At 43.8% G+C, this 576,716-nt stretch overlaps 1 protein-coding gene and 1 pseudogene across 5 annotated transcripts; one reads left to right on the top strand and one right to left on the bottom strand.

The window, feature by feature from the left end:
* The first annotated feature begins 97,821 nt into the window (after positions 1–97,821).
* Positions 97,822–574,084, top strand: dlc1 (DLC1 Rho GTPase activating protein). Of its 5 annotated transcripts, XM_078217495.1 has the most exons (18): positions 97,822–97,940; positions 113,796–114,934; positions 220,141–220,290; positions 244,599–244,730; positions 347,530–347,563; positions 543,967–544,038; positions 545,934–546,015; positions 548,953–549,016; positions 552,691–554,111; positions 556,845–557,024; positions 559,900–560,059; positions 560,187–560,385; positions 562,354–562,567; positions 564,213–564,327; positions 565,248–565,469; positions 567,070–567,287; positions 568,750–568,926; positions 570,126–574,084. In XM_078217495.1, the coding sequence occupies exons 2-18, from the start codon at positions 113,933–113,935 to the stop codon at positions 570,241–570,243; spliced, it is 4,560 nt and encodes a 1,519-aa protein (XP_078073621.1). In that variant the 5' UTR covers positions 97,822–97,940; positions 113,796–113,932; the 3' UTR covers positions 570,244–574,084. The 5 variants fall into 5 exon arrangements, with proteins under 5 accessions (XP_078073621.1, XP_078073630.1, XP_078073638.1 ...); XM_078217504.1 differs by lacking the exons at positions 97,822–97,940; positions 113,796–114,934 and adding an exon at positions 214,775–214,885; XM_078217512.1 differs by lacking the exons at positions 97,822–97,940; positions 113,796–114,934; positions 220,141–220,290; positions 244,599–244,730 and adding an exon at positions 323,494–323,552.
* LOC144501560 (U2 spliceosomal RNA) lies at positions 481,733–481,935 on the bottom strand (annotated as a pseudogene).
* Positions 574,085–576,716: the final 2,632 nt, after the last annotated feature.

The raw sequence follows: 576,716 nt of genomic DNA, 5'->3' as shown, positions 1-576,716 counted from the left end.
TCTGTATCTTTAAGATCTGGCTGGTTGTAGGGATTCGCATTCTAATCAGTATTCTGTAACTTGATTTTTGTGTCTCTGTGCCCTGTTTGAGAGCACATTTCCACTCCATCTGACGAAGGAGCAGCCTCCGAAAGCTAATGGTATTTGCTACCAAATAAACCTGTTGGACTTTAACCTGGTGTTGTTAAAACTCTTACTGTGTTCACCCCAGTCCAATGCCGGCATCTCCACATCACACCTCAGTACAAACAGTTGTTCCAACTTAAACTGGGAAAATGTAAACACAGTGGTTGCATGATGACATGATGTTACAGCTAGTTAAAGGGTGACATGATGGGAGCACAAGTGTTCTCCCCAGAGCTCGAGCAGAGTACAAGCATGGAGTAGTTGCCCAGTAATAAATAAAAGCATTGTTTGTTATAAGTCTTTGGTCTTTGGGAACCCAGCACTTGTATAAGAAAGGTGCTCAGGGATGTCCTCTGCAAAGTTCCTACTTCTCACTGATTTTTACAAGACCAGTCCTTGTTGCATGGCTAGTTGGATTGCTGGCAACAATAGCCTCCTGCTGGGCCCTAACATCTAATGTTCAAAAGTCAGCAAAGGGATCTTGGGGCTTCAATATAAAAAGGGGTGCATGCCTGCACTTCTGAAGCTCATGTACCTGCAATCACATCAACAAAATTATCAAGCAAAGAATAATAGAACTTTTCTCAGACAGACCGACTTCTGCCTCATTGGGCTTGAGGCAAATGACTGAAAGTCTCCATTGGCAAACAGACATGACTCCTTGGTGGTGGCGGTCTGCCTCATGATTTTAAATTAAGCTGGGACTTGCAATATGTAACGTGGTTACTCTTAAATGCCCTCAGCTGAAGGGCAATTCCTGAAGGGCAATTAGGGATATATATCCAGTGTGGGACTTCCATCTGTCCGGCCCAGAGATGCCCCCAGCCATCTAAAGGTAAGCTTCAGATGTTTCATGAGGAAAAAATAATTGGGATAATTGAGAAAGGATATACTGGTACTGGAGGGGGTGCAGCGGAGATTCATTAGATTGATCCCAGAGTTGAGAGGGTTGGCTAATGAGGAGAGACTAAACAGACTGGGACTCTACTCATTGTAATTTAGAAGAATGAGGGGGAATCTTATGAAAACCTATAAAATTATGAAGGGAATAGATAAGATAGAAGTAGGGAGGTTATTTCCACTGGCGGGTGAAACCAGAAGTAGGGGGAATAGCCTCAAAATAAGGGGAAGCAGATTTAGGACTGAGTTGAGGAGGAACTTCTTCACCCAAAGGGTTGTGAATCCATGGAATTCCCTGTCCAGTGAAGCAGTTGAGGCTACCTCATTGAATGTTTTTAAGGCAAAGATAGATAGATTTTTGAACAGTAAAGGAATTAAGCATGATGGTGAGTGGGTGAGTAAGTGGAGCTGAGTCCACAAAAAATCAGCTATGATCTTATTGAATGGCAGAGCAGGCTCTAGAGGCCAAATGGCCTACTCCTGCTCCTAGTTCTTATGTTCTTATAGAAAAATCATTTGCAATAGTTTTTTTCTTTACATTTGTTCATGGGATGTTGGTGTTGCTGGCTTGGGTAGCATTTATTGCCCATCCCTAATTGCCCTTCAGATGAGGGCATTTAAGAGTAACCACATTGCTGTGGGTCTGGAGTCACCAAACCAGGTAGACCAAACCAGGTAAGGATGGCAAATTTCCTTCCCTAAAAGACATTAATGAACCAGATGGGTTTTTGAGACAATGGTTTCATGGTCATCGTTAAACTTTTAATTCCAGATTGTTATTAAATTCAAATTTCACCATCTGCTATGGTGGGATTTGAATTCAAGTGCTCAGAGCAGTACACTGGGTCTCTGGAATACTCATCCAGTGACTATACCACTACGCCACTGCCTCAAGGTACAAAGGGTGGCTGAAGTTAGGGGTTTCTCAGATCCAGCATATGTGAATTTGATAGACCAATGAAACCAGATATCTTTCTGTTGAGCATGGTCAATCTGGTTGAGGTGTTGAGATTGGACTTCATGAAGGGCTTTACGCCAGTGCAAAATAGTTAGTGTGACCAATGAGATAATTCCCTTGTTTGTTCACATATATTCTTCCAGTGTTTTTATATCCAAGCAAGGAAACATGGGGGAAGCCTTGCTTCAAGCAAAAAGAGGAACTATTCAAAGAACTAGTTGTGGCAGAATGATAAAAGTTACTTCAGGTTAAATCTTCACCCATATTTAATGGAGCTGCTTAACACTGTCATTTGGATTCACCTCTGTTACTCTCTCCACATACTGTCAGTGCCAAGACACTGAGTTTTTCCAGCACTGCTTTGATTTATGGCTAACAATGGCCACATTTTCCATTACACCCACGCTAACAGTGAGGTGTTAGCATCATTATGGACATAGTCAGATAAAACTATTGGAGAAGGAAAAGTTCTGCCCACTGAAACACTCATGGTTCTGCTATCTGCACTTACTCAACAAGAAGATAAATTGAAGAATTGGGCACAGCAATTCATACATTACAGATGTTGTTATCATTTTTAACTAAAATGTTACTTCTGATTCTGGGCTTTTAAAAGACTGTTGTATTCTAAAAAAGTTCAAAATAAAATACTGAGGGATTGCATAGTTAAGAGCCAAACAAATAGTTTTTGATGTTGTTTCTCCATTAACATACAAAAACAATCCAATATCCTTCACAGGTATGTTAGCAATGGCGGCCTGGTGGCACAGTAGTTAACACTACTGCCTTAGCGCGAGGTACCCGGGTTCGATTCCCAGTTTGGTCACTCGTTGTGCAAATTTCTGCGCGTTCTCCCCATGTCTGCGTGGGTTTCCTCCAGGCGCTCTGGTTTCCTCCCACTGTCCAAAAGACGTACTGGTTAGATGCATTGACCATGCTAAATTCTCCCTCAGTATATCCAAACAGGCACTGAAGTGTGGTGACTAGGGGATTTTCACAATAACTTCATTGCAGTATTAATGTAAGCCTGTGACATCAATAAGTAAACTTAAAAGAAACATTTGGCACTGAGCCTTGTAATAAAACATGAGGCGTAGTCACCAAAAACCTGGTTAAAGATTTGTTTTGCAGGTCACCTTAAGGGAAGACTTCGTCAGATTCCAATCTGTAATTATCTTGCAGTTGTGTCTTTGCCTATATATGCCTTGTTTGTGAAATAACCTCCACTCACCTGATGAAGGAGCAGCGCTCCAAAAGCTTGTGATTCCAAATAAACCTGTTGGACTTTAACCTGGTGTTGTGAGACTTCTTACAGAAGGGAAAAGAGTTGGAGTGGTTTAGGCCAGGGATTCCAGAGTTTAGAGTCAAGGCAGCTGAAGGCAACACCATCAATGGTGGAGCAATTAAGAGGACTGAATTGGAGAAACATAGATAGCTCAGACGATTGTGGCTGTGGGAGGTTGCAAAAATAGGGTGAGGCTGTGGCTGGATTTGAAAATAAGAAGGAGAATTTAAAAATTTAATGTAATTGGGAGCCATTGTGGGTCTGCATGGACAGGGGTGATGAGCGAATCTAACTTGGTGCAAGTTAAGACACAAGCAGCAGATCTCTGAATGACCTCAGGTTTACAGAGGGCAAAATGTGAAAGGCCGGCCAGGAGTACATTAGAATAGTCAAGTCCAGAAGTAAAAAAAGTCATAGATGAGGATTTCAGTAGAAGATAGGCAGAGGCAAAGTCCATTGATTTTACAGCAGTGGAAATAGGCCATTTTAATGATTGTGTGGATGTGAGGTTGGAAGCTCATCTCGGGGTCAAGTGTGACACAAAGAATGCAAAGAGTACGGTTTAGCTTCAGATAATTGCAATGGAGAGGGATGGACAGGGTGTCGAGGGAACAGAGTTCTCGGGCTTCAGTCTTCTCAAGTTTTAGTTGGAGGAAATTTCTCCTCATCTAGTACTCAACTGTTGAACATGCAGACAAGTAATTTATCGACTGTGGAGGAGTCTGGAGTGGTGCTGGTGAGGCAGTGATAGGTGTCGTTAGCATACATTTAAAAACTGATGATGGGTTTTTGAATGGTGTGGCCAAGGGCAGCACGTAGAGGAGAAATAGTAGAGACACACCAGAGATAACGGTGTGGGAGCAGGAACAGGTGAATCTCTATCTGTGATGGACAGTTAAGAATGGACCCTGGAGAATGCGGTCCCTCCCAGCTGGACAATACTATGAAGGTATCAGCCAGTGGTATGTTGAGTTAATCAGCTGGGCCTCCCCACTATTGTTCCAGACTGGGCACTTGTTAGGCAGCAATTCTACCTGATACTGAAAATTAATTAATTTAAGGTACCAAATATGCTGAAGAAACCGTTTGATGTCATTATAATTAAGTCAAGTAAGATGACCCACTAATGTGGAGAGTCATGGGATATTCTTTATTCTGTATCATTACAGCAAGATAAATTGTACTATTTGCATTAAATGAATTCAATTTTAACTGTCATTCTGTATGTTCACTTTAAAACAACTTATTGATTCGTATCAAATACAATTAGCCAACTGCTTCTTCGGAATATCTTTGGAGAGTTTGAGGAAGCATTGAGCAAAAGCTACAAATATCCTGTTCAGATCACATGAAGATGCCATTGTTACTTCCCTGGGTTATACGTTGTGCAAATAGATATTGAGCAGCATAAGGCAACTTTCATAAAGGAAGATGCAAGGCCATTTCATGCTACTAAACCAAGAAAGTATCTACAGCAGTCCCAAATTTCTAACTGTGAGCTTGCTGATTTTCCAATGCATTACAAAATTTACCCATCTCATAGGAGCCCTACAGTGCCGAAGAGGCCATTCGGCCCATCGAGTCTGCACCGACTCTCTGACAGAGTATCTTACCCAGCCCCCCGCCCCCCCCCCCCCCTACCCTATCCCTGCAACCCCACACATCTACCATAGTTAATGATCCTAACCTACACATCTTGGGACACTAAAAGGCAATTTAGCATGGCCAATCCACCCAACCTGCACACCTTTGGACAATGGGAGGAAACCAGAGCACCCGGAAGAAACCCATGCAGACAAGGGGAGAATGTGCAAATTCCATACAGACAGTCACCGAAGGCTTAAATTGAACCCAGATCCATGGTGCTGTGAGGCAGCAGTGCTAACCACTGCATCACCATGTTGCCCATAGTGGCTTTGAATGCTTTGTTGACCTTTCCTCTGTACTGAACAATAAAGCTAGGTGATTCAATGCATGTGACTCTGATGAAGAGTCTTAATAAATAAATGTGTACTTCCTACTATAAGTACACTATAATACATCAATATGTACCTCAGAGTGATAGAACATAGAACAACACCGCACAGAACAGGCGCTTCGGCCCACGATGTTGTGCCGAGCTTTATCTGAAACCAAGATCAAGCTATCCCACTCCCTATCATCCTGGTGTGCTCCATGTGCCTATCCAATAACTGCTTAAATGTTCCTAAAGTGTCTGACTCCACTATCACTGCAGGCAGTCCATTCCACACCCCAACCACTCTTTGAGTAAAGAACCTACCTCGGACACCCTTCCTATATCTCCCACCATGAACCCTATAGTTATGCCCCCTTGTAATAGCTCCATCCACCCGAGGAAATAGTCTTTGAACGTTCACTCTATCTATCCCCTTCATCATTTTATAAACCTCTATTAAGTCTCCCCTCAACCTCCTCCGCTCCAGAGAGAATAGCGCTAGCTCCCTCAACCTTTCCTCGTAAGACCTACACTCCAAACCAGGCAGCATCCTGGTAAATCTCCTTTGCACTCTTTCCAGCGCTTCCACAACCTTCTTATAGTGAGGTGACCAGAACTGCACACAATATTCCAAATGTGGTCTCACCAAGGTCCTGTACAGTTGCAGCATAACCCCACGGCTCTTAAACTCCAACCCCCTGTTAATAAAAGCTAACACTATAGGCCTTCTTCACAGCTCTATCCACTTGAGTGGCAACCTTCAGAGATCTGTGGATATGGACCCCAAGATCTCACTGTTCCTCCACAGTCTTCAGAACCCTACCTTTGACCCTGTAATCCACATTTAAATTTGTCCTACCAAAATGAATCACCTCACATTTATCAGGGTTAAACTCCATCTGCCATTTTTCAGCCTAGCTTTGCATCCTATCTATGTCTCTTTGCAGTCTACAACAGCCCTCCACCTCATCCACTACTCCACCAATCTTGGTGTCATCAGCAAATTTACTGATCCACCCTTCAGCCCCCTCCTCTAAGTCATTAATAAAAATCACAAATAGCAGAGGACCAAGCACTGATCCCTGTGGCACTCCGCTAGCAACCTGCCTCCAGTCCGAAAACTTTCCATCCACCACCACCCTCTGTCTTCGATCAGATAGCCAGTTACCTATCCAATCGGCCAACTTTCCCTCTATCCCACACCTCCTTCCTTTCATCATAAGCCGACCATGGAGGACCTTATCAAACGCCTTACTAAAATCCATGTATATGACATCAACTGCCCTACCTTCATCAACACACTTAGTTACCTCCTCAAAAAATTATTTCAAATTTGTGAGGCACGGCTTGCCCTTCACGAATCCGTGCTGACTATCCCGGATTAATCCGCATCTTTCTAAATGGTCGTAAATCCCATTCCTAAGGACCTTTTCCATCAACTTACCAACTTTGGATGAACGGCCAAAATTCCAAAGAAAACAAAAAAAGTTTAAAATTGGGCTAGGATCATTTAATATTTGCAAAATAGTTCCAAGTAATCTAAAGCAACATTATATAATAGTTCAGGATCAAAAAAACTCAATTTCATTTTCTTATTAATCCATATGTTTTTATTTAATTGTTTTTTACTTCAATCGTCAGTGAAACCTAACTCCATAAAATGGGTACTTAGCGCAAATGCAACAAAAATCAATAATAAAGCAGTTGGTGAAAAAAATCTGTTTTCCATAGTGATTGTACTTGCTGAGATTTTCTGTATGAAAAGCTTGTCGGAGTTTCATGGGTGGCCCTGTTCAATGAATCCATTAATCTTGGAGCAAAAGTTCAGCGAGGTTAATAGGGATCAACATAACTCTAAGGTCAGATCCAACAGCTTGAGAGAAACACCAGATATACGCTCTGTTAATGAAATTAAGCAATGAAGTTCTGAAAAAAAGCACAAGATTCAGAAACATCGCTGAAGGAGGACACAATGGGAATTAACTTGATCACCACAAGTCATGTAAAACAGGCCTCAGCTTGTTTTCTATGGAAAGCGATGAAGCAGAAATTCAAGCATGATGAAAAATGGGCTGCGGATTCGCAGTTCGCAACAACACCAAATATGAATTCCACCTCCAATGTTTACTTTATTAAATATTTTTCAGTGTAAAATTTGAATCCTTGTTGCCAGCAATGCATTCAGGTTTACCAATCGTATGCTCTGTGTGGTACAAAAGAGTAGACCGAGTTTCTTGATTACTCATTTATTTGTTTGAATGAATTACTATGTAGTCAGGTCCATAATTTACAAAACCATGCTTCCAGTACAGAGTCATACCCATATGGTGCACATTTGGGAATTTGGATGCACTCCCCATGATTACTTTCTCCACTAAAGGTGGATGGAGGTAATGTTTTCATCCCTGTTTGTCTGTAAACAATATATCTCAAAAGCTAATGGCTGGATTTCAACAAAATTTGGTACAGCAATAGGGTATGGTAAAAGAAAGAATTGATCAGCTTTTGGCCAAGTTACAGCTCCTGAATTCTTTTAGCATTGATAAAGCAAATTGACTTATTTTTAGTATGTGGAGGGTTGTTTTATTTAGAACATAAGAACATGAGAACCTGGAGCAGGATTAGGCCATCTGGCCCCTTGAGCCTGCTCCGCCATTCAATAAGATCATGGCTGATCTTTTTGTGGACTCAGCTCCACTTACCCGTCCGTTCTCCATAACCTTTAATTCCTTTACTGTTCAAAAATTTATCTATCCTTGCCTTAAAAACATTCAATGAGGTCAGATCCACAACACTCTAAAGCTATCAACATTGTTGATAGCTTTAGGGTTGTGGATTGTCTCAGCTCCTGTGGTGGAAATTCTCACAGCTGTCAAAATGTGAGCAGAGTTTTCAGAGCAGGTTGTTGAATATTTCCCAATTCACTTGTTTTGATAGTGTTCATCATCTGAGTGAATAATGGTGGTGAATGAACATCTGAAGTACAAACTCCTGGTGGGTGAAGCTCAATTGCAATAAAATTGTATATATTGTACCAGAGACTCAGAGCCATGCTTTCTTTTAGAAAAGAATGAATCGTTTATTCTGTTTTGTTTAATTAGAAGTGGTCATTTGATTTCTCACAATTCAAATGTAAAGCAAATTCCCCTATCACCATGTGGAAAGAAATGCTTGGATGAGATTGAACAGAGTCGAAGGATCCCTCCTTCATGCTCTAACTTTCCTGTGGTTGTCTGCAAGGACAATATGTTTGTTTTCTCAGCACAGAGCAGAGCAAAGATCACCAATAATCTTTTTCAATTTGAATTCAAGAACAAAGTTTGGACCTATAAACCTTTAAAATTGCATCATACCTGGAGTGAAACATCTTATGCTCACTGATGCCAAAATCAAATGCAAAAGTTAGGGTTTAGGCTAATTTTGTAAAATAACTTGGAGTTTCTGATCTGGTCTTTAGCAGTCAGTGAATACAGGGGTGATGGGGATAAGGGACATGTTGTGAGTTGCCAATGCACTGTGAGGTTGGGCATTAAAACAACTCAAGAAATTATAAAAGGTGAGGAGGTGTGGGATAGAGGGAAAGTTGGCCGATTGGATAGGTAACTGGCTGTCTGACCAAAGACAGAGGGTGGTGGTCGATGGAAAATTTTCGGATTGGAGGCAGGTTGCTAGCGGTGTGCCGCAGGGATCAGTGCTTGGTCCTCTGCTCTTTGTGATTTTTATTAATGACTTAGAGGAGGGGGCTGAAGGGTGGATCAGTAAATTTGCTGATGACACCAAGATTGGTGGAGTAGTGGATGAGGTGGAGGGCTGTTGTAGGCTGCAAAGAGACATAGATAGGATGCAAAGCTGGGCTGAAAAATGGCAAATGGAGTTTAACCCTGATAAATGTGAGGTGATTCATTTTGGTAGGACAAATTTAAATGTGGATTACAGGGTCAAAGGTAGGGTTCTGAAGACTGTGGAGGAGCAGAGAGATCTTGGGGTCCATATCCACAGATCTCTAAAGGTTGCCAGTCAAGTGGATAGAGCTGTGAAGAAGGCCTATAGTGTGTTAGCTTTTATTAACAGGGGGTTGGAGTTTAAGAGCCGTGGGGTTATGCTGCAACTGTACAGGACCTTGGTGAGACCACATTTGGAATATTGTGTGCAGTTCTGGTCACCTCACTATAAGAAGGATGTGGAAGCGCTGGAAAGAGTGCAGAGGAGATTTACCAGGATGCTGCCTGGTTTGGAGGGTAGGTCATATGAGGAAAGGTTGAGGGAGCTAGGGCTGTTCTCTCTGGAGTGGAGGAGGCTGAGGGGAGACTTAATAGAGGTGTATAAAATGATGAAGGGGATAGATAGAGTGAATGTTCAAAGACTATTTCCTCGGGTGGATGGAGCTATTACAAGGGGGCATAACTATAGGGTTCGTGGTGGGAGATACAGGACGGATATCAGAGGTAGGTTCTTTACGCAGAGAGTGGTTGGGGTGTGGAATGGACTGCCTGCAGTGATAGTGGAGTCAGACACTTTAGGAACATTTAAGCGGTTATTGGATAGGCACATGGAGCACACCAGGATGATAGGGAGTGGGATAGCTTGATCTTGGTTTCAGATAAAGCTCGGCACAACATCGTGGGCCGAAGGGCCTGTTCTGTGCTGTACTGTTCTATGTTCTAGCAAGTAGTTGACTTTGGTGGAACTTTTCCATAGTAAAATGAAAAAAGAAAGACTTGCATTTACACAGTGCCTTTCATGACTTCAGGACATATCAAAGCATTTTACAGCCAAAGAACACTGGAACATAAGAAATAGGAGCAGAAGTAGACCATTCAGCCCTTTGAGCCTGCTCTACCATTAAATAAGATCATGGCTGATCTGTTTGTGGCCCTAACTCCACTTTTCAGTCTGCCCCTCCTAATACTTGACTCATTTTTCATTCAAAGATCTGTCTAACTCAGTCCTGAATACATTCAGTGATTCAACCTCCACTGCTTAGACAGTATGAGCAACTCGGGGCTAAAATTAAATAAACACAACTCAAAGTTAATAATCTTTAGATTATTTGGCCTTGAGAAAATTGGAGTAGGGTAAATAAGATTAGAGAGTTAAATACATGCCTCAAAGATGGATATGGGAAGAATGGGTTTAAATTCATAGGGCACTGGCACTAGTGTTGGGGAAAGCAGAAGCTGTATCATTGGAATGGTCTTTACCAGAAACCTGCTGAGACCAGTGTTCTGTTGTATAATTACAGCAGTAGAGAGAGTTTGAAACTAAATGGTAAGTGCAAGAGATCAAGTGAGGCAAGATAAAGATAAAGAAAGAGGTCAAGGCAAGAGCTCAAGATAGGAATAAGGGAGTTGATAATCTGAGTGTGGCAGGAAGGGACAGAGCATACAAATTTAAGAGTGCACAAGCAGATAAGGCTAGAGGTTGTGAACACAACAAAAAAGACAGAATTAAAGGCACTCTATCTGATTGCAAGCACCACTCGCAACAACGTAGATGAATTGATGGCACGAATAGAAGTAAACAGGTATGATCTAATTACCATTACATGGCTGCAGGAGACCAAGGCTAGGAACTGAATTTAAGGATATTCAACATTTAGAAAGGATAGGAAGAAACAAAAGGGACATGGGGTAGTACTGTTAATAACTGGTGAAATCAGTACATTATTAAAAGGGGATCGCAGATTGGAAGATCATGACGTAGACACAGTTTGGATAGAGCTAAATTACAGCAAGGGGCAGCAAACATTAGGAAGCATAGTGGAGGACATGCCCCAATCTACATCAACGGGGATGAAGTGGAAATGGTCGATAGCCTCAAGTTTCTAGATGTCCAGCTCACTAATAACCTGTTCTGATCCCTCCACGCCAACACTATAGTTAAGAAAGCCCACCAATGTCTTTACTTTCTCAAGAGGCTAAGGAAATTTAGCATGTCCACTATGACTCTCAACAACTTCTATAGATGCACCATAGAAGCCTTCTTTCTGGTTGCATCGCAGCTTGGTATAGCTCCAGCTCTGTTCAAGACCGCAAGAAACTACAAAGGGTCATGAACAAAAGCCCAGTCCATCACGCAAACCAGCCTCCCATCCATTGACTCTGTTTACACTTCCCGTTGTCTTGGAAAAGCAGCCAGCATAATCAAAGACCACATGCACCCCGGACATACTCTCTTCCACCTTCTGCCATCGGGAAAAAGCTACAAAAGTCTGCGATTAAGTACCAACCAACTCAAGAACAATTTCTTCCCTGCTGCCATCAGTCTTTTGAATGGACCTACCTTATACTAAGTTGATCTTTCTCTACACCCAAGCTATTGCTGTAACACTACATTCTGCACCCTCTCCTTTCCTTCTCTATGTATAGTATGCTTTGTCTGTATAGCATGCAAAAAAAATACTTTTCACTGTACCTCAATACATGTGACAATAATAAATCAAATCAAATTATCAGTAGGAGTTGTTCATAGGCTGTTATACAGTGGTGGTCTTGTAGGGCATTGGATAAATCAAGAAATTAGAGGTGTATGTAACAAGGGTAATAAAATAATCATGGAGGAACTTCAATTCTCATATAGACTGGGTAAATGTAATTAGCTCTAATGCTGTGGAGAATAAATTCCTGGAATGATTACAATATAGTTTTCCTGAAAAGTATGTTAAGGAACCAACTAGAATGGACTATTTTATATGTGGTGTTACAACCAAGTGAGGAGGAATGAGCTGGCTTCCCAACTATTCGGTCCCCTCAGTTGGTTGCAACAAAGGTAATTTTTAAAGTTATTTTCTGCATAGATACCTTTTCCAGTCTAAATGTAATTTCTTCTTATTAAGGAGCAAATCAAACCAGGCTTTCTTGAGTCAAAGAAAGAATAGTTTATTAGTTACTAAAACCTGAGAAAAATAATAAAAGATCACATACACACACAAATACATACCATGTGGCTCATCGAGCCTGCTCCACCATTTAGCCTGATCATGGCCGATCTTCAGCTTCAACTATATTTTCCCACCAAATCTTCATATCCCATAATTCCCCAAGAGACTAAAAATCTGTCTATCCCAACTTTTAGAGTCAGTCTTAAATGAGTTCATTAATGGAGCACTTTCAGCCCTCTGGGGAAGAGAATTCCAAAGATACACAACCCTTTAAGTGGGGCCATTCCTCCTCATCTCTGTCCCGAGACTGTGCTCTCCATGTTTTAGATACCCTGACCAATGAAATCAATATCTCAGGGTCTACCCTATCAAGTCCTTCAAAATGATGTAGGTTTCAATTAGATCACCTCTCATTCCTCTAAGTTCCACATAATATAAGCCCAATTTACTTAGCTTCTCATTTTCAGACAACTCCCTCATTCCTGTATCCAATATAATGAACCTTCTCTGCACTGCCTCCAATGCAAGTATATCATTTCTTAAATGTGGAGACCAAAACTGCACACAATATTCCAGATGTGCGCCAAAATCTTGCTGCAGTTCGTGCCAGCGGGATTTTGTGGTCCTGCCGATGGCTCACTTCTGCCTCAAGTTTCCCAGCGGTGAAGGGTGCACTCCATTGATAATGGCGAGATCATAAGATCCCACCATGTGTAAGTGGCGCACCACCTTCCACTGCCGCGGAGAGCAGAAAAGTCCCGCCATAGTCTCACCAAAACCATATACAATTACAACAAGACTTTTGTATTCTTGTAATCCAATCCCTTGTGATAAAAACCAACATTCCATTTGCCTTTCTAATTGTTTGCTGCACCAGATGCTAACTTTCTGTGTTTCTTCTATGAACCATAAGACCATAAGACCATAAGACATAGGAGCGGAAGTAAGGCCATTCGGCCCATCGAGTCCACTCCACCATTCAATCATGGTTGATTTCAACTCCATTTACCCGCTCTCTCCCCATAGCCCTTAATTCCTCGAGAAATCAAAAATTTATCAATTCCTGTCTTGAAGACGCTCAATGTCTCGGCCTCCACAGCCCTCTGTGGCAATGAATTCACCACTGAACACTTGCAAGTGTTTCTGAACATCAACACTTATAAGTTTCACATCTATTAAAACATATTCTTTTTTTTATTCTTACAGCAAAATTGAAAAATTCCACATCTCCCTATGTTAAGCTGCATCTGTCATGTGTGTTCCACACACACTTAACCTGTTCATATGTCTTTGCAGCCTCTCATGCCCACCCCACAAGTTACCTTCCCACCTAGCTTGGTATCATCAGGAAACTTAGATACATTAACCACGGTCTCTTCATCTAAGTTATTAATATAGATTGTGAATAGCTAAAGCCCCAACATTAATCCCTGTAATGTTCCACTATTCACTGCCTGCTAACTTGTAAAAGCCCCATTTATGCCCACTCTTTGCTTTCTATCCACTAACTAATTCTACATCCATCTAAAATATTACTATTACTGCATGAGCCTTTATTTTGCTGATTTGCCTTTAATGTGGCACTTTACCAAATGTCTTTTGGAAATCCTGGTACACTATATCTACTGGTTCCACTTTATCTACCCTACTAGTTAAAAAGCTCTAATAAACTTGAAGGATTTCCCTTCAGTAAAACTACATTGGCTTGTTCTAACCACACTATGATTTTCTAAGGCATTGTTAAGACTTATTCAATAATAGATTCCAGCACTTTTCCAACAATGGATGTTAGGCTAACTGCCCAATAGTTTAATGTATTTTCTCTTCCCCTTTTTTGAAAAGTAGTGTAACAGTTGCCAACTTCCAATCTAATGGGACTGTTCCTGAATCTCTGGAATTTTGGAAAATCAAATCAAGCAGATAACTATTTCTGCAGGTATCTCTTTTTGATCTCAAGGATGCAGACCATTATTTAGTCACTTAAGTTTCGCCAGTAATTTTTCACTACAGATATTAATTTCCTTAATTTCCACACTCTTTTTAGCCCCTACCATCTAATTTCTGGGATGAAATTTATGTCTTCTACTGTGAAGGCAGACGAAAAAATATATGTTCAATGCCTCTGCCATTTCCTTCAGATAATTTCTCCTTTCTCTGCTTCTAATGGATCAATGTTTGATTTAGCTGTACGTCTCCTTTTTTTATTCTTCTAAACGCTCTCATAATCCTCATAGCGCCAGGGACCCAGGTTCAATTTGGCCTTGGGTCACTGTCTGTGTAGAGTTTGCACATTCTCCCCGTGTCTGCATGGGCTTCCTCCAGGTGCACCGGTTTCCTCCCACAGTCCAAAGATATGCGGGTTAGGTTGATTGGCCATGCTAAATTGACCCTAGTGTCAAGGAATTAGCAGGGCAAATATGCGGGGTTACAGGAATAGGGCCTGGGTGGAATTGTTGGTGTAGACTCGCTAGGCCGAATGGCCTCCTTCTACACTGTAGGGATTCTATGAATCAGCTTTTTATCTTTCTGGTTTACCTTTTTTCCCTTTTTATCAACTTTTTGGTGGCCCTCTGCTGGTTTCTAAAACATCCTAATCCTCAGACTCGTTAGTGTTTTTTACAGCATTGTAAGCCTCCTTTTTAAAATTTATTTATGGTGTTGCTGGCTGCGCCAGCATTTCCTACCTGCCTTTAATTGCCCTCGAGAAGGTGTCTTCTTGAACCTCTGCAGTCCCTGAGGTGGGGGTACACCCACAGACCAGGATGTCCTAGAGGAACTAAAATAAATTAGTATATAAATTAACAAAAAAGTAGTACTCGGGGAATGAATGGGACCAGAAGTTGAAAAATCCCATGGACCTGATAATCAACCACCCAGACTGTGGCTATTGGGATGTGTTAATGAGTTATCGTACACAATTCTATAGATTCTGGGATGGTTTCTGCAGATTGGAAGGTGGCAAATGTAACCCAACTATTTAGAAAAAGAGGGAGAGAGAAAACAGGGAACTACAGACCTGTGAGCCTAACATCAGTAGTAGGGAAAATTCTAGAATCTATTATAAAGGATGTGTGAACAGATTTCTGTGGAGGCTCAGTTGATTGCCTTATTTTGAATGATGATATACAGGACAGAGCAGGGGAGTCTCAGGTCCAAAGTTCAGTCTCTGTTGAGGTAATTTCAGCCATGGCCTCAGAGAAAAATCAACAAGAGCTTTTTATTATACTTATATATTTTGGCATAATGCGTTGGAATACTAATCTTACTTGTTAAGTGTTCAGCTCACAGTTTGATTTGATTTATTATTGTCACATGTATTAACATACAGTGAAAAGTATTGTTTCTTACGCGTTGTACAGACAAAACATACTGTTCATAGAGAAGGAAATGAGAGAGTGCAGAATGTACTATTACAGTCATAGCTACAGTGTAGAGAAAGATCAACTTAATGCAAGGTAAGTCCATTCAAAAGTCTGATGGCAGCAGGGAAGAAGCTGTTCTTGAGCCGGTTGGTACGTGACCTCAGACTTTTGTATCTTTTTCCCGGTGGAAGAAGTTGGAAGAGAGAACAGTGAACCAACATCCATGGAATCAGGATCCCCCTTTTTAATTGTGATCTTCAGGTACTTTATGAAATGAATTTGCATGTCTTGTAACATTTCCCTGTTCCACTTATGACTGTACAAGGAACAGGGAGGACATGGGAGCTACTTCCAAACTTATAGTTCTGTGATGGGCCTCTTGTGGAAGTGAAAGAGATGCCTGGAGTGAATGGTGCACCAAGTTTCAAACCTCCCCAGTTGCCTATACAGTGCTCACTATGTTATTGTGATCACAAAGCTTCATTTGGGAGTTTGTCACTCAGTAAACATAATATTATAAAGAAATATATTCAATGAACTGTCTCTATCTGTTTTGTTTTTAAGTGTTAAGCTGAAAATTTGCATAATAATTTAGTCATCATCACAGATATTTGGATCATCGATGTATCACATATAATTATTCTTTTGTTCTGTATAAAAATCTTAGTTGAATGAGATTACTCAGAGTAGAATCACAGAATCACACAGTTCAGAAGAGGCCTATTGGCCCATCGAGTCTGCACCGACATGTGTGAAACACCTGACCTCCCACCTAATCCCATTTACCAGCACTTGGCCCATAGTCTTGAATGTTATGACGTGCCAATTGCTCATCCAGGTATTAAATTACCCAGTCACTAAATTATCATGTGGGAAAGAGAAATGTTATGAAGTTATTTCTGGTGAAGCTTAGGATGCTTCCTGAGGTTAGGATTAAAACATTCTATTGCATGACGTGACTTTGATTTGATTTATTATTGTCACATGTATTGGGATCGAGTGAGACATATTGTTTCTTGCGCGCTATACAGACAAAGCATGCCCTTCATAGAGTACATAGAGGAGAGGGAAAGGAGAGGGTGCAGAATGTAGTGTTACAGTCATAGCTAGGGTGAAGAGAAAGATCAACTTAAAAATGGAGCATTATTAGAGTTTATAAGAGTTAGAGTACAGTTTTAAAATCATAGAATCAAGAGTAAAAGACAGAATTAGAGAGTATGCTTGAAACAGCTTGCAAGGAGTCACCACCCTCCGGCACCATCTTATAGAGGGAGTGAAGGGTATCTCACCTGTGCCAAAGACATTTGATGATATTTGTGGGTTTGAATAGATAAAAATTCCATTTATCTTTTGCCTTAAGTAGCACAAAATTTACAGAGGAGAAACCCAAGGGTAAAATGTAATTCAGTCTCCCTTAAATAACAATGCATTGCAATAGAATGGTTATGTGCACAGGGTCAACACTGCCTTAAGTGTATTTGTTTAGGATTCAGATGTAGTAATATAAATCTTGCCTTAAAATATCCTCAAAATTTTAATGTGGGAGTGAATGCAGATTATAAGATTTCATTTGACCCTCAAGATATAAACTTGAACATTTATGTTCACGTTGCAATGACTATAAAAAGCACCCACAGTATTATCACTCTTGTTCTAGCCAACACAGCAGTTAGTTAAACATTCCAGTCACTGTAGGAAGAAGTTTGAAATATGAGCATCAGAAACGTTTTGGTAAGCAAAAACTATAGAAACAAATACAGATTTAAAAATATCTGGTATGAACAGTGGGCCGCCAAGAAAAATAACAGGAAGGTAAGACTAGAAATGTGTCAGTACAGAATGAATGGTTCATTCATTCCTTTGTGTAGCACATATAAGTCGCATGCTCAGTGTGAACATTTGACACCAATTTTCGATATTAAGACTTCGGAAAAGTTTGGGGTCTTTTTATCGCGGTATGGTTTTTTTTGGAAGCAAAATTGTTCAAAAAATAATTGTTTTGTTCTATAATAAAGCCCCATTCTGAAACCAATATTACTTTCGTATTTTTTTCAACTTTTCTCCTTTGAAGCCAAGTCTCATAATTTTATCTTTAAAATGTCAGGAAAGTTTTGCAGATATTATAAAAGATAATATTGAAATGAAGCCTAGAAACAAGGCAAAGAAAATGGGAAGAAAATCAAGACAGGTGGTGAAAATGTAATTCTATTTACAGTTAGATTTTGTAACACATTATAGTTTATTTATTAGTGTCACAAGTCGGCTTACATTAACATTGCAATGAAGTTACTGTGAAAATCTCCTTGTCGCCACACTCCAGTGCCTGTTCGGGTACACTGAGGGAGAATTTAGTATGGTCAATGCATCTAACCAGAGGAAACCAGAGCACCCGGAGGAAACCCACACTGACAGGGAGAATGTGCAGACTCCACACAGTGACCCAAGCTAGAAATCAAAACCGGCTCCCTGGCGCTGAGACAGCAGTGCTAACCACTGTGCCACCATGCTGCCTATTGTATGAAAAAGTAGATTCAGCACATAGATATGAAGCACTGAATTAGGACTCAATCACACTATGTTAATGCATGTGATATCCATACACCACGAACGTTGGATACAGATGAAATTTGGGTATACTTGGATATTCAAACATTTCAATTCACTGAATTCAATTAGCATGAGTACTGCATGAGCAAAGAACAAAGAACAAAGAACAGTACAGCACAGGAAACAGGCCCTTCGGCCCTCCAAGCCTGTGCCGCTCCTTGGTCCAACTAGACCAATCATTTGTATACCTCCATTCCCAGGCTGCTCATGTGACTATCCAGGTAAGTCTTAAATGATGTCAGCGTGCCTGCCTCCACCACCCTACTTGGCAGCGCATTCCAGGCCCCCACCACCCTCTGTAAAAAACGTCCCTCTGATGTCTGAGTTATACTTCGCCCCTCTCAGCTTGAGCCCATGACCCCTCGTGATCGTCACCTCCGACCTGGGAAAAAGCTTCCCACTGTTCACCCTATCTATACCCTTCATAATCTTGTATACCTCTATTAGATCTCCCCTCATTCTCCGTCTTTCCAAGGAGAACAACCCCAGTCTACCCAATCTCTCCTCATAGCCAAGACCCTCCATACCAGGCAACATCCTGGTAAACCTTCTCTACACTCTCTCCAATGCCTCCACGTCCTTCTGGTAATGCAGCGACCAGCACTGGACACAGTACTCCAAATGTGGCCTAACCAGCGTTCTATACAGCTGCATCATCAGACTCCAGCTTTTATACTCTATACCCCGTCCTATAAAGGCAAGCATACCATATGCCTTCTTCACCACCTTCTCCACCTGTGTTGCCACCTTCAAGGATTTGTGGACTTGCACACCTAGGTCCCTCTGTGTTTCTATACTCCTGATGACTCTGCCATTTATTGTAGAACTCCTCCCTACATTATTTCTTCCAAAATGCATCACTTCACATTTATCCGGATTAAACTCTATCTGCCACCTCTCCACCCAATTTTCCAGCCTATCTATATCCTGCTGTATTGCCCGACAATGCTCTTCGCTATCCGCAATTCCAGCCATCTTCGTGTCATTGGCAAACTTGCTGATTACACCAGTTACACCTTCTTCCAAATCATTTATATATATCACAAATAGCAGAGGTCCCAGTACAGAGCCCTGCGGAACACCACTGGTCACAGACCTCCAGCCGGAAAAAGACCCTTCGACCACTACCCTCTGTCTCCTATGGCCAAGCCAGTTCTCCACCCATCTAGCCACTTCTCCTTGTATCCCATGAGCCTTAACCTTCTTAACCAACCTGCCATGTGGGACTTTGTCAAATGCCTTACTGAAATCCATGTAGACGACATCCACGGCCCTTCCTTCATCGACCGTTTTTGTCACTTCCTCAAAAAACTCCACCAAATTTGTAAGGCACGACCTCCCTCTTACAAAACCATGCTGTCTGTCACTAATGAGATTGTTTCGTTCTAAATGCACATACATCCTGTCTCTAAGAATCCTCTCCAACAACTTCCCTACCACGGACGTCAAGCTCACCGGCCTATAATTTCCTGGTTATCCCTGCTACCCTTCTTAAACAACGGGACCACATTCGCTATCCTCCAATCCTCAGGGACCTCACCCGTGTCCAAAGAAGCGACAAAGATTTCCGTCAGAGGCCCAGCAATTTCATCTCTCGTCTCCCTGAGCAGTCGAGGATAGATGCCATCAGGCCCTGGGGCTTTGTCAGTTTTAATGTTCCCTAAAAAACCTAACACTTCCTCTCTTGTAATGGAGATTTTCTCTAACGGGTCAACACCTCCCTCCGAGACACTCCCGGTTAACACGCCCCTCTCCTTCGTGAATACCGATGCAAAGTATTCATTTAGGATCTCCCCTATTCCCTTGGGTTCTAAGCATAATTCCCCTCCTTTGTCCCTGAGAGGTCCGATTTTCTCCCTGACAACTCTTTTGTTCCTAACGTATGAATAGAATGCCTTAGGATTCTCCTTAATCCTGCCTGCCAAGAACATCTCGTGACCTCTTTTTGCCCTTCTAACTCCCCGTTTGAGTTCTTTCCTACTCTCTCTGTATTCCTCCAGAGCTCCATCTGTTTTCAGTTGCCTGGACTTAACGTACGCCTCCCTTTTCATTTTAATCAGATCCTCAATTTCCCTGGTTATCCACGGCTCTCGAATCCTACCTTTCCTATCTTTCCTTTTTACAGGCACATGCCTATCCTGCAGCCTTATCAATAGTTCCTTAAAAGACTCCGACATGCCAGACACGGACTTACCCAATCATCCTCTCCCAATCAACATCCACCAATTCCTGCCTAATCCGGCTATAGTCAGCCTTCCCCCAATTTAGCACCCTGCCCGTAGGACAGCACTCATCCTTGTCCATTACTATCCTAAAGTTTACAGAGTTGTGGTCACTATTTGCCACATGTTCCCCTACCGAAACTTTGACGACCTGACCGGGCTCATTTCCCAGAACTAGGTCCAGTATAGCCCCCTCTCTAGTCAGGCTATCTATATACTGTTCCAAAGAACCTTCCAGTACGCATTTTACAAATTCCTCCCCGTCCGGACCCCCAGCTCTCAGCACTTTCCAGTCTGTTCCAGGGAAATTAAAGTCCCCCACTACAACAACCCTATGTTTTCTGCACCTATCCAGAATCTCCTGACATATCCTTTCCTCCACTTCCCGTGGGCTGTTGGGTGGTCTGTAGTACACCCCCAGCATAGTGACTGCACCCTTCCTGTTTCTGAGTTCCACCCACAGCGACTCAGTACATGACCCCTCTAAGTTGTCTACCCTCTGCACCGCGGTAATATGCTCCTTAATTAATATCGCTACTCCCCCACCTTTTTTAGCCCCTCCTCTGTCTCGCCTAAAACACTTATACCCCGGAATATTCAGCTGCCAGTCCTGTCCTTCTTTTAACCAAGTTTCCGTCACCGCAACCACATCCAAATTCCGCATAAGCATTAAGGCCCTAAGTTCATCTGTTTTACCCGTTACACTCCTCGCATTGAAACAGATGCACTCCAGACCTCCAGGCCCAGTCAGGTCCTCCTCCTCCAGAGTGCTCCTCTTCTTAGCTAGCCTTGCCCTGGCCCCCAGCTCAACCCCAGCCTCAGTATTTACTGACCTCCTGTTTTGTTCCCCACCCCCCGCCACACTAGTTTAAATCCTGCCGAAACACTCTAGCAAAACTCCCAGCCAGGATATTTGCTCCCTTCCAGTTAAGGTGTAACCCACCCTTTCTGTACAGTTGCCATCCTGACTTGAAGATTTCCCAGTTATCTATGTATTTAAAACCCTCCCTCTTGCACCAGTCCTTCAGCCACGCGTTCAACTGTAGAATCTCCCTGTTCCGAGCCTCACTTGCACTAGACACCGGGAGCAGTCCAGAGATTGCCACCCTGGAGCTCTTACTTTTTAGCCTAGCACCCAACTCCCTGAATTTCTCTCGTATGACCCCCCTGCTCTTCCTACCTACATCATTTTCACCAATGTGTACAATCACATCAGTTTGACTACCTTCCTTTTTAAATATGCTTCCTACCCTCAGAGACATCCAGTACCCCGGCACCAGGGAGGCAGACTACCGTCCTGGATTCGCGTTCAGTCCCACAGAAGCACCTGTCCGTACCTCTAACCATTGGGTCCCCCACAACTATCGCTCTCCTAAACCCCTTCTTTCCCTTTCGGACCCCTGAGCCTGTCTCCGTGGAGGCGATCTGGTCCTCGTGGCTTACCTCTGGAGGGTTATCCCCCTCCACAGAATCCAAAACAATATACTTATTTTGGAGGGGGACAACCACAGGGGATCCCTCCACAGACTGCTCACTCCCTTCCCTTCTCCCATCTGTTGCCCATCCCTTTCTTTTATGGGAGACTGCCACTGGGGTACTTTCTGGCACATCACCCTTCTGACTATTACCCCTTCTAACCGTGACCCACGTGTCTTCCTTCCGAGACCCTGGTGTCACTACCTGACTATAACTTTTATCTATTACTCTCTCATTTTCCCTAACTAAACTGAGTTCATCGAGCCTCAGCTCCAGCTCCCTTACACGATCCTTCAGGAGTTGCAGTTCCACACATCTGGCACAGATATGGACTTCCGGGAGGCAAGTTGTCTCCAGGAACTCCCACATCCCACACCAAATGCAGTATACTGGCCTCCCACTCATACCAGCCATGTCCTTTTTAGTTTTTGGGAGATAAAACTGAAAGGGGGTGTTACCAAAGAAAAACAAACAAACAACCTTCCTCACCTTAGCCGAAGCCCTGTGAGCCAAAGCCCTTATAGCTCTCACTCTGTCCCCTGCTCACTCCACTGCCTGCTCAAAGGTGCGGCCTACTTTTAAACTCTCCAAAACCTTCCCAGGCTGCTGCTGGGCCTATTTCCTGTTTAGAAAAAAAAACCTCCAATTTTTTTCACAAATTTAACTGAAAAATAATTAAATAAATTAGTGCACAAACAAGCTCCCTTACCCTCAGCCTGCTCCTGTGGAGCAATTGGATAAACTTGTTGAGGGCCCTATGAGCTCAAATATATGTGCATGAGATTTGCTACATGATTGACTCATGAGCCATGTACCTCCCTCCCATGGATTCTCCCACTACATGATCAGAAATGTCAACTATTTTGACAAGTCTTGAAATCACTTGCAAAAACCCAAGAATAATGTAATCACAAGTGTGATTCTGTAAATGTGCTGTTGTGTGAGTTGTGGATGTCAATATTTCAGTCTGCAGTTGGGTGAATAATTTTGAAAAGGTTTGTTTCTTGTTCGACCTGATGGGGTTGAGATGATTGCTTACTCTGATAAATTGAATGAGGTAGTTGCATATGACTCAAATGTAGTGCAGACAGAAAGAGAGATGAGAGGTCACTCGGCCCTCGTTAGACCTGCTTTTTTGGAGAACAGTAAGAAGTCTCACAACACTAGGTTAAAGTCCAACAGGTTTATTGGTAGCACAAGCTTTCGGAGTGTCACTCCTTCTTCAGGCTCCTTCTTCATTTTTGGAGAACACCATACCCTCAGACACCCTATGCTCATAAACAAAATTTACTGGAATAAATTATTGTACATAGCTGCCAGTTAATGTTGGATATTGTAATGACTTCAATCAGGTCATTGAGGTTGGAATTCCTACTGGAATCTGAACTCCCTGATTAAGGAGTCAATTGATGGGCCAATCAGGAAATCTTTTCCTTGTATTTAACGGGAGTGTCAGTTCTTCTGGAAGATGGACTGCTGACTGATAGCACTCTGCGTTGCTGTTGGAATTGAAAATAAAGGGATTCTGGTGAAGGGAATTCTGCCTCCGAAGACTTATTACAGGTATCCAATCTAATCTAAACATAATGGGTGGAATTCTCCTGTTTTCAGGCAAAGTGCCCACACTGGCAGGAAAACAGGAGAGTTTCCCGTTGGTGCTGGCAACTTCTGTCAGGTGGGATTCACCAACCTGAGAGATGCTATTGAGCTCATTTTGGGGAATCCCGCCAGCCAGACTCAGCTGTTCAGAGATCAGGGTGCCATTTTGAAGGGCAATCACCCGATCACCATCCTCAGAGACAGGCCCCTTTCCCCCCAAAAAATTAAATGGTTCTCCCCCCCGCAACTAGGGGAGCACCACCAATCCCTCACTATAGAGGGGCATCCTCCCCCACAAATAATGGGTAAGCTCCCACACCTTACAAACATGAAGGTGACCCAATTTAACTCCCCCAGACCTTCCCACTCAGTCCTCTCCCCCCGAGTTCCTCCACCCTACCCCCCCTTCATTCAGTCCCCCCCCCCCCCCCCCAATTCAGGCCACGCACCTTGGCAGTGCCAACAGTGCACTGTCCCCTGACACCTTGACACTGATATATTGGCTGGGTGCCTTGGGCCCTGAGGAGGATCAAGGAGGAAGATCCAGTGGCCATTTGCCCCTCTGCCACTGCCAGGCTGCAGAGGAAGGGTCCCTTAGGGGGTCCTGGGGGTTGGGTGGGCTTGGTCTTGGTGCTAGGGGTTGACCTCACCACTCTCCCCTGGGATGGGAGTGTTGTGGCTAGACTGCCCCTTCTAGGCCTGGCAGACCTGAAGATCTGCCTGGCATGGTGGATTTCAGACAGCTCTGTGATCAACATCTGTATTCCTGCCTGTCAACTGTGAACAATTTGAAGTGGCCATGTCACTTTAATCTCCAGGCCCCTGATCACCTGACAAGCTTTTAAATCCCTGCAGCACTCCATTCTGCAGCAGAGGTTTCCCTTTCTCTCTGTAAGAAGCTGCAGGTGAAATCCTCTGACAGAGAGGAGATGTCAGTTTCTCCTGGGTGAGGGGGGAGGGGTTCCATTCTGCATAGCTGTGTGCTCTGCCGCAATGTATGCAGATCTTTGATTTGAAGTTTTGAGGCTTCCCAGCAAGCTGAGACCTTTGAAACCTTTTATATTCCACTGGAAAACCTTGATTTGTCAATTTCAAAGTTCAGCACTATGAGAGATGTTTCCATTGACAGCCGTGTTTATTGATCTTTCCCTTCATGCTTGGATGCATCTCAAGTACCTCCATTGATCCTAACCACAATGTTTACAAAGACCCTAAGCCTGATTGACAGTCTGTGGTTTCTTCAAATGGAATAAATGGAGTGCTGCAGTGATTTTAAAAGCCTGCCAGAAGACATGGGGCATGGAACATCTGCAATTATCCAGTAGGTTTGAGATTCTCTCAGCTTGTTTGGATGAGAATGGAGCCTGCAGGTTGGATGAGGAAACTTGCCGTGGGACTATGGGACAGGAAGCCATCCAAGTGGGAGCAGTAAAAAGGAATGAGGTGGTAGTAGGGGACAGTATAGTGAGGGGAATGACAATGTTCTCTTCAGAAAAGAGTAAAAGTCTGGACGGCTGTGTTACCTGCCTGGTGCCAGGTGTTTGGACATCTGCTCTAGACTCGAGAGGACCTGCGGTGGGAAGGGGGGCATCCAGTTGTCGTGGTTTAATGTAGATACCAACGACATAGATAGAACTAGGAAAGCAGTTTTGCTGAGGGAGTATGAGGAGCTAGGCACTAAAGCAAAAAACAGAACCTCAAAGGTTATATCACTAGATTATTAACTGAGCCATGTGGAAATTGGCCTAGGGTACATAAAATCAGAGAGATTAATAAGTAACTCAAAGACTGGTTGGGAGAAGTGGAGTCCGATCCGTGGTGCAGTAGCATCAAGTAGCATCACTTGGGGAAGTGGGGGCTATGCCATTGGGATGGTCTACATCTGAACCATGCTGGGACCAGTGTTCTTGCAAACTGCACAAGTCGGGAAAGGTTTAAACTTTATAGTGGGGGAAAATGTAGGCAGATGTGGCATATCAAAGAATAGAGGCAAGGGAAGAGAGGAAGGTATTAATATGGAAAATGGTCTTCACTATGGAGGATACATGTAAGATGCTAGAAATTGCTATAGGTCAGAAATTGCAAAGGAGGGCGGAACTCAGGAAAATTACAATCACCAGAAAAGTGGTACTTAACAAATTGTTGCTAACGGTGGGTTAACAAGTCCCTGGATCCTGATTGTCTTCATCCTGGGGTCTTGAAAGAAGGGACTAATGAGATAGTTGTTATGTTGGTTTTAATTTTCCAAAATTCACTAGATCTGGGGATGATTCCATTAGATTGGAAAATAGCAAATGTAACTCTTATTCAAAAAGGGAGACAGAAAGCACAAAACTATAGGCCAGTTAGCTGAATATCTATCATAGGGAAAATGCTAGAAGCTATTAGTAAAGATTTTATAACAGGACACTTAGATAAATTCAAAGTAATAAGGCAGAATTAACTTGGTTTTTAAAAGGGAAATCATGTTTAACCAGTTTATTAGACCTCTTTGAAGAAGTAGCAGGTGCTGTGGATAAAGGGGAGCCAGTGGATGTACTGGACTTAGATTTCCAGAAGGTATTTGATAAGATGTCACATCAAAGGTTATTGCAGAAAATAAAAGCTCATGATGTAGGGGGTAACATGTTGACATGGGTAGAAGATTGGTTAGCTAACTGGAAACAGAGTAGGCATATCTTGGGGTTTTGTGAAGGGTAGGTCGTCCCTCACAAACCTTATTGAGTTCTTTGAGAAGGTGACCAAAGAGGTGGATGAGGGTAAAGCGATTGATGTGGTGTATATGGATTTCAGCAAAGCATTTGATAAGGTTCCCCATGGTAAGCTTTTGCAGAAAATACGGACACATGGGAGTGAGGGTGATTTAGTGGTTTGGATCAGGAATTGGCTAGCTGTAAGAAAACAGAGGGCGGTGGTTGATGGGAAATATTCATCCTGGAGTTCAGTTGCTAGTGGTGTACCGCAAGGATCTGTTTTGGGGTCACTGCTGTTTGTCATTTTTATTAATGACCTGGATGAGGGCGTGGAAGGACGGATTAGTAAATTTGTGGATGACACTAAAGTCGGTGGAGTTGTAGACAGTGCGGAGGGAAGTGGCAGGTTACAGAGGGACATAGATAAGCTGCAGAGCTGGGCTGAGAGGTGGCAAATGGAGTTTAATGCGGAAAAGTGTGAGGTGATTCACTTTGGAAGGAGTAACAGGAATACAGAGTATTGGGCTAATGGTAAGATACTTGGTAGTGTGGATGAACAGAGGGATCTGGGTGTCCATGTGCATAGATCCCTGAAAGTTGGCACCCAGGTTGATAGGGTTGTTAAGAAGGCGTATGGTGTGTTAGCTTTTATTGGTAGAGGGATTGAGTTTCGGAGCCAGGAGGTCATGCTGCAACTGTACAAAACTCTGGTGCGGCCGCATTTGGAGTATTGCGTACAGTTCTGGTCGCCGTATTATAGGAAAGATGTGGAAGTGTTGGAAAGGGTGCAGAGGAGATTTACCAGGATGTTGCCTGGTATGGTGGGAAAATCGTATGAGGAAAGGCTGAGGGGCTTGAGGTTGTTTTCGTTAGAGAGAAGAAGGTTAAGAGGTGACTTAATAGAGGCATACAAGATGATCAGAGGATTTGATAGGGCGGATAGTGAGAGCCTTTTTCCTCGGATGGTGATGGCTAGCACGAGGAGACATAGCTTTAAATTGAGGGGTGAGAGATATAGGACAGATGTTAGAGGTAGGTTCTTTACTCAGAGAGTAGTAAGGGCGTGGAATGCCCTGCCTGCAGCAGTAGTGGACTCGTCAACATTAAGAGCATTCAAATGGTTATTGGATAAACATATGGATGATATTGGAATAGTGTAGATTAGAAGGGCTTTAGATTGGTTCCACTGGTCGGCGCAACATCGAGGGCCGAAGGGCCTGTACTGCGCTGTAATGTTCTATGTTCTATAATTGAGTTTTTTTCTGGCTGGCAGGGTGTGTGTGACAAGTGGTGTGCCACAGGGATCAGTCCTGGGGCCTCAACTTCTAACAATTTCTATACATTATTTGAATGAAGGGTCTGATGGTATGGTTGCTAAATTTGTTGATGATCCAAATATAGGTAGGAAAATAAGTGTTGTGAAGAGGACTGAGGAGGCTACACACGATAAGGATAGGTTAGGTGAATGGACAAAGATCTGACAAATGGGTTATAATGTGGGAAAATGTGAGGTCATTCATTTTAGCAGGATAAATAAAAAAGGAGTATATTATCTAATAGTGAGAGACTGCAGAGCTCTGAGATGCAGAAGGGATTTGTGTATCCTAGTGCATGAGGTTACTATGTAGGTACAGCAAGTCATTAGAAAAGCTAATAGAATATTGTTAATTGTGAAGGGTGATTGAATACAAAAATAGGGACGTTATGCTTCAGTTATACAGAGCAAACTGAGACCACAGCTGGAACCTTCCAGCTGTTCATGCCGTTGGAATCTTCCGGTCCCACCGATGGCACAACCCTGCCATGGATTTCACAGTGGTGAGGGGTGCATTCAACAGGAAACCCTTTTGACAATGGCAGGACTGGAAAATCCCACCACTGGCCAATGGCAGGCCACCTCTGCTGCCGCATTGTGTGGAAAATCCTGCCCTATATCTGGAGTACTGTGTACAATATTGGTCTCTTTATTTATGGAAAGATGTAAATGCAATGGAAGCAGTTCAGAGAAGGTTTGCCAGATTAATACCTGGAATGGGCGAGTTGTCTTACAATGAAAGATATGGTGGCACAGTGGTTAGTACTGGTATCTCACAGGACCAGGGACCAGGGTTTAATTCCAGCCTTGGGTGACTGTGTGAAGTTTGCACGTTCTCCCTATGTGGATTGGCCATGCTTTATTGCCCCTTGGTGTCAGGGGATTAGCAGGGTAAATATGTGGGGTTACAGGGATAGGGCCTGGGTGGGATTGTTGTTGCTGCAGGCTTGACGAGCCTCTTTCTGCACTGTAGAGATTCTACGAATCTATGAAAGACTGGAATTTTACAAGAATAGGAGGTGACTTTGATTGAACTATATAAGATTCTGAGGGGACTTGACAAGGTGGATGTGGAGAGGATGTTTCTTCTTGTGGAAGAATCTAGAACTACAGGTCACTGTTTAAAAATAAGGGGTCAGCCAGTTAAGACAGAGATGAGGAGAGATTCTTTCCCTCAGAGGGCTGTGAGTCTTTGGAATTCTCATCCTCCACAGGTGGTGGAAGCAGATTCCTGGAATATTTTTAAGGCAGAGGTAGATAGATTCTTGAAAGGAATGGAGTGAAAGGTTATCTAGGGACAGATGGGAATGTGGAGTTGAGGTTACAAACAGGTCGGCCATGAGCTTATTGGATGGTGGAACAGGCTCGAGGAGCTGAGTGGCCTACTCCTGCTCCTTATTCATACGTACGTATATATGCTCCTCCTCTCTCTGTCCACTGCTTCTCCTTTCAACTGTATTCTCTATATCCAATTCATGCTGCACTCCCAGAGGGACTGCAGCTACAATCCTCATGACTGAAACAGGCTTTCTCCTGTCCTTTCCAACTTCTCTCCTCATAAAAGATCATCACTATCTTCAAATCCAAACATTTTGCAAAAGATTCTAAGACAACAAAAGAAGTGTCAAAAGTGTCAATAGGACCAATCAAGAAGAATTGTCAAAGCTGCCAAACTGTGCACGTAGGCAGCCCTGCCGCCAAGCAAGCCTCCGGATCCGGCATCCTCTACACTCACACGTGGGTCTCCAGGCTCAAGACTCAGAAAACTTCACCATCGTGGAATGAAAATGCAACTTAAAGGGCACTTTCTCTCAGGTCAGGTTTGTGGAGCTGGGAATTGTCCCGACTCTGCACTCCTGAACTGGGGGCAAAAATCCAGGCCTGAGGCTTGAGTTGAGTTGGGCATGACCTGTTAATCAGACTTTAATGCAAATCCCAGCTGCTTGAATATCAGAAGCAATGACACCCAAACATCTCCAGCCTTTTTGCATTTCTTTGAAACGCAGGATGCAGGTTTGTTTTAATAATAAAGGAGAAATCTCTGAGTTCTTTATGATTGTATAAAGATCAAAGTGGTGCCCTGGCTAATAATACTGAGCTGGTGTGATGGAAGGAGAGAAGCAGATGAGTGATGGTAACTGTGGTTAAATGTTGCCCTCTCTGGTGGTTTGATTTTTGTCCTTATGTCTAACATTGACCGTGTGGACATGAGTGCTCATAATGGTTCAACGTCAAGCCCTCCTATGTTAAACACAGTGCAGATCACTCGCAGTGATTGATTCCTGGCATCACCCCATCACCAAAGTCTTGGGCTGTGCCCTGAAGAGCAATCCCTGCTGTACTTGGCAGTGTTGATTCAAACCAGTCCACCCAGACTGGAGAGTGTAAGTTTTACAGCTGTTTTGTGGCACACTCAGGATTCTGTTTGAATGCGACTGCCGACAGATATTTAATTTAATTTCAGAACAGAGCCACTCTATAAGAGGGAGGTTTTATTAAGTCAAGCCCCTAGTGTGGAGCTTTGCACTCTTGGAGCACACACTGGGAATTCAGGTGCAAGAGGTCAGTGAGCCCAGCAGGATTGTCCCTCCATTAAAATTAATGGATAGAAAATCCCACAGGGCATGCTGACCTTCCTGCCCAATATCCTGATGTGTGCTCTGGGTGAATGAAATCCTTCACAGGGACTTTCAATTAGTAACATCATCCAAATATACGCTAGTTTTATGTTTTTTAAAAAAAGAATGAATGCTTGTTAGTTTTTGATCTTCTGTAAGTAAAGGAGATTGACGCATCCACATTACATTCGTAATGGTGGAACTATGTAGTTAGAATAATTAGGGTTGATTTGACTTTGACAGAAGTTATAGTTATTTCATTTTTCATGATGCTATCTGTATTCCCAGTTGCTATGATTTACGACAGTCAAATTTCTGTTGACTTCTTTTGTGGGTCACAACATTTGTATTAAATAATAAATGTCAGTCTGTGCTAAGTCAAGGACATGAGTAGCCAAACGTTGAGAGGAGGACTTTGAGGTGGGCTCTGTGAAGAAGGGGGGCAGGAAACAGAAGTTCGGCCTGTTTCCAAGTCCCCAAACAATCTGCTTCTGATCAACCACCACCTAACCCCCCCACCCCACACCACCGGGCGGAACACCCCACACCACCGGGCAGAACAGTCACTCAGGGAATTTTTAACGGGGACACTGCTTAAATTGGCAAAAAACTGGGTCCCTGTTTAATTAAGAATGGTATTCAAGCTCTTGAAGTTTGAGGGTCAATCCAGCTTGAGAGGAGTAGAAGGCTGTGGTGAACCATAGATGGTTACCACTATGGGTACTGAACCATAGAGGGTTATCACTATGGGTACTTGTACATATGTTACTCTTGTTACTGTTGGGGTTAGGGTTGGGGTGTTCCACCTGTTAGCATTGTTCTGTGGTACACTCCGTTTGGCTCCGCCTTCCTATAGGAGTATAAAGGTCACTGCACTTCCTAGTGACCCTTAGTCTGGGATTGTATTGTTAAGCAGTATGCTCTATTCTTGTTGCGAATAAAAGCCTTTATTCCCGGGTACGATCTAGCCTCCTGAGTGGATTAATCGCGCATCAATTTTATTCACAACAAATTTTGTTCTGAAAATAAAAATGGAGCAGATGCTGAAACCCGATCGGCGAACCTTGGATCTGCGTGCCGCGGGAGCGTCGAACACTTTCGACTATTGGTTGAAGTGTTTCCAGGATTATATCGACGCCTCGACAGCGGTCCAGACCGACGCCGACAGATTGCAGGTCCTCCACGCAAGGGTGAGCGACACTGTGTATGCAACAATCCGTGATTCCCAAGATTACAAAGAGGCCATCGAATTACTCAAGAAGCTGTACCATAAACAGCCAAACGAAATTCATGCCCGTCACCTATTAGCCACTCGACGGTGGCAGCCCGGTGAAACGACGGGACAGAACCTGCGCGAACTTCAGCAGCGAGCCAGAGCCTGCAATTGCAAGCTGGTGTCGGCTACTCAATACACTAACGATCTGATCCGAGATGCGTTCGTGGCGAGAATCGGCTCATCCTATATTCGCCTGCGGCTGCTAGAGCAGGGTAACTTGGACCGAGCTAAGACGGTAGAATTGGCTGATGCGTTGGAAATGGCCTCCAGAAGTCTTGAAACTTACCCCACCGACCACGTGGGAATATCGTGGCAAGTACAGCCACCGACTCAACTGTACCCGGCGGCTCCTCGGAACTGCGCGATCGTGCTTTCAACCTCGGACCTGACGGCTGCGGCAGCTCCAGGAGGCCCACGGTGCTATTTCTGTGGATTGGCGAAGCACCCTCGTCAGAGATGTCCGGCCAGGACGGTATTTTGCTCCGCTTGTGGGAAGAAAGGGCACTATGCAAAAGTGTGCCGAGCAAAGCCACCTTCTAAGCCAAGCAGTGCTGCGTGTGACTCCCCAAGATCCGTCTCCTCGTCTCCAGCTTCGTCGATGTCTTCAACCATGTGCGATTCACGGGTGCCGCCATTCCTGATGACGACGACGCAAGACACGTGCGACCTGCAGGTGCCGCCACTTTCAACGCCGTCGACCACGTGCGATCCATGGGCGCAGCCATTTTGGTCGACACCGGCTGCAGAAGACCAGCAGGGGTCCTCGTCGTCGACCATCTCAGCTGCCTGCAGTTACACTCGGGAGCCAACAATGGCGTCAATCATCCTGGACCAGGCCAAGCCTCACAGACTCGACAAGTCCATGATGGACATAGAGGTAAACGGACGTCTGAAACATTGTCTGTTTGACAGCGGGAGCACGGAGAGTTTCATCCATCCGGATACAGTGAAACGGTGCGTTCTCCGTGTGCAAACTGTCAGGCAGACAATCTCTATGGCGTCGAGGTCCCGATCTGTTATCGTTCTTGGGAGCTGCGTGGTAACTTTAACGGTGTGGGGCACAGTTTATGAGAACTCCAGGCTCCTCGTGTTACCGCACCTTTGCGCTCCGGTACTCCTGGGGCTAGACTTCATGGTCTACCTGAAGAGTGTGACCCTGCAGTACGATGGGCCACTCCCTCCACTTTCAGTGGGAGAACAGCAGCCTCCAAATTGCCCAGCGCGCTCCACTTGCAGTCTCTCGACACTCAAAATTACCCCGCCTTCCTTATTTGAAAATCTCGTGCCAGGCTGCAAGCCCATCGCGACTAAGAGCAGGCATTACAGCGCTGAGGATCGGATCTTTATTCGATCTGAGGTTCAGCGGCTCCTCGGGGAAGGGATCATTCAACCTAGCACTAGCCCGTGGAGAGCACAAGTCATGGTGGTCAAGACTGGAGACAAACCCCGGATGGTCATAGACTATAGTCAGACCATTAATAGGTACACGCAGCTGGACGCGTATCCTCTCCCGTGCATATCTGACATGGTCAACCAGATTGCGCAGTACCGGGTGTTCTCCACCATCGACTTGAAGTCAGCCTACCACCAGCTCCCCATTCACCCAGAGGACCGCAAATACACGGCTTTTGAGGCGGATGGCCGTCTCTACCACTTCTTAAGGGTCCCTTTCGGCGTCACTAATGGGGTCTCGGTCTTCCAGCGTGAGATGGACCGAATGGTGGACGAAAACGGGCTACGGGCTACCTTCCCGTACCTGGACAACATCACTATCTGCGGCCATGACCAGCAGGACCACGACGCAAACCTCCTGAAGTTTTTACGCACTGCGTCTCGCCTGAACCTGACCTATAACAGGGAGAAGTGCGTATTCAGCAAGCACTGCCTAGCAATCCTCGGATACGTGGTGGAAAACGGGGTCCTCGGCCCCGATCCAGACCGTATGCGTCCCCTCCTTGAACTTCCCCTACCCACTAGCATCAAAGCACTGAGAAGATGCTTAGGCTTCTTCTCGTATTATGCACAGTGGGTCCCCAATTACGCGGACAAAGCCCGTCCGCTCATAAAGTCTACCTCTTTTCCCCTGACAGCAGAGGCTCGCCGAGCCTTTGAAGGGATAAAAGCTGACATCGCGAAAGCCACGATGCATGCTGTCGATGAGTCCATCCCCTTCCAGGTGGAGAGTGATGCATCTGATTTCGCCCTGGCCGCCACACTTAACCAGGCGGGCAGGCCCGTCGCCTTTTTCTCTCGCACCCTCCAAGGCCCTGAAATTCGACACTCCTCTGTGGAAAAAGAGGCTCAGGCCATTGTGGAGGCCGTACGGCATTGGGGCCATTATTTGGCTGGAAAACGATTTACCCTGCTCACAGACCAGCGGTCCGTGGCCTTCATGTTCAACAACACGTTAAGGGGAAAAATTAAGAATGATAAAATCTTGAGGTGGAGAATCGAATTCTCCACCTACAACTATGATATCATGTACCGTCCGGGGAAGCTCAATGAGCCCTCTGATGCCCTGTCGCGTGGAACATGTGCCAGTGTGCAGGAGGACCGGCTACTGGCCCTCCACAATGATCTCTGCCATCCGGGGATCACTCGGCTCTTCCATTTTGTAAAGACCCGGAATCTGCCCTACTCCATAGAGGATGTCAGGCTGATAACTCAAAGCTGCCAGGTATGTGCAGAGTGCAAGCCGCACTTCTACCGGCCTGACAGGGCACACCTCATTAAGGCCACTCGCCCTTTTGAACGACTGAGTGTCGATTTCAAGGGCCCCCTTCCTTCGACCGATCGGAATGTGTATTTCCTCAACATGGTTGACGAGTACTCCCGATTCCCTTTTGCCATCCCCTGTTCTGACATGTCCGCTGCCATGGTCATCAAAGCCCTGCGGAGTCTTTTTACCCTGCTCGGCTACCCCAGTTATATCCACAGTGATAGGGGTTCGTCGTTTATGAGCGACAACTTGAGGCAATACCTGCTCTCTAAAGGAATTGCCTCAAGTAGGACTACGAGTTACAACCCCAGGGGTAACGGGCAGGTCGAAAGAGAAAATGCTACAGTCTGGAAGGCTGTCTTACTGGCGTTAAGGTCTAGGGGTCTTCCAGTCTCCCGTTGGCAAGAGGTACTTTCTGATGCGCTCCATTCAATCCGGTCCCTCCTGTGTACGGCAACCAATGCTACCCCACATGAGCGGATGTTTACCTTCCCTAGGAAGTCTTCCTCTGGGACCTCACTGCCGTCTTGGTTGACGTACTCAGGACCTGTCCTCCTGCGGCGGCATGTTAGGGCCCGCAAGTCCGACCCTTTGGTTGAACAGGTCCATCTCCTCCACGCCAACCCTCAATATGCCTATGTGGCATATCCTGACGGGCGAGAGGACACGGTCTCTATCAGAGATCTGGCGCCTGCAGGGGACCTGGAAACCCCCGTCACTCCCGCACCCCTGGTTAGGGTTCCTTTGCCCATTCTCTCCCCTCCTGACACGACGCGGGCAGTATCGGGACCTCTACTTAATCCTCTTACTCCCGTGCACAGCTTGCCTGAGTCCAGGAGATTGTCGCCACCTCAAGGTCCACCGGTGCGTGAGGAACTGGAGGAGTCACTGGACACCACCTTGGAGAGAGGGACACCACGGTCACCAGAACCGGCACTGCCGCTAGTGCTGCGGAGGTCGCAGAGACGGTGCGGACCTCCGATACAACTGAACTTGTGAACATATGGACAGTTCGTATTTTTTTTTACCCCACCAGCCTTTGTTTTTAAAGGAGGGGTGAATGTGGTGAACCATAGATGGTTACCACTATGGGTACTGAACCATAGATGGTTACCACTATGGGTACTGAACCATAGATGGTTATCACTATGGGTACTTGTACATATGTTACTCTTGTTACTGTTGGGGTTAGGGTTGGGGTGTTCCACCTGTTAGCATTGTTCTGTGGTACACTCCGTTTGGCTCCGCCTTCCTATAGGAGTATAAAGGTCACTGCACTTCCTAGTGACCCTTAGTCTGGGATTGTATTGTTAAGCAGTATGCTCTATTCTTGTTGCGAATAAAAGCCTTTATTCCCGGGTACGATCTAGCCTCCCGAGTGGATTAATCGCGCATCAAAGGCTGTAATGGAAGTTAAGTGAGAGAGAGGGTGCTTCAACACGGAGGCACCCTCTCTCCAATTTTTTAAAATCTTCATTTAAAAAGGAGATTCAGCATCCAGGCCACCACTGAGGTGGAGGGAATCTCTCTCTGGTGTGGTATATGGATGATTTCACATGCAGGCAGGCTGGAAGGGCCTCTAAGCCTGCCTGTAGCACTGTACACATACCGCCACCATCCCCAGCCAACCCCCATCCCCCACTCACTGACCCCCCAACCAAGCCTGCCAGCTACAGGCTCCTAAACTAGACCACAATTGTTCAGGGAGCTGGAGGTCAACCGGAAAATTCAATTTGACCAACTGTATTCGAACTAATTAACCACTTAGAATCCCTACATAGAATCCCTACAGTGCAGAAGGAGGCCATTCGGCCCATAGAGTCAGCACTGGCTCTCTGACAAAGCACCTTACCCAGGCCCCATCCCAATAACCCCATGTATTTACCCTGCTAATCCCCTTAACCTACACATCTCTGGACACTGAGGGGCAAGTTAGCATAACCAATCCACCTAACCTGCACATCTTTGGACTGTGGGAGGAAACTGGAGCACCCGGAGGAAACCCATGCCGACACAGGGAGAATATGCAAACTCCACACAGTCACCCAAGGCCGGAATCGAACCCAGGTCCCTGGTGTTGTGGGGCAGCAGTGCTAACCTTAACAAACCTAATCAGCTATCCACCACATGCGTGTGTGTGAGTAAGCTTGCTGCCTTTCCTGTCTGATCCCATCTCCACAAAAATGGCCTGAGAAAAAGGATGGAGTTGCGGCCCACCACCTGGTGGGGCTAATTTCCAGGCCTGCCTGTCTGAGTCTAATCCTAGCACGGACCAATATCCAGCCCCATCTTGTCAGGATCAGGGCCCAGAGGATGTGGGCTGCACCATCATTTGAAATAGTGACTTCCATTGTGGAAATGGCTCATTTAAAAGCCAGCATCATTTGTAAAATTTGTAAAATAAAACTTGAAATCTTTTCAGCTAACACAGTGACAGTGAGGTGCCACAATAATTTTGGGCTCTGTAAATTGAGGTGGACAGAAAAGAAATTAAGAAAAGTACTGATAAAATCAAATTACTGCGGATGCTGGAATTTGAAACAAAAACAGCAAATGCTGGAAAATCTTAGCAGGTCTGACAGCATCTGTGGGGAGGGAATAGAGCCAATGTTTTAGGTAACTGAAAGTGGCAATGCAGGTGGAGAAGGTAGTCAAGAAGGCATATGGCATGCTTGCCTTCATTGGCTGGGGTATTGAGTTTTAAAATTGGCAAGTCATGTTGATGCTTTATAGAATCTTAGTTAGGCCACACTTGGAATATAGTGTTCAATTCTGGTCGCCACACTACCAGAAGGATGTGGAGGCTTTGGAGAGGGTACAGAAAAGATTTACCAGGATGCTGCCTGGTATGGAGGGCATTAGCTATGAGGAGAGGTTGGAGAAACTTGGTTTGTTCTCACTGGAACGACGGAGGTTGGGGGGAGACCTGATAGAAGTCTACAAGATTATGAGAGGCATGGACAGAGTGGATAGTCAGAAGCTTTTTCCCAGGGTGGAAGAGTCAATTACTAGGAGGCATAGGTTTAAGGTGCGAGGGGCAAGTTTTAAAAGAGATGTACGAGGCAGATTTTTTATACAGAGAGTGGTGGGTGCCTGGAACTCGTTGCTGGGGGAGGTAGTGGAAGCGGATACGGTAGTGACTTTTAAGGGGAGTCTTGACAAGTACATGAATGAGATGGGAATAGAGGGATATGGTCCCCGGAAGCGTAGGGGGTTTTTGTTAAGTCAGGCAGCATGGTCGGTGCAGGCTTGGAGGGCCTGTGGTTCCTGTTCTGTAATTTTCTTAGTTCTTTTGCTCTTTGTTTTGAGCCTGGATGAATCTTTGTCAGAGTCTAACCTCGGCCAGTTTGCAGCAAATCACCCTTCCATCTAGCGTGGACATGTTGGAGCTGAACACAAATGGCAATATTTTAATGCACTGCTTGTTTTTTTTTAACAAAGGCATTTCTTTATTTTAAATGGGCTAATGACTTTGTTAAACAAGTACACAGAATTTAGCATTAATGTGTTACCCTGCACTCAAGCTCACATAAAAAAGCCTCTTTGTGTTTGGTTGGATCAATTCCTTTAAAACAAAATAGTTTGTTAGATGAGCACTCTATGCAACTGTAGCAACAAAGGTAGCTTGATATTGTATCTCTGGCATCTAATTTAGTTTAACCTTTGGTTGAGAATTATAAAATAATAAATATGTGCTGATAGATATTGATGTTACCACTGAAAGAAAGCGCATTGATTGAAAGTATCCCAGATTTAACAATTTCTGACAGAGAGGGATGGTGCGCAGCTTGGTGGCATTGATGTGATCCTTCAGAAATCCTAATGCTGTGGATGGACTAACATCTCATATAATCTTGTCTTTATCCATTCTCGCAAGTCTGGCTTGGGAAGAGAGTTTGAATTAAAGATTACTTGAAGGCCAGCATGTTGGCACAGTGGTTAGCACTGCTGCCTCACAGCGCCAGGAACCCAGGTTCGATTCCCAGCTTGGGTCACTGTCTGTGTGGAGTCTGCACGTTCTCCCCATGTCTGCGTGGGTTTCCTCCAGGTGCTCCGGTTTCTTCCCACAGTCCGAAAAATGTGCTGGTTAAGTGCATTGGCCATGCTAAATTCTCCTTCAGTGTACCTCCAGATCCATAGGACTCTAAAATCGGCCCTGCAGGTGGAGGAAGTGGTTAAGAAGGCGTATGGTGTGCTGGCCTTTATCAATCGAGGGATTGAGTTTAGGAGTCCGGGGATAATGATGCAGCTATATAAGACCCTCGTCAGACCCCACCTGGAGTACTGTGCTCAATTCTGGTCGCCTCATTACAGGAAGGATGTGGAAAAGATTGGAAGGGTGCAGAGGCGATTTACAAGGATGTTGCCTGGATTGAGTGGCATGCCTTATGAGGATAGGCTGAGGGAGCTCGGTCTTTTCTCCTTGGAGAGACGTAGGATGAGAGGAGACCTAATAGAGGTATATAAGATGTTGAGAGGCATAGATTGGGTGAACTCTCGGAGGCTTTTTCCCAGGGTGGAAATGGCTGCTACGAGAGGACACAGGTTCAAGGTGCTGGGGGGTAGGTACAGGGGAAATGTTAGGGGGAAGTTTTTCACACAGAGGGTGGTGGGCGAGTGGAATCGGCTGCCGTCAGTGGTGGTGGAGGCAAACTCAATAGGGTCTTTTAAGAAACTCCTGGATGAGTACATGGGACTTAATAGGATGGAGGGTTATAGATAGGCCTAAAAGGTAGGGATATGTTCGGCACAACTTGTGGGGCCGAAGGGCCTGTTTTGTGCTGTAGTTTTCTATGTTTCTATGTTTCAACAGGCGCCGGAGTGTGGTGACTAGAGGATTTTCACAATTACTTCATTGCAGTGTTAATATAAGCCTACTTGTGACACTAATAAATGAACTGTACTTTTTCTATTCACTACTCAAGTATTTAGACGAAGAAGGGCACTGTGTAAAAGCCAAAATCACGATTGTTCCTATCTATGCTCCATTTTTGAGACAATAATTTTTAAATTGAGGTTTCTGGACGTGAGGAGGTCCACGGCGAGACTTCAGGAGTAACCCACCCTCATCAGATTTCTGTATATGTTTGCATATGACAGCCCACTATTGCATTTTTTTCTGCTGATATATTGTAATGCATTTTTTTTTTGCTTCAGTAATTGTCCTAGCCTTTGGCTAGCAAACACTTATTTTGCTTTTAAAATACACCAGAGGAAATCAGGTCATAACCTTCATCATTGACATGTTGAAGGAGTTATAAAATTTGGAGGGATACATTTTTAGGCCTGAAATCTGAATACATTAGCAATTTATCTGTACTTTATCTAGTTAAGATTAGTTTATTAAAAGGCTTTTTGAGGCAGATTCAATAGTAACATCCAAAAGGAAATTTTTGATAAATACATTAAAAGTAAAAGAATCGGGCATTGCTCACATTGGATAGCTCTTTCAAAGAGCTGGCATGATGGGATGAATGGCCTCCTTCTGTGATGTGGCATGGTGGCAAGGTAGTTAGCACTGCTGCCTCACACCGCTAGGGACCCGGGCTCAATTCTGGCCTTAGATGACTGTGTGGAGTTTGCACATTCTCCCCGTGACTGCGTGGCTTTCCCCCGGTTGCTCCGGTTTCCTCCCACAGTTCAAGGATGTGCAGGTTAGTTGGGTTGGCCATGCTAAATTGCCCCTTAGTGTCTCAAGACGTTTATGTTAGGTGGATGAGCCATGGTAGATATATAAGGGAGATAGGGTTGTGGGGAAAGAGCCTGGGTAATATACTCTGTCAGAGAGAGTCGGTGCAGACTCGATGGGCTGAATGCCCTCCATCTGCACTGTAGGCATTCTATGAGTTTAGTAACTGCAGGACAGCCTAAAAATCAAAAGTTATATATTGAAAAATTAAATACAATTCCTAAATTAATTGCAAATGCAACTGATGGTCTGTAACTTAACATATCTTTATGAAGAAGAATCACAGATATAACTCTGATAATAAGCACAATACCGGAAACAGTAAACAAATTTCATCACAATTCGTTTTATAGCAGAATGTCCAGGTCGAGGAGGAGCCCACATGGTTCACATCAGAGTAAAAATCTACCTAAGGCACATCTCCAAAAAAGCAATATACATATTGCAAATTATTCATGTGTCAAGAGACAGAATGTCTCTGGAACCTTTTACTTATTCATTCTGGTGCCAACCATTCATGTTTGTTTGGTGTCCCATGCAAGTGAACAAAGTAATTCAGGGAATTCAGCAAATCATTTTGGCATACTTCCAAATTATAAGTTTGAAAACTTTTTTTTTAAGCTTTACTTGATTTTGTTGGGTTTTTTTTCTCGTGATCATTTCATGTTGCGCACTTGCTCCAGCTGAAATTGAAGGCCTTCTCTCCAGATATCCAACAGTTCATCTCTTTAACTCACACCAGAACTTAAATAACAGTGACCAGCTTCTGATTCTATCTCCCTCCGAGGAAATGTTTGCACTCAATATCTCTCCCAACAGCATGCTAGGGATGAAGACTAGGTGTAAAAACTGCAATTCGAGAATTTATATAGCATGATAGAAGGAAGTCATCTTAAATACTGGCATATGAAACTAATTGTAACCATAACAGTATATTTTTGGATCCAAAAGAACTGCCTTGATGATTCAAGAATAAATCAATGGTTAATTTTGACTGCAATGTGTTTTATTTTTGCTTCATGTATTTTTGTGTGATTAATAAAATGTGGCCAATGTACCACTTCCAGATCTCCTATAATCGTCTTGTTACACAGGCAAAGAAAAATTTAGAAAACAGCAAATCATACTTTGATGTGATAGTTTAGCATGTTGTAAGGAGTTATTCTATTACACATTACATCCAGCCAGATGAGGGAAGCACTCAGGGGGATGCAAAAGCCTGGAGATATGAATGGTGGGATTGCTTTGAATTTGTCTTGTATTGTACTTTTTATTTCATGACACCAATCTCAAATTCAGTGTTGATGCCAAACAGTGGGCTTTTGTCATTTTTCTTAATACTGCACTGCTTCCTCACTGGACAAACAAGCAGTGCTGGAGCTTAATCACTTTTTACACTACCAGCCAGCCATCATTACTGCCACACAACTGAATCCTGAGCTCCAATCATGACGATGGAAGGTGGGCCACCCAGGGGAAAAGACTTGAAGCCAGAAAGAAGAGATCTTTTTGCTCCAAGGCAGCTCCAAGTTAGTTTTGGATCCAAAGTTGGCACCTCATCCCCACTTGGCTTGAGCTGAAGGTCTGTTTTCCCACAGCAACAGAAACAGTGGGCAGAAGCATTAGAAGTTAATACAGATTCCGTCCAAGAGTGCAGTGTCGGTTTTTAAACATTTATGCATGGATTTAAAACCCATGATGCTCAAGTTACTGGTGAATCTATGTAGATCAACATGAAATTTGTGTCAGTATGACTGGATTTGAAAGCAATGTTGGACATTAAGAAATAGAAGTACTCCAGTGGAAAATGGTGGCTTGGAAATTACTGTGAGAGATGTTATTGTACAAATGTGTTCCTATTGTAGTATGAGGGTGTTTGAGACTGTAAGAGTTAATGTGGGATTAGGGAAACAGTACCACCCCACATTATGATGTAGACAGTCACATGACAGTAGTAAAGTGTAGTAGTAAGTCTGGTAAAAGTCTGCACAGAGATAGCACCTGATTAGGACTGTATCCTGCACATATATATATATATAGTTATGTATTATTAATAAATAGTTATTGTTCAACCATACTAGACCCCAGACACCTTCACGAGACAATATACTGTCATACAACAGCTATCATATTTCTTTCTCAACGACTTTAACAGAAGCACCAGTCTAAAAAAGGGCGGCTTGGACAAATTGGGCTGAAGGGCCTGGTCCCATGCTGTAAACATCTATGACTCTATGACTCTATTTGAAAGTCACACATTTACATACATTTCACATGCACAGGACATCATAATCTGCTTTACAGCTATTTTGGAAATGTAGTCACTGCTATAATGTTGAAAATTGTAATGCAGGATATTATTTTAATTGAGTTAACTTCACTACTAAGCAGCGGGCAAAGGAATTTGATAAGATATCAATAAATGCTCATTTGGTATCATTGTTAATAGCAATTTCTGGGCTGTCGTAAAGGATAAAACATAGATGTATACTGAAATTTTACACAGATCACAGATAATCACAGGAGGGCAAGACATTGTAAAACCTTAGCTGTCAGGTTTGGCTGTGTGGTGTGTATTCTCACCCGTAAATCGGAAGGACATGGTTTCACTCTAACATAAAATATTCTTGCCAGAATACTCCAGTAAGCCTCTGGAAACAACTATCTGGAGCGCGCTTTTAGAAAATTTGGCACAGAATGATGGACTGAATGGGCTCCTCTGTGCTACACTATTCTATGAATTTGTGGGCTGAACTTTAAGCTGGGGCAGGGTCCTCGCCCCTGGTGTAAAATTTTGGGCAAACCTGCCCTGGTTTGGCTGGCTCACCCCCCCCCCCCCCCCCCCACCCCCCCGCCCCCAGACATTTCATGGCCATCATTAATTGGCTTGTGGCTGGGCTTCTTCCCCCAATGGGGAGGAAATCCTGTCTCCGAGAGGTGCCAATCATTTGAATGGTCAAAAATCACAAAGTAAAACACATGTTCGCAGTGACAACAATTCATTGATCTATGTAAGTTATTTGCTCCATGCTCAGTTTTGGTCTACAGATAATCTGAGGCATTGAAAACATGATGGATATAGAAACTAGTCATAGGTCATGAAAGTGCATTCTCCCTTTTATTCATCCCATTGCTACCATTCAGCTGCAGACTTCTTCTTACAGCTAGAGAAGAGGTAACAGGCTGCATGGCAAAGTGCTGGCTGTGACTACCTCATTGGTGACACCACTCGCCGTTAGGTTAGAAGGTTGTAGATTCAAGTTCTGTTCACCTGGCAGTAAGGATACTTCACTTGCAAGCAATAAAAGAACTAACTTCACAAAGTAAATCAAAGAAAAAGGTTTAATAAAGAAACTTCATTATACCACCATTTGGGCCACACCCGGGGCCACAAATGCTTCCCACAATCCCCATCTGCTTTCTATTTATACCAGGTCAGCTGACCCTCACAGCATGTTAGCATTGGTTACATTATAACAAGTCCCACTTCAGAACTTAGCCTGACTGTCCAGTGCAGTACAGAAGGAGTGCTGCAAAGAACAAAGAACAAAGAATATTACAGCACAGGAACAGGCCCTTTGGCCCTCCAAACCTGCTGCCTGACTGAACTAAAACCCCGTATCCTTCCTCTGTTCACATCCTCTTCACGTAATTGTCCAGATGCCCCTTAAAAGTCAATATTGTATCTGCTTCCACTATCTCCCCCGGCAGTGAGTTCCAGGCACCAACCACCCTCTGTGTAAAAACCTTGCCTCGTACATCTCCTTTAAACCTTGCCCCACACACCTTAAACTTATGCCCCCAACTAATTGACTCTTCCACCCTAGGAAAAAGATTCTGACTATCCACTCTGTCCATGCCCCTCATAACCTTGTAGACTTCTATCAGGTCACCCCTCAACCTCCATCATTCCAGTAAGAACAAACCAAGTTTCTCCAATCTCTCCTCATAACTAATGCCCTCCATACCAGGCAACATCCTGGTAAACCTTTTCTGTACCTTCTCCAAAGCCTCCACATCCTTCTGGTAGTGTGGTGGCCAGAATTAAACATTATATTCCAAGTGCGGCCTAACTAAGGTTCGATAAAGCTGCAACATGACTTGTCAATTTTTAAACTCAATGCCCCAGCTGATGAAGGCAAGCATGCCGTATGCCTTCTTGACTACCTTCTCCACCTGTGTTGCCATTTTCAGTGACCTGTGTACCTGTACACCCAGTTCCCTCTGCCTATCAATGTTCTTAAGGGTTCTGCCATTTACTGTATAGTTCCTATCTTTATTAGATCTTCCAAAATGCATTACCACACATTTGTAGTGTTAGGGATGCCATTTTTCTGATGAAACCTTCAAGGCCCAATCTATCCTCTCAAAGTATTATTGAAGAACAATAGGGGAGTTATTCCTGGCATACTGGCCAACATTCATCCCTCAATCAACATCTCAAAATCACAAAAATTGGATATGGGAGCTTGCTGTGCATCAATTTGCTGCTGTGTTTCCTACATTACGACAGTAACCACAATTCAAAAGTACGTTATTGACTGCAAAATACTTTGAGATGTTTGATGGCTGCGAAAGATTTTTATTAAATGCAACTCTTTACGGACATGGATACATAAGAAATAGGAGAAGGAGCAGGCCATTCAGCCCATCAAGCCTGCTCCGCCATTCAAATAAATCATCCACCTCTACACCATTTTCCCCCACTATCTCCATATCCTTTGATGTCATTAGGATCCAGAAACCTATCAGTTCCTGTCTTGAACATGCTCGGTGATTGAACTTCCACAGTCCTAGGTAGACAGTTCCTAAGATTCACCAACTTCTGACTGAAGAAATTTCTCCTCACCTCAGTCATAAGTGGCTTGCCTCTTAATCTGAGATTCTGCTCCCCACCCACTACCCCCGGTCTAGACTCACCAGCCAGTGGAAACATCCTGTCCACGTCTATCCTGTCACACCCTGTGAGAATTTTGTAAATTATAGTGAGATTGCATCTCATTCTTTGAAAGACTATAGAATACAAGACCAGTTTCCTCAATCTCTCATAAAGCATAGAATCATACAGTACAGAGAGGCTTTACGTCCCCTCAGGTGGGTCCATATCCTCATAAAACAAACCTGCCATCCCAGGGATTAGTCTGGTGAACCTCCATTGTACTCCCTCTATGGAAAATATATCCTTCTTTCCAGAAGAACAAAGAATAGTAAACCATGGGAACAGGCCCTTTGGGGTTGAGGGAGGTGGGGGGTGAAGGTGGGGTGTGGAATGGAGAATTATCTTGAGGAAGATTCTGATAGGCACTGGAAGCCCAAAAAGGAGGCCCTCCCCCTCATGCCTGGCCACCAGTCTGCCAGGTTTCACTAGATGGACTGGTAACTTAGTGCCAGGCTTCCCTGCCATGGGTAAAACCCCAGTGATGATTGGAGTATGGGGTTAAATGGTTATCAATAGCCACTTAAGAGCCTCATTTGGCCGTGCCAAGTGAGCCACTTAACACCACTTCCACCATTGGAAAAAAGATAGTGGGATAAGCTGGGCAGCTAGGAAATGGGCACAGTGCCAATGCTGTGCTGCTCAATTTTACAACCCCCCCTGGCAACCCCCCCATCCACCAACCTGTCATCCTTGCCCCAGAGAGCTATAAGATTCCGGCCTATGAATCACTTATGAAGTGATTTGTTTGGATTTTCCTCTTCTGACTGCCTATTGTACTGAAATAGTTCTGGCAGTCAGACGGTGGAAAATGAGTGGGAGTTTGTTCTACTGGAACGTCACCAGCACTGTCAGAAGCTTCTGTCTCAAGCAAATAAGCATTTCATTTGCATACGTAGGGCCGAGCCAACTTTCATCTCCAGATGCAACAAACTTCGAATTTGATTATCATTGTTTCAAATCCGACCTGAATCCCAGGTGTAAATGGTAGTCAATTATCTAGTCTAAGCTCAAATACAATTCCAGCTGCAAATTCAGACGCTACTAGAGATGGTGCGAGTGGTAGGAAAGGACAATTATATGTAAGCGCAATTTAGGACATTGGCACAATGAGGACATTTACACGACAGCGGCTTTTGCCGAGGTTTTTAGGAGCAGAGACTATGCAACATTGTACAAAGGCGAAGGGAAAGAAAGCCTGGGGAACAAGTCTAAAAGCAAAGGAATAATTAATGATACAACCCAACTCCTGACTTCTGCTTTGACAGCTGCCAAAGGCGAGGTGGTGATATTGGAGCTGCTTGCGAGATTAGTTGCCGTGTGCCACTCCACAGCGCCATCCTATAGATCAAACAATGCAGCATGCCTGCCATATTTTAGGCCTCAGCTCACTGGTACTGCCCCTGCCTGGGCAAAATTTCCTATATAGTATTGTTCACAAAATGGTTGGTGCAGCTTGGCATCTGCCCCTCTGCTCACTGAATGCTGAGACGATAGTTGCCCATGTTTGTTCCTCAAAAGACTTGCCAGCACCTTTGGGAATTTTCCCGGCATCTCGACAGGTGCAGTCAGCAAGGAACATTACATCCTGATCACCCTGGCATGTCATCTTTCATGTAGCATTGGATAAAGTATAAAGTGCTGTGATTGGTGTTCTTCTGAATAACGTCCCAGTTAAACTTCTTTCTGAATGTCCACCAGTATAGTGCCTGCCATGGAAAGGTAATGTTATCACTCTCAGTCATCAGGTGCAGGCATGGCAGGAAGGAATAGAGGGTCACCAGGAGAGCTAGATTTCCCTGGTATCCTTCCACAGCTTCTCTTCATCCTCTACACGTATCAGCTCATAAGACCTTCATTTGGCAAACCACTGTTGCCTATAAAAAAGCAAAAAAACCTAAATAAATAACAGCAACCACAAAGACTCATGAAAGTCTGTTGCCTACCTTTAAAAAATAAACAGAAAGGAGTTATAACATGTGCCTTTTAGAGGCCTCAAACACTTGTCTGGATAACCTTTGGGCTTTTGCAAAACCTTTCTATACCCAGTTCTGTTGGAAGCCACCCACCCTTTGAGGTTTCCATGGCAGCACTAAGGATTTGATATCCACCATCCTTCCCAGTTCTGAGTTGGAGTGAGGGTCTCCCTCACCCCATTTTACTGAGGGCAATTGAGTTTCCACACAATAGTTGGCTTGACCTTGAAATTAGTGGAATTGCAAGATTAGAATCAATCCCCGTGGATTTTAATTTCCACATTTATTAAAATCCATCCTGTGAGGTGGTGGTTCAATAATACATAACATAGCATAAATTCAAAACAACAGTGTTAATGTTATACAGCAGACCAGAATAATGATTTGTATTTATATAGCGGTTTTAACACAGTCAAACATCCCAAAGCTTCATAGCAGCATCATCAAACAAACTTTGAAACTGAGCCCTATAATGTAATATTTAGGCTCATGACCAAAAACCAGTGATGGAGTAAAACAGAGATATTGGTGGACTGGGAGCCAATGTAGGCCAGTGAGCACAAGGGTGATAGGTGTACGGAATTTGTTGCAAGTTAAGATATGGGCAGCAGAGCTTTGGATGAGCTCTCGTTTATCTAGGCTGCAAGATGACCGGCTGGTCAGTTGATCAGTGAAATTGTCAAGTCATGAAGTGACAAAGGCGTGTCTGGAGATTTCAGCAGCAGAAGAATTGAGGCAGTGGTAAAATAGGCTGCTGTGACAGAAGAGGAAATAGTGGTCTTGGTGATGATATAAGGGTTGTATCAGCTCATCTCTAGATCAAACATGCCACAAAGTTTGTGAGTGGGTTGGCTGAAGCTCAGACAATTGCCAAGGAGAGAGAGAGAGTCGGGGGCTCAGGAATGGAGTTTGTGGCAGAGATCATAGACAATGGCTTTGGTTTTCTTAATATTTAATTGAAGGACATTTATGTTTATCAAGTACTGGATGTCAGACAAGCAGTACAACAAATCAGAAAGAGGTGTTGGTAAGGGACAGTTGGGTCCCATTAGTGTATATGTGGACTCTGGCCTATTTTTGGGTGATATTGCTGAGGGGCAGCATATAGATGAGAAAAAGGAGGGGGCCTAGGAAAATCTTTGGAGGACATAATTCTGTTGGCAAGGGAAGAAAAGCGATTGAAGATCCTATTCTGGCTATGACTGGCTGGATAAGAATGGATACGTGCCATCCTATTCAGCTTGTATCAGTGGAGAGTGATGCCCCTTTTAGAACTTAGCTGTTGTGCATGTCAGCATTTTCCATGGAACATCTCTTTTAATATTTTGAGTGGTTGCACATGCACATTATTTGTCATGTAATAAGGCCTGTGCAATACCTTGTGTAGCCACTCAGCTTAGTGGGAATGTTGGTCAAGAGGTATTGCAGGAATAGAGTGGTCAACTATGTTTTCAAAGTGACCTCGCCAAGTGCTCTTCAGTCTGATCTGAGCATCAGGTAGATATTTGCTTTCACTTGTTTCTTAACACAGGAATTTGAGCTTTTGCTCAATCATTATTCATTCTCTTGGTTGCTCTTCTGCAGGCACTTGCAGCAGGTGCATTAGCTGTCCATTTCCTTTTTCATAGACAGTTGCTTGGAGGCCCTAAACATTATATCAACCTCCAATAAAGACTGATCGATATACCTTCCAGTCTAATTTGCTGCATTCGCTCATCATAACTTTTTTTTCCTTCTTCACAGGAAAACGAAATACTGTTCAGTCCAAAAGCATGATCTCAACCTTCCACTGGTTCTTGACTTTAGATCCCCTTTCCATTTGCTTTATTCAGCTTTCCCTTCCTCTCGTCATTCCATTGGCAAAAACATATTATTTCAATTCCTAACTGGCCTTTCTTGCTGCTTTGAGACGTCGTATAAATAATAACACCATTCTTGAAGTTTTCTCTTCAATACTTTAATCCTAGTTAAAGTTATGGAGCCAGATCTTGCTGGAAAAATAATATTGTGTTAACAAAGCATTATTAATGACAAATTGGACATCAGGGAATCAAGAGAAAGGTCATGAGTTGGCAATCTTCAGGTCAATTTATGACATCCCATTTTTTCCTTGCACAACTGGCTTCTTGGTCTTAGACTTCTCATTATTTTTAAAACTTTCTGGATTTCCACATTAATTGCCCACTAATCGTGTCACAGAAAGTTAGAGAAAACATTGATAGAATAAATATCTTTTACAAGAGAACTGTCAAAGCAGTAACACTTGTCTTAATCCAGAAAGGCAGCTGTAGAATAGAACTGGAGCTAATCCTTCCACACTTCCACATTTATTTACAGAATTACACATGAACACAGCTGGACATGGACACCAACAGTTTTAGTTGTTTATATTCTTTTGAATAAAACAAATGGACAATTAAAGGGGACAAATTAGCAAAAGATCAAGTCAACAAACTGAAGGGACAATAACTTAAAGGGGAACTGGGTATGTTTATATGGAGTGCAAGTGACTCCCCAGTTCATGCCCACCATATACAATTAAAGACAAGTAATGTATAATTGATGCCAATCAACCTCACTGGTGCAGAAATTGAACAACTTTAAAACATGGAGGGCGGGACTTTCCAGTCGTGCTCACCCCAAGTCTGGAAAATCCTGCCCGAAGTCAACGGGCTTTTGCAAGGTCCATGTCCCTCCCGCTATGATTCCCGTGGCGGGTGTGATGGGAAAACTCCACCCAGAGTCTCATTCTTTCAGAGAGCAAATGTTGTTAAAAATCTTTAAAATTACATTTTATTTAACTCGTACTTGTTATTTCCCTTTATTTTAAATCTAGTCTTGCCTTCCATCTCTTTATTTTTCTTTCTCTATCTGATTCAGCTCTAATTCAGCCATTCTAAATCCCCCGCCTTCTCAGTCCTTCCTCTCTTTTCTTTCTCAATCCTTTAATCACATTCATTAAGGAGGTAGACTGGTTTTCACACAGTTCACTAAGCTCCCAGTTGCTCCACTGCCTTTACCACATGACCATCAGCCCACACAAGTAATGGCTCAACAAAAATCCAAGCTGAAGGATATAAGAAAAAATCTGTCTAAGAGGTCATGATGTGAGATGATCTGCTCTGATAATATCCAACTCATAATTTTTCGAACAGATCCATAAAATAAATTCTCTGCACATAGGTGATAAACATGAGAATAGTGTTCATGAGGGATTGTGGATACAGAGAATATTCCAAAATTTAAGAGGATGATGGATAGATTTTTGACAGACAAACATGGACTGTGGCTAGGGGAGTTAAGAAATAAGCCTGAAATAAATGAAATATTCAATATTTTCAAACGTTTGATAAACATGATCAAGCAAAAAACATTGCATGACATCCATCAGAAGTGAAACACCAAATATTGCGGATGCTGGAATCTGAAACAAAAACAGAAAAATGCTGGAAAATCTCAGCAGGTCTGACAGCAACTGTGGAGAGAGAATAGAGCCAATGGTTCGAGTCTAGATGACCCTTCGTCAGAGCTGCTCTCTGAGGGGACAAGCCAAGGAAACTGAATAGCAAAAAGCAAAAAGGAATAAAGATGGAGGGGAAAGCTCAGAACCTAAAGTTGTTGAACTCAGTGTTGAGTCCAGAAGACTATAACATGCCTAATCACAAGAAGAGATATTGTTCTTCTCCTTAGCTCCGATCTTTCCATTCTGCCCCACTCCCCTCTCCAAGTATATAATTAATCACATTTCTACCCCTTTTCAGTTCTGTAGAAGGACAATATAGACTTGTGCTGATTATCCCTTTAAAGGGTCACCTGGCTTGGAGAACAAATTGGGACTCAGAGTGGGTAATCACCCCAGAGGATGGAGCCTTCTTAGGCAGTAGGCACGTAGGGAGCAAACGGCAGCTGTGAGGCTGGAGTATAATTCATATTAAAAAAATATCTTTTGTATTCACTAATGGGGTCTCTGAAAGTGCATCTTTACAGCCTCAAAATGTTAACTGTGTTTCTCTCTGCACAGATGTTGATAAAATAAATCTACCCCGGAATGGCATGGCAGTAGAGGTATGAAGAAAATGGTGGATAGATTTTTGATGTTGAGGGGTATCAGAGATGTAGTGAGCTAAGAGATCTGCAATGCTTTGGGCAAACCCAATGGATGGAGATGGTCTGATCTTGCACAGTTCTACATCCTGAAGCAAGTTGGAATAGTGGGGGGACAGGATAATTTAACTGTGGTGCGATGAGTAATTGTGATCTATTATAATACAATTGTTTGGTTTGCAAAGTGTAATAACTTCAAAAGCAACACTTTGTGGTTTCAAGTTATGAAGGGTCTATTATCAATGATGTTTATATATGGGTGGCACAGTGGTGAGCACTGTTGCCTCTCAGCACTAGGGACTTGGGTTCAACTCCGGCCTTAGGTGCCTGTCTGTGTGGAGTTTGCACATTCTCCCCGTGTCTGCGTGGGTTTCCTCCAGGTGCTCCAGTTTCCTCCCACACTCAAAAGATGTGCAGTTTAGGTTGATTGGCCATGCTAAATTGTTCCTTAGCAGGGTAAATAGGTGGTGTTATGGGGATAGGGCCTGGGTGGGATTGTTGTCGGTGCAGGCTCAATTGGCTGAATAGCCTCCTTCTGCACTGTAGTGAGTCGATTCTATTCTATATATGTACAAGCGATGGTCTACAGAATTGTAATAAACATCTACTCTCTTCTCTTCCCTGGCTCCAACTGAGGTTCATCCCCAACCTGAAATGTGTGCCCTTGTACCCGATTGGCTCTGCTTCCGTGCTGCCTCTCCATAGGATCCGGCCCGATCACATGGCCCTTAGGGACTCAGAGTGGGTAATCACCCTAGAGGGTGGAGCCTTCTTAGGCAGCAGACATGTAGGGAACAAACTGCAGCCATGAGGCTGTTGAACAATTCTTATTGGGGCTACGCTACCACACAAAGTTAGAGAGAAATTTCCAAGAGTAATTTCTAAAATTGGCCAGTCATTTTTTCACACATTTCTGCCCCTCCCAGGAGTTAGCATCACTAAAGTAATAAAAATGGTCGTACTGTCTATTAGTTGGGTAAGCACTGTTGGGCCTGAGACTTTTCATAATCTTTTTTTTTATTCATTCGTGGGACATGGGCATCGCTGGCTGGCCAGCATTTATTGCCCATCCCTAGTTGCCCGAAGGCAGTTCAGAGTCAACCATATGGGTTTTCCCGACAATCAACATTGGTTTCATGGTCATCAATAGATTTGTAATTCCAGATTGTTTTTATTGAATTCAAATTCCACCACCTGCCATGGTGGGATTCGAACCCAGGTCCCCAGAACATTACCCAAGTTTTTGGGTTAATAGTCTGGTGGTAATAACAATGGGCCATTGCCTGCCCTATACATATCTTCATATGTATTATTGGTTGAAGTCAAACCCCAAATAATAATAAAGTGTGGTCATCAGTTTCAGTCTGCCTCTGTTTTTAAATTCAAATAACACAAAACTCTGTATTCAAAGTCTAAGAGTCTAAAATGTGTAAGGACTCTCGAAATTCCATTACTTTCTGTGGAAGGAACAATGTTGGATTTAAATCAAATGGCCAAATCTGTAAGGGACAGAGGTTACCAACTTCATTTCGAAATTGATTAAGGAATTGCATACATACATATATTATGGGAGCCATGTTAGGTAGGTTATGCATATTAAGTTACTTTTTCTTAAAAGGGCCTTAAGAGTTAAAAGGTTATTTTCATGAGGACTCTTCAAGATCACAAATAAATGAGCTGCTTACAGTTTGTTCAGTTTTTCAAATCTGTTGCATTCATGACTTTAGACTGGAATTTTCCAATAATAAGCTACTACACAGAGGAATGTAATAAAATTTCCTCAGAGCTCACAGCTCGCCACTAAGTGTTGTCAACCCAGGGGGCTGAAACAGAACGGGATTATGAGCATGGAGTGAAAGGCTCATTCTTCCCAACCATGTGGGTGCTGCCATGCACGGCCATGTGGTCAGGGACTGAGCAACATGCATCATAGAAAACGATGAAACACATCCTTTATATTGTAGTGACCAGAGCTCACTTGAACTAAAAACCTGAGCATCATGCCAGCAGCTTCTGACAATGGCAGCTTTTGTCTGCCTGTTGCAGGCCACACGTTTCTCGTTCACAATGCACAAGGCGTTCGTTTGCAAATACCACACATCTCTGGTACTTCAGGCAGGCACGGATGAGTGCTTGGCATCTTTACTTCTTGGTGCTTAACTGTTTCATTACTGAATATCTTTCACAGCTTATTGCATATTTTTTTCCTCAACAATATTCACTTTTACTCAAGTAAAAATATCTTTTTGCAGTAATAAATTTTGATTTTCATGCTCAACAAAATAAGAGTAACTAAATGTGTGTGAAATATGTTTTTGTTAATTTTTAGTGAGAAGCAGTGGTGCTTCTCACCTTCAGGATATACTCCCATACTTCATAGCAAAGCTGACTGAAGGATTTAATCATACCACCAGGATACTGCTTGTTCATCAAATGATTGTTATGACAGCAACATATTGCTGAAGCTCAAACATATTAGAATTAATGTATACCCTCTGACTCGTCGGGAAAAATCTGCAGCAGTGATTAAACATCAATAGGTAGATACATTGTATAAATAAAGGTCACTGCAGCAATTCAGCCGTGAAGTCCAGGAATTAGATTGCTGACAGAAAGAAGGAAATAGGCAAAGGACTGTTTTATTAATGAGACCCTGCAGATTATTGCAGGTGGTAAGAGAGAATGCTGTCTTGTATGACTTAGAAGAGCAACTTCTAAAGAAGCAGGATATTGAGACAACGGGCAAGTAAGCTGAGTTCTGTATGTCCGATTTCCATTGTTCCAATATTGGTGGCCATGCCTTCAGCTGCCGAGGAACTAGGGCCAGATTTTGCGGACGACTCAGTGGACCTATAAAAATGGCGGGTGTAACTTGGATGCAAAATTCCCACTTCCATTTCCAACAGATCCAATTTTTGCCAGCAGTGGTAAGCGGCAGGGAAACCCAAACTCAGCAGGATCATTTGAACATCTGCTAAGTTCGATTTTGGCAGGTCATAAATAAGAACATAAAAACTAGGAGCAGGAGTAGGCCACCTGGCCCCTAGCGCCTGCTCCGCCATTCAATAAGATCATGGCTGATCTTTTTGTGACTCAGCTCCACTTACCCGCCCACTCACCATACCCTTAATTCCTTTACTGTTCAAAAATTTATCTATCCTTGCCTTAAAAACATTTAATGAGGTAGCCTCACCTGCTTCACTGGGCAGGGAATTCCACAGATTCACAACCCTTCGTATGAAGAAGTTCCTCCTCAACTCAGTCCTAAATCTGCTTCCCCTTATTTTGAGGCTATGCCCCCTAGTTCTAGTTTCACCCGCCAGTGGAAACAACTTCCCTGCTTCTATCTTATCTATTCCCTTCATAATCTTATATGTTTCTATAAGATCTCCCCTCATTCTTCTGAATTCCAATGAGTATAGCCCCAGTCTACTCAGTCTCTCCTCATAAGCCGGAATCCGGCTCTCAACTCTGGAATCAACCTAGTGAATCTCCTCTGCACCCCCTCCAGTGCCAGTATATCCTTTCTCAAGTAAGGAGACCAAAACTGTACACAGTACTCCAGGTGTGGCCTCACCAGCACCTTATACCCAAGGTCGTTCACCCATGGGATCCATGAATTGATGGAAGAGACCATAAATTGTCCTGAAATGCAGATAAGATTTGTTTAAGTGTCACAATTTAAGGTTTTTTAAAATCTCTGCTCTTCAAACATGAAAGCGAAAGGCTTAAGCTGTTAGTGAGAGTTAAAAAACGAAACATCTGCAGGACTGCTTTGATTGACAGGTTATCTGGTATGGTTAGAAGAAAAGCTACCATCTCGTGGTACAGATTTAGGCCTGGACAATAAACTTGCAGAACTACTTAAGATGGAAGGAGAAGCAGCAGTGGGCAGGATGTATGGAGTATGTGTCGTACGGTGGGACACCAGTGATTGGCCAGAGGACTGAACTGATTCCACTTTTCTCCCTCTTCAGAAGAGATGTGACCTGAAACTGTGCACAAATGATGGGAAAATTCCCTTGATCTTCAACGCCAGCAAAATCTTGCTTAGGATCATCCTGAAATGATCAGGAAAAGACAGAGAGTGAGGCAGCTGATGAACAAGCTATATTTTGACATGGAAGAGGAACCAGAGATCAAGGGTAGGATTTTCTGGCCGCGCTCACCCCAAGACCAGAAAATCCCATCCAAGGTCAACGGACCTTTGCATGGTCCGTCCCCCGCCCACTATGATTCCTGTGGTGTAGAATCTTAAAATCGTAACGTGCAAAGTCCAAGAACATCAACAACCAATCTATCCATGCTTCATTGATATTGAGAAGGCACTTGATTGGATCTCATATGAGAAGCTCTGGTTGACAATGTTAGACATGGGATAGCCACCACATTGAATCTACTTCCAACCAAGCTTTAGAGTCAAAGTTGCCCTCAGAGCAAAAGAGTGTTAGACAGAGCTTTGTCCTCTTACCACCATGCCCTATCCCTGCAATCCACCTAATCTACACATCTTGTGACACTATGGAGCAATTTACTATGCCCAATCCACCTAAGATGCACATCTTTGGACTGTGGGAGGAAACTGGAGCATCCGGAGGAAACCCACACTGACACGGGGAGAATGTGCTAACTCCACACAGAGAATCACCCCAGGCCAGAATCGAACTTGGGTCCCTGGTGCTGTGAGGCAGCGCTGCTAACCACCAGCCACCACAACAATCTATCCCTCAATGTCAACAAAACGAAGGAGATAGTCATCGACTTCAGGAAGGACATGCTGTCTACATCAATGGGGACGAAGTAGAAATGATCGAGAGCTTCAAGTTTTCCGTGTCCAGATCACCAACAAACTGTCCTGGTTCATCCATGCTGACGCTATAGTTAAGAAAGCACACCAACACCTCTACTTTCTCATGAGACTAAGGAAATGTGGCATGTCCACTACGACTCTCACCAACTTTTACAGATGCACTATAAAAAGCATTATTTCTGGTTGTATCACAGCTTAGCATGGCTCCTGCTCTGTCCAAGACCACAAGAAACTACAAAGGGTCATGAACAAAGCCCAGTCCATCACTCAAACCAGCCTCCCATTGACTCTGTCTGCACTTCCTGCTGCTTGAAAAACCAACCTTGTATTATCCTTTATCGATTGCATTTAGCAGAGTCGATGCTGTAGTGGTATTATTGCTGGACTAATAATTCAAAAACTCAACTAATATTCTGAGGATCCGGGTTCAAATCCTGCCACGGCAGATGGTGGAATTCAAATTCAATGAAGAAGATCTGGAATTACGAATCTACTGATGACCATGAAGCCATTGTCAGAGAAATCCATCTGGGAAGGAAATTTGCTGTCCTTACCTGGTCTGACCTAATGTGACTCCAGAGCCACAGCAATGTTGTTGATTCTCAAATGCTCTCCGAAATGGCCTAGCAAACCATTCAGTTTTAAGAGCAACTAGGGATGGACAATAAATGCTGGGTAGCTAGCAACACCCATGTCCCACAAATGAATTTAAAAAAACACCCAAGACAAATAGGATGCACTGGTTGACAAACTACAGAAGAGAAAAGACACATGAGAGAGTAATAGTTCTTCTGCAGCCCAGTTAATTTTCTCCTTGCATGTAAGCACAGGCCATTCACTCTTTGAGTCTTTTCTATCATTCAATGATGAACTATGGCTGATTTGTTTCTCAACTCCATTTACCTGCTATGTTCTATATCCTTCGGTATCCTTAAAAAATTAAAATCTTGATCTTGTCTTGAAAATTTCAATTATCCCAGTCTTTAGAGAGACCCAGATCCAACTTTTCCCAACACTCTGTGAGAATAATTGTAGAATCATACAGTGCAGATGTAGCCCTTTGGCCCATCGAGTCTGCACTGACACACGAGAAACATCTGAACTCCCAGCTAATCCCATTTCCCAACATTTGGCCCATAGCCTTGAATGTTATGATGTGCCAAATGCTCATTCAGGTACTTTTTAAAGGACGTGAGGCAATCCACCTCGACCACTCTCCCAGGCAGTGCATTCGAGACATAAATTACTTCTTTATTTCACAGCTGCATGTGCTAGCTTTAATTTTTAACATTATTCTGGATTCTCCCAACAGAGAAAATAATTACTCTGTATCTAACCTTTCGAATCCCTGAATCATTTCAAATATATTGATTAGATCACGAGCGGCATGGTGGCACAGCGGTTAGCCTCACAGCGCCAGGGACCCGGGTTTGATTTCCAGCTTGGGTCACTATCTGTGGGGAGTGTGCATGTTCTCTCTGTGTCTGCGTGGGCTTCCTCCGGATGCTCTGGTTTCCTCCCCCAGTCCGAAAGACGTGCTGGCTAGGTGCATTGGCCATGCTAAATTCTCCCTCAGTATACCTGAACAGGTGCCAGAGTGTGGCGACTAGGAGATTTTCACAGTAACTTAATTACAGTGTTCATGTAAACCCACTTGTGACAATATACTAAACTAATCTCCTCAACCTTCTAAACTCGGATGAAAGCAACCAAAAGAGAAAACGCTGGAAAATCTCAGCAGGTCTGGCAGCATCTGAATGGAGAGAAAAGAGCTGATGTTTCGAGTCCAGATAACCCTTTGTCAACCTTTTTTTGGTTTCAGATTCTAGCATCTGCAGTGATTTGCTTTTATCGGATGAAAGCAAACCCAGTTTACACAACCTGCGTTCATAACATTCACATGTTATGCTTATACAAAATTAACCGTTCACATAATAATGAAGAAACACACTTGGCGATAGGTGGGAGTTATAGCGATGCAGGGAGAGTCTGAGAGAAGTACCTAGTTAAGGCTGTACCTTGGAGATATGTACATAGTTATGGTTAACAATAAACAGTTTATGTTCAGCGACACAGCTTCCTGATGTCTTAGCAAGACACCAAACAACTTTGCAACATGGTGGCAGCAAGGGAAGGACCCAAAAATCCCAAGGCAACTTATAAACAAATCCATAACCTCAAAGAAGAGACTAGAGAAGAAACCCAGAACCTCGAGGCATGAAGAAGTAAACAAAATGATGCCTGGCCTCAGCAAAGTGCACCTAACTTGAAAACACAGTTGGAGATCAGCTAAATGCATGATCTGATTGAACGTAGAGTGAAAAGACTTAGCCAGATCACAAAAAGTATGAGCAAAATTCACCAAACTGGTTAAACTAACCTTTTAAAAATAATCAGAGTGTTAATCAGGCAGAAGATATTGCATATTTAACTTAAACAGCTGATGGAATGGGGTATATCACATGGTGGCTTCGCTTGAATGGACAAATTAGAAGTTTTTAAAATGGTGCCTAGAAATGATTTCCTATTGGGTTTTTAAGCTTAAAATAACCAATTGCCTGGTCCAATTGGCTTGATGAAATGACTGGAATTAAAATTAAGAATGAGGAATTTCAAGAAGAAGTTGAACGACTGTTAGAAAAAGCAGAAATTCTCACATAGGAGAAGGAACAGCCTCAGAAACAACCAGCAAAAGTAAAATTTGAAATTGTGAACTTGGAAGACACAGGAATTAGGTTCTGCTGAGGGAAAACTGTTCAGAGGAGAAAACCAACTTTCACATATGTAAGATGAGTTTGCTCTTGAAAATTAGAATTTGGTGAACCTCAAGCATCAGAGGGTCTTCCTGGAAGGATATCAGAAGTCTTCTTGAAGATAGCCTTGAGGGTGGAATGGTAGCACAGTGGTTAGCACTGCTGCTTCACAGCTCCAGGGACCTGGGTTCGATTCCCGGCTTGGGTCACTGTCTGTGTGGAGTTTGCGCATTCTCCTCGTGTCTGCGTGGGTTTCCTCCGGGTGCTCCGGTTTCCTCCCACAGTCCAAAGATGTGCGGGTTAGGTTGATTGGCCATGCTAAAATTGCCCCTTAGTGTCCTGGGATGCGTAGGTCAGAGGGATTAGTGGGTAAAATATGTAGGGATATGGGGGTAGGGCCTGGGTGGGATTGTGGTCGGTGCAGACTCGATGGGCCGAATGGACTCTTTCTGTACTGTAGGGTTTCTATGATTCTATGATGATATTGTGGGAAATGCCTGAAACAGGAAAAGAGATTGTTGATGAATCTAGAACTAATGACATAATGCAGAATTAGCAACCAAAACTGATGAAATATCGAAACTTCACAAGAGCAATGAAATTCTTGAACTTTGATCTAATCTGAAACATGAAAGGTCAGATGCCCAGTATGGAAGAGCAAATCCAGATTTTACAAGCAGAAAAGGAAAATTCTAAGAAAGAGATTGAGGATCTAATGCACGAATTGAACAATCTAAGAAGCAGTCAGTGACCAAGGAAGAAAAACTCTGCAAGGAACTGAATGCCCAGATAAAGTTATTAGTTTGTAAAAGGATTCCACCAATAAGTCTGAAGCAAAGACCAGAGTAGTTGCTGAGCTGAATGAAAAGATTCATAAACTTGAAAAATAATTGGAAAACAAATGTGTAAACCAATATTTGACTAAAATTGTAAAACAAGTGAAAATTAAGGTTCCATTTTTGAAATATCAACTTCCAGGAAGAACGTGGTGGACTCCATGGAAAACGAAAACCCAAGTCTACTCTATGAATGCACAGAGCGAACATTCACTCTGGAAGGTATGGGAGGAGCCCACGATACTGATCAAAAAAGACAGATTGTCAACAAAGAAAAGCATAACACTGAAGAGTTCAAGAAACAAACCAGATGTTGAAACACAAGTATTTGAAACACTAAGTACTAAAATTTCAACTCTTGTGATGTTAGTGTACCTTTAAGAATTTTTTAAAATCATATTCTCTGCAGTTTGTAAGCAGGCCTTTTGGTTTCATTAAGGCACCGGCTATCTGCTAGAAGTCCTTTTATTGTTGCTTCAATGGTTTAAATGAGGTTTTGTTTATTTTTACTCTGGGCCTCAGGTACTTCCTGAGATCTTTTATGACCCTGCATTGTGAGGGGGAAGATTGATTGACAAGTTCCTCCCCAGAAGAATTCAAGGACTTACTTTCAGTTTTGGTTTCAAGAGTCTGAAGCTGCCCTGACTGTCAAGTGGCAGTCAGTTTTTCTCCCTTTCTCCCTAGTATTATAGATTCTGCTGGCTAGCTGGAAGAAGGTTTCCTCGCCTTCCTGGAGTGGAAAATCTGCAGTTGGTCGTTGGCTTACCTAGAGTCTCTCTCTCCCTGGGGTTTTGGGAATCTGTTCTGATGTGTATATCCAGAGCGCTGCTAGATGTTATAAGGCTGGGAAGTCAGAGTTTCAATTCTCCACCCAAAGGGTTAAGTTCCAACATCATGTGCGCATTCATATTTTATGTGCTAAACCTCATTTAAACCATTGAAGCAACAATAAAAGGACTTCTAGCAGATAGCCGGTGCCTCAATGATACCAAAAGGCCTGCTTACAAACTGCAGAGAACACGATTTTTAAAAATTCTTAAAGGTACACTAACATCACAAGAGTTGAAATTTTAGTACTTAGTGTTTCAAATACTTGTGTTTCAACATCTGGTTTTGTATAGGGAAGATTGTTTAATTAGAACATTTTGTATATTCATTAAGGGTTATACAATATCATGGTTTTCTTGTTTGTAATTGGTAAAGTTGTTGCTAATTTTCTTTTTATACATTATTGTGAAGTTGAGTTTGTAAAGATGTAAAGAATGTTTGTAAAGTTTAAAAAGATTCCAGAAGGAGAACAACAGTGTGTGGTCCCTTTAAAGGCTGGTTTTGTATTCCGGCTTGAATGTTTAAAATAAAGGGTACATAGGTTGCAACAACTGTAATTAGGGCCAAGCATCAGGGTTGCCTTGATAACAGGCTCTGCAGGTTTTTGCATTTTGTTAGCCTATGAGTTTAAAGAAGGCACTCAGCTAATAGCCGATAAATTTAAAGAAAGCACTCTAAAGGGCACCTATCAGATTTTGAATTTGCTGTCGTTGTCAGCATCAAACCAATCCTGATGTAGAAAATACATAGGTCATCAGGAATATAAATATAGGAATTCAGTGACTCCAGTTCAGTTAGTGAGTTCAGTAGAGTTCAACTGAGATGGCCATCTCTGGAGGCCATGCTGCCAGCTAAAATAACTTTCTCTGAAGGGAATTCTCCATCTATCTAATACCAGGATATCAAGTCATAAAGGCCGTACAGACAGAGAAATCACCAGATCAAAATTCCAAATCTTTTCCAAGCCGTCAGACCTGGTTGTATATCATTTTTCTGAGAGTGACTAAAATTCTATTATTACTGTTTTAGTGCTGAATGGTCCTTGTCTTTATTTGAACAGCATTTCAGTTGAACCATCCTTTAATTAAAATGTTGCTGGTTTGATTAAAGTTCCTGGTTAGTTGAATAAAATAACTTGTTAATTGTTCACTTAAAGCGAGTGTCAGGACTTTATATATTGAACCTCTAAACATTAACGTGGAACAGTTAACACCTTCTCAAATACTTTTACCAGATTACAAAGCAAAAGGGATTGACCTCTGCGTCGCAACAATATATTAACTGCATTCTTAAATAAACTTTGTTTGATAAAATCTCCTTAGTGGGTCAGTTGAATCATACTTGAAGTGTTCACCCTAGTCAAATTTAAAGTGCAAAACCTATGATCCAGGCAGATTTCATAAAACACTTTGGAGTTTCTAACCTGAATTATAGCACTCTGAACCAACAAAGTCAACCTGGTGCAACTGAGACTACCACTCCTCCAAATGGGTAGAGAACAACATTTTCAGGAGTCGCAAAGCCTCCAGACCATCTGAATTGATAGAGTCATAGACTTCAGGAAGGGTGGGGAGAAGGGATAGCACCTAAAGAAAGAATGCACTGTAAATATATTGGATAAAGACATGGTGGAGGTGTAGTATAAGGTTGTTGGGCATAGGAAGGGTTAATGTGGGACTGGAGAACAGTACCGTCACAATATAATGTATGACATACGTAACATTATACATCATACGTAACATTAGACAGGAGATAGAGTGGTGCAATGAGAGGCTGAGAAAAGTCAACATAATGATAGTACCTATTTAGGGCTGTACCTTGGATGTATGTATATCATTATGGATTAGCAATAAGGGGTTTATTTTCAACTACACAAACTTCCAGACCACTTAGGGAGACACCAAAAAACCTTACAACAATAAACCCAGTATCATGTTCTTGAATCTACACTGTACCCTATCCAAGACCAATATTTCTTTCTTGAGGTCCAGTACCTAAAAACTAACTCCAGATGGAATCTGACCAAGGCTCTGTACAACTGAAGTATCGTTTCCTCAATTTTGAATTTCAGACCACTTGAGATAAAGGCTAACACTCCATTAACCCAAGATCTTTGAGCTGGGACAAGAGAAATCTTTTTCAAGAAAGAATAACCAACTTTCCAAAGTGGCACTCAGAAAATATGCAAAACTATGACAGAGATAAACAAACAACAGAAAAACCAAAAAAGTTAAAAACGGAGAAGGCCCACCCACTGTGGTAAAGCTAATCCCTGAAGACAAACTTTTTGCAATAACGTTGCTTTTTGAGATTGATGGATTAAACTCTGGGGACTTGCAAAGGAAAAGTATACCCATGGTGAGGCTAGTTCTTTTTTAAATCCTTATTTTCCCATCAGTAAGTTTTGTGCAGCTCAGTGAAGCAAGTTCAAAAATATCCCTGCTTGTAAAACTATTTTATTCACATGCAAGACAATATACATTAATCTGTAAATGAGCTAATATTGTTTATTAAAATAATACATGGGTTTTAGCTGCTCTAACGGCACATTGGTGGATGCTTTACATAAATTCTTCCCTCTTCTCTATAATTAAAGTGTTTCCCTAGAAAATCTCTGGAAAGCATTCTAACTTCTTCAAGAATGAGCAGATGTGGAACTCCAGGCCATTTGGAATCACCTCTTATAGTACTTGACAGCACATACTAAATATCAACTCATTGGTCTGAATTTTACTTTCAGATGGCAGCTGCATGCTTGACCCAACCAAATATAAAATAGCTCCAAATGACATTAGGCGTGCTTCCTGATGTCATCACACATGCATGCAATATCGAGGTCAGTGGGCACACACACAAGTCGGATGCAGCCTGCTAACAATTAAAGGGCCAATTAAGGCCATTAACAAGGCAATTGTCAGTAATTTTGCACCGACTATACCATTTTCAGTTCATCACAAGAGAAACAGGTGGGTGGCGCGGGTGGGTGGCAAATACATTTTTATCAAATCCTCATCCAAGTGTGGGACTAAAGGCTCCCAGAGCAAAAACACTTTCACTCTCATTGGCTCTTGGGTGAAAATGTGGCTCATGACCACACCCCGGCACCCAAGGACAGAGGCAGAGGAGAGATATAACAGGAGTTATGCATCCACAAGGAGGGTGATGGGGAGGATCATTGGGCTGCTGAAGATGTGCTTCAGATGTCTGGGCTGAGCTGGGAAGCATTCCCATATCCTCCAGAATGCATCTCACTGATAGTTGTTGCATGCTTTGCCCTGCACAATCCGGCTCTGACAAGAGGAGAGCCAGTGGAAGCGGAGGAAAGTGAGGAAGCTCCACAGGCCAGGGAGGATGACTGCAGTGATGGGTCAGAGGGAGAGCCTGAGGACCCGCAAGATGAGGACATTAAGGTGGACAACAGGATCCATCAGAGGGACAGGGCCACCAGGAATGTTTTGATACTGCAAACCTTCAGCTGAGCATCCAAGTAATTGATGCTTCCTCATACTAATGGCACCATCTTCTTTACAAATAATTGCTACATTCCAAACCATCCCAAAGCTCCAGCACCATGCACCATACAGTTATAAACCTGTGCTGCATCTGGCATCTATTGTATCCATCAAGGCACCTCAGCCATTGAAAGTGAAATAAATGTTTGTCGTTCTATGAACAAATAATGAAGATACGAAGTTGCCAAACAACACAGATTTCAAAGTAATGAAAGTAAATAGTGTTATCCATGATAAGCACCTCTTGTGTTCAAGGTATCTTCAACTTACGTCTGTGGGTGCGGCCTCTTGGTGCCCCCTGCCCCTCCCCCCACTGGCAGAGGCATTAGGGCAGACTGCTGACTTTGCCGTCCAGGTGGCCATGATGTCCTTGGTCATCATCCTCTGGCTGACGGAGCCTGAGTTGGCTCCTCCTGGAAGGGTGCATCTAGCCCCACAGCTGGGCACTCCTCAGTCTTTGCTGTATCATCGATGCAGTGGCTCCTGGCAGAGGGGCAGAGGAGCTGGTGCCCTCATCTGGAACACCCTGAGAGGAGCCCACAGAGAAAACTGGCAGCTTATCCACCAGCATGATATATGTCTGTACCTCCCTCCTCAGCGTGAATGGATGGGCACATTGCAGAGAGACTAGGGATGGAATTTTTCTGTCCCGTCCACCACGGGAATTGTAGCAGGCGAGACATAGACCATGCAAAGGTCTGTCGACCTCGGGCAGGATTTTCTGGCCTTCAGTCGAGTGTGGCCAAAAAATCCCGCCCTCGGTGCCTCATCCATCCCTCACAGTGGCAGTGACCTGCTGAGGTCACAGCTGGTGTGGTGTGGAGGGCTCCTCTCAGGGTGTTCCAGATGAAGGCACCAGGAGCCACTGCATCTGATGATAAAGCGAAGACTGAGGTGTACCCAGCTGTGGGACTGGATGCAGGTCTGAGCGCGACCCCGGAACCTTTGATTCTATTTCTGAAGCTTCGTACAGCTGCAGAATTAATGAGCTGAACAACTGCAGATCACCTGTGTTCAGCCGTCCCACTGCCCAGTGGGAATCTCGCCGACTTTCTCCTTAGACAGCACCTTCCAAACACACGATCACTTCCATCTGGAAGGACAATGGCAGCAGATACATGGGAACACCCCCATCAGCAAGTTCCTCTCCAAGCCACTCACCATCCTGACTTGGAAATATATCGCCATTCCTTCGCAGTCGCTGGGTCAAAATCCTGGAATTCCCTCCCTAACAGCATTGTGGGTCAACCCACAGAACATGGACTGCAGCGAATCAAGAAGGCAGGTCACCACCACCTTCTCCAGCGTGACTTGGGATGGGCAATAAATGCTGGCCAGCCAGCGATGCCCATGTCCCACGAATGAATTTTTAAAAAAATACTAATTGGGAGAGATGTTGACACAATTGGTTTAAAGATTGAAAAATCAGGAAGGCTCTTATTCAGAACCATTCTGAATTTAAAAGTGACTCACTCATTCAGGTTTTCTGTCCCAGGTTATTAATAGCAGATGCTACCCTGAGAATCCATGAGTGTATAGTTTCCTGAACTCCCAAACAACTCCTCCTCCTCACTAATGGTATGGTTTCTGCCTTTGCAAACACCTGTCATCATTTCGGTTAGACGTTTAAAAACACCAGGTTAAAGTCCAACAGGTTTATTTGGTAGCAAAAGTCACAAGCTTTCAGAGCCTTAAGCTCCTTCTTCAAGTGAATGGGAATTCTGTTCACAAACAGGGCATATGAAGACACAAACTCAATTTACAGAATAATGGTTGGAATGCTAATCAAGTCTTAAAGGTACAAACAATGTGAGTGGAGAGAGCATTAAGACAGGTCAAAGAGATGTGTATTGTCTCTTGCCTTCAAACAACCGCACAACCTCAAACAGACCATTGTCTGCAGCAAACTACCCAGCCTTCAGGAGAACAGTGACCACAACACCACACAACTCTGCCACAGCAACCTCTGCAAGACGTGCCAGATCATCGACACAGATGCCATCATCTCACGTGAGAACACCATCCACCAGGTACATACCCTTGCAACTCGGCCAACGTTGTCTACCTGATACGCTGCAGGAAAGGATGTCCCGAGGCACGGTACATTGGGGAAACCATGCAGACGCTGTGACAACGGATGAATGAACACCACTCGACAATCACCAGGCAAGACTGTTCTCTTCCTGTTGGGGAGCACTTCAGCGGTCACGGGCATTCGGCCTCTGATATTCGGATAAGCGTTCTCCAAGGCGGCCTTCATGACACACGACGGCACAGAGTCGCTGAGCAGAAACTGATAGCCAAGTTCCGCACACATGAGGACGGCCTCAACCGGGATATTGGGTTCATGTCACACTATTTGTAACCCCCACAGCTTGCCTGGACTTGCAGAGTCTCACTGGCTGTCCTGTCTGGAGACAATACTCATCTCTTTAACCTGTCTTAATGCTCTCTCCACTCACATTGTTTGTACCGTTAAGACTTGATTAGCTGTAAGTATTCGCATTCTAACCATTATTCTGTAAATTGAGTTTGTGTCTTTATATGCCCTGTTTGTGAACAGAATTCCCACTCACCTGAAGAAGGAGCTTAAGGTTCCGAAAGCTTGTGACTTTTGCTACCAAATAAACCTCTTGGACTTTAACCTGGTGTTGTTAAACTTCTTACTGTGTTTACCCCAGTCCAACGCCGGCCTCTCCACATCATCATTTCGGTTGTCATTTTAGAGTAGTTTTGTTTTGCAACACACTGACGGTGCACTCTCTTTGACATGGCTGCCGCATTTATGGAGACTCTTTTCAGAATTAATCTCGAGACTTTGCATTGCCTGCAGCAGTCAGCAAGAGCAGAAACTGTTGGTTACACTTAGGGCACAAAGTTCGGCTCAAAGACCTTAAATGGAGCCAGCTGCACTTCTAGTCACTTCCTGTGCAGTCCACGCAGCGCCCATGGCACGAAAGGTGCCAAGTGTGCACTGGGAACATCAAAAGAGGTCATTAAGCAGCCACTCTGACTGATTTGACGCTAATTTCACTAACTTAGTCTGCCATTGCTCATTGACGGCCTGTGCTAATCACTCACAGCTGAGCATGCGTTAGCAATACAAACAATTCCTGCACATTCATTATTTAAAGGGCCAACCACCAACTTGCAGGTGAAGCTGTTTCAACTTACTCCTGCTTACGCAAAGCCAGTGGAAGTACCATGGATGGCATTTGGAGTTGTTTTGGTGAGCTGTCGCAAACATTCAGCAAGGCAACAGGTGATCCAACTATACATGTGGTATGGTTGCCGTGCCTCTGGATCTGAAACTTGACCATCACATGGAGCACAGACTGCACGAAAAGGATCAGATGGAAATGAGAGAAAAGTAATTCAGAATAGATGGATCTGGGAAGGTCTTTACACGATGCTTCAAGTAATCTACCGAGCAGGATCATAAAGGCAAAGCACTGATGTTATAAAAATATAATTGGATGCCATGATTAGAAAATTACTAGATTGTTGAGCTTTGTTGGGCCAAGGGGTGACACAGTGGGACAGTGGTTAGCACAGTTGCCTCACAGCGCCAGGGACACGGATTCGATTCCGGCATTGGGTGTGTGGAGTTTGCACCTTCTCCCCATGTCTGTGTGGGTTTCCTCCGGCTGCTCTGATTTCCTCCCACAGCCCAAAGATGTACAGATTAGGTTGATTGCTATGCTTTATTGCCCCTTAGTGTCAGGGGGACTAGCTAGGGTAAATACCTGGGGTTACAGAGATAGGGCCTGGGCAGGATTGTGGTCGATGCCGTCTCATTGAGCCAAATGGCATCTTCCTGTACTGTGGGGATTTGTTGATGATTCTATGACTGCAGAGATGGGAAGCTCAATGAAGAGGGACGAGGAGGGTTCTCCCTAGTCGACACTAGGGTCAATTTACTATGGTCAATCAACCTAACCCACACATCTTTGGACTGTGGGAGGAAACCGATGCACCCGGAGGAAACCCATGCAGCCACGGGGAGAACATGCAAACTCCACACACACAGTGACCCAAGCTGGGAATCGAACCCAGGTCCCTGGCACTATGAGACAGCAGTGCTGAACAGTGTGCCACCATGCAGGTATATGTTTTGAGAGCAAGTCTCCCACTTCCAGCTCACGCAGGAGTGTGCCTGAGGTGACTCAGGTTGAACAAGGAGGTGGTTACAGAACAGCTACCTCATTCAACGTGACATGAAGCCTCACATCAGGGCAAGAACAACACTGCCAGTGGCATTGAAGATCACAATGACATTCCAATTGTCTGGATATTTCCAGTGGGAGTGACATCGCCAACATATCACAATATGCCAGACATTGATGGAGACTAAACACACCAGTATATGCAGCCTGGTTGTTGGAAGGCTGCTTTCACTGTGGAAGACTGTCAATGGCCTTGCGGGATGACCTCAATGGGCTATGGACCTTAAGAGCCCAACTTCCAACTGCACCATTTGCTATGGCTGACAACAGTCTGGGCTAGTTGGCTGAGAGCCAGAAGCATGGATGTCAGTGCAGTGGTAGTGGTGAGAGCACAAATGCTGTCATCCTGAGAGAAGACAGCAGGTTTGTGTTCCACAGAGCTACTGCCTTGCACCTGGCACTGTGCCTCAGCAATCCTTGTCATCTGTTAGAGGACAAATTGCTGGACTGCGATGAGAGCCTGCAGGCTCCATTGAGCCTTGTTATTCACAGCCATCACGGCTGCAGTCTGAGCTGGCACGACAATGTACATTGATCTCATGAACTTTGTCTGAGTTTCCATTGCAGCACCCAAACATTGGGTGGCCTCTGCCTGTGTTGCAGTGGAGGCTGAGACACTGGCTGCCAGAAGCTGCATCATGGTTGGGACTGCCAATGCTTCTATGGCATTAGCCATCACCTCCATGATGGGAAGGATATGTTGTACTATCTGAACTACTCCCTCTGTCACATCGCAGCCAGATTCCTCCATATTCCTGGACAACAACTGTCTCATTGAGTTGCCAATGCACCAAACATCTTGATGTACATGACCATGAGCATCCTCCTGTATGCCACCCCACCAAAGCCCTTATCTAAGGATATTCTTTTCTTTCTGGCCTGACAGTCACATCCCATTATCCTGAACGCTCTTTGTGATGTTGCATTCTAGGGCTCTGTTGCAGCTGGCCCCAGGAGGTGGAACACATCTCATCCATTCAGCACAGGGGGTTGAAGATGTGCCAGCATCCTACCAACCCCTACACTTCCTATTCTCTGATGCCCCTGATATTACATGGCATCTTGTTCTGTAAGGATGAAGACAGAATATCAGCGATTGTGTTGCATGAAGATTGGGTGAGGTGCCTGAATCTAGCATTATTGAAAGTGAGGGTGAAGTGGAGCATCTGACTGTTTGGGCATGAGTTCTCAGTGCTAGTGCAGTGAACAAGGTTAGAGGTCAGTATGAGATGTCAAGATGAATTCATTGACCTTGGTCATCTGCATGAGGTCATTAAGCTTCTTCCAGCACTGCTGCCGGTTTTCAGGGCCAGACTTTGGGAGGTGATCTCCTCGGTCACCTATCCCTATTTCCTGGGTGCTTATTGAGGACCTTCTGGCCCTCAATGGTAGATTCCATTGGGGAAAGATGGGAGGAGTCTCAAGTTGAATATAAACACCAACATGAACTAGTTGGGCTGAACAGTCTGTTTCTATAGCATACATTCTGTGTAAATGTATGTAATATTCTTTCACTTGGTTCCATATTTAAGACTACTGCATACATTATATGATTACAGCTGATCAGGATTTTGTGTGGGTGTACATATGTTTTTTCACAGTATTCCTTGGTGACTTGTACACTCAAGGCCATCTTGAATAATAAAGCTGTGGGCTTCCTGACCAGAATTGTAAATATGCAGCATAACTGAAACACAAGCCAAGTTGTGACTGAAATGCTGATTAATTAGAAAATTAAGAGGTCTAACAACTGTGAAGGCAATTGTCAGGGATATGTAGTTCAAAAATATGATTAAAACTGTTCGCATTATTCATGCACTTAAGCAGTTACAAATCTGGTTTACAATTTAATTCTGGTTTTCATTAGGGAAAGATACTGTAAAATAGATTGTTCATTAAATCTTCCTGTGAGACTTTCAGTGATGAACTATTTCCTTAGTAAGCCTTGGAGTCCAATTTTTTTTGTGACTGTACCACTGGCAAAGTACACTACACATAACCACTTGGCAGTAACAGTAAGTGCTTAACCTTTTCCCACTGTAAGAGTCCAACCATCGACCATCTGGAAGCTCTTTCAATGGCAACATTTTAATAAAATACCGACAAGTTACAACTCTAAATGTTGAACATATAGATCGTTAGAAAAACGGAGTTTGGACTATTGATGCATCGGTACTTTGGTATTCCGTTTGCACGATTCACTTGCTGCTGAAATTATATTCTTTTAAGTGCTGGGTTAATTTCTCTCACTCATGAGTCAATTTGGGGAACTTTCTCTGCGTGCAGTATGAAATCTGATTATGTGCCGAATTAAATCCTGGTTCTTTCACTCGTGGCTTCTGGGTTCCAATCAAGCGTTGCACTGACAGAGTGACAGTTTGTCCGTTCTCTTCGTGCTGCGAAGGTCGTTTATGATTTAATTTGACCAATTTCAACAGAAAAAGTTTCCCATAATTTGGCACCAAACTGTCAGAAAGATGGCTGGTGTGGAAAAGCAGAACAAATCACATTGCTGTAGCAGAGGATGCATTTCTGAGGTTGAGTTTAATCTGTGCTGACCTGGCACTGCTCAAGGCTGTCACTCGATGCCAAAAGTGGAAAAGGATTCCATTCCCTTGTGCAGCAAGCTTCCTCAGCAAGTTTCTCTGGATAATCGAGTGTTCTTGTTTTAAAGTGGAGCCTGAAACAAGATAACTTCTTACATAACATATTTTATAACATACTGTCAAATAGTTCCTTATTAGAAAAATAGGATGACATTGGCGATGGAATTCTGATACAGTTCCTATCCAAAGCCATTTTCCTAGAGTCTTGGGGTGAAATTTAATTCTCCCCTGGGAGCAGGAAGGCCCACATAATCGGGAGGGAAACATATCACCAGCCTGACTGCCCCCCCAGTTAAGTTAGGGATGGGGAATATTGAGGATAGCCTTCCAACCAGAAGCTAATTGAGGCCCTTAGAGGGGCACTGGCACTCGGGAATGCCCTGGCAGCCTCCTTGCAGGCCTACGTGGGGGCTTCCTGATTGGGCACCCTGTGCCCCACAAAGAGCCCTTGGTGGTAACTAATTGCCACTCCCACTGGAAGAGCATCCTCCTATCCTCCACTATGACTGCCCCACCCCCACCCTACCCCCCAACTCTTTTGGGGCCCCCATCGATGGCTGTTGCTCTGGTATTTCCTGCGGAACTAGCAGTGGCTGATGGGACTGAAGAGCTGCCAGCCCTCTGATTGGCCTGTATCTCTTGCAGATGGGTCCTATCTCTTTAAAGGCCCATGAACCATCATGGCAATCAGCTAACTGCCTGATTGACATTTAATCCTATCAGGGATGTTACAAATTGCTATTGTGAAGTTGCCACCAAATTTCTGGCCTGTGGATGGACCATTGCAACCATTGAGTTCAGCCCATAGAGTCTCAAGCTCAGAAAAGACACCACAGGTAGGATTTTTCTCCCTCTCTGCAGTGTGATTAGCAGTAGTAGGATGGTGGCGGGATATTATGGTCCTGCCGTTGTCAATGGGGTTTCCTGTTGAACACGACCCTCACGACCAGGAAACCCATGGCAGAGCGTGCCGTCGGCAGGACCATAACATGCTGCCAGCGTGAATGACAGCAAGATTTTGGCATAAGAAGATCTAAAAAGGAAATGAAAAAACAAACTCCATCTAATAAGAGGGCTAAAGAGATACTTAGATCTCTACTTTGAAGCTTTTTCATGTATTGTGTTCCTCTTCACTGACTATATCCCTTCTGGAGATTGTCCCTCCACAGTCTGCACCCTCTTAGTCCCCAACCCCAAACAGCCCACGTCCATCACCTTCCTAACATCCAAAAACAGGACTGTCCTTGTAGACCCTTTGGACGGGACTTTACAGCCTCGCTCGAGCGAGACTGGAAATTCCTGCCCGATGTCAACTGAGGTTTCTGTTGCCGGACCCTTGCTGGTTCTGATTCCATGGCGGGCAAGATGGTAGAGTTCCGGCATTTGCTTCAGTCGGTTCCTGCCTCACTGTTTGGATTTCTTCCTACCTCCATAAGACCATAAGATATAGGAGCAGAATTAGGCCACTCGGCCCATCGAGTCTGCTCCGCCATTCAATCATGGCTGATATTTTTCTCATCCCCATTCTCCTGCCTTTTCCCCATAACCCCTGATCCCCTTATTAATCAAGAACCTATCTATCTCTATCTTAAAGACACTGAATGACCTGGCCTCCACAGCCTTCTGCGGCAAAGAGTTCCACAGATTTACCACTCTCTGGCTGAAGAAATTCCTCCTCATCTCTGTTCTAAAGGATCGGCCCTTTAGCCTGAGGTTGTGCCCAACTCTATTTTTCTCCTCTAGCCCAGTATCTTCATGCCTATATCTATGACATTTACAATATCCTTCGGGTGGGATTTTCCGGCCACGTTCATCCCGAAACCAGAAAATCCCGCTCGAGGTCAAAGGACCTTTCCATGGTCCGCCCCTCGCTCGCTACAATTCCCGTGTTGGGTGGAACAATAAAATTCGCTCCTTCATCACTCTAACAGTTTCCAGTTTCCTGACCTTAACTGTCTCCTTTTCACCATGGATGTTCAATTCCTCTACACCGCGATCATCCTCAAGGATGATCAGAGAGCTCTCCAATTCTTCTTTGAATTGACACCCAAACAGTCTCCATCCTTGTCCCTTGGCTGAACTTGTTCACTCATTGAACAACTACTCCTTCAACTCCACTCACTCGCTCTAAATATAATATGTTGCTATGATATCAGCATGAGTCCCAGTTATGTTTGCCTTTTTGTGGGATATGTGGAACATTCCTTGATGAAGTCCTATTCTGACCCCTTCCCTGATGACTGCATCACTGCCATTTCCTGCTCTCAAGTAGAACTGGAAAACATAATCAACTTTGCTTCCAATTTTTTCCTTTCTCTCACTTTCATTTGGTCCATCTCTGACTCTTTCCTTCCTTACCTTCTCAACCGATCTTCAGAAATAGAGAAAGTCAATTAATATTCACTATAAGCCCACAAACACACATGGTTACCTCGACTATGCTTTCGCACACCTCTCTCCCTGCAAGATCTCTACTTTCATTCTCTCAGTTTCTCTGTTTTCCTTGCATCTATTCAAAAAAATAATCTTCCATCTGAGCGCTTCCTATATAGATTCCTAAGAAATAAACATGGAGATAGCTTCTAGCCTTTACCCTTTACTGTACATGTGTAAATAGTTCTGAAGACTACTGAAGACTACAATTACTTCTTAAAGAGATACTGTTCAGTAACCAACACTCTCTCAACAGGGTGGTATCTGGGGATCAAAAACCCTCAACCTCACCAAAATGTCAAAGCAAAGTGAGTTCTAAAAAGCTAAGAAAAAACTTCAACAAAAATTCTGACCTGAAAGATTCTCCCAACAGAAACTGAAGGCGCAAAAATTCACCAGATCTGCTCCAAAGGGAAAAGGTCTGGAAGCTGAAGGTAGAGATTTTTATTGCAGTAGAAAACTCAATTGAATCTCCCTTAGCAGTCTAGCTTCAGACACAGAGGGCAGAATTTTATGGCCTCATCACGCTTGTTTTGTGGCGGACAACAGTCTTAAAATCGGGCGTGATGCAACTAGCAGGAATGGCTCCCGTTTTCACGCCCATTCCCATTTTGCCAAGAAAAAAAAATTGACACAATTGAGACCCTGCCCAAAATGTGCGAAACGTCAATTTGCATTTTTTTGCATTCATCCCAATGTAATTCGTGAATTTCACTCCCAATCGTCCCAGCTCACCTGCCTAAACGACCTCGTTCATGGCAGCTGGATCGGTCAAGAAAACACCTCAAGTATAAAAATCATGATACTCTTCGGGGGTGAAGAGGGAGGTGCTTGGGAGTTTCTGGTTGAAAGCATGCAGGGTGCTGGGGATAGGGGGATCTGGGGATCCTTTAGGGGGAAGATGTTGGATCTGGTTAAACACTTACCCTTGCTGCCCGGCTGAGGTCATTCAATTCTTTGCGGCACTACTTTCCAGTTCTGGCTAGTGCCCTGGCACTAACACATGCTGCCACCGCCTCTCAGGCTGCGTTTCCATCCCTTCCCCTGGGAGGAAGTCCTGCTGGGGGAAGAGGGTGTCCCGCCTTGCCTCTACCGACTCCAGCAACCTGTTCAGATCAGCATCAGAAAAATGGGAAGCTGTCTTCCTGGAGGCCATTTCTTCCTGCACTGCCTGCCTGTCTGTCCATCCTTGGGGTTTTTATGGAGCTCTCCCTTGTTGGGGCAGATCAGCTGCAGACAGTTTGGATGAGTCACATGCAAGTTAGAGCATTCCAGTGAGTCAATATCTTTTCCCAAAGGTAGGGGAGTCTAAAACTAGAGGGCATAGATTTAAGGTGAGAGGGGAGAGAGGGGCAATTTTTTTCACACAGAGGGTGGTGAGTGCCTGGAACAAGCTGCCAGAAGTAGTAGTAGAGGCGGGTATAATTTTGTCTTTTAAAAAGCATTTAGACATTTACATGGGTAAAATGGGTATAGAAGGATCATAGAAATCATAGACCTGAATTTAAATTAAAATAACAGCAGACAGGGCACCGTGTTCCAGCTGCCAAGATCCTGGATTCTGAAATTGTCTCCCTAATACCCTCTGCCTTGCTTTCCTCCTTTAAGACACTCTTTAGAGCATATCCCTTTAACTAAGTATTTGTTCAACTGAGCTAAGGTCTCCTTATGTGCCCAGTGTCAAATTTTGTTCAATAAACCTCCTATGAAGTCACTTGGAAGGTTTTACTATGTTAAAGGCACATTACAAAAACAAATTGATGTCACTGCTGTTTTCAAAGAACAGTTCACTCCAAAGCAAAAGATAGCAAGCTTCCAAGTACAAGATCTATGATTAGGCCTCTTAAAGAATAGAATCCATACAGCGCAGAAGGAGGCCATTCAGCCCATCGAGTCTGCACCGACAACAATCCCAGCTAGGCCCACATATTTACCCCACTAATCCCTCTAATTTACGCATCCTGGGATACTAAAAGGCAATTTAGCATGACCAATGCACCTAACCTGCACATTTTGGACTGTGGGAGGAAACCGGAGCACCCAGAGGGAACCCACACAGACACAGGGAGAATGTGCAAACTCCTCACAGACAGTGACCCGAGCCGGGAACTGAACCCGGGTCCCTGGCACTGTGAGGCAGCAGTGCTAACCAGTATGAAACCGTGCCACCCTACTAGTTCCCTTTCATGTTGGATAATATTGAAACTTTGGAATGTGTGCAGTGAAGGGCCATGAGATGCCCAATTTCAAACACTTTCAGTCACCCTGATGGACTGTACAGATGGGATCATATGTGTTAGAAAGCATAGACTCCGGCAATTTGATCAAAATAGAGTTAAAAAAATAATGAAGGGACTAGGACTGTATTATGTTTATGTGGACAAATGATTTCAACTTGCTAGATTAGGGAAACCAGTTACAAGTGACATAGAGGCAGAACAAGATTGGATTTTCGGGTTGTTGTTTTTCTGTAGAATAGCAGAGTTGTGGAACAGGTTGCCGGCTTATGTGGTGAATGCTGATAGATTCCTTTCCTTTTTGAAAGGGCTGGAACAGTTTCCAGCTGAGAGGGATACCATGTCATACATGAGTTATGTACCCTGTAATATAAGTCAGGATCCTGGATTAGTTTTGATCACCTAAAGGTTCAGGGAAGGATATTTCCAGAACATTTTCCCCAACTGACCTGGATTGTTTTAGCCTTATGCAAGACTCCAGATGGGAGTTTGTATCAGAATGTAAAGAGTATAACAACTCAATGAAAGAACAGATTTGCCTTTACCTATCTGACATCTCCGTGTATTTTCCCATTCGTAAAAGGGAAAAAATACACTTGTGTATTGTTGGTATCCACAAGACCTATTTAACAGATTGTTTAAAGGGGATATTGGGTGAGTGGTATGTTCAGCTCACTCACCGAGGCAACATCATTGCATATATCTTAGCAACAAATGGACAATTGATGTTCCAAGTTAATAATATGTTAAAGGATCTAATATGTCAAAATTGAACAGCCTGTCCAAATAAAAATAAAAAAGGACTTTCATGCAATATTGAATTTCTTCCATTATTTGTCATTAGTATATCAATAAATATTTACATTTGCAAATTATTCCTAAGGTGTCTTAGATTAAACGCCATCAATTAATTATGTTTTTGCTCACTTTTGAGTCCTTGAATCCAGCATTCTGTTCCTGAAAATAGTATATAGATGTTTGAATGGACTCCAGGGAGAAAATATTCATGGTGAAGTTGTAAATGAGCTCTTTAGATGCATATTTATGATTCCATTGCAGGTAATGGACAGATAAACGCTTGCCCTTGAATTTCAGATACTTAGACCTGCTCCTGAGAGATTTTTTACAAAGAAGCCTGAATGTGAAGAAATAGACCTTGACATCAGCCAGTTTGAGTCTTCCTACCTTGACATCTATGTCCACGTGAAGCTGTGCATATAGTACTTGCAGCCTGTCCAAAAAAGATCTGCATCTGGAACCTAGAATTTACCTCAGAAACTATGGCAGGACTTTGCAATCTCCTGCAGCCAAACTTTGAAAAAATATCAAGGATAGCGACATCACAACTGTTAAGGTGATCACAGCTGTCACTTTTTAAAATCTCTGTGCCTCTTGCAAAGCAGCAGCACAAGATACATGACACTTCTCCTAAGATGTATTACATAGGAGCAACATGCAGTTGGCACATGTATTTTCTGGCTAGGCCAGTGATTTCCTTACTTTCACCGAGGATTTCCTTACTTTCACCGAGGATGGGACCAAAGTTATCAACTGGATCTGTGTCTTATGACACCTTTAACACATCCAGGGAGTATTATTCTGAATCCTCAAAGATTACTGAGATATGTCCTTCTGCCTTGGACTCTAGGCGTGAGTCATGGTTCTTAGGCAGACATTGGTACTATATCTAAGTAGGTTACAGAGTACACATGTAACTCCTTGGGATAATTCCATCCTCTCTCTTGAGAGTCTAACACTTGACTGACTGGTGCCAGTGGTACATCATCATCTCTGTCATATATTAGCATATCCGATCTGTTAACTCTTTATACCACAATTACCTTGTTCAATCTAGCCCTGTCAATACATACAAAAAACTCCTCCCACCACCACCAATATCATCATGATAGTATAGGCCCTTTTGTGTATTATAAAATGATATGTCAATAAGGACATGAAATGTAAGGTTTTTTTAAATGAGACTCAAGCACTGGTAACTGTCAAACCAGAAGCCTTTGAACATGAGAAGTAAATCCATTTCCATCAATCTGATTTATTGTAACCAAATTCATACATTTCACTGGATGAAAGATAAATATTGGCAGTGTCATTTCAGCTTACACAAAATTGGTTCTTGAGTTCTCAAGCATTAACATTTCTAACATTGGGGAGGCAATGGCCTAGTGGTATTATCGTTAGACTATTAATCCAGAAACTCTGCTAATTATCTAGGGACCTGGGTTCAAATCCCACCATGGCAGGTGGTGGAATTTGAATTCAATAACAAATACCTGGAATTAAGAATCAATTGGTGACCATAAAACCATTGTCGATTGCTAAATAAAAATTAATCAGGTTCACTAAATGTCCTTCAGGGGAGGAAATCTGCCGTCCTTACCTGGTCTGGCCTACATATGACTCCAGAACCACAGCAATGTGGTTGACTCTCAACTGCTCTCGGGCAGCTAGGAATGAGCAATAAATGCTGGCCAGCTAACGACGCCTGTGTCCCACAAATGAATAAAGAAAAGAACTGTATTAATCAGATATGATAAAACTTCTCATTGACTGTCATTAATGTGCTGCGCAATTGGGCTCCATAGTTACGTGGTAGATTGAAAACCACAGATCTACCGTCACTTTCCAACACAGTCTCTATAATAAAGTATCTTGGCGTCAATCATATTTTTGCCTGTGAGAAAATATTTTTGTGGACCGACTCACTGGAGAGCAAGGGCGGCCAAAATGAACTCTTGCACAATTCCTGCTACTAGCTGGAAGAGAGTTTGTCCCCATGGACTTGTAACACAAAGCCAACTGAGGAAATCTTCCCCCCGGTGGCTAATATCAGACAGATAATTCAAGCAAGGTGGTCAGACTAGTGATACATACTTGGATACATTCCGCATGTATTAAATTTTATATGGTAATTGTTTTTGGTGTTAAGCACAGAACCACTCATATGGAGATCTGACCAACTCCTAATAAGGACAAGTTATTAACATTTGAAAGTGTAGTCCATGGTATGCTTTTAATTTAATTTAAATTCAGGTCAGATAATAGGAATTTCATTACGCCTTTACACATTGCATTACATTTTAATCCAATAATGAATATGTAGTGGATGAAAAACACAAAGGCCGGAACTCTACCACCTCACCCGCCATGGAATCGGCGTGGGCGAGGGTCCAACAATGGAAATCTCTGTTGATCTTGGACAGGAATTTCCAATCTCGCTCAAGTGAAGCTGTAAAATCCCGCCCAAAGAGTCATTTCTCAACACAATCACAGTAATGAACAAATAACTGCTGGAGGGAAATGTAACATTCGGCATTGGAACTTACAAACCTCCAATTCTTCTTTCTAAAATATACTTGAAACCACTGAAAAGTGAATAATTATTATATTAAGAAAAACTTAACCAGCACAATATTGTAGATACTTTTTCTCAAACATGGCAAGTTTACTTACACATAAAAATGATCGCAGCATATTTCAATTTAAAAATATTTAATCATAAAAGAGTTTGTCATATACTTTACATATTTGCTTCTGCAAGTTATTAAATCATTTGTCGGATGGGATATTTTGTGTACTGTTCCTAGTTTAGCATTAAAAATTAGTGTTTCTAAAAGTTACTTTGTGTTGCACAAAATATTCAAGGTTGAGAAATTGGGAACATTTGCTCATTTTTTTCAGTGCTAAATGGCATCCATATTGCATCTTTGCATTTTCAGGATTTATCTCACTGGATGCCATTTGGGAATGTTGTTAGCGCACACACACAGATTAGCCACTCGAACTATGCAAAGCAAGCAGATTGCCAGCAGTGCCATTTTGGAGCTCAACACTCCAACTCAAATGCCATTTATTAACCTTGCACAGCTAAACATGCATTCAGCAGCACAAAGGACCATCCCCGTCACTCCCACCCCTATCCCACCCATACTAGTGCTATTTAAATGAATAATCACTTACTTACAAGTTGTTTGCGAGTTGATTTCTTCTAGCTGTCGCTATTGTTCTTTAACTGTTTGGTCCTTCTTATAGTTATTTATAGTTGACAAAGTCTACATGGAATGGTGTGGTTGAACTGATTTTAAGGCTTCTGCATAAATGAGTTGCTCCTCGAAATCAGAATACTAGTAGGGATTCCCCTTGGAATACAGCATGACTGGGAGAATGAATAGAGGCCACACAGAGCAGGATGAGCAGCTGGAAGATTTAGGAGGAGGAGGAGGAGGAGGAGAAGGGCTCTTAGCAGGAGGTCATATCCGCTCAACATGCTTAGGGAATAATTGTCCCACATGAACCTTAGTGAGGCAAAGTATGTGGAACAGCTCACTTCAGTAAGGACGTCCTCACTGAAATCTACCTCCTGCTGGAGCCACAATTGCAATCCCCAGAGCAGTGGAAGCACCAGTGGCTGTAATATTGACCATGGTGGCGAACATTATGCATTGAGCTCCTTCCAGATTGGAGCTGGAGATATCTGCAACTTCGGGCAGTTTGCCATCCACTGTTTAGTATGGGAGGTCACACAGGCTCCGTACGTAATCACAGCTAATTACTTTTCTTTCTCTCTTGCCAGAAGAAAGCAAGCAAATCAAACATGTGTCTTTGCCAGGATTGCAGGCTTTCTAGTGATGCAAGTCCATAAACAGCCTGCATGTTTCTTCGTGGATGTTGTATGCCAACTCTGCCCTATACTGGAAGTGATTCCACTTCCCCTATGTTCAGCTGATAGTTTGCAAATCATGCAGCTTAATTCCTAGTGTCCTGGCAGCAGACAATCCTGAGGCAGTCCAGAGTGTCAGCTGCATTTGAGCCATTGCAGCAAATCAAAAGGCAGCCACTGGGCAACAAGGGTTATCCATTGGCAACAAGTCAGATGACTCCAGTGCACAGCCCACGCACACATGTGTAACCTGTTTACAATGAAAGCAATGTGATACAGCAGATTATTGTGTGTTGAAACAATGCTTCCATTGCCTATACTGCTCTCGTGCAACCCTTCAGTACCCAGAAGAGCAGGGTCAAGATTCATGGTGGTCTGCAACACACTTCACAATATTGTCACCATGTGGAAACAGCCTGTCGCAACTAACTGGCCGGCAAGCAGCTGAGGAGCAAGAGTATGAGGTGGAAGAAGGAGACAGAGGCAGTCTAGACAGCCCCTTTCTTCCCATTCTGTCCATGAAATACTCATTTAAGTGTGACACCAGTGGCCACAATCCCAATTCCCCATTCACCAACAGTCCCATACATTTCCTCTGTCACTGACCATCACAGTGTCTGTTTGGCCACAACGCAAAATAAAAGCCAACACAAAACAAACATTCCAAAGATTTCATAGGGAAGGCGATGGCCTAGTGGTATTATCACTAGGCCATTAATCCAGAAACTCAGCTAATGTTATGGGAACCCAGGTTTGAATCTTGCCACAGCAGGTGATGCAATTTGTATTCAATAAAAAGTATCTGGAATTAAGAATCTACTGATGGCCTTGAAATCATTGCCAATTGTTGGAAAAACCCATCTGGTTCAGTCATGTATTTTAGGGAAGGAAACCTGCCGTCCTTACCTAGTCTGGCCTACATGTGACTCCAGAGCTACAGCAATGTGGTTGACTCTCAACTGCCCTGTGAAACGGCCTAGCAAACCATTCAGTTCAAGGGCGACTAGAGATGTGCACTAAATATGAATTTCACAGTAACTTCACTGCAGTGTTAATGTAAGCCTTACTTGTGACACATAAATAAATAAACCTTTAGACAGCAAACTAGCATCTATGATGCCACAGAAGGTACGTGGTGGCCAGCTAAGGTGACAATGATTTGTTCAGATCAACATAGTTCTGAAGAACAGTCACATTAGACTCAATGTTACTTTTTTTTCTCTCTCCACAGATTCTGAAAGATCTGCTAAGTTTTTCCAGCATTTTTTGTTTTTCTGAATCTGTAGTATTTTGCTCTTATTATAGTGCGAAAAGGGAGTTGGCCGCAACTTCTGTGCTAAGCAGTAATCTCAGGATTACTCCCAATGCCACGTGAGCATAGGAATAGGAAGATTGAGCAGTTCAATGTGTGGTTGGAGAAGTGGAGTAAGAGGGAGAGCTTCAGATTTCTGAGGCTTTGGGATCAGTTCTGGGCCAGATGGGATCTGTACAAGAAGGATTGTTGACACCTCAACAGGGAGGTTTGCTAGTGCTGGTGGGGAGGGTTTAAACTAGATGGGAAGGAAGATGAGAACCTGAGGGTAAATTCCGAGTGGAAATGAGTAAAACTGTTCAGTAGCGAAGTATTAACCAATAAGGAGGATATATCAGACAATCTTCCAATCTTCCTTGGATGTGGAGGTGATGCCAGAGAACTGAAGAATTATAAATGTTCCACCCTTGTTCAGAAAGAGGTGCAAGGATAATGCCAGGAACTATAGACCAGTCGATTTTATTTCTATGGTAGGAAAACTTCTGGAAACTTCAGTTCAGTATAAAATCAATAGTCACTGAGACAAGTGCAGGATAAGTAATGAAAGTCAGCATGGATTCATTAAGGGAAAATCATGTTCAACTAACCCTTGCTCTTCCTGATATATATTAATGACCTAGACTGTGGTGTTCAGGACATGATTTCAAAATTTGCTGATTTACAAAGATTGGTCACATTGTCAACAGTGATGAGAATAGACTTGAACTTCAAAAGGGCATAGACATGTTGGTGAATTGGGAAGGCAAGTGGCAGATGAAGTTCAATGCAGAGAAATGTGGGTGATTCATTTTGGCAGGAAGAATGTAGAGAGACATGGTAAAATAAAGGGAGAAACTCTTAAGGAGGTGCAGGAACAAAGGGACCCGGTGTATATGTACATAAGTATTTGAAGGAAGCAGGGCATGTTGAGAGAGCAGTTAATAAAGCATATAGTATCCTCTGTTTTATTAATAGGGGCACTGAGTACAAGAGTAAGGAGGTCATGCTGAACTTGTCTAAGACACTACTTAGGCCTCAGCTGGAGTACTGCTTTTAGTTCTGGGCGTCATACTTGAGAAAGGTCAAATGATATGAAGGCATTGAAGACAGTACATTGGGGGTGATTCAAAGGATGATTCCTGTGATAAAGAACTGTAACTATGAGGATGATTTGTAGAGCTTGGAACTATTTTCCTTGGAGAAAAGGAGGCTGAGAGAAGACTTGATAGAAGTGTTCAAGATCCTGACGGGTATGGACAGGGTAAATAGTGAGAAACTGCTCCCATTCAAGAGACCATCAAAAACTAGAGGGCACAGATTCAAAATAATGGGCAAAAGGAGTAAAAGTGATGTGAAGAAAATCCTTTTAACCCAGAGGATATTTGAAGTCTGGAGCAAGTTTCCTGAGAGGTTGGTGGTGGTAAGTTTGATCAAGCTATTCAAAAGGGAATTGGATTGCTTTCTGTAAAGAAAGAATGTGCAATATTATAGGGATAAGACAGGGGACTGGAATTAGATTGAATGTTCTTTCAGAGAGCCAGTGTAGACTCTATGGACCAAATCATAGAAACCCTACAGTGCAGAAGGAGGCCATTCGGCCCATCGAGTCTGCACCGACCACAGTCCCACCCAGGCCCTACCCCCACATATTTACCCGCTAATCCCTCTAACCTACGCATCCCAGGACTCTAAGGGGCAATTTTTAACCTGGCCAATCAACCTAACCCGCACATCTTTGGACTGTGGGAGGAAACCGGAGCACCCGGAGGAAACCCACGCAGACACGAGGAGAATGTGCAAACTCCACACAGACAGTGACCCGAGCCGGGAATCGAACCCAGGACCCTGGAGCTGTGAAGCAGCAGTGCTAACCACTGTGCTACCGTGCCGCCTTCTGCATGATAAAGATTCTGTGAAGAGGGCCTTCTGCATGATAAAGATTCTGTGAAGAGGGCTGAGCTCTGTGCTCTACACTGAGCCTGTGTCAAGTTGGTGACAGCTTTTTGGTAGGCCTGAAAATACACCAAACATTGTTTTGTGCATAAGCAAGTAGGGACAGTTTTTTTAATGAAGGCTGCCCTGTTGACATGCTCATTTGGCTCTTCTGCAATGGAACTCCTGTGTGACCTTCAATGAGCTATCACTGACATTGTACTTGACCCCTGCCTCATAGAAAGCCACACTCCTGATGCCTGCTGCATGACTATCACTGGCTGGCTGGATCTTGAAGTCATTGAAATGAGCAAGCAACATGAAGCTGGCATACTGCCTGCATTACAATCAAGGGCATGACTTAATTGTGCATTGTAATCCCAACGTCTGCTTCTGTGGTTCATCTACTTCAGCTTCCCCAGTCTTTAAAATGCTGTTCACAATAGCTGTGAGGAAACAGGGGAAAATGTAATGAAATGCAACAAAGTATCCTGCTTGGAAACATTTAGAAACTCAGCATATAATATTGAAATAACTTTATGATTTGTGTGGCTGTTTTGTCCATTCAGCATTGCCAATATCACTGCCAGCAAATTTATTTCCTTCCTTTTTGGTGAAATGTTTAGGTTTCTCTTTTGTTTCTCAGTTGGCTCTTTTCTAGCTAAGTTATTCACCACTCATAAAACCCTCCTCCTTAATTCCAATTTGTTTCCTCAATGATGTTGCACCAAAAATATTCTATGGTACCATGTTTTAGCAAAGGAAACATTCCAAGATACAATCATCATGATAATTTCTCATACTCCTCACAATCTGTTCCTAGCAATAAGCATTTTATAACAATGCTCATATACTTGGCTACAGCACGTCCCCCTCCCTTTCCACATTGTGCAAAGCACATTCTTTGACACCTCTGAACATATCTTCCCCTAACATACTTCACAATTCCTATCTGACCAAGAAGCACCTCGGCATTCAGAGGCTGATGCACAAACCCTATTGGAATCTAACAAAAGCATGTGCATTGGAGCCCATTTCCAATGTCAAAGACTACCTCAGATGTCAACACATAGCAAGGCAGAAAATGGAATGACTTCTTCTTCTTAGGAAATCTTATGAGCCTCTGAGACCCTTGTTCATTCCTTTCCTCTGTATTAGATTATAGGACTTGCATTTATAGAGTGTGTTTCACAACCTCAGGATGTCCCAAACTCTTTCTCGCCAATAAAATACTTCTGATGTGTAATCACTGCACATGTAAGAAACACAGCAACCAATCTGGACAAAACCAACTAAAATGGTCCTGAGTTTTGTGGTATGAGGGTGTTCGTCATAGCAAGAGTTAATGTGGGACTGGAGAACAGAACCGCCACAGTATAATGTGGAGAGTCACATGATAGTGAACTGAGTACAAGATTCTAGCAGAAATCAGCATGGGGATAGTATCTACTTAGACTTAGTTAGACTCTGGAGATATATTTAGTTGTGTTACCAATAGGCACTTAATGTGCAGCCACACAAACCTCCAGATCTCTTTGTGAGCTACAGAACAAACACTTACAACATGGTAGCAGCTAATGCATGGACCCAGAACTGAAGAAGCTGGAATAGGAACCCAGAATCTCAAGGATGAAAAACTAAAGAAACTGAAGCCCTGACCAGACTGAAGCCTTGAGCAGACTGCAGCGCTGACCAGACTGAAGTTCTGACCAGACTGAAGCCCTGACCAGACTGAAGCCCTGACTAGACTGAAGTCCTGACCAGACTGAAGCCCTGACTAGACTGAAGTCCTGACCAGATTGAAGCCCTATCCAGACTGAAGCCCTGATCAGACTGAAGCTCTGACTAGACTGAAGTCCTGACCAGACTGAAGTCCTGACCAGACTGAAATCCTGACCAGACTGAAATCATGACCAGACTGAAGACCTGACTAGACTGAAGCCCTGACCAGACTGAAGCCCTGACTAGACTGAAGCCCTGACCAGACTGAAATCCTGACCAGACTGAAGCCCTGACCAGGGATCGCAGAGAAACATACAAAATCCTGATTGGACTGGACAGGCTAGATGCAGGAAGAATGCTCCCGATTGTTTTTATTAATTCATGGGACATGAACATCACTGGCTGGACAGCATTTATTGCCAATCCCTGGTTGCCCTTGAGGAGGTGGTGGTGAGCCGCCTTCTTGAATCACTGCAGTCCATGTTCTGTGGGTTGACCGACAATGCCGTTAGGGAGGGAATTCCACGATTTTGACTCAGTGACTGCGAAGGAACGGTGATATATTTCCAAGTGAGGGTGGTGAGTGGCTTGGAGAGGAACTTGCAGGTGGTGGTGTTCCCATGTATTTGCTGCCCTTTTCCTCCAAGATGGAAGTGGTTGTGGGTTTGGAAGATACTGCCTAAGGATCTTTAGTGAATTGCTGCATCTTGTAGATAGTACACATTGCCAGTACCAGGTATGACTTCAACCAGCGAAGAGTTTGCCCTCTTATGCCCATTGATTCCAATTTCACGAGGGCTCCTTGATGCCACACTCGGCTGAATGTGGCCTTGATGTCGAAGGCTGTCAATCTCGCCTCACCTCTGGAATTCAGCTCTGTTGTCCATGTTTGAGCCAAAGCTGTAATGAGGTCAGGAGTTGAGTGACCCTGGTGAATCCCAAACTGGGTATCACTTAGCAGGTTATTGCTGAGCAGGTGCTGCTTGATAGCGTTGTTGATGACCCCATCCATCACTTTACTGATGATCGAGAGTAGACTGATTGGGCGGTAATTGACCGGGTTGGATTTTTGTCCTGCTTTTTGTGTACAAGACATAGCCGGGCACTTTTCCACATTGTCGGGTAGATGCCAGTGTTGTAACTGTACTGGAAGAGCTTGGCTAGGGGAGCAGCAAGTCCTGGAGCACAAGTCTTCAGTACTATTGCCAGAATGTTATCAGGGCCCATTGCCTTTTCAGCATCTAGTGCCTCTAACCGTTTCTTGTGGAGTGAATTAAATTGGCTGGAGACTGGCATCTGAGATGCTGGGGACTACTGAAGGAGGCCGAGATGGATCGTCCACTCAGTACTTCTAGCTGAAGATTGTTGCGAGTGCGTCAGCCTTATCTTTTGCTGGGCTCCTCCATCATTGAGGATGGGGATATTTGTCGAAACTGCTCCTCCAGTGAATTGTTTAATTGTCCCCCCCCCCATTCATGACTGGATGTGACAGGACTGCAGAGTTTGGATCTGATTCATTGGTTGTGGGATCGCTTAGCTCCATCTATCACTTGCTGTTTTTGCCATTTGGCATGCAAGTAGTCTTGTTTGGTTGACCAGGTTGACACCTCATTTTTAGGTATGCCTGGTGCTGCTCCTGGCATGCCCTCTTGCTCTTTCCATTGAACCGGGGTTGATCCCCTGACTTGATGGTAATTGCTGAGTGGGGGATATGCCAGGCCATGAGGTTGCAGATTGTGCTGAAGTACAGTTCCACTGCTGTTGATGGCCCACAGTGCCTCATGGATGCCCAGTCTTGAGTTGCTAGATCTGGTTGAAGTCTGTCCCATTTAGCACAGTGGTAGTGCCACACAACACGATGGAGGTTATTCTCAATGTGAAGGCGGGACTTTGTCTCCACAAGGACTGTGCAGTGGTCACTCTTACCAATACTGTCATGGATAGATGTATCTGAAGCTGGCAGATTGGTAAGGAAGGGGTCAAGTATGTTTTCCCTCTTGTTGGTTCCTTCACCACCTGCTGCAGACCTAGTCTAGCAGTTATATCCTTTATGACCCAAGCAGTTCAATCAGTAGTGCTGCTGCCGAGCCACTCCTGGTGGTGGACATTGAAATTCCCCACCCAGTGAACATTTTGCACCCTTGCCACCCTTAGTGCTTCCTCCAAGTGTTGTTCAACATGGAGGAGTACTGATTCATCAGCTGAAGGAGGGTGGTACGTGATAACAAAGACAAGAACAAAGAACAATACAGCACAGGAACAGGCCCTTCGGCCCTCCAAGCCCGCGCCGCTCCCCGGTCCAGGATTGAATCCTGAATCCAGGATCCCCGCCCAATTTTCCAGCCCAGCTACATACCAATATCCTATCCACCGAGCTGTCCCCCACAGCTACGATGCTTTGTTCATTACAACCTATTAACTCACCCCCACCCCCCCATTCCAGACCATGTGATCTCCAGGGAGAGGCGAAAACCCAGAGTGAAAAACCCCAGGGCCAATATGGGGAAAAAAAATCTGGGAAATTCCTCTCCGATCCCCTGAGGCGATCGAAACGAGTCCAGGAGATCACAATGGCCCTGATCGGAAAATGCTTCCCAACCCTAGTCATTTCCACTTCCACGAGAAACAAGGAACAATTAGCCCGCGCCGCTCCCTGGTCCAAACTAGACCACTCTTTTGTATCCCTCCATTCCCACTCCGTTCATATAGCTGTCTAGATAAGTCTTAAACGTTCCCAGTGTGTCCGCCTCCACCACCTCGCCCGGCAACACATTCCAGGCCCCCACGACCCTCTGTGTGAAATATGTCCTTCTGATATCTGTGTTAAACCTCCCCCCCTTCACCTTGAACCTATGACCCCTCGTGAACGTCACCACCGACCCGGGGAAAAGCTTCCCACCGTTCACCCTATCTATGCCTTTCATAATTTTATACACCTCTATTAAGTCTCCCCTCATCCTCCGTCTTTCCAAGGAGAACAACCCCAGTTTCCCCAATATCTCCTCATAACCAAGCCCCTCCATACCAGGCAACATCCTGGTAAACCTCCTCTGTACTCTCTCCAAAGCCTCCACGTCCTTCTGGTAGTGTGGCGACCAGAACTGGACGCAGTATTCCAAATGCGGCCGAACCAACGTTCTATACATCTGCAACATCAGACCCCAACTTTTATACTCTATGCCCCGTCCTATAAAGGCAAGCATGCCATATGCCTTCTTCACCACCTTCTCCACCTGTGACGTCACCTTCAAAGATCTGTGGACTTGCACACCCAGGTCCCTCTGCGTCTCTACACCCTTTATGGTTCTTCCATTTATCGTGTAGCTCCTCCTTACATTATTCCCACCAAAATGCATCACTTCGCATTTATCAGGATTGAACTCCATCTGCCATTTCCTTGCCCAAATTTCCAGCCTATCTATATCCTTCTGTAGCCTCTGACAATGTTCCTCACTATCTGCAAGTCCTGCCAGTTTTGTGTCGTCCGCAAACTTACTGATCACCCCAGTTACTCCTTCTTCCAGATCATTTATATAAATCACAAACAGCAGAGGTCCCAATACAGAGCCCTGCGGTACACCACTAGTCACAGGCCTCCAGCCGGAAAAAGACCCTTCCACTACCACCCTCTGTCTTCTATGACCAAGCCAGTTCTCCACCCATCTAGCCACCTCCCCCTTTATCCCATGGGATAACCAGTAAGAGCTTTCCATGCCCTCCAACCTGAAGCCTTCATGGGGTCTGGAGTCGATGTTAAGGACTCCCAGGGCAATTCCTCCTGACTGTATGCCACTGTGCTGCCGCCACCTCTGCTGCATCTGTCCTGCTGGTGGGACAGGACATATTCAGGGATGATAATGGTATGATTCTGTGAGCATGACTATGTCAGGCTGTTGCTTGACTACTCTGTGAGACAACTCTCCCAATTTTGGCACTAGCCCCCAGATATTAGTAAGGAGGACTTTGCAGGGTCGACAGGGCTGTTTGTTTTGCCGTTATCTTTTGTGGTGCCTAGGTCAATGCAAGGTGGGCCATCCGGTTTCATTTCTTTGTTGAGACTTTGCAGCAATTGATACAACTGAGTGGCTTGCTAGGCCATTTCAGAGGGCAGTTGAGAGTCAACCACATTGCTGTGGCTCTGGAGTCACATTTCGGCCAGACCAGGTAAGGACAGCAGATTTCCTTCCCTAAAGAACATGAGTGAACCAAATGGGTTTTTACAACAATCGACAATGGTTTCATGGTCATCATTAGACTCTTAATTCCAGATATTTTTAATTGAATTCAAGTTCCACCATCTGCCGTGGTGGGTTTCGCCTCCCCTTGTTGGGAAGTCCAGAACCAGGGGGTCACAGACTAAGAATAAGGGATAAGCCATTCAGGACTGAGATGAGGAAGAACTTCTTCACTTAGAGAGCTGTGAACCTGTGGAATTCTCTACTACAGAAAGCTGTTGGGGCCAGTTCAGTAGATATGTTCAAGAGGGAGCTGGACATGTGACTAAAGGGATCAAGGGATATGGAGAGAAAGCGGGAGTGGGATACTGAAAGTGCATGATCAACTACGGTCATATTGAATGGTGGTGCAGGCTCGAAGGGCTAAATTGCCTACTCCTGCAGCTATTTTCTATGTTTTTATGTTTTCTATCAATGAGCTAGAACAGGCACAATGGCCCAAATGGCCTCCAACTGTGCAGTTTTATTCTATGGTTCTATGAATCTTCATCCCATGTGTCAGGAAATCACTGGGAGAAATGCTTATCTGGTATTCATAAAAGCCTCATAAAACATACATGAAATGGAAGTTGTAGTACATCTGGGACTCAACAGCCTCGAAACCTTAAAGTTTAGCATGATCTGAGAGCCAAATATTTAAGAGTCAGGTAAACTTTTAAAAAGCTAAGGAGTTGGTGTGAATTTTTACCACTGGGTAGAAAACCAGCATTAGTGGATTGGCCGCCCTTTTTGATTTAATTTATCATTGTCACATGTACTGGGATACAGTGAAAAGCATTGTTTCTTGCACGCTACACAGGCAAAACATACCATTCATAAGGTACATAGGGGAGAAGGAAAGGATAGGGTGCAAAATATAGTGTTGCAGTTATGGGTAAGGTGAAGAGAAAGATCAGCTTAATATATGATAGGACCATTCAAAAGAACAAAGAAAAGTACAGCACAGGAACGCGCCCTTTAGTCTTGCAAACCCATGTTGATCATGATGCCCTAACTAAACTAAAAAAAACCTTCTGCCCTTACTCGGTCCCTCTTTTCCCTCCTTAATCATGTACCCATTCAGATGCCTCTTAAACGTTGCTAACGTGCCTGCTTCTACCTCCTCCTCTGGCAGCGTGTTCCAGGCACCCACCATTCTCTGCATGAAAAACTTCCCCCATACAACTCCTGTAAACTTTCCCTCTCTCACCTTGAACCTGTGCCCCTTTATAATTGACACTCCCACCAGAGGAAAAAAATCATCTGACTATCCACCCTATCTATGCCTCTCATCATTTTGTAGACCTCTATCAGGTCTCCCCACAGCCTCCATCTTTCCAGTGAAAACAATCCTAGTTTTTTCAACCTCTCCTCATAGTAAACACCTTTGAGATTAGGTAACATCCTGGTGAACCTTCTTTGCACTCTCTCCAAAGCTTTCACTTCCTTCTGGTAGTGTGGTGACCAGAACTGCACGCAATACTTCTTCACCAAGCTTTTATATCGCTGCAACATGATTTTCAAAGTCTTGTACTCAATACAAGTCTGATGACAGCTGGGGAGAAGCTGTTCTTGAGTCTGTTGGTATGTGTCTTATATGCTCCAATCTTGACTGTCTATCAAAGGTTAACAAAGGAACAACATTGTCCACAGAATAAGAGGTTACTGGAGCATACACTTACCATGTCATTGCATCCCCTCTGTTGGCAACAAGGAACAAGTGTTACGTTAGGCCATCTATGCCTTTGCCAAACAAGTGACAAGTACTACACTTGCAAAAGACAGCACTTCCATTACAGTGCACAGCAGATTAAACCCATTTGGGCATCACTGTTCTTCTTATCAAGCTCATAGCTTATATCAGGAGAAAATCGTTACACAGTTACTGCAATCCAGAATACAACCACAATGCCTTTGTTGTACAATGTTCCACAGAGCCCATATTATTTTTAGGCAAAGAAACACTGGGTGCATAGGTCTTAAAAGAACACATCAACCCTCTGCATCCATAACTGATGACCTCCATTGATAAATCCCATGACAGCAGAAGCTCTTCTTGGTCTGGATATCTTAGTACCTGTTCCCATGCTGTCACCTCCACCAGTAGAAAAAAATGCATTATGCAGTTTTGGTCCAATGAAGAAATGCATGCAAAGGGGAATAGTAGTACACAAAGCACCCAGGTACTTCCCAGATAGATGTTCTAGCTAATAGGTCCCACACAAAATCAGAAACTTGAGGGCATCTGTCATCTTTACCTTCTTCCTGATACCAACAAACATGTTCCTTATTTGGAGAAAAGTGCAAGGGATCTGGCATACTGCATTGACTCGGTTACGAGCATTCTCTGGTAATTTAAACTGGTACTCCATTGCCGTACTGAAGAAGAGCTGCACAGTTGGTAGTGCTGTCCTCCAGATGAATCTTTAAATCTATTTGCTGTTCACAATGAGTCAGATGGACATTTAAAATTCTATGGTGCTACTTGAAGAAGGGCATTGTGATGTCTTAGTGTCACGGGCAACACTTGTCTCACAATTAATGTTGCAACAAGCAACGGATTGTTCATCTTACTGCTGCTTGTGTGATTTGATCCATGTAAAAATGGCTCCTTTATTTCCCTACATAAGACGGTCACAGTTATTACATTGCCATTGTTGCACGCTCCAATAATGTCTTATTTAATGCTCTGTCCAACAATAAAATTACCAAAGGGGACCTATAATCAGCTCCAAATAGCATTTTCTGACTTTCGCCTAATCTCCACCCGTACTGATTCTACTTCATAATCTTCTGAGCCAAGGTCCTTTCCATCTAATGTCATTGTTTACCTTCAGGGTTACACCTCCTCCTTTCAATTCCGTATATATTTTGAAGCATTTGTGTACTGTGGGATATTTATTTCCAAACCTTAGACAGCTTGTAACTATGCCTCAGTAACCACTTGTGCCACTAGTGAATCAATCCTATTGCAAATGCTTTGCCCATTCAGATACTGAGCCTTAAATTTCATTTTTCTACTATTATTCCTTGTGTGACCTGACTCACAAGTGTGTAATTTCTGTTAAACATTCTGTCCTTCCTCTCCAATCTGTTTGCCTTCACTTGCACCTCTACATAAACGTTGGCCAGCCAGCAATGCCCATGTCCCACAAATAAATAAAAAAAATATTGGTCTGTTTCCTTGACTTTTCTCTTTGGATTTAATTCTCTAACCTACTTTACCCTATGCTGATTGGCACATAGCTCAGGTAACAACCCTGAAATGGTGGCAGTGGTTAGCACTGCTGCCTCACAGCACAAGGAACCCAAGTTCGATTCCCGGCTTGGGTCACTATCTGTGAGGAGTCTGCACATTGTCCCCATGCCAACTGGGTGCTCCAGTTTCCTCCCACGGTCCGAAAGGCGTGCTGATTAGGTGCATTGGCCATGTTAAATTCTCCCTCAGTGTACCTGAACAGGCACCAGAATGTGGCAGCTAGGGGATTTTCACAGTAACTTCATTTCAGTGTTAATGTAAACCTACTTGTGACACTAATAAATAAATTTTTAACTAAAAACTTTAAACTTTAAGATGATTTCCTTTGGTGTTCTGCATTTTAAGTTAGACCCTAACTCTCCAAATACTCTAAGCAGAACTTAATTCCCAGTTCTACCTAAGGTTCTTACATGGATTATGCAACTGGATCCTCCTCCCTCCCACTCCAAGTTCAACTCCAGCCACATAGAGATAACCATAACCCTAGCACCAGGTAGGCAACATAACCGTCAAAGGTCCCGGTTGCAGCTGTAGACAATACCATCTATCCCCCTGACTATACTGTTCCCTATCATTATCACATTCTTTTTTGCTACCCCTACTTGAATGGCATCCTACACCTAGTGTTATGACCAGATTGCTCATCCACCCCTCAATCTTTGCTGGCATCCACACAGGTAGCAAACATCTTGTTTGTACCTGTTGATCAAAGTTAAAGGCTGAGGCTCCTCCACTGCCACCTGCTGGATCCCCGTGCCTGCTTAACTCACAATCACCTGCTCCTATTCCTAATCATTTTGAATTTTAAAGTTGTTCTTAACCTAATGGTTGTGACTGCCACCTGGAACAAAGTGAGAAGGTAAATCACCCCCTCCCTGATGCTCCGCAAGGTGTATAACTCAGACTCCAGCTCAGAGTTGGTGAGAAGGTTGAGCAAAGGTTTGATAGAGATATTCAAATCATGAGGCATCTGAACAAAATAGATAGGGAAAAAATGTTCTCTTGATGGTAGGCTCAAGAACAAGAGGACAAAGATTCAAGGTGAATGACAAAGAGAACCAAAAGCGATATGAGGAAAAACATTTTTATGCAGCGAGCGGTTAGAATGTGGAATGTATTGGCTGAAAGGATCATGGAGGCAGATTCAATCATTGTTTTCAAAAAGGAATTGAATAAAGCACATGAAGGGGAAGAAAACTCAGGACAATAGAGAAAGGGTCGGTGGAATGGGATGGGGCAAATTGTTCTTGAGGAAAACAGACATGGGGTGAAATTTTCAATCCACCATGGGAATTGTAGTGCATGGCGGGTAGACCATGGAAAGGTCCGTTGACCTCGGGGGCATTTTCTGGTTTTGGGGGCAAGAGCAGCTGGATAATCCCCGCCCATAGTCTTGTGATAAAAGGTGTGATAATAAATGATTGTGATCCATTTTCCAAAGTGTATAAAGGCATGGATCAGCTTTGTCAGAACATAAACTGGGATTGAGTCTGTAATAAGCTAGCTGCATGTGGAAAACTGTTGTTCTGGGAGCTTCAATTGCATTCGAGCTCCCCGGGTTTCTCCTCCGAGCCACACCAATCCTGAAGCTAGTGAATAGCAAAATAGACTATGGAGTGCTGGCCCAAATATTCTGTTTTTGTCAAACTGGGAGGGGTGGGGGGGCACTTGTCTAACATGTTGGAAATTGCACCCACCACAAATTAGTGCTGTTTACCCTGGGGGATTGTTTGGTTCCTGGTTGGTAGCTTGATCATGCAGTGGGCGGCACAGTAGCACAGTGGTTGGCACTTCTGCCTCACAGCGCCAGGGACCCTGGTTCGATTCCGGCCTCGGGTCATTGGCTGTGTGGAGTTTGCACATTCTTCCTATGTCTGCGTGGGTTTCCTCCAGGTGCTCCAGTTTCCTCCCAGTCCAGAGATGTGTGGGTTAGGTTGATTGGCCATGCTAAATTGCCCCTTAGTGTCAGGGAGACTAGATAGGGTAAATACGTGGAGTTATGGGGTTATGGCCTGGGTGGGATTGTGGTCGGCGCAGACTCCATGGGCCGAATGGCCTCCTTCTGCACTGTAGGATTCTATGATTCTATTAGATCTCCTGCTCTCTGCCCGACAATTGACCTGAGGAACAGGAAAAACACAAAATGTTTGAGAGACTTGCTGCACCATTAGATTTCTTTTCCCCTCACACAAGAACATACTTAGTTCTTTCAAGTCTGCTTATATTCTTTATCTTTGACTTTGTTTTCATTGTCTCGTTTGACTGCCAGCAGCACTGTCACTATTTACATCATCACAAACAAACCAAAATTCCCATGTGCACATTTTTAAGGATGAGATTAATGGAATCCAAAAGGCTAATGGAATGTTGGCCTTTATCTCGCGGGAGCTAAAATACACAGGGGAGGAAGTGATGCTTCAGTTGTACAGAATCGCGGTCAGACCTAATCTGGAAGATTGAATTCAGCTTTGGACACTGAACCTCAGGAAGGATATGAGGGAGGGAATTTGAGGGAGTACAATGATGATCTATCAGAATCTACCCCCAGTATTATAGACATCTTTCAGAATCAAGCCCCTTGTTTGTTTCAAATACTGTAAAGATCTCTTCTTATTTGAGAAAGTTGAGGAGTTTAGTAGAAATGCACTGGCTCAGAACTTCCGAGCTAGGTTGGAATCCTCTATTTCCAACCCAGATTAGGCAAGAGGTTATCTACTTATAGTCCTATGATTTTTCAGGCCCAACTTCAAATGTAGGGTCCTTCCGAGCTCATACAGATCAGCAAGACTCGCAAGGGGCAGTGGGGAGAATCATGGTAGAAGCCTTCTGGTAAGTAGAGAGTTTCAATGTCCAAAGACACTTTGAGAAGTTATGGTGAGAAACTAAAGAAAGTAGATGAAGGGATAGACAGGTGAATGGGTGAAGGGTAGGCATTCAGGTGGATCTTTCAGGTGGACGGGTGAGGATGTAAGGTGGCAGGTAAGTGGGTGAGGGACTATATTGACAGATGGGTGACAGGGCAATAGGGAATAAGGAGGTCAGTAGTACAATTGCCAGGCGCCAGAAGTGATTTTAATCCTTCTAACCTTTCTTGTGTAACTACTCTAGCAAGTAATTCAGAACTATCCAAAGTCTCCAAATTTAACTCAGAATTTCAGAGGGTCCCAGGCTCAGGGTAATCAGGTAATTCTAAGACAGTCAGAGCATCGAGACTTCCTAGGGGCTCTATAGCGCATCTTGGAGAGTAATTCTGGGGAACGACTATCTGAAGATCAGAAGTTCTGGGCCAGTCTGTAAGTGTTCTAACAGGATCGTGGAGTGTTTAAATTCACTGTTCATTAGAAAGTTCTGCACCTAACATTAACTGTGCTGATATTTGAAATCTGCTCCAGGTTGGAGGTATAAGAAATCGGTCTGATTCAAGGTTACTGTAGACCATGGCACCAAACATTTGCTGCACCAGAAATTCAAGCACAGAGAAAAAGAAAAGTAAACAGTCTTTGGGGTGGGTTGAGGGTGGGGTGGATGTCGAAAGACTGGTTCCTAACAGAGATTATTCTTTTAAGGTTATTTTCAGGTCGATAAGACCTTTGTATGAGTAACTATTGGGTTTTTGAATGAAACTTCTGGTGCTGTTGTGAAACTCATGGGACTGCGTTCAACATTTGATTTTTAAGCTTCTTAGTGAAAAAGCAGAATGGGTATCCTTTTCCAATTCAGTACAGGGAAATAATACCAAAGATTCCAGGTTCCAATCTTGTTCTGCATCTCCTTAACTCACATGACGCTATTGTCAAATGTAAATGCCTGAGTTGGGCCAGCAATGAGCTCAGCACCCAGTTAATGGTGCCAAGTGTTTCCAGCAGGACTGAGCTGCCTGTAGAGTGTCAAAGGCGGACAGCAACCATGATGGGGCCTGCCTCTTCCATACAGAAGAGGACCTTAGAGAGCCAGTAGCCCAAAGGTGACCAAATGGCCAAATGAAAGATAATGCACTCAATCCAGAGAAAGATCTCCCAGGTCCTAAAATTATTCAGCATAAAGAGAAACTTTCACTTCTGCCCATGTTGTACCTGACAGCTGTGGATGAACATGCACCTAGCTGTTCAGGTTTGACAATTTACAAATTGAAATCGGTTCATTTACAAGCACCTCGAGGAGCTTAACAAGCCATTAATTGGAGGAGGGTGGGTTCCCAGCAACCACCTTGCCCGCACTTTGAAAATTCCAGCCCGCCCCAGAGGCTTTGGGACAATGATGCGCCATCTGGGAGCACAATTTGCAAAGCACATGCACTTTGGTTCCAACCCCCACAGGCAACTGAAAATCCTGCCAGTTAATATCTTACATATCTTCTTTTTCAGTTCTCTGCCTGAAGGCAGGTCGTTGGCAATTATTTGGCGAAACACACAAAGTGATTTTTTTACGACGAGTAGGGGAAGGAGGCAGCCAGAACGGGGATCAGAACCTATGCTGTTGCCAATAGTCTGATTCCCCCATTAGCTGACTAGCCGACTGAGCTGTCTCCCATACTTACACATATGTGCATAAATATCTCTCCTTCAAAGGAAAAAGAGTAACATTTTAAAATGTATTTATGCAGTTTATTTGTTTATTTTTTTTTCAGATGTTCTCATTACTGAGCCAATTTTACAGAGGATCTGGCTTTAGCTCAGAGATAACTTTGCTTTTTCTTCTGTCCAGAAGTCACTTACATCTTCTGTAAATGCTGGGCCATCTGGGCTATGTTATGTTTGGCCTTCCTCCCACCCATTATGCAATACTTTGCCCTGGCTAAATTCAATTGATGTTGGGGGGGAAAAAAGAATCAAAAAAGGCCCCGATGGTAAAATGGTCCAAAACAGCGTTTATGTTAAAAGGACTGCTTGGAAAGAACAAAATCTTAAAATGCATCTTGTCATCATTTTCAACTGTGAAAGTCACAATCTACATTTTTAACATTACATTTTATATAATGCCCCGCTTACTGATTAACATATATTATGATTGATATCAATGAAATAAATTGAGGATTTGTAAATTATTGCGGGTTGTTAGGAATGTAAAAGTGAATCCAAATTTCAGTGAAATATTAACATTCTGTTCCGTCATCTTTCTTCCCATACATACTTGCTCTCTCTCTCTTCACATGTTTATCTAAATTTTATAGCCTATAGCGTTTAGCCAGAACAAGTTACTGTTTAAATATAAAGTAATTTTACAAAACCCTTGACAATCCCTGTTAATTTCTGAGCCATACAGTTTCCATGCAAATGATAATGGTATTTATGAATTAGAAACAGCACTGTGTATTATGTGATGTTGTGTTTCATTCCAAAACGTCACGATATGGCATGTAAAGGAAATTGAAGCCACGATCATAGCTAAGGGGAAAAAAAATGGGCCGTGCATCTGTAAGCCTAATGGTTTCTGTTAAGAAGAGCACGCTGTGTCCTTTATACGACATGTAATGGTGGTGCGCTTATTTAGTCACACACGGCTACTGAACCACATGCTAATTAGAGTTTTAAAAAAAACTGTGATCTGCAATAGCTGGGTTCTGGCTTTTACAAAGGTACTTGTCTGCTTTTAATCAAGACCAAATGGTGAACTTAGTTCCCAGCCTGCAAGTCGCTTGGAGAAACAGAGAGGAAGTTGTTCAAGGGAGGAGAAAATGGGGAAAAAAAGATAAACAGATGATGGTTTTAGAAAGTCTTTTCATAAATCTGGATACATAAGCTGTGGGCAGTCCTAGTGATCTAATTCAGGCACTCTGTCAAAACTGGAAAGCTCTATCGCTGCGTGTTTTATGTCAGCACAATTCTAATATGCTCAAGATGGAATTTGCCCTTGTGAATTTACATTGTTGGTGGTTATCTGTTGCTCTGGAGGATTCTCAGGAAAGGTAATAATGCATGTTATCCACTTTAAAATCTGTTATGTTTAAAAATAAACAAATATGTTAAGTAAATAAATTAAATGCCACTTTCTACAATAAGATAAAATCAGTTCCTATTTTTAAGTAAACCTTTTGAGATTAAGGTGGGCTTTACGCCTTATCCAATCTGTTTGTAACCGGTTAGAATAAGAAAAAACTATGTCGGGTAGCCGTACACAATTTAATCACCATATATCCTGCCATTACAGTATCTTCCCCGTTTGTGTTCTTTTACTTTTTTTGCGTCTTTTTTCTCAGGCACTTACTCACTCGCTTGCACATGTATATACTTCTTAGAGGCAGGAAATAGTTTCCAGCCAGTCTGGGCCTGGTCATTGGGCCCCTTCACAAAACATTCGTTTCGTCTGAATTTTGGAGACAGGAGACGCTGGGAATAACTTACCAGGATTCAGTTCAGTTTAGTCTCATTCCTGCTACAGTATGTGTGCTTTCAGTATCACACGCTGGACAAAACTGCTTGGAGTAGGTCATTGATCTTAGTAAGGCAAACAAGAGAAAGCCTTTAAAACGTCTGCACCAGAACTACGATCAGATTGTGGAATATAATGCTGTCAGTCATTTATCTGGATGTGTGTAATGTAGGTAAGATCGTACTTGAATTTCTGTTCTAAAGTAATTCTCATAGTAGAAGCCTGTTACAGCCCAACATGTTGAGTAGGTTGATGGTGAAATATATTTTACTGAATGGGCTGGCATTATGAAGCACTGTACAGTGGAGAGAATTATAGTGGGGAAAAAAGAAACACTCAGACTAAACGGAGTAATGTTAGCAAGGTTGAGGTGTTGAGATTTCATCCACAACCCGTTCAAATTCTGTAAGGAAGTTCTGTTGACAATTCTAATGCCATCAATCTACCACATAATAAATGTAGCCTCGTGGCATGTCTCTCTGCAAAAACAGACATATTTTAGAGTTACAGATGAATTAAGATGTAGCATGGTCTCCGTTGCAATATTTACAATATCGACAGATGTTGATACCTGCGTACAATACCACATTTATTCTGTTCTGCACATTTGATGTATGTTTGAAGCTATAGTTGTTCTATGGGTTATCGTATTTTACAAGCTGCTGATTCTTGGTAAAGTACATTATTTCACAATGGGTGCTTTGAGCATGTTATATCTTTTTTTTTGCTGCAGTTCAGCTGTAACAAATCAGTTTTGTATCTGTGTCTATGTATCTCACTGCATCTAATGGATTATCTGAGAATCAGTGCTTTATCTCTGCCATATCAACCAGGTCATTCAGAAAAGAAGAACGCAATTCACTCTTATAAAACTGATTATCTGAAGATTGATAGTTTGCTGATATTAAAATCTGTGATTAGCATTTCTGAGGTATTTAGCTAAAGAAAGATGACCTTTGAGAGGTGAATTGTTTTGTTACTTTATTATTTATTGTTCTTCTCCTTGGCCTGTGTTCATATGTTTGCGTTCTCAACCAGATTCTCAGGGGACAAGTTACATTGTCAATTTTGATTAAAACAAATGCATTGCTTCAACTCGTAGATTTGTAGCCCAATGTGGAATAAAATCCATATCCCCAGTCCTTACTCTTTGTTCATGTCAGCTGAGGTAATGCTGGAGACTATAATTTTCCCAGTACCCTTGGGCCAGGAAGTGGACAATTTAGCTGGGATTCCCATTCCAGATTGCTATCCATTAAACTTTTTAAATCCTACAGGAATGCGCACATCTGTCAACATCAAGTGAGGGGACGATCACGTTTGGAACGAAAGGCTAAATTTAATGCTTCCCTCATCCTCCAAGGCACGTTTGCAGATGGAGTAGGTGGGGGATTTCCATTTAATTGGGCAGGAATGTGCGGGTGGGGACACTGGGCCTTGTCAATTCCCCCGAACAAGCTCCAGGTGGGAAGGGTGGAGGGCATCCTTTGCCTCAGAGGCTGACTAAGGCAGTTAAAGTAACCTTAGAGCGCAGGGATTGCCATGCACAAAGACCGCCCAGCTTACCATTGGCGAGGGAGACCTTATGCAAAAGCACACATGTGCCCAATCAAGGAACATGACTTTGGGAAGAGAGGACCACAGGAAGGCACACCCCTGCCCTTGTTGCTATCCCCATGCCTTGCTATCAGGCAACACCCCTCACTCCTGGCAATCCTCAACATGCCCACATTTATGTTGGCCTAGGGGATCCATGGTCGATCCTTGCCAAACTCCTGAGTGAGACATTGGCAGTGGCCCTTTTCCTAATGGTGCTGTCATGCTGGAAAGCTGCCAGTCTCTGATTAGCTGGCAGCTCTCAGGGGCAGAATTTTCATCCAACTGGCGCCTTATTGGAGTAGGATACACACTGTCCAGATAAGCCAAGACAGGAAAGCCTGTCCAATTGTGCTGTTAAAAGGGATCAACAACTTCCAGGTTCGTTCCTGGTTACTTTCTGGGGAGGCAATGGCTTAGTGGGGGAGGCAATGGCCTAGTGGTGTTATTGCTAGACTATTAATCCAGAAACTCAGCTAATGTTTTGGGGACCCGGGTTTGAATCCTGCCATGGCAGATGGTGGAGTTTGAATTTAATTTAAAAATCTAGAATTAAGAATCTAGTGATGACTATGAAAAACCCATCTGGTTCACTAATGTCCTTTAGGGAAGGAAATCTGCCATCCTTACCTGGTCTGGCCTACATGTGACTTCAGAACCACAAGCAAAGTGGCTGACTCTCAACTGCCCTCTGAACAAGGAGAGCTAGGGATGGGCAATAAATGCTGGCCAGCCAGCAATGCCCATGTACCACGAATGAATTTTTAAAATTTTTTTGAGTGGCACAGTGGTTCGCACTGCTGCCTCTCAGTGCCAGGAACCCGGGTTCAATTCCCGGCTTGGGTCACTGTCTGTGTGGAGTTCGCACATTCTCCCTGTGTTGTTTCTCTCAAAGGGCATCACTTCACATTTATCCTTATTAAATTGAATCTGCCAAATCGCCAGTCTATATCCTCTGAAATCTGCCACTATCGTGATGATTATTTACTACCTTATCAAGTTGGCAGCAGGGTGGCACAGTGGTTAGCACTGCTGTCTCACAGCACCATGGATCCGGGTGCAATTCCCGGCTTGGGTCACTGTTTGTGTGGAGTTTGCACATTCTCCCCATGTCTACATGGGTTTCCTCTAGGTGCTCCGGTTTCCTCCCACAGTCCAAAGATGTGCGGGTTAGGTGGATTGGCCATGCTTCATTGCCCCTTAATGTCAGGGGGACTAGCTAGGGTAAATGCATGGGGTTATGGGGATAGGGCCTGGGTGGGATTGTAGTCGGTGCAGTCTCGATGGGCCAAATGGTCTCCTTCTGCACTGTAGGATTCTATGATTCTATGATCCTATGAAGTGCCAGATTACAAGGTAAGTTTAATGGGCTTCCCAGAGAGAAGTGACAAAGGGTTCCCACCACTTTGCCAACCAGTGGGCGAGACCCCGGTCGCTCTCATTAAATTCCATCTCTGCAAGTGGATTATTGCTTCATTTCCTGTAGGGATTTGACTCTACAACAGTATTTGGAAGGTACCTTCAACTGTCAAAAAACCTACAACACACATTGTATAGACAGACATAGGACAGGTTGCTGGAGGATGGTAAACATCATTGTATCATATCTCAGGAGGAGTCAGAAGATTCAAGAGAAAAAAAGAGAAATATAGAAGTCAAGGAAACAATCAATTAGCACTAAAGGAAAAGCAGAAGATCATTCCATTTTTGGAAAGAGCGATTGACATGACCCAAATTGAGCCAGTTCAGGTCCCTATACTCCATATTTAAATGTGTCCACTTTGGAACTACAGCTTACAAAAAAAGATGGGCAAGATTTTGCAGCCTCACTTGTCCCGAAATCGTAAAATCCCACCCCAGGCCTTTCCATGGTCTGCCCCTCGCCCGTTCCAATTCCTGTGGCAGGCTGGATGGTAGGTTTCCGCCCGATGGGTGGGATTTTCCAGCCTCGCTCGCCCCAAAACCGGAAAATCCTGCCCGAGGTCATCGGACCATTCTATGGTCTGCCCCTTGCCCGCATGTCTTTAGTGTTGCTTGTTAGGCATGACAATTTACATCATAAAATAATTTTAAACAGCTGTTTGACTTACACTAAAAAGTCTGAGTAATATTTGTCACCATTTTAGGCTTGTAAGTCTGATTTCAAAATTGGAATTTCAGACGTGGATTTGGTTTGAGAAATCAGACAAAAGCTTAAAACCCTTCCAGGACTAAATGTTTTGAAATTCTAACCTCCATGCCTTGTTTAATATTCACCGTGTCATGTTCAGCACCTCTCTGATCCTCTCCATCCCCTTTAAAAGGCCAGGCTGCTTATCTGATGTCCAAACCTGAATGAGCGGATATTTACTCCTATTGAACATTGAGAAGACCGAAGACATTGAGGAGGATCTAGTGTTGGCAAAGGAAGTCTCGCCTGTTGGTTACAGAACCAATCGAAGCCCCGCCCCTCCATTGGAAAGCACCCACAGCATTAAGTGTCCATCAGGTACTTAAGCAGCAAGCATCAGGCATTCCCCAGGATTAAAGCCCCAATGGGAGGAGGGGGTGTTAATCATGCCACCCACAACCCCAGAACTGCTGGCCAATGAGATAAAGAAGACTCCTCTTCAGAGTCATATTAGACTTGACACTTTCACTCTACAGATGCTGCCAGTTTCTCCAGCATTTTCAATTTCTGATATAGTTTTTTTTAAATTTACATGAGAGGTGGGCAAGGCTGGCAAGGCCAACATTTATTACCCATCCTCAGCTGCCCTTGAGATGGTGGTGGTGAGCTGCTAGCTCGAATAACTTCTATCCGTCTGGTGTAGGTATTCTCATAGTGCTGTTAGGAAGGTGGTTCCAGGACATTGATCCAGCAACAGTGAAGGAACAGTGATATAGTCCCAGGTCAGATTCATGTGTGGCTTGGAGGGGACCATGTGTTTGGTGCCCTTGCCCTTCTAGGTGTTAGAGATCGCAGTTTGGAAGGTGCTGCTGAGGACCATTGGTGAGTTGCTGCAGTACATCTTGTATACAATACACACTACTGCCACTGTGCATCGATTGTAGAGGGAGTGAATGTTTAATGTTGATTATTGGGGTGCCGATCAAACAGACTGCTTTGTCATGAATGATGTTGAGATTCTAGGGCGTTGTTGGAGCCGCGCTCAGGTCGCAAATAGAGAATATTCCATTACACTCTGGACTTGTGCCTTGTAGATGGTGGACAGGTTTTGAGGAGTCAGGAGGTGAATTACTGGCTACAGAATTCCCAGCCTCTGACCTGCTCTTGTAGCCACAGCGTTTATATGGCTAGTTCAGTTCAGGTTCTTGTCAATGGTAACACTCAGGATGTTGTTAGTGGGGATTCAGTGATAGTAATGTCATTGAACGTCTAGAGGAGATGGTTAGATTCTCTTTTGTTGGAGATGGTACATGCGTGGCGCAAATGTTAATTGCCACTGGTCAGCCCAAGCCTGAGTATTGTCCGGTTTTTGCTGCATATGGACATGGACTGCGTCTGAGGAGTCATGAATAGTGCTGAACATCAGCAAACATCCCCAAATCTGACCCTTTGATGGAAGGAGCTGAAGATGGTTGGACCTAGGACACTACCCTGAGGAACTCCTGTAGTGATACCCTGGAACTTCTTTTAATTATTCATTCATGGAATGTGTGCATCGCTGGTAAGACCAGCATTTGTTGCCTGTAGTAATTGCAAAGATTGGCGACCATTAGTTAGTATAACGAACTATAATGATTTATTTACAAACAGATAAATATACGGAGTACTTTCACAATGATAACACTTCCAGCTCTAGAATCTACTCTGGTTGCAAAAGCTCGCGCTCTGCACTGGAATCCCTGTGCTCATTCCCCATTGGGTGGTTGGATCACATGACACCCCCCAATGTACACCCTTAAAATGATCAGGTACTACATCCCTCCCCCTTTAAGTCCTTTATTATGTAATAAATAAATAACTTATACAATTTCTAAAACAATAGCAATGATGAACATTTTGGACACAGTTTATCAGAAACTCAGTCTGTAGCTTTCTCTTTCCCTAGGAGCAATGTAGCTCAATCGGTGGAAGTTCGACTGTAGAGATAGTTTTGATTGAAACTTCCCTCTGGAATCTGTGTCTCACTTTCCTCAGTTTCATTGGGAGCAGTACTTTAGCCTCCCAATGGCTGATAAGCCATTTCATGCCTTGGATAAACAGTGAACAGGTTATTGTTATGTAAGTATCACTTGATAACAGTCAACAACACCTTCCACCACTTTGCTGATGGTCGAGAGGAGACCGGCGTGATAGTAATTGGCCTGACTGGATTTGTCCTTTTTTTGTATACAGGATGTACCTGCCCAGAAGGAAAAAACAGTTCAGACTAGTGGGCGGGATTTTCCAGCCGCGCTCACCCCAGAGTTGGAAAATCCTGCCCGAGGTCAATGGATCTTTGCATGGTCCACCCCCCCGCCCACAATAATTCCCATGGCGGGCAGGATGGGAAAATTCCCCCCATTGCTCGCTTTCACTGTGTTTTCCTTCTGGGTGGGAAATCTTCCACATTATCAGGTAGATGCGAGTGTTGTAGCTGTACTGGAATAGCTTGGCTAGGGGTGTGGCAGTTCTGGAGCACAAGTCTTCAATATTATGGCTGGGAGGTGGCCAAGATGAATCATCCACTCAATACTTCGGGCTGAGAGTGGTTGTAAATGTTTCAGCCTTGACTTTTGCTCTGACGTGCTGGGCTTTCCCATCATTGAGGATGGGGATATTTCTAGAGCTTCCCCCTCCCATTAGTTATTGTCCACCACCATTCACAACTGCCTGTGACAGGACTATGGAACTTTGATCAGATCTGTTGGTTGGATAGCTTAGCTCTCTCTATCTTATGCTGCTTTCACTGTTTGACATGCAAGTCGTCCTGTGTTGTATGTTCACCAGATTGACACCTCATTTTTAAGTATGCCTGGCACTGCTCCTGGCAGGGCTGCCTGCACTCTTCGTTGAATCAATTAAGGGTCACTTAACGTCTGTTTCTCGCCCAGCCTCAATTTTTAGGCTGGCGAGTGGATTGAAGCTCCATGGGTGGAGGGCATGGGGGTGGGGGAGAGGGGGAGCAGCGGTGACTCCATCAGAAACCCCCTTCTGACTGGGGGGGGGGGGGGTTGTCCTCCCTTTAAGGCCGGGTGATCTCCGAACCTCCATACGTCACACCTCCCCCACCACCCCCCTCCCCCCCATCCAGCCTATCCACCTAGGACCCTGAGACACTGAAACCTCTCAGGCCTTTCCTACTCTCCCCACCCTGGGATCGGTGACACTTTCCTAGGTCTCCAATTCCTGTGCAGTTCCTCTTCTGGCCACTGCAGCACTGTTGCTAAAGAAGCTGGCGAGTTGCTGGTCAATCAGGTTAGCCAGCAGGTCTCCAAGGTGGAACTTCCTCCTGAGTGAGGGGAGGAAGTCCGGCCTGATACTAATCAATGCTCATTTGAGCATCAATTGGCTGTGGCACTTTGGAGTCAGTGGGGCGGGGAGTGGGGGGTGCTCTTCACCTCTTCAGATGGTGGGGGCTGAACCCCCTCCATCCTAAAAATTTAGATCAGACTCCTGAGTGCTGGGGAAATGTTTCATGTATTTTCCTAAATTTTCTATCCAAAATTTGAAATCACTAATTTTCCACAATCATTTATATTGTTATAACAGGCAAAATGTGTCCATGAAAGCTGCAAAGTATTTTCAGAGCCGGGAGAGTTAATTACCAGACAATCTAACCCAGCGTGGAACTTTGTTCGTACATACACTGATCAAACGTTTGATGTCTGTTAGAGGCAAAGTGATAACATATGTGCAAGTACACATACACATACACAAAAGCTCGGTAGAGTAAACGTTAAGTAATTTAGATATATTAGAATCCCACATCTGTGAATGCATTATGGCTTCTGTTTTACAGCAGATAATGGTGCATGGCAATACCTCTGTCTCCTTTCAAGCTGCTGCCTATTAAACCTTCTGTCTGTATCCTGTTGTATGAAGCCTACAGCCCTATGGTCAATCAGAGACATGTCTCTGCTCTATTCAGGAATAGTTCTGTGTGGACTAACAGCCTCCTGAAGAATAAGTGTTGACAGTTCTTACATACAGCTTAGTGGGTAGAAGGAGCAGCTTTCCTTGGCACTTTAACTGTTTATTGGAGCGAGTTTGTTTTCTTTTGTTTCTTTGTCTCTCCTGTCTTGCAGACGCTGACTCTTCCTGAGATATGAGCCTGGATTTTCATCCTCGAGGTGGCTCGTAGAGGTTGAGAAAATTCCCAGATCAGCCTGTCCGCCTCAGGAGAAAGTGCCCACAAAGGCAGGATTTTCATTGCAGGGGAATGGTTCCAGGCTGGACCTGAGTCAGCTGATCCAGAATGGGGAGGTCATAGTCAGCCACAGGGGCTGCTAGATGCAAAGGCTTGCTGTTTAAAAGGCCCGTCTTGGTGCTGTGGGTCTTTGTCCCGGTTAGAATAAAATCAGAAAGGCCCTCCAGCCCTCACCCCTCACATCCCCCTCAACCCCTACACATTTCCGATGCCCCATCCATGCTACTTCATACACCCTACTCATCCCCATGTCCCCAAATGCCCCCTATTCTAAACTATGGCACCCCCCACCCCCCCATTAGCTGTCAATGTATGACACTCCACGTACCCCTCTTGCCCCCTATGCCAGGTTATGGCACTCCACTAACACCACCATTACCCGTCGCATCCACTATGCCTAGCTATGGCATTCCACCCACCAATCCTATGGCCCCTCATGCCCCTTATGCCAAGTTGCAGCATGTACATGCCTTTCCATACACTGTATAGCACCAATTAACCCTATAGTGACAGTAGGATGCATAAGAAAAAGCTTTAAAAATAAGTTATTAATTCATTACATTCCACAATTGGATAGTCAGAAGCTTTTTCCTCGGGTGGAAGAGTCAATTACAAGGGGGCATAAGTTTAAGGTGCGAGGGGCAAGGTTTAAAGGAAATGTACGAGGCAGATTTTTTACACAGAGAGTAGTGGGTGCCTGGAACACGTTGCTGGGGGAGGTAGTGGAAGCGGATACGGTTGTGACTTTTGAGGGGCGTCTTGACAAGTACATGAATAGGATGGGAATAGAGGGATATGGTCCCCGGAATGGTAGGGGGTTTTAGTTAAGTCGGGCAGCATGGTCGGTGCAGGCTTGGAGGGCTGAAGGGCCTGTTCCTATGCTGTAATTTTCTTTGTTCTTTGTTCTTTGATGCTACCAGGACTTAATGGTTTGAGTTATAAGGAGAGGCTGGATAGACTGGGACTCTTTTCCCTGGAGCATGGGGGACTTAGGGGTGATCTTATAAAGGTCTATAAAATAATGAGGGGCATAGATCAGCTCGATCGTCAACATCTTTTCCCAAAGGTAGGGGAGTCTAAAACTAGAGGGCAAAAGTTTAAGGTGAGAGTGGAGAAATACAAAAGGATCCAGAGGGGCAAATTTTTCATACAGAGGGTGGTGAGTGTCTGGAACAAGCTGCCAGAGGCAGTAGTAGAGACGGGTACAATTTTGTCTTTTAAAAACCATTTAGACAATTACATGGGTAAGATGGATATGAGGGATATGGGCCAAACACGGGCAATTGGGATTTAGTGGTTTAAAAAAAAGGGCAGCATGGACTAGTTGGGCCGAAGGGCCTGTTCCATACTGTGTGACTCTATAACTCTATAACAATGGGGGTTCCATTCGCCACGGATGCAAATCTTGTTATGGTCACTAACTCTAATGAGAGGGTCATAATGGGATTTAAGCTGGGAGGATCTCAGAATGTCTTTTCACTACAGAGCAATAAAAGTGTCAATCATCCAAATTTTTGAAAGCATTAATAATAGAAACCATAAACCCTTGAAATCACTTAACCTTTTGTAAATAAATATTGTTGAATTGATAGCAGAGATCAGAGTGCCAGAGCTGTCAATCAAGTAATGTTTTCTCTGGTGTGCAGTTGTTTCACCAAGAGTAATGGATGTTTGGACTCTCAGCCAATCCTTATTAAGTGGAGTACAATAACCTGTCACAGGAGACATAGTAGGGCCTGGGTGGGGTGGAATATCATAATAGTTTGACATAGGGAGCATGAGGAGAATATATTGAAAGGTCCCATCATGCAGTTTAGTTTCACAACTCTTCTGAAGGGCCGTGAACCTTGACTCTTTAATAATCTGACCCAACGTCATGGAAAGTTTGGGGGAATAAGATATGTTGATTGCCACAATAGTGCCAGCCAAGTCACGTGTGTGGGCCTTTGATCCAAACCAACTCACACCCTTTGAAGGCAATTCTGAAAATTAGACTGCCCAGAATCTGGAACTGCCCACCATTTTTAACATGCTCCCGAGTCATCCCAAAATGTTGAAAATGCAGCCCATAATCACATGTAAATGCCAGTGGCTATAACACTTTACCCAAATAGCCATTCTTTATACATGTGAGCCATGTGACCAGTGCCAACAGATTATGTTCATTGTGGAGGATTCCACTGCTGTACACGATGTTATCATCTTCTGATTGATAGTCATATATGTGCCCTTGGCAAAGGTCAGTGTGTAGTTATTAGGAGCAGAAATGCTACCATATTATTATTTTTTCCTTCTCCTGGCGACCATGAAGTCAATTTTGGCATTTGACCACTGGCCTGGTTGAGATTAGCTAACTCAACACAAATCTAAGATCTTGAATTCTTTCAAGATATGAAAGAAAATATTTTGCCAAACGATTTTTCATGAACGCAATGGCCCTTCAAATGTGTACTTGCGTGGACTTTCTCTGAGCTTCAGTTGCGGCATGTGTAAATGTTATGACAATGCAGCTTTATGTTCAGATACCAAGTTCACTACCGTTTGCATTACATTAGGTGGAGAAACTGAGATGGGCGCAGAAAAGTGAGGAGACATTACTTATGCTGGCCTATTCCTAGTGTATTTTCAGTAAAGGAAAAACATTGATCTTTTTAGAGGCTGTTTCTCTTGCTAAAAAGGGCTTCTTGTTTGTGATTTATTTTACAGGGACAATAGCCTAGAAATTCCACAGTTAGACACTACCAGACAAATGCTTAATGCAGACGCACCTCTCCCTGCCAACAAAATACTCCCATAAATTCCTTCCTCCGATCCATTTCTAAATGCTGAATTATAATTTGTGGAGGCCTTTTTGCTGAACAGATTTGGGATTTGAGAAAATATCAATGGCAAAAAGAAACGTTACAATTTGAATCATAACAGAGCTTGCTCTTGTCAAAGTTACATGACGGATAATGAGTGCTTAAGCTGTTTACTGTTCATGTCCTTCTTAAAAGATCAATGGTAAATCATTTTGTTAAACTTGCAAAAGAATTTTGTCTTCTGAAACCACCTACTCTTGTTTTTCCCTTTATCCCACTTTGCAAGTTCTCTTCCATTTCCTTCCTACCTTTTGGCCATAACCATCACGTGCCCTAGCAGCAATGTGGCTCCCAGACCCAAATCAATGTTGTTCTGCCTGGATTGCCAAGAGGAACATGGGAGCAATCAATGGAGACTCCCCATTTGATTTTCCGTCTGTCCTATGGGACAATGGTTTGATCTCTCCTTTCCATTAAGTGGCATGACTATTCTTCGGTAGCACAGCTAAGATTGAGAACGCAACAAAATTAAGGATTGAACTTCTACTTCCCAGTGCCATCTATGCCTTGCATTTTATTTTTTAAAAGACTCCAACTGATGCATATTGTTTCAATATTAGGTCTTTGAACACACTATCAAAATTATTGGATAAGTGTATGATATATATTGTATTTAAAAGACACAATTCATCTATCTTAAAACTGTTTCATGCTGAAAAAAATAAGGATAATCATTCCAGTGAGTTTTTTCATTTCATAGAGCTGTAACTATGTTCAATTTATGACAGTCAGCATCTGTAATCATAACAAAATAGTTGACCCTATGTTGCTACATATAGATTTACTGTCTCTTACTTTCACGTAATTCTTTTTAATGGAATAAATTTCAGTCACCTAATATTTCCACGCTTCTTTAGTACCTTATGTAATGTATACTTTGTGTTTTGGGAGGTTACAATCTCATGAGGAAAGAGGAATATTTAATTAACAGTGGAACTAGATGAATTAACGGATGAATCAGTTGCGAAGATATATACTAGAAAATCACCATGATAACAAAATTCTTTAACGTGAATACAGATACCCAAAAATAGAGTTTTGAGAAGTTTCATGAGGCAAATATTCAAAAGACCGTGGACCAGATCAATTCTTCCACAAACAAGAACGCCAATGAATAAAAGCCCTCATAAATCATTGCAATCAGCATGGCACTCCTTTTGGTGAAAAAGGTCATAATGCAAATTGTGTTGGCTGGGTGAACAAAAGCCTGCATAATCCTTATGGAATTCATACATTGGTAATCCGTGTTCTGTACGTCTTTGAGATTTTTCTTTTGGACTGTTTTACGCCCCTCAGGATTGGCTACATTTCTCATACATCCCATCACTTTGAAACAACAGTCCCATGAATAGCAAGCAAGAAACAGAGCAAGAGTCAGTATAATACTGGTCGAGTTGAGTTGAGTTCTCTTCCATTAAGAATGTCTGTTTAGATTAGAATTTTATACTTTTTCCATTCTCTCTTCAGATGATAAACTTTTAACAGCATTCTGGTATGCGCAGCCTGTAACCACGCATACCAGCCAAGGAACTTGCTTGTAAGGAAGTGCTGGCATGTACTGAACTTACAAGAATGTTTATTCATGTTAAATGTCTCTGCTTATATTAGATACGGTCCTGCATGAACATATTCCTGCATTCAGTGGACTACACTGAGATCCTAGCTGTCTCCAGATATTCATATAGAATTTAATTTTAGTGACTAATAAAGAGATATTCTGCATTTACTTTTTTAAGTAATATAATTATCTGATGTACCTCAATAACTCAGCTCTCAGAGGTCTGCTTTCTGGTCTGAAAAGCCCACGTCTCTCTGATCTGTTTGCAAAATGGGTTGCTTTGTCCCGATGGTGTCGAGCTTCTTGCATTTTGGTGGAGCCATGCTCATCCAGGTAAGTGCAGAGTATTCCATTGCACTCTTGATTTTTGCCTCGTAGGCGGTGGACAGGCCTTGGGAGTTAGGAAATAAATTACTCAGCACAAAGTACTTAGCCCTGACTTGCTTTTATATTCAGAGTATTTATTTGGCTGGTCTAGTTATGTTTCTGGTCAGTGAACCCAAGTTTTCCTGGTGAGATTTATTTAAAAGTCGTTTAAAAGTCAAAGTACACCATGCTAAAGGGCTTTCCACTGACCAATTGGGTTGTAGTTTCCCCAATTAATTTAGGAGATCTGCGGGCAAGCTCTCTCCCTTAATTCTCCTTTGTGCATGTTGTTAAGATACAGTAACAACTTCCAATTCTGGGTGGCACGGTGGCACAGTGGTTAGCACTGTTGCCTCACAGCGCCAGGGACCTGGGATCAATTCCCAGCTTGGGTCACTGTCTGTGTGGAGTCTACACGTTCTCCCCCTGTCTGCCTGAGTTCCCTACGAGTGCTCTGGTTTTCTCCCACGGTCCAAAAGACATGCTGGTTAGGTGCATTGGCCATGCTAAACTCTCCCTCAGTGAACCCAAACACGCACCGGAGTGTGGTAACTAGGGGGTATTCATAGTAACTTTGTTGCGGTGGTAAGGTATACCTACTTGTGACAATAATAAATAAACTTATATGATGTTTTTAACATAGTAAAAATCCCAAGGTGGTTCACCGGACAGTTATCACACAAAATTGGACAAAATGCTTGCTACTGTATTAATGCTTATGAGAAAGGTCTCCAAGATAAATTCAAATTCTTCGTGGCAATGATAAATGATAATGTTATTAATCACCTGTTACGATCTCCATGGGAAAACCGTAAACCAAAATAACCAAATTTACTGAATGACGCCCAAATGAAGAAATTACCAACAAGATTCCAGTTTTTTTAGCTTTAATGTCAACACAAATCAGGACCAATTCAAGTAACACATAAATTAACAGGCAATTGAAACTTCAGATAAAAAGGTAAATTACAATTTAAATAGCTGATTCAGCAGAGTTAGATCTTACGGAACCACAAGCACCCACACCACTCCCCATACAAATGTGGCATTACATAACTACACAAGTCTACAACATGCTTTTTATTCACTCAGGGTAGGTCAGGAGCCCTATCTGACAACAGCTTTTACCTTTGAATTTCATGGGTACAATTATCGTCAGCAAGACACATTTCTATGAATCCTTTCTCTCTCGAGTCATTATAGTTCTGATGGTATTGATTTCAACAAATTCTTTTCAACTAACTACCAATAAACCCTGATTCATGATTTGACCACTGGGAAAACACCCAGCTCTTTAGCATCTCTAAGATATTCATACCGTTTTCCAGGTTTTAAATCTTTTTAGCCAGCTCACACAGTCCTTTCAAGAGTCCATGCAACCTTAACTGAAAAACTGACTGAGAACAATTTGTGTCTTCCCTTCATAAGAATCCACTGTGTTTCTCTTTCTGTCTCTGTCTGCTTTCTCTTTGTGTCTGCATCTCTGTGCTGATTGCCTTCACTTTCCAGCACTTCTGGTTGTAGCTCTCCTTTGTGTCTACACCTCTTTATGTCTGCCAGACATGCATCTTCTTTCTTAACTTCCTTCCTGTTGCTATTACTATCAAATCAAGGATTGTCAGGCCATACAAACCACTATTTCTTATTATCCATGATAATTACAATTGATCCCATTATAATTGATACACTTATGACTATGACTGTAACACTATATTCTGCACCGTCTCCTTTTCTCCTCCCCTATGTACTCTATGAATGGTATGTTTTGTCTGTATAGCACACAAGAAATAATACTTTTCACTGTATCCCAATACACGTGGTAATAATAAATCAAATCAAATTAAAGTCCTTTTCAAGCATTCGTAAAATAAATTACAGATTCCCCAGGCTTTTTAAATAAATTAATATTTTCCTTACTGCACAGTTTCTTGGTCAAATGTTTGTCATGCATGAAATTATATGCTTCAAAGTACTACCTACCTCTACCCCAGTTAGACTTTATTTTCTAAGCGGAGTTCAAAAGTTGGTTAAATAGCTGTTGTTGGTATTTGATGCCATTTGGGTGATGCTGTTCTCGAAAACGAGTTGTCTCAAACATGGCAAGCTTTATTTTAAAACTTACTAATAGATTGAAGAAACTACTATCATGAAATCAGGGTATCATGTTCGGCATGGGTTTGAAGGGAAGAAGGGCCTGTTCCTATGCTGTACTTTTATTTGTTCTTTTAAGAAACAATTATTAAATTGTACTGGGAATTTACCATGAAGAATTAATATCTATTATATCTTTCTATTCAATTACACCATTAATAACAGGAACTCACATTATATCATTTTTGTTTCTCAATAAAGTTTATGTTAAACACAAATGCAAATTCTAAGCTGTATTTTTTCAATGAAGTTCATGTATATTGCTATTCATATAAGCACATGAGACTCTTTCAGTGAATACTTTAAACTGTTTTTGTTCTATCCATTTTAATACTTAAATGGCAGCACATGTTCGAGTGAACATTCATATATAAGTCTAAGAAAAGGCAATATTTCTCATGTTGCTGTGATGAAAAAAAAACTCTTGGCACAGAACATAGTGAATGTCTACGTAGATGCATTTTTGTCAAACCTCTGAAGCTGTTCTTTTCTTTGTGACACAGATTCTGTTAACATGGCTTTGAGAAGCAGAAACTGCCAAGTGCTCTTTATCATGGAGAAAGTCAATGGGTCTCCCTGATTCTTTTCTCTTCTCTCTCTGATGTATGCCTGGAAAAATCTGTAACTGGATTGTGATGACATGTCTTTAACTAATAAGAAAAGAAGCTGGGAAGATCATGTGACCAACTGGCCTGGCTTTTCATTTGATTCTGTTGATTCTGGAGCAGTCTGTTGTCATGGACTTGTGGCGGATAATCTAAAACCAAGTATGGAAAGCAATGAAATATCGAAAGCAGACAAGAAGGAAAGATTTTCCAGTATTTCTTTACCAGAATATTGTCTTAACTCTGATCTGTCTGCCCTTCAAACAAAGCAACTGTGCGACCACAGAAGAGAAGTGGATGAAAATGACAATCATGAAAGTGAGGAGTACATTCTGCCATTAGAAGCAAGCACAGAGACTTTAGTCCATGTATCTGATGAAAACTCAGATCTCAGTTGTGAGGAAGATTGTGTTGTGGGGGAACTGCAGCCCTCAGGGAATGAACGAACGCCGACTGAAACATCACCATTAGAAGAGATCGAGCAAGTGAATATATCTGAGAACGTTGGAATAGATAATGACCCTGATTATGATTCAGTTCCTGAAGAAGAGGAAAAGAGCGATGAGAAAACAAGTGAGCCTGAACACCCGGAATCTTCTGAGGAATTCGATCTGAAGGATTTAGCGGAGAAAGACGTGGACGAGAGTTTGGATGTAATTGTCCCAACAGAGGAGCTTCTCCACACTGCAGTAATTGCACAGCAGCGTAGAAAACATGACATGCCAAGAGATGAATGCGATGGGGAGGTTACTAAGAATATGGCTGAGTGTCTTGTCACTAATAATGATATACAAACAACATCAGAGGATGTTACCCCTGCAAATTGTTTAATTGCATCTCAGACATGCTCAAGGGAGAATTTGGATCAAACCTTTCTGGAGGAATTCAGTCTTGATGTAGCACAAGCGGAAAATGATTCTGATAACAGAAATAATGCTACAAATATTTCAAAGCAGAGTTCCCAAATATTAAATTTACAGGAAAATACGTATAATATTAACCCTGCAGATTGCAACATAAAACTCCGAAAGAGAAAGGTAAGGGAATAATCTTTTCATTTACTCCACTTGACTTATTGATTGATTGATGATATTAAAACAATTGTTATACTTAGATCCTCATTCTAACTATATTTGCTTCCATATCCGTCACATGGTCAATCAGAAATGAAGAAAGATTTGAGGTTAAAGAAGGAAAGAATTTGTCCATCTATGATGTCGATATGACACAGGGAAAATACATATGAATGCATTTTGGGAGTAATTTTAACTCCAAATGATAGGCTAAAATGGCACTATTGAATTGTCTGAGCCACCCAAGTTTCTATACTCTTGAGATTAAATGGAAAGGGTAATTGAGGCTATTGCGTAATGGAAGGCAACACAAACACTCCAATGTTAAAATTATGACTTTCTGTGCAGATTCCATAGGCCACACCTTTGTGCAGTTAATCTTTAATCTGTTGATGAAAATGCTGAGACTCGGGGATTATGTCATACAGAATATATCACTTAAAAGATGGATCAGTAGTGGAATCCTGGGTTCCCAACCACAGTGATTGAATTTAACTGTTTGAGACGCTTGAACAAGTGTTCCACATGATCATGGTTGGGTCGCTCGGCAGAGTTTTACTGAACAAGAGTGAAAAGCCTCACCTCAAGGAGGGAAATGAGCAAAGAACATCAAAACAGCTGAATTAGCCATTACACTGCTGTTTGTAGAGCCTCACTGTGTGAAAATCGATTTTCACGCGTTTACTCATAGATCAAAAATGATTGCAATTCAAAAATAATTAATTGCAAGTGAAGAGCTTTGGGGTGTTCTGTGACATGTGATAAGGTTGCTTCATAAACGCAGGCCTGTTCTTTCTTAGCATGACAAATCACCATTCTGTTAATGCATGTCCAATTCAACAATCAAAGAATTACGCTTCCAGCAGCCAATAGTCATGATGACATTATGATGCAGTTTATTATGGTGATATTGTCCAGTTAGTGTTTGGAAAAGCAAAGAAACGGGACTTTCTTGGGTGGATGCCCCATGGTCCTCAGATGGCCACCGGCAAAATTGCCACCTATGCCCAATGCACCAATGCCACTCCTCACACACTTATCTTGATCTCCAGGGTCTGCTTCCCTGGTCATACCTTCCGCAAGACTCACCTGTATTTGAGATCCCTCCAACATCAAGGCACCTTAACAGTGGCATTGCGGGGGTTGCTAAAAATCAGCTCCCTGATTGGCCCAGCAGTTCTGGGGTGGGTAGGGCTCACGGTGCTCATTCTCGGTTGAACAGCAAACCCAAAAGAGGCCTGCTAATTGGTCAACACAGGATCCTGCCATCTCCTGGAGCAGGTCAGCTCCCACTCATGTCCCGGTGATGGAACTTGATCCTCTTTGGCAAAGTTGAGCACTAAGTACTGTTTTTAACCTTTGAAAGGAATTTCAGGTATTTTGGGACAATCCCTGTGCTGTCACTAATATAAATTACAGAAATCAGTTGTGTGGTAACAGCGGGCACAGTGTTGGCTATTTTTTCCCATCTTGCATTTCGATGAACTAGCTGCATTATAAAATGGATGGTTTGCAAGCTGTCAGGATCACAGGTGCCAGATTCATTCAATGATCCTAACATCCAAAGAAACTAAAACAAAATACCTTCCATGTATATGTATTTTTTCCCCAAAGAATTATCTTAATACCATTGTAATAGCTATTTTTTGACGTTCAATTTTCCTGATTACATTAAAGTCTAATAATAGACATTCTGTAATCATTCAATATCTAACCTGTCAGGATGTCATCAGTAATGATTAATGTAATCAATAAGTAGCAACTTTAGCAGCAGGCAATATTAATTACTAATAGTTTATCAGAGAATATTATAGTTGGTTCTCATTCATTCCAATAGCTTTTTTTTTATTGAAACAGATTGATAAAGGGCTGAGACCCATAGCACTAAAACTGAAAAGTATACAGTAGTCGAGCAAATGAGGTATGTCCAGAAGTAACGATTAAGTGACATCAAGCTTTGCTTTTAAACGCCTCAAGGTCATTGATAGCAGGAATGACATGGGTGGTAAAGAAGTCTACTGCTTTAAGTTTCTGGGAAAGAACAAATTAGCAAAAGGAACTGTTACAATTATTAACAAAGATGATTGCTAACACTATGAATTAACAAATTTCAAACTCAGGAGCTTTTATCATTTAGTCAATGCAGAGATCATTTACTGTGTCAACAGATCATTCTGCCATGAGTATGGTTCTGGAAACCTGACACAAAATCTAGGTGACCACACAAAAGAAGAGTATGGTAGTGGATGTATCAGTAGTACTGGTGGCTGAGACTAATTAATGTAAGGATAGGGTGCAGAAACAATCTGCAGGCAAGGCCCATGCTGTCACTCTGGCGGGACGGGGCTGGAAAACATCAGTAACATTGGTCATTCCTGAGCACTGATAAGAAAGAAGGAACTCCCCCTCCTTCCAGCATGTACACGAAGACCAGTCCCCACATGCACAAGGGGAACAGCCCCCACCATCCTCACAGACATGGAACCACCCCCGACCCAAAGCATAAGGGCAACTCACCCACATACCACACAAGGGGAACCCTCTACCAAAGGGAACCACCCTCTGGTATGGCCTTCTGGCACCCTGGCACTATGCCAGCAAGAAGTGGCAGGGTGCCGGGACAATGCCAGGGTGCAATGCCCAGGGAGGCAAAGATCAGTCCCATGGTGCCAGGGGACCAAGCCAGAGTGCCAGAGACACTGCCGGGATGCCAACGTACAGTGTCAGGGTGTAGTGTCAGCAAGCAGTGCCAGGGAAAGTGTAGGGGCAGCGCTAGGGGGCAGTGCTGGGGCAGTCTTGGGGCAGTGCAAGGGTAGTATGAGGGGGCAGAGACAGGGGGCAGTGCCATGGTGATAGGTAAGTGCCAAGTTGCCATGGGAAAGTGCCAGGGTGCTGCACAGGCACCTCCCTCTCCCCCTGGGGGCTATACTTATCTGTGTGCTCCCAGCGAGTTCCCTTTGCTGGTTAATGTTTTGAAAACCTTTTGTAAACCTCGCCAATGTAATGTCATGCCGGCCAGAGGGGAATTTTTAATGTGGGGGACAATACAGCGTGGAAGCCCTTTGATAAGATGTTAATTTATTGAAATGAGGTTCATGACCTTTCTGGGCCGGAACCCGTTACGTCATCGGCGAGGGCAGGGAAAATCACCGGTAAGATACTCATTTCTGACGCTCGAGATATTTTACCACCCATGTCGGCGTTTGCGCTCACAGCAAACTCAGTCGCAAAACCACGTCTGGAATTCAAATCCCATCATGACAGCTGAAAATCATTCCATTTAAAAACAAATTCTGGATTTAAAAAGTCAGTAAACATGACTCTAAATCTGTTGGACTTTTGTAAAATCTCAACTCATTCACTGATGTCCTTTAGGGAAGGAAACCTGCCATCCTTAGTCCTTAGCTATATGTCACTTCAGACCAACCTGAGGGGACTTATCAATGACTTTTGGAATTCAATGACTTATGTTTCTAATTATAAATGAAAATAAAGAAATGGCGGAGGCACTAAATTAATACTTTGGACAGTATTTTCCACAGCCCCTCCATGGCGTGTTTAACTGGGGTTTCCCGTTCTACGCACATGCCATCGTGGGAAGTCCACAGTGGGGATTGGCTGTTGGCGGGACTGGAAGATCCCACCAGTGAGAATGGCCAGAAAATTCGCAACCACTATATCTGTTTTCACCAGACTGTATGCAACCTTGTGACCATGGGATGAACTTCCAACCACATATCTGGGCATTGTAGTGTGCTATAAGCAGCATAGAATTGTATTCAGCTACAATCTGCAATCTCATGCCCCAGCATATCCTTCACTCAACTATTACCAGTAGTGTTGTGTGTTGATGTTTGCAGGGTTAAGGCTAGGTGGCCACAAAGGTTCAACAAACTAAGGAGCTTTATTAAGGAAATGCGTTCAATACAGGCTACAACCTACTCTGCACAGTTATCCACGCAAACAATCGATAACGTCGCCTCCAAAGACATCATGCATGCATTATCTTAAAGTGCTCTGTTCAGTTTCCACTCCCCCTTTAAATCAAATGTTCCCAACACATTAAACAAATATAACATGAACAATCAATTAACAACACAGTCAATAAGTCAGACAATTTGGATGCTGTTGTTCTCTGCATGGTTGTCGGTGAACCTCAGGCGTCTGCTTCTTGGCACATGCCGAGAGCTCTGGTGCCTTTGGCTCGATATGAATGTCATTAGTGGTTGTTTTAACCGGAGCCAACATTACATTTTAAAGTTGACTCAGTGCTTGATTTGCATTTGAAGTGCTGCTTTCCCCAATAGGTTCTGTTCATGTCAGGTTTTTGGGAAGGTCCAGGTCATCTCTCAGCACAGCTGGATTTGGACTTTTTGCAGTTTCTGCCCCTGATGGATTAGTTCTTCCCGCCAACAGTTGATCTGCATATCTCCTCCGTATAACATTGTCTCAGGTTTGGACGGTGCAAGAGACAGGTCCGGTTTGTGCCAAGGGACCCAGTTTTCTCCAGTAATTTAGTTTCTTGCCAGATCTTCTTGCCCATGGCATTTTGCTTTGTTTTTCTGCTGTACGATCTAATCCCGTTGCTTTTTCTAGACGATTTATTTTGTATTAGGTGGTTTAATAGTCGAGTGCTGTACGTAATTGTTTAATCATCAGTAACACTGGTGAAACCTTTATTGTTGAGTGAGCAGTATTCCTGCACATGAGCAGGAATGTTTAGTCAATAAACATTGTTCCCTGGTTGCCTCCCATACAGGAATTGGTAAAACTGTTTTATCCTAAAGATAATTCCTAAAACTTCTTTCTCCATTTGTGCATAATTGCTTTTGGCTTTGCTTAATGATCTGGACTCAAAGACTAAAGGTTTCTCTTCACCTGAAGGGAGGATGTGGGATACCACTGCCCCAATACCATAGGGCGTTGTACCACACTCAAACTAAGATTTGGATCAAAATGTGTCAGGACTTCTGATTTGAGCAGTGCGTCCTTGGCTTCCACAAAAGCTTTCTCACATTGAACCACCCACTACCACTTTTTATTATGAGACAGTAGATTATGCAAGGGTTTCAAAATGGTCAGTAAATTGGGGACAATTATTTTGTCGTAATTTAGTAATCCTAAGAAGGATCGAAGGTGCGGGTCCCTCAGTAATAACTTTGACCTTCGAAGGAGACTTATGAAGTCCCTTGGTGTTGATTACATGTCCCAAATATTCAATTGAAGATTGGAAAAATTTGCATTTCAATACAGGCAGCAAACCTACTCTGCACAGTTACCCGCGCAAATGATCGATAACATCACCTTCAATGATAGCATGCACACATCATCTTAAAGTGCTCCGTTCAGCTTCAATGCTGTTGTAAGAAATCACTATAAATACTGTAAATACACAACATTTAGCTGATAGAGAATTAGCTAAAGGATAGAAAATAGAGAACATGTCAGGGGCGATTGACCCAACCCACTGCGCTGCTTGAGTAGCACAGCGGCCAGGAGACATCAGCGGCGCCCGTTTCGCGGGCTTCCCGCTGGACATCACGGTCTCCACTCGTCTCCCAGGCAAAGAGTTCTGATTTCTGGCGTGGAGCCGATTAAACTATACTCATTGGAATTCAGAAGAATGAGGGGAGATCTTATAGAAACATACACGATTATGAAGGGAATAGATAAGATAGACGCAGGGAAGTTGTTTCCACTGGCGGGTGAAACTAGAACTAGGGGGCATGGCCTCAAAATAAGGGGGAGCAGATTTAGGACTGAGTTGAGGAAGAACTTCTTCACACAAAGGCTTGTGAATCTGTGGAATTCCCTGCCCAGTGAAGCAGTTGAGGCTACCTCATTGAATGTTTTCAAGGCAAGGATAGATAAATTTTTGAACAGTAAAGGAATTAAGGGTTATGGTGAGCGGGTGGGTAAGTGGAGCTGAGTCCACGAAAAGATCAGTCATGATCTTATTGAATGGCGGAGTAGGCTCGAGGGGCCAGATGGCCTACTCCTGCTGCTAGTTCTTATGTTCTTATCATATGGAAATGTCATGGTAATTGACAATGCCATATGATTAGCAGGCCCGGGAATGAATTCTCTGAGCCCACTACGCCTCCCCACCCCCTCCCCCGCCCCGCCGGGAATGGTTCCCTCCAGCAGGGTTTACAACTGCTCCCCACTAACAGGGAACAGGCGACCTGACCACACTGGAGTGAAGAGAGGCCATTGAGGCCTCCCGGGAGATTGGGGATAAAGGGGGGTGCCCCTTGGGCAATGCCAGCCTGGCAGTGCCAGTCTGGCATCCTGGCAATTCCCAAGGGGAAAACAGGCACTGCCCATGGGGTGCCTTAGCACTGCCCACTGGGCACCAGGCAGTGCCAAGGGGGTGGGGCCAGAGCGGTGAGGCCTACTGGGGGGGCGGGACACATTGGGAGGGGTGATCATTGGGGCTGGACCCTCTGCCACCCAGCAAGCGGGTTTGATGGGGGAGAGAGCGAGGGTGATCAGGGCTGGCCGAGGGGAACGGGATGAAACATTAGAGCTGGTCATCGGAATCGGGGGGGGCGGGTGTCAGGACTGTCCGCGCAGGGCGGGGAGATCGGGGCTGGCCAGGGCAGGGCGGCAGGGGTCATAGGGGCTTACCTGGAGGGGTCTGGGGGGCCATTGATTGGGGGAGAGGGGGTAATGTCGAAAGGCCAGCGAAAGGGGGTTCTGGGGCTGGCCAGCGATTGGGCTGGCTAGCAATCTGGAGGCTGGCAATGGGGGGCCACTGCACATGCACTGATCTCCACGCTGACAGATCAGCACGGTGGCCTGCTCAGCGCTATGCTGCCAGCCTCTCAGGCGGGAATGGGCCCCACGCCCTACTTTTCGGAGGGAATCCCGCTAGAGCACTCTGTGATGCACGGTGTTGGAAATTTATTCTGGAAACCACGCTAAAAAAATTAACGGGATTTACTCCCATTTTCCCACACATTGGGAGCTTAGAATTTTTTGGGAGAATCCCGGCCATCATTTTCATGTTAGCAGTCTATTACTAGTGAGTTACATCAATGATCAGGGTTATGGTCTCAATATTTACAATCTATATTCATGACTTAGATGATGGAACCATTTATAATGTATCTATATTTGCTGATGATACAAAGCTAGGTGGAAAAATAAGCTTTGAGGAAATCACCAAAAGGTTGCAAAGAGATCTAGCCAGGTTAAGTAAGAAGGTGGAAAATGGAGTATAATGTGGCAAAATGTGAGATTATTCACTTTGGTAGAAGAACGAAAGAGCAGAATTTTATTTTTTACATCATGAAATACAATTAAAAGTTGATGTTTAGAAATTTGAGTGTCCTCACAAGATACGCAGAAAATTTTGCAGGTACTGCAAGCAATTAGGAAAGCAAATGGCCTTATTGCAAAGGGATTGAAGTACAACAGTAAGGTTTTAAGTTTAAAGTTTATTTATTAGTGTCACAAGTAGGCTTACATTAACACTGCAATGTAGTTACTGTGAAAATCCCCTAGTCACCACACTCCGGTGCCTGTTCAGGAGAATTTAGCATGGCCAATGCACCTAACAAGCACATCGTTCAGACTGTGGGAGGAAACCGGAGCACTCAGAGGAAACTCACACAGACACGGGGAGAATGTGCAGACTCCACACAGATAGTGACCACAACGGGAATTGAACCCAGGTCTCTGGCATGTGAGGCAGCAGTGCTAACCGCTGTGCCAATGTGCTGCCCCATAATTAAGTTCATCTTATAACAATTGTAGAGGGATTTAGTGAGACCACACCTGGAGTAATGTGTATGGTTTTGGTCTTTGTACCAAAGGAAGGATGTAGAGTAAGTGCAATGAGGGTTCAAAAGATAGATTCCTGGGATGAGAGTCTTATGAGGAGAGATTGAGTGGGATGCATTTAAAGTTCCAGGAGTTCACAACAATGAAGGTGATCTCATTGAAACAAACAGTTATTCGGGAGGCTTGACAAGATAGATGTTGATTGGCTGAATGGTCTAGAACTAGGTGAAAAACTCTTAGGACAAGGACTCTGTGGTTTATGGTGGAAGTGAAAAGAAATTGTATCTGAGTTCTGTGAATCTAGAAATTCTATACTTCAGTGGGCTGTGGATGTTCAGTCATATTCAATAGATTTTTAGATCCTCAGGGAATCTAGCGATATGAGGATTGACTGGGAAAGTGGAGTTGGGATGGAAGATCAGCCACGAGCTTACTGAATGGAAAAGCAGCCTCAAGAGAATGTATTTTTACTCCGATTCCTATTTCCTATGTTCCTGTATTACACAAGGTTAGGAAGGAGTCTAAATGCGGGTTGAATTGAAGTCTGCGACTGTTCAGGATTATGACACTTTTTTGTTGACATCTGTTATCAAGCTGTTCAAATGTAATCTAAAGTTCAGAACAGTGATGAGATATTTTTAGCAACATCTTGTGCTTGGAGAAGCATAAACAGATGAAACTAAATCAAAATTATGTTGTTTAGCTGATTGGTTGCATCAACAATAACAACTTGCATTTGATTAGTCTTTTGATGCAGGAAATGTCCCTGCTTTACAGAGGTTTAAGGAGAAAAGTGATGTCAGCCTGAGAAGCTGTGACCAGGTGTGTAACCTGTGGTCTGGCCCGAGAGGTAGGTTTTAAAGCAGTGAAGTTCCTCATCCCTGGAACTATTCTTGTGAATCTTTTCTACATCCTCTCTAATACTTTCACATCCTTCCTAAAATTGTGGAGCCCAGAACTAGAGGCAATACTCCAGTGAAGCTGAATCAGTGTTTTATACTGGTTTATCAGTACTTCTTTGCTTCTGTACTCCGGCCCCATTTATTAGACAAGATCCTGCACATTTTATGAACTGCTCTCTCAAACTGTCCTGCCATTTTCAATGATTTGTGCACATAAGTGCCTAGGTTCCTCTGGTCCTACATCCAATCATACTTTTGATGTTATAGTGCCTTTCCACATTCTTCCCACCAAAATGAATCATTTCACATTTCATAGCTGTTCTTAACAGTATTTCTCATTCTCTGGACTTTCGGCATCACTGGCAAAGCCAGCCTAAACCTGGTTTTTGTTGAGAGGTGGTGGGTTTTGAACTGCTGTGGTCTGTGTGGTGGAGGTGCTGCCACAATGCTCTACGTAGGCAGTTCCAAATTTTTGATCCGGTGACAATAAAGGAATGGTGATATATGTCCAAAATAGAATGGTGCATGACGTGGAATGGAATTAGGGGGCAGTGGTGTTCCCATACCCCTGCTGCCCTTGTATTTCTGGTTGGTAGTGGTCATAGATTTAGGAGGTACCACCAAAGAGACCTTGGTGAGTTGCTGAGGTGCTTCCTATGGATGAGGCATGCTGCAGCCACTGTGCACCAGTGGTGGAGTGAGTGAATGTGTAAGCTCAGTTTAGAGGTCAATCAAACAGATGCCTTTGTCCTGAATGGTGTTATCTTCTTGAAATTTGCTGCAGCTGCAGTGTGGCTATATCAAAGTTATATCACCAGCTGCATCAGAAATCTTTTTCCCCTTCAGCACTCATCCAAATTTTCATTTATATATTCATATACAAACTGTTAATTTATTATAAACTAAAATCATAATCCAAGCCATGCTGAGCATACTGGGAAATAAGGTGCATTTAAAATACCAAGCCTACATTGTCTTTTGAAAAAGAAAACAATCAAAATATCACGTCAGGGACAATATTACAGATGGGCCTGGGGTTCCAGTTCTGGTCGCCGCACTACCAGAAGGACGTGGAGGCATTAGAGAGAATGCAGAGAAGGTTTACCAGGATGTTGCCTGGTATGGAGGGTCTTAGCTATGAGGAGAGATTGGGTAAACTGGGGTTGTTCTCCCTGGAAAGACGGAGAATGAGGGGAGATCTAATAGAGGTGTACAAGATTATGAAGGGGATAGATAGGGTGAACGGTGGGAAGCTTTTTCCCAGATCAGAAGTGACGTTCACGAGGAGTCACGGGCTCAAGGTGAGAGGGGCGAAGTATAACTCAGATATTAGAGGGATGTTTTTTACACAGAGGGTGGTGGGGGCCTGGAATGCGCTGCCAAGTAGGGTGGTGGAGGCAGGCACGCTGACATCATTTAAGACTTACCTGGATAGTCACATGAGCAGCCTGGGAATGGAGGGATACAAACGATTGGTCTAGTTGGACCAAGGAGCGGCACAGGCTTGGAGGGCCGAAGGGCCTGTTTCCTGTGCTGTACTGTTCTTTGTTCTTTGTTCCTGCTGGCTTGTGTTGTTATTTGAAGCGGAATTCAGCGAGGACTAACCAAACGAGTGCAGAAAGTTGAGGAATTACAAGTACAAATTATGCCTCGCGTAAATCGAGTTTCTGTTATCTTTGTGGTGGTTTAAAAAACATGGAGCTGTCACAAAATGTTATGCCCCAAGATTGATTAAATCACCATTGCAAGTTTCCACTATTTGGACACATTTTCAGACCTTGGAAGAGGCGACAAAAATTAAGAATTGTTTGGACGCCAGGACCATAACAGCCATATTTTAAACTTTTTAAATGTGATTTACACAAGAACCTGGCGACTGTACACCAATGCACTGATAAGCAGCTCTGTATAGTTTTTTTTGCATGGCTCACACGTCCCACCGCCAGGAACCTGTCACAGGGGAGGTTGCCTTCGGCAGAAGTTCCCGCTGGTGATAAGGGCCAAATAATCGTGCCCGCTGAGTAAAAAGAAGCTTTCTGATCAACTAATTTTCAGCTGTATTAATAAAAGTGCAGTAAGAAGTTTAACAACACCAGGTTAAAGTCCAACAGGTTTATTTGGTAGCAAACGCCACTAGCTTTCGGAGCGCTGCAGGAAAGGATGTCTATATCTATATGTCTATATCTACCTGATACGCTGCAGGAAAGGATGTCCCGAGGCATGGTACATTGAGGAAACCATGCAGACGCTACGACAACGGATGAATGAACAGCGCTCGACAATCACCAGGCAAGACTGTTCTCTTCCTGTTGGGGAGCACTTCAGCGGTCACAGGCATTCGGCCTCTGATCTTCGCGTAAGCGTTCTCCAAGGCAGCCCTCACGACACACGGAGTCGCTGAGCAGAAACTGATAGCCAAGTTCCGCACACATGAGGACAGCCTCAACCGGGATCTTGGGTTCATGTCACACTATCTGTAACCCCCACAGCTTGCCTGGACTTGCCGAATCTCACTGGCTGTCCTGTCTGGAGACAATACACATCTCTTTAACCTGTGCTTAACGCTCTCTCCACTCACATTATTTGTACCTTTAAGACTTGATTATCTGTAAAGACTGCATTCTAATCATTATTCTGTAAATTGAGTTTGTGTCTCTGTATGCCCTGTTTGTGAGCAGATCTCCATTCCACCTGACGAAGGGACAGCGCTCCAAAAGCTAGTGGCATTTGCTACCAAATAAACCTGTTGGACTTTAACCTGGTGTTGTTAAACTTCTTACTGTGTTTACCCCAGTCCAATGCCGGCATCTCCACATCATTAATAAAAGTGCAACAGAGAAATACGCTCAAAAATATCAAGGATTTTTTTATACACAACCTTTTAGGAGAAATTATGTTTTAAAACTTTGCTTGATTGTGTTGGTCATGGGAGATTTCACATTTGGTGATATGCAACCAGGTTTGAGCTGAAGCCTAAGCAAAAAAGACACATCTTAAAATTAATTCTGAACATAATTTGCAGCCTGATCGCCAATTCTGCCTAAAGTAGAATCTCTTGTCCGTGGTTTGTTACTGCTGAGGCAACAATGGTTATTCAGATCAAATAAGTTGATAACATTTCCTTTTTGGGCTGTGTTTCTGTTTGCCAGATTGCCAGTGGTGTCGAATTACATTCTTCGAAGTGAATTTCTTTCCATTGCCAATTGTCAAAATGAAGGATGAAACCAATTTTGAGAATGTTGAAAACAGCCTACAATGAAAATAATTGTCACTTTGAATTTGCTCTTTCAATTTCCTCTGGCCATTTTACAGCCAGTGTTTATACAAATTTATTGCACATTTTTTTGTTATATTAGGCAATAAAGTTATGAAGTTGCCAACACTGTCTAGACTCTTAAACCAAAATTAATAACAATACATATGATGTATACTTTTCTAACATTGTTCCTGTTATGGTCCCGCCAAAATGGAATTTGTGGTATTTGATATCTTAATGTGTGGGTTTTATAAAATATAAAGCATATATTTTATTGTGGCATATTTATAATCAAAAATATATTTCACTAAATAATTATATTGATCATTATCTAGATTGTGCCATATTTTAGTACATTGTTTTAAATTATACTTTCATTCCTATCATTAAACAATATTAATAAAGATATCTGCATCAATTCATAAATAACACAGAATCATAGAATCCCTACAGTGCAGAAGGAGGCCATTCAGCCCATCAAGTCTGCACCGACCACAATCCCACCCAGACCCTATTCTGTAACCCCACATATTTACCCTGCTAATCCTCTGACACTAGGGTCAATGTAGCATGGCCAATCAACCTAACCCACATATCTTTGGAGTGTGGAAGGAAACTGGAGCACCTGGAGGAAACCCACATAGACACGAGGAGAATGTGCAAACTCCACACAGATAGTGACCAAAATTAAACCCAGGTCCCTGGCGCTGTGAGACAGCAGCTAACCACTGTGCCACCCCAGGTCGCTGTTAATTCAATCCTGGTTGTAGCCATCTATTTGATTTGGACTGTGTACATTCATTCAAGCCTTTGAGTGTGAATTAAATTCAATACTACTAATGAATGATATGGATTGTTATACTAGATTGGCATGAACAAAATATCAGCACAGGTGTTAAAAATTATGTTTAAAAAAATGTCAGGAAGTTTTTTTAAAAACACTGAAGTTAACAGGTTCTTGCAGTAAATTATCAGAGAAAGACATTGAAGTGAACAGCATAAATTATTTCAGGGCAAATGCATTCCATTTGTGAAGGGAGCAGGGGTTTATCGGTATGGCAAGAAGGCAGATAGGGGAAGTTAAGAGTAGTTGAAAGGGGAAATGCTTGTTGAGACAAATAAGCTAGAATTCTCTGATCTCATTAACCCCACCACCACTGCCAGCGAAAATGGAGAATTTGGTGCTCAGCCAAAACTCCATTCAATGCAATGGGACCGGAGAATCCTAGCCACGAGGGAGGTTGGAAAATTCCGGCCATAGTCCTTTCCTGGCACCAAATGTTCTTACAGTCTTTAATTTTTGGAGTTCCATTTGGCTATCTTAATGGGTCAATGAGTAACCTCATATCATTTTGATTGCATAGAGGTTTTACCTGTGACTATCCCTCAGTTAATGTGAGTCAATTTGGCTGTAAGAAAATTTGCTGCTTTTGTGTAGACAACATGTTGTACGGGCTGAGTGGTCTTATCTTGCTCAATATGTGTCTTTCTCACAGCACACTGCATATATAGACTTGTGTGAATTCAAATAGTTGATTTTTAATAGTGATACCATTATTAAAAATCACATATTTCAGATTTCCAACTTTCCAAATTTATTTCAACATTAAATCCTTGCAGGCAAAAGTGTCGTTTGCAATCTAACTCAGACTGCATTTATCAATTATGCAAAGGAAGTAAAGAGTTGCTGATTATCTGGAAATTCTTTGCATGTATTGCTTGAACTGTGAGTCGGAATTCATTTCCTGTTTAAACAAAGTTGATCTTAAATTAAGTTATGTATTCTATTCTTACTGGTAAGTTACAAATTTAGAGTTTAATCTTTTAATCGAACCAGTAATAATGCAATTATTAAAATGGTTCCTTTTTCAAATTGAACAGAATGTTCAGATTAAGACTCCACAGAGCTTCAAATTCTATTCAATTTTCTCTACATCTTTGACACATTAGAATTATAAGTTCCTTAAAATTGTTATGTTTCATAATTTTAAACGTGTTTTTAAAAAATATTTCTAAAACAAAGACAAATATGGCCTTATTAAGTTTTTCAAAATGAAACATTGAACACAATGCAACATTTATTATCAACCATATTTTTTAAGCTTTTGATGGATGACTGCTTTTGGAACTAAGAGTTGTCACTCATGAATGCATTTTTAATGGAGCTATTTCATGTATTTGTGTGTGGTTGCCTGTATAGAATGATAGGCCACAAAACTCAGATGTATAGCAATCATATTTTTATCACTACAGGTCCCATTTTGAATCCAAAATGGCATCCAGTTAGGTATGTGCACTTTTGGTGCTGACTATCAGGCACCGATTTAGTGAGGTTGTTAGTACGTGCATTGGGAGAGTGCTCCAAACATTTGCAGAGTAGGCATATGGTGATGATTTGATTTGACTATAGCGGTGCCATTTTTGACCTCACCGCTCCAGCTAACACCCTCTCTCAACCTCACAGAACTGAACGTGCATTGAGCAGTAAGATGGAACCCACACCAGTGCTATTTAAAGGGATCACCATCACATTTTCAGGTTAGTTACTGATTGATTCCTGATGTTGCCAATCAGTTAGATGTGTTTGGTCGTTTGTTCTGCTACTTAAAGTTAGTGAAGTTTGCAGGGAGTGGTTTGGCATGTAATGAAGGCCTTGGTTCTCATTTCAAGTGTTCCACTCGCAGCACTTGCTCCCAGTCATGGGTGCTTCAGCTACTGTCCACCTTGGCTTGCAGCATAACCCAGAGAATGGGAAGACACAACAAAGAGGAGGACAAACTGCTCAAAGAGGAAGAGGGGGAGAAGGGCTCTCAGTAAGAGGCCTCATCCACCCAAAAGATTTCAAGGAGCACTCGTCCTTGCTCAGTTTAAGCCAGAAACAGGCATTGCTGATTCACTCAACAGCTGTCACTGAAAGCTGCCACCTGTTTCTGGCGGTTTTCCAGTCTCGGAGCAGGGTGACAAGGTGCTGACGGTGGATGCAAAAGTTACCATGGCCATGAACATTTTTACATTGAGCTCCTTCTGGGCAGGAACAGGGACAGCACCAACACTGTCAATCTTTCTTATTCTTCCACAAGATGCGAATTTCGCCAGCGAGGCAGCATTTGTTTCCTGTCCCCAGTTGCCCAATAGAAGGTGGCTGTGCACCACTTCCTTGAACTGCTGCAATCCATGTGGTGTAGGTAGACCCTGTTAGGGAGGGAGTTCCCTGATCTTGGAACCAGCAACAATGAAGGAACAGCGATAATTCCAAATCGGGATGGTGTGTGGTTTGAAGGGGAACTTGCTGGTGGTGATTCTCCCATACATCTGCTGCCCTTCTCCTTCTAGATGGTAGTGGTCATGAGTTTGGAGTAAGGTTTCAGAAAATGCTGTCAAAGGAGTGTTGGCAAATTTCTATAATGCACCTTGTAGATAGTACATGCTGCTGCCAAGACTCTTCCGACTGTCAAATGGTCGATTTGAAATGGGTTTGGTGATCCTTATTGGGTTCTAGTCTAGGAAACAGTCCATACCTTAAACAAATGGTTGTAACTCAAAAATCTCAATCAGAGGAATCACAACAGTGTTCTCCGACAGATCTTCTGCAAATCATTCACGTTAGCTGAATTCTCCTTCAGTGCAGGTGCATTCACTGTTACAGTCAAGAAGCTGACAAGCTTCTTAGTCGACAAGCCTTATTGCTGAGTAACGCCAGCCATTGCTGTGTGCCTGAGAGAGATATTATTGTATTACTGGTCTTTCAGACCAAATGCCAGCCAGAAAGCCTTCAACCCCAATTCTCTTCTTCCGACACTTCAAAAAGAAAGTACTTTGTCTTTTCCATTGCTTTACCAGAGTCATTTTCTCTCGGAGTCATTGTCCATTTAATATTTTTCCCACTGTAGTTTACATTTGGACCTGATGCCTTCAGCATTTGGAAACCCACCAAAACAGTTTGAGTTAAGCCATTTTTTTCCACTCAGATTGTTTAGAACAGTGAACAGGAGCTTAATCATTTGTTCATTCAGCTACCTATAAACAACTTCATTTAAACTGTTTTATTATTTCAAATAAAGAACAGCACATTACTTTTTGGCCAATTTTCTTTCCTCGCTCCTTTTAACTTTCTCCCCGTTCCTCCTCATTGAAACATCTCAGTTAATTGCTGGTGTAAAGCTCCAAGTCTGTTAGAGGCTATTCCACATGTTTGAACCCAGATGACAACCAGGCCCATTCCAGAGCTCATTCAGCCTAATTGCTGCTGCCCTCACTCCCCCATCCCACCCAGCCAGCCCAGTTAAAATTAATTAACTGAACGCACATCATGAATCAAACCTAGGAAATTCTGTTCTGTATCAGTCCAATACATCCCGCCTTTGCCAACTAATCATTAGGAAGACAAGCATGTGGTACCTTCCTGACAATGTCAGGAGGCCGTTTGGACATGGAGAACATTACAAATTAGCTGAATTGTTCTACAGCAGGAGTCATTATTCAGCATTCAGGAACAGCAATCCTGGTTGATTTTCCTGTTGTGTCACTTCTGTCCTGACTGAGATTAGATAACTCATCAATAGGTGCAACTTGAACTTGGGGCTTTAACCACGTGAAGACCACTATTTTAATTTTTATTCCTCAACGTATATACCACGTTTTGAATAAAAATAAAAATAATTGTGTACAAATCGCTCAACATAAAACAAGAATGCTTTTGGCAGTTTTACAATAATTAAAGTTGTCTACACAAATTATAAAATGTTAACAGATATGACTGGGGGACATTCAGAGACTAACATTGCAAACAGCAAGGAGATTAGGGAGAGTAAAATAATATGGATTATATAGCACAGAGATTAGACCATTTAGCTCAGTTAGTCATTGCTGCTGTTTTTCCCCATGAGTTTCCTCCTATTTCATCTACCTTAACTCAACCTTTCATCTAAGGCAAAAATGAGACAAGATGAAAAATCAGGATCAGAATGAACCAATTGTAATGAGTGGTGTGCCGCAGGAATCAGGACTGGGGCCTCAACTTTTTACAATTTATGTAAATGGCTTGGATGAAGGGATTGAAGGTATGTCGGCTAAGATAGGTAAGATAGTAAGTTGTGAAGAAAACACAAGGAGGCTGCAAAGGGATGCAGATACGTTAAGTGAGTGGGGTATGATCTGGCAAATGGAAAAATGCGAAATGGTCCATTTTGGCATGAAAGATAAAAAAAACATTTGATCTAAATGGTGAAAGATTGCAGAGGTCTGAGATTCAGAGGAAACTAGGGGTTCTAGTGCATGAATTTTACATGTACCACAAGTAATTAGAGAAGCTAATAAAATGTTATTTATTGTGAGCAGAATTGAATTCAAAAGTAGGGAGGTTATGCTTCAGTTACACAGGGCATTGGTAAGACCATATCTGGAATATTGTGTACAGTATTGGTCTCCTTATTTAAGGAAGGATGTAAATGTGTTGGAAGCAGTTCAGGGAAGGTTTACTAGATCAATATCTAGATTGGACGGGTTGTCTTACAAGGAAAGGTTGAACAGACTAGGCCTGTATCCATTAAAGTTTACAAGTGTAAGAGACAACCTGATTGAAACATATAAGATCCTGAGAGATGTTGACAGGGTGGATGTGAAGAAGATGTTTCCGCTTATGGGAGAGTCTAGAATGAGGGTGCCACTGTTTGAAAATATAGGGTCGGCCATTTAGAATAGAGATTAAGAGAATTTTATTTTTCTCAGAGGGCTGTGAGCTTTTGGAACTCTCTTCCTCAAAATGCAGTGGGAGCAAAGTCTTTTAATCTTTTAAAGCAGAGCTAGAAAGATTCTAGATAAGCAAGGAAATGAAAGGTTATCGGTGGTAGGTGAGAATGTGGAGTTGAGGTTACAATCAGATCAGCCATGATTTAATTGAATGGCAGAGCAGGCTCAAAGGGTTGAGTGGCCTATTTCTGCTCCTGATTTGTATGTTTATGTGTATGTTTGTATGATAGCAGATGGAAGATTCTAGGGAAGTTAATTGAGTTACCAGAGAAGATGTGCTCAGTATAAATGTGTTAAGTATGTAATTCAGGACACAGAAGAAATTGAGAGAGACTGTGATAGTTGGTAGGTCCATTTGAGATCAATCAACAAGGAACAGGTTAATGTGCCTTTTCTGTTCCTGTAAGTTTTGCCTTCATAAGTTCAGGGATTTGAATGAACTGTCGAAAGGGCAGAATCAAGAAGTGAAAAAAGCACAAATTGCAAAACTACAATAAAAGCAACTTGAAAAAAAATCCAAAATAACTGGAACTGAAACTGCAGTTTAGCAAGACAACGTTAGAACTGATTAAAATAAATCAGCAATAGAAGATTTGACTTGAGAAAAATGGTTGAACTTTAGTAATTAGCATCAATGAAAAACTTACAGCACCCCTGCAATCACTCGCACTTCTCATGAAACTAACAAATGCCAAAAAAATCCAGTTGCGGAAAATGAAAACTGCTGAACATTAAGTCAGAAATAAAAACAGAAAATGCTGGATAAACTCAGCAGCTCCAGAGGCATCTGTGGCGAGAGAAACAGTTATTTTGAGTCCTTGGGGTGAATTTTCCGTTCTGTCCACCATGGGAATTGTAGTGGGCGAGGGGCAGACCATGGAAAGGTCCATTGACCTCGGGCAAGATTTTCAGGTTTTGGGGTGAGCGCGACCGGAAAATCCCGCCCCATATGACCCATAGAACATATAAACTCAAAACATTAACTCTGTTTCTTTCTCCACAGATGCTGCCAGACCTGCTGAGTTTATCCAGTATTTCCTGTTTTTATTTCAGATTTCCAACATCCGCAGTATTTTGCTTTCATTAAGTAAGCAAATTCTGATTTGGACATGGCCACTATGCGCACTAATAAACTTCCGCTGTGGAGCAAGTTTATTGAGTATGTTTGGGAAGGAAGCAGGCACCACAAATCCACAAGAGCCTGTGCAGTTGTAGGATGTTATAAAGTTCAGAATTAATAGCACTTAATGAAGTGTTTACAGCAAAAATCTGTACTAATTCTTTATTTTTATCAACTTCAATTTCTCTTTTTGGAAGGTTACTAGGTTAAAATCAGCACTAAGTTGGCTAAATTTGTCGGTGAGGCCTTCCTCCAACATTATGCCATTCTACACTTGTGCCTGCTTTCTCTTTATAATTAACAAAGAGTGGCTTGGTGGCACACATGTTAAGTATATACAGCAGGAGCAGCAAAGTCAGGGATAATTAATACCTGTTCTGGTGCACTTTCAGTACCATAGTCAAATAAAGATCTGCCAAATTCTGGTTTCCAAAATATATTATAAAGCCCCTAGTGCTGTTTCAATCTTGTTAGTACTGGCAGAAGTGAGACCCCCAGAAAGAGATGAATTACTGGTGGTCCTTCAATGTGCCAACTGCAGTACAATTGAAAACAAGCATCTTGCACTAATTCAGTCCATGTATTACTGTAATTCTGGTATAATGTTACAGTCAAATAACTATTGAACAATCATCCTCTGTAACTTGATCTACGTTGATGGAAAATGACAAAAAAATCACAAATATTCAAATGAAAACCTGTAGAATGTACTATAATCTATTATTCTCCTATCCAATTGTGATACAGACCTGATAGCATTATAGGTTGGCATGCTAACTTTGTAACTTTTGTTTATATATTTTACTCCAGGCCTGATTATTGGGGTGATAACCTTCACTCTGTGCCAACTTTATAGGCATAATGCAAAATAAATGTGTCAATCTATCTTAAGCTAGACATTTCTGCACTTCAGAAATTTACCCATATTTTGGCACGAATTAACAATGTGCTTCGGAAAGGTCATAAAAACTGCTTGGGGCAAATAATTCAAAAATTCCCAGTACTATTTTATGAGGCTGAGAACTATTGATGGGGCGCAGTAGAGGGAGCTTTCTTTTGCATCTAACTTCTGCTGCACCTGGCTTCAGGGCACTAGTTGCTAAGAACGAGTGGAAGTGGAAAGATAGACAAATGGTCCATGACAGTACCTTGGTACACAAAGGTAAAAGAAATTACACTAACTTCCACTCCACACGGATTTCACTGCAATCAAAGATGAAACAATCAGCAACTGGACAAGTTTTCCATCCACATTCCTGATTACAGTTTAGCCATTTCATGGGAAGCCAGACGGTATGTTCATGCGTTTGAGATGAGGCACAATATAGTTTAAGAATTTGGCAGGTATTTCAGGGCTGTCATGCTTGGAGCCTGTAACTCAATCATTGAGTTTGCATGCACAGAAATTTCCAGCAGAGTACAAAAGTTACTGAGGTAAAGCTCAAGAACGTAAGAATAGATTCTTCAGCGCCATATTTTTTCCACATTCCAAAATGCACATCCCATAACTTCTGAAGTAAATACCTACCTTTATTATTGTAGTTTTAAGAAAGTAAATTCACAAAGATTTTACATATATAATACATTTTATATACTTAAAAAACTGAGAGAGAATTGGTCAGGGAGGAAGGCAAATGGAAATATAGCAATCTGGTGGAGAGGAAATAGGAAGAAATCAGAATGGTTGGGGGTGGGTGTGGGCTAGCACTATTCCCTAATTTTGGTAGTGAGATTGTTGATGAATGTGTCTGTGCCATCTTCCTCCAAGCAGGGCGAGTGCGATTTCTGTGTGGCTTGATAGCTCTCACACCGAGAAGTCTGTGCCTGCTGCCTTCTATTTCCTTTCGGAGGACTTGGTGGGATTCGAACTGGGGCCCCACAGCATTACCCTGGGTCTCTGGATTACTAGTCCAGTGACAATACCACTAGACCACCACCTCCCCTATGGCATCATGGAACAGGAATGTAGGCCAAAGTGGGGAAAAAATAGAATTGAAAGGTTGTAGACAAAGGAGGTCTCTTAGGACACATGGGAGCAGCAACACTGACGGGCTCCACTTAAAGTAGATCAAGACCAGTGCCCTGGCAGAAATATTCATTTTGTAGTACAAAACTTAAATATTGCTGACAAAGAGACATGTTGTCAAAGCTTTTCATCTTGCATTCTTCAGGGCAGTTGTAGAATGCTAAATTTCAAAAGGAACAACAATTTACACTCCATGACAGAAGGGTGTTGATTGGCTGACAAGGTGACTCTCATTTGTTGAGGCATTGCCACGGAGAATGCACCAGGGGGCAATTGTCCCACATGCTTCTGTTTAATTCAAAAAGACAGGATGCCTGGACATGTTCTTTTTGCCTGCAGAGGATTAATCCCTCTGTATAAACATATGTAGCTTCTAGCAAGTGTAAGTGAGCCACATTGCAAATCAAACTGATAATCTTAAATTGGCTGTGAGTGTATTCTTAGGACATTTAGGATTATTCAGCTAGTGCTGTCCAATTGCAGAATCACATCTAACATTGACATTATGGGCAAGATTTTCCAGCCGCGCTCGCCCCAATGCTGGAAAATCCCACCCGAGGTCAACAGACCTGTGTATGGTCCACCCTCCGGCTGCTACGATTCCCATGGCGGGTGGGACAGAAAATTCCGCTCTATATTTTAAAGTTTTGCAAGCCAAGGGTTGATTGAGTATGGGCAGTACTCTACCCATTGCAAACACAAGGAATGTGTTGTTTGAAGCAATCTGCTAGTCTTTGGGATGTATGATGAACCTACCTGGCATCATATTGACACTGGATTGAAAACCACGTTACATATTTGTGTGGTAGGCAGAACATCTTTTTGACTTGACAGCAACATCCTGTAAGTGGAGAATATCACTCGTGTTGCCACTCTGTTAGCTTCAACTGTTACTCAACTTTTTGAGATACCTTCAATTTTCAGGATATTTTGAGGTTGGTTGGACACTTTTCACGTTTGGCAGCCTTAGACCCTTCCACAGGCATGCATGATACACCTTGAGCAATGATCTGATTTGAGCAACATGTACATAGACTGGAATTTTCCAGTAGGAAGGGACCAGGTTGACTGCAAACCATTTGGCGCCAGGCGCAAAACCTGTTTTTAGGTACACACACAGTTTTCCGGAATCGGCACAATCTGTGCCAAACGTGGTAAGGCCGGAAAGTCAGTTTTCTATCCATCTCAATACACTACCTCCAATCTCATGCCCTTTAATTTTACACACTGATCTCTTATGTGGGACCTTGTCAAAAGCCTCCTGAAAGTCCAAATAAATCACATCCACTGGCTCCCCTTCATCAACTGTACTAGTTAATTCCAGTAGATTTGTCAGGCACGATTTCCCTTCCATAAATCCATGCAAACTCTATCCAATTCTACCACTGTTTTCAAGTGCTCTGCTATTAAATCTTTATACAATGGACTCTAGCATTTTCCCCACTACTGACATCAGGCTGACTGGTCTATAATTCCCTGTTTTCTCTCTACTACCCTTTTTAAATAGTGGGGTCACATTAGCTACCCTCCAATCCATAGGAACTGTTTCAGAGTCGATAGAATCTTGGCAGATAATCACCAATGCATCCACTATTTCTGGTGCTACTCCCTTAAGTACCCTGGAATGTAAATTATCAGGCCCTGGTGATTTATTCAGTCTTCAATCCCGTTAGTTTCCCAACACCATTTCTCTACTAATACTGATTTCCTTCAGCTTCCCTTCTCACTAAACCCTGTGTTCCCCAACTTTTCTGATATGTTATTTGTGTCCTCCTTCATGAAGAGAGAACCAAAATATGACCTCGAATGCGTTCCCTGAGAAGGTGGTGGAAGCAGATTCATCAGCAATTTTCAGAAGGAAATTAGATAAATACTTAAAAAGGAAAATGTGCAGGGATATGGGGAACTAATTGGATAACTCTTCCAGAGAGCTAGCTAATGTACAATGGGATGAATGGCCTCCTTCTGTTCTGTTAGATTCCATGATATCTACCTCAGATCAATAAGGTATGAATGGGTATACAATTCCTCTCCCATTATGCATGGACCTGGCCTCACTGAGGATTGAGGAACTGGAAGGTTCACCATTGGGCACCAGTGGGATCATTCGGTTCCACCAAGTCAATGGCAATTTGCATGGCCCGCCCCTCCTGCCGCCGAGGAGCCTTAGACAGGGGTCGACTTTGGCAGGATTGGCAAGTCCACCAGTGGGAAGGAGCAGAAAATCCCACCCTAGGATTGGAACATCAGAGGGGTTTTATTCATTCAGTTGTCCATGATCTAACTTGCTGACCAGGCAGAAGCTCAACAACTGAATGATAGCATTGTCTCCATGATATAGTTGTAAACATTTTCCACAATGAAGAGGTTTATAAGATACTGTCTTGCCTGGCAGTAGGCCTGGGTGGTTTAATTATGAAAGATCAAATAAAGGCTTAGATAGTTTTACCAGGCAGCAGACAGATACTTTGGGCTGGAATTTACAGCCTTGCTCAGGCAAGACCAGAAATTCCCTTCTGAGGTCAACAGGGGTTTTTGTTGTCGGACTCTCACCCGCGCTAATTCCACGGTGGGCGAGTTGGTAGAGTTCCGGCCATCGTATTTAGATTTAGAGACAATGACAGCTGTCTCTGAGTTCACAATGGGTACAAATCTGAGTCTCCTAAAGTCCCATAAAGGTGTTGTTGGTATTAAGTTGCAAAGATTGTACTGTGAACTGTTCATTTACTTCGAAGATGAAAGGAAGTTGGGATCAGGGATGACTAATTAGCATCTCTGCTTGGATGCAAGGTTGATGTGTTTCACATTTCCATGGGAAAGAGGACAGAGTAAGCCATTTTTAGATAAGGTTCTTGCTACGCAACAAATCAATGAATATTATAGACAGACAACAGAGGTTCCCTCTCGTCAGCAAAGAGAAGAGGCAGTTTTGGTTTTCCGAAACACCACAATTGGATGCAGGAGGGAAGCAGTCTCTAATCAAAGAGACACATTCTGGATTCATCCTGACATGGCTGAGAGAAGGAGAATCACAGAATCAGACTTTAGTACAAGCGGTGAATTTAAGAAACTCTCTGAAAACTGATTAAATAATTTGGAGATGGTCACTCCAAGTTATTTCTCAGCAAAATGGGGATGCGGGAACTCATCAAAAGCTGGGAGCAACTGTGGACTATTTGCTAAAAAGACAAAATTTCATAGAGAGTGTAATTCCTGGTATGTATAAGACCAAAAGACCATAAGACATAGGAGCAGAATTAAGCCACTCGGCCCATCGAGTCTGCTCCACCATTCAATCATGGCAGATATTTTTCTCATCCTCATTCTCCTGCCTTTTCCCCATAACCCCTGACCCCCTTATTCATCAAGAACCTATCTATCTCTGTATTAAAGACACTCAATGACCTGGCCTCTACAGCCTTCTGCGGCAAAGAGTTCCACAGATTCACCACTCAATGGCTGAGGATATTCCTCCTCATCTCTGTTTTAAAGGATTGTCCCTTTAGCCCTCTGGTTCTAGACTTTCCTACCAGTGGAAACGTCCTCTCCACATCCACTCTATCCAGGCCTCGCAGTATCCTGTAAGTTTCAATAAAATCCCCCCTCATCCTTCTAAACTCCAACGAGTACAGACCCAGAGTCCTCAACCATTCCTCATACGACAAGCTCTTCATTCCAGGGATCATTCTTGTGAACCTCCTCTGGACCCTTTCCAAGGCCAGCACATCCTTCCTTAGATATGGGGCCCAAAACTGCTCACAATACTCCAAATTGAGTCTGACCAGAGCCTTGTGCAGCATCAGAAGTACATCCCTGCTCTTGTATTCTAGCCCTCTCGACATGAATGCTAACATTGCATTTGCCTTCCTAACTGCTGACTGAATCTGCACATTAACCTGAAGAGAATCTTGAACAATGACTCCCAAGTCCCTTTGTGTTTCTGACTTCCTAAGCATTTTCCCATTTAGAAAATAGTCTTTGCCTCCATTCCTCCTTCCAAAATGCATAACCTCACACTTTTCCACATTGTATTCTATCTGCCACATCTTTGCCCACTCTCCTAACCTGTCCAAGTCCTTCTGCGGCCCCCATGCTTCCTCAATACTACCTGTCCCTCTACATATCTTTGTATCATCGGCAAACTTAGCAACAGTGCCTTCAGTTCCTTCCTCCAAATCGTTAATGTATGTTGTGAAAAGTTGTGGCCCCAGCACTGACCCCTGAGGCACACCACTAGTCACCGGCTGCCATCCTGAAAAAGACCCCTTTATCCCCACTCTCTGCCTTCTGCCAGTCAACCAATCTTTTATTCATGCCAAGATCTTACCCTTAACACCATGGGCACTTAACTTATTTAACAGTCTCCTATGCGACACCTTGTCAAAGGCCTTCTGGAAATCTAAATAAATCACGCCCACTGGTTTTCCTTTATCTAACTTCCTTGTTACCTCCTCAAAGAACTCTAACAGATTTGTCAGACATGACCTTCCCTTGACAAAGCCATGCTGACTCAGTCCTACTTTATCATGCACTTCCAAGTACTCTGCGACCTCATCTTTAATAATGGACTCTAAGCTCTTGCCAATGACCAAAGTGGGGTTGTTCTTCTTCGTGGTTTGAAGTATAAGTTGCCTACTAAAAGAAAACAGTGTTTATTTCATGGTGTTTTTAGTCATTTGTTACAGTAAAAGTGAAATCTTAATATATTATTCTTTTAGCTATTAGCTGGAAGTTCAAATCTCTTTTTTAAAAGGTTATGGGTCTCTGTGGAGATTGTAATACATTACAGACCGGAAGGCTGAAAAAGGGAAGCATATGAATATAAGAATACATTTTGCGGAGTTACACTTCCCCGACAAGGATCTTTGCTCAACAGCAGAGTGGCCTTTTTAAAATGGTTCCCATGTCTGTGTCATTGCGATCGCAAATGAACACATGAGAATCCTAACTATGCAGTCCTGACCACACTATGATCACAAACATAGAACTAACCATGCACATTATTCCTGAACATTGTTCAACTTCTCCAGGATCGTGATATTACAAATCTCAAGAGGCTGCAATTTTACCAGCTCCTGCAGCTTTTACAGAAAAAACACAAAATCTTCTTTTCCAAGAGGGACAGTTGGACTTTAAAACTGAAAGCTCTCTTTAACTTGGTTTGGCCTTATCACTCACTCTTTGTTTTGTTTACAATTTCTGGTTAAGTTTGTTTTCATTGCCTGACTTACTTTATTAAAAAGAAACCATATACCAGAATGTGATGAAGGAACCTTGCGACCTAATAGCAGCAATAAACCCCTGGCCATACAAACAACGAGGTTTTATCAGATCAGCGCTTATTTTGGCAAGATGCAACGCCAAAGGGTTACCGCTATTTTTGATGAAATAAATAAACTCATGAACAGCTGATTCTATTCAATCCAACATTACCTCCATCCTTGAGGTTGGTCTCTCTGTTTTCTCGCAGTTAAATAATCTGTGAAAGTCCTCAGGCCTTTTGACATACTCATACCATCAGTTTCTGGGACATTGCTCAGGATGCAAATGTCATCTCATATACCAGAGGCAGTGTGCAGACCTGAGGAAGCATCCTGGACAAGAGTTTCTTTGACACAGTCTTGGGATCGAGCATGTATTTGGCAAACCAGGTTTGACGGCAGGCCTGTCAGCTGATGGAAATGGGGCTAACCTGGGTTTCCAGGCCGAAACCTTGGCCGGGACGAAGACAAAATAATGAAGCAGCATCAGCCAAAAAGCCTCAATTTTAATGGCCCATGCGTAGCTGCAGACCAACAGTGGTACTCCTACTTCCATATGAGTGTGCCAGGAATTCCCCAATATGCGAAGCGCTCTATAAGGTAAAAGAATGGGTAATGACAGTGTGTCTGTCATTAATGAGGACAGGATCAACCCCAACTGTGATGCTACCGATATCAAAATAGTTGTCTGATCCTCACAGTCTAAGTGGACACAAGTAAAGTAGCCTTTCAGCTAGTGTAGCGGAGAGCTGCAGAAGAAGGCAGTGAAAATATATCAAGGCAACCTGCCTGAACTCCTTTACACTCTGCAGGAGTCCAAAAGAATGGCTGCAATCTCTGCCAGGAATATGAGACAGCAGGTCCCGAATGAGTATCAAAGTTTTCTTGTTTGAAGGTGAAGCCACCAGCTTCAGAACCCAAGCCCCTGACAAAGAAGGGGATGAGACTGGGCCAGGGGACACACTGCACTGGGGACCTCTGCTTCCTCATCGCTTCAAAGAGAACAAGCTTTTCACTTGGAAATGTGTGAATGCTCATCCATTAGGCATGTCCAATAGAATTTATGAATACTAAGGTGATAAAGTGACGTGGGCATAGTGTGGGAAGGCAGAGTCGAGTTGAACATCAGCTATGATCAAATTGAATGGCAGGGCAGGCTTAAAAAATACAAATGGTCTACTCCTGCTCCTGTTCCATATGTTTTTATTAAGATGAAACAGTCCAGTTTCCAGAAAGTGGGATTCACCAGAAGATCCAGACCAGGGAATCAACCTGAACCCTCTAACTTAAGAGATGTTTGTTTTTATTTGTGATTACTGACACAAAATCATCAAAATAATGAGGGGCATAGATCAGCTAGATAGTCAATATCTTTTCCCAAAGGTAGGGGAGTCTAAAACTTGGGTTTAAGGTGAGAGGGGAGAGATACAAAAGTGTCCAGAGGGACATTGTTTTTCACACAGAGGGTGGTGAGTGTCTGGAACAAGTTGCCAGAGGTAGTAGTGCAGGCGGGTACAGTTTTGTCTTTTAAAAAGCATTTAGACAGTTACATGGGTAAGGTGGGTAGAGAGGGATATGGGCCAAATGTGGGCAATTGGGACTAACTTAGAAGTTTAAAAAAAAGGGCGGCATGGACGAGTTGGGCCAAAGGGCCTGTTTCCATGCTGTAAACTTCTATGATTCTTGAGGGACTGGGCACCCTCCCCTCTAACCACTTCCCCACAACTCAGATACTAACAGTAGCCAGAACCTGGATCTGGGCTGTGTAGGTTTGAAAGCATTTGAGATGCACCCCTAGTGGCCAATTAAACACCTTCCTTTTGATCCTGCAAACCTTGGTAAGGTCAGCACTGGAGGGTGCTGGAAATCTTTATGTAATTGCTGAGATCCATTTCCAAGCAATTTCAGATGCAGTATTTTAGGGTCTTTTGCAGTTGCAAAATGCACATACATGACGATCACTACAAATATTATCTAATGCCCACGGACGGCTCTGCCTTATTGGTCTGCCACCATGTTTACAACATGCCCTGTTTTCTTTAGCACTTTGAAGGAAAAAAAGTCTATCCTTCTCCCAGCAAGTGGCGGCGGACCAAACCATTCATCAGAAACTTGTCATAGTAAGAAGGAACTGCTGCTCTGTACTCGATCAGCCATGGGAAATAACCATTTGCTCTTCCCTCAGAGACTGATAAAGTATTTGACCTCAGGCAATCTGATCCACCAGACATCAGCGTGCAGCACAAGGGCTGATTCGAATTTATATTAGTTTGGCAGTCTCAGTGAGAAGCTAAGCTGCTTGAGGACAGGACCCACATTTAAACACCCACAGACTGCAGTGAACCTTATCCCGTGAAGGAAGACTTTATATTGCTGCTCAGAAAATTATTGTATTCATCAACATTGTGAGATCATCTCTTATTTAAGCAAAGACGAAACAAGTTGCTTTGCACTATTTTTGAGCACAGATTTGGTCTTTGGTTGAGGTTAAGTTGCTGCAGATGGGTTGGATGGGATTGGTAGTTATGGCAATGACACCCATGCATATGAAGGTTTAAGGTCTATTTGAATTTTACAGTAACTTCAGTTGCTATATTAATCAGTAATTTCCCCATGATGTTTCGAACTGGCAGCTTTATGAAAACCACTGCCACTCGTAAGAATCTTCCAGCTGCATTAAGTTAAAGATTTTCCATTTGACTGCACTGAAAACTGAAGTAAATGGATATTTTCCACATTTGAGCTTGAGGACCCTGTATAAGCAGCTGTAATTTTAACTTGGTGCTTTCAAGTTCAGAAATATCTAAAATTTGATTAGTCTCAGAAATGCCCTTAGTTTGAGGTTTATCATGCATGTTGCTGTCAGTCTACAACACTGAAGTACTGATCCCAGCTTATTTCGCTAGATATTAGAGTAACCTATTACAATTTATCTTGCATCATCTATCATATTTCTGATTCTAGTCAATGATCTTCCTTTAATAATCAGAAAAATATGTAGCTTTGAAGTTACAACATGCAGCATTAGTGAATGGATTTTTAACATGCTTGTGCATTATTTTATATTGGCACAGTGAATAGCACCACTGCCTCACAGCTCCAGGGAGCCGGGTTCGATTCCCAGCTTGGGTCACTGTCTGCGTGGAGTTTGCAATTTCTCCCCATGTCTGCATGGGTTTCCTCCCACAGTCCGAAAGACGTGCTGGCTAGATGCATTGGCTATTCTAAATTCTCCCTCAGTGTACCCGAAAAGGCGCCGGAGTGTAGCGACGAGGGGATTTTCACAGTAACTTCATTGCAGTGTTAATGTGACATGAATAAATAAACTTTAAACTTTACTAAGAATGGTAGACAAAGTAATAGAACCATAGAAACCATAGAAAATTACAGCTCAGAAACAGGCCTTTTGGCCCTTCTTGTCTGTGCCGAACCATTTTTTGCCTAGTCCCACTGACCTGCACTTGGACCATATCCCTCCACACCCCTCTCATCCATGAACCCGTCCAAGTTTTTCTTAAATGCATTTACCACTTTATACGGCAGCTCATTCCACACTCCCACCACTCTCTGCGTGAAGAAGCCCCCCCTAATATTCCCTTTAAACTTTTCTCCTTTCACCCTTAACCCATGCCCTCTGGTTTTTTCTCCCCTAGCCTCAGCGGAAAAAGCCTGCTTGCATTCACTCTATCTATACCCATCAAAATCTTATACACCTCTATCAAATCTCCCCTCAATCTTCTACGCTCCAGGGAATAAAGTCCCAACCTATTCAATCTCTCTCTGTAACTCAGCTTCTCAAGTCCCGGCAACATGTTGGATGAATGTCTGAAGCACCCATATGCTAATATCACATACCAAAACTTCTAAAACATGTAAAGACTTTTATCTATTGCAGTGAATAAATTCTGTACAATAGTCTTTTTTAAACTATAGTAGGATTTACTTGTAGCTGTAATGATGAACGTTGTGCTACAATGAGCAAGGTACCTTGAAACCATTTGAAATAAATACTGGGGGCTGGGTTTTTAAGGATGTAGTGGTCCCTGCTCACCCTCACCCAATTAAAAAGGCAGTGTGAAGGGAACAACAATTTATATTGCATGAGATGAAGGTGCTGATTAGTTCGCAAGTGGATTCTGATTAGAAGAGTTGTTACAATGGGAAATGCATCAGGGAACAGTTAACTGCCAGGATTTAAAAACAATTTAAGCCAGGCAAGTCAAGGGATCTACTGAAGCCAACAGTGGCTGGAATGGCAAGTCTGGCAAATTGTCACTGTCTTCTGCGAAAGCTCGTACGGGGGGCTGGAAAACTCCGGCCCATGTCCCTTTTTCAGCAATACTAAAAAGTGGTTCGGGCATCCAACCACAAGAAAGCAAGCTGCCCCACAATCATTTTATGAGTGGTGGGCCATTAACTGACTCAGGGCAACATTTCAACACCCATCTGGGGAGGAAGTACTGCATTAAGAAGCTATTGGCCAATCTGATAATTTCCCAGGGTTATTCAGTGTAGTCAATTTAGAATGGAACTTGTAGCCAACATTAACTTGGAGAAAAATTATCGGGTCTTTTTACTCGAGGTTAAAGCACCTAGGAACATTTTTATTATGTTAAAGGCACTATACAAACAAAAGTAGTGTTGTTCTTGAAATTATGCTCCTCAGGTTGGTAATAGGAAGTGTTTTGACTTTAACATTAGTCTGAATGATGCAGAGTACTCTAGCTCTGAGCATTCTGAAGTATACAGTGAGTTCTCACTCTGGGGTTTGACCTGAAAGATATAGAGTGCTTCAGCTTTGAGTTTTCATTATCATGACAGCTGACAAATTCGATAGAATGAACTGCTGATTACAGGGTTATAACTCCTCGCAGAGATTTATTTCAATTAAAAAAATAAAATAAACTGTACTTTTATATACTTATGCAATTGTAGCCACAGTTGGCACAATGAAAGGAAAATATTCAATAGGATAATTACCTCCTCAGAGCAATAAAAAAATATTCACTTAAAGAAAGGGGTTCATGTGAAAAAATTTTAAAAACCCACATTGAAAAACAATTGATCCACATGTAACTACTTCCAAATTTTTCCAAATAGGGTCAATTTGACCGATTTCAATTTGGCAGTCATCCGGATGGATTCAGAAAGAATGTTCCCAATGGTGGGGGAGTCCAGAACGAGGGGTCATAGTTTGTGGGTAAGGGGTAAACCTTTCAGAACTGAGGTGAGGAGAAATTTCTTCACCCAGGCGGTGGTGAATGTGTGGAATTCATTACCACAGAATGTAGTTGAGGCCAAAATATTGCCTGATTTCAATAAGAAATTAGATATAGCTCTAGGGGCTAAAGGGAACAAGGGATGTGGGAGGAAAAGGGGATCAGGATATTGAATTCGATGATCAGCAATGGTCAAAATGAATGGCAGAGCAGGCTCGAAGGGCCAAATGGCCTACTCCTGCTTCTAGTTTCTCTGTTCTTTCATGAACCGTTGCAGTTTAAACCTTCAGTTATATTTAAACCTTCAGTTCATGAAGGTTTAAAGTAACTAGTTGAAAAAACAACAGAAGTAACATGAGGAAAAACATTTTCACACAATGAATAGATAGGGTCTGATAGGATAGTGGGAACAGATTTAATAGTAGCTTTCAAAAGGCAATTGGATAAATACTTGAATGAGAAAATTTATGAGGATATGGAACAAGAGTGAGGAGTAGAACTTTCTTCTTCAAAAGGACCAGCACAGGCCTGATGGGCCTAATGGGCTCCCTCTGTGTTGTAGTACACTATGGTTTTTATACGGCTCTGGAGAGTGAGATATCTGTGTTTATCATTGCCTTAAATTGCCTGTTCAGAAGACAGTAAATTAACAAAGGGGAAAGAGAGACTGCTCTTGTGCCAGGAAATTTCCTAAAACTTACTCTTACAATCAAACATAGGTTAATATGTTTTGTCTTCATGTGCCAGTGAGATGGAGCACCCAAAGCCTTGGCAGGAGTCTTCCTCTAGAAATCCAGCTGCTGCTCCAGGCCTGAGAAGCCTACAGTGACAGCAATGGCTGCTGGCGATGGAGCAGGAAGTGATGTCCAAAAGCAGACCCGATTGCAACTGCTGTGAAATGAAAAAGAGTAGTTATCCCCATAGGCACTTAATTCCTTTGCTGCCCAATATCCTTCAATCTGAGCTGGGTTAGGAGTTAGGACGAGAGCCAATTTCTTCTGGGTGCCTTTCAAACGGGCATCACTCCACAGAAACAAGGGAAAATTAAATGAGAAGTAATGATGCGTCACTGCCATCTTATTTTCATCTGATTTTAACACTTACATCCACACCTCTGGCCTCTATCCCTTTTTCCTTTGCTTTATACATGGGAATAAGTGAACCAGCCTCAAAGCAATGCAAATCTGGTCCTGCACTATATTATTTCATCCCTGTTAAGACCAAATCTCTTTCTAAGAGAAGTCTTCGTCTTCAAGTACAAAGGACTATGTAGCTTAAATTTGGAAAATTACCCTTTTAATTACTTTAGGATTATAATAAATTATAAGATTACTTGAGCCGATTTTAGATCTGAAAACAGTTGCCGTCTGACTGGCTATACATAGCTAACCTATTAATACAACATCCTTTTAACATTAAACACAGACATAGGGGGTGAGCATTGAATTATATTTGGCTTTGAAGTTCCAAACCTTAAAAAGAAAGAACAGATTAAGAAGACAGCATCTAACTTCAAAATGTCAGCCTTGTCCTTTCACTCTACAACAGATTCTGATTTATGATGTTAATCAACCTCCAAGGTTACAGACTCCTGTACTGTCATTGTATCTTTAGGGTCTAACCTACCACAAGTCTGTGCAGAATCAGAAGTATATTGTTAAACTATTGTCAGATCCAGGATTGGTTGCTGTGTGCTGGTGATTGATTTAGTTGTCATGTATCTGTGTATACGACACAATCATCTTTAGTAACTCCAAGCAAAAGTATTATCTCTCAGTAGAGGACCACAGGGACTTTGTTTCACATTTAGAAATGTTTCATGTGCAAGGTCATTGCAAAGGAATACAGTAGTACTAAAGCAAAGATAGAACTTGTTGTATATAATGCAAACAAAGATAATCAGCCATTTTCCAACTATTATTGTAGGTTGAGGTGTAATGAACAGAATTACAGAGAAGAAAGGAAACATGCCAGATTCCAGGTGGAGAACACCATTCCAGTCTTGGCTATTCATTCCCACAATTCCCAACACAGACTGGGATTCCTTTAGTGCCAGGGGCTTGGATGGAGCAGAGTTTGTTTAGTGTGTCCAAGAGTGTTTCTTGAGATAATATGTAGATAGTCCAACTCGGGATGAGGCTATCTTAGACTTGGTTCTGGGAAATAAGCCCAGACAGGTGATTAATGTCTCAGTGGGGCACAATTTTGGGAACAGTGATCACAATTCTACAAGTTTGACGATAGTTGTATAAAAGGATAGAAACAGTCCCAGAGTGAAAGTACTAAACTAGGGGGGGAAGGCTAACTATGACAGTATTAAGCAGGAGCTAGGGAATGTAGACTAGGGGCAGCTGTTTGAGGGAAAATCCACCAAGCCTGTGCCGATCACATTGTCCTATCTAGACCTGTATCCCTTTATTCCCTGCCTGTTTATGTGTCTATCCAGATAAGAACATAGAACATTACAGCGCAGTACAGGCCCTTCGGCCCTCGATGTTGCGCCGACCAGTGGAACCAATCTAAAGCCCCTCTAATCTACACCATTCCAATATCATCCATATGTTTATCCAATAACCATTTGAATGCTCTTAATGTTGACGAATCCACCACTGCTGCAGGCAGGGCATTCCACGCCCATACTACTCTGAGTAAAGAACCTACCTCTGCATTAGTAGTCCCAGATCTTTCTGTATGTCTACACTCCTGATGGTTCTGTCATTTATTTTATAGCTCCCACCTGAATTGGATCTACCAAAATGCACCACCTTGCATTTGTCCAGATTAAACTCCATCTGCCATTTCTCCATCCAATTTTCCAGCCTATCTATTTCCTGCTGTATTCTCTGACAATCTTCATCACTATCCACAACTCCAGCAATCTTAGTATCATCCACAAACTTGCTAATCAGACCAGCTAAGTTTTTTTCCAAGTCATTTATATATATTACAAACAACAGAGGTCCAAACACTGACCCCTGTGGAACATCACTAGTTACAGACCTCCATTCAGAAAAACACCTTTCCACCACTACCCTCTGTTTTTTACGGTCAAGCCAGTTCTGAGTCCATAGCTAGTCCACCCTTGATCCTGTGTGATTTAACCTTTTGCACCAGCTGCCAAAATGGACCTTGTCAAATGCTTCACTAAAGTCCGTAGTCTGTAGAAAGGCAAACTACATCCACTGCCTTACCCTCGTCAATCATTTTTGTCATTTCCTCAAAAAACTCAATCAAATTAGTGAGACATGACTTCCCTCATACAAAATCATGCTGTCTGTCACTAATAAGACCATCCAGTTCCAAATATGTATAGATCCTATTGTTAAGAATCTTCTCCAACAATTTCACTGTCACTGATGTCAAGCTTACTGGTCTATAATTATCCAGGTTATCCTTGCTACCCTTCTTAAATAACAGGTCAACATTGGCTATCCTCCAATCCTCTGGGACCTCACCTATGGCCAACGAGGAAACAAAGATTTCTGCTGGAGGCTCAGCAATTTCATCTGTTGTCTTCCTCAGTAATCTGGGATAGATGCCATCTGGCCCTGGGGATTTGTCTACCTTAATGCTTTTTAATTCACCTAACACTTCCTCCCCCGTAATGACTTGCTCTGGAGGTTTTACATACCCCTCCGAGTCACCATCAATCAGCGTGTCCCTCTCCTTTGTGAATACCGATACAAAATACTCATTAAAGATCTCACCCACTTCCTTTGGTTGTACGCATAATTTCCCTCCTTTGTCATTGAGTGGAACAACTCTTTCCCTAGCTACCCTCTTGTTCCTAATATATGTATAAAATGCCTTGGGATTCTCCTTAATCCTGCCTGCCAAGGACATTTCGTGACCCCTTTTTGCCCTCCTAACTCCCTGTTTGAGTTATTTTCTACTTTCCCTGTATTCTTCAAGTGCTTCATCTGTTTTTCATTGCCTCGACCTTATGTATGAATCCTTTTTCTTTTTGACGAGACTCGCAATTTCCCTGGTCATCCACAGTTCCTGAATGCTGCCTTTCCTGTCCTTCCTTTTCACAGGCACATGCCTCATTAAAAGACTCCCAAATGCCAGATGTGGATTTACCCTCAAACAACCTCTCCCAAGCAACAAACTCCAAGTCCTGCCTAATCTGGTTGTAGTTAGCCTTTCCCCAGTTTAGCACCTTAACCCTAGGACAACACTTGTCCTTTTCCATGAGTATCCAAAAGCTTACAGAATTGTGGTCACTCTTCACCACATGTTCCCCTACTGCAAGTTTGATGACCTGACCGAGCTCATTCCCTAGTATCAGGTCCAGTATAGCCCCCCCTCTCCAGTTGGTAGTGGACGTTGAATACATGGATTTTAGAAAAGCCTTTGATAAGGTTCCTCATGTCAGGTTGATACAGAAGGTAAAGTCATATGGGATCCAAGGTGAGCTGGTAAAATGGATACAAAGCTGGCTTGGGCATAGAAAGCAGAGAATGGCAGTGGAAGGGTACTTTTCTAACTGGAGGTTAGGTGCATTGGCCATACTAAATTCGCCCTCAGTGTACTCGAACAGGCGCCGGAGTGTGGCAACTAGGAGATTTTAGAACATAGAACATAGAACATAGAACATTACAGCGCAGAACAGGCCCTTCGGCCCACGATGTTGCACCGACCAGTTAAAAAAAAAAAAAAAATTTTCACAGTAACTTCATTGTGGTGTTAGTGTAAGCCTACTTGTGACACTAATAAATGAACTTTAAACTTTTAAACTTAAAACTTTAAAACTTTAAAGGTCTGTTCCACAAGAATGAGTGCTGAGGCCTCTTGTTTGTAATATATATGAACGATTTGAAGGAAAATGTAGGTGATCTAATTAGTAAATTTGCAGATGATACAGAAATTGGGGGAGTAGCGGATAGTGAGGAGGATTGTCAGAGGATACAGCAGGATATAAATCAGCTGGAGACCTGGGCCAAAAGATGGCGGATGGAATTTAACCCAGATAAATGTGAGGTGGTGCGATTTGTAAGGTCGACTGCAGAAGGAAAGTATACAGTAAATGGTAGAGCCCTTAGAAATATTAGCATGCAGAGGGATCTAGGCTTGCAGATCCACAATTCCCTGAAGGTGGCAACTCAGTTGGACAAGGTGATCAAGAAGGTGTATGACATACTGGTCTTCATCGGTCGGGGCGTTGAGTATAGGAATTGGAAAATCATGTTGTAACTGTATAAGACTTTGGTTAGGCTGCATTTGGAGTATTGTGTGCAATTCTGGTCGCCACACTACAGGAAGGATGTTGATGCATTGGAAAGGGTACAGAAGAGATTTACCAGGATGTTGCCTGGTTTGGAGGATATGGACTATGAAGAAAAGTTGAACAAACTTGGATTGTTTTCATTGGAGCATCAGAGGATGATGGGGGACATGATAGAGGTTTACAAGATAATGACAGGCTTGAATAGAGTGGATAGTCAGAGTCTTTTTCCCAGGATCGAAGGGTCAATTACTCGGGGGCATAGGTTGAAAGTGAGAGGGGACAAGTTTAAAAGAGATGTAAGGGGCAAGTTTTTTACACAGAAGATGGTGAAGACGGGCTGGCGGAGGAGGTGGTGGAAGCAGATTCTATAACAATGTTCAAGAGGCATCTGGATAGATTCATGAATAGGCAGGGAATAGAGGGATATGGACTACGTAGAGACAAGAAAATATTAGATTAGAGAGGCATCTGTGTCGGCATAAACTTAGTGGGATGAAGGGCCTGTTCCTGTGCTGTACTGTTCTATGTTCTTTGTAATTCTTCTGTTTGTTTTTGTTTCTGCTTTTGATTGCGGTGGGTCTTCCTTGGTGATACTGATGGCCTGGGAGTTGAAAGCAACATTATGTTCTTATTATTTACACTGCTAAACATTTCCTCAACGTTCTTACATAGTTATTCAATTAATGGAGACAGTACTTGAGTGCCTTGTTCTTTCTCGGAAGCCGGCCTCTGCTTCCTTGCCAAAGATTGCCACCCTCCTCGATTGTACCTCCTTCACGATGAGAGCCATTCCCTTTTCTGTTTATATCTCGTATAATGTTATGTAGCGTTGGGGATATCTGATAAAGGACATCTGGTTTGCTGCATTATTACAGGGGTCAAGAGGCTTATTTCCTGCTTGTTAAGTTGATGAACTATGGGTTACTGGGGCTAAGCTCTGACTGGATGGTTGAGGTTCCCCAACCCCACCCCCACCTTACTTCTCTTGACCAGAAAATGCTGTGTTGCTGTTTGAGAGGCTGCAGTCTTGAAGCTGATGCAGACTATAACTTCACAAAGGACTTCAATGTCTGAAGCCTGGAAATTCTCCCCACAATGATATATGGACAGGAATAATAAGTATTTTAAAGTAATTGCAAAATCATAGAACAGTATTCTAGAAAATCTTAATTATACAAATAACTTAAATTAGGAGCTTTAAGTTAATTACTTCCTTGCCTGTCAATACTGCTTTGTTTCAACTTTATCTTATTTTTAAACAGGCCTGTTATTCAGTAAATAGGATTTCAGCCCAGTTTCCAATTTTCTTTCAAATAAACGCAGGATTCACATTCTAATTCTGCCAAATCCATTGGCTGTTTGGAACAGATGCAAACTCCCGAACATAGACAAGGAAATAAAATGCTGCAGCTGCCGGAAATCTGAAAGGAACACTCAAAATGCTGCAAATACTGAGCGGGTACAGCTGTGGAGAGGAAAGCAGAGTTCACCGCTTGGGATTCTCTGGCTTCCCTGCGGTATTTTTCTCGGTGGCAGGAGGCAGCGCGCCGTTGGCCGGCAGCAGAATCTTCAGGTCCTGCCACTGTTTTACATTGATTCTACCCCGGGAATGGCATGGCAGGGGTGTGTCATCGACAGGATCGGAAGATCCTGCCGCCGTGAAGAGCTGGAAATTCGCGAGCAACATTTCATATCAATGACCATTCATCAGAACCATTGACCTGAAGTGTTAACTTGGTTTTTTCTCCACAGATGCGGTCGTATTTCCAGCATATTTAGTTTTTATCCCAAAAATGGACTTTCATTTTGAGTCATGGGCTAAATTGCAATGATAAACAAATTTGACATGCCTAAAGGGAAAAGTTGTCGCATTGCCTGAAGGGGAAGACAAATTGTGATATTTCATATCTATATATCCTTTCTGAAGGTATGAAACGTCAGGTGGAATTTTCTCTTTGACAATTTGTCAAGTCAGGCAGGAGAAGCGGTGTGTAGCACATTGACACATTGTCAAAAGAAATGCTGGAGGTGGGTCCCACAACAACATGTTAGCGGGGTGGATAGGGTGCCTGGAATTAAAACAATATAAATTTAAAAAGCAACACAAAACACCCCTCCCTGACTGTGCCCCCGGCAGTGCCCAGGCACTTCCTCAGTCTGCCTTGTCATTCAATGAGATTATGACTGATCTGATATGATAATCCTCAACTCCACTTTCCCGCCTTATCTCCATAACCCTTGATTCCTTTACTGATTAAAAATCTGTCTATCTAAGCCTTGAACTTACTTAATGACCCAGCCTCTACAGTCTTCTGAGGTAAATAATTCCACCGATTCACTAACCTCAGGAGAGAAGAAATTCCTCCTCATCTCTGTTTTCAATGAGTGAACACAGTAAGAAGTCTCACAACACCAGGTTAAAGTCCAACAGGTTTATTTGGTAGCAAATACCATAAGTTTTCGGAGCGCTGCTCCTTCGTCAGATGGAGTGGAAATGTGCTCTCAAACAGTGCACAGCGACACAAAATCAAGTTACAGAATACTGACATTAAGGTACCCTGCGTATTGTGTTTGACAACATTTGCAACATTTCCAAAATATCTGCTACATTGCTGGGTGTATTGCGTGAACCAAGGCGGCCTTCACGACACACGACAGGGCAGAGTCGCTGAGCAGAAACTGATAGCCAAGTTCCGCACACATGAGGACGGCCTAAACCAGGATGTTGGATTTATGTCACATTATCAGGAACCCCCACAGCTTGCCCCCTGGACTTGAAGAATCTCACTAGCTGTTCTGTCTGGAGACAATACACATCTCTTTAACCTGTGTTTAATGCTCCCTCCACCCACATTGTCTGTACCTTTAAAACCTGGCTGGTTGTAGGGATTCGCATTCTAATCAGTATTCTGTAACTTGATTTTGTGTTGCTGTGTACTGTTTGAGAGCACATTTCCACTCCATCTGACGAAGGAGCAGCGCTCCGAAAGCTTATGGTATTTGCTACCAAATAAACCTGTTGGACTTTAACCTGGTGTTGTGAGACTTCTTACTGTGTTCACCCCAGTCCAACACCGGCATCTCCACATTCAATGGGTGAGCCCTGACTCTGAGATGATGCCCTCTGGTCCGAGACTCTCCTATAAGGGGAAACAATCTCTCAGCACCTACCCTGTCAAACCCCCTGAGAATCGTATATATTTCAGTAAGGTCAATATATTCAATGATCACTCAAATACCCTAACTCTCCTGTTGTACGCTACAGAGCTTCTTTGTAATTTCACACTATCTAATGCCAAGACTTCAGCAATATATCTGCAGAAAAAACCCTCTTTGCGCATCTATCCAAGGAAATACATGGTGGTAGTGGTTTATTGTGGAACGTGGATTAGGTAATTTCAGACAACATGTTAACCCTTTGCACACTGTTATCCCAAACTATATATATATATGGATATCCCAATATAGAAAAAACATTAAAACTATAGATTACTAGATAATCTATAGTTATATAGATTTATAGTTATATAGTTTTATAGATAAAACTATAGAGTGCAAGGTCACATGAGTGGGAAACTCTAGCAGTCTTAATCTATTTGGACTCAAGCAGGGAAGGCAAAAAGGAGATTTTTTCAGAATTATTGGGAGATTTTAATAATGTAATTAGAGGACAAATATTTCTTATGATTAGGAAGTCAATTAGAAAGGATTGTCAATTTAAACCTATAAGAGAAAGTTTCCTTCCGAATCTCGCCTGTCCCAACCTGGTAATGATTTTATGCAGGGGCGGGCAGGCCCTTGGAGGGGAAGCCTGCCCTTGCACCAATTAAGCCCTATCGTGGCTACTTAAAGGCCTTTTCCTCCCAACCTCAACTTTTAGGCTCGTGGTGGATGTTAGATTGTGGAATGGGGGAGCCTAAATTGAACTAATTTTGATCTTGGGGATAAGAGGGATGAATGTCTCCCGACAATGCAAAAGGAGGCCATTCGGTCCATTTTGTCTGCACCGACCCTCCAACAGAGCATCTTACGCAGGCCTTATCCCAGTAATTCCACTTATTTAACCTGCTAATCCCCCAATCTACACATACTGGGACACTAAGGGGCAGTTTTGCATTGCCAATCCACCTAACGTGCACAACTTTGGACTGTGGAGGAAACTAGAGCACCCGAAGGAAACCCACGTAGACACGGAGAACGTACAAACTCCACACAGACTGAAGCCTCCTTCTGAGTGGGGGTGCCTGCCCCTTGGGGCCAAGTGACTTCCAGACCTCCCCCCTCCATGACCTAGCTCCCGAGTCCCCAATCGCCCCTTGCAACCCCCCCCCCCCCCAGGCTGTCCCTACATCACCGCCTCAACCCCTGCCACTTACCACTTAGGGCAGAATTCTCCCACAGCAAAGCCAATGGATTCAATGGATACGGGCAGGGCATGACAGAGGACAATTTGGCAGAAGTGCAAAACTTTGGTTTCAAACCAGCATGAATTTCCCACAGTATCTTCCACTAGTACCCTCCATGACAGATTGGAAATCCATTGGATGCTGATGTAAAACTGATTTGCATTCGCTATTGGAATGCAGATGAAGGCCTGAGTGGAAACTTCCACCACACCCAATCAGCCAAGTCTCCACGACGCTAGCAGGAACAACATGACGTGTAGATTTTGGGTTTCAGCTGAACAATGCCTGGTGCTGCCGCTGGAGGTCAAAATGGAGGCTCCCAGCAACCCTTGACCCTGATTCATTGTTATTGGTGATGGCCATCTTTCAGTATCAGAGTGTTCCCAGAGATCTACCTTCTTTTTCAGGAAGTCCCCTTTCTTTCTTCAATACTGAGTTAGCAATGTTGGATGCCTTTTCAATATGACACCAGATACGAAGGCAGACGAGGCACCCTCAGGCCTGCCCCGCCACAGAATGCAGCTCAAAACACACGGTTATATAATGAATGAGATTGGGGCCAGAAGATAAGGCCTGGGTTCCCATCGGCCTCCACAACAGGAAACACCCCATCTCCCTGCCACTGCCACAAGACTCACTTCATAGATGGGAAGTTCCAGGAAGCAAGTTGCAGTGCCTCTACTGGTCACTGCAGCGCTATTCCTGGAATGACTGGAAAGCTGTCAGCCAATCTGATCGGCAGTCCTGCCTTCTGCCAATCAGTGCCCAACAGAGGATGAAGTGGCATTGTGGTCTGAGTTGGCAGGGATGCGTTCCTGAAAGTTCTGGCATTCAGAAGGAATTTCTTCATACAGAGAGAGTTGTAACAGCATGGATGTTTTGCCACAGGAAAAGGCTGAGAGAGAAATCATTGCTTCTTTGAGTGGAAAATAAAATAAATATTCAAAGCACATGAAGGGCTAAAAGGAAAAGTAAAGCAGTGAGGCTAGTTTTAGATTGTTCCAACAAGGATCAGCAATAGTCTCCTCCTGTGCTATAAGGTTCTATGGTTTGTGATCATCCCTGAATCTCATCCACTTGTCTAAGTGTGTGAATTGATTGTTGGTAGATTGTTGCTTGATTATGATTTTTTATGAGTTGAGAATATGCATGTTATGCTACCGTCATCTGCGTATTAAATTATTAAATCTGTATCCAACATATCTGCAACATTCACCATTCACAAAGTTGAATGGTAGAATAAAACGTATTTCTATTCAATGAGTATTTCATAGATAAGGACTTCAAACTGATGTGACTGAAGCAAATGATAAATAAAATGTCTGCTTATAAGTATTGCTGGCTCATAAGGACTTCCTACTACAGAAAGGTTTGAAAAATGTATCATCCCTGACCTGTTAAAAGTGCACAATGCCTCATTGAAGTAAATTTAAATCTATTTATTAGTGTCACAAATAGGCTTACATTAACACTGCAATGAAGTTATTGTGAAAATCCCCTAGTCGCCACACTCCGGCACCTGTTCAGGTACACTGAGGCATGGCCAATGCACCTAACCAGCACATCTTTCGGACTGTGGGAGGAAGCCGGAGCGCCCAGAAGAAACCCACACAGACACGGGGAGAACGTGCAGACTTGCACAGACAGTGACTCAAGCCGGGAATCGAACCCGGGTCCCTGGCGCTGTTCCACCGTGCTGTCATCTTGTTTGAAGTTTTCCTGGCACTGAGAGCTCTCGACAAAGTAATATTCAGGATCTTGTGTTTGACCTCAATCTCCATATGTAAGTAATTAGCAATGAAGTATTTTATGTTCTCGCCTTATCAAGATCTCAAACAGCAATGCCTCCTGTACCCATATTCTCTGCAGTTCATGAGTCAATACTTACTTTGTAATAACATCCATGATAATTATTTTGCAATGCAATGTCTAATAATAATGTTGGTTTTGCAAAAAAAAAGCAAGATATTGCGCTTTGAACTGCAAAACCCTTCATCAAATGTTAGCAAATTTCCACTGATAAAATGAGTTGTTAAGAAATCCAGGCAGACATGGAGATATAGATCCTTTATTTTTTCGAGAAAAAAGCAGACTGTCTCTAATTAACTCTCCAAGGAGTCTGTTGTTAATTTTTCAAGCTGTGAAAAGTTGAACTGAGCTTATTTACTGAGCAGGCTATCAGAGGACAGGGATTCCCAAACTTTCTGAATAGACCACCTCTGACACTGGGAGGAATCCAGATGAGGTCACCATGGTACCCTCTATTTCCTGTCCCAGAGACATTCCTGATAAACACGAATGTTGGAAACTCTTTGAAAATCTCATGGGAATGCTTTCTGGTATTTATGCACCATTGACCCTTTTTAACCTAATTATGCACTCATGTTTTCATGCTTATTTGTGTAACACTAGTTACAAGGCATTTTAAATCTATTATATCAGAACTCTTCAAATTAATTAGAAAGAATTAAGGAGTAAAATGTTTTGACTGGTGTAGTGTTGAAATATCTTAACTGCTTCAGTTGTGGCATATTTATTTTGTGTCTATCACAATATATAACCTGATGTTTGTCAAGCCAATCATTTCTTTTATTTACCCATGTTTCAAATATTTTCACTTAAGCTGTTGTCTTATGCCAATCTTTTAGAAACAGAGAGAATTCCAGAGTCTTAGTCTGTTTATGATCATAAACCTCCTTTTTCAGATGTAGAGAAGTCGGTTTTTCTGCTGATACCTTTTGATGTAAAATATAAATCTAGATAGGAAGTTTGCAATATATGCACAAAAATATATACTTGGAAGATAATATAATAGATGCACTATAGTCAGAATTGATAGCGGGGAGGGAAGTTTCTCTTTGTATTTGCGATAACAAAATCAAACATTGAAAAAAGACAGTTTAAAAGCTTCACAATGCTTAAGTACACAAGAGGAGATGATTTGGAATATATTCACCGCCATTTAGTACGAGTGCGGATAGGTCTAAGATGATACCCATTTTAAAGTGGTTCCATGCAAAATGGTTCCAAAGATATGCAGGTTAGATTGATTGGCCATGCTGAATTAACCTTTAATCAGGAGGATACATGGGTTACAGGGATAAGGCCTGGGTGGGATTGTTGTCAGTGCAGGCTTGATGGGCCGAATGGCCTCTTTCTAGACTGTAGGGTTTCTATGATTTTATGAAAATAATTTTTGGAAGCTTTTCTTTTCTCTGCCCCTGAATAGCGCTATTCACAGAGGTACAAAGAGGAAATAAGGGCCACATGATTGCTTGGCATCCCCTAAACTGACAACACTGAATTGAGAGCATGTGTAAATTGTACAATGCTAATGTGACTGATAAATTGATATAAGAATTCCAAACTTTGGTGAGAGAGAAAGACTGTAAAGTTGTGCACTGCAATGAATGATGATGGAAGCTTGTTAAGTAAATATAGGGCCAATATAAATATATTCACCAATATTGTATGTGAGGTACTTTTGACTAAAATTGTGCATGTGGTTAGATAGTGTTTGCGTTAGACTGGTCTGTGGTTAGTTCGTGATTTCTATTGGATAACACTGTATTAGCAGTTCAATATCTTGTATTGTAGCATTGGGGCTTCACTACAGAGGGAACAAGTAACATCCTATAAAGAGTTGTAAATCAGAAAATGGAAGTGAGGGAGGAACTCAGGGAAACTATAATCACCAGAGAAATGGTACTGAGCATTTGTTTTGGACCTGGTAGCTGACAAGTTCCCGGGCCCTGATGGACTTCATCATTCGGTCTTGAAAGAAGTGGCAAATGAGATAGTTGATGCATTGGTTTTGATCTTCCAAATTCATAGAATCATAGAAATCATAGAAACCCTACAGTGCGGAAGGAGGCCATTCGGCCCATCGAGTCTGCACCGACCACAATCCCACCCAGGCCCTACCCCCACTTATTTACTTGCTAATCCCTCTAACCTACGCATCTCAGGACTCTAAGGGGCAATTTTTAACCTGGCCAATCAACCTAACCCGCACATCTTTGGACTGTGGGAGGAAACCGGAGCACCCGGAGGAAACCCACGCAGACACGAGGAGAATGTGCAAACTCCACACAGACAGTGACCCGAGCCGGGAATCGAACCCAGGACCCTGGAGCTGTGAAGCAGCAGTGCTAACCACTGTGCTACCGTGCCGCCCCCCACTGTGCTACCGTGCCGCCCCAATTCCATAGATTTGGGGAAGGTTCAATAGATTGGAAAATAGGGGATCTGGGTGTCTTAGTACATGAATTTCAGAAGGCTAGTATGCAGGTACAGCAAGTAATTTGGAAAGCAAATAGAAGATTATAATTTATTGTGAGAAGAATTGATTACAAAAGTATCAACATTATGCTTCAGTTGTTCATGGCATTGGTGAGACCACATCTGGAATACTGTATACAGTATTGGTCTCCTTATTTAAGGAAAGATGTAAATGTGTTAGAAGCAGTTCAGAGATTTACTAGTGTTAAGAAGCCCATTGATGTTAGATGTGAGGGTATCCCAAAATGCAGAAGGGTAACTTGGAATGCTGGTTCTTAGTGGTGTATATTTTCAATTTGGTATACTGTGAGAAATGATGTACAAACCAAGAAGGAACAGTCCAGTCATTTTGTGCTCAATTAATAAAGAATATTTATTAAGTTAAAAGAAAACACATGGCAAGAAGGACTACAATACACTTATAATACACTTAACTATACTGATGGCTATACACACAAAATATCTCATGAAGTTACCCCATGTTCCCAACTACCTATGTTGCCTGAACTGTCAGAAACACCCCTTTTTTCCCAAACAATAACTCTATGAACTAATTCAAGCAGATAGTTACTACCCACAGGTTATTTGTCCATGTTTGGGAAAAGCATCTCAGTTTCAGCAAAGGAATAACTTTCTCCTTTTGAGTTTCGGATTTTAAACAGTAGACTTTTAGCAATAACTTGTTTCTGGGGGAGCATTCTTTCTACAGCGGGGTGTGACTATGATGGTAGCTGCTTTTACTGTGCCCCTTTCTCCAGTTATCATGCTATGGATATCTCATTCTTTCCATTTTATTGTTCCCCACCCTGTGGATCAGGCTTTTATCATTTAAGTGCCAATTCCCTTATCTTTCCACTTTGAAATCGCCTCTTCTATACCCCATTCCTTTCCCTAGTCACAGAGGTGAAAACTAGCTTTTCTCACTGGCATGATAATTCGCATATCAAAACACCCCTTCAGATAGCTGCCCTTTTATCCTGTTTATTTAATCCCAATTTAATTTATTAACTTTAACTTTCTTCAGTTCTTAACATTAGACTAATACCAGGAATGGGTGTGTTGTCTTACAAGGAAAGGTTGTACAGGTTAGGCTTATATCCACTAGAGTTTAGAAGAGTTTGATTGAAACCTTTAAGATTGCGAGGGGTCTTGACAGAATAGATGTGGAAAGGATGTTTCATCTTGTGGGAGAATCATTATGAAGTGCTTCAAAACGTAAGTCATGGCACAAATCAATCCCGGCCTCCCAGATTGACTGGATCTACTACAGTGATGCGCTATCAATTAGGCAAAAGACTACTTGTGTGCCAATACAACTGTAGGCTTTTATTCATAACAGAATCAGGAGCACACCCCAACAGGTACCGACCCGGCCTGAGCAAGGGGGAGGAGACAGCCACCTTTATACTAGGTGACGAGGGGAGGAGCCGAGCCGGCAGGGGATGTGTCCAGGCATAACAAACACACAACGGTGGTCCATGCAGGACAAAGGCACAACTGAAGTCCACCACATACAGTTTGCCTAACGCCACAGCAGGTCCATAGCGGACACCATCTCCGGCACTACACTCAACCTTGGAACACCTGGATAACAAAGACACCTATGTCAGACTCCTATTTATTGACTGCAGCTCAGCCTTCAACACCATTATTCCTCCAAGACTCATCTCCGTCTGAGTCCTGAATTTCCTAACACACAGACCACAATCAGTAAGGAACAATCAGATCAGTCATGATTTTATTGAATGGCGGAGCAGGCTTGAGAGGCCATGTGGCATTCTCCTGCTCCAAATAAATGTTTGTATATTCGTATTTCCGTGTGCTCTAGAACACGGAACAAGGGGTAAATTAGTTATGGGCCTCTAATTCACTTTCACCCCTACATTCTCTAGTATATGTAGAGAATGAACATATCTCTATGTTTCATCGCTCAGAGACAATTCTTCATCAGACTATCCAGTTCAAAGGCATATCGCTTTTGACTGATAAATACTACTGGAAAGAGGAAGGCATAGTGGATCGGGGAAATACCTTCACTTGCTCTCTGAGACTGGGCTCCTGTCTTCTTGCTCTGTTTAAATTTGTGTTTCTTTTTCTGTGATAAAGAAAATCAAATTAAGATTATTGCCTATAATCCCTTCACCTTTTATTTGGAAGATTTCATATCTGATAGAAAAATATACGATGCACATGAGGTTGCTTACATTAGAACTCATTATCTGCTCAGAACGGATGTATTATGGCTGCAATGATTCAAAATTCACTCCCATTCTTCTGTGATGAATTGGTATCTAAAGCTTTCATACCTTCCCTTTTATGGACTGTTAGCTGAACGATATATGCTGGTCCTCTGCCTTAATTTGCAGATATTATAGGCAATATTTCCTTTGCATGAAGAACACAGTGTTAGCTTTACATTATGCTACTCTTATTTTTTCATTTATGCAATGATTTGATTTGAATTATTATTGTCACATGTATTAGTAAACAATGAAAAGTATTGCTTCTTGCGTGCTATACAGGCAAAACATACCGTTCATAGAAAAGGAAATGAGAGAGTGCAGAATGTAGTGTTACAGCCATAGCTAGGGTGTAGAGAAAGATCAACTTAATGCGAGGTAGGTCCATTCAGAAGTCTGATGGCAGCAGGGAAGAAGCTGTTTTTGAGTCGGTTGGTACATGACCTCAGACTTTTGTATCTTTTTCCCGACAGAAGAAGGTGGAAGAGAGAATGTCTGGAATTATTCACCTATTGCAGTGGAAGAATGTTGAAATGGTAGGCAATTGCTGTATAAATGTGAGGAATGGTGATTTGAAGGGATTCTGATGATACAGAAATTGTTCCTTTCTCTCGGTCTCTTTCACCGCAGGTGGATCCACTATACAAATTAGCCAGAGCACCTTCTTTAGCTGTCATTGTCAGATCAATTATACTTTCTTTATTGCTATCTTCCAGATGAGCAGTGGTTTTACTCTTAAATTTGCATTCAGTTCTCATTTACATTTATCCCCTTTGTTTCAGCCACTTATCTAAACCATCATGAAATGTTGACGCAGACCAGGAATTTCCTCACCATTTTCCCCTCATCTTCAGGGTAACATTGCCAATGGGTACAGCAGAAACGCTAGGCATCTATGGGATTTTCACTAACATCCGGCAAAGTTACCACAGTGACTCTGAAGCAGTTGGAAGCAAATTTCTGGTCTCTGCTTAAATCGCAAACTCTTGCATGCACACTACAGCCTTACATCCCTGTGTGTAGAATATTTATTTTGTACCATGCTCTAAATCTCTTAACTTCAATCTTATATCTATGTGTCATTATTCTGCACCACTCAATCGCTGGGTAGAGTCTATTTTTATCCAAATCATCTTTATATTATTTGTTTATGGGATGTACGTGTCGCTGGCATGGCCAGCGTTTATTGCCCATCCCTAATTGCTCTTGAACTGAGTGACTTTCTAGACCATTTCAAAGGGCATGTTAAGAGTCATTGCTGAGGTTCTGGAGTCACATGTAGGCTAGACCGGATAAGGACAGCAGATTTCCCTCCTGAAGGACTGTAGTAAAGCAGGTGGATTTTTATGACAATCAATAATGGTTTCATGGTCAGCATTGGATTTTAAGTTCCAGATTTTAATTGAATTCAAATTTCACCATCTGCCATGGTGGGATTCGAACCTGAGTCCCCAAAGCATTGTCCTGGAATTATCCCATTACTAGTCCAGTTATCCCCTCATAATTTTGTACCCCTCTATAAAATCATCACATAGTTTCTTTTGTTTGAATGAAAACAGCTTTTAAATGTTGAAGCCTTTATTTGTATTGCCTCATACCAGCAGCAGTCCACTGAATCTTCAATGTAACAACTGTCCTTCAACATCCTTCCTATGGAGTGGAACCCAAAACTGCACAGTGTGAGTTCTTACTAAGGTGTGAAAAAACATTTACCACATTTCAACTTTTGTACTCTATCCAATATGGGGAGGCGATGGCCTTGTGGTATTATCGCTAGACTATTAATCCAGAAACTCAGCTAATGTTCTAGGGACCTGGGTTCGAATCCCGCCACAGCAGATGGTGGAATTTGAATTCAATAAAAAATATCTGGAATTAAGAATCTACTGATGACCATGAAACCATTGTCAATTGTCGGAAAAACCCATCTGGTTCACTAATGTCCTTTAAGGAAGGAAATCTGCCGTCCTTACCTGTCTGGCCTGCATGTGACTCCAGAACACCAGGTTAAAGTCCAACAGGTTTATTTGGTAGCAAAAGCCACACAAGCTTTCGGAGCTCTAAGCCCCTTCTTCAGGTGAGTGGGAATTCTGTTCACAAACAGAGCATATAAAGACACAAACTCAATTTACATGAATAATGGTTGGAATGCGAATACTTACAACTAATCAAGTCTTTAAGAAACAAAACAATGTGAGTGGAGAGAGCATCAAGACAGGCTAAAAAGATGTGTATTGTCTCCAGACAAGACAGCCAGTGAAACTCTGCAGGTCTAGGCAACTGTGGGGGTTACAAATAGTGTGACATGAACCCAATATCCCGGTTGAGGCCGTCCTCGTGTGTGCAGAACTTGGCTATCAGTTTCTGCTCAGCAACTCTGCGCTGTCGTGTGTCACGAAGGCCGCCTTGGAGAACGCTTACCCGAATATCAGAAGCCGAATGCCCGTGACCGCTGAAGTGCTCCCCAACAGGAAGAGAACAGTCTTGCCTGGTGATTGTCGAGCGGTGTTCATTCATCCGTTGTCGCAGCGTCTGCATAGTTTCCCCAATGTACCATGCCTCGGGACATCCTTTCTTGCAGCGTATCAGGTAGACAATGTTGGCCGAATTGCAAGAGTATGTACCGTGTACCTGGTGGATGGTGTTCTCACATGAGATGATGGCATCTGTGTCGATGATCCGGCATGTCTTGCAGACGTTGCTGTGGCAGGGTTGTGTGGTGTCATGGTCACTGTTCTCCTGAAGGCTGGGTAGTTTGCTGCGGACAATGGTCTGTTTGAGGTTGTGCGGTTGTTTGAAGGCAAGAAGTGGGGGTGTGGGGATGGCCTTGACGCTGCAACAATGGATGAATGAACACCGCTCGACAATCACCAGGCAAGACTGTTCTCTTCCTGTTGGGGAGCACTTCAGCGGTCACGGGCATTTGGCCTCTGATATTCGGGTAAGCGTTCTCCAAGGCGGCCTTCGCGACACACGACAGCGCAGAGTCGCTGAGCAGAAACTGATAGCCAAGTTCCGCACACACGAGGACGGCCTCAACCGGGATATTGGGTTCATGTCACACTATTTGTAACTCCCACAGTTGCCTAGACCTGCAGAGTTTCACTGGCTGTCTTGTCTGGAGACAATACACATCTTTTTAGCCTGTCTTGATGCTCTCTCCACTCACATTGTTTTGTTTCTTAAAGACTTGATTAGTTGTAAGTATTCGCATTCCAACCATTATTCATGTAAATTGAGTTTGTGTCTTTATATGCTCTGAACAGAATTCCCACTCACCTGAAGAAGGGGCTTAAAGCTCCGAAAGCTTGTGTGGCTTTTGCTACCAAATAAACCTGTTGGACTTTAACCTGGTGTTGTTAAACTTCTTACTGTGTTTACCCCAGTCCAACGCCGGCATCTCCACATTGTGACTCCAGAGCCACAGCAATGTGGTTGACTCTCAACTGCCCTCCAAGGGCAACTAGGGATGGGCAATAAATGCTGGCCAGCCAGCGACATCTATGTCCCATGAATGAATTTTTCAAAACTTCCAACTTTCTTTGGTCCTGGGTGTTTTTTAATATAATGTGGAAATCAATGTAAGAATAAACATTGTGAACCCAGCATTCTGATGAGCTCCACTATTTCAGCAAATATATGTCTCACGTTTCATTCCCTGGTTTAGAGAAATATTTCAACTTTTGTTCCACTGATACTGAAGATGGTATGAAACAAAGCTCTATTGAAATAGCACTGTTGCTAATCAAGATTCTGTTTCTAAAACCAAAAAATATTTTTTTATTTTAAATTTTACAATCATCGGTGAGACAATAGTTAGCACTGCTGTCTCACAGCGCCAGGACCCGGGTTCAATTCCAGCCTTGGGTGACTGTGTTTGCACATTCTCCCCGTGTCTGCGTGAGTTTCTTCTGTGTGCTCTGGTTTTTCTTCTCAGTCCAAAGATGTGCAGGTTAGGTGGCCAGGCTAAATTGCCCTTTAGCATCCAATGGTGTGTAGGTTAAGGGTATTAGCAAGATAAATGTGTGGGGTTACAGGGATAGGGCAGAGGGTAGGCTTGGAGAGTTGGTACAGACTCGATGGACTGAATGGCCACTTTCTGCACTGCAGGGATTCTATGATCATTGGATACAGGAGTGGTGTCAGACAACTGGAGGGTTATAAATGTTATACCACTATTCAAGAAAAGGGAGAGTAATGAATTAAGAAGCTGCAGGCTTGTCAGTCAAACGTCGGCCGGGAAGCTATTATGAACCATTATCGGGGGCAAAAGTTTTGCTTGAGAAGCCACAGTCAAACAAGAAGATTTGTTAAAGGCAAGATATGTCCATCTAACTTCATTGAATTATTTGATCAGGCAACAGTGGAAGTTGTTAAAAGTTGTGTAGTAGATGTGGTACATATGGACTTTTGGAAGACATCCAACAGAGTGCCACATTGGAGGCTTATTAAGAGGGTGAAAGTCGATGAAGTTATGGGGAAAGTGGCAGAATGGATAAAAAATTGACTCAGTGGCAAGAAGCAAAGGGTTAAGTTGGATGTATGTTTTTCAGACTGGGAGGTAGTTTGCAGTATAGTTCCCCAAGTGTCAGTTTTGGGTGGATTATTCTTTTTAATTTTTATAACTAACCTACAGTAAAGTGTAGGACGCAGCATTATAAAGTTTACACATGATATAAAATTTAGTAAAGTTGTGGATACTGACGAGTCCAGTTCTCAGCCTCATGGTGACATAAACAGAATGGTGAAATGGGTACAAGCAGGGCTCAATGTGAAGAAGTGTGAAGTGATGCACTTTGGGGGGATTAATATGGAAAGACAACATACATAAATCCTTAAAGATGATAAGGTGGTTAAAGAAGCACATGGGCTGTTTGAGTTCATATGTAGAGGAATAGAACAAAAAAGCAGAGAGATCATGCTAGAACTTTGCAAATCACTGGTTAGGTCTCAGCTGGAGGATTGTGGACAATTCTGGGCATCATACACCTGGGAAGATGTAAGGCATTGGACAGGATACAGATGAAGTTGCCAGGAATGAAGAACTTCAGTTATGAGGAGAGGTTGAAAACATTAAAGATGTACCTGAGAAGGTTATGAGGTGACCTCTTAGAGCTTTTTGGAATGAGAAGTGATTATGATAGTGTAAAAAGAGAAAAGTTATTCCATCGGGAGAATGGATCAATAATGAGTGGCAACATTTTCAAAAGCATTGGCATAAAACCGAGAGGGGAGTGGAGGATAATTGTTTTCACTCAGAGAATTGTTAGGATCTGGAACAGGTTACTCTAAAATGTAGTAGAATCTGATTCAGTCAATAATTCTAAAGGAGGGGCTGAATTTTCCTGTGGGCATGGAGACATGCTTCAGTGCATGAATGGCCACACTTTGATTTTTATTTTGGAGGAAATCCAATTTTCCTCTGTATTCCTGACCTTATGCCATTTTCCGCTGGCCTTTTTCCATGTTCGGAATGTCTCGCAAGCAAAGCGTACACACCCTGCTGAGGTTTGGTTCCCCATTTTAAATGGAGGATAAAAATTCCACCCTTTGCCGTCTCACAAGGGGTGGAATTTGCCACCTCGTGTGCCCCATGTATCTTCCGTAGCCACTCACCCAGAAAACACAGTTCTCAGGAACAATGCAATACCAATTTGAATATTTTAGTATAATTGGAAAACTATGAAACTCTTAACAGTGTAAGAAAACCTTCAATTCAAACTCACAATCATTCATACTGAACCTTAAAAAAACAAGGGAAAAGTTATAATCCTTTAAGTGCCTGGTTAAATTTGTAAGGAAGAAGATGTTCTGCAGGCCATGGTGAAACAGGAGCTAAATCAGACAATTGAAAGATTTAAAATTGATAAGGACAAGGCATTGGAGAAGTTGTCTGTAGTTAACGTTGATAAGGCATCTGGACCAGAGGAGATTCCTCCAAGCCATACTGAGGGAAGTGAGAGAGGAAATTGCAAAGGCACTGGCTATAATTTTCCAGTCTTCCTTTGACACAGGGGTAGTACCAGAGGACTGGAGAATAGCACATGTTAGACACTAGTTTGAAAAGGCTTGTAAAGATAAACCCAGCAATTACAGGCAAGTCAGTTTATCCATGGGGGTTGGGAAGCTTCTAGAAAAGATAATTTGGGCAAAATGGATAGTCACTTCGGTCAATTAAGGAAAATAAAGGGCAAATTTGTTTAACTAACTGACTGGAATTTTTTACTGAGGTAACAGTGAGCGTAGTGCTGTTGATTTGGGATTTCCAAAAGGCATTTGAAAAAGTGCCACACAACAGGAAATGGCCACCTTCAATAACAAAGTGAAACTGATGAAGACAACAACAGCTGAAGCATTTTGTATATAGGCCAGTACTAAACGTGTACAGATTGCTCAGAACACAGAAAAGAAATCTTTCTTAAATTGTAAGCATAAAGGTCCTGAAATTCCATGCTGATTCTCCTGGTCCCCTGTTTTATCTCTGGTGGGAGACCTATGAATCTTCAGGAGAACAACATAGATAGCTAATCAATGACCATTTCTCTCATTTCCCTGAGCAGTCTGATGGTGTGCCGCAGGGTTGTGGCTGATGATCGGGGCGGAGCTCATGTGGAATTACAGGTCTAGGTCTTTTTCTAAAAGTGGTTGAGATATGCTGCAGCCAGAATGGAGCTTAAACCGTGCTTGTTTGTCAACATTTGGATTTTCCTCAGACAGGCTATTTCAATTCATTGTTCCGCCGCTTCTTTTAGATTTTCATGTACGCCCCATTGATCCTGACATTCAGGAGAATTCAGCCTGTTTTTGAGCTGCCCCATGAGATTAGTTGCTCTGCAAAACTATTACCTAAAATAGCAGCAGATTCTTTTTAAGCCTGTCTGCTTACCACGTCATGATTTAATTGAAAAAGCAAATCTTAAACAGTCGCGAGCTTTTTGATAAACAAAAGCTGTTTTTCTGGTGAACATTTGCATTCCCACGTACTTTAGTGTAGCTTTTCCAAATGAAAACCTTGTACTCTGGGCCTAGCCTCTGTTACAAGGAGCACATATTTGAAGGAGTGATCTTGGATACAGTAACTAAAATACAAAAACAGATCTTGGCAACCACTTTAGACATGATGTAGATCTACATTTTGTATCAAATAGTTTCTGAAATGTTAGTGGAAAATGTTTAAGCCAAGAGTGCTTGATGAAGAGCTACTGCTTTTGTTACAGTGCATGTTTAGCGATAATTCAAATATGTGATAAAGTTACATGATCTGTTTCATAGCACAAAAATGGAAAAAAAATAATAAATGTAAGCAGAACATCTAATATCCTTGTCCGTCATGCCAAATTTAATACTCTAACAATATACAATGAGTGCAAATATGGTTAAAGAAATGATGACATGGAGGCATTGAATCTGGCTGCCATTACTGAAACCCACCCCAAAGTGATGGTCTAGCTCTGAAATACCATTGCGTCTGCTTAAGTCGACCAACTGCAGCAATCACACAGCCCCTAAACTCTTTTTTAAAAATTCATTCATGGGATATCTGCATCGATGACGGGCCAGCATTTATTACCCATCCCAGGGCAGCATATCTCAACCACTTTTAGAAAAAGACCTAGACCTGTAATTCCACATGAGCTCCGCCCCGATCATCAGCCACAACCCTGCGGCACACCATCAGACTGCTCAGGGAAATGAGAGAAATGGTCATTGATTAGCTATCTATATTGTTCTCCTGAAGATTCATAGGTCTCCCACCAGAGATAAAACAGGGGACCAGGAGAATCAGCATGGAATTTCAGGACCTTTATGCTTATAATTTAAGAAAGATTTCTTTTCTGTGTTCTGAGCAATCTGTACACGTTTAGTACTGGCCTATATACAAAATGCTTCAGCTGTTGTTGTCTTCATCAGTTTCACTTTGTTATTGAGCGGGATGGGTAATAAACTGCCTGAGGGCAGTTCAGAGTCAACCACATTGCTGTGGCTCTGGAGTCACATGTAGGCCAGACCAGGTAAGGATGGCAGATTTCCTTCCCTGAAGGACATTAGTGAACCAGATGGGTTTTTCCAACAATTCACAATGGTTTCATGATCATCAATAGATTCTTAATTCCAGATTTTTTAAATTTAATTTAAATTCCACCATCTGCCATGGCAGGATTCGAACCCAGGTCCCCAGAACATTAGCTGAGTTTCTGGGTTAATAGTCTCGCGATAATACCACTCGGCCATCACCTCCCTGATTGTATTGGCATTCAGCTTGGCATGGTAGTTAATGAGCTAGTAGGTAGCTAGAAGACTAGATTATATTGGGGGCAACTTCATATTTGTGAGATAATGTAAAATCATGGAATCATACAGTACAGAAGAGGCCCTTTAGCCATTGAATCTGTATCAACACGCGAGAAACACCTGACCTCCCACCTAATCCCATTTACCAGCACTTGGCCTTGAATGTCAAGTGCTCTTCCAGGTATTTTTTAAAGAATGTGAGGCAACCCGCCTCTACCACCCTCCCAGGCAGCACATTCCAGAACATTACCAACCTCTGGGTAAAAAGATTTTCCTCACGTCCGCTCCTGCCCCTCACCTTGACCCTATGTCCCTTTGTGACTGACCCTTCAACTAAGGGGAACAACTGCACCTTATGTATTCTATCCATGATGCTTATAATCTTGTACACCTCGATCAGGTCACTCCTCAGTCTTCTCTGCTCCAAACAAAACAACCCATGCCTATCTAACCTTGCTTCATAACTTAAATGTTCCATCCCAGGCAGCAAAATAAGAGGTGTTGAATCAGCAGCCCAATTTATGTGCATTGCCATTTTTATTTCCATTGACTTCAATGCCCAGCTTAAATGCAATGGTCAATTAACAATAAAACCATAAACCATCAATTTGGATGTGTTTAGACAGAATACATTAAGGATAAAAATCAAGCACATTACAGTCTGGAAAGAATGTATCAAAGGCTGTGTTTAGTGGAAGATTAAATCAAATTTATCCACACCTGCTGTTTCGTCGCTCGCCCATCGCCACAGGACTTCAAAAGTTGAACAGGACGGTGATGATAATGGTGATGATGGTGTCGAGACTAGTGCGTGATTTGGATTAAAGTGAGGGAGAGTTGTGCAGCGTCAGCCTCACTCTCTCTTCCCAATTTCCATCTGGATCCAGTGGCAGGACAAGAGTCGAGACGGCTGGAGATGGGACTAGGTGCAGTGGGTGACCAGGACGTCTACTGTGTCGTGTCCTGCTCTTCGCGTTCCACGACGCTTGCAGAGACCGCCTTCTTGACCGTTGGACCTTCCATTGGTCTTGTCTGCTCGATCCGCCGGAGTCTGTCTTCATATGCTAGGATAGACATCTCCCAATCTCACTGAAGGTTGAGACCCATTGGCTACCCTCACCTGATTAGCCGGCTTGTCGAAGCCGTTGCCCGGGGTGTGGCCGCTGTCGCATGCAAACAGCTACGGGGAGCCAGAGGTGAGAGCTGAGTGCCAGGTGGGGACCAAAGGTGGACGAACCGCCCTAAAAAGGATGCAACATGTTCCCCCACCAGAGGTACTACCCCTCCCTGACACCCCATACATCCCAGTCATGGACTGGGGTCCTGCACACAGAACCTGCACACAGGCGGCTCAGGTCTAATGGTCGTTTTCCGCTGACCGAAGCAGCAGTGAAACTCGGCATCTACCTGGGCGAATGAGCAGCCCTCTTCAGGAACACACTGCTCACCTCCGTAGAATGAGGAAGGGGCTAGAAAAGGTGCCCTAAACATTCCCTGCTTCACTACACCCTGGCCAGTTTACCGCGGCTGGTGGGGATCCTATCTTGCGGTCGAATAAACAAAATAAAACACAAGGTGACACCGCTCACCATTGGCACTTGGAACGTGTGCACGCTTTTGGACAACCCTGCAGCAAATAGACCAGAGAGAAGAACAGCCTTAGTTGCTAGAGAGCTTGCAAGATACAACATTGACATTGCAGCCCTGAGTAAAACTCGTCTTGCCAACGTAGGTCAGCTGACTGAAACTGGAGGTGGATACACTTTTTTCTGGAGCGGTCATGGCAGCGATGAGCGTCGTGATGCTGGAGTTGGATTCGCCGTCAGGAGTCACCTTGTTCAGAAACTTGCTAGTCTCCCCAAGGGTGTGAACAACCAGCTTATGACATTACAACTTCCGCTACAGAACAGAAGTCAAGCCACCCTGATCAGCGCTTATGCCCCCACAATGAACATCCCGGATGAGATGAAAGACAAGTTCTACGAAGAACTAGACGCCCTACTCTCAGCAGTGAGCGGTACCAAAAAGCTGATCTTGCTTGGCGACTTCAATGCAAAAGTAGGGTGTGTCTCTGCATTCTGGCCGGGAGTCGTTGGGAGGCATGGAGTAGGCAAGTGTAACAGTAACGGCCTACTCTTAATGAAGACCTGTGCAGCACACGCCCTTCTCATCACCAGCACAACCTTCCGTCTGCCTACCCGTAACAAGACCTCCTGGATGCGCCCCCGCTCTAAGCACTGGCATCTTATCGACTATGTCATTGTCAGGAAAAAAGACAGGCAGGATGTCAGAGTGACCAAGGCCATGTGTGATGCTGACTGTTGGACAGATCACAGGCTCATTGCCTCCAAAATGAGGCTCCGCATCAGACCCAAGAGGCGACCAAAAGGAAACAAGGTTATGAAAAGAATCAATGTGGCCAAGCTAAAGAACTCCAGCATAGCTTCAGCACTGGCTGAAGACTTAGAACACAGTAAGAAGTTTAACAACACCAGGTTAAAGTCCAACAGGTTTATTTGGCAGCAAAAGTCACAAGCTTTTGGAGCCTTACGCCCCTTCTTCAGGTGAGTGGGAATTCTGTTCACAAACAGGGCATATAAAGACACAAACTCAATTTACAGAATAATGGTTGGAATGCGAATACTTACAGCTAATCAAGTCTTTAAGGTACAAACAATGTGAGTGGAGAGAGCATTAAGACAGGTTAAAGAGATGTGTATTGTCTCCAGACAGGACAGCCAATGAGACTCTGCAGGTCCAGGCAAGCTGTGGGGATTACAGATAGTGTGACATGAATATCCCGGTTGAGGCCGTCCTCATGTGTGCGGAACTCGGCTATCAGTTTCTGCTCAGCGACTCTGCGCCGTCATGTGTCATGAAGGCTGCCTTGGAGAACGCTTACCCGAATATCAGAGGCCGAATGTCCGTGACCGCTGAAGTCCTCCCCAACAGGAAGAAAACAGTCTTGCCTGGTGATTGTCGAGCGGTGTTCATTCATCCGTTGTCGTAGCGTCTGCATGGTTTCCCCAATGTACCATGCCTCGGGACATCCTTTCCTGCAGCGTATCAGGTAGACAACGTTGGCCACACCCCCACTTCTTGCCTTCAAACAACCGCACAACCTCAAACAGACCATTGTCCGCAGCAAACTACCCAGCCTTCAGGAGAACAGTGACCAAGACACCACACAACCTTGCCACAGCAACCTCTGCAAGACGTGCCGGATCATCGACACGGATGCCATCATCTCACGTGAGAACACCATCCACCAGGTACACGGTACATACTCTTGCAACTCGGCCAACAATAAACAGGCTTTCTATGGGCACAGTAGTAGTAAAAGAATAATTAGGGTAGCTGTAAATCTATTGAAAGATGAAGGCAACTTGCTTGTGGAGACTGAAGGAATGACAGCATTATTCAGTCAGTACTTTGCTCTAGTATTCATAGACAAGCTGGCCGTTGGGAATGTTAGAAACACTAAATGGGGTGCAGAGCATTGGAGGAGAAATAATAACAACATAATTACTCAGCCTTTACACTTATTTGCTGCATAGATAAATATCCTGAGGTTAACGGAGAGCATTGAGAAGCTTGGGCTTTGCACCACCAACCCTTTTGCCATTTAAACTCCCTGCCTTCCACCCTATCATTGACCTTCCCTTTTGTTGTTTTCCACCCTCCATTCTTTCACTTTCTTAAAACCTGTTGTGGAGATGCCGGCGTTGGACTGGGGTAGGCACAGTAAGAAGTCTCACAACACCAGGTTAAAGTCTAACAGGTTTGTTTGGTAGCACGAGCTTTCGAAGCTCCACTCACCTGATGAAGGGGCAGCGCTCCGAAAGCTTGTGATTCCAAATAAACCTGTTGGACTTTAACCTGGTGTTGTGAGACTGCATAAAACCTGTTACATCTCGAACTGCTTCCACTACTGATGAAAGATCATTGACCTGAAACCTTGGGTGGAATTTTCCCGTCCCGCCCGTCACAGGAGTTATAGCGAGTGGGACAGCACCATGCAAAGGTCTGTTGACCTCTGGCAGGATTTTCTGGTCTTGGGGCGAACATGGCCAAAAAATCCCCCCCCCCTTAATTTTGTTTCCCTCTGCACAGGTGCTGCCTGAACTGCTGAATATTTATTTCAGATTTCCAGCACCTACAGCATTTTATTTCTGTTTAGGTGATTTTTTGATGTGTACCCAGGCAATCCATGCACCTGGATGCAGGTCCAGGGAAATCTGCTCTGTCAGACTATCTCTTATTTCCCAATAAAATATATTAGTGTCCGCTTTTCTTAAAATAACCATTAATTTATGTTAATCAACAGCATAAGGACTGAACTTTAAAAAGTGAGAAGCCCACTCTGATTTGCAAAAACAGGCAATGGTATTTCCTAACAGTTCTATGATAAATGTTGATACAAATCTTGTCTGTGCTTTAATGAATATTATTGAGATTAATTATTGACTGTTGGAACTTACTAGAGATGGATTTTAAATCAAGCTCATTTGTATAAACTAAGTGACTAGGAGCTACTTAGTCACTTGCTTCTCCAGAAGCTTTACTTGAAACCTGCTAAACTTTATTTCATAGGATCCCTCAAGTACAGAAGGAGGCCATTCAGCCCGTCAAGCCTATACCGACCACAATCCTATCCAGGGCCTATTCCCGTAACCCCACGCATTTACCCTGCTAATCCCCTGACACTAGGGTCAATTTAGCATGGCCAATCAACCTAACCCACACATCTTTGGACTACAGGAGGAAACTGGAGCACCCAGAGCAAACCCACGCAGACACGGGGATAATGGGCAAACCCTACACACAGTAACAGTTTTAACAACACCAGGTGTTTACCCCAGTCCAACGCTGGCATCTCCATATCAAAACTCTACACAGACAGTGACCCGAGGCTTGAATTGAACCTTGGACCCTGGTGTTGTGAGGCAGCAGTGCTAACCACTATGCCATCGTGCATGCACACAAAGTACACATGTTAGAAACTTTATGTGAAACACGTTTCTATTTTCCTGCTACATGTTATATGTCAGACATGCTGGTAATGGACTGATAAATAAGGTGGCATTGCAATGTGTAGTGTTACCATATGGAGATGTTGATGCATTTGTGTAACATTTGTTTTTAGCTAAGCTGTCAGTCTATTTAAATCAACTTGCTGAAGTAATGGAAAGAGCATTTTCATACAGAGATTAACATTGCCCAATCATACTACCACTGCACACAATTCACCTCAGAAGAAAGTCACATCTAAGGGGTGATTCTATAACTTGGCACTCCAAGCAGCAAGCATACCTTGAGAAATTGTTGGCCTCAGGGGCTTCCAGCGTTGCCAGCTGATGCAAACTTTCCCCATTATGGGAAAGGCTCCAAAACAGAAAAAAACAAGTTACAAATGTGCAAGCAATTGGTTTTCCTGTAGTTTAAAGGATCAGATTGAGCACGAAAGGAACCAACATAATTGCACTAAATGCTGTTGTTGCTGGAACCAGTCGGAGGCTGGGTTTTCTACGGAGAATGGCTTACCTCACTGTTCTGTGGTGAGCAGTTCATCCTTTGACCTCTCGATCCCTCCCTACACTGTTCAGGACAGGAGTCAGATGGAATATTCACTGTTAACCTGGGTGGACGTAACCATAGCAACACTCAAGAAGCTTGATAACATTTATGGTAAAGGTACCCTGACAACTGAGCTCAATACTCATTCTATCTTCCATTGCATTTCATTCTCATGGGACCACTATCTCTGAGAAAGATAACAGGAGTAATGTTGCCTCCAAGTTGCCCTCCAAATTAGGCACCATTTTGATTTGGACATATATTGCTTTTCCTTCATTCTCACTGGATTAATATCCTGGAATTTCCACCTAATACCATTGTGGAGGCAATATCCTCACAAGGGCAACGTTCAAGGAGAAGTCTCAACACCACCTTTTCAGCACAACTAGAGATGGACAATAAATGTGATTTTATCACTGCCATTCTCTTCCTTGTGTAAGCAGATTATAAACTACACTCTGACTGGGTTTTCCAATAGACAATTTAATATTATTTAACAGAACAAATCTCATTATCAACCATCTACAGTTGCATCATCCTTCCTTCCATCACAAGGTCAGAAGTGGGGATGTTCAGCACCATTCGTAACTCCTCAGATACTGAAGCAGTTCATATTGTGAGCTTTTTTACATTTAGAACAACAGCACAAAGCTGCTCTTAAATTTAGCCCAAACTGGTGACTCCATTCACAGAGAGGGAATGGTTGATGTGGAATAGAGAACTATCACGCTAGTGTAACAAGCAGGCTTTCTATGGTAAGGGCTGGAGAATATTGTTGGAACAGAGCTGTACTTGGCATCAAACCCTTACTATATATGACCAGGGAGTGGCAACACTGACTGCCTGAAATTTCCTAACACAAACATTCCTCACCTTGATCAGCACAAAATTCACCCAACAAAAGCTAATTGATACTTTTTTTGTGGTCTGTGGATTTTCTGGAACTTTAGAAATTCTGTTAAGTCAGTAGAATGATGAGACACGTCTTTGGATGTCCTTCTATTGATGTGCCAAAACAGCATGTTTGAACTTGATGTATTAATATACTGAATTTATCCACTTGGAGCCATCCAAGTGGGGGGAGAAACAAAAAATGTAGTAGAAATTGGGGATAGTACACTTTTGGATGCTGTTGGGGGGGACGACTTAGCAGGGGTAAGCCATGGTGTACAGGTCACTGACTCAGTGTCTGTCCTTGTGGCTCAGAAGGGAAGGGGGGAGAGGAGTAGAGGATTAGTCATTGGGGACTCCATAGTTAAAGGGACGGATAGGAGATTCTGTGGGAACGAGAGAGACTCGCGGTTGGTGTGTTGCCTCCCAGGAGCCAGAGTCCACGATGTCTCAGATCGTGTTTTCGAAATCCTTAAGGGGGGAGGGGGACCAGCCCCAAGTTGTGGTTCACATAGGCACTCAAGACATAGGTAGGAAAAGGGATGGGGATGTAAGGCAGAAATTCAGGGAGTTAGGGTGGAAGCTTAGGGCTAGAACAAACAAAGTTGTTATCTCTGGTTTGTTACCCGTGCCACATGATAGTGAGGAGAGGAATAGGGAGAGAGAGCAGTTGAACACGTGGTTACAGGGATGGTGCAGGAGGGAGGGATTCAGATACCTGGACAATTGGGGCTCTTTCTGGGGTAGGTGGGACCTCTACAAACAGGATGGTCTGCACTTGAACCAGAGGGGTACCAATATCTTGGGGGGGAAATTTGCTAATGCTCTTTGGGAGGCTTTAAACTAATTCAGCAGGGGGGTGGGTACCTGAATTGTAGCTCCGGTGTGCAGGAGGTTGAGAGTAGTGAGGTCATGGATGAGGTTTCAGGGTCGCAGGAATGTACTGGCAGGCAGGAAGGTGGTTTGAAGTGTGTATACTTCAACGCCAGGAGCATCCGGAATAAAGTGGGTGAGCTTGCAGCATGGGTTGGTACCTGGGATTTCGATGTTGTGGCCATCTCGGAGACATGGATAGAGCAGGGACAGGAATGGTTGTTGCAGGTTCCGGGGTTTAGATGTTTCAGTAAGTGCAGGGAAGGTGGTAAAAGAGCGGGAAGTGTGGCATTGTTAGTCAAGGACAGTATTACGGTGGCAGAAAGGACATTTGATGAGGACTCGTCTACTGAGGTAGTTTGGGCTGAGGTTAGAAACAGGAAAGGGGAGGTCACCCTGTTTGGAGTTTTTTATAGACCTCCGAAAAGTTCCAGAGATGTAGAGGAAAAGATTGCAAAGATGATTCTGGATAGGAGCGAAAGTAACAGGGTAGTTGTACTGGGGGACTTTAACTTTACAAGTATTGACTGGAAAGGCTATAGTTCGAGTACTTTAGAGGGGTCGGTTTTTGTCCAATGTGTGCAGGAAGGCTTCCTGACGCAGTATGTAGATAGACCAACAAGAGGCGAGGCCACATTGGATTTGGTACTGGGTAATGAACCAGGCCAGGTGTTAGATTTGGAGGTAAGTGAGCACTTTGGTGACAGTGACCACAATTCGATTACGTTTACCTTAGCAATGGAAAAGGATAGGTATATACCAAAGGGCAAGAGTTATAGCTGGGGGAAAGGAAATTATGATGCGATTAGGCGAGATTTAGCTGGCATAGGTTGAGGAAGGAAACTGCAGGGGATGGGCACAATTGTAATGTGGAACTTGTTCAAGGAACAGCTACTACGCGTCCTTGATAAATATGTACCTGTCAGGCAGGGAGGAAGCAGACGTGTGAGGGAACCGTGGTTTACTAAGGAGGTTGAATCTCTTGTGAAGAGGAAGAAGGAGACTTATGTTAAGATGAGACGTGAAGGCTCAGTTAAGGCACTTGAGAGTTACAAGTTAGCCAGGAAGGACCTAATGAAAGAGTTAAGAAGAGCCAGGAGGGGACATGAGAAGTCTTTGGCAGGTAGGATCAAGGAAAACCCTAAAGCTTTCTATAGGTATGTCAGGAGTAAGAGAATGACAAGGATAAGATTAGGGCCGTCAAGGACAGTAGTGGGAAGTTGTGCGTGGAGTCTGAAGAGATAGGAGAGGCACTAAATGAATATTTTTTGTCGGTATTCACACTGGAGAGGGACAGTGTTGTCGAGCGGAGTACTGAGATGCAGGCTGTTGGACTGGATGGGCTTGATGTTCATAAGCAGGAGGTGTTAGCAATTCTGGAAAGGGTAAAAATAGCTAAGTCCCCTGGGCCGGATGGGATTTATCCTAGGATTCTCTGGGAGGCTAGAGAGGAGATTGCAGAGCCTTTGGCTTTGATCTTTGTGTCGTCATTGTCTACAGGAACAGTGCCTGAAGACTGGAGGATAGCAAATGTTGTCCTTTTGTTCAAGAAGGGGAGTAGGGACAACCCTGGTAACTATAGACCAGTGAGCCTTACTTCTGTTGTGGGCAAAGTATTGGAAAGGATTATAAGAGATAGGATTTATAATCACCTAGAAAGGAATAATTTGATTAGGGATAGTCAGCACGGTTTTGTGAAGGGTAGGTCGTGCCTCACAAACCTTATTGAGTTCTTTGAGAAGGTGAGCAAAGAGGTGGATGAGGGTAAAGCGGTTGATGTGGTGTATATGGATTTCAGCAAAGCGTTTGATAAGGTTCCCCATGGTAAGCTTTTGCAGAAAATACGGACACATGGGATTGAGGGTGATTTAGTGGTTTGGATCAGGAATTGGCTAGCTGTAAGAAAACAGAGGGTGGTGGTTGATGGGAAATATTCATCCTGGAGTTCAGTTACTAGTGGTGTACCGCAAGGATCTGTTTTGGGGCCACTGCTGTTTGTCATTTTTATTAATGACCTGGATGAGGGCGTGGAAGGATGGATTAGTAAATTTGCGGATGACACTAAAGTCGGTGGAGTTGTAGACAGTGCGGTGGGAAGTGACAGGTTACAGAGGGACATAAATAAGCTGCAGAGCTGGGCTGAGAGGTGGCAAATGGAGTTTAATGCGGAAAAGTGTGAGGTGATTCACTTTGGAAGGAGTAACTGGAATACAGAGTACTGGGCTAATGGTAAGATACTTGGTAGTGTGGATGAACAGAGGGATCTGGGTATCCATGTGCATAGATCCCTGAAAGTTGGCGCCCAGGTTGATAGGGTTGTTAAGAAGGCGTACGGTGTGTTAGCTTTTATTGGTAGAGGGATTGAGTTTCGGAGCCAGGAGTTTCGGAGTCATGCTGCAACTGTACAAAACTCTGGTGCGGCCGCATTTGGAGTATTGCGTACAGTTCTGGTCGCCGTATTATAGGAAAGATGTGGAAGTGTTGGAAAGGGTGCAGAGGAGATTTACCAGGATGTTGCCTGGTATGGTGGGAAAATCGTATGAGGAAAGGCTGAGGAGCTTGAGGTTGTTTTCGTTAGAAGAAGGTTAAGAGGTGACTTAATAGAGGCATACAAGATGATCAGAGGATTAGATAGGGTGGATAGTGAGAGCCTTTTTCCTTCGATGGTGATGGCTAGCACGAGTGGACATAGCTTTAAATTGAGGGGTGAGAGATATAGGACAGATGTTAGAGGTAGGTTCTTTACTCAGAGAGTAGTAAGGGCGTGGAATGCCCTGCCTGCAGCAGTAGTGGATTTGTCAACATTAAGAGCATTCAAATGGTTATTGGATAAACATATGGATGATATTGGAATAGTGTAGATTAGAGGGGCTTTAGATTGGTTCCACTGGTCGGCGCAACATCGAGGGCCGAAGGGCCTGTACTGCGCTGTGGTGTTCTATGTTCTAATTCACAAACAAGTTGCCCCTGAAACTCCTGCCATTCCAATCTCAAGTGTGATGGAGCAGACAGCACTTCAGGGGGAATATTCCAGCCGTTCAGGCCGGTGGGATTCTCTGGTCCTGCTGAAGTGAACGGAGATTTGACTGAGCACCAAATTCTCTGTCCTCCTTTGCAGCGGCAGCAAGGTGTGAATGGCCAGAAAATTCCAGTCACCTACAGCACACGAAAAAATCAGAGCAACACCATTTGTTCCAATGAAGAACAAAGAACAGTACAGCATAGGAACAGGCCCTTCGGCCCACCAAGTCTGTGCCAACACAGATGCCTCTCTAATATTTTCTTGACTCTACGAGGTCCATATCCCTCTATTCTCTGTCTATTCATGTATCTATCCAGATGCCTCTTGAATGTTGTTATAGAATCTGCTTCCACCACCTCCTCCAGCAGCGCGTTCCAGGCATTCACCACCCTCTGTGCAAAACACTTGCCCCTTTACATCTCTTTCCCCTCTCACTTTCAACCTATGCCCTCGAGTAATTGACCCTTCAACCCTGGGAAAAAGATTCTGACTATCCACTCTAAACAAGCCTGCCATTATCTTGTAAACCTCTATCAGGTCCCCCCCTCATCCATCAACACTCCAATAAAAACAATCCAAGTTTGTTCAACCTTTCTTCATAGTCCATATCCTCCAAAACAGGCAACATCTTGGTATATCTCTTCTGCAACCTTTCCAATGCATCAACATCCTTCTGGTAGTGTGGCGATCAGAATTGTACACAATGGTCCAAATGCGGCCTAACCAAAGTCTTATACAGCTACAACATGATTCTCCAATTCTTATACTCAACGCCCTGACCAATGAAGACCAGCGTGCCATACACCTTCTTGACCACCTTGTCCACCTGAGTTGTCACCTTCAGGGAACTGTGGATCTGCAAACCTAAATCCCTCTGTATACTAATATTTCTAAGGGCTCTACCATTTACTGTAAACTTCCCTTCTGCAGTTGACCTTCCAAATCGCATCACCTCACATTTGTCCAGATTAAATTCCATCTGCCATCTTTCAGCCCAGGTTTCCAGCTGATTTATATCCTGCTGTATCCTCTGACAATCCTCCTCACTATCCGCTACTCCCCCAATTTTTGTATCATCTGCAAATTTACCAATCAGATCACCGACATTTTCCTCCAAATCATTTATATATATTACAAACAACAGAGGCGGCAGCACTGATCCTTGTGGAACACCGCTTGTCACAGACTTCCAGTTAGAAAAGTACCCTCCCACTGCTACTCGCAGCTTTCTATGCCCAAGCCAGTTTTGTATCCATCTTACGAGTTCACCTCTGATCCCATATGACTTCACCTTCTGTATCAGTCTGCCATGAGGAACCTTATCGAAGGCCTTACTAAAGTACATGTATACAACATCCACTGCCCTGCCTTGGTCAATTTTTCTTGTCACTTCCTCAAAGAATTCAATCAAGTTTCTGAGACACAACCTCCCCTTCGCTAATAAGCCTATTCTCTTCCAGATGTGAGTACATCTTGTCTCTAAGAATTTTCTCCAATAATTTCCCCACCACTGAGCCGTGCCACTGTCCTGGTCACTGCTGTCATCATCCTCTGATACGCTGTCCTCCCCAGCTGCATTAAAAATGATGTATCTGTTTGAGAGAGGGAGGGGGACAGCCTCAGGGGACGCCTGCACTGACTGCCTACTGTTTGTGACTGTCACCCACCTATCTTCCATTAATGACCATGAAACCATTATCGATTGTTGAAAAATCCCATCTGGTTCACTGAATTCCTTTAGGGAAAGAAATCTGCCGTCCTTACCTGATCTGGCCTACATGTGACTCCAGAGCCACAGCAATGTGGTTGACTCTCAACTGCCCTCTGGCAACTAGGGATGGGCAATAAATGCTGGCCAACCAGCAACGCCCATGTCCAATGAATGAATTTTTTAAGAAGTTCAATGAACTTCATATGGGTGGCACAATGGTTAGCACTGCTGCCTCACAGCGCCAGGGACCCGGGTTCGATTCCCAGCTTGGGTCACTGCCTGTGTGAAGTCTGCATGTTCTCCCCGTGTCTGCATGGGTTTCCTCTGGGTGCCCCGGTTTCCTCCCACAGTCCAAAGATGTGCAGATTAGGTGAATTGCCCATGCTAAATTCTCCCTCAATGTACCCGAACAGGCACTGGAGTGGTTTCATCAATGATTCAAAGGTGATAAAACAGGTTGCAGCATAAGCTGTAAACCAAAAGCAAAATTCTGCAGATACTGAGAATCTAAAATTAAAGCCAGAATGTTCTGGAAAATCTCAGCAGGTCTGGCAGCATATGTTAAGTGGTGGGAGAGATTAGATAACAAAGATGGCATTAACTTAGGGTAAAGGGAGAGGTAATGGTAGTAAAGAAACCAGAGTCCAGAGTAAGTACAAATGGACAAATAATGGAGAGATCTGTCCGAAAGCAAAAGCAGGAAAACAAGACCCAGACTGGCAAAAAAAACTCATATGGGATAGAATTCATGATCTGAAGTTATTGAACTCAATTTTGAGTCCAGAAGACCCTTTAATCTTTCTCAGGCATTCCTTTTTCTTCTTCCTTTCCCTCTCCCTTTCAATAGTATAAAGCTCATCACAATTCTACCTCCCTTCAGTTCCAAATAAGAGTCATATTAGAGTTGAAACTATCACTTTCTCTCTCCACAAATGCTACCAGGCCTGCTAAGTTTTCCCAGCACATTCTGTTTCCAGTTGTAGCATCAGCTGCATTTTGCTGTCTATGTTCTTGCTACGCAACTGTGCATCTCTTTAAATGAAATTTGAACTCATTTCATCCATATTATTGTTTCATTACCAAACTCATTCTGAATTTGCTTAACATCACTGACAACCAATTACTGTTACCTTGTCACCAGCCATATATGTAAATCTCTTCCCTACTCTGCATGACAGCTCAGAATATATGGCATCAGACCATTGTTAGAGCAGAGATAAATGGCCTCAGCACCCGTTAGCTGCAGATGGAAAGGTAAATTAGTCAGGGTTTTTGTTAATTCGTGACCTGTGCTGGAAAATGTGCTGAGGACAGAATCAGACTAGATGGTGAAGCTCTCTACAGTCTAAAGTTTAAAGTTTACTTATTAGTGTCACAAATAGGCTTACATTAAGACTGCAATGAAGTTACTGTGAAAATCCCCTAGTTGCCACACTCGGGCACCTGTTTGGGTACCCTGAGGGAGAATTTAACATGGCCAATGCACCTAACCAGCACGTCTTTTGGACTATGAGAAGAAACCCATGAGGCACGGGGAGAACGTGCAGACTCTGCATAGTCGCCCAAGCCGGGAATTGTACGTGGGTCCCTGATGCTGTGAGGCAGCAGTGTTAACCACTGTGCCACCAATCAAATAGTTTGCAGATATTATTTATTAGTGTCACAAGTAGGCTTACATTAAGACAGCAATGAAGTTACTGTGAAAATCCCCGAGTCACCACATTCCGGAGCCTGTTCGGGTACACTGAGGGAGAATTTAGCAAGGTCAATGCACCTAACCAGCTCGTCTTTCAGATTGTGGGAGGAAACTGGAGCACCCGGAGGAAACCCATGCAGACACGGGGAGAATGTGCGGACTCCGCACAGACAGTGACCCAAGCCGGGAATTGAACCCGGACTCCTGGCACTGTGAGGTAGCAGTGCTAACCATGTGCCACTGTGCCGCCCGTATCTGCACTCACCCATGAAGAATAGTCAGTTGGACAAGTTACTGAAGTGTGATCGTAGCATGAATATTCCAGTATGAGTTAAAACCTTCAGGAGCACAATCCATGCTGTTTATCACACAACTAATCCTCACAAAAAGGTTAAAAAATGAATGACAAGGGCATATTTGATTAGGGGGAAATTAAAAGAAAATGCAAGAAAATGGAAAATTATAAATTTACAGAGGAGTTGACAGAAGTATTTTACAAAAACAAATGAAGTCATCTACACGACAATAGCAACAACTCTCTTCAGAATGACTTCATTGGCTGTAGCGCAGGTTTGAGATGTGCTGATATCATGCAGGGCAAATAAATGCAGGTCTTTTCTTTATCTCAGAGCAGGAGAAAAGGAGGAAAACAAAAATAGAAGGAAAACAAAGTTAAAGGACCAAAAATTAAATGACATAAATAACAAATGAAAAGAAAACTTACAGGGAAAAAAAGGAGACACAAAAAGTAACAGATAAGAAGACATTTTGACACAAAAAATGATGAGAATGTGAATCTTGATGTCATCTGGATAGATTGTAGTAGATAATGTTTTTTTCATTTAAAGGGTGGCTCCATGCATTCAGGAGTATGAAGGGAATAGAAGGATATGGAGACAGGGTGGGAAGAGGTATTTAAAATGAGAAGAGGCTCATACGAAGTATAAGCACATGCAGACACCCGTTCCACCAAAAGAGTGACTGTCGATTCTGTGTAATTCTGTACAAAAAATATAAAATGACCACACAATCTGACATTTTCTGCCAAAGGAGAACGTTAAACTCATTTAGCTAACACAGCAGGCATGTAAGACTGTTCTGTGATTGCCGTTAATGGGACTTTGTTCGACATTAGGGCATTAGAAGCTATGATTCATTGCAATGCCATGTGCATACTTTGCGGGGCTGGTCACTGAGTGGACAAATGTTCGACTGTCTTGACTCTTGTGTGTGGAAACACTTAAGATGATGTCATGCACAGCCACCTTTACTATAGAAAAACTTGTGCTTCATCTGAAGCGTGCAGACATTCTGCTGTGTCTCTCATCTCCAATGAGGTGAAGTAACCTTTTTGAAAGGAGTACTGTCTTCACGAAGGAAAAATGCTCAGTAAATCTGATTTTGTTTACAGAAGGAAAGGCACATCTGCCTCCTACGGCTGCAGGCAGCATTTCATGAATTTATGTTTATAAATAACTGAAGCTGGGTTTTCTGAATATTTTCTGCAAAGATGCTATTCATTTAACAGTCCTCCATGAAGCAGGCACAAACTAAAATGCAGTTTTGTCACCTCATTTCATTTCACACTGTAAAATGAACCGATATCTTACTTACTGAACCAACCTCTAAGGTCCAGTTACAGATATTATAGATTCTTTGGCGACAAAATTCAGTTCTTTAGTGCCCATAGTTACAGTTTAGGTACCAAAAAAGCCTTCATGCTTCCACCTCCCAGGATGCCATTTTGGGACAGGTGTTAGGGACACAGGCTCGAGTCCGCAGATCATGATGTCGGTCAGTTGGAACGCTGCCAGACGATTAAACCAACAACCCGGTCATGTTGAGAAACCGGAGGTAAGTGTCAAATTCCAGTGTGCCTCATTTAACTGCCCTTAACAAGACCCGTAATGAGCCTAAATGGCTGCATGCCTTGTGGGGGCAAGCAGTCTTAACAGGCCCCAACCCATGTCCCTTAAAATGGATGGTACTGAGAAGAGGGGTCCCTTCCCAACCTCGGTGAGGCCTGATAATTCTGCCCTTTTTCTCGATTAATAGAGGCAAGGATCTTTTTCTTAGCTGCCTCATCAGTTTGTCCTGTCACCGTCAAAGATTTGTGTGTGTGAATCCCCTGTTTTCTCTCTTCCTGTGCCCCACTGAGCCATTTAATTTTAGCTTGCATTTCCAAATTTTGCTTTCTATCATGCACCACCTCTGTGCATTAAATTTCATCTGTCATGTGTCTGCACATTTCACCAGTCTGTTTATGCCCTCCTCAAGTTTGCTGCTATATTCTTCACAGTTTGCTACACTTCCAAACTTTGTCATCTGCCAACTTTGGTGTGATGCTCTTTATATCCAAGTCCAGGTTGTTGATACAAGTTGAAAAGAGCAATGGTCCCAATATTTACCTCTGGGGAACCTCATGTGGAGGTGATGGTCTAGTGATTTGATTTATTATTGTCACATATATTAACATACAGTGAAAAGTATTGTTTCTTGCACACTATGTAGACAAAGCATACCATTCATAGAGAAGGAAATGAGAAAGTGCAAAGTGTAGTGTTACAGTCATAGCTAGGGTGCAGAGAAAGATCAACTTAATGCAAGGTAAGCCCATTCAAAAGTCTGACAGCAGCAGGGAAGAAGCTGTTCTTGAGTCAGTTGGTACATGACCTCAGACTTTTGTATCTTTTTCCGACGGAAGAAGGTGGAAGAGAGAATGTCCGGGGTGCATGGGGTCCTTAATTATGCTGGCTGCTTTGCCGAGGCAGCGGGAAGTGTAGACAGAGTCAATGGATGGGAAGCTGGTTTGCGTAATGGATTGGGCTACATTCATGACCTTTTGTAGTTCCTTGTGGTTTTGGGCAGAGCAGGAGCCATATCAAGCTGTGATACAATGAGAAAGAATGCTTCCTATGGTGCATCTGTAAAAGTAGCTGACATGCCATATTTCCTTGGACTTCTGGGAAAGTAGAGGCGTTGGTGGGCTTTCTTAATTATAGTGTCAGCATGGGGGGACCGGGACAGGTTGTTGGTGATCTGGACACCTGGAAACTTGAAGCTCTTGACCCTTTCTACTTCATCCCCATTGATGTAGACAGGGGCATTTTCTCCTTTATGCCTCCTGAAGTCGATGACAATCTCCTTCATTTTGTTGACATTGAGGGAGAGATTATTGTTGCCGCACCAGTTCACCAGATTCTCTATTTCATTCCTGTACTCTGTCTCGTCATTGTTTGAGAGCCAACCCACTATGGTGGTGTCGTCAGTAAACTTGAAAATCGAATTGGAGGGGAATTTTGCCACACAGTCACAGGTGTATAAGGAATATAGTAGGGGGCTGAGAACACAGCCTTGTGGGGCACTGGTGTTGAGGATGATCATGGAGGAGGTGTTGTTGCCTATCCTTACTGATTGTGGTCTGTGAGTTAGGAAGTCCAGGATCCAGTCACAGAGGGAGGTGCCGAGGCCCGGGCCATGGAGTTTGGAGATGAATTTCATGAGAATAATGGTGTTGAAAGCTTAGCTGTAGTCAATAAAGAGGAGTCTGACATAGGTGTCCTTGTTATCTAGGTGTTCCAGGGTTGAGGGCCAGGGAGATGGCGGCTGCTGTGGACCTGTTGCAGCATTAGGCAAACTGTAGTCTGGGAGGCTAGAATTGATTCGTGCCATGACTAGCCTTTCGAAGCACTTCATAATGATGGGTATCAGAGCCACTGGCAGATGGTCATTAAGGCACGCTGCTTGGTTTTCCTTAGGTACCGGGATGATGGTCATCTTCTTGAAGCAGATAGGGACCTCAGATTGTTGTAAAGAAAGATTGAAGATGTCTGTGAATACCCCCGCCAGCTGATCCACACAAGATCTGAGTGCTCGTCCGGGTATCCCATCCGGGCCAGTCGCTTTCCGTGGGTTGACTTTCGAGAAAGCTGCTCTGACATCTGCAATGGTGACCCCCGGATACAGGTTCATCCAGGGCTTCCAGGGTGGAGGGCATGCTCTCGCTGACCTCTTGCTCAAAACGGATGTAGAATGCATTGAGCTCATCAGGGAGAGGTGCGTTAGAGCTGGTGATTTTACATGCCTTCATCTTGTAGCTTGTTATGTCTTGCAGACCTTGCCATAGTTGGCGGGGGTCGGTGTGGCTAGCCTGGGACTCTAGCTTGGTCCAGTACTGTCTTTTGGCATCTTTGATGGATCTCCTTAAATCATATCTGACGTTCTTGTATAGATCAGTGTCGTCTGACTTGAATGCCTCAGACCTGGACTTCAGCAAACAGTGGATATCCCTGTTCATCCATGGTTTCCGGTTGGGGAACACACGGATTTGCTTCTTTGGCACACAGTCTTCTACACACTTACTAATGAAGTCAGTTACTGTAGTGGCGTACTCGTTCAGGCAGGTCACAGAGTTTTTAAATACTGACCAGCCCACTGACTCCAAGCAGCCCCGTAGGAGATCATCCGATTCCTCAGACCAGCATTGCACAACTTTCTTTGATGGATTCTCTTGCTTCAGTTTTTGCTTGTAAGCCAGGAGTATGAGCACAGCCTTGTGGTTTGATTTGCCAAAGTGTGGGTGGGCAATAGAGTGGTAGGTGTGTTTGATATTTGTGTAGCAGTGGTCTAGAATGTTTGGGCCTCTGGTCGAGCAGGAGACGTGTTGGTGGTAACTTGGTAGTACGCTCTTGAGCTTGGCCTGATTGAAGTCCCTGGCCACAATTAACAAAAGCCTCGGGATGTTTCATCTTAAGGCTAGTGGTGTATATTTCGTTCAGCACGATCTTCAAGTCCGCATGGGGTGGGATGTAAACTGCCATCAGGATAATGGAGGTGAACTCCCGCGGAAGGTAGTAGGGGTGGCATTTTAGCACCAGATATTCTAGGTCAGGGGAGCAGAAAGTTGCCAGTGTTGCTATGTCTAGGCACCACCTCCCCTAGCCTTGCCTGAGGCCGCTGTATGGTCCATTCGATGGATTGAGAAGCCCTCTGGTTGTAGGGCACTGTCTGATGAAGCAGGAGTGAGCCACATCTCCGTGAAACAGCAGTCCCTCAGTTCCCTTTGGAAAGTGAATCTGGCTCTAAGTTTGTCTAGCTTGTTTTCCAGAGATTAGACATTTGCAAGCAGTAAGCTGGGGAGTGGGGCTTTGGGACTGTCTTGTTTCACTCTCAGCTGCAGGCCTGCACGTTTTCCACGCTTCCTGGAGTGTCTGCTTCTTTTCGAGCCTGAGAAACACTGAGTGGTTTGTGATGTTAAGGGTATGGTTGTGTCCAATGGGGTTCTTCACTCTGGTTGGTGTGTGGATGGAGGATTTGTTGCCTTGTTGTGGTTCCTGCGCCGGTAGATGGGTCAGCGCGGTCGAGCGTTCCGGGTCACTGTCAGGCTGCGTTTTGGCTTCACCGGTCGTTGGATATCCAGACCATGCTCCAGCATGGATGGGTCGAAGGCCGGTAAGTGGATGATGTCCCTGGGGTCGCGGTTGCAGATGAGTCTGTGTATTGGGGTCCACTGGGTCACTGCCAGGCCGGGGTCTTCCATCAGAGGTCGGAGGATCCCTAGACCTGCAAGTATATTTAAATGAGCGGTGTTAGTGATTGTTATGCTGTGGGAGTTTATTTTAAGGATTATGAGGTGACTGTAGAAGGGGGGAGTGGCAGGTGTGCTTGGAGTCTGCAGGAGATCGCAGCTCTCCGGCTCAGAGAGGTTGGGGGCTGGCGGGGAGAGGGCTCCAGCCTTAGGGATTCAGGTCTGATCATTGAGGACCAGCACAGTGAAGGTCTGGTATTAGGAATGGTAATTAGGAATGGTATTATGTCTGGAATAGTGGTATTATCACTAGACAATTAGTCCAGAAACTCAGCTGATGTTCTGGGGACTCAGGTTCGAATCCCGCCACGGCAGATGGTGGAATTTGAATTCAATAAAAAAAAATCTGGAATTATGAATGTACTGATGACCATGAAACCATTGTCGATTGTCAGAAAAACCCATTTGGTTCACTGATGTCCTTTAGGGAAGGAAATCTGCCATCCTTACCTGGTCTGGCCTACATGTGAATGCAGAACCACAGCAATGTGGTTGACTCTCAACTGCCCTTAGGCAATTAGGGATGAACAGTAAATGCTGGCCAGCCAGTGACGCCCATGTCCCACAAATGAATAAAAGAAAAAAATCTCTGTATTAAAAAAAATCCCTTCAGTCCAGGGAACAACTGCTCACACCACAACAAAAGCAAAATGTTGTGGATACTGAAAATCTGAAATAAAAATAGAAAATAGAACTGATAAGTAGGTCAAGCAGCATCTGTGGACAGGGAAACAGGGTTATCAGGCAGAATTTTACACATGGGCTTCAGGACTCCACCATTAGTTTCAAGTGGGGGACCAGAAGTCTGCATTGTATAGTCACCCAGTTGTGATTTTCCTCAATTTGGCCAATTAGTGGCCATAGGCTGAGTTTACCATCTAATCAAAGACTCCAAAAGCTGGAGGAGGCCCTGCAACAATGAAGAAACAGAAGTTGGTCTTTCAAGGTAGACGAGAGGGAGACTATCAAATTAGAAAATGACCTCAGCAGCCAGCCTACCATCATTGTGGGGGAGGGAAGGGGCCTCTACACAACGTGGCCTGCAGCTCACACCAGGCAGGAAGGGAGGGCCTTAGGACCTGCCTGGAATACTGGCCTCTCATGGCCTGCCAATGGAAAGCTGACTCCAGGCACTTGCACTGTGCCCTGATGCTCCTGGAGACCTGGAGGCTGACTGAAAATTTGTAATTACTTTAATGGGCATTTCAGTGGCTCAACTAAATACCCATTTCTTGCAGGAGGTAGGCTTGCCACCCTATGCCATCCAACCTCCAGGAAAGTGGCCACGTACACACTGTTTTATGGTATTTTACATCAGTGTGCAGTAAACACTTTTAAGTGGTGGGAAGAAGCCAGGCAATTGGTATATCGACCAGTGTTGTGAAGCACCACATCTGCCTGGTGTCCATCGGGGCCTTAAAATTCAGCCCAACGTTTCAGGTTGACCACCTATCATCCAGAAGGGAAGTTCTCCACGACTCTCCATTTTCTGACTCTTGGGCAATTTTATATCCGAACAGCCACAGTCCCTTTAATCCCACGGACTTTCATTTTGCTGACAAGTCTATTATGTGTTACTTTGTCCAGCCCCTTCTGAAAGTCCATATACATAACATCAACTGCCTTACCTTCATCATTAACCATCTCCCTTTTTTAATTGAAGAACTCAAGCAAGTTTGTCAGATATGATTTACCCCTTTAGCAAATCCATGTTGGCTGTCAGTTATTAACTGATATTCTACCAAATGATAAATAATTTTATTTGAACTATGGTTTTCCCATCACTTGCATTTGGCTCACTAGCCTGTATTACCCAGTTTACCTTTCTCCTTTTACGAACAATGGTATAACAACAACAAAATCAACAATCATTGCATATATATATAGGGTGGCATGGTGGTACAGTGGTTAGCCTCACAGCGCCAGGAGCCCATCAAGGACCTGGATTCAATTCCGACCTTTCGTTTTATTGTTTTTCTTGTAACTGGGACAAAGTCCCAGACCAGCGTGATGACTGTGTGGAGTTTGCATATTCTCCCTGTGTCTGCATGGGTTTCCCCCGGGTGCTCCTGTTTCCTCCCACAGTCCAAAGATGTGCGGGTTAGGTGGATTGGCCATGCTAAATTACCCCTTAGTGTCCAGAGTTGTGTGAGTTAGGTGGATTAGCCATGGTAAACACGTGGTGTTTCGAGAATAGGGTGAGGAAGTGGGAAGTGGGTAAGATGCTCTTTCGGAGAGTTGGTGCAAACTCGATGGGCCCAATGGCCTCCTTCTGCACTGTAAGGATTCCATGGTTCTATACTTCCAAGGACTCTATGGTTTGATATTGTAATTTTAAGGTAGCAAAATGTACCAAAACACTTCACAGGAGCACAATCGGACAACGGTGACATCTAGCCACATAAAGGGATATCAGGAATGGTGACTAGAGCTTGGTGAAAAAGGTGTTAAGGAGTGAAGTCTTTATATGCCCTGTTTGTGAATAGAACTCCCATTCATCTGATGAAGGAGCAGCGCTCTGAAAGCTTGTGGCTTGTGCTACCAAATAAACCTGTTGGACTTTAACCTGGTGCTGTGAGACTTCTTACGAAGGAGTGAAGTGACAGAGGAGAGAGAGGTAGGGAGTTAGTGAAGTTGAAGGAAGAAATTCCAGAGCTTAGTCAGCTGAAGACATGGTCACCAATGATGGAGCAATGAAAATCGAAGATATGCATGAGGCCAGAATCAAAGGTCTCTGAGAGGTTTCTCATGAATACAAAGATGCTGGAGGCTATAGAAAGATGGATAAACATAGAGGTATTTGAAAACAAGGATGTTCGTCTTAAAATCATGACATTGCCAGACTGAGAGCCAATATAGATCCAAACACAAGAAAAATTGATGAACGGGACTTAATGCCTATTAAACTGAACTCTACGCTCACATTGTACAAGTTAGCAATACAACATGTGCTCCGTAGGTCTGGACAGACTTTCGCCATCCAACAGATGAGGCATTACAATCATGATTTTGCACAGCGGCACTCCTTTGTGTCTTCGATATTGATGTTCTTTGTTCCTCGGTTTCTATAAAATAAACGCTAACGTGTTGTTCTCACAAATATGTATGAAGTACACAGATTCACAGAGGAAACAGAATGTTTTCCAGGGTGACCTTTTGTCACAGTGAAGCACATTAGAATGCTTTGGCCTGCGGTAGTGAAACGGATATTATTCTTGGACTTGTTCAACTTTTCATAATCACGAACATCACATGGTCTGACGAATATGTCTGAAACATTAAGTAGCAAGACTGAGATAATATGGGAAAAGTCACAATGAGATAAAGCACTCCTATCAGGATGAACAGAAGCCAAACCTAAAATTCTTCCTAATGGAAACGGTGGAAAGCCCGTTTTAAAATTAATGATCTGCTAATGAAATCAGTTTAAAGTTTATTTATTAGTGTCACAAGTAGACTTTCATTAACACTGCAGTGAAGTTACTGTGAAAATCCCCTCATCGCCACACTCCGGCGCCTGTTCGGGTTCACTGAGGGAAAGTTTAGCATGGCCAATGCACCAAACCAGCACGTCTTTCAGACTGTGGGAGGAAACCGAAGAACCCAAAGGAAACCTACACAGACAAGGGGAGAATGTGCAGACTCCACACAGACAGTGACCCAAGCCGGGAATTGAACCCAGATCCCTGGCTCTGTGAGGCAGCAGTGCTAATCACTGTGCCACCGTGCTGAAACATGGGTTTGCCTTGCTTTGAAATGTGCTATTCTCTGTATTTGTTAGTATTTCATTCCTTTCAGACAAATGGATTCTGCCATTTTTCACAAAGAGAAATTTCACCTTTGAATAATTTTGTTCAGTAGGGTTCCATTAGAATGATATGCATCATTCTTAATCACTGAGCACTTTGAAATTTGTGCCAAGCATTTGTATTACCATGTAGAAGGAGTGCCTAGTATGTATCATTGCTACTTCAATGGGGGTTGAAGTGTGCGAGTGGCAGGAAAAGCATCCATTCTACACCGTACCTAATTTTTATTTTTGCAATGGAAAGGAAATTCAGGGGCAAACGGGTACTCAATTGCTATTGCCAGGTTTCATTGCCTCCCCCCACCCCCTCACCACTACCCCCTCACCACTACCCCCCGCCCCCCCACCCCTCCCGTCACAAACAACCAAATTTGAAAAATACCTTCCATTTCTTTAACTGGCAGGATTATTGTCAAGAAAATTAATTAGTAGCTTGCAGTTACAAAACTGTGCCAGCTGGGGTCACTGGAAACCTGCACTTCTCTTGAATTCAGACATCGACATGGGAATATCTAGGTGGAGCAAGTGAAATGTAAAAATAATTTTTGTTTTATACCTTCTTGATAACTCAATGTACCTGAGAACAGATTCATGACGTCCTGCGGCCTGTTAGCTGTAAAATAAAATTGCGTGGTTACGAGTTCCAATTTTAAGTCTCCTTACCTGAAGCTTTCCCAGTGATATATGTATTACCAATGTTCAACTGTCCAATTGCTACAGAGCAGCAGACAACAAAGGAAATAGAACTCTGAATTAAGTAGATAAACTGCTAGTGTATAAGTCAAAGGATATCATCCTCAAACAGCCTGGAGTTCAGCCTCTACCTTGAGTAGAATTCCCCAGTTTTGGTAATCGAGATGCAGTTTGTCCTTAAGATGGAGAATGTCATAAGGTCCCTGGCATTCGAGGATTTGGAACTAAGAAGGCTTCATGGTGGCACAGTGGCAAGCACTGCTGCCTCACAGCACCAGGGACCTGGGATCGATTCCTGGCTTGGGTCAATCTGTGCAGAGTCTGCACATTCTCCCCATGTCTGTGTGGGTTTCATTTGGGTGTTCCGGTTTCCTCCCACAGTCGGAAAGGCATGCTGGTTAGGTGCATTGGCCATGCTAAATTCTCCCTCTGTGTACCCAAACGGGTGCCCGAGTGTGGTGACTAGAAATTTTCACAGCAATTTCATTGCAGTGTGATTGTAAGCCTACTTGTGACACTAATAAATAAACTTTAAAACATATGAGTGATGCAGTTGAGACAGAAATACTGGGCCCCTTTAAAAACAGTGGGATGCTGTGATAGAACTTGAGTTGGTCTGAATGAATGACTTCATCATCCGTCTTTATTTCGTGATCCTATTTGCAAAGTGAGAATGTAAAATTGGGCCCTGCCATTTTGGATCCCAGTGATAAAGAAGGAAATGAATGGCCTTTAATACTTAGGATGAATTTATACCAAGTGATGTTCATAAAAATTGAAAGAGCCAAATTCTCACTCCTGACAAAACTCCCAACTCCGTGAACCCAACTCTGGGGAAAGTGCCCTGAATCTTCAGATTTTCCTTCTGGAGGGGCTGGTGTTACTGGGAGTCGGGCCCTCCTCTGGCAGAAACAGAAAGAAGGCAGCCAAAGAGACTGCCAGCGACTGAAGTGGGCTTGTTAAGAAGTCCACTGCGGTGGTTTGTGACTTTGTCCCAGTTACAAGAAAAACAACAAAACAAAAGCCAGTCCTCCAGCCCTCACCTTTCATACCTCCTCAACCCCACATTTTCGCCATGCCACCCCATGCCCCCACACACCTTCCATGGTCCCTCACACCCTTATGTCAACCTATGCTCCTCTATCCACACCCATGGCCCTCTGTAAATTATTCCAACTTAGCACCAACCCATTACCTTTTGTATCCAGCATGGGCAGACCTCACTAACCATGATTAGATGAAATATAATAAAGTTTTAAGTGTCTATTGCAGATTTCATTGTTTTAAAATAACTCTCTCACTCATAAAAAATTAAATAAATTAAGTCCCTTAATCCCTTATAAAAACAAACACTTTATTCAAGAATTTATCTCTTATGAAAGCAAATATTTCTATTCATAGTTTCATATCAAATACTTCACAACCACTTGGAGCTGTTAATCAAACTGTGAAACTATAAGCCCCCTACTGCGATACTAATAGGTTATTGAAATAATCAAATGAATGTTCCTTCATGGAGGATTTACAGTTGAGGTGGATTCAGTTAGTTGAAGCAGAAGTTGCAGAACTCTGTTAAAATTAATGGTGATGCAGCAAGGTGAGGTTGTTATACAGAGACTTGGTCTGCTTGGCAGATGGTGGCAGGAATTTTCTAGAGAAACAGTCTGAGGAGGCTGAGACTTGATGCAGGTTGTTGGTCAGTCTGGAATCCTGCTTTAATGTTAGCAGGCTGGAGTTCAAAAAGCAGACGGAGTACAAATCTAGAAACGTGATATTAAAACTTTCCAATGGCCAGAGTCAGATGCTGGCTTAGAAGCAGTTTTTATAAACTGGTCAAAATCTATTGTTCACCTTAGGAGATAGATGGTGGCTTTTAAAGCCTCTGCACATATAACAATGTTCAATGGCTTTGTTATAGGACATGGTTGGGCACAAAGGATGTCTGCTCACCCCTGGTTTTGATTATTGTAATGTGCCCTCGCAATGAGAGATGTGAGAGTCCACAAGGATGAGGGTTGACCCCTTCTCTTGGAAATTTCCAGACACTGTAGCCAATCTGCCATATTTTGGTTCAAAGAACAAAGAACAAAGAACAATACAGCACAGGAACAGGCCCTTCGGCCCTCCAAGCCCGCGCCGCTCCCCGGTCCAGGATTGAATCCTGAATCCAGGATCCCCGCCCAATTTTCCAGCCTATCTACATCCTAATATCCTATCCACCGAGCTGTCCCTCACAGCTACGATGCTTTGTTCATCACAACCTATTAACTCACCCCCACCCCCCCATTCCAGACCATGTGATCTCCAGGGAGAGGCGAAAACCCAGAGTGAAAACCCCAGGGCCAATATGGGGAAAAAAAAATCTGGGAAATTCCTCTCCGACCCCCTGTGGCGATCGAAATGAGTCCAGGAGATCACACTGGCCCTGATCAGAAAATGCTTCCCAACCCTATTCATTTCCACTTCTGTTTTACGAACACCATCTGAATTCCCTGCCCCCGAGACAGGTTCCCAACTATCCGCAGTCTCGCTCTGTACTGGCACCAGCAAGATGATCATAGAATGAAGCCTTGAAACGAGAAACAAAGAACAATTAGCCCGCGCCGCTCCCTGGTCCAAACTAGACCACTCTTTTGTATCCCTCCATTCCCACTCCATTCATATAGCTGTCTAGATAAGTCTTAAACGTTCCCAGTGTGTCCGCCTCCACCACCTTGCCCGGCAACACATTCCAGGCCCCCACGACCCTCTGTGTAAAATATGTCCTTCTGATATCTGTGTTAAACCTCCCCCCCTTCACCTTGAACCTATGACCCCTCGTGAACGTCACCACCGACCCGGGGAAAAGCTTCCCTATCTATGCCTTTCATAATTTTATACACCTCTATTAAGTCTCCCCTCATCCTCCGTCTTTCCAAGGAGAACAACCCCAGTTTCCCCAATCTCTCCTCATAACCAAGCCCCTCCATACCAGGCAACATCCTGGTAAACCTCCTCTGTACTCTCTCCAAAGCCTCCACGTCCTTCTGGTAGTGTGGCGACCAGAACTGGACGCAGTATTCCAAATGCGGCCGAACCAACGTTCTATACATCTGCAACATCAGACCCCAACTTTTATACTCTATGCCCCGTCCTATAAAGGCAAGCATGCCATATGCCTTCTTCACCACCTTCTCCACCTGTGACATCACCTTCAAAGATCTGTGGACTTGCACACCCAGGTCCCTCTGTGTCTCCACACCCTTTATGGTTCTTCCATTTATCGTGTAGCTCCTCCCTACATTATTCCCACCAAAATGCATCACTTCGCATTTATCAGGATTGAACTCCACCTGCCATTTCTTTGCCCAAATTTCCAGCCTATCTATATCCTTCTGTAGCCTCTGACAATGTTCCTCACTATCTGCAAGTCCTGCCAGTTTTGTGTCGTCCGCAAACTTACTGATCACCCCAGTTACACCTTCTTCCAGATCATTTATATAAATCACAAACAGCAGAGGTCCCAATACAGAGCCCTGCGGAACACCACTAGTCACAGGCCTCCAGCCGGAAAAAGACCCTTCCACTACCACCCTCTGTCTTCTATGACCAAGCTAGTTCTCCACCCATCTAGCCACCTCCCCCTTTATCCCTGGTTCTGCACAATCCATTTTCTCAATAAGCAAAATGTTATGGTTTGATTTACACAGTTTCATTTATCTCTTTCATGTCTTAGGGACATGACAGCAGTGATTTTATCCACTGAGCCAATGGGGCAGCAGAAATACATTTTTAGGGATGAGTTCAGTATTGTATTAGGTCATTTCAAACATGACTCAGAGGGCGGGAGTTTCCGGTTTTGGTGTGAGCGTGCCCGGAAAATCCTGCCCAAAGTCAACGGACCTTTGCATGGTCCGCCTCCCGCCTGCTACGATTGCTGTGGCAGGTGGGGTGGGAAAATTAACCCCAGAGTGTTTGGTTAATGCTGACTTTACATGTGAAAAATGTAGTGTCAACTTGCCCAACATCAAGATATCTTACCTTGAAGAGTTTAAAACTTTACAAACTAAATGAAGAACTATAACTATACTTCTGAAACACTTATATGTCTATTGACTAATAGGAAACCTAGAGTTTGTAACCTTCTACCCAATAACATTAAATATGTCATCTGTATTATAATTGTACAAATGTAAAAAATGATTGCTATGACTGGACTAATAATGCTGGACATACATGAGCTTGCATAGCTAATTGAGAATCTATCCTATTATTACATGTTGTATATAATCTGGAAGCTTGTGCTTAAATGGGCTGAAGATGTTTTTATTCAAATCTATCCTGTGACCTCACCCATGTGCCCAATGGCAGGGAATTTATTTCTTTAGGCTTGGTTACCCTTATAACTGTGTTTTAATGTGCATTTGCCTGGCAGAAATCTTTGCAGGGATCATGTCAAAGAAATGTTTCTAAACCATGCTTGTATTTGCCACAGAGAGGCGTTTGACTTGCCTCAATGAAAGTGGTAAAACCAAAGGCTGGGTTTGTAAATATAAATGTCCTTCCATCACCTCACACAAAACTAAAGAGTGCCTTTGCATAGGGGGTGAATCATCCTCCATGCAGAAGTTGTTAATATAAATACACTGGTACTTGGGCACAGATTCATTCCTCCTTCCTCTCTGTCATGTTTTGGACATGGTTTAGTAAAATAAAGGAGGTTTGTGAAGACACAAAATCAGGCTGGCATAAATACAGCACCATGTGCCATGCAATAACCAGCCACAACAAGATTGTACCAGCTTGTGCCTTAGCCACTTCCACTATACACATAACAGTCATACTTGAGTCAAATACATTTAAATCAAACAAATGCCCTATTTCACAAGTTAAATCAATAGTAAAATGACTTCACATTTTGTGAAACCTAGTCCGCGATTCTCCCATCGCGACCTGCAACTTTTCTGTCGGGTTGCGGTGGGAGACGTGTGCCGGCAGCCTTGTTCCGGGATTTGCACATGCGCCGGGAATGCATGCGCATCTCCCAGAGCTGGCGATCAGTCGCCGGTCAGACCACGCTGGAAACAGACATGAAGACAGGTAAGTCATTTGAATCTGTTTTAAATGTATTTTAAATATATTCTCAATCTAATTATCAGGAACTTTCCGGTCCCAATTGAATCTCCCACCCCGCCAGGTGTACTTCATTCCAGCGGGGTTTAGACTAGCTCCCCACGTTTGGGGAACTAGCAGCAGACCCCACTGGAATGAAGGGGGGGGGGCAATCGGGGCCCCCTAGGGGGTCGGGCAGTGGGAGGGTGGTGCCCCCTGGGCATGGGCACCCTGGCAGTGCCAGCCTGTGCCACTGGCACTGCTCATGGGGCACAGTGCCCATGCCCAGAGGGGGTGGGGCCTATTGTGGGCAGGACCTTGGGGCAATCAGTGGGGTTGGGGTGTCCCGCTGGCACTCTGCAGACAGGAGCGGTCTGGGATGGAGGGAGGGCAGCGATTGGGGTGGACTAGGGAGGTGGTCTACCGGGGGGGGGGCCTGCCTCCCAGGTGGGTCTGACCCTGGGGGGGATCAGACCCCGCCCCCCCCCCCCCCCCCCCGCCTGAGAGGCAGGGTCTGTCGGGATGAGGGGGATGGGGGGATTGCCACTGCTCGGTGGGGGGGGGGGGGGGGATGGACATCGGGGCACTCCGGGGCGGGGGAAGTCAGGGCTGGCCCGGGAATTGTTGTGGGGGCCATGATCGGCCCATGGGGGGGGGGGGGGGGGGGAGGCCGGAGGGGCAGCTTTGCGAGTGTCCCAGCCTGGTCAGCGATTGAGCTGGCCAGCAAACGGGGAGTCTGACAGATTGGGACCACTGCGCATGTGCAGAGTTCCAGAACTGTCAAATTCCGGCACAAATCCTACCCCCCCCAATTCCGGCACAAATGCTACCCCCCCCCCCCGGGTTTTTAATGATATTCACGACTGGTAGCTCTGTAGTGCACAGAGTGCGGAGATTCGGGTGAGAAGCTGAACTGACAAAACAGTCGGGATTTAGAACAGTTTTCCCGCCAATTCAGCACTTTTGGGAGAATTGCGGCCTTAATTACTGCAACCACAAAAGCATCCATTTTTAAAACGATGGCTGCGATAAGTTGATTGCTTTGCCTTTGCCATGCCTTGCTTTAAGTTGGTTTTTCTCTACACCCGATCTATGACTGTAACGCTATATTCTGCACTCTCTCCTTTCCTTCTCTATGAATAGTATGCTTTGTCTGTATAGCACACAAGAAACAATACTTTTCATTGTATATTAATACATGTGACAATAAATCAAATCAAATCAAATCAGATTCTCTCGTAAAACAACTAAGTGCTCCGCCAAAGGGAAACCTGAGTAGCTGGCCTCAAACCCATTAATTATATTGAAATAACAATTAAAAAGTATTCATCAGATTCTCGCCTGCTCTGGGTGGGAATCTGAATGGGGCCAGTGCAACAGGCAGGGAGACTCAAAGCAGGTTTGATGCCTGCTGGGAATCCTGTTTTGGCTCTCACACCTGAGTTAGCTAATATGCCAGTGGCAATCCTGACTGCAGCTAACGGCAGTGGGGATTCACCCCCTTTACTTAGCCACTTATTTCAATAGATAATGGGGGTAAATTTTGAAAACAAGATGCTCACCAAAGGTACACAGGCGGAACAGGAAAGGCCATGAGGAAATTCAACCTTCACCACCCACACACCGACAACGCCCCCCCCCCCCCCCCCCCCCGCCCCCACAATGCATGTCACACTATCTACGCACAGATATACAAAAATCACACATTGGTTTCAAGGGACCCTGAATACTTAACCAAACATAACTTTAGACATATATTCCATATGGTGTCAAATTCAAGCCATATGTAAATAACCCCTTCAGAAGGTTATGCAACACTTTTCATATGAATTAGGTTAGGACCAGATTCCAGGGTTATACCAGAAGGTTAGGAGATGAGTTTTCTCGGGTCTGCCCCCCTGTTCCTTCACTGTAACTTTGCTGGAGGTTCGACAGGAACCCAGTCTACGTCCCTCGGAAATTCTCAGCTTTAATGTTGCTGGGAAGCAATCCTCATGCCGTATATAATATTTACTTTAATTGTGGTCCAGTTGTATCGTAAACGCTTCCAGATCAGAGTACGTATACTGGAATTTACATTCTCATTGAAAGCAGTCAAAAAATGTGTTGTAAATTTTTATTAGTTGGAAACTGTTTGGCCAAGCAGTTGCTGGTTTGAAAATGTGGGTTAAATGTTTTCTGGCAATAAATCAATGTGGTAATTCAAACTCAGAAGCTTTGGGTTGGTGTGGCTCAGGTTTCATTTTATATTTTGGTTGTGTGATGTGAAAGACGTGTTTGTCTTTTGAAATGGAGGCACCTTTTCTGTCACATAATTTCTATAAAATGTATTTTCTCTATGAGTTGATATTATTAACACAGATTGTTACATTGAACAATTTGTAGTTTTTGTAACTTTCCTCTTTTTTCGCTATGTATGTATAGTGTCACTGATTTTCTCCATTAACCTTATTCTCCTAAAGGCACTAACTATTGCTGGACCACAATAACAAGGTGGCACGGTGGCACAGTGGTTAGCACTGCTGCCTCACAGTGCCAGGGATCCAGGTTCGATTCCAGCCTTGGGTCTCTATCTGTATGGAATCCGCACCTTCTCCCCGTGTCTGCATGGGTTTCCGCCGGGTGCTCTGTTTTCCCCTCACTGTTCAAAGATGTGCAGTTTAGGTAGATTGGCCATGCTAAATTCTCCCTCAATGTACCTGAAAAGGCACTAGAGTGTGGCGACTAGGGGATTTTCACAGTAACTTCATTGCAGTGTTAATGTAAGCCTACTTGTGACGAATAAATAAACTGTACTCCACTCTCTACTGATTGAAAATAAGTGAATGTTGACCATTGTCATGTGAGCTAGATTTTACTAGATAGTTAGATTTTAAAATGTCTCCTTTAACTTAATATAAAATTGGGAAATCCTGAAGCACCCCTGCAGGGAAGACAGGCTTATGTGGTCTGGTTGCCATGGGGATGAAACTCAAACAGAAATTATTAAAACCAAGTGACAATTTTCACATCTTTTCACAGTTATTCACATTTAGCTGCTTTTGTAAGACGCAAAGGGAGAGAGACAATGCAGCGACTGCTTTGAAGGGCAGGAAAATACTGTTTTTGTGTTAGCAACCAGGATACTGGTGCAAGCTGATTTTCTGTTTGAAAAGGAAAAGATAGAACAAGCGGGACTATGAGAAATTTAAGGATCAAAGGGTCACCAACATAGTGGAAATTGGTTCTGGAATACTTTGGCTGAGTGGAATGAATTTTGAAGGACACAGGAAGATACAACCTAATGTGGCAGGGAGAAGGGAACCCACTCGAGAACAGGGAGTAATTTGATCTTCTAATTCTATATTTTTATGAAATTCATTGTTTCCTGTGTCCCTAGGTGCTAAGTTATCATTCTGTGGAGATGGTAACATTTAAGTTACAGCATGTTCCACTGTTTGTTATATTTGTTCTGCCTAGTAACAAGGGTGAGATCCTCTTGGAGTGTTATGTTCGGTCACCAGATCAGTTTGACGGTCAGTGAGCAGTCAGTTTTTAGTCAGTCAGCCAACAGGTGTCTCAGGTGAGGGTCAAAGACAAAGGGCAGCAACAAATCCCAAATAAGGGACAAAGAAAGGAGCAGAGAAAAAGGCTCCAACTTAGAGAGAGAGGGCTGCAAGGAGCAAACTTTAAGTAAAATGAGCTCAAGAGAAGCCCGGGAAACCAAAGGCAGTTGGAGGTGGTGACTTTATGCAGTGGGCCTTTGACACAGAGGTATCCCTTTGGTGCAGTGGCATTCTGCTTAGTGTGGCCAGAGGGCTGGAATTGTCCTTGTGAGCTAATGTTGGAGCATACTCGAGAATCCAAGAGAATTAATCTTGGAAGGCAAAATTGAAACACTGCTAGGTGGGCTGTTGTTAAAGTTTTTCGAGTCAGAGTTACTGGTGGAGAGAATTCCAAGGCAAGATCTTCAAATGTAAAGATTGGAAATCCTTGTGAGAGAGGTGGAGTTTCAGTAAGTCTGGATGACTCACAGTCTGATTAATGTCTAGGTGGGTTGTTGAGAAATCTATGCAATCTGTTTTGATTGCATCTGTCATTTATTATGTAGTGTGATGTGGTTGACAGCTGTTAATTCACATGTATCTCATATTTCCCAGAAATATTAGTGTATAAGTTAGATATTGTAAAGTGTTTTATCTTTCTAACCTTGTGTAGCCAAGTTTACTTTTGTTTATTCAAAACCCATGGGTTGAGATTCTTTGGCTTCCCCTCAGCATTTTTCTTGGTGGTGGGATCCTCTGGTCCCGCTGCTGTTGAAAGGAATTCCCATTGAAGCCCATTGATGGGAAACCCACAGCAGGACCGTGCCCCCAGCTGGGATGTGGAGATGCCGGCGTTGGACTGGGGTAAACACAGTAAGAAGTTTAACAACACCAGGTTAAAGTCCAACAGGTTTATTTGGTAGCAAAAGCCACACAAGCTTTCAGAGCCTTAAGCCCCTTCTTCAGGTGAGTGGGTGATACAGCATCACTAGTATGTATCACCCCCAGCTGGGACCAGAGAATCCCACCGGCCTGGAATTCCAGCCATGGAATCTTTATTAACTTAGGAAGTATCTTGGATCTCAAATGTTGTCTACTTCAAATAAAATGTTATTGGTCTCTAACCAGATCTCACCAACAACGTGGGATTGGTGAGGAATCATAATAATATATCTGCCAGAGGTCCGATGTACAATCAAACGAGTTGCAAGATATATCCTGATTACATTAATTAATTAATTAATGGAAAAGCACCTTTTCTTTAGTTTGGCATTAGTTGCCTGTTATGTACTGTTTGATCTACATTGTTCTTAGTGCGCTTGTTCCAGTAAAAGTGTGAAAGCATGACACTTTCTCCTTCTGTTTAATTCCATTGTAACCGGAAAATTCACTTCATTTTTAAAAGCTGTCCATTTCTATGGAAATTGTAACTTTAACACCATCAAAATGATCCTCGCCTCACCCAATACCTCCACACATTGACTTTCCAATGGACTTATTGAAGATAGTTGGGAGAAGGACCCATGTTTTTGCCTTGATCCCCAAATCGATAACACTGGAGCCAATTGTAAAGCCCACCTCTGTGCCCATATCCGAATCATTTCCCTGGTCAGCAGACTGACTCAGTCTCACCATCGTCTCCCTAAATCAAACATAGTGCGTGCAGGGGCCAGTTATACAAAGACAGGTCTGCCAAGTCAGGAAATCTCCCTACTTGAGCTTCCAGGCTTGATGGCAAAACTCCAGCCCCTTTTGTCACATTGGAAGTTGAACCAAAGACAGGATAGAAACAAAATAGGATCTGACCATTGCTTGAGTTCTGAAGCTTTATTCTGATGAACATTAATTGAAAATAATACATTTTTTGCACAGAAATTGTGGATCCTATACTAGTGTCAGAGGCTGGAATAGTGTCATAGGTTAGTTTTTAGCAGAAAGTCAGTTGTCTCACCAAATGATTTTTCCATTACTTCCCCTCTGCCTTAGATATATACAGAAAGCACGGTATCACATGTAATATATTTAACAACACTCAGCTTATACTGAGTTCTCGCAGGCAGCAATGTACGAACTAACATGTTTGATGACCTTCAGCTGTACCTCAAATTGCTTTCCCACCAGTTTTCATAAAGTGGGAGATGAAGTTAAGGTAATAATTTATAGCCTACAGTTTGTTTCAATCTATTTTTTATCTTGAAAAAAATCATATAAAATACAATTTGAGATGTTTACTACCAGTCTTTTGATCTAAGTTTTTAACAGCTGCTCATTGTGACTGCTTTGCTGTCCAATAAACTGCATAGTTTCTCAAATAAGGTTGGAGCCTGTGGTAGAGACCTTCATGTCAGCTGACTAGGAAAAGTATTAACCAATCTTGTCAAATGTCTAAATGCTCAATGTTGTTAAAGTTGGTTCCTGTCAAGAAACAGTTGAGTGAATCAGCCATCCCGCACCTCCAAGATAGAATAGAATCAGTGATGTAGAGATGACATGCGCTCAGAGTGAGGGTTATTATATTGTAGCTACAACTCTATTGCCCACTGGAATACAGGAACACCCTTAGATGCACTACTGTTGTCCTAACAGCAGATTGCATCCGAATATTTTGTATATATATGTTATGTTTTGGTTAACACAATGTTATGTAAACCGTCACTTGGTGGCTCAGAAGCTGAATATTGTTGGAAGGAGAGATGTGTTACCAAAGTTTTTCATCTTGCACTCATCAGGACAAATGTAAGGATGCCAAATTTCAAATGATCACAATCATTTATACTACAGGAGAAAAGGTTATAGATTGGTTAGCAAATCCACTCTGATTGGCCAAAACATTGCCATGGAGACAGCAATGGGGAATGATAGCCTCTTTAAGCTCCTACAAAAAAGATGTAAGTCTGGAATATTTTCCTCTTGTTTGTGGGGAATGAGGGTCCTGTGTATGAGTGCATGTCACTTCTAGCAAGAGTAAATAAGTTCTCCACTGATCATCCCAAATTAGATATCAGCATGGCTTTTAGCACACTCAGGATTGTTCCTCAAGTGCTGCCAATCACTGAGTCTAACAGTGGACAGTTTGTTTTGGGTTTTGCAAGCAAGGGCTGTTTGAGTATGGTCTGTACTTCTACACAATTGAGCAACATTGTGTATGAATTTCAGTACCAGTACCATGCTAGATATGTAGGCTGTACAAGTGTTGACTGCATGTTCCTTTTGTTGTATGTAATAGGCAGAGTACAATCCTCTGATGGCAGGAATGAGGCCATGTGGTAAAACCATTGAAGATGACAGTGTGCTCAAACCTAATCTAGTTTCTCACATTCCACTTCAATCCACAATCTCTTCTGATTTAGAAGCTACAGATGTTGCAAGCATGCACCTCTTGTCCCCCTCCCCCCCACCCCCCCCCCCCCCCCCCCTCACCTCTCCCAATCATCTTCCCTCATTGCAACGCTCCCCATGTACCTTTCTCCCTGCTGATACCCAAGAAGTGACACCTGGTCAGAGAGTAGTGAAAGAGAAACAGGTGGAAGAAGTCACTGATGTAAAAGAAACACTGTCCCTGACTCTCATGCTTGTAGCCGCCAGCTCAGATACTGACACTGCACATACCCTCGAGGATAGCATAACAACAGGATCTGCATGTGAGAAGACATTGGGTGTGATCGGTCTGCAGCCAGGGCAGGGTAGCAGGGTAATCGCACTACCAGCTCAGTAGAGAGTGTGGTCACATCAGAATTCTGTTGTAGGATTCAGATGAGAACGTTAATGAGCTGACATGCAAAACCAGGCTGAAGGCATGCACAATGAAAAGTTTGGTGCATTGATTAGTCTGCTAAAAAGCCAGCTATCATTGTCAAAGAACATGGAGAAGGCACAATTTTGGCATAGGCCTTTACATAGAGCTTGGGACCCCGTGTAAAAGCGGTGGCCAACACCATTAGCATCTTTGCAGACTTGATCATGATGCAGTCTCTGAGGGTCAGTGCCTCAGCTTCCATTGCAGAAGCCACCCAACATCTTGATGCTACAGTGGAAGGGAGTTCAGGCTGAAATTATATAAGGTCAGTTGGTCTCCATGCAACACAGGTTGCCATCATGGCTATGGATAACATTGTTCAAAGTAGTTGGCAGGGTTTTGCAGCATATTAGCGTTCTGTCTTCCAATTGATTATTCGGATTATTGAGGCATGCCCTGGGGGTATATTTGTAGCTCAATGGAGTTTGATGTCCTTTCTAACGAAGACAGCATTTGTCCTCCCACAAGTGTCAGTCGGCCTGTGCCCTTGCTGTTGCCTGTTAGCCAGCCAGCCCAGACTGCTGTCATTGATGCCAAGATAGTGCAGTCTACAGTCAGGTTTTATAGAGTTAGACCTGGTCAATGTCATCATCCAAAACTCTGCAGTCTCCTCCAATGAAAGTCAGTGAACTTCTGCTAGCCACGTTATAACCCCTCAGGAAGCACTGCACAAGAGCACTAGGACAGTCAAAGGTATACAAAAGGGAGGCACCAAGGGAATGTACAAGGTGTTTAGTTTACATTTGTATAGAATATGGCCTAGTTTGCTTTTTAAATTTTGTTGGAATATTTGTTTCGTAGTGTCTTTATTTTTGTATTGCGGCCAGATGATGATGCAATGGTCAGTGGTAGGTAAAGATGGGAATATAGGTGAATGGAGATTTGGGATTGCATTTAGTGATACCATGATCAGTTGAGCTGCTCAAAGACAACCCAACCAGAAAGGGATTAGTTCAGTTGCCTCCTCCCCTTCCTCCTTCTCCTCCTCAATTGTTCACTCCTTGTGAGATACAAGGACTGTGCCCTCCAGATAATAAAGATGTGCAGCCTGGGGGAGAGCACTATTAATCTTGACAGCCACACTGTTGAGTACTGCCGGGGTCTTCCAGAGCAGTTCAGACAGCAGAAACATTGGGGGGAATTTTCCCATTCTGCCTGCCATGGGAATCATAGCAGGAAGGGGACGGATCATGGAAAGGTCCGTTGACCTAAGGTGGGATTCTCCGGTTTTGGAGTGGGCGCGGCCGGAAAATCCCACCCATTGTTTCAGCATGTCTATTGCCTGCTCTAACACATTTATTGTTCAAGCATTACTTTCCTTGTATACATGCTTTCTATGTGTTCATGAAATTTGCAGTGGAGTGAGCCCCCTGTAACACCACATTCTGTACCCACCCCTTTCCTTCTCTATGTACGGTAAGCTTTATCTGTATAGTGCCCAAGAAACAATACTTTTCACTGTGTACCAGTACATGTGGCAATAATAAATCAAAACAAAAATCAAATCGAGTCATCGAAGGATAGATCTTGTCACCCATTATCCATTGTCATGGTGGCTAAGATACAGAATGAACCCATCCTGATTATTGAGGCATGCCCTGGGGGTATATTTGTAGCTCGATGGAGTTTGATGTCCTTTCTAAGAAAGACAACATTTGTCCTCCCACAAGTGCCAGTCGGCTTGTGCCCTTGCTGTTGCCTGTTAGCTGTTAGTGCTGCTGGTTACCTGTCATTGACCTATGTAATACACCGAGTTTGATTGCACACTGCTGGATGTTGAGGGAGTGGAATCCTATTCAGTTGCAGTACATCTCATAGTTGACAGGTGGCACTCGCAAATTGATGTCAGTGTAGTCAATGGCACTTTGCAAGATGGGGAAACCTGCAATCCTCACAAAATTGTTTGCTCACTCTGCCTGTAACAGCGACCAACGAACTTTCTGAGATGTTTCAAATTTCATCGACTCCACCCTGGAGCGGTAAGGCCTCTTTCTGAGAGCCTTTCTTCCTCTCCATTTTCAGCTCCTCCTCCCTCTTCCAGCAGCTTGTCTTACTCTGTGTCACCGCTGATTACTATCTCTATCAAGTTGCATTGCAATGGGAACGCAAAATACTCCACCCATATCTGAAAACCTGTGTTAGGTGATGGCCTAGTAATATTATTGCGAGCCTATTAATCCAGAAACTCAGCTAATGTACTGGGGACCCGGGTTCAAATCCCACCATGGCAGCTGGTGAAATTTGAATTCAATAAAATATATCTGGAACTAAGAATCTACTGATGACCATGAGACCATTGTGGATTGTCTGAAAAACCCATCTGGTTCACTAATATCCTTCAGGGAAGAAATCTGCCGTCCAGCCTACATGTGACTCCAGAGCCACAGCAATGTGGTTGACTCTCAACTACCCTCTGAACAAGGGCAACTAGGGATGGGCAATAAATGCTGGCCAGCCAGCGATGCCCCATGTCCTACAAATGAATAAAAACAAACTTCTGAGTACTCCAGTAATCACAAACACTTCTACAAACCCAGTAGAAATAGTTAGTAAAAAAGACAGTAGAAGACAATCAGCAACTCGCTGTAAGATTAAATCACACTGGTCGATGGTCCATCTTGCTGCTGATCTCATGTTCAGCTGCATATGTTTCAGAGATGGTGATATCTGGAGTGTTGTGCTCCAAAGTGGCAGCAGTGGTGCCCAGTCAATGTTAAATTCTTACTGACGTCACAATCTGCTAACTCCATATACACCCAGCAGACACTTGCAGTGGCCATGCTGATGCCTTCACCAAAATGGCAGCTGGCAGATCTGGCATCAGAACTGTACACTCATGGAGCCAAAATGGCACCCATAGCACTGAAAAAAAATAGGTGCTAAGGAGCTGAATCTTGCAGCTTATGACTCCAGTTGGAGAATGTTTGAGAGTGTAGGCATAGTTTAGTTCCGATTGTCCCATGGATAGAATAGCCTGCTGACATGCAACATTCAGACTGAAACATGACAAATGAGTACTTGGATACAGCATTAGGATGCTGTAGACAGGTCCCCAAAAACATGACAAATGAGTACTTGGATACAGCATTAGGATGCTGTAGACAGGTCCCCAGCACCTTAAGAAGTGAGAAAAGTTATTTTTAGACAGAATCACTTTGTATTATTCCTCCATTTTGGCTCCCTGAATACAATAGCAGCGTCTTAAAAATTATAACTGCAAATCCGAATGGAATCCTAAAGGATAACAGTGCACAGCTGTGAAGAGCTGTTTATCCAGATCATTGTGTTTTCCTCTCTTGAGGCGAGTATGTCATGGCTGTTTATGCTCATGGGAACCTGAAGAGGGAAGACATTAATTATAGAGAAAAAGCCTCCATCAAAATTCCAACACCAAATTAAACACATAACAAGCAAGCTGTTTGTATGTGTTTTTTGAAAGGTCTTACTCAGGCTATGACCAAAATGGTTCCAATAGTTTATTTTGTTATCACTGCCAATCTGAGGTGCGTAGATAACAGATCAGATGTAGATAAATAATAACAGTCTGTGTGGAGTTTGCACATTCTCCTTGTGTCTGCGTGGGTTTCCTCTGGGTGCTCCGGTTTCCTCCCACAGTCCAAAGATGTACGGGTTAGGTTGATTGGCCATGCTAAAAATTGCCCTTAGTGTCCTGAAATGCGTAGGTTAGAGGGATTAGTGGGTAAATATTTGGGATATGGGGGTAGGGCCTGGGTGGGATTGTGGTCGGTGCAGACTCGATGGGCCGAATGGCCTCTTTCTGTACTGTAGGGTTTCTATGATTCTATGATTCTATGAACAGATCTAAACACATGTACCACTGAAGGCAAGAAGTTAAGTTGACGATTATGCATATGAAAGTCAGGGATCAGCCAGTAACTACTGTAACTACATTCTTGCCATATTTTATTCAGTATCAAATAGGGAAACAGCAATTTGCATCATTCACAATATCTGCGATGAGATGATTGAGAGAATTGGAATTTGCATGTTTAATTCTGATTGCATTTCAACATCTTCATTTTACTTGAGAGAAGTGAAACCGCCATTTGAATACTAAGTTCTCTGGAAACTCTTACGAAAACACGTGGTGTTTCATTGGAAACCCTTGTGGTAACTATCTGACCCTGCGGTCATATTAGAAATGTATTTCAATAGTGGTTCACAGGAATATGTCAAGATGGCTAGCATTCCTCTAGGTATCAGAGTACAAAAGGCTCTTTCAGCTGCTGGATGTTTTTTTCTTTATTTCAAATTCTACACTATAAGTCAGGGACTTTAGTCTGTGAATAAGCAAAAGGGGGTGGTGGTGTGGGGAGAGGGAGCAGGGGCCATCTATAATTCTTGAACAAACCTCCCATTGAGATCTTTAAATAGCGCATGTTTGGAAATGGCTATAATCAAGCCGCTGTAGGCTGTGTGATGGTATTTTTACACTCGTGCCCCACAAATAACCAGAATTCCACCAATGTCATGAGAATGTTTAGCAAAATTGACTTCTGAAAATAATAGCGGCATAAAAGAGTTGCCGTTTTGGTGTGGACGTTTATGGACTTATAAACATGATAGAGGTGAGAAGCAACAGATGGCATTGAGGTTCCTTCGGAACTTCAGCAAATACAAGAGTTAAGTATTTGTAAAAGGATCTAGGTGTCTTTTCCAACCATATGCATGGCTAATAATCTGGTTTAGGGGCTCAATTGATCCATAAACCGTGAGGAAAGCTCGAGTAGTGTAAAATGGCCTGGTATGATCCTAAAGATCAGATTACAGTCAAAATAACAACTAGCCACTGTAAAAATGTGTGGTCATTTTAAGAATTTAGGAAGAAACCAAGTATGGGAATGGCCATTTGATCCATCAAAGCTCACCCTATTCGAAATCTTACTTCTCTCATTGTTAGCAAAGCCTTTTCTGAACAAAACATAATTATGTCTCTATCTCCATTTGAGTAAGAAATTAGCTGAAAGTTAGAAAACATTAAGTATTCATTACAGGAGTTAAGAACGGATGAGGGTGCAATGTTAGTTGAGTCAAAGAATCATGGAATCATAGAATCGTGCAGTGCAGGAGAGGCCCTTTAGCCCATCAAGTCTGCACTGACATGGTCCTGTGGGGATTAATACTGGGACCACTAATGGGTCAAAATTTGGTGCTAAAATAATGGTGAGGCCAATGGCAATTGTCATTATTTATATTTAAATTGTTCAGCAACGTTGGGGCAGCACGGTGGCACAGTGGTTAGTGCCACAGTACGATGGATCTGGGTTCGATTTCTGGCTTGGGTCACTGTCTGTGCGGAGTCTGCACATTCTCCCTGTGTCTGCATGGGTTTCCTCCGGGTGCTCTGGTTTCCTTCCATAGTCCAAAAGACGTGCTGGTTAGGTACGTTGGCCATGCTAAATTCTTCCTCAGTATATCCGAACATGCGCCGGAGTGTGGCGACTCGGGGATTTTCACAGTAACTTCATTGCAATGTTAATGTAAGCCTACTTGTGACTAATAAGTAAACTTTAAACTTTAAGTGAGGAGCAGATACATGATTAAATGGTAATATCCAAAGGTTGCTGCCTGAGTTGTACCTTTCCACTATCAGCTTTCCAGAATAGCATTTTGTCAGTTTCACCATGGACACACATTGAGTGTTGCGAAGTTGCTGTAATGCACAGTAGATTTGAACTAAACACACTGCAGATATTTAGGGCTAGTAATTCGTAACACAAGTATCATTTTAAAAATATGATCATTATTAACTTTTGTGAATCAACATCTCTAAATTTGAAAATAAACTATTACAAGTGTGGCGTCACATTCTTTCGAGTTTTGCATTTAAAAATGTCAAGATTAAGTAGCGTATAGTATCCTAAGTTTTATTAATTGGGGCAGTGAGTACAAGAGTAAAGAGGTCATGTTGAATTTATATAAGACACTTGTTTGGCCTAATCTAGAGTACTGTATTCAGTTCTATACTGGACGATGGATATGAATCCATTGGAGAGAGTTCAGAGGAGATTCACAAGAATGATTCCAGGGATAAAGAACTGTAGCTATGAGGATAGATTGGAGAAGCTGGGTCTGTTTTCCTTGGAGAAAAGGAGACTATGGAGGTATTCAAGATCCTGAGGGGTATGGACAGGGGGAATAGCAATAAACATCAAGAACGAGAGGGCATGGGTACAAAATGATAGGCACATGGAGTAGAAATGATATGAGGAAAAAAAAATTTCACCCAGAGGGTAGTTGGAATCTGGAGCAAACTTCCTGAGAAGCTGGTGAAGGTGGGTTTCATTGATATATTCAAAAGGTAATGGATTACTATCTAAAAAGAAAGAATACACAAGGCTATGGAGATAAGACAAGGGGAGTGGGACAAGGTGGAATGCTCTTTGAGGGAACCAGTGCAAACTCAATGGGCCAAATGGGCTCCCTCTGTGTTGTACAGATTCTGTGATTCTGTAAAAAGTATTTTTCTTCCTTTTCCTTCCTTTTTTTCCCCTCTGACAACTCAATTATTTCCCTTTCTATTTCTGTACTTGATTTGCTAATGAATTCACCTCCTTTAATTCTCCTTCCTTCTCAATTCCTCCTGTAGTTATTTCCTAATCCTTAAATCTAATTGGTTAAGAAGGTGCTTTTAGCCCTCAGGCCCTGCTGATCGCTTCCCTTTGCGCTGTTATGAATTGTCACTTTCAGCAACTTTGTGGGCAAAGGTCTTTGAGCTGAATGCTATTGGAGCAAGTGTAACCAGTGTAGACACCACTAGATGCCATCCTAAAGAAAAATTGGCCCATATTCATAGGATCCTTATAGTGTAGAAGGAGGCCATTCAGCCCATTGAGGTTGCACCAACTCTCCGACAGAGCATCCCTCGCAGGCCCTATCCCTGTAACCTACACATTTTGGGACATTAAGGGGCAATTTAGCATGGCCAATCCATCTCACCTGAGCATCTTTGGAATGGGGAGGAAACCGGAGCATCCGGAGGAAACCCATGCAGACACGGGGAGAATCTGACAGTCACCCAAAGCCGGAATTGAACATGAGTCCGTGTTGCTGTGAGGCCACAGAGCTAACTACTATACCACCTTGCCGCCCCTTCTAACATATTCTTCTAACATACATCAGCAACTTGGTTTCAGGAAATCAAATCCATAACCGATACTGAACTCGGGGAAACATGAATTTGAAGGATGTTGCTCAAGAAATACAAAATGAGTTGGACAAAATATGTAAATGGTTACAAAAATGACAGTTAAAAATTAACATGGGTAAATATGAAGTGCTACACAAAAAGAAAACAAATGAGCAACATGCATAGTCTGTGAATAAACTAACCATAGATAAAATTGAAAAAAATCTAGGAATCTTAGTAGACTCTGCAAGCAAAATGGCAATTAGAATTATGAACTACAGAGTTAAAACAATAGAGTTTGGTGATTCTCCCTTTAAGGGCAACACAGCAGAGTAGGGGTCACCTGGCCTGAGTGACCAATCGGGACTCACAAAAGGGAATCACCCCAGGGGGAGGAGCTTTCTTGGGCAGAGGTATTTTTGAGCTAGCTGTAAACATGCTGCTGCTCTTGAAGATCACAAAATAAATCTCTCGTTGTTTACTGATGAAATCTCTGAAAGTGCATCATTACAAGAGTACACTCAGGAGGTCATTGCTCAAAATGTGCATTATTCAGCTAAGACCACATCCTGCATAGTGTGCCTGGTACCTTTCTCTCAACCACAAGGAAGACATTCAAGCACTGGAGATGAAGAAACTTGAGACTGATGAGAATCTAACCCTGGCTATTTGTATTGTGACAACGGGTTGGAGAAACAACTTTCAAGCCAGAGGAGTAAACTAAAAGGTAACTTAAAAAGTAAATTATCCAGATTACTTTAAATTAAATTACAAGATTAGAACAAGGAAACATTGGTTAAACTGAAGCAAAGTATTTAAGACTGATATCACAACATTTTCCAACTCGTGGTGTTAATGCTTGATATAAATACGTGTTGTTATGTGGCATCACTGACCTCCATTCCTTTCCAAGGTCCTTAAATGTGCAAATAAAATAAAAACTAAAAGTCCCTCTCTGCGAATAGAGCAAAGCTGGATGCCAGGGCTGAACAGGAATTCCTTGCATCCAGCACTGCTAATGTTTAAATGAGAAACAACACATTGAAAGATATGTTTCTCTTATTGACATTCTCCCCCGAGGAGTATGAAACAATAGGGAGAAATGCAGTGAGTGGAATCCAAAACAATTTCCACCTTCAACTGCCTAAATTTCCCGAAACCTTGATGGAGGGTGCTGGAGAAAGATAGATCAAAGAATGAAGGCATGAGCTGCTGAATTTAAATATTAGACTGATTACAACTGCTTTGCAATTACATAAACAATCAACCTGTGGAGGATCCTTACAAATCATATTTAAATACTGTTGCATTAACATGATGTGGTCAGTGTAATTGCTGCACAACATCTCCTCCAGAGGAGGACCACCAATCAATTTCATAGAAAATATTTTACTTTCAATTAAATTATTATTTTCTGATTAATTTGGTGAACTTAGGATACAAAACTGTAATGCAAAAAAAAGCTCACAATCAAAATCCATCTGAGTTGTATTCCTGTGTCCCAACTGGATATATTTCCACACTTGTACATAAGAAAGAGAGAAAGATTCCTCTTCAAAATTATCTATAACCTCAAAACTCAGACCATATAAGTAGTGAAAACATAAGAGAAGAGCAATCAGCACCATTCAATAAGATCTCGGCTGATCTGTATCCTAACTTCAGATGTTTGCCATCGCTTCATAGTCCTTAATATCCTGATCTAGCTAAAATCTATTGATTTCAGATTTTAAATTATCATTGAGCTAGAATCCATGACTTTTTGTGGAAAAGAGTTCCACATTCCTACAACTATTTACAAGAATTGTTTATTAAACACTCTCCTGAATGGCCGGGCTATGATGTTGAAGTTGTCGTCCTTGTCCTAGACTTGCTCCACCAGCAAATAAAGTTGCTCTCTATCCATCCTGTCGATTCCTTTCAAAATCCTGAAACCTCAGTTAGGACATCCATAACTTTCTACATTCCAGGGAATACAAGTCTGAACCCAGCTAATATTCTGGTGAATCTTTTCAAGGCCAATATATCCTTTGTAAGGCGTGATGCCCAAAACTGTGTGCACAGATATTTTAAAATTATTTAACAAGCCTGCCATTTCTTTATTTTCTTTTGCAAATTTTCCCACACCTGTTTTTAATGGCCCATATTACTTGACTATCTTGTTTCTTCTTTGTGTGTTAATCTTAGTACCACCTGCAAGTTTCTTTACATATTCCCTTTTGCAACTCTTACCGTCTTGTTGTCTTCCTTTGCTGTTCTTTATATCTCTCACAGTTCGCTGTTTCATTGTAAGTAGGGCTCTTGCCCGTTATGGGTATGTACTTGTCCAGTGTAAAGTTAAATTATCTTCTAACACATCTGTTCATCTATAGTTTTATGCAATAATAGTTTTGACTAATTTGCTGTTGTCAACTTCTATCTCATCTCATTGAAGTTAACCTCTTTCAAATCTAAAGTCTTACTAACTGTGTTAGGTGACTCCTTTTCAAACCAACTATTGAACACGATTATGTACTGGGCTCCCCATCGTTGAAGATGGGGATATTTGTGGAGCCTTCTCTTCCAGTTAATTGTTTAATTGTCCACCACCATTCATGACTGGATGTGGCAGGATTGCAGATCTTATATCTGATCCGTTAGTCGTGGAAGCACTTATCTCTGTGTATGGCTTGCTGCTTATGCTGTTTGGGATGCAATTAGTCCTGTGCTGTAGCTTCTCCAGGTTGGCACCTTAATTTTAGGTATGTTTGATGGTTGATACCCTGGCTTGATGATAATGGTAGAGTAGGGGATATGCCAGACTATGAAGTTACAGATTATGGCTATATACAATTCTGTTGCTGCTGATGGCTCTCTGCCCCTCAGATGCCCAGTCTTGATTTGCTAGATCTATTCAACATCTAATTAGCATGTTGGTAGTGTGTGTCATACAACATTATGCAGGGCATCCTCAATGTGAATATGGAACTTCAACCCCACAAGGACTATCACTCCTTCCAATACTATCATGGATTGATGCATCTGCAGCAGGCAGGTTGATGAGAATGAAGTCAAGTAGGTTTTTCCCTCTTGTTGGTTCTCTCACCACCTGGCACAGACCCAGTCTAGCAGCTGTCTTTTAGGACACGTGCAGCTCAGCCAATAGTGGTGTTACCGAGTCACTCTTGGGATGGTCATCCCCCACCCAGAATACATTCTGTACCCCTGTCACCCTCAGCACTTCATCCAAGTGGTGTTCAACACAGAGGAATACTGATTCATCAGCTGAGGGGAGCCAGTTGGTAACCAGCAGGAGGTTTCCCTACGCCTTGTTTAACTTAATAGCATGAGATTTCATGCAGTCCCGAGTCAATATTGAAAACTTTCAGGGCATCACCGTCCCTACTCACCACCTCGTGGTCTGTCCTTTCAGTGGGATGGTGATGGTGATGTCTGGGGCATTGTCTGTATGAATTGGTGAGTAGGTCTGTGTCAGGCTGTTGCTTGACCTGTTTATGGGACAGCTCTTCCCACTTTTGACACTGGCCCCCAGATGTTACTGAGGAGAACTTTCCAGGGTCAACAGGGCTGGATGTGCCTTTGTCATTTCCGGCACCTGTATCGATGCTGGATGATCTGTCCATAGGAACATCTGAATTAGGAGCTCCAGGAGTTGGCTATTTGGTGCTTCAAGTCTACTCCACCATTCACCAAGATCATGGCTGATGCAGCTGTGGTCTCAATTTTACTTTCCTATCTGTCACTGCATCCCCCACCCCCATAACCCTTAATATCCATATTATTTAACAAAACTGTGTCTAACTCTGCCTTGAATAAACTCTGTGACTCTGCCTCCAATGCCTAATCTTTTCACCATGGATGTTCGAACTGTCTACTGTCTAATCCCCCACCAAGGTAGTGTAAAAGGCTTTCTCCTCCTTCCTTGAATGGAGGTCTAACCAACCTGAGGGGATGGTGGTACAGTGGAGGTGATCTAGTAATCCGGAGGTCCAGGCTAATGCTTTGGGGACAGAGTCAAATCCTACCATGGCAGCTGATAGAATTTGAATTCCATTAACAAAATCTAGGACGGAATTTTTCAGCCCTTCCCGCCGATGGAATCTGATGGTGACCCCCCTTGGTGGTTTTCCTGGTGGCGGGAAGGGTGAGCCATGCAGAAATGGCATAGACGTCGGTGGGACCTGAAGATCCTGCTGGTGGCTATTGACGAGCTGCCTCCAAAAGCGGAGAACATGCCACGGGGGACCAGAAAATCCCAACCCTGGAATTGAAACTCGGCCGGAATTCTCCAACCGTTCATGTCAATGGGATCCTCTGGTCCCGCTACTGTGTAAGAAGTCTAACAACACCAGGTTAAAGTCCAACAGGTTTATTTGGTAGCAAAAGCTTTCGGAACAGGCTGTTCCTTCGTCAGGTGGGTGGGAGTTCTGATCACAAACAGGGCACAAAGACACAAACTCAATTTACATGAATAATGATTGGAATGTGAGTCTTTACAGCTAATCAAGTCTTAAAGGTACAGACAATGAGAGTGGAGGGAGCATTCCCGCGACAATGAACAGGGATTTGACTGTGCGCCAAATTTCTTGTCCTTATTTGTAGCAATGGCGGGGTGTGAACGGCCAGAGAATTATTTCACTCATCTCCGTAATGACCATGAAATTATCATCAATTGTTGTACAAAACCCATCTGGCTCACTGATGTGCATTAGGGAAGGAAATCTGCCATCCTTCCCTGGTCTGGCCTACATGTGACTCCACGCCCATTTTCTGTTTTTACTATTTTATTATTTGCTCATCTTTTATACACGGAGTTTGATGTCTGCTATGCTTTTGGGAGGGTTGGGGGGGAGAATTATTTTCCTCCAGAGAACAGCAGGTACAGTTGAGGGGAACTACACGGATGAAAGAATATACTGAAGTTTGGTTTAATTTCTTTGCGAGGTCAGAGTTTTCCCTTTGGAGTTTAAATAGAATGCCTGATTATCTGTGGAAGCTGTAGGCCTGATTAACCTTTGCTGATCCCTTGATTTATGCTCTTATATTCTAAGCGCATCTTCAATTTAACATTAAGTTGCTCTCCGAAGCTTAAGTGGAAAACATTAAAATTGCAACCCCTTCAAACATGACCACCAGACTCTGCATTTTCACAGCACATATGTGTATAGTCAATTGAATATCTTGCAATAATCCCCAGAAAAGAGGCTTTGCAGTCTACTCAGACAAACTGAAACAGATGATGGTAACACAAGATATCTCAACAGGGACAATGAGTTATGATAGCTCTTCTGTGAGAATGAAAGAATCTTGATTCATGGGAGCCAAAGTCACTTATGAGTTATGCTCTTTCACACACTTGAAATAATGTCTGGAATTCACGATCACTGGCAAATTATTCATTTGAAAAAATAATATTGAAATGTGAACTTGTAATTGCTTTTTTTGCCCTTGGGATCTTCTCATGCGTGAACCATTGGTGCTACGACATGGGTAATCGCCAGTTACGCCTACAGAATAAATGAACACCTTCTAATTTAACTTGACTGACTCACGCAGTTGGAACAGAAATGAACAATTCCCCATTCTAGCCCTCAGTATTCATAGAAAGATTTATCTTGGCTTCATCACCAGACGCAACATACGTAACCAAACTTAAAATAAGGAATCACAATGAGTTGCTATGGCATCCTAACCAAATTCAGCATAGAACTAATAACATATGACGCTCTTCCGCATCTTTACTAATTCAATCTCGCTCAAACTAAAACAGGAATTTCCAAAATAGGAATGCTTTTCATTTCTAACTTCCTCTAACGCTCTGCGATGTGGTAGTTCTCAGAATCTGTTTGTAAAACTAAAACATTTGGATAGCTTTTTATAAAGAGCTGACACAGACGTAATGGAGCGAATGGCCTCCTTCAGTGTTGTATAATTCTATGATTCTAGGTCTGCAAGTTGTAATTGCACAGTCTGTTTCCTCAGGAAATGAGGGAAGATCGAGATCGGGCCCGGCTGGATTCCATGGTGCTGCTCATTATGAAACTGGACCAGCTTGACCAAGACATTGAAAATGCCCTCAGTGCAAACTCGTCTCCATCCAGCACGCCAACTGTTAAGAGAAGACACATTCCTGTGAGCACATTTACTTACAATCACATTCTGTTTTTTTTTGTCTGCTTCGTTTACTGATTCTGAATATTGTACAAATCTTTATTAAGACTGATATAGAAAAGACAGATTTTGGGAATAGTCTAATTTCAGTCTCATAGCCAATAAGAGAAATTTTAAATATAGATTAATGATTTTATTGAAACTGATTGAGAAAGGTAAGGGCAGAATATAGTCTGCCATATTCAGACTTTGTAATTGAAAGTAAGGGAGATCCCTCCAGAGGTAACCTTAATTGATGGCTATGACTGAAAAGCTTCAAAACAGCATCAATTTCTTGTGAAATTCGTCAGAGAAGAAAGGTACTTCGCAGGAATGAGGAAAGTAAAACTGCAACAACTGAACAGTAGCATAGGCAGAGGCCAATGATTATGTCAACCAATCTTGTGGCCACCCCTTTCTCCACACTCTCCATTGGTTGGAGTCATACCTAGCACAAAGGAAGATGGTTGTGGTTGTTGGAAGCCAATCATCTCAGCTTCACTGCAGGAGTCCCTTAGGATTGTGTCCTAGACCCAAGCATCTTCAACTGCTTCATCAATGTCCTTCCTTCCATCATTTAGTCAGAAGTGGGAGGCTGACGAGTAGTAAGTAACATTAGTGCCAGGCAATAACCATCTCCAACAAGAGACAATGTAACCATTGCCCTTTGACATTCAATGGCATTACCATTACTGAATCCTCCATTATCATGATGTGGAGATGCTGGCATTGGACTGGGGTAAGCACAGTAAGAAGTCTCTCAACACCAGGTTAAAATTCAACAGGTTTATTTGGTAGCACAAGCTTTCGGAGCGCTGCTCCTTCATCGGGTAAACCTGATGAAGGAGCAGTCCTCCACTATCAACATCCTGGGAGTTACCGATAGTCAGAAATTCAACTGGACTAGCCATATAAATATTGTGTTTACAATAACAGGTTAGAGGCTAAAAGTCCTGTGGTGAGTAGATCACATCTTGACTCCCCAAAGCCTATCCACCATCTTCAAGGAACAAGTCAGGAGAGTGCCTCAAGAACCTCGACACTATCCAGGATAAAGCAGCCTGCTTGATTGGCAAACTTTCCACAAACATTCATTCCTTCCACCATTAACACACACTGGCAGTAGTGTGTACAATCTATGAGATGCACTCACCAAGGCCCCTTAGACAACACATTCCAAACCCATAACCACTACCACCCAGAAGGGTGACAACAGACAAGTAGGAATGCCACCACCTGCAAGTTCCTCTCCAAGTCACTCACCATCCTGACTCGGAAATATATCACCGTTGCTTCACTGTCACTGGATCAAAATTCTGGAACTCCCTCCCTCTGGTGTGCATCCACCACGTCGACTGCAGCGGTTCAAGAAGGCAGCTCGCGACTACCTTCTCAAGGGCAGCAATGCCTACGTCCCTTGCGTAAATAAGAAACTGGCACATAGCAGAGAATGAATAGCTGGTGTTGGTGGTGGGGGCGGGAGGTAACTTTAAGAATGTTAAGTAAATCTTTATAATTTTATTTTCAGAGATTGGAAGGACAACATACTATGTTATAGTGTCGTCATTCTTCAAAATAACATTTAATCCTTAATAGCCTCAAAAATTATACTGTGCAGTATTATCGCACAAAGCTCTGGTGGCATATTTAGCATGTTTGTACCTTCTAGATCTAAATCTCACCAGATGGGAACACAGATCAGTGAATCAGAGCTACAATATCTGTCCTCTCCGAGTTGTGTTACTGTTTGGTGCAGCACTGCTCAGAGAGCACAGACTTGGTAAATTTGCTCTTTACTTTTTATTAAATTCTTTAGTCTGTTGTTTTAATGGAAATATTAATCTATGTAAAACAAATAGATTAAAAATCAATATTAAGGTAATGGAGAAAGAAATTTGATACGCGTGTATTAAACTTTCATGCGATAATATCATCCAGTGTAATTTCCAAGGCATTACGCTTTGAGTTGCAAGCATCTGTTTTGATAAAGATCTTAACGCTACCCTTGCATATAAAAAGATTTCTGGCAAAGGGTATTTTGTGGCGATTATTTGTTCTAAATTACTGCACTATATTACTTTGAAGTAAAATAGCACCAGCCTTTCCTTCAAAAGAGATTGGTCTCATTTTGTAAACATTAAATAATCTCAGCGGACTGTGTGTCAGTTTTTAAAGGCAGCATTTTAACAGTGTTCTGGAAGGTAGAACTGCAACATGATTTCATTCTTCAACTTGCATGCTGGTGAGGGATGATGTCACCGCAGATAGATTATTGTTTACAGATGTTGACATAAACCTTGCAATGTCTCCTGGGAAAGGAAATGGGAGTGAATGTAGCATTTAAAGCAGATGTGGCGTCATTATGAAAATATGCTGGAACATTCAAACCCATGATCAGGTTTTACACGGTCCCACAGTTTATATATATATATATATTTTCCCACTAAGTTCTTAATCCCTAAAGTATCTTTGCTACACAGTGCATTGATTGCAGTGATATTATTTCATGACTGTACCACATCACTGCTGTTTAATGGAAGTATGCTTACTATTGCTAGCTTCAAGTAGTTTTCTCTTGAAAATTCTCTCACTTTATAAGTCACAGTTCATCACAATTTTTGTATTAAAAGGGTTCTGTATCCCATTGACAACTTCACAGCAAGCACAACTTTATTTATTAATCACAAGTAGGCTGACATTAACACTGTAATGAAGTTACTGTGAAATCCCCTAGTTGCTGCACTCCGATACTTGTTCGGGTACTCTGAGGGAGAATTTAGTGTGGCCGGTGCACCTGACCAGCAAGTCTTTCGGACTGTGGGAGGAAACCGGAGCACCCGGAGGAAACCCACACAGACATGGGGAGAACGTCTAGACTCCGCACAGACAGTGACCCAAGACGGGAATTGAACCCAGGTCCCTGGTGCAGTGAGGCAGCAGTGCTAACCACTGTGCCAACCATAACTTAAACATTCTATTGTAGAGTCCAATCTGAAAATTAAATGTCTGAAGAATTCAAAGACATGGATGGAAACTCCAGTTAAAAGGGTCTGCGAAGTACAATATTTATTCCCCCTCACCAAGGATAAGATTAGAAATTTCCCTTAAAGTGAGTGATAATCCTAGGCTGCATCTAGATCATTCTTTTTGTGTCAACTAGCAGATAGTGCAAACAAAGGTAATAAAATTATCAGCACATATTCACCCTTCGTTCACTTTGGGATTCCATGGTTCTTGGACCATATTTTTTACACTTGTTCATAGGATGTGGGCATTGTTGGCAAGGCCAAAGGTTATAGCTCATTCCTCATTTTGTTTGAGAAGATGGAGGTGAACCATCCTGAACCACTCTAGTCCGTGTGATGTAGGTATACCAACAGTACTGTTAAGTAGGGAGTTGTATGATTTTGATCCAGCAACAGTGAAGGGACGGTGATATAGTTCTTAGTCAGGATGGTATGTAGTTTGGAGGAGAACTTGCAGGTGGTGGTGTTCCCATGCACCAGCATCTCTTGTTCTTCTAAGTAGTAGAGGTGATGGGTTTGGAAAGCACGCTCAAAGATATTTTGGTAAGTTACACCATTGCATCTTGTGGATAGTGCGCACTGCTATCAGTGTGTGCTGGTGGAGGAGGGAGTGAATATTTAAGGTGGTGTATGCGATGCCGGTCATGTGAACTCTCCTGGATGCTGTGAATCTTCTTGAATGTTGTTGGAGTTGCACTCATCCTGGAAAGAGGAGAATATTCCATCACACACTTGCCTTGTGTCTTGTAGATAGTGGACAAGCTTCAGGGAGTTGAGAGGTGAGTTGATCCCCAGAATATCCAGCCTCTTACCTGCTTGTGTAGCCACAATAATTGGATGGGGCTTCCTGAGGTAGCTTTTAATTCACTGCCTCTGGGAACGATGTGCTCCCACCTCCATCCGCAGCCTCCTTCAGGTTCCTGGCACAGAATTGAGGCTGATGTCAGAATTGCAACCCATCCAGGAAAGCTGAACCCCAAGTTTTGGGAGCGTGTGGTGAACATAGAGAGATAGATGATTCAGAGGAAAAGGGAGAAAATTTTGAGGAATAACAAGAAACTGAGATAGGCACCAACAAATCATCGAAATAAGGTAGTGACAGGCTCTCACCCAGTGTTGGGAGGGTTTATCAGCCAGTAACAACTATTATGTGAGATGGTTGACGAGAGGAGTGTTACGAAACGGCTGGAGAGCTCACCCGCAACATTGCCCTTCTGACACAGCAACTAAAGTGAAGCTAAATCGAGGGCAGGTGTGAATTGTTAAAGGTCTGAGGTAGAGAAATATACTGGAATTTTACCACCTTGCCCACCTGTGGCTCATAAGATCCCGCCCGAGGCCAACGGAGAATGCCGTTCTGCGAGCGTTGCCCTCCCTGATTCAGTTAAATGTGTGATTCCAGCACCGAGCAATTGAATATTATGCCAATAAATGCCCCCGAATAATCTTGTGGTTGTGGATTCCAACACCGGGGATGGTGAGGAAGGCAATCTGTCTGTCTGACCAGCAGACCGAATTTCAGAACTATCACACAGGAAGTCAAGAGAAATAGCTGCAAGGAAGAAATACAGCAGTATTGGTGACTAAGTCGGATAAATATTCTGGCTGGAATTCTCCCAAAACAATTCCAAGTTCCCAACATGCGGGGAAATGGGAGTAAATCCTGCCTTTTTTTTGGCATGATTTCCAGAATGAATCTCCAACACTGAGTATTGCAGAGAGCCCTAGCAGGATTCGCTCTGGAAATCAGGGGGATTAGGGCCTATTCCCACCCGAGAGGCCAGCAGCAAGTGCTGAGCAGACCACTGCGCTTGCACCAATCTGTCAGTGTGGAGATCGGCGCCTGTGCAGTGGTCCCCCCATTGCCGGCCACGGATCGATGGCCAGTCACCCCCCTCCTCTCAATTGCTGGCCTCCTGAACATTCTTAGGCCAACCCCTATGTTCCCCTCCTGCCCAACCCCCCCTCCGTCAGCCCTGATGGCCCTCACTCCCTCCCTCTCCCTGTGATTCTGATGGCAGTGGCAGCTTGTCTCCCATGCCCCCAAGTAGGCTCTGGCCCCGACCCCTTCGCATTGCTTGATGCCCAGTGGGCAGTGCCAAGAAGCCCCTTGACCGGCCAGGGTGTCAGTCTGGCATTGCCCAAGGGCCACCCCTCTTACCCCCAACTTTCTGGGGCAGCCTGAATGATCTCTCTTCCCTACAGCGGGGCTGGGCCGCCTGTTCCCCGTTAGTGGGGAGTCAACTCCACTGGAGGGAACCACTCCCGGCAGGGGGGTGGGGTGCGTGGGTGGGTGTGGGGGGGGGGGGGGGTCGTGGGGGGGGGGGGGGGTCGTGGGGGGGGGGGTCGGGGGTCGGGGTGGGGGTCGTGGGGGGGGCGTGGGTGGGTGTGGGGGGGGGAGGGAGACACTAGCAGGTCTGAGAATTCAGTCCCGGGCCCAATAACCACATGGAAATGGAGCTTTCCACGTGATAATCAGCTCCTCGCCGATTTCTGGCGCAAGGCTGATTACGCTAAAAAAAACTTAGTTCTGGAAACATGCGGAGGCCGTGGCACCCAGCGAGAAGCCCACAAAATGGCCCCCACTGATGTTGCCCCCATAGCTTCTAATTCAGGAAATCAGGTTGTAATGAATTTTCAATCTGTTACACGAAAGCCTGCTCTCTCTGCTGAACTACCCCTCCTTCAGCCTTCAATTCCCTCCCATAACCTTTCATCCTTTGTCTCAGAGTTTTTGTACATCTTCCCTTTCTTTATGTCACCATCAGTGGCCTTCAACATCTTAGCTCCTCTATCTGCAACTCCTTCCTTTAACCTCTTCATCACTTAAACCTTTTCTGCTCCTTTTAGGAACCTTTCTAAAACCCACTTTCCAGCCATGGTTTTGGCCTTCCCCACCCCACACTTCCACTAATCTCTCGCTTCATGAATTGACAGCCATTTCCCTGTCTTTCCATTTTCAAAATACACTGGGGTATTTTCACATCAAAGGTACTATCTAAATGCAAGTTGATGTCGCTACAGGTTTTCGTATTATTACTGGAGGGAAAGTAAAAAGTCTCTACTGCATATTCAAGACAGAAATCATTTGTGAGGACATTTAGATTTGTAGAAAACTATTCCATAGAGTAGGCGCCAAAATCAAACAAAAGTTCCCTTCATTTAAAGTATACATCCTCCCCAGCCCCGCCACTGCCAACAGTGAACTTTCTATAAACATGGACTCAGTTTTATAAAAACACAAGTAATAGCGATACTCGGTTACATCCAGCTGCACGCACACAGCTTTTAAAGGTAAATATTTTAACATTATCACAATATCTGCAATGTTGACAGATGTCCAAAACAAAGGTGGGAAATTCAGCTTGTTAGCATTCAGTGCCCACAAGAGCTTGGAAATGGCATCAGCAGAATGTGGGAGCATTTGTGGACTGAACCACACTGGATATGAACTTGGTAAGGGTGCTAGTGTGCCTCGTGTACTTCTGTCAGAAGTTTTCAGAGCAGGCAGATTATGTCGTCAATCAGTGTGCTATGCTGATTTGACACCTCTGATGCCAATCGGAGCTCAAGGCTCCACTAACAGACCCCTCCTAACTTCACGCAGCACACAGCTGAAGGTGCTTTTAACAGCAGGAATGACACCACTACCCACCATCAGGAGATCATCGGCTGCTTACAGCAGGTTAGATACTCATTAATTCATTCTGGCTGTTGCGATGGTTCTACCACTAGTGTTTGGTGCTCTCTATAGTAGTTTCAAGTTGCACAATGAGTTTTATGGCAGACCCTGAAGGAGATTTTGCTGATTTCAAGTCTTCTGCACAAACTAATTGCACTGAGTGCACTAGTAAGTATTCCCCTTGAAATACAACATGAGTTGGAGAATGAATAGAGACCACACAGAGCAGGACAAGTTGCAGGAAGGGGGTGGTGCAGGTGGCCCTATCATTGAGTGCTGAGGGAGGAATTCTCCAACCTGAATCTCAGCAAGGAACAACATGTGAGTTGCCTGTGCTTCAGTAAGGATATAACTGCTGCCTGTTTCAGCCACAACTGTAACCCCAGAGTAGAAAAAAGACTGCACCTGAAGGGGACCATGGCAATTAACGTTTGTGTGCCTGGCTTCTTCCAGACTAGATTTCAGGATATTTGTAGCATTCAGTGTGTTGTCCATTGTTGTGTAAGTGAAGTCATTGGGGCTCCCTATTGAATGACAACTAACTATAGTCTTGTTGAGCAAAGTCAATGTCAGAGCAAAGTAAGCAAATTACTATGTTAGACTTGCATGATTCCCCATGGCACAAAACTCCTTTGACTGATACACATCACGCTGAGGGCGCCACATGTTTACCCTGCCCTATAGGGGAACCAAATGGGACTCCACTCCCTTGACGTCCAGCTGATGTAAGACCATAGACAATCATACAGGTCGATGTCCACTATTTTAGCAGCTGTCATGATGTCTACATGGTTGGGTCCACAGGGTGCAAATGGAGTTGTTCATGACCTGCATGATAGCAAGTAAGAGCTTCAAGTTGGTCCTGAACTACACTATGCTCCTTGACATTGACAGACTTCCTAATGCAGCAAGCATTTTGTTGTGCAGTAGCCTTTCTCTGTCGGCAGCCCTGCAGGAATTCACATCTAGGACCTCTGCAGCAGAACCTTATTGTGATGTCACCCTCCAGCATACTGGCACCTTGCCCCCTGCCCTTGCTGCAGGCCACTTATACCCAGTGTCTCACCACATGACTCTAATCCATCCTCTTAGATATTGTCTGAGCTGGTTTCTGCTATTGTGAATTTTTTTAAATTCATTTTTCTTTTACTCATTCACTGGACATGGGTGTCGCTGGCTGGGCCAGCATTTATTGCCCATCCTTAGTTGCCCGAGAGCAGTTAACAGTCAACCACATTGCTGTGGCTCTGGAGTCACATGTAGGCCAGACCGGCTAAGAGTGGCAGATTTCCTTCCCTAAAGGACATTAGTAAACCAGATGGGTTTTTCCGACAATCGACAGTGGTTTCATGGTCATCAGTAGATTCTTAATTCCAGATCCATTTTATTGAATTCAAATTCCTCCACCTGCCGTGGTGGGATTTCTATCCGGGTCCCCAGAACATTAACTGAATTTCTGGATTAATAGTGTCGTGATAATACCACTCGGCCATTGCCTCCCCAAAATCATGTGATTTTGCTGTGTCTTTATCCCCATTCCCCTCCAGCTGTTCCTCCACTACCAGTTTAGTTTAGGTATCTGAAAGTTAAATGACACAAGGTTGGTTGGGCCTAGAACTTAGGAATATCTGCAACAATGTCCCAGGACTGAGATGATTTATCACAATCATCTTCCTTTGTGCTAAGTAGGACACCAACCACTGGAGAGGGAAAATGGCAAATCCTTTTAAAGTCCAACCCAGTTCAGGAAAAGTGTTATCGATAATTTAATTATTTTCACTTCCATGACTACAAGCGCACACTACAGAAAATTGTAACAAAGAACAGAGAGGGGGTTGTCTGTTAGAAGAGTTCCCCTTTATTCTTCTGCTACGGATAATTGTGAGCTCTGTGCTTTGAACAGTCACGAGGTGAGTTACTATCCACAGAATTCCCAGCCTCTGATCTGCTCTTGTTGTCACAATATTTATCTGGCTGGTCCAGTTCATTTTCTGGTCAATGATAACCCCAGGACGTTGATAGTGGGGATTTGGCTTTGATTATGTGTCAGCTGCTTCATCAATGATCTTCCCTCCATCATAAGGTCAGAAGATACTCCTCAGATACCATTTGCAACTCCTCCTCAACTCCTCAGTCCATGTTCATATGCAGTAAGACCTGGGCAATAAGTGGCAAATGACAACTACACCACACATGTGTGAGGCAGTGAATTCCTAAAGACTCCAGTTTTGTTAGGGCCCCTTGATAGAGTCATAGAGGTTTACAGCATGGAAACAGGCCCTTCAGCCCAACTTGTTCATGCCGCCTTTTTTTTTAAACCCCTAAGCTAATCCCAATTGCCCGCATTTGGCCCATATCCCTCTATACCCATCGTACCCATGTAACTGTCTAAATGCTTTTTAAAAGACAAAATTGTACACGCCTCTACTACTACCTTTGGCAGCTTGTTCCAGACACTCGCCACCCTCTGTGTGAAAAAATTGCCCCTCTGGACACTTTTGTATCTCTCCCCTCTCACTTTAAACCTATGCCCTCTAGTTTTAGACTCCCCTACCGTTGGGAAAAGATATTGACTATCTAGCTGATCTGTGCCCCTCATTATTTTATAGAGCTCTATAAGATCACCCCTCAGCCTTCTACGCTCCAGAGAAAAAAGTCCCAGTCTATCCAGCCTCTCCTTAATATTCGATCCATCAAGTCCCGGTAGCATCCTAGTAAATCTCTTCTGCATTCTTTCTAGTTTAATAATATCCTGTCTATAATAGGGTGACCAGAACTGTACACAGTATTCCAAGTGTGGCCTTACCAATGTCTTGTACAACTTCAACAACATGTCCCAACTCCTGTATTCAATGTTCTGACTGATGAAACCAAGCATGCTGAATGCCTTCTTCACCACTCTGTCCACCTGTGACTCCAATTTCAAGGAGCTATGAACATGTACCCCTAGATCTCTTTGTTCTGTAACTCTCCCCAATGCCCTACCATTAACTGAGTAAGTCCTGGCCTGGTTCAATGTACCAAAATGCATCACCTCGCATTTGTCTAAATTAAACTCCATTTGCCATTCGTCAGCCCATTGGCCCAATTGATCAAGATCCCATTGCAATTGGAGATGACCTTCTTCACTGTCCACTATGCCACCAATCTTGGTGTCTTCTTCAAACTTACTAACCATGCCCCCTATATTCTCATCCAAATCATTAATATAAATGACAAACAACAGTGGACCCAGCACTGATCCCTGAGGCACACCACTGGTCACAGGCCTCCAGTTTAAAAAACAACCCTCTGGCTTCTGTCAAGAAGCCAATTTTGTATCCATTTAGATACCTCACCCTGGATCCCGTGAGATTTAACCTTATGCAACAACCTACCATTCGGTACCTTGTCAAAGGCCTTGCTAAAGTCCACGTAGAGAACATCAACTGCACTGCCCTCATCTATCTTCTTGGTTACCCTTTCAAAAAACTCAATCAAATTTGTGAGACATGATTTTCCACTCACAAAGCCATGCTGACAGTCCCTAATCAGTCCTTGCATCGCTAAATGCCTGTAGATCCTGTCTCTCAAAATACCTTCTGTGGTGGACCTCAGTTGTGCCTTTGTCCTATATGGACCACCGTTGTGTGTGTTTGTCATACCTGGACACATCCCCTTCCAGTTTGGTTCCTCCCCTCAGCACCTAGTATAAAGGTGGCTGTCTCCTCCCCCTTGTTCAGTCCAGGTCGGTTAATTGTTGGGATCTGCTCCTGATTCTGTTGTGAATAAAAGCCTACACTTATATTGGCATATCGGTAGTCTTTCGCCTTATTGATAGCGCATCAATTTTATTCACAACAGTTACTAGTATGGAGCAGTTTCTAAAACCCGACAAGTTAGCATTAGACCCTCAAGAGGTTGGAGCCTCTGATAAATTTGATCATTGGTTGGACTGCTTCGAAGCATTCGTCGACACCGCTACGGCCATCGACACCGACGCTGCTAAACTCCACGTGCTCCGCGCCCGGGTAAGCGAAACTGTCTATGGAATCTTCCGGGACGCTGCTACTTACGCGGACGCTATCGAACTCCTAAAAGGGCAGTTCCGAAAGAGCCCTAACGTGGTTTACGCCAGACACCTCCTAACTACCCGCAAACAGCAGCCAGGAGAATCGTGCGCCCAATTTCTGCGCGCCCTGCGAGTCCTCGCCCGAGCATGCCACTGTAAGGCTGTTTCAGCAGCTCAGAACACGGAGGATCTGATCCGCGACGCCTACGTTGCGGGCATTGAGTCTACATACATCCAGCAGCGTCTGCTGGAACAAGATGACCTAGACCTCCGGAAAACGGCCACGATGGCTGAAACGTTAGAAGCAGCCTCCCATAATCTCGGGTCTTACCTTGGATCCCGTTCCACCGACGGCTCCACTGCGACGGCTGCTCCAGCAGGGCCCAAATGTTACTTTTGTGGCCTCCCTAAGCACCCTCGGCGTCACTGCCCGGCAAAGGACGCGATTTGCTCCGGATGCGGTAAGCTAGGCCACTTTGTTAAAGTCTGCAGAGCAAAGCCGCTTCTGAAGACTCGTGGAGCCATGTGTGCTCTGAGGGCGCGGCCATCTTTGATGCAGGCGGCGGCTGCGCGCGAATCGCCATCTTGGATGCGGTCACCGGAAGTGCGGGAATCGCCATCTTTGATGCGGTCACCGGAAGTGCGGGAGTCGCCATCTTTGAGACTGGCATCAAGGCAAGCTGAGCAGGAAGCTTCATCCGTGACGTCATCAGACGGCGACGAAGATGGATTCTTCTTTAATTCAACAGTGGCATCGATTTGCCTGGACCAGTCGCAGCCACATCAACTCTCCAAGTCCATAATGGAGATCAAGGTAAATGGTTATGCAGAAAACTGCCTGTTTGACTGTGGGAGCACGGAAAGTTTTATACACCCTCGCACAGTGCGTCAATATGCCCTTCCCGTGCGACCCTGGAGCCAGACCATCTCCATGGCCTCGAATTCTCACTCAGTGGAGGTCCTCGGGTGCTGCTTGGTGACGCTGACGGTACAGGGCACAGTCTACGAGCATTTTCGGCTCCTCGTGCTGCCGCGACTCTGCGCAGCTGTACTGCTGGGGTTAGATTTCCTCAGCCATCATAGAAGCGTCATCCTGCAGTACGATGGCCCTTATCCCCCGCTCTCCGTCTGCAAGGCGCCGTCACGGCAGCGCCCCTCGCGCACCACCTGCAGTCTCTCGACCCTCAAGATCACCCCCCCCCCCCGTTATTTGATAACCTCACCCCGGATTGTAGGCCTACAGCCACCAAGAGTAGGCGCTATAGTGCGGATGACCGGGCCTTCATTCGGTCCGAGGTACAACGTTTGCTCCAGGAAGGGATTATCCAGGCCAGCACCAGCCCCTGGAGGGCGCAAGTGGTCGTAGTTAAATCGGGGGAGAAACACCGCATGGTGATTGACTACAGCCAGACCATAAACAGGTATAACCAACTAGATGCATATCCTCTTCCCCGTATCGCGGACATAGTCAACCACATCGCGCACTATAGGGTTTTTTCAACGATCGATTTGAAATCGGCTTACCACCAGCTCCCTATCCGCTCGGAGGATCGCCCATACACTGCCTTTGAGGCGGATGGCCGCCTCTACCAGTTCCTCCGAGTCCCCTTTGGTGTCACCAATGGGGTCTCAGTCTTCCAACGGGCCATGGATCAAATGGTGGACCAGCACGGACTACGGGCCACTTTCCCGTATCTGGATAACGTCACCATCTGCGGCCATGACCTGCAGGACCATGATGCCAACCTACAAAATTCCTTCGTACGGCCACTCTCCTGAACCTCACATACAATGAGGCGAAGTGTGTTTTCCGGACACGCCGCCTCGCCATCCTTGGGTACGTGATAGAAAATGGTGTCCTTGGCCCCGACCCAGCCCGTATGCGTCCCCTTATGCAGCTTCCCCTCCCTACTACCCTCAAAGCACTGAGGAGATGCCTGGGCTTCTTCTCCTATTATGCCCAGTGGGTTCCCCGTTACGCAGATAAAGCCCGTCCGCTCCTAAAATCGACCTCTTTTCCCCTGGCGGAGGAGGCCTGTCGGGCCTTCGATGACATCAAAGCGGACATCGCGAAGGCCGCGATGCACGCTGTGGACGAATCCATCCCATTCCAAGTGGAAAGTGATGCGTCTGACTTTGCCCTAGCTGCCACCCTTAACCAGAGGGGCCGTCCGGTGGCCTTCTTTTCCCGGACCTTACAAGGCCCTGAGATTCGACACTCCTCGGTCGAGAAGGAGGCCCAGGCCATCGTGGAAGCCGTCCGGCACTGGCGCCATTATCTCGCGGGCCAACGATTCACCTTAATTACGGACCAGCGGTCAGTTGCCTTCCTGTTTAACACCAGGCAAAAGGGCAAGATTAAGAATGACAAGATCTTGCGGTGGAGGATTGAGCTCTCCACCTACAGATATGACATCATGTACCGGCCTGGGAAGCTCAATGAGCCCCCAGACGCCCTGTCCCGTGGATCATGTGCCAGTGCCCAACTAGACCAGCTACAGTCCCTCCATAACGACCTCTGTCACCCGGGTGTCACCAGATTTTTCCATTTTGTCAAGTCCCGTAACCTGCCCTTCTCCCTTGAGGAAGTCCGGACGATTACCAGGCAATGCAGGGTCTGCGCTGAGTGCAAACCGCAGTTCTACCGGCCAGGTAGGGCGCACCTTGTAAAGGCCACTCGCGCGTTCGAGCGCCTTAGCGTTGATTTTAAAGGCCCCCTCCCCTCCTCTAACCGCAATGTTTATTTCCTGAATATCATTGACGAATACTCACGTTTCCCTTTTGCCTTCCCCTGCTCGGACATGACCACGGCTACAGTGATTCGGACCCTGAACAAGCTCTTCACCCTGTTCGGCTTCCCAGCCTATATTCATAGCGACCGTGGGTCCTCTTTCATGAGTGACGAGCTGAGGCAGTACCTGCTCGCCAAAGGCGTTGCCTCCAGCCGCACCACTAGCTATAACCCCAGGGACAATGGTCAAGTAGAGCGGGAGAACGCAACCGTCTGGAAGGCCGTTCTATTAGCGTTACGGTCTAGGGGCCTTCCAGTCAGCCGTTGGCAAGACGTCCTTCCGGACGCATTACATTCCATTAGGTCACTCTTGTGCACAGCGACCAATACGACCCCTCACGAGCGGATGTTTTCATTTCCCAGGAAGTCCTCCTCGGGTACTTCGCTCCCGGATTGGCTGATGTCCCCGGGACCCGTCCTGCTTCGGAAGCATGTCCGGACCCATAAGGCAGATCCCTTGGTCGAGGAGGTCCAATTGCTCCATGCTAATCCCCAATATGCTTATGTAGCGTACCCTGATGGGCGGGAGGACACGGTTTCTGTCCGTGACTTGGCACCCGCGGGTGCCCCGGAGGTCACCACGTCCTTCCGCCCCACGGTCCCTGGTGTCGTCCATTCGGAGACTGCTACGCCTCTTCCTCCCTCAGCCCCTGTCTCCAATGTAGTGCGCCCAGAGCCTGTTGCAGCCCCCCACCCCCCAGCTCCGGTTCCCACTGTTCCCCATACGCCACCAGGGCCACTGCTCGCTCCTCTCGCCCCTATGTACAGCTCGCTTGAGTCGCCGGAGCCGTCGCCACGCAGTACCCGACGACTGGACGGGACGACGGATCGGTCCGCTTCACACCACCCAGCGCCTTCTCTTGACGCTCATTGTACGGAGCCTGGGCCGACATCGCTCCCTGCTCGGACGACTCTGCGACCTGCACTACGACGATCGCGACGGCAGATCAAGCCACCGGTTCGTCTGGACTTGTGATATTGTTTCCGCTTCACCCCCGTGTTGTTTTTTTTAAAAGGAAGGGGTGAATGTGGTGGACCTCAGTTGTGCCTTTGTCCTATATGGACCACCGTTGTGTGTGTTTGCCATACCTGGACACATCCCCTTCCAGTTTGGTTCCTCCCCTCAGCACCTAGTATAAAGGTGGCTGTCTCCTCCCCCTTGTTCAGTCAGGTCGGTTAATTGTTGGGATCTGCTCCTGATTCTGTTGTGAATAAAAGCCTACACTTATATTGGCATATCGGTAGTCTTTCGCCTTATTGATAGCGCATCACCTTCCAACAACTTGCCCACCACAGATGTGAGGTTCGCTAGTCTGCAGTTCCCAGGCTTTTCCCTGCAGCCCTTTTTAAACAAAGGCACAACATTTGCCACTCTCCAATCTTCAGGCACCTCACCCGTGATTATCGATGATTCAAATATCTCTGCTAGGGGACCCACAATTTCCTCCCTAGCCTCCCGCAATGTCCTGGGATACATTTCATCAGGTCCCGGGGATTTATCGACCTTGATGCGCTTTAAGACTTCCAGCACCTCTTTCTCTGTAATATGTACACTTCTCAAGACATCACTATTTATTTCCCCAAGTTCCCTAACATCTATGCTTTTCTCAATAGTAAATATTGATGAGAAATATTCATTTAGGATCTCACCCATCCCTTGTGGACCCGCACATAGATGACCTTGTTGATCCTTAGGAGGCCCTACTTTTTCCCTTGTTACTCTTTTGCCCTTTATGTATTTGTAGAAGCTCTTTGGACTCTCCTTTGCCTTATCTGCCAAAACAATCTCGTGTCCACTGAGTGATGCCACACTAAATGTCAAGGACAGTCACTCTCATCTCACCTCTGGAATTCAGCACTTTTGTCCATGTTTGGACCAAAACAGTAATGCGGTCAAGAGCTGAGTGGCCCTGACAGGATCCAAACTGAACATTAGTGAGCAGGTAAGTGCCACTTGATAACACTAACGCCTTATCCTTTCCTAATGATCAGGAGTAGACTAAAGGGGCAGTAATTGGCCAGGTTGGATTTGTGCTGCTTTTTGTGTACGGGACAAATCTTGGGAAATTTTCTACGCTAGCAGGTAGATGCCAGTGTTGTAGCTGTTCTGGAACAGCCTTGTTAGTGGCATGGCTAATTTTGGAGCACAAGCTTTCAGTACTATTGCGGGAATGTTGCCAGGGTCCAGAGCCTTTGATATCCATTGTTTTCTGCCATTTCTTGATATCATATGGAGTAAATAAAATTGGCTGAAGACTGGCATTTGTGATGCTGGGGATCTCAAAAGGAGGCCTGAATCGATCATCCACTGGACTGTTCTGGTTGAAGATGATTGCAAATGCTTCAGTCTTGTCTGGTACACTGATGTGCAACCCACATCATTGAGGATGGGGACATGAGGCAGGATTCTGCAAGCGGAGAGGTTGGCGTTGCAGCCAAAACTCCATTCAGTCTCAGCGGCACCAGAGAAGCATGGCCAAGAATGAAGATGGCGGTTTTTGGTGCGGATCCATCGTTTATCCACCTTGAGGCACTCTCACAGGGAAGGAAGGAACCATTATTCAGGTAGGGTCAAGCAGACAGGCCACAGCATTCAAAGAGGAATGAGCAAAGAGCAATGCCTTATCTGCCAAAACAATCTCGTGTCCACTGAGTGATGCCACACTAAATGTCAAGGACAGTCACTCTCATCTCACCTCTGGAATTCAGCACTTTTGTCCATGTTTGGACCAAAACAGTAATGCGGTCAAGAGCTGAGTGGCCCTGACAGGATCATTGCTCGGCCTTCACTTCTTAGTATGGTCCTGGTCTTTTTATATTTGTTGTAATTTTAAGTCGCATCAAACATTAGTGTTTCTTGCAGGTGTATTTCTGACCAGGCCATCTTGCTGGTAATGCAATCAAACATAAGTTAAGCCATTGCAAACTTAATAATTCAATATGTCTCACTCAGGGCCTGAGCAGGACATCACCATGTGTCCTCAGTGCACATGAAAGGGAAGGAATTAGCACAGGAGCTGGCAGAACACATAGTACTTGGTTAAAGTCCAGAATCCATCCGTCACTGCTGAAGCAAAAATCAAGAGCAAATTCAGCAAGGAAGAGAATGCCAAATGCAAAGCATATGTTGCACAGAGTTCACAATTATGTATAGCAGAAGAATAAAGGGGAACTCTTCTAACAGACAATCCCCTCTCTGTTCTTTCTTACAAGTATCTGTAGTGTTCTCTTGTAGTCATGGAAGTGAAAATAATTCAATTATTGATAACACTTTTCCTGAACTGGGTTGGGCTATAAAAGGGTTTGTCATTTTCCTGCAAAGTTCGGCATTTCTGAGGTAATTATTCTTAACATTTAAACATTCAAGGAACATAAGAAATGTAATATTGGAAACTCTTAGTAAATGGGAGCAATGTTCACCATTGTCAATATAATGTTCAAAATTATTTTTATGTGACAGGGAATCTGTTTTTAGAAAATACACTGTCAGCTTATCTTACCATGTGGGGAAAATTTTGCTCTTAACAAATTCTCCAACATTTCTCCCACTGACACCTCATGGTAATGTAGGAAAACAGTGTCTTGTTGGAATGAATTTTGCAAACACACTAATACTGTGATTCCAAAGTAACAGAGCATTCTTAGAGCAACAATACTAAAGCTGCAAAATAGTTTAGAGAAATAAATCTGCTGCAGCCAACCCAATGGTTCAATTAGTTTACTTTGCGAACAGCTAAGTTATACAGATCAGAAAGATCCCTGGCATAACTCTTGGGGCATGGCATATTTGCTGATCTCAGCTCAAAGAGAGATGGGGCAATGGTTGCACATGATTCCTAATGACCAGAGTAGGAGAATTGATGTGGGTGAATGTAAGGATCAGGATCATGCCAAGCTCAACTATTACAGTTGCATTCCTGCCGACACCTACTATCCAGACTCACATTTTAAATAGTGGCCATGTGATGAGATGCTCATTGGCTGTTCACAAGTACCTTTGTAACAAATTCAGGAGAAGAGGGATGGGAGAAACATTAGCAAAAAAACATACATCATATGATCTATGAAAATGGATTTTTATTATTATCTTGCTGCCCCTGTGGCTTGTATAAATGCAGTGGGCTCAACAATGCTCTGTCAGGAAAGTGCTAGATTGCTGCTACCTTTGACGTGCCTGTGCTCAGTTCACTGACCTCAGACAGGTAGCTGTGGTGATGCTACAATTGGCTTCAGTGTGGTCAGATTGGGGAGGGAGGACAAGAGCCTGAAGTTCTTGCTTTTAGTAGTTGTTCCTGCTGCAAAGGTTGAAAGTTACAGGATATAAACAACAAAAGTGAAGTAGTCCACACACCTTCCAAATAATTGTAGACAAAAATATGAAATCATAGAATGAGTTGATATTCATTTTTAACAAGGTGCAATAAACAATTCAACTATTTTAACAATAAACTAAAAGAGAAAAACAAACCAATAAATTCTGTCAACTAATAATGAGTTGAGAAGTTATACTGGACTCGAAACATTAACTCTGTTTCTCTCTCCATGATGTTGCCAGACCTGCTGAGTTTTTGAGTGCGTTTTGCTATGTTTCCGATTTCCAGCATCTACAGTAATTTGCTTTTATGATAATGTTTCTCTTCTGCCTCTCCCTCTCCCTCATTCCCGACCCTCTCCCTCTTTTTCTCATTCATTCCCCATTTAATGACTGCGAGGAATTGATGAATAACCAGGCAGATAAATGAACAGGAAGTTTATTTTGGAAAAGCAACTCTATACACAGGACAGCAGTAAGAAAGCTTGTAAACTCAACGACTCCTGGACTCCAACTGTCAACCAATCACCGCTCCGTGGTTGGCCCCATGGGTCCTGTGACCTTGATAAGAGCCCCACCCCCTGCAAACAAAGGGGCATATCACCACATCCCTCCCCCTTCAATTTCTTAATTCATGTTTTACAATAACAAAACTATTTACAATATTACACAGCGGGGTGGGTGGGGAGATCTTAACACAGGCTCTCAATAAGGGAGACTATCTGCAGAGTTTCTAATTCGTTGAGAGCGTCACAATTCTTTAACAGGTGCTTCATTAGTTAATGTAGCTTCATCTGAAATGACAGCAGGAAAGTTGTCAGTTTGCACACGTGCTCTAGTGCCAGGAGCTTCTCCAATAGCCACCAGAATGTTACACCATCCCTCCTCAGGGTTACTGGATTCGCTGGCACTGGCAATCGCTGGAGTCACACTAGCGCGTATAGCAGGGTCAGATTGCTCACTTGGTACTGTGCATGGTCTCTACTCAGGTGGTCCACATGCTTTTATCATTGTCTTCCCTTGTCTGTCAACTACATATGACACTGGACTTGTCTTGGCCACGGCCATCCCATGCACCCAATTCGCACCAGTATTGAAATTTCCTACACAAACTAAATAATTTACCTGAAAAGCCCTCTCATCCTTGGTGGAGTCATGATATCTCTTCTGTGCATCTTGTTTTGCCTCTACCCTCCCCACCAAATTTTGAAATATTAGATCGCGTTTAGTTCGAAGGCGCTTCCCATGAGCAATTCAGTTGGAGTAACTCTTATAGTGGCTTGAAGAGTTGTTCTGTATGCTAGAAGAAAATGAGCTATTTGAAGTTGTAAAGGCACAGAGGACTTTTAAATTGCTATTAAAAAAAACAGTCTGGACAGCTTTTTCAGCTGACCTGTTTTGAGGCCGTGTGATAGGGGGCTGTTCTTAGTTAGTTAGTTTATTATCTCTGCATATCCTGACAGTCCAGTCCAATTCAACAACAGGAACAATGGGCCATCCCACTTAGAAAACTACACAGGCTTAATTATTCTCAACTCCTCCAGCCACTTGAGCTCAGCTTCTACTTTTTCATGTAAAGTATAGGACACTAGATGAGCTCTGTACAACTTGGGTGCTACCTTAGGTTCAACATAGATCTTTGCCTTGATATCTTGCCCAATTTGTTCTGCAACACTTCTTCGTATTTCCTTAACATTCCATGAAAATTTTTACCAATGCTGAAAATCTCCAACCAATTTAATCGGATCTGATAGAGCCAGTCTTGGCCAATGAGATTGGGCCCTTGGTCCTTGACCTTGATGATTGGCAACTGGGCTGGCTGATTGATGTTGGTAGGTTACTATGATGTGGAGATGCCAGCGATGGACTGAGGTGGACACAGTAAGAAGTCTCACAACACCAGGTTAAAGTCCAACAGGTTTATTTGGTATCACAAGCTGTCGGAGCACTGCCACTTCATCAGGTGAGTGATGAAGGTTACTGGTGCTGCTGTAGTACCGAGTATCTTCAAGGCTTCTCCAGTGTACGTGGCCAGCCTGGCTATTGCGCTTTTAAATTTAAGAGGCTGAACCTCACCTTGTAAATATGGATACGTCTGTTCTCTTATGATAGTCATGGCTGTGGAGATGCCGGCGTTGGACTGGGGTAAACACAGTACTGGGGTAAACTGGGGTAAACTGGGGTAAACACAGACTGAGTTAAACACCAGGCAAGACTGTTCTCTTCCTGTTGGGGAGCACTTCAGCGGTCACGGGCATTCGGCCTCTGATATTCGGGTAAGCGTTCTCCAAGGCGGCCTTCGCGACACACGACGGCGCAGAGTCGCTGAGCAGAAACTGATAGCCAAGTTCCGCACACACGAGGACGGCCTCAACCGGGATATTGGGTTCATGTCACACTATCTGTAATCCCCACAGAGTTTCACTGGCTGTCTTGTCTGGAGACAATACACATCTTTTTAGCCTGTCTTGATGCTCTCTCCACTCACATTGTTTTGTTTCTTAAAGACTGGATTAGTTGTAAGTATTCGCATTCCAACCATTATTCATGTAAATTGAGTTTGTGTCTTTATAAGTTCTGTTTGTGAACAGAATTCCCACTCACCTGAAGAAGGGGCTTGCAGCTCCGAAAGCTTGTGTGGCTTTTGCTACCAAATAAACCTGTTGGACTTTAACCTGGTGTTGTTAAACTTCTTACTCTTATGAAGTTACAGAGGCTCCTGTATCCTCCTCCATTTTTAGTAGTCGACTGTTCACCATTAATACAATTATAATTGGGGTTTACTTGCTCGCTTTAGCATCACTCACTCTGTAAACCTCAGATTCTTTTTGGAGTAGTTTTCTAAACTATGCACCAAAGTCGTATATTTTTTTGTTGTTGGCCCTTGGTAGGTTTTGTTGGCTCTGTAGTTGATCCTAATATGCCCCCTCCTGTTACAGGCAAAACAACTTGCATCTTTAGATTTACACCTCTCCTGGAGGTGTTTTCCCTCGCACCAGTAGCATTATTCTCGGTTCTTGGACTGCAGACCGGACTTTCTGTATCTCTGTCCCTTATTTTGTGCTTTGCTCTTTGATTCATGGCTTTCAGCGCCCTTATCCCTGGCGCTACGACTCCGAGGTTTCCCGCCAAAGTTGGTTGACCTAGCCTAGCTGCATGCTTTGTAACTCTAATGCACCTTTGTCAGTGCTTTCTGTAGCCTGAGCAATCTCTAACGCTCTTGTCAAGATAAGTTCTGTGTCTGCTAATGGTTTTTTTGTATGGTGAGGTTATTCATACCACAAGCCAACCTATTTCCTAACATTTCCTTTGATGTTGATCCAAATTCACCTTGTTCAGCTAACTTCCTTAACCTTGCAATGAGCGCTGCTAAGTCTCCCTTGGGTTTTTCACTGTAAAATTAAATTTGTTTGGCTGCATTATCACCAATAGTTTTGGGTGATAGTATTCCTTGAGCAGTTCAACCAGCTGCTCGAATGTTTTGGTATCTGGGGCTTCCGGAGAAACCAGACTTCAAATTAGATGATGGGTGGGATTTTCCAGCCGTGCGTGCCCCAAAATTGGAAAATCCCGCCTGAGGTCAACGGACCTTTCCATGGTCCGCCCCTCATCCCATATGATTCCCATGGTGGGCAGATTGGGAAAATTCATCCCAATAAGTCTGAGCTCCCACAGACTGTTAGGAGGATTACCTTCTACTTTTCCACTCGCCGATTTCATTGGCCCTAAAAAAAAATCAGAGACACTCCACATATTGGATCCACTGCTCTGTTTCAAGGTCAAATGGTTCCAACATCCCAATTAAATTCATTTTGGCACCCAAGTTGTTGCAGTAGCATTTCTTAAAAGGGCTGTGATTCAATGACTCTTCTGCCAACTTATAGCAGATGACGGAAAAAAGTTCCACTTTACCTCATGCAATGACTGTGAGGAATTGACGAACAGTAAGGCAGATAAGTGAACAGAAGATTTATTTTATATATAGGACAGCGATAAGACAACTTAAACTCAGTGACTCCCAGACTCCAACTGTCAATTCCAAGTGTCAAACAATCATCTCTCCGCGACTATCCCAGTGGGACATGTGACCTCTGATAACTCTTTCCCCGCGCACCCCCCCCCCCCCCCCCCCCCCCGCCCCATCGCCACAACGGGGCACGTCGCCACATCCCATCTTCCTCTGCAATTTCTTCATGAAAGTGACATTACCTGTTTCACAATTCACATAGTTTGTTTTATTCAGTTTGTGCTCAATTGAATTGAAAGCCAGGCGTAAAAGACAATATTTCAACTGAGCCTTCTTTCAGGATATCTCCTCCATGTCATTCTACTCTCCACTTCCTCATCCTCGTTGGTCATCCAGACACGGTGTGGCATTCCATCCTGCCATTTAGACGAGGCAGAAGCCCCCAGAGGGTGGCTCTGTATGTAAGAGGCATATGACAATTCCATGTAATCAATGGTTAAGGCAGCCTGTATATGGCTAGGAGGGGTGGATGTTTCACAGCCATATAAATTGCAGTGTTGCAGCCCTATTTCCCTGATCTCATGAGGTTGTGGCTCAGTTTCTGGCTACATCTTCTCATCTTTGGCCCTTTGGAGTTTTGGAGCTGGCAGATTTGGGGACCTCATCATGGGATTGTTCTTGGATCTGGTCAAGGTGGCCATCAACAGCTCCAGGCAACAAATGGTCAAAGTGTGGTAGGGGGGAGTGGGGAGGGCAATTCATTCAGCCCAGGTGCCTGCTTCTCTTCTATGGCTACGTCCACACCCTGGTGTCCCTGGAGAGAGAGCATGTAGTGCCTACCAGGATACTTCAGGTCTTCTGAGACCTGTGGGCACACCAGGCATTGGAGGGCATCACCACACTTGGAAATGTCACTTTAATCTGATTAGCTAAGTTTCCTTTATATGATTTTTGTTTGTCATGGTACATTAGTGGTGGCTTTTTAAGAAAGTGCGCTGAGCTTCTCATTATTACCAACATTCAGCATGGACCATAAAAAGGTATAAAGGATCTACATGCAGCTCAGCAAATGTTGGGCACCGATGCTATGTATGTTCAGTTCACATTAGAGACTCCAATTACAGTCACATCTTACTGGGCCCCACAAGGACTAAGTAATAAATAAAAATCTAGCTACATACTAACATGCCCCTACAAGATAAAAAATGGAGTTGTGTTCATTGCATGTATTTGATTGTGTCCCTTGACTGCATTTAAATGTAATACTTGTCACAATTAAAACAGTTTACCATCATTCACTGTCTAGAGGCACACCAGAAGACCAGTTGCTTGAGTGGCGTACTAGGTATTAACTATATACCCTAACAATAACCAGTACCTTTAGGAATATCCAGGAGCAAACTAAAAGTGGGAAATAAGATCACTTACCATAACAATCTAGCTGCTGTTCTCACAATGTTGTAATTCTCAAAGAATTGTGTCCTCATAAGTGGAACGTGCTGTTAACAGGACTTGATATGTTGAGATAAATTCTCCATTCTGCACTTCGGAATTGGAATAAACAGAACTTGCAAAAGACACATACATTCTGCGGGAGTCCCTCATACAGAAACTGTTTCCCCCAAACCCCCACCAAGCCGCAGATGTCGGAAATATGTCAGCTAACTTGTGCACAACAAGTTTCCACAAAAAGCAAGATGATCATGCCCAAATAATCTGCTTTTGTGATGAGGGATAACTGATGGCCAGGATACCAAGCATATCTCACTGTTCCTCTTTGAATTTTTCTCATGGGATCTTTTATATCCACTTGAGTGAGTGGGTAATAAACCCATGCAGCAGAATAATACAGGAAAGTAGTAATAATCTCATAGATTTTCCCAAAAGTTCAAGATTTGACACTGACAAAAGCCTTTATAGTGAACTACACTCCTTAGATTAGCCATCCAAATTTTAAGTTCAAAATGTTCACAAATCTGTGATTAAAATGAAATTCCATTGATGATGCTTTGTTTTTAAACTATTCGTGTTATACTTCTGATAAATTTTGCTCATTCTATTCTCAATAGACAATACTTAATGCTGAAGCAACTTCTGAGAATTCCCCCGTTATTCCATCTGTGTTTTGTGTAAGCAGTACGTACGGTCACTACCACAATGAAGTTTCTTATACAAAGCATTTCCAAAACAATTATGGCAGTCAGATGATGTGCAGTATTTCAAAATCACATCCCGAGGTCAATTAGAGACATGGGATGTGATTGCGAGTCACTGACATACTCATTTTTGAGGAGTTACAATACACAGTGACTACACTTCAAAAGTACTCCATTGGCTATAAAATGCTTTGGCACATCCTGAAATCGTGAAAGGTATTAAATAACTGCAAGTCTTTCTTGTTTTATTTTATTATTGTTTTGCAAGGGTTAACATTATGATGTTTCCCACGGTCTATTGGCAGGAGTTGGAGTCTGATACAGAGAATGGAGCAGATGTGATTGCAATCAGTCAAAACCAGAAGGTTCATCTTGTGCACTCACCACTTGGATCCACATCCCCCATGGCAGGTCCGGGGGCTAAACCAAAGGCTGGGGTAGGTTTGGAACATTTAAACAAAGCAAATAATTCATAGAACAGACAGGTGGTTATAAATTGCAGCAATCTTTATGCTAAGAATGTAGCTTTATCAGTGCTAACTTTTTTCCAAAGGGCCATATTTTCTTTCGCCTGATATTTTCAGTGAGAAAATGCAGAAAAAGTGGCCTAATGTTGGTAGAAAGCACATACTATGTTTTACTTGTCAAGACCTTATTAGGGTAATTGATGATAAACTCATGCAGTCATCCACAGCCGCAGAATCAAATCACAAATAAAAAAATTTCTAAGTCAGATTTGGCACAGGTAAGTTAAATGAATGGTTAGTTAAATGAATGGTTAGTATTAGAGGAGAGCATCTGGTGTGGTCACTGATTAGTGCACCTCAATAAACAACCAGGAGAACAAGCGGACATTGATGGCACATAACTCCCAGCAGATGCTCTTCCAAGTTGAGTCAATTAATCAGGCATAATGGAGGATTAGGGCTTGGGAAGGCTCAGGCTTACAGGGAAGATCTAACTATGGTAGATCATTTGAACCAGGGTCCTGCAAGAAGAGTCAGCCATCAACCTTAGATTATCGTTATTGTTCTCAACTGGGTGCCATGGCGGTTAGCACTGCTGCCTCGCAGCGCAAGGGATCAGGGTTCGATTCTCGGCTTGGGTCACTGTCTGTGCAGAGTTTGGCACGTTCTCCCCATGTCTGCGTGGGTTTCCTATGTGTGCTCCAGTTTCCTTCCACAGTCCGAAAGATATGCTGGTTAGGTGCATTGGCCATGCTAAATTCTCTCTCGGTGTACCCGAACAGGTGCCAGAGTGTGGCAACTAGGGGATTTTCACAGTAACTTCATTGCAGCATTAATGTAAGCCTACTTGTGACACTAATAAATAAACTTAAACTTTGATGCCAAGGTGACCTTTCAAGAACTCACAAAGCCTACCACAAGAATACAGTCATTGGTTTCTTGGCATTCAAATCATCCACTGAAATAGTGGCATTTTGTTGCATGAATGGTGTGCAGATTATTCTGGTCCACAAGCCAAACTAACCATGATTTTTTTGATTGAGCAAAATTGAAGGAAGAATTATTCTGTTTGCTACATTCAACAATTTTACCAATTCATTGAAAAAGAATGTGTTGGCAATTTCACTGCACATACTCATTGCAGCTATTTTTCAAAATCCAATTTATTTCAGACAGCTTTATCCTCCAATGAATTAGAATGCTGCATTTAAGTTACTTAATTGACATCCATTTAAGTAAAAAGAACCCAGGGATACATAGACTGGAATTCTCCGATATTGTACATCCCTCCACCGCTGCCAATGAGAATGGAGAACTTGGCACTCAGTCATATCTCTATCCACAGCAGCGGGACTGGAGAATCCCAGCCGCAGGTGAGGTTGGAGAATTCCGGCCATGGGCTTAATAGTCTGTCTGAACATAGTTAGCCATTTATCAATCTCTACAATAATCTTCCAAATTTAAGAAAGCAAACAACAAAGGAAAAAAGTGCCACTTTTCCATAAAACGCTGCATTTAGTTAAAGTACATCCTTCTTCCATTGGAAGTCCAATGGCTTTCTTAACAATAGTATCGGCATGAGGGGACCAAGACAGGTTGTTGATGATCTGGACACCTAAAAACTTGAAGTTCTCGACCCTTTCCACTTCATCCCCGTTGATGTAGACAGGGGCATGTTCTCCACTGCTTCCTGAAGTCGATGACAATCTCCTTCATTTTGTTGACATTGAGGGAAAGATTATTGTCGCTGCACCAGTTCACCAGATTCTCTAGCTCATTCCGGTAATCTGTCTCGTCATTGTTTGAGATCCGACTCTTAACAGTGGTGGCATCAGCAAACTTGAAAATCGAGTTGGAAGGTTATTTGGCCACATAGTCATAGGCAGATGGTGGAATTTGAATTCAATGAAAAAAATTTGGAATTAAGAATGAAACCATTGTCAGAAAAACTCATCTGGTTCACTTCTGTCCTTTATGGAAGGAAATCTGCTGTCCTTGCCTTGACTGACCTACATGTGACTCCAGAGCCACAGCAATATGGTTGACTCTCAACTAGAGCTGGGCAATAAATGCTGGCCAGCCAGCGACACCCATGTCCCACAAATGAATAATAAAGAAGAATTCATGCAGATCAGATTGTATGCCAAGGTCCGTTCGTCTGATTCACTCCATTTCTGATTTTCTAACTGTTTTATTTTTCATTAGGTATACATGAAATTCATGTGAAATCTTAATAAATATTATCTCTTTTAGCTTTCATGTTCTTCACATTGTAGGTTTTACTCAGTTGTTTAAGTCCTGTGTATGTGAGAGTTTAGAGTGAAGCCTGCAGCCAGTACTTGGGGAGATATGTATTCTTGAATAATAATTCTATCATATTTATTAAAGTACAAGTTGTTGCTGTGGACTGAGGGCATCAGTAATTATTTCCCCGAAAGTCTGTCTCTCCCCTCTACTCTCCTGAAGCTGTTGTATTTTTCAAAGGTTTGGCTTCAAGCACACCAGCAGACCTACAGTAGCTAAACCAACTTGTATTTCCACCTGACCTTTCACATAGTGGAAGATAGCGAAGCCAATCCTTACCTGATACACACACATATTCACTAACTAGAAAGAGTCCCGAGACAGCAATCTGGACTCTGGCTGATTTTCCTCTTTCCTAAGGGTTCTGATGCCAATTTTAGCCTTCCAACTATGCTCCAAACATTGTCATAAATCCTACACGGACCAAACGTGATCCTTGTCACTTTGTGCTCAGCCAATGATGTTAACTAACCCATTAGTGCATTAGGAATGTTAGGAGGCAATGTTTCAACATCAAGGCGGCAGAGGCAGAATAGGCGTTACATGGGAAAGCCATTAATATTGCACCGAAACTTCAGCTTAAAGTACAAGGCAAAAATTGTTGGTTTTTGAACTGACACAGTGGGTTTGCAATCCAGCACAGTTTTTCCATGCAGGGTATGGATTTGACCAGGGGCAAACCTATGACATTAAAAAAGTATAACTAGTGCTGAAGTGAGTTGCATGTAAACAGCTCGAGTAAAGGCAGTAAACAAAACTGTCCAACAGAGTAGAGATCGAATAAGCATGCCTGGCCTGGAAAATAAACCGTGAAGAATTATCACATTTCTGCCTGAGTGCACGACTAGAATTTATAGTTTTGAAATTTACAGCAACTGAAGCTTATAGGGAGTGTTTGGCATGGATGAGTCTGAAAAGGTATCTCTTTCTCTTGGCAGGATTTGGTTTGTGATGAGCAGGGTTTGTAGAGATGAGTAATGACCCCATTACACTTTGATTACTACATTACCAGGGTTGCACTGACAAGGGGAAGAATTAAAGGCATTCAGATGTAGCCAGCTGTGTAATTTAATTTAACCTTTCACATTGTTCCTAATGTCTTGAATTATTTGCTCTCTGCTCCGCACCAGCAGACTTGGGTCAGACCACACAGAGGTGACAATCTGGAATGTCTGTCCAGTTTACAGTGGTGTTTTACCAATGAGAATTGAGAGCAGAAAATCTTGTTCATTTTACTTGGGGACTGATTTTTCCAGAGAAATTATATTTCTGTCGTGACAAGGAGTGCATTTATTTACCTGACAGATCCATTCTTTGATAAGTCATGTATCGGTGCTATTCAAGTGAAACAGTTTTTGAAAAAAAAGCAGAGTATTGCTGTAAGAATCACTGCTCACTGTGACTGGAGCCAAAATATTAGACAGCGTTTTTGTGCTTTTACAATGTCTTCTAATAGTATTCTGCTGATTACAATTCCTGATTGGATATAGATCCAACCACAAATGGAATGGTAAAGTTTACTTATTAGTGTCACAAGTAGCTTACATTCACACTGCAATGAAGTTACTGTGAAAATCCCCTAGTCGCCACACTCGGGCGCCTGTTCGGGTACACTGAGGGAGAATTTAGCATGGCCAATGCACCTAACCTGCACAAACCCGAGCACCCAGAGGAAGCCCACACAGACACAGAGAATGTGCAAACTCCACACAGACCGTGACCCAAGCCGGGAATCGAACCTGGATCCCTGGCGCTGTGAGACAGCAGTGCTAACTACAATGTCACTGTGCCATAAGGTGGGCACCAAACCGTCCCATGGTAATACGTTATGTATCCAATTGGTGATATTTTAGAAATATGTGTATCCAGTCACTGACTGTTTAGAAAAGTGTGTATTTAATCAATTGATGAGTGTAGAAAATGGGTTATTGTGATGGAATGTGTGTTTCAAAGTTTGTATTTTGTGAGACAAAATTGTAAAGGGAAACTGAGAAAGGAAACTGCCCCCCCCCCCACCCCTCCACCCACACACACACACACACACACACACACACACACACACACACACACACACACACACAGTTTCTTAGGAAACTATGACTGAGATTGGGAACCAATGTTTGGGTAGACTGAACCTGGCTGAAACCACATAGAAAGGAGACAAGGCCATCAGAAGTCAGATGAAGATGATCCGAGTGGTGCAGTATTGGAAGTGTGAAGGTGACAGAGACAAGATCCTGAAGCTGAGAATTGACAAATAACAAGTTTCTGCAGCTGTTTCTGCTATTGATAGATAACATTGGTGGCTCTATGCCAAGACTGTTATGCAGTAAGAGTTTTAACAACACCAGGTTAAAGTCCAACAGGTTTATTTGGTAGCAAATGTCATTAGCCTTCGGAGCGCTGCTCCTTCGTCAGATGGAGTGGAAGTCTGTTATCAAACAGGGCACAGAGACACAAAATCAAGTTACAGAATATTGATTAGAATGCGAATCTCTACAACCAACCAGGTCTTAAAGATACAGACAATGTGAGTGGAGGGAGCATTAAGCACAGGTTAAAGAGATGTGTATTGTCTCCAGAACAGGACAGCCAGTGAGATTCTGCAAGTCCAGGAGGCAAGCTGTGGGGGTTACTGATAGTGTGACATAAACCCAAGATCCCGGTTTAGGCTGTCCTCATGTGTGCGGAACTTGGCTATCAGTTTCTGCTCAGCGACTCTGCGTGGTCGTGTGTCGTGAAGGCCGCCTTGGAGAACGCTTACCCGAAGATCAGAGGCTGAATGCCCGTGACCGCTGAAGTGCTCCCCCACCTAGTACCAGGTACACAGTACCTATTCTTGCAACTCGGCCAACATTGTCTACCTGATACGCTGCAGGAAAGGGTGTCCCGAGGCATGGTACATTGGGGAAACCATGCAGATGCTATGACAACGGATGAATGAACACCGCTCGACAATCACCAGGCAAGACTGTTCTCTTCCTGTGGGGGAGCACTTCAGCGGTCACGGGCATTCAGAATCTCACTGGCTGTCCTGTCTGGAGACAATACACATCTCTTTAACTTGTGCTTAATGCTCCCTCCACTCACATTGTCTGTATCTTTAAGACCTGGTTGGCTGTAGAGATTCGCATTCTAATCAATATTCTGTAACTTGATTTTGTGTCTCTGCCCTGTTTGAGAGCAGATTTCCACTCCAACTGATGAAGGAGCAGCGCTCCGAAAGCTAATGGCATTTACTACCAAATAAACCTGTTGGACTTTAACCTGGTGTTGTTAAAACTCTTACTGTGTTCACCCCAGTCCAACGCCAGGATCTCCACATCAAGACTGTTATAAGCAGAGTTGAGGAGGTGTGTTCCATTTTTTTTTGTGAAGACCATGCTCGTGGGCTTCCTCTAATTGGATAGATTCATTTCTATGTTGTCACTGATTGGTACAGAAGAGGAGCTGAAATTCTTCAAGAGGAAAACAGAGTTTTGAAGGACTTTGTATACTGAATGGACTGCTGAGTCAATTGTTAAGATCTTAGGTTTTATCTGTTATTGAATGTGTTATTTATAGTATATCATCAATTGCGATTTTCCTGTTAATTTATGTTTAACTTATGTTCATAGAATCCCTACAGTGCAGAAGGAGACCATTCGGCCCATCGACTCTCTACCAACCACAATCCCACCCAGGCCCTATTCTCACAACCCCACACAATTACCCTGCCCATCCCCTGACACTAGGGTCAATTTAGCATGGCAAATCAACCTAACCCGCACATCTTTGGACTTTGGGAAGAAACTGGAGCATCCAGAGGAAACCGCTACGGTGGCACAGTTGTTAATACTGCTGCCTCTCAGCAGCAGGGACCCAGGTTCAATTCCGGCCTTGGGTGACTGTCTGTGTGGAGTTTGCACTTTCTCCCTGTGTCTGCATGGGTTTTCTCCAGGTACTCCGGTTTCCTCCCACAGTCCAAAGATGTGCGGGTTAGGTGGATTGGCCATGCTAAATTGACCCTTAGTGTCAGGGGGACTAGCTGGGGTAAATGCATGAGGTTACAGGAATAGGGCCTGGGTGCGATTGTGGTCAGTGCAGACTCGATGGGCCAAATGGCCTCCTTCTGCACTGTCGGATTCTATGATTATGTTGATTATGGATTTTAGAGAATATTTGGTTACCCGAGCCAGAATTTAGTTCTTGCTTTGTTTGACTCCAGTATTGTAAAAATGTGTTTCCTTGTGGCTTCATTCTTTCAGTAAATAACAGTGACTGCAGGTTTCTGCTTTTTGAAAAAATAGGTTACTGGTTTCAAATGAGATCATAATAATATCCAATTAGTGACATTGTAGAAATGGGTCTATCCTATTGGTGATAGTGTAGAAATGAGTCTATCCAATCAGTGACAGTGTAGAAATCTGGACATCCAATTTGAATAATGTGTAGTGTAGATGATTTTACTTTCTTAAATTTGGAGACCAAGAATTATGATCGACGCAATCTCCATTAAATCCAACCCTTTTATTGAGAATTCTAAACAAAACAGTTTCAATTAAGTTAAACAATTACTCCTCAGTGGTCAATCTGAGATGACGGAGGATTGCTTAGGGATGATCTTTCACCGAGATCTTCATACTTGGTTCACTGGGACTCTTCCAGTTGATACTATACAATTTTAAAATAAAATCATAGACTACCTGAGAGGTATCTGTATCTGTGAAAACTGTAGGTCCTGCATGGTTCACCGAGATTCTTCCCCTCGATACATATCTTCTGTATATTATCTTTGAGTGCTGCTGTGCGGGGTTTTTTTCAGGATTAACGTACAGAATGCAGATTGTAAAAGAGCTCAAGCACAAACCTGTTCTGGTTAGTTGGGCGGATGGATGACTGTCGATTGGTTAGCATGTTCCCAAGTTGTTCTGCATTGACTTAGTCATATAAGGATTTCTTCCCAGCTTGCTGCGGTTACCTGTCTGGTTTCAGACAGTTTGCTGTGATTAATTGTTCTATTTCAATGCAAGTTGTTCTATTTCAGTGTAAGTTAATTTGTTCAGTGTAAATAATTCTCTTCAGCTTAGCACTGTCACTGCAACACACCCATCATGCTTTCACAGAACAAACATTGCTCTGAATTTGTGACCAATCCATCAATCCCTTTTCATACAGTATCCAATCAGTGACAGTGTAGAAATGAGTGTATCCAATCAGTAACAGTTCATGAGCCAATTTCTGATAGGATGTATAGCTAATCACAAGTAGAATGGCAGATGGGTACCAGACAATCCTGAGGTAATAAATTATGCATTCAATCGGTGACAGAGTAGAAATGGCTCCATCCAGTCAGTGACAGTGTAGAAATGGCTCTATACAATCTAATAGTTTACCATTCTAATTGGAAGAGTTATTGGAAGAGCAACAGTGCCTGTGAAACCACGTTTCAAAATAGCAGGCTACCTTCAACACCAGAGCAGGCATTGGGGAGAAAAGGAACTGTAATGCAACAGATAGGAGATTCATTGCAGGACAAACAGCACAATTACCAAGGAGTTTGGATTGCTGTTGAAGCTTTACATCAATTTATTTTAATGTGGTAACACTGGCTTTTTAAAAATTAATTCAAAATCAGCTTAATTCCCACTATCCCTCCCCAACACTCCCGACCAGAAGATTTTGCTCAATTTTGACTTGTTTGACAATCTGGTGTGTTAAGTACGTGGTGGTCATGTGGAAACAATTTATCTTCATTGAGACGGTTGCTCTAGTTCCTGAAGCCTAGATATTTCAAGTTTCAGAGCACATGAGCTGTTATGAGGCTGTTCTTGATTCTTATCCAGAAAACAAGACAGGAAAGCTAACTGATTAATGTGCCAAAGTTAAAATTCATTGCTGGAAAGTGAGAAGAATTTTGAGTTGCATGCCCATCACTTCTTCCAATGTTAACCTCGGCTAGGTTACTGTGATGGCACGTTGGCACAGTGGCTAGCACTGCTGTCTCACAGTGCGAGGGACTCTGGTTCGATTCCGGCCTTGGGTCCCTGTCTGTGTGGAGTTTGCATATTCCCCCCGTGTCTGTGTGGGTTTCCTCCGAGTGCTCCGGTTTCCTCCCACAGTCCAAAGATGTGCGGGTTAGGTGGATTGGCCATGATCAATGCACAGGGTTATAGGGATTCCAGTACCTGGTAAACAGAAAATTTTACCCACTTGTGATAAGGCAATTTTGATAGGGTCTTTTAAGAGACTTTTAGATAAGTACATGGAACTTAGTAAGATAGAGGGTTATAGGTAAGCCTAGTAATCGCTAAGGTAGGGACATGTTCAGCACAACTTTGTGGGCTGAAGGGCCTGTATTGTGCTGTAGTTTTTCTATGTTTCTAATTCACTTGTTATTCAGCACAAACCCGTTTGATCCAGGAAGTTGTATTGGCCAGGAACAACTGAGCATAACCTGTAATTAAAATTGCTACACATAGGTCTGCAGTCTAAATAGACGATAATATGCTTAAAAACTTTGGCAGAATTCTCCAGCTCCCCTGTGGTGGGTTTTCCTGCAGCGCAGGCAGCTCGCCGTTGGCTGTTGGGGGATCTTCCGGTCTTGCCCAAACCAATGGCAATTTACATTCCAGGACCGGGGGTCACCTTCAGTGAGCCTGGAAGACCTCACCAGTGGATTGAGCTGGAGAATTCATTTCACAACATTTGTAAGGTTCATGGAAAAGGTGAGCTTCAGATTATACCCCTGTGCCCCTACACAAGTAATTATACAACACAAAGCATTACCAAATAGAACAGACAATGCCTGTGTCACAAAGTGGACATTTTAAGGTGTTGTCAGCATTAGTAGAACAAGCAGTTGTGATAAGCAGCAGATTAAAAACTTGAGTCCACTTTAGAAGAGATTACATGCCAAAGACAAACTGTTACTGACGGCTTGGGTGGTCAGCTTAATCGGATTCCTCAAACAATAAATGCTGAGATTAAGGTCAACAATTACTCACCAGCTGGTACCTAATAAAGAGCCTGATGCCTGAAATAATACTCAGCTGTTCAAGGTTCATGACACCTATTGGCACCCAGCTCATATCACAATGAAAATCTGAAAGATCATCCCATCAACAATCCCCCAGTCTGTGCAACAATTGCTATCTTTGAAATGTTTTATTTTTATTATAACCCAAAAACGAACACGATCATGAAACTGATTATGAACTAAAAGCAAAAAAAAAATCAACAGACCACCAAGGGAGAAAATACCAGTTTTCACCTATTGTAAGTAAACTGATAAGTCATAGAGTCATTAGTTTTACAGCACAGAAAGAGGCCTTTCAGCCCATTGTGTCTGTGTCAGCCACCAAACACCTATCTATTCTAATCCCATTTTCAGCATTTGGTCCTTAACCTTGTATGCTATAGCATTTCAAGTGTTCGGGGGCGATTCTCCCGTCCGCTGATTTTGTAGCGTAGCAGGCCAGGAGATTTAAGTGGCGCCTGATTAGCATGATCCGTGCTGGGTACCACCGGGCCTGAGCGTGTTTTCCGGTGCCATTGCTTCAGCACCAGAAATGAGCAGAGCTCTGATGAAGGGTCATCCAGACTCGAAACGTTGGCTCCATTCTCTCCCCACAGATGCTGAGATTTTCCAGCATTTTCTGTTTTTGTTTGTGACTTTTTTTCAAAGTGCATTTGATGTCTTTATTGGTACATTTAGACAATATTCGTCTAACAGTTATTCTAGTCACAGACCTTTGCAAGGATGATTGGTGTGAGAAAATAGAAAATATGACTGTCCCAGTTAGGGGCTCCCTAGCAAAGGAATGGTTAAGGCAGATTTGTGGCTGTCAGCCTTGCCCCAGTCGCAGAAGCTGTTGAAGAAGCCAACAGATCAATTCCAAATGTCTTGTGTTATGAATATCTTCTTTTACTTCTGGTTTTCTTCCCCGCTTCCTTTTAAATGATGCCGCTGTTTCATGCTTTATTAGGACAGGTTATATGAATATAGGTTCTGGTTGTTAAAATTGCTTTCGTTCCATTGTCATACTTAGCGTGGTGTGAGATGGCAATGTGTCAAGTGTGGCTGAGAAGCAAGTTAGCAATGTGCTTTCAGCTGTCTGTCAGCATGCCAGTCTTAACCAGCCATTGGGAAGCAGATGAGTGTTTCCCAATGATAACCTACACGCCACTTCTCCATCCCCACGTTATGAGTAAGGGATTAATCTCCAAATCATAGCTGAGATTTTCATCTACCATCAGGAACTCCACAACTTTCAGAATGCAAACCTGGCCACATCTACGTCACTCATGTGACTCTATCTCCATTTGCTGATGCCTTCTTGGACCAGTGCTCAGCTCACTGCTCAATTAGTGGCACTGAATGATGCCAAGAGGCAGGAGATGACTACTGGGCACAATCCGGCAGCTATGGTGGGGCTTTGTTCTGTCTTGTAAAAGAGAGGAGGCAGGAAATCAGAGGAGCAGCAGCCTCACAGAGGGTTGCCAACTGTGATTAAATGTATTCCTGAAAATTTCATCACACAACTTTCCCACATTCTCCGGTCATTCATCAGCCAACACATCCATCCTTGTGACACACTGTCTACCTCTGCCCATTGGCAAGCAAAAAGATTAATCAATTGGATGATGCTTGACTGTTAACCAAATCACTTTTTAAATATTTTCATATGTAATAAAGAGAAATGTTCGAAGAAACGGGACAGGATTTTCCACCCCCGTCACAGCGTGCTTTCTGGCAGGACTGGAAAATCCCCCCACAATCTTTTCTAATGTCCCAATGAGTTTTCTCTAGGGTCACACACAACTGTGTCCTGGAGATTGATCTTCAATCCCTGGAAACTCCAGGCCAATCCTGGAGGGTTGGCAACCCCAATCTTACAGTGCAGGGAAGTGGCCGAGCCGGGGTGACCAACCAGTCACATTTTAATGGATTGTCCCGTAATTGTGCCATGTCCATTAAGGACATGTTGTTCCCAAATTTCTAGAACAGCCTGTAGGAGCCTAATCCTGGGAGTCTCCAGGGTGAGTTAGAGGGATACGAGTGGAACTCCGAGTGGGTGAATTGGCCAGCAGAGAGATGATGTTGTAACTTAACAAGTTGCAAGTTTTAGTTAACCCTCGGGCACACCAACCAGAGGGCCCTATTTTACCATTTTGATTCTAAGTGCTGGGGTGGACTTGAAACTGGGAGTGTTTCAGGTCCAACTTTTAGACCCGTTCTCAGGCACCCCCATACGCACTGAAAAAAATATCAGCAATTCCAAATCGTGCTGCACAAGCCTGTGGGCGGGGCTTATCGCACCCGAAACGCTGCAGCTCCGATCGGCATTTCCAACTGTGCATACACACAAAAAAAAGCGAGAATGCTGCTCCCTTGCCACATCCCACCCGGGCTGGATAATGCCTTCCCCTGTCCCCCACAGACTTTGCCCCACCCCCACAACATTTCTGACCCCCTTATCCCCCCCACACCCCGGCACCCAGCCTGATCGCAGGCCCCTCACCCCCACTGATCTCAGGCAGAGTGGCAGCGGACCCCCTTACCCCCTCACTGATCTCAGGCAGAGTGGCAGCAGACTCCTTCCCCCCCCCCCCCCACCCCTACGTTCTTCCCCCACTGATCTCAGGCAGAGTGGCAATGGACCCACCTTCTCCCTTCACCTCCCCCCCCCCCCCCCCCCCCCCCCCCCCCCCACCTTCTGGATGGGTGAACGCAGTGGTAAAGGGGGATGTGCCGGTAAAGTTGGGCGTGCAGCCCATTAAGTCAATTTAAATGCATGCAAGTGCATTTAAATGGCCGTTACGCCTGTTTCGGGTGCAGTCCTGATCGTGGCCATTTTCGGGCCTTGATAAAGGGGGAACCGGCGCGGAGGTGGGCACGGATCGCGCTACTCACCTCACCCCTGACTTTACCAAGTTTTCGCGTCCGAAAACAAGCACAACGTGATGGTAAAATCGGGCCCAGAGTGTTGATATTAATCCTAAAGTGGTCTGAATTCTCTCATTTTCAAATTCTATCGCTGAGATTTTCATCTACCATCAGGAACTCCACTTAAATTAACCTTAGTGCTTTGATTGCTTTACTTTAAGTATTCCTGGAGGTTTCATCACACAATGTTTCCATATTCCCCAGCCATTCATTAGCCAACACATCCATCCATTCTTGTGACGCACTGTCACAATTCCAGCCATGGCATCTAACTCTGTCTTGTTTGCACTGAGGTAGATCCAGCAACAATAGGTAATTGCAGGGTGCCCTGTGCCAGTCCAAGGTCCTGAGCAGATCCAGGGTGACATGATGCAGTATGTGACTCAGAATGCCGACACAAAAGTGACCGCAGAACTTGCAAACCATGCGGCCCAAAGGAGAATCCTCAACCCTGGGCCAACTCGCATGACTCTGCCTTACAGGTTACGCAGCCATGCATGGGCTTCCCTTTTAACAGTTCTGCAAGGTCAAGCCCATTATTTTTGTGTTGGTGCAACAGATCAGCATGTTTAGCAAAATGTAGATGCCCCAATTTGCAAATGCTAATCCTGTGTGTTTTGTTTTTAAACACTGCAGTGATCAGGATTAACAAAATTGGACGTTTTAAATCCTGTACATGCCAATGCCTTCAGAACAGGAAGAGAGAATAAAACTGAAAAAGAAATGTTCTCTATAATGTTTATTGTGTTTCTTAAAAATAGAGTGGCAATCATTGAATAGTCAACGTCTATTTCATTGTACTCGACATTTAAAATCCAAAACTCAGGCAGGACATTCTTTCTATTTGATGTATAGATATTTATTAAAAAGTGAAGAAAAATATGCTGTCTGTACAAGGATAATGACATTAATGGTCTGAAATGACTGGTTGTTCCCAAACACTGTGCTCCAGCACAAGAATTGTTGTTAACCTTATCCAAGAAAAGCAGACAAGGTCCCGGAATCTGCCAAGATCAAAATGTGTGAAGTGATGCTAACATTAAGTGCATGTGGTGACATTTACAGGGACATTATGACGGTATTAAATTTTGAAAAGACATAAATCTTTTTGTCCAAAACTATGTTGAAGTATTAATTACACTGCTCATAGGCAACACACTCACTAGCTTTCCTGTACAATTAATAAAATTCCAACACTATGATTAGTTGCTGTAAGAGCCGTAATGTATTTACTCAGCAGGCTAATTTTGTAGATGGCTTGGAAATCTACCTTCTGCTGGTGTTTGACTTGCAATTATAATATTTTATTTTTCTTAGCACTAAATATAGAGCAAGTTTTAAGTTTATTTATTAGTCATAAGCAAGCCTTATATTAACACTGCAATGAAGTTACTGTGAAATTCCCCTAGCCACCACACTCCGACGCCTGTTCAGGTCAATGCACCTAACCAGCATGTCTTTCAGACTGTGGGAGAAAACCGGACCACCCGGAGGAAACCCACGCAGACAACGTGCAAACTTCACACAGACAGTGACCAAGCCGGGAATCGAACCTGGGTCCCTGGCACTGTGAGGCAGCAGTGCTAACCACTGTGTCACCGTTCCGCCCCAGAGGTGTACAAAGTTTCTGAAACTTTAATTACCTCCACCACTGAAGGTGGGTGGAGTTAATGTTTTCATCGGTTTGTTAGACCAGTTGTTGATTTGTTAACAATATGGCCGGAATTTTACCGTCCCACCCGCCACGGGAATCGGGGCGTGGGGTGGACCATGGAATGGTCTGTTCACCTCAGGCAGGATTTTATGACATTGGGATGAGTGAGGCCGCAGAACGCCCACTATCTCAAAAATTAATGGTTGGATTTCAACGAAACCTGGTATACAGATGGGCTATGTGGCCTAAGGAAGAAAGGATTCGTTACTGGAGAAGGTGTGGGTCCTACAATTTTTTTAAAGAATCTATTGACATTGCCAGATGGGACAAATTGACTTTTCCTTCGACTGTTAATTGTTTTAGAATGTTGTGGATTGTCTCAGCTGCTGTGTTGCAGTTTGTTACTGCTGACAAAATTCAAGCAGAGTTTTCAGAGCAGGTTGTTGACTGTGGATTGGCCTGAAGTTTCCTCACTGTGACGGCAGCTCGTAATAGAAAGATTTTTTAAAAATCAGTTTCGTAGTTACAGGACATCAACCTGGCAGAGAAAAGCCTCAAAGAAGAGTTAAATAATTGTAATAACATTGAGTTAATACAGCATGGATGAGGTATGCATTCTACTGAGTGTTGAAAACTGCAATTCTGTGATGTAGACATAGTCACTAAAGATAAGTGCTAGCAACTGTAGTTGCAAAGTTGATTTATGTCATCTGCACCTGGTTAGGGTGCAAGAGTGGGCCTGCATTATAAACAATATGCTGGTAGCTTCATATCTTTATTCTGCAAAGCTTTATTTTTCATAAAAACAACATCCTTTGAGGGCAACGTTGTGGTACAGTGGTTAACACGGATGCCTCACAGCACCAAGGACCGGATTTGATTCTTGCCTTGCGTAACTGTGTGGGGTTTGCACATTCTCACCATGTCGGCTTGGGTTTCCTCCAGGTGCTCCGGTTTCCTCCCAGAGTCCAAAGATGTGTAGGTTAGGTGCATTGGCCATGGTAAATTGCCTTTTAGTGTCCAAAGATACATAGGTTAGGGGGCATTGGTGGGGTAAATAGGTGAGGTGGCGGGGTGGGCCTGGGTAAGATGCTCTGTCAGTCAGGGGCAGGAGGTTTAGGGGAGGATGTGAGGAAAAACATTTTTACCCAGAGGATGGTGACGGTCTGTAATTTGCTGCCTGGGAGGGTGGTAGAGAGTTGCCTCATATCCTTTAAAAAGTATGTGGATGAGCATTTGGCACATCATAACATTCAGGGCTATAGGCCAAGTGCTGGCAGAAGGGATTAGTTGGGAGTTCAGGTGTTTCTAATGTGCCAGTGCGGATTTGATGGACCAAAGGGCCTCTTCTACGCCATATGATTCTATGGTTGAAAATTCTAAATAAACCTCTTGTCGCTTCTTCCAGTACTTGCTCTACCTTACCTTTCCTTAGGTTTTTCCTTTATTTTGCCTCATTTATTTCACTTTTCAGTTTGAGAATGTAGTCCTCCATGCTATACTCAGCTACCATTACTGTGTTTCACTCTGAAATTGGGATTCACAGTTCTAAAATGTAGTCCTTGAAGATGAGTTATAAAAAAACAGTTTTCCAGCCAATCGGGAGATTAAGCAATATACTTTGACCTGACTGTGTCTTTGGAACCAGTAGTGCAAGGAAGTAGGCACGTGAAAAAGATTTGCCTTACTTTCAGCACCCCAAAGGTTAAGTCTCAGCATTGCTTGTTAAAAATATAAAAACAAAGTATGTATTTCATTGATCCATTGAGGACTGTAATATTTTTACACATGACTGCCCCTAGCATCAAAGCAGCATTGGACGGAAGGTGGCATCAAACAGGCCGAGCACAACTGGAGTCAATGGAGTATCTAATCTACAATTCATTTCATAATTAATGGCACCGCAGTTAGGTCACCCCTAAATCTCTGTACTCAAGGGAGTACATGCACTGACTATGCAACCTGCCCTGATAGTTTAGTCCTGGCGGCATTCTCTGTAAAATTTAATCAAACATTTTATGTAGACCAATTAGTTACAAGCAGGATTCATATTCCTGTCTAGTGCTCCACTGTGGGAGAAAGTGGAAAGAATTTAATTGCAGCTATACATGCCGAAGCACAAAAATTGTGTATGAATAAAAGAGAATTATGTGAGAAGCTTCAAATGACAGCAGAAGTAGAATTTGAAGATTCAGTTGTAACCAAAACCCCACGTTTCAGAAGCTTCCAGAGAAATGATATTGGTAGAGATAAGCATGAGGAAAGACAGGCTCTTCAACACCAAAAACAAGAAACCCCATCAGAATGAGATCAGTCAATGCCTGGGTAACTATTGTAAAAACCCAGGCAGTCAATGCCACCTCAACAACCCTAAGATTGAAAATGGAGCAATAGAAATATCCTAGTGATGTGGAATTTCACTCCCAGGTCAGGTGCCCAGAGATGGGAGAATTCCTGGCTCTGCAAACTCGACTTTTATAATTGGCTGCCCAGTTGTCAAGCCAACCCATACCCTCATCTACCACCCTTTGCCCTAGCACTTGCTATGCCAGTTCACCCAGTATCTACCATGGGCAGACCTCAGCAACTATGTTGAGATTAAATGAAGTTCAATAACCTCACAAACTTCATCTGGACAACTGTGCTGGGAACCATCTGAAGATTTAAATCGTAAACTCCAGATGGTTCCATCCTGGTTACACCATTGGATATACAGAAAAAGTTAGAAGAATTGAAACCTCTTCTACTTTCTGGGTAACTATTGTAAAAACCCAGACCAACCCCCACACCTCCAACAAGCCCACCCCGGGTGAGAGCAGTGGGGCTGTGACTAACTTACTCTTAATGCCATAACCCATCTGCCATATGGCATGCTGGCCCAGACTCCTCCGTGGGTGCAAAGTCCCCACACCCACTCCACACACACAGACCCCCCCCTACCGCCGCCGCTACTTACTGCTAGCTGGCCACTTTCCTGCTGGATGACGACTACTAATTGTGGATTCATTGTGCACACATAGAGATTGGGGACTGGAATAAATTTTTCTCTTCTCCAACCTTAGAGAGTGCTTTCTTGGAGAACAATCTTCCCAGAATTTAAGAAACCAAGTAACTTATTATCAGATGGGTAAATTAGTGAAGAGATAAAAAGGGCTAATTCTCCAGTCATAGAATCCCTACAGCGCAGAAGGCGGCCATTCCGCCCATTGAGTCTGCACCGACCACAATACCACCCAGGCCCTATCCACATAACCCCACATATTTACTCTGCTAATCCCCCCTGATGCTAGGGTCAATTTACCATGGCCAATCAACCTAATCTTTGGACTGTGGGAGGAAACCGGAGCAGCTGGAGGAAACCCACACAGACACGGGGAGAATGCGCAAACTCCACACAGACAGTGACCCAAGCCAGGAATCGAACCCGGGTCCATGACGTTGTAAGGCAGCAGTGCTAACCACTGTGCCATCGTGCCACCGTCGTGTGCTAATAACAGCGAATAACTTCTACTGGCACAAGCATCTGAAAATGTGGGCAGCATGGTCCTGAATTATTTTTCCCATTTGCACTGGCAGACAGCAGGGGATTCCACTGCCAGCACCAGTTCCAAAAATAACCCCCAAGCTGTACATGCAAAAGCTATATTGCAACGGCTTAGCAGAATATTCATGGAACAACTGACACTAGATTCTAAGTCTAAGCCACGTTGTAAAACATTTGACATTGTGCAGCTGTCACGTCAGGTTGGACTGTTCTTTGTCACTCTGTGTGACTGAGTACTCCTGGTTATTAGCTCAGGTAATTTGCTGAAACACTAGATGTGTCTCTGGAATTGGGCGGGGGTGGGTTTTGGGCGGGGGGAGGGGGGGGTGGGACAGGCGTGAAGTCTGTGCTGTGGAAAACTTGAATACCATAATCTAAGCAGCAGAGACCTGAAAGGCCTCCCAAATTGAAAACATTGTCCTAGGGTGAGTCATCTTGCAACGATCAGAGCGAGAGGAAAAAAATCTGTCCCAACCAATGGAATCCACCAAAGTAAGGAATGGAAAATAATCTTGCTCATCAACCGCACATTGGGAATGAAAACAATTGACTGAAATAAAAAGTTTCATATTCGATTCGAAACGTTAACTCGGTTTCTCTCTCCATAGACGCTGCCAGACCTCCTGAGTATTTCCAGCGCTTTCTGTTTTTATTTCAGCTTTCCAGCATCCGCAGCATTTTACTTGTATCAAACCAGCTGACCGGGATTGTTTTTGCCATTCACAAGAGATTGATGAAAATGCAAACTTTTTTGTCTGTGAATCTTGAAATATTTACCTCAAGTAAATAGAACCTGCTGTTTATTTTGAATAACTGAACTTTGACCATTCGGTCTATTCCATTTCAGTGCATTTTTTCACACTGTAGAAAATCAAATCCTCCTCTTTCAAATTTCTTAATTTGAATTAGAATCCTCCATTTTCAATTGAAAATGCACAGGGCGGCAGGGTGGCACAGTGGTTAGTACTGCTGCTGCCTCACAGCTCCAGGGACCCGAGTTCGATTCCCAGCTTGGGTCACTGTCTATGTGTAATTTGCACGTTCTCCCTGTGTCTGCGTGGGTTTCCTCCCATAGTCCGAAAAACATGCTGGTTAGGTGCTTTGGCCATACTGAATTCTCTGTCAGTGGACCCGAACAGGTGGCGGAGTGTGGCGACTAGGGGGTTTTCACAGTGTTGCAGTGTTAATGTAAGCCTACTCGTGACACTAATAAATAAACTTTTTAGCTTAAGGAAGACTGTTGCTTAATTGGCACCACTAAATTCAAATTGTTGGCTTCTTTGAGATAATTTACCAAGACAAATGGATCATGACTAGTGAAATTCGCTGTTTAATTTGATTTCAAACTGGTTCAAAAGCAAAACAGAGCAGTTACCTTCCTAGAACCTCATCCTGGAACTGGCAGTGAATTTGCTGACGAATTTGGAACCTGTCATGTCCCTGCCACATGAAGCAGCTATTTAAAAAGCACCAAGCAAATCAATTCAGGTCCGGAAAGACAAGAGCAGGAGATACCTGGGGACACCAGCACATGAAGGTTCCTGTCCAAGCCCCCCTCAACTTGACTTGGATATATATCGCCATTCCTTCACTGTTGCTGGGTCAAACTCCTGGAATTCCCTCTCTAACAGCACTGTAGGTGTACCTACACCTCAGGGGCAGCAGCGGTTCAAGAAGAACAAAAAATGCTGGCCTCGCCAGCGACACCCACATCCCTAAAATGAATAAAAGAAAGACATAGGGAGGCACGTTCTCTTCCCACAAAAAGTGCTGACAACTGAGTGTGTGATAACATTCCTGAACTCTCCTCTTGTTACAAGCCTGGAAACATCTTTAATCTTAGTGAAAGCAGCCTCTTTAAAAAGCTGCATCCAAGCGGAGCACAAGATTTCATCAAGGAAAAATGCTCAGAATAGTTTTAAAAAATGATAAGTAATAAATTACGATCATTGTTTGCACCAACTGAATGGAAAAGAAAACTCTTAGTGATTAGGATAGCCAAATGTTCTGTTGTGTTGCCCCTCTGCCTGTAATCTACAGAGACAATTTATGGTGCGTTTTTTTTAGAAATGGCTGCATCATTTTGATTTGCAGAATTGATTACTGACAACTGAAACAGGGGCTGGCACAGTGGTTAGCACTACTGCCTCATAACGCCCGGGACCTGGGTGCAAATCCAGCCTGGAGAAACTGTTTGTGTGGAGTTTGCACATTCTCCCTGTATCTGTGTTGGTTTCCTCCAGGTGCTCCAGTTTCCTCCCACAGTCCAAAGATGTGCAGGTTAGGCTTATTGGCCGCTTAGCGTCAGGGGTATTAGCATTTGATTTGATTTATTATTGTCACATGTATTAACGTATTGTGAAAAGTATTGTTTCTTGCACGCTATACAGACAAAACATATCGTTCATAGAGAAGGAAATGAGAGAGTGCGGAATGTAGTGTTACAGTCATAGCTAGAGTGTAGAGAAAGATCAACTTAATGCAAGGTAGGTCCATTCAAAAGTCTGACAGCAGCAGGGAAGAAGCTGTTCTTGAGTTGGTTGCTACATGGCCTTTTGTATCTTTTTCCTGAAGGAAGAAGGTGGAAGAGAGAGTGACCGGGGTGCATGGGATCCTTAATTTTGCTGGCTGCTTTGCCAAGGCAATGGGAAATGTAGACAGAGTCAATGAATGGGAGGCTGGTTTGCGTGATGGATTGGGCTACATTCACAACCTTTTGTAGTTTCTTGCAGTCTTGGGCAGAGCAGGAGCCATACCAAGCTGTGATGCAACCAGAAAGAATGCTTTCTATGGTGCATCTGTAAAAGTTGGTGAGAGTCGTGGTGGACATGCCAAATTTCCTTAGTCTTCTGAGAAAGTAGAGGCGTTGATGGGCTTTCTTAACTATAGTGTGGGCATGGGGGGACCAGGACAGGGGGTTGGAGGTAAATATGTGGGGATACGGGGATAGAGCCTGGGTGGGATTGTTTTTGGCCTCCTTCTGCACTGCAGGAATTCTATATTTTAAAAAAAAGGGTGGATCTTGTCTTCAATGGAAATAAAATCTGGGAAAGATTCCCATTTCAGGGAAAATGCCACCTTTATGTTTAATTAGAAATGCTGTTCCATGATCTATATCTGACAAATCGATGTCCAGTCATAATGCATACGTAATGTAATTAAATAATTCTTACAGAGTGAGAAAGTTAGATTGTTAAATGCACACATTTGATTGCCCATTGGGGACCAGCTAGATGGGGTGCAGTGACTAGCTCCATATTACTTGTAAGTATTGCAGTTCATAACATTCTTTCGCAACTGAGAATTTCTTTTAGATCACACTAGTGGACCAAATCGGAAAGATTTGCTTTGCATTCCTGAATAAGTTTGAGCGAAATGTGTTGGGATTGTGAACTTGTTGCCAAGGAAATTATTGACATGTCATCAGGTAACAGTTAATAGGTGCCAGCTTTCACAAAGGTAACACAAGTTCATCTGCATTAAATGAAAAACTGAAACAGAATCTGACCCTCGGCTGTAGCACCATGCCTTTCTGTTAGATGTGTAATTGAGCATTTTCCTGCTTAAGATAATTTGAGGTACTGAGCACTATCATTACACGGCCAGTGTAAATGCCCCAGGATTTTTATTGCTTTGACCTACCATGTTGCAATATGTTACAGGCTACGGGGAAGGAGTCATGTTACAGAGCACTGCACATTCTGCACGTATGCTTGCTGTTTGTTTTTCCACCAAATGGAATCATTTTAATTTGCTAAGTTCCACTTGCCTGCAGAGTTGGAACTTGTTTTTACAGCCCTTAAATTGAGTAGTAAATGTCTTGAGATAAAAATATTAAGCTGACAGTAAAGACCATTGCTTCATGAATCCAAAATTACAGTGGTAATAAAGAAAGACCTTAATTCACGTAGAAACCTTTGCAACCTCTGACATCACAAAGGGCTTCACACTTCTTTGAAGTGCATCCAATATTGTAACATCGAAATTGTGACAATCTAAGCACAGCAAGCTCCTACAAACAACAATGTGATAAATCAGAGTTAAATAATTACCACGATTGCCTGTCGGAGAGTATCACGGGATCTTTCACATCCATCTGAGAGATTAGACAGAACCTCTGGCACAGTCCCCACAGAAGTTGATATTGTCAGCTTATTTTGTTTATGCCCAAGGCCTTGAACTCGCCACAGCCCCCTCCCCCCACGGCGTGTTTTGCAGCAGCAGAGGTGACCCAACATTGGCCAAAAGCGGGATCTTCCGGTCTCTCACCCTCTGGAGAACCCAAGGTAGAGGCTTTCTGTCGGCGGGAAAATCCCTCCATCATCCATTTTACCCTATCGTGCAAAGTCGGAACCTAGCCCAGTGAACTTTAGTAATAGCTCATTAAACAGAGTGTTTTAGGTCCAGCAAAGGAGGACTAAGGGATTGATTAAGAAGGGGAAAATAGAGCATGAAAGTAAGCTGAGGTTAAGGTATAAACCTTTTAGGATTGAGGTGAGGAGAAATATCTTCACTCAGAGGGTGATGAATGTATGGAATTCACTACCACAGAAAATATTTGAGACCAAAACGTTGTGTGATTTCAGGAAGAAATTAAATATAACTCTTGGGGCTAAAAGAATCAAGATATATAGGGGGAGAGGGGGATCAGGATATTGAATTTGATGATCAGCCATGATAAAAATGAATGGCGGAGCAGGCTCGAAGGGCTGAATGGCCTTCTCCTGCTATTTTCTATGTTTCTATAGTAAAGTGGATCTCTGTTGTGTTACTGAGCCATTAAGGTTAAGTTTATTTATTAGTGTCACAAGTAACACTGCAATGAAGTTACTGTAAAATCCCCAAGTCGCCACACTCTGCCGCCTGTTCGGGTACACTGAGGGAGAATTTAGCATGGCCAATGCACCTAACCAGCACGTCTTTTGGACTATGGGAGGAAACCAGAGCACCCGGAGGAAACCCACACAGGCACAGGTAGAACGTACAGATTCCACGCAATGACCCAAGCCAGGAATCAAACCCAAGTCCCTGGCACTGTAAGGCAGCAGTGCTGACCACTGTGCCACCGTTCCGCGGAAGATCAGGAAGACTCTGAGTCCGATTTCCTGTCTGTGCTCAGCTACCTCAGTGGTTGGGATAAGACAAATCGCTTCAGTGCCGCTGGGCTAAAGATTTAAGAAAAATTGGAAGGGGTATTAACGTCTGATCATTACTCAGACCCTTGTGTTACAATGACAAGATTGAGCCCAAATTAAAACTAAAGAAAGTATACAAATGACCATTAAAAGTAGTTTTTACAATGCTAGCTAAATTCTTAAATTGAATAGGATAAATTTCTTGCTAGAAATGGAACAAGTGCTGACATAGGTGAACAAACCCTGTTTTGAGCAGTGTGGTTTCAGGTTTGCTTGAAATTCTTATCTGTGGAATGCAATTAGTCAGGGTTGAATCATTCAATGAATAACATTAAATCAATGTCTGTGAGTTTCCTCACTTGATTATATTTAGTGTTCACAGAGAAATTTTATACACTTTCATGGAGGGTTAAATATATTTATTTCAGGATCTAAAACACTGAGCTCAGCGAGTGAAATAATTTTTTTTTGTTCAATGATTCCCGTCCTGCTCATTTACTCTTATCGCGCTTCTGCTTTTAGCCTTTTGTTTCTTCTCATTGTTTGGTTCCTGTTTCCTTTTTGGTGGAGCTCTGTCTTTTGGTGGAGGGTATTCACAGATGCGCCTTATTTTTGGAGACCAAGTTAATGATGAAAAAGTGCAGCAACCCTGAAATTCCTGGATTGGGAGAGGGCACTAATCAAGATTTGATGGGGTAGGAAATGTCTGTTGGAGCTTATCCATGCTGGCAGAGGCTCTGTGCAATTTTGCATCAGGCTGAGGAAGTGCCCACCCTCACAGTAGCAGCCACATGGTAATGTCAAAGTTCACCCATACTATATTCATAAGATCATACAGCAGTAAAGGAGGCCATTCGGTCCACACTCTGTGTTGGCTCCTTGATAGAGCTACCCAATCAATATCACTCCTCTGCTCTTCCTCCATGGCATTATCTTTTTGCTCATTCAAAAATTTTAAAGTTTATATATAGTCACAAGTAGGCTTACATTAACACTGCAATGAAGTTACTGTGAAAATCCCCAAGTCGCCACACTCCGGTGCCTGTTCGGGTACGCTGAGGAGAGAGTTTAGCCTGGCCAATGCACATAACCAGCTCGTCCTTCGGACTGTGGAAGGAAACCCACGCAGACACGGAGAGAATGTGCAAACTCCACACACACAGTGACCCAAACTGCGAATCGAACCTGGGTCCCTGGCGCTGTGAGGCAGCAGTGCTAACTACCATGCCACCCATTCAAGTATTATCCCCTTTGAAAGTTATTGTTGAATCTGCTTCCACTATCCTTTCAGCAGTGCATTCTAGATCACAACTCATGTCACCACTGGAAACTGTTCCTCCTTATCTACTCTATCAACATTTTGAACACCTCAATAAAATCTCCTCTGATCTGCTAGCTAGATTTGAAGAGGTGGCACAATGATTAGCACTGCTGCCTCACAGTGCCAGGGACCTGGGTTCAATTCCGGTCTTGGATGACTGTGTGGAATTCGTATATCCTCCATGTCTGCATGGGTTTCCGCCGGATGCTGCGGATTCCTCCCACAGTCCAAAGATGTGTGGGTTAGGTGGATTGGCTGTGCCAAATTTCCCCTTAATCAAGGGGGATTAGCGGGGTAAATACGTTGGGTTACAGGGATAAGACCTGGATGCGATCATTGTCTGTGCAGGCTAAATGGGCCGAATGGGGCTCCTTCTGCACTGTAGGGATTCTATGATGGACAGGTTTGTGGAATGGGTGGAGAGAAATTCAGTTCAGGAATGTTTGGGGTGATACATTTTGACAATAGGATTGAGGAGAAAAAATAAATGCAAAATGGTACAATTGTAAAGGGTGTGCAAAAAAGAGGGCGACATAAGATTGCCTGTACACAAATCTTTGATGACAGCAGGACTGGTTAACTAAGCAATTAGCGAAACGTATGAAGATTCTGGGCATTGTAAATTGAGATACAGAATATAAAATTTGGGAAATTATGCTGAACCTAAATAAAATACTAGTTCAACCCCAGTTAGAGTTCTGGCCAGTACTGGTCACCACACATTGGACAGGATTTTCTGGCTGCGCTCGTCCCAAGACCAAAAATGCCTGCCTGTGGTCAACAGATCTTTGCATGGTCAGCTGAACTTTCTGTCCCACCTGCTATGATTCCCGTGGCGAGCGGGATGGGAAAGCTGCCCTTTGAGAAGGATATGAAAGTTTTGGTGAGGATACACCAGAGATTTACTAAAACTGTTCCAGTCGAAGAGATTATAGTTCTGCGGATAAACTGGAGAAACTGGAACTGTTGTCCTTAGAGCTGAGAAATTTTGATAGGGGCTGTAAAATTATGAAGAGTTGGACAGAGTAAATAACAAGGAACTGATTCCAATATCTGCAGGGTGGCCAACCAAAGGATATGGCTTTAAGGCGTATAGCAAAAGAAAGGGAGACGGCATGAGAAAAAAATGTTTTTATGCAACTCATGGTTAATTTGTAATGTTTTCTTGGTAGCATGGTGGATACAGATTCAATAGCAACTTTCAAAAGGGAATTGAATAAATACTTAAAGGAGACAAAATTGCAGGGATATATGGAAAGAGCAACGGTATGGAAATCAGCAACTCTTCGAAAGAGCTGGTGCAAGCCTGTGCACCTGTGCTGAACTATTTTATTCTATTCTAACAATTGTACCATATCCTGTACCTCCACATAACTGAGTCATTTCGGGACTTGCATCCTTCTTTCACCCCTAAAGATGATACATCATTGATTAAAGGGTGCTGTTCATCAGCAACCATTCATCAAGATGGAAGTGATTTATTAAAGAGACACAGCTCACTTAGAGCGCTGGTTGAGACCTTTGGTCATATTTTGAGACTCACTGCAGGTATTATCAAAAGCAGGTAGGAGCATATGAAATAGGAGTCGACCTTACGGCCCCTCGAGTCTGCTCTGCCATTCAATGAGGTCAACGCTGATCTTGTACCTCAACTCCACTTTCCTACACTATCCCCATATCCCTTCAGAATGCAAAACGAAATTAATCTCAGCCTTGATTCTACTAAATCATTGCGTATCCACAGCCCACTGAGGTGGAGAATTGCAAAGATTCCCAACGGTCTGAATGAAGAAATCACTCCTCATCTCTGTCCTGAAGAGAATGCAACCTTGTACATGGCAAACCCAGTATGTTGCATTACCCTTGGATAGCATTCTATTTCAAGACAATTGCTGTGCTCAAATCTAAAGATGGTACTGGGGGCTTCCCAATGGGAATTTTACTTCACATGAGCTAAATGCTGGAAGATGAAAAGCAGCAGGAAGTTGCCAGAAAAGCCCTGTTAATCGTTCAGCACCAGAGGGGAACCAAGTTATTTCAGCTTTGCCAATCCAGTACTGGTGCACTTTCCGAGACCTGTCACTGGTGGCCTGCCTCAGGAGACTGCGTCTCAGTCATAATAAAAGCAGAAAGTGCTGGAAATATCAGCAGGTCTGGCAGCATCTGTGGGGAGAGAAACTGAGTTAACATTTCCAGTCAAATGCGACACCCCAATTGGTGACTCTCATATTTGAAGACTGCCCCCTACAAAATTCAGCAGAGCGAACCATTTAGTCACTGTGGGAGTCACTGCCTGGCTTGTTGATGACTGCACCCGCTAATAATAATAAACCCAGAAAACCACAGGAGCCTTTCGCTTTTACATTCTCTATTAGTCAAGTGACTGATGCCCCCTCTGTCAGGCGGACTGGATTCATTGAGTTTGATCATACAATTTAAAATCTCACCAACTGTCCTGGCTTGAGACAATTCACATCTCTTTAACCTGTGCTTAACCCTCTCTCCACTCGCATTGTCTGTACCTGTAAAGACTTGATTACCTGTTACGACTCGCATTCCAACCGTTGTCTTGTAAATTGAGTCTGTGTCTATATATGCCCTGTTTGTGAACCCAATCCTCCATTCACCTGATGAAGGGGCAGCGCTCCGAAAGCTTGTGCTACCAAATGAACCCGTTGGACTTTAACCTGGTGTTGTGAGACTTCTTACTGTGCCTACCCCAGTCCAACGCCGGCATCTCCACATCACAATTTGATAATATTTCCACACACATGATGAAGAGGACCACGAGCACTGGGGAGTTTGTTCATTATCTTCTCTGACTTCCTCCTTCCACACTCACTATGTACTGAAGTATAAGTTAAGTCCCCTTTTTAAATTCTCTCACAGGATGTGGGCGTCACTGGATAGGCCAGCATCTATTGCCTATTCCTTGATCCCTTGAGAAGGTGGCGATGAGCGACCTTCTTGAACTACTGCAGTCCGTATGGTGTAGGCACACCCACACTGCTGTTAGGCAGGGAGTTCCAAGATTTTGACCTAGTTACAGTGAAGGAATAGCAATGTAGTTGCAAGTCAGGTGGGTGTGTGAATTGGAGGGGAACTTGCCTAGAAAGAGGATGTTCTTATTTGCTTTCGAGATGGACAAGCTTCTGGTAAGATTTTATTGGCTATCTGTATTAGTAACTGTTCTTATTATCCACTTTAAATGGCACTGAGAGTTACCCATACATTTTGAGACTGGAGTCACCAGACCAAGATGGCCCAATAATAGGTTTGCATCCCTGAAGGGCAAGGACAGATGGATTTTGATGACAATCCAACAGCTCTGGGACTGCCAGGCCAAAAATGACCACATTTACTGAATTTGTCTTTCATAACTTCAAATGGTGAGGTTTGAACTTATAACCTTTGGATTTAATCCCATACCAGAACCAGTGTACTGCAGCATTCAGCAATTAGAATCCAAAATATTTCTTTGCAATTGATGTCCTCCCCTTTAACGAGCAGAATTGCTGTTTATGACTTTATGTGCAACTGACATAACCATGCGATTCAGGACATTTCTGGTTAAGCAGCCTGGTGTGTTGGAAATGGAAGTTTGGCTGTAATGAAGAACATATTACTTATTTGCGGTGCTATAAACAGTCTTTGTGAATGAAGGCTTTTGGGAAAATGTGCTTTGAGGGAATGAACATGAGTGGCCAAGCAAAGCACGGCTGACGAATTTAAGCATGAGCAAAAGGGGAGATCAAACCTGTTCTACCAATATTTGTAAACATAGGAACATTAGTCGACATTTCAGCTCGGAGTTCATTCCATCATTCTGCTAGCAATGGCAGCCTGGTGACTTTTTCCCAACTCCTGACCTCTCTCATTATCCCTCACTTCCAAGTAAGTTGCTCATTTGAATTATATATATCAGAGACCAATGGAAGTCCTAGAATAAATCAGATCACAGAATAAATAGTACAGAAGGAGGCCATTTGACTTATAGGGGGGAATTTTACGACATTTTTTCTAAGTGTCCAGCTAGCATGAAAACAGGAGCGTTCCTGATCCGTTTTTTGGGCGAGTTTTCACGCCCAATCATATGCAATCAGTCTTTGAAAATATGGGCTAGACCATTTCTAGCCGCCAGAGGCAGTGGGCGGAGCCTAATTCTCCAGACAGCCAGCAGCTCAGATCAGAGTCACAAACCGTGCATGCACAGGAAAAGTGGAAAAAAAATAGATTTGCTGACAGAACCTCCCTCCACCCCTGGGCCAGATACAGCCTCCCCCCTCCTCCCCAAGGATATTGGAGACTGCCCACCCCTCCCCCCCCCCCCCACCCCGGGCCCCTTGCACATGTCCCCCACATCACCATCCCTGGCCCCAATGGCTGGCTGACATGGCCCTCTCTTTCGTCTGCCCCCAATTATCACAGAGCTACAAATCCTAGTCCCACCCTCCATCAGCACTCCATCGCCCATCTGCAACAATACTTGCTGCTACCTGCAGTAGGACCCAGAGTCAACGCTCTGACCCGACTCCGTGCTGAGAGTCCAAGTTTGAATCTTGTGAGCAACAACAGCCCCCCACATCTGCACAGGCCTCCCCGATGCAAAACGCAACATGGCCACCATGAAACATAACCCCCTGAGCAGCACAGAGCAGTTTGAACACAGAGACTTACCTCCTCACTCACCCACTCTGCTCGAGTGCCTGAATCCAACGTTTATAGAGGAGATGTTTTTCTGACCGATCCGGCTGCAGTAAACGAGGTGGTTAAGGCAGGTGAGCTGGGACGATTGGGAGTGAAGCTCACTAATGACATTGTGATGAATGCAAAAAAAATGCAAATTGACGTTTCACCCATTTTGGGTAGGCTCCCGATCATGCCAATTTTTTTTCTCTTGGTAAAATGGGAATGGGAGCGAAAACAGGCACCATTCCCTCTAATTGCATCACGCACGATTTTACAACATTTTCCCGCCACAAAATGGGTGCGATGAGGTCATAGAATTCCGCCCATCATGTCCTTTCTGACTCTTTGAAAGAGATATCCAGTCAAACTCACTCTCCAGCCCTTTTCCCATACACTTACAAATGTTTTCCCTTCAAGTATTTATCCAGATTCGTTTTGAAAACAGTTATTGAATTGACTTCCACCACCTCTCAGGCAGTGCATTTCGGATCATAACATTTTGCTGTGCAAAAATATTTCCCATCTTGTCTCTGGTTCTTTTGCTGATCACCTTAAATCTTTGTATTTTCTTTTACTGACTCTCATTAAATGGAAATAGTTTCTCCTTATTTACTCTAGCAGAATGATTCATGGTTTGATGCACCTCTGTTAAATCACCCTTAACTTTCCCCGTTCTGAGGAGAACAAACCCAACATCTCTAGCCTCTCCACAAAACAGATGTCCCGCATCCTTGATAACACTCTGGACAATCCCTTCTACAACCTCTCTAACTAATTGTGGTGAACCATCGTTGGTTCACCACTGGGGTTGTTATTGTGTTACTGTTGGGCTAGGGTGTTGTTGTTATGGGGGTTGTACTATGTTGTTGGGTTAGGGTGTTTACCTGTCCTAAGTGTTATCATGGCACACTCCAGTGGGGTCCCGCCTCCGGTGGCAGGGTATAAGACCCCCTGCTCCGGCAGGACCCCTTCAGTCTGAACGGGTGAATTTGTGTTAGTAGTTTCATTGTTAATGTATTAAAGCCTTCAGTTCTAAAGCCTTGTTTCCGGGTGCTCATTGAGGTGCATCAATTTAATACATTAACTGAGAATATGGAACAGATCCTAAAACCGGATCGTCTGACACTGGACCCACGTGCGGTCGGTGCAGCTAACACGTTCGAACATTGGTGGAAGTGCTTCGAGGACTACCTGGCAGCCTCGGTAGCTATCACTACAGACAGTGATAGACTCCAGGTCCTCCACGCAAGGGTAAGCGACACGATTTACCTAGCCATTCGTGCAGCTTCCACTTACCAGGGTGCCGTCGAGCTCCTAAAGAATAGGTACATTACGCCACCCAACGAGATTCACGCTCGTTATCTCCTCGCTACACGACGTCGGCAGTCGGGCGAGACCATAGAAGACTACGCCAATGAACTCCTGCAGCTTGCCAGGGGTTGTGACTGTAAGGATGTCTCCGCCGAGCAGTACATGCAAGACCTCGCCCGAGACGCGTTCGTAGCAGGGGTAGGGTCCTCGTACATCAGACTTAAATTATTAGAAAAGGGGAAACTCAACTTGACCCAGGCAATGGGGATGGCCGTGAGGTTGGAGGCGGCGTCGAAGAGCTTGGCGCTGTACCCCGAGGACCACGTGCAGTCAACGTGGTTGGAGCAAGCTCTGCTCCCTCCTCGCCCCGCGAACCCGCGCTCCCAGATCGATTCGACGACGGCGGCAGCTCCAGGTGGCCAGCGATGCTATTTTTGCGGTGGGGCCAAGCATCCACGGCAACAGTGTCCGGCAAGAACGGCAATCTGCAGCCAGTGCGGTAAAAAAGGCCACTACGGCAAAGTCTGCAGGTCCAAACCTAAAAACGGCAGTGCAGCTTGTAACCCTCCAGAACGGAGACCATCTCTTTCGGCGCTGCAGTACCCACGAGGTCCGACCACGTGCGATCTCAGGACGGCGCCATCGTGGCAGACAGAGGAGGAGGAAGACCACCAGGAGTCGCTGCGCTTGGAGCCCTCGGCCACATGCGATTCATGGGGGCGGCCATCATGGTCCACGACGACTAGGAGCGACCAGCAGGGGTCCTCAGCATCCACATCGGCAGCATGCAGCAGCGACCAGCAGGGGTCCTCAGCATCCACATCGGCAGCATGCAGTGATGTCCAGGGGCCAACGGTGGCGTCGATCTCTCTGGATCAGACCAGGCATTACAGACTGGAACATTCCATGATGGAGGTAAAGGTTAGTGGCAGAACTGTGAATTGTCTGTTTGACAGTGGGAGCACCGAAAGTTTCATACACCCTGAAACTGCTAAAAGGTGTGGACTCCGGGTTCTCCCTGCCAAACAGACAATTTCCATGGCATCACAGTCCCGGTCTGTACCGATCCAAGGACGATGTATGGTAACTCTTGAGGTACAGGGCACAGTTTACGAGCAATACAGGCTCCTTGTGCTACCTCACCTTTGCGCGCCAATTCTCCTCGGACTAAACTTTATGGCCCACATGAGGAGTGTGATCCTACAGTACGGTGGGCCACTCCCTTCACTGGCAGTAGGGAACCAGCCGCAGCCTCCAAATTGCCCAAAGCGCCCCGCGTGCAATCTATCCACCCTGAAGATCACGACACCATCCCTTTTTAAAAATCTGGTACCTGGCTGCAAGCCCATCGCTACTAAAAGTAGACGTTACAGCGCTGAGGACCGGATCTTTATTAGATCTGAGGTTCAGCGGCTCCTCAAGGAAGGGATCATACAGGCCAGTGCTAGTCCGTGGAGAGCGCAGGTCGTGGTAGTCAAAAGCGGGAACAAACCTCGGATGGTCATCGACTATAGTCAGACCATTAATAGATACACGCAGCTGGATGCGTATCCTCTCCCGCGCATTTCTGATATGGTCAATCAGATTGCGCAGTACCGAGTGTTTTCTACCATAGACCTTAAGTCCGCCTACCATCAACTCCCCATCCGCCCAGAGGACCGACAATATACGGCTTTTGAGGCGGATGGTCGTCTATACCAATTCCTCAGGGTTCCATTTGGTGTCACCAATGGGGTCTCGGTCTTCCAGCGTGCTATGGACCGAATGGTGGACCAGAACGGGTTGCGGGCTACCTTCCCGTACCTGGATACCGTCACCATCTGCGGCCATGACCAGCAGGACCACGACACGAATCTCCAACACTTTCTACGCACTGCATCTCGCCTGAATCTGACCTATAACAGGGAGAAGTGCGTATTCCGTACGCGTAGGTTAGCCATCCTCGGATACGTGGTGGAAAACGGGGTCATTGGCCCTGATCCAGACCGTATGCGCCCACTCACTGAACTTCCCTTGCCCGCTAGCACGAAAGCACTGAGGAGATGCCTCGGGTTCTTTTCGTATTATGCACAGTGGGTCCCCAACTACGCGGACAAAGCTCGTCCGCTCATTAAGTCCACGACCTTCCCACTTACGCCGGAGGCCCAATTGGCCTTCAAGGTTTTGAAAAGCGACATCTCGAAAGCCACGATGCACGCGGTGGATGAATCCATCCCTTTCCAGGTGGAGAGTGATGCATCGGACTTCGCCCTAGCCGCCACACTAAACCAGGCAGGCAGGCCCGTCGCGTTTTTTTCCCGCACCCTTCAAGGCCCAGAGATTCGGCACTCAGCGGTGGAAAAGGAGGCTCAGGCCATTGTGGAGGCAGTCAGACACTGGCGCCATTACCTGGCAGGTAAGCGGTTCACCCTGATCACGGATCAACGATCCGTGGCGTTTATGTTCAGTAACACGCAGAGGGGCAAGATCAAGAACGATAAGATCTTGCGGTGGAGAATTGAGCTCTCCACCTATAATTACGATATTATGTATCGTCCAGGGAAGCTCAATGAGCCCTCGGATGCCCTCTCGCGCGGAACATGCGCCATCATGCAGGAGGACCGCTTGAAGGCTCTCCACAATGATCTGTGTCATCCTGGAGTCACCAGACTCTACCACTTTATAAAAGCCCGCAACCTACCCTACTCGGTGGAGGAGGTCAGGTCAGTTACTAGAAGTTGTCGGATTTGCGCAGAATGCAAACCACACTTTTATCGACCAGACCGGGCACATTTGGTCAAGGCCACTCGCCCTTTTGAGAGGCTGAGTGTAGATTTTAAGGGCCCCCTTCCCTCAACGGATCGGAATGTCTATTTTCTTAACATAATAGACGAATTTTCCCGGTTTCCGTTTGTTTTCCCCTGTGCGGACACGTCGACTGCCACCGTCATCAAGGCATTCAGTGAGCTTTTTACCCTGTTCGGGTACCCCTGCTATATTCATAGCGACAGGGGCTCGTCGTTCATGAGCAACGACTTGAGGCAATTCCTGCTCTCATTCGGGATTGCCTCTAGTAGAATCACGAGCTACAACCCTAGGGGTAACGGACAGGTGGAAAGGGAGAATGCTACAGTCTGGAAGGCTGTCCTACTGGCACTGAAATCCAAGGGCCTTCCAGTCTCCCGGTGGCAGGAGGTCCTTCCAACTGCGCTCCATTCTATCCGCTCCCTCCTGTGTACGGCAACCAATGCTACTCCCCACGAGAGGATGTTCTCATTCCCTCGGAAGTCGTCCTCGGGGACCTCATTGCCAGCCTGATTGACGTACCCAGGACCCGTCCTTCTGCGGCGCCATGTGAGGGCTCGCAAGTCCGACCCCTTGGTCGAACCGGTCCAACTCCTCCACGCCAACCCTCAGTATGCCTATGTGGCATATCCTGACGGGCGAGAGGACACTGTCTCCATTAGAGACCTGGCGCCCGCAGGGGACGTAGCAACTCCTGTCGCTCCTATTCCCCCAGTCACAGATCCACTACTCCTCATTACTTCCCCAGACGTGGCGCGGTCAGCACCGGGACCAGTGCATAACACTTTTACTCCCATGTACAGCTTGCCTGAGACTCGGAGATCGGCGCCACCATCATCACCACCACCACCACCACCAAACGTTCCAGGATCCCCTACACCATCGCCTCATCAGGGCCGGCCGGCCCGGGAGTCTTTGAGGGGACAGCCAGATGTTGCTTTGAGAGAGCCACCGCAAGCACCTGCTCCGGTTTCGCAACCGGTGTTGAGAAGATCGCAGCGTCGGTGTGGTCCTCCAGACCGTCTGGACTTGTGAATCCTGTTATTTTTTTTGTCATTGTCTGTTTTCATCCACCCCGCCACCTTTGGTTCCTAAAGGAGGGGTGAATGTGGTGAACCATCGTTGGTTCACCACTGGGGTTGTTATTGTGTTACTGTTGGGCTAGGGTGTTGTTGTTATGGGGGTTGTACTATGTTGTTGGGTTAGGGTGTTTACCTGTCCTAAGTGTTATCATGGCACACTCCAGTGGGGTCCCGCCTCCGGTGGCAGGGTATAAGACCCCCTGCTCCGGCAGGACCCCTTCAGTCTGAACGGGTGAATTTGTGTTAGTAGTTTCATTGTTAATGTATTAAAGCCTTCAGTTCTAAAGCCTTGTTTCCGGGTGCTCATTGAGGTGCATCACTAATGACATCCTTGATAAAGTGTAAGCCCAGAACCCAATATTGCAGCTGAGGCCTAACCAATGCTTTATAAAAGTTTAGCAAAGGTCCTGCTTTTGTATGCGATGCCTCCATTTATAAGGCAAGAATCATAACAGCTTCTCAAACTCTGCCATGTCCTCAATAACATGTGCACATATGCCCCCATATTTCTCTGTTCTGGCACTTCCGGTATAATAATACAGTTTCATTTATGTTGGGTGGAATGTTCCCAAAGTGTCCTTTTGGGTGAGAAAGGCTGTGTGAATTGTGCCAGCATGAATCAGATCTCAATCTGCCTGCACTTAATCTTTTTTTTGAGAGAGGGGTGAGTTTAGCGCCAGTTCTGAGAGGGGCCAGGCCTAAACACACCGGCAAGCCCAGCTTCACAGAGATCGGGCGCCGTTTTTAGAGGGCGCCCTCAGAGTGAAATTGAAGATCCTATTTCCTCCCTCCACAGATATTGAGACCACCCTCCTCCTCGTTGAAGGCATGTTTTCCCATCCCTGCCCCGCATCTTGGCATTGGGGCCCTCCCAATAGGTCCATCTTCATGTCCCACCCCCTTCACACTGCTGCCAGCACCCTGACACTGCCCCCTGACAGTGCCATCCTAGAAGTGTCATCCTGGTGGTGCCAGGTGGCACTGCCAGATGGGCACTGCCAGCTATGTCCCTGACCACCCAGAGGCATCAATGGTCTTTGAGCCCCATGGCATGGCCATCAGGCCTGGAGATCAGTTGTGATTCGCACCGGGTTCCCACTGCATCTGAGAGTCGGAGAATCCCGGGAGCAGGAAGAATCCAGCTTGAAATCGACTAAGCATATTTAAATATGCTCACTGGGCAGGAACCAGATTGTGTTGTTGCATGGTGGCTGGGAGAATCCCAATGGGGTCTTGCGCTAGGGCTAAATGTGCGAGGCACCTCCACCCGATTCTCTGACCCCATTCCGCCCCAATGCGATTTGTGTCAGGCGCAACGTGACCGGAAAATCGGCCCCATTATCTTTCCTACCAAAATGTATCATTTCATACTTAGAATCATAGAGTCCCTACAGTGCAGAAGGAGGCCATTCAGCCCACCGAGTCTGCACTGACCACAATCCCATCCAGACTCTATTCCCGTAACCTCACATATTTACCCTGTTAATCCCCTGACACTAGGGTCAATTTAGAATGGCCAATCAACCTAACCCGCATATCTTTGGAGTGTGGGAGGAAACCGGAGCACCCGGAGGAAACCCACGCAGACACGGGGAGAACGTGCAAACTCCACATAGACACTGACCCGAGGCCGGAATTGAACCTGGATCCCTGATGCTGTGAGGCAGCAGTGCTAACCACTGTGCTACCATGCTGCCCCAAAGTTCTCTAAGTTCAATTTAAATTGCAGGAGGATTTGGAAGAAGCAAGGGTGGTTCCAGTTATGGAATAAATTCCTTGGGTGGAAAGCTATTTGAGGCACTATAAAAAAACAATACTGTAAATGTTGCATTGATTCAGTCGCAGTATATAAAGCACAGCAAGCATTGTTGAATTGCAGGAATTTCATGTGGTCAACCTAATGTAGCTAATGAAGATCTCATGGTTAAGATGCATTTGAAATTATTGACCATGATTTCATGTTTTAAACAGTCACCGTAAACCAATTATGAACTCATAAATCATGCCTGAGAAACTCCAGGCACCATTTGCAACATTATCAGTTGTTTATGTTGAACTGCAGTCACAGGTTTAACAGCAGCTAAGTATATCTACAAAAAAATACAGATTTTCCATTCGCGCATTCACAGCGGCAAGTCGAAACCTGTAAAGAATGAATAATGCAGTGACCATGCTCAGCTGCAAGTGTTAATGTGGAGACTGAAAACAACCCATAAAATCTCACCTATATGAAGGAAATGGGTAAGGCGTTAGGAAACTGAATGATCCTTGCATTGAATTTCATACCACTTTAATATCAGTAACATAAAAATAAAACTGTAACTGCTTTGTTTGAATTCTGTCACTCTGCTGTGAGCAGAGCTTAACATTGCAATCTGTGCAAACACCAAGTGCTATTAATAATCCACCGGACTGCTGCCACTCTGAGCCTGCTGTTCAAGATGTCATCGTTTAGCACTGTGCAGCCCAAGTACAGTCTTCTGATCATCCAGCTCTTGAATGTTCCTCGCTATTTATGAATTTAAGGTGAGATTCATGTACCACTCTGTTGCTGCATTAAAGACACTATCAAAAGGTTTCTAACTGTCATGGCAGCGTGAAAATGGGAGTCCTCCGTGCCAGTCTTTTGGGTGAGCTCGGCACTGCAATCTTCCGGCATTCTGTCCATTTCTTTGACAACTGGGAACTTTGCACTGAGGGGGAGGTGGAGTCTAAGTGCACCGGTGAAGCCAGCTTCAGAGCGCTCAGGCACCATTGCGCAGGATACCCCATCTGCTAGTGAACCAGGAAATCTCCACCCACCTCTCCCACATGGACATTGGGAAGCCCCCCCCCCCCCAAATCATCAGCGGCGTTGTCACCCCCTTTGCACCAACACAGGTCACCAGCACCAGGGTATCGCCAGGGACAGATTGGATTTTTGGCCTATCTCGCTATCTTCCCAGCTCACTACACTCAGTGACCAGCACGGTGAGCCAATAATATTGCGCTCCATTTCTTTCAGAGCATCCAAAATCGTTTTTACAGCCTGGGCAGTATCTCTTTTTAAAATGTAGTCACTGTAAGAATGTGAATATTCCAGTAAATGGAAACTGTTGTTCACGGCACATTAATGGATAAAGCAAGGGAATGGCAAATGGGAAATTTTGCAATCCAAAACTGGTCTTCATTGAATTTGACTCATCAGTTTGGAAAAAGTGAAACGGCACTCATGCTAGTTATACGAGGCAGGAATAGAAAATGAATTAGGAGTGGCTCCATTCATCTACTCTTCCTGAAGAACAGCCAAGGATATTAGGGTTTCCATAGATATTTATGTGGATGGATAATTCTAGCCTTCAGCCTCAGGAAGATGGCATGCATCTGGAAGCTAAATGTGGGAGAGGAGGAGGGAAGTAGCAAAATAGAATGAAGTAAATTAACCATTTAAGGAGCAAATTTCAAAGCACAAGATGGACATCACACAAAATCCAAATGGAACAAAAGAAAAAGATTTTGTTTTTGTATCTTGAAGGCCCAATTACATCTGATTATAATTTCCCTGGCTGGAGATAAATTCAGGTTTGGGTAAACATCTGGAGAATGTACAGCTGCAACAGCTGTTCCGAGCAACTGGATAGATCGAGCAAGAGAAAGATCTCTGTTATTCTATTCTTCAATTTTCTACTCGACATAAAAATACTGTGCATGTTTACAATAAGAAATGTGAAATCCAAACCCGACAGCTGAGTGACTTTACTCTATAACACAGAATATTACCTCCAAAATGGTGTCCGGGACACGCACGCACACTTCCAGTAGCAGCTGGCAGATTGTGGTGTCAGCATGTGTGTAAAGCTGATTTGATACCAGTTGTGTCAGTTTGGAGCTTAATGCTCCAGCTAACAACCACTGTTAACCTTGCGCAGCTGAACAAGCATTCAGCAGCAGCAAAGATACCACCCAGACCCCCCCATCCCCTTCCCCCCAACCTTGGTGTTAATTGAAGGGATCACCAACTACTTTCAGATTTGATGTTTGGTTCTTTTACTGGTTGTTTCTGCGGTTGTAGAAAGTTTTGGTGGTTTCTGAAGTTGTTTAACGGTACAGATGTGGCAGGTAGTGAAGGGCTTTAACTGAAAAAATACTTGCTCCCAGACATGAGTGCAATAGTTTGTGTCTCCCCTTGGTCTGCAGCATGACAGACGGGATGAACAGAAGTGACGCAGAAAAAGACAAACTTCTGGAAGAGGGAGGAGAAGGGTGATTAGGGCTCCAGCAAAGATGTGTAGGTCAGGTGGATTAGCCATGGTAAATGATGGGGTTACAGGGACAGGACAGGGAGGTGGGCTTAGGTAAGATGCTCTTTTGGAAAGCCAGTGTGGACTCAGTGGGCCAAATGGCCTCCTCCTGCACTGTTGGGATTTGATGTTTCTAACAGGGGGCCATATCCTCCAGGGTGTCCAGTGAGCAATTCTCCGAGCAGAAACTCAGTCAGAAACTGTGTGTCAGACATCTCCATTTTACCAAGGACATCATCACAAAATCTGCCACTTGTTGCAACTTCAGAGCAGGGAGAAAACAGCGTTGCTGGTGGCTGTGACGGTAATCATGGTGATGAACTTTTATGCACCTGACTCATTCACGTGAAACTGGAAGTATTTGCAGTGTCTCCCAGTTCACTCACTGCTGTTGCACAAGGGAGGTCACTGAAGTGCTTGATTTCGCAAGTTAAAGACTTTTCATTCTGTCTTACCAGAGAAAAGCAGGCAGAGCAAGTATGCGGCTTTGAGGATTGCAGGCTTCCCATTGGTACAAGGTGCTATTGACTGCGCACACTCCACACTGTGGGCATTGCATTTTAATTCAAGATGTACCACAACAGAAAGGGATTCCACTTGTACTGTGGTGGTCCATGTGGTGTAGGTACACCCACAGTGCTATTAGGAAGGGAGTTCTAGAAGTTTGACCCAGTGACAGTAAAGGAACAGTACTACATTTCCAAGTCAGGGCGGTATGTGTTTTGGAGGGAAAGTTGTGAGTGATGCTGTTCTCCTGTGTTTGCTGTCCTTGTCCTTCAAGGTGATAGAGATAAAGGATTGGAGGGTACTATCGAAGGAACCTTGGTGAGCTGCTGTGGTGCATCAGGTAGATGGTACACACTGCTACCACCAAGTGTCATTGGTGGAGGTAGTGGATGCTGAAGGTGGTGGATGGGGTGCCAGTCAAGTGGGCTGCTTTGTCCTGATGCAGAGATTCCTGACTGTTGTTGGATCTGCATTCATCCAGGCAAGTGGAGGGTAAAACATCACCCTCCTGACTTGTGCCTCGTAAATGGTGGTCAGTCTTTGGGGAGTCACGAGGTGAGTTATTCTCGCAGAATCCCCAGCCTCTCTTCTGCTCTTAAACCATAAAACCATAAGATCTAGGAGCAGAATTAGGCCATTTGGCCCATCAAGTCTGCTCTGGTTTCTCAACCCCATTCTCCTGCCATTTCCCCGTAACATTTGATCCCCTTACCAATCAAGAACCTATCTGTCTCTGTCTTAAATACCTAGTCTCCACAGTCTTCTGTGGCAATGAATTCCATCAATTCACCACCCTCTGGCAGAAGACATTCCTCCTCATCTCGATTCTAAAGAGTTGTCCCTTTACTCTGAGGCTGTGCCCTTGGATCCTAGTATCTCCTACTAATAGGGACATAGAAGATAGGAGCAGGAGAAGGCCATTTGGCCTTTTGAGCCTGCTCCACCATTCATTACAATTATGGCTAATCGTCCAACTCAATAACCTAACCCTTTCTCCCCATAACCTTTGATCCCATTTGCCCCAAATGTTATATCTAGCCACCTCTTGACTGGAAACATCTTCCCCACATCTCCTCTATCCAAGCCTTTCAGTATTCTGCAACTTTCACTAAGATCCCCCCCTCATCCTTCTCAACTCCATTGAGTACAGACTCCGACTCCTCATAGGTCAAGCTTTTCATTGCTGGGATCATTCTCGTGAACCTCCTCTGGACCCTCTCCAAGGCCACCATGTCCTTCCTTAGATAGAGGGTCCAAGATTGCTCACTATATTCCAAATGTAGTCTGACCAGAGCCATATGAATGTGGAAATCAGTTCCATAGAACTGCACTTAGGACCACAACTAAATAATGAAACCATTGCATTGTGTCCAGCCAAAGGATGGTTAACCATATATTCCTTTGTTTATTTTCTTCACAATCTGCAGAACATCTTTAAGCCTACATCTGTATTGGTGTATTGTGTGGGCTCAGGGAACATGTATGATAAAAGAATGTTGGTTGCAATTTAACTAGCTTTTCTTTAACTTCAGGAAGTAGGCTCAATAAACTTGCTGGGTTTTTTTTGAACTCCGAAAACTTGTCTGGCTAATCCTTTGTCATTTGAAAGTGTACATAGTTGGACTCGTGCAGTATTGCATCCTCACCAAATTCCCAAAGCAAACCCTGTTATGGTCAGATTTGGAGTGGTACAATAGAACATAGAACATAGAACAGTACAGCACAGAACAGGCCCTTCGGCCCACGATGTTGTGCCGAGCTTTATCTGAAACCAAGATCAAGCTATCCCACTCCCTATCATCCTGGTGTGCTCCATGTGCCTATCCAATAATCGCTTAAATGTTCCTAAAGTGTCTGACTCCACTATCACTGCAGGCAGTCCATTCCACACCCCAACCACTCTCTGTGTAAAGAACCTACCTCTGATATCCTTCCTGCATCTCCCACCACGAACCCTATAGTTATGCCCCCTTGTAATAGCTCCATCCACCCGAGGAAATAGTCTTTGAACGTTCACTCTATCTATCCTCTTCATCATTTTATAAACCTCTATTAAGTCTCCCCTCAGCCTGCTCCGCTCCAGAGAGAACAGCCCTAGCTCCCTCAACCTTTCCTCATTAGACCTACCCTCCAAACCAGGCAGCATCCTGGTAAATCTCCTTTGCACTCTTTCCAGCGCTTCCACATCCTTCTTATAGTGAGGTGACCAGAACTGCACACAATATTCCAAATGTGGTCTCACCAAGGTCCTGTACAGTTGCAGCATAACCCAGTTATGTACAGTTAGAGCATAAACTCCAACCCCCTGTTAATAAAAGCTAACATATTATAGGCCTTCTTCACAGCTCTTTCCACTTGAGTGGCAACCTTTAGAGATCTGTGGATATGAACCCCAAGATCTCTCTGTTCCTCCACAGTCTTCAGAACCCTACCTTTGACCCTGTAATCCACATTTAAATTAGTCCTACCAAAATGAATCACCTCACATTTATCAGGGTTAAACTCCATTTGCCATTTTTCAACCCAGCTTTGCATCCTATCTATGTCTCTTTGCAGCCTACAACAGCCCTCCACCTCATCCACTACTCCACCAATCTTGGTGTCATCAGCAAATTTACTGATCCACCCTTCAGCCCCCTCCTCTAAGTCATTAATAAAAATCACAAAGAGCAGAGGACCAAGCACTGATACCTGCGGCACTCCGCTAGCAACCTGCCTCCAATCCGAAAATTTTCCATCCACCACCACCCTCTGTCTTCGATCAGACAGCCAGTTACCTATCGAATCGGCCAACTTTCCCTCTATCCCACACCTCCTCACTTTCATCATAAGCCAACCATGGGGGACCTTATCAAACGCCTTACTAAAATCCATGTATATGACATCAACTGCCCCACCTTCATCAACACACTTAGTTACCTCCTCAAAAAATTCTATCAAATTTGTGAGGCACGACTTGCCCTTCACAAATCCGTGCTGACTATCCCGGATTAATCCGCATCTTTCTAAATGGTCGTAAATCCCATCTCTAAGGATCTTTTCCATCAATTTACCAACCACCGAAGTAAGACTAACCAGTCTATAATTACCAGGGTCATTTCTATTCCCTTTCTTAAACAGAGGAACAACATTCGCCATTCTCCAGTCCTCTGGCGCCATCCCCGTGGACAGTGAGGACCCAAAGATCAAAGCCAAAGGCTCTGCAATCTCATCCCTTGCCTCCCAAAGAATCCTAGGATACATTTCATCAGGCCCAGGGGACTTATCGACCTTCAGTTTATTCAAAACTGCCAGGACATCCTCCCTCCGAACATCTATTTCCTCCAGCCTATTAGCCTGTAACACCTTCTCTTCCTCAAAAACATGGCCCCTCTCCTTGGTGAACACTGAAGAAAAGTATTCATTCATCACCTCGCCTATCTCTACTGACTTCATACACAAGTTCCCACTACTGTCCTTGACCAGCCCTAACCTCACCCTGGTCATTCTTTTATTCCTCACATAAGAGTAAAAAGCCTTGGGGTTTTCCTTGATCCGACCCACCAAGGACTTCTCGTGTCCCCTCCTAGCTCTCCTAAGCCCCTTTTTCAGCTCATTCCTTGCTAACTTGTAACCCTCAATCGAGCCATCTGAACCTGAGCCATCTGAACCTGAGCCATCTCCCCATCTGAATAGGGGAGTCATTTTCACCCATTCACATGTGGTGTAACAATAGGTTAACAATGACTTGCGATACCTGGACCCGTTTGCAGGCCTTGATCAATTCCATGGCCAACATCTTTTGATGCATAATCTTGCCAAGTTTATTGGAACACATTTGTTGTCATACAGTCATCGTGGTTTACAGCATGGAAACAGGCTCTTCGGCCCAAGTTGTCCATGCCGCCCAGTTTTTACCACTAAGCTAATCCCAATTGCCCGCATTTGGCCCATATCCCTCTCTACCCATCTTACCCATGTTACTGTCTAAATGCTTTTAAAAAAGACAAAATTATACCTCGACAAAACGTCCCAACTCCAGTTCTGACCAATGAAACCAAGCATTTGTTGTGAGGGCTTCCTATTGTCAGCTATGCTGAGTTGCTCCAAACAGCTGTTGCCATAGTGCATTCTCTAGATGTTTACCCAATAACTTGATTTTATCTGCAGCCCTGGAAAGATTGATCAGATAAAACTTAACCTGCAAGATATGAAATCAATTATTTATTTTCCCTCCCAGTGGTATTATGTAATGGTAGAATTATGTAATGGTGGAATTACTGCCATTTGCTCACACAGAGCAAATGAAGAACAACAGCACAACAGTGGCAGCCATTTTTATATATTGGCACTTCACAGCATTGGGTAGAGGGAGCATCAAACCAAAAATGCCAATTTTCTCCAGGTGTGTCGAATCCTTTGATCCTATTTCAGTTTGGAATTAACGTGGAAGATTTATTTAGAGAGTGTAAGATTATTATATTAAAATGGTCAGGAGTCTATTTTGGTATAAATATATACCATTGTTGGACACCTAAAGCATTTTTTTGGGGGGTTCTGTTGCTCTCCCACTGAATATAATTTTCAGGATATAATTGCACCTATTTAGTTCTCAATTAATTTAACGTGTCAAAAAAACCCAAGATTTTAGAATCGTAGCGGGTGGGGGGGGGAGGGGGGGTGCGTTGGGCAGATCATGCACAGGTCTGTTGATCTCGGGCGGGATTTTCTGGTTTTGGGGTGAGCGCAGCCTGAAAACCCCACCCATGGAGTCTAGATTGACAGGCATCTACTCCCCCTGTAGCTCTCAGTAATAGTGAAGAGACAAGGGATGAGGAAAGACTGAAGTAATTGCAGACACAAATTTTCTTCACATGAGGTGATTTTACCAATCAAATTTTTCATGCCATGGAATGTGATTTCATGAAACATCCTCGTGAAGCCAATCTAGCCTGCAAACAGTGCTGTTTAACTAGAGGGAGCTCCAACATAGCATTTGTCCAAGTAGGAATAGCACATTAATTTTCTTTGCTGTGCTGTGTCAGAGACTTCTGAAGTACAAAGTACAGTGAGTTACCCACTTGGCCTTGAGATTCATTTATGGAAAATTTTTGTATTAACAAAACATTGAGTCCAGTGGTAATAGGGAATATCGAAGAAAACAAGTGTCCAATTCTCCAATTTCTGAGTTTCAGAAAAGATGCTAGTAAAAACACACTGGCCGGAATTCTCCTGTCTCGCAATCGCCGCTACCACTGCCAGCGAGAACAGAGAATTTGGCGCTCAGCCAAATCCCCATTCACTGCAGCGGGACTGGAGAATCCCAGCCGCTGGCATCGTCCGATAATCTGTGGGTGGGCTGAATGGCCTCCTTCTGTTCTGTATGATTCTAGGAAGCTATCAGGTTTGATTTCTTGTCACTGCTGATCTCAGCACAGTTAGTTCAGTTGCTACAATTGTCTTCGGTGTCCAGGGATAGGGGAAAAAAAGAGTTTCCATTCCTGATCGCAAATCAAGTGACTAACTGCTCGACATTAGGTGATGCCAAAATTGCTTGATTATGATATCAGATAGATTGCCTATACTCACCATGGGAGAAAGCTAGCTCCTGCTCACCAATTTTCCCAGTGTGAATTTAACATTCGAACTCAAAACATATTAACTCCTCCAAAAGAGCACTGTACGCTTTATTGACTCAAGTTACATTCAGTCACCTTTTTAAAATTTATTTTACGGGATGTGGGCCAGCATTTATTGCCCGTCCCTTGGGCATTAGAGAGTCAACCATATTGCTGTGGATCTGGTGTCACATGTAGGCCAGACCAGGTAAGGACGGCAGATTTCCTTCCCGAAAGGACATTAGTGAACTAGATGAGTTTTTACAACAATTGATAATGGTTTCATGGTCATCATTCAATTTTTAAGTCTAGATTTTTATTGAATTCAAATTTCACCATGGCAGGATTTGAACCCGAGTCCCCAGATCTTGTTCTGAGTCTCTGGGTTACTGGATTACTAGTCCAGTGGCAATAACCACTGTGACATTTCTCCCACTATCACACCTTAAATAGACTTCATGAATATGCAGATTGACCCTGTTACATCTCAGGGTGAAAGAAAGACACTCAAAGTCACAAAGTTAACTGCAAAAACAGCAGAAATTAGTCTGCCATGCTGGCTAACCCCTGAACATATTCTATCTGACCTTCCACCCCCTGGTCAGATGACCCCATTTATAGTACAGTGAATCTTATCCAAGTACCACATAGTGTCTAATACTCATGTCCACTTGTATACACACACACACAATCCGCTATCACCATGACAGACCTCAAACGTCAAATTTAGGTATGTAAAGTCAGTGTGTGTTCAGTGCATATCCCTCCTACAAATGCCAAATGATGAATTATGTTACCAATGATCCTTATAAGAACTTTTGGAAGCTCTCAAGAATGAGGATTTTTTAAGAGAAACTCCAGCCTGTTGCTGGTGAGTTATCCTACCCTCTGGGACCATCAGCCCCTAGACCTGGTCTTCCAGTTATAATTAGCTATAAAGCATGTGATTTCCTGCCACCCTGACTGGTGAGTTGCCAGCTTGCTGCCACAAATTCCATCCCCTTGGTAATGCTTTTCCCTAGCAACTTGGCAACCTTGGCATCATGTTTGACCCCAAGATGAGCTTCCAATCACACATCTATGCCATCTGTGAGACTGCCTATTTTCATGTTGTCACTTTGTCCAATTCCACCCATGTCTCAGTTCATCTGCAGCTAAAATACCCATCCATGTTTTTGTTATCGCTTCACTTGAATATTTCAATATGAAACCTGAAAGTGGGTTTAGCAGAGGCCTCAAGCCTCTGGATCTCCATATGCAGTCATTGCAAGGATGACTTCGAGACTGTTTTGGACACAACTTGAATTTCTCAACTATCGGCTCAACAAGCCCATGAAGAATGGTCACTCAAATAAGATTGTGAAGGCTGATAAATAGAAGAATATCCCAGCTTCAGCTAATGTCTCAAGGAGGGAACAAAAGGAATGACTTATCCTTATATATGCCCTTCACAACTACAGCACATCCCAAAGCACTTTACAGTGAATGAGGTGCTTCAGGAATGCAACAACTGTTGTAATTTAGAAATTGCAGCAGCTAATTGGTGCAAGCAAACTCCACAAACAGCAATATGATATGACCAGATTATCTGTTTTAGTGATGCTATTGAGAGATAAATATAGGCTAGGAGATAACTCCCCTGCTCTTCTTCAACATAGTGGCATGGGATCCTTTATGTCCACCTGATAAGGCAGAAAGCAGGACCTTGGTTTAATGTCTCATTCAGTTTTTAAAGTTTCTTTATTAGTGTCACAAGTAGGCTTATATTAACACTGCAATGAAGTTACTGTGAAAATCCCCGAGGATTCAAAAGGTGATTCTTCCACTCCCTCAGTACTCCGCTGGGGTGTCAGCCTTGATTTTGTGCTCAGGTCCGAGAATGGGATTTAAACCCACTACCTTTAGAGTTAGAGGCAAGAGTGCTACCAACTGAGTCTCTGCTGGCACAGAGGGGAGAAAATACATAGGAACAGAAAGAAATCAGTCAAACATGATAACAACCAATGCTGCAAAGGATATCTACATATTTTATGACACCATAAATTGCCATTGTAATTTGGGAAAATTTTCATGAAGGTATGTGGACTTTGTTTTACAAATGTGAAATACATTAAGATACAGATGTTACCAAACAGGAATAAGGATGAATCACAGTCTTCTGCTGAGCCTAATTTAAATTCCAATAAAAATAAATCAGGACAAGGCACCTGCTTATCAGACTTTGGTCTGTGTCCACACTTCAAAGTTCAGGAATAAACCGGGAGTTTGTTTCATGCACCCTACATCATTGTGCTATTTACAAATCTATTTATAGGACAAGCAGCAGGGTCGCCTTGAAGTACTTTGACATCAATTCACACAGTCCCAGAGGAATGCACGGGGTAGGTGTTTGCGTGAGGAGCTCAGATCAGTCTGTGGTCCTTCCCTTCCTCATTCCTGTATGGCGACAGCAGTTTCATAATAACAACAAACATCCTGGAGCCTCACCTTAACTGAGCCCTTTGTGCACTAAATCTTCACATTTATCAGAAAATCTGACTTGTGTTTGGCAATAAAGGCACCGAGAAGAAATAAATTCTAACTTCCTGTGCGGTTTCAGATAACTTTTGCTGGAGAGGAGCATTTCTAACTTTCCAAGTGCATAGGCCTGAAAATTCTTGGAACTTTAAGCATATTCCTGCTGTAATTTAGGCAGCAATATGACATGAATACACATGTTTACACAGAGGGGTATATGGACTTTGCACAGTAGCATATGATGGGTGAATAAAAAATAGCCCTTTTTACACCTCTCCTGAGTTTCATTTCCATTGAAAATGTATTCTAATTATATACGTCCAGAAGGTCCCTTCTTAAACTGAATGGTCTGGAGAGAAGGTTAAGGTATTTTAATCTTTGCTTATTATTCTTAGAATTCTTCTTGTCATTCTTTGCTGTACCCTTAGCAACATGCATTTGTCCCATTGGTGATACAATGGACAAATTCATAATGCATTCTACCACTGTGGAGTCTCGAGTTGCATACATTAGGAAATGGTAGGAAATATTGATCATAGTATTCTGCCTGGCAAGTTTTATAAATAAAATCTATTGCTAATTTCCCAATTTTTTTTAATTTGTGGGACATGGGCATCGCTGGCTGGTCAGCATTTATTGCCCGTCCCTAGATGCCCGAGGGCAGTTGAGAGTCAACCACAATGCTGTGGCTCTGGAGTCACGTATAGGCCAGGCCAGGTAAGCATGTTAGTGAATCAGATGGGTTTTTCTGACAATCGACAATGTTTTCATGGTCATCAGTAGACTATTAATTCCAAATTTTTAAAATTTGAATTCAAATTCCACCATCTGCCGTGGCGGAATTCAAACCCGGGTCCCCAGAGCATTGGATTAACAGAGTTTTTGGATTAACAGTCCAACAATAATACCACCAGGGTATCACCTGGTCAATGAACAATATCAATAATAGGAGTTCAGAAAGGTTGTCTTCTGCTCCAAGTGAAGGAGATGTGTGACTCAGTAGATAGTGCCCCTTGCTGTTTCCAGATTAGAAACTCCAAGTTTGCAGTCTCATTCTAGAACTTGTTGTCTGTGGAAAGAGCATTTGTGCTGTGCTGCAGTAGGTTGATAATCGGCCTGTAATCCTTCCAACACTTCCCTACTATATTCCCAAAGGGAGAAAAGTGTATGTGAAGATATGAAACAAATAGTTCTGATGTAGTTCAGCCAGTGCTTTGTATAATCATCTACTCCTTTGTTCTGGCTATGTATTCCAAAGCTGTTTTTTTAAAATATAAATTTGCTCTTAAAATTGTTTTGAGATTAAAGTTGACAAGTTTTTGAAATTGTCAAACCTCCCAGTGTTAATTTACCACAATTCTTTCTTGCGGTATGCAATAATTTCCATTTGTTAATGATTAATTTCATTTATAGCTCATTTGCAGCACTGATATAAATCCCTCCCTAAAATGTTAACTGCATTCTTTATTCTATCTTTTGTAGCTCAGTAGTTTGTAAACTTAAGCTTACAGACGACTGCTTTATCCAGGGCCTGAATTATATGCTTCTCACCTGGTGGGTTTTGAGGAGGGCAGGTGGAGAAGCATGAAATCGCATGGATGGGATTCCCTCTGGGATCCCGCCTGGCCAAAACCGGACATGATATTACAGTAAGGTGGCCAGGACCTTGGATAGGAATCCCACCCTTGTCCTTATTAAGACCCAAGTGGCCACTTAGGGGTCATTTCCCGCCTAGCCTCAATTTCCAAGCCGGTGGTTGCCCAAAGACTTGAGGGTGGGAAATAGAGAAAGTTCTCATCCTCGATCTCAGTTGGGAAGGTGGAGGAGGCACCTCCATCAGAAGCCTCTTTCGAACTGGGACACCCTCCCTTCCCTCCCCGCCCCCCTCCCCCCCCATGAACCCAAGATTTCCCCACCTCCCTCTGGCCCTGGCCTATCCCCTGACACTGAGATCGCCCACCTTGTGAGGCCCCCTCGCCTGACCAGCAGGGCATCCGCTATGCTCCCCTTGGGGGGATCCTTGGCACTTAACTTGATACCGGCTCCCTGCACTTGTCTCAGGCATGGCATTGCAGTACCTCTTCTGGCCGCTGCAGTGCTGTACTTCGATGGACTGGAGAGCTGGCGGACAGATCGCCAAGGCGAGACTTACTTTGAAGTGGGGACATAGGTCCCACTTGCTGCTAATCAATGCTCATTAAAGTGTGAAATAACAGTGTGCCTGTCAGAGGTTGGAAAGGACACATTCTCCACTGACTTGCCAGGTGCGTCTGCCTGCCATCCTGAAAATTCAAGCCCAGGTCATTTATGTACAAGATTCGATAGGAGTCTGAAGTTTTAGCCCTGTGCCACACCATTCAGCACATCCTGTGGTGAATTGCAACTTCACAAAACAGATGGGAGCAGGTCAGCCACCTCTTACACATTGAAGTAAATAGAAATTGAAGCTGGGTGCTTAATGGACAGCTGAGTTGCAACTGGCCATCTTGTGCCATTGCTGGATTTGAGTTTCACACCTACACCTTCGATATGTACCTGCTGCTTTACATTTTTATCCAAAATGCTCATTTTGCCCCAGTCAAAATAAACCAGATCATAGGGAGCTTCACTATTTTACTCACAATGGCTGGAACTTTCTAGCTGTTCACGTCGGTGGGATCTTTTGGTCCCACCAATGGCACATACCCACCTTGGGTTTCCTGGCAGCATAGGGAGAAGTCGATGGGAAAACCCATTGGCAGTGGCGGGACCAGAAAGTCCTGCTGCTGGTCAATGAGGCGTTGCCTCTTGCCATGAGAAAGATGCCACAGGGAAGACAAAGAATCCCACCCAACATCTTGAAAGAATTTGAGAGGCTGATCAGTAGGGCTTCCATATCAATGCTGCCAGACATGATGGTCACACAGGGAGGGCTCAGAGACCATTATAACCCCTGAGAAATTGCTGGGCAGTGCCAGGTTGGCACTGATTTTCTTGCCAGAAAGCACACTTAAAAATCTTTTGGGAGAACTGCATCCTTTGTTTAGCAGAAAGGAAAATAATCAAAAATAATGCAGCAAGTATTTGACTGAATAACAGAATTCAGAGCAAACCATTTCTCTAAGTCCCAATATGAAAATATCAGTCAATTCTTCAATGAGAGATATTTACTCCTAATTTAGAAGTTGCACTTCTTTCATGTATTAGCGCCTCCTGCATGGTGGCACAGTGGTTAGCACTGCTGCCTCACAGCGCCAGGGACCCGGGTTCGATTCCCGGCTTGGATCACTGTCTGTGCGGAGTCTGCACATTCTCCCTGTGTCTGTCTGGGCTTTCTCCCGTTTCCTCCCACAGTCCAAAAGACGTGCTGGTTAGGTGCATTGGCCATGCTAAATTCTCCCTCAGTGGCAGGCGGCACAGTAGCACAGTGGTTAGCACTGCTGCCTCACAGCGCCAGGGACCCGGGTTCGATTCCTGGCTTGGGTCACTGTCTGGGTGGAGTTTGCACTTTGTGTCTGCGTGGGTTTCCTCTGGGTGCTCTGGTTTCCTCCCACATTGTGAAAGACGTGCTGGTTAAGTGCATTGACCCGAACAGGCGCCGGACTGTGGCAACTAAGGGAATTTCACAGTAACTTCATTAGTGTTAATGTAAGCCTGCTTGTGACACTAATAAATAAACTTTAAACTTACAGCAATGGCCCTGCAAATCATGTTGAAGTCATTAAAATCGTCACATGGAAGTTATTTAAAGTCTTCAAACGTTTCTGGTCAGTTTCATCTGTATGCTGATAATTCTAACATATTGTGCCACTTAACTAATGATTGCCTGTATTTACTGCATCGTACATTCCAGTGCACATGATGTCAAACAATCAGAGATAGAGCTGCAAGCATCAGCTACTGTATGGCAACAATTGTCTAATCAGATCATTTAGCCTTAGATGTATCTTCACAAAAAGATGTGTTTCACTATCTCACTCCATTAGCAACTGATAGCACTGACATTGGAACTGGTTGGTTTCAATGTTGGGTAGCTGAAGTTCATTTTATTTCAATCTTCTGGTCTGATGCCAAAAGTAACTTCTTACCCCAACAATTTAAAAAGATAGTCAGCAAGTCCTTTACTAAAATACAGCCTTTAATTAGACATGCATTTATTTGACTTTTGAAATGCGGAAGCCCTCATTCTATCCTAATTGTTCTGATCTTCGACATATGTTCTCTGGTCAAATTTCTGTCAGAATTTTAATTGGGGTGAAATCATTCTGTGCTGCTCCTTCTTACCAGTTGGGAAGTTTTCATTCACCACCACAGTTCATTTCATGAAGTGTTCATATTACATTCACCTCCAGCTACATCTTGTTGTTATGCCACTTGCAAAAGCTCCAAACAGAATATCTAGATATTTGCCCGTTCAACTTTTGAATGGGTCACATTCATCCCTGGAAAAGTTAAAGTAGCACATGACAGTAAGTCGCATGTAGCATGTGACGGAATGAATTCCATTTCCCATAACATCCCAATTAAAACTCATGATCAACAAGCCCACTAGTATTTCACAATAAAAGCAACAGATTGTGTCCATTTTCACATTCGGTTAATGTCAGTTGGAAAGGCAGAAATTCACTTAACAAAACTGCCCCTCAACATTCAGGATTATTGGCAGCTGGCCCAAGATTAAAAACTGATACAACCCACAACCGGCCTAAGGAGCGTAGAACCAAGCAACCGTTCTCCTGCTGCACAATCCAAAGCAAACAGCAGGGGATTTTCACAGTAACTACATTGCAGTGTTAATGCAAGCCTACCTGTGACTAATAAATCAACTTTACTTTACATACAATGCGTCAATCTTCACCGAGGAGCCCTCTTGATTGTCTGCTGCAGCTGTGGTTGAAGAGGCTGGTGAACTCTAGAGAATGGTTTTGACAGCACATGGGCAGCACAGTGGTTCACGCTGCTGCCTTACAGCACAGTGACCTGGGTTCAATTCCCTTCTCGGGTGACCGTTTGTGTGGAGTTTGCACATTCTCCCCGTGTCTGTGTGGGTTTCCTCCATATGCTCCAGTTTCCTCCCACATTCCAAAGATGTGCGGGTTAGGTTGATTGGCCATGCTAAATTGCCTCTTAGATTAGCAGGGTAAGTATGTGGGGCCATGGGGATAGGGCCTGGGTAGTATTGTTGGTGATGCAGGCTTGATGGACCGAATGGCCTCCTTCTGCACTGTAGGGATTCTATGATTTCCACATTCTCCTATGGCTTCAGCAGCAATTTAGCTTATGTTACAGGGCACGAGTGGGAAAACGTAGAAATTTACCTCAAGTGTTTTGATGCAAGATCAGGGACATTGGTGAAAAGATTAAGTGAAATTTTCCCCCAATTTGTTGATAATGGACTGTGTTCCAGATGTCCAATTTGTGAAGAGTATTCAATCAATTTTATAGTTCTTTCAGTGACTGAGAAAACCTTTTTATGAAAATCCCATATGTTTCTATTACTGGATGCCTATTCAGGGTGTCATTACATCCACCAGCATTCTCTCCAGAGAGAAAGAAGATTACAGCTGTTTGTTGGCACTGCAAATTACAAAGTTGACCCAGGCTTTAAAATACTGCATTGGCTGTGGAACACTTTGGGATGTCCGCTGATCACAAAGAGCAACATATAAATGTGAGAGCATAGTATGAAGATTCTGGAGCTCTGAAATAAAAACAAAAAGTGTTAGAAATACTCAACCGGGCTGGTAGCATCTGTGAAGGGATAAACCGAGTATATGGGCCAAATTTTCACTCCCAAGTCAGGAGTGCAGAGTTGGGAAATTGTCCATCTCTGCAAGCCTCACTTGGGAGAAATTGCCCCAAACCACTGGATTTTCATTCTGTGGTGGTGATTGCTAACTGGAATCGGGCCCACCAACCCTGGGAACAGTGCGATGGTAGCCACAGGGGCTGCTCGGTGCCAAGGTGGTCTGTTTAAAAGGCCCGTCATGGTACTCTGAGCCTTCATCTTAGTTTAAATAAAATAGTAAAACAACCCCATGGCCCTTGATAGCCCCAGTCATCCCCATGCCAACATTGTGCCTGCTCAAGCCAACCAATGCCCCCCCATCCAACATCATTTGCCCTTATACCCTCCATGCCAACTCGCACTGTATCCACCATGTGCAGATCCCAGGAGCCATGCTGAGATGAAATAAAATTAAGTTCTAAGTATCTATTACAGACTTCACTATATTAAAAAGAAGCACATTCTCATTGATAGAAGTTCATTCAACATTTAAATTGCTCCAGGTAAACAATCTCTTATTTGTATTCATAGTCTTACATTCGAAGACTGCTAATCTCTTTATGACCACTTGGAACTGTCAATCAAACTATGAAATTACAGCCCGCCCCTCCCCAATGTGATGATAATAGGTTGTAGAAGCAGTCAAACAGCACTAATTCTATAATGATAACCCTCAGGTTTATGTCAACAAACAGCTTGTGACACTGCAAATATCGACTTTTCTTCCAACATTTTTTTTCTCAAAAATTTAAAGAGCAATGGATTTAGATGACTTGACAGCTTGGCACTTCCACCGACCTTACCCATCTTTTATGAACATTCATGTTTACTCTGAACAATCCCTCAAGGTACCTATCCCCTTCTAGACATATAATTGATCTATCCAAAAGGATACCTGACCCCTCCAAAGAATTTCACTAAGTTTAGACCTTTTTCTCAAATGTGTAAAGCCCACAGGTCATGTTTCAGAACGCTAGCTGATGAAAATTGCTTCTGTTTGAAGATAACTACACTTTTAAATGTGCAACTGCCTCTGCAAAATCACAGATATATGAAATACTTCAATCTTAAATGGTGGGTGCCTGACATGGGAGCGGGACTTCCAGAATCGGGGATCTGGCGCCGTTCTGGCTAAGGCTTGGAGCTGTTTCCGGCTTTGCAAAAGTTCGGATCTACGTTTCAGATTACTGACCATTTGTCAGAAGTGTCTGACAGAAGATCAACAACCTGAAAAGTTAACTCTGTTTCTCTCTCCACAAACGCTATATAAAAGCAAGTTCGTCTTTCTCACTTGACTCTCCTGACCTCTGGATCAGCGACAAAACCCACACCTGTTAATTGTTAGGTTACAATATATAGATATAAACAATGATCTGCTTGTCAGGCGGACTTAGAAGCATATGGAGCAGGAGAATGCCAAAGTCACTTTGGCAAGATCCACGCGGGGTAGAATGAGGTGAATGCAAAAATCAGTGAATATATAAATTAATGGGCATTTTTATCATGTATAATTGAGAAAGATATTTCATAGGAATATTACAATTATTGTAATAATTGACCACATTACATCATTATTAACATTGACAGCCTTGGCTCATCTGAGCCAGAAGTTTTAGATTTTAAAAATCCACATCTGGATTTGAGCATCCCGATTCTTGCAGTACTGATACCATAGTCAGTGGTACTGCCTTTAGGATGAGATGTTACACATCAGCCTGTTCAGCTGAATGTAGAGATTGCTCAGGTCACTGTTCAAAGATGAATAGGGAACTCTCTTGGCATTCATGCCAACACTCATTCCTTCACCAATCCTCACACTATATTCTGCATCCTAACCTTTCCTTTTCCCCTATGTACTTTACGAACGGTATGTTTTGTCTGTATAGCACCCAAAAAAACGATACTTTTCACTGTATCCCAATACATGTGACAATAATAAATCAAATCAAATCCCAGTAAAAACAGACTGGTCATTCATCCCTTTTCATGTTTGTGGTAGCTTGGGGGTAAGCAATTTTTTTTGCACTTTCCTATAACAGTGGTTACATTTCAAGAATAACTGACTGAATGTGAAGCACTTTAAAATATCCTGAGAAGATGAAAATGTGCAACATCCACTCAATCTCAGTTCTAAGTCAAAACCAAATGTTTTCTAATGCCATGCAGGGTCACTGGTTCACAGTAACTGAATAAGTTAAATTCCATTTTTATTACAGAGAATTATCACATTTTCCAGATATTTTTCCACCAGTGTTTTGGAATTAAATTTCACGATTCCATCATTTTTTTTCTGTGAAGCTACAAAACAGCAGGTTTGAACATACACTTAAAGGGGCCCTCACATCATGGCAAAATGTTTTGTTTGCAAATGCACTGTTCAATGATGTGAACCATGTTGAGAATCATTGGGGAGGTTGAGGATTCGATCTCCAAGCTGTGCTGACAAACTAGTCCCAGTTAGGGTGACAATTTGACATATTAAAATAGGCTTCAGGGCCTCTGAATCAGAGTTCCAAACCTAATGAAAGGACCTCATTAACCCACCATCTCCCACCTGGCAGCTGTCTCTGTGCACTGTTTGAGAGCACATTTCCACTCCATCTGACGAAGGAGCAGGGCTCCGAAAGCTAATGGTATTTGCTACCAAATAAACCTGTTGGACTTTAACCTGGTGTTGTGAAAACTCTTACTGTGTTCACCCCAGTCCGCCGGCATCTCCACATCATGGCTACCCAAATGGACAGACTGCTTTGAGAATGTGAGAGAAAACCAACAGCAGGAGGCTGCACCCAGGGAACTTTGGCGATCATTTCCAACAATCAAAGTCTGGGGAGGGACCGACAATTGTGAGGGCATGAGAAGCTGCCAATCAGCATAGCTGAGTGAGGCCTAGGGTTGGCTTCCTCCTTCTGGCCCAGAAGTTGCTGGAATTCTTTGGAGCGGTAGGGTTCCCTTTTTGAGAGGAAAGGTAGCATTTTCATTATGGTCCTAAGACATCTTTGGGGGAGGTCAGGGAGCGATAAGTTGGCCTTTGGAAGAAGTAAGGTGCACTTTGGGATTATTGAAAGTAGACAAAGGTGTGCAATAAGTGCATAGACTCAATGGAATTGTCATGATCATGGGGACAGTCAAGCACATTGGAATTGTCAAGATAGCTGTCAAACAGGCAAGGGATTTTTAATCTCCTGCCCTTTAAATTGCAAAATATCAATCTACGGTATTAAAAAAAAAATCAGAGCTTGAAAAATCAGCATCTGTTAACTTACACCTGAAGGTTATCAGTACATGATTATGATGCATGACTGATTTCACAACCTTTTGTTATCATAGTGGGGGTGCCTGCCAGTTCACATTTTGATTGAGAGCTCCAAGTGTTATAAACTCTTTTTGAAGTGGGACTATAAATACAAATGCTTGTTTTCCTAAAAGATTGAAGGACTTTAGATATTGTAGGTTTTTTGAATCACTAGAAGTGTTTTGTTTGTAAAGTAAAGTTTATTTAGTCACAAGGAGGCTTATATTAACACCGCAATGAAGTTATTGTGAAAATCCCCCAGTCGCCACACTCCAGTGCCTGTTCAGGTGCACTGAGGGAGAATTCAGCACGGCCAATGCACCTAACCAATAGTGAATTCAGCAATAGACACTTATGAACTTTATTTAAGTCTTTGCCTGAGTCCTAAGGTCTGCCAATGAAGGATACTGGATGAGTTGGCATGTAGGTATAAGGGCAAAGAGTGATGAATGGGAAATATGGGTTGGCTTGTGGTGTCAGTTCTTTGGAGGTTATGAGGAGCCATTGGGTTTGGGTGGACAAGCATAGGGGCTTGGAAAGGGCCATAGGAGGGTGGGTGGAGGAGCATAGTTTGGCAAGGAAGTGTAAGGGATCATGGAGTGGGTCAGTGGGGTGAGGGCTGGAAGGCTGTTTTTTGGTTTTATTGATTTTATTTGTAGCCTCAACCAAGTCCTGGTGATTTGTGATCAACATTTCACCCAGACCACCTCCACACCAGCAGCTTCTGACCTCTTTCTGGGGTTGCCCACGACAGCTCCTATTTTCACCAATCACCTCTCCCAGAACCTTCCAGAACACTTTTACACAGATCTGGTCTATGGAACTGGGAATTGTTCCAACTCTGCACTCCCAGCCCAGGAGCAATAATTCAGGCCTAAATGTACAAAGAAAAACCAAGTTAAAGGGTCATACCTCTGGAATTCTCTGCCCACTGAGGTGGTGGAGGCTACCTCGCTGAATATGTTTAAAGCGCGGATGGATGGATTCCTGATCGGTAAGGGAATTAAGGGTTATGGGGATCAGGCGGGTAAGTGGTACTGATCCACGTCAGATCAGCCATGATCTTATTGAATGGCGGGGCAGGCTCGAGGGGCTAGATGGCCTACTCCTGCTCCTATTTCTTATGTTCTTATGTACCCATTTTATCCAACTTTCTCCTCCCTTAAGGACACTAATTTTGTAACATTTCACTGACCACAATTTATGCACATAGGTTGAAGCATAAGCCTGAAAATAAGGTCCATTCTGATTAAATATGAATGTTTCCCGAGCCTGAAGATAAGACAAAATAACAGGAACTTTGCTTTTCATCTAATTATTACTGTGACAGATCTTTCAGTCTTTGATTCTAATGCAACAAATCTCCAGTATTAATGTCCTTCACTTTGAGCACAGCTTCCACCTAAAGCTTGTATATTATGCATATAAAATGCAATTTATTTTCACTTTATACTTTCTATTGCATTCCCTGTCATTATATTAAATCTTAATACTTGGGTTTCATGTTTTTAACCATTAAGTAAGGATCAGCTCAGTAGAGGGGTTAAAAAATAAAATTCTAACACATGTGATACAATAAATCTTCAGCTCCTTCATTACTGCTCTGTTATTAATTTATTTCACAAGTTGAATTCCTGAAAATATAAGGGTGAATTTTTGCCATACCTTTACTCGGTGGGACTGCTGGTTGGAAAACCAGGTACAAAGTTCAATGTGCCTGATTGTACAGAACATCAACATGCAATATAGAAAGAGAATGTGATGAACAACCATGTGATGTGAGCTACATTCCACAATTGGCCTGACCTGACACCTCAGTGGTGACAAAATGGGATCCAGCAGTATAAAATGCCATCCCATTATCTATTCTCTATACACCTTAGAAAAGTAATTAAAATGAGAAGTATAGACATGAGGCGGAAATATTAACTTCAAATATAAATTCACGGAAACATGGATATTAGATTGGTTTTATGATGTGACCTTTAAAGTTAAAATTTAAAGTTTATTTATTCATGTCACAAGGAGGCATACATTCACACTGCAATTAAGTTACTGTGAAAATCCCCACACTCCGGACCCCAATCGGGTACCCTGAGGGAGAATTTAGCCTGGCCAATGCACCTAACAGTGAGACTTGAGACAGGTTTTCTCCCATTACCAGTTATTCTCAATTTTGATCTTATTTCCACCAAATATGAAAACCATTTTACAAAAAGAATATCATTGTGTGTGGTGCAAGCCCTGTATTTGTCCAATTAATTGCAACTGGAAGTATACTGATTCATCCTCCTTGCTTGTAATCAATGCATTCCATTTACTTGGCTCCTGGAACGGCTTTGCCTCACTTTTGGCTTTGACCATTTGATACAAATCAGGCTGGAATCTGGGTCGTGTATATGATGTAACCAACATTTCACACAGCTGTTAACGTTTTGTATTCAACGTGTGAAGATACTTTATCTAAATCTGCCAGTAATCAGTTGACGGGCACTAATACAATTAGAAACACATGGAGAAACAAGCGAATAGTCATGTTCTCAGAGGTTTGCAGAGCTGAAGTTTCTTGGAGCTTATGTGTCTGGCTAAGCTGAAGCTGTTTGTACTATCTACGCTGTTCCTCACCTATTTTTTCTATATTTCCTCCATGTTTTTATTTTGTTTTTTCCCTTGCTGTTTGACATCCATCTTCTGCTTCTGAAGCCAATGAGGAGATCAATTTAATAACCAAGAGCCCTGCTCCCTGGCTCCCATCAGCTCTTAGAGAAGGGAAGTGGGATTAATTTGTAGCTCTTTCAAAGAGCCAATGCAGACATAATGGGCTGAATGGCCTCCATCTAAGATATATAAGTGGGGCCAGATTAGCTCCCTGTTGAAAGAATTTGGCACCTGTAACATTGGTAAATATGCAGCGGGAAAGAAATGGAGCATGTCTTTTGAAGAGCAGTTTACAGTGCCACCATGAATAGTGGATGTGTTGAATAAATTAGTATGCAAATATATATTATACATCGGCCCAATAATATAAACAAAAGAACAAAGAAAATTACAGCACAGGAACAGGCCCTTCGACCCTCCAAGCCTGCACCGACCATGCTGCCCATCTGAATTGTAACCCCCTACCTTCCGGGGACCATAACCCTCTATTCCCATCATGCATCAAGATGCCCCTGAAAAGTCACTATCGTATCTGCTTCCACTACCTCCCCTGGCAGCGAGTTCCAGGCACCCACCACCCTCTGTGTAAAAACAAAAGCAACTTACCTCGTACTTCTTGTTCAAACCTTGCCCCTCGCACCTTAAACCTATGCCCCCTAGTAATTGACTCAAATTGAGTGGAGGATTGATAGGTGCTCACTTCTCGATTCCAGCCCGACCATGCTGTCGTTGATGGCCTGGATGTCTTCCTCTCCCAACAGCTTCAGCGTCCGCTCCTCAAAGAGGGTGAGGACTCGGAGGTCAGACTACTTTAATAACTTTAATTTACACCATGATTCATACCTTAATTTACATCAGTATTGCCATTGGTAATTTACACTGTAGTTTTCCAGGAATAGAATTTGCATATGCCAGGACAGAAACAGCAGCACAAAGGAAGCAAAAATCAGCAGCAACAATTCAAGTCCAGGACTCGAACTTCAATATCCTGCAGATGCTGGCAATCTGGGATTAAACAGAAAATGCTGGAAATACTCAGTACATGAGGCATCAGATTTAACAATGCAGGTCAATGACCTTTCATCAGAACCCATTAAATAGCAAAATCTCATCAGACTGTTGAATGCCGTTAGCAATCCTTTATCTAATTAACACTTTGTATTATTTCTTCTCGGCTTTTGACTGGGATCAAGTGTCAGACCAAGCTCAAGATGGGGCGCAGTGCCTTGTCTTGTCAGCTTGGATCTTGTTTGTCTCTCTTGTGGGGACCATGAATTGGATTGAATTTGAAATTGGTTCCTGGAGCAGGCAAAAAGATGACTTGTGCCTGTCTGGTCCACTCTGTGCAAATGTTTTTAAAAATCAAAAGAACAACTAACAAATTTTGATTCAAATGTTTTACTGAAAATATATGTTGCTGAAAAAAGGGACATTAAGGACATTCACAAGGGAAATCAACACATTCAGAACCATAGGATCCCTACAGTGCAGAAGAAGGCCATTCGGCCCATCAGGGCTTCACCAACTCTCCAAAAGAGAGAGAAATGGCTCTGAACTTGCCTTTTCATAGATGGTTTGAACGTTTGTACAGCTCATTCTGCTAACCCATTGGAAGCTGGATGATAAGGGGCCAACCGAGCGTAGCGAATAGCTTTTGACTTAACAAATTTTCGTAACTCCTCCGATGTAAATGCTGTATCGTTGTCTGGCACTAAGACCTCTGGGATGTCATGGAAGGCGATAATCTGCCGCAACTTGTCAAAGGTGGCTGTGGCCATTGTAGACTTCATCAATTAAACAGTCAGCCATATAGAGTGTGAACATCAACCAGGATGAGGAACATACGTCCCATGAACAGACCTGCGAAAGCAATATGCAGCCTTAACGATGGCCAACTCGGCCACTCCCATGGATGCATATTTGTCAGTGCTGGCAATGACTGCTGGTCTTCACAACTCGGGCACTGGCTGACCATTCTCTTGATTTCTTTATCAAAGCCTGACCACATCTGTCCTGACTGCTTCTCTCTGAACAATGCATGTAAATGACCTTTTCCTCTTACAATGGAACCCCCTGGCAGATTTATCAACTGGTACATTAAGATAAGGGTGTTCATTTGACTGCTCCATTTCAAAGATGAATTTGAGCACGGGTTGGAACCCATTAAGACATGCAAAGAAATGATTACATGCTGCTGCAGATTTAAATATAGTAAACAGAGGTGTCACTCTATCAAAGGCACATTTCTCATGGAACCCAACAAAGATGTTTCTGAGAGCTGGGCCTAGAAGGCATCCTGTGGCAACACCAAGGGATCATGTGATTGGTCTTTCCTTGCTGCCAAGGCAATGGTCTCTCTATAGAGTCTTGAGGGTAGTAGAGACAAGCAGAAAAGTGTCTGTGTGAAACTTCTTTCACATGGCTCTCATCACCTGGTCAAAGAGCAATGTGTCCATATGCATTCATGTATGAACAAGAGGAACATACATCTCTGGTCCTCCAGGATATCTTTCATGAAGGGATGGGGTGGGGATGTTATGTCTAGATGTGAATGGCTTAAGAACAAAGAAAAGTACAGCACAGGAACAGACCCTTCAGCCCTCCAGGCCGGTACCGATCATGATGCCCTAACTAAACTAAAATAAAAACCTTCTGCCCTTACTCGGTCCATATCCCTCTATTCCCTCCTTATTCATGTACCCATCCAGATGCCTCTAAAATGTTGCTAGTGTGCCTGCTTCCACCACCTCCTCTGGCAGCATGTTCCAGGCACCCACCACTCTCTGCGTGAAAAGACTTTCCTCATACATCTCCCTTAAACTTTCCCCTCTCACCTTGAACCGATGCCACCTTATAATTGACACTTCCATTCTAGAAAAAGCCTCTGATTATCCACCCTGTCGATGTCTCTCATAATGATGTAGACCTCCTATCAGGTCTCCCCTCAGCCTCCATCTTTCTAGTGAAAACAATCCTAGTTTATTCAATCTCTCCTCTTAACCAACACCCTCGAGCCCAGTCAACATCCTGGTGAACCTTCTTTGCACTCTCTCCAAAGCTTCCACATCCTTCTGGTGAAAAGAACTGCACGCAATACTCTAAATGCGGCTTAACCAAGGTTTTATATAGCATGATTTCCAAACTCCTGTACTCAGTAACCCAGCTGATGGCATGCTTGCCTTCATATGCCTTCTTAATCACCTTGGCCACCTGTGTTGCCACTTTTAGGGAACCATGGACTTGTACGCCCAGATCCCTCTGTATGTTAATGTTCCTAAGAGTTCTGCCATTTACAGTATAATCCATACCTAAATTTGATCCTAAAAATACCCCACATTTGTCTGGATTAAACTCCATCTGTCATTTCTGTGCCCAAGTCTCCAATCTATTATTATATTCTGTTGCTTCCTCTGACAATTCTAGGCATTATTAGCAACTCTGCCAATCTTCGTGTCAAACTTACTAATCAGACCGCCCACATTTTCCTCCAGATCATTTATATAAACTACAAACAACAGAGGTCTGAGCACTGGCCTGCTAGATTTAAGATGGAGGGAAAGCTATGAAGGACATGCTCACTAAATGTATTACTTTAGTTTGTTCACACATCTACTAAGGCATCAATGATGCAGACTGCAGGCAACTCTGCCTCGGTAATGGCTCTCATCCAGGAGAGAAGAAGGAGGACATATCACAGGTTGGTTCAGGGCCAAGAGGAACAAGGGATTCCAAAAGGTCAAGGGGCAGTGAGGTCTTTGTAAAGTCAAGAGGCTGGCGAACCTGAATCACTGCAATAGCGAGAATTGGCCCGACCATGAGTATATAACTGGTGGTACTCTTATATAAAGATGAGAGGCAATGCTGTGGATGTCCTCTTATGTCCTGATGTGTAGTTGCTCACATCGGAGAGCTTTCCCAGTACAAACTATAGTCGCAAGGACTCTGGAGGGGTGATGTGGAGCTGCAATGAGTGAATGGCCAGAACTTTACCAGCTCACCCGCCACTGAATCAGCGCGGGCAAGGGTCTGACAATGAAAATCTCCATTTACCTCGGGCGGGAATTTCCGGTCTCGCCAAGTGAAGCGGTAAAATCCTGCCCATTGTCTGTCTGGGTGCAATTTAAATATGGCACCAGGACTTCAACCCCATGAGGTAATAAGGGGGTGGGTGACTTCCTGCCTGCCCCACCACGCGATTTGCAGAGCTCCTCACAGATGCATAATGTATGAGTTCAAAGGCAGTAGATCGGGTGTGTTCACCCACCCGGCGGGAATCATGACAGCTATTCCATCCACCACCACACTCTGTCTCCATAATGGAAAATCCTGCCCTGGAACTGACAATAATTAACTGATCAACTGAGGGTATTTCTGACTAATGGTTTCTGTGAAGTCTTGGTACTCTCAGTGGGTTTGCTGGTCATGCCATCATTGTGGCTGGTAAGGAGGTGGAGGTGGGGCAAATGAGAGTCCAGGGATTTGGGTAGTTGCCAAGAGGAGAAGCAGAAGGAGAGAAAGCTGCAGACGGCTCTACCACAAATAAGTATGCAGCAGCCCAAAGCTTAGTTATAGGACCTCTTACAATACTGTTTCCAGGTCCAAGGGGCTGAACTACAAACATTGACACATTGAGACTCGTCGAACCATACTTCTCTGGCAGTGTTGTGGACCACCCCTCTCCCATCAGTGAGAAATAAGATATTCTTCCTAATCTCTTCACTTACACCACTAAAGCCTCCAGTGCATTGTCCAAAAATCTGGGCACGTTGCCTGTGGACACTTTCTGCCTTCCTGTGTACAGGAATCTGCTTTGGCTTAAGCTTGGCTGCTCAATGAGGACTTCACTGTCCTTTTAAGAGGAGCAGGTTAGCCAGCAGGAACTGAGATCGCCCAAAATCCCAGCCTTTAATGGGTGAGATGCCCATTCTTGCACAAATCTTGTTGACAGCTCCCCTACCAAACTGAAATGAGGTACTAAACCAGAAAAGGATTCATGCCTCACACTGACAACTTTGGGCCAACAAAGCCATCACCATGATCACTTCTTGTTCATTTTGGGTGTAATTCGCAAGTCAGTATTTCCCTCGAGATATGAAGTTTAATGAGAAAGAAGATGCGAGTATAAGCAGATAAGGAAGTGTGTTAGAAAGCATTAACAGACTGCTTCTTACTGCTCGTGTGTTAAAATATGTTTGTGGAAGTTAGGCTATTACAATGAAAAAGTGCTCAAGTCCTTCCTAAATAAAAACAATCAGGAGCAACTTAGAGTTAATTCTTTTATCAGGTCTAAATGAGACAAGAGCAACCTTTTCAAAGAAAGGAATTTTGTTCAGAGTGTTTTGATCTCCATAGCAACAGTGCAATAACCATTGCCAGTTAATACATAATGCAGCAATTGCTCAGAGAGAGGGTATCAGGAAATATGGAATGGCAACATTTATATAGAAAAAAAGCTGAAGATATTCCCATGAGTAGAGATGTCATAACAAAATGCAGCTACCTGGAAATTAAGATTGTCGTTGTATAAGGAGATGAGGATAATTTTTATCATGAGAGATAAAGATCGCCACTGCTGAGAAATCTATGCTACAGGATATGATGCACATAATGCTTTTGCTTTGAAGCAATAAAACATGACATGACTTGAGGAGGGGTAAGTTAGTTCCCTGCAATAGAAACCACATAGTTAATTCATGGTTGATAGAACCTTGCACAACCTTTGTAATCCCGACAGATGAGAATGTGCAGTAAATGTGCAGTAAAAGTGATCATTAAGTTGTTGGTTGGAGCTAAAAATCCACCCAGTTCATTAATGTCTTCAATGAAGGATGGGATGATATACTCTGGCCTTGACAGTGACAGTCACATTCCCAATAATAAATAAAAGTAAATGCGCAATCAGGATCCTCACTCAACAGATAATTGAAATTCTAAAGCAACGCAGATGTTTGTATCAGTTCGAGGGTGAGAGTTACAAAATGTAGGAATACTTGTACAATCAGAAGGGATGTACGACAGCTTATCATTTAACTAGGATTGACTAACATTCAGTTTACCCTCTTGTGTGAAGACAAAACTATCTCCTACATAGCCAAATTGTGAGTGGAAACATTTTCCCACACTGCAAAGCCGGAATGCTGGGGAACTTCAGCGGTGAAGAGTATTTCCTCAAACATGCCTCATGATGGTAATAGTAACAACAATGGATATTTTACAAGGAATTCTCTGGAAACTGTACATTTGATACATCCATCTGGTTAGGTGCAGATGCTGAACATGCAGCTGCAGGGTTGGAATGAGCCACTCATGGGCTTTTCACTGATGGAAACTACATATGTCAAAACATTTTGCATTCCAGCTTTCTGTATGTCAGCATTTGGGTTCTTAAGATTCCCACTACTGTACTAACTTGTGTGCTCGGCAGTAATTCACAAGTTTTCTGATGGTTTTTCTGCAAACTTAAATTCCGAGCAGGAGAGCACGTATATATTTTACAGTTAATCCCACAACAAGTGACATGTAGTCAAATGAAATGGTAAACAGGTACACAGAAGACAGGGAGAATGCACACAGGTGATTCATAGAATCCTGCAGTGCAGAAGGAGGCCATTTGGCCCATCAAATCTGCACCGACAACAATCCCACCCAGACCCTATTCCCGTAGCCCCATGTATTTACCCTGCTAGCCTCCCTGACATTAAGGAGCAATTTAGCATGGCCAATCAACTTAATCCGCCCATCTTTGGACAGTGTGAGGAAACCGGAGCACCTGGAGAAAAGCCACACAGACACAGGGAGAACATACAGACTCCACACAGACAGTGACCCGAGGCCAGAATTGAACCCGGGTCCCTGGCGCTGTGAGGCAGCAGTGCTAACCACTGTGCCACCATGCCATTGACTTTTGTCTACATTGCAGCATGATTTCTTTTATAAATTTGGTTTGGGACATTTGTTTTGTGTTGGCTTTTATTTTTGCATGGCTGTCCTAGCAGATGCTGTGACAGAGGGAAGGCGTGGCATGGGACTGTTGGTGAATGATGAAATGTGTTTGTGGTTGCACTTGAATGAGTTTTTCATGGGCAGGAAGGAGCTGTCAAGTTTGCGTCTGCTCTTCCTTTTCCTCCTCATGTTCCTTCATCTGAGCTATTTGCAGTATAGCTAGTGGCTAGGGCTGACATTCATGATATCAAAGTTTTGCAGCGTGCAATAGACCACCACAAATCATGATGCCAGCTTGGCTGAGGACTGTAGGGTTCTTCCAGAGTGGACCAGACAGCAGAAGCTTTGGGCGGGATTTTCTGGCTGCGCTTGCCCCAAGACTGGAAATTCCTGCCCAAAGTCAACGGATCTTTAAATGGTCTGCCAAATTTTCTGTCCCGCCTGCTAGGATTCCCACAGCAAGCGGGACCAGAAAATCTCATCCAATGTTTCAGCACACCCATTGCCTGCTCTTTCACATTTTATGTGGCGGGATGGTTTTTATTGTGTATGTTGCTGCACAGCAGTGGCATAGAACATAGAACATTACAGCGCAGTACAGGCCCTTCGGCCCTCGATGTTGCGCCGACCAGTGAAACCAATCTAAAGCCCATCTAACCTACACTATTGCAATATCATCCATATGATTATCCAATGACCATTTAAATGCCCTTAATGTTGGCGAGTCCACTACTGCTGCAGGCAGGGCATTCCACGCCCTTACTACTCTCTGAGTGAAGAATCTGCCTCTGACATCTGTCCTATATCTATCACCCCTCAATTTAAAGCTATGTCCCTTCCTGCTAGCTATCACCATCTGAGGAAAAAGGCTCTCACTATCCACCCTATCTAATCCTCTGATCATCTTGTATGCCTCTATTAAGTCACCTCTTAACCTTCTTCTCTCTAACGAAAACAACCTCAAGTCCCTTAGCCTTTCCTCATAAGACCTTCCCACCATACCAGGCAACATCCTAGTAAATCTCCTCTGCGCCCTTTCCAATGCATCCACATCCTTCCTATAATGCGGTGACCAGAACTGTACGCAATACTCCAAGTGCAGCCGCACCAGAGTTTTGTACAGCTGCAACATGACCTCCTGACTCCGAAACTCAATCCCTCTACCAATTAAAGCTAACACTCCGTACGCCTTCTTAACAACCCTATCAACCTGGGTGCCAACTTTCAGGGATCTATGCACATGGACACTGAGATCTCTCTGTTCATCCACATTACCAAGTATCTTACCATTAGCCCAGTACTCTGTAATCCTGTTACTCCTTCCAAAGTGAATCACCTCACACTTTTCCGCATTAAACTCCATTTGCCACCTCTCAGCCCAGCTCTGCAGCTTATCTATGTCCCTCTGTAACCTGCAACAGCCTTCCGCATTGTCCACAACTCCACCAACTTTAGTGTCATCCGCAAATTTACTAACCCATCCTTCTATGCCCTCATCCAGGTCATTTATAAAAATCAGCCATGGCATCAGCAATTAGCCCTTTCTACCCAATAGCCACCCTTTGATTTGCTATGGTGGCTCAAGTGCAACTGACACGGGAGACTGCCACAAAATGAAGGCATCATGACTGCTGCCAGGACACCTGAGCATTGCCCTACGTCATTCTCTACCTATGGTCATGCTCCAGGTGGATGTTAAAGGAGTGCAATCCTTTTCAGTTCTGATGGAGAGAGGAGTTGTCATGTGGTGCCCACAATCAATGTCAATGCAGTCACTGGCATCCTGCACCATGGTCTGAATTCCTAGCAAGGTGTTCACTCCACCTGCTTCTTTCCGGTAACACAACTAGAATAGAAAGTCTTGGTGACCTTACACAATGGCCAATAGCAAACTGTAAAATATTGCAAATATCTCCAGCTTCAACCTAGAAAGAGTCATGTGCATAAATGTTCATCACTACAGTCATCTTCACAGCCACCAGAAATGCGATCCTTGTCCTGTGTGGTGAACCACTGTAGTTGTCCGTTTATGTGATATGCCTGGACACGCCTCTGCTGCCTCAATCCGGGGCTCCGCCCTCCTCGGGGTACAAAGGTAGCTGCTCTCCGCCCCTTTTGCCTCAGTCTGGATTAGCTATCGGTTTGGGAGTGCTTCAGTTCTTTGTTAATAAAAGCCTGTTGTTTCGCAACATCTAGTCTTTGCGTAAATCAATGGTGCATCATCCTGCTCTGAGGTAGCTGTTATGGTTGCAGGAAATAGCAGATTTCAGTGAGAACAAGAACAATGAAGTACGCATGTTGTGCACAGGTTATTTCTTGCTGATGTTTAGGTAGGAGAATTGTTCCCTGAACATCCTGCATGAGTGCCACATCCTGCTGAGACCCTTTTCCCCCTCCTCCTTACAGCAACTTGTCCTGCGGGAATTCCTACTGATGTGTCCATGTTTGAGACCAACTGGTTTATGCAGAGGCCTTGAAGTCAGCTCAAGGTCTTTTAGCACTTACCACACAATTCCCTGTAAACCTTAGCAATGTTAAGCAACTAAAGAAAGCAGCAAACACCTGTTGAATCATATTAACAGCTAGAAGAAATCCCTACAGTGCAGAAGGAGGCCATTCGGCCCATCGAGCCTGCACTGACGACAATGCCACGCAGGTCCTATCCCTGTGACCCCACGTAAATCAACCAACAACTAACCTGGAATCCAAGGGTGGGCAACTATTTGGGCTGGAGGCCCACTGAACAAGTTCAGTTGAACTGTTGAGGGTATGCACATGAAATGAATGGTGTTAATACTTCCCACTGAAATTTGTTGTGGTATTAATTATATGAAGACTCTTCATGACATTTCCACACTTAAGATAAGTGACATATATTAACATGCTAATGAACATGGTACAGGTTTACCCAAAACTGACCTCAGTCGTTGATACTATTATGAAATTATTAAAACTGCAAAACCAGTTACTCAATGCAGCCGGGTCCGGATGGGATGTACCCCAGGTTACTGTGAGAGGCGAGGGAAGAGATTGCAGAGCCTCTGGCGATGATCTTTGCGTCGTCGATGGAGACGGGTGAGGTGCCGGAGGATTGGAGGATTGCGGATGTGGTTCCTATTTTCAAGAAGGGGAATAGGGATAGCCCAGGTAATTACCGACCGGTGAGTCTAACCTCAGTGGTTGGTAAACTGATGGAGAAGATCCTGAGGGACAGGATATATGAGCATTTAGAGAGGTTTAGTATGCTCAAGAATACTCAGCATAGCTTTGTCAAGGGCAGATCGTGCCTTACGAGCCTGGTGGAGTTCTTCGAAAATGTGACTAAACACATTGACGAAGGGAAGGCAGTGGATGTGGTTTATATGGATTTTAGCAAGGCGTTCGATAAGGTCCCCCATGCAAGGCTTCTAGAAAAAGTGAGAGGGCATGGGATCCAAGGGGCTGCTGCCCGGTGGATCCAGAACGGGCTTGCCCAAAGGAGGCAGAGAGTGGGTATAGATGGGTCTTTTTCTAAATGGAGGTCAGTCACCTGTGGTGTGCCCCAGGGATCTGTTCTGGGACCCTTGCTGTTTGTCATTTTCATAAATGACCTGGATGAGGAAGCGGAGGGATGGGTTGGTAAGTTTGCCGACGACACGAAGGTTGGTGGGGTTGTGGATAGTCTGGAGGGATGTCAGAAGTTACAGAGGGACATTGATAGGATGCAAGACTGGGCGGACAAGTGGCAGATGGACTTCAACCCAGATAAATGCGTCGTGGTCCATTTTTGTAGGTCAAATGGGATGAAGGAGTACGATATAAAGGGAAAGACTCTTAGTACTGTAGAGGATCAGAAGGACCTTGGGGTCCGAGTCTATAGGACTCTAAAATCGGCCCCGCAGGTGGAGGAGGTGGTTAAGAAGGCATATGGTGTGCTGGCCTTTATCAATCGAGGGATTGAGTTTAGGAGTCTGGGGATACTGATGCAGCTATATAAGACCCTCGTCAGACCCCACTTGGAGTACTGTGCTCAGTTCTGGTCGCCTCACTATAGGAAGGATGTGGAAAAGATTGAAAGGGTGCAGAGGAGATTTACAAGGATGTTGCCTTGATTGAGTGGCATACCTTATGAGGATAGGCTGAGGGAGCTCGGTCTTTTCTCCTTGGAGAGACGAAGGATGAGAGGAGACCTAATAGAGGTGTATAAGATGTTGAGAGGCATAGATCGGGTGGACTCGCAGAGGCTTTTTCCCAGGGTGGAAATGTCTGCTTCGAGAGGACGCAGGTTTAAGGTGCTGGGGTGTAGGTACAGGGGAGATGTTAGGGGTAAGTTTTTCACACACAGGGTGGTGGGCGAGTGGAATCGGCTGCCGTCAGTGGTGGTGGAGGCGAACTCAATAGGGTCTTCTAAGAGACTCCTGGATGAGTACATGGAGCTTAGTAGGAGGGAGGGTTATAGGTAGGTCTAGAAGGTAGGGATGTGTTCGGCACAACTTGTGGGCCGAAGGGCCTGTTTGTGCTGTAGTTTTCCTATGTTCCTATGTTTCTAAAATTTTGTAAAACAAAAAGAGATAGTAAATTTTCAGAAGATAGCATTTTATCAATTATAGATAGGAGTGAAATCATATACTAATAATCAAATATCTGCTATAAACTATTTGAACAGAACATCGTAAACATTGGTTGCTCGATCAATAAAATATTTGATCGGAAGTAAATTATCTACATCGGCCATGTTCAGTGGCATTATCAAACGCTTTGCTAAATCTGCTCCAGTGCTGAACACCAAGTCAGCAGGAACCAGGAGACAATCAGAAAAATACACACATTGTAAACCTTCTTACTGATCTTCCATGTGAGCTTTCTATCCTCCCACATGGTGATTGCACTCCATTTCTAACTTGCAAAAAGCCAACCTCCAGCCACCTCTCATTGGCTTACCTTGAACTACTTATTGCAGTCACGGATTCGGGGGGGTGGTGGGCACGGCGGCACAGTGGTTAGCACTGCTGCCTCACCGTGCCAGGGACCCGGGTTCGATTCCCGGCTTGGGTCACTGTCTGTGTGGAGTTTGCACAATCTCCCTGTATCTGTGTGGGTTTCCTCCAGGTGGTCCGGTTTCCTCCAAAGGTGTGCTGGTTAGGTGCATAGGCCATGCTAAATTCTCCCTCAGTGTACCCGAACAGGCGCCGGAGAGTGGCGACTAGGGGATTTTCACGGTAACTTTAATTGCAGTATTAATGTAAGCCTACTTGTGACTAATAAATAAACTTTTTAAGGTTACTTTACTCTATACAGATAGAAGCAGATATATCGAAGCAGATCCTCTCCTCTCAAAGTCTCTGATTCTTAGCTTAAGTACTTCAATAATTGCTATAAAGCAATGCAGTCCAAGGGCTGAATGGAAGGCTGCCATGGATGTACAGGCCATGCTTTGCCCACCCCTGCTGTATGCAGCAGATAATAATCACTTTCACTCGTGCTGAAGTGGGGTTCCAAATCCTATACTGAGCATGGGGTCAGTTGGCAAGATGAAGAAAGGGCATTAGCTGGAGCAGTGAGCTCCAAAGTAGCACTGCCATCAAACAAGTGTCGCAATCACAAACATGGCATCTGGCACAACTTCCCCAAAAGGTGGGTACAATATTGTGTCAAAAGTCTTTGAACAGCAGTGAAACTATCCAATACAGGAAGGAAATCCCATCTTATTGCTTCAGCACTAAAAATGTTAAATTGCTTCCTGAGAACACAGTAGATGCACGACATATGGAAAGGATTAAGCAGGCTCAGTAATTAATACACACCTGGGGTTTTGTGGCAAAGGTTTGCTGACTTATAAATATCATAGGTTAGGGCTTAATGGTGCATTGTATTAATTTTATAAACCAATAGCAAGAGCAAAACAATTTTAGTAAAGAACCATATCTTACGAGATAGGAGAAAGGAGATAGTCATCGACTTCAGGAAGCGCAGTAGAGAACATGCCCCTGTCTACATCAATGGGGATGAAGTAGAAATGGTCAAGAGCTTCAAGCTTTTAGGTGTTCAGATCACCAACAACCTGTCCTGGTCCCTCCATGCCAATGCTATCGTTAAGAAAGCCCACCAATATCTCTACTTTCTCAGAAAACTAAGGAAATTTGTTATATCCACCACGACTCTCAGCCAACTTTTACAGATGTACCATAGAAAGCATTCTTTCTGGTTATAACATAGCTTGGTATGGCTTCTGCTCTGTCCAAGACCACAAGAATCTACAAAGGGTCGTGAATGTAACCCAATTCATCATGCAAACCAGCCTCCCATCCATTGACTCTGTCTACACTTCCCGCTGCCTTGGCAAAGCAGCCAGCATAATTAAGGACCCCATGCACCCTGGACATACTCTGTTCCACCTTCTTCCATCGGGAAAAAGATACAAAAGTTTGAGGACACATACCAACTGACTCAAGAACAGTTTCTTCTCTGCTACCATCAGACTTTTGAATGGACCTACCTCATATTAAGTTGATCTTTCTCTACACCCTAGCTATAATTATAATACTACATTCTGCACCCTCTCCTTTCCTTTTCTATGTATTGTATGCTTTGTCTGTAAATTGCACAAGAAACAATACATTTCACTGTACACTAATGCATGTGACAATAATAAATCAAATCAATCCTTGGTTTCCAAGTAGCTTGAGTTGCTTTATGATGTTAAAGGTGCTATAAATGCAAAATGTCAGTGCTGTTCCTTGCCTATCAGTGGAATATTGGGTAACTACACTATGTGGTATGGTACTGAGTCACATTAGCTTCCGATGAAGTCTGGATTCTCATTCTTCTGGTGGAAAATACATGCTCGGGGAGGGGATTTCCATGAGTTGTGATACCCTCCAAAGTAAATATAGCTTGCCAGTGTGTACTGCCAAAGTGTACATGTGAAAAATGGCCATTGAATGAACACCTGGGAGTGCTCAGGCCAGGCACAAGTGGACAGACAATTCAACCTGAGGCAGTGTCTAGATGAGAAAAGGGAAGAAAATTGTGAGTGAGGCAGAGAAATTCAGCAGCACTAACGCACAGAAAAAAATGTTAACTAGATTTGCTTAAAAATAATTAAGTCATGTTACTCATTATTTGACATTTCAGAATAGTTTGAAATTGGTGACTTGAGAATTGACAGCAAGCCAATTCAGAGAAAGTATCTACAATTTCAAATGACGATATAATTGTGAACCTCTGTCTCTGCCATAGGGATTTTGGAGTTAATAGTTTGCCAGTTGTTTTAATGCTTTCACCTGCAACATTATTGCTGCCTTCAGTGAGTCTCCCAGTGGGGTCCCCCTAGCTAGGGTGCTGAGAAGGAGAAGACCACCAAAGCGAATTAGGATTGGCTGCAGTAGAGTTGCTTTATTCCTGTGAAGTCCTTGGGAAGGAACAGTGAGATTCATTCAGTCAGAAACAGAACTGCAGGTACTCTTGAAAGAATGGATCCCTTTATTTTTCTTTCCAGATTTCCTCTACTGGTACACATGTATGGCAGCCTTAAGTGGACAAAGTGCACAATGTAATTTTCAATACATTACAGTGTCCCACTCATTGATACCTGTATACCTATATTTGCAGGAAGAAGCAACCAAATCTTGATTAGCACATTTACTAGCTCCAGCTCTCAAGGTAGTTGGTGACAGAAGGCCTGATGTTGATGCAAAGATTTGACTTGTCATTTGAGGATAGTTCTAAAAGAGGAAGACTTGCACATATCTGGTACTTTTTCCCACGATCCAGGAAAGATGAACACCAGAAAGAGGTGGGGATCTTTGGTGTAGACATCCAAGAGAAAGTTAAAATTAAAATACTGCAGATGCTGGAATCTGACACACAAACAGAGAATGCTGGAAAATCTCAGCAGGTTTGATAGCATCTGTGGAGACAGAATAGAGCCAACATTTCAAGTCAGGATCCAGACTTGAAATGTTGGCTCCATTCTCTCTCCACTGATGCCGTCAGACCTGCTGAGATTTTCCAGCATTTTCTGTTTTTGATCCGAGAGAAAATGTTGTCTTGGGAGAAGATTCCAAGAGCAGAGATTATAAACATTCCTGTGAGGACAAAGTTCCAATGAGACCAGTTGACTCAAAAGTGACAAGCGTCTAAGAGGAATTGAGGAATCCATTGAAGTTGTTTTGTGGTGGCATCTGTCACTTGGTTTCAGAATGTGGAGTGTCTGACCACATTTTGCCTATTGGTTTACATGAACTGTGTACTTAGAGCATAAGATAGATTTTGTAACTAGTGTTATCCTTACAAACCTCAATATATCTGTAAAGATATCGCTGGATTGAAGGCATAGTGTATTATAATTCATCTTTTCCTGTTTAATAAACATTTTATCCTTTTATTATAACTTCATCAGTAGTTCTGTGACTGTTCAGTGGCTGCCTTTCACCCAAAATATAAGTTGGGATCTATCAAGCCAGGTTCCACCCTGGGATCTGACTAAGCTGGGTCGTAACAACATTTTGAAGAGAAGGAGCAACATGTTCAATGGGAAAGAGGAACAGAACAATCTTGGGCCACAGTGACATAAAATACTAAAAGTGGGATTGCAGGTGAAAACTATTATAAAGACATAAATAGAATGCTGGATGTGGAGCATACACACACGAGGGGTGATGAACGTGTATGTGCTGTTTCCACTTGGTAACAGGAGGAAGTAAATCTAGGCATCGAACTAGATGTGGCAGTTGAAATTCTTTTATGAAAAGCATTGTCAAAATATGTGATTACTGCAAATAGCTATTGTGGCTAAGGCAAACACAGCATTTAAAAAAGGACTTGGCCAAACACTGTAAGAGGAAACATATTAAAGGGTATGGATGGGGAGCAGGGAAATAGCATTACAGTGGATAGCTGTAATGTCATGAGGCACAATCATCTGAACGGCCTCTTTTGATTAAATTTCTATGTCAATCTGTGTAGTCATCACTGGAATTTTCAAGCGTGGTTTTCTGATTACTTCACACAAGAAGCTTTGCAAAAATAGAACAACAAGACAGCCTAGTGCAGGCCAAAGCAGAATTCTGGTTGGTTAAATAGCTGGGATCTCCTTGTATGGAAACTGTTAAAGGAGGATCTTGTATGGCTTTCATTTAGTTCATCAATGTTTCTCTGTTATCTCAAAAGATTTAACCAAGAACTCAGGGTGAGATTGGAGTGGATGGTAGGAACAGAGTTTTTACTGGAGTAGGTAGTAAATTGGGAGATATAGACCCAACTATGGGGCTTCCCCACCCTTCACGATTCATACTATAAGGGTGAATATCAGCAGATTTGCTCTAGAATCCTGTGATCGGGTCACCCAATGATATCAGCGGAAGGCAAGATTGATTCTAGTTATCTGTCTACTAAGTATCTTATTGAAAGCATAATAAGTAAAAGAAAAGAAAAGCACACCACAGGAACAGGACCTTCGGCCCTCCAAGCCCATGCTGATCATGATGCCCTAACTAAACTATAAAAAAAACCTTTCTGCCCTTACTCAGTCTAACTTCCATGTTAGTTCCAACATTGCTTTTACCTTTCAACATGAGCTCGCTTTCCTCCTGGGAATACAGTGTGAAGCAAGTTGCAATGATGAGAAACCTTTGTAATTTTTTAGCTGCATTAGAAGTTGGTGAGATTGACCCAGAATTGGCTTTCTTTTCATCAAAAATATACTCGGATGATGAACAGAAATTTCACTTAGCTTGTTTTTAGTGAACTATCTGTGAGAGCCAACATGGAATTCAATGTGTATGAATTTGTTATTGTTATGCTTGTGAAGAATTTACTTTATCGGTTCACTGTCAGGTCAGGCCAAATTTCAACTTAGTTTGTGAGGCATTTGAAGATAATCTTTTTTGTATGATTGTGCCAATGATTTGTCAGTTTTCAAGTCTTTGGTGTCAGCGAACGTTGCAGGGGTGATGGCTAGATGAGATGATTAATGGCATGCTTTATTGATTGCCTGGCAAATACGGATAAACTATGTACAAACACAGAGTGTATCAATTTGCCAATTAATTACACATACCAGAAGTGATCAACTAAAGAAAAATGTCACCTGCCCTTGTCAAAGTGTTTTACAGCAATGTACTTTCTCCCAACTCCCCTGCACATGTAAAATATTTTGCAATGCTGGGTGAAGCTGAGGAATTCTTAATGTTGCCTGATAATCTATGCATTATTTCAAAGCTACATGTTTCAATTAATCTAAAATATGTTGGCTCACTTAATAAAATGGAGGCATGAATTGAATCAACATACCTTCAGAAGTTTTCAAACCTCACACTTGCCTTCGGGGAGCGGACAGCACCAGACCTTCGAGGGACACTTTCCTGGGAGTGGAGGATAAACAGAGTGTGAGGCTTGGGGCCCTCACTCGCCTTCAGGGAGCAGAGAGCATCAGATCTGGAGGGACAGTCTTCTGAGAGCAGAGGATAAAGGGAGCACAGGACTCGGACCTGCGTAGGGATAGCCGCCAAACAGCACGCTCAGTTTGAAATATCCAAGAGTTGCGGCACTGAAAAACAGTTGATTGTTTGGTAGGTAACTGATGGATGGCATGGTGGCACAGTGGTTAGCATTGCTGCCCACAGTGCCAGGGACCCGGGTTTGATTCCTGGCTTGGGTCAGTGCCTGTGTGGAGACTGCACATTCTCCCCATGTCTGCGTGGGTTTCCTCTGGATGCTCCGGTTTCCTCCCACAATCTGAAAGATGTGCTGGTTAGGTGCATTGGCCATGCTGAATTCTACCTCATTCCCAAATAGGTGCAGGAGTATAGCGACTTGGGGATTTTCACAGTAACTTCATCAGCTCTTGGGATTAAAGGGATCAAGGAATATGGCAGGAGGACGGGATCAGTGTATTGAATTTGATCATCAGCCATGATCGTAATGAATGGCGGAGAAGGCTCAAAGGGCCCAATAGCCTACTCCTGCTTGTATTTTCTATGTCAGTATTTGTTTGATACCTCTGGATAGTGCAAACTCCTGATATGGCAAATGTCTCCTGCAGCTTTTATCCCAGATGTCTTCAAGTCATCTATCCAGCAAAACCAACCAATGTATGAATTAAAATAGTGAAATACAAAGAACAAAGAAAATTACAGCACAGGAACAGGCCCTTCGGCCCTCCAAGCCTGCACTGACCATGCTGCCCGACTGAACTAAAACCCTGACCCTTCCAGGGACCATATCCCTCTGTTCCCATCCGATACATGTACTTGTCAAGACACCCCTTAAAACTCACTATCGTATCCCCTCCCACTACCTCCCCGGCAACAAATTCCAGGCACCCACCACCCTCTGTGTAAAAAAACTTGCCTTGTACATCTCGTTTAAACCTTGCCCCTCGCACATTTCTGAATAAACTAAACACTAAATATTATTACATGTAACAACCTTCCTGGTGATAGTGGGTGTGAAATGCATTGAAGTGTCCAATCAGCCTTGATCATGTTGAATGATGGAGCAAGCTCGATGGGCTAAATGACATACACCCGTTCTTATGTTCCTAAGAAGCCTATTTGATTAGGTCACATCCCTGGACTCCATTGGGCCCTTTATTATTGGCAAACTGAAAAAGAGCTTTGTCCAGAGACCCAACGGATATTCAGCATTGGACTGAATCCTGACACTTAAATCTTGTCATGAATCATAAGTGCAGGATCTGCATTGGATTTTCGAACACAGGCCAGCCCCCGAGCCATGCACTTCTCGACAGGCTGCTTGGAGAAGTGGAGGTGAAAGATCAGCTGAGCCATAACAATATAACGCACTTTCAGCAAAAGTTAGAAGTGAGGGGTATGAGTGTGGGAAAAATAAAGGAAGTCGGCAATATAGAATCACAAAAGGAGACCATTCAGCCTGCTTTGTCTGTGCTGGGAAACAAATTTTCCCTTTCTCTCTCACCATATAACAATGAATGCTGATGGGGAGAAGACTGACAGTTCAAATCACCAGCCTTACAGTTAACAAACAAACATGCTAACCATTTGCACCAGCAAGAGTAATGCTGCATGCGTAGCCTACTTTCGGAAACACATTATAATTTAGAATGTTATTAAGGCCTTTGACAATGAGCAACTGCCGCAGAAATGTCTCTGACTTCATCCAGCTTTTCCTGGCATCCAGCTTGTAATAGATCAAGAGCGACTCGATGTGGCTTGAGTCAACACTAGGCTTTATTGTCAAAATAAAGAATAATATATGTACAAGGTCAGACTAAATGACAATGCGACTGCTCTACTCAACCCCATGGCTCCATCTGTGAATCCCTCCTCGACCTGTGGTACCTGCCCCCCTGCCGATTGGGTCAGCTTCCCACCGTGATGATCCATAGGGACCTCGCCAATAATGTGGCCCTCAGGAAACACCCCCCCCCCCCCCCCCAATTAAAGAACCACACTACTACACAGCTGAAGGTCCCTTTAAAAAAAAATGTCACTCCAAGTGCTGCGTCCTGACTTGGAGCACTCACAGTCGGGGAGTGGTGCAAAAACTGGTGGCAGCCAGCCCGATAATGACGCAAATGGTGTGTGTTCAAGGATCCCGGCCATCTCTGATGTGAGCTTTATCTACCATGATAATCGTGTTCCAGAATTGGGGATGGGAGTCAGTGCCACTGTCTCAAACTGGAGTTGGGTTACAGTACAGAAACCCCCGAGGGTAGTGGTGACACATGAATCACTCCTTAGTGTTTGAATCATCGCATTAGCAAATGTAGTGCGTTCATGGTATGGTGCAATATTAAAGAAAATGACACATGGCAATTAAAACAGTGAGAACCACTTCAATTGTGGCACAAATGCTGCATCTCCTTTTGAAGGGACTTCATAAAATGTTTTCTCCAAGTGATAACTATTAGATTTTGAAGATCAGAAACAAGGTTTTTTGGAAGTGCCAGTCTGAATGTTTATATCCTTGAGAGTGAGCATATTTCCTCCTATTGTAATAATTAGGGAGTTTCCACAATTACAGTTATGTTTTTTAGTTTATTTTCTTGTTGGGGTGGGAGAAGGGCTGTTGAAACCGAATTATTAAATCTCCCATCATAGCATTTAAGCTGCTCGATATAAAATGACCATATTCAGGAAGAATTTTCCCTGCCATATGTTTATATAACATTTAATGTATTTTGGCTTAGCACAGTCTTCACTCAACACTTAAGGGAAAACAAGGTTCTGATTTCCTAATGTGGATTGAATAATAAATCCTCACTAATTTTGACAGCGAAAATAAAGTATGTATATGAACCCATTGACTGTGGCTTGTAATCAATAACATTTATGGATTTTTGCATTTATGGATTCTCTCTGCTAGAGCACAGAACTGCAATTTCCTCTGGTGGTTCTGTTGGGAGTTAGTTCATAATTCAAATTTAAATATGCACGTGATACATTTTCCTGGTGTCAGAAGCAAGTTTCAAATGTAAATGCATGGATGGAGTCTGTGAGTTGTCAGTTAAGAGGTAGGAATGGCTGTTCTTATTTTTAAAGTAATCTTCATATTTTTCTGCTTGCCTCATTTTTAATTGCTTTAAGTAGTAACTAACTGTTCTCAGAAACTGCCAAAAAGAAAGTCTGCAGAGCAGTCAGCTCAGGTTTAATTTCTATCTCAGGTCACCTTTGCCAGATTTCATTGTTAACAAAAATCATTTCCAGGCCCAAACGCAGTGTTGTATGTCGAGAGCTTGCCAGAGGAAAGAGGCCCGAGCAAAAATTGCTTCTCAGGCTGCAGTCAGGCACAGGCTGGACAGATTTGGGTGGAATTTTCCCATCCCACCCGCCACGGGAATCATAGCGGGCAGGACAGGACCATGCAAAGTCCATTGATCACGGGCGGGATTTTCCGGTCTTGGGGCAAGCGCAGCTGGAAAATCCTGTCCAGTGTCCAAGCTTCCACACCGAGGGCCATCAGCACAGATTCGTTAAGGGAAAATCATGTTTAACTAATTTTTTTGAGTTTTCTGAGGAGGTAAAAGAAGGTGCTGAGGTTAATGTGGTCAATGTAGCGTACATGAATTTCCAAAAGGCTTTTGATAATGTGTCTTACCGATTAGCCTAAGCAGTGAATTTGGAGCCCCTGGAATTAGGGACAGTGACAGCATAGTTGGATGAGTGACACAAAACAATGATGAATGGTTCTTTTTCTACTGAAGGAGAGTACGCAGTGGGGTTTCCCCGGGACCCGGCACTAGAACCCACTACTATTTGATACTTATTAATGACTGAGACTTGGGTGTGTATCTCAGAACTTTGGATGGCACGAAATGTGGAATTGTGGAGAGGATAGTGATAATCCTCAAGAATATTTAGGGTGGCACAGTGTTTAGCACCACAACGCCAAGGACCCAGGTTCAATTCCAGCCTCAGGTCACTGTCTGTGTAGAGTTTGCATGTTCTCCCCATGTCTGTGTGGGTTTATTCCAGGTGCTCCTGTTTCCTCCCACAGTACAAATATGTGCACGTTAAATGATTTGGCCATGCTAAATTGCGCCTTAGTGTCAAGGAGACGAGCAGGGTACATACATGGGTTACGGGGATAGGACATAGGTGGGATTGTTATCAGTGCGGGTTCAATGGGCTGAATGGCCTCTTTCTACATTGTAGGTATGGTGTATATATAGAGGCTCGTGGAATAGGCAGACACTTGACGGATGTTAACATATTAAGTTGACTTGGGAGTCTAGGAATTTAAAGTTAAAACTTTCCGAAGATCTAAGGAGCTTGGGTCTTGTGGTGCTGTGCATGGCTGAGTCAGTTTTGGGTTAAAAATCAGTTTTGATGTCTCTGGTCCAAATCCATTGGCTATTAGCACATCATGATGTGGAGATGCCGGCATTGGACTGGGTTAAACGCAGTAAGAGTTTTAACAACACCAGGTTAAAGTCCAACAGGTTTTTGGTCCAACAAGTCCAACAGCAAATGGTATTTGCTACCAAATAAACCTGTTGGACTTTAACCTGGTGTTGTTAAAACTCTTACTGTATTAGCACATCTACAGGGATAACAAGTCTCTTTGTGTCCAGGATGAGTAGATAGACCATCTACTGCTCCCTTGTTTTGTTGATTGTAATGCGGCCACACAATGATATGTATGAAATTCCACAAGGTAAAGGTTGGACTTTGTCCTGTGATGATTGTTGGTTGTTTCCAGGACTGTAGTCAACTTGCAACTCATGTGACCTACAGCAGCCATGTTGTTTGGTCCAGTAGAGTCCAATTTTAAATGAGAAAGTGAGGTTTGATTTGACAAGTTTATGATCGCTTTCCTGTCTTAACAACAGCTGTAACAAGACTTCCCTACTTTTCTACTTCATCCCATTTGCACTAAAGGCTACTATTCCATTTGCCTTCTTGCTGTACCTGCATGGTAAAGTTGCATGATTTGTTGTACAAGAACACCCAGTTCCCTTGGTGCTGCATCATTCTATCATCTCTTTCCATTTGAATAATATGCTTTCCTAAAATTCCTCCCCAAATGGATAACTTCATATTTCAAAAGCTGATGAGGGGCACCTGAATTTGAAGAAGGGGTCTCTATAACCTACAATCAAATCATAGAATCCCAACAGTGCAGAAAGAGGCCATTTGACTCATTGTGTCTGTACTGACTCTGACAGATCATCTCACCCAGGCTCACCATATCCCTACAACCCCACATATTTAAAGAAGAACATGCCCATGTCTACATCAACAGGGACAAAGTAGAAAGGGTCAAGAGCTTCAAGTTTTCAGTTGGCAGATCACCAACAACCCATCCTGGTGCCCCCATGCTGACACTATAGTTAAGAAAGCCCACCAACGCCTCTATTTTCTCAGAAGACTAAGGAAATTTGGCATGTCAGTTACGACTCATACCAACTTTTACAGATGCACCACAGAAAGCATACTTTCTGGTTGTATCACAGCTTGGTATGGCTCCTGCTCTGCCCAAGACTGCAAGGAACCAGAAAAGGTCGTGAATGTAGCCCAATCCATCATGCAAACCAGCCTCCCATCCAATGACTCTGTCTACACTTCCCGCTGCCTCAGCAAAGCAGCCAGCATAATTAAGGACCCCACGCACCCCGGACATTCTCTCTCCCACCTTCTTCCTTCAGGAAAAAGATACAAAAGTCTGAGGTCACGTATCAACCGACTCAAGAACAGCTTCTTCCCTGCTGCTGTCAGACTTTTGGATGGACTTACCTTGCATTAAGTTGATCTTTCTCTACACCCTAGCTATGACTGTAACACATTCTGCACTCTCTCGTTTCCTTCTCTATGTACGGTATGCTTTGTCTGTATAGCGCGCAAGAAACAATACTTTTCACTGTATGTTAATACGTGTGACAAATCAAATCAAATATTTACCCCTCTAATCCCCCTAATCTATACATCTTGGGACATTAAGGGGCAATTTAGCATGGCCAATCCATCTAACCTGCACATCTAATCTGACCCCGGTGCCCCACAAGGCTGTGTCCTCATCCCTTACTATACTCCTTATACACTTATGACTGTGTGGCCAAATTCTGCTCCAACTCCATTTTCAAGTTTGCTGATGACACCACCGTCGTGGGTCGGATCTCAAACAATGACGAGATGAAGTACAGGAAAGAGATAGAGAATCTGGTGAACTGGTGCAATGACAGTAATCTCTCCCTCAATGTCAGTAAAACAAAGGAGATACTCATTGACTTTAGGAAGCGTAGTGAAGAACATGCTTCTGTCTACATTAACTGTGATGAAGTGGAAATGGACGAGAGCTTCCAGTTTCTGGGTTTCCAGATCACCAGAAACCTGTGCTGGTCCCTCCACGCTGATGCTATAGTTAAGAAAGCCAACCAATGCTTCTACTTTCTCAGAAGACTAAGGAAATTTGGCATGTCTGCTACGACAGTCACCAATGTTTACAGATGCAACGTAGAAAGCATTCTTTCTGGTTGTATCACAGTTTGGTTTGCTTCCTGCTCTGACCAAGACCACAAGAAACTACAAAGGGTTGTGAATGTAGCCCAGTCCGTCATGCTAATCAGCCTCCCATCCATTGACTCAGTCTGCACTTCATACTGCCTTGGGAAAGCAGCCAGCATACTCAAGGACCCCACGCACCCCAAATGTACTTTTCCACCTTCTTCTGTCGGGAAAAAGATACACAAGTCTGAGATCACGTACCAACCGACTCAAGAACAGCTTCTTGCCTGCTGCCATCAGACTTTTGAATGGACCCCTACCATATGTTAAGCTGATCTTTCTCTACACCCTAGCTATGACTGTAAAACTATATTTTGCACCCTCTCCTTTCCTTCTCCCATATGTATTCTATGAACAGTATGTTTTGTCTGTATAGCGCACAAAAAACAATATTTTTCACTGTATCCCAATACATGTGACAATAATATATCAAATCAAATCTTTGGACTGTGGGTGGAAACCGGAGCACCCAGAGGAAACCCACGCAGTCACGGGGAGAACTTGCAAACTTCACACAGACAGACAGGCTCAAATGGAACCCGGGTCCCTGGCAGTGTGAGGCAGCAGTGCTAACCAGTATCATTGTGCCACCCAGTGCTACATGACTAAGCTACATCCCCCCACCTCCATCAATCTCCAACTGCAAAATTGCAGCTAAGCAGGAAGTGACGCTGGAGTGGCCATTAATTAGCCACCTATGGGCCTCAATTGGCACAAGTGTGAGCATGCCTCTCGAGGCCCCACTCGCTGCCTGTTAAATCACAGCCAAGTCAAGGCTGGACAGACAAAGGCACCCTCAGTATTTTACATGTGCCTGCTACCTCTGAACCTACCCATGGGACCAGAAAATTCTCCTTCGTGATTCCACAACAAAGACATCAACATAGGGTCGCATGTTTTGCTGGCAGATACCCCTGGAGGGGAAATTACAACTGCCTTTTGAGTTTGTGGATTAGTAATCCCACCGCAGGAAAGAGTTTATTTCCATTTAGCTGCCACTGGTGGATGTGAGGGGTGCTGAAGAATCCTCTGCAGAGCAGTTCTCCAGGATGCTCAATACTATGAAGCAAAAATGAGGGACATTTAGGCCCAGGAAGGGGGATGATGGGGTGCTGGTCACCATGGAGGGGGATTGGGAAATTTCAGCATGAGGGGTGGAGAGAGGAGCATTGAGGTCATAATACCTGGGAGAGGAGGGGTTTTAAAATCAACTGAGGCTTAGACCTTACTTTGTTGAGTCACATTATTATCTCTGCTGGCCAACTCATTTACCTTCTGTCCTGCTCAAATCACCATGAAGATTCCCAGGATCAGTCTCCATTGGGTTATCTAGGAAGACAGGACAAAAGGAACCCCAAAAGGGACACGGAACAGTCAAATTTGGGGCTAATCCTTTAAAATACGGGACAGTTAGTCACCCCCAAACTTACTCTACAATGCAGAAGGAGGCCATTCAGGCCATCGAGCCCACACCGACAACAATCCTACCCAGGCACTAAACCTGTAACCCAACACATCCACCCTGCCAATCCCCCTAAGGGCAATTTAGCATGGCCAATCAACTTAACCCGCACATTTTTGGAGTCGGGGAGGAAATTGGAGCACCTGAAGAAAACTCACGCAGACACGGGGAGAATGTGCAAACTCCACACACACAGCATCTAAGACCAGAATTGAATCCAGGTCCCTGGCGCTTTGAGGCAGCAATGCTAACCACTTGTGCCACTGCACCGCCCACTTTGGAGATAAATTTTTCAAGTAAACTTTGGAGATAAATTTCAAAATAATGTTCTCAATTGCCGGAAGCCTGTAATGTATATATTCAATGGACCTAACCCCTGCTTAAGGTGACCACTTGGGACACATGGCTGGGACTGAAGCCTGATAAATTGTTTTCCTGTTTTTGACTGGAAAAGGGGGGGATCATTCCACAGCCGAAGTGTAGAGTTTACATTGCCAGTTTTAGGCCCAAGTTATTGGAATCCATGTGAGCTTTGCTCTAGAATCATAGAATCCTACAGTGCAGAAGGAGGCTATTCAGCCCATCGAGTCTGCACTGACCACAATACTAGCCAGTCTCCCTGACACTGAGGTGCAATTTAGCATGGCCAATTTACCTAACCTGCACATCTTTGAACTGTGGGAGGAAACCGAAGCATCCGGAGGAAACCTATACACACTGGGAGAACGTGCAAACCCCACACAGACGGTGACCCAAGCTGGGAATTGAACATTGAGAGGCAGCAGTGGTAACCACTGAGCTACCGTGCTGCCCCGAAACAAATGTAAGCAGTGATGTTGTAACCTATAAATCTACAGAAGATTTTTAAAAAAACAGTTCGACACCATTAAGATAACATTAATAACCATCATTAAAAGTGACAGTGGTTGCTGATGTTTTAAAGAAATAATGAATACTTGTCGCATCTCAATTCAATGCATCATGTTGTACACCATTCTCATTTTGACAACTCTTACTCATTTATATTCCACCAACACGCAGTTTACAGACCTGTTTAGATTGAGTACAAGTTTTGGAATGGGCGTTGATAAACATCAATTTATATTTGATGCAATTCAGGGGATGGGCTGTAGCCAGACAGATTAAGAGTGAGACGCTGCTCTTATCAGTGATGTGATCACACAGGACAGAGAGAGATTAATCCTTTCTCTCTCTGTTGTTACTCAGAATGTAACTCCTGGTACTCATTCCTTTTGGTGCCATTTATCTTTGAACACAAAGACTATCTCCAATTTTAAAGGAACCTAATTAAGGTACCTTGACTGATGATTAACAGTTGTTAAGTGGCATTCCCTATTCTGCAGCTTTTTTATTTTTAAGGAAGAACCATGATCTTTTATCTGGGAAACAGCTGAAGTTGTGTTCACCACAGATTGCTGTGAGATAAGTCAGTCTGTTCATGTGTCTTGGAGCCACAGAGTGTAAGCATCAAATCAGATAGACAACTTCATTTATACAAAAAGAGCAGGCCTTTGTCTCGGCTGCAGTCACCTTTCTCTTTACTGCAATTGTTCTGAGATGTTTTGGGATGTAAAATCTCCCAAATAAGTCACTTTTGTACAATGCAGTTGATATATTCCATGCTGTGTTAATCTCACTTAATTGACTGTTCTGAATGCATCCTATTTGTTTTCATTTGAACAACTCGAAGCAGATTGTTAAACACAATCTGCTGTCCGTCAAACCCCTGTAACAAGGAATTCCTGTTTTTTGATACCAACGCCTCAGTTGCAAATCGTTGGGTCTGAGTATTTCACGAATGCTTTCTATTCCATTTGTAAGTACTTCTACATTTGGAGCTTCTTTAGTTTCCATCATGAGAGACTCGCATTTGAGCAAAACAATGACAACTTGCATTTATATAGCACCTTCAGTGTAAGAAAACATCCCAAGGATCAGCACAAGAGAATTCTCAAACAAACCTTTACGGTATGGTGATGTTAGAGCAGGTGACCAAAAGCTGTAAAGAGAGAATGGCAGAGATGTTTAGGGAAGAAGTTTCAGATTTAGCAACTCGACGGCTGAAGGCACATGACTACATGGCGTCACAGTGATTAGTACTGCTATCTCACAGCGCCAGGGACTGGGGTTTGATTCTTGACTCGGGTCACTGTCTGTGCGGAGTCTGCACGTTCTCCTTGTGTCTCCGTAGGTTTCCTCTGTGTACTCCAGTTTCTTTCCACAGTCCAAAAGACGTGGTGGTTAGGTGCACTGGCCATGCTGAATTCTCCCTCAGTGTACCAGAACAAGTGCCAGAGTGTGGCCACTAGGGAATTTTCACAGTAACGTCATTGCGGTGTTAATAACAAAGAACAGTACAGCACAGGAAACAGGCCCATCGGCCCTCCAAGCCTATGCCGCTCCTTGGTCCAACTAGACCAATCGTTTGTATCCCTCCATTCCCAGGCTGCTCATGTCGCGAGGGGGATAGAATATAAAAGCAGGGATGTCTTGATGCACCTGTACAGGGCATTGGTGAGGCCGCAGCTGGAATACTGTGTGCAGTATTGGTCCCCTTATATGAGGAAGGATATATTGGCATTGGAGGGAGTGCAGAGAAGGTTCACCAGGTTGATACCGGAGATGAGGGGTTTGGATTATGAGGAGAGGCTGAGGAGATTGGGTTTGTACTCGTTGGAGTTTAGAAGGATGAGGGGGGATCTTATGGAGACTTATAAGATAATGCGGGGGCTGGATAGGGTGGAGGCGGAGAGATTCTTTCCACTTAGTAAGGAAGTTAAAACTAGAGGACACAGCCTCAAAATAAAGGGGGGTCGGTTTAAGACAGAGTTGAGGAGGAACTTCTTCTCCCAGAGGGTGGTGAATCTCTGGAATTCTCTGCCCACTGAGGTGGTGGAGGCTACCTCGCTGAATATGTTTAAAGCGCGGATGGATGGATTCCTGATCGGTAAGGGAATTAAGGGTTATGGGGATCAGGCGGGTAAGTGGTACTGATCCACGTCAGATCAGCCATGATCTTATTGAATGGCGGGGCAGGCTCGAGGGGCTAGATGGCCTACTCCTGCTCCTATTTCTTATGTTCTTATGTGACTATCCAGGTAAGTCTTAAACGATGTCAGCGTGTCTGCCTCCACCACCCTACTTGGCAGCGCATTCCAAGCCCCCACCACCCTCTGTGTAAAAAAACATCCCTCTAATATCTGAGTTATACTTCGCCCCTCTCACCTTGAGCCCGTGACCCCTCGTGATCGTCACTTCTGATCAGGGAAAAAGCTTCCCACCGTTCACCCTATCTATCCCCTTCATAATCTTGTACACCTCTATTAGACCTCCCCTCATTCTCTCCGTCTTTCCAGGGAGAACAACCCCAGTTTACCCAATCTCCCCTCATAGCTAAGACCCTCTGTACCAGGCAACATCCTGGTAAACCTTCTCTGCACACTCTCTAAAGCCTCCACGTCCTTCTGGTAGTGCGGCGACCAGAACTGGACGCAGTACTCAATGTGGCCTAACCAGCGTTCTATACAGCTGCATCATCAGACTCCAGCTTTTATACTCTATACCCCGTCCTATAAAGGCAAGCATACCATATGCCTTCTTCACCACCTTCTCCACCTGTGTTGCCACCTTAGAAGGATGAGGGGGGATCTTATGGAGACTTATAAGATAATGCGGGGGCTGGATAGGGTGGAGGCGGAGAGATTCTTTCCACTTAGTAAGGAAGTTAAAACTAGAGGACACAGCCTCAAAATAAAGGGGGGTCGGTTTAAGACAGAGTTGAGGAGGAACTTCTTCTCCCAGAGGGTGGTGAATCTCTGGAATTCTCTGCCCACTGAGGTGGTGGAGGCTACCTCGCTGAATATGTTTAAAGCGCGGATGGATGGATTCCTGATCGGTAAGGGAATTAAGGGTTATGGGGATCAGGCGGGTAAGTGGTACTGATCCACGTCAGATCAGCCATGATCTTATTGAATGGCGGGGCAGGCTCGAGGGGCTAGATGGCCTACTCCTGCTCCTATTTCTTATGTTCTTATGTTCTTCAAGGATTTGTGGACTTGCACACCTAGGTCCCTCTGTGTTTCTATACTCTTGATGACTCTGCCATTTATTGTATAACTCCTCCCTACATTATTTCTTCCAAAATGCATCACTTTGCATTTATCCGGATTAAAATCCATCTGCCATTTCTCCGCCCAATTTTCCAGCCTATCTATATCCTGCTGTATTACCCGACAATGCCCACCGCTATCCGCAAGTCCAGCCATCTTCGTGTCATCCGCAAACTTGCTGATAACACCAGTTACACCTTCTTCCAAATCATTTATATATATCACAAATAGCAGAGGTCCCAGTACAGAGCCCTGCGAAACACCACTGGTCACAGACCTCCAGCCGGAAAAAGACCCTTCAACCGCTACCCTCTGTCTCCTATGGCCAAGCCAGTTCTCCACCCATCTAGCCACTTCTCCTTGTATCCCATGAGCCTTAATCTTCTTAACCAACCTGCCATGTGGGACTTTGTCAAATGCCTTACTGAAATCCATATAGACGACATCCACGGCCCTTCCTTCGTCAACCGTTTTTGTCACTTCCTCAAAAAACTCCACCAAATTTGTAAGGCACAACCTCCCTCTTACAAAACCATGCTGTCTGTCACTAAGAGATTGTTCCATTCTAAATGCACGTACGTCCTGTCTCTAAGAATCCTCTCCAACAGCTTCCCTATCACGGACGTCAAGCTCACCGGCCTATAATTTCCCTATAATGTAAGCCTACTGGTGACACTAATAAATAAACTAAACTATCTATTGCAGATCCAATTTGTTATTGATCATTTACTGTCAACAATTGACAGAAGCAAAATAGAAATGTAAGTAATGAACAAAGGCAAAACCTTTCAGATGGTGGAAATCTGAAATAAAAACGGAAAATGCTCAGCAGGTCTGGCAGCATCTATGAAGAGAGAAATGAGGTTAATGTTTCAGGTCAATGACCTTTCTTCAGAACATATTGGGGTGTGTGGAACACTAAAGTGGGTTTCTTCACTCCTATCTCTGAGCACTCAAAAATATGGCTTTCACTTGACTAAACTGACACAGCTAAAATCCATCCACCTACATACTGCACTGCTGCCTCACTGCGCCAGGGACCCGTGTTCAATTCTAGCCTCGGGTGACTGTCTGTGTGGAGTTTGCAGGTTCTCCCTGTGTGTCTGTGTGAGTTTCCTCCGGGTGCTCCGGTTTCCTCCCACAGTCTGAAAGACATGCTGGTTAGGTGCATTGACCCAAACAGGCGCCGAAGTGTGGTGACGAGGGGAATTTCACAGTAACTTCATTGCAGTGTTAATGTAAGCCTTACTTGTGACTAATAAATAAACTTACAGGAAGGGCATTGGTTTTGGAGGGGGTGCCAAAATACTAGAGTCTTAAAGGGTTAAATGACGAAACCAAGCTGCATAAACATAGCTTGTGTTTTGAGTTTCCAAGATTGCATGCATAGCTGTAGAGTGAATCATTAGGGTAGATGCAGAGAAAATGTTTTCTCCTCTGCAGAGAATCCAATCAAAGAGATGGTGTAACTGACCTTAAACAGAAAATAACAGTGGGAAGGATGAAAATGGACTTCTGATACGTTATTGGCCATTTGGAGCGACTGTTCAAGACCAATTTCATCCCCAATATCTTAAAATTAGAGCTAGGACAGTTAGGAATGAAATGAGGAAGTCTTCTTTAACACAAAGGGTCATCTTGAATCTGTTTCCAGAAGCTGTGGATGCTGGATCAATTGAAATTGTCATAAATAAAACTGATTGTTTTTTATTGGATTATGCAGAACAGTTAAGACAAAGAGCAGCCATGATCTGATGAAATTATGGAGAAGTTCGAGGAACTGAATGGCCTATTTCTGTCCCGAAGTAACAAAGCAGTTTTACAATCATCTGTCTCTAAGAACATTCCCAGCTTTTATGCAGAGACCGCACTAATTAACAATAATTTAAAACAGCAACCTTAAAATGACTATGCAATGTAAAAACATGCATTAGGGGTTTCCATATCTGCGGAAACCACCAGACTAGCTAAACAGCGGTGAAAGGAGTCAGTATTATAGAGAACCATTCCAAATGGTACACCAGGAATCCCCAACCCCCAGTTATATATTTTTTTAAAGTAATGCAACCAGCTTACTCTGTTTGCAGTCTGAGCTCATAACCTTCCCAATACTGCAAACCTTAGACCTGTGAAATCCAAATTAAACACATGTGGAGCATGGACACCAGGCGGGTCATTTTGCCTTCATGTTGATCTTTTGTAGCCTGGAGAAATGCAGGGAGATCAAAAGAACACTGCAGCATGTGACCAGGCATTTCCTTTGATACCAGAGTGTTAGGTTTTTTTTAACTGGTATCAGACTATCATGCTGAGGACCTGAGGGAACGTAAAAGAATTGCCCATCCTATTGATCTGCCCGCAGCTTGGCTCCAGATATAAATGATTACAAGATCACAAGATACTTCCAGATGAGGAAGGCCATTCCACCCACCTTTATTCACCCATTCTAAGAGATCTTATGGTCCCTCCCACAAGAGTATTTAATTGTCTGTTAAATAATTCTCGGGTTTTTATGCTTCAATTACATAAAAACAGAGATAATAGGAGCAGGAGGAGGCCAGTCGGCCCTTCGAGTCTGCTTCACCATTCATTATGATCATGGCTGATCATCCAACTCAATAGCCTGATTCTGCCTCCTCCCCCCCTCCCCCCCACCATATCCCTTGATCCACTTCGTCTCAACAGCTATTACTTTTTGCTAGTTTGAACTTAGCACTTCTCTTACTTTCACTCCTAAAGTTTAATTTAAAATAATACTGAAGATTAATATTGTCAGTGCCCTTAACAGTCTCATATGCTCCTCAGACAACTTGACAGATTTTATACCTTTGATAGAAATAGTCAGAATCAAAACGAGAGTAGATAGAAATATAATGTTCACATTGGGGGAAGAATTGAGAGCAAGGGTACACCGATTTAAGGTAATTCTCAAGAGCAGCAATTGTGACACAAGGAGAAACTTTTTCACATAGCGAGAGGTTAGGATCTGGATAAAGAACAAAGAAAATTACAGCACAGGAACAGACCCGTCAGCCCTCCAACCCTGCACCGACCATGCTGCCCGACTTAACTAAAACCCCCTAACCTTCTGGGGACCATATCCCTCTATTCCCATCCTATTCATGTATTTGTCAAGACACCTCTTAAATGTCACTATCGTATCCGCTTCCACTACTTCCCCTGGCAACGAGTTCCAGGCACCCACTACTCTCTGTGTAAAAGATCTGCCTCGTACATCTCCTTTAAACCTTGCCCCTCACACCTTAAACCTATGCCCCCTAGTAATTGACTCTTCCACCCTGGGAAAAAGCTTCTGACTATCCACTCTGTCCATGCCTCTCATAATTTTGTAGACTTCTATCAGGTCGCCCCTCAACCTCCATCGTTCCAGTGAGAACAAACCAAGTTTCTCCAACCTCTCCTCATAGCTGATGCCCTCCATACCAGGCAACATCCTGGTAAATCTTTTCTGTACCCTCTCCAAAGCCTCCACATCCTTCTGGTAGTGTGGCGGCCAGAATTGAACACTATATTCCAAGTGTGGCCTAACTAAGATTCTATAAAGCTGCAACATGACTTGCTAATTTTTAAACTCAACGCCCTGGCCGATGAAGGCAGGCATGCCATATGCCGCCTTGACTATACCAGTGAATGCACCGTCTGAGAATGTGGTGGAAGCAGCTCAAATTGAGGCATTCAAAAGGGAACTGGCTTATTTTCTGAAGAGAAAAATATGCAAGGCTATGGGGAGAAGAAACAAGAGCGACACTGGGTAAATTGCTCCTTCGGAGAGCCAGCACTGACACGATGGGCCGAATGGCCTCACCCTGTGCTGTAATCATTCTGTGATGCCATGAACCTCTTCCAAGCTGACAAGCCTGCTTTGCTCCTTCTGTCCCTGACACTGAAAATCAAGTCCTGTGGATCTTCTCTGCACTCACTCCAGTAATTAAATATTACTCTTTTTTTAAAATAGATTTGTTTTGACTTACTATTGTTGTGCCTGCTGTACAGTGTGTTTTAACTCTTTTTGGTGGACAAAGAACTGAGAGTCGACTTCTTGCTAATACAATAGTATTTAGTCATACACACAATTAATGTTTATCAACCACACAATCAATATAAGTTATCTTACAGAATACTAAAGTTCAAGTCCAATACTAGACTTTGACTTAACTTTTGCGTGACAATACCCAGGCAGATATTGGCCTTTATCCGCGTGTTGGTCTCTGTAGCTCTCTGCATGGTCTGATCCTTCGGTCTGGTCTGGTCTAATACTCTGCCTCTGGTCTTCCTTCCATCGTTGATGTGGTGGTTCCCCTCATGCTGGTCGTTGCTGGTGGTGGTCACTGTTGTTGTTGTTCGTGAGAGAGAGAGATCCTTCCATTGTGCAGAACCTTTTATACCTCGTTGGTTTCGTGCCCTTTTGGGCAGTCTCTTGATTGTTGCCAATCAATCGATCAGGGTTTGATCACCCTGATCGATAGAGTCCAATCAGAATCTGCCACCCCAATCTCTGGGTATGTACAACACCAGGTTAAAACTCTTACTGTGTTTACCCCAGTCCAACGCCGGCATCTCCACATCATATGTACCTAACAGCCATGGCTGTAAGTGCTGGAGGAATGTAGGTCACACATCTCCCTCTCAAATAAGGGGTTAGGCATCCCTGTGTCTAGTAAACAACTCTGTTTGACCAGAAAGTTTCCATTGTCTTTGAGATGGCCTATATCCTGTGTATTCAGTAGTCTGGAGCTACACCCTGTTTATCGCTGTCATTTATGGCTGTAGCCGTAGCCAATTATCCCAGCATGCTTTGTGAATCGCCATCTTAGGTGGCCCGTTTGGCCACATTATTGTCATATGTATTAGTATACACTGAAAAGTATTGTTTCTTGCATGCTATACAGCCAAAGCATACCACTCATAGAGAAGGGACAGCAACCAGTCATTTCTTTATTCTTTCATTGGCTGTACACTGTTAAGAGTTCATTTTTTTTGAACCACTGGGTCTCCTTCCAATGTAAGATGGCCACAAGGATGGCGACTAATACACTTCCGCGTATGTGTATTGATCGGTGCACACACACAAAGCAGTCAATCTGTGCCTCAGTGCATGTCTTTGATTTATTTAACCATAGTCTGTGACTTTACTTGCAGAGCTGATTCTGATCTGCAGTCCTGAATAAAAAACTTTTTTTTTTCGCTGTGTGTAGTTCATCATTAAAATTTTGATATGGGATAGAAATAGGATCGGGATTTATCTTATATTCACCTCAGGAAACTGAACTGAGGTTAGGACATGATATCCAAATGAGGGGAGCACTCGAATGCATCTATGTTTTCTGCAGAGATCAGCTAAGTTTTAAATTTATTTATTTAGTGTCACAAGTAGGCTTACATTAACACTGCAATGAACTTACTGTGAAAATCCTCCCATCGCCACACTCCGGCACCTGTTTGGATACACAGAGAGAATTTAGCATGGCCAATGCACCTAACCAGCACATCTTTCGGACTGTGGGAGGAAACTGGAGCACCCAGTGGAAATCCATATAGACACGGGGAGAACTCCACACAGATAGTGACTCAAGCTGGGAATCAAACCCAGGTCCCTGGAGCTGTGAGGCAGCAGTGCTAACCACTGTGCCACCGTCTCGCCTTCAAAACTAAATTGAAAATAACACCCTCTTAATTCAAGTGTCCCAGGGACGTGGCAGATATGATGATTCAAATCATCTTCTGAATAAGATTCACCAACACGTTTCTAAGGTAAACATTTTGTAGCTATATTGACAAGTATGATCAAGTTCACTGTGGTGTTGCAATGACATAATGGAGTAATGATGTGGAGATGCCGGCGTTGGTACATCTATAGCCGCAAAGACTTCTGAACTCACATGGTTATCCAAATGAGGTTCCAGAGAGTGAAGTGTTAGGCAGCATTTGAAGGGAAGCAGGATGGTAAAATAGAAACTGTCGGTGCAAGTTATCTGTAGTTTCTATCCTCATTCTAATTTATTTACTTTATTAATAAGGATAAGCTAATATGGTACCGTTTGATGAAAGAAAATTTGCAACTCTGAAACGGTTATAAAGCTGAAGCTATTACACACTGAACTCACAAAACTAATTAAAGATCATTTATTGCTATTAAATCTGTTTTCATATGCAACACAATCTCAGTATGACTCCTCCCTCTTAGTCTCAAGGACAGGATAGGTGGAGCGTAACAGTATGGCCACAATCCGTTTGACACTTACCACAAGCAGCCTTAGCAGAGGCTCGCACCAGAAATCGGGCCAAAAAAAAGGTGCCTCTAGGCCTGGCCATCAGCCTCGGGGCCTTCTGTCTGCTGTTGGATGACTGCCACCATAAGTCATCAATTCCAGTGGATGCATGGGTTTACGTCTTTAGATTTTTGCTTGACTCTCTCTCTCTCTCTCGGAATCTCCGATCTGAGGTGACCCCAGGTGCAACACCCACCATCGGTTTCATGGGGATCAATGGATATAGGCATCCCCCAGTTACTGTTCAGAGAATGTTTACATATGCAAATGAGAGTTTGATAACATGACCGCTCCATTCGTTTGTACCATGCATTGCATGGTTTACCTGATGGTCCTTAAAGGGCAGCTGGAGGTCACCCTGCAGCCTGAAAGTGTTTTTATTGGGTTTTTTTAGAGCCCATAGCAGGCCCTCAATAAAACTTTGGCCTGCTTGCCAATTTCTGACACAAACAACTGACAAGGCTCACATTTCGGTGGCACACTCCTATTAGGTACCAATCTTCAATTCCTGTTTCGTTCAGTTTCAGCTACGTCCACAGACGATAGGAGCTGAAGTCAAAGATGATCCCTCACCACCATTTAACAAGGGCAATTTGGCATCATAGAATCCCTACAGTGCATTTGACCCATTGAGTCTGCACCGACCACAATCCCGCCCAGGTCCCATCCCCGTAACCCCACATATTTACACTGCTAGTTCCCCTGACACTAAGGGATAATTTACCATGGACAATCAATCTAACCCGCACATCTTTGGACTGTGGGAGGAAACCGGAGCACCCGGAGGAAACCCACGCAGACACGGGGAGAACATGCAGACTCCACACAGACAGTGACCCAAGGCCGGAATTGAACCGGGTCTCTGACGCTGTGAGGGAGCAGTGCTAACCACTGTGCCACCGTGCCACCAGTCAACAAATGACTGTTGCTTTAAAGTCATAAAGCGGATTTTAAAACTTTATTAATGAAAGTAAAATAGGACCCTGTTTATAAAGCAAATTAACACACTGCAAGTTTACGAAAGATGATCAGTTTTGTGTACTAATAAAATTGTCAGGCACAAAATTTCACTCTTTGCACATATAGCTCAGCCTTAAATAGTTGCATCGCAGGGCTGTTCAGGTTTTGATCAAAGAAGTATGTTTTGAAAGAGAAGCTGAGTAATTTTAGTTCCCACACCAAACATTGGCGAAATGGGTATTGCAGTTATTACTCGAGTTTATTGACGATGGAAAAGAAGAACCGTCGTGCTTGTACCAGAGGTGGACCTTCACCTGCCTGCTGTGTTTTAAAACCCACGCACACTTGGGAATGTCTGAAGGGAATTGTATTCCCAGGCTGAAGTGCACCAAGGCAGTGAGTAAGCTATACAGCAGTCTGACGTACAGGCAACCACAGTGACCAAACTGCGGTCATGGTCAAAGTGACCTGGAAGTTTATGCCTCTAACTCTTTCCCAGCTACCACAGAGGACACTTGCCATATCAGTCAGTGTACTTAGTTCACCAAGGCAAACATATTCATGAGTATTCAAGGTTGACTGCAGCTCCAATAAGCGATCAAGCAGAGTGGTACAGATGTAGTTACTGGATTTGTCCACAGTCTTCGCCAGACTGTGTGCAATGCTAAATGCAGTATCAAAGAATCCCAGAGTGTTCTATATACAAATTCCTTAACATACAGACCCTGGGCATATAAAATCTGAAGCCTTATCCTCAAGAAATTTCATAAGCTGGCACCCTTACCAGCAGGTTTCTGCTCCTCCAATACCAATGTCCTCCAAACACTTATTTCCCTTTGTCATTCTTGTGATCTCATCCAGTGTGACCTCCTCAAACTGACTATCTGTATCTAACGTTTCCCAATGTGGATGTATCTTGCAACAGTGAAGTGAGCGAGGAATGTACAGCAATGGTGAGTGTGGTTGGTTCTTGGTGGGGCATAGAAAGAACGACCACAGAAGGGGAACACACTTTGGAATGCACTATAGCTTACATGGTTGTAAGTGCTGGAGTCTAAACCCCCTTTGTGAGAATGATTAATGTTGGAAAAGATTAATCCTCAGATTGGAGAAAATCCCTAACATCACCCATCCTTCTGCCTTCTAAACTGACAGAAATTGAACAACCTCAAACTGCTTCCCCAGAGAAACCCAAAATCTTAACATCAAGAGACCTTGACTCTGATGTCTGGAAACGTCTGCATCTACCTCCTGCACCTTTTGGTGGTGATTTCGGTGTTCAGCAGGGGTGTTATTTGCACTTCTTGCAGCAGAATCAAACCTGCTGAATGTGCAATTTTTCCTTGAATTGGCTCCATCACTGTTCACTTGGAACTTCCCAATTAATTCCCAATTGTCTAGACTTTGATCTTTCATACACCATGACATTACTGCAGCTACTGAACCACATTGCTAGCTGCAACCTCGATGCCCTAGTCCCCATTAGAACTGTTACTCTCTCTCTCAATCTGGCTGTTCACCCAGTATGACCCTCACCTCTGCTCAGACCATGTAAAACAATACTGAGTCCTACTCTCACCTGCAAAAATTGTTTATTGTCCAGGATCATCCCAGAGTGCAGAGGTAGCCCTGGCTTCTTTACTCCATTGCTTAAACCTGTCTCTTCTGTATAATGTACCCTCACCACATGTGCAATGAGCTTCCATGTTAGCTGACATTGTTAATGACTGTCTCTCCTTAGGTTCTGTTCCTGTCTCCTTCAAAACCACCTCTCCTCAAAAAACAACCTTTTGTTGTTCCATCCTTGTCAACATCCTTCACATCTCCAACCTCCGTTGCCTCTCCAATGTCACTGAACATGTTTTTCCTCCAAATTCATTCTCATCTTTCCTGGAACTCCATGTTTGAATCTCTCCGATCAGTTTTTCACCCTTACAACAGTATTGAAATATCCATTAACAAAGTCAAAAATTACCTTATGGGTGGGATTTTATGGCCTCGCTTTATCGAGACTGGAAATCCCTGCCCGAGGTCAATGAACATTTCCGTTGTCTGTCCCTCGCCCGCTCCGATTTTGTGGCGGGCGGGGCAGTAGAATTCCAGCGTATATGTCACTGTGACAAAGGTAAACAATTCCTCCCCAAGCCTCTTGACATTGCCTGCAGTCTTTGAGATGGTTGACCATATCATCCTCCGCTAATACCTTTCCACTGTCATCCACCTGTTTCCTTATCATTTATTTATATCTTTTAAGGAGTGTGAGCATTGTTGGCTAAGCCATTATTTATCACCCATCCCGAATAGCTCTTGGGGTGGTGGTGGCAAGCTGCCTTCTTGAACTGCTGTAGTCCATATGGTGCAGGTATGGTTGTGAAGGGAGTTCCAGGAATTTGACCCAACAACACTGAGGGAACGATAATATAATTCCAAGTCAGGATGGTATATGCCTTGGAGAGAAACTTTCAGGTGGTGGTCATCCCCATGCATCTGTTGCCCTTATCCTTCTAGCTGGTGGCAGTCATGGGTTTGGAAGGTGCTATTGAAGGAATCTTAGTGAGATGCTGCAATAAGTTGTTGTATATGGTACACATTACTGCCACTATATGTCAGTGATAGAGGGAGTGGCTGTTTATTTATTAATGTCACAAGTAGGCTTACATTAACACTGCAATGAAATTACTGTGAAAATCCCCGTGCTGGATGGGGTGCCAATCTAATGGGCTGCTTTGTCCTGGATGATGTTGAGCTTCTTGAATGTTTTTAGAACTTCACTCATCCAGGCAAATGAGAAATATTCCATCACACTCCTGATTTGAGCCTTGCAGATTGTGGACAAGCTTTGAAGAGTCAAGAGGTGAGTTACTCATTGCAGAATTCCCAGCCTTAGACCTGCTCTAGTAACCACTAATTATTTGGCTGGTCCAATTCAGTTTCTGGTCAATGGTATCTCTCCAGATGTTGATAGAGGGGATTCAGCAATGGTAATTCCATTGATTATCGAGGGGAGGTGGGTAAATCTTCCTTTGTTGGAGATGGTCATTGCTTGGCATTTGTGTGATGGAAATGCTACTTGCCACTTATCAGCCCAAGCCTGAGTGTTAGCCAGGTGTTGCTGTAAATGGACAAGGACTGCTTCAATATCTGAGGCATCATGAATGATGCTGAACATTGTGAGTCATCACTGAACATTGCCACTTCTGACCTTATACTGGAGAGAAGGTCATTGATGAAGCAGCTGAAGATGGTTGTGTTTAGGATACTACCCTGAGGGACTCCTGCAGTCATTTCCTGGAAGTGAGATGATTAACCTCCAACAACCACAACCATCTTCCTTCGTGCCAGATATGACTCTGGAGATAGAGTTTCCCTTGACTCACATTAATTTCAATTTTGCCAGGGCTCCTTGATGTCAAATGCTGCCTTGCTGTCAAGGGCAGTCAGTCTCGCCTCACTTGTTGAGTTCAGCTCTTTGTCCATGCTTGGCCAAGGCTACAATGAGATCAGAAGCTAAGTGACCCTGGCTGAACCTAAAGTGAATGTCAGTGAACAAGTTATTGCTGAGCAAGTGGCGGCACGGTAGCACAGTGGTTAGCACTGCTGCTTCACAGTTCCAGGGACCTGAGTTTGATTCCTGCCTTGGGTCACTGTCTGTGTGGAGTTTGCACATTCTCCTCGTGTCTGCATGGGTTTCCTCCGGGTGCTCCGGTTTCCTCCCACAGTCCAAAGATTTGTGGGTTAGATTGATTGGCCATGCTAAAAACTTGCCCCTTAGTATCCTGAGATGCGTAGGTTAGAGGGATTAGTGGGTAAATATGTAGGGCCTGGGTGGGATTGTGGTCGGTGCAGACTCGATGGGCCTAATGGCCTCTTTCTGTACTGTAGGGTTTCTATGATTCTATGAAGTGCCTCTTGCTGGCATGGTCAATTATACCTTCCATCACTTTGCTGATGATTGAGAGTAGACTGATGGGGCAGTGATTGGCTGGGTTAGGTTTCTCCTGACCGGACATACCTGGACAATTTTCCACATTGTCGGGTAGACGCCAGTGTTGTAACTAGCGGAAGAGCTTGGCTTGAGGTGCAGCATGTTCTCCATCACAGTCTTCAGTACTACAGCCGGAATGTTGACATAGTCCCATAGTCTTTGGAGTATCCAGTACAGACAGTTGTTTGTTGATATCACGTGGAGTGAATTGAATTGGCTGAAGCTTGCGATCTGTGATGCTGGAGACTTCGGCAGGAGACCGAGATGGATCATCTACTTCTGGCCGAAGATTGCTACGAATTCTTCAGCATTATCTTTTGCACTCATGCTGGGCTCCTCCATCATTCAGGATGGGAATATTTGTGGAGCCTCCTCCTCTAGTGAGATGCTTAATTGTCCACCACCATTCACGACTGGATATGGGAGGACTGCAGAGCTTTGATTTGATCCAGTGGTTGTATGATTGCTTGGCTCCATCTATCACATGCTTCTGCTGTTTGGCATGAAAGCAGCCCTATGTTGTAGCTTCATCAGGTTGACATCTCACTTTTAAGTATCCCTGGTGATGCGCTCTCGCACCATTGAACCAGGGTTGATCCCTTAGTTTGACGGTAACTGTAGAGTGAGGGATGCAGTGGGCCACGAGGTTATAGATTGTGGGTGTATACAATTCAGTTACTGCTGATAGCCCATAGCACCTCATGGATGTCCAGCTTTAAGTTACTAGGTCTGTGCTAAATCTATCATTGATAGTGTCACACAACACGATATGGTATTCTCAATGTGAAGGCGGGATTTAATCTCCACAAGGACTGTGTGGTGGTCACTAATGGACAGATGCATCTATGGCAGGCAAGTTGGTGAGGACAAGGTCAGGGAGGTTTTTCTCTCTTGTTGGTTCCCTCACCACTGGCCGCAGACCCAGTCTAGCTGCTACGTCCTTTAGGGCTCGCTCTGTGATAGTGCTACTGAGCCACTGTTGGTGATGGACATTGAAGTCACCACTCAGAGCTCCTGCTGCCATCAGTCCAAATTCCAGTTGTCCAATATGGAGGAGTACTGAATCATCAGCTGAGGGAGAAGATGTGGGTGGCACAGTGGTTAGCACTGCTGCCTCACAGTGCTAGGAACCCAGGTTCAATTCCAGCCTCAAGTCACTGTCTGTGTGGGTTTGCACATTCTCCCCGTGTCTGTGTGGGTTTCCTCCGGGTGCTCCAGTTTCCTCCTACAGTCCAACGATATGCTGGCTAGGTGGATTGGCAATGCTAAATTGATCCTAGTGTCAGGGGATTAGCAAGGTAAATATGTGGGGTAACGGGAATAGGTCCTGGGTGGGATTGTGGTCGGTGCAGGCACGATGGGTCAAATGGCCGCCTTCTGCACTGTAGGGATTCTGTGAAGAGTAGGGGGTAATCAGCAGAAAACTTTCTTGTCCATGTTGAACCTGATGCAGTGAGATTCCATAGTGATTGCACCATCAGTCATTGCTGAGGATTCCCAGGGAAACCCCCTCCTGACCTTACACTACCGTGCCTCCGCCTCTGCTGGGTCATCCTGCCAATGAAACAGGACATACCCAGGGATGGTGATGGCGATGTCTGGGACATTATAGACTTCTATTCTGTGAGTATGTTTATGAGGTTGTCGCCTGTCTGCTCGATATCTCTCCTAATTTTGGCACCATAGATACTAGTTAGAGGGACTTTGCAGAGTCGACTGGGCCGTTAATGTGCCATTAATGTTTCCGGTGCCTGGGTCAATCAAGAAAGAATAGCAGTGAACCAGATGGTTTTTGAAACAATGTCATGGTCATCGATACTGGAACTAGCTTTTAATTCCAGATTAAGTCATTGAATTTAATTTCCACCTGCTTTGAACCTATGACCCAGAACATTAGCCTGGGCCTGTGGATTATATATTCAGTAACACCACCACCACATCACCATATCCCGCCTCTCTAAGTATAGGTGAAGAATTGTCAACAATGACTTCTCTTCCTATTCACAAATCATTACCTTGGCCAATCCTAATTCTCATATGTGTAGCCCCTTGGGGACATCATTGGAAAACACAATGACAGGTTCCACACATACACTGACAACTTCCAGCTCTAACCCACCACCACCTCATTCAATGCCACACTGTCTTTAAATTGTCAATTTTCTGACCTGACATCCAGTACTGGAAGAGCAGAAATTCCCTCCCAATTAAATAGCGAGAAGACCGAAGCCATTGTCTTCAGCAACAAGCTCTGCTCCTGGGCTACCAACTCCATTCCCCTCCCGGCACACATGTAAGGCTGTGCAGACTGTTCATAGTCTGTATATCATATTTGACCCTGAGAGGAGCTTTCAACCATAAATCAGTGTCAACATTAAAACTGCTTCCATAACATCACCTGTCTTCATCCTTGCTTCTGTTGCTGAAACATTCATCTATGCATTTGTTCCCTCCAGACTTGACTATTCTCACACACTCCTGAATGACCTCCCACAGGGCGGCACGGTAGCACAGTGGTTAGCACTGCTGCTTCACAGCTCCAGGGTCCCGGGTTCGATTCCCGGCTCGGGTCACTGTCTGTGTGGAGTTTGCACATTCTCCTCGTGTTTGCGTGGGTTTCCTCCGGGTGCTCCGGGTTCCTCCCACAGTCCAAAGATGTGCGGGTTAGGTTGATTGGCCAGGTTAAAATTGCCCCTGAGATGCGTAGGTTAGTGGGTAAATATGTGGGGGTAGAGCCTGGGTGGGATTGTGGTCGGTGCAGACTCGATGGGCCGAATGGCCTCCTTCTGCACTGTAGGGTTTCTATGATTTCTATGATTTCTATGATTCTCTCCTCCATTTCAAGGTCATCCAAATCTCTGCTGCCTGTGTGCTAACTCGCACCAAATGCCATTCACCCAACTCCCCTAGTTCTCACTGATCTACAATGACTCCCATGTGTCAGTGTTAAAATTCTCATCCGCATTTTCAAATCTCCCCATGGCCGCCTGGCCCTTCCCTATCTCTGTAATCTCCCCAGCCCGACATTCATGCTCTTTGCATTCTAGCCTCTTGGGCATTCCTGATTTTAGTTGCTTCATCATTGCTAGCTTTGCCTTCAGCTCCCTTTTTCCTAGGCTCTGGAATACTCTCCTCATGCCTTGCTGCTTTGCTTTTCTCCTTTAAGACACTCCTCAAAATCTACCTCTTTGACCAAACACTCGATCATCTGCTCATATATTTTCGTATGTCGCTCAGTGTCAAATTTTGTTTCATATTGTCTCTGTGAAGTGCCTTGGGACCTTTTCTTATGTTACGTGTACTAGCAAGATGCAAGTTGTTATTGCTGTAACATCATTTCCCTCTAAAATAAGTGAAGTTACCTTTAAATTGCTTGGCCTGTGCAGGAAATGTGCTCCTACCAAGGTCAATGGACACTCCGAGCTCACTTTGTGTACTTAATGAACTTGAACCTCAGAATCAAAAGCTGTGGCTGAATAGTAATCTGCCTAATTTGGATGGGTGCAAATTGTACACTCTTTATTCTCCAGTCTCCACAACATCAGTGCAAATTTCAATGCAATAATGTACAGTGCTTTTCACAGCTAACCTTACTGTAATAAAATCAGCTGGAGTGGTTTACAATGTTATTTATCGTTTTATTTTAATATATTTTTGTAGGCAATGCCGATGATATCGGAAAAAGGGAAGGCTGGTGAGTAGACATGAATCTTTCTTCAGATCCTGCAATGTTCCTCGAGACACTTTGCTATTCAGCCTCTGCTTTTCACACAGTTGATAAATGGCAAATTTGGAACCTTGGCTTTTTTTTTGTGGAATGCATGACAGTTAACTGGATTTTTGTCAGGCATTTAAATTTATTTCAAAACCTCTTCATGTGCACATTGTTCTAGCACATCAGCAGGTGCGGGAAGTTTACATCTATCAGCTATAAATGATTCTGTCTCCGTGTGAATCGAGTTGGCTCACTTCACAGTGCGGGCACATTTCTCATCTATTCTGTAGAAATGGCAAACCTTTCAAATTAACATGTGTGGAGTGTTTTTACTTGGTCAAGGATTCCAAGCTCGGACTTCAAAGAATGTATTTTAGGTCCTTTATTCTCCGCATGCAAATCTCTGACGGTCAAAGACATATTCTTGGGTGCAGAGTTTAGTGAAGATTTACATTCCGACAGAGCTTTCTTAATTCATCAGTCACCGTGCCAGAATGCTGTGTGGGAAAGGATGTTGTTTTGTTTTGATGGAACAAATGCCACATTGCTAGGATGTTAGCGTATAAATAGCAAAATCTGTATATTTTTGCATGTTTTATACTGCTGTTCTTCAGCTTTCTTTTCATCAAAAATTTCCATGCACACTGACTGTTCTCATCACAAACTGTCTCCTTGCCTTTATTTCCCAGTGGGTGGAATTTACATGCATGAGGTGTTTTTCCTGTTGCCAGGCTTTGGTTAGCTGAAGAGAAAAGTACTCACTCAAGTTTCATTTAGTATTTTAAAAATTTCAAATTCCAAATGCTGCAAGATGATGGAATTGCAAATATTTCAGATGCCCGATATATTGGAACATTTTTGTTAAAAATGGGACAATCTGTTCTGAAGCCTCCAGTTGTAGTTCCCCGATAGCTTAGTAAGTTAACCCCTTTGCCCTTTGGTACTAAGCCATTCGAATCAGGCATATCGTAGATTTGCACCCAGCTCCAGCTGAGAATTTGTTGTAAGTGTGACAGTGTTTCTTCAAACTTTAGAGTAAAGAAAGGAAGAGATGAGACTGGGGCCTTGTGTAGAACCACAGAAAAGAAGAACATGAACAAAACAATAAATGGTGAATTTTTCCTCCCTGCGTGCAGTTCCATCCATTTGAACTCACTTCAAGAGTTTTTACAGAGAGCTTATTGAAGTAGTATCCATTTCAAACTGCTTAATTCTAATCCTATCCCTAAAATCTGCAGGAGAATCAAACCCAGTCTCATCTGGCTTCTGGCTCGCAGATCTGAATTGTAAAGACTTTGGGTGATCTCAGTTTAGTACGTATAGAGCCCAAAGTAGAAAACTGATTCTAATCCAGCATGAAATCTCACTCAGTTGTGAGAAAGTTAAGAAAAAAATTGCCATATTGGTTTTTAAAAATTGGTGAAATAAAGAGCACTAGGCATTCTTTGGAGTTGGGACTGAGATATTGGGACAAAGTAGAAAGAGTATTGTTGGGCCTCTAACCGTGCTATGTTGACCCTACTGCTTATGGAATCCCTACAATACAGAAGGAGGCCATTTGGCCCATCGAGTCTGCACCGACCACCATCCCGTCCAGGCCCAATTCCCATAACCCTACACGTTTTACCCTACTAATCCCCCTGACACTAGGGTCAAGTTAGCATGGCCAATCCACCTAACCTGCACATCTTTGGACTGTGGGAGGAAACTGGAGCACCCAGAGGAAACCCACACAAACTCCACACTGACAGTGACCGAGACCGGAATTGAATCCGAGTCCCTGGTTTGTTGATGATTTAGTTTAGAGACTGCGATTTCATGGTGCTTTGTAATAGTTTTGTTCTCTGTTTTATTATATGGAACATTATGAACTGGTCAAAAAAGCATTGCATCTCACCGAGGAAAGAAACATTTCAGTGCAAAATGCAAAAGACATTCTGTACAGACTGTGTTTCATCAGTTAGTAATCTGTTTCAAATCATTCCCCTCCCATGACATTTCTTTCCATTTAATCAGTTGGTGGGAAGTTCAGGACTCAAAACAATGACAAAAATAACTTTATCCTTTTGCTTTCAGTCAAGTAAACAAAAATAACAAATCATCTCCATGGTTTCTTAATGAACTCAATACTGATTAAGAATTGAAAGATTCGCATTGGCAACTGACTGAATTCGCGTGTGTCTGTGATAATAGTTTGGATTTTAATTTTTTGTTGAGTTCTATCTTCCTGTGCATTCCACTTCATATTCATTGTACAGAAACTGATTTACTGAATGTTCCATTTCGGGTCATGAATCAGCTTCTTTGATGTAATGGCATTAAAGTCAGAAAAAGATTCATGAGAATGTTTCCAGTGATGAGGAACTTCAGTTGCAGAAGCTGGGGTCTGTTCTCCTCGGAGAAGAGATGATTAAGAGGAGATTTGATTGGGGATGAAAAAAATCATGAGGGGTCTGAGCAGTGTGGTTAAGGGGAAGATGTTCCCATTGGTGGAGGGATCAAGAACCAAAGGACACTTATTTTAAGATAATTGGCAAAAGAAGCAACGGTGACATGAGGAAGAACCTCTTAACGCAGCGCATGGTTGAAATCAGGAATGTTCCAACTGAGAGCAAGGTGGAGGCAGATTCAATCGAGGCATTCAAAAGAGGTAACTAAAGCAAAAACATTGATGTGACTATGGGAAAATGGCGCGGGAGTGGGACTAGGTGGGTTGATAATCCAGAGAACCGATATGGATACGACAAACCAAATGCCCCCTAACCATCCTCGGCTCTAACCCCATATATCCACACTACAGTCCCTGATCTTGAATATGCTACTATCATGATGTAGAGATTGCAGGTGGAATTTTACAGCCCCACTGCAGTGGAGGTGGGGTTGTAAATTACAACGAGCTATTCAAAACTCCATTGACTACGGCGGGAATGGAAGATCCTGCCGGTAGGAGGGGCTGTAAAATTCCCCACAGAGATCACGGAGGAAAGCAGCTGATCTATAAAGATAAGGCCGCTGTTTGATTTGAGCTCCGGCCAATTTGCCCATTGCTCGATATTAAATTCATGGTGTCCCAGCCTCCAAAAGGTTATAAGGATGACCACTGTGGAAAGTTGAGTTATCAGACGGTGCAAAGTGAGGAAGGATCGGTGTGAGAGAGAGCCAAGGAGCGTGAGAGGCCAAAAGCCCAGAGGTACGGCAGCGAGATGGTGGGGTTAGGAAGCAGGAGAGGCAGCAAGCCCATGGCAGTGAGCTGGAGGGCCAGGCATTGATAGAGCCCACAAGGCTGGAGAGTTGGCAACAAGTGGGTTAGAGTGCAGGAGAGGATGTGAGCTGGAGAGTCAGCAGTGAGGGTTAGGGAGTAGGAGAGAATACTCCAAAATGGTGCCAATTGGTCACATATCCCAATGCCAGACCAGCACAAAATGACTGAAAATGAACCTCACGAACCTAAACAAGAATGCAGGCCCCATTAAATGACCAATGTTAAAGAGAAACAACATATAATGGGGGCCTACTGTTGTTCAACTTGTGCTGTATCTAATTTGAGAGTGCCATGTACAAAATATCAGTCTCTGATCTTTCATGCACTCTTGTCACCATGTGTCAAAAGATTATGGTTTCAAGTCCCACTCCAAAGACTTTGGTCAGGATTTTCCAGCGCTGCCTTGGCGGGACCTGCCATGAGGGATATAGTGGGCCAGCCAAAAGTCCATTGACCTTTGGTGGGACTACACAATTCCAAAGGTAGGTGGGGCTAGAAAACCCCGGCCTGGAATCTCTGCTGAAAATTCAGTCTACTACTGGGGAAGTGCCACACTGTTGGAGATGCAGTCTTTGATTAAACAGTGACTCTGTGTGTCCTCTCATCTGGATGGAAGAGATTTCAAGGCACCTTTTAAAGGAGAACAGCAGAGTTCTCGCTGGTGTCCAGGCGAGTATTCATCCCTCAACCAGCATCACTAAAGCAAACTATCTGATTATTAATTCACTGCTGTGGAAGCTTGCTGCGCACTAATTGATGGAAACTGTAATGCAATACTGTCCACTTGTCTGGATGAGTGCAGCTCCATCAGCACTCAAGAAGCTCAACTCTATCTAGGACAAAACAGTCTCCTCGATCAGCACCCTGCCCACCACCTTCAACATTCATCAACTCCACCACCATCGCACAGTGGCAGCAGTGTGTACCATCCACACCATGCATTGCAGCAACTCACCAAGGCTCCTTCGACAGCACCTTTCAAACCCACAACCTATTGGATGTCAAAGGACAAGGGCGTTAGATACTTGGGAATATCACGACCTGCAAGTTTCCCTCCAAGCCACACACCATCCTGACTTGGAAATACATCACTCTTCCTTCACTGTCGCCAGGTCAAATCCCTGGAACTCCCTTCCAAACAGCACTGTGGGTGTATGTGCACCACATGGACTGCAAAAGTTCAAGAAACCAACTCACCACCACCTGCTCAAGGCGATAGAAAGGCTGGCCTAGTCAGCAATGCCAACGTCCTGTGAAAGAATTACAAAAAAGTTGGCTGTTGCATTCCCTACCACAACAGGGACTATAATTCAAAGATCCTTCATTGGCTGTAAAGTGCTTTGGAACACCCAGCCATTGTACATAAGCATTAGTTATTTTTTTTGTAGGAAGGTTGGAAAGTACAAAGGTTTCCCTCTCTTAGAGCTGGAACTTCCTATCTGGAGAAGCAACAATTGCAATTTGTAAAAAGTAATCTGACTAAATTGTATTTCTCATCTTTAGTGATGCAAAATATTACAGACCCCACCTTCCACAGTGAAGATGGGTTTGAGCTTCTGCCTTGGAAGTGAAAGACAGTACTTTAACAAAAACCATCATTGTATCACATGCAGCGTGTTTAACAGTTAAATTATAGCTTAAAATTAGTTATTCCAAGAGAATCACATGCCTGATACTGATTGAACCCTCATGCCCTTTCATTATATGATGACATAGATCCTGTTATGGAAATAGGATAAAAAGGTCAAAGGTTGTACTTATCCTCTGGAGGTTATGATCTCTGACCCTCCTTTGGAGACATTTAACTTTAGTTACACCACTAATGCAGGCATGAGGCAACATCACATTTATTTTAACACATGCAATCCTTTAGAATGTAAAACAACTGTGCTTTTTGCGTTTAATAAAATTCGACATCGCTGTGAACATTTTTAAAAGTTCACAATAGATTAATTAACCACTAGCACAACTGTACCAACATAAGTAGATGAACTCCTATAATTGATTTGATTTATTATTTTCACTGACAAGTGTTGTTTCTTGTGCATTTCTCATTCACGGAAATAGAAACATTAAAAATCCTCCCAAGGTGCTTCACCAATGCAAATGGACTTTGAGCCTTGAAGATCGAAATTGGGAAGGCTAATGGAAAAGTTGGCCTATGTCAGAAAATTTTGATCGTAGACATAGATGGGCAGATATAGATATTTACAGGGGGTGCGTGTTTCAAACTGAGATGGTTTAAGCTTTCAGTGGTAGGGCAAAGGGAGAAAGGATGCACAGAGGATATAAAGCAGAGAACGGCCACTTGGGAAGGCATATCGGGCTGGGGGAAATTTCAGAAAGGCAATGGAAGATTTGATGAACAACAACTTAGGAGATTAGTGTGCAATCGTAAAATTGAATGAGTTCCATTCCCCAACACTAGTCACTGCTACCAGTCTTATCTCTGTGGTGGCACTCTTGCAGCAGAAGGTCATTGTGTTGTGATCTCTCTTTCCAGTGCTGTCATGGACAATTGCTTCTGTAATTGGGTAAATGGGTGAGGACAAGCTCAAGTAGGTTATTCCCTCTTGCTGGTTCTCACACCTGCTGTAAAGCTAGTTTTACAATTATTTCCTTCAGACTTGGTCAGTGATGGTATCATTGAACTATGCTTGGTGATGGATATTGAAGTTCCCCATCTAGAGCATGTTCTGTGCTCGAGCGAGATCTTACATAAGAAACCAGAGCTGGATATAATTGTATTCGAAGCTTTTCAGAGAAGGTTAACTCAACTCATTCCTGGGATGAGGAGCTTATCTTATGAAGAAACATTGAACAGGTTAGGCCTATACCCACTGGAGTTAATAGGAATGAGAAGTGAACTTATTGAAAAATATAGACCACCATCTTACTGGCTCATCCCACCAGTTGATCATCATAGAAATCATAGAAACCCTACAGTGCAGAAGGAGGCTATTCGGCCCATCGAGTCTGCACCGACCACAATCCCACCCAGGCCCTACCCCCACACATTTTCCCCGCTAATCCCTCTAACCTACGCATCCCAGGACTCTAAGGGGCAATTTTTTTTAACCTGGCCAATCAACCTAACCCGCACATCTTTGGATTGTGGGAGGAAACCGGAGCACCCGGAGGAAACCCACGCAGACACGAGGAGAATGTGCAAACTCCACACAGACAGTGACCCGAGCCGGGAATCGAACCCGGGACCTGGAGCTGTGAAGCAGCAGTGCTAACCACTGTGCTACCGTGCCGCCCTCGGCGAGGCAAGTTGATAAAATAGTACGAGGGATGAAAAATCAGGATCGCACCTGGTTTCTCATCACTTGTGAACTTGCTGGTATTAATGACATTATTAAAATGTCATTAATGAGTTCCGGATGCTATTGTCTGGGCTCACTTGGATTTACCCCTTGCCGGTTGAGATCCCCATCAGCGAGAATCCCGTATGATTTCCACCAATGGGAGATCGGAGGCCATTGAAGCCGACTTCAGGTGGTTGGGGGCAGGGTCAGGCAGTGCCCCTTAGTCAGTGCCAGCCTGGCAGTGCCTGCCTGTACCCTGGCACTGCTCACCAGGCACCCTGGCAGTGCCAGGAGCAGTGCCAAAAGGGCATAGCCTGAGGGGCTAAGGGAGATGGGCCTGGGAAGGGATGGAGCCATGACGGGGAAGGCATGGGGGGAGGTCCATGTGGGGGAGGGGGAGGGAAGAGGGGAACTCTGCGGGGGCGGGGGGGGTTGGTTGGTGTGGGCAATGATCAGGGGGGGAGGAGGGAACTCTGCAGTGGCGGCAATCGAGGAATTGGGGGAACTCTGCAGTTGTGGTGATCAGCAGGGTGGAGAGGGGAAATGTCAGGTGGGGGAGGGGGGGGAGGGGGGGGAGGGCGGGGTGGGGTGGTGAGACTGGTGGTTCCCAATGTCTATGGGAAGTTGACAGGAGATCTCCCCATATACTGGGAGAATGGGGCGCCTGCGCAATGGCACCCCAAGAGCTCAACAGCCAGCTTCACTGGCAAGAGTAGGCTCCGCCCTGTCTCTTGGCGTGATTTGCATCCTGGCATTTCTTTTTAACTAAGTGCCATTCGATTGTGATTGGGAGCTCTCCCAAAAAATCACCACGATTTTCTCCTGTTTTCACACTTGTCCCGCACTTAGAATTTCTTTTTCAAAAATTCCGCTCATAAGATCCTGAGTGGATTTGATGGGTGGATACTGGGAGGATGTTTCCACTTGTGATGGTATCTAGAAACAGGCGACAGACTGTAAGAATATGGGATCTATCATTTAAGATGGAGATGAGGAGAAATCTTTTCTCTCAAAGGGTCATTATTCTGTGGAATTCTCTTCCCCAGAAAGCAGTGGAGGCTGGGTCATTGAAGCAGAGTTGGACAGATTTTTGATAGGCAAGGAAGTGAAGGGTTATGGGGGATAGACAGCAAAGTGGAGTTGAGACACAACGAGAGCAGCCATGTACATATTGAATGGCAGAGCAGGCTTGAAGGGCTGAATGGCCTCCCTGCTTTTAAGTTCTATGTTTCTAGGAATGGATCATACACCCACCTTGAGCCTGTCCCACCATTCAACATGACCATGGCTGATCTGCCTCAATTCCACTTTCCTGTCTGCTGTCCATATCTCTTGATCTCCTGGGAAATCAAAGTTCTATCTACCCCAACCTTAAATCTTCTCAACTATTGAGCATCCACAATCATCTAGGGCAAAGAATTCCAAAGCTTCAAAGCCCCCTAAATGAAAGAGGTTTCTGCTCAGCTCTGTCCTAAAGGGCCCTTCTCCTGAGACTGTGCACTGCGTTTTAATTCTCCAAGTGAAGCAACCATTTAGTGTTTACTCTGTCGAGCCATGTTTCAATGAGATCACATGTCATTCTTCTAAACTCCAGGTGGTAAAGGTCTAATTTACTCAGCTTCTTGTCATAGAACAACTCTGGAACTAATCTAATGAACCTAAATCCCCATGTTATCATAGAATCCCCACAGATCAGAAGGAGGCCATTTGGCCCATCGAACCTCCACCGACAACAATCCAACCTGGGCCCTATCCCCATAATTTCAACTATTTATCCTGCTAGTCCCCTTGACACTATGGAGCAATTTAGCATGGCCAATCAACCTAACCCGTACATCTTTGGACTATGGGAGGAAACCGGGGCACCTGGAGGAAACCCATGCAGACACTCGAAGAACGTGCAAACTCAACACACACAGTCACCAAAGGCCGGAATTGAACCCGGGTCCCTGGCGCTGTGAGGCAGCAATGCCATGCACTATGCCACCATGGTGGTTTCTCCAAGTGATGCTTAACATGGAACAGTACGGATTCATTTGGAAGTGGTAATCAACAGGAGGTTTATTTGTCCATGTTTTCACCAAAAGCTATAAGACTTAGTGGTGACGAAGTGAAAGGGCCACTAATACTAATTCTATACCATCCAGGATCAAGATGGAACAGTCTGGTACATTGACTGATAGTCGTGTTCACAGGATCATAACTATGAGTTTTTATTTGACTAGCCTGTGAGACAGCTCTCCAACTTTGGCATCTGTGCCCAGATGTTAGTGAGAATGTTATAGCAATGCTGTCTGAGCTGGGTGTGCCTTTGCCACGTCCTGATTTGATACCTAGGTTACGATTGAGTGGTCTGTGTGGTGTGATTACTGGTTCTACAGCGAGAACACTTCAAAGGGCAATTAAGAGTCAACCACATTGGTGTAGAGTTGAAGACAGACATGAGCCAGACTGGGTAAAGGATAGCAGGTTTCCTTCCATGAAGAACATTTGACGTTTTCAGCAGTATACCAGCACCATGCTCAGTTTAACTGATTCCAGCTTTTTATTTCCAGAGGTAAAAGGGATTAAAATTCTGCAGACCATGCAGTAATATGGGTTTCCTTTCTCATCGTGAAAAATAGAACAGTTGTATGTATTTAATCACTCAATGCACAAAACAATTGATTTAAACAACCAATACCTCAACTGAGCAATGGAGTAAGGCTTGAATTAAAAAACCATAGTTACTTCAAAAAAAGCACTTTGGGGTATTTTGCTGCAGGGAAAACTGTCCCTTTGTGGAATTTACTGATTGCAACATCAAATGTAAAAGAAATCTAAATGACAGAACACTTCCATTTCACACTATAACCCACAAAAAAAGGGCTTCCGTTTCTTCATGCATGGTGGAATGATCTCAGGATCAGAGTACAGGATGGGGATGGAAGGGTATCATGCACCCATTTAGGATAGAGATCGCAATACAATGACCTTTAACAGCAGGTCAGCGACTGTGAGACATCAAAGCCCAGCTGGTCACCTTATTCAGTGGAATGTTTTTAATCAGTGTTGTAATCCCATTTCTAATAATACTGAGAAAGAGATGGAAGAGAGTTTGAAGTTCTATTTTTATAATATGCTCATGCTTTATTTTGAAGAGATTGTTTTACATTACACTGTGAATTAGTACATCGTGTCTCCTACCAATGCAAGTTAGCCGCAAAGGTAGCTGTCGACACACACCTGGGCATGCTCAGAAAACCAATGAGACTATGCTCCAGCATATGGCTTTGATGTATGTAACCACGGTCTGTGACATTAATCGCAGAGCAGATTCTGACCTGCAGTCCTGAATAAAAACGTGTGAAATTGTTATGGGAGAGAAATAATATGAGAATTTGTGTTATTAAAATGTTGAATTGGGAGAGAAATAGTATTGGGCTTCATCTTATCAATCCGAGGCTCCATATTAAGTTTCTGGCAGTCATCGGCTTAGACAAAGTCATTTCTCATTCCTCTCCGCCACCAAGGCATATTCTCTCTCTCTCCCCTTTTTATCTCCTCTCCTCAAGATGCTGCCACCTCTCAGACTTTATATTAAACTTTAGCAGTCCCCATTAGGATTGCTGCGAGGTTGAATTTTGCTTCAAAAAAATTGAGAAACTAAATGGAGAGGACGAGGACTGTGCTGAGGTTGAGGGAATGAGTTCTGATCTCCGTTGCTCGCAATGACGCCATGTTTGTACCAGTGCGCAGCAGGCAACACATTGGCAGCAAGCACAGCCGGATTAGCAATGGTTTAACCCTGAAGTTACAAAATGTAACGGATAAAATGCCGACCAAGCTGTAAGAATTAGATTGGATGCATGGGCTGAATTTTCAAGTCTCCTGCCAGCGAAAATGGAGCTGCCGGAGCCCGAAAACGGAGCGTTCAAACTTACCACCCTGTTGCCGTTATTGCAATGGGCCCCACCTTTTTTGAGGGGAGGAGTGCTCACTTGAAGAGAACACGTCACTGACAATATTTTGTACGTTGGCATCAATGTTGCCTTACGGTTTAATTCAGCGGAGCCCTGTGCACACTCTGGCCATTGTCAATTGGCAGCTCAGCACACCAGGACATGAAACATTGGGACTGCTTCACATTAATGGAGGCCAGACGGGCATCCTGATATTGCCCTGGCCCGGAGCCGGCAGCCTGCCTTAGGAATTGTTTGGTTTCTGGCCAAATACATTACCTGTTCCAAATGAAGCTCAGTCTTCGAAATGGGCCAGGTCTTCCAGCGGTACACATTCTTACTGCACGCCAATATTTTGAGTATTGGTATTTTATTCAACTCTGGGGCTATCGAAGCCAATTTCCCCTCGTGTTCCTTCAGGAATTCCGAGATAACAATCAGAAAAGGGATCGCTGAGTGATTTGTATTCTCCCGAGCATGATAAGTTTTGACATCCCTGTTACCAGCATAAGTATGATTTTTTTAAAACTCAGAGCAGTCCAAGAATCAAAATATGGCGCGCTCCTTAACTATGGCTTAGTTAAAGATTGTATTGGCAAATAAACTATCAAAAGGGCTGGGCAGAATATTTTGAACTAATTTGGTTTACAACATAAAATAAGTGAACTTGAATCCAATTGTGCCAAAAAGGCAACAATTAAGTGGACTAAACCCTGTGCCCAAAAAGTGCTGGACGTAAGGAGTTTAAAGTTTATCTATTAGTCACAAGTAGGCTTGCATTAACACTGCAATGAAGTTACTGTGAAAATCCGCTAGTCATCACACTCTGGTACCTATTCAGGTACACTGAGGAGAATTTAGCATGGCCGAGGCACCTAACTAGCACATCTTTCAGACTGTGGGAGGAAACTGGAGCACCCAGAGGAAACCCATGCAGACACGAGGAGAACGTGCAGACTCCGCACAGTCACCCAAGCTGGGAATGGAACCCGGGTCCCTGACGCTGTGAGGCAGCAGTGCTAACCACTGTGCTGCCCATTGTGCTGAAAGATGCAATATTGGGTCAATAAGTATTTAGGTGTCACTGGTGGTCACCTCAGAATTAGTCTCTTTGCATCTGCTAGTAAAGAGTCTAATACCCAGCTGTCTACTCCACATAGAAATTTGGCAGCACTGTGCACACTCTGCTCAGTCTTTCAGGTTATTCTGCAGCAGCCTAACCAGCATCCCTTAAACTAGTATCTGCCTCAACCATTCCCCCAGTACCAAAGGCAGCAGGGTATCCCATCTACAAGATACATGGCAGCAACTCACCAGGGGTGAAACTATGATGTAGCAGGGACGAAGCTAGCCCATTGCAATGAAGCTGTGCTGATACCTGTGACCATGGTTTCCCTAAGCTCGGGTAGAGTAAAGGATCAGAGTAGCCAATGAAGTAAAACCAAGGTTTTATCTGATGCAATTTTTCAAAGCCATCTCGGTCTTTTGGCTCAGATGAAGCGTTAGATCAAGCTCGGGAGCGGGTGCAATGCCTCATCCTGTCAGCTTGGACCTTGTTTGATCGAGCCCAAGATGGGATACAATGTTTTGTCAGCTTGAATCTTGTTTGTCCTTCGTGGGGACCAGGATTGGACTTGATTTGAATTGACTTCTTCGATTAGAAATAAAGTACAGAAAGGTACCAAAAAAGCCTCGCCAAGACTCATTCGGCAGCACCTTCCAAATCCTCAACCTCTATCACCTAGAGCAATGAGGGCAGCAGGTACATAGAAACACCACCACCTGCAAGTTCCCCTCCAAGCCACACACCATCCTGACTTGGAATTATATCACCGTTCCTTCATTTTGCTAGGTTAAAATCCTGCAATTCCCTCCATAACAGCACTATGTACTTACACAACATGGACAGCAGCAGTTCAAGATGGCAGCTCGCCACCACTTTCTCAAGTGCACTTAGGGGAGGGCAATAAATGCTGGACTAGCCAGTGACAACCACATCCCAAAATTGAATTTTTAAAAAGTTGTTTTTAACTGCCATGAGGCATGAAGAACAGAAGTAATGCCCCTGATCCCACAGCAATATTGCAACCATAGCCACACTGCATGTTTTACCCCCAGCAACCCCATTGATGTACTTCAGATCTACTACTGATATCTTAGCTGGCAAAATGTGTTTGGAAGACAGCAGCAAGCTACCTTTTGGAGAGAGTTGGCATTTGTAATGTGCCAGAATTTGCTGATGAGGCCTGGAACCCAATTTCAGACACGCTTCTGACTCGCATATCAAACTTGACGTGTCCCCCATCTGCTATCTGCAAACAAACCTAAACTAATTGTTTCCCTTGGAAAACACTTGGGCATAGCCGATTAACGTTTTTTACTTCTCTCCTGCGGGTGTTGGAGTACAATTCCACAGACACTGGCTGCCCTCCAATGCCTGTCCCTCATATCGGTGTCGAGTGCTGCAACATTGGGAGCGACACAGTAACTGACCCTATTCTTATGTCCCTACAAATGTACTTTCCAGCAAAGATTGCTAAAGAACAGTCAGGAGCAAGGACACTTGCTACAAATATTTCTCTCCTTTGTAACCAACAGTTGTAGAGACTAATTATGGAATCTTTACAGCCCATTCATTTGAGATCAACTAACCCAACAATAATGGGGGTCAAAGTTCTTTACAGTTCAAAGGCATGCATCATAACCTCTTCAATTGCATTTCTTGCCATTTAATTTTGTCTCAGATTTATTTATGTCACTGTTGTTTGAACCCTCCAGTACACCAGTGTCTTTGCAAAGGTAGACCAAATCTTTGCACTATATTGCATGCTTAGACTTAACATTGTAATATTAGAATCATAAAATCCCTCCAGTAGAGAAGGAGGCCATTCAGCCCATCGAGCCTGCACCGACAACAATCCCATTCAGGCCCCCTCCCCGTAACCCCATATATTTGCCCTGCTAATCCGCCTGATGCTAAGGGGCAATTTAGCATGGCCAATCAACCTAACTTGCACTTCTTTGGACTGTGGGAGGAAACTGGAGGACCCGGAGGAAACCCACGCAGACACATGGGGAACATGCAAACTCCGCACAGACAGTGACCCGAGACCAGATTTGAACCCAGGTCCCTGGTGCTGTGAGGCAGCAGTGGTAACCACTGTGCCAAAATGCATTTGGTTAAATGTTTGTTTCAATGTAATAAATACCTTGAAAATGTATCCCATTTCCTCTTTTGCCCAGTTGAAAATGGCTTCACATTGAATTCTTACTTTCAACACAAATGCATAACTGCAAATACCATTGTGTTCACATAGTTTGAGTGTCCTTTACCAGAGTTCATGGATTCTCTTTAACCAACATATCTCCTTAATGCATCATCAATCTCTCCTTTTCCAATCACTTCGCCAAAGAGGCTGGTGTCATCAACAACTTTTCTAGAATAAAAATGCCATCCTCCATAGCAACAAACAGAACAGGAGGCATCTTGGAACAGACCCACTTTGAACATTCTGAATATTTTGCTTTTTATTGTCAAGTTAATTTTCAAACTCATTGGTTAATCGGCCATCGATCCATGAAATATTATCTTCCATAAAATCTTCAGATACCAAACTTTCCTTCAGGTCAAGGTAATAGTGTTCATTCACGAATTTAGACCTCTCCTCAAAGAATGCCAGAAGAATCACGAAACACAAACTATTACAGAAAGAAATGGGCAGCATTTTTCAGATAACTGTCACGTTGCCAGCCTTGTAGCCATTTTACACTCCATGGAACGTTAATTGGCTGGAGATGTGAATTCTGCCCCTCACATGAGAAAGACCCACCTCCCAGAACTTCCAGCCAATTTGATTGGCCAGCAGCTCTGTAGTACCAGCAGCGCAACAGTAATCGGTGACAATTGCTGGCACTATTGGCAGTCCACATATCCTACATGCCAGGAGCCCAGGACCAGATACATGTGGGGGTCTCACAGTGGTGACTGGAGGAGTGGTGCTGTGGTTGGGGCAATGCCAAGGAGGGTAGGAATAGTCTTGGAAAGTCTAGGGGATGAGGGAACACCAAGGGGTGCAGATCTTGGAGGGAGTGGGGCTGATTGGAATTGGGGCCATGTGAGGGAGGTTGACCTCCTTTCCCACCTGAATCCTGAGTAAGACAACAATCTGTTGAGCGTCCCCCCTCCCTGACCTCATAATTGCAGCCGGATGGTAGCTGTCCTTAAGTGGCCATTAAAGGCCTCGGTTCAAACAAGAGTAGGCAGGCCTTCTGTAACATTCCAAAAAGGACAGGAGCAGGTAGATAGGCAGCAGGAAGGACACCTATGGACTTTCCCAGATAGCCTCCTCCGTCCCCTCCCCCACCACCACTGCTGGCTGAAAAACGCACCAGCAGGTCCCTTTAAAATCCAATCCCATGTTCTCAATGTTCATTTAAAAAGCAAGAAATTGCCGTATTCTGCAGAATGTTGTCAAGCACTGCCGATGACATAGAACATAGAAAGCCACAGCACAAACAGGCCCTTCGGCCCACAAGTTGCGCCGATCACATCCCCACCTCTAGGCCTATCTATAGCCCTCAATCCCATTAAATCCCATGTACTCATCCAGAAGTCTCTTAAAAGACCCCAACGAGTTTGCCTCCACCACCACCGACGTCAGCCGATTCCACTCACCCACCACCCTCTGAGTGAAAAACTTACCCCTGACATCTCCTCTGTACCTACCCCCCAGCACCTTAAACCTGTGTCCTCTCGTAGCAACCATTTCAGCCCTTGGAAATAGCCTCTGAGAGTCTACCCTATCCAGACCTCTCAACATCTTGTAAACCTCTATCAGGTCACCTCTCATCCTTCGTCTCTCCAGGGAGAAGAGACCAAGCTCCCTCAACCTATCCTCATAAGGCATGCCCCCCAATCCAGGCAACATCCTTGTAAATCTCCTCTGCACCCTTTCAATGGCTTCAACATCTTTCCTGTAATGAGGTGACCAGAACTGCGCGCAGTACTCCAAGTGGGGTCTAACCAGGGTCCTATAAAGCTGCAGCATTATCTCCCGACTCCTAAACTCAATCCCTCGATTAATGAAGGCCAGTACGCCGTACGCCTTCTTGACCGCATCCTCCACCTGCGAGGCCGATTTAAGAGTCCTATGGACCCGGACCCCAAGGTCCTTCTGATCCTCTACACTGCTAAGAATGGTACCCTTCATATTATACTGCTGCTTCATCCCATTGGATCTGCCAAAATGGATCACCACACACTTATCCGGGTTGAAGTCCATCTGCCACTTCTCCGCCCAGTCTTGCATTCTATCTATGTCTCGCTGCAACTTCTGACATCCCTCCAAACTATCCACAACACCACCTACCTTGGTGTCGTCAGCAAACTTACCAACCCATCCCTCCACTTCCTCATCCAGGTCATTTATGAAAATGACAAACAGCAAGGGTCCCAGAACAGATCCCTGGGGCACTCCACTGGTCACTGACCTCCATGCAGAGAAAGACCCCTCCACAGCCACTCTCTGCCTTCTGCAGGCAAGCCAGTTCTGGATCCACAAGGCAACAGCCCCTTGGATCCCATGCCCTCTCACTTTCTCAAGAAGTCTTGCATGGGGGACCTTATCGAACGCCTTGCTGAAGTCCATATAGACCACATCCACCGCTCTTCCTTCGTCAATGTGTTTGGTCACATTTTCAAAGAACTCAACCAGGTTCGTAAGGCACGACCTGCCCTTGACAAAGCCGTGCTGACTACTTTTGATCATACTAAACTTCTCTAGATGATCATAAATCCTGTCTCTCAGGATCCTCTCCATCAACTTACCAACCACTGAGGTTAGACTCACCAGTCGGTAATTTCCCGGGCTGTCCCTGTTCCCTTTCTTGAATATAGGGACCACATCTGCAATCCTCCAATCCTCCGGAACCTCTCCCGTCTCCATCGACGATGCAAAGATCATCGCCAAAGGCTCCGCAATCTCCTCCCTCGCCTCCCACAGTAACCTGGGGTACATCCCATCCGGTCCCGGCGACTTACCAACCTTGATGCCATTCAATAGTTCCAACACATCCTCTTTCTTTATGTCCACATGCTCGATCCTTTCTGTCCACCGCAAACCAGCAGTACAACCACCCAGATCCCTTTCCACCGTGAATACCGAGGTAAAGTATTCATTAAGCAGCTCCGCCATTTCTAACGGTTCCGCACAAACTTTTCCCCCTTCACCTTTTAAGGGTCCTATGCCTTCACATCTCATCCTTTTACTCTTGACATATTTGTAGAAAGCCTTGGGATTCTCCTTAATCTTACCCGCCAAGGCCTTCTCATGACCCCTTCTCGCTCTCCTAATTTCCTTCTTAAGCTCCTTCCTACATCCCGTATACTCCTCTAAATCCTTAACACCTCCTAGCTCTCTGAACCTTCTGTACGCCTCTCTTTTCTTATTCACCAGGTTCATCACAACCTTCGTGCACCACGGTTCCCGTACCCTACCAACACCCCCCTGTCTCATCGGAACGTTGTCATGCAGAGCTCCAGACAAACATTCCTTGAAAATCCTCCACTTTCCTTCGGTACTTTTCCCCAAGAATGCCTCCTTCCAATTTACCCGTCTAATTTCCTCCCTGATGACACTGTATTTCCCTTTACTCCAGAGAAACACTTTCCTAGCCTGCCTGATCCTATCTCTTTCCAATGCTATCGTGAAGGAGATAGAATTATGATCGCTATCCCCAAGATGCTCACCCACCGAGAGATCCTCCACCTGTCCAGGTTCATTAGCCAGCACCAGATCAAGTACAGCCTCTCCTCTAGTAGGCTTATCCACATACTGTGTCAGGAAACTCTCCTGGACACACCTAACAAACTCCTCTCCATCCAAACCCCTAGCCCTAGGGATATTCCAATCTATGTTTGGGAAATTAAAATCTCCCATTACGACAACTCTGTTATTCCTACATCTCTCCAGGATCTGTTTCCCCATCTGCTCCTCAACATCTCTGTTACTATTGGGCGGCCTATAGAAAACACCCAGCAACGTTACCGACCCCTTCCTGTTCCTAACCTCCACCCACAGAGACTCCGTAGTCAATCCCTCCACGGCGTCCACCTTCTCTACAGCCGTGACACTATCCCTGATCAACAGTGCCACTCCCCCCCTCTCTTGCCTCCCTCCCTGTCCTTCCTGAAACATCTAAAACCCGGCACCTGAAGCACCCAGTCCTGTCCCTGAGACATCCAAGTCTCCGTAATGGCCACCACATCACAATTCGAAGCACCAATCCACGCTCTAAGCTCATCCACTTTATTCACTACACTCCTGGCATTAAAATTGACACATCTCAGACCTTCAGCCTGAGCACTTCCCTTCTCCATCACTCGTCTAACCTCCCTCTTACCCTGTTTACATTCCTTATCTATTTGCGAGCTAACCTCCTCGCTCTCAGTCCCCTCATTTCGATTCCCTCCCCCCAACCTTTCTAGTTTAAAGTCTCTCCAGTAGCCTTAGCCAACCTTCCCGCCAGGATATTGGTCCCCCTGGGATTCAAGTGCCACCCGTCTTTTTTAAACAGGTCACACCTGCCCCTAAAGAGGTCCCAATGATCCAAGTACCCAAATCCTTGTCCCTTGCTCCAGTCCCTCAGCCACGCATTCATTCTCCAGCGATTCCTGTTCTCACTCTCCCGCGGCACAGGCAGCAATCCCGAGATTACTACCTTTGCATTCCTCTTTCTCAGCTGTCTACCTAACTCCCTATATTCTCTTTTCATGACCCCTTCCCTCTTCCTACCTATGTCAGTAGTACCTATATGCATCACGACCTTCGGCTCCTCTCCCTCCCCCTTCAGGATTTCTGGGACTCGACCAGAGACATCCCGGACCCCTGCACCAGGGAGGCAAACCACCATCCGAGAGTCCCATCTGTGTCCGCAAAAACGCCTATCTGACCCCCTCACCGTAGAGTCCCCAATTAGCACTACCCTCCTTTCCTTACCCTTTTGCACTACTGGGCCAGGCTCAGCTCCAGAGACACTGCCACCGCTGCTTCCCCCAGGTGGGCTGTCCACCCCAGTAGTACTCAGACAGGAGTACTTATTATTAAGGGGCACATCCACCGGGGTGCTCACCATCAACTGAGCTTTCTCCTTCCTCACTGTTACCCAGTTACCCTCCTCCCGTGGTCCCGGTGTGACCACCTGCCGATAGCTCCTGTCAATGATCTCCTCACTATCCCTAACCCGGCGAAGGTCCTCGAGCTGCAATTCCAGTTCCCTAACATGGTCCCTTAGGAACCGCAGCTCAACACACCCAGCACAGATATGGTCGTCCGGGAGGCTAGGAGCCTCCAGGACCTCCCACATCCTACATTGGGAACAACATACTGGCCTCACACTCATAATTGCCCCTTTAAACACACAGGGAAAAAAAAGTGAATGAAAATTTTAAACTTACCTTTCCTCCTCCTGTTTTCTCCAAAGCCCTGCTCTCACTGGGTCTTTTTTTTAGGTTAGAGGAGGAGGGAGGGTGGGATACTCTACAAGTGTAGAGTATCGGGATTCCTCTCTGTTCCAATTTATTGGGGAAAAAAAAATCTCTCTCTCCCGGACCTCCCTGCGCGACCACTTCCGGGTTTAGATATTTTTTAAGAAAAAACCCGCGAAAAAGTAAGTTAAAAATAACAGCGCTTACCCGCAGCACTCCTCTCGCGAATCTCTCCCTCTCTGCTGCACTTCCAAGACGCAATGAGGCCGATTCACTGAGGTGAGTAACTTTTTAAAAAAAAAAAATCTCTCTCTCCCAGACCTCCCTGCGCGACCACTTCCGGGTTTAGATATTTTTTAAGAAAAAACCCGCGAAAAAGTAAGTTAAAAATAACAGCGCTTACCCGCAGCACTCCTCTCACGAATCTCTCCCTCTCTGCTGCACTTCCAAGACGCAATGAGGCCGATTCACTGAGGTGAGTAACTTTAAAAAAAAAATCTCTCTCTCCCAGACCTCCCTGCGCGACCACTTCCGGGTTTAGATATTTTTTAAGAAAAAACCCGCGAAAAAGTAAGTTAAAAATAACAGCGCTTACCCGCAGCACTCCTCTCGCGAATCTCTCCCTCTCTGCTGCACTTCCAAGACGCAATGAGGCCGATTCACTGAGGTGAGTAACTTTTTTTTTAAAAAAAATCTCTCTCTCCCAGACCTCCCTGCGCGACCACTTCCGGGTTTAGATATTTTTTAAGAAAAAACCCGCGAAAAAGTAAGTTAAAAATAACAGCGCTTACCCGCAGCACTCCTCTCGCGAATCTCTCCCTCTCTGCTGCACTTCCAAGACATCTAATCTCTAATTCGCTCATCCATGTCTCTGTCCTTTTTGTCTGTCAGGGATTGGTAAGCTTATTTATCAGTCACAGACCCTGTAATACCAGAGCGCTTAAAAATATTAACCAGAATGTCACCTATTTCCTTAATCATTTCCTCAAGGATTCTACTTTCTTTTACATCTGGTCTGAATGTCCTGTGACACTCTGACATTGTGGACACAAAATTCCAGCCAAGGACAAAAGGCTGGGAGTGTATGAATGTCCCACTGACAGATGTAATTTGGGGCTGAATTTGGTTTTGTTCGGACTCCCATTTCTTTTATTCCTCCACCTGCCCTCCCCCACATCAGCAGAGAGCTGACATAATTACCATTGAGACCTTTTGAAAGGCCCCAGACATTGCTCAAACTAAGGTAATCAATCCCGGATGGCTGAGATTGGTTACCTTTGCCCTGCAGGCAAATGCTCCCTTTGGAGATGAAAAAGTGAATTTATCTTTGACCTGGGTAGGACCTCAGGTGGAACAGCTGTGATTCTTCTGCCATGCACATAGTGGGAGCTCCATAAGTGCATTTTACAGGATGTGCAACCCACCCCAACCGTACAAATAATCAAGAGATTCATTCTATCACTCTGATTCCCAGAACAGAATTTTCCCATCCCGCCTGCACGGGAATCGTAGCAGGCAGGACAGGACCATGCACAGGTCCGTTGACTTTGGGTGGGATTTTCAAGTCTGGGGTGAGCATGGCTGGAAAATCCCGCTCCCAGTCTTTGCTCCTTTTTATTTCATTATCTTAAAATTTGTTTGTTAAAAACTTGTTAATTATAGTAAATATGTAAGAGGTCTTGTGGTGCCTGCCTCAGAGACAGGAGCTCCAGATTCAAGCACCACTGCAGGAGTTAATGGTCAAGAAAGGTGGCTTCATAATGTGGCCCAATAGATTGAGTGTCAATCTATCGAAGATTTACCAGGCTGATTCCTGGGATGGCACGACTGTCATATGAAGAGACACTAAATTGGTTAGTATTATATTCACTGGAGTTCAGAAGAGTGAGAAGGGATCTCATAGAAACTTTTAAAATTCTAATAGGATTAGATGCGATAGATTCACAAAGAATGTTCCTGATGGTGGGGGAGTCCAGAACTAAGGGTCATAGTTTGAGGATATGGGGTAAACCTTTAGGACTGAGGAGAAATTTCTTCACCCAGAGTGTGGTGAATTCATTGCCACAGAAAATAGCTGAGGCCAAAACACTGTGTGATTTCAAGAAGGAACTAGACACAGCTCTTAGGGCTAAAGGGATTAAGGAATATTGGGAGAAGGCCTGATCAAGATATTAAATTTGATGATCAGCCATGATCATAATAAATGGAGGAGCAGGCTCGAAGGGCCGAATGGCATAAGCCTGCTTCTATTTTCTATGTATGTTCCTATGTAATCTGCAAATTCTTCCAACATACATCAGTGGTCGATGGTTAGAATGGGAAATATTCCTGGCCAGCCCCCAATATCAATATCATGGGATTTACCATTGACCAGTAACTGAATTGGAATAGCCATTTAAATAATGTGACTACAAGAGCAGGTCAGAGGCTAGGAATCCTGCGGCGAGTAACTCACCTCCTGACTCCCCAAAGCCTGTCCATAATCTATACGGCACTCCCCAATTGCCTACATGAGTGCAGCTCCAACAATACTCAAGGAGCTCAACACCATCCAGTACAAAACAGCCCGCTTCCACAAACATTCACTCGCTTCCACAAACATTCACTCGCTTCCACAAACATTCACTCACTCCCACAAACATTCACTCCCTCCACCACCAATGCTCAGTAGTGTAGTATGTACCATCTACAAGATGCACTGCAGAAACTCACCAAGGCTCATTAGGCAGCACTTTCCAAACCCACAACCACTATTACCTAGAAGGACAAGCATAACAGATACCTGGGAACACCATCACCTGGAATTTCCCCTCTAAGCCACTCACCACCCTGACTTGGAAATGTATTGCCATTCCTTCAGTGTTGCTGTGTCAAAATCCTGGAACTCCCTCCCTAACAGCACTGTGACTGTACCTACACCACATGGACTGCAGTGGTTCAAGAAGGCAGCTCACCACCACGATTAGGGCAATTAGGGATGGGTAACAAATGCTGGCCTGGCCAGTGAAGCCCACATCCCATAAATGAATTTTTAAAAAACATGTCGCTGTTTCATATGCAATCCGGCCTCCTCAAATTTGGGCATGAGTTGGGACCCTCAGATGGAACCAGCATGCCAACCAGCATCAGGAAATTCCAGACCCACCTGCCCACACCCCATTCTGTGACCAAAATCCAACCGAATGTCTCTATGACATTCTTTGAAAATGGCAATAAATATTGTCGGAGACTCGACTTATGTGCAGGAGAACGCAAATATTTTCTTGAATTCCCAGGTCATTATGGCAGATTTAATATGTTGAAAAACGATGGGTCATTTTTTTCCACTTGGAGTATAAGCTGCAATAACATTCTTGACATCAATGGGGCCGGTTGACTTTGCTGATTTCTCAAAAGGTTTTCACATCTGGAACATCTTTCTTGCAGCTGCAACTTTTACACGCCTTGATTAATTCAGCATTAATTCCCAGGCCTCGCTCTTACCTCTGTCCTCACTTTCACATGACTGCAACAATTCTCGAGAAGATCACTGAGGGTCAGTCTATTATTAGAAGTATATCAAGCCTCTCAAGAAATCTTAAGCCTCCCCGGCTCCAGTCAATTACTTGTTGTCAGTTTGAGAGGGCTGGCCATTCAGATGCCCACTTTTAGACCAAAGCAGAACTTGTGAAAATAAATTGTGTTGCTTTCCTTCCATTGATCTCCCTGCTAAGCCAATGTTGCAGACACATCATTAAGTCATCTCATTAAAGAGAAGAACTCATCTGATACCTGCTTGTGGATTCAATGCCAGTGACTTTACCAGTCGTTAATGTATTTGTGTGAACATACTGTTGGCAAATGCACAATGTGGCAATGTAAATTGCTTCAAAACCTGTCATAATGCCTCTTGCATGCGATCTAACCCTGATTTTAAAAATAACCCATGGGTCTTCTAGCTCATGTCACTTCTGAAACAAAATTATGTGTTTTGTAAAGTCTGACTTTATTCCCTTATACTGGGATTATGTCGGTTGCAGTTGTCTGTCCGTTTCCTTGTGACGGTTGGACTCTCGATGCTGCTCCATTTCAAACTTTCTCTTTCTGCCGTGTTCCCGTGTTCTCCATTATCCCAGAGTGAATTGTTAAATGTCTGAATATTTTCCTTTTTGAATTTACAAGTTGTTTGTAATATTTGGCTTTTTTCCATCTTTACTTACCATTTTATTTCTGCAGAAAGTGTATGAATATAAACAGAATGCCATGGACATAACTTCTGCAGAAATTCACTTCAATTCCCTCAGATTTATGGAATGATACACAACTTCACTGAAGAGAGAGTGTAAGCCATCGATTACTGTTTAACCTTAAATAGATGCATCTTATCGCATGACTTATTGCTCTGTGATATTGCCTAATAACATCCCATTTATATATGCTGGAGTCATTTACAGTGGATCTAAATCCACTCCATCAGACGTTCCCAAACTGGGCTCCATGCAGGGTCTCCCAGGATCTGCAGAACTTGGAGCTGCCACTTGACCAACAAGCACCAGTTCAAAAGGAACAAACGACCAATTTCAAAAAGAATTAATGGAAAAATTGGCCAATCAGATTGGCTAATTTAATTAATACCATCTTGCTGTTGCTGGGCAGAAAAGCCCAAGGTCAACAGCAAGGATTGACGCTGAGAATGGAGCCGTGGCAAAAGAGGGGACAGGAAATGTTAAGAGGGCTCAAAGAGTTGTATAAGAGAGAGTTAGTGTGTTCGGGCCTCGGAGAATGATGTATGAGAGAGGGGGCTGACTTCGGGTTTCAGGGAGGCATGCAGGAGAGAAAAAGTGGGTGCAGGTGCAGGTATCAAAGTGGCATGCAGGAAGGGGAGGTCCAGGCTTGGAGAGGCGTTTGAGGGGGGTGGTTCAGACCACATCATGTGTAAGGAGGGAGGGTATGATTGTGAGAGAGGGGCAAGTGTGTGTGTGTGAGTGAGGGGAGCGAGTGTGTGTATGTTTGAGAGGGGGAGTAAGTGTGTGTGTGTGTATGTGAGAGAGAGAGGGGGGGCAAGCATGTGTGTGTGAGAGAGAGAGGGGAGCGAGCGTGTGTGTGTGTGTGAGGGGGAGGGTGGGTGTGTGTGTTGTGTGTGTGTGTGTGAGAGGGGGGGGAGGCGTGTGTGAGAGGGGGGGGAGGCGTGTGTGAGAGGGGGGTGTGTGTGTGAGAGGGGGGGGCGTGTGTGTGTGTGTGTGAGGGGGGGGCGTGTGTGTGTGTGTGTGTGTGTGAGGGGGGGGCGTGTGTGTGTGTGTGAGGGGGGGGCGTGTGTGTGTGTGTGAGGGGGGGGCGTGTGTGTGTGTGTGAGGGGGGGGCGTGTGTGTGTGTGTGTGTGTGTGAGGGGGGGGCGTGTGTGTGTGTGTGAGGGGGGGGCGTGTGTGTGTGTGTGAGGGGGGGGGCGTGTGTGTGTGTGTGAGGGGGGGGCGTGTGTGTGTGTGTGAGGGGGGGGCGTGTGTGTGGGGGGGGGCGTGTGTGTGTGTGAGGGGGGGGCGTGTGTGTGTGTGTGAGAGAGGGGGGTGTGTGTGAGAGAGGGGGGGGCTGTGTGTGTGTGTGTGTGTGTGTGAGAGGGGGGGCAAGTGTGTGTGTGTGAGGGGGGTGTGTGTGTGAGGGGGGTGTGTGTGTGAGGGGGGTGTGTGTGTGAGGGGGGTGTGTGTGTGAGGGGGGTGTGTGTGTGAGGGGGGTGTGTGTGTGTGAGGGGGGGTGTGTGTGTGAGAGGGGGGGCGTCTGTGTGTGTGTGAGGGGGGGGCGTCTGTGTGTGTGTGAGGGGGGGGCGTCTGTGTGTGTGAGAGATGGGGGGCATGTGTGTGTGTGTGTGAGAGGGGGGCCGTGTGTGTGTGTGTGTGTGTGTGAGAGAGGGGGGGCGTGTGTGTGCGTGTGAGGGGGGGCGTGTGTGTGTGAGGGGGGGCGTGTGTGAGGGGAGGGGCGTGTGTGAGGGGAGGGGCGTGTGTGAGGGGAGGGGCGTGTGTGAGGGGAGGGGCATGTGTGAGGGGGGGGCGTGTGTGTGTGAGGGGGGGCGTGTGTATGTGTGAGGGGGGAGCGTGTGTGTGTGAGGGGGGGGCGTGTGTGTGTGAGGGGGGGGGGGCGTGTGTGTGTGAGAGAGAGAGAGAGAGAGTGGGTGTGGGTGTTGGATGTGTGGGTCTCGGTCTCGGGTGCGTCGAGTGTGTGTGTGTTGAGTCTATGTGAGAGGGGGGGGGGGGGCGAATGTGTGTGTGCCCCCCCCTCAGAGAGAGAGAGAGAGAGACGGAGGGATGCGAGTGTGTATATGTGAGGGGGGGTGAGTGTGTGTGAGAGAGACAGGGGTGAGTGTGTGTGTGTGAGAGAGAGAGAGAGAGAGGGGCGAGTGAGGGGTGAGTGTGTGTATTTGTGAGGGGGGGGTGTGTGTGTGTGAGAGAGAGAGGGGTGGGTGAGCGTGTGTGTGTGAGAGAGACGGGGCGAGTGTGTGTGAGAGATGTGAGGGGGGGCGAATGTGCCTTGTCTTTATCTTGTGGCTTATTGTCTTCTTGCCTCCTTTTTCTTCTTAGATATTACATATTATTATCCATGTTAGTTTTTTCCTGTGTGGGGTGGTGTGTGGGGGGTACCGCAGTGTGGCAGAAGAGGGGGAGTAGTGGGGGGGGGGGGGGGGGAAAGAACAAAGGAAAACATGGTGATGGTCTGCTTTTGTTGTATTTTAGATAGTTGGGGAGAGGTGGTTGTTGAGGTGGTGTATGTTAGGAGGGGAGGGGCTGCTAGGTTGGGGATTTACATGTTTCCGGGGGCTGGGATGGATGTCCAAGTGGTGTGTGTGTGTTGGAGAGTTGTTTTTGGGAGTTTCTTGGCTGGGGAGGTTTAAGTGAGGTTTAGGGAGGGAATATCAGACAGTGGGACTGAAGCAACTGAAGACACAGTTGCCAGTGGAGGAGTGATTAAAATTCTCACGAACAAGGAGCTGGAATTGTAAGATTGCAGAGATCTCTGAGAATTGGATAGGCCGGAGCAGGTTACAGTGATAGAGAGAACTGAAGCCATGGAGGCATTTCTACAAAACGGTGAACATTTTTAAACCAATGGTTAGTCACACCGGAAGGCAGTATGGGTCAGAGTGCTCCGGGGTGGGCTGCAAATTAGGATGTTGGCTGCACAGTTTTGGATGTGCTCAAATTCATGGAGGGTGCAAGGTGGGAGGCCATTAGAATACCTTTTAAACTCAAGTATTAGCCTTGTAAAGCTGCACTGTTATTGTTATTAGCTACCACTTGCTAGCCAGTCTCCCATAAGTCTGAAAATGGCTGGTTTGGAATCTGCAGACTTTATGGTCGAGAGGACATTTGTTGTCACATGGGATGCAGTATCAAATCTTTTAATGTGAAGCAAGTTGTTGTTGTCAAAAGGACAGGTTGCATAAATGCTGCTCATATTCCTTTTGGAGTTGAGAATGACACATTCTACACTCTCTCGTTTCCTTCTCTATGTACAGTATGCTTTGTCTGTATAGCGCATAAGAAACAATACTTTTCACTATATACCAATACATGTGACAATAATAAATCAAATCAAAGAATGTACTACACCCAAAGGGTTGTGAAACTGTGGAATTCCTTGCCCAGTGAAGCAGTTGAGGCTACTTCATTGAATGTTTTTAAGGCAAAGATAGATTTTTTAACAGTAAAGGAATTAGGGTTATGGTGAGTGGGCTGGTAAGTGGAGCTGAGTCCACGAAAAGATCAGCCATGATCTTATTGAATGGCGGAGCAGGCTCGAGGGGCCAGATGGCCCACTCCTGCTCCTAGTTATGTTTAAAATCTGGTAAGGGAAATCAAAATAAGGGGTCACAATCCTAAAATAGGCCATTTACGAAGCACTTTTTCCACACAAATTTATAAACCCTTCACAGCCCATTTCTATCTCCACCTCCAGATACACAAAGAGGACTGGTGCAGTGGACAATTTATTTCGGTTTACTCCTGTCCTGCTCCCTATTTTATTTCTGATCTTGAGTCAATCTCCCAACTACCACCAACCCTTCCTCTTACCAGAGTAATGGTCCATTTGCTTTTGGGTGGAAAAAGCCTATAGTTTATATTGGGGTGAAGTTCCTTTTAAGAACTAGGTTTCTTTTGGATCTGATTTCTGATAATCTACCAGAAGTCAGGTGTTTTATCATGTGACTAGATTGCCTGGGAGGTATTCAAGAGAGGAAAAAGGAAAGTCAAGATAAGTTGATTATAAGGTTGTAATTCTGTGTTCAAACAGTTTAGGTTTGAGAACAAGTGGGCTGCAGAAGAAAAGAATGTCTCTTTCAAACAGAGTTCAGCTGAAATTGTGTGTGTTTGCGAAAAAAGCTTGAACCTCTTGTTAACTGAAGTCGTAACAGTGAGTTGAATTTCTGGTTTTGCTATGCTCAAAGAGAAAGTGTACTTGAGAGTGAGAAAGTAACAGTCCAGAGTTAAAGAATATTAGAACCATAGAATTCTGACCTGAGTTTTTTTTTGAAGATAATTTATTAGTCACAAGTAGGCTCACGTTAACATTGAAATGAACTTACTGTGCAAATCCCTCGTCACATTCTGGCATCTGTTTGGGTAAACTGAGGGAGAATTTGGCATAGCCAACGCACCTAACCGGCATATCTTTTGGACTATTGGAGGAAACCGGAGCACCCAGCGGAAACCCACGCAGACACGGGGAGAACGTGCAAACTCCACAGACAGTGACCCAAGCCGGGAATTGAACTTGGGTCCCTGCTTTGAGATGACTATGCTTGAGATGCTGGCGACACCTGTATTGAATGGGGGTTTTCAAATGTAGGATAGTTGGAGTTGATTTGAAGGGAAAATCTTGCTGGAAGTGGAAGACCAAGAAATCAGGAGTAAACTGAAATAAATTGTCCACTGCACCAGTCCTCTTCGTGTATCTGGAGGAGGAGATAGAAATGGGCTGTGAAGGGTTTATAAATTTGCTGGAAAGTATTGCTGAATTATGGGGAAACCCCTCAGTCCAGCTAGTTGGTAAAACGAGCTGCTGCCAATGCTTGCAAAGTTAGCCCACATGTCAATGATCATCACAAAGCGGAGGTGATGGAGAATCCCTATTGAAAGACAACCCAGTGAGGATAAATGTTTTTAGGAAGGGAGTGTATGAAGACAATTAGCTAATGGGGTGATTGAGGCAGCATGGTGGCACTGCTGCCTCACAGCCCCAGGGACCTGGGTTCAACTCCTGGCTTGGGTGACTGTATGGAGTTTGCACATTCTCCCCGTGTCTGCATGGGTTTCCTCCGAGTGCTCCGGTTTCCTCCCATAGTCCTAAGATGTACGGGTTAGGTTGATTGGCTATGCTAAATTGCCCCTTAATGGCCCTAATTATACCGACACGGCCACCCCAAAATTGAGGCAGGCAAGGCTCGCAGAACAGCATTCCCCACTGGCCTCAGGCGTGATCTTACAAGCCTTGGGCGGCCATGCCGGTAAAATCAGGGCCAGTGTGTCGGGGGATGAGGAAGGTTATGGTGATAGGAGCTGGGTGGGTCTGTTGTCAATGCAGGCTCGATGGGCCAAATGGCCTCCTTCTGCACTGCAGATTCTATGATTCAAATAAAAGCAAGTTGATGTAAACTGTAAAGTTCATCAGAAGCTGCCAAACAAAAATCTTGATCTGTGTGCTATCTGTGAGTATACTTTTCAACAAAACTATTCGTCAACAAAATACTTGTTGAAAGCAAAGCTGTTGATAACTGAACCTTTAAATATCTTTCTTTCTACTCTTATTTCCTCCGAAATAGAAAGCACTCATTATTTTCTTGTAAACTATTTTCTTTTTCTCTCCACCTACCAGTTTGTACCCTAAATACTCCTTATTGACTGCTGCAGCTGGCCTATTCATGGTTGCTCCAAGCCAATCAGACTAATAATTAGCATATAGAAAATAATTGCCTCCTTCCTCCCTGCTTCACACTTTTGCCTTTCAGCACTTCCTCACTAATTTCATGTTAATGATCTGCAGCCACTGTTCCATTCACTATTAAACCCACTGCAGCCTGCAATGAATGGCACATGCTCATTCATCCACAACACAACTTGCAGTTCTAATTGGATCACATTAGCCTATATGAATTTGCTGTTAATTATTTGGTTATCTTTATGCTGCCTGATCTCGGAACCATTAGCAGGTTGCTTAGTTTAAGCTCCATTCTTTCCTTTATCCTTTTTGAGTGGCCTAGTGTTTAACATGCACAAAGTTCATCACTGTTCCTCAAGCGTCTTCATGCCAACACACTGAAAAACCCCATATAAGTAAAATGAGAAAAATAACTTGAGAGAGAAATTGGATTAGACTTCACTCTTTTCTGGGTGTCCAACAATGCCATAAGCAATAAATTCATGCACAAATATGTCTGATACCAGATCAGCTTAGGTGATATTCAGGCATCCCCCCTAGTAGCTGCTTGAAATAAGCATTAAGATCCAGTGCCCTTTTCTGGACCTTTATCAGAAATTGGTCAACGTGCACTGGGCACACTCACCTCAGTTGTTTTTCAGATTCTTGTTGTGGTTGAACTGTACTTAAAGGGATAGCTGGGAACTGCAAACAAAAAGGTAAGCTCTCGAATTTGAGCTTACCGGAATGTGGAGTTGGGAAGAGCAGAAGTGAATGGGCAATAGCCTAGAGTCATACCATCCTACAGTGCAGAAGGAGGCCATTTGGCCCATTGAGTCTACACCAACCACAATCCCACCTAGGCCCTATCCCCACAACCCCATGCGTTTACCCTAGCTAGTCCCTCTGACATTAAGGGGCAATCCTCCTAACCCACACATCTTTGGAGTGTGGGAGGAAACCGGAGCACCTGGAGGAAACCCATGCACACATGGGGAGAATGTGCAAACTGCATACAGACAGTCACCCAAGCCAGGAATTGAACCCAGGTCCTTGGCACTGTGAGGCAGCAGTGCTAACCACTGTGCTGCCCAAAGGTGGCAGAGGTGACAGTCTTGGTGATGTATGGGATGTGCAGATTGAAGGCTGCCTTCCTTTGGTTTTTTTGGCTAAGATCAAGTGTCAGATCAAGCCCAACTGGGGTGCAATGCCTTATCTTTCAGCTTGGATCTTGTGGGGACCATGAATTGGATTCAATTAGATTTTGAATTTAGTTTATGGAGCAAGCAAGGAGTGGATTTGGGGTTGTCCAATCTATTCTGAGCTTTGGCTTTGTAACTTTAAGAAAGGAGTAATTCATTATTTACTCCAGAAGAGTCAGAAAGATGTTACCTTTTCCAAATTTGATCTGATACCATGATACTGTCAGTCAACCAATTAAAAGCAAGACAGAAAACAGAGAGTAGAAATAAATGTGTTATTCTGAGGATGGCAGGCTGTTACTAGTGGGGTACCGCAGGATAGTGCTGGGGCCACAGCTGCTCACAATCTGTATAAATAATTTGGACGTGGGAACCAAATGTAATATTTCTAAATTTACTGATGACACAAAACCAGGTGGGAGTGAAAGATGTGAGGAGGATGCAAGGAGGCTTCAAATGTTAAGTGAATGGACAAGAACATGGAAGATGGAATATTTTAGCCTGTAACATCTGAGCTTGGTGCACCAATGAGGCAGTGGGTCCCCCCCATCCCACTTCCTCCAGATGTTCCCAGTTAAGGATTGCATGGCAATTGCCTGGGAATTTCAAACTTCCGATGGGCAATTGTTTTGCACTGGGAACCACTGATAATATGATTTAAATTGCAAACTTCGAATGGTTCTGATTGTGTTACAGTATCATAGAATCATAGAAACCCTACAGTGTAGAAAGAGGCCATTCGGCCCATCGAGTCTACACCGACCACAATCCCACCCAGGCTCTACCCCCATATCCTTACATATTTACCCGCTAATCCCTCTAACCTACCCATCTCAAGACACTAAGGGGCAATTTTAGCACGGCCAATCAACCTAACCCGCACATCTTTGGACTGTGGGAGGAAACCGGAGCACCCGGAGGAAACCCACGCAGACACGAGGAGAATGTGCAAACTCCACACAGACAGTGACCCAAGCCGGGAATTGAACCCAGGTCCCTGGAGCTGTGAAGCAGCAGTGCTAACCACTGTGCTACCATGCCGCCCTAGTTACTCTGAAAATCCAATAGTTACTCTGAAAAAGTTAAAAGAATTAGAACCACTTCAGGTTTCTCAGTGACACCCTGACCGCGCTCCCCCCCCCCCCCCCCCCCTCCCGGGCCATGTGACTCCATCCCACCACCCACACCACTCCCACTCTCCTACACTCCTAGCCCTGCTGTTTTGCTGCAGGTGTATAGAGCCTTAGTGAGACGGCTCTTGGAGTATTATGTACAGTTTTGGTCTCCTAATCTAAGGAAGGACATATTTACCACAGAGTGAGAGCAACAGAGGTTCACCAGACTAACCCCTGGGATGTCAGGATTGTCTTATGAAGAGAGATTGAGGAAACTGGTCCTACAATCTCTAGAGTTTCAAAGAATGAGAGGGGATCACATTGAAATTTACAAGATTCTTGCAGGGCATGACAGGGTAGATGTGGACAGGGTGTTTCCCCTGGCTGGTGAGTCTAGAACAGTCTCAGAGTAAGGGGGAGCCCATTTAAGACTGAAATGAGGAGGAATTGCTTCACTCAGTAGGTGGTGAATCATTGGAATTCTCTACCTCAAGAGAGCTACAGAAGCTCAATCATTGAGCACGTTCAAGACAGAAATCAATAGATTCCTGGATATTAATGACATAAAGGGATATGAGGATAGTGTGAGAAAGTGGCATTGAGATAGATGATCAGCCATGATCTCATTGAATGGTGGAGCAGGATAGATGGGCCGAATGGCCTACTCCTGCTCTTGTGTACCTATGTCCCTAAGTGACCCGGGTATGTGCTGCTTACAAAAAGCAGGATAAATCCAATCCAATCAATTAATGCCCTATCAGTCTACTCTCAATCATTACCAAAGTGTTGGAAAATGCATCTTACAGTGCTAACCGGTGACACTTAGTCCCAAATAACCTATCCACTATTGTTTATTTAGGTTCCATCAGGACCACTTGCCTCCAAACCCCATCGCAACCCCGGTCCACACACAGACAAAAAGAGCAGAATTTCTGAAGGAAAGTCGTTGTGATTGCCTTTGTCATCAAGCCAGCCTTTGACTGAGTGTGGCATCAAGGAGCGTCAGTAAAATTGAAATCAATGGGATTCAAGGGGATAACTCCCATTGGCTGGAGTCATACCTAGTACAAAGATGATGGTTGTGGATGTTGAAGATCAATCACCCCAACCTAGGACATTGCTGTGGGTGTTCATCGGGGTAGTGTCCAGGTCTGTTCATCTGCTCGATTACTGATCTTTCTCCCCCACCCCACCCCCCCGCAGCACAGATAATTGTACAATGTTCGCTTCCATTCACCATTCCTCAGATAATGAATTAGTCTGTGCCTGCATGCAGCAAGAATTTGAAATAATTCTGTTTTAAGATGATCAGTAGCAAATGATACGCCACGTAAGTGTCAGGACCATCATCAACAAGAGATAAATATTCAACCTTGATATTCAACAGCATTGCCAGTGTTGAATCCCACATCAATATCCTGGCAACCATTGACTAGAAACTTAATTAAATCAGCCACATAAATACCGTGACTACAAGTACAGGTGAAAAAATTGACAATTCTGTTGATGGTAGTTCACATTCTGCCTCCCCATGCCTTGTCTGCCATCTATAAGACAAAGTAAGGAGTGTGATGGAAAACTCGCCAATCGCCTCGTTGAGTGTGATTCCAACAACACAAGAAAAACAATACAAATCATCCTGCTTTTTGTGTTACCCTATGTATCACATTAAATATTCACTCCCTCCATCACTGTGGCAGCATTACGAATCATTTACAAGATGCACTGCAGCAGCTGGCTCCTTCGACAGCATCTTTCAAACTCTCGACCCCATCACCTAGAAAGACGAGGGCAGCAGATGAATGACAACATCACCACCTGTAAATTCCCCTCTAAAGCACACACCACCCTGATGTGGCAATATATCTTTATAGTGATTGAGTTAAAATCTACCTAACAGCACCATGGATGTACCTACATGACATATGCTGCAGCTGTTTAAAAAGGTAGTACACCACCATCTTCTCAGGGGCAAGAAATGCCCACATCCCAAAGGCATGAGGAGCTTGATCCAGAATAGCACAACAGCGGGGGTGATAGAACTGAACTGAGGTATTTTGTTACATTTTCATAGGATGTGAAGGTTGTTGGCAAGGTCAGCATTTATTGCTCATCCCTAATTACCTTCGAGAAGCTGGTGATGAGCTGCCTTCTCGAACTCTTCCAGTCCATGTGGTGTAGGTACACCCACAGTGCTGTTAGAAAGGGAGTTTCAGGATTTTGACACAGCGACAGTAATGGAATGGTGATATATTTCCAAGTTAGGATGGTAAGTGGCTTGGAGGGAATTTGGCAGGTAGTGGTGTTCCTATGCAACTGCTGCCCTTGTCCTTCTAGGTGGTAGGATTCACAGGTTTGGAAAGTGCTGTCAAAGCAAGCTTGGTGAATTGCTGCAGTGAATCCTGTAAATGGTACACGATGCTGTCATTGTATGCCAGTGGTGGAGGGAGGGAATGTTTAAGATAGTAGATGGGGTGTTAATCAAGCCAGTTGCTTTCTCCTGGATGGTGACGAGTTTGTTGAGTGTTGTTGGAGATGCACCCAGTCAGGCAAGTGGAGAGCATTCCATTACACTCCTAACTTGTGTCTTGTAGATGATGGACAGGCTCTGGGAAGGGGGGAAATTAATTGTTCTCCACAGAATTCCCAACCTCTCACCTGCTTTTGTAGGCATGGTATTAGTATGAATGGTCTAGTTAAGATCCTGCTGAATGATATACCTCAGGATATTGACAGGGGGATTCAGTGCTGGTAAGCAGGTTAAATGTCAAGGGGAGATGGTTAGATTCTCTCTTGTTAGAAATGGTCGTTACTTGGCACTTGTCTGGTGTTATTGTTCCTTGCCCCTTGTCAGCCCAAGTCTTAATGTTGTCCAGGTTTTGCTGTATATGGGCTCAGACTGCATCAGCATTTGAGGACTTGGGAAAGGGACTGAACTGTAAACATCAGTGAATTTCACCACTTCTGACTTTATAATGCTGGGAAGGCCATTGATGAAACAACTGAAGATGGTTGTTCCTGACGAACTCCTGCACTGGTGTCCTGGGACTGAGATGATTGAACTTCATTTACCACAACCATCTTCCTTTGTGCCAGCTGTGACTCCAACAAGTGGAAGGTTTTCCCCCAATTCACATTGACTTCAATTTTGCTAGGGCTCCTTGATGTTACATTCAGTCGAATGCTACCTTGATGTCAAGGGCAGTCATTCACATCTTCCTTCTTGAATTCAGCTTTTCTGTTCATGTTTGGACCAAGGCTGTAATGAGGTCAGGAACTGAGTGACCCTGACAGAACTCAAACTGTGTGTTGTTTTGCAGGTTGTTGCTGTGTCAGTGTTGCTGGATAGCATGGTTATGGCATCTTCCATCACTTTCTGAAGATTGCAAGTGGACTGGTGGGCAATGGCACAGAATTGGTGGCAATTCTGTGCCATTGCCACCATCAGTGCTTCTTCCAAGTGATGTTCAACATAGTTGTTAGCTGACAGAAGGTTAGAACTTGTAGGGAGGTTTCCTTGCTCATCTTTGCCCGAATGCTTCATGTGGTCTGGAGTCAATCTTAAGGACTTTCAGCGTAACTTCCATATACCAACCACAGTGTCACCACCTCTGGTGAGTCTGTCCTGTCAGTGGGACAACTGGGACACGACATAGCCAGGGATAATGATAAGACACTATCTGTAAGGTGCAATTCAGTGAGTATGACTATGTCAGACTATTGCTTGACTTGTCTGTTGGCCAGCTCTCCCTATTTTGCACAAGTCCCCCAAATGTTCGTAAGGAGGACTCTGCAGGGCCAACAGGAGAGAGTGAGCCATTGTCATTGCAATGCCTAGGTTGATGCCAAGTGGTGCGTCCAGTATATACTTGTTGAGTCCCACTGGACAGAATAGTTGGGATTTTTCAATTGGCGTTATTTTGTTGTCAACAACCCGCTTGAAAAAACACCACTTGGATAATTTACACGAGCAAGTTGATTTTGACACTGAGTCCTTTATCTTCACTTTTGATAAATATCCCTTTCCAGTGAAATTGTGTATCTTGTTTTAACATTTAACCAAGAAAGAGACACTTCTTTAACCTGCCTTGATCAGATGGTACACTCAATTTCATTTGTAAACAAATATGAACTTTAAATCAGCACAACAATTAGCTGAGTGAATGTGTGACCACATGTCTCTAATGGGATGTGAAAAGCTGCCTGGAAAATTTCAAACAGTCTCCTAGGGAGTCAGCATGGTGGGTATTTGGCACACTCCAGGAAATATCACTCACAAAAACAAATTTATGTCAGGAAATGGTGTTCCATTATCCCTTTTTAAGTACAATAAAGAAATCTAATTTGTTCATTCAGTGTTTCCGTTGCAATAAAAGCCAACTTTTAAACTTTCAGCATGCAATACCACGCACTAGAAAATTGGTTCTTGCATTGTCGGTGTGTAAGTTATACTAACTGGGTAGGTGTGTCCCCTTATGAGTTTGTAGAACTGAGCCAACCAGCAATGCGATATAGTTGTCCTACTAACACCCTGTCAGCTGTGAGAATATTCTGCAATGATGGTATTCAATGTTCTTTATTTCTGTTGTTATTTGTAGTATTTTAAGCTTTCATTGAAGATGCTCCAGTAAATATTTCTTATTAACGTTCTAGCTGGAATTAAGTGGATTAATAATTCTAATTTAGACAATGAGGTGAATCCCTAATTAATTCAAGCCCAAATACTCCCTGATATGTTGACAGCTTCTTGGATTTCGAAGAGGTAGAGGAGTCTTGTTCCAAATCCACCGCCAGAAAGAATTGTCTATCCAGAAATTCTTCAGTATCATGTTCAGTGTTTTCTCGCTAATTCAATCATCTGTAAGACTGAATGTAATCTCATTACATTTAGCTCAATCATTCCTCAGGAGGTTTCTGGATTTACTTTAAAAATCCATGCTTATTACATTCATAAATGCCAATTTTAGTTGTAGTAAGGTTTTTCTTTATTTATTCGTGGGATGTGAACATTGCTGGCAAGACCAATGTTTATTGCCCTTCCTTAATTGCCCTTGAGAAGCTAGGGTAGTGAAATGCCTTTTTGAATCGCTGCAGTCCATGGAGTGTAAGTACACCCTCTATGCTGTTAGGAAGAAAGTTCCAGGATTTTGGCCCAACAACAGTGATGGAACAGCGATAGAATTCCAAGTCAGAATAATGATTTGGAGGGGAACTTGCATGCATGTGATGGTGATTGCCTTTAGAGGTCGTGGATGAAGAAGATGTTGTCGTAGGTAAATTTAAAGTTTATCTATTAGTCACAAGTAGTCATACATTAACACTGCAATGAAGGTACTGTGAAGATTCTTGATATATAAACAGCACCCTACACACTGATAAGCTTATAGCTGGCAAGCATCGTTGTTTGTCATTTGATGCGATGTTCAGTAAATCTAACACCTCATTTATTAGTGTGAAGGATGCTCCACTTCTACCACTGGTGCATAAAACTCAGAAAATAATGGGCAGGAATTTCCAATGTCCCCCCCAGACGCCGGCAGGATCTTCTAGACCCACCACTGTCAAACAGGTTTCCCGTTGCTCGCACCCTCTGCTGCTGAAGAATCTACGGTGGGGGCTCACCATCGGCAAGACTGGAAGATCCTGCTGGTGGGAACAGCCAAAAACCCCCACCCTAATGGAGTCTCACTGACTGTATGCAGCCCTGCACTCATAATATGTAACACTGTGGTTTCTAAGCAGCTGAAAGCATGAAGCACAACCCCTGTACTTTTTAACAATTGGAATGATGTATGGTGCAGATTTCTGGGAGAAAGAGAAAGTAATTGCAACAGAACAGCGCATAGCAATTATGAGATGCCATTTGAGATCTGCCCCCAAGCACTATTTGTGTCACATACAGGAGATATAGATAATAATTTGCGGAGAGGGAAGTTTAAAGCCTGGACAGGTTCAGATGACATCCAGTGCAGTTCTTAATGCAAACCCATAGAGCTATTATATATTTGAGACTGTTGTGTTGTTGCACTGTCACTTTGAGTCTAGTCACATGTATAGTTTTTGATGTCATCGGCTACTTCACAAACTTTTGCCTAGTCTAGATCAAGCCTCCGTGGAGTCAGCAACTTATAGAATCATGGAATCCCGACAGTGCAGAAGGACGCCATTCAGCCCATCGAATCTGCACCAACTCTCTGAAAGAGCATCTTACCCAGGCCCTTTCCCTCCCATAACCCCACGCATTTATCATGGCTAATCCATCTAATCTTCACATCTTTTTATTTATTAGTGTCACAAGTAGGCTTATATTAACACGGCAATGAAGTTACTGTGAAAATCCCCTAGTCGCCACACTCCTGCAGCTGTTCGGGTACACTGCGGGAGAATTTAGCATGGCCAATGCACCTAACCAGCACGTCTTTCGGACTGTGGGAGAAAACCGGAGCACACGGAGGAAACCCACGCAGACACTGGAAGAACGTGCAGACTCCATACAGACAGTGACCCAAGCTGCGAATCGAACCCAGATCCCTGGTGCTGTGGGGCAGCAGTGCTAACCACTGTGACACAAAGGGGTAATTTAGCATGGCCAATCCATCTAACATCCATATCTTTAAACTGTGGGAGGAAACTGGAGCACCTGGAAGAAACCCACGCAGACAAAAGGAGAATCTGCAAACTCCACACAAACAGTCACCCAAAGCTGGAATTGAATCCAGGTCCTGGCACTGAGGCAGCAGTGCTAACTACTAATCAATAAACACACACATAATCTGAGGCAGTTGTACAATGTATGCAATTTTGTTCCGTCAGAATTTAAATGTAAAATATTATGGGAACTTAATACTACGATGATCATGCATAACAGGTTCTTTACGCAGAGAGTGGTTGGGGTGTGGAATGGACTGCCTGCAGTGATAGTGGAGTCAGACACTTTAGAAACATTTAAGCGGTTATTGGATAGGCACATGGAGCACACCAGGATGATAGGGAGTGGGATAGCTTGATCTTGGTTTCAGATAAAGCTCGGCACAACATCGTGGGCCGAAGGGCCTGTTCTGTGCTGTACTGTTCTATGTTCTATAACAGAGCAGTGGCAAGTGTGATACAAACTAAATATAACCATTAAAGTGAATTTTACAAGATTACAAGGTTGAAGCAGCTTGGAGATTTACTGCTTTGTAGTGGCCCTGGCACACATCAGGAATGCCTATTTGAAAAATTGTGTACACCAAGCCCATGATTTATTTTTTGCCCTGTGAAACTAATGAGTGGAAAATCATGGGCTGAGTAATGCAATTCCTGATATGGACTCCCGGAGTGTGCTAAGAGCTTCGATGCTGAAAATCTTTCTTCTAGAATCCAATGAGAGAAACAGTGAGAGCTTTAATAATGCATTCTGGGAGAGTGCCTACCAATTCAACAATATGGTCTGGTTGTTTGTGTTCTGAGTGCAAGTTTACAACTCGAGGCAGGGAATCTTCACAGACGGCGGAGAGGGTTTGCTTCAGCCAGGAGTATTAGAAACATGGGCTGAGAGCTCAGACTGCAGTCAGAACAAAATGTCAAATGTCAACCTTTTCCTGCCACAAGTACTTGGGACAGCACAGTGGCACAGTGGTTAGCACTGCTGCCTCGCAGCGCCAAGGACCTATGTTCGATTCCCAGCTTAGGTCACTGTCTGTGCGGAGTTTGCACATTCTCCCCATTTCTGTGTGGGTTTCCTTCAAGTGCTCCGGTTTCCTCCCACAGTCTGAAAGATGTGCTGGTTAGGTGTATTGGCCATGCTAAATTCTCCCTCAGTGTACCTGACCAGGTGCCAGAGTGTGGCAACTAGGGGATTTTCACAGTAACTTCATTGCAGTGTTAATGTAAACCTACTTGTAACACTACTAAATAAATAAACCTTAAGTATTTAGCTCTGAGAGCAGGCATTGAAACCACCTCAGCGGGATGCTCCTTGAACATATTATGAATCATTTGTTGTCTCTAAAGACAAGTTACCTCCAGAGGCAGTGGGATAGAATATCAAATGTAATACACCAGAGTTCCTTTGGCCAAAGGTAACATTTTAACGAAAGGAAGGACTTGCATTTATAGAGCATCTTTCATGAGCCCAGGATGCTCTAAAATACTTTACAGTCACTGGAGTACTTTGAAGTGTGGTCAGTGTTGTCGGAAACACAGCAGCCAATTTATGCAAACTGAGTCCTACAAGCTACGAAGTCTTTGTTGAATTAGCAGCTCTCTGCTGTAGTGGCTGTGGAAGTGTTACAATTGGCAGGAGTGTCTCTTGCGGGTTAAGAAAATAAAAAAAAATCACCCAGGTTCCCACGCCTAATAAAAACAGAAAATGTTACAAGTACATATTGAGTCAATCAGCTCTGTCTAGTGAAGGATACAAATCTAAGATGTCATAACCTGTTTTATTTTACAAATGCAGGCTGATCTGTTCATTTCAAAATTCCAGCTTTAGAAATTGCTTCTTTTCCCTTTGGTAATTTCTATCCCGTGACCCTTACTGGAAAGTGAACGCTTAAGGACTATGGATAAGAGCTGGATTAGGCAGAGTTTAATTTTCTAGGCTTGCAAAATGTCCATGTGATTGTGGTACAAGAAGGCCTGTAATCCCAGTGGAAACATACTCTGGAAGGATTGGCTCTGGAAGGTAGTGAGTTACCTCTAAGACCCATGTACAAATATTACCCACTCTAATAGACTGAAAGGTTTGGATCTTATGGGGGGGATCAGGGGTCCCACCACGAGGGCCAAGAACTGGGGGGAAATCCATTACAATGGTCAGCAGGACCCAAGTCCCCGTTTTGTCAGTGACAGCCATTAAATGGCTCCCATCAGGGCCACAGGGAAGAGACACATCCAAAGAACTCCCGGCCAATGAGAGAGCTGGCAGATCAGCAGCTTCAGCACTGCCATGACTTGAATTGGAAAACCCTCACACCATGTCATAAATGCAGTTGAGACTTTCAAATCTGTTTTCAGGTTTTGTATACTTAATTAAGGCATGTTCTTTTCCCTGTTTCAAAGAGCAGGTAATCAATTGTTGGAGCAGCAGTTACAATACTCACCAACTAGAATTACACGTGAAAATGAACTGTATGTATTCAGAAGGCTTGGACTGACTAGAAAAACGCCATTTAACATTCTGAGTTATATTTATGGAAGACAGCAGTGACCTTTTTGATCCAAACTTCTGCAAACAGAGCCATTAAGACGATGCTTTATACTGAAGTTCGTTTAATGTTTGCTTGATTTGTAGTTAGCTTTCATTTTTTTATCCCTTTCAAGTTCAACAGCACTCTTAAGTAGGCATTGCAAGCATAAAGCAAAGCTAAATTTTTATGGTCAGACCAGCTGCTATTTGATAATGAGGTTCTGGGAAAATGTTACAGTAGATATTAGCGGAAGTCCTGTGGAATTGCTCGTGGTCAGTCTTTGTGCCATCCTGAGGAAAGACGATGGGGTTAGGGTGTTGGGGGTGAAATTGGTCTTCAGTGACATCACAATACAGATGAGAGTAAATTGTCAGCCTCTGCCATGCCTGAGCTAATCTTCCTTTCCATTGAGGTTGTTAGGGAGATGATCAGTTTGACCAAGTGTACCTTTAAAGATAGTAAGCATGTCAGGTCCCTCTGACAGCCTGGATGTGAGGATACCTGATGCAATAAATGCCCATCACCGGTCCTGTCAATGCCAATGGGTACATTTAAGGCCGTGTGTCCCAAAAGATTCAAGAAAACTTCAGAACTCGGCACAAATAACTAGCCCAATTTCTGTTTATTCTGGAAGGTTACACCCTTTTTTTTAATGTTAGAGTGACAGAAGCTGCATAAAAACTTTTTCTATTCATTCATGAGATGTGGACATCACTCACAATACGCAGCATTTATTACTCATTCCTAATTTCTCTTTAGAATGTGGGTGAGCTGCCTTCTTGAACCGCTGCAGTCAATTTGGTGTAGGTACAACCACCGTGCCATTAGGAAAGGAGTTCTCAGATTTTGGCCCAGCGGCAGTGAAGGAACAGCAATGATAAAGTTCCAAGTCAGGATGGCGAGTGGCTTGGAGGGGAACCTTCAGGTGGTGGTGCTGCCACTGTATGTCGGTGGTGGAAGGAGTAATGCTTAAGATGAAAGAAATGGCACTTAGTTAAAAAAAGAGCATTTTTCAGTGTACCACTGGAAACAAAATGGGAGCTGAATGCTTTGCTACTTTCTGAAGTATTTTGTATGCAGGTGAGGTTAAAGAGTAAAAATAATTACACTTCCAGCTCATTTAAATCGTTGGCAGCAAAAATGTGTTTTCCTAAAGTTGTGGAAGTTCTGTATTGTTTTTAAATGCAGCTAATCTCGATTCTTTGTTTCTGATAATATCTGAATATGAAATGTTCCTCAACACCCCCCACACCACTCCCAGCATCCGACTGCCCCTATTCAGAAAGAGTTATGAACTAGCTTGTACTGAGTGGGTTCGGTTGTTCTTTGGTCAAAGTGATTGCTGCTCCTGGTCGCGTTCTTGACACCGAAACGCCACCAGAAGTGGTGTGATCTCCAAAGAGCAGCCTACAAATCTGACTTTCACTCAGTGCAGTTTTTCTAAAGGACGTGTTCTCCAATGGATCTGAATTCAGAGTACAATGAGCCAGCAGAGTGACATGTTACTGTTTACAACTTCTACCCTCGGGTTATGTATAACCAGAGCAGATGTCTTTGGCAGATCTCCCACTCCTCCCCAGAGCACTGGCTCAATTGTCTGCATCCAGGCCCAATAGCAGATGGTTCAGCATCATCACAGATAAAGATACCACCAGGATCTGCTGATAATCCTGTTTCTTGCAAAGTTTATTACACTTTAACATGTAATTTTATACGCTTTACACACTGCTACAGCTTGGCACATCAGATGGCCTAATGGGATCGAATGAAAAGTTTAATGACTTCCTTCCCTCTTTAAAGTTGACTTTTCCCCTGTGCCACCAGACCTTCATAATTACATCTCATTTCCTCATCATTGGAAAATTCTGCCGATGCAGTCACTGATAGCCAGAGTGAGTTTGTGTTCGCTAATTATTTTAAGTATAGCTAACAAGAGCCCCAAATAGTCCACAATGTTATTAATATGTCCTGCTGAAGAAGGCCAGGACATTAGTAAGACTCTAATCTGTGGGGATGCACTGTAGCAGAGCTGTTGCAGATAGTATTTTCCACTATGGTCAGACTATAAACATTAGCAATGGGCCCTTTCTCTTTACGGCTCAAGGAAGAAACGCAAGTGCCGATTTCAACAGCTGGATATTGGCAGCATTCAGCACCATGCCAACTAAGAGCTGAATCTCAAGTCACTTTGTGAATTTCCAGGTGGATCTTTTAAAAACTCATTAGTGAGCAGCTGCTTGACATGACAAATTATGATGTGGAGATGCTGGTGTTGGACTGGGGTAGGCACAGTAAGAAGTCTCACAACACCAGGTTAAAGTCCAACAGGTTTATTTGGTAGCACAAGCCACAAGCTTTCAGAGCGCTACTCCTTCATCAGGTGAGTCCCTGATGAAGGAGCAGCATTCTGAAAGCTTGTGGCTTGTGCTACCAAATAAACCTGTTGGACTTTAACATGACAAATTATGCCAGGCATAAAACTCTTCTCAATCTCTGGGACACTCTCTTTGAATCCTTCTAATTTGCTTTCTCTCCACCTCTCTCCACTAAATGCCTTCGCAAAACATCCCTGTTCGATTGTGTTTTGCATCACCTCTTAACCTCACCCACTTATACTCCGTATCTAATTCTCTCCTCTGTGGAGTACTTTGCAATGTGCCTATGATGGAGGCACCACATCATTGTAAATTTATTACTGTTATTGCAATGTAGTTGTTAGGAGTCTTGTGACACAGTGGTCGCGACTCTACTTAGCACGCATGCAAACAGATGAATTAGGAGCAAAAGTAGGCCACTTGGCCCCTTGACCCTGCTCCATCATTCAATAAGATCATGGCCGACCTGATTGTAACCTTAACTCCACATTCCTGCCTACACCCCATAACTTTTCACCCCTTGTTAGTCAAGAATCTGTCTAGCTCGGCCTTAAAAAATATTCCAAGATTCTGCTTCCACTGCCTTTTGAGGAAGAGTGTTCCAGAGACTCATGGTCCCCTGAAAGAAAACATTTCATCTCATCTCTGTCTTAAATGAGTGACCCCTTATCTTTACAGTGACCCCTAGTTCTAGATTCTCTGATGAGAGGAAACATTTGCTCCACATCCTCCCTGTCAATCCCCCTCAGGGTCTTCGAGGTTTCTCTTCGAAACTCTAATGAATAAAAAACTAACCTCTACAATCATTTTTCCCATAAGACAACCTGCTCATTCCTGGTATTAGTCTAGTAAACCTTCTCTGAACTGTTACGAATGCATTTACATTTTTCCTCAAGTAAGGAGACAGACTGTACACATACAATGTACAGGTCTCACCACTGCCCTGTACAACTGAGGCGTGGCCGCCTTAATTTTGTAATCAATTCCCCTCACAATAAACAATAACATTCTACTAGCTTTCCTAATTACTTGCTGTGTGTATGTGCACTCGGATACCCAGATTCCTCTGCACGTCAGAGCTCTGCAATCTCCCACCTTTTAGAAAATAAACTTTTTAATTCCACATTTAATCTGTCCATATTATACTCCATTGCCAGATATGTTGCCCATTCACTTAACCCTCCATAGCCTCATTATCTCCTTTGCACAATTTACTTTCCTACTTATCTTTGTGTCATCAGCAAATTTAGCAACCAATACATTCAGTCCTTTCATCCAAGTCATTTATATAAGTTGTAAAATGTTGAGACCCCAGCACGGATCCTGGTGGCACACCAATCATTACATCCTGCCAACCAGAAAAGACCTATAATGCCAACTGACTGTTTTTGGTTAGCTAGCCAACCTTCTATCCATGTTAATATGTTAACCCCTACACCATAAGCTTTTATTTTCCACAGTAACCTTTGATGAGGCACCTTGTCAAATGTCTTCTGAACCAGAAACTCTGGGTTCAAGTCCCACTCTAGGACTTTATGGCCACTGAAAGTGTGTTCGTAACATGACCAAACAGGTCGATTACCAGTCTGTAAATCCTTCCAGTACACCCGATGACAGGTGGTAAAATCAAGAAAGTATGGTCAGCCATACTGCAGAGACAATGACAAGCCACTGCCGTACTTTGCCAAGCATAATCATGGAAGTCTATGGTCACCAATGCAAAGAACAAACAAAGAACAAAGAACAGTACAGCCCAGGAAACAGGCCCTTCGGCCCTCCAAGCCTATGCCGCTCATTGGTCCAACTAGACCATTCATTTGTATCCCTCCATTCCCAGACTGCTCATGTGACTATCCAGGTAAGTCTTAAACGATGCCAGCGTGTCTGCCTCCACCACCCTACTTGGCAGCGCATTCCAGGCCCCGACCACTCTCTGTGTAAAAGACGTCCCTCTGATATCTGAGCCCCTCTCACCTTGAACCCGTGACCCCTCGTGATCGTCACCTCCGATCTGGGAAAAAGCTTCCCACTGTTCACCCTATCTATACCCTTCATAATTTTGTACACCTCTATTAGGTCTCCCCTCATTCTCCGTCTTTCCAGGGAGAACAAGCCCAGTTTACCCAATCTCTCCTCATTGCTAAGACCCTCCGTACCAGGCAACATCCTGGTAAACTTTCTCTGCACTCTCTCTAAAGCCTCCACGTCCTTCTGGTAGTGCGGCGACCAGAACTGGATGCAGTACTCCAAATGTGGCCTAACCAGCATTCTATACAGCTGCAACATCAGACTCCAGCTTTTATATTCTATACCCCGTCCTATAAATGCAAGCATACCATATGCCTTCTTCGCCACCTTCTCCACCTGTGCTGCCACCTTCAAGGATTTGTGGACTTGCACACCTAGGTCCCTCTGTCTTTCTATACTCTTGATGGCTCTGCCATTTATTGTATAACTCCCCCCTACATTAGTTCTTCCAAAATGCATCACTTCACATTTATCTGGATTAAATTCAGATACTCTTAGAGCACGGGACCTGGAGGAGGAGTGTGGTTGATAGTGAGGCAGGGTATTATGGTAAAGGATTTTACAGCAGGGATATCCAGTTTGTGGTTGTAAGGCCACAAGCAGCCATTAAGATTTGGCAGTATAGCCATTGAAGCTCAATAAACTCTTGTTTATTCCATTTGAATTTAATAGTCACAAACTTGGAAAGGGATGTTCATAGTGATGTTGCTTCACATGATGAATAGCTTCTAAATTAAAATACCAAGAATAAGTTGTATTTATAAAGGGCCTTTAATGTAATAAAATGTCTTGAGGTACTTTACTGGAGAGTCGAGCAAAACATTTGGCACCATAAGGTGATGTGATGTGGCAGATGGCCAAATGCATGGTACAAGGGATAGATTTTAAGTTGCGTCTTAAAGAAGTAAAGAGAGATAGAGAGGTTTAAAGAGGAATTCCAGAACTTGGGGCTAGGCAGTTGACAGCATGACCACCAATGGGGCAGCAATTAAAATCAGGGATATTCAAGGCTAGAATTAAACTAAGTGCAAATATCTGAATTCTGGGGCAAAGAGATTACAGAAATAGGGAGGGACTGAAAACGATGAAAATATCAAGATCCACTAACAATTTGAGATATGTGCAAATTAATGAAGACATTGATTTTAACATTATTGGTGGCTGTTTGCATGGCCACCAGATGTTTCAAAGCATTGTTACTGCCAATTAAGTACTTAGTGTAGTAACTGTAGGAAATGGAGGATAAGGTTCCATAGTGTACACCTATGCAACCTAAAGCTTGGACCTGTGTTTACAGGGCACTTTACTAAGATTGTAAATCGAATCAACAATGAGATGACTTCATTCCACAGACCCTACAGACCCACAATTTTCTCTGCAGGCAAATAATTCTCTTATGCAGTTCCAAAGGCCCCTGGCAGTGTGTTGATATCTTACCCATGATACTGCTCTGCATGTGTGAATCTGAAGTATGAATGTGAAAAGTTTGTAGGCAAGTCCAAGCCTGTCTGGATCCAACATCCATGTAAGGAATTCACTTCCAGGGTTCGTGATTGAAACATAAACTATATCAACATTCATTTTAGATTGGATGAAGGAATATAGAAATAGAGTGGATAAATGTGAGTAGGCCTAATTCTTTGCTTGGAGGTGATAGGTTGACAGACTGGTTGGGCCAAATGGCCCATTTCTGTGCTGTAAATTGTATGTAACTCTATATGTACTCGAGCAAGATAATGATCAGGAGCAAGAACTTCTTGTTTGTTTTTCGCTTCCCTCAACCTGGGAAAATGTGATTTTTTAAAAAAGTGGATACAGATACTCTTGGAGATGCCGGTGCTGGAGGAATTTAGTCATCTGCGGCCAATAAGCTCCCTTTGGGTGCAGTTAGGTTGCTTAAGATAATGACAGATTATTCTGTAAGATATTTATACATTTTTCATTTGTTTAAATAACAAGAAAAACAGATGTTATTTTTATATGGTATATGTGGGATGCTGAGCCACAGGTCACCATTCTTTACAAGTGCATTGATTCCCCAACTGCAACAGACAATCGTTAGAACAGAGATCAACATTGTAAAATGCAGCGTTTTACAGTTACTGGCTTTGGGTTTTTAATAACCAGAGCAGATATATATTCATAAAGAGACACTGTAAGAAAACAAGGGTAGTAAATAATGTCCATTTTTAACATTGCAGCAGCTATGGCAGTCCTGATATCGATGGCAGCACTGTAATACAAATATGATGTTGCTACTGGCATCTGGGGACTCGTAAAGCCACATAAGGAGTTGGTTTTCTATGGGTCCTCTAGAGGCAGCAGCACTACTAACGCCACATGTAAATAGCTGCAACAGGTGTTGTAACCAGTATATCTTCTGGGCATGCTCAACTTGCCTGTGCAGGCCAAAAATGGTGTTTCACACTATTAACCTGTAGTGACAATACCGTGATGTCAGGTAAAGGAACATGGTTAGAAAGTGAAAGCTAGATTTACTGAACAATAGTGCCTTTTCCTGTCATTTCTTCATTACTGCCCATGCTGTGTCATGTATTCTGAAATATTTATATTATTTGCAAGTTGAAGGGAAGAATAATAAAAGGAACCGAGTGTGCATTTGGGATTAGTGCAACATTTTCCAAACTATTTTCAGTATGACTCCATTTGAAAAGAAAAAATTAAGATAACACTAGTTGTCAACAAAAATAAAACAGAAGCAACATAGTAACATTCAATATATAATTAAAATTTCTGTATTATGATCAAGATGTAATGCATGATATAAATGTGGAAATCTGTTATTTTAAGGAATTGATAAAAATGATCCTGTTTTTGTACTCACCCGTCCAATATTTCATCTCACTGCTCCAGCTCATGGATCTTGTTTAGGAAGCAGTAGAGGCACAGGTTGACTGTTTTGAGGGGCTGATTTTGGAGCCCAGGTCATTCTGCCAGCATGCTTGGTTTGAGTTCAGGCATGCTGTAGCTCAGCAGCTTTAACATTGGGTTCATGTTGGGGGCCGAGCTTTCTGAGGAAAGTGGAGTGCTTCTGAATAGCATAGAACATAACGAGAGTTACTGGCCACCGAGGTTTCAGAGAAGCTCTCCATATTCCATGGCAACAGAAGACTCAGTGAAAGAGACACAGGCAGGAGCCCTTAGCCTGAAAAGAAAGATTGAGAAACAACCAGGGCAAGGGCAGGGCCAGACTTCGCGTGGGCACCAGTGTAGGTGAGGGGTGCACATCATGAAGGAAGGGCAGCTCACAACCCCATTTTGACTCTCAGATTGCAGTGGCAGTTGTTAGCACTGCTGCCTTACAGCGCCAGAGACCTGGGTTCGATTCCCAGCTTGGGTCACTGTCTGTGCAGAGTCTGCACGTCCTCCCCATGTCCGTGTGAGTTTCCTCTGAGTGCTCTGGTTTCCTCCCACAGTCCGAAAGCTGTGCTGGATAGGTCCATTGGCCATACTAAAATTCTCCCTCAGTGTACCTGAACAGGTGCTAGAGTGTGGCGACTAGGGGGTTTTCAAAATAACTTCATTGCAGTGATAATGTAAGCCTACTTATAAATGAACTTAGATTGGGAACCATTAAATTAGTGCTACTGCTCATGGGAGAAAAAGTATCAATGTGGACTGTTTGGGCCCAACAGCTTCTTTCCATGTTGTAATTTCGATGTAAATTATTAACCTTAAATGCAACAAATTTTACAGTAGCAAAAGTTGCAACACGCAGCAGAACTTCTTCAAGTAGAAATAAAAAGATTTATTATGTCCGATTACTTTAAGTGAAATTTATCTTTTACTATCATGACTGTCAAATGAAAAATCACAAATGTTTTACTTTAAATTTTTTGCTTTCTAATTAGCCAGTTTGTCTAATTGCCTTATCTATAACATGAACAGTTTTCCAGAAGGTACTTTGCAATCACAATCTCCTTCCTCTCTATTTGGCCATCTGAGTTCTAGCCAGATCCAGAAGACATCTTCCAACAGTTTGCGCACATGCAGAATATGTTTATTTTCCATTAAATATATTCCTGACTAAAATTTATTATAAATAGAAAACTGTATATGTTGATTTGCAGTTCACTTTATAATGTGGAATGCAAATTTAAAAAATTATGGGTTGGTGATATTGATAGATATAACACACAAGTTCTGTGATATTTCTTGTTTTGCTAGTTCAGCAGAGTCATTAAATGGGTGACCGGTAAGTTCACTGCCATATCATTTAACCCACAGGTGCAATCTCAAGTAATAATCTTTAATCCTCATTGTTACTTCTCGGCTGTTGGACAAATTCCACATCAGCCATGCGTCCATGACTTGGAACCTTAATTCATAAAACACTGTAGGCTATTCTCAATCGCCATTTGCTGGTTTCTGGACTCTTTTTGGAACCAATATGTTAAAATCAACAGAGCAGTGGCACATGTCCAACTGTGATCTGTTCTTCTGTATTTCCTACATGGAACAAGTGAAAGTTGTCAGGAAATGCGATGGCTTTCTATTGGAAAATTCCAGGAACACAGTAACTCGTATCTCAAAAGCTGAGAATGAATAAATGTCATGATAAAATCATAGAATCCCTACAGTGCAGAAGGAAGCCATTTGGCCCATCAACTCTGCGCTGACTCTCCAACACAGCAAGGAAATCACTGTGGATTTGCTAAATATTTTTGGGAAAAATTCATATCTGGTGGTTTACAAATAGCTTTTTTCTCTTTTCAATCTTGGGCTAAAATGTGGGAATGCTGCCCCACTGAGTGGGAAGGAGACGGATCTAAATCTCTAAATCAGATTGAGATACCTTTATAAACTAAGGTGAGCAGAACATTCATTAAATACATTGGGAGCGATTCTTCCAGCTTGCTGTGCTACTCTAGCAACGGAGCTAAGTACAATATTTAAATGAGTATTTGCATCCAATTAGTGGGCCCAGGACTGAAGCCTCCGGGCCCGCTAGCATCTTTTCTCACCCCGCTCCCCCCCACAACCCCAGCCAGAAGTGATTCCCTCCAGTGGGGTTTACAACTGGAGGAGCAGCGATAGGGAGTCATAGGGCTGGCCAGCGATCAGGAGGCCAGCAATGCGGGGCCAATGTACATGCATCAATCTCCGCTCTAACAGTTCGGCGCATGCGCATTGGCCCACTCAGAACTATGCTGCTGGTCTCTCCAGCAGGAATAGACCCCACGCACTGATTTTCAGAGTGAATCTCGCTAGGGCACTCTGCAGTGCTCAGAGTGTGGTAAATTCATTCTAAAAATCCTGTTTTAAAAAAATCGGTGGAAGTTACTCCAGTTTTCACGCAAATTCAGCACTTAGAATTTTTTTGGGAGAATCACCCCCATTGTCTTTGACTTAATAACATCAAATCTAATCAGGAACTTTAACTCTTCGACAAGAGCTGTGGGGAAGAAGGCACATTCATAATGGGCGGGACTTTCCGGCTGCGCTCGTCCCGAAACCATAAATTCCTGCCCAAGATCAACAGACCTTTTTATGGTCCACTCCTTGTCCGCTCTGATTCCCGTGATGGGCAGAACGGTAAAATTCGCTCCAATGTGTGTAATGACCACCTTCCCACTTCAAATAAGACACATTGCTGGATCTGTCACAGCAGGAATGAACTGAAAACAGTTCAGCATTATCATAACTGGCGTGGCCAACTAACAGCAAGGTTCAACTAACACTAAAATCTCTGCAGGCCTGTGGTGAAGAGTTGCTACTGGCTAACATGCTTAACCCTTCCACAATATAAATTAGAAATACGAAAACAAACCTAATAACATTGTGTCTTTCATGACCTCAGGATGTCCCAAAACATTTTACAGTCAACGATGCACTTATAGAATCCCTGCAGTGCAGAAAGAGGCCATTCGGCGCATCGAGTCAGCACCAACCACAATCCCACCCAGGCCCTATTCCTGTCATCCCACATATTTACCCTGCTAATCCCCTGACTCTAAGGTCAATTTACCATTGCCAATCAACCTAACCCACATATGTTTGGACTGTGGGAAGAAACCAGAGCACCCGGGGGAAACCCACACAGACATGGGGAGAATGTGCAAACCCCACACAGACAGTGATCCGAAGCTGGAATTGAACCTGGGTCCCTGGAGCTGTGAGGCAGCAGTGCTAACCACTGTGCCACCGTGTCACCCAGTGATGACTGAATTGTCATCACTGTTGTGATGCACAGAACAATTTGAACTCAGCAAGCCCCCTCAAACAGCAATGAGACAAATGACCAGATCATCAGTGATATTAGTTGAGGAATAAATCTTGACCAGGATACTGGGAGAACTCCCCTTCAAAATAGTACCCTGTAATCTTTTACATTCAGCTGGGGCAGCACAATGGTTAGCACTGCTGCCTCACAGCACCCGGGTTCGATTCTTGACTTGGGTCACTGCCTGTGTGGAGTTTGCACATTCTCCCCGTGTGTGCCTGGGTTTCCTTTGGGTGCTCCGGTTTCCTCCCACAGTCCAAAGATGTGCAGGTTAGGTAGATTGACCATGCTAAATTGCCCCTTGGGGGCAGGAGGACTAGCTAGGGTAAATGAATGTGGTTATGGGGATAGGGCCTGGATGGGATTGTGGTTGGTGCAGACTTGTTGGGCAGAATGGCTTCCTTCTCCACTGTAGGATTCTATGAGGTAGTGGACAAAGCTGGCTTTGGGAGGAAAGTTCCCACTGACTGAGGATGGAAGGCCTCTGCTTTCGTCTGACATCTTTCAGAAGCCATTTGCCACTCATCCTCACCAAGAATTACAAACAGCACTGTTGTAAAGATGCACTTTCATAGACTTCGTTAGTGAACATGAAAAGTATGTTCTAAAATGACAGACATTTCTAGAATTTGAAGGCTGCACAGTTTGATTGACTACCAATTGCTAAAAGCTAAAAGCTAAGAACATAATATTTTGCATTGTGAACGACATTCAAAAATTATAATACAGTACAACATTGTCAATGGTCAGTGCTGCTCTAAATTTAGAATTTTCACCTGTTTGTATCATTTTTATTGTAGAGTTTCAAATTCCATGGATGGCAGTCAGCACCCTAATGTAAATGCCAAGGTGCATTACCTGGGACCTCCGCCACTGAGTCTCTCCGATTTCACATTAATTATCATGGGAATGGCAGTATGTGAGGGCAGAATTAGGACAATCACTCAGCAAAGAGACTGCGGAAGAGTGGTAGTCCAGGGTTGGGGCAAAATGATGGGTCCTCATCCAAAATTAGTTTTAAGTTGTCTTTATTGTAAGTGGTAATGTTGAAAGGTATTTTAGTAATATTTGGCACTCATACCTTCAGAGAACCAGGCCACATTCCTGGCTTTGGCTCACACTAGCTCCAATTCCATAGTCTTTACTGGATTCCTCTGAGTGCCAGGAACAAGGAGTTGGATTTTCATCATGGAAGTGGAAATCAGAAGTTGGGAATTTTCTTGATATTGTGAACCACCTTTGTCCCATCAGGCTGAGCAGATAGACTTACATGCAGGGATGGCCTGGAATCAAGCCTGCCATAGAGACAGGCTAATGCTGAAGTAGCCAGGTTAAAATACATTGTTGGTCATTGTACAAAGAACAAATGACAATGAACAAAGAACAATACAGCACAGGAACAGGCCCTTCGGCCCTCCAAGCCTGCGCCGCTCATGTGCCCACTAGACCATTCTTTTGTATCCCTCTATTCCCAGTCTGTTCATTTGGTTATCTAGATAAGCCTTAAACGATTCCAGCGTGTCCACCTCAATCACCTTGCTTGGCAGTGCATTCCAGGCCCCCACGACCCTCTGTGTAAAATATGGCCCCCTGACATCTGTGTTGAACCTTGCCCCTCTCACCTTGAACCCGTGACCCCTTGTGTTCGTCACCTCCGACCTGGGAAAAAGCTTCCCACTGTTCACTCTATCTATGCCCTTCATAATTTTATACACCTCTATTAGGTCACCCCTCATCCTCCGTCTTTTCAGGGAGAACAACCCCAGTTTACCCAATCTCTCCTCATAGCTAAGACCCTCCATACCAGGCAACATCCTGGTAAACCTTCTCTGTACTCTCTCCAAAGCTTCCACGTCCTTCTGGTAGTGTGGCGACCAGAACTGGATGCAGTATTCCAAATGTGGCCTAACCATCGTTCTATACAGCTGCAACATCATATGCCAACTTTTATATTCTATGCCCCGTCCAATAAAGGCAAGCATGCTATATGCCTTCTTCACCACCCTCTCCACCTGTGCTGCCACCTTTAAGGATCTATGGACTTGTACAGCCAGGTCCCTCCGTGTGTCTATACTCCTGATGGTTCTGCCATTTATTGTATCGCTCCCCCTTACATTAGATCTACCGAAATGCATCACTTCGCATTTATCTGGATTAAATTCCATCTGCCATTTCTCAGTCCAATGTTCCAGCCTATCTATATCCTGCTATATTCTCTGACAATGTTCATCACTATCCGCAACTCCAGCAATCTTCCTGTCGTCCGCAAACTTACTGATCACACCAGTTACATCGTCCCCCAAATCATTTATATATGTCACAAACAGCAGAGGTCCCAGTACAGAGCTCTGCGGAACACCACTAGTCACAGACCTCCAACCGGAAAAAGACCCCTCCACTGCTACCCTCTGTCTTCTATGGCTAAGCCAGTTCTCCACCCATCTAGCTAGCTCACCTTTTATCCCATGAGATTTAACCTTTTGCACCAGCCTGCCATGAGGGACCTTGTCAAACGCTTTACTGAAATCCATATAGACGACATCCACGGCCCTTCCCTCGTCAATCGTTTTTGTCACCTCCTCAAAAAACTCAACCAAATTTGTGAGGCATGACCTCCCTCGTATAAAACCATGCTGTCTATCGCTAATGAGATTATTCAGTTCTAAATGTGCATATATCCTATCTCTAAGAATCTTCTCCAACAGCTTCCCTACCACGGACGTCATGCTCACCGACCTATAATTACCCGGGTTATCCTTGCTACCCTTCTTAAATAACGGGACCACATTTGCTATCCTCCGATCCTCTGGGACCTCACCTGTGTCCAGTGAAGAGACAAAGATTTCTGTTAGAGGCCCAGCAATTGCATCTCTCGCCTCCCTGAGGAGTCTAGGATAGATGCCATCCGGCCCTGGGGATTTGTCTGTCTTAGTGTTTCCTAAAAAACCTAACACTTCCTCCCTTGTAATTGAGATTTTTTCTAACGGGTCAACACATCTCTCTAAGACACTGCCAGTCAACATGTCCCTCTCCTTTGTGAATACTGATGCAAAGTATTCGTTTAGGATATCATCTACTTCCTTTGGTTCTAAGCATAATTCCCCCCCTTTGTCCCCGAGAGATCCAATTCTTTCCCTAACAACCCTCTTGTTCCTAACGTATGTATAAAATGCCTTAGGATTCTCCTTAATCCTGTCTGCCAAGGACATTTCGTGACCCCTTTTTGCCCTTCTAACTCTCTGTTCGAGTTCTTTTCTACTTTCTCTGTATTCCTCCAGTGCTCCATCTGTTTTTAGCTGCCTGGACCTCATGTATGCCTCTTTTTTCTTTTTGATTAGACCCACAATTTCACTGTTATCCATGGCTCCCGAATCCTACCTTTCCTAAACTTCCTCTTTACAGGCACATGCCTGTCCTGCAGTCCTATCAACTGCTCCTTAAAAGACTCCCACATGCCAGATGTGGATTTACCCTCGAACAGCCTCTCCCAATCAACAGCCACCAAATCCTGCCTAATCCGCTGTAGTTAGCCTTCCCCCAATTCAGCACCTTACCCATAGGACAACGCTCATCTTTTTCCATTTCTATCCTAAAGTTTACAGAATTGTGGTCACTATTTGCCACATGTTCCCCTACTGCAACTTTGATGACCTGACCGGGCTCATTCCCCAGTACTAGGTCCAGTATAGCCCCCTCTCTAGTTGGACTGTCAACATATTGTTCCAAAGAGCCTTCCTGTACGCATTTTATAAATTCTTCCCCGTCCAGGCCCCCAGCCCTAAGCGATTTCCAGTCTATGCGAGGGAAACTAAAGTCTCCCACTACAACAACCCTATTTTTTCTGCACCTGTCCAGAATCTCCTTACATATCCGTTCCTCAACTTCCCATGGGCTGTTGGGAGGCCTGTAGTATACCCCCAGCATAGTGACTGCGCCCTTCCTGTTTCTGAGCTCCACCCACAGTGATTCGTTACCTGACCCTTCCATATTGTCCACCCTCTGTACCGCTGTAATATGCTCCCTAACCAGCATTGCTACTCCCCCACCTCTCCTCGCCCCTCCTCTGTCTCGCCTAAAACGCTTGTACCCCGGAATATTCAGCTGCCAGTCCTGTCCTTCTTTTAACCAAGTCTCCGTCACTGCAACCACATCCAAGTTCCGCGCAAGCATTAAGGCTCTAAGCTCGTCTGTCCTGCCCGTGACGCTCCGTGCATTGAAGCAGATGCACTCCAGACCTCCAGGCCCACTGAGGTCATCCACCCCCCGAATGCTCTTCCTCTTAGATAGCCTTGTCTTGGCCCCAACCTCGTCCTCAGCCTCTATGCTTATTGACCTATTGTTCTGATCCCCACCCCCCTGCCACATTAGTGTAAAGCTCCCCTCGTCCATAGCCCCTCCACTCATACTTCCTTCAGCAGCCTATTACTGCCTCTGGTCCCCCTTCACAATCACTACCTCTATAGCCCTTTCACCCCCTCAGCCCTTACTCTCATTCTGCTCACAACCCACTCATCCATTTGATAAACATAACTCTCAAGCCTTATAACAACATTTGGAATCGTTGAAAGCTTAGAAATCTGACAAAGTAAATAAATATTATTCTAATAGACAGTTGTAAAATCATTATCCTCTTAGAAGCTGATAAATCTGTCAAAATAAAAAAAACATTCAATAAACACATGAGAACAATGAATTTTGTAAGTGCCAAAATAAACAAATCCACATTTCCATGGAAGCTGTGTAAGCAAACCCTGCAGTGAAAAATCCATTTGTGGTTTGGAAGGCAGTCAAGCCATCAAACTGACCTTCCCCAGCAAAGCTGTGTGAACAAACCCTGCTATGCATAATCCATTAGTGTCTTTGAAGAAAGTCAAAACTCAGACATCTGTCAAAGTAATCAAATTGCCAAACAAACCATTCAATAAAAAATGAATGGAAGACATGGAAGAGGTTAAAAATTAGCTATTGATCTCACACCTGACTATGCTTTCCATATTGTAGAATGCAGAATAGCTCTTTATCCAGTAGATGATCTATTCCAATGCGCCTGAAGATTTTTTTCACTTGACAGCTTGCCTATTGTCAGCAGAAACCAGCTGGCAACTATATTATTTAATGACATTTATATTTTATATTTTCTAATCACAGCACTGCCATCATTCACTTTGGTAAACATAGATATAACTCTGGCTGAAGCATTTCATGATGAACTGTAGAGAGGTGCAATACAATATTTATTCATCTTTTAGATGCTTTCTACCTCCAATCCATGGCTCAAGTCATCACTCACCAGTTGTGATTTAGGAATTTTGTCTTAAACATGACCACCTCTCTGTAAATTGCAGAGGTTCTGAAATGCCTAATGCCAGAATGGTGCCTGCAACTTCTAACTAGAAGCATGTGGAGTTCCCAATGGCCTCCCAGCCCCCCAAAGACCGAAGTATTCCATTCACTGATCTTCAAGCGAGTTATGCATACTTAAATGCTACTTTAAATCAGCTAATTGGTTTTGCGCGTTTTCTGGGTGCGAACCAGTTTGTTCCTTTAGAAAGGGGCTGGGAGAATCTCAAACTTTAACACTGGGCACAACAATTTTTAGATCCGCACACTATTCTCTGGGACCTGCTAAAGGCACGGTGAGTTTGGGGAATCGCCCCCATTACTTCCGTTAGCTATTTGAGATTATAGTTCCGTCTTTTTGCATTCATGTATGTTTTGATATAATGGATGTAATTAAGTACCCAATGTGTTTCAAAGTCTCTTTATAAATCCTATTGCAGTTCGTACTTTATCAAGACAGATTTGATCCTTTGTTCACCTTCTCTTTTTAACATACACTTACCTTTTCTCCACAATAACCATTAGATTTTTCTAGGCATCTTTATCTTGATTCTCCTAGGGTATAGTTCCAAAGACTTCTGTGACTTTGTCAATTATTCACGTGCATATCTTGATAGTGGGTGCTTACAGACAATTGGACACTGTACTATATCACAGCTCAGCAAGAACCAGTCCACACAAGTGCCCTTCCAGCAGGTATCACTTTATACTGACCAGGGATAAGTATCTCATCTAATTTTTCTCCCTTTAACCCAAAGTTATTGAGGCACATTGTAGAAGCTTCACAAGCGCATCAGCTGGGACCAGCAAATTCAGTGCAGACTCGAGGATTGAAATCAGGGGTTCCCTGGCTCAACAAACGCTGTGCAATGTGATCAATATTTTGACAGTAATTGCCACATCGTTTCTTTGATTTGTTTCCTCTTCCTCACTTCCAGAAGGTTTCTGACTCTTTTTCCCTTTAGTTTATTTTTGATATTTAACATGCTAATAATTCAATGTGCCCATGTCGTCCTCATCAAAACTCTTACATTGAAGGTGGCATGACCTGAGAAAGCAATGTTGCTAATAGCATCTTCACATCTAGCAGGAAGATTTGATGAAATGATGTAGACATAAATATTACATTTTTCTGTAAACAATCTATTTGTAACTGTATCTTCTGTGTACATTTTTGCCAAAGACGTGCAGTAGATTATATCCCAGAATAATGTCATCTGACGCATTAGCTCATATGACCCATTTAACCATTTGCACCATGCAAGCAATAACCACCGGTGGACGGGGGGGCGGGCGGGGCAGATTTCACAGGGCTGAGCTGGGGGATTCCGTGGGTGTTTCTTTTTCTTTTTTTTTTGCAAGTTGCTGTTGGGGTCGGCTCATTCAGAGCCCACCCTGCCAGAGTGATGCCGTGGGACCCGCCCTTGGATTTTTTTTGATGGGGGACTGACCTCCGCATTTCCCACCCAAGTTGCAACTCAAAATTGGTAAATTCCACCCCTAGGCTCCAAAACCACCTCCCAAATTGTCTGGTAGTTGAAACAGTGCTGGGAAACTGGATCCCGTTCTCCTGTTTCCAAATTTGACGGGGCATGGAAATCCTGCCCCAATGTCTCACTTGCCCATGTCTTTACTCTTGCATGTTTAAACTAGCATGCTTATTTACAAACCCAAGATTCATTTCAAGGATTACAATTCTTTTCCCCTGGGATTTTTGGTCTTGTATCAATGAAAATAGGTTTGAATTCAGGGTTTGCTTAGATTGTTAGAGGCTCAATGTTTTTCCAATGATTTTGAAATAATTTCCATTGCTATAGCATAACTCCTGAAAATATGTACAAAATGCATACTGGGTAAGTGGCCATGGAGGATGCATGGGGCAGAGGTACATATTGCCTGCATGGGGTGCCATTGGTATGGGGCAATATGAGGTGGCATGGGGAATGTCAGGTGGTGTGGGGTGACATGGAGCCTGGGTGAGGAGGTTGAGGGATGAGGTTTGAAGAATCAAGGCAGGCCTTCTAATGGACACCTGCCCTGCTCGTACTCTCCACCATGACTCACTAATTGCACTGCAAACACAACTGTGATGATATGTGGTGATTGTCCCTTTAAGAGCAACACAGCAGCGTAAGGGTCGCCTGGCTTGGGGGACCAATTGGTAGTGAGGGTGCATAATCACCCCAGGGGGTGGAGTCCTCTCTTAGGCAGAAGACATGTAGAGGACCAAGGCAGACAGTGACTGCTGTAGGTGTATCATTTCACTAACCACTGTGCAAAGGGCCAAAGCTGCCTTGTAAAGTCACATATGGGAAGGGTATGCATTTAACCAGTCATAGGAATGAGCCGGTTGGTTTTTCCTCAGTCCAGGCAAAAGTCTGACCCCATTAGGGCGATGTGTGAGTCAAAATCCCAAGAGTGACTGCTTATCCCTGGGGATGGGTCCAGGACCTAGAAACAATCCCAGCTCCTGTTGCCCATTCCCAAAATGAGAAGTCAGCCCTGAGTATAGGATAGGATATATATTAGCAGAATTTTGGATATGTGTTGTAATTTGTGGTGGGTTGAGAAAAGGAGGTGAGCAAGGAGTGCAGGTTTTCAGGTCATGTCCACATAGCACCTTTCCCGCTGAAATTGTTCTGAGGTAGGGGAGGGGGCTGGTCCTGGTTGAACGTGAGCAGTCTTGGAACTGGACAGATAGAATGTGGAATGTAGAGCTCTGCTCACATTCAAATGGGACACCGTGATCACAAACATAGAGCAAAGTGATAATTATTAATAAAAGTCCACATCCATTGGTATCATGCAAGGGATAATGGGATATGGGGAACAGGTGGGGAGATGGATTTGAAACCAGGGAGAGATCAGTCGTGATCTGATTGAATTGCAGAACAGGCCCGAAGGACTGAATTGCCAAGGTCTGCTCCTAATTCCTATATCTCGACTCATTGGGTGAAATGGCAGGCAGATATCGCTGTGAAATGAGTTGTCAGTGCTGACCATGTAGACAGTCCCAAAATGCTTTCTATTATTGCAGCTTCTCACTCTGAGCGAATTCCAGGAGTACAGCTAATTCACCGCAATGAGTAACAAGGAATTACTCATTACTGCTGCTCGCTAGCTGTCCAAATGTTCCTGCATTATACTTGTAAAATTTCACTCAGAAACATGTGGCACAACTTATTTGTAAAACCAGCGTGAGACTGTAATCACCTGATATATACAGACAGATGTCGCATGGAGTGTGTGGTCGTACGTGACATTTTTGCAAAAGCAGAATTTCTTTGGAAGGTGCAGAGGTTTTGACAAATAGATGAAACCTGAGATTTATGTAACCAACATACAGGAGTGGTAGGGCATAGATTACACATGGCATGTGACAACCAAGCACTCCTGTGGAATTTGAAATGTAAAAACCTAATCCTACCACTCTCAGAAATGTGATAAAATGAAGTGGGGCCACCAGCCAACTTATGAAATATGGTTTTGTTTCAAATGGCCTCACTTGGTCTGGACGTGACTTTCCTCTGCAGACTCGGTTTTTGTAAGCATTTGTAAGTAGATAATAATAGAAGAGAATGTTGTTTGTATCTGAATTCCTGACAGTATTTCAGTCTAATTGCTTTCTTTTAAAAGTTATTATATTAATCTTTAAAACTGTCCTACTTCTATCTCTATCAGCATGCACACCAGGATGGGCAATTGCTGCTAACCTGAACATTTGATAGAGATTGTGTGAAGTCAAACGTATCGAGAGTGTCAAAGCTGAAAATCCACCGCAGGTCAACCAGCACCTGTAAAGAGATAAGGCAGGTTTGTCCTGAAATAACTTGAGCTCGGCTCAATCTGTCATTGTGTCGGCAGGAGATCAGGGAGTCGCCATTTTTCAGTAATTTATACCACGTTTCCAAAGTTCTGCTAATCTCCCACCAAAATTGAGGTGGATAGAGATCAAAACAACATACCTATGGCTCTCCTAATGTTTCAGGTCTATCGGCCTATTTGAGAAAGAGTCTATATCTAAAACATTATAACCTATCTCTCAGCAGCCACAGGCTGGCTTCCTTTTGTGTTTCCAGCATTTTCTGTTTTTATTTCCAATTTTCAGCATTTGTATGGTTTCTCTTTAGTTTAAGAGATTGTGGATTATGGGATACTACAACCTTTGGACAGCTGTGGTCAGTTCATCCACCTTGTCCCCCAACCCTCATGATCAGCCTCACAATTGTATTTGCAAGGTAGAGTGATGGCACAGTAATCAATCAATCGGTTCTGTACCCAATACTGTTGGGGTGGCTGGAGTTTAATGTGCTCATTCTGGACAGAATTCCTGAGTGGCAGACATGGTTGTTCTTGAATTAATCATTTCCTTTAGTTATAGATAACAATGAGCAGGAAAAGATCAACTGCTCAATGAAGATTGCCTCATGATCTCTCATGATGGCTGGCGCACATAACGGAATACTTTTTCCTCCACCCTCTGGCCACCACCATCCCCCAACTCACCCCAAAATCCTCATCCTCTTAAGGTCTACTAGGAGTAGCAAACAAAAAGCAATTTGTTTTCATGTGTAATATTCCAGAAATATCGCAGACATGTAGCGATTGTCATTATGTAAACATAAATGTCTGTTATCATGTCAGTGTTTGCTTGGTTCAGTGGATAGAACTCTCAGTTGTGAGTCAGAAGAATGATGGTTGAAATCCATTCCACAATTTTAACAACAACATACTACATAATTAATATAGTAAGACATCCCAGGAGCATTATAAAGCAAAGTACGAGGCACCAAGCCACAGAAAGAGATATTAAGGCAAATAACCAATGTCTTGGTCAAAGCAGTCAACCTTAAAGGAGGAATGTGAGGTAGAGTATTGGAGTGGTTCAGGGAGGGAATTCCAGAGCTTGGAGTTGGCAACTAAAGGTGTTGCTACCAAAGGGGTGGCACAGTGGTTAGCACTGCTTTCTCACAGCACCACACACACAGATTCAATTCCAGCCTTGGGTGACTGCCTGTGTGGAGTTTGCACATTCTCCCCGTGTCTGCATGGATTTCCTCCAGGTGCTCAGGTTTCCTCCCACACTCCAAAGATGTGCAACTAAGGTGCATTGGCCATGCCAATTTGCCCCTTAGTGTCCCAAGATGTGTAGTTCAGGGGTAGTGCGGTAAAATATGTGGTGTTATGGGGATAGGGCAGGGGGTGGGGTTGGGTAAGATGCTCTGTCGGAGAGTCAGTACAGACTTGATGGGCTGAATGGTCTCTTCTGCATTGTAGTGATTCTATGATAATGGTGGAGCAATTAAAATTGGAATGCACAAGTGGTTAGAAATAGAGAAGCATGGCTATCCCAAAGAGTTGTGGGGCTAAAGGAGATTAAAAATCAGGGCGGGACCAGACCATTGAAGGATGAAAATTTTAAGATTAAGATGTTCTTTGGCCAGGAGCCAATGTCGGTCAACAAGCATAGGGGTGTTAGGAGAATGAATCTTGGTGTGAGTTGGGTAGGAGGGAGGGAAAAATGTGGGAGAGCAGCCAGAAGTGCATTGGAATAGTCAAGTCTCGAGGTAATGAAGGCAAGAATGACTGTTTCAGCAGCAGATGAGCTGCGACAGGGGTAAAGTCAAGCGATGTTACAGAGGTGGAAATAGGAAGTTGGCGGCACGGTGGCACAGTGCATAGCACTGCTACCTCACAGTGCCAGGAACCCTGTTCAAAGTTCAATTCCCGGCTTGGGTCACTGTCTGTGTGGAGTTTGTACGTTCTCCCTGTGTCTGCGTGGGTTTCCTCCGGGTGCTCCGGTTCCCTCCCACAGTCTGAAAGACGTGCTGGTTAGGTGCATTTGCCATGTTACATTCTCCCTCCGTGTACCTGGACAGGTGCCGGAGTGTGGCGACTGGGGGATTTTCACAGTAACTTCATTGCAGTGTTAATGTAAGCCTACTTGTGACTAATAAATAAACTTTACTTTTAGTGATGGTACAAAAATGCGAAGCACCTTGGGATCAAATGTGCCACCATGATTGTGAACAGACTAGCTAAATCTCAGACTGCTGCCAGGGGTTGAGTCGGTTCTGAGGGAAGAAGTTTGTGGTGGGGACTGAAAACAATAATTTCAGTCTTCCCAATATTTAATTGGAGAAAATTGCTGCTCATCCAGTACTGGGTGTCTAATAATCAATATGATAGTTTAGCAACACTTGAGTACATAATGCATATTCTCGCGCAGTACTGGAGGGCTTCAATTTTGGAATTGCTGTCTTTTGATTGAGATGGGAAGCTGAGGTTTAATTGGTTTATCCATACACTATTTAAAGATGAACAGACATGCCTTGGCTAACACTCCTCCCTCAACCACCATCACCAAAAATAGATGAGGTAGGTAGTCATTTATCTCATTGCTGTTTATGAGACTTTGCTGTGTTCAAATGGCTGCTGCTTATCCACATTACAACAGCCACATAGAAATGAAGCACTTTGGGATGTTTTCAAGAGACATGAACGACACTTTTCTTTTGTTGAGATCTAACAAAAAAACAATGAAACTTTTTTTTGGTGTACAAGAGGCATAAATTTTACAAGCAAAAATATTGCTTTCCCATGCAGTTATGTTACAAGAGGCAGTTCACCCTTCAATGCTGCGTTTCAGGCTATTTTCTAGTAATTAAAACTGTTCAGGTTTTGTTAACATCTGGAGAACTTCATTGCGTCAGTGGAAGGCATTTCACAGGAATGATGACTTCCAGATGTTGCTGGTTCTGTTTTAGTTGAGTTCTCAGTGCTGTTGCCATTCCTCTTTGTTTGTGAACTGGACGTTCTTAATAAATGAGTGTTATTAAAACAGCGAAGGAGAAATTTCTTCTTGGCCTGATGCCAGTGTAACTGATCTCTAATATTTATCATTAGCAGTGAAAATGATGCGATCTTACAGAATGTGCACTCTGTGCGGAGGAGTTCAGCCTTAATTCCTGTTTTTATTTGAAATTTCTCATGAAGAGTATGCACATACATAGAGGTATACTGGCCAAACGCTTGGCTGGTAATCAAATGACGTTTACTGTTAGTACAGTTAACTCACTACATGTCCCAAGCCAAAGTAAACTTGAGGCCACCTCAGGATTCCACATCTCACATGTTAGTGAACTGAGTGTATTGGATCTCATGAAATTCAAGCTAAATTGCTAGTTGATCATTGCTGTCCCTCAGAGGTGTTATGGAGTCACAGGATTAGTGCAATGGTGACTTCATTGCATCAATGGTCACGCTAGCTACATTAAAATTACTTTTCTGGTTGGCAGATGGTGACTAGTGGCGTGCCGCTGGGGCCTCAACTGTTTACTATTTACATAGATGATCTGGAGGAGGGGACTGAGTGTAGGGTAACAAAGTTTGCTGACGACACGAAGATAAGTGGGAAAGTGAATTGCATGGAGGAAGCTGAAGGTCTGCAGAGAGATTTGAATAGGCGGAAAAAATTACAACATGCTACTGTGCAAAGGGACCTGGGGGTCCTTGTGCATGAGTCGCAAAAACTCAGTCTGCAGGTACAACAGGTGATCAAGAAGGCAAATGGGATGTTGGCATTTATCGCGAGGGGGATAGAATATAAAAGCAGAGATGTCTTGCTGCATCTGTACAAGGCATTGGTGAGGCCGCAGCTGGAATACTGTGTGCAGTTTTGGTCCCCTTACTTACGAAAGGATATATTGGCCTTGGAGGGAGTGCAGAGAAGGTTCACCAGGTTGATACTGGAGATGAGGGGTGTAGATTATGAGGAGAGATTGAGCAGATTAGGTTTGTACTCGTTGGAGTTTAGAAGGCTGAGGGGTGATCTTATAGAGGCATATAAGATAATGAAGGGGCTGGATAGGGTAGAAGTGGAGAGATTCTTTCCACTTAGAAAGGAAACCAGAACTAGAGGGCACAGCCTCAAAATAAAGGGGGGTCAGTTTAGGACAGAGTTGAGGAGGAACTTCTTCTCTCAGAGGGTAGTGAATCTCTGGAATTCTCTGCCCACTGAAGTGTGGAGGCTACCTCGTTAAATATGTTTAAGTCACGGATAGATGGATTTCTGATCGGTAGGGGAATTAAGGGTTATGGGGAGCAGGCGGGTAAGTGGAACTGACTCACTTCACATCAGCCATGATCTTATTGAATGGCGGGGCAGGCTCGAGGGGCTAGATGGCCTACTCCTGCTCCTATTTCTTATGTTCTTAACTTGAAAATGAAAATTAAACTATCCCAAAAATCATTGCAAAAATAATATCTGCAGTACAGTGGCCAACATAAAGTTTCCCAAAAAATGCTGATGTCAACGGTTACTTTAGTACTTCTACTTCAGTATAACAGCAAAGGTTTATATTGAAGTGCCTGGTTTGCCTATTGTTTGATGGCCTTCTGAAATGCCAATGGAGAAATAAGGCATCTTCTTCAACTGACCTTAGTGGACAGATTGATTGGTCAATGTGCCCTGTGGTCTTGGACATGCGGCCATTAATTAATTTGGGTCACCTCTCATCTTACACTTATAGAGCAGATGGCCACAATGGCCATGCCCTGTGTGTATGCAGTCAAGCACACTCCACTGTCTAGGAAGGAAATCAAAGACAGCAATATTTGCTGTTGTGTCATTAATGAGGTGGTGCTTCTGTAAGTTCACAGTAAGAAGTCTCATAACACCAGGTTAAAGTCCAACAGGTTTATCCGGGATCACGAGCTTTGTTTGCGATACCAGCTTCCTGAACATTAGCTGATGTTTTCCAAAATAGCTGACATGATTTTAAGTGCTTTCTTGGTAGATTTTCTGGCTTTCATGAATGGGAAGGTTGGTGCTCCTTGTGATTATTTCCATCTCACAGAACACGACAACGTCACAGCAAATGACAGGTGGATCAAAATGATGCGACCTCACAGAATGTGCAGTCTGTGTGAAGGAGTTCAGCCTTGATTCCTGTTTTTTTTTTTAATTTCTCATGAAGAGTATGCACATTCGTAGAGGGATACTGGCCAAACGCTTGGCTGGTAATCAAATGATTAGAAACCACCCAGAGGGAATGGACTTCAGCATCCCTGACACTGTCCATATGGCAGCAATTAGCTGCACGTTCACCATCTTTGTATGGCTGTGGCAGGATCATGAGGCAGAGCAGCATTCTGCTCTGAGTAGACCAGAGCTATTGTTGCTGCGATGTGATATGGCTGTGCTCTGTTATGATGATCCAATTATCTTCTGCTCCAGGTTCTCCTTGGTTTTTTTGCTGGGGTGAGCCTATAGATGAGAGTCCCTGTCCAGGTTGAGATCCAGGTATAGATAAGGGTCATTGGTAAATCAACCTCCACAGATCCGGTGGCATTATTACTCAAAGGGAACACCTACACAACTGTCTTCTTTGGATTAGCAGAGGTACCTGGTCCAGTAGTGGCATTCCAGTAGCTCCAGATCCCTGGGGAATGTTCTACTGGCTTCCTCCGATATTAATGCTGCAGGATTTCTCTTTGGTATGTCTGCAGTATAGATGCTGCTTGTACCAACTATTTTCATAAAGCCCTGTAACAGACCATTGTTGTGCATCTGTGTCTGGCTGGCTTTGCCACCACATAGATTTGGAACTCATTAAGGTGCTGATGAGACTGAGAGTTTTGCATCATGCCCAGGACAGGCAAGAATTTATTTCACATTTTAAAACTATAAAAGACACATGATTTACGATGGCTGCAGCATACCATGTGACTTCTTTGGCATTTGAACTGTTAGACACGAGTCTGGGGCAAATACCTGATTAAATATGGACCTGAGTGAAGGAGCCACACAATCACGTGAGAGATTCGCACATCACTTTGTTTAAGAATGGACCAAACCCTACAGGGTTTGCAGACAACGTGTTTCCATGTTTCAGCTGGGATAACAGAGATATTGAAACTCCACGAATGGTGGATGTATATGAAATGGATCCCATCGATCTTTCATTGTATTGTCCCACCTCCAAACACAAAGAACTCGTATGTCTCAGACTCTCCAAGTCCAAATGGAGCCCAAATCCCCTTTTTTGTTTTGGAAGGACTTTGGACTCATCACCGGTCACATGGTTAAGACAACTATGTTAGTTATCTGTTTTTACAACTGACATCAGGAGCTATTTATGATCAGAAACACCATTGAACCAGCTGAAAGACAACTATTCAGCCAAGGTAGTAGACAGCTATACCTTGAAAGTGGGAGAACTTGCATCAACTTCAAATTCCCTGAGAGTCGACCTCCTGGCAATTCAACTGCAAGAAGCCTCGCAGCCTACTGAGAATTCTCAGCTTTACAAGACCCTTATTCCAGCCACAGCATTAATTCATCCAAGAAATTACAGACCTACCACGAAAGAGACTGAAATAATTACTACTTGTAATTGTATAACTTTCTTTTATTTATATCTAAATTTGTGTGTTCGGTTTGTTGGCAGATGTCATGTTTAAACCTTCGGGGCAAGTATGGAATAAATCATTTTCTATACTTCAAAATTTAAATTTGGACAAACCACCTCACTGAGAAAACGCATTAACTTCACACAGAAAAATACTTTGATTGCGGAAAATATGAAAACACAAACTCTGAGGTTGTTTTCCCTGGAGCAGAGAAGGCGGAGGGGGAACCTGATTGAGATGTACAAAATTGTGAAGGGCAAAGATAGGGTAGATAGGAAGAAACCTTTTCCCTTAATCAAGGGGTCAATAACCAGGGATTTAAGGTAAGGGGCAAGAGATTTAAAGAGGATTTGAGGAAAAACGTCTTCAGTGAGTGGTGGGAATCTGGAATTCACTGCCTTAGAGGGTGGTACAGGCAGGGACCCTCACACCATTTGAGAAGCAATTAGATGAACACCTGAAACACCATAGCATTCAAGGCTATGGACCAAATGCTGGAAAATGGGATTAAAATAGATAGGTACTTGATGGCTGACGCAGGCATGATGTGCCGAAGAGTCTCTCTTTGTGCAGTAATTCTATAACTCTGTCCATGACATTTATGACTTTGAATGATTGTTAGAAATTTAGTAGCAGATTTTTGCACTTTTGCCAATGTCAATTTGATATCCTATACTTGGTCTCTCTACGTGTGCTGGTGCATTGCAAACCTGCCAGCAAATGCTATCAAAAAGATAACCAAATTCCTAAAGTAGCCTCCCAGTCTCAAAAGCATGTGAATCAAAGTCTCTTTTAAGAGCAACATCAACCAAGATAATTGGTCCAGCAGTCCACGTTTATCAACTCAACAGGCTTATGTACAGCAAAGTATGAGATTTTGTCAAGGGAATCTAGAACAGAAGGAATCAATGCCTTCCAAGACACCCATGTACCTGAATCCAGATATATGCATTCCATATGATGGCTTGTTGATACCACATGAAATACATATCACCACATATGGCCAGGCTGACCTGATTACAGAAGTTTACTTTAGTAATGGAGCTTAATCCAAGGACACCTTTTGTCCTGGAAACACAGATTAATCAGATGGTAAAGTTTATCATGATTAAAGACTTACCTGGATAGTCACATGAGCAGCCTGGGAATGGAGGGATACAAACGATTGGTCTAGTTGGACCAAGGAGTGGCACAGGCTTGGAGGGCCGAAGGGCCTGTTTCCTGTGCTGTACTGTTCTTTGTTCTTTGTTCTTTATTACTTTGGTGGCGAATCTCACCCCAGTGAAAACCTTATACTGAGAGCAGCATTTATCCTGGTGAGGTAGCTCACTGTGGTGAATTCTCTTACTTAGTAATCATAGAATCCGTACAGTGCAGAAGGAGGCTTTTTGGCCCATCAAGTCTGCACTGACTCTCTGCCCTATCCCCGTAACCCTGCGCATTTACCATGGCCAATCCACCTAACTTGCACATCTTTGGACTGGATCCTACCATTGTGACAGAGTTCACGATGGCGGCATAACTTACATGAAAGCATCATGGGATTGAGGGTGATTTAGTGGTTTGGATCAGGAATTGGCTAGCTGTAAGAAAACAGAGGGTGGTGGTTGATGGGAAATATTCATCCTGGAGTTCAGTTACTAGTGGTGTACCGCAAGGATCTGTTTTGGGGCCATTGCTGTTTGTCATTTTTATTAATGACCTGGATGAGGGGGTGGAAGGACGGATTAGTAAATTTGCAGATGACACTAAAGTCGGTGGAGTTGTAGACAGTGCAGAGGGAAGTGGCAGGTTACAGAGGGACATAGATAAGCTGCAGAGCTGGGCTGAGAGGTGGCAAATGGAGTTTAATGCGGAAAAGTGTGAGGTGATTCACTTTGGAAGGAGTAACAGGAATACAGAGTACTGGGCTAATGGTAAGATACTTGGTAGTGTGGATGAACAGAGGTTTCTGGGTGTCCATGTGCATAGATCGCTGAAAGTTGGCACCCAGGTTGATAGGGTTGTTAAGAAGGCGTACGGTGTGTTAGCTTTTATTGGTAGAGGGATTGAGTTTCGGAGCCAGGAGGTCATGCTGCAACTGTACAAAACTCTGGTGCGGCCGCATTTGGAGTATTGCGTACAGTTCTGGTTGCCGTATTATAGGGAAGATGTGGAAGTGTTGGAAAGGGTGCAGAGGAGATTTACCAGGATGTTGCCTGGTATGGTGGGAAAATCGTATGAGGAAAGGCTGAGGGGCTTGAGGTTGTTTTCGTTAGAGAGAAGAAGGTTAAGAGGTGACTTAATAGAGGCATACAAGATGATCAGAGGGTTAGATAGGGTGGATAGTGAGAGCCTTTTTCCTCGGATGGTGATGGCTAGCACGAGGGGACATAGCTTTAAATTGAGGGGTGAGAGATATAGGACAGATGTTAGAGGTAGGTTCTTTACTCAGAGAGTAGTAAGGGCGTGGAATGCACTGCCTGCAGCAGTAGTGGACTTGTCAACAGCATTCAAATGGTTATTGGATAAACATATGGATGATATTGGAATAGTGTAGATTAGAGGGGCTTTAGATTGGTTCCACTGGTCGGCGCAACATCGAGGGCCGAAGGGCCTGTACTGCGCTGTAATGTCCTATGTTCTAAAACATTTTGATGGCTGTTATGGCATTATTTTTTAAACTTTGATAATAAAATGATGAAATAAAGAAATACCATTAAGAAGGGCGGCATAATCAGAATTTGGAAGTTGAAGCATTTATGATGAATAGCTTGACTTTTAACAGTTTACCCAATAAAAATCTTTTTTTTTAAATTCTTGGCTATATGATTTGTGACAATATGCTACAATACTTTGTAAGTCTCATGTGATTTATGTTATTTTATTGGTTTCTTACCGCATCCATAAAACTTTTGGAAAATAAGTCATGAGTTACGTTGGCAGAAACTAGTGCTTTTCCATTTGAAGTTGTTCGTTCCATGTCTAAATCATGGTTCATTCTGGGCAAGGAGAGCCAATAGGCCAGCTCAGGTAAGAAAAAGAATGGCAACTGTTTAGGGTTTAAAGTTTCTGAAGAACAATGTGCATTGTGCTTGTGACCCATATTCTGAAATATTGTTCTCTGAGCCCCCCATATAGCAGGCGGGACATAAAATCTTCAACTATCAACATCTAATCCAAGGATTCAAAAATCATAAACAAACAGCCGCAGCTCAGTTTTACACAGTATATTTGCCAGTTGGGCCGCTGAAGGGTTATTGTGACAAAAACAGAACTGAAATCAATAAAAAAATTTCCCATAATATTTTGCCAGTGTTTAACAGAGATGTTAAATGTGGTAAAGGACTGTGGGAGTGTATGGACAAACCAATGCAGCTGTGAAAGGGGAAAGGTTATTGATAACAAATGCCAAGAATGATGTGAATGAAAACAGCCATACAGAAAACAGAGCTGTGTGAAAATCATTAATGTAATGGGAAAGTCTCAACGGCTGGAGTTATGTTCTGTGTTTCATCATGTTGCAGAACCTTCTAGCATCACTAACAGATTTAGCGATGGTGAAATGAGGGATTGGGATACTTTTCCACTTGCACTAAAGACAGGCTTTGTGAGCCATACCTGGATAAATAGTTACATCTGTCCGAAAGCCAAGTGATAACATTTCTTATAAAAATGAGACACATCCAATTCAGCACCATTTCTTCCTAACCTGAAGGTGGCAACACAAGCAGAAATACATTTCCACAGGTTTCAGTCACTCTCTTGTATCTTATGCAGGGTGACATGTTTTATGTTTCCCCTTCCCCTTTGTGTCTAGACAGTGAATGGCAACAGAAAATATTGGACAATGATTTTGATCCACAAAAGAGTCAAGGGTTATGGGAGACAGGTAGGAAAGTGGAGTTGAGATCACAATCGGAGCAGCCATGATGATACTGAATGGCAGGTCAGGCTCAAGGGGCCAAATGGCCTACTCCTGTTCTTCTGATCTTACTGAGGGAGAAGCATTTTAGCCAAGGCTGGTTCTGTTCTCCTCATGGAGTTAGGTTGCAGATCAACCATGATCTCATTGATCAACGGGTAATCCTGTTCCTCTTTCTCTGGCAGATATTGTGTACATTTCCAGTTAGCTGACAAAGCAACATTACATAAAGAGAGCACAGATTGATTTTTTTTTAAAATGGCCATGTGGGCAGGAGATTATCATTAAATTGTTCCTTAACTGGGGTGAAAGCTAACCCTGAGATATGAATCAGGCACAATCTTAGCTAATATCTCCTCTGAATCTCAACAATTTTGCATGGTCTCAGGTAGTACAGTGAATTATCACCTTTGACCAAGAAAAAAAGTTGTTTCTCTATAATCTGTCCCAATAACAGGGAAGGGTAGATTCACCAACTCCTTTCTTGCAGCAAACCATCTCACAAAAGGTAAGAAATTGTAAAATCTGCCCAAGATTCACAGACAAATATCCTCAAAATTTACACCTGAAGTCTCCATAGTTCCTGTCAATGGATTGTCAATTCCTTAGCTTCTCGAGCAATACCTGTTCAGTAGAAATACATTGGAATTATGAGGAAGTTTAGACAAATTGCAATGCACAGTTACTCATTGAATGCCTGTGAGAGAGTGAGATGCTATTCAATATACAGAAGTGTTGTAGGTGGTATCTCGCAAGGAGACCACAACTCAGTGGCCCAGTTGTATTTTACTTTGCAATTCTTAACATATAGCCCCAAAACCATCACTCAAATGGTCATTCACAAGCCTGACCACATTAAAATCCTCAGGGGTCAGGCAATTTAAATAAAGTGGGTGAGCACCCTTTCCAAAGGAAGCATTGGTGCATGGAGAGTGGAAAACAGTGCAGTGGCCAACCATTGAAATAAAAATTACAGGTAGTCCTGCCAAATAATGAAGGAATGACAGAAAATCATATGGTGCAGGAGAGGCCCTTCGGTCCATCGAGTCTGCACTGACATTAGAAACACCTGAATTCCCACTTAATCCCATTTGCCAGCACTTGGCGCAGAGCCCTAACTGTTATGACGTGCCAAGTACTCATCCAGATACTTTAAAGGATGTGAAGCAACCCACCTCTACCAGCCTCCCAGGCAGTGCATTCCAGACCATCCTTAGTTGACATCCTTACAGCAGTTGATGGCATTCCAAATTTGATTTGATTTATTATTGTCACATGTATTAGTATACAGTGAAAAGTATTATTTTTTTGTACACTGCACAAATAAAGCATACCATTCATAGGGAAGGAAAGGAGAGAATGCAGAATGTAGTTATAGTCATAGCTAGGGTGCAAAGAAAGATCAATTTAATGCGAGGTAGGTCCATTCAAAAGTCTGATGGCAGCAGGGAAGAAGCTCTTCTTGAGTTGGTTGGTACGTGTCCTCAGACTTTTGTATCTTTTACCCGATGGAAGAGAGAATGTTTGAGGAGCGTGTGGTCCTTGATTATGCTGGCTGCTTTTCCGAGGCAGTGGGAAGTATAGACAGTTTCAATGGGTAGGAGGCTGGTTTGAGTGATGGACTGAGCTTCTTTCATGACCCTTTGTAGTTTCTTGTGGTCCTGGACAGAGCAGGAGCCATACCAACCAGAAAGAATGCTTTCTATGGTGCATCTGTAAAAGTTGGTGAGAGTTGTAGCAGACATGCCAAATTTCCTTAGTCTTCTGAGAAAGTAGAAGCATTGGTGGGCTTTCTTAACTATAGTGTCGGCATGGAGGGACCAGGACAGGTTGTTGGTGATCTGGACACCTAAAAACCTGAAGCTCTCAACCATTCCTACTTCGTCCCCATTGATGTAGACAGGGGCATATCCTCCACTACGCTTCCTGAAGTCGATGACTATCTCCTTCGTTTTGTTGACATTGAGGGAGAGATTATTGTTGCCGCACCAGTTCACCAGATTCTCTATTTCTTTCCTGTGCTCCATCTTGTCATTGTTTGAGATCCAATCCACTATGGTGGTGTCATCAGCAAACTTGAAAATCGAGTTGGAAGGGAATTTGGCCACACAGTCATAGATGTATAAGGAGTATAGCATGGGGCTGAGGACACAGCCTTGTGGAGCACCGGTGTTGAGGATGATCGTGGAGGAGGTGTTGTTGCCTATCCTTACTGATTGCGGTCTGTGGGTTAGGAAGTTCAGGATCTAGTTGCAGAGGGAGGAGCCGAGCCCCAGGCCACAGAGTTTGGAGATGAGTTTTGTGGGGATAATGGTGTTGAAGGCTGAGCTGTAGTCGATAAATAGGAGTCTGACATACGTGTCTTTGTTATCTAACTATGCCAGGGTTGAGTGCAGGGCTAAGGAAATGGCATCTGCTGTGGACCTGTTACGGTGGTAGACGAACTGTAGTGGATCCAGGCAATCTGGGAGGCTGAAATTGATTTGTGCCATAACTAACCTTTTGAAGCACTTAATAATGATGGATGATGGAACAGGCTCTGGAATGTGGCGTTTAGGAGATTTTCACAGTAACTTCATTGCAGTGTTAATGTAAATCTACTTGTGATGAATAAGTAAACTTTAACACTTTATGTCAGAGCCAGGATGAAGGTCATCTTCTTGAAGCAGATAGGGACCTCAGCTTGTTGGAAAGAGAGGTGGAATATCTCTGCGAATACCTCCGCCAAGTGATGGATCCAAATTTACCGCCTCCAAAGCACTTCATGCAGGTGTACAGTCTGGGACCAGACAAAGGAATTCAGGCAGATGTTGTCATTCAGTCAGACCCGCCTCCTTCAGCAATGTCGGTTTTAAAATGGTTAAATATTGGGGATTTTCACAGTAACTTAATTGCAGTATTAATGTAAGCCTGCTTAAACTTAACTTAGTTTTCTGCTCACCAAGAAACCGGAGTTCTGCACGAAGGGCCCTTCTTCTGAAAACATATCCCTCACCCAACAGGAAGATTTTTGAGACCACAGCTCCTGGACCTTCATGCTCTCCAAGACCTTGTTCTCGAAGGACCAGCTGCAAACCAACTGTGTTTCTTTACTTTGTCTCCACCGTGCTGCCCTCTTGCCAAGTGGAAGGAAGACAAGAAGACATGAGGAAAGGCACAGGCCAAAAGGGTTACTATCCATTTAAGTAAACTTTAAGCATAATGAGATTGTTTAACAGGACCATCCATTTTAGCTGTTAGAGATCTGATTTTACATTAATCAGCCAAAATCAGGTCAAATAATGTTCCAATTTGTGCCTCTATTAAAGGTTTATTAACTATGCTCCGATAAGCCCTTCATGGATGACATGGCTGCCAAAAAGGTAGTATAATTCTTGAGCTAACTGGAAAGGGCAAAATAAGTTACCATTTGAAGGATCATAGCTATCCTCCTGAGCTAATATTTATATTAGGATAAGAGAGATTAATTTTAAAAGGCAATTACTCTTTTGTCTATTTGGTGATAAAATTGGTCACTTTAATGAGATTAAAATATTCTTGTCAATGATTAAAAACTGTCCTCTCTTTGAGTGTTAATACAGTATGTAGTTCAAAGACTGCTGTTGCTGGTTGGCCTTAGTTGTCTTACCCACTCAAATATTTCCACTGATAAAGCGGTAGTAACATTTTTATGAAATGCCAGAAACAATATTGTCAATGTTTCCTTTTGTTAGGTGTGGGAGCAGCCTCCAAACATACGGAGTGAACATACCATGTAGTAAATGCAGAGCTCTGAAGTGTGCTTTGACTCTTGAGTTGTTTTTTAGTAAACAGTTTTAACCGAAGTTAAAACACTGATCAGTATTCACTTTTTACACCAGCCCACAGTGCACTCTACGCATTCTATTGGGAGGTTGTCTATGTGACAACAATCACCCCACTTCAGATGCATTTTTATGTGAAGCGCTTGGAGATGTTTCAACATGATAAGGTGCTACGTAAATTAAAACATTATTAGCTACTGAAATGGTAATGGTTTCACTAGTCTTTTTAACAACTCATACTGCCACTATTACATCATGATGATCAGAAGGAATCCAGAAAAGTGGAAAACATATACACAAATGTATGCACAACCCATTTTTGGTGCATAGTTGTTCACTCTTGTAAAAGAGTTGCTTTGTTTCTAGACAAATCGTGCATTGATGGCCAAGGAATATTGAGGAGAATGGGAGAAATGTCATGTCTTAACTCCAAGTAACTGCAAGACTGACAATGGTGGATTTTCTTCCTTTCTGTTAAAATAACCACATTTGTGTTCTCCGATTTACAAACCATGAGCTCAGGATACCAGTCACCCAATTGGCTGATGTGACACGAACATCTCAAGATTTGAATTTGTTCCCTCTCTCCAATGACTTTTGTCTGCAATAAAGTTGTTTTGGAGAGTAAAACCAACTCGAACTTCTTTCTCAGTGGTCAGCCATCACTCCCATTTGCATTTTAAATAGATTGCTTTGTGCCAAAAATGAGAGGGCAGTGTCACTTTTTCTCCTTCCCTCATCTAAAATGTGCTCCACCCAACACATTCCATGATTGTAACTATCCATGAAGCCACCTCACTTGACCCACCTCCATGAGCAAGCAATCCAGTCAACAACTTACCGCCCAGGCAGTAAAGGTAAAAATCTAACCCTGTATCATTATAACCTGAATCTTACTTCAGGTTGAAATTGCAAGTGAGAATAGTGAGTTGGATCTATTTCCTAATGTACCCTTCTTATTATCTAGTGCTCTGCAAAGTGGGGCAAGGAAGATATGTGAAACAGAATAATTTTTAAAAGGAGCAGGCAGTCTTTGGACGTTATCTTCCAATTACAAGTGCGGGATGTACCCATGCTAATTAAAAGTATATTGGACTTGCTTAACAGACACCATTTTGAATACTTTCAATTTGACTTTGTGGCAGTTGGGCCAATTTACCAAAACCTAAGGTTGGATATTTCCATCATTGGCCTGGGACTGAAGTGCGTTGATGAGTTTTAAAAATGTGTGCAGGATCTGAATCCATGATTCCTGCCTAGATTCCTGGCACCAGCAATTTACATTGGCGTAGGAAAAGGGAAAAGTTGTGAGCCCACATAATACTTTCTCGCCGTTGCCATCAAATTGTGGAAGGAGGTATTTCCAAATGTTTGCAAATTTGATGGAGGAGGGTGAGTTTTGGTAGGCACCGCAAATGCTTGCCTAGTTTCCCCTTAAATGCATCTATACTATTACTTCAATTGCTCCTTGTTGTTTGGGTTCAATATTCTCACCATTCTATGGGTTATAAAGGTTCTTGAATTCCCTGTTGGATTTCTTAGTGACTATCTTACATTGATAGCCTCTAGTTCTGCGCTTCCCCACAAGTGGAAATATTCTCTCTGCATTCACTCTGTGAAAATCTTTAATAATTACAAAGACCTCCATTTGATTCCCCTTCCAACCCCTTTTTCAAAAGCAAAAGGACACAGCCTGTTCAGCCTTTTCTGAAATGCATACCCACACATTTTTGGTATTACCCGTGTATATATTTTCTGATCCCATTCCTTGCCTCTACATATTTTCTAATAATATGATGATCAGAACTGCATGCAGTACTAAGTGTAAACCAAGGTTCAATACAGTTTTAGTATAACATGTTACTTTTCAATTCTATCCCTCTTGAAATAAAGTCTTGTTCTTGGTTTATGATTTTGTTATTGCCTTTTGTGGTGCAACATGCAGTGATGGGTGTATTTGTACTCCTTTGTTCCTCTACCTCACCTAGACTCACCTTATAGGTGATAAAAATACCTCCTGTTAAAATGTATTACCTCACATTTAACTGCACTGAACGTCATTTGTAAATCATTTACTCATTCTGCTAATTTACTAATGCCCTCATTTACTTTGTTGCAGTTGTCCTCAATTTGGTGTCACCCACAAATTTAGAAATTGTGTTTCAAACCACCATGATTTTTTATATTATTGACATTAACTGGTTTTCAACACTTGAGAGAAAAATATGTTAGCAAAGTGTTTCAAGCAGCAAGTAGACTGGGGTCCATTTCATGGGGTTAGGGAGCACCATGGGCTGCTACTTGTGCAGCCCACGTGGTGTTCTTCAATGATATAAATGAGAAAAAGTTAAAGTTTATTTACTAGTCACAAGTAGGCTTACATTCATACTGCAATGAAGTTACTGTGAAAATCCCCTAGTCGCCACATTCCAGCGCCTGTTCGGGTACACTGATGGAGAATTTAGCATGGCCAATTCACCTAAACGTGCACATCTTTCACACTGTGAGAGGAAACCGGAGCACCCAGAGGAAACCCACATAGGGTTGAACTTTGAAACATTTGTATTCTCAAGGAAGTGCCCTACTGACTACTTGGCACCAAATGCAACCCCTTTAGATCTTAACAACAACATAGGGAGAACATGCAAACTCCACACAGACAGTGATCCAAGCCGGGAATCGAACCTGGGTCCCTGGCGCTGTGAGGCAGCAGTGCTAACCACCGTGCCACCATGCCGTCCTTGCAGTATGAATTACTTCATGGATTTCACAAGCAGTGGCCCTGCCACTACCTGCTCCCAGAAAATTGGCACCAGTCTGTGCAGCAAAAAAATGCATCACACAGACCTTTTTTCCCCCTTAATCTCTTGGCTGGGACTGTTATTATGTCCCAACTTTCAAATAGAAGCCGAGACTAATAACTCCGGACATGAAACTTAAGAGAATTTGACCAACAACCGTCGCATACTTTTTTTCAAATGAGATATTTTTGAGATCAAAGATTAAGCTTGACTAACTGGGAAAGAAAATCTGTCTGGGAAGGGTCCTTCCAATTAGTGAATGTTGTTGTTAAGATCTAAAGGAGGTTGCATTTGGTGCCAAGTAGTCAGTAGGGCACTTCCTTGAGAATACAAATGTTTCAAAGTTCAAGTGTAAGAGCAGTAGAACAGACCAAACAGTGCAGAAATATATTTAAAATCTGTTTCATATGTTTGTGAACTTCCGTATCCTATGGCAGGTCAAAACATTTCTGAACGAGTCATTTTCTTACAACGCGCTGGGGCGCTCTTGAAAATTCACAATTAGAAATTGTCATTACACTGTGGTCTCAAAAAGTGCAAATGTTCCCCTTTGGATGACAAATTCTTGATGTACTTTGACTTTGTTAGACTACGTAGCACTTGAATAGAGCCCAGAGACCATCAAAGCTCAAACACTATCAAAAGGAACACTTGACATGGGCCCAAAGAGCATTGAATTTGCTAACAGCTAACCTTTCACCTAAATTTTCTGGGCCAGTGCCTAAATCCTCAAATGGCACACACAAGATTGTTTAAATAGGCAACAAGCTAGGAGGTGCATTTAGTCACCACAAAAGAGACCGTGTTATCTACATAAACTAAACTAATATTAATGGAACACGTTAAGCCAGCTACTGATTTGGTAGCTATAAATTTGACTTCAAACAATTTACACATATCTTTGTTCTGTGCTGTATTCTTTGAAGTTCTTAGTTCGTATTTGGCCAGACTGAACCATTTTTTCAGTATATAATGGTGGACAGAAATGGTCTGTGCCATGTTTATGAGACAAAGGATAGTGAAAATCTGGAGCTTTCACCCCAAATGGTTGTGCGTGCTGGATCAGTTGAAACATTTGAGATTTCTGGTGATAGACTTTTGTAAGGGGATCACAGATAAATCACAGACAGATAAATGATGTAAAGGCGGCACGGTAGCACAGTGGTTAGCACTGCTGCTTCACAGCTCCAGGGTCCCGGGTTCGATTCCCAGCTCGGGTCACTGTCTGTGTGGAGTTTGCACATTCTCCTCGTGTCTGCGTGGGTTTCCTCCGGGTGCTCCGGTTTCCTCCCACAGTCCAAAGATGTGCGGGTTAGGTTGATTGGCCAGGTTAAAAATTGCCCCTTAGAGTCCGAAGATGCGTAAGTGAGAGGGATTAGCGGGTAAATATGTGGGGGTAGGGCCTGGGTGGGATTGTGGTCGGTGCAGACTCGATGGGCCGAATGGCCTCCTTCTGCACTGTAGGGTTTCTATGATTTCTATGATTTTCTATGATAGCAGAACAGATCCGAGTAACAGAATGCCATATTCCTGCTCCTATCCCATGAATTACAAAAAAATAATTCTTGGTGTCCAGACCAAATTTTACATGTCTGCCAAAAACACCAAGGCCGGAATGTTACCACCATTCACGCCAGCGGGATCTTCCCACCTCGCTGCAGTGAACGGAGACTTGGCTGGGTGCCAAATTCTCCGACTTTACTGCGGTGGGAGTGTGGCATGAACGGCCAGTAAGATCGTGCCACATTTCTATTCATTTCATTCTTTTTTAACATAAAGGGATGCAAGCATCGCTAGAAAGATCAACATTTATTGCCATTGTTAACTGACCACAAGAAGGTGGTGGCGAGCTGTGTTCTTGAACCGCTGCAGCCCATGTGGCCTATGTCCTCTCACAGTGCTGTAAGGGAGTGGGTTCCAGGATTTTGATCCAGCGACAGTGAAGAAACAGTCAGAATGTTGTGTGGCTTAGAGGCGACCTTGTAGGTAATAGTGTTCTGTCACACCTGCTGCCCACGTCCTTCCAGATGGTAGATGTCACAGGTTTGGAAGGTGTTGTCAAAGAGTATTGCTGAGTTGCTGCAGTGCATCTTGTAGATTGTAGACACTGCTGCTACTGTGCATCAGTGGTGGAGGGACTGAATGTTTAAGCTGGTGGCTGGAGAACCAATCAAGCGGGCTGTTTTGTTCTAAATGGTGTTGAGCTTCTTGAGTGTTGTTCAAGCTGCACTCATCCAGGTAAGTGGAGAGTATTCCATCACACTTCTGACTTGTGCCTTGCATATGGTGGAGAGGCTTTGAGGAGTCAGAATGTGAGTCACTTGTGCAAAATTCTCAGCCTCTGACCTGCTCTTGTAGCAACAGTATTTATATGGCTAATCCAGTTAAGCTTCTTGTCAGTAGTATGTTGGCCTATTCATAAGTAGTAGTCCCACAAACATCACAGGGAGATGGTTAGATTCTCTCTTATTGGAGATAATCATTGCCTGGTACTTGTGTGGCATGCATGTTTCTTGCCACTCATTAGCCCAAGCCTGAATGTGGCATTGACAGCTTCAGAATCTGAGGACTTGCAAATGGCACTTTAAATGTGCAATCATTAGTGAACATCCTCACTTCTGATCTTGGGCAAGATTTTCGTGCCCTGCTACATTTCTCACAGTACGAAGTCTTACAACACCAGGTTAAAGTCCAACACGTTTATCTGGTAGCAAATACCATAAGCTTTCGGAGCGCTGCTCCTTCGTCTAAGCATAGCGGGGTGAGAAATGTCAATGGGGGGCCAATAATGGGAATTGCGACCGGCATCCGTCCGGTTGCGATCTTCCCAGGCCACTTTTTATGACACGATCGGCCTTGTGCCATGGTGTGGTATGAGACTGATTTAAATGTTAATTGCCTCGTTTAAATATTAATTGCCTAGTTTAAATATTTATTGCCTCGTTTAAATATTAATTGCCTAATCTAAATCCATTTAGCAAACCCGGGACAGTATTGCTCGGGGCAGGGGAGGGGGCCAGTGCCCCTTGGACAGTGACAGCCTGGCATCCTGGCACTGTCATCGGGCAGCCTGGCACACTAGCAGTGCCCACCAGGCAGTGCCAAGAGGGTGGGGTCTGAGGGCAGGGCCTCACTGGGGCAGATGAGAGTGGAGCCAGACTGGGGGGGATAGGAGGGGAGGGGAGGGGGGAGCTTGATGTCGAGGACTATCAGCATCATCTCACCTCTGGTATTCGTCCCTTTTAGCCATGTTTGGAAACAATGTTGTAATGAAGCCTGGCTCCAAGTCATCCCCACGGGACTCAAACTGAGCATCTGTAAGCAAATTATTGCTACGTAAGTGCCGCTTGATAGCACTATCATCGACATCTTTCATCAATTTGCTGATGATCGAGAGTAGACTGATCGCTTGATATTTGGCTGGATAGGATTTGCCCTGCTTTTTGAGGACTTACTGGGATATTGTAGCTAGTACTGGAACAGCTTGTTTAGCGCCCCAGCTAAATTTGGAGCGCAAGACTTTTGTACTATTGCTGGATTTGATCTGATCTGTTGATGGTGGGGTCACTTAGCTCTGTCCATTGCATGCAGGTTCTGCTGTTCAGCATGCAAGTAGTCCTGTGCGAGCATCACAAGCTTCTAGCTTCACAAGGTGGGCAGTTCAATTTTAAGTATACCTGTCGCTGCTACTGTAGCTTTGCTCTCCTACATTCCTCACAGAACCAGGATCGGTTCCCAGCTTGATATATGGTAGAGACAGCGATATGCCAGGCCATGAGGTTAGACATTGTGGTTGACTACAATTCCACTGTTGCAGATGGTCGACAGTGCTCTATGGATGCCAGCTTTGAGCTGCAAGATCACTGACTTTTCTGAAACCTGAATGTAGTGAATTGTTTCCACACATTATAACAGTGACTATACTTGAAAACTACTTTGACTGAGGAGCACATTGAGATGTCCTGTGATCATGAAAAGCGCTCAAGTATTTTCTTTATTCAAGAAAATGTGGCATTCACATCAGAGAAGATTTTATGGACATTGCTTGCATTTTTTTTTAAAATTTCAAACTAAAGCAAGCAGCAGATGTTAGGCAGAATTTCCTGCTCAAATTTAGGTGCTGGCTCAGAAAACATTGAGTAACTTGAGCAATGTAGCAGGAATGTGGCAGAAAATTCTTTCGGAGGCTCCTCACCTGCTCCCCTGCTGACCACTTCTTTTGGCATTTTTCACTGCGAATGACGCCAGGCATTTAATATTTTCACTCGCACGTTGTAGTGAGAAGCAGATGATAGGGATATATCATTCAGCATATCTCCTGCCACTTACGCCTCAGCAGCTTTCAATGCAAGGTTTGCCTGTTTACCCCAGCTATGGGCAACCAAAGTTTAATTCCCCCAAATGGGAATGAATTGATTCAATTCTCCAATCCTATTCTGCAGAAATGATGTCAGAAAGTCTTCCCTTTCCTTGCTACCCCGTGTATAACTAGCCAGGCTGCATTATGACAAACCTCTGAGGCTGTTGTGTTCATTCTCCACCTCCATCCAGAGACAAACAGCCTCCTGGTACCAACCTCAATTTCCACAGCTACACCTAGTGTCAAGTTGTTACCCCTTTTCAAGAGTTTTTAAGTAGCGAGCCTACTGGATTTTCCAGCCTTGGAAGATTTCTAAGTTCGTTTTGTTGGGCCTGGTGACAGGAACTTAGACAAGGTGGCAGCCGCAGGGAGGATATTGTGCTGGGAAGCACGGAGAATCTTCAGCTTTTTAGCATGGTGAGGGAGCAGGTAGCAGTGCGGTGCGTGGCTGGCTGCCTGAGTGCAATGTAGGATGTTTTCAGATCTGCCAGCATTAGAGGAACATTTTCAGGCCTAGGAGCACTGGAAAGGCATCCTGCAAACCTGGCCCACAGGAGGGTCAGCAGCAATAACAGGGACTTGGGCGATGACAGCAGTGAAGGAGGACTCAAAGCACTCCCAGTGACTCAAAGCACTCAGACAAGCACTGAGATCTATCATTTCTGGAGTAAAAGATTCCCCGGTGGCAGAAGTGAAGCATTGTGGTGGTGAAGCCGGACCACAGAAAGTTTGACAACGATCCAGTGAAGTTGTTCGTGACATTTTACTAATTTTGACATGTTAAAGACAGTTTACAGATGTAAGTTGGTGCTGGAGGGGAAGTATTTCCAGTGGAAGTTTGTTCAACTTTCTGAAATAGCTGAAGTCTTGAAGTAAATTTTTTCTGATGTTAAAAAGGCACAAATGACAATTCCATATGTACATTTAATTATTTGTAAAATGTATACATATTTATCATTAAACCTTTGTTTTGCGAATGATAAGTTTCAATTACCAAGAAAGAAAATGACAGAGAGAAAATGTTGAATTTTCTTTGGAACAAACTGATTTATTCAGATTTTACTTTAATTGCAAGCGTTTTCCTGATCTGGTTATTCAGTCTTGGCTGTTTTCACGATGACTGTTTTCTTGCCATTATCCTGGTTTCAGTTGTAATTTTTGTGTTGTATCACCTAACAACAAAGTATCGTGGAAAACAAGTGACAGTGTCACATTTATAATTGTGAGTAAACGAGTTGTGAGCTGTAAGATAAGTTATTTGATGCAATAAAACAAGCTGACATGTAATCAGGTTTGTTGTGGTGTGTTGTGCCAGTTGATTAAGTCAAACTGTTTTACTTACAAAGCATCGTAGGAATGTTAGCGATGATATTTTTAGAATCTGTTTCTATGATTATGTGCACTCATGTTTGGAGCATACAATTCACTGACTTTGATCAGTATTAAATATTTGGTTAATCGTGAGGTTAAATTTAAAACCTATTTTTCTGGTTTTGAAAGCCGAGATACAGAGGGAGATTATGGGAAGATGTTCTGAATTACATTGAGATGGGAAACAGGCTGCAGCAACTGTAGATTCTCTTCACTGCCTGGGCATTAGTATATCTCAGTGGATCTGCCCCTTGATTTCAACAGGATGAACATCGGGCAACTTCTACAATCGGCAAGCCATCCACTCCTCTAGATTATGGCCTAGGCCCCAGGCCTTAATGACAATTGACCCCATAAAAACTGACAAGACATTATCCAGGGTGGACGGTTGTTTAGGTACTGGTAGTGTTGTGAAGTCTTAGGGTTGACACCAAGGATCATGAGGTGTGGTAATATTGGATGGAATTTAATTCAGCCCACCATGGTGGGAAACATGGCAGTCAGGCTCACCGAATCACAGGCATCAGTTTGCCAGTGACGGGAAAACCTCCCACGATTAAATCCTAGGCAGGAAGGGACCAATGCAAAAAACTCATCCCTCATTGCAGGATGTCAGTTAGACTCAACAATGAACCAACTGAAGAAATTATCCCTGAGTCCACCAGAATTTAGTGGTGGCTGAGCCATTAAATGGGAGTTGCACCCTATTGCATTCTCCCCCAAGGGGGAGGAAGGGGAAGGGGCGTCCCTCGTAGTCAGGTACTCAGTGCCTGATCGAGTGATTGGCATCAGGAAGCATGGGGTGGGGGCACCCTGCTGCCCTTGCCTCTGATCTCCCTGCATCCCCCTTTCCCATGCTCCCCTCCTAAGAGGTCATGACAATGTTGGACCCCTCCACTCGGAGTACATGATCTCACAATACTTCAGCAAACACAGCTAGATCAGTACTTATCTGTTGCTGCAGGTCCAATACTCAGTCCAATATGGGGACCCTGAAGGATGTACCTCACTTGTCCATGGAGCAACTCTGCCACTGCCCTCCCCCATTCGGGGTGAGCTAGAAATAGAGGAAGACACCTTGCCTCATACACCTCCTCCAGCATACTTGTGCTGTACACTTCAGTAAGTGCTCCCTGATGTATCTCTATGCTAAGACTCATTAAACTGTGTGTCTCTGGCTTGGTGAATGTGGCCTCGTAAGATGTTGATGACGCACCATAGGAAAACTAGGTCTCCTCCTCATAAGAGAGATCAAACTCCTCTCCAGAGGATATGTCTGCACCTGATGGACCAGTGAGGGAGACATAAGGTAGTCATGAATCAGTTCCTACACATTGTCTCCCCTCCCAGTGACCTTCTTTCCCAGCAACCCGTGACAGTGCTGCATCTGTTCGATGCCTCCAGTCTCTGCAGGTTAAGGGTTGAAGCATCAGCCTTAGCAGCCATTGTGTGCTATCCATTCTCCTTCCACCCATCACTCTACAATAGTAAACACAAGCAGCTGCACAGTTGTATGATGCCTGCAGCTATGTACACCTGAGAGGGGGGAACTTGGCGAAACCCACATGTTCCATTGCTGACGTTTTTGTGATTATGTGGAGATGCCGGCGTTGGACTGGGGTAAACACAGTAAGAAGTTTAACAACACCAGGTTAAAGTCCAACAGGTTTATTTGGTAGCAAAAGCCACCTTTTGCTACCAAACAAACCTGTTGGACTTTAACCTGGTGTTGTTAAACTTCTTACTGTTTTTGTGATGGCCATTGTTCTCTCCTCTGCAGGTTTGATGTCCTTCATATTTGGGGGCTCATCTCCCAGTTCTCACCACCTCCCACAGGATGTGGTCTCTCTTCTCCTGAGGAGCATGTTTCAGCGCTGAGTGTGAGCCCGAACCTAATCAAGGCTTACAATCTGCACCCAGAACCCACTTCCAGCCAAAATCAATGAAAATAGCGAGTGAATTTAGACACCATTCATGGATGCAGTCTACAACTCGCAACATGACCTGACTCACGTTTCATGACCTAAAGGTGAAAATTTGGCCCCTTGGGCTTCAGATGTCATCTTCTATTCCTGGCCATCTTTGGATTCAGTAAGAAGTCTCACAACACCGGGTTAAAGTCCAACAGGTTTATTTGGTGGCACAAGTCACTAGCTTTCGGAGCGCTGCTCCTTCATCAGGTGAGTGGGATTTCAGTTCACAAACAGGGCATATAAAGACACAAATTCAATTTACAAAATAATGGTTGGAATGCGAGTCTTTACAGGTAATCAAGTCTTAAAGGTACAGACAATGTGAGTGGAGAGAGAGTTAAGCACAGTTAAAGAGATGTGTATTGTCTCCAGTCAGGACAGTTAGTGAGATTTTGCAAGCCCAGTCAAGTTGTGGGGGTTACAGATAGTGTGACATGAACCCAAGATCCCGGTTGTGGCCATCCTCATGTGTGCGGAACTTGACTATCAATCTCTGCTCAGCGACTCTGCATTGTCGTATGTCGTGAAGGCCGCCTTGGAGAACGCTTACCCGAAGATCAGAGGCCGAATGCCCATGACCGCTGAAGTGTTCCCCAACAGGAAGAGGACACTCTTGCTTGGTGATTGTCGAGCGGTGTTCATTCATCCATTGTCTTGGCGTCTGCATGGTCTCCCCAATGTACCATGCCTTGGGACATCCTTGCAGGAAAGGATGTCCTGAGGCATGGTACATTGGGGAGACCATGCTGACATTACAAGAATGGATGAATGAACACCGCTCGACAATCACCAGGCAAGAGTGTTCTCTTCCTGTTGGGGAACACTTCAGTGGTCATGGGCATTTGGCCTCTGATCTTCGGGTAAGCGTTCTCCAAGGTGGCCTTCACGACACACAACAACGCAGAGTCGCTGAGCAGAGACTGATAGCCAAGTTCCGCACACATGAGGACGGCCTCAACCAGGATCTTGGGTTCATGTCACACTATCTGTAACTCCCACGACTTGCCTGGGCTTGCAAAATCTCACTAACTGTCCTGGCTGGAGACAATACACATCTCTTTAACCTGTGCTTAACTCTCTCTCCACTCACATTGTCTGTACCTTTAAGACCTGATTACCTGTAAAGACTCGCATTCCAACCGTTACTTTGTAAATTGAATTTGTGTCTTTATATGCCCTGTTTGTGAACAGAACTGAACTCCCACTCACCTGATGAAAGGGCAGCGCTCCGAAAGTTAGTGGCTTGTGCCATCAAATAAACCTGTTGGACTTTAACCTGGTGTTGTGAGACTTCTTACTGTGTTTACCCCAGACCAACGCCGGCATCTCCACATCATCTTTGGATTGTCAGCCTTTGTGTAATAGTAAGACTTTTCTCAAGCCGCTGGGCAGCCGCTGTTTTTCTGATTGGCACAGATGCCAAGCAAAATGACTGTGGGAAGAAGTGAAAGGAGACCTGAAATTAAAGATTTGTAAATCTTCTTTATTGATGATGGAAGTTATTGGTGTTGCGTTAGTCACTGGGTTGATTGTTCTAAATCCACCGAGATGCACTTCAAAAAGTAAGTGCAATATAACATTGATTTTAAATTTAGTTGATCTTTGAATTCCTGTAAATGGAACCGCAAGTTTATTTTTGTCATCCTTAAAAGTGAAAATATAGTGAAAGACAAAGAAAAGATCAAGTTAATTTGAAGTTGGGAAATGTTTTAAGGTTTGTATTGAACTATTTTACAGCTGGTCTGGACAGAATGTGAGAGATTTTAACCCCTTTTCCGTAAAGCTGAGCTAGTCTCATTTCTCCTCTTCCCTAGTCCTGAGCTGTCTTTTATCTGAATGGTGGCATTTACTCTGATTACTCAGAGGGGGCCTGGAGAGTGTATGCACAATGACCTGGACACATCTCTCTATTTACCCTTTCACTTCCAGACCAGCTAAAGACAGCGTTCACTTGACTGCCTGTGTTAAACACTCGATAAACAAAGTAAGCACTTTGGAAACTGTTTGAATTGGCAAGGGATTGAAGCAGAACAGTTTGTTTCAAACAGAAGGAATCTAGACAGTCTCCAAAACAGTTCTGCGGTGCCAGTATGGTGCCGGCATGGCAGCACATACCCTAGGTAGTTTCACAGATGTGGTCACACAGGCCTGAGAAGCTGTCTGCACATGCCAAACTTCTGTTTCCTCTCATTAAAGACTCGGGGGTGGGAGCGGGGTTGGGGGACGGGACGGTGGGGGGGGCGGGGGGGCTCTGGCGGGTGGGGAGTAGAGGCAAAACTGTTCATCGTAATGGACAAAAGCAGAAGCTAGATTTTTATCCCCACTTGGTACATTTAAAAAAGGGCAGTGATAACAAACTGTTACTACTGAAATACTGCTTGGAAAAATAGACTTAACTTTGAGTCACTAACACAGTTGGAAATGAAAAATTGACTAATTCTGCTTGTGTTATTTAATACATTTGAATATTTTACCATGTGCTGTTTTATTTTTTTGTGGAATTTCTCTTATGAGCACCGTCTGTCAAGTGCCCGTTGATCTGGTTTTCTGAGTACCCGATATTGCAGAAAGAGACGTCAAACTCCGAATTTGAATATGGAAAGTGGTTAACATTTGTTTCAGAACACCTATTTTGATACCAATATGGTCAGGTTGTGCTTCAGCCTGTAATGACTATGTGATTCCTACCTGTCATATTAGAGGCTGAAGCATCCCTTTAACACCTGAGAATGGGCACGACTACTGAACCCATATTCTTTCTCAAGCTTAGGACTCTGCCAGCTGAAGGCAAAACCTGCAGATTGACAATGGTTTTGGCATAAGTCTTCAGTACTACAGCCAGGATGTTGTCAGGACCCATACGCTTTGCTGCATTAATGCCCTCTTCCACTTCTTGCTATCACGTGAAGTGAATCAAATTAGCTGAAGACTGATATCTTTGATGCTGGGGACCTCAAGAGGAGGATAAGATGCATCATCCACTCAGCAATTCTATCTGAAGATGGTTGCGAACACTTCAGCCTTGTTTTATTCACTGAGATGCTGGGTTTCACCATCATTGAGGATGGGGTTGGTTTTGGAGCCCCCTCTTCCTCTGGTTCACTGTTTAATTATCCACTATCAGTCTTGGCTACGTGTTGCAAGATTGAGGAGCTTTGATCTGACCTGTTGGTTGTGAGATCGCTTAGTACTGTCTGTCACGTGCTGCTTCCACACTTTAGCCTGTTGTAGCTTCATCAGGTTGACATCTGATTTTTAGGCACATCCGGTGCTTCTCTTGGCATGCCCCCCGACACCATCATTGAACCAGGGTTGTTCCCCTGGCTTGATGGTAATGGTAGAGTGAGGAATATGAGATTGTGCTTGAATACAATTGTGCTGCCTGGCGTGGTCCAGAAGTCCCACTCTGGCACAGCAGTCTCTGTCACATGTGCGGCAGAAGAAGTCAGTGGGCTGAGAAGATGGAGAATTGGTTGGCCTCAGTTTTTCTGGGTCCATTGTCTATTCTGAAGCCCTTCTGAACGATGTGCCACCAGAGGTCACAGCCGCCAGTGACTGTCCCTTGAAGTGTGGACCAGGTGCCATGGATTGCAAGGGGAGGGAGGAAGTAAGTATCGCTTAGCACTAACCCTCCAGGGTGCAAAATGGCAAGTCAGCCGCTGCCATGGTGCGATGAGGGGGGCCTTCAAGGGTTGCATTGGCTTGGGCAAGAGACAAACCACTGCATTGGGGCTCATGTGATAAATATTCTCACTGGCTGCTGACAGGCCCTTGAGAGACTGTCTATGACGCCACTTGCAAAGCCCACTAATGTTCTACTCGTTACCCTGCTTGAAAGGCACTGAGTGGATTTATATGGCTATTCCAGGTGTGACAGACTGGACTGCTGCCAGGTGTGACAGATGGACACTCTTCCTTGCAGCTCAAATGAGGTCATTCATTTTCTCGTGGCATTGGGTGGCAGCCCTCAGTGTCAGGCCACTGGCACTGACTGCTACAGCCATCCGCATCCCAGGCTGCATTTGCTTCCCTGTTTCTGGATCGTCTTCCCACTCGGGGGTCCAGGGTGGCCCACCTCTCCTCCACTGCATCTAGAAGCTTCTGAGATCTGCCTCCGTGAAGCATGGAGCTGCTCTCCAAGCTGCTATCCTCCTGGCTTGAGTGGCTGTGAGTGGAGAGGGAGCATTTAAATGTAGCTCCCCCTCATTAACAGTGCACAGCTGCAAGCCAGTTCAGGTAAGTCACATGCCTGGGAACTCCATATCAGCGGCTTCTGGGGGGGTTCTTTCCGTGCACTGAGAATGGCACAAATGTGATCTGTATGTCGCACCTGTTTTCTCACCCGAAATGACACAGTCACTTTTTAGGAAAATTCCACCCCTTATCCACTGCTGTCACATTGAAGTCTTTCATAATTTTATCGACCTCTATCAATTCAACCCTCAGGCATCTCTTTCCTAATATCAATCAGAAATTTGCATTTTGTCATTTGAAGCCTGTATCCCCCATCTCCGACTCTTCCAACCTCATTCAAAGTATTTTTCAGCACTTACCTTTTCCATACCAGCTCCTATCTTACACACCTCTATCTCATCAACTCTCAGATGCCTCTTTTCTAGGCTGTTAACTAAACAGTCGATGGCCCCATGTTGGGAGTAAGCACATAGCAGTAATTACATTCCAAGTTCTCTCTTGTATTGCTTTTGTTGTTCTTTGATGAGAATATTCTAGAAGACCTAGAAATAAAAGCCACTAGTTACATCACAACCATAATAGTATTATCAGACACAATATCTGCCACAAAAAACTACTTCACTGACCTGTTGCTCTTCCTGACCTTGTTTACTTCACTGCACCTTTTCCTCCAACCCAACATCTACATCTGCTCCCACATTCACCAGGTTGACTCTCTCCCAACCGACTGAAACGACCTGGGCCGAGAGGCATCTCCCTTATTGGTGGCAGCACTTTCATTGGACTGAATGAACCAATCAAGAAACAAGGATAATGTGACAAACTGGATAAAAAGTTGACTTAGTAACAGGAAACAAATGGTAATGGTTGATGGATGTCCTTGCAAATGGAAAGTTGTTTCAAATGGTGATACACAGGGCCAGGGCTAGAATACAAGAGCAGGGATGTACTTCTGAGGCTGTATAAGGCTCTGGTCAGACCCCATTTGGAGTATTGTGAGCAGTTTTGGGCTCCATATCTAAGGATGTGCTGGCCTTGGAAAGGGTTCAGAGGAGGTTCACAAGAATGATCCCTGGAATGAAGAGCTTGTCATTTGAGGAACCGTTGAGGACTCTGGGTCTGTACTCGTTAGGGTTTAGGATGAGGGGGGATCTTATTGAAACTTACAGGATACTGCGAAGCCTGGATAGAGTGGACATGGAGGGGATGTTTCCACTAATCGGAAAAACTAGAACCAGAGGGAACAACCTCAGGCTAAAGGGATAATCCTTTAAAATGATGAGGAGGGATTTCTTCAGCGAGAGACTGGTGAATCTGTGAAACTCTTGCCACAGATGGCTGTGGAGGCCAGGTCATTGAGTGTCTTTAAGACAGAGATAGATAGATAGGTTCTTGATTAATAAGGGGATCGGGGTTATGGGGAAAAGGTAGGAGAATGGGGATGAGAAAAATATCAGCCATGATTGAATGGCAGAGCAGACTCTTATACAGCCTCAGAAGTACATTCCTGCTCTTGTATTCTAGCCCTGGCCCTGTGGAACACCATTTGAAACAACTTTCCATTCGCAAGGACATCCATCAACCATTACCATTTATTTCCTGTTACTAAGCCAACTTTTTTTCCAGTTTGTCACATTATCCTTGTTTCTTGATGGGCCAAGTGGTCTAATTCTGCTCCTATGTCTTATGGTCCTCAGTGTTGGGGCCCTTGCTGGATGTGAATGTGGAGGGCACAATTGGAAAATTTTTAGGCAACACAAAGATTAGCTGAGAAGTGGATAGTATAGAGGATAGCTATAATTTACAAAACAACATTGATGGGTTGGTGGAGTGGACGATAAAGTGGCAGATGGATTTTAACGTAGAGAAGTGTGGGGTCAGAACAATGACGAGACAGAGTACAGGAATGAGATAGAGAATCTGGTGAACTGGTGCGGCAACAATAATCTCTCCCTCAATGTCAACAAAACGAAGGAGATTGTCATCGACTTCAGGAAGCGTAAAAGAGAACATGCCCCTGTCTACATCAATGGGGATGAAGTAGAAAGGGTCAGGAGCCTCAAGTTTTTAGGTGTCCAGATCACCAACAACCTGTCCTGGCCAACACTATAGTTAAGAAAGCCCACCAACGCCTCTATTTTCTCAGAAGACTAAGGAAATTTGGCATGTCAGCTACAACTCTCACCACCTTTTACAGATGCACCATAGAAAGCATTCTTTCTAGTTGTATCACAGATTGGTATGGCTCCTGCTCAGCCCAAGACCACAAGGAACTACAAAAGGTCATGAATGTAGCCCAATCCATCACGCAAACCAGCCTCCCATCCATTGACTCTGTCTACACTTCCCACTGCCTCGGCAAAGCAGCCAGCATAATTAAGGACCCCACATACCCGGATATTCTCTCTTCCACCTTCTTCCTTCAGGAAAAAGATACAAAAGTCTGAGGTCACGTACCAACCGACTCAAGAACAGCTTCTTCCCTGCTGCTGTCAGACTTTTGAACGGACTCACCTTGCATTAAGTTGATCTTTCTCTGCACCCTAGCTAAGACTGTAGAACATAGAACATAGAACATAGAAAGCCACAGCACAAACAGGCCCTTCGGCCCACAAGTTGCGCCGATCACATCCCCACCTCTAAGCCTATCTATAGCCCTCAATCCCATTAAATCCCATGTACTCATCCAGAAGTCTCTTAAAAGACCCCAACGAGTTTGCCTCCACCACCACCGACGTCAGCCGATTCCACTCACCCACCACCCTCTGAGTGAAAAACTTACCCCTGACATCCCCCCTGTACCTACCCCCCAGCACCTTAAACCTGTGTCCTCTCGTAGCAACCATTTCAGCCCTTGGAAATAGCCTCTGAGAGTCCACCCTATCCAGACCCCTCAACATCTTGTAAACCTCTATCAGGTCACCTCTCATCCTTCGTCTCTCCAGGGAGAAGAGACCAAGCTCCCTCAACCTATCCTCATAAGGCATGCCCCCCAATCCAGGCAACATCCTTGTAAATCTCCTCTGCACCCTTTCAATGGCTTCAACATCTTTCCTGTAATGAGGTGACCAGAACTGCGCGCAGTACTCCAAGTGGGGTCTAACCAGGGTCCTATAAAGCTGCAGCATTATCTCCCGACTCCTAAACTCAATCCCTCGATTAATGAAGGCTAGTACGCCATACGCCTTCTTGACCGCATCCTCCACCTGCGAGGCCGATTTAAGAGTCCTATGGACCCGGACCCCAAGGTCCCTCTGATCCTCTACACTGCTAAGAATGGTACCCTTCATTTTATACTGCTGCTCCATCCCATTGGATCTGCCAAAATGGATCACCACACACTTATCCGGGTTGAAGTCCATCTGCCACTTCTCCGCCCAGTCCTGCATTCTATCTATGTCTCGCTGCAACTTCTGACATCCCTCCAAACTATCCACAACACCACCTACCTTGGTGTCGTCAGCAAACTTACCAACCCATCCCTCCACTTCCTCATCCAGGTCATTTATGAAAATGACAAACAGCAAGGGTCCCAGAACAGATCCCTGGGGCACTCCACTGGTCACTGACCTCCATGCAGAGAAAGACCCCTCCACAGCCACTCTCTGCCTTCTGCAGGCAAGCCAGTTCTGGATCCACAAGGCAACAGCCCCTTGGATCCCATGCCCTCTCACTTTCTCAAGAAGTCTTGCATGGGGGACCTTATCGAACGCTTTGCTGAAGTCCATATAGACCACATCCACCGCTCTTCCTTCGTCAATGTGCTTGGTCACATTTTCAAAGAACTCAACCAGGCTCGTAAGGCACGACCTGCCCCTGACAAAGCCGTGCTGACTACTTTTGATCATACTAAACTTCTCTAGATGATCATAAATCCTGTCTCTCAGGATCCTCTCCATCAACTTACCAACCACTGAGGTTAGACTCACCGGTCGGTAATTTCCCGGGCTGTCCCTGTTCCCTTTCTTGAATATAGGGACCACATCCGCAATCCTCCAATCCTCCGGAACCTCTCCCGTCTCCATCGACGATGCAAAGATCATCGCCAAAGGCTCCGCAATCTCCTCCCTCGCCTCCCACAGTAACCTGGGGTACATCCCATATAACCTGGGGTATAACCTGTAACGCTACATTCTGCACTCTCTCGTTTCCTTCTCTATGAATGGTATGTTTTGGCTGTATAGCGCGCAAGAAACAATACATTTCACTGAATGTTAATACACGTGGCAATAATAAATCAAATCAAATCAAAATCAAATCAGGTAATGCATTTAGGGCAGTCAGTTATAGGAAATACACAATAAATGGGAATATACTAAGTGGGGTAGATAAAGTGAGAGATCTTGGCATATAAGTACACAGGTCCCTAAAGGCAGCAGTTCAAGTAGGCAAGGTTGTAAAGAAGGCATATGGAATGCTCTCTGTCATTGGCAGACGTATAGAATATAAAAGTAAGGATATAATGTTGGAATTGTATAAAACATTGGTGAGGCCACAACTGGAGTATTGGGTGCAGTTCTGGTCACCATATTACAGGAAGGATGTAATTGCTCTGGAGAGAGTGCAGAGGAGGTTTACAAGAATGTTGCCAGGGCTAGAAAAGTGTAGCTATGAGGAGAGATTGGATAGGTTGGGGTTATTTTCCTTGGAACAAAGAAGGCTGAGGGATGACTTGATTAATGTGTATTAAAATTATGAGGGGAAGAGATAGAATGGACAGGATGAAATTGTTTCCCTTGGCGGAGTATTCTAGAACCAGGGTACATAGATTCAAGATAAGCGGCAGTAGGATGAGGAAGAACTTTTTTACGCAAAGAAATTCTGTCTGGAATTCGCTGCCTGAATTGGTGATGGAAGCAGAGACCCTAAACACTTCTTAAAAAAATACCTGGATCTACACCTTAAGTATGTAAGCTACAGGGCTATGGGTCAGGTGCAGGAAGCTGGGATTACAAAGGGCACCTGGGTGTCCTTGGGTTGGCATGGACAAGATGGGCCAAATGGTCTCCTCCTGCACTGTAACTCTTCTATGGTTCTAACTGTTCCAAACCTCAAAGCCCAGGGAGTAGTTTGAACTGCTCCATCTGGCAGTACCAGGAGAAGGAGCTTGCTTGAAAGATTTTGCGGACCAGCTTCAGCCTGTGCCCACTGTCATGATGTGAGGGGACAAGCAAACATAGTTATTTGTTTCGATCTCAAAGAAATAGGTGATTTCTCTGTCATTATATAATGCAGACTAACATCAGGTTAGCCAAGTAATTAGAATGAATAAGTCTGAATTCAGCAAATTCTTGTGGGCATAGGCCTATGATGTCCACTGCCTTCTACAGAATGAACTCCCTCTAACAGTAGATTAAAGTGCAGGCATTTATAATGATGTGTGCTTTGGCAGTGCCACTGGGATTAACAAGCTGCGATTACTGCTCATCAAAAGCAGCCACTCTAAAAAGGGGGAGAAACTGTTTTTGCACCTAGTAAATGCAGCCACCTCATTATCCCACACTGCAGCAGGCAGGTAGGCTAGAAACTGTTAGTTATGAGGAAAGGTTGAGCTAGATATCTGTATAGAAATAAAGGTCTCAGCTCAATACTGAAAACTGATCAAAGAAGAGTGAAAGAAATGTAGTGTTTTCTGCATTGTGCCGGTTGCCACTGCATGTCGAAATTATTATGGGGGTGCTGGTAATAGTCGTCAAATTAGCCGCTGCTCGTGAAAAGTCTGAGCAGCAACAACAGACGGGATCAAAGGAGTTCTTGCTGTGTCAGTATTGTCTGTCCATCTGTTTCTCAAACCAACATGTTATTTTCTTGTTGTTTAGTGACTTCAAAGATTTTCCAGCTGCGATTTATTTAACCACAACATGACGTTCCATCACAGTCACCTGCTTGTCTGCTATTCATTACAAAACATTCTGTCAGATTTGGAATTTGCATATTTGAGTATCCACAGAAAGCAAAATGCTGGTATTAAACAAGTAAACTATTTCACTCCTCCTTCCAATCTTCTTCTTTCCCTCTGAAGTCAGCCCTCCTGTTCATTGCCCAGGTTACCATCCTTCATGTGGAAATCTAGACTGCAAGGGCCAAGTTTTTGCTCCCAACTTGAGTGCACAGCATTGGGAAAATTCCTAACTCTCCAAATCCAACTTAGGATAAACTTCCCCGAAAGGTAGGGCGGCACGGTGGCACAGTGGTTACCACTGCTGCCTCACAGCGCCAGAGACACGGGTTCAATTCCAGCCTTGGGTGACTATCAGCGTGGAGTTTGCACGGTCTCCTCGCGTCCGCATGGGTTTCCTCCGGGTGCTCCATTTTCCTGCCACAGTCCAGAGATGTGTTGGTTAGGTTAATTGGCCATGTTAAATTTCCCTTTAGTGTCAGGGGGATTAGCAGGGTCATGGCCTGGGTGCAGTTGTTGGTGCAGGCTGAATAGGCCAAATGGCCTCCTTCTGCACTGTAGGGATTTGATGATTCTAAGGTCAGATTGGAGGTGAGGAGGAGGGGTGTGGTGTTGGGGTGGGCTAAATGGAATCAGGTCCAGCACTCCAGGAAATAATGCAGAGACAGCTAAAGGGGCTGCTAAGTGCCGGGGCAGGCTGGTGAAAAAGACTGTTCCTGTGTTTTGGGACTTTGTCCCAATTGTAATAAAAACAACAAGGCCCTCCTCCCTCACACACTCCCCATGTTCCATTCATGCCAACATACGTCACCTCATGTGCCCCCATTCACCCTCAGCCTCCATGCCAACTTAGAGCCAACCCATGATCCCCACTTATCCCCTTAGAATTTTATAGCCATTATGCCAACTTTATGCCAACTTAATGCCAATTGAAGCCACCTCATGCTCCCCACTCAGCACACTTGTTCTTGCACTGTCCATGCTGACTCGGCCAGTATTCACCATGGGTAGATCTTGGGGGCCTGATTTTACCATTTTGATTCTAAGTGCTGAATCTGGGCGCGATCCAGATCCAACTTGGAAAACTGCTCTCAGGCACCCCCATACGCACTCAGCCTGAAAAGAAATCGCGGGTCTGAATCACGCTGTGTTCGGGGCTTATCGCGCCCGAAACGCTGCAACTCCGATTGGAGCTTTGAACTGCGCATGCGCGGTGGAAAAAATTTGAAAAACGCGCCCCTACCACATCACTCCCGGGCCACAAAAAGTGGATAAAAGCGGCCAAAGAGCGAAAAGCGGAAGCGATGGCCCCCACAGACATCGCCCCACCTCCATAACATAACTGTCCCCCATATCCACCCACCCCCCCCCACTATCCAGACTGATCACGACCCTTTGCCCCCCTTTCCCCCCAACCGATCGCCTGCAGAGTGCCAGTGGACCCCGTGCTCCTGACCCCCCCACCAGAGATCCATCTGGCCTCCTCCTCCCTCCTCCCCCCCCCCCCCCCCCCCCCCTCCCCACCCCCCACCCCCGAACCAAAGAATGATCGGGCCTCCTCCCCCCACCAGGAAACGATCGGGCCTACCTCCCCCCCCACCAGATAATGATTGGGCCTCCCTCCCCCCCCACCAGAGAACGATCGGGCCTCCCTCTCCACCACCCTCCCTTCCCCCCCCCCCACCACCCTCCCGCCCCCCCCCACCACCCCCTCCAGAGAACAATCTGGCCTCCCTCCCCCTCCCCCCCCCAACCAAAGAAGATCAGGCCTCCCTCCTCCCACCCCCCCCCCCCCCCCACCAACCCCCCCCCCCCCCCCACCCAAGAATGACCGGGCCTCCCGCTCCCTCCCCCACCAGAAAATGATCTGGCCTCCCCCCCCCGCCAAAGAATGATCAGGCCCCCCCCCCCCCCAACCAGAGAATGATCGGGCGTCCCACTCCCTCCCCCACCAAAGAACGATCTGGCCTCCCTCCCTCCACCAAAGAATAATCGGGCCTCCCTCCTTCCTCCCCCTCCACCAGAGAACGATCGGGCCTCCTGCCCCCCTCACCAGAGAATAATCTGGAAACCCACCACCGATCTGAGTCAGAGAGCCCGTTGAAAGCTCTGAACTTACCGCTTCAGAAGCTGGAGCGCCCAAAACAGACCTTTGCCGAGCATGCCTGTTTCGTGCCGAATCTGGATGCGCGAACGCGATGGTAAAGGGGGAAACACTGGTAAAGTTGGGCGGGCATCCCATTAATTCAATTTAAATGCATGCAAATGCATTTAAATCGCGGTTGCGCCCGTTTTGGGTGCGGTTCAGATCGCGGCGATTTTCGGGCCTCAGTAAAGTGGGCATCTGCGCGGACGAGGGCGAGGATCGCGCTGATCACCTCACGACCGACTTTACCAAGTTTTCGCAACCAAAAACGGGCGCGACGCAATGGTAAAATCGGGCCCCAGGAGTCACATTGAGACTAAATATAATAAAGTTATATGTATCTATTACAGACTTCACTATATTGAATAAGCACTTCCATTGATAAAAGCTGATTCAATATACTAAAACCCTTGCAAACATTTGTATTAATTGGTCCACATCAAAGACAGCCAATCCCTATATGATCACATGGAGCTGTCAATCAAACTGTGAACTTACAGACCTTGCATTGTGATAATGATGGGTTGTGGAAGCAATCAAGCAGTAATAATACTATAATGATAGTTCTCATGTTAATGTCAACAAGACATCTTTTAAAATTGCAAGCACCATTTGTTTTCAACTGAGAGTCATAGCATGCTGTTTTATTTTCAAAATTTAAAGGGCAGAGAATTTAAGCGACTTAACAGCTTGACAGTTCCACATATCATTATTCACTTTTTATAGACATTCACATCTACTGTTAACAATCCTAAGGAGTATCTGAATCTCTCCAAAAGGGGACCTGATCTCCCCAAAGAACTCCAAGAGGTTTAGACATTTTCCTCAGTTGTGTTCCTCAAGCCCACAGGTCAGAAACCTGGGTGACCAAAATTGCTTCTTATTGTACGGACATGCATTTTTAAATGTGCCGCTGCTTCCATGAAGTGAAGATGTGAAATAAGTCCCACACCCATTCCCTGCCAGCAAAAATGATGGATCATGGGTTTGGGAACAGGATTAGTGCTCCGGCGCTATTTAATGTGAGGGAGTGAGTGGTGATGTCCCTCAAACTGGCACTGAGTGAGTTCCCTGTGAATGTGTGATGAGCTTGTGAGTGATGAGAGAGTTGACTTACCCTGGTGCAAGGATGAGATCATTCATCATATGAACTGGGTGGCTGATCCTTTATGGGCAGCATTAAGTTTAATTATTAGTGTCACAAGTAGGCTTACATTAACACTGCAATGAAGTTACTGTGAAAATCCCCTAGTCGCCACACTCCAGCACCTGAGGGACAATTTAACATGGTCAGTCCACCTAACCAGCAAATCTTTTGGACAGTGGGAGGAAATCGGGGCAACCAGAGGAAACCCACGCAGACACGGGGAGAATGTGCAGACTCCGCACAGACAGTGACCCAAGCCCGGAATCAAACCCGGGTTCCTAGTGCTGTGAGGCAGCAGTGCTAACCACTGTGCCACCATGCCGCCATTAACATTGACCACTGCCTCCCAAACTGGAGTGGTGAGGTTGGTGGAACTTCTACGGCCAGAGGAGGGGTACAGGACCTTCTGGCGGGACTCCCTGGCATCCTGCAGAGATTCAAAGGAGGTGCCACTGAACTTTCAGGCTGCTGTCTCCTTGGCTTTTGTGGCCATGTCTTCAGTGAAGCTGTCCTGGACTGCAAGCATTGTGAAGGCTGTGCACTGTCACTGTTTAAACATGGCACCTGGAGTGAGGAAGCAGTAAGGTCATGGTGGGGCAAGCAAATCCCAGGCCATCTGTCTACAATCTGGCATGGTTCCGAGCCTGCATAATTAATGAGGTGGGAAGTGGACAATAAGGCACAAAAACCCACCACTGCAGCCAGCAGGGAAAACACCATTTTTCATGGCCACTCCCACACTCAGTGGACTTAATTGGAGTGGGGAAAATCCTGCCCCAAGGTAAAACATAAGATAGAAATTAATTATGAAGTTCAAACTGGGGCTAATAGTGACACAGTAGCATGGCAATGGTGCTTTCATACATAGCTATTTCAGGTACTGCAATGAAGCAACAGTGCCACTGTAGAAACATTTTTTTAAATCATAGAACAAAGGCCTTTCAGCCCTTCAGGTTAACTCAATTTTCCTTTCCACAGAATGCTGCCTGACCTGCTGAGGATGTCCAGCACTTTGTTTTATTTCAGTTTTCCAATACTTTGTTCTTGTTTTCATGTTGTGGCAGCAATCACCACTTGCAGCAAAGCATTCCATGTTCCAGTAAATCTTTGCATGAGAAAGTTTCTTCTAATCTTTTATGTACCTAGTGCTTATTTGAGATCAAGTTTTTCTGTTTTGTGGTTTACCAATCAATAACAATCTACATTTTTCTTGTCGGACCCTTTCATCATTTTATTACCTCGATTTGGACCCTGTCAATTTTTTTCAGTTCAAGAGAATGCAGCTCAAGTTGATATAGCCAATCTTGATAGCTTGCAGATCAGAAAGTAATTAATTGGATGCAAAGGTCTTTTCATTCCTTCCCTTACACTTTAAACTTAGTTCCAAGCTTAGTATCATCCACATAAGCCTGTTGTTACTATTCCCTCCCATGTTAAGGAGCCTAGAACACCTCAAGATGTGGCCTATGCCTATTGTTTTGTACTGAATTATCATGACCTTTTTGCTTTTAAATTCATTCCTCAAAGTCTTTGAAGGCGGATATTATTTGTTTCGTGTTCAGCTTTGTTGTTTATGTAGGCTAGGACTGTTTTATACATGGTGCTTTTCAGTTTTTATGGACATGAAGTGTGTGGGGGGGGGAATGTGCTTAGGTCTTTATGTTTTGGGGGCTCAGGACACCATCAAGTAGCCCTACCTTCTAACGAGGTAAATGGCAGGAAACATGGCGGAGGCCTCTTTTCCTCAATTTAATGGCATTGGCAATGTAATTTTGTTCCACCAGGACTGCACTGGACAAGGGGTGAAGGTCAGGGAGACAATAGAGCATATTGCAGTGACTCTATGGCATATTGTGTGAAGCATTTCTAACATGGCTTTATGTGATAAATTCTGGAATTTTTACTATTGATTAATTTGAAGTGAAACATATGACTTTGTAGTCATGGCAGATCATTATGCTGCCTACATGAGCTATAATTTATACCAACCCTCAAGACACTCAGCGATGTTGGTACTGTTATAAGAACATAATAAGAACATAAGAACTAGGACAGGAGTAGGCCACCTGGCCCCTCGAACCTGCTCTGCCATTTGATAAGATCATGGATGATCTTTTCATGGACTCAGCTCCACTTACCCACCCTTATCAGCTTCCTGTATTCTTCCCCAGTATCTTGTATGGAAAATGGGCATCATTTATTGCCCACCCCTAATAGCCCTTGAACCGAGTGGTTCAAGGGCAGTGACTGGCTAGAGGGTATTTAAGAGTCAACCACATTGCTGTGGATCAGGAGTCATCAGACTAGGTAAGCATGGTCGATTTCCTTCCCTAAAGGATGTTAGTGAACCAGATAGGTTTTTATGATGATCAACAATGGTTTCATGGTCACCGTTAGACTTTTAATGCAAATTTGCCCCATACCACTGTGCCATCGCATCCCCATATTATTAGAATACCTCATAGGCAAAGTTTTCAATCAAATCCTATACTCAATAAACTGCATGACCCATAACCCCCCTGAGTAAACTTACCAAATTTGCCAAGGCCAGCAGTCAGGATGACTTATTTTCTTGTGCTTTTCAGCCTTTACCAGTCCAATAAATGTACCTTAGGGTTGCTTATCTGCACAAGGCCTGGGTATGGGAAGCCAGTGGCCATTAGCACAGTGTGGTGGACCTCAGTTGTGCCTTTGTCCTATATGGACCACCGTTGTGTGTGCTTGTCATACCTGGACACATCCCCTTCCAGTTTGGGTCCTCCCCTCAGCATCTAGTATAAAGGTGGCTGTCTCCTCCCCCTTGTTCAGTCCAGGTTGGTTATATGTTGGGATCTGCTCCTGATTCTGTTGTGAATAAAAGCCTACACTTATATTGGCATATCGGTAGTCTTTCGCCTTATTGATAGCGCATCACACAGTTCTTGTCTTAACATCATAAGAATGGTTAAAGAGCTAGGAAAGCAACATGGAAGCTGATGGGGCCATTATATTAAATGGCTTTTGGATTAAGTATTAAATCGAGGAACAATCTCAGGTGAATGTAAAAGATCCTGTACTATTGTTTCAAAGAAGAGGGCTGAGGCCCATCTGGCCAATATTTATCTCTCAATGATCTGCAGAAAAAACTGATTATCTGGTCATTATCACATTGTTATTTATGGCATCTTGGTGGGTGGAAGTTGGCTGTCACTTTTCCAATATTACAACAATGACTAGATTTTAATAAGTAAGAAGGCATGTAAAATCGCTGGCACCAATGCACCCCTCCCCTATGAGCTCAATGCATTCTATGCCCGCTTTGAGCAAGAGGGCAGCGTGAACGCGCCCTCCACCCTGGAAGCCCTGCATGAACCTGTATCTGAGGTCACCATTGCAGACATCAGAGCAGCCTTCTCAAAGGTCAACCCATGGAAAGCAACTGGCCCGGATGGGATGCCTGGACGAGCACTCTGATCCTGCGCGGGCCAGCTGGCGGGGGTATTCACAGACATCTTCAACCTCTCTTTACAACAATCTGAAGTCCCTAACTGCTTCAAGAGGACAACCATCATCCCAGTACCAAAGAAAAGCCAGGCAGCATGCCTTAATGACTATTGTGCGATGGCTCAGACATCCATCATTATGAAGTGCTTCGAAAGGTTATTCATGGGACGAATTAATTCTGACCTCCCAGATTGCTTGGATCCACTACAGTTTGCCTACCGCCGCAACAGGTCCACAGCAGATGCCATCTCCCTGGCCCTACACTCAACCCTGGAACACCTAGATAACAAAGACACCTATGTTAGACTCTTATTTATTGCCTAAAGCTCAGCCTTCAACGCCATTATTCCTACAAAACCCATCTCCAAACTCCATGGTCTGACACTCAGCCCCTCCTCTACGACGGGACCCTGAACTTCCTAACCCACAGACTGCAATCAGTAAGGATAGGCAACAACACCACCTCCACGACCATCCTCAACACCGGTGCCCCACAAGGCTGTGTCCTCAGACCCTATTATACTCCTTATACACCTATGACTGTGTCGTCAAATTCCCCTCCAACTCAATTTTCAAATTTGCTGATGATACCACCGTAGTGGGTCGGATCTCAAACAATGATGAGATGGCTTACAGGAAAGAGATAGAGAATCATAGTGGAAGCATAGTGGAGGACATGCCCCTGTCTACATCAATGGGGACAAATGGGGACAAAGTAGAAGTGATCGAGAGCTTCAAGGTTTTAGGTGTCCAGATCACCAACAACCTTCCCTGATCCCTCCATGCCGACACTTTCGTTAAGAAAGCCCACAAATGCCCATCATCACGCAATCCATCACGCAAACCATTGACTCTGTCTATACTTCCTGCTGCCTCGGCAAAGCAGCCAGCATAATTAAGGATCCCACGCACCGCGGACATTCTCTCTTCCACCTTCCTCCGTTGGGAAAAAGATACAAAAGTCTGAGATCACCTACCAACCGACTCAAGAACAGCTTCTTCCTTGCTGCCATCAGACTTTTGAATGGGCCTATTTCGCGTTAAGTTGATCTTTCTCTACACCCTAGTGATGACTGCAACACTACATTCTGCTCCCTCTCCTTTCCTTAAAATCTCTACAGTGCATTCGGCCCATCGAGTCTGCACCGACCACAATCCCACCCAGGCTCTATTCCCGTAACCCCACATATTTACCCTGCTAATCCCCTGACACTAAGGTCAATTGAGCATGGCCAATCCACCTAACCCGCACATCTTTGGACTGTGGGAGGAAACCGGAGCACCCGGAGGAAACCCACACAGACACGGGGAGAATGTGCAATCTCCCCACCGACAGTGACCCGAGGCTGGAATTGAACCTGGGTCCCTGGTGCTGTGAGACAGCAGTGCTAACCACTATGCCACCATGTAAGCTTTTGTCTGTATAGCACAGAAGAAACAATACTTTTCACTGTATACTAATACATGTGACAATAATAAATCAAATCAAAATACTTTAATAGCTGAGAAGTGTTTTGAGAAGTCTGCTGGTTCATGAAAGGTGTGTGGGTGTGTGTATATATGTGTGTAAGTATATTAATTTTCAAAAAATGGATTCTACCTGCCATAGTGCAAAATCTGTCTGTTTACTTCCCCTATTTCTAATGATAAGTTCAATTAAGATTACAAATGATATCATAAACCTGTACTTTTGAGTGGAATCCGTGACTTTGATTTGATTTATTATTGTCACATGTATTGGGATACTATGAAAAGTTCTGTTTCTTGCACGCTATATAGACCAAACATACCATTCATAGACTACATAAAGGAGAAGGAAAGGAGAGGGTGCAGAATATAGTGTTACACTCATAACTAGGGTGGAGAGAAAGATCAGCTTAATAGATGGTAGGTCCATTCAAAAGTCTGCTGGTAGCAGAGAAGAAACTGTTCTTGAGTTGGTTGATATGTGATCTCGGACGTTTGTATCTTTTTCCCGACAAGGGGATAATGCCATTGTGTTGTCCATAGCGTCAGAGTCATTATAGCTGCTCAGCATTCACAGTTGATGCTCTTTATTGGAAGCAACCAGTCTTTGTATGTTAAAATAGCTGGACAATAAATGGTCATTATTAACGCAGCCAAACAATTCATTACAATGGCAATCTGCATTGACAGCCTCGGAACATCTTTTGTGTGGAATGTGAGTGTTGATGGCCAGGGAAGCCCTAGGTGTTAATAACCATTCATTTCCTTTATAGATCTACTGACGGTAACTAGTAAGGTAATAGTCTTTACAACAGCACATTTTTCAGTACTTGTGATTAATGAATGGAGGGTAACTGCCCTGCCCTACACCTGTAACTCAATAAAGCAGCCACATAGTGTGATAGCATATGCTGCAGATAGTTGGGGCCTGCTGATGTCTGAAAAGCTCCAATTACATTGCAAGCCAAACCCAAATCTTTTATTTTTGTGATAACTGGGAGAAAGAACAATCCATTTATGAAAAATGAACAGAAACCACAGACTCTTGCTACAAGTAAAATGCTTCAAGGCTGAAAAAGGCCGTCAGAACAATTTTGGAAAAACTGTTCTTTTAAAAAACCAAACGAAAAGCAATGGCTTAGAAATATTCCCACCTCCTCCACTCAGCGGCTAGAACTAATCACAGAGGCAGTAGCCCCGCCCATTGGCTGAAAATGGGCCATGCCCACCTCTGCTGTGATGTGGAGATACCGGCGTTGGACTGGGGTGGGCACAGTAAGAAGTCTCACAACACCAGGTTAAAGTCCAACAGGTTTATCTGGTAGCATAAGCTTTTGGAACACTGCTCCTTCATCAGGTGATGAAAGAGCAGCACTCCGAAAGCTTGTGCTACCAATAAACCTGTTGGACTTTAACCTGGTGTTGTGAGACTTCTTACTGCACCTCTGCTGTCCCAGGAAACAATCAACTGGATCTTACAGTCATCAGTCAGTTAATTACCTGACATCATGGTTTCATCCTCTTGTCCCATCACCAAGATCTGTTGGCCAACTAACAAGGAACAGCGATGAAGTTTGGATACCAATTAAGTGGGGCAGCTTTTCTGGGGCCAGGCAGGCAGGTCCTGGTGAGGAGTGGTTGGGGATGGAGAGAGGGGTGCATTGATCAGGAGGCCAGGGTGAGGAGGGGGAACTAGCAGTGGTGATCCTTGCCCTCAGGGGTGGCCTCCATTTGGCACAGGGTGTCCAAATAGAAGGGGACATTGGGCGTATTGGAGCTACATCAGCCAAGTTAATTCCAAGAATATTTAACGTAGTGTTAGTGGAATCTAGTTATTCTTGAGTTCAATTCGGGAGAGAGTTAAAAAATGTAATGCAAAACATCTGAAAACAGACAAAATATTAAAAAATCAATGTTAATTTGCGATTATTCTGTGAAAAGGCAGCATTTTGTAATTACTGTATCTGGGGCTCAGTAGATTAAATGAAAGGCTGCATGATCTGGGGAAGGAACAGCCTTGATGTTGGACAGCATTTTTTCATTCCATGCTTTTGTAGGGTTCCAGTGACACGGAAAGAAACACACCACTATATATTTAAAAACAGCGCAGAGTGGGAAGTGATGAACACTTCTTTCTCCACGTTTAAATGTGAAAAACAAACTAACCTTCTGAATTCATCCTAATTCGGGTTTGCTGTGGATTATAGAGTCATAGAGGTTTACAGCATGGAAACAGGCCCTTCAACCCAACTTGTCCATGCCGCCCTTTTTTTTTTATAACCCATAAGCTAATCCCAATTGCCCGCATTTGGCCCATATCCCTCTATACCCATCTTACCCATGTAACTATCTAAATGCTTTTTAAAAGACAAAGTTGTACCTGCCTCTACTACCACCTCTGGCAGCTTGTTCCAGACACTCATCTGTCTGTGAAAAAATTGCCCCTCTGGACACTTTTGTATCTCTCCCCTCTCACCTTAAACTTATGCCCTCTAGTTTTAGACTCCCCTACCTTTGGGAGTTTTAGACTCCCCTACCTTATTAGGGAAATTGGATCACAAACAAAAAACTGGCTGGAAAATACACCATCATTTATTCCATAGAATCCCTACAGTGCAGAAGGGGACCATTCTGCCCATTGAGCCAGCCCTGATTTGCCAAAAGAGCATTTTACCCAGGCCTCCCCCATCCCATCCCCGTAACCCTGTGCATTTACCATGGCTCATCCACCTAACCTTCACATCTTTGGACTGTGGGAGGAAACCGGAGCACCTGGAGGAAGCCAACACAGACACGGGAAGCACATGCAAACTCCACACACTCACTGAAGCCAGAATCAAATCCGGGTCCCTGGCACTGTGAGGCAGCAGTGCTAACCACTGTACCACCGTAAAATCGAATTTAAAACAGCCCCTGTCTACAGACCAGGTGGCTTTCTCCTAATACTTAGATCTTCTGTCATGTTCACCCTTAATGCTGGGGGTTTTCCTTATAGCCACGATCATAACTTTGTTTAAGTTCAGCAGAAACCTCTGACAAAGTCATGGTGGTGAAGTGAGAGCCGGTCTGTGAAAATTGTGATCAACTTAAAAGGTACTAATTTCCTAGAATTTATGCTCACACTACTTTCACAAACCTGAACGCAAGTATTTTCTGAAATCTGTCAGCTGCCATGCTACAAGAGTTGGTACAACCTGATTTTCAGTTCTGCAGATTCGTCAAACTTAATTGTCTAAATTGCTTTTAGCATATTCTGTCATTTTTCTGCTGGATGATGACAAAAGGAATCTACCGACTTTGGAATAAACCCCTAAAGAGAATTGCCCTTTCTATGCATTCGAAAGTATTTGTGTTTTACCCGAAGCAAAAAAAAAGTTGCAATCCTGAAATAACTGGACAATTGTCCAAACAGTAAAAAATGTGGAGGGAGGTGGGAGATTTCTCAATAGTGGATTCTTCAACATTTGGCTGAAGTTGAAAGTTGAGATAAGGAATAGTATTCATCCATTTGATATGTTAGTTCAACTCCCTGTAAAAAAAAATATGTGCACATGAGTGCATTTTTCCCTTATTATGCATCTTGCTGCGCTTAGCCCTGAATCACCATGACTGAGAGGGCTTGGCATATTTCCCTTGGTCCTGTCCAGGCACTTTCATATTATAAGCAAAAGATTGTTAGATATAAAATCAACAGTTACAACATAAAGTATGACGCACCTATGTGGGTTTGTAAAGTGATATTTGAATATGGGACAGCTCAGGCTAACATCATATCTCTTTGACACTCCTTATTCGTCTCTATGACACCAAATTTTTTAACAACAAGCTGCTTTCAAATAAGCATTGTTTCTACATTGTGATTGTTACTCACCTATGAAGACACAACTATTCCATTATATAGTTTATCACAACGCCAGGTGAAAGTCCAACAGGTTTATTTGGTAGCACATGCTTTCGGAGCGCTGTTCCTTCATCAGGTGATGGAGGCGATGGTGATATGTTCGCTCACCTGATGAAGGAGCAGCGCTCCGAAAGGTCAGTATAGCCCCCGGGGGAGAGAGACATAGCCAGGCGGTGCCCTGGCAATGTTCCCTGGCACAGGTTGGCATTTCCAGGTGCCAGGGGCAGTGCCAGGGTGGGCCCTAGGGGAGCCCCATGTGCGGTGATTCATTTATATGTAGTGGTGGGGGGGACGTGGATGTGCAAGGAATGGGGATATCAGCGATGATCGGGGAAAGGGGGCTAATGCCCGGGTGATCGGGGGCAGGGTATGCCAGCAATAATCACAGCAGAGGGGGAAGGGGTGGGAGTGGGCCACTGATACCTCCATGGTGGGGAGGGGGGGGGGGGGGGATTATTTTTTTCCCATTGATCAGGGCCTTTTTAACGGGCGTCCCGAACTCAATGAAGCCGGTTCCCAGGTCTAAAAGTTCCCACCTCACCAAACTAATGGCACAATCCTCGCCCATTTTTTTTCACAGTTAAAGTCACAAGATCTGGAGAGAAAACTGGCCAGTAGAGCTGCAGAGTTCCACGCCAGTTTCCTCACCAGAACTCACACTGGCAAATTCTCGTAAGATTCCACCCACTGACTTGGATGAAGGGAACAAATGTTCACAATGGTGGCTAAATTTGCCAATGACACCAAGATAGGGAGGGAAGTAAGTTGTCAAGAGGAGGTAGAGAGTCTGCAAAGGGAAATAGAAGTAAATTAAGTGAGTTGGCAAAAATTTGGCAAATGGAGTTTAATGTTGATAAATGTGAACTCATCCACTTTGGCAGGAAGAACAGAAAAGCATTTACTACTTAAATGGGGAGAGATTGCAGAACTCGATGGTACAGCAGGATCTATGTATCTGGTACATGAATGACATAAAGTGAATTTGCAGGTACAGTAACTGATTAGGAAGACAAAATATAAAAGGAGGCAGGATATTCTGCAACTATACAGGGCTTTGGTGAGACCACATTTAGAGCATAGTGTGCAATTTCGCCTCCTTATTTAAAAAGACATGATTGCTTTAGAAGCAGTTGAGGGAATGTTCATTGGACTCATTCCTGGGCTGAAAGGATTGCCTTATGAAGGATGGTTGAACAGGTTCATATACCCTTTGAAGTTTAGAAAAATGAGAGGTGAGTGATCTTATGGAAACATACAAGATCCTGAGGGGACTTGATAGGGTGGGTACCCAGAAGATGCTTGCTCTCGTGGGGAAACTAAAACTAGGAGACACAGTTCAAAAACAAGGCAACCTCTCTTTTAAGACAAAGATGAGGAGAAATGGTTTCTCCCGCAGGGTCGTTGGTGTGTGGAATTCTCTCCCCAGAAATTGTGGAGGCTGGGCCTTTGAATTTATTCAAGACAGAACTGGACAGATTTTTCTTGGGCAAGAGAATCCAGGGTTATTGGGGGGGGGGGGGGGGGGGGGGGGAGAGAACAGACTTGAAGGGCCAAATGGCCTCCTCCATCTCCTATGCTGTTATATCCTTATGTTCCTAATATGTTCAAGACTCATCAATAGATTTTGACATCTTAAAAGCATTAAGGGATATGGGGTTAGTGGAGGAAAACGGTGTTGAAGTAAGAAATCAGCCATGATCTCATTGAAGGGGGGAGTAGGCTCAAAGGATTCATTGGCCTACCCCTGCTCCTATATTTTATGTTCTTATGTTTTCCCTTTGTTTCATTGTTCTGTGCAATCCTTCCTCGGTGATTGAGGAAGGGAACTTTTCTTACAGGCTGGAAATTTGGGCAAAGAAATGGCAGATGGAGTTCAATCCTGATAAATGCGAAGTGATGCTTTTTGGTAGAAATAATGTAGGGAGGAGCTATATGATAAATGGCAGAACCATAAAGGGTGTAGATACGCAGAGGGACCTGGGTGTGCAAGTCCACAGATCCTTGAAAGTGACGTCACAGGTGGAGAAGGTGGTGAAGAAGGCATATGGCATGCTTGCCTTTATAGGACGGGGCATAGAGTATAAAAGTTGGGGTCTGATGTTGCAGATGTATAGAACGTTGGTTCGGCCGCATCTGGAATACTGCATCCAGTTCTGGTCGCCACACTACCAGAAGGACGTGGAGGCTTTGGAGAGCGTACAGAGGAGGTTTACCAGGATGTTACCTGGTATGGAGGGGCTTAGTTATGAGGAGAGATTGGGTAAACTGGAGTTGTTCTCCCTGGAAAGACAGAGGATGAGGGGAGACTTAATAGTGGTGTATAAAATTATGAAAGGCATAGATAGGGTGAACGGTGGGAAGCTTTTCCCCGGGTCGGTGGTGACGTTCACGAGGGGTCATAGGTTCAAGGTGAAGGGGGGGAGGTTTAACACAGATATCAGACGGACATATTTTACACAGAGGGTGGTGGGGGCCTGGAATGCTCTGCCAGGCAAGGTGGTGGAGGCGGACACACTGGGAACGTTTAAGACTTATCTAGACAGCCATATGAACGGAGTGGGAATGGAGGGATACAAAAGAATGGTCTAGTTTGGACCAGGGAGCGGCGCGGGCTTGGAGGGCCGAAGGGCCTGTTCCTGTGCTGTATTGTTCTTTGTTCTACAGTGACTGAACACAGCTCTACAATACAACTCTTTGCATGGAGATGATATTAGAGAACTGCGTCTCAAACATATAAAAGCACAGTAAAAACATTATTTATGTGACCCATTAATTCAGTAGCTTGAATATTTATGGTGCTGGGCTTGGCAACTCAGATGCTACAAGTTCAAATCCCACCATAGCAGTTTATGAGATTGAAATCAATGCATCTGAATTCAAATTTGTGGACTGACCCACAAGAAGTCCACATGACAGCTGCTAGATTGTTGTATAAATATCCTTCAGGAGAGAGAAACTTCTGACTCTATGACCCTATCTGGTTTCACCTGTATGTGACTCCAGTTGCACGATAAGTGGTTGACTCATAATGCGCTCGGAACAACTAGGAATGGACAATAAATATTGCCTTGCCCGTGTGGACCACCAATGTAGAGCGAAATTTAATAAACACAGTCATTCAGTTCTCACCAAATGATGAGCAGAACAGAGCATTATTCTGAAACGCGGCATAGCTTCACTTAGTGCCACACAATCAGTGCCCGACGCTGGAGACGAACGAGAGTTTTTCAGATGTGGTCGATTGGAATACATTTGTGAGTCTCAGGCCTGATAGCTCCATAACAGAATAGCGGATTATATTGTAATCCTTTGATGAAATCGGTCTCCTTTCCATGGATGAAAAGAGATTAGTTTCCAAAGCAACATCGACCTGAAAGTAAACTGTTAGTATTGCCTGTCAAAACTTTGAAAGGTGCCAGAACTTTCCTTTTCCCATAAAAGGAAAACATAAATTAATTAGAGTTAATAAATAAAGGGTCCTGTTGACATTAGGGATAATATTACTGTATCTTGAGATATCCTCACCGGAGTTATTATCAAGCTGGAAGAGCTTGAGCGAAGTGTTGTACTTCAGTCTTGACTGGCAAAGTGACACAAATTACAAACCCATTTAATTATATGAATCTGTGTTTAATTTTAGGAGTAATGTGCATCGCTGAGTTACATTTTTAAACTGAAACGGGTGACTATTTCATTTGAAGTGGTCTCCTATTTCAATCCTGCACAGTAACAACAACAACTTGCATTTACATAGTGTTTAAGGTACTGGGCTGAGCAACTCCGATGCTGCCAGTTCCAATCCCAGTAAGAAGTCTCACAACACCAGTTTAAAGTCCAACAAGTTTATTTGGTAGCAAAAGCCACTAGCTTTCGGAACAGGCTGTTCCTTCGTCAGGTGGGTGGGAGTTCTGATCACAAACAGGGCACAAAGACACAAACTCAATTTACATGAATAATGGTTGGAATGTGAGTCTTTACAGGTAATCAAGTCTTGAAGGTACAGACAATGTGAGTGGAGGGAGCATTAAGCACAGGTTAAAGAGATGTGTATTGTCTCCAGACAGGACAGCTAGTGAGATTTTGCACATCCAGGCAAGTTGTGGGGGTTACAGATAGTGTGACAAATGTTCCAATCCCACCATAGCAGGTTATTAGATTGAATTAAATTCATCTGATAGTTTTTGGTCAAACACCATGCAAATCCATGTGAAAGCTACTAGATTGTTGTATAAATGTCCCTTAACATAGTAAGACATCCAAAGGAAATTCACACCAGCGTTATAAAACAAAATTTGACACCAAGCCACATAAAAGGATATTAGTAGGGCTGTTGATCAAAGTTTGGTCAAAGAGGTAGGCTTAATGAACATCTGAAAGGTGGAGAGAGGTGGATAGGTTTAGTTGGGGAGCACAATGTCCAAAGATGTGCAGGTTAGTTGGATTGGCCATGCAAAATTGCCCCTTAGTGTCAAGGGGATTAGCAGGGTAAATATGTGGGGTTAAGAGGATAGGGCCTGGGTGGGCTTGTTATCGATGCAGACTCGATGGGCTGAATGGCCTCCTTCTGCACTGTAGGGCTTCCATGATTCTTTAAAACCTGGAGTTAAAAGGCTAGAAGTTAATTCTGTCTTTGTTGATGTTCAAAAGGCCAGAATTAGAGGAGTGCAGAGATCTCAGAGTGTTGAAGTTTATTTATTATTTAAATAAAGTTTATTTAGTAGGCTTACATTAACACTGCAATGAAGTTACTGCCACATTCTGGGTGCCTGTTCAGGTACACTGAGGGAGAATTTAGCATGACCAATGCACCTAACCAGCACGTCTTTCAGACTGTGGGAGGAAACCGGAGCACCCAGAGGAAACCTATACAGACACGGGGAGAACGCGCAGACTCCGCACATTGATCCAAGGCCGGGAATCAAACCCAGGACCCTGGCACTGTGAGGCAGCAGTGCTAACCACTGTGCCACCCTGCCACTGCGAGAGGAGGTTACAGAGATAGGGAGGGGCCATGACATGGGGGGATTTGAAACTAGGCTGTTCATTTTAAAATCAAGGCAGTGCCAGACCGGAAGCCAGTCAGCAAGCTTGGGTAAACAGAGCTTAGTATGAATGAAAATATGGACAGCAGTGTTATTTTTTTTAACTTTGTGGGATGTGGGCATCATTTATTGCCCATCCTCCTTGAATCACTGCAGTACATGTGATATAGGTACACTCAGTGTTGTTAAGGAGGATGATTTGTGGCTTAAGAGGGAAACTTGCAGGTGATGCAGTTCCCATGCAGCTGCTGCTCTTGTCCTTCTAGGTGGTACAAGTTGCAGAAGGTACTAACAAAAGAGTCTTAAAAAGTTGCTGCAGTGCATCTTATGGATGGTACTCACTGCTGCCACTGTGCATCGGTGGTAGAGGGACTGGATGCTGAAGGTGGTAGATGGGTTGCCAATCAAGTGGACTGCTTGTCCTTGATGTGTCAAATTTCTTGAGTGTTGTTGGAGCTGTACTTATCCAGGCAAGTGGAGTGTTCCATCGGACTCCTGACTTGTCCCTTGTAGATGGTGAACAAGATTTGGGGAGTCAGGAGATGAGTTGGTTACCACAGAATTCCCATCCTCTGACCTGCTCTTGTGGCCACAGTATTTATATGGTTGTTTTAATTTAGTTTCTGGTCAATGGTAATCCCCAGAAGGTTGATGGTGGGGGATTCAACAATGGTAATGCCATTGAACATCAAGAGGGGATGGTTAGACCCTCTCATGTTGGAGATGGTCATTGCCTGGCATTTGTGTGGTCCAAATGTTACTTGCCACTTGTCATCCCTGGCCTGAATGTTGTCCAGATCTTGCTGCATAAGGGCATGGACTGCTTCACAGATGGTGATAAACATTGTGAAATCAGCAATAAACATCCCCATTTCTGATCTTATGTTGGAGGGACGGTCATTGATGAAGCAACTGAAGATATTGGGTGTCGGACATTACCCTGAGGAACCTCTGCAGTGATGCCTGGAGCTGAGATGATGGAGCTCCAACAGCCACAGCCATCTTCTTTTGCACCAGGTATGACTCCAACCAGCAAAAGAGTTTTTACACCTGATTCCCATTGACTCCAGTTTTGAGAGGCCTCCTGGTGCTACACTTGGTCAAATACTGCCTTGATGTCAAGGATAGTCAATCTCACCTCATCTCTTGGGTTTAGTTCTTTTGTCCATGTTTGGACTGAGCCTGTAATGAGACAAAAAAAAAAGAAAATGCTACAAAATTTCAGCAGGCTGACAGCATCTGTGGAGAGAGAATAGAGCTAATGTTTTGAGTCTGGATGACCCATCTTTAGAGCTGAAGACAATAGAAAATAGGATGAGATGTTGGGATGAAGGGGTGGGGGGTGGAACTTGCAAAGATGTCATAGACAAAAAGAAATATGACTAAAGCGAGTTTTGGTAAACACCTTGTCGACACCAATTCTTTCTCTACAGATGCTGTCAGATCTGCTGAGATTTTCCAGCATTTTCTGTTTCTGTTTCAAATTCCAGCATTGACAGTAATTTGCCTTTAAACCTCTAATGAGGTCAGGAACGGAAGTGGTCCTGGCAGAACCCTAACTAAGCGTCAGTGAGCAGGTTGTTGCTTAGTAAGTGCTGTGATATTGCCGCTTGATAGCACTATTGATGACCCCCTTCAATTGCATTACTGATCCGAGTGACTGTACCACAGGCTCATTGGTTTCTGCTTTGAAAAGCATTGACCTGTTCTGTAGTGCATGTTCAGAACATCCTCCTGTCACATTGGCCTCGACCTGGCCCAAAGCAACTAATGCAGAGCAAAGGCGGCTTGAGAACATCATATTATGAGGCACTTGCATCTCATAATGCTTGGAATTGAAGCCTGGGTAGTTTTGTACTGGGATGCAAATTCACAAAATTTGCTCAGTAATTTGTGATTACTTCTGTTCTCTAAACGTCATCTTATTTATATTTGGGAATCCCATCAGCAGTGGGAGAAGCATATATCTACAGTCAGGGCGAAACATTGAAATGAAAGTGCCTAAATCATGATATAAGATTGAAAGTTCAAGGCAGTTTACTTTTGTCGGTCTGATGACAGAAGCAGGCTCCATGATCAGTGCATAGGAAGAACTTAGATGAAGTAAGTAATCAATGTGCATCAGGCCTTATTTGTTTTAAATATATATATTTTTAAATGAAGGAGACAGAATGCGGCTTTATTTTGCAATGAATGATCTGTTTGTATCTGTTACTCTAAAGCAAGCATTGCACTTAAACATCACATTGGTGGTAAGAAAAGTTTCAACTGAAGATACAGGCTTAGGTCACATCAAATCCTTTTCCACTATTTTAGCAATGGAGGCCGTCCATGATGCAGTTTAATGTTTATTTATTAGTGTCACAAGTAGGCTTACATTAACACTGCAATGAAGTTACTGTGAAAATCCCCTGCAATGATGGCATCTAATTGTTAAAATATGGAACACAATTCCTGAAAGATTCAATGATAACTTACAAAAGGGAATTGGATAAATACTTGCAAAGGGATGCAAGGCACAGCAGTAGGGAAAGAACCAAAAGTGGCCTCCTTCTGTACAGTCTGTTTCCATGATCTTATGAAATCATTAATTGTGTTGCTTTCTTCTCATCTCTTTATAGACCTGTTAAATTACTATGTAGGACAGTATTGCATATCATAGCACAGTACGTAATAGACAAAGCTATAAAAATATGTGTACCTATATAGCACCACCATTTGCACCTGGGTTATTTAAGTATTTGATCCACCCATGACAAATGGAAAAATGCAGCCTTATATGTGGAATTTCACTGTGTGACTAATCTGTAATACCAGGGGGGGCTCAACTTCTTTGCCCAAACAGAAGGTTTTCAGGATGACTGTAGCTACAGCTGCTAATGGAATGTTTCACTCATGACCATTGATTGTACAGTGACCAGTACCTCAATCACTAGTCACATTTATATAAATATTATAGAAGAACCGATACATTGTTGACTGACACCGCACTACATTTCTTATAGTGATATGGAGTAAAAGCAAGCGGTTGTGCAACAGAGAAGCTAGAAGCAGAAGAAATTGCATAATTATCACAATGTTACAGACTGGTAACCAAAACAAATTTATCTTCCTTCAATTTAAAAAATCAAAGAGCTTACCCTATTCCGGCCCCTCCGGCCCCTCCACTTCACCCCAATGCCCCTAAAGAAAAGTACTATTTAGTATGTAATTATTAAAGCACTGATGTTAAAGTATGTAATCCACTTGCCCCAGCCTTAACCCAGCATCTTGGCATTCAAATCTAACCTGGAGTGACTCAATGCAAACTTCCTTACAGAATGGTCTTAAACTCAGTGCTAGTCCAGTGTACGGAAAAATCTTCTGATCGCACATCTCCGTGTGTTCTTTCGCACTGTACTTAAGGTGGCAGGGCCACAGTTAGAATGGGACACAATGATGTCTCATCTTTATCCCTTTCTTCAGCACTTGGAGTTTCTATCACATTGTTGAGTTGGCACAGAATACCCACACCCTAGGCAAATGCAGCATTTCCATCAGCCAATGGAATTCCTGTATTCATATCTTAGAAACACTGTTGTGCCTGGACCTAGAATTGCTGGGGTGATTTTTTTTTTTACAGGTGGAATTTCCTGGCCCTTCCGCTGGCAGCAGATTCCCCAGTGACGGGGTGGGCAAGCCGCCTAAAAACCTATAGACTTCAGCAGGGCCACATCCGCCACAGGAAATCACACCACAGGGGAACGGGGAGGCGGAAAATCCCGGCCATGGACTTGTCCAAAAACATTCACCAAAACCTCAATTATTGCCCTGGCTATGATCATTTAACTCAACATTGACCAAGGGTTGAAACTTGAACCTTTGCCTCTGTATTACAGCAGTTCTATATTTAAGCCTGGTTATTATTAGGTTGGCATTACACTTACTTTCCCCCAAAATACACATTTACTCATTGCATATAAATGTCAAAGCACTGTTATACTGTAAAATTAATCATATGGCACTCACAGATGCACTGGAGTGCTGAACATTTCCTAATGGTTGCTTAATTGGCTGATTACAGATTAGCAATGGTATATGTGAACATATACGACATTGGACGGTGAGAAAAGAACAACCAGTCCAGTAAACCTTCACATAATCATAATGCCTGGAGCATTATGGTGGGATGCTTCTTATATATCCCCTCCACCCACCAGCACCCCCCCCCCCCCCACCCCAGCCCCCCACCACACACACACACACACAATTATATACAATGCTGCACAAAAAAAGGCTGCAACTTGATAGAGATGGTGAAAGTAACTTTCAAAACCAAAGTTACTTACATTTCTTGTTATGATTATTTTTCAGTAAAGACCTTGAGGCTAAATATTGTGCTATAAAATTGTTCAGTGATGTTGTAAATGAACTGAGAATTACAGGGAAAAAAAACCAACAATCTCTAACTTCCCAGAAATTAATGCACTTTTCGTCCAAATTTTTCCAAACCAGAATGATGCAGCCTTTTGTTGTGTTTCCAATGTTTAGCTTATTGTAATTATCTGGATCATAATTCATATCTTTTAAAAATAAAACTTTTAGTTTTAGAAATTAAAGTTTTGACTATAGATAAATGGTTGCAGCTGGCTGAGAAGCTGATAAACACCAGAGTGTAAAGGCAAATAAAACAAAGCCTAGCTTTAAGAAACCTGTTTTTGTCTTACAAGATCAAAGTTGATTGTGACAAAAAAGTTTTTAAATGGGTAACGCACCTCTGGACTTCTTAGTGAAACCAGAGAGTCTAGAGAGAAGGCAATTGCATCCATTAGAAATTAGTTATTAATATGGGTTGCAGAATCAAAGAGTTGGTTTGAAGGTAAAATAAATTAGTTTGCATTTCTGTTTGAATACCCTAGAGCATGTCACGTTGCCATAGAGATGAATGATTCAGGGTGAAGCCTTGGTTAGAATTCTGGAAAGTGTGGAATTTCTCCCAAAGGTCTTTGGGGTTGGAGCTGAAAGTGGCCAAGTTGGTGGGTGCAATCCCTGAGTTCAGGCAGGCAGAGAGATAGGCTGCCTAGAGTCAAAAAACAGCCGTAGATCAGAAGCAAATGGGCTGTCAGAAATTAAGGGTATTTCTGAGGTGGAGGCTGATGCGCGATTAAATCACTCGGGAGGCTGGATCGTACCCGGGAAATAAAGGCTTTTATTAGTAACAAGAATGGAGCATACTATATACAATACAATCCCAGACTAAAGGGTCACCAGGCAGTGCAGTGACCTTTATACTCTTACAGGTAGGCGGAGCCAACCGGAGTGTACCACAGAACAATACCAACAGGTAGAACACCCCAACCCTAACCCCAACAGTGACAACAGTAACATATGTACAAGTACCCATAGTGCTAACCATCTATGGTTCAGTACCCATAGTGGTAACCATCTATGGTTCACCACAGAGGCACTAAGCAAGAGTGCAGTGAAACCCACACTTGAACTGGTGTCCACAATCGTGAGGTGCTTAAAGAATGGTGAAGGGTCACTTAGCTATGTGGAGGCTAGTGGAAGGACTCCAAGAAAGCTCCTACCTCAGAGGATAGCAGGAACACTGACAAAAATAGATGTGAATTCCTGAGAACGGTGGCACTTTAGTTTGGTCATGATGTAAAGAGATGGTCAGGCTGCAAAGAGATATAAATAGGATGCAGAGCTGGGCTGAAAAATGGCAAATGGCGTTTTACCCTGATAAATGCGAGGTGATTCATTTTGGTAGGACAAATTTGAATGTGGATTACAGGGTCAAAGGTAGGTTTCTGAAGAATGTGGAGGAACAGAGAGATCTTGGGGTTCATATCCACAGATCTCTGAAGGTTGCCACTCAAGTGGATAGAGCCGTGAAGAAGGCCTGTAGTGTGTTGGCGTTCATTAACAGGGGGTTTGAGTTTAAGAGCCGTGGGGTTATGCTGCAACTGTACAGGACCTTGGTGAGACCACATTTGGAATATTGTGTGCAGTTCTGGTCACCTCACTATAAGAAGGATGTGGAGACTTTGGAAAGAGTGAAAAGGAGATTTACCAGGATGTTGCCTGGTTTGGACGGTAGGTCTTATGAGAAAAGGTTGAGGGAACTTGGGCTTTTCTCTTTGGAGCGGAGGAGGTTGAGAGGAGACTTGATAGAGGTTTATAAGATGATGAGGGGAATAGATAGAGTGAACGTTCAAAGACTATTTCCTCGAGTGAATGGAGTGGTAAGTAGGGGGCATAACTATAGGGTTCATGGTGGGAGATATAGGAAGTATGTCTGAGGTAGGTTTTTTACTCAGAGAGTGGTTGGGGTGTGGAATGGACTGCCTGCAGGGATAGTGGAGTCAGAAACTTTAGGAACATTTAAGAAGCTATTGGATAGGCACATGGAGCACTTCGGGATGATAGGGAGGAAATAGCTTGATCCGGGTTTCAGACAAAGCTCGACACAACATTGTGGGCTGAAGGGCCTGTTCTGTGCTGTACTGTTCTATGTTCTATGTGGAGATGCCGGCGTTGGACTGGGGTAAATACAGTAAGAGTTTTAACAACACCAGGTTAAAGTCCAACAGGTTTATTTGGTAGCAAACACCACTAGCTTTCGGAGTGCTGCTCCTTCATCAGATGGAGTGCAAATCGCAGATATCGCAGATATCCACTCCATCTGACGAAGGAGCAGCGCTCCGAAAGCTAATGGTATTTGCTACCAAATAAACCTGTTGGACTTTAACCTGGTGTTGTTAAAACTTTTACTTTAGTTTGGTCCCAGGAAGTGAAGGGACCTTCAAGAGCCAGTTAAGCAGCCAACGCCTTTCCAGGGGAAAGTCAAAGTAGAAAGGGAAAGGTTCAGTTGAGGAATACAGCTTTAAAGTATAATGCTTCTGTTCATTGTTTTTTGAGTGTAAAGTATATTCACCGAAGTTTCATATTATTTGTTTTATTTGTCTTTTGTATTGTAAAATTAATTTGTTTTATACCAACAAATCTTGTCATGTTATTTCTTTTGGTTAATCATTAGCATTTGAATTTTTCTTTAAATGGTGACGATCCCTAACAGGGTCATAACAAGCTTTAAACCAGCTTTCCTTTCTTGCCTGGTCCAAATGTCTGTGTCACGTGACTGGAAGCACTGGCCTTTCAGACAACAACAGCAAAAAAAAATCACACCACAAAACCTTGGTGATATGCAGAAAGAAAAAATGTATAACTAAAAATAAGATCAGTGGAAAGCATTTAAGAGCGCTGACTCTCTGTTCAACATTTTAAATTTCAGATCTAGAAAGTCAAAGGTATTACTAAAGTGAAAATATTTCCTAGTTAATATTTTGTAAGTATATTAATGTTATTATACTTCTATGAACAGAGCATATGTAATCCTGGTAACGATAGCATAGTTTGGAGATTACGTGCCAGATGCATATGCTGTATTCGAACTGCAGCTGGCAAACCCAGGTAATGCTGCAGGCTTGGCTTAAAGCACACTTCACATAAACAATGTCAATTTACTCAGTTACATCCAGTGTCACTCATTCATTACTGCTTGTATAAATAAACAAGTCTAACTGTTTTAGTTAAGGATAAAGCTTCCAAATATTGCCTACATAATGGATCTGTGAATGTGAACACAGATTTACAAGAAGTCTAATGGTTGAGGTAAGTGCCAGTGAATACCAACATTTTAATTACGTTGTATTGAAAATAGTTATCATGATTAAATGATTATATATGATTATAGCTTTACCATTGTTCCAACACCGTGACATTACAAGGTTGTAACTTTACCCAGCTGCCTTGAACACAAGACATTCTGAATTTCTATCGTCTTTCTGGTGCACTCTCACCAGATTCTGACAGGAGTGCAGGGAAAGGCCAAGCAATTAGGTTGGAACCCAGACACACCAGGCCCCAGCCTTCTCCATCCCAAATACCCACAATAGAGGCTGTGAGGTTGGGTTGTGTAGGCTCTCAGGCACACAGCTCTTAGCCTAGCCTGAGAAATCAGCAGCCCAGTCACCAAGTGAAAGCAAGTGTACCGATTACTGCAGAGGCGAAAGGTTCGGGCCTCAGATTTGCTCCGGATCCCAAAACTTTGAAGACTTGTAAAATTGGCTTGGTCCCCACCCCACCCCCTGCTTTATTTGAGCAAGCAAAAGGCATGTTATCTGATGCTATCGTTGGGGGCCAGTGTCACGGAGGTGCGGGGGGTGGGGTAATGGTGGATGGCAGCCCTGATAACCCCTGGAATAGGAAATCCCATTTTGCAGCCATCCTGCACTAGTGGCCACGTATCGTCATTATAAAGTACTGGCATTGGCCAAAGGCCCCTACTCAAAACTGGAATCAATGGGTATCAGGGGCAAACTCTCCGCTGTTTGGGGTCATACCTGGTACATAGGAAGATGGTTGTGGTTGTGGAGGATCAGTCATCTCAGCTCCAGGACATCGCTGCAGGACCCCTCAGGGTAGTGTCCTAGGCCCAACAATCTTCAGCTCTTCATCAATGACCTTCCCTCTGTCATAAGGTCAGAAGTGGGGATGTTTGCCGATAATTGCACAATTTTCAGCACCATTTGCGACTCCTCAGATACTGAAGCAGTCCATGTTCAAATGCAATAAGATCTGGACAATATCCAGTCTTGGGCTGACAAGTGGCATCTAACATTTGCGCCACACAAATGACAGACAATGACCATCACCAATAAGAGACACTCTAACCACCACCCCTTGACAATCAATGGTGTAACCATCACTGAATCCCCCACTGTCAACATCCTTGGGGTTACCATTGACCAGAAACTCAACTGGAGTCGCCACATAAACATAGTGGCTACAAGAGCAGGTCAGAGGCTAGGAATACTGTGGCGAGTAACTCACCTCCTGACTCCCCAAAGCCTGTCCACCATCTACAAGGCACAAGTCAGGAGTGTGATGGAATACTCCCCACTTGCCTGGATGGGTGCAGCTCCAACAACACTCAAGAAGCTTGACACCATCCAGGACAAAGCAGCCCACTTGATTGGCACCACATCTACAAACATCCACTCCCTCCACCACCGATACTCGGTAGCAGAAGACCTACAAGATGCTCTGCAGAAATTCACCAAAGATCCTTAGACAGCACCTTCCAAGCCCACAACCACATCCATCTAGAAGGACAAGGGCAACAGATACATGGGAACACCACCACATGCAAGTTCTCCTTCAAGCCATTCTCCGTCCTGACTTGGAAATATATCACCATTCCTTCGCAGTCGCTGGGTCAAAATTCCGGAATTTCCTTCCTAACGGCATTGTGGGTCAACCCACAGCACATGGACTGCAGCGATTCAAGAAGGCGACTCATCACCATCTTCTCAAGGGCAATTAGGGGTGGGCAATAAATGCTGTAAGAAGTCTCACAACACCAGGTTAGGTACAGCACCAGACTTCTTATTGTGCTTACCCCAGTCCAACGCCGGCATCTCCACATAGTAAATGCTGGCCAGCCAGCGATGCCCATGTCCCGCAAATGAATAAAAAAAACCTCAAGGCTGTTTCGCAATGATTGGTTTAATGTGATTTAACCTTTTTTGGTGGTGGTAATCAGCTTTTCTAGTTTTTCTAAGTTAGCATCTCTGTGGCATCATATGCAGATGCACTGAGCTTTGTGTGGCTTTTGAATGAAATTATTTGAATGCCATCAGTGTCAGAAATAACTGAGCTATTGCAGACATAATTGGAGTAAGTTTTTCTCTTCACCACCCCAGCAGTGTTGTGGCAGAGTTGACCAATATTAAGCTCACATTTCCAATTCACAGAATCCTACTGTGCAGAAGGAGGCCATTCAGCCCATCCGAGTCTGCACTGGCCACAATCCCACCCAGGCCCTATCCCCATAACCCTATGCATTTACCCTAGCTAGTCCCCATGACACTAAGGGGCAATTTAGTATGGCCAATCCACCTAACCTGCACATCTTTGGACTGTGGGAGGAAACCGGAGCACCCGGAGGAAGCCCACGCAGACACGGGGAGAATATGCACACTCCACATAGGCAGCAACCCAAGCCAGGAATCGAACCCGTGTCCCTGGTGTTGTGAGGCTGTGATTCATTGTGATCGAGGGGCAGGGGATCTATTCCATTAGATCACCACCCGTGAGACAAAAAATTCAACATGGATCTTCATTTTATAGACTCCTGTACCTTCCTGCAGACACTCAAAAAATGCGCTTGTATATCCTTCGCACAAGTAATCCTCAGCCTGGTAGCTGAATGATCTCTATGGATCCCATAATGGCACAAGCTAGTACTATGAGATTATATTGTGTGAGCTTTAACTGATGAGAGCGTGGATCACATGACAGGATATGGAAGTAAGCACGTCTGAAATTTAGTGCTCCCAATTTGGCAATGATTAAAATAATTCAGTAGAAAATCAGGATGCAGCACAATAGACCTTCTGATCTATGCAGCCAATCTGCTGTCACAAATAAACGACACTCCATGTCATGAACTCATTGTCACAAAATCTGCACCATACTGCTGAATGGAAGCAGAAAACCAATATTAATAAAACCGTGAACACAGCTTTACTTATATCCTGAATATAACATTTGCACTGGCTGATACTTCAACACCAAAGGAGTATCTTGTGTCTGTTTTATATTGTGAATATATAACTGTGAATACATCAAAGACTCAAATTGGGATGGGGTAAACCTCCTCTGTAAGCTACATATAACAATAAATGTATTTTTAAATAAATTTACTTTCACCGCATGCACAGCACATAAGAAATCTTTCCTTGCAATTCTTTATGCATTATTATTCCAATTTAAATTAAAGGAGGATGGGCAGGATTTTACTGAGGGCTTAGAAATCCTGACATCAGGTCAAAATGGGGATACCAAGCTTGCATTCGCCAGCAGCAAGACCTATTCAGCAATTTTACAGGAGGCTGCCTCCTCATTGGCTGCCTCGGGGTTTGCTGTTAAGGATGGCAAGCGGGCTCCTGATGCCCAATCAGAGGGCCAGCAGTTCGAGCACCTCAGCAGCCTTCCTGGGAGAGGTAAGCACAGCTGAGGCAGGTTAGGGACCAAGAGGGTGCCTCAACATGGGGGTGTCCTTGGAGATATAAGTATAAAATTAAAAATTAGAGAGGCCAAGCCTAACCGAGTTGTCCCTGACCACAACCCCATTCTTGGGTATTTTAAGCTCCTGGCTTCAATGGCCCTTTTTTTTTAAAGTTTTATTTTATTAGTGCCACAAGTAGGCTTACATTAACACTGCAATGAAGTTGCTGTAAAAATTCCCTTGTCGCCACACTCCGGCGCCTGCTCAGGTACACAGAGGGAGAATTCAGTCTAACCAGCACGTCTTTTGGACTGTACCAGAGCACCTGGAGGAAACCCACACAGACACGAGGAGAATTTGCAAACTCCACACAGTGACCCAAGCCGGGAACTGATCCCGGGTCCCTTGCGCTGTGAGGCAACAGTGCTAATCACTGTGCCACCGTGTCACCCTTCAGAATGTTGCGGAGATGCCTCCTCCATGAAGCTGGGAATGAGAATTGTAGAGGATTCAAAATCGCCAACCCCACTTGGAGCCACCATTGTGTAATTACTGAGTGTGGGATTGCAACTCACACCCTCATCCCACAGACAATGGGATTGGGATCGGGAATCTGGAATCGGATGCCCCCACTTCTCCTTGCCTCTGCCCAATTTGACTTTGCTCTGCGCCCGGATGGTATATCAGGGAACTCGATGGAACTGATTGGATAGTTTATTCCTTGCTGAATATTTTAAAATGTTGATTTTAATCAATAACATTACACAAATGATGGCGATGAAGAAGTATTGGAAAAAAATAGTCAATAACATTCAGAAATATTCCTTTAGTGAGCAATAGGAGCATGTAAAAAGTTTCAAAAATGGATTGTATAATTGTTAACCTTTATGCCTTTACACACATTGGCTTAATATTACTCTTTTTCAGTAACCGGCAAGTAGCTACTATTTTTTTGGGCAGCCATGTAACCCCTTATCCCTGGCAGTTACTCTCTTACTTGAACCATAGATCATGTTGACAGCACATGCCAGTGCAACAATGTACTTTCATTCAGTGTGAGCTGTGCATTAGTTGTTCTCAGTCAAGACATCACCATGGAATGCTGATGTGCGCACCGTGTAGGGAGTGACCATACCCTCCCATAGTGCTACACTGCATTGTTGAACATTTATGGCCAAAATACAGAACTTGTACATGACAGGATTTATAATCATAGGGCCAACAACTCTGGAAAGCCTTAATGTGTAGAATGCATTCCAAATTCACGACAGAAATGTGCAGTTTGATATGAGAATGGTTTTCAGAATCTCTGAGAAGAACTGTGGGAAGCATTTCTCACGAAAGTAAGGATCAAGTGAATATAGCAACACTTGTGATGCTATGTTTATGTGACTGAGCCACGTTAGTCAGTGGCTCTGAATGTCTGGTGTTTCTCCATGATTATCCTGTTTATATATTAAAACAAAGGGGAGAAAAAGATGGCATTGTTGGCCAAAGTAGCCTGATCCCACCAGTATCTGGAATCACCATTTCTAACACTTCAGAAAATTCAATATAAACAAAACTTTCTGATTGATTTCAGCTATACTAAATAGTATAAGTTCACTTTGTTCACAACAGCGAATAGGAATCCGATTTTGCCCGCGTAACAATCGCTGGACTTCAAAAATAATCAATTGCTTAATGTGCAATTTAGCCATTTAAGTGTGATAACATTACACATAGATGTAATCATTATATTACAAATCATTTTAACTTAACTAACATTTGGTAAATGTTTTCCCCCATGAGAAGGAGAAAAAGTTTGCATTTATATAATATTTAATTAAAATGTCTCAAAGCAATTCATACACTGAATTTGACTTGTCACAACAGAATGTATGTGTTCTCTTACTACCTACATTCGGCAAATTCTTACCTTTGAAGCGTGTATTTCAACTAAATAATTCAGCAGCAAGCTTTTGAGTGTTTAAATTCACAAACTTAGCCTGATAACACATTTTTACAGATTACAGTTAATTTGGTCTCTGATTTACAATTTCTGGTCTCCCACGTGGCAGCCTGTGGTTTTTTTGAATGGGTTTGATGATTTAAAGATGAAGTGAGGGTTTCATAAAGCAAAGGGTTCACAGAAGGTTGTGAGGTTCTTGCAGTCGAGCATTTGGGAGGTTGGTTCTCAGGTGAACTTTGAAACTGGAACAGGTTTAGTACTTTGGCTCAATGATGACTTCTGGTTTCAGAGTATGATTCTTAGATTAGGCGATAACTGATTCTTCAGATGTAGCTGCTGGGACCTGGAATAATAAACCCAGTTTTGATCACATGACTGCTGAGTTAACATTTCTGAAGCTCACCCAGTCTTGTTTGGATGGGGAGGCCATTGTGACACAATGGGAAGTTGACAGTGGCCATATTGTTTTGATCTCCCTTTTTGTCCAGTATGAGAAATGGAGATAGGCAGTCTGGAAACTCCATTGTCTTCAGATGTTGGCCCATCCTTAAACAATGAGATGCGTAAATTTCATGGATGGCTGTGAGGTACCTTCATTTTTGTCCACATTTAATTAGGTGTGGGCCAAAGACTTGATACTGTCTGTAATCCAAATGCCAAAAGTCACATGCTTTGTGGCAACCATCTTAAAAGCTTGTTTGTGTCCAATTTTAAAAGTATCGACTTTTGTAATATGATATGCCTGTACAGAGCACGACTGTGTGCAGAGAGATTTCTTAATTAGGAAAGCAATTTTGATACTACAAGGGATCTACAAATGAGCTAACACAATCAGTATCTTCTCTCTGTTTATCAGGTAACATTGTGAAAACCAATAGCTAAAATAGGTATTCAGATTTGTCTACAGAAAATGGCTTCTTATTTGTGACGCCAACAAATTATGAGAAGTGGTGTTAAAATAATTGTCAGATTTTGTTTGTCTTTGCAAAAAACATGAAACATTTTATTTTCTGGCTTCATGCATACATCAGTTATCAAGAAATGTTCAGGACTGGTAATAAAAATGCAGAAGGTTGATAAAACCACAATCAACACAAAAATAGCATGCAAAACATCAGCTGCTTATAACAGGGAGAGTACTTTATCTTACTCTGCTGATTAATTTAAAACTGGCAGGGAAAGACACTCAATAGTTTCAAGTAAATAGGGAGAATGTTCATGATTGGGTTGATAAAGAATTGGGTTTTAGTACAGTTATCTTCAAGCCTGCAGACTTTGTTGAAAATAGTCCAATAGTTTTGCTTCTTGGGTACATCAGCACTGCTTGGGTACTTCAGCACTGCTTTCTGAGGTGATACATATCACTAACAGAGGTTGTATTGATTCTGGAGTGCAGAGGGTTGGCTTATGAGGAGAGACTTGAGTAGACTGGGACCAAACTCATTGGAATTCAGAAGAATGAGGTATTATAGAAGCATATAAGATTTTAAAGAGAATAGATAAGATAGAAGCAGAGAGGTTGTTTCCACTGACAGGTGAAACTAAAACTAGGGGGAAAAATAAGGGGGAGCAGATTTAGGACTGAGTTGAGGAGGAACTTCTTCACCCAAAGGGTTGTGAATCTGTGGAATTCCCTGTCCAATGAAGCAGTTGAGGCTACCTCATTGAATGTTTTAAAGGCAAGGATAGATACATTTTTGAACAGTAAAGCAATTAAGGGTTATGGTGAGCGGGCAGGTAAGTGGAGCTGAGTGCATGAAAAGATCAGCCATGATCTTATTGAATGGCGTAACAGGCTCAAGGGGCCAGATGGCCTACTCCTGCTCCTACTTCTTATGTTTGTATTGATCCACACCTCTTAAAAACAACATTGCTATAAGCACTTGCCATTGGATTCAGGGCGTCCAATGTTTTAGTGATTCAGACAAGTGATGCAATTGGGCTTTCACTGGTCTGTATGGGCCATCCTAGACATTGAAAAAGATTGCAATTCCCACCAATAAGTCACAACCAGTTTAAAATGGCAGCTTTCAAAGTTAGACGGGGGTCACAGGGTAAGATTCTCGAGCCTCCTGCGTTTTTCCTAACGGTGGGAGGGAGTGCGCCGTTCACTGACAGAACTTCTGTTCCGTCCGCTGTCAATTCCCATTGAAGCCACTCCACACCAACAGGAAACCCGTGGCAGGGGGTGCGCTGCTGGTGAGATCAGAGAATCCTGCCGGCGTGAATTCCGAAGACTTTCGACCACAGGTTTTAATTAGTAAAAGGTAAAATTAAGATTGAAATTAGGGAATTCCTCTCACACAAAGGGGTGAGATTTTAATTGGATGTGTTTTGAATGTATTAAGATCCCAGCCCAAAAAAGTCCAACATGTGTTCCAGAAAAAGCATTTGAGGCAAATCCATGGGATCTTTGAAGAAACAAATGGGGAGAAATGTTGGGACTTTGGAGTCTCTATTTAACTACAAGTTGTTGTTGTTCAGGATGGATGAATTAAATGGGCTAAATTACATCCTCATCAAGAATTATCTTATGAAAAATTAATTGACAGTTGTTTAAATAAATGTAGATTTTACACTGCAGAGAATATCCTATAATAGAAACAGATTGTACTCATGGCTGCAGTCATGGTTTGTAGGAATGCTCCATGAAGTCCAGATTCAATCATAATTCCAGGAAAGTGGTAATCAAAACTAAAATTCAACCATTTCAGAAAAGTCAGAACCTTGGTTCGGTTGTACACAGAATGAATGGCCTGTTGACATTGCATTGTACGTTCTGAAAATAAGTCCTCTGATTGCTTGGCATGCAATCTAAAGGCATATTATCTCCAAGCTAACTAGAATAAGTCTCCAGCTCCAAGAAGCTATTCACATTTCCTATCCAAAGTTGGTTTTCAAGAATTAGTTACAACCCCACTATGTTTTCCATATGAAAATAGGGAAGTCTTACTAAAACTATAACAAGGCACTAGTTAGACCGCACCTGGAATATTGTGAGAGGTTTTGGTCCCCCTTATCTAAGGAAAGATATACTGGAATGCAATCCAGAGAAGGTTCTCACTGTTGATCCTGCGTGTGGAGGAATTTTCTTATGTGGAGAGGTTGAGTAGGTTGGGCCTGTACTCACTGGAGTTCAGAAGAATGAGAGGCATCCTTATTGAGACATATAGGATTCTCAGGAGACTTGACAGCTAAATGCTGAGAGGTTGTTTCCCTTTATGGGAGAGTCTAGGACCAAAGGACATAATCTCAAAGTCAGGAGTTGCCCATTTACAACAGAAATGATGAGGAATTTCATTTCTTAGAATGTAATGAATCTGTGGAATTCTTTACTGCAAGGGCTATCGAGACTGGGTCATTAAATATGTTTACAGTTGAGACAGATTTTTAATCAGTAAGGGAATCGAGGGTTATGCGGATAAGGCAGGCAAGTGGAGTTGAGGATTATCATATCAGATCAGTCATGATCTCATTTAATGGCAGAGCAGACTTGATGGGCCAAATGGCCTACTTCTGCTCCTGTGTCTCATGGTCTTATATCACCTTCTAAAAAATATTACATTTGGCATCCATTTTGCTTCTCGCATAATTTACTTAGCTCCATCTCCCCGTTTGCCCCGTGATACATTCTGAGATGTTTATAACGTGAGTCGTCAAGCCAAAGTACAAGTTACAGTTTTTGCTACTCATACTTTGGCTTACAGATATAGGAAAATATATACCAACATATTTCCGTATGTGACAGAGTCCCTTTAATTAAATAATGGTGCTTTCCTGGAGAAATAAGCAATGTCTTCTTACATTATTCAACATTTATCATGTAACTTGTCATAATATGAACCCAAAATAATAAAGAAAAAAAATTTTCTGTAAATCTAATGTCACTTTGACATTCCAACATTCCTCAATTGTCTATTCTAAATGAAGTCATTACATTAAGGATTGCGGTTATTTATAAAAAATACATTTTATATTTCCTCTCTATTTCTCTAATTACTCCATCCCTCCAACACCATCCACAAGCTCTGCATTCTTTTAATTCTGGCCTCTTGTGCATTTCCCTTTTCACACCCCATCATTGGTGACCATGCGGAATTCTCAGCCACACTGGTCTAAAAGCCGGAAATTCCCGCTCGACCGTCGATGGCGTTTCACATTCTCCACAATCCGCCTGCTAAAATTCCAGTGGCGGGCGGGATGGGAGAATTCTGGCCCATGTCTTCAGTTGGCCAGCCATAACCTCTGGAATTTGCACTCTAAACCCCATTTTCTATCCATCTCAGGATCCTTCTTTAAAATCTTTTCTAAGACCTAACTCTTTGACCAAGCTTTTAATCACCCCTCCTAATATTGGCTCAGCATCCATTTTAAACTCAACCTCTGTGTAGGCATTTGACATGTTTTTCCTATATTGTAGACACTATTATCACAGCCACTGCTGGCATATTTGAAAAAAATGAAGTGGGTGACCTTCCCACCACCTTTCTTCCCACCGCTGACCTATTTCTTACATTACACTGAGCAGGGAAGGCACCAGGCGGCTGTCCAACCTTAGGCCTAGTGAGAACCTTAATTGGCCATTGCTGCATTCCACCTCCACTGCTATTTTACATGTGGCAGGGAAAGGCGGAGGCCAGGCAGGTAGCCCAGAAGCTTTCACTGCACGGTTACTGCCAGGCAAGAAGGGATTGCCACTTTTAGGATCTCTCCTCTTCCTATTGGAGGCATCCCACCACCCATCACACCTATTACCCTTCCCCCTAGCCTCTCTAACCCAGCCTCCTCTCCTGGGCCACACAGCCAGATCAGTACAAAATACCAGACTTAACTCTGAGTCCAGGCTCCATGACTTTTCTTCATTAGGGACTGGCTGTAACCCTAGCAGTGTCCACCACTCGCTTGATCCTGGTGCTGCTGGGACCACAGTCAGGTTGGCCAGCAGCACTCTCGGGCTGGATTTCTTCCGAGATCAGGGCAGAAGACCCATTCTGAAAGGTTGCTGCCGGTGTATTATTGCCACAGGGCAGCTGACATCTGAGTCAGCAGGCTCATGAGCGAAGGGGGCAGGAATTACACCTCCCCATAATTTCCAATCCTGTTGCCGGAAACCTCTGACCTCGCCTGCGGCTGGGATTCTCGGGTGCCACTGCAGTGAATGGAGTTTTGGCTGAGCGCCAAATTCTCCATTCTCGGGGGCGGGGTGAATGAGATCGGAGAATCCAGCCTATATCAACCTAAGTTACAGACGTGGTTGCAGTATAGTAGATAAATTTTATGGATCCAAATTTCCACCTGGAGCTCCATGTGCCAAAAGTACATATTTGTAGGGCAGGCACAGCAATCAGCAAAGCCCCACAGGATCTTCCATCCCTAAATGATGAAAATCATTTGGAGCCTGTGGAGTTCCATTCCCAAATTCCTAACAAGCATTCTGAGCATTTGGAGCTGCCCGTCAAACAGCAAATTGGAAAAATCTTTCTAAAGGGACTAATTCACCTGTCTTGATGATTTTCATGCCCAGTAATTATGTACCAACTCTTTAAAGGTCTTGACATAAGACCATAAGATATAAGAACAGAAATAGGCCATTCAGCCCATCAAGTCTGCTCCGCCATTCAATCATGACTGATAAGTTTCTCAACCCATTCTCCCACCTTTTCCCTGTAAACTTTGATCCCGTTACCAATCAAGTACTTATCTATCTCTGCCTTAAAGATACTCAATGACCTGGCCTCCACAGCCTTCTGCGGCAATGAACTCCATAGATTCACCACCCTTTGGCTGAAGATATTCTTCCTCATCTCAGTTCTAAAGAGTCATCCCTTTACTCTGAGGCTGTGCCCTTGGATCCTAGCGTCTCCTACTAATGGAAACATCTTCCCCACATCCACTCTATCCAGGTCTTTCAGTATTCTGAGATCCCCCCTCATTCATCACAGTGCCTACTAAACGCTTCTTTTATTTTGCATCGGGGAAGACCAGCGGCTAAAAAATGGAAATTCCCCTCAGGATTTCAAAGAATTGGAAACAAACAGAAGCAATTGTTTCTTAGTTGTTGCCAGTAACGTGGAATCCAGCCCTCAATAGAAAGAGCATGGATTCCACAGCACTCGAATCCCCAGCATTTCTCAGAACCTCTTCAAATACAAGTGCCTGTCACTAATAAGCCTATTCTCTTCCAAATATGTCCCTAAGAATCTTCTCCAATAATTTCCCCACCACTAATGTAAGGCTCACAGGCCTGTAATTTCCCGGATTGTCTCTTTAGCCCTTCCTAAGTAGTTCTATACTGTAAGAATGTCACTGTTCCAACAGTTGTATAGGCAATTTGCTTCTTAAGAATGAAGGATGATTATTCCAATGAATTCGAACAAAGAACGAACAAAGAACAGCACAGCACAGGAACAGATCCTTCGGCCCATCAAGTATGTGCCGACACAGATGCCTCTCTAATCTAATATTTTCTTGCCTCTAGATGGTCCATATTCCTCTATTCCCTGTCTATTCATATATCAATACAGATGCCTCTTGAACGGTGTTATAGAATCTCCTCCTCCGGCAGCGTGTTTCAGGCATTCACCATCCTCTGTGTGAAAAACTTGCCCCTTACATCTCTTTTAAACTTTCCCCCTCTCACTTTCAACCTATGCCCCCGAGTACGTGACCCTTCGACCCTGGGAAAAAGACTCTGACTATCCACTCTATCCAAGCCTGTCATTATCTGGTAAACCTCTATCAGGTCCCCCTCATCCTCTGACAATCCAAGTTTGTTCAACCTTTCTTCATGGTCCATATCCTCTAAACCAGGCAACATCCTGGTAAATCTCTTCTGCACCCTTTCCAATGCATCAACATCCTTCTGGTAGTGTGCAACCAGAATTGTACACAATACTTTAAATGCAGCCTAACCAAAGTCTTATACAGCTGCAACATGATTTTCCAATTCCTATACTCAATGCCCCGACCGATGAAGGACAGCATGCCATACACCTTCTTGACCACCTTGTCCACCTGAGTTGTCACCTTCAGATCCTTCTGTATGCTAATATTTCTAAGGGCTCTACCATTTACTGTATACTTTCATTCTACAGTTGATCTAAATCACATCACCTCACATTTGTCCGGGCTAAATTGCATCTGTCATCTTTTGGCCCATGTCTCCAGCTGATTTATATCCTGCTCTATCCTCTGACAATCCTCTTCACTCTCCGCTACTCCCTCAATTTTTGTATCATCTGATAATTTACTAATCAGACCACCTACTTTTTCCTCCAAATCATTTATATATATATATATATATATATATATATATACAAGCACCAGAGGCCCCAGCACTGATCCTTGTGGAACACCGCTTATCACAGACCTACATTTAGAAAAGTACCCTTCAACTGCTACTCACTGCTTTCTATGCCCAAGCCAGTTTTGTATCCATTTTACCAGCTCACTTTGGATCCCATACGACTTCGCCTTCTGTATCAGCCTGCCATGAGGAACCTTATCGAAGGCTTTACTCAGGTCCATGTACACAACATCCACTGCTCTGCCCTGGTCAATATTTTCTTGTCACTTCCTCAAGGAACTCAATCAAGTTTGTGAAACATGACCTCCCCTTCACTAAACAATGCTGCCTATTGCTAATAAGCCTGTTCTCTTACAAATGTGAGTACATCCTGTCCCTAAGAATCTTCTCCAATAACTTTCCCACCACTGATGTAAGGCTCACAGGCCTGTAATTTCCCGGATTGTCTCTTTAGCCCTTCCTATACAAAGGAACAATGTTCGCTACTCCCCAATCCTCTGATGCCTCGCTTGTGACTAGAGGATACAAAGGTTTTGGCCAAGGCCTCAGCAATTTCTCCCCTCGCCTCTCTCAGTATTCTAGGATAGACCCTATCTGGCCCTGGGGACTTCCCCATCTTAATGTTTTTTAAAACCTCCAACACCACCTTCCTTTTTATCTCAACATGTCCTAGAATGTCAACATCTTTCTTCCTACACTCACCATCTACCATATTCTTCTCCTTCGTGAATACTGATGCAAAGTACTCATTAAGGACCTCATCTGGCTCCAAACACAAATTCCCTCCACAGTCCTTGAGTGGACCTACCCTTTCCTTAGCTACCCTCTTCCTCCTTATATACTTATATATTGGGGCGGCACAGTGGTTAGCACTGCTGCCTCACTGCGCCAGGGACTTGGGCTAGATTCCCGGCTTGGGTCGCTGTCTGTGTGGAGTTTGCACATTCTCCCTGTGTCTGCGCGAGTTTCCTCCGGGTGCACCGGTTTCTTTCCACACTCCAAAGATGTGCGAATTAGGTTGATTGGCCATGCTAAATTGCCCCATAGTGTCAGGGAGTTAGTTGGGTAAATAAGTAGAGTTAAGGGGATAGGGCCTGGGGGGGATTATGGTCGGTGCAGACTCGATGAGCTGAATGGCCTCCTCCTGCACTGTAGGGATTCTATGATACGAATAAAAAGCCTTGAAATTCTCCTTAATCCTGCCTGCCAAGGACATTTCATGGCCCCTTTTTGCCCTCCTAAGTCCCTGTTTAAGCTCCTTCCTGCTATCTTTGTATTCCTCAAGAGCCTTATCCGTTTTCAATTTGCTGAAATGTATGTATGCTTCCTTCTTCTTTTCCACTAAGCTCACAATCTCTCCTGTCATTCAGGGTTCCTGAATCTTTCCATCTTTATCCTTCACTTTACAGGGACATACTTGTCCTGAATTGTTAACAACTAACTTTTTTTTAATACTTTTCCAATTCAATCAAATCAAATCCAATTCAGAGTCTCAACAAGTTGAGACATTTCAGATCCAGGCTGACAAGACAGGGCGAGCGACCAAATCACCCTGTCCTGGGCCTGACCTACATGAGCCAAGTTGATTGGAGGAGCAAAGCAACACCTCCTCCAAGACTTGAGCTCATTTGCATCTTAGCCAAAAGGCCGAGATGCAGCTTTTAAAAATTGCTTCATATGAAACATATGAAGCTTCAATGTAACCCAATGACCTCAACCAAGTGCAGCATCCAATCCATACTACACTTGATCTTAGCCAAAAGGCCGAGAAGCGACACTTTTTAAAAAAAAGTCCAACAGGTTTATTTGGTAGCAAATACCATAAGCTTTCGGAGCTTGCCGCTCCCTCGTCAGATGGAGTGGTCTCTGCTCTCCAACAGTGCACAGACACAGAAACCAAGCCACAGAACACCAACCAGAATGCAAATTTCCACAGCCAGCCAGGTCTAAACCTGGACGGCCTAAACCGGGATGTTGGATTTATGTCACATTATCAGTAACCCCCACAGCTTGCCCCTGGTCTTGCAGAATCTCACCAGCTGTTCTGTCTGGAGACAATACACATCTCTTTAACCTGTGTTTAATGTTCCCAGTAAGAAGTTTAACAACACCAGGTTAAAGAGTGATAGAGAAGTGATACTTTTTAAAAATACTTTTCCAATTCAATCAAATCAAATCCAATTCAGAGTCTCAACAAGTTGAGACATTCCAGATCCAGGCTGACAAGACAGGGCGAGCGACCAAATCACCCTGTCCTGGGCCTGATCTACATGAGCCAAGTTGATTGGAGGAGCAAAGCAACACCTCCTCCAAGACTTGAGCTCATTTGCATCTTAGCCAAAAGGCCGAGATGCAGCTTTTAAAAATTGCTTCATATGAAACATATGAAGCTTCAATGTAACCCAATGACCTCAACCAAGTGCAGCATCCAATCCATACTACACTTGATCTTCGCCAAAAGGCCGAGAAGCGATACTTTTAAAAGACTCCCACATATCGGATATGGATTTACCCTCAAACAGCCGCTCCCAGTCTACATTCCCCAGCTCCTGTCTAATACTATCATAGTTAGCCTTCCCTTAGTTTAGTACTTTCACTCTGGGACTACTTTGATCGTTTTCTACAATTGTGATCACTGTTTTCAAAATGGTCCCTCACTGAGACATCAATCACCTGTCCAGGCTCATTTCCCAGAACCAAGTCTAAGAAAGCTCCTTCCCGAGTTGGACTATTTACATATTGCCCCAAAAAGCACTTTTAGACACACTGAACAAACTCTGCCCCGTCCTTGCCCATGACACTAAAGGAATCCCAGTCTATGTTGGGGAAGTTAAAATCACCCATCACAACAACCCTGTTGTTTTTACATCTTCCCATAATCTGCTGATATATCAGTTCCTCCACTTCACATTGGCTGTTGGAAGGTCTGTAGTACAGCCCCAACAGTGTGATTGCACCGCTCCTGTTCCTGAGTTCTACCCAAATGGTCTCACTACATGATCCCACCAAGGTGTCCTCCCTCTGTATAGCTGTGACATTCTCTCTAATCAGCAAAGCAACAGCCCCACCTCTTTTGTCACCCTCTCTATCTCGCCTGAAGCATCTAAATCCTGGAATGCTAAATTGCCAGTCCTGCCCTTTTTTCACCCAAGTCTCCGTAATTGCCACAACATCATAGTTTCATGTAGTAATCCAAGCTTTAAGTTTATCCACCTTACCTGTCATACTCCTTGCATTAAAGCAAACACACCACAGACCATCTGTCCTGTCATGTTTTGTACATTCTTCCTGCATTTTATTTCTCTTAGCCTTACTGGACCCATTCATTGAGTTCTCCACAGTCTCTATACTCGCACTGTGGTCCTTTTTGATTTTTGTCTTTGATTTCTCTGCCTTCCGCTTTTCCTTTTACTGCCTTTTGTTTCTGTCCCCAATTTACTTCCCTTTGACTTCCTGCATCAGTTCCCACCTCCCTGCCACATTAGTTTAAAGCCTCCCCAACAGCACTAGCAAACACTCCCCCAGGACATTGGTTCCAGTCCTGCTCAGGTGCAGACCGTCCGATTTGTACTGGTCCCATCTCCCCCAGAACGGGTTCCAATGTCCCAGGAACTTGAATCCCTCCCTCAAGCCACGTATTCATCTTAGCTATCCTGACATTCCTACTCTGACTAGCACGTGGCACTGGTAGCAATCCTGAGATTATTGCCTTTGAGGTCCTACTTTTTAGTTTAACTCCTAACTCCCTAAATTCAGCTTGTAGGACCTCATCCCATTTTTTACCTATATCGCTGGTGCCTCTATGCACCACGACAGCTGGCTGTTCACCCTCCCCCTCCAGAATGCCCTGCAGCCATTCCAAGACATCCTTGACCTTTGCATCAGGGAAGCAACATACCATCCTGGAGTCTCATTTGTATCTGCAAAAACACCTGTCCATTGCCGTCACAATTGAGTCCTCTATCACTATAGTTCTGCCATTGTTTTTCCTGTCCCCCTGTGAGGCAGAGCCAGCCACGGTGCCATGAACCTGGCTGCTGCCACCTTCCCCTGACGAGCTATCTCCCCCAACAGCATCCAAAGCGGTATGTCTGTTTTGGAGGGAGTTGACTGCAGGGGACTCCTGCACTGCCTTCCTACTCTTACTCTGTATGGTTGTCACCCATTCCCTACCTCCCTCAATAACTTGTATTTGGATTTGAATTTAAACTCAGTTGACATACAAGCAGAGAGCTTCACTATTTGGTCATACAGCATTAGCATTTCTTGCCCTTTTAAACACACGGGCCAATTTTGAGCCTGCTCTCTCCAGCTGTGCGCATGGTGGCATGTATTCAAAATCCAGAGAGCGTGGTTCATGCCGGTGAGTTTCAGAGTTCATAGAATCATAGAATCTTACAGTGCAGAAGGAGGCCATTTGGCCCATTAAGTCTGAACCGACCACAATCCCACCAAGGCCCATGCATTTACCCTTCTAACCCCCTGACACTAAAGGGCAATTTGGCATGGTCAATCCGCCTAACCTGCACATATTTGGAGTGTGGGAGGAATCCAGAGCACCCGGAAGAAACCCACGCAGACACGGGGAGAATGTGCAAACTCTCCACACAGACAGAGACCCAAGCCAGGAATCAAGCCCAGGCCCCTGGCGCTGTGAGGCAGCAGTGCTCACCACTGTGCCATCGTGCCGCCCTATCTGTTCTACCGATCCCTCGCCGGTGGAGTAGTGTGAAACACGCCGCAGGACCTCAGAAAGCTCGTTTTAATACACTAGCATGTCATTAGCGAGCACCCTCTCTAGGATTTCCCCCCTCCCACCACCCCTCCTCCCCCCTCACAGTTATTCATTGGGTACCGGCGTGACCATTTACAACAGGTCTACATAAGTATGAACCTGGCACCTTCACCTTCAAGAGGGATTTTGGAGGTGAGCGCTCAGGCAGCCAGCACCCTCCGCGGTGTGCACTGCTCAGAGGGCACTGGAGATGATTGGGGAACACAGATAAGTTCAACTCGGGAGTGGGGATGGGGGTCCCAGAATCGCTATTTCAGGGAGAGGGGTTGGGGGGAGGTCACTTACAGGCCTTACCTTCCCTTCATGTCAGGACGCCCCCTTGCTCTAAAGGGGTTGTGAAGGCTGGTAAGCAGGCAGCACTTCCCGTGTCTTCATTCCTGGGTTCCTGGCCATATCGCAGCTGAGGGAGTTCCCTTCCTTAGTGGGGGATGGGAGGGACATAGCACTGTCATTCTCACAATGCTCAGGGATGAGGCACCGGGTGAGCATGGTGGTTCCCCCAAGCTTGGTGGCATGAATAGACAGGGCGGAGGCTCTGTGCGTGAACAAAGTGAAATACGTTGCCAAATATTCAAAACAAAATGGTGACCTATCTACACTAGTGCCTATATTCAGCCATGCCCACTAAGTGCCTGCAGTTTCCTAATCTTCCTGACCCTCCCACTATGTCTTGGTGTATCCCCAGGATCCACAGCTTCAAGCTGACTTCCACACCCTTTTACCTGAGATGACCTTGGCGGGCGGCCCCGTGGGGCTGGCACCTTGAGAGTCCAGGCCTCCTTTTGGGCAGTACGGATGATTGACTGCTGCCTTCCTCGGTGTCAGGGGCTGAAGATGTGTCGCTCACAGGAAGGGGGGTGTTAGATGGGCTGGAGACATCCAGGTCCCCTAGTTGGAGGGCTCCAGGCTATGGTTCTCCCGATCCTCTTCTCTGCCAGTTCCCAGGGGCCCCTGTGCTCCTCCTTGGGATGGAGAGGCAGCTGGAGTGAGATCCTAAGTCCCACCGACCTCTGGCGCTGACGCTCATGGATTCCCAACAGTGCCTATACCGTGCAGTTGAAGCCCTGCACCATGGTACGGACATCTCCTGTCATGGAGTGCATGCCCTCCACCAAGGTCTCCACTGCAGATGCCACCCTCGCAGTGTTGGCTCTCCTTGGATAGAAGGCGAGGGGACTCCTCCAATTGGCCTTGCACTCTGAGAAGGGCTGCTGTCATCCCTTCCTGATACTCATCATTCTGCCTTTGCAGCTTCAGCAGCTCAGGGATGACCGGATCCAGGGGCTCAGCAGAGTTCTGGGCTCCAGCATCGCTCCGAGTGCCTGATCCCTGGGATGTCCCTGCCTCCTGTGGATCTTCACAGTGAGTGACCCAGAAGCCTGGCTACTTAGTGGACTCACCAAGGTGTGAGTACCTGCACTGGTGCCATGTGCCGGTGACAGTTGTGATGCCTCTTTAATGCTGGGGTTAGAGAGGTCCCCTCTAGACTGCTGGAGTCCAATGGGTTCAGGGGTGTGAGGATGGTCCGGTCTTTTCCGCTGGCCGGCCTACAAGAGAAGGGACATGGCATCAGTCCATTACAGGAGGAAACATTCGCTTGAGACTTGAGGAATGGCAGCTTATGTGTTGAGGATTCTCACATTTCTCTGCTGCCCCCATTTCACCAGCAGCGCAGGCACGCTCTTCCTCCTCCCCGGCCAGCTCGAGGGCTCACTCCTCAACACGTGAAGGTTGGGAACTCGGGCATGACTCTAGCTGGCTGTGCCCGCTGATGCTTGTTGTGGTTGAGTTTGTCCTACAATGAAACAGAGAGGAAGTGTGTAGTTGGGTGTGTTAACATTTAAGATGGTGATAAGGTGTGGCAGATGTGGGGCTTGGGTGGGAGCAGGAGTGTGAGGAGCAGAGCAGCTACTGGGGGAACACGGCGACTGTGCGAGGGAGGGGGGACCTGGTGCCTGATGTTGGCAAAGGCCAAGGTGACTGAGTGAGAGAAAGGGTTGGGGGTGCGAGGAGGTCCAGAGAGAGACAGGAGGTGGTTCATTTACTACAGGTGAGTGAAGACGAGCATTCATCTTCTTCCGACACTGCTGTCCCAAACTCTTCTGGAATGCGCTTGCACTGACCAGGACTGTCACTGCATCCCAGTGGGGGTGGTGACCCTGCTGGAAGTCCATATCCTGGAGCAGGAGTAGTGTGTGTCCTGCCTCTGCTCCACTCCATCCAGCATCCTGGTGAGAGCCCCCTCCGAAAAGCACGGTGTGGGTTTCTTGCCTGCCATCCCCTGCAGTCATTGTGGAACACGTGCTGGGGAGCTGTTTATATGGAGCTCCCCAGTGCTTGCAACAGTTAAGTCATTGCAGGGTGGGCGAATTAGAGGGAACACACCACTGGAGCGACATGAAATTCATGGGCATAAAAATTATCGCTAATGACGCATAAGATTCAGCCTGATTCGTGTTTCGTCCCAGAACCAACACTCTGCCGCTTTTTGATAAGATTTCACCCAGGGTTTTGAAAACCGAGATGCATTATGAAAATAACAAAGAATTTGAAAAGTATATATATTTTAGAAAGTATGTATAAAAGATTATAACAGATGGAAATTGACTTAAAATTAACAAATTCATTTAAGAAATGGGAACTAAAGGGAAAGCCAATTGAACTGAAGTAACTGGAGAAGTAGCAATTGCATTCCTGTTTAAATTGAAGGTATGGTTGTAAGTTTAAGGTATCATCTTTCAGCCAAAAGCAATTATTATCATATGGATTAACTTCCTTAATAAGGAACAAATTCATATGTGGTTTGGGAGTGAATTGAAGGTTATAAGGATAAGTACAGATATAGTTGGGGAGCAAGTTCCACTGTTCGGACCTGCCAGCCAATCCCTTGGAATATTTGCTTTAAAGGTTGAGGTGCCCACTCCTGCCCAACTGCCCATGTCAACTGTTTAATGGCATGGGCAGCATATTATTGGGGTCAGTTGACTTGTTCACAAGCCCAATTGATATCTATTTAAATATGGCAGGTGGGTTGCGTGTGTGTGTGCGTGTGTGTAAATAGGGCAGATGCCCATCCTACCACCTTCCTGCGCACCTCCTGTATTATGGAGGTGTGCTCCAGGGTGGGCAGGAAGGTGGTAGGATGGGCACCTGCCCTATTTTACTTACCAAACCACCCCCCACTACCCCAAGGGTATGTAAAACATATCCCAATGTTTCATGTTGCAGTGACCTTGTAATATATTCATCTTGTGAAGAAAACAGATAATGAAGATATTGGTAATTTTGCACTGTCTCTGATCGTTAATAGTTTTCAGCAGTTTTGATTCCTGCCAAGGTTGTCAGCTATGAGTTGTAGTTCTGCTGGGACTATGGAATGACATCTATGGAATGCAACCAGTCAGGGCTGAAGAATGTAGGTTGTAATGTTAGACCGATATCCTGAGGTCAGTACAAAATTTTGGTTTTGTCGTCTTGAAGCATTTACCTATGTACTCTTTACTCGCCTGTGGGCATTGAATACATTGGGCCTGATTTTACCAAAACTTCGCAGTAAAGTTGGGCGTCGGGCCTATACCGCAATCTGCAACCGATTCCGAGCAGATCGCGGCTTTACTGGACCCGCGCCCAAATCGGGCGGCCCGACGATTTAAATGCATTTGCATGCATTTAAATCGACTGAATGAACCGCGCGCCCAACTCTACCGCCAAATCCCACTTTACCGTCTTGGAAAAGCTGTAGTTCGAGTACTTGAGAGGGGTCAGTTTTTGTCCAATGTGTGCAGGAAGGCTTCCTGACACAGTATGTAGATAGACCAACAAGAGGCAAGGCCACATTGGATTTGGTACTGGGTAATGAACCAGGTGTTAGATTTGGAGGTAGGTGAGCACTTTGGTGATAGTGACCACAATTCGATTGCGTTTACCTTAGCAATGGAAAGGGATAGGTATAGACCAAAGGGCAAGAGTTATAGCTGGGGGAAAGGAAATTATAATGCGATTAGGTGAGATTTAGATGGCATAGGTTGGGGAAGGAAACTGCAGGGGATGGGCACAATTGAAATGTGGAGCTTGTTCAAGGAACAGCTATTACGCCTCCTCGATAAATATGTACCTGTCAGGCAGGGAGGAAGCAGTCGTGTGAGGGAACCGTGGTTTACTAAGGAGGTTGAATCTCTTGTGAAGAGGAAGAGATGTGAAGGCTCAGTTAGGACACTTGAGAATTACAAGTTAGCCAGGAAGGACCTAAAGAAAGAGTTAAGAAGAGCCAGGAGAGGACATGAGAAGTCATTGGCAGGTAGGATCAAGGAAAACCCTAAAGCTTTCTATAGGTATGTATGGAGTAGGGTAAGATTAGGGCCAGTCAAGGACAGTAGTGGGAAGTTGTGCGTGGAGTCTGAAGAGATAGGAGAGGCACTAAATGAATATTTTTCGTTGGTATTCACAGAGGGGAGGGACAGTGTTGTCGAGGGGAGTACTGAGATGCAGGCTGTTGGACTGGACGGGATTGAGGTTCATAAGGAGGAGGTGTTAACAATTCTGGAAAGGGTAAAAATAGATAAGTCCCCTGGGCCAGATGGGATTTATCCTAGGATTCTCTGGGAGGCTAGAGAGGAGATTGCAGAGCCTTTGGCTTTGATCTTTGTGTCGTCATTGTCTACAGGAACAGTGCCAGAAGACTGGAGGATAGCATATGTTGTCCTCTTGTTCAAGAAGGGGAGTAGGGACAACCCTGGTAATTGTAGACCGGTGAGCCTTACTTCTGTTGTGGGCAAAGTATTGGAAAGGATTATAAGCGATAGGATTTATAATCACCTAGAAAGGAATAATTTGATTAGGGATAGTCAGCACGGTTTTGTGAAGGGTAGGTCGTGCCTCACAAACCTTATTGAGTTCTTTGAGAAGGTGAGCAAAGAGGTGGATGAGGGTAAAGCGGTTGATGTGGTGTATATGGATTTCAGCAAAGCATTTGATAAGATTCCCCATAGTAAGCTATTGCAGAAAATACGGACACATGGGATTGAAGATGATTTAGTGGTTTGGATCAGGAATTGGCGAGCTGTAAGAAAACAGAGGGTGGTAGTTTGATGGGAAATATTCATCCTGGAGTTCAGTTACTAGTGGTGTACTGCAAGGATCTGTTTTGGGGCCACTGCTGTTTGTCATTTTTATTAATGACCTGGATGAGGGCGTAGAAGGATGGATTAGTAAATTTGCGGATGACACTAAAGTTGGTGGAGTTGTAGACAGTGCGGAGGGAAGTGGCAGGTTACAGAGGGACATAGATAAGCTGCAGAGCTGGGCTAAGAGGTGGCAAATGGCGTTTAATGCGGAAAAGTGTGAGGTGATTCACTTTGGAAGGAGTAACAGGAATACAGAGTACTGGGCTAATGGAAAGATACTTGGTAGTGTGGATGAACAGAGGGATCTGGGTGTTCATGTGCATAGATCCCTGAAAGTTGGCACCCAGGCTGATAGAGTTGTTAAGAAGGCATATGGTGTGTTAGCTTTTATTGGTAGCGGGATTGAGTTTCGGAGCCATGAATTCATGTTGCAACTGTACAAAACTCTGGGGCGGCCGCACTTGGAGTATTGCGTACAGTTCTGGTCGCCGCATTATAGGAAAGATGTGGAAGCGTTGGAAAGGGTGCAGAGGAGATTTACCAGGATGTTGCCTGGTATGGTGGGAAGATCGTATGAGGAAAGGCTGAGGGACTTGAGGTTGTTTTCGTTAGAGAGAAGAAGGTTAAGAGGTGACTTAATAGTGGCATACAAGATGATCAGAGGATTAGATAGGGTGGATAGTGAGAGCCTTTTTCCTCGGATGGTGATGGCTAACACGAGGGGACCTAGCTTTAAATTGAGGGGTGAGAGATATAGGACAGATGTTAGAGGTAGGTTCTTCACTCAGAGAGTAGTAAGGGCGTGGAATGCCCTGCCTGCAGCAGTAGTGGACTCGTCAACGTTAAGAGCTTTCAAATGGTTATTGGATAAACATATGGATGATATTGGAATAGTGTAGATTAGAGGGGCTTTAGATTGGTTTCACTGGTCGGCGTAACATTAAGGGCCGAAGGGCCTGTACTGCGCTGTTATGTTCTATGTCTTCTTGCCCGATCCGCGTCTGCGCTGTAATCGACCTGCAAAATAAAAATCTGAAGTCGCCGCTGCAGCCTCCGAAGAGCGGGGTCAGAGACTGCAATGGCTCTCTGACCCAGGTCATCCTCTGGTTGGGGCGGGAGGGGGGTGGGAAGAGGAGAGGGGGTGTGACGTCTCATCCCCTGGGGGTGGTGGGAGGGGAGGGGGTGTGATGTCTCATCCCCTGGGGGGAGTGGGAGGGGTGGGGGTGTGTCCGATCATCCCCTGTGGCAGGGAGGAGAGCGGGTGTGACTCATCCTCTGGTCCGGGGGGAGGTCGGCTGCCAGTCTGCGGCCAATCCCTCCTGCCGGAGTGGACGTGCGGCCACGCCATCCCACAAAACCTTCAGGATGAAGCAATCCCTCGCTAAGAAGATGAAGCAGAACCGGCCGATTCCACGGTGGATCCACATGAAAACCGGCAACAAGATCAGTACAAGTGCAAGAGGAGACACTGGGGAAGGACCAGGCTGGGCCTGTAAAGGGGTACACCATCACTGGTACACTACCAGCCACAGCTCTCTTGCCTCTGCAGAGAAGAGTAATCTGTGGCTGGTAGTGTACCACAGTGAGGGTGTATCCCTTTTGGACTTGTACTGATCTTGTAGCCGGTTTTCATGTGGACCCACTGTGGAATCGGCCGGTTCTGCTTCATCTTCTTAGCGAGGAATTGCTTCATCCTGAAGGTTTTGTGGGATGGCATGGCCGCACGTCCACTCCGGCAGGAGGGATCGGCCGCAGACTGGCAGCCGACGCCCCCCCCCCCCCACCACCCCCCACCCCGTCCAGAGGATGAGACGTCAAACCCCTTCTCTTCCCCCACCCCCCCCCCCAGGGGATGATACGTCACACCCCCTCTCCTCCCCCCACAGGGGATGATCGGTCATACCCCTCCCCTCCCACCATTCCCCCCCCCCCACCACCCCCCACCCCACCCCGACCAGAGGATGAACGTCAGAGAGCCACTCTCTCCGCTTTCTGCTTTTTTTTTCACGCACGGCGCTCTGTCAGATTTTTTTCGAACTGCGCATGTGCAGTTCAGAGCTCCGATCGGTCTGTCTTCGCTAAGCCCCGCACACAGCGCGGATCGGGCCGGAGCCGGCAAAACACGTATGGGCGCGCTGGAAAGAGGATTCCAGGCGCGGATCTATTTGGCGCCCAGATTCAGCACTTAGACTCAAAATGGTAAAATTCCCCCCATTGAGTGGAGTCCACAAGAGGTTGAATACTTTATAGTTGATAGTAAGGGACAGGCTCCATTGGACCCAATTACCTTTTCCCGCCATACTTTATAATATATTTCTCTTGTGCAGAATGAAGATATTGGAAGTTTTTCACTGAGTGGAAGGGTGGTTGTCACCTCTCTCTCACCACTAGCATTTTATCAGCAGCAAGGATGGTGGCAGAAGATCTTCACACCCATCGGCCAATTGATCTAATTGATCAGCCATAAGCTTACTGAGTGGCGGAGCAGGCTGAAGAGGCTGAATCGCCTACTCCACCTTAGCCTTAAGGGCTTCTTCATGCCGCCACTGATATTTTACCAGCAGCTAGTGGACCAACTGCCTTGTGGACAGATCATTGCAGGCATACCCTGATGGCTTCCTTGCGGGCTCGGGGGCTGTTCCTAACCGGGCAACCCCAGTGATTAGGGACACCCATGTGACAACATCCTCCCCCCACCACACCTCTCCCCACCCCCATTCTCACCAACCACCCCCCACCCACTTGCTGGGGTGAATCACATCCCCATTCGCCTCCATTCCAACATCATTGTGTTCCTGCCTGAAGTCTCAGCAGTGGCGACCGCTCCAGGTGGGTCACTGGGGCTGAAGAGCTGCCAATCCTCCAATTTGACAGCAGCTCTTGAGGGTGGGACATTGTGCCTGAAAGGGATGGGCGCCCCAGTGGCAGGCATTTAATTGCCTGCTGCACATAAAAGCATGACTGGACTCCCAGACCCAGCTGAAAGTGAAGTTGCCCCCAACTTTCAAGTCCATGGACAGGGCTACTGGTGACCTGTAAAATCCTGGTGCCTAAATGAACAAACATCTTTTAATTGATAGATAAAGTAATAAATTTTATATTCCAAATGAAAATTTCTGCATGTTACATTTTTGTTTAACCTCATTACTGGAACAATTCCAGTCAGCATCGAGACCATTTGCCCAACCTCATGAAAGTTATGCAACATTGTGAGTTCTTCCTTGTAGTCACAGTTCAAAGATAAATGACTAAACCATTGAGAAATGATCAAATTAGCTTAGGAAAGGAGGCATCAATCCACATATCTCAAACTGATCATAGATCACCATTGTGAAATTCTGACATGATTGACAAGGTAATAATCAGTCTTGGGACAAAATGTTTAAATTCATCCACCCATTTAGCTTCATAAATCACAAACAGTTGATTTATTGCAGAAAAACATGAAGGGACTTAGATATTCAATGCCTTTTGAGCGACCCTCTCAACGCGAATCAGCAAATGTTACTTTAATGCAGTCCCTAAAGGTCAAACACAGATAAGCTTAACCTTACAGACTGTTTAAACTTGTACTGTAGGAAGCTCGTGACAGAAAGACTTTGAACAGAATTTGGTAAATATACTACGTTTCTTTGCGGTATCATTTTACTTATCACTTTTACTTAACAAACATCACTGGCATGACCTTTCTAGTCCTCTGTAAATGCAAGTAATAGCTGCACAGTTCTGGTTCGTACTGGGATTGGTTGTTAATGAGGAAGGAGAACCAGATGAACGAATAAAACATTCCTGAGGGGAGTGTTCCACTTCAGTTTGGACAACATCAAAGTCGAAGTACTATTTAACTTCAATGGTAAATTTGCAATCAAAGTTTGCACTGTTCTTTCTATAACTGAGTCCAATAAATATTAATTTCCCGTCATGTTTTAATTATTTTCAGTTACATAGAAAAAAAACAGTGGGTGGAATTTTCTAAATTCTCTGCACAGTGGTGCAGCGGGTGGGGAAAAACAGAGTGGAAGCTGCCAGCCCCAAATATTTTTAGCCACAAAACACGTTAAGAGTTGGGTCCCACGATCTCATGCTGACGGGCAGGACTCTGATTGAGTTTTCAGTTTCAGTTGCCCCATCAGCAACTTAGGTTTTCTAAAGGCTATCCCAAATTAAATAGATAAAAATAGAACCACCCCCTCCCCCCCCCCCCCCCCGCCCACACACACATACACAAACACACAGCCCCTGCCCCCACCCCATCCCCCCTCAATCTCAGAACTTCGCCCCTTCTCCCCCTCCACCAATGAGCTCCTTCCCTGGCACTGCCCTCACAGGTCTCTCCCTGCCCACACAGTACCATCACTACCACGAAGGGTCCACCACCATGGAGTCCACCCGCCCCCTTCCTCCCCAATGATGGACATGGAACACCCACTCATGCAACAGAAATCCTCACGGAACACCCCTCCCCCAGCACTGCTCCCTGTCAGTGCCAGGGTACTGCCTGAGCATGACCCTTTACCGCCCCCCCCTTGGGGCTGTTTTCACCTGTGCATCCCGCCATGGTCTGCTTGCCAGGTGCATGCCCTGGGGGGTCTGTTGTGATTTCAACCTTCCTCACTAATTTCTGTGGAAAGGGGGCATGGAATGGACATTTTCTTGGAGGCAACTAGAGCGACTAACCTTTCATGCATTGCTCACTTCACGCAGTGGGAGTTTGAGATGCACCCTCACTAATCTGTGTGCCTAGTATTTGCTCAGATAAGGTCAGGGGCAAAGGTCTTTAACAGCACATCCCAGCACTTATACTGACATTTCAGTCCTGTAGACTTAATACAAAAATGGTCAGAAGGCCATTGTTTGTGCATTTTCCAAAGTATCACACAAAATAATTAACCCATGAGCCAAAAGTTGATTTTCTTTCTCAGAAGAGAAGCATTTTAACTGAATTTAAATCCAAAATAAAGTAGGGGGGGGTGGAGGGTGGTTGGGGGAGGGGGGTGATTGGGGGAGGGGGAGGGGGAGAGGTGGGTGGTTGGGAGTGGGGGAGGGGCGTGGTTGGGAGAGGGAGTTGTTGGGGGAGGAGGAGGGGGTGGTTGGGGGAGGGGGAGGCGGGTAGTTGGGGGAGGGGGAGGCAGGTGGGTGGGGGAGGGGGAGGCGGGTGGTTGGGGGAGGGGGAGGCGGGTGGTTGGGGGAGGGGAGTGGTTGGGGGAGGGGAGTGGTTGGGAGGGGCGGGGGGGGAGGGGGCTTGCTGCTAATGACAACAGTAAATCAATCAGAACGAGCCTGATCATTTCAATTCATTTTCCAGCTAGGTTTATAAAAACGGAAATATTTGATGTTCCCATTGAGAACAGAGGTAGTAGTAGAGGCGGGTACAATTTTGTCTTTTAAAAAACATTTAGACAGTTACATGGGTAAGATGGGTATAGAGGGATGTGGGCCAAATGCGGCAATTGGGACTAGCTTAGGGGTTAAAAAAAGAGAGGCATGGACAAGTTGGGCCGAAGGGCTTGTTTCCACGCTGTAAACCTCTACGACTATCACACTAAATACATTCTCTTGTGTTTTGCTTCCGGGAGCCTGAATTTTAGCCTAGCTTTCCTGCTGTGAACATTCCAATGTGATCAATCGAATGTAAAATTGGGAAGGATATAGAATGGGAATTCTGCCCAACTACAGCCAAAGCAAAATCGGAGCTCAAAGGTCAACAAAAGAGACCACAGATTCATTTAATCATTGCCTTTGTCAGTCAGTTTGTAAGGTAAAAATGGAATCGTTCATATGAACAGTTGTTAATATGTTGAAAGTAAAACCTGCCCAAAATAACATTTTGAAAAATCAATCTCTAGTTTATTCCGAAGTCTTCTGAAGAAAGTTAAGAAGTTCACAAATCCTTAATAAATGAGGGCAATAGAATTCCACTTCAACTCAATGAGACCTGATTGCTTAGAAATTCTTTAAACCTCGCATGCTCAAAGCAGTGCATATTTGTGTTATCTCAGGCAGCAGCTTACGACACTCACGAAAATCTGGAACCTTCCAACTCTGTGAAACATCAAGTTTGTATCCTTTATATTTCTGTCCGCAGCAGAAATGACCAGACATCTGTCATTGGCACATTGATAAGTCAAAACTGACTTTTAATGTGCACAAATACTAATGACTGGGGATTAGATTTGGACTTCCGCCAGTGCATGTTACACTCAGCTAAGGCTCGCCATTGGCTAGGCAGTGAATCTTAAGCATAAAGTTACATGACCTCTTCAAGTTACCCTTTAAACCAGCGTGCTTTCAGGCTGATTATTAATTTTTGAACCCATCCAGAACCAAAGAAGTCAACAGCAAGCTGGGAACCTGAAAGAGAGCGAATTTTGACTTTTTAACTCAAGCACAGTATTAGCTTCTTGCTCCTGGGATTCCCAGCCACACATATTCGAGTTAATTTTACATCTCTTAGTAAAGAGATAGCAACTGTACTGTTGGAAGCTTGTGGTTGTTCTCGGCAGTATCCCTAGAGATCATGCAGTGGGCTAGAAGAAATATATTGTTCCCCACGGATGAGAGGAAGAGGCCAACCTGTGAAACCAAGCAGGTGTAGCTGGAAATGAATGACAGGACAGTGCTGGATACAGCGCCACAAGGCGTTCAGTAACTTAATCAGGGCAGGAGTAAGGTTGCATGTCATGATACATTCAAGTGTCAGCCCCTGACTTCTCCACTCTTCTCCTGTACAACACTCTTCAATACAACTTGCAGGTGCACTCATTCATCTCTCTCTCTCTCTCTCGTCACATTCCCACCTAAACAGCCCCCATTGGCACTCAGCCCCATCTTATTGCTATCTTTCACCAATTGCTCACAGTCATCTTACACAGATGTTTGCTCCTATACTGACAGCTGGGAAACACAGAAGGATTTACATGGAAGAGTTGTGGTGCAGAATGAGGCCTTTCAACCTTTAATATCTGTGCTAGCAGTTCAGACCAAAGTTGAAAAAGTCCAAGGTAACATAAATGATACTCCAAAGTCTTGGAAATCCCCTCTAAAGTAGTGAAAGCTCACTCCAAACAGGTACTGTGATTGAAAACCTCATCTAGGCAAATAAACCACTGTCACAGCTTTGTAGTTAAAGGTTTTCCAATCTGTCAATTATACAACCCCATCAATCCCCACTCTGCTCCCAGCTGACAGCCTGGAAAACCTGTGCGCTGGCAATTAATGCCTGAACCCAGAGCCTAAGTTGCAGTGAAATGGCTTCTAAATATTTCAATTACAGTTACAGACCTACTGGTTGCACAGTGGAGTTGCCCCAGTTAAATGTACGAATTGATGGGTTCCTGCCTGGTTCCCAATATATGCCAGTGAGTGTTCTGCTTCTATAATTCCCCCATTCACTAGGACCTGACCACCTGTCTCCTTCCCGCTGACCCCTCCACCCCGCCCCCAACCCCCAACAACATGCAGATTAAAATTCCCTCCTTTATGTCTAGCAGGTGTAATATTACTTAATTTACTTAGCAGCATAGCATTTACCCCACGTGAGCCAATGCATTGAAACTACACTAAGGCAAAAAAGAGTGTTTACTTGATTTTCATTACAATCCGATGACAGTGTGGGAATCAGCCAATGCATCTACTTTATGTAAACACACTAAATGACCTGTGTGAAATGGAGTGGCATTCCTACTTGGAAGTTAGAGCAGTGCTCCTTTTCCATATAAAGTCAAATATATGGAATTCCGAGGAGGAAGAGAATGATAAGATCTCATAATAACCTGGTACTCATAATAACCTGGTAAACCTTGTCTTGATTTGTCAGACGACAGAGAATGTCCTCTCCTAAAGTAAAGATGGGGAAAATAGTAAGTAAAGTTATATTGCAATAAGTAACTACTTTTCAGGGAGTCTTGTTCACAATTAGCACAATTAAACCAAACACTATTCATTCCCCTTATTTGTTCACCTGGCACAGAGAAAAACTTGATAACAATATTTTACATTTGATCTTTCTACATTTGCTGACTGTCACCCACCATCCAACACCTCTCAATAAAAAAAAAGCATTTTAAAAAATTTTGCTCATCAAGGTTTGGCAACGAACTGAGTCATACAGCCCAGAAAGGCTCCAGGTTTGATCCTGGCCTTTGCTGAGTTGGCTGGTCACGGCTGGGGTAGCAGTGAAAACATTGTAATTGTCCCCAGTTGGTTTTGCCAATCAGGAAAATCAGTCAGAATTCCAGAATCTGAGTGGACATCAGTTAAAGACAAAACTGGGTTTGCCCAGGGTCCGCTTTACCGTCAAAACCAGCCACTTGCACGAGGTATTGATTATTGACTTGTGGAGAATGAGATAACTTTGACAAATGGGAGAGACTGGTCAGAAAAAGCAGGTTAGTTCACATACAAAATGGACACACCAAACCGGTTTGAATACATAGTTCAAATTTGGAGGAGTATTGACTCATGACTCATTCAAAGCTAAACTAAACAGTGAAAAATAGTAATAGTGCTTAATTATCCAAGCCAGTTGTTTTACTATCTTGTTGTATTTTTAAACTGTTTTGCAATAAACCAATAAGAGCAGCATGTGTACAAGTTGCTTGTTAAAGCTGAATATAGCACACCGCTTTCTTCAGTGTTTCTCAGATGTGTTCATGAAAGGGGCTAATTGAGTATTCACCCCTCATGCTGCTGGAATAAAGCCTTTTGCTGTCTTCTTACAAGTCATTTTTTTCTTTTTGCTTGCCAACATTTTGTGTCAACCCTCTGAGCGCTTCAGGTGCACTGTGAAGCGGTGTGTTGAGACACACTCTCAGCACCACGTGTAAAAATGTTGGATGCGATCCATGTGTAAGCCTGAGATGATAAGAACATGATTAGATCAGTGAGTCCATTGAAATGTGGTGCAGCTCACAGGTCTCTTATGAACATAATACGAAAATCTGTTGCGCCAATTGAGCATTCCAACAGTGTTAGTAACACGGTGTGCAAGATTAGACATCATTTAATGATGCTGGTGACTCACCTTGGCATGTTCAGCTCTGAAATACGTCTCGGCTAACCCTGACTTCACAGTGCAGACTTCATGCTTTATGTGAAGGTGCAAAAAGTGTTATATGGTGCATAACTGTAATATTAACTGAAGCGAATACGTAAAGTAGTCTTGCTTGAATGAAGTTAATGTTGGCATCAGTTTGCTCAGTGTAATGTAGATCCTCAGAAAGGGAGTCACGGAAAAAGCAAGTAATGGTGAGGAGTGCTTTATGCAGAAAACACTTTCTGTCAGTGTTGCTAAGACCTGCTGCCAAATTGTAATATTTAAGCATAGATTTTCTTTATCAAGTGTTAAAAGTTTAAAATACTGTAATCAAACATTATGTATACTGAGACGCATGGAGTATTTGTTACATATGACAACTACAGTCCCCGTAACTAAAGCAGAAAGATTAATCCACACGTATGGAATATTTCACATCAAAACATGCTGCTCCTAATTTGTGTAATAATAATTATGCAGTGCTGCTGATACTTGGCAGAAATAAAAAGGGCAGCAAACTAAATAACATATTGTTGTACTAATTTCAATATTTGCTGAATCTACAGGTGTAAGACAGATTTGACTAACCAAAACAGGCTTAACTATCACTTGATCTGCCATTGCAAGGCCTGCTTTATTTCTTCCATACTAAGAACATTTGCAGAAGCATGGCATGTCATTTGAAATAATGTATAAATAATGGTCCTAACTATGACATATGTTTGTCCCAGAAATGCACAGCTAATTTTATAACTAATAATTTAAATGGTCAGTTTCACAAAATATTGGGTCTCAGTTTAGCTGGTGGCTAATTTCATTTGAAAATGTATATTTCGGCTGGCCCTGTGACCCAGCTACATGCAAGAAAGTTGAATTTCATATGAGGTACGGACAAGAAGAATAGCTGTTCAATTTGTTGAAGGGTGATCTTTAATTGTGGAGCATAAAAGTTAAAGTTAAAAAGTTAAAGTTTATTTATCGGTGTGGTGAACCATCGTTGGTTCCCACTAGATAGTACTGAGCCAGGGTCTGGCCAGTACTACAAGTATGTATATATGTTGCTGTTGGGTTAGGGATGGGTTGTTCTACTTGTTGCTGTTGGGGTTAGGGTGGGGTTGTTACACCTTTGTATTGTAGTATTGTGGTACATCCCAGTCGGGCTCCGCCTCCTGGGAGAGGTATAAAGGTCCCTGCTCTGGCTGGGACCCCTCAGTCTGGGATCGTGTATATAATTGGTAGCTGCCTTGTTACAGCAAATAAAAGCCTTTATTTCCTGAGCATCAAGCCTCGTGTATGATAATGCGCATCAATCGGTCACAAGCAGGGCTTACATTAACCCTGCAAAGAAGTTATTGTGAAATTCCCCTAGTCGCCACACTCCAGTGCCTGTTTGGGTCAATGCACCTAACCAGCACATCTTTCAGAATGTGGGAGGAAACCGGAGCACTCAGAGGAAACCCACGCAGACACAGGGAGAACGTGCAAACTCCACACAGACAGTGACCCAAGCTGGGAATCGAACCCAGGTCCCTGGCACTGTGAGGCAGCAGCGCTAACCACTGTGCCACCATGCCGCCCATGTCATTCTATTCATTAGCTATCAACAATTCCTGTGTAAAATCCAGATTTCTTATTTAAGTTCCTGGTGTATGCTACTGTGGTATGAGGCTGAGTGCCAGGGGTTGTTCATTCATAAGACCTATCCTTTGATGATTGGATAGATTGGAGTTTTGTAGTGTACTGAGGTCCCAAAGATGATGGTCGTGTTCTGAATATTGCCTAACTTTTCCGTACCATGAGGCAATGCTATGGAGAACCAAAACAGAAAATGCTGGGAAATTTCTAATCCAGTCCACCCCCCTCCCAAACAAAAATCCAACCTTCTGAACCTCTTTTTCTCGGGTGAGCTTGGTGGAGCCGGGAAATGTCCTGTCTCTGAGCTCCCACCCCAAGAGCAAAAATCTGGGCCCACGTTTCCTTATTTACTTACATGCCAGGATACACTGGTGTGTGTCCAGATCAGGACATTTTCTGAAATGGGTTTTATCCAGCCCAATACTGATTTCAAATAAATAACTCAATTGGGGTAATTTTGACTTTGATCTGTTATTGCCTGTTTTGCAATATCATCCAGTCGCCTGTTATACTTTAAAGTTTAAAGTTTTATTTAAGTTTATTTATCAGTGTCGCAAGTAGGCTTACATTAACACTGCAATGAAGTTAATGTGAAAATCCCCTAGTTGCCATACTCCAGCACCTGTTCAGGTACACTGAGGGAGAATTAAGCATGGCTAATGCACCTAACCAGCACGTCTTTCAGACTGTGGGAGGAAACCAGAGCACCAGGAGGAAACCCACGCAGACACGGGGACAACGTGCAAACTCCACACAGACAGTGACCCAAGCCGGGAATGGAACCCAGGTCCCTGGCGCTGTGAGGCAGCAGTGAGAAACACTGTGCCATCATGGTTCCCGATTTGACTTTCCATTGGCTGCCGAAACCACTCATTTCACACTGTTAACCAAACTCAAAATAATCCCTGTTTCCCCAGGAGTTAAATTTCCACCTTGACATCGACATTCATAATTTTCCAAACTTTCCAACTGCATTGTCCAGTTGGAAGATTTACAACTTAGGAATGCATTAAAGTTGCCACACAGTAACAGGACATTTGGCTCAAGAAGGCTTGTTGGCATTTCCCCTCCGCACAAGCAAATGGTTCTAATTACATTGACCTACATCCCTTTATCCAAGTTTCCATATCCACACAACCAGTCAATACTTAAATATTGACACAGTGTCAGGCTCAACCAAAAATTCACAACTCTCTGTATGACAAAATTTCTCTTGCTCTCTGTTCTGACTCCCTTACAGTTTATCCTATTTCTATGATCTCTCATTCTAAACCCCTCAACTATTGGAAACAGTTTTCTTCACACTCATTGTTCTCATTGAAGTTGTAGTGAGTACCATGCAAGTAATTCGGGATCCTCCTGGATGACCTATAAGGTATATTGGAGATAACTTTTCACAGAATATTGGGACATAGGTAAAATGTGCATTGCAATCAGCTAGCTGGTCTACACTAACACAGAATGAACTATGTACCCTGTTGGAATAATTCAAGTCAGCGATTGGTCACTGCCAAGTCTGCATTGAGAGGGTTTGAAGTTCAAAAAGTTTGAAACGCATACAATTCCCCAAGGACACGTACAGAAAGGTTTTTCCTAACAATCCTTTTACATTTTTAGTAGTTTTGAAATATTTCAATTATTAATATTGTAAGATTTGCAATAAATCAGGTTGGCGAAATGCAATTGATAGCTAGACAGCAGATGTGAATAAAACAAGTGATTTTCTGAACGTTTATTCGAGTGTTAAATCCCACAAACCTTTTTTTAACATATTTTGCGCTGAACATAAATATTGTAACTTCCTTTGCGAGAATCTTCCTTTCTGAACTCAAACTGTGGCTTCCATGAATATTACAGAGGGTCAGTATAAAATATCCTTACCTTCAATGTCCACCTTATTGTGGCTTTGATTTAAGACAATATCATGAGGCAATCAAGATAAAAAGCCTACAAATAGTTTAACAACCAACACCACCGAAGATTTCTTTAAATTCTTTATATCGCATTTTTTAAAAACTGAATTTAAGTGAGGAATCTCCATTGATTTCATGTGAAATTAATTTATCTTAATGCGTAATTGAAGGAACTGCTATAAATGTGTCTAAGACCTCAGTCAGGAAAACAGACATTAAAAGAAATGGTCATCATGTCTGCAGACAGTTATTTTCATCCTGGAACAGAAAACAAGAAGCACTACGTCCTGTCTTTTCCCTTGAGGTTCAGCTGTTTGTTCTTTCCGCTCCCCTCCTCTTCCTCAGATTATTACAATGGGATCATGATCTTACATTTTAAAAGTATTGCTGAAAAAAGACACATGTTGTCAAAGTTTTTTGTCTTGCACTCTTCAGGACAAGACAAAAAGCTTTGACAACATGTCATTTTTCAGCTCGTTTCTGTACTATCAAACAACTATTTTAAAAGTAAATCAGTGGAACTTTTCATTTGAAATTAAATTCATTCCTGAAATATTCATCAACATGCTTCTATCTTAATAAGTAATATTCTCTGTAATGTTGTCTGATCACTTAAAACAAAATGTTGCTGATGTAGCTTCTACATGCACCAGATTAAAAAGGTCAGGTGTCAGTGAGCTGCCGCACTGATTGCTTTTCTGCTTGATGTCAAGGGACTTAACTTGTTGTTATGATACTGACTTTTCTCATTTGCTGGCTCAGTGAGTTTGTGCAACGTGTGCTGTGATATAGAGCCCTATATTTCAGGAAGATCACAGCTTCGGTCACTAGATTATATTGAATTACTTGATCTCTGCCAAGGATGGCAGGAGGAAATGTAACAATTGGCCTCCAGAAATGTGGTCTTTAATAGGAAGGGAAAACTTTTTCAGCTAGTATTTTTTTAAAATCACGATCCATGGTGTGTGTGTGCGCATGCGTGTGCGGGTGTGTGGGTGCGGGTGTGTCCGTGTGTGTGTCCGTCCCTCAAGCAATTACATAGCTTTCTAACGCTCAGTGTCCAGATTTACCCAATCCTTTAGGGTGTTACCAGTGGACAGCTATTTGTTGTATCCCATTAGTCAGGGTCTTCAGGAGATAGGGAGAAGAAGTTGAAAGAAAAAAATGTAACTAAGGAAACAAATATTTTGCACAGATTAGAGTGAAGTTTACATCATGCAAACTGTGATAATATATAATGTAGTGTAAAATGTAATTCGAAAAAAAACCTACCAGCCAAATTACAGCAGAAACACTCTTGAAAGATTGGCCAGCATCCATCCACAAAGGATTAAAGTTTAAAGTTTATTTATTGGTGTCACAAATAGGCTTACATTAACACTGCAATGAAGTTATTGTGAAAATGCCCTAGTCACCACACTCTGGCGCCGGTTTAGATACACTGAGGGAGAATTTAGCATGGCCAATGCACCTAACCAGCACGTGTGGGAGGAAACTGGAGCACCTGGAGGGAACCCACGCAGACACGGGGAGAATGTGCAAATTCTGCACAAGGACCCAAACCAGGGATTGGACCCGGGTCCCTGGCACTGTGAGGCAGCAGTGCTAACCACTGTGCCACTGTGCTGCCCTTGTTGGACACTCAGCAAACAACCCATTTCAGATGGGAATGTCTTCATATGATGCACTTTTGCTGATGGTCAATCCTTGAGAGTCAGGTTCTGTCACAAGTGCTGCATATGAAGTTGCCAAGTTTCATTGTGGGGTGCTGTTTTCAGTGTCGGGACCTGTTGCCAAGATATTGTAGCCGCTGGTAATCATGGGGCATGCTATTCCGCAGGAAACATCACCATTTTCCCCTGTCATCAGCTAGTGACTCCCAGGTGCAATAATCAATGTCTAGGGCCTTCATTTCTAGGGCCTTGCAAACATCCTTCAGACGGAGCTTTGGGTGTCCCGCTGGGGTGGTAGTGGAAGGGTCTTTTTCCGGCTGGAGGCCTGGGACTAGTGGTGTTCTGCAGGGCTCTGATTTGGGACCTCTGCTGTTTGTGATTTATATAAACGATCTGGAAGAAGGTGTAACTGGGGTGATCAGTAAGTTTGCAGACGACACAAAATTGGCAGGACTTGCAGATAGTGAGGAGCATTGTCAGAAGCTACAGAAGGATATAGATAGGCTGGAAATTTGGGCAAAGAAATGGCAGATGGAGTTCAATCCTGATAAATGCGAAGTGATGCATTTTAGTAGAAATAATGTAGGGAGGAGCTATACGATAAATGGCAGAACCATAAAGGGTGTAGATACGCAGAGGGACCTGGGTGTGCAAGTCCACAGATCCTTGAAGGTGACGTCACAGGTGGAGAAGGTGGTGAAGAAGGCATATGGCATGCTTGCCTTTATAGGACGGGGCATAGAGTATAAAAGTTGGGGTCTGATGTTGCAGATGTATAGAACGTTGGTTCGGCCGCATTTGGAATACTGCGTCCAGTTCTGGTCGCCACACTACCAGAAGGACGTGGAGGCTTTGGAGACAGTACAGAGGAGGTTTACCAGGATGTTGCCTGGTATGGAGGGGCTTAGTTATGAGGAGAGATTGAGTAAACTGGGGTTGTTCTCCCTGGAAAGACGGAGGATGAGGGGAGACTTAATAGAGGTGTATAAAATTATGAAAGGCATAGATAGGGTGAACGGTGGGAAGCTTTTCCCCCAGGTCGGTGGTGACGTTCATGAGGGGTCATAGGTTCAAGGTGAAGGGGGGGAGGTTTAACACAGATATCAGAAGGACATATTTTACACAGAGGGTGGTGGGGGCCTGGAATGCGCTGCCAGGCAAGGTGGTGGAGGCGGACACACTGGGAACGTTTAAGACTTATCTAGATAGCCATATGAACGGAGTGGGAATGGAGGGATACAAAAGAATGGTCTAGTTAGGACCAGGGAGCGGCATGGGCTTGGAGGGCCGAAGGGCCTGTTCCTGTGCTGTATTGTTCTTTGTTCTTTGGTTGCCGGCCCCTGGCTACCTCACCATACAGAAGGTGCTTGGGTTTGCAACTGTTTTCCACCCTGCAGATGTGCCTGATTCACCAAACACACCTCTGTTTGATTAATGCCAACACACATAGGAACTCTGCCTTTGACAGGGCTGCCAAATTCATGATTCTTTCCAGTTGGGTTTTCCTTTAATGCATTGCAGACATGAAGGTGGAAATTACTGAGCTTCTTTTGATAGCTGTAAGTCATCTATGTTTTTGAGCCATCAGGAAGGTGCTGAGAACACAGGCCCCATAAACCTTCTGCTTGGTCCTTAAAGGTGCGTTTTGTAAGTTGGCCAAAGGTGGTATCTACTTTCCTTAAACGCATATCAAATTCTACAAAAAGGGAAAGATTGTCCCCATGTTCCAAGGTAGCAGAATTTGCTAAGCAGTTCCAGTGAAATGTCATTTAGTGTGATCAGAACAAAGAAAGCTACAGCACAGGAACAGGCACTTTGGCTCTCCAAGCCTGCACCGACAATACTGCTTAACCGAACTAAAACCCCCTATCCTTCTGGAGACCATATCCCTCTATTCCCATCCTATTCATGTATTTGTCAAGACGTCCTTTAAAAGTCACTATTGTATCTGCAATCGGTGTTGAAGAGTTTTCAAATAACATGCAGCTTTTGCTTTAAGTACTTCCAGCATTTTAGTACTCAAGAGATCAGTACTAAGGAGATTCAAACATTCAGTTATTCTCATTGAGCAAATTTGACAAGGTATTGGCCTCGACATCAACTGATAATTTACCAAGGGGGAGCTGAGAAAGGAATGCTTTAATACTTCAGTAAGAAGTTTAACAACACCAGGTTAAAGTCCAACAGGTTTATTTGGTAGCAAAAGCCACACAAGCTTTCGAAGCTCTAAGCCCCTTCTTCAGGTGAGTGGGAATTCTGTTCACAAACAGAGTTTATAAAGACATAGACTCAATTTACATGAATAATGGTTGGAATGCGAATACTTACAACTAATCAAGTCTTTAAGAAACAAAACAATGGGAGTGGAGAGAGCATCAAGACAGGCTAAAAAGATGTGTATTGTCTCCAGACAAGACAGCCAGTGAAACTCTGCAGGTCCACGCAACTGTGGGCGTTACAAATAGTGTGACATGAACCCAATATCCCGGTTGAGGCTGTCCGCGTGTGTGTGGAACTTGGCTATCAGTTTCTGCTCAGCGACTCTGCGCTGTCGTGTGTCGCGAAGGCCGCCTTGGAGAACGCTTACCCGAATATCAGAGGCCGAATTCAGCCGAATTCGGCCTCTGATATTCGGGTAAGCGTTCTCCAAGGCGGCCTTCGCGACACACGACAGCGCAGAGTCGCTGAGCAGAAACTGATAGCCAAGTTCCACACACACGCGGACGGCCTCAACCGGGATATTGGGTTCATGTCACACTGTTTGTAACGCCCACAGTTGCGTGGACCTGCAGAGTTTCACTGGCTGTCTTGTCTGGAGACAATACACATCTTTTTAGCCTGTCTTGATGCTCTCTCCACTCCCATTGTTTTGTTTCTTAAAGACTTGATTAGTTGTAAGTATTCGCATTCCAACCATTATTCATGTAAATTGAGTCTATGTCTTTATAAACTCTGTTTGTGAACAGAATTCCCACTCACCTGAAGAAGGGGCTTAGAGCTTCGAAAGCTTGTGTGGCTTTTGCTACCAAATAAACCTGTTGGACTTTAACCTGGTGTTGTTAAACTTCTTACTGTGTTTACCCCAGTCCAACGCCGGCATCTCCACATCATTAATACTTCAGCACAGTTCTTGCTACATTGCCACCAACATTATGCCTTGCCAAACTGAAGATGCCTGCAGCCCAAACTGCCTATTTCTGAGTTGTGAAAGCTGGAAAGAAGAAAAGAAGGAATTTAATAGGTAGCCATAGGGCACATAAACTCCTACATTAATTAATGGCAAATGTGTGAAGTTTTAGAGTAACTCCTCTAAGGACTGTCGAACCATGAATAGACCCAGCAGAATGATTCAAATGGATAGTTGGAATCGTTCAGCATAGATGAAGACTATCCATGCCTGGAAAGCAGAAGAACTGTGAATAATTTTTCACCCCAATGATAGTTGTTCAAACTTGTTCAAAACTCTTAAACACTGGAGATCAATCCATGCTCAATTAGCGCTGAAAATGACAGGAAGCATTCCAAAATGCATTTCGAGTCCAAACAAGCTTACGGGATAAGCCAAACATGATGCAATTCTCATCTTTCATTTGTGTGTGTGCGCTGAGTTACGCAATTGAAAACAATTACCAGGAAATTATGTACAGAGCAGTGATAGAGGATGGTGAGAAAGAAATGAAGTAGTCCAAGAATTTAGGAATTCCGGTTGATAATCCATCATAACTTTTAATTGATATACTGCAGTAACAGTGAAATATAAAAGTTATACTGAATTTCAACTCTTTTATACGCACTTAAAACAGCTGGTCAGCAGTTCTTGTAACAAACAATAAAATAGTGTCGCAGGGCACTGCATTTATCTTGGAAACATTTTCTCTGAGCAAAAGCTTTCTGAGTTGACACAGGACTGGAACCTCAGGCAGGAAATTCAGAACCCAGAAGTACTGAGTCCAAAGGTTAATGGGGCAGCACACAGCTGAAGTGTAGAGAGGCCATCCTTTAAAGTGGCATCGCATATCTGAGTCCCTGAACGAGAACACTTGGGTCTCCACCTGCAAGGAAATGGCAGAATGGGAATCCTCCACCCTGTTCTTCTTCATCCTTGAGCCTGGAGGTCATCAGGGATCAGGAACAGGTTGGTGACTGTCATCTGAATGCGATTACTGGTGGAAAGCTCAGGGATGTGGGTGACGTGGGATCGCTGTCACATCATGTGGCAGGGAGCTGCTTCTGACTTTGGGAAGTCCACATCACCTGATGGACATGTAGGAACTGACACCATATCTAAAGGACAGCCAGCCCTGTGTTGGAGCTGGAAATCATCTTGCAGGCTTTTAAAGAAAGTTTTGCAGTTTAGATCTCCAGCATCTGAAATGTTGTTGCTCCAGCACACTGAGATGTTCCAGAGTCCAGGAAGAAGATTGTTCTGCTGTCACGCAAGATCATTCAGTGGAATCAATGGGATCAGCTCAGTTCTGAGATGTCACAGTCCAGCCAGCACATCCCCTTCAGCGCTCGAGGATGAAGAAGGACAGGGTGGATGATTCCCATTCTGCCATTTCCTTGCAGGTAGAGACCCAAGTGTCCTCCTCTGTTCAGGGACTCAAAACTTTAAGGGATGGCCTCTCTACACTTCAACTGTGCACTGCCCCATTAACCTTTGGACCCAGTACTTCTGGGTTCTGAATTTCCTGCCTGAGGTTCCAACCCTGTGTCAATTCAGGAAGCTTTTGGTCTCCAAGATAAATGCAGTGCCCTGTGACTCAGTCTTCTGGAAGTCCAAAGAACTCTCACAGTGAGTCAAGCAAGCTGCAAATCAGTCACAGACTTTCACTGGACTGGAAGGCATGAGAGACGCATGCAAGTTTTACTAAATCAGGGAGGCAGTATTTAAATAATATGCAAGTGGGCATTTAAACATATAAATGAGCTTCCTGCTGCACCAAGTGAATTCCCAGTTTGTTATCTTCCTGCTGCTAACTGACACGTTTGCAGTTACCCGCCACCAGCAGTCTGTTGCACAACCTCCCCCAGAATTCTCCACAGCAGCCCATCATACTGCCTGCTCTACAAAATCCAGCCCGATATATTTGCATGAAAATGGTTTCCATTTGATGGAGATCATGGGATGCCAGAGGGACATATCCCTACCGGTTATCTGCTGCTTGCTTGATTGAGGAAAATCTGGTGGGTACCTTGTGTGTCCGTTGGCATGCCTGATTCAATCTTCCCACAGGCCTCAAAATGAGTGCTGAGTGCTCATACCTGAAAAGCGGTGGAAGGGAGGGGGGCGGTGTTCAGATTTGCAAATTGAGTTCCAAAAGCAGTTGTAGGATGTAATTTTATAGAGCAATGTGTGGGCCTTAAATTAAGTTTATCAATTTCAGTGAGACTGGCATTCATGTTTTTCTTGGCCAACTAAACACTTTCTGTCATATTTTCACCTTTCCCCTTCACCCAACCACAACAAAAACAATCTGCATTCATGTGGCGCCTTTAACATTATAAAATGTTCAAGGCATTTCACAGAAGCATTATAAAACAAAATTTGACACTGATCCACTTGAGTAGATATGAAGTCAAGATGAGCAAATGCTTGATTAAAGAGGTCGGTATTAAGAGCACCTGAAAGGAGTAAAGTGAGGTGGATTGGAAGAGAGGTGTAGGGAGGGAATTCCAGAGCTTGGTGTCTAGGATACTAAAGACATGGCTACCAATGGCGGAGGGGTTATAATTGAGGATGGCCAGGAGGTCAAAATTAGACACAGACACCTGAGGGGTCAGTGGGTCTGGAGGAGATTACAGAGATTGAGAGTATCAAGGCCATAATGGGATTTGAAAGCAAGGATGAGAATTTTGAAATCTAGGCATGGCATGACTGGGAGCCAATGTTGGTCAATGAGCACAGGGGTGATAGGTGAACAGCTCTTGTTGTGAGTATGAGGACATAAAGGAGTAGAGTTTTGGATCAAGTTTGCAGAAGGTAGAATGTGGGGTCCAGACAGGTCTGCTCCAGAGGTAGCGAAGGGTATGACTGAGTGTTTCAGCAGCACATAAGATGAGACGGGGCAAAATCGAGCAATGTCACAGAGGTGGAAGTAAGTGGTCTTAGTGTTGGCATGGGTATATGGTTGGAAGGTCATCTTGGAATCATGTGTGACACCAATGTTGAGAAAAGTCTGCCAGGTAGAGTGGAGGAGTTGCAATCTAGGGAACAGAGCTTGGAGCAGGGACCAAAAACAATGGCTTCAGTCTTCCCAATGCTTAACCAGAGGAAATGTCTGCTCCCGTAGTAATAGATGTCAGGTGAGCAGTCTGGTAATTTAACATCAATGCAGCAGTCAATTGGTGGTGGTGAGATGGAGCTGGGTATCATCAGTGAAAACAAGTCCTCGTGACTAACCTACTCCCACCCCTTGGGCTCATCATAGAATCTATAATGCAGAAGGAGGCCATTTGGCCCATCGAGCCTGCCCCAACAACAATCCCACCCAGATCCCATCCTTATAACCCTACATATTTACCCTGCTAATCCCCCTGACACTAAGGAGCAATTTAACATGGCCAATCAACCTAACCCGCACATCTTGGACTGTGGGAGGAAACTGGAGCACCCGGAGGAAACCCACGCAGACATGGGGAGAATGTGCAAACTCCACACAGGCAGTGACCCGAGGCCGGAATTGAACCCGGGTCCTTGGCGCTGTGAGGCAGCAGTGGTAGCCACAGTGCCGCCCCATGGTGGCACAGTGGTTAGCACTGATATCAAGACTGCCTTGGGCTCACCAATACCATTGGGTCTATCTTGGGTTTATAGCTGACATCAGACCTGTTCAGGGTTCACTGCCATTGTCAGGACTACCCTGGGCTCACCAGTGCAATTGGGCCTGCCATGGGCTCATGTCCATGCATATCAGGCCTGTCTAGGACTCAAATGCTTTTAAACATGAGAATTTATCTTTCATGTTGGGATTAAATTGTTTTTTTTACATTATACAGTGAAGTGGTACAACACTGCATTGAAGGGGCATCATTTTCATGGAAAAAAGTAATTGGCAATTTTTGTTGGAAATCAGAAAAATAGTGCATTATTTTTCACCTCAATGATATTCATTTACAGGTAATGCAGTGGAATGTTCAACATGATCAACGTTAGTAAGTCTCATGTTTGCAAACAAACTGGAATGGGTTTATCAAACACTATTATTTTGGAGCTGGTGTAGATGCGGCACTAAAGGTCAGGTTCCGCTGTAAATTGTGATGAATACTTGTCCTTTATTGTTGAACACAAATGTTGACTTGTTTGTTGAGAACAAATTCCCCCTCCCCCACCCATCCTCCTTGAAGCAAACAAATTGCCTCCAAGTCACAAGTTTTATTGTGCTGACGTGGGTATAATCCACTGAGAGCCATACTGCAGCTTACATTATTTGCATGCTTCTCAACTGACCAGTGCAAAATGATTTCCTGTCAACACTAATGTCCCCTGAGGTATAATAGGAGTAGCTTGATGACTTTTGGTCAGTTAGCTCAGGTGGCTGGAGCTATCCTGTCTAGTCACAGGAAACAGCTCTTAATGAATGTGGAACTAATGTCGCTGCGTAGTTCTGGAGTTAATTTAAAGGATGAGTTTCATTTTTAACATGAGGGCAGGGCAAAGGAAAATAAATTGATTTACACATTGCTTGTTCTACTTTTCAACTAGCCCTGCCTTATGTGTGTATTTTTTTAAACAGGAATTAACCTGGTAGTGAACATATTAATTGTTTGTACCGGAACAGCTCTGGGATAAACACCAATTGGGAATCAATGCTTCGAATGACACTTGGTTTCAAGGGGTCCAGGTCTGAAAATATTCATTAGTTTTAGTTCCAGAACATTGCTCAGCGCTTAATACTTTTAAAAATGGCACAACAGCGAAGCATGTTTATCACTATGAAGGTCGCAGCCTTAGGCTATAGTTCCTTCTTCACTGAGAATGAGGGCAGCTTCTGCATGCTTGTTATCTGATTTTTCACAGTGATAGAGAGAACTCAGACTCACAGTCCCTGATGCTCATTCATTAACTTTTCATCTATTGAGATTAGGTACAGGGCAACTCCCCAAAAGCAGTTTGTCATTCTTTAGGTAGCAAAATCTTTTAAGAACCAGTTCTCTGGATTTGCATACATGAACAGAGGAGACTCTCAACAGCCGATCTCTCAAATCTGTACGTCCAAAATAAATTTATTTTAAATTTGCGCCGTCTCATATATCTTTTTGAAGGATGACAACTAATTTAGATTTTCTCGGATCGGTGGAATCCAACTGATCTCTTGATCAGAACTGGCAAAGATTAATTTTAATTGGACATGCGCAGCGTATTGATGATACACCAGACTATGAGATCCCCTCTTATAAAACTCGTGTACATCTGCAAATATTTTATTTCAATAGATGTTGGAGAAACCTTACTGAATCCTTTCGTAAATTGAAGCAAATGCATTTTCAGAACGTCTTCAAAGCTTTAAAAATACAGTAAGAGTCCACCAAAATTGTACCAGTTCTTTTATAAACTCAAATCTCAGGTCACAAATAATTTTTTTTTCAAACTAACCAGCAATGAATGTATCTCTAGCAAAGTTGTGATGGGAATAATGCCCTCGTAAAGCCAAATATTTAGGCATTGCCATACATGTAAACATAGATTGGAAATATTAATTAAAATGTCATGATATCCTAAAGGTGCATGAGCTTGGTGAGTGTTTATTTTTCGTGGAACAAAGTTGAAGGCAGCAGATTTGAATGGCTGATTAAAGCAGGCCCTTGCTGTGACCCCTGCAGGCCAGAGCAACCGTAAACCAGCTGTGACCCTGCTATGTGCAGCTGACAAGTTGGGCTTTCTTTATCAGTCTTTAGATGGATCTTGAGTTCCTGAAGGAATCTATCCCACAGAAGCCTCTTTAAACTGAGCCTGTTGAGAATCCCATGTCATACTGTTACTGCTTTAGGGAGCATAGGGAGAGCCACCGTGGCATCTGTGTAACGTCATCTGTGGCGCTGCTGTACGAGGTCTCTACCCAAGGAAGATCCAAGCATAACTCTAGATACAAAGAACAGCAGAAATAATTGACTCTACTGTTACTGTCGAGTAAAAATTATCAGGTTGTCCATTCGATCCAGGAAATGTGTTTGAACTAGAAGAGAGCAGTTGAATTAATCATCAGCCCTGAATTGCAACACTCAAGTGTCAGACTTCAATATTTTTTTGTACATTTAGTTCTCCTGAAGGAATACATTGGGGGTGATTCTCCCAAAAAAATTCTAAGTGTCAAATTTCACAGGAAAACTGGAGTCATTCGCGCTGGTTTTTCCAGTGGGAGTTCACACCAGTATCTCCCACACTCTGTGCAACGCAGAGGCCACCAGCGTGAATATCATAGATTTCAGGGGGCGGGGCCTATCCCTATCCGGGAGACTGAAACCAGCGGACCGCTGCGCATACGCAGTGACCCCGAACTGACAGCCTCCCATTTGCTGGGCAGCCCGGGACCCCCACAGTGCTGACCTCCCCCCACCCCCCCCCACGGCCCTATCGCGACCTCCCCTTCCCCGCAGGCCCAGCCCATCTTCCGCCCGCCGATCGCTGGCCTCCCTCCTGCCCCATCGATCCCCATGCAGACTGGCAGTGGGATCCCCCACCCGCACTGATTGCCCTAGGCCCCATCCCCATATACCCTGCCACTTTGGCACTGCCTGATGTCCAAAGGGCAGTGCCAAGGTGCCTCATGGGCATTGGCACTTTGCCCCTTGGGCAGTGCCAGGGGCACAGGCTGGCACTATCAGAGCACCCATGCCCAGGGGGCACCACCGCCTGACCCACTGAGGGGCCCCAATTGCCCCTCCTTTCATTCTAGTGGGGTCATCCCGATAGTTCCCCAAAGGTGGGGACCTACTGTAAACCCCGCTAGAGTAAAATACTCTGGAGGGGTTGGAAAGGCTAGCGGGCCTGGAGAATTCAGTCCTTCGCCTGCTAATCACATTAAAATGACATTAAAAATAGATGCAAATTACTTACCTGATGTTCCTGCCGGTTTCCAGCACGAATCTGATGGCGCCTGAAATCCGACGCTGGGAGGTGCCCGTGCGGCAGGAACGAATGCGAGAATCCCACACATGCTCGGACGTGAGATTCTCCCATCCTGTTTCGCTGGAAAACTAGTGCGGCGGGGTGGGAGAATCGCCCCCATTATCCCTTGAATGCCACTGAACTGGCCAATCATAATCCACTAGCCTAGTTAGTGAGGCTGTTTGATGGTGAGGGGCATCATTAGTAAGGGTGGTCCAATCCTCACAATAAATTATGAATTTATTTATTACCTTAGGGTAACTTTTTGATTTTGCACTCACAGTGGCAGCCTCCAGCCTTTCTTCCCCAAGAGCACGTCAGAAATTTCAGCACCTCTGCAAATGCTTTCCCAACCGTTATTTTAAATGGTTGGAAACACACAAAAAGCATGCTGCAGTTTTCAATATTTGTTCTCTGCAGGTGAGGCTCTCCACTGAGAATGCAAATTTGCAAATTACCCCTAATGGCCAAGGAGTGCTCACTCGATAACATCCAGGCCGATTTTTGTCCTCTCCTCAGGCCAGACATGCTGAGCCCGATGAAGGGAATCCTATACTGACCTGGATTAGATTAGAATCCAGACCAGGATCTGGCCTCAGACTTTGGAAAGAAATTTAAAGCAATTTAATAGCAGACACCTGTTTGGCTTGGATCAGGAGGGGGAAGTGTCTATGCCAGGGCTTCCCACACTGTTAAAGCCAGCAGCCTTATTCCAACCGCACAATCTTTGGCCATAACAATCTGAATCCAGGATTCTGCCATCAGGGTTAAAGAGATTATTTTAGCAGGGGTAACATTGAAAGAAAATATTCAATGCTACTCTCCTTCGGTGTATGTGGAAAAGCATCAGTGTAAGAGCACTTGTAGAGGTCCTGTGTAAATACTCCGGCGATCCAATTCAATTTGGATAAGAGTCACCTAGACTGTATCTAATTGGCACTGTGAAGAGAGCTGACAATCTGTGGGAATTGTTCAGCCTTTGGCGGTCACTTTTTTCAGGTGTGTAAGATTAGTAACCCCAGGATATTGCCACTTCACTTTACATATTGAAACCCACCATTATAAAAGCATCATGGCAGGCATGTAGTGAAGTTCTGGGATCATATATCTGGATCAAGAGCACATCATGTGTGTACTTGACAGCAAAGATTGGTATTATATGATCAATAACAAACATTTATTTGTGGGAAAGAACATAAAGTTGAAACCAGTTTTCATTTCAAACACTGATTCAGAGATTTGTACAATGACAATTTATGAGAATAAGGGTTGCATTTTTCACTCTATCTCGTAATATATCCTTCTCTACCAAATTCTTCATCAATCAACAGTAATGTGGAAAAGAAATCCACTATCTGAAATATTTTTCAAGCTACTATTCTTGTATCAGTTATCTGGGATACACATCTGTCCAGTATATGCTGGTGTTTCATGGTGTGATTTAGGGGTTAGGATTAGGTCAGTGTCAATGCCCTAAGCAATTTGGATCAAATAAATCTCTCACCCAATGGCAGACCAGGCAGTAATGGAAAATCTGGATGGACTCGGGATGTGCGTGTCACTAGCAAGGCCAGCATTTGTTGCCCATCCCTAATTGCCCTTGATGGTCATTACAGAGGGCAGTTAAGACCAGAAGGTATAGGAGCAAAATTAGGCCATTCAGTCCATTGTGTCTGCACACCCATTCAATCATGGCTGATATGCTTCTCAACCCCATTCTCCCACCTTTTCCCTGTAACCTTTGATCGTCTTACCAATCAGGAACTTATCTATCTCTGTCTTAAATACGCTCAATGACTTGGCCTCCACAGCCTTCTGTGGCAATGAATTCCTCAGATTCACCACCCTTTGGCTGAAGAAGTTCCTCCTCATCTTGGTTCTAAAGCCCTTTACTCTGAGGCTGTGCCCTTGGATCCTATCTCTCCTACCAATAGAAACATCTTCTCCACGTCCACTGTATCCAGGCCTTTCAGTATTCTGTAAATTTCACTGAGATGCTGTGGGTCTGTCACATGCAGGGCAGACCAGGTGAGGATGGCATATTAGTGAACCAGAGGGCGGCACGGTAGCACAGTGGTTAGCACTGCTGCTTCACAGCTCCAGGGACCTCGGTTCGATTCCCGGCTTGGGTCACTGTCTGTGTGGAGTTTGCACATTCTCCTCGTGTTTGCGTGGGTTTCCTCTGGGTGCTCCGGTTTCCTCCCACAGTCCAAAGATGTGCGGGTTAGGTTGATTGGTCATGCTAAAAATTGCCCCTTAGAGTCCTGAGATGCGTAGGTTTGAGGGATTAGCGGGTAAATATGTAGGGATATGGGGATAGGGTCTGGGTGGGATTGTGGCCAGTGCAGACTCGATGGGCTGAATGGCCTCCTTCTGCGCTGTAGGGTTTCTATGATTCAGAAAGGTTTTGACGACAATTGATGATAGCTTTATGGTTACCATTACTGAGAATAGCTTTCAATTCCACCAGCTGCTGTGATGGGACTTTAACCCATGTCTCCAGAGCATTCACCAGGTACTTTGGATTATTAGGCCATTGGCATTACCATGAGGTCACCATGTCCCCTAAAGTTGCAGCTCTGGTCAAATTCCTAATGGTTGCAAATGTAGTTAGGGACTTGGGTGGGAAAAATATCTGTCCACCCTGAATATGGGTCCTGACGCCAAATCATGAATCCCAGGTTAATGGTCAGGAGGCATGAGTTCAAATCCCACTTAAATTAATAAATTTGGAATATAAAACTAGTCTCAGTAATGGTAGCCATACAGCCATCAATTATTTGTAAAAACCCATTTAGTTCACTAAAAGGTCTGGCCTACATGTGATTCCAGACCCACAGCAATATAGTTGACCAAAAAGTGCCCTCTGAAATGGCTGAGCAAGCCATTCCTTCCAAGGGAAATTGGGGATGGGCAACAAATTCTGGCCTTGCCAGCGACACCCACACACTATGAAAGAACTAAGAAATATATTATCCCTGCACACAATTCAGCTGCTGCTACATCAGCCTATTTCTTGTTTCTTCGTCCCTCAGATTCCCCCATCAGTAGCCACTCCCTCAGGCAGTGTAGCCTCCCTCCACTGTCTGTAACTCTTTCCTCCAAAACCTCTAATCTATTATCTCCATCTCAGCCTTCAAAAGCATCCTTCAAATATTATGGCCAAATCTTACAGCCTGTGACTACCATTATCCTTTATTTACTTTTGAATTGTCAGTCTTTCTGTGAACTGATAGCAAAGGAGAAACACATAGAACATAGAACATTACAGCGCAGAACAGGCCCTTCGGCCCACGATGTTGCACCGACCAGTTAAAAAAAAAACTGTGACCCTCCAACCTAAACCAATTTCTTTTCGTCCATGAACCTATCTACGGATCTCTTAAACGCCCCCAAACTAGGCGCATTTACAACTGATGCTGGCAGGGCATTCCAATCCCTCACCACCCTCTGGGTAAAGAACCTACCCCTGACATCGGTTCTATAACTACCCCCCCTCAATTTAAAGCCATGCCCCCTCGTGCTGGATTTCTCCATCAGAGGAAAAAGGCTATCACTATCCACCCTATCTAAACCTCTAATCATCTTATATGTTTCAATAAGATCCCCTCTTAGCCGCCGCCTTTCCAGCGAAAACAATCCCAAATCCCTCAGCCTCTCCTCATAGGATCTCCCCTCCATACCAGGCAACATCCTGGTAAACCTCCTCTGCACCCTCTCCAAAGCCTCCACATCCTTCCTGTAATGTGGGGACCAGAACTGCACACAGTACTCCAAGTGCGGCCGCACCAGAGTTGTGTACAGTTGCAACATAACGCTACGACTCCTAAATTCAATCCCCCTACCAATAAACGCCAAGACACCATATGCCTTCTTAACAACCTTATCTACTTGATTCCCAACTTTCAGGGATCTATGCACACATATACCTAGATCCCTCTGCTCCTCCACACTATTCAAAGTCCTCCCGTTAGCCCTATACTCAACACATCTGTTATTCCTACCAAAGTGAATTACCTCACACTTCTCCGCATTAAACTCCATCCGCCACCTCTCGGCCCAACTTTGCAACCTGTCTAAGTCTTCCTGCAAACTACGACACCCTTCCTCACTGTCTACCACACCACCGACTTTGGTGTCATCAGCAAATTTGCTAATCCACCCAACTATACCCTCATCCAGATCATTAATAAATATTACAAACAGCAGTGGCCCCAAAACAGATCCCTGAGGTACACCACTTGTAACCGCACTCCATGATGAATATTTACTATCAACCACCACCCTCTGTTTCCTATCCGCTAGCCAATTCCTGATCCAATTTCCTAGATCACCCCCAATCCCATACATCTGCATTTTCTGCAGAAGCCTACCATGGTGAACCTTATCAAACGCCTTACTAAAATCCATATATACCACGTCCACTGCCCTGCCCCCATCCACCTCCTTGGTCACTTTCTCAAAAAACTCAATAAGGTTAGTAAGGCACGACCTACCTGCCACAAAACCATGCTGACTATCACCTATCAATTCATTACTCTCCAAATAACTATAAATCCTATCCCTTATAATTTTTTCCAACATCTTGCCGACAGAGCAGATGTGATAAACAGGTAACTGTGTAAATATGTCATGACAGTACAGCATGCAAAACATGTATAAGACAGGGGAATACACGTGATGATGTTAGCAAGGGAGTGGGGGGGGTGGTGAGGGGTGGCGTGGTGATGGGGCCTATATCATAATGGTACCACTGGTTTTACTAGACATAGTTAGACTGGCAAAAATTACTAAACCTTGTAGTCATTTAGTTAACAAAATCTGGCAATTCTAGCTTCATTTGGTCTTTAGACATGGCCGCAAGAGTCAAAAGGCAAGCAAAAAAGCACCTTCATTAACACAAGTGGTCATTATTGTTTCAATGGACATCCTTACTAACAGAGAAACTCATTTAGAGTATTTTTTGAGTCTGTAATGGCCAGCATGTTCACAGCGCATGGCAGAAACCAGAGGCCTGAGTTTATATGAAAATGGACTTTGAGCCTCATTTTAATAATTTTAGTAAGCTGCAAACAATTGCCAGCCCTTTTGAGGCAACTCATCGGATTTGCACTGATGTAGCACCTTTCAGAACTTAAAGACATCCCCGGGCACTTGAACTTTTCAAGTGAAATCGCTGTTATAATGTAGGAAATGAGGCAGACAGTTTGCACACAATGCAGAGTTATTTAATCCACTTGGAACAAAGAGTAAAGGCTCTCACATCTTGACCTTCAAGATGGCTCGGGTTGAGGATCAGGAGATTGGCATAATGCTGGTACTGTACATACAGCTGATTTGAGACTTTTCTGTGGGAAATGAGAGCTTTAACGTCAGGCTGGTAATTCAATACTGCCTTGTGGTCGAACTGAGTATGGGCCTCTCTGAGTGTAAATGTGTCAATATCAAATTCAGTTCCAAAATTGAACATAATCATTGTAGGGGTCAAAAGTATTTAGATTCAAATGTGTTATCAGCTAAATAAAAACTATAAGATGGTCATCATTTAATTAACAAATGGGTGGAACTTTCCCAAAATTGCCGTGTGTTGGAGCAGGCAAGAAAAACTGTGTGAAACTCGTTGGTTTCACAGCTGCTGTTTCTAGCCAGATTAAACAGCACACTGTGTAATTTTAAAGTGCTGGCGAGGATTACACAGCCAGCTAAGGGAGAGAGCTAAACTCTTGGACAAAGCTGGGACGGAGGGATCGGGGCGCCACTTTTAAAGGGTGCTCTGATCTCAAAGTAAAGTTAAAGAGTCCCCCTCCCCCACGGATATTAGAACCTACCCCAGTCCACTGACATCAGGACACCCATCCCCTCATGGACTCCACCCCCCACCCCCAATGTAGGCACAACCCATCCATCATCCATGTCACTCATCCCCTCCCCCAAACATAAGGGAACCCCCCCCCTCTCCACAATGGAGCAGGACACGGGGCCTGCCCCATGTCCCTCACCACCCAGGGTCTATACCACCTCCGTGCCTCTGGCATGGTCAACATGACTGGTTTTCATTTTTGAAAACCAGTGGCGATTCCCGGCGGTGTGACTTCACGCTGGCGGGTGGCGTGGGGGGATGGAGGCACATCTAGCAATTCCAGAAGCAGGCCATGTAATGGCATTTACATGAATTCCTTTTTGGGTGTGAACCTAAAACGTTTATTTATTATTGTCACAAGTAGGCTTACATTAACAATGCAATGAAGTTACTGTGAAAATCCCCTAGTCGCCACACTGCGGCGCCTGTTCGGATACACTGAGGGAGAATTTAGCATGGCCAACGTACCTAACCAGCACGTCTTTCGGACTGTGGGAGGAAACTGGAGCACCCGGAGGAAACCCATGCAGACCCAGGGAGAACATGCAAACTCCACACAGACACTGACCCAAGCCAGGAATCTAACCCGGATCCCTGGAGCTGTGAGGTACAGTGCTAACCACTGTGCCATTGTGCTGCTCTGATTACATTGCTGGCAGTGGGTGTGGAAGATCTCAAATTGCGATCTTTCCACCGCAAATTGCGTTATAGCCCTCTTGCAAGAGTTTGCGCCCACAATGGGATTTGTGCCCGTGGCGAATGGGCCCTGAGAATCGCACCCCATTTTTAAAAAGACTTTAGGGTGCTGTAGTCCAAATGATTCAGATTAAAAGTCAGGTATCATAATTATGCCACAAGGTAAATTGTAGAATATGGTTTTAACGCACGGAAAATGACATTTATGTAAATATAGTTTGAGAAATTTTAAGACTTTTACATTGAGATGTTTGAAATGATGTGAACCATGGCTTATATTTGCTCATTTAGCATTGGAGACCCAAGGTTGTGCTTGGTAACCATATGATCATATAATCATTGTTCTTGTATCATGCTTTAAGAATCAGAAATATCCCCAAAATGCCTTGAATCATGCAATAAATTACTTTAAAGAGCAATAACTGTTCTTAGGTAGATACCTCTAAAGCAGTAAACTCAGGATTACTCCCAGTCCCACGTGTAAGCGAGTATAGTATCCATAGAACCCCTACAGTGCAGAAGGAGGCTATTCGGCCCATCGAATCTGTATCGACTCTCCGAAAGAGCACCTTACCCAAAGCCAGCTCCCTCCGCACTATCCCTGCAACCCTGTGAATTTACCATGGATAATCCACCTAACCTATACTTCCTTGGACTGTGGGAGGAAACCAGAGCACCCACAGGAAATCCACACAGACAGGGGGAGAACATGCAAACTCCAGACAGTTACCCAGGGCCCGAATCAAACCCAGGTCCTTGGTGCTGTGAGGCAGCAGTGCTAACTATTGTGTCACCAAGTTCAGAAATGCAGGAGAACTGAGTGATTCAACATGTGGCTGGAAAGCTGGTGCAAGAAGGAGGGTATCAGATTTCTGAGGCATTGGGACTGGTTCTGGGGAAGGTGGGACATGTACAAGCTGGATGGTCTACAACTGAACAAGACAGGGATGAATATTTGCTAATGCTGGGGGGGGGGGATGCTGGTGATGGGGGCAGGGGTGTGGTTAAACTAGATTGGTAGGAGGATGGGAAGATGAGGACAAATTCAGAGCAGGGAATAGAAGATGAGGAATTCGTTTGTGACTGAAAGACAGAAGCAGCACAGGTTAAGAGTTACAAGAGCAAATATGTTGACAGATTTCTGAGTGAGAAAACAACAGGCAATAGTTGATGGAGACTTCAATTAACCCTAATATCAATTGGGTGACGAACAGTGTGAATGGCACAGAGGGAGCAAAGCTCCTGAACTGCATTCAAGAGAATTTTTTTCGCCAGCACACAATAAGCCCAATGAGAGGGGGTGCAATTCTAGATTTAGTCTTCGAAAATGAGCAGGGCAACTAGATGAAGTAATGGTGGGAGACTATTTTGGAGACTATATAATGACCACAATTTTGTGGGTGATTTTCAGCATTTCAGGGAGAATGGCGACGCGGGCGGAAAATACAGGAAGAATCAGGAAATACAATCACGTTTCCCAATTTTCCTCACTCCTAGCTGGGGATGTAACGAGGTTGCTGCCTGAGGAGAAGAGGCAGAAACCTAATTTAAATATATTTTAATTTTTTAACATGAAGGCCTTTCCTTCCACACAATCTCCCCACCCCCCCACCATCCCCGCCCCCCCCCCCATCCCCCCCTCCCCCCTCACAGAATATTGAAAACTAATCGCAAGGAAAGTATAGCCCCTGGTGGGAGATGGAGATGCCCAGGCAATGCCAACCTGTGCCAGGGTGCAGTGCCAGGGGTAGGTACTCCGGGCAGCCCCATAGGAGTGGTTCCCCTTATGTGTGTTGGGGAGGGCTGGTGCCTGTGAGGAGGAATATTGCCCCCAAAGACTGCAGTGGTGGCGGGAGGGGGGGGGGTTGCTCTCATGCCTGCAAGGGGGGTGGCGAGAGGGGATCACCCATATGCCTGCAAGGGGGGTGGCGAGAGGGGATCACCCATATGCCTGCAAGGGGGTGGGGAGAGGGGATCGCCCCTATGCCTGGAAGGGGGGATGGGAAAAGGGGTCCTGCAAGGGAGGCGGTACCCTGATATTCGTGTTGTTGGGGGAAGAGGGTGAGGAATGCCCTGTGGCTTGTGCTGTGGTAGTGGGGCAGAAGAGCCCCTGACACTTGTGAGGGGGTCCTAACTTGTGCTGGGAGAGGGGACTGGGTGCTGTTCAGTTTCGGTGCTGATCAGGGCACCCTTTAAAGATGGCACCCTAATCTCCGTGGAGCCGGCCTTGCCAGCTCTATCAGGCCCCGCCCCAGTAGAGTCATGATCCAAACCCACCCACACCTTGTTTTTCTTCAGTGAGGCTCAGGATTGGAGTACAAACTCGACAGTGCAGCTGGAGAACTATACGCCAGTCTTCAGTCAGAACCTGACACTTTGGAAAAAGTATGGGTAAATTCCACCCATAGTTAAATTTAGCACTGTTATGGAAATAGACGAAGATAGAACTGGCATAAAAGTTCTAAATAGGGGGAAGACAAATTTTACAAAGCTGAAAGATGAGCTGGCAAGGGTGAACCGGATACCGTGATTAGAAGGGAAAATTCTCAAATCAGTGAGAGGCGTTCAAAAGCCAGATTCTATGGGCACAGTGTAGACATGTCCCCACAAAGAAAAAGCATGGTACTGCCAAATCTAGAAGCCCCTGGTTATCCAGAAACATACAGGCTAAGACAAAGTTTGTGACAGTCACAAAAGACTTCATACCGTAGAAAACCTAGAGGGATAAAAATGGAAGTTAGGAAAGCAAAGAGAGGATACAAAAAGTATTGGCAGGTAAAATCAAAGAAAATCCTAAAATGTCTTACCAATTTATTAAGAGCAAGAGAATAACTAGGGAAAGGCAGGGCCAATGAGCGGTGTACATGGTAACTTTTGAGTTAATTCAGAAGATGTGGGTAAGGTTCTCAATGAGTGCTTTGTCTCTGTCTTCACTAAAGAGATGGATGATTTAGACATTCCAGTTAAAGAGGAGATGTGTGAAATATTAGATAAAGTAAGCATAGTGAGAGAACAAGTACTGGGGGGACTGGCATTCTTGAAGGTGGATAAATTGCCAGGACTGGATGGATTAAATCCCAGGCTATTGAAGGAAGCTGCAGAGGAGATAATGGATGCTCTGAGGATCATTTTCTAATCCTCATTCGATACAAGTGAGGTACCAGAGGATTGGAGTCTATGAATGTTGAAAAGATTGAGAGAATAGGTCAGAAAATTATAGGCAGCTTAGTCTGACTTCAGTCATGGGCAAATTATTGGAAACAATTCTGACAGACAGGATAAACTGCCACTTAGGCACAAATTGAACAGGGATAGGCAGCATGTTAGGAGAAGATCATGTCTTATTAACTTAATAGAATTTGTTGAGAAAATAATAAGGAGGATTGATGATGGTAGTGCAGTGGATGTTGTCTACATGGATTTCAGAAAGGCAGTTGACAAGGTCCCACATGGCAGACTGGCCAGAAAAATGAGATCTCACAGGAGACAAGGAGAAGTGGCAAGTTAGATCCAAAATTGGCTGAGTGACAGGAACAGAGGGTAATTGTTAATGGATGTTTTGAGAATGGGAACAGTTTCCAGTGGTTTCCAAAGGGCTCAGTGGTGGTGCCTTTGCTGTTTGTTCTAAATATTAATGATTTAGAGTTAAATGTGGGTGGCATGATTGGGAAATTTGCAGATGACACAAAAATTAGCTGTGGAGTTGATAGGAGGATAATTGGCGATCCAGAATAATATCAATGATTCGGTTGAGTGGACAGTGAAGTGGCAAATGGAATTCAATCCAGAAAATGCTTTGGAGAGGGCAAACAAAGCAAGGGAATACTCCATAAACAGGAAGATATTCTGAAGGAAAAAAAACAGAAAATGCTGGAAAATCTCAGCAGGTCTGACAGCATCTGTGGATAGAGAATAGAACCAATGTTTTGAGTCAGGATGACCCTTCATCAGAGCTCTGACCATGTAGCTGTGGCTAGTATTTTGTGATTTTCAAATGGCTCCTGTGATTATTTTCTGGAAAAGATTTTGATCTGGGTTTGACTTGAATTGTGAAGGAAGGGGATTGTGGTGAGAGGATATGATCTGCCTAGTGTTTATTTCTTTGTCTCTAAGCAACCCCTCATTAGGTCCAGATTTGTTGGTTGAACTTGTGATGTTTCATGTGAGATTGATACTGCATTATCAGCCTCAAGTAGTTTGCTAGGCCATTTCAGAGGTAGTTAAGAGTCAACCACATTGTTATGGTTCTGGAATCACATATAGGCCAGACCAGGTAGGGATGGCGGATATCCTCCCCTAAAGGACATTAGTGAATTTACAACAATCTGCTAGTTTTAGGGTCACCATAACAGAGATTAGTTTTTGATCCCAGAGTTATTCATTGAATTATAATTTACCATCTGCAATGGTGGGATTTGAACTTGTGCTCCCACAGCATTAGCCTTTGCCTCCGGATTACTGAATACCATTACCAGGATGCCATTATCCCCAATGGATGAACAATGCTAAGAGCATAGAATATAGAAGACCTTTGTGTGATCGTTTCCAACCAAAATAGTAGGAACAAGGAGTGAACATTCCATCCCATAACTGATTAGCTTACTAATCACTCTGTGCTGAGCCGGATATGATTATATTTTTCACAAAAAATATAACCCTGTCTGTCCTCTTTTCAGAGGCTAATTGAGTAAAATTTCCATCCACACCCAATGTTCTTAACTCCTCTCCTTATCACAGAAACATATATTACAAGTAGATCATCTGGGGTGTTGTTTATAGATAGAGGGATCTTGCATACAGCATGTGATAGTTACCATTGTCCAACTGCTGCCTCCAGAGCAACATCAGTTAACTGCTGGAAAAACTCAGCAGGTCTGACGACATCTGTGGCTAGAGAATAGAGCCAACATTTTGAGACTGAGCTCTGACGAAGGATCATCCAGACTCAAAACATTGGCTCTGTTCTCTCTCCATAGATGCTGTCAGACCTGCTGAGGTTTTCCAGCATTTTCTGTTTTTGTTTCAAGATTCCAGCATCTGCAATAATTTGCTTTTACCTGTTAACTGTTACTGTGACACAACACATTTACTGAAATTTGGCATTCCCATCTTGGCTGCTGTGTTTGTCCATTGACCTTTCTCTGAGATTCTTCTTGGGGGAGAGTGGTCGCCCTCGAGTGTTATCTCCCATCACATGGAGAGACATCTTTTTCAGATTTCCTCCCAGAATAGTCTCCCTTTCTTTTATGATGTTTTATCCAGCCATGACTTTTAGTTAACATCATTAAACTTTGTGTTCTTTTTCTCCACCTCCTTCCAATGTCACGCTCCCTACTGGATAGGATATTGGTATGTAGATAGGCTGGAAAATTGGGCGGGGATCCTGGATTCAGGATTCAATCCTGGACCGGGGAGCGGCGCGGGCTTGGAGGGCCGAAGGGCCTGTTCCTGTGCTGTATTGTTCTTTGTTCTTTGTTGTTCTTTGTACTTTTAGTGTCTCACAGCCAAGGAAATGTTTTCAACATGTGGCTACTGTTGTAACATAGGAAATAGTTAATACGTGCACAGCAAGGTCCCAAAAGCAATAACCAGATTAATGTCCAGATATTGTGATTTTGTGATTTTTTTGAGGGATAGATATTGCCAAGGAGACTGGGGAGAACACCCTTCTTTGTATAGTCCCATGGCATTTTTTCTATCTACCTGAGCAAAACAGACTCAACACCTTATCCGACAGATGGTACCCTGGAGAGTGTGGCACTCCCTCAGTGCAGTAGCAAACAGTAATAATGGAATCAATCATTGAGTAAAGCAAGCATCCAATCAAACTTCTTAAGAGCAATGAGGGATGGACAACACAGTGACACTCACATCTCATAAAAGAATAAGAATATAAAAAACATTGTGTTGTGCTCTTGCCTGAAATACATAGAATCTCAGAATAGTGGGTGTGTGAATACACACTTATAGAATGATGGGTGGCACAGTGCCAGGGGCCCAGGTTCAATTCCCGGTTTGGGTCGTTGTTTGTGGAGTTTGCACATTCTCCCTGTGTCTGCATGGGTTTCCTGCGGGTGCTCCAATTTCCTCCCACAGTCCAAAGATGTGTGGGTTAGGTGGATTGGCCTTGCTAAATTGGCCCTTAGTGTCAGGGGTACTAGCTAGGATAAATACCTGAGGTTATGGGGGAGGGTGGGATTGTGGTCAGTGCAGACTTGATGGGCTGAATGGCCTCCTTCTGCACTGTATGATTCTATGAATCCCTACCTTACAGAAAGAGATCATTTGGCCCATCGGGTCTGCACTGGTTCTCCAACAGTAACCCACCCAGGCTCCCCTGCATCCTATCCCCCTAACCCCACGAATTTGGCGTGCTAATCCCCCTAACCTGCGCATCTTGGAACACTAAGGGGCAACTTGGCATAGCCACAACACCTTACCTGTTCACCTTTGGACACTGAGGGGCAATTTAGCATGGCCAACCCATCTAACCTGCACATTTTTGGACTGTGGGAGGAAACCAGAGCACCTGGAGGAAACCGTGCGGACCCGGGGAGAACAGGGAGATTAAAATCACTCTGCTGGACTCGGAAATAAAGAACTACAGTTCTCAGAGGCCGAATCGAGCAGGTGACGTGATAAACTATGTGGAATGTGGGCATTTAGCATAGTGGCTTATAATATTTTGCCGTTGTTTGTGTTATAACAGTAATACAGTGAATGAGTGGTGCTGTGTGTGGTTTGGGAGGCTGGCCAGTGGCTGTGTGTGTGTGGGTGGGAGGTAGCTGCAGCTCTGGGGAGGAGTGGCTATTCTGCTGGGTTTCAGCACTGCGCTCACTGCGGATCAGAGGCAATGTGAGCGCTTCGGAGCCTCTGTGCGAAAGAAGGCAGATTTACACAGAGTTTTATTTCACCAGTGCTGGAACGGGGTTAAACTCCAGCATTCCTCGGGTACACACAAAAGTCCCGCCTGGGACTTGAGAATATGGATTTGCATCGATGATTTATAAGCAACTTTGAAAAACCAAGAACATTGTTGAACATTCAAGTTTTCAAGGACATTATTCTCCCCAATTTGGGCGACCAGGTTTTATTTTTGATCGGTTACTGAAGAAGCCAAACAGACCAGCCAGTGAGCTTGTCCTCTGGTCAGAGTTGTACATTGATGTGAAAGCTGGAAACGATGATTTTAACACGTAAGCATGCGACGTTTTCCTTTGGGGGGCTTTCTCCCCCACAATATGATGTGGATAGTGAATTGACAGACCATTTGCAGTGAGCTGGATCTTTAATTGGCATGGATTGTGCGAACAGAGAGTTCGATCTTTACTGAGCTGTGCTGAAAATGCGATTAGGGTCATTGCGAAGTGGATACATTATCAGAAGCAGGCACCTCAATCTCTGCTTTCTGTAGATTCCTGAATGCTCCGAGCTGCAGCATTACATTTTATAGCGAGATATCACTTCAAACGCATTCCTGCTTACAGTATATACTTAGCGCCCCAATGCAATGGAGAGACAGGCGGCAGGGTTTAGTGTTTAAGACATTGTTTAAGATTTCTGTTTCTCTCTCTCTGGTTTGGTCATGGGGGTTGAATGTGAGCAGGAAGATGTGTTTGGGGGTGCGGATGAATCCTCAGCAAACTCTACCTGCGGCGAAAGATGTCAGATAAGGAGGAGTTGTGGAGCACGTCTCCCTGGTCCCAGTGAGAGCAGCTCTCCCACTCCACACACACATACAGAGAGATACACATACAAACACCCACACACATACAGACACACTCATACACACAGATACACTTGCAGACACAGAGACATATAGACACAGACACAGAGAGACATACACACACACACAGACATAGACAGAGAGAGACACACACTAGACTTTCTGCTCCAGCCTCCTCTGCTCTGCCTCATCTGGGATGTCATTCACTCTGGGAAAGCTCATGTTTCGTTTCCTGTTTTATTGAGATGATTTTTTAAAAAGTAGATTTAACAGAAAACCGGCAGGAATTTAAATTCTCCTGTACTTGGGAGTGGAGGATTTTTTTTATTGTTGTTGCAGTTTTTAAATATGAATTGAAGCGTTCTGCCTATGGATCTGATTATATTTGAATGGTGCGATAGTTTGAGAGAGCCTCTCAATTGGTTGCTTTTGCAGCCGCCGGTGCAGGATGCCTGCCTGTTATCTGGGTTGGAGTTGCCAGTGGGAACTTGCAGGGCGTCGGGCGGAGCTAGGACCTGGCGGAGTCTGCTTGTTGGCCAGCAGCAGCAGCGCCGAGGTCAGTGGCGGCCCCCTTTTGATCCCCGGCACTCCCCCCACCCCTGGCGGCACTCTTCCCCCTCCCCACCCCCGGCGGCACTCCCCCGCTAGTCTCCTGCCGCCAGCTGCCTCAGCTCTGGCACAGAGAGAGAGGCAAAACAAACAGGCGGCTTGCAGCATTGCCCCGCAGGCTGCAGCCTTCCTGCCACCCCATTGACACAGCTCAGAATCTGCACCCTGTCAATCTTGCAGCTTGGCCATTGAGATCAAAGATCTGACAGCAAATTCTCTTCACCTTTCCAAGGAATGCATGTCTCCATTCAAAGTGAAAACTTGACAGTTCTCCACATATATCCCTGTGCCTAATGAAAGATATAGAAAATAGAAGCAGGAGTAGACCATTCGGCCCTTCGAGCCTGTTTCGCCATTCGTTTTGATCATGGCTGATCATATTCAATATCCTGATCCGGCCTGTTTCAGCTTTAATTGCCCCATTCATGCTGTACCTTTGGGTTTGGCACAGGAGAGACATTCTGTGCTATATTCAGTCCAAACGTCTAATACATTGTTGTTGATTTTATAGAAATTGGTGACTCCTCCATTGAGAGAGCCCCAGGCTCCACTCCTATCAGTCCCTGGTAGTTAGCTGGTCTCAGCTGGCATGATGGTAGAACTATAAGCATTCGTCTCTGCACCCCTGATTGTAGGAGAGGAAAATCGTGCTGGAGTGGCCTTAACTGCTGGAAAGTGCAAAAGAGCCCAATTTGTGTTAGGTACAGAATACATTTGCTGCCTCTCTTCCCCTGTGGTTCAATAGCTGCATCCATTCCTTGCCTAGGCTGATGTCCAAGTAGTGGATGCTGACTAATGCTTGTGAAACTGTGCACAGCAAAGCTTTCAGGAGGAGGGGACAACATTGGCAGAGAAAAAGGCAAAGAAAGCAACTGGGAAATTGGAGTTTAGTAATTTGTTCATTTGAAAAAGATGCTCTTGCAATATTAATGCGATGTTTTGAAATGCTGCTGCAATTGTCACCTTTCGGTGTTTAGGAAAGGCCGTTCTGCCATCAGAAATTCCACCGACAATCAAAATAGACAACACATTATGCCTAGATGTCAGTATGTGTGCACAGAACACTGCCTCCACTTCACTCCAATACAGTGGAAATAGGCAGCATTACTGCAAGTATGAAACGCACACCTAACACTGTAGCATCAGTGCAATATAAATTGGCTATTAAAGTGAAATTATCATCTCTGTGAAAATGTCAGTCCAGTACTTTCCCACTTGTAATTCGGAGGCAAAACTACCATTCGCTTGTAATTAAACTTTGCATCAGAGTTCAGCATCACATCACTTCCACATGAAGTAATTGTGATACAATTGTTCAACTCTTTGAAGCTTTTATGTCCCCAAAGCAATACCAATGGCTTTTTAAAAATTCGCTCATATATTTGGTCAACCGCACAAGTTCATATCTGCAATTTTTCAAAGGTTCATTACAGAAATGATCAGCCAGTCAGATCCCTCCACCCCCTGAATCAGCAATCAAAGAACACTTACATATGGATGCTTTGACACATAACAGCATTTGGCAAATAAATCTCCACTAACAAAACCATTTACAATAACAATAGCTAGTTGTAAACAATGATGTTGGGAAAATAATCAGCTGTTAGAGAAATGTGTGTATAAAACATTTTCACAGCTCACTAATTAACTTAGTAATAGGTAGCAGTTTTGATTCTGTTGGATTTCAGTAATGACTAGTTAAAATTGCCAGTTGTTTTTAGTTTATTTATTAGTGTTACAAATAGGCTTATATTAACACTGCAATGAAGTTACTGTGAAAATCCCCTACTCACCACACTCCAGCCAGCGCCTGTTCGGGTACACTGAGGGAAAATTTAGAATGGCCAATGCACCTAACTAGCACGTCTTTCGGACTGTCGGAGGAAACCCACACAAACATGGGGAGAACGTGCAGACTCTGCACAGGCAGTGACACAAGCTGGGAATTGAACCCGGGTTCCTGGCGCTGTGAGACAGCAGTGCTAACCACTGTGCCACCATGCTGCCCAAATGTGAATTGTTTCAGAATAATATTAGCATTAATATGAGTATTAGTTGAAAATGTCATCTGTAGTAGGACCTGCATTGCCCACATCACTATTAGAGGTAATGCTGCTGGAATTTGCACAGAGCAAAGCCTCCCACAAAACTTCATCTCATTACATAATTTGTTTTGGAATTTGCATTTCTATTTTTTGTCAAAATCAATATACAATGCTTATTTTGTTATTTATAGTGTACTTGTCTCAATCACTGTATTCAGATATTTCTGTAACGTGTAAGATTTTAGGCACTTTTGATTACCTGCCAATCTCTATAATCTGCTGATGGTCCTTGCCATTATGGCAGATAGCAAAGATTCCACTATATTAGCTATGTCACGACAATATAAAATACATGATTGCATGGTGGCGCAGTGGTTAGCTCTGCTGCCTCACTACGTCAAGGACCCAGGTTCGATTCCTGGCTTGGGTCACTGTCTTTCCAGAGTCTGCATGTTCTCCCCGTGTCTGCGTGGGTTGCCTCTGGGTACTCCGGTTTCCTCCCACAGTCCAAAAGACATGCTGGTTAGGCGCATTGGTCATGCTAAATTATCCCTCAGTGTACCCGAACAGGCGTTGGCTGGAGTGTGGCGACTAGGGGATTTTCACAGTAACTTCATTGGAGTGTTAATGTAAGCCTACTTGTGGCACTAATAAATAAACTACTTTATTCTTTTATATTGTAAATTTTCAGTATAAATGCACAGAAAAGTGATGACATTGTGCATCAGCTGATGGGGCTGTCCTAAAATAGTCTGTGGACGTGCCTTTAGTCAACATGGATGAATGCATTGGCTCTTTTCTATCGAGTGGTTGTACAGTAAAAATTAGCATGGAGCAGGCAAGCAGATCAGTTAAAGCTGGAGTGTATAAATCTGTCACCATCATAAAAAAATCCATTGGCTTGTATGTATTCAGTGGGCCCATCTGGCCTGCAGGCATCAGTATTCCATATTGTAGATAATTAGCAATTGCTATCTCCATTATTTCTCTTAAGTTTGTGTTTTCAGTGTCTTCTTTCAGTATGTAACAGATGGCTGTGGCCTCCTGTAGTCTCCTGACCAGCCTTCATGATAGGAAGAATTTTGAGACAGATTAAAGTCCTGCACATGTGCAAGATAGCCCAGCAGATGTGGTTTGATGTCAGCCCTGATCACTTGTGTTTGTTCAGGATGCATCTGCTGGGCTCTGCTTGCAATAGAGGGCTTTTTTTCCCTACAGGATGGTCCAGCATTGTAAACAGGAGTCTCGTGCTTTATTTTGCCTCTTAGCAACAGGAAGGGAGCACAGGAAAGAAGGTAGTGCAAAGATCCTGAATGGCTCCAGACATCTTAAACTCACCATACAACATGCCAGACTCATCATGTATATAAATAACATGGAACAAAATAAGAATGGTAACAATCGATTCACTCATTGTTTTTCTCTTATGTAAATACATGTAATTAGTCTCGCATTAGGCTACAATGGTTTACTAGACAGCAGCAGAAACCCACCTTATATTGTATTAAGTAGGTTGCACCACATCTAATTTAGTCTTCCAGACTAAATATAGCAGGAGTACACACGTACGTACACACACATACCAGCTCACTAACTCATGTTGTGCAGCCTATAATGTTACAGATGACAGTTGTCTTTTTGAGAACTGACGTTATCTTGAATGCTAGACAGTTATGAGTACATTATCGGGAATTATTAGTCATCACGAACAATAACGTTCTTCAAAATATGGTAACCAGTTACATTCTGCACCTAGACAAAAATGTAAAGCACAATAGTTATATAGTATTAAGCTCAAATGTACATCAATACTTTTCTGTTCCTAATTATTTTCTATTTTGTTTGCTTGTCGACTTAAATTGCTTAAAACGGCTTTACTTAGATATTTTATTTTCTTGCCTCTTCCTATTGTTTAAAATGTTTAGTTATTCAAAATAATTTTTTAGAAATCAATAATTGAAAGGGAAGTTGAAGTGAGTTACAATTTTCAATCATAGTTAATGGGACGGCACAGTGGTTAGCACTGCTGCCTCAGCACCAGGAACCCAGGTTCAATTCCCAGCTTGGGTCACTGTCTGTGTGGAGTTTGCACATTCTCCCCATGTCTGCGTGGGTTTCTTCCGGGTGCTTCAGTTTCTTCCCACAGTCTAAAGATGTGCGGGTTAGGTGGATTGGCCATGCTAAATTTCCCCTTAGTGTCAGGGGGACGAGCTAGGGTAAATGCATGGAAGTATGGGGATAGGGCCTGGGTGGGATTGTGGTCAGTGCAGACTCGATGGGCCGAAAGGCCTCCTTCTGCACTGTAGGATTCTATGATTCTTGAGTTACATAGCTTCAAATCAATGATTTATCCTAAACCTGTTCTATGTGTTGAGTATACCTTGTCATGTTAATGATCAAAAATGGGCATGTATTTATTATGTTTGCCTACAAGTTAGGCTTTTTACGTGTAATAGTGCAAAGAGTTACTTTAAAGGATTCATTAAATTGCATTAGCGCAGTTTTTCCAAATGCCTGATACTCTGTTGTAGATTTGACAGGACGGTGTTAAATCTCGGAAATGTTACTCTTTTCCCATAGACACAGTGGTTTAATTTGAGGATGTTGTGGTTTAAACAATAGCAGACATTCTTGGCAAACCACATCCCAGCCTGAAACGTCTGTTAATTTGGAATGACCTGATGTCTTTTGTCTGGCACTGTACAATGAGTGGTTGGAGCTACCTATTGTTAAGTGCAGTATTTATGGTAAAACAATTAAGATTACATGAATTAAGGTCAGCTTTGCACATTGGTGTATTACACGCTGCCAACAAATATCTAGATAGTCATTGTCTGCACGGAGACGACTTATGATAATTATCTATTGAGCTAAAAGCATATAGCTACTCAAAATACAATAAGGAAATCACACATTGTACAGTGAATCTGCAAGAGGATACTGTCATGTGCTCCAGAATTTGAAAAATTATATTCATCAACGCACAAATGACCACCCTTGGGTTAAAGGTGCCCAAAGGAATCAAAATGTTTCCACTGTGCTTCCTAGTTTCAAAAACTAAAATAGAACAGCAATGGACAAGGTCAGAATGAGTTTAACATTGACTGGTCCAGGCTTTGAGTAACATAACTCATGCATGTCTGCTCATAATGAATGTTTCCCCTGGATTCATCTGTTTGTGTCAACCTCAACGTTTCTAGTCTTTAACGAATGTTGTTTCCCAACAAAATCATTCACAATATTGAAACACAGTGCAAACCAAAATGATGCAATTAGGCTGACTTTCAACTGCTAGCAATTTGTGAAAATAACATGGTGGTTTAAATTTTAGGAATGTTTCTACTGCCCATAATAATGAGCTTATACTTGCTTCACATATGAGTTAATGGATAAAACTAGATTACTCTTAAAATATATATATATAATTGCATACACATGTGGTTTTCTTTATAGTACATGATCTTATAAGTGGATTTTACTGTACAGTGGCACAGTGATTAGCACTGCTGCCTCACAGCGCCAGTGACCTTGCTGCGATTCCCGGCTTGGGTTACTGTCTGTGTGGAGTTTGCACATTCTCCCCGTGTCTGCATGGGTTTCCTCTGGGTGCTCCGGTCTCCTCCCACAGTGCAAAGATAGTGCAGGTTAGGTGGATTGGTCATGCTAAATTGTCCCTTAGTGACAGGGGGATTAGCAGAGTAAATGCATGGGGTTTTGGGGATAGGGCCTGGGTGGGATTGTGGACGGGGCTGACTCAAGGGGCTGAATGGCCTCCTGCACTGTAGGATTCTATGATTCTATAAAATTCAAGTGCTTTCACTGCAAATATAGTCAAATAGACCAACACCCTTCCCTTTTAAAACTGGGATCCCACTGGCTATTTAAAGTTGAGGTGGCTGGTAGTGGATTTAAGAAGTATAGCTTGCATTGAATTATTTTAGATTTTGGAAACAACTTTGTGTATCATGAATGTTCAAAAATACAACTTGGATTTGCTGCAGACTGGCACTACTGTACATCCTTATCTTTGTGTCTGCCATTGAAGCATATACTTATGGTTATGATAAAACCATAACATACCCTACATAGTGTTTATGCTTTGTGTTGCTAAATGGTGAGTATATTACTGATTCTTGGTTTGTTGGAGGTTTTTTGGATTAAAATGTGCTTTTTGGGTCAGCCATGACTGAAAGACACAGACACCCATTGTTATATGTAAAGGTCTCCAAATCAAATTGCTTAGAAATCCACACAGGTAGAGTTTCTGCAATGTAGATTGCACTGTCACCCACCTTCAGGACAAACTGATCAACCACACTTTACATGGATCCAGGATAGCTAAGATGTAGATTTGTAGAGTCAAAAGTCAGAGATCTTCAAGTGGTTAGATTATGTGCATTGGCCATGCTAAATTCTCCCACAGTGCACCTGAACAGGCGTTGGAATGTGGCAATTAGGAGATTTTCACAATAACTTCATTGCAGTGTTAATGTAAGCCTACTTGTGACATTAATCAATAAACTTAAGCTTAAAGTGTGCACCTGGGTACTGCTGGAGTTTAACAAACTGAACTCATGCAGCTTATCAGCACGGATTTCTATTCTTCCTATTGCTTATCCAACCAGCATAACCCTATCAGTTAAAGGCATTGGTTCACAGAGTTATGTGGAGCAGAGTAAGAAGGGTCAAGCCTCCCATGATGGGTTTATGTCTCCAGGTCCAAACACTGAGGCAGATTGAGTGCTCAAGCTTTTGACACTGCTGCTGGAGGTTTAGCATTAGTTATGTACTTCCACCATGACCATAAGGAACATGCTTGACCTCAAAAAGATCTTGCATTGGGAGGAAAGCCACAAATTGGCTGTTAGACAAATGCAGATTTGAGACCTTCTCAGGCAGGCAGAAGATTCTAGCAGTGACTCATGAGTGGCCTAACTGCTGACTACAACCACAACAACAACCATTTCTATAATGTAAGAAATGGCCCCAGGGTGCTTCACAGAGCTGTAACCAAAAGTTGGGACTTTGAATGAAATAAGGAGATATTAAGAAGGACAAAGCTTGTTCAATATAATGGATTTTAACAAATGCTTTAAATGACAACATGGTGATAGAGAGGTGGAAGAGGTTCGAGCCAGAAAGCCTTATATGTCAAAGGATATTTGTAAAGTGTTGGTTTTCTTCCACATTCTGCAATTAAATAGGTCAACATTTGGCAAACAATATTTCACTGTTGTGCTGATGTGGTCCAATGAAATAATTCACAGCAATCCAGTTCATGAAATAAACCTCTTGACGATTACCGTCGATTAACTTTATCCCTTAAAGCAGAACTCATCCAGAATTTTGATAATTTTCTGAATCTTTGGCATACTTAGCTGATCCTTCAGTTTGAAATATTAACAAAGAAAATGCGCTCCGGTAAACAGCCTGAACGAATGGAAGCAGTTACAGGAAACGGAAATGTTTTCCATTTATATCTTGTCTCTCCTGACCTCGGGATGTCCCAAAGCGCAGCCTATGTGATATTTCTGAGGCCTGGCCACTGTAGTAAGAAACACAATGGCCAGTTTGTGAACAGCAAGATCCCAATATCAGCAGTGAGATAAATGACCAGATAATCTGCTGTTGTGGTATGGGTTGAATGTCCTCTGACTCAGAGGAGAACTTGCTACTCTTGAGCCAAGTAGGAAATCAATGCTTTCTGAAGTAGCTTTTTATCTTAAAAAAATATTTTCTGTGTAACTTTATGAAAATATTTTAGCCTTTTATATAAAAAAAGAGTCTGGGTGTCATTTTGGCACGGCACAGTGATGCTTCTATTTTTGAAGCTCTGGCAGGATTCCTCTTTGCCCTCTCTTTCCTTTTCTGAAGGTGCTGCTGTTTGTCGAGGTACTTTTCATGGACAGGCTTTCAGTAGCTCATCTGGTGACCACTGCTCACATTATAAACCTAGTCGGTCAATGTTGGCATGCTATTTTGGAGAACATCGCAACTAAACCTTGTCTTTACGCAATCACTTCCCAGCAGAAGTGACTAGATAGGAATCGGAGCAAGAACCTTTGTACATTTCTCTCTCCCTACAGCAGTGTACTGAGGCTAAAGGTCACATCCCAACGACTTCAGATCAATTAACTCCATACTAATCAAAGATTAATTGTGACATACTTTCCAGGTTGTCTTTATGCACTATGGCTTTTGGAGGAGTCACCAACAAATAAGGTTGAGGCCATGATGAGAGTCAGTCTGTAGAAATATTGTGAATAAAAAGATTCCGGAAATTTAAACGTGAGTCAGTGACTGGCATTTTGACATTTACCTGCAATGCATAAGTCCTATTAAAATCAGTCCAAAGAACTGAATACATTGCAGGCCATCATGATACATATATCAGCATGGACGTTGGTTCTATTCCTCTGGCAGAAAAGCATCTCCACATCAGAAAAATGTCTTGCATTGCTCGCTTAGTGGGACTCCAGTATTATCTACTGTAGTTTAAATCATGTAGAATCCCAATAATAATGTCTTCTGATGTTAAGCAGTACTGATTCTGTTGGCTCTCAACAGCTGCCCTAGTCACTGCCACCACAGTATTACTCTGTATTCTATAGGCAGATACTCCCTATTGTTCTGGGAGACACTGAGGGCAGCTAACGGTGGCCTGGTTTTAAGCCATTTGTTTAGCATGTTGTTATTATGCAGTTTCTTACTGTTAACAAAGCCATTACAACTGAGAAGTCTTCTGACTTGTGGCCAAACTTGTCGGTTGTGATATTCACACATTTGGACGCTGCTGCCACTGAGATTTTTCAACAGAACCATAATCCTATATTTGTTATCTGTAAGGAGTGGGCAATTCCCTTCTGCAAACTTACGAACCAAAGGAAAAAAATGACGCCTACTTTCACGGACATAAGCAGCTTCAGTTTTGAAGAGGGAGAGAACAACAGTTACGGAAAAGTCATTTCTTAATGTGCGCTTGCTGAAATCTTGTTTATATCATTCTTTGACTATCTAAGAAAGCTCCATGGGTCATATAGTAGAGCAGAGGTATAGGGCACATCAACACAACTTGTGCAGGACAATGCCAAAAGGTTAGAATCACCCCTCTCCCAAAGTCATGACCTGACCTCGTGGGGAATTCTGTGGGAATCTTGGAAGTAGCAGAGCCTCCCCCTGCCCCACTCTGAGTCAAGCAGCATCAATGGGGTTGGGTCAGGATTCCCAATCATGGGGGTTCCCATGTTTCTGGCCCTCAGAGGAAAGTGGCATAGAATCAGCAATGGTAGCAACCAATCTGCAGAATTGGAAACCCACCTGGTGAGGGCATAGGGGAGGCAGTGAGGGTCCAGGCTGGGATTGTTGCAAAGTGGGGGCAAAGTCTTTGCACATATTTTGTACCCATTAAAAGGTTTCTGTTTGCAATTTCCAGGGGGAGACTCAGCAACTTGCAAGGTCTCATTACCACCCCAGATTGCGAAGCAGCTAGGTGTTCTAGATGCACCCGCCATTGCCATCCTAGATAAGGAGCTTCCTCCATAGAGTCACCATAAGGCTCAATCCCTGTTTAACTCATGAGATTGCTGGCTCACTCATTTTCAGGCTATTGTATTGAACTGAAAATGAACCATTTTTTCAAATATGAAATCACAATTTATCCTGCCCCTACTTCCAGTTAGTTTTGGACAGAAGGCATTCAATCTAGGCTGATCTGCATGCTGCTTCCGAATCACCAATTGAGATGCGTGCATTACAGAATGAGTTTGCCACAGAGCGTGTGAGGAGCTTTAACTGTGATGTTGTGCCTGGAGGATCTCCAATTATCAGCACTGTTTTAAAATAAAACCTTTAACTATGGGACAATACTTAAACCTTGATATGAAAAAAATAGCGCTGCACTATATATTGTTCTTAAATACTGCACACTACAGAACTTATCTTTCCCTAATTGGTAGCTATGACGTTGCTAACTGCTCTGAATGACTCTTTTTCATTCCTAGATGACAAAGACAGTAAACATTCTTTATTTCTGCCTACCCCTGTCTTACACTAGCAAACTGAATTTTAACAATAGTTAGTTATTCGTTGCAATTTTTTCCCTTGAATTCTCCCTGAAACATAGGAGTGATTTTATGGTCCCGCTACCAGTGTATTTGAAGGTGGGTGTGGAGGGACATGTAAAGTAAAGCGAACTTCGCACCCACCCCGACCTGTCCCCCATATTAGATGGATAAGGTGTCAGGCATTCTGTCTGCCCTTGGACCAATTGAGGCCCCTAATTAGACAATTAATTGCCCCTTAGGGGCCTCTTTCCACCTCTGTTGCAATATTTCGACCTTCAGGATAAGGTGGAAGGAAGGCACCTAGCCCGGCAGCTATGGCAGTGTAGGCTGTCAGGAAGGAAGGAGACATTACCATGTGTGGGGGGATCCCCTATAATCATCAGGGTCATCCCACCCCAGGATCATACCCCAATTTGTGTCTCTTAAAACCCAACACCCTCCCTCCAACCCTCCCTTGCTCATCCAACATGCTCGATTTACCTTCAGGTTGGGAGTCATCGATCTGGATCGACCCAGATCTTCTGGTCTCTGGATAGGCGGAGACACAAAGTATGTGCAGAACCCATTGGAAGTCCCAACCAAGGAACATCCTCAGTACCTATGTGGGAAATTTAATCTTCTGATTGCTGGTTTTACCATGCCAGGATTGCTCCATGATTAACCAAAGCCATGCAGATTTAAGGTGCTCACCCTATATTTACTCTGGTTTTTACATAGGTTTATTGAGGGATTTTCAGAGCAGGTATAAAACCAGCTAAATTCTAAGTAAATCACTAAGAAAATGTTCAATTAAGGCCACCCTTAGTATAATATCACTGCAGGGCAGCTGGATTTAAAGTTGGCAAGGTGCCAACTAAGTTTCAGCTTGGGGAGGGGCCTCCCTCCATCCTAAGTCCACCCTATATCTGATCCCTGGTATCTTGCCCTCATTTCCATTCATCAAATGTGTGACCAGGGAATGGGCTACTTAACTTGGGAAATCACAGTCAAAGTCAGATTGATTCCCACCAGATGTCCATGTACACAATTCTGTCCACCAATAGAGCTTGGTACAGTATGTGGTGTGTGCTGAGTAAGCTGATCTCGGCTGTAGACACAATTAGCTTGCATGCTCCTGGGCTTAAGAAAAGAAAATGGCTGCCGATCCATCTTATTAACATTATCTAGTTTAGTGACCCCTGCAATTGGCCTCAGTAGCCCTGGGCTTGGGAGTGGTGAAATCAGCCAGGATTCTAGTTCCAGATCACTGTCTAGTGAGTCCTGTCAGCAACTGTCACTGTTGCATGTCAGTTGTGTCAATGTCTGCTTTCTGACAGGATTCACAAGATAGTTCTGGTTCAGTATTTATTCCTCTTGTCCCCGTGGTCAGAAAATCTACTGACTCTTGCAAGCTGAAGTGATACTTGAGCAAAGTACTAGAGAGCTGCGAATGCTCATTGAGTAATGAAAAACTATCTTCAGGTGAGGCCAGGTAAGAGGGAATAAAATTTAGAATCAAATATCAGGACAAAAAACCACATTACTCCAGCAAAATAGCATTTGTCAACTTGGCAAACTTTCCAGAGCATATTGTCATGGAACTGAACGCTTGAAAACTTCCCAATGGGGTATAGTATCCATTTAAGCAAAGCAGTGAATGGCTCTTCAGAGTTGGCTGTATCTATAAGGCAGAAAATGAATGCCAAAAATGTTGCAGTTGGCCAACTGATTGACAAGCAGCATTATCTTCAGAGCAAAGCTTTGAAGAATGCAGGGGCTGTGAAGCAGGAGATATGGTTGAAGTAGGTGGCAAAATGCTCCACTTGCTTGTGTCTAATGAAGCTGTGTGTTCTGCTCCAACGGGAGGACTAAATGGGACCAAGGCTGGTTAAATGCCAGGAATTCATAGTTGCTTGCCACCTGTAATCTTGATTTGACAATGTGTGAAAGAGTGAGCTATGATCATTTGGCAGCATACTGCAGATCTGCTTGAGGTAATCTATTGCAGGCTCATTCCTTCCACTCAGTTTATTCTGTGAAACCACTATATTTACCACTGAACTGTTAACTACTGGAAATTTTACTTAAGAGTGTTGAAATGATGCTGTTTTGCTTCCAGTTGTTGTTTAATTAGTCAACACAGAATGAAGCTGAGTGTCACTGAAATGGTTAAAAGGAAGGAGGGAGAGTACCCACACTGTAATGCATTACTGCAAAGCATTATTACAGAATAAACTCTTATTTTTCCCTTTTCTACTGTAAGGATTGGACCTAAAAAATGGGATGGGGAACTCGTTTAGAGGAAGGAGGGAATAAAATTGAACGTTGAAAGTTTTTATTAATTCAGAAACATTTTGAAATAAGTTGAACAGTTGTACAATTGTTATCACATTATTCCTCAATGTAGGAATGCTGACTAATTCAGATTGTAATATAATTCTATGTAGCACTGATGACGTATTTGAGATGAAAGATATATTAAAATACAGTAATCTCCAATGCAGAGATTGAATAGTGCCTCAGTGTCCTGGTTGTTGGTGGCCTTTAACTTTCAGAGTATTATGCTTAGTAGACATTCCATTCTGAGGAGACTAGTACTGCCAAGGGATTGTGTGATTTAATGTTTTAATTCCCTGTATGCGGACTGTCAGTGCTGGTTACCACCACAGGAAGGAAATTTCCCTGATCTGTGAAAGGACCATTGGGGGTTTCGCTATAATAATATATTGAAAGATTACAAATCCCCAAACATGATATTGTGTTTGTACACACTAGCAGTACAGCATTGGAAATCAGCACAGGATTATAGCCCTCTGAGCGCAGTCAGGCATACCTTTTTCTGTGGAAATGGAAAAGACCCTCTGCTCCATCAAGTCTGTCCCACGCCATTGTGAAAACTGTTAAGCAGTAATTATATGCCCTCCATTCATAAAATGTAAAGGTGTCAATTGTGTTTCAATGGTCAATTTTAATCCTTATTTTCAGTTTCAATATCTTGAAAAACAGTGGATGCTAAGCAGGAGGGGGATGTTTAAAATGAAGACTAGGTTGGAAAATGAAAGTAAAGTAGTCTAAGGAGTTTTTAAGGCAGAGCGGGTGAATAGGGGGGCAGGCTGTAGTGGTTAAATTCGGGAACATCAATAATGAAGAACTGAAAAGTGATGAGAAGCTTGGTATTAGAGGCATGGAGGAACTTTAAAACTAGGCCAAAATTTTTGAGTCAACCCTCTAGGGTTTCCATAGTGTCTAAGTCGAGAGAGAGAGAGAAAGTCGGGAGTAGCATTCTGCCCACCCCTCATCTCCAAACTTTACACTGCAGATACTTACCCCTTCAAAAAGCCAGCAGCAGCTTTGGGCCCTTGCAGTGTCTCTCTCTGTAGTCAAGTTACTAGAGAGAATGGGCCTGATTTTAACTTGGTGCAAATGAGCAGATTTGAATAATTTAAAATCTTGCCTCAAGACAGTGGCCCTGAGACAGTGGTCCTATCTGACCCAGCTCCTCGGGCAAATGCCAGCAGCAGAAAAATCCTGAGATTTTACAGTTCTCCCACAGGGCTGAGAGGAAAGTTGAATTTGACTGAGAAATGATGGGTGATAAATGAGGTGTCAGGGTTCTCAGCTGGCTAGAGAGCTGGTGAAAGACCAACACTGCCTCTTCTCGAGATGGCCTGCAAAATCACATGCTAGTCAGGCTTTGAGGAGCCCACTGGGTGGACCTTCCTCTGGAACCAGGTGTCTGGGGTGGAAGTCCCACCTAGCAAGAGCTACCAGCTAGTCAGAGGCCGGCAGCTCTTGCATGTAACAGGCGGCTGTGACTGCTGCTGGAAAAATATCTTCCCACCCCACCCAGGGTGCTAGGATCATGAACAAAGGTAAAGTAATATCATCGTAAGTGGCACTGTGTCGATTTTTCCTCTGATGTTGCTTCTGTGAAGCATGTGGGACATTTTATTATATTATATAACATTTTCTGATCAGGGCCAGTGTGATCTCCTGGACTCGTTTCGATCGCCTCAGGGGGTCGGAGAGGAATTTCCCAGATTTTCTTTTCCCCATATTGGCCCTGGGGTTTTCACTCTGGGTTTTCGCCTCTCCCTGGAGATCACATGGTCTGGAATGGGGGGGTGGGGGTGAGTTAATAGGTTGTGATGAACAAAGCATCGTAGCTGTGAGGGACAGCTCGGTGGATAGGATATTAACTCGTTGGGGTCTTTTAAGAGACTTCTGGATGAGTACATGGGATTTAATGGGATTGAGGGCTATAGATAGGCCTAGAGGTGGGGATGTGATCGGCGCAACTTGTGGGCCGAAGGGCCTGTTTGTGCTGTGGCTTTCTATGTTCTATGTTCTATTAGTATGTAGATAGGCTGGAAAATTGGGCGGGGATCCTGGATTCAGGATTCAATCCTGGACCGGGGAGCGGCGCGGGCTTGGAGGGCCGAAGGGCCTGTTCCTGTGCTGTATTGTTCTTTGTTCTTTGTTAAAGGCACCAAATCAATGCAAGCTTTGTTGCTAACTATGAGATGTTTTTTTCTCTTTTCCTTTTAGAGATTGAGGCCAAGGAGGCATGTGATTGGCTGCGGGCAGCAGGGTTCCCCCAATATGCCCAGCTGTATGAAGGTGAGGCACCACATACCATAGTTAGAAACTGATGCATATCATCAGATGAAAGTTGACATGAAAAAACATATTTTTGAGTCTTGTGGTAACTATTAAATGTATGCCTTAAAGACAGGTGAAGTTTCTCACTGTGCACTAACCACGGTTCTTCTATTTTAGTTCACTCAAAACCACAACACGTTGATGCCGATTATTTTATTGCCTGGGGAAAATTTCTGAAGTTTGCTTTGGAATACCTTTTTAGTGGACTAGCCCATCATTTTAAGTTGTGGTATTGGAGATGTTTAAAGCTTCACAAAACGAAATAAGTGAAAATGTTAAAGGTAGATTTTTAATTATGGTTTGAATTGAGGATTTGGGAAAGAAAAGGGTTGAGACAGCTCAGATTCACTTATGTTGACCCCCACATCTGAAAGTCTCCTAACTCTCACAGTCTGGAATCACATAAAAAGAATGTGCCAGAGAAACCATAGCCCAGCAAGGAATCAATGCTTCAGGAGAGAGGAAAACTGACAAATAAACTTCATAAACATTTTCCTCTGGTATTAAGAGATTTCATAGAATCATTACAGTGGAGAAGAGGCCATTCGGCCCATTGAGTCTGCATTGACTCTCTGACAGAGTAACTTACCCAGGCCCTTTGCCCTGCCCTATCCCCAGAACCCCATATGTTTCCCATGGCTAATCCATCTAACCGACACATATGGGACACTAAGGTGCAATTTAGCATGGACAATCCACCTAATCTGTACATCTTTGGACTGTGGGAGGAAACTGGAGCACCCAGAGAAAACCCACACAGACACGGGGAGAACGTGCAGACTCCACACAGTCACTCAAGGCTGGAATCGAACCTGGATCCATGGCGCTGTGAGACAGCAGTGCTAGCCACTGTTCCACCGTGCTGCCCTTTGTTGACTGATTATGGGAATGAAGGGGTTGAAGAGAAATAGTTTGACAGAAAACAATAAGGTGATAATGTGTGTTCATGTGACTGGCTGGGAAATGAGAAAACTTGCAAATTTCAACAGGTACCAGTCAATTCTTATGGTACTGAACCTACGAAAAGCAAAGAATTCACTCATTCCAAAAGATAATGGGACTATTATGAAAAGTAAATTTAAATGAGGTTTGCTGTATTTTAACATTCCTCTTGGCAGAAAACCCTTATTTCTGTTTTTCTTGCGTGATTTGCTTCTTGTGGTTACCATTGGTGTTCAGTCTTTCCAACCCCCTAACTGAATCTAAAAGAACCATACTGGATGGAAAGTGATCCCATAATAAGTGTAAATTTATCTAGTGCAATTATGGAAACAAAAAGCAAGTAAGCACCAACGGGAATAGTTTTCACTTAATGATAACTCTTTCTCCCCACCATAGTGAGGTAAAAATATACAGCATTGCATTGATGCTTGATCAGTGGTGTTAAGTAGTATTGGGGTATTTTGGTTGATGTACTGAACTAGTCGCCCAAGTTTTTAAATTCACATCATGCCATTATTGGCTGTGAAATTAAATTGAAGAAGTCTTGTAATTGTGTACTGACATTTTAATTGAATAACTATAAAAGTGGGAGGGTCTGAAAGACTGAGGATTTTCAAATCCTTTGCTTGCACCTTAATCCAATGACTTTAAGATTACTTACGATAATTGTATTTATTTCTCTCTGCTTCGTACCCATTCCATGAATTCCTCAGATTTAAAATGCAAACTTTCATCACGTCTTACAAGGACTGTTCATGTTTTACTAGAATTTATACTACTTACCTTGGTGGGGTTAAGTTTTCCCTGTTTTGTAGACCAATTGACATCTGGCTTTATTATAGAAAGCTGCTCTGATTAGTATGAATTGTGTTTTTCTTAACGTGAATCCATCTGTCTTGATTACGCAACAGATTCACTCTTTCCCATTGACATTTCATCAGTGAAGAGGGACCATGACTTTCTGGATCGAGATGCAATTGAATCACTTTGCAGGTAGGCATTGATTGTTAGACAACATCCCCTACTTTGTTCAGTACATGGCAGAACGACTGCAGGCCTCACATGCAGTCAGATTTTTTTTATCCATGGCAGTTCACGAATGAAGACTTTCAAAATCTCTCTGAACGTGTTTTGGTCTTCAGAAATGCTAAATTATATAACTGCACCAACCAAAGCTGTGGGATAGAACAATCAGTGTATTCAAATGTCTGTATACTGGGAAAATTGGTAGGACACGAGGTTTCTGAGACAAAATAAAAAACAGGAAGCGCTGGAAATACTCAGCAAGTCCGGCAGCATCTGTGGAAGGAGAAACTGAATTACATTTTGAGTCGAATGTGCCTCTTCTTCAGGGCGGATTCTAAGTGTGCTTTGTGAAGTGTGTTGGTGCTGCAGCAACATGTACTGTGGACAGGATTCTCTGATCTTGTCCATGGCTGACCCACTGCAAGTAAGAACAGAGAATTTGGTATTCAAGCCAAAATTCCATTCACTTTCAGCAACACTGGACAATACAAAGCATGCCATTCATAGAGTATATAGGGGAGAAGGAAAGGAGAGTGTGCAGAATGTAGTGTTACAGTCATAGCTAAGAGTGTAGAGAAAGATCAACTTAATATAAGGTAGGTCCATTCAAAAGTCTGATGGTAAGAGCTTGAAGTTGAGCATTGTTAGGGAGTTTATAAGAGGTAGTGTACAGTTTTAAAAGCATAGAATGAAAGTAAGAGATAGAATTAGAGGGTATGCTGGGGATAGCTCACAAGAAGTCTCCACTCTCCGGTGCCATCTGACACTATTAACAACCAAAGAACAATATATTGTTTAAGATTTGTAATTATAAAAACATTTCTTGTATTCATTTCATATCATTAGTGAGGTAAAGCTAATTTAACAATTGGGGTTTAAATGGAGAAGCTCAGTTTGAAGAAATATTTTGAATGGAAGTTATATGCCCCTCCTCCACATCGCCATTACCACTGCCCATCTAATGAGGCTCCTACCTGATATGTGCAATCTAACGTTAAATCTCTCCCCCTCCCCTAACGACTGCTGTGTACTCAGCCAATATAGTACTGATTTTAAGCTATTGATGTCTCCTGATCTGTAGCCGGGACTAAAAAGATTGTTGATCTCTGGTGATTATATGGAGCCAGCCACTAACCGACAAGAGCTGATAGCTGATGTTACTAGGACGGCTGTCTGGTTAGAGCACAAGTTTCAGGGAAGTGCAAACCTATCGGTCTTTCAAACTCAGCACTTGAGTTTCAGGGACAAAATTAGTAGATCTCTGGAGTTGTGAGGAGAGATTACTTCTAATATATCGAATTGAAGATTATAAGCAAGATGGAGGAATAATTTGCATTAAAACACCCAACATGCCCACATGCACACACACACACTCACACACACACACCTTTATTAACAGTCGTGACATTATTTTCAGAATATCAGATCGTAGTGATAACATTTATCTTGCTGTCAAAATATGTTAGAAGTTAACTGGAACACTTTTGAATTAATGACGTTGTCAAAAGATTGGTCAAGTAGATTCCACTGATAAAGCACTTAGATACTTTGTAACATTTTACAAGAGAAAGTGATACATTTGATAAGGGAATACATTTTTGCATGTGTTGCTCACCTGGCTTTTAGAGGAATGTACCCCATCAGCGCCATGCCTTTTTATTTTGTTTACCTTCCTGCCTCCATCACTGTAGACACTTGGCTTATCTGTCGCAGCTGACAGGAGGTTTGTGTGAATGTGAATGCACAACAAAATGTTCGAATTATCAAAGGCATTCTTATCAGGCAGGCAGTTCATTTTTTTGTTCCCACATCAAAGTAACCGGGGCTCCATAAGAGCACGATTGCACAAGGTGAGGAGACAGTAGGCACTAGTCAGGAAAAAGGAGCTGCTTGTTGTTCTCATTACGTAAAAAATGATAATCGTTCCTGCCTAAAGATTCTTATTGCTGTTGGTGAGCATTCAATATTCCGCTCCTCGTCTGAACTGAGAACTAGACCAAGAGTAAATTAACCCTTATACAGCCAAAAATCACATCTGAAAACTGAAGGGGTGCAGGCGGGATCACTTGAAAGTGAGATGATCCACAACAGGCCTGCACATCTGGAAGCAGTTAATATGTAATTCTTTCAGTCGCTGTGGTACAGATGGAAAGAAAGCCATGCGCAAGGACAGTACAAAGAGGTGGATTGATAGAACTGTTGATCTGCTGACTTATACAATGGCGATGGTTGTTGAGGAACCTGAGCAAAGGGCCAAGACTCAGGGTACAGGACACCAGCAAGATTGAAAAGGGAAAAAGACAAAAAAGGTAAATCAGGAGAGTACGGGAAGAAAGCCGAGGGGAAAATAGGGAGTTCCAGTTTTGAGTTGGCGGGAAGGAATGAGCTAGAATAGAAAATGATGCCGAGACCCTCAATCTTAACAGAAAAAAGAAATGTGTATATTATGTTTCTAATTTATAAACATTATCATTTTGATATTTTATGGACAAGTATTGGAGATAACTGCCATCATGAAATAAGTTAACTGAAGTCTATTGCATTTTAATAATGCAATGATTCTGGATGAAATGGAGTTTTTCCCACTTCTTTCAAAACAAAGTGTGTATACATTCCACAAAGTTACCAGGGGAACATGTAAAGACTGTGCTGTAATCAGGGTTGTACATTTGTTCTTTTGTTCTGCAGTTTCCCTACAGCACAGTGATTATCTGTCGAGTATAATGGATACTAATTGGAGCCTTTCACATACACATTTTTATGTAGATGAGCTCCACAGGCACTGTATAGAGCATATTCATGGTGAGGGGAATGGCAGGGGATGGGGGAGGGGAGGGTGGTTGGGGAAAGGATGTGCCTCTTGGTGCCGCTTGTCAATATTATTCTGTTTCTCTTTCTTTTTAGACGATTGAACACCCTTAATAAGTGTGCAGTGATGAAACTAGAAATCAGCCCACAGAGAAAAAGAGTAAGTTTAACCTTACGCGGAGGTTTTTCACAAGAATTGTTAATCGCATGCCAAATTTTCCAGGTTTGTTTATATTTTCATTAGTCGTAGCAGTCGCCTTTAATGGTGATAGGGTTCCAGTTTAGCAAGGAGTTATTCAAGGTGCCAGTGTTGGCAATAACATAATGTTTGGTGCCCTGATGGGGTTCACTAATTTTCATTTGTGATTGTATTGTTTGAGTTTAGCATTGTCCAGGCACTTCCCCACAGGGCAGAAAATCAAAGGTCATGTCCCTGTGGGCGAATATCAGACACCTCTCCACAATGTTGGTTTGGGCCAGCGTTGCTAGTAGTGACTAGCCCACTCACCAAGGGCATGTACTGAGGAGCCAAAAGAAAGGGACCAATATAATGAATAAAAATGCAACACTAAAGTGAGACAGAGTGTGAGTACACAGCAGAGTCTATATAAGTGTATCACTAATTCCAGAGCAGAATTTCAGTGGAAAGTGTTGGACAGAAAGATTACTATAAAAATAATTCTGATCTACATTTATTTTTGGGGAAATGTAGTTATTAGGCTTTAACTTCTGTTTTGAGGGAATGCTACATTTCCCTTTATAATGTTTATCGGTCAGACTATGGACCACTGTTGTGTCCCCCAAATTTCAGCTCCAGTTTCACAAGCCAAAGAGGCACTTCCCAATAACACGTACCAAGATTACAGTGTTGGAAATGCTTCTCTTTTCATGAGCTCTTCAAAAGCAGTCAATGCCGCAGCAAATTGTCCTGTAATGCTTTGCACCTCCAGGTATTGCACCAAAGCATTACAACCAAAATTTGGCATCAAATCACATAAGGCAAATGACAAAAGCTTGGTCAAAAGAGGTAGGTTTTAAGAAGTGTATAACAGGAAGGAGGTGCAGATAAATTTAGGGAATTCCAGAGCTTGAGACACTGCTACTGAAGGAACATCCAGGAGTCGTGGAATAATGAACATCAGGGATCTACAAGAGCTTTTGAATTGGAGGAGTGACTGGGAAGATTGGAGAGCTGAAGAGAGATAAGAACTAAGAGCAAGAGTAGGTAATTCAATATGATCATGGGTGATCTCATCTCAACCTCATCTCCACCTTCCTGCCAGTTCCCCATTACCCTTCATCCCGCTAATAATTATGATAGAGAGGGGCAAGGCCATGGAGGGATTTAAAAACAGGGATGAGAATTTTAAAATTGAGGCGTTGCTTAACTAGGAATCAATGTAAACAAACACAGAAGAGTTAAGTGAATGGGACTTGCTGTGAATTAGGGTACGACAACAGAGTTTTGGGTGACCTCAAGTTCATGGAGACTGGAAGAGAAGTTTGAACAAAGAAGTTTAGCAAGATAGTTGATGATATTAAACCATTTTCAAACTCAAGCCAAATATATATTTTTAAATTGGAAGTTGCTTAATGCCAGTAAGTCGCTATACAACCATTCAGTACATTTAATTTAATCTGCTCCAGTCATGAAGCTATTGCTCAGTGGGCTAAAGGGACAACAAATACTCCTGTTGATGTGTAAATAAGTGAGGGACAGAGATTGCCTGCTCATTCCTTTTGGTGCCACCCTGCCTCAAATAGGAATGCATTTCAGCGTGCTTGAAAGTTCTTGCCCTTCTGTCTTTGTCTTGTCAGATTATGGTATTTAGTCATCAGCAAGCTACTGTGATTTGAGATTGGGGTAGATAAAAGAGCACATAGGTATTTGCTTCTGTAAATATAGTTTTGTAAAACAAGTGTACTACATAGTGTAATCTCAACTACCATCTAGCTCCAGTACACACACACATTCTCAGATCAAAGCTCTCTCTCAATTTAAGGTCCTCATTGCTTGTTACACAATGTAAACATCAATAAAGGATGATTTTGAGAAAAAGAATGTGTAACTCATTGCAGTTCTGTTTGCTGGACGTGACATTATTCAAAAGCCTTGTCTTCCTAGTACATTTACAACTTTACTGGAGAAATGCTTTCGCACATTGTGCTTCTCAAAATCCTGCAATTAGCAACTTGCATTATTCCTGGAATAAATATAAAACCCTAACTTTTTTTGAAGAATAAATAGACAAGATTGTCAAAAATGGTCTATAATTATATGAATAGGGATCATCTTAAAAAGACAATTAAATCAATAGCACATGGATGCTTGACAAATTCATATGATGCTTCCTGTCCATTATTTTAACAGAAGAATTCATTCATTTACTTTAATAAGAATGTCATGCAAATGCAAGAAGCATTTATCCGATCCTTGTCAATTGCCATTTGTAGTCTGGAACAATATTTGGAAAGAATTTTTTCTGATCAATCTTCCTGTCACTTCTCCATTCCTGAATGCATCGATTGATATTTTACTGCCTTTGGTTCCAAAGGTACAGATTGACTTCCACTCGCTTGTTGGAAGTGGCCATTACACACGTATGAGCCTTGGCTGGGGGTGACATGCACATAAAACTATCAGACTAGGGCCGATTTAGTCTGTAGCATCAGCCTCAGTCACACGTCATTAAATCAGTAATCACTAGAAGTTAGCAAGATAGTTGATATTAAACCATTTTCAAACTCAAGCCAAATATATATTTTTAAATTGGAAGTTGCTTAATGCCAGTAAGTCGCTATACAATTTATAGAATCGTTGGTGCTTGATGTCTGAGAATGGTAATTAGACACAGTGTTAAATTACAGAGTGCTGGGTCAGATCTGAAACTCCCCAGGTTAGCTTTGCAGTGTCATCTGTAACAGGCGACAGGGGAGGACCCTAGGGCACGAACTGTGGAGATTTAATGGCCATGTGTCGCCATCTCATTAGTCACAGTTGGGAGATACAGAAGTCCTGAGACAAGTGCTATAATAGTCAAAATTGGATAAGGCTTTGAGATACGTTCGTAATTACCATTCAGGGAATTATAAAACAAGGTAGCTGTTAGAAGGGCCTTGGGTCATTTGTGAAACTGCATCCAGTACTTTGTTCCCTTACTGGCATTCATTAGTGCTGGGGAATGAGAAATGTTTTCTCTCTGTAGTGAGGGAAACAACAGTGGCTCATGTCAAATACAATCTTAAAATGTTGACTGTCTGTAGCAGTTGTTGTGACAAACAGCATCAACTCTCAGAAACACAACCCCATTTACTAGACTCGGGCCCAATCAGAAATTCCATGGAAAAGAGAATGTTACAAGTACACACTGTTAGTCATGATCTATGACGTAAATTGGCAATTTTATGTAGGGCCATTTCATCAAAACCAGTTATTAAATGTTGCCTTTATCTCTGTAGGTCCCTCTGGACAGGAGTTTTCTTGGAACCGCTGTAACTTCGTCGTGAAATAAACACATTTTCCGCAGAAGTTACAGTGACAAATCAAGGGCATTCTCAGTTTGGGCATCCCATAATAATATCTAAACTAAGGTGCAGTGATGAGAAGTATAAAATGTTCATTCTATTTTGTTTATTCAGCAAAAGGAACCCACTAATTTGGGTTTCATTTGTTTGTCTAACAATAATGCTGTATATTAATATTTAATAGTAGTATATTACTCGAGGGGCCGAATGGTCTACTTCTCCTATTTCCTACGTTCGTATGTCTATTTGCATCGAAATATATCTCCGCACTTGAGTATTCTCTCCCTCACAGCTCACATTTCCTTTCAGAGTGAAGATTCGGATGAAGATGAGCCTTGTGCTATCAGTGGGAGGTGGACCTTCCAGAGAGACAGCAAACGATGGTCACGGTTGGAGGAATTTGACGTTTTCTCACCAACTGAAGTTACAAATGGCATTTCTGCTGATGAAGCTTTGCTGAGGAATGCCGTGAGTAACGAGAGTGTACTGACTGATCTCAGCGAACGGCAGGAAGTGGCATCCATTCACAGTGCCAGCAGCACAGAAAGCAATGGAGCAAACTTGCAAAAGAACACAGAGAGCAAAAGGACAAATTCTGAGATCAGTGTGATCTCCTCGGGGACCTCTGTTACCCACATTGTGTCATTCGGTACTCCCCCTTCACCAAAGAGCCTCTCTGGTCTCACATTCAATGTGAAAACTGAAAGGAACACAAAATCCAAGGCCAAGAGCTTCTTGAAGAGAATGGAGAGCCTACGCATCAAAAGCTCTCACAGCAAGAAGAAACTTCCTTCAAAAAACAACTTGGTCATCAGTGGACCTGTACTGCAAGAAGGCATTGACGAGGAAAAATTGAAACGCCTGAACTGCATTGAGATAACTGCACTCAATGGCAACCATATGAATGTTTCCACAGCACGAAACCAAAGTGTTTCTTATTCTACGCAAACAAGCAGCAGCAGCAGTCAATCAGAGACCAGCAGCGCAGTCAGCACACCCAGTCCCGTCACGAGAACACGCAGCCACAGCACTTGCAATAAGCGAAGTGGAATGTATTTGGAAGGCTTTGACCCTTTCAGTCAGTCAATGCTGAATGACACCAGAGAGCGGAATTTAAAGAATGAGAAGGGTATAGAAGAGGACATCTTCTTCTACATACCAGAGGATCACAAGCCAGGCACCTTTCCTAAAGCACTTTCTAATGGCAACTCTTCCCCCCCAGACAGCACTTCTGTAAGCTGGCGAAATGGAAGTTTTCATGGACACAGACACCATAGCCTTACCAGGGAGAGCAGTGCTGACAGCTCAAAGGAATCTAGCTTTAGACGGAGACGAAACTCGTGCAGTTCTTCAGGCAGCCGCCTTAGTATCTATGACAATGTGCCAGGGTCCCACCTTTACTCCAGCACTGGTGATCTGGCAGATCTTGGGAATGAGGAGGACATTTTCCCAGAACTGGATGACATCCTGCACCATGTCAATGGACTACAAAGGATGGTGAACCAATGGTCAGAAAAACTCTCTGATGAGGGGGACTCAGATTCAGCAATGGACTCTATTTCCCCTTGCCCATCTTCGCCCAAACAAATACATCTGGATATTGAAAATGGCAGGGCCTCACCTAGCGATGTTGACAGCACTGGGAACTCTATCACTGAAACAGAGGATCATTCAGTAATCCGAGAAAGGAGGGACTCGGGTGTTGGTGCATCACTAACAAGATCTAACAGGTCAGTAAAATCATGTGTACTTGCAGTTTCCCAGCTAGTAAGTTATGCTGTATAAACTCACTTAACTTTGGCTCAAGCATGGATAACTGACAATTTTCCTTTGGGTAAAGAAATAAAAAATAATCCTGTTTCTCATATGCTAGTTCTCAGGCTATGTCCAGGTACCGCAACACTAAAAAATCAGCCTTACACTATGCAAATTCTTTAATGTGATGAATTCTGAATAGTTTTTTCACAGTAAGTATTTGTAGAATTAACTTAAAAGCTTGAAAATTATCTTTGAAGTTGATATTTTTAGAGGCAGTCTGTCTGCCACATCTGTTGCACCCACTCTCAGATCCACTTTCCTTTGGCTAGATGGAACTTTTGCTTCCAATCTATCCCACCAGTGATGCTGAAGAATATTAAACGAAGATCGTTGCACCCATTCATTCTTGAGTTTCATATTCCTCCCAGTCCTCGCATCATCTCATGTACTTCTGCAAGTCAATCCTACTGCTTATAAATGAATGTTCATTCTGTATCGCTCTTTACCATTTGTGGCCTCCTCTTGTGTTTCTCCTCCCTTTGCCCCTGTGATTTATTGCCTGATCCCTATGACCTTACACTGCCAACTTTCTTCTTAGTCCATGCTTGGTATTGCTGGCAAGGCTGGCATTTATTGCCCATCCCTGGTTGCCATGAAAACTTTCTAACAGTTTGATGCAACTGAGAAACTTGTTAAGACACTATAGAGGGCAGATAAGAATCGGCCAAGTTCTTGTGGGACCGATGCAACATATAAACCTGATTAGGAATGGCAGAGTTCTTCCCTAAGTGTCATTAGTAAATCATTTAGGTTTCAAGGAACAATCAATAACTTCATGATCACTTTTTAATTGATATTTCCAGATGATTATAAAGAAATCCAAATTTTCAAACTGTGATTGTGGGATTTGCAATAAAATTCTCTAGATTATTAGTGACATAATCACAACATCACATTTATGTTGCATGCCAAGTCAGGCTTTAGCCATGTGTACTTGCAGTTTTAACTCCAACAAGAAAATGTTCTGTAATCATTGAAACTGGGCAGACACATGAAGGGGGGGTGGGGGAATTTTCCCATCCCGCTGCCACGGGAATCGTAGCGGGTGGGACACATACCAAGCAAAGGACGGTTGACCTTGGGCAGGATTTTCCAGCCTTAGAATTATAGAATTCATACAGTGCAGAAGGAGGCCATTTGGCCCATCGAGTCTGCACTGTCAACAATCCCACCTAGGTCTAATCCCTGTAATCCCCCATATTTACCCTACTGATTCCCTTGACACTAAGTGACAATTTAGCATGGCCAATCAACCTAATTGCACATCTTTGGACTGTGGGATGAAACTGGGGCACCTGGCGGAAACCCATGCAAACACGGCGAGAATATGCAAACTGCACATAGGCAATGACCCAAGGCCAGAATTGAACCTGGGCACCTGGTGCTGTGAGACAGCAGTGCTAACCACTGTGTCACCCCACAACTTGGTGCACACGTAGCTGGAAAATCCCGCCCCTAGAATCATATCATTGAATCCCTACACATTAACAGGGGGCAGATTGACTGTGGCAGAGTGATGAGTCTTCAGCAGAGGAACAACCAGTGAATAAGACATGGGGAACTGTGGTGATCTACAAGTACACAACACAACAGAGGGAGCTCGAGGTGCTGCTGGTGGATACCTTATTGAAAATCTCATGGTGTAAAGAAGCTAAACAAGTCAAAAAGAAAAACAAGTTTAGTTTTAACTTCACAGATAGTGATGGATATTTGAAAAAATCGATCAAATGAGAGCTGGATAGTTTTATTTGAAAATCAGCAATAGACCAGGAAAATCCCGCTGGCAAGAAGGGCTGGAAAATTCTAAACCATTGTGTATTCATAGAATCCCTACAGTGCAGAAGGAGGCCATTTGGCCTATCGAGTCAGCACCAACTCTTATCCATTCATACTCTGTAACCCCATGTATTTACCCCACTAATCCCCCTAACCTACTCATCTTTGGAAAGTAAGAGGCAATTTACCATGGCCAATCCACCTAACCTGCACATCTTTGGACTGTGGGAGGAAACCCACACAGACACAGGGAGACCGTGCAGACTCCCAACACAGACAGTCACCCGAGGCCAGAATCAAACCCGGATCCCTGGCACTGTGAGACAGCAGTGCTAACCGCTGTACCACTGTGTTGTAATGTTGGTGCATTTAACTTTCAAACTGACTAAATAATCTTTTCTTATGAAAATTGTACAATTCTACGCATAGACACTTAAAATATTTCACTATAAACTGAAAATTCTGAGTCCAGAATTCACTATGGGCTGAAATGATTAAATAATAACAGATACTTTTAAAACCATTAAAACAATAGCCAAATTATGTAGTATGGGTTTAGTCTGAAAGTATCTTATGAAATCTTCTGTTACTATCTACTTTGCTTCTTGCAAATGCCTAGAACAATTACTGAACTTTTGAACAGATTTGAACAGCTGTTTTAATATATTAAATAATATTTTAAACCAATATAAGATTGCAGAGTTGAAGCCAGCAATCCTATATTAGCTTCAAGTTACATGCATTATGTCATTATGTCAGTAATTCTCTTAATCCTGCTTGAGTAATTATGTAAATTGGACTTGCATTCAAGACTATTACCCAAAAGTAATCCAACCATTGATGATTATTATTGTTGTTTAATTAAATAGGCGACAGCGATTACGATGGGGCAGTTTCCAGATCTCTCATCGGCCAAGTTTAAATTCGGCCTCACTGCAAATCAACAGCCAATCTGTGGCACAGATGAACCTGCTGCAGAAATTCTCTTTGCTTAAACTTACAGCCTTAATGGAGAAATATTCACCTTCTAACAAGCATGGATTTAACTGGTAAGTACTGAAGATGAAATATTCACCTTCTAACAAGCATGGATTTAACTGGTTGGAACTGAAGTGAAATGAAAATGAATGAATAATGTATATGGACCTCTAGGTGATAATCCATTTAATAGTTATTAAGAACAGAAGAACTAGGAGCTGGAGTAGTCCTGCCCCTTGAGCCTGCTCCGCCTTTCAATAAGATCATGGCTGATCTTTTTGTGGACTCAGCTCCACTTATCCGCCCGTTCACCATAACCCTTAATTCCTTTACTGTTCAAAAATTTATCTATCCTTGCATTAAAAACATTCAATGAGATTGAATAAATGAGATTAAGTTAATCTCAATGAATGAGATTAAGTTGTGTTTAATGCGGGCTGGAGTTAAAGGTCTTTTGTTTTAACGCAGAAAACTGTTGGGAACTGGAACGATCTTGCACCAGATCATTTCATTTTGCCATGGAAGGATTGTTGAGTGTGGCCTATCAGATTGTTAATCAGCCTGAGAATTCTTTCAATACTTCACATAATTCTGCAAATGGAAAGAGTTTAAATATGCGAAAATAAACAATTGATGGATTCACACAATGTTAAGCTGTAATATCAACGCTCCTTCCATTCATTTCAGAGGCACAACAGTGTATAGACACAACAGGGGGGGCCTTTAACTTTATTTTTGGATCAGGGCACTCTTTAACAAGGTGCCCTGATTTCTGTAGAGCCGGCCTTGCTGGCTCCATCAGGTCCTGCCCCACCATAGTGATGCGCAAATCACGCACCCTGCTCTCGACAAAGTTTCAGAAGATCTGGAGTGAAATCCTGGCTGTGTTTCTGGGGACAAACATGCCGGTTTTCAGTCAGAACTTGACACTGTGCCATTTTTCTTGAAAATTCCTCCGCCAGGACATGCTGCACTCAATTTCACTTCCTTGCTGTGACCCCGCCCAGTGTTCCACATGACCCCTTTAGGAATAGGTACTTCCATCAATTTTTCTGCAGTGAATTACTTGGCCAGTTCTCCACGAACCATATCAAAAATGGTAACCTTGTTTCCAATTCCTTTAGAAATGATGGTGTATATTTTTCACAATGTTCCACAATACTCTCATTGTCTAGCCTATTCTAAGAAATGTTTATGGCTACAAGGATGGTTCCATCCTTCCTCCTTCTCTAACAGTAGCACTTTGTATATCTAATAGAAAGATGCCCTGTGTGTTACTTTTTTAGTCCGCACATGTGATTCAATGTTTCAAGTTGAGCACAGCAATACATCCTCAGTTCATCGGGTATTTTTGTACATTAAAGAAATACGTGAAGTGCACAGATTGTAGATGTTTGGTTCTTCTCACTGGTGATGCTTGTCAAACTGTGTTTCCCACTGACAGCGCCTGAACTTTCACATCAATTTCATACCGTTGTAAATGATAGTGCACATTCTAGCTGCCTCGAGGCTTAATGGAATGGAGTTCTGGTTACACAAACCCCACATTGTCAGCTTAGCTGTTCAATCCAGGCCTACAAGAAGTGGCATCATTTAGTGAGGTGGAACACTAGGTTTCATTTTGCCTGGGATACAAATCAACCAGAGATCACTTTTGTTTTGTTGTTTTCCCAGAGCTCAATGTTCTCATTGACAGTGGAACATGTCAGTAGTGTGGCCAACAGGCCCTGGTGCTTGTTTGATGTTTCAGATTTAGAAAAAAATCAGTATCAGATTGGATTACTGACAATTAGAGAATCAAAGCGGATATTGGTACTTCATAGAAGATGCCAAAGAGAATCTGATCCTGGCAATCGTATAATGAAAGGAAGGCATGTCAGGTCATTTCAAATAGTAAATGAAAAATTCCAATTAACTCTTGGTCTGCTGATAAGTTCAGGGAAATTCCTGTCTCCCTGGGTCTAATTTAATGTTTATTTATAGTTTGTGTTCTATGATGATGAACTACATATTGATATACAGTAATAAAGCTACTCAAACAGCAACTCTGCATTATTCACCCTAAGCTATGTAGCCAGGTAGATTTTAACTATTGATAGGGCAAGCAGGCAATGTGCATTAACCCTGTTATACATCCTGGCCAATTTTCCAGTGCTTCTATCCATTCTTCACTTCCACTGGCAGCTCAATTCTGCAACTTTACATCAAATAGAGACCATTAATATGATGCATCTATGCTCAGCCTCAGCCTGTTCTTTTTGTCATTCCCTCTCTCAACCTGTTACCAGATTGTTCTCAACACGGCTGTAACTTGAAAATGGGAATGTCTTGCTGTTGACAAGTAAACTTGTTGCCTGATATCCCCTCATCCTGGTAGCACCCAAACTAAAAGTAGCTTATCAATAAGGACCACATCAACTGACAGTACTCATAATTATTGGGTGAGGGCAGTCCCAGGATTGATTGTGATACGTACCAGCAGCCTGTGCCAAGGCTCTCTGATGAATAATGTTCATGGTGCAATTTCAGGGTGTACCTAGTACTTGCGAAATCATGTCTGGTAAGGAGTCAACTTCTTAAATCAAGGCTAAAACTATATGCTGATACTTCCGCTATGGTGAAGAATCTTGTCTTTACTGAACCTTCCAGATGGCAGCATAGTTTCAGTACAAAATTCATAGTTCTGCCCCATTTCATCAAGCTGGCAGTGTCATAATCTAATGGTCAAACATCGTTTACCCCCCTCACCCCCCCCCCCCCCCCAACTTTTCTTCCTTCCTCCTCTGAGGGTCTTCTAGCATTGCCCCAGGAGATTGTGTGAGCCTAGAGTGACAGCAGGTTGTTGCTTGTATAAATACAACTCTATGTCCATCAGTCAAGCTCCATTGTAAGTGTGTGTGTAAGATGCATTCGTATTCATTCTGGTCCCTGTTCACTCTTTTCCAGGGCTGTGCCCAAGTTTATGAAGAGGATCAAGGTTCCAGACTACAAGGATCGGAATGTTTTTGGTGTTCCCCTGCTTGTGAATGTCCAGCGCTCAGGACACCCTCTTCCTCAGAGTATTCAGCAGGCCATGCGCTACCTCCGCAACCAGTGTCTGGACCAGGTCAGTGCCTTACTGTAGAGATTGTGAAAAAGGAACACAATGGCATTTCATCATGATTCTGATGTTGCCGTTGACCGTTCTTTGCGAATTTGTTTTAAAGTAACATTTTAATATTTTTAATAAACAGGTTGGGTTATTCCGAAAGTCTGGAGTTAAGTCTCGAATCCAAGCCTTGCGGCAGATGAATGAAACTTGTGCAGAAAGCGTGAACTATGAAGGCCAGTCCGCATATGATGTTGCAGACATGCTTAAGCAGTATTTCAGAGATCTGCCTGAGCCTCTGATGACTAGTAAACTCTCAGAAACATTTCTACAAATCTATCAGTGTAAGTAATAGCAGAAGTTTCCAGATCTTAATACACTGGATTGTCTTTAGTTTTTGATTAGCAGCTTAAAGGAAATTTAAAACCAGGAGATATTAACATTACAGGAGCTCTGAAAACCCAAGAATGTTGCTTGTCCTTTACAAGGCCTTCAACACGAGGCCTGGGGGCAAGGTCATAGTTCAACAACATGCACATTCTTTAGTACACGATGTATGCCCCCCCCCACCCCCACCGGTCTACCTGAGAGCCTGGACCTCTGAAGAGTAATTTGTTTGTGGTTTTGGATAATAGTTTTATGGCATTTCCCCTTGTAGAAAGAGGATCCTGTGAGTAACTGGCAGATGTCTCAATGTAGGGAATTCAAATCACCTTCTTTACGTTCCGGGATTCTTCGGTGGGATTTACGGGTATCTTTGGCAGGGACATCTATATACAACTCTAGCTAGCCAAAGGTATTTAAATCATAGGATCTCCCACTGACCATGCAAACTTTGCTAGGGTCCAGCTGAAATCTGGGGCGCTCTGTTAGGATTTGGTGTTTTCTTTGCAGAAATGGAGAAACCGTGTTTCATTTTTGACACAATCGTTTCCTGAGCAAGTGATGAAACGATACATTTGAACCCACTTTATTTTCTCTTGCTTTGCACTTGTAAGCTGGCAGTAAACATTTATTTTGGTATTCCTGAAATTCATAAAAGTTGCCACATCATAATTTGACAAGTTTTCTCTGACAAGCCTGGGAACATGACCACTTTCTAAGATGTTCAGGGTGGTGTGATTTCATAAGCAATTTACGGGTGTAAAGATCTTAAGAGGTCATTGTTTAAATGTCCCCATGCTTTCATTTCCTCTTCCTTTGTAAATATTCTGAGGGTGTTCCATTTTGAGCTGGTGCATACTTTGGAAATGAAAATGTGTATTTTGAGGAATCTTAACATTTTGTGATAATGTATGTTTTGACGATAAAGTATTAGCTCCCAGTATCAGGATATCGTTAAAGTGTTCTGCCTGAAGTAGTGGGGCATGTATTTTCAACTCAGCTCCTAGCACAAGGAAAATAAAACAACCCTACATGTCCCATCAATCATTAGGAGTTTCAACACCCTTGGCCTCCTAACAAAAACATAAACTAATCGTGCATTTAAGAACTAAGAAGGAAGTTGTTTCATTCCGTTTGGGATAAACTAATATGAGTTGAATTTGTGTTGAGTTTATTATGTGCTCTGTGGTAAAAGGGTATCGTAGCTTCCCATTCTGCTCAAAATAAAAGCATTACGTTAAAAACAAAGGCATGAAAAATTAGCTAACTGTTGAAATTATATCAAATGATAGAAATACTTTTATAATTTTCTGCTCTAATGTTCCCCTCTCCCCTCCTGAAGTCAAAAGCAGGAAAATGGCTGACTTTTTTTTTTACCCCAACCTCTACTGAATTGCCTGTACTGGACTGTTGGTCTGACTGAGATCAGCTCATTTTGAAGGCCCAGAAATCAAAACGTTTTTCTACCTAAGCGTCTATTTTTTGGGAGATTTTTTCTTTGGCTGTGGTTAAAATGCAATATATATTCAAGTTGTTATTGCTAAAACAAAGACTTCCTAGTTGTTATGGTTCAGTCCCAAACTGGGCACTGCATTTACCAACTTAAACTGAAAGTGGCTTGGCTGCAGCTTAACGAGAATGCATCGGTTTCCATTTTCATCACTTTCACCAGGCTTCCTTTTGGAATCTGTCAGTAACATGACTCAAGTCAGTAGCTTTGGACACCTTTGCGCTCAAGCCTAGTAGTAAATGTGCACTGAGCAGCTGCCATTGCATCTCAATGTTGGTTCATTTGTACATGGAGCCCTTGGAGATATTCCAATCAGGGACTTTATAAAATGCAAGTTTTCTTTCTCTAACCATTGAAGCACCTTCAACATTTTCTCCTTCAAGTCTGAAAAATAAACAAAAATTATTTTGTGCTTCAGATGTCCCAAAGGATCAACGCTTCCAGGCCATTCAGGCCGGCATCATGCTGCTGCCCGATGAGAATCGCGAGGCTCTGCAGACTCTCCTCTATTTCCTTAGTGACGTTACAGGCGTTGTGGAAGAAAACCAGATGACACCCACCAACCTGGCAGTGTGCCTGGCCCCTTCACTCTTCCACCTCAATACTCTGAAGAGAGAAAACTCCTCTCCCAGGTACCGCTTCCTTCTGAACCACAGAGATTGTATGTATTTTAAATAAAGAAAACATTGGGCAGGATTTTCCAGCCCCTCCTGCCCAATCGCTGGCCTCCTGAATTTCTCCGAGCCTGCTCTGATGTCTCCACCTCCCCCCTACCCCTTCTCCGGCAGCCCCGATCCTACCCCCTCCCCCATCCCCAACCTGGATGGCCAGCCCCGATCGCTGTCCTCCCTCCCGCTGCCACTGATCCCTGTGCAGAGTGGCAGCAGGAACCCCCCCCCTATTCCCACCCCTACCGATTGCCCCCCCCATAGGCCTGCCCCCTCTGGCCACACCTCCTTGGCACTGCCCGATGCCCGGTGGGCAGTGCCAAGGTGCCTCTTGGGCAATGCCAGTTTGTTCCTTGGGCAGTGCCAGGAGGCCAGGCTGACACTGCCAGACTGGCATTGCCCAAGGTGCACCTCTCCTTATTCCCAACCTCCTGGGGGGACCTCAATGGCCTCTGATCCCTCCAGCCAGAATAGCTGCCTGTTCCCCGTTTTTGGGAGCAATAGTGAACCCCGCTGGGTCGCGGAGATGCTAGTGGGCCCAGAGGTCTCAGTCTTGGGCCTTTGAATGGGTGGAAATCCTGATTTCAATGTTGAATTCAGCTGCGCGCTGGAAATCAGTGTGGAGCTGATGACGCTAAAAAACTTTGCCCTGGAGATGCACGGAGGCCATGGCACCCAACAGGGAGCCTGTGAAATGGCCTCCACTGATGTCTCCAGGCAAGTTGCGCTGCTAGTGCAACACAGCGGGCTGGGAGAATCGCACCCCCCACCTTGATTTTTATTTAAAAAATGATAAAATGGATGGCTTAATTCAAAGTAAAAATTGTGAGAGATATAAAATTGGCCGGCAAGACTAGTAATAAACACAACTGCACATTTGCGTGGGGAGAACAGTAATATATAGATACTATATACAGATGCACAAGGACACCAGTAACACAAATCCACATATGCAAGGGAAGATCAGTAATCCCTGCAGCAGAATTGCGAAAGAGTTGCAGAAAACCCAAAAGAAATGACATAAATGCGGAAATTCACTCCTTCGTTTTCCAATTCACCATCAAGAAGGGGGAAAATTCCATTACGTAAACACCAGGAAGCAGTTGTCAGACTCCCTAACTAAAACAGCGCCAGTACGAGAGTGCTGTTTTTATGATCTCCTTCCTAATTGTTTGTTATGTGGAACTATTGTGTAAAGCTGTCATCTGTGGGTGAGTAAAACTGATAAGGACCTGTTCCAAGTTGACACTTTAAGTACTGTCCCCGTGCTGCACCACTGCCTCGAAGACCTGAATTAAAATAAAGCTTTGACCTTGCCACGCTGTCTACTGGCTAATTTAAAGATGAGTCACATTCAGCACGGCTCCTAAAGCAGAGACAAATTGCTGCCCGCTTACTGGAGTGAAAGGATTTTTACTCCCATGCAAGTTTAAGTGTGCCCCATAAATTGCGTGCTTATCGTTGATCCATGTGCAGGTTTTAGAAGGTTTGCTGCTGTTTAATGATCCTTTTGTAAAACTCGGCAAATAACTGTGCTGGCACCTAAGTGTCTGCGCTATTGTCCTTACCCATTTATGTATTAATGAGGCCTTGTTTCTTTTTAATCCAGAGTGATACAGAGGAAACAAAGCTTAGGCAAACCTGACCAGAAGGACCTGAATGAAAACTTGGCTGCTACCCAAGGTCTGGCCCACATGATCGCTGAGTGCAAGAAGCTTTTCAAGGTGTGCTTTGATAGTGGTTGTTCATTTTTATTTTGGACCCAGCAAATACTTGGAGGTGGGATTTTCCAGCCCTTCCCACCGGTGGGAAGTTCATGTCCCTCCCCCCCCCCACACTGCGGTGGGTTTCCTGGTAGAGGGACGGGTTAGCCACGCAAAGCACCATGGACATCAGGACTGGAAGATCCCGCTGACAACCAATGGTGAGCCACCAATGTTGAGCCATCTCCACTGCCAGAAAACACACTGCGGAGGGGTGGACAATCCCACCCTCGGTCAAGTGTGAAAACATGTCTGATGAAGGGTTAGCTCTTGTTCTATCTCCGCAGATACTATCAGACCTGCTGAAATTTTCCAGTATTTTCTGTTTCTCTTTCAAAACACGACGTTAGATTTTGCTCTTCACTATGCTCTCGACACAGCAGAGCGAGGATGTAGACAGCTGCCTGTTGAGTCTGACTTCACCTACATATGCTGCTGATAGGTTTCCTATAATAGATAGAAATGGGCGTTCAGCTGCAATGGGTGGAATCCCAATGTAACCATGCCAGATGCGACAGGACAGGCCATTCTGACCCTCTGGCTACCCTAATAGAGAGGGGCACTCCCAAAAGCTGGCATTTGGAGCAGGGACCAGGAGCATCCCAGAAATTTCCACAAATAAAAGGATTTTAAAATATTTTACCTGTGCCTAGCCATCATAACATTCCAACAGCAGCTTCCTTATCCTGACGGCAGATTTCTAAACTCAGGTGTTTGATGTCTGCTAATGTGAGGCTGCAACCAGGACAAGGGAGCCAGACTAATCAGTGTGAATTGATCATAGATGTTGAACATCCAGTACGAAGCTAAACAGCAATAATTATAAACGCAGCGACATTTGCTGACACTGTTATAAGTGTGGCTATATTGTTATTCCTTAGATTCCAGAGGAAATGATGAGCCATTGCCGCAACTCCTACATGGAACAGGATTTGCAGCCAGTCAGCTTGGAGGAGCTGGGCAAAACCAGTCAGGGAGAATCCTCGGACTTCCGAGCTCACCTGCAGAACTGCATCGATGTTCTGCTGAAGGAGGCCAAAGACAAGTTTAAAGGCTGGGTCAGCTGTTCAACATCAGAATCGGCAGAGCTAGCCTACAAAAAGGTGTTTATTATTGTTTGAAGCGGAATGCACCAATAGACTGCAATAGCGATAGACCTTTATGTATGTGAGTGAAAGCTGGAGCGTACAGGCAATGTAAATGAATATTTGAAGTGAATTAGCCATTTTCACCAAGGAGTGCAAGATAGCTGTGGAATTCCACAGGGAACAGTCCTGATAGCTATGCCAGGATTGCACTTTCAGCCTCCTAACACTGACCCTCACTGGCATTCAAACTCAGTGGGCCCAATTTTAATCCATGTCAATCCCATTCACTTGCACAGAACTAAAATCTGACTCACTGAGAGTCACCAATTGCATAGAACAGGCAGATCCAAGTACTACTTGGGCCCATCTTTCTCATTTGCTTGCCAGCAGGAACTTGAGCCAAATTTCTGTGCAGACAAAGATGATCTCTGTCTTGAGAAGATGGTGCTGGGGATTCAAGTCTGAAAGTCCCGTCCCTGAACCCAGCCCCCACCATTTTCACAGCCGGTGCTGGGGATGGATCAAACTTCGAACATCGCTAGCTTACGGAGGCAGCTGCACTGGTTAAAGCACCTGTCAGCTCACAGTTTGATTGACAGCCTCAAGTGCTTATAATCTCTTTGACATGACACTATGAACACAAATGCCTGTTCTTTATTCCTCCATGGGATGTGGACATTGCTGGCATGGCAAGGCCAGCAATTGCCCTCAAACTGAATGGCATTTTAGGCCACTGCAGAGGGCAGTTAAAAGTCGACCATATTGCTGTCGGTCTGGAGTTGCATGTAGGCCAGACCGGGTAAGAATGGCAGATTTCCTCCCCCCCCCCCCCCCAAGGGCATTAGTGAACCAGATGGGTTTTTACAACAGTTGATGGTAGTTTCATGGTCACTAGCTTTTAATTCCAGAATTTAAATTCCATCAGCTGCCATGGTGGAACTTGAACATGTGTCCCCAGGGTATTAGCCTGGGTCCCTGGTTTACTAGTCCAGTGACATTACCACTAGGCCACCATATCGCCAGAGGAATTAAAATAGATTAATCCAGTGAATGGATTTTTATCAACGAGAGTGTTTTTATAAATAGTGAATTCATCATTTCATTTAATCTGAGTGTGGGTTCTGAGGTCTGCACATGGTGGATACTAGGTGAGTTAACATACAGGGTGTAAGGGCATGAGATGATGGGTGGGGCATGGGTTGACATGAGTTGGCACTAAGTTAGCATGGGGCTATAAAGGGTCATGGGGGATGAGTGGAGGGCATAGGTTGGCATGGAGGATATGAAGTGCCGTTCACCCAACCCAGCTGTGTACCTGGCAGCTCCTATGGCTCACTCTGGAGGTAGCTGGCACCACTCCCATAAAAGCTGCTCCACCAGGAAGGGGAAATTCAAATATCCAGGGCAGTTTTTCAGGAGTCACTTTCGGAGAGCCCAGAATTCTCCCAACCCTGATGCAAGAACGGAGATTCAGGCCTTAGTCTTCTTCCAATTTCAGGGAATGTGCATCATTTTTCAGCCATTTTTATGCAAATACATCACAAAAAAATCACCTATGGTGGCTGCATCTTTGAGGAATGAAACGATTTAAAGGGTAATTTTTTGTTTTTACTAGGTTTGTGATGGACCACCTCTAAAATTGTGGAAGGCTTGCATTGAGATTCCTGCTGCACCAGAGGATGTTCTGTGGCGGATACTACGGGACCGTCATCTCTGGGATGATGACCTTCTGAGTTCAAAGGTCATTGAAAGTTTGAATAGTCAAATGGATATCTATCATTATGTGCAAAGCAGCATGGCCCCACACCCGACCAGAGATTATGTACTCCTAAGGTAAACATTTTTAAACTCTTTTAAGTATTTTCTGAAGGGTAAAGAAAAGACTTTTAGATTAGCTGACATTGTTGCAAATGCCTATACAAAGCAGGAAGATGTCTTATTTTGTTCCTGGTGTGTATAGTTAACTAGCCTCAGTTCAGCAGAAGTTGGAGTACCACAATTAGACACCATTTCTCTGGGCAAAATAATAGGAAAGCAACCACCTATGGTTTTCACTGCAGTGATGTCTTCCAGGAATGCCTACATGCGACCATTCGGCAAAATCAGCTACAATATTCCACACAGTTGAAAATCTGTCATGGCTCACACATGGGTCTTTTTGTTGATTATTGGTGAGCTGCTATGCTCCTATATGAAGCTGTTCTTTCAGGAAGGGAGAGAAAGTAGGAAAATCATTTGTGGATCAGTGCAGCACTCTGGCAGAAAGTTGTTGCACTCACCCCAGAGTCTCTGGCAAACAGAGGACTGCCTTGCGCATGCCACTCATTCGAATCAGGTTTGAGGTCGATGTAAATTCCCACTGCTGTGCGCAAGATTGAAAGGCCTGGTGAGGTACCAAAGATGGCTGTTTTAGTGAGGATTAAAGAGACTGACCTACCTTTTTTTTATACATTCATGGGATATGGGCGTCGTTGGCTGGCCAGCTTTTATTGCCCATCCCTAGTTGCCCTTGGTTGGAAGAATTGAAATGGGATTTTATGCTGGCAGGTTTCTGACAGTTTGGCTCCCACCAGATTCACTGCACTTGCCACGGGCAGATTGGGAGCATTTCACCCAGCCTTTTATACATCCTCACAGCTGGGTCTTCCTGTCCCAGTTGCAGCAACGATCCCTCGGTATAGCCATCCACAAAGAGCAATGGCAAAGAGGAGCATTGGAGAAGACACAAATCCCTTCTTACAACACCAGCTACAGTATTCAGGTTGTTTTTTTAAAGAATTTTAATGTAGTTTGTGAGTGGGTGAGTGTGTGGGCTGGGTGTTTATCGAAGTGGATGGTCAGGTCAGTGGGGGATGGGCGTTCGGATCTAGAGGAGATTGGTTGTTAGGTCAGTGGAATGAGTAGACAGGTCGGGAGTGTAGGGGGTAGGTGGGTTGGGTTATGCTGTTATTCACTAATTTACACTAGAAATTAACCCATAGGATAACATTGCTGTAAGTATTCACGCATCTAGCCAAAGTCTCCAACCGTGAGCTCAGTGTCAGAGGCGTTCTTGGAGTGATCCGGGCAGCTCAAAATAGTCCATTGGAAGTTTAAATTTCCCAGACAATTACCATGCATGTGCACAGTCAGGACTTCCGATGGGTCCTAAAGCACAACAGCGGTGGTCATCTCCACATTTGTCACTGTGGACATCGGAAGATCCTGAATTTATAGTTCTATCGAAATACATTTCTCTTGAATATTTGATCTGTTTAAGAATGTACATTTCTAACATGTTTATTTTCTTTTTCAGGACTTGGAGGACCAACTTGCCCAAGGGAAGCTGTGCATTGGTGGCGACCTCAGTGGAGCACAATGAGACACCGGTGGTTGGAGGAGTACGAGCTAATGCTCTAACCTCACGATATCTAATAGAACCTTGTGGCTCAGGAAAATCCAAACTCACCTACTTGTGTAGAATAGACACAAGGTATTGGCGTGTGTCTTTTTCATAGTATTAGTTAGTAATATATACTTTACTGTATTTCTGACCAGGGCTGTATGAATGCTTTACACAATCATACCAAACCTTGCTGTCCACTTCTTTTAAACACACATGATTGAAGCTGATTCCCTCTTACATTAAAATGCATCAAGGAATTAAGTGTGATTTAGCTAAATATTCATGCAGCTACCATATTGGCAAGAAAACACGCTGCTATATGAATGCAAAAATGACAAGAGACATTGTGCAAAATGTAAATTATTTAAATGCTTTTAACTTTCAAAATTTATTTTATCATACATTGAAGAGAAGAGTTTGATCCAAGCATTTGAGCATTTTTACAGACACAATTTTCAATGAATCCTAGCATGATTTAATTAAACCCACAATCCATTAGAAGTACCATTGTGTCTATTGCTTATGGTGGCACCAAGAAAAAACAAGGAAGTCTTGTATAGTGGTAGCCTTCCTAACTCTGGGCCGAAAGCTCCGGATTCGAGTCCAAAGGCAGGACTTGTTGGCCACGGAAGGGCATTCATGATACAGTTCAACAGGTTGATAATCTGCTTGGGAATCCTGTCACCACTTCCCCGACTCATCCCCAAAGGGAAAAACAGTATGGGTGTGAAGATACACTTAAAAAAGGCAAACTGAAGAAATCCATTCTGAAATACAATAATATACTCACTCAACCCAACAAATTTTGCTTCCATGTAAGTTCCATTGCAAAGCTGCATTGCTGATCTTTCCTAATGGATGCTACTCACCCAAAACCAGAACAAAACTCTGGCCTGCGGCATTCAGCTGTGGAAGCAGCATCATTTTTCTACAGTATTATAGTGATGTGACTGCAGCAGGGAGGGCAGACGGGAACCACTATTGAACTGGGCCTCCATAAAGGCTCGAGAGTGTAATCTCATTTATATAATGACCCTGTAATCCGAATGGGAACCGCCTTAAACTACAAAGGTAGGGCCCCAGAACTGTTTTCTAACTTAAACTTTAAGTTTATTTATTAGTGTTACAAGTAGGCTTACATTAACACTGCAATTAAGTTGCTGTGAAAATCTTCGACTGTAGAGTATAGTCAGCACAATATATATTTAAAAAATCAAACAGGTTTGTTTAATTTTTCAATCAGCATTAAAAAATCCGATATAACATTTTTCTGTCCATTCTTTCAGGGGGCGGATGCCAGAATGGTACAATAAAGCATTTGGACACTTGTGCGCAGCGGAAATTGGTAGAATACGAGACTCTTTTAATACTCCTGGCTCCGACAGTCAAGAAAGCAAGCATTAGGACACTGCTTCATTGAGCTAGCATGTTAACTCTGAAGCACAGCGCTTCAAAGAGCAACCGTATGTACTTCGAAGGAAACTGTGGTGGACCCAAATGAACGCATTTATAATGGAGGCCTGCACGCTCAGACCTTTTAAATGAATTTTATTTTTAATCGAGTTCCTAATTATGACTGTAGCAACATACTTTTAAAAAGCTGCTTAATTCGTACATGAGGGCTGTCATATAGGCCTTTACTGGAATACTGGGACAGGACTAGTGGCTCTTTGATAAAGGTGAGGTGCAAAAATGTATTGTACTTGCTTGTTTAGGGGCCACAATTGCTTCTATGAAGCATCAAGTAATTTGTATAATATAAATCATGTGTATGTAAAAGAATAACCTGGTGTGTTCACGTCATTTGCTATTTTTTTATATTTCATTCTATATCTTCATAGTTTATGAACTATTGCTATACTTTCCGGAGTTCTGTATTTCAGTCGTGTTTGTTTGGTTCAGCTTAGCATGGTGCATCTGGAGGAGTGCGTGCTTGTGCGTGTGTTTCTAAGGAGCTGAAATGTGAGAGATTGGGTGAGGGACGGTGTCTGGTACACTGCTTGCTCAGAAGGCACTGGCATGGCAGAATGATATCCGTCAATTGATGAGTTTCCAGTACAGTTAAACCTGTCAATATAGTATTTATGTAAAAGGCGATGGAAACCACCTTAGGGCCACTTTTTCCCACCAGGATTTGGATTTTTACTCTTGGTGGATGGACTCTTTAACATTTCTACCAAAACACAGTCCATTTCCCAGAGATTAGAAGAAGGTTTGGTTGGAATGATTGATGATCCCTCTAAATGTTCCTTGAAAATATAACTGGACTCCCAACTACATTTTCAAAATAGAAGAATTGGGGTTTTGTTGATGAACAAACCCAAATCCTTTGTATTTCTCACTGGGTGAGGGCCTTCAGTGGTCCTCAAAGTTTGCAGGGATAAAAATACATAATTTCAAAAGTGATACTTAATACTACAGAACATTAATACATGCAGCCGCACTCAACAATCAGTGTGGCCTTTGTTCTATCTAAGGCAGGGAAGAACATTGCAAAACTGCTGCTGTTGCAAAGGTGTTGTGTCTTTTAAAAGCGATGTCAAAAACTGCTATGAAACAGAAAATTCTGGACCCAAATGGAGAAAGTGAAAGGGGACATGCTCCTGCTGATTCTTTTATAGAACAAACCTATTATGTATTGTGGCAATGTTAGCTTTTTTTTTATGTGTTGTCAGGCGACTTGCACGACTCATCTGAAAATAGATTAAAATGTATCCTTCCTCTATCTCCCACTCAAGCAGTAAGATTTGTCTGGTGGTACTTTCCTGGCTACATTCTAATAGATCAGATTTTACTGGAAAACCACTTGACTTTGAAAATCACAGGAAGCAATAGTTTAGCTAAAGTGCAGAAATGCGTCTGTCACCATCAGCAGTTGAGCCCACAAATGCTCATGGGTTCGGGGGAGATTCCTTCATTATCATGATAGTGGGTGTCTATGCTGTTAGTGGCGCATCTGGAGCACGTGCAATTGACATCAGACCAAAGGTGGAATGCTCCAGGGTATAGGCAGCCCTAATTGGGAGGAACCGCTTTTAAATCGAGTGAGGTAACTTAGCAGTTGTTGTACTGAACCAGCAATCCTGAGGTCATAGCAACCCTAAGATCATGGGTGAAATTTTATGATCCCCTGCTATTAGGTTTGAAGGTGGGGAGGAGGTTTGTACAATGCAGGGCATTGCCTGCCACCTTCCCATCCACCAACCAGTAGCCACTTAAGTGCCTCAGTCCACCCTACCAGGGGTGGCCTACACCTGGTGCGTGCTCAGCAGCTTTTACTGGGCAAGATAGTGACAGGCTTGATTGGAGGAGAGGGATCTCCTTTGAGCTTCCCTTGTGCCCATCAGAGGCACCCTTTCACAAGGTCATAACCTCCATTTAATGTCCCCCCTCTCCCTAGCAGTGGCCACAACTTAAACATGGCACTGCTGAAAAATTCCATCAAGTATTAAGTGGCTGCAGGATACCGGGTATCAACGGAGTGCATTCCCCGTTGACTCTTTCGGCGGTTGGGCAAGAAACTTTGCCATCAGAAAAATCCTGCGTCATGAATTCAAATACCTACATGTCAGGTTATGAAAATTGAATTTAATAAATCTAAGAACATTCAGGGTAGCAAAATGACCCAAGAAACCTACTGATTGAGGTAGAAACCCAACTGGTTCACCATTGACCTTTAGGGAAGTGAACTTGCCATCTGTTGTGGGTACAGCTTACATATGCTTCCAAATCCCAAACCTACATGTTGCACACAAAATGCCCAATAGGCATCCCTTATTCAAGAACTCAATAACTACCATCTCAACACAATTGGGATTGAGCAATAAATGCCCCTGTCCTGAAAGGAAATAGATTAATCTGCCAATTGTGTTGCATTCCAGGGAAAGATTCAGGTCTGGATTTCCAGGTAGACTCCACAACCACCAGTAATTAAACCGCTAAGCCTGGTCTGACCCACATCAACTACATACCATATCTCAAAGAAGACTAGAGCACATGAGTTTCAAAATTTGGAATCCCCATTTACAATGATGTCCTGTCAAAGGGGCAAGCAAAAGCTCCATTCCCACATGGCTATCTCAGACACCTCGGCAAAAATATGGACCCCGTACACTGGCAAAGTTCTGCCAACATTACAGTGGGAAATCTGCCCGTGTGTTAATTCAGCAGATTAATATTTTGCTCTATGCATCACAATTACAGTGCAAGATCAATGAGGTACTGTAGTTTTTTGTGGGTTCAGAGCTATGGTATTACACAAAACAACTTCTCCACTTCAAAATTGTCCATGAACATAAACTTGCCGTGTAAATCACAAGTTAATAGGGGCAAAGTTGCGGCTATATCACATGTCAAACCTCTAAATAACACACAATGTTCTTAACACGTGTGCTTTTGAGTGTATTTTTTGTAATAGAACCAAACATTCCTCAATTCTCATCTAATATTCACTGGTATATGGTATCGGATAATATTTGTAATGGTGTGCATCGGAATGTCTCGAACTTTTGTTCGTGAAATAGTTCTGACATGTTAAAAATAATTTTCAGTGTTTTCTTTCACTTCTCTTTTTGTTTTAATTTTTGTCATCCTCACATGCCAATTCTTAAGATTTTATAAACATGTGTGCTAAGATGTTGCCAAGTGGTCCTCTCACAGAAGGTGGTCTTTCGTACAGGTTTTACTGTAACATTACTGTTTGTATGAGGCTTTAAATGGAATGTAGTTAATACAGAACTGCCATTGGGAACTCAATGAACCTTCTTAATATGTGGGTGCTGGAGCCCTTAATGAGCAGAAATTAAAAGAAGGATTTATCTAATAATGTTTAAAATATTTACCATTCAGTGTTATGTAAAGAGCTTTTAGTGAAATTTGTGGCAATAAGAACAATTTTATCAGTAATTATTTCAGTGTTATCCCTTCACTTTAAAACGCTTACCATTCTGTGTGTCTATAGAGTTCAATTGGTATTTGTAGAATTTGATGTCACTGTATATACCATTGTATTGTAAACGTGTATACATGTCTAGCTGCATACTGCCAAACAGGGATAACGCATGTTATTAATTATTTAAATATTCATGTATTTATACCTCAATTATACTTATTTTGTACCTTTTTTAAAATTGTAAATATTTTACTCTCTAAATGCTAAGACATAAAGAACCAAGAAAGTGTTTATATCTTTGTATGTCTGTACAGTTATAACCATAAAGTGCACTATTAAATGTGTTAAATGAGAATAATCATTCTGTTTCTGGACATTGTTCTTTGCATGTTACATTAGACGAATCCAAAGGTTACAGAGATAAATCAGGAAAGTGGGATTAGGTATACTCATGTAGGTCAGGTTGCCTCTCTTCCAGAGATGATGTGGAGATGCAGGCGTTGGACTGGGGTAAACACAGTAAGAAGTTTAACAACACCAGGTTAAAGTCCAACAGGTTTATTTGGTAGCAAAAGCCACAAGCTTTCAGAGCCTTAAGCCCCTTCTTCAGGTGAGTGGGAATTCTGTTCACAAACAGGGCATATAAAGACACAAACTCAATTTACAGAATAATGGTTGGAATGCGAATACTTACAGCTAATCAAGTCTTTAAGGTACAAACAATGTGAGTGGAGAGAGCATGAAGACAGGTTAAAGAGATGTGTATTGTCTCCAGACAGGACAGCCAATGAGACTCTGCAGGTCCAGGCAAGCTGTGGGGATTACAGATAGTGTGACATGAACCCAATATCCCGGTTGAGGCTGTCCTCGTGTGCGGAACTTGGCTATCAGTTTCTGCTCAGCGACTCTGCGCCATCATGTGTCGTGAGGGCTGTCTTGGAGAACACTTACCCGAATATCAGAGGCCGAATGCCCGTGACCGCTGAAGTGCTCCCCAACAGGAAGAGAACAGTCTTGCCTGGTGATTGTCGAGCGGTGTTCATTCATCCGTTGACGCAGCGTCTGCATGGTTTCCCCAATGTACCATGCCTCGGGACATCCTTTCCTGCAGCGTATCAGGTAGACAACGTTGGCCGAGTTGCAAGAGTATGTACCATGTACCTGGTGGATGGTGTTCTCACGTGAGATGATGGCATCTGTGTCGATGATCCGGCACGTCTTGCAGAGGTTGCTGTGGCAGGGTTGTGTGGTGTCGTGGTCACTGTTCTGAAGGCTGGGTAGTTTGCTGTGGACAATGGTCTGTTTGAGGTTGTGCGGTTGTTTGAAGGCAAGAAGTGGGGGCGTGGGGATGGCCTTGGCGAGATGTTTGTCTTCAGCAATGACATGTTGAAGGCTCCGGAGGAGATGCCGTAGCTTCTCCGCTCCGGGGAAGTACTGGACGACGAAGGGTACTCTGTCCGCCGTGTCCCGTGTTTGTCTTCTGAGGAGGTCGGTGCGGTTTTTCGCTGTGGCGCGTCGGAACTGTCGATCGATGAGTCGAGCGCCATATCCTGTTCTTATGAGGGCATCTTTCAGCATCTGGAGGTGTCTGTTGCGATCCTCCTCATCCGAGCAGATCCTGTGTATACGGAGGGCTTGTCAGTAGGGGATGGATTCTTTAACGTGTTTAGGGTGGAAGCTGGCGAAGTGGAGCATCATGAGGTTATCCGTGGGCTTGCGGTATAGTGAGGTGCTGAGGTGACCGTCCTTAATGGAGATGCGTGTGTCCAAGAATGCAACTGATTCCGGAGAGTAGTCCATGGTGAGTCTGATGGTGGGATGGAACTTGTTGATGTCATCATATAGTTGTTTCAGTGATTGTTCACCATGAGTCCAAAGGAAGAAAATGTCACCGAAACTTCTTACTCTCTTTCAGAGAGCCAGTGGTGAGTCGATGGGTTGAATGGCCTCCTTCTGCACTGTAAAGATTCTGAAACCAACTCCGTGGGAGATATCCTGACAATTTGGGTACCTGTGTTCAATCTGATCTTGGAATTTGTTGGCCTGTCCTGTTTGACTTGTGTTAGAATGGAAATTTAGAAAAGATTTAGTGCTGTTGCTATTGTATTATATGAATACTAAATCGGAGAAACAAGATTTAATTGGAATGATAGTTTAGGGTTATTGCAAGTTAACGGGAACTCTGATTTTAGCTTTGTACACATACTGCAAGGCATCCTGTGATGCATGTACAAAGACTGAAACGTTGAACACTTCAATGCTCAAGGATGAGGCCAATGCTATTAGGAGAACAATGCCCATTTATATTTCCACCTCTATAAAGAATTGCAAGAACAGCCACCATTATAGTCCAGCTACCGGTTTGTTACCAGTATCTAGAGTGATGCAGAGACAAATTCTTATTGTTCTCTGGCCTGAAGGAATAGACTGACATGATGGGCCCAATAGCCACCTTCTGTGCTGTAACCATTCTCTGAACTCTCGGTATGCATGCTTTTAGGTTTGCATACAGCTCTACTCACTGCCTTCCGTAGGGACTGTACCTTGAAGTGCCAGATGCTTCAGTGGCCTGACAGCAATACCAACAGAGTTTTAACTTCTGGGAGGGTCACCCAAGCCAGGCAAGTCAAAAAGTAGGAGTCAGACTAAAGGTAACCCAGCAGTGGTCCTGGTATAGATTGAGAGTTCAGCTAACAGCAATGTCTTTAGTTAGACAAACAATGCACAAGTCTACAAATATAAACTTGTAACTGGAGAATTATGATCTGCTGGATGTAAGACATGATACTCTTAACTGCAATCAAATATCATGCTCTGAACAGACAGCAGTGAAAGACATGGATTGCCTCATGTATCTGTGCCACAAAGCACAAGAGTTCAATCTAACTATCTACTCACTGGCAGTAAATTATCAATATTAATAGAGAAAGCTGGGCCACTGGGGCACTACACTTTTTGCCAGAATTAATACAATTTTTAAATGATA

The sequence above is a fragment of the Mustelus asterias genome, chromosome 1, assembly GCF_964213995.1.
Source record: "Mustelus asterias chromosome 1, sMusAst1.hap1.1, whole genome shotgun sequence".
Classification (NCBI taxonomy): domain Eukaryota; kingdom Metazoa; phylum Chordata; class Chondrichthyes; order Carcharhiniformes; family Triakidae; genus Mustelus; species Mustelus asterias.
The sequence above is the reverse complement of the archived record's forward strand: the minus strand, read 5'-3'. Positions and strand labels throughout refer to the sequence as shown.

Excerpts from the sequence above, each read along its gene's own strand:
- dlc1 (XM_078217495.1), top strand. The coding sequence starts at position 113,933 with ATGTCTTTAACTAATAAGAAAAGAAGCTGGGAAGATCATGTGACCAAC. Across the intron at positions 114,935-220,140 it reads TAAAACTCCGAAAGAGAAAG|GAAATGAGGGAAGATCGAGA; the intron begins GTAAGGGAATAA and ends CTGTTTCCTCAG. Across the intron at positions 347,564-543,966 it reads ATCGGAAAAAGGGAAGGCTG|AGATTGAGGCCAAGGAGGCA; the intron begins GTGAGTAGACAT and ends TTTTCCTTTTAG.